At 38.3% G+C, this 576,716-nt stretch overlaps 26 protein-coding genes, 1 long non-coding RNA gene and 1 other non-coding gene across 51 annotated transcripts; 15 read left to right on the top strand and 13 right to left on the bottom strand.

Moving 5' to 3' along the window:
• Nucleotides 1-2,818: 2,818 nt before the first annotated feature.
• On the bottom strand, nucleotides 2,819-17,224 carry pes (pescadillo). The gene is made up of 15 exons (XM_038290076.1): nucleotides 17,063-17,224; nucleotides 16,832-16,911; nucleotides 15,999-16,152; nucleotides 15,699-15,808; nucleotides 11,618-11,789; nucleotides 11,443-11,532; nucleotides 10,167-10,283; nucleotides 10,015-10,092; nucleotides 8,340-8,429; nucleotides 7,317-7,447; nucleotides 7,062-7,187; nucleotides 6,690-6,874; nucleotides 3,690-3,823; nucleotides 3,432-3,599; nucleotides 2,819-3,172 (listed from the first exon to the last, which is right to left on the bottom strand). The coding sequence occupies exons 1-15, from the start codon at nucleotides 17,084-17,086 to the stop codon at nucleotides 3,098-3,100; spliced, it is 1,734 nt and encodes a 577-aa protein (XP_038146004.1). The 5' UTR covers nucleotides 17,087-17,224; the 3' UTR covers nucleotides 2,819-3,097.
• A 3,023-nt stretch (nucleotides 17,225-20,247) lies between these two features.
• p2rx2 (purinergic receptor P2X, ligand-gated ion channel, 2) lies at nucleotides 20,248-31,034 on the top strand. The gene is made up of 12 exons (XM_038290009.1): nucleotides 20,248-20,541; nucleotides 20,978-21,113; nucleotides 21,198-21,269; nucleotides 21,363-21,438; nucleotides 21,522-21,618; nucleotides 23,018-23,098; nucleotides 23,186-23,336; nucleotides 26,040-26,170; nucleotides 26,261-26,351; nucleotides 28,039-28,104; nucleotides 29,225-29,314; nucleotides 29,608-31,034. Exons 1-12 carry the CDS (start codon nucleotides 20,375-20,377, stop codon nucleotides 29,704-29,706), a joined length of 1,257 nt encoding a protein of 418 aa, XP_038145937.1. The 5' UTR covers nucleotides 20,248-20,374; the 3' UTR covers nucleotides 29,707-31,034.
• Nucleotides 31,035-35,448: 4,414 nt separating this feature from the next.
• On the bottom strand, nucleotides 35,449-59,149 carry pole (polymerase (DNA directed), epsilon). Its single transcript, XM_038290040.1, has 48 exons — nucleotides 58,888-59,149; nucleotides 58,648-58,783; nucleotides 58,492-58,572; nucleotides 57,824-57,868; nucleotides 57,659-57,751; nucleotides 57,428-57,582; nucleotides 57,182-57,326; nucleotides 57,009-57,089; nucleotides 56,808-56,915; nucleotides 56,608-56,718; nucleotides 56,222-56,307; nucleotides 55,971-56,090; nucleotides 55,755-55,887; nucleotides 55,555-55,668; nucleotides 55,241-55,453; nucleotides 55,055-55,162; nucleotides 54,847-54,975; nucleotides 54,658-54,760; nucleotides 52,679-52,825; nucleotides 52,461-52,606; nucleotides 52,232-52,380; nucleotides 52,051-52,143; nucleotides 49,680-49,982; nucleotides 49,404-49,599; nucleotides 49,099-49,313; nucleotides 48,291-48,393; nucleotides 48,104-48,184; nucleotides 47,608-47,730; nucleotides 47,309-47,518; nucleotides 46,973-47,182; nucleotides 46,277-46,423; nucleotides 46,059-46,199; nucleotides 45,798-45,951; nucleotides 45,376-45,482; nucleotides 45,010-45,186; nucleotides 43,676-43,899; nucleotides 43,380-43,600; nucleotides 43,089-43,293; nucleotides 42,833-43,006; nucleotides 42,306-42,431; nucleotides 40,801-40,933; nucleotides 37,987-38,185; nucleotides 37,773-37,904; nucleotides 37,487-37,680; nucleotides 36,988-37,188; nucleotides 36,777-36,902; nucleotides 35,957-36,046; nucleotides 35,449-35,872 (listed from the first exon to the last, which is right to left on the bottom strand). Exons 1-48 carry the CDS (start codon nucleotides 58,953-58,955, stop codon nucleotides 35,750-35,752), a joined length of 6,879 nt encoding a protein of 2,292 aa, XP_038145968.1. The 5' UTR covers nucleotides 58,956-59,149; the 3' UTR covers nucleotides 35,449-35,749.
• A 686-nt stretch (nucleotides 59,150-59,835) lies between these two features.
• On the top strand, nucleotides 59,836-92,157 carry acacb (acetyl-CoA carboxylase beta). 6 transcript variants are annotated; one of them, XM_038290090.1, is made up of 54 exons: nucleotides 59,836-59,913; nucleotides 61,074-61,605; nucleotides 66,742-66,874; nucleotides 66,956-67,094; nucleotides 67,210-67,319; nucleotides 67,421-67,502; nucleotides 67,584-67,682; nucleotides 67,809-67,918; nucleotides 69,577-69,687; nucleotides 69,782-69,991; nucleotides 70,079-70,249; nucleotides 70,358-70,519; nucleotides 70,605-70,768; nucleotides 70,967-71,117; nucleotides 71,204-71,307; nucleotides 71,389-71,470; nucleotides 72,321-72,466; nucleotides 72,556-72,706; nucleotides 72,806-72,940; nucleotides 73,249-73,395; nucleotides 73,486-73,674; nucleotides 73,777-73,877; nucleotides 74,557-74,645; nucleotides 74,737-74,861; nucleotides 74,959-75,072; nucleotides 75,241-75,354; nucleotides 76,208-76,297; nucleotides 76,380-76,498; nucleotides 76,947-76,970; nucleotides 78,111-78,251; nucleotides 78,342-78,441; nucleotides 78,526-78,633; nucleotides 78,716-78,772; nucleotides 80,962-81,003; nucleotides 81,129-81,344; nucleotides 81,458-81,613; nucleotides 82,360-82,563; nucleotides 82,677-82,832; nucleotides 82,913-83,035; nucleotides 83,123-83,392; nucleotides 83,485-83,582; nucleotides 84,560-84,680; nucleotides 84,761-84,871; nucleotides 85,310-85,453; nucleotides 85,531-85,651; nucleotides 85,736-85,832; nucleotides 85,916-86,012; nucleotides 86,709-86,844; nucleotides 89,116-89,293; nucleotides 89,389-89,501; nucleotides 89,609-89,763; nucleotides 89,853-90,023; nucleotides 90,153-90,289; nucleotides 91,027-91,159. In XM_038290090.1, the coding sequence occupies exons 2-54, from the start codon at nucleotides 61,094-61,096 to the stop codon at nucleotides 91,157-91,159; spliced, it is 7,269 nt and encodes a 2,422-aa protein (XP_038146018.1). In that variant the 5' UTR covers nucleotides 59,836-59,913; nucleotides 61,074-61,093. The 6 variants fall into 6 exon arrangements, with proteins under 6 accessions (XP_038146018.1, XP_038146021.1, XP_038146019.1 ...); XM_038290091.1 differs by lacking the exon at nucleotides 59,836-59,913 and adding an exon at nucleotides 60,668-60,821; XM_038290093.1 differs by lacking the exon at nucleotides 76,947-76,970 and having other exon boundaries at nucleotides 91,027-92,157.
• Nucleotides 92,158-95,728: 3,571 nt separating this feature from the next.
• On the bottom strand, nucleotides 95,729-106,843 carry foxn4 (forkhead box N4). Its single transcript, XM_038290089.1, has 10 exons — nucleotides 106,110-106,843; nucleotides 105,527-105,631; nucleotides 103,397-103,563; nucleotides 99,973-100,085; nucleotides 99,777-99,887; nucleotides 98,543-98,670; nucleotides 98,358-98,454; nucleotides 98,045-98,252; nucleotides 97,572-97,964; nucleotides 95,729-96,727 (listed from the first exon to the last, which is right to left on the bottom strand). Exons 2-10 carry the CDS (start codon nucleotides 105,604-105,606, stop codon nucleotides 96,480-96,482), a joined length of 1,545 nt encoding a protein of 514 aa, XP_038146017.1. The 5' UTR covers nucleotides 105,607-105,631; nucleotides 106,110-106,843; the 3' UTR covers nucleotides 95,729-96,479.
• Nucleotides 106,844-114,004: 7,161 nt separating this feature from the next.
• myo1ha (myosin IHa) lies at nucleotides 114,005-140,435 on the top strand. Its single transcript, XM_038290057.1, has 32 exons — nucleotides 114,005-114,212; nucleotides 127,652-127,786; nucleotides 127,880-127,995; nucleotides 130,580-130,778; nucleotides 130,872-130,952; nucleotides 131,181-131,360; nucleotides 131,441-131,539; nucleotides 131,614-131,727; nucleotides 131,817-131,888; nucleotides 131,979-132,098; nucleotides 133,872-133,939; nucleotides 134,070-134,175; nucleotides 134,825-134,905; nucleotides 135,139-135,230; nucleotides 135,344-135,438; nucleotides 135,540-135,586; nucleotides 135,756-135,836; nucleotides 136,396-136,501; nucleotides 136,566-136,683; nucleotides 136,776-136,889; nucleotides 136,976-137,052; nucleotides 137,125-137,193; nucleotides 137,439-137,523; nucleotides 137,632-137,794; nucleotides 137,879-137,962; nucleotides 138,042-138,135; nucleotides 138,212-138,267; nucleotides 138,344-138,479; nucleotides 138,553-138,623; nucleotides 139,754-139,851; nucleotides 139,929-140,028; nucleotides 140,102-140,435. The coding sequence occupies exons 2-32, from the start codon at nucleotides 127,664-127,666 to the stop codon at nucleotides 140,126-140,128; spliced, it is 3,072 nt and encodes a 1,023-aa protein (XP_038145985.1). The 5' UTR covers nucleotides 114,005-114,212; nucleotides 127,652-127,663; the 3' UTR covers nucleotides 140,129-140,435.
• Nucleotides 140,436-140,461: 26 nt separating this feature from the next.
• On the bottom strand, nucleotides 140,462-146,322 carry kctd10 (potassium channel tetramerization domain containing 10). Of its 2 annotated transcripts, none has more exons than XM_038290059.1 (7): nucleotides 146,177-146,322; nucleotides 144,099-144,312; nucleotides 143,839-144,008; nucleotides 142,375-142,461; nucleotides 142,248-142,300; nucleotides 141,691-141,886; nucleotides 140,462-141,585 (listed from the first exon to the last, which is right to left on the bottom strand). In XM_038290059.1, the coding sequence occupies exons 1-7, from the start codon at nucleotides 146,177-146,179 to the stop codon at nucleotides 141,373-141,375; spliced, it is 936 nt and encodes a 311-aa protein (XP_038145987.1). In that variant the 5' UTR covers nucleotides 146,180-146,322; the 3' UTR covers nucleotides 140,462-141,372. The 2 variants fall into 2 exon arrangements, with proteins under 2 accessions (XP_038145987.1, XP_038145988.1); XM_038290060.1 differs by having other exon boundaries at nucleotides 142,375-142,458.
• An 828-nt stretch (nucleotides 146,323-147,150) lies between these two features.
• On the top strand, nucleotides 147,151-161,289 carry ube3b (ubiquitin protein ligase E3B). Its single transcript, XM_038290056.1, has 27 exons — nucleotides 147,151-147,749; nucleotides 148,953-149,121; nucleotides 149,238-149,355; nucleotides 150,211-150,270; nucleotides 150,373-150,477; nucleotides 150,570-150,666; nucleotides 150,766-150,851; nucleotides 151,145-151,227; nucleotides 151,348-151,453; nucleotides 151,535-151,655; nucleotides 152,195-152,372; nucleotides 152,727-152,893; nucleotides 152,982-153,149; nucleotides 153,235-153,406; nucleotides 153,863-153,981; nucleotides 155,260-155,374; nucleotides 155,466-155,565; nucleotides 155,659-155,778; nucleotides 155,871-156,047; nucleotides 156,122-156,232; nucleotides 156,312-156,449; nucleotides 156,554-156,619; nucleotides 156,692-156,750; nucleotides 156,859-157,041; nucleotides 157,160-157,271; nucleotides 157,357-157,449; nucleotides 159,479-161,289. The coding sequence occupies exons 2-27, from the start codon at nucleotides 148,961-148,963 to the stop codon at nucleotides 159,668-159,670; spliced, it is 3,207 nt and encodes a 1,068-aa protein (XP_038145984.1). The 5' UTR covers nucleotides 147,151-147,749; nucleotides 148,953-148,960; the 3' UTR covers nucleotides 159,671-161,289.
• A 5,423-nt stretch (nucleotides 161,290-166,712) lies between these two features.
• Nucleotides 166,713-175,284, top strand: aldh3b2 (aldehyde dehydrogenase 3 family, member B2). Of its 2 annotated transcripts, none has more exons than XM_038289992.1 (10): nucleotides 166,713-166,882; nucleotides 167,310-167,505; nucleotides 168,232-168,342; nucleotides 168,599-168,719; nucleotides 168,804-168,889; nucleotides 170,019-170,100; nucleotides 170,165-170,554; nucleotides 170,646-170,812; nucleotides 171,755-171,854; nucleotides 171,936-175,284. In XM_038289992.1, exons 1-10 carry the CDS (start codon nucleotides 166,827-166,829, stop codon nucleotides 172,133-172,135), a joined length of 1,509 nt encoding a protein of 502 aa, XP_038145920.1. In that variant the 5' UTR covers nucleotides 166,713-166,826; the 3' UTR covers nucleotides 172,136-175,284. The 2 variants fall into 2 exon arrangements, with proteins under 2 accessions (XP_038145920.1, XP_038145919.1); XM_038289991.1 differs by lacking the exon at nucleotides 166,713-166,882 and adding an exon at nucleotides 167,120-167,235.
• Nucleotides 172,302-178,788, bottom strand: mmab (metabolism of cobalamin associated B). Its single transcript, XM_038289993.1, has 9 exons — nucleotides 178,619-178,788; nucleotides 178,351-178,406; nucleotides 176,064-176,157; nucleotides 175,438-175,495; nucleotides 175,193-175,265; nucleotides 175,022-175,119; nucleotides 174,885-174,949; nucleotides 172,589-172,648; nucleotides 172,302-172,506 (listed from the first exon to the last, which is right to left on the bottom strand). Exons 1-9 carry the CDS (start codon nucleotides 178,720-178,722, stop codon nucleotides 172,422-172,424), a joined length of 693 nt encoding a protein of 230 aa, XP_038145921.1. The 5' UTR covers nucleotides 178,723-178,788; the 3' UTR covers nucleotides 172,302-172,421.
• Nucleotides 178,789-178,882: 94 nt separating this feature from the next.
• mvk (mevalonate kinase) lies at nucleotides 178,883-190,977 on the top strand. Its single transcript, XM_038290000.1, has 11 exons — nucleotides 178,883-178,999; nucleotides 179,096-179,263; nucleotides 180,259-180,406; nucleotides 180,654-180,798; nucleotides 182,733-182,888; nucleotides 186,405-186,508; nucleotides 186,657-186,702; nucleotides 186,871-186,961; nucleotides 187,360-187,479; nucleotides 187,566-187,719; nucleotides 189,954-190,977. Exons 2-11 carry the CDS (start codon nucleotides 179,186-179,188, stop codon nucleotides 190,103-190,105), a joined length of 1,194 nt encoding a protein of 397 aa, XP_038145928.1. The 5' UTR covers nucleotides 178,883-178,999; nucleotides 179,096-179,185; the 3' UTR covers nucleotides 190,106-190,977.
• A 92,343-nt stretch (nucleotides 190,978-283,320) lies between these two features.
• LOC119786571 lies at nucleotides 283,321-290,557 on the bottom strand. The gene is made up of 3 exons (XR_005281203.1): nucleotides 290,499-290,557; nucleotides 290,329-290,374; nucleotides 283,321-283,535 (listed from the first exon to the last, which is right to left on the bottom strand). It is a non-coding gene; the product is annotated as an uncharacterized LOC119786571 (long non-coding RNA).
• fam222a (family with sequence similarity 222 member A) lies at nucleotides 285,839-363,132 on the top strand. 2 transcript variants are annotated; one of them, XM_038290032.1, is made up of 4 exons: nucleotides 285,839-286,286; nucleotides 325,860-325,965; nucleotides 326,065-326,207; nucleotides 359,088-363,132. In XM_038290032.1, the coding sequence occupies exons 3-4, from the start codon at nucleotides 326,111-326,113 to the stop codon at nucleotides 360,560-360,562; spliced, it is 1,572 nt and encodes a 523-aa protein (XP_038145960.1). In that variant the 5' UTR covers nucleotides 285,839-286,286; nucleotides 325,860-325,965; nucleotides 326,065-326,110; the 3' UTR covers nucleotides 360,563-363,132. The 2 variants fall into 2 exon arrangements, with proteins under 2 accessions (XP_038145960.1, XP_038145959.1); XM_038290031.1 differs by lacking the exon at nucleotides 325,860-325,965.
• Nucleotides 363,133-371,239: 8,107 nt separating this feature from the next.
• On the bottom strand, nucleotides 371,240-386,815 carry trpv4 (transient receptor potential cation channel, subfamily V, member 4). The gene is made up of 17 exons (XM_038290097.1): nucleotides 386,557-386,815; nucleotides 385,455-385,536; nucleotides 384,267-384,727; nucleotides 383,736-383,911; nucleotides 380,593-380,745; nucleotides 379,013-379,153; nucleotides 377,416-377,714; nucleotides 376,549-376,728; nucleotides 376,318-376,476; nucleotides 375,871-375,963; nucleotides 375,692-375,765; nucleotides 375,325-375,490; nucleotides 375,178-375,244; nucleotides 374,763-375,058; nucleotides 374,363-374,490; nucleotides 372,623-372,744; nucleotides 371,240-372,540 (listed from the first exon to the last, which is right to left on the bottom strand). Exons 2-17 carry the CDS (start codon nucleotides 385,461-385,463, stop codon nucleotides 372,440-372,442), a joined length of 2,625 nt encoding a protein of 874 aa, XP_038146025.1. The 5' UTR covers nucleotides 385,464-385,536; nucleotides 386,557-386,815; the 3' UTR covers nucleotides 371,240-372,439.
• Nucleotides 386,816-389,807: 2,992 nt separating this feature from the next.
• On the bottom strand, nucleotides 389,808-394,360 carry gltpa (glycolipid transfer protein a). Of its 2 annotated transcripts, XM_038289990.1 has the most exons (6): nucleotides 394,307-394,360; nucleotides 394,050-394,216; nucleotides 390,802-390,857; nucleotides 390,595-390,728; nucleotides 390,334-390,484; nucleotides 389,808-390,254 (listed from the first exon to the last, which is right to left on the bottom strand). In XM_038289990.1, the coding sequence occupies exons 2-6, from the start codon at nucleotides 394,150-394,152 to the stop codon at nucleotides 390,072-390,074; spliced, it is 627 nt and encodes a 208-aa protein (XP_038145918.1). In that variant the 5' UTR covers nucleotides 394,153-394,216; nucleotides 394,307-394,360; the 3' UTR covers nucleotides 389,808-390,071. The 2 variants fall into 2 exon arrangements, with proteins under 2 accessions (XP_038145918.1, XP_038145917.1); XM_038289989.1 differs by lacking the exon at nucleotides 394,307-394,360 and having other exon boundaries at nucleotides 394,050-394,273.
• A 2,337-nt stretch (nucleotides 394,361-396,697) lies between these two features.
• Nucleotides 396,698-404,447, top strand: LOC119786567 (trichoplein, keratin filament binding). 2 transcript variants are annotated; one of them, XM_038290026.1, is made up of 13 exons: nucleotides 396,698-396,760; nucleotides 396,999-397,193; nucleotides 399,847-400,057; nucleotides 400,134-400,190; nucleotides 400,729-400,797; nucleotides 401,100-401,273; nucleotides 402,260-402,372; nucleotides 402,458-402,524; nucleotides 402,605-402,777; nucleotides 403,670-403,751; nucleotides 403,830-404,015; nucleotides 404,108-404,251; nucleotides 404,343-404,447. In XM_038290026.1, exons 2-13 carry the CDS (start codon nucleotides 397,003-397,005, stop codon nucleotides 404,373-404,375), a joined length of 1,500 nt encoding a protein of 499 aa, XP_038145954.1. In that variant the 5' UTR covers nucleotides 396,698-396,760; nucleotides 396,999-397,002; the 3' UTR covers nucleotides 404,376-404,447. The 2 variants fall into 2 exon arrangements, with proteins under 2 accessions (XP_038145954.1, XP_038145953.1); XM_038290025.1 differs by lacking the exon at nucleotides 396,698-396,760 and adding an exon at nucleotides 396,798-396,903.
• Nucleotides 404,448-408,166: 3,719 nt separating this feature from the next.
• On the bottom strand, nucleotides 408,167-432,785 carry git2a (G protein-coupled receptor kinase interacting ArfGAP 2a). 9 transcript variants are annotated; one of them, XM_038290016.1, is made up of 22 exons: nucleotides 432,397-432,448; nucleotides 429,206-429,339; nucleotides 428,904-429,016; nucleotides 426,492-426,597; nucleotides 423,911-423,997; nucleotides 423,686-423,816; nucleotides 423,476-423,570; nucleotides 422,248-422,293; nucleotides 421,836-421,841; nucleotides 421,689-421,740; nucleotides 421,540-421,612; nucleotides 421,353-421,450; nucleotides 421,154-421,265; nucleotides 419,144-419,262; nucleotides 418,911-419,060; nucleotides 416,450-416,698; nucleotides 415,659-415,745; nucleotides 413,617-413,699; nucleotides 413,342-413,527; nucleotides 412,999-413,130; nucleotides 412,531-412,594; nucleotides 408,167-409,065 (listed from the first exon to the last, which is right to left on the bottom strand). In XM_038290016.1, exons 1-22 carry the CDS (start codon nucleotides 432,446-432,448, stop codon nucleotides 408,853-408,855), a joined length of 2,388 nt encoding a protein of 795 aa, XP_038145944.1. In that variant the 3' UTR covers nucleotides 408,167-408,852. The 9 variants fall into 9 exon arrangements, with proteins under 9 accessions (XP_038145944.1, XP_038145951.1, XP_038145945.1 ...); XM_038290020.1 differs by having other exon boundaries at nucleotides 408,928-409,065; nucleotides 412,970-413,130; XM_038290023.1 differs by lacking the exon at nucleotides 416,450-416,698 and having other exon boundaries at nucleotides 432,397-432,785.
• A 4,988-nt stretch (nucleotides 432,786-437,773) lies between these two features.
• On the top strand, nucleotides 437,774-446,906 carry ankrd13a (ankyrin repeat domain 13A). Of its 2 annotated transcripts, none has more exons than XM_038290042.1 (15): nucleotides 437,774-438,176; nucleotides 440,095-440,230; nucleotides 440,523-440,647; nucleotides 440,739-440,784; nucleotides 440,962-441,105; nucleotides 441,174-441,363; nucleotides 442,984-443,050; nucleotides 443,162-443,243; nucleotides 443,318-443,379; nucleotides 443,472-443,602; nucleotides 443,697-443,854; nucleotides 443,926-444,042; nucleotides 444,140-444,300; nucleotides 444,414-444,478; nucleotides 446,626-446,906. In XM_038290042.1, exons 1-15 carry the CDS (start codon nucleotides 438,069-438,071, stop codon nucleotides 446,819-446,821), a joined length of 1,788 nt encoding a protein of 595 aa, XP_038145970.1. In that variant the 5' UTR covers nucleotides 437,774-438,068; the 3' UTR covers nucleotides 446,822-446,906. The 2 variants fall into 2 exon arrangements, with proteins under 2 accessions (XP_038145970.1, XP_038145969.1); XM_038290041.1 differs by having other exon boundaries at nucleotides 437,819-438,176; nucleotides 446,623-446,906.
• A 13,495-nt stretch (nucleotides 446,907-460,401) lies between these two features.
• On the bottom strand, nucleotides 460,402-476,140 carry slc6a4b (solute carrier family 6 member 4b). Its single transcript, XM_038290014.1, has 13 exons — nucleotides 475,915-476,140; nucleotides 475,089-475,223; nucleotides 474,737-474,956; nucleotides 474,435-474,573; nucleotides 473,035-473,169; nucleotides 472,063-472,166; nucleotides 468,824-468,951; nucleotides 468,589-468,701; nucleotides 464,468-464,599; nucleotides 464,190-464,289; nucleotides 463,992-464,092; nucleotides 462,464-462,631; nucleotides 460,402-462,379 (listed from the first exon to the last, which is right to left on the bottom strand). The coding sequence occupies exons 1-13, from the start codon at nucleotides 476,114-476,116 to the stop codon at nucleotides 462,269-462,271; spliced, it is 1,788 nt and encodes a 595-aa protein (XP_038145942.1). The 5' UTR covers nucleotides 476,117-476,140; the 3' UTR covers nucleotides 460,402-462,268.
• Nucleotides 476,141-486,183: 10,043 nt separating this feature from the next.
• sgsm1a (small G protein signaling modulator 1a) lies at nucleotides 486,184-531,496 on the top strand. The gene is made up of 25 exons (XM_038290062.1): nucleotides 486,184-486,269; nucleotides 486,399-486,442; nucleotides 496,101-496,176; nucleotides 504,903-505,065; nucleotides 505,237-505,389; nucleotides 505,481-505,548; nucleotides 508,471-508,616; nucleotides 508,975-509,112; nucleotides 510,227-510,351; nucleotides 510,902-510,969; nucleotides 511,354-511,517; nucleotides 513,168-513,303; nucleotides 514,219-514,348; nucleotides 516,158-516,222; nucleotides 516,311-516,456; nucleotides 516,917-517,045; nucleotides 517,132-517,314; nucleotides 519,748-519,819; nucleotides 521,756-522,742; nucleotides 522,939-523,063; nucleotides 525,930-526,012; nucleotides 526,127-526,236; nucleotides 526,312-526,408; nucleotides 527,518-527,685; nucleotides 529,319-531,496. Exons 1-25 carry the CDS (start codon nucleotides 486,251-486,253, stop codon nucleotides 529,405-529,407), a joined length of 3,684 nt encoding a protein of 1,227 aa, XP_038145990.1. The 5' UTR covers nucleotides 486,184-486,250; the 3' UTR covers nucleotides 529,408-531,496.
• Nucleotides 531,497-533,391: 1,895 nt separating this feature from the next.
• Nucleotides 533,392-533,464, bottom strand: trnak-uuu. Its single transcript has one exon. It is a non-coding gene; the product is annotated as a tRNA-Lys (tRNA).
• Nucleotides 533,465-534,414: 950 nt separating this feature from the next.
• Nucleotides 534,415-535,456, top strand: LOC119786611 (polyubiquitin-like). Its single transcript, XM_038290079.1, has 2 exons — nucleotides 534,415-534,699; nucleotides 534,795-535,456. Exon 2 carries the CDS (start codon nucleotides 534,807-534,809, stop codon nucleotides 535,284-535,286), a length of 480 nt encoding a protein of 159 aa, XP_038146007.1. The 5' UTR covers nucleotides 534,415-534,699; nucleotides 534,795-534,806; the 3' UTR covers nucleotides 535,287-535,456.
• A 9,611-nt stretch (nucleotides 535,457-545,067) lies between these two features.
• gatc (glutamyl-tRNA amidotransferase subunit C) lies at nucleotides 545,068-547,023 on the top strand. The gene is made up of 5 exons (XM_038289997.1): nucleotides 545,068-545,416; nucleotides 545,504-545,554; nucleotides 546,136-546,305; nucleotides 546,394-546,497; nucleotides 546,592-547,023. The coding sequence occupies exons 1-5, from the start codon at nucleotides 545,234-545,236 to the stop codon at nucleotides 546,651-546,653; spliced, it is 570 nt and encodes a 189-aa protein (XP_038145925.1). The 5' UTR covers nucleotides 545,068-545,233; the 3' UTR covers nucleotides 546,654-547,023.
• A 1,775-nt stretch (nucleotides 547,024-548,798) lies between these two features.
• Nucleotides 548,799-549,506, top strand: LOC119786614 (polyubiquitin-like). The gene has a single exon (XM_038290081.1). It carries the CDS (start codon nucleotides 548,871-548,873, stop codon nucleotides 549,336-549,338), a length of 468 nt encoding a protein of 155 aa, XP_038146009.1. The 5' UTR covers nucleotides 548,799-548,870; the 3' UTR covers nucleotides 549,339-549,506.
• Nucleotides 549,507-551,352: 1,846 nt separating this feature from the next.
• On the top strand, nucleotides 551,353-552,210 carry LOC119786550 (polyubiquitin-like). Its single transcript, XM_038289996.1, has 2 exons — nucleotides 551,353-551,636; nucleotides 551,720-552,210. Exon 2 carries the CDS (start codon nucleotides 551,732-551,734, stop codon nucleotides 552,197-552,199), a length of 468 nt encoding a protein of 155 aa, XP_038145924.1. The 5' UTR covers nucleotides 551,353-551,636; nucleotides 551,720-551,731; the 3' UTR covers nucleotides 552,200-552,210.
• Nucleotides 552,211-552,444: 234 nt separating this feature from the next.
• Nucleotides 552,445-556,854, bottom strand: pxmp2 (peroxisomal membrane protein 2). 2 transcript variants are annotated; one of them, XR_005281201.1, is made up of 6 exons: nucleotides 556,656-556,854; nucleotides 556,208-556,333; nucleotides 554,269-554,431; nucleotides 552,879-552,998; nucleotides 552,597-552,780; nucleotides 552,445-552,505 (listed from the first exon to the last, which is right to left on the bottom strand). XR_005281201.1 is itself a non-coding variant. In XM_038289995.1 (5 exons), exons 1-5 carry the CDS (start codon nucleotides 556,769-556,771, stop codon nucleotides 552,712-552,714), a joined length of 594 nt encoding a protein of 197 aa, XP_038145923.1. In that variant the 5' UTR covers nucleotides 556,772-556,853; the 3' UTR covers nucleotides 552,513-552,711. The 2 variants fall into 2 exon arrangements, 1 of the variants encoding a protein (XP_038145923.1); XM_038289995.1 differs by lacking the exon at nucleotides 552,445-552,505 and having other exon boundaries at nucleotides 552,513-552,780; nucleotides 556,656-556,853.
• A 1,595-nt stretch (nucleotides 556,855-558,449) lies between these two features.
• On the bottom strand, nucleotides 558,450-565,924 carry unga (uracil DNA glycosylase a). 2 transcript variants are annotated; one of them, XM_038290071.1, is made up of 7 exons: nucleotides 565,694-565,924; nucleotides 565,193-565,390; nucleotides 565,021-565,116; nucleotides 563,582-563,679; nucleotides 559,220-559,308; nucleotides 558,958-559,136; nucleotides 558,450-558,868 (listed from the first exon to the last, which is right to left on the bottom strand). In XM_038290071.1, exons 1-7 carry the CDS (start codon nucleotides 565,790-565,792, stop codon nucleotides 558,728-558,730), a joined length of 900 nt encoding a protein of 299 aa, XP_038145999.1. In that variant the 5' UTR covers nucleotides 565,793-565,924; the 3' UTR covers nucleotides 558,450-558,727. The 2 variants fall into 2 exon arrangements, with proteins under 2 accessions (XP_038145999.1, XP_038145998.1); XM_038290070.1 differs by lacking the exon at nucleotides 565,694-565,924 and having other exon boundaries at nucleotides 565,193-565,648.
• alkbh2 (alkB homolog 2, alpha-ketoglutarate dependent dioxygenase) lies at nucleotides 565,242-569,869 on the top strand. 3 transcript variants are annotated; one of them, XM_038290072.1, is made up of 4 exons: nucleotides 565,242-565,431; nucleotides 568,835-569,119; nucleotides 569,198-569,396; nucleotides 569,468-569,869. In XM_038290072.1, exons 2-4 carry the CDS (start codon nucleotides 568,861-568,863, stop codon nucleotides 569,811-569,813), a joined length of 804 nt encoding a protein of 267 aa, XP_038146000.1. In that variant the 5' UTR covers nucleotides 565,242-565,431; nucleotides 568,835-568,860; the 3' UTR covers nucleotides 569,814-569,869. The 3 variants fall into 3 exon arrangements, with proteins under 3 accessions (XP_038146000.1, XP_038146001.1, XP_038146002.1); XM_038290073.1 differs by lacking the exon at nucleotides 565,242-565,431 and adding an exon at nucleotides 565,878-566,015; XM_038290074.1 differs by lacking the exon at nucleotides 565,242-565,431 and adding an exon at nucleotides 568,599-568,655.
• Nucleotides 569,870-576,716: the final 6,847 nt, after the last annotated feature.

Here is a 576,716-nt window from a genome sequence, read left to right as displayed (position 1 = left end):
TAAAAAGATGCTCTTATGGTTCATAAAAGTATGACCATTAAGATTAGAAAATTACATTAGGCCAATACAAAATTGAGAAATATGTGTTTGATACATGCATTTAGGTTATCTAAAGGCACCAATTAAATTACCACAGTTTTGGGGGGGTTGCATCAACATTAGCATATTTTATGTGAAATCCACATGGTAGTTGTCAAACTGGCTGTTCCTCAATCAACTTAAATATTTTCATTCACTTTGTGCAAAATGTGCATTGAACAGGAATTATTCATTCTACCTAGCTCCATTATTTTTAAATAAGAACCACCCTTCATTTAATCTTGTTTTCTCCCCCAGAGTGAATGACCTCACTATTTGGACTCCATAACTCCGATTATCCAGGTTACCATTTATATAACCAGGTTATTCACAATCAGCAGCTGGCAGGTCATGACTGCAGGGTCCGTCACTTTTCAACTACTCATACTATTGAATGACTTGAGGGGCAGATAATGATCTAAATCAGTGATTGATTGGAAATGTGCCCAAAATTAGGTAACATGAGGCATAAAAGGGCTTTGAGTTTTTGCGCTCTTTTATGGCATCTGTATGCTTTATCTGTGCCTTTTTAAAAATCTGGCAAATATTTCTACTTAAGTTACCGTTTTTTGATCACTTGCATGCCCCTTACAAATGGTAATAAGGTCTTCTACTGGATTCCAGTAACACTGTCGGCATGGAATTTTGATTTTCAAAGTATTTGTCTGAGTGCCCTATAAAGGATTAAATGCAGCACTCTGGATGTGTTGCTTTATTCTGGTGGCAGAAATGTAAAAAACCCATCATCACATTTCAAGTGGTTTAATCTTAGGTTTTAGAAAACTGAGATTTTACCACACCGTTTCTCTTCCCAGAATTGCCAAGATCAGAAAATCTTAAAACTTGTCTAGAATAAGAGATCCACTTTTTTCCCCCCAATTCAGTCAGATATATGGGCTGAACCTATTGCCTGATTCCAATCTGATACTACTGAACCGTTTACGTTACCATGTGAGTGAAGGCATTGTGGTTGACAGACATTAACCCATCACTAGCTGCTGTGTGCGATTATCTAAGAAGTGTTTCAATCAAGGCTGAGTGATTTTACCAAAACTCTAAATTTTAATTTTCCTTTGCACCAAACACAACCATGTAGAGGTTTCATTTCAAGGTATGAGTGTTTTCATGACTTTGAAAGCTTGCTTGGCAAGAGTCCATTGTCGCAGGGCTTTACTGTAACCTTTGTGTGAAAAAGTATCTCCATTTGCCTGAATTTGCGTAGAAGCTTCACGTCCTTCCCCCTGATCTGTTTGGCAACCAACCCACTTTACACCTATTACTACCAACCAAAGGGGGGGTGTGTCTTACTCTAGTTAAAAGTTGACTAAAATTTAGCAGACTGCTAAATTTGCAAATGCTATTATTTACCAGGCCCAAGCTGCTATCATAAAATTGAAGACACTAGATCACTGCAACTATATTGCTGTGTGTGATAAACAGTGTTGGGCACGTTACTTTGAAAAAGTAATTAGTTATAGTTACTAGTTACTTCTCCCAAAAAGTAACTGAGTTACTGAGTTACTCCACAATAAAAGTAACTAATTACTAGTAAAAGTAACTATTGCGTTACTTTTGCGTTTCTCGCCCCCGTAACCCTCACCACCCTGCCCCCACCTTCTCGCAGTGTGTTTCCAAAGCCAGCTGAATAGAGTGGATGACAAAGACAAGAACCTGCAGAGAGTTTTGCATTTATTGCAACTCAACGTAAATGACATCAGGGGGGAACGCCATGTGAAGTTTTTTAACAGGGCATTCAGATCTGGTGAAATTAATAACTAGGGATGTCTAATTCTGAAATCCTGTGTGTTTGGGTTGTTATAGATACTGCAACATCTATCTATCTATCAAGATGTATACTCTGCGTGTGACATAAAATATGGATCTCCATCCCTGCCACAAAGGCCATCAAATAATGTTTAAAATAAAAAATACAGTAGGTTGAAAAGGCAGAGTATCCGTCCATCCAGATTTCTCCCTTTCATTTGATCGTTCCATAGTTCTCCTGTGGCGCGAGCACAGGGCGACTGTTGCGCGCCTTTAGCGAGCATGCGCGTTTCCTGTATGTGATGGGGAAACGCAGCTCGACGTAACACCGGTATTTCCCTCAGGAAAACGCTGTTTTGCTGCTGGAGTCATCCTCACTCTCCATCTCTCTGTGTGTGCTGTACGTTAACACCCACCAGCCCAACTGACAGACGGAATCTCACTATACATCAGCCATTCTCATCCTCCCCTCTCTCATGACAAGGTGCGCACCTCTGGATGACCTAAAAAATAATCTTTAATATCTCTTAAACAAAAGTAGCACAAACAATATTTTTTTTCTGCATAAATCTGCACTAACCATTCAGTCTATTTGCAGAGTTTTTTGACGTGGGTGGGGTGTCAGCTTCACGCAGCTGCGCACGAGTCCGAAAAGTCCAGAAAAGGTTCATTGTGCGACCTGAGTAACGCGCAGTAACGGGGTGTCTGCAATGGTAACTGCGTTATAGTTACAGTCAAAGTAATTAGTTAGATTACTCGTTACTAAAACAAGGTAACGCCGTTAGTCCCATCACTGGTGATAAATATATATCTGCCATCAGATCGATGCATCTCCATCTAGCGTTACACTTTTTATAGAAACTACAAGCAGTAAATGTAGTCACAACATGACAAAAAATATAATAAAAAAAAACATACATTAAGAAACAAAAGATTTTTGTGAAGTTGGATATGGTTTTTACTTTAAAATGTCCGCTGTTTTTTTTTTTTTAATACAGAGATTTAAAGGAAACAAAGTTTTACATTATAGAGGTGTATATCTTACAGTTAACAACAAAGGCTGAAAGCTTTAAACCAATAACACCACAGTCAAGATATGGAGCTTCCATGATCCATATACATTTATACACAATGTCAAAGCCACCAAACAGAGGCTTTACTGTTTGGATACAAGTTTCATAAAATGCCAACCTGAACCTGCAACTCATCAGGTTTTATACATAAAGTCAGGTCCACATTAAGATTGTTACAGGATTTATTTTCTTGCTTTTTTCTTCTTCATTTTCTCAGCATCGTCATGGGCTTTCCTCTTGGCAGCAAGCTTGTTCGCCTGTTAAAGAGATTGACCGGATTTAATGAAAACAATTCTCAGCACCAGTTTCACAAGCATTTTAGGGTCAGTGAACTGAAGGGGTTAGGGCTCAGCCTGAGTGCTTTATAAACAGGTTAAACATTATTAGATTAAAGCTCAGCACTGACAGTAAGGTACACAGAGATAGAAAGCAGACCAATGTTTCTGTTTTACGTGGTTAAACAGTCTTATCGACTTGAGAATTTAAACATTGAAATAAAAGCACACTGAAACTCACCTCTCTGACTTTTCTCTTTTTTCCAAACATGATCTTATCATAGAGGTACTTCTCCTTTTTCTTCATCATCATGATGGCTAGACGTTTCTCCTCCGCCTTCTCCTCCTGCTCCAAGCGAGCGGCATTTTCCACCTTCACTTTTCCGGGCGTCACTTTAACATTGAGAGACTAAAAAGAAGGACAGCGAGGATCAAAAAACGAAAAATGCCGAACTAAATCAGGGAGGAAAAGAACAACACAAGAGCAGGCATTTCTCACCTTCCCCTGAGATCTTTGCTCCTCCATCTTTTTTAGCTCCTTCTCTTCAGATTCTTCCTCATCATCCTCCTCTTCTTCATTCTCATCTTCCTCTTCCTCGTCTTCCTCGTCTTCTTCTTCTTCTTCGTCTTGTGCTTTGAGAGAAAAAGCAATTGCTATTTTAAATGCAACAAAAACAATCAGTTTTTGGTTATTGACCACAGTTGTCTAAAGTAGATAACAGTAGATTCAATCTTCAGAGCGTTAGACAGTAAAAAGCACCATTTTATGTTTGTACCTGGGGGAAACCATTATTAAGACAACGCAGGTAATGTTAGACTGTTGATTTTCCAGGTGTTACCAAGCTAAATCCATGTATGTCGAGGCTGAAGACCTTCAGTCAGCTGGACCTCTAATCCAGCTCTTCAAACATACCTAAAATAATTTTCTAAATATTTTTAATGATAGTGGATACTCTCGTTTAAGTGATGTCGTTTTGTAGAAATAATCCCAACTGACTTGTGTTCATTTATAATTTATTTACAAATTATCATTATTTGTTATCATTTAGCAATGATAAAGATAATTGCTAAATTTGTTACAGCTGCAGCCACAAATTTAGCAATGATCTTTGTTAAATTATACAGAATAGTATCTGCTAAAACCGGTATTAGCTTCCTCTGCACTGTGGAAATTTTTACTTTTCATCACCAGAATTCACCAAACCTTTTTTCTAAAAAAAAAAAACTAATTTAAGTACTATTTTATATAAAGGATGGCAAAAGTGATTTAAAAAAAAAAAGTAAATTTATATCTCTATAAAATATTTAACATTAGGATATACATAGGACATATTGGCAAAAAAAAAAAAAAAAAATATATATATATATAGGGGGCATTTTTACTGGGCTTTTTGTCCCAAATGAAGCTGTGTCTCATCTTTGTATCTTGTCTCCTATAGTTCATAATGAAGATAGCCAGAGTGACAGGAGTATTTTCAGGCTGTATATATAGAAAGCTTGAAAGTACGAGACAAAACTAAGCTATAAAAAGCAAAGTAGAAAAAAGGGTTGACCTAATGCATCATCTTGGAGATCTACTGGGACTACATGGGCTAAAAAAAAACTATGAGATAGAGGTGAAAGACCATTTTGACTTTTAAAAATGAAATCTTAAAAACTGTTCCTAAAGAAACAGACGACCACTGGAGGGAATAATGTCTTTAGGTCACTGTTTCGCAGACAGCAGACAGCCAGCTGACAGCAGCCAGCTGAATATGGAGGAATCTCCAATAGTCAGTCTAGAAATAATAAAAATATGAATAATCCTCTCAAGAATATTTAGCTTTGAATTCATCTACATGTTTTAGATGATGAAATCCTGACTGAACAACTGCCCTGACCCATTTCCTCAATTTAAATTTAGAGTCAAGGATCACCTAAAGATTCTCAACAGGCATACAGAACAGCAAGACCAGTCCTGCGCATCAGCAGTGCTGATGCATCCCGTGAGTGGGTCACTTCCACTGAATTAAAAAAAAACTTTTTTTTTAAACAAAGAAAGCTGAGCTTCAGTCATTATCCTACATCCAAACCTTTGAGCAGCCTCTCCACTAACTCGGATCTGCTGGATTTAGAAGAAAAGTAAGCCTGAATATCATCTGCATGATGCACTGTAATCCCAGAGATTACCCAAGGAGAATAAAAGGGGACCCAATATGGAGCCTTGAGGTACCCCATGTATAAGTAAAGCTATAAAGGACGTCTTTCTGTCCCAAATGGACAAAGACTTATGGTAAGTAGGATTTAACTGGCTTTGACTTAATAGGGAAAAAATGTGCAATCTGGCTTTTAATTTGCAAAACTCAAGCATTGTTTTTATAGCTAAATGTTCTTCCAAAGCCTGATAACCTCCCATTCTAAATAAATGCGCTCTCATAGCTTTGAATTAGGAGTTCATCAATTCCCATTTGTAGGTCAACACAAGAGGGCGGCATATTGAGATGTTTTTACTTTTACCAAGTTGGACACAATACATGATGGAGCAGGGCTTCAAAATGGCTGAGAGTTTCATTTCATTCAATATAAAAGTTAATTTTTGCTTTATTTTAGAAACATCTGTCTTGTCAAGCATCTACTGTCTTCCAGGCAGCAGTATTTCCCAAGATATTTCTTCATGCATTTAATCATGAAGGTTGAACCCTAAGTAGTGCAGTTTCAGTTCTGTGGCAAGACTCAAAAATTGACTAAAACGTCTCATATGCATCTTGCACCCACAGGACTTTGTGTAGATAAATAAAAAGCACCTTCCTTAAAAACTTTAAAAAGCACAATCCGGATATTGGCCACATTTTTATACTAGTGAGTTCATTGAGCCATGGCACAATGAACCCACTGGTATGATAACTGAAGGTAAACTTTGATACCTCAATGTTATGATAGCATCTCATACGGCCTAGGTCCAGTCTGCATGACAAACTGGTCTTTAGCTAGACAGCTGGCTGGGACAGGTTTTTTTTTTTTCCATTTCTGCCTTAACATCCAAGTGGTGTAAAGGACACTGACAATCTTTCATTATTCAGAGCTCAGTCCTCCCATTACTCTGGTTCAAGGCTCAGCTGCATCTTTTCAGGTGACTAAAGTTCAATAAATGATGTAGTTTTAATGCTGTGTTTTAACAACCAGCAGTAGTTATTCCTGCTGCACATCTCTGGATAAATTTGAAAAGTGACTCCGGATATTAAAGCTGGATTGGCTGATAGAGAAAGGCAAACACAGATTAATTCATCAGGCGTGGTAAAGATGACCAAGACTCATGGCTCTGGTTCCTTTTAGCTGAAATAAATTCATATCAGTGCTTCAGAGATTACAATATTTATCCGGAAAGGGGGGGCAAATTAATCTGCTGATAAAATACAGCAGATTTGCAATTAAAAACTACTGAAGGTGAACACATCTAAACATGTAGTAATCACTGTCATTTAACAATACACTTATTTTTAAAAATGTGACTGATCTGTACCAGTTTTCTCTCCTCGCTGTATGGCCATTATCTTGAGCTTCTCTGGAGGAACATAGTCGCCTTCCTTCTCCTCTACAAACGGAGACAGGTGAGGTGGAAGAGTGACTCCAAGGAAATAGTCCTCCACAGGAAGGAGTATTTTAGCATTGACACAGTCATACACCCACTGGGGCTGGATGTAGTACCTAAAGCAACAACACAGGGGATACAGAAATAGCTGTAAGGAACAGATCTAGGAAGAGCAGAATGTAAACAAAAAGAAAATGCAGATGAGGCTAATGTGAAGAATGAAACCACAAACCGTTTTATTCTGCCTCTGATATTTAAATGTAGGAAAAAAAGCTTAGAAGCTATGAAGAAAGTTTCCTTTACCTGTTCATGTACTGTTTGTCCACATTAGGTCTGTCAACAATCTGATGAGTGATGGTCTCATCTGTGACATCAAATGTGCTTCCGATGCAAACAGATTTGTCCCAGGACACCTCGCCACCAAAACACCTGAAAGCATGAAAAAACAAAAATGGGTTTAAAAATCAGACATTTTTTCCCCACATCTTTTTAAGTATGGGAAACACAAATTTAACAAAGCAGGTTGGTGGCTTTTAAATCCTGCAACCGTAAAAGCACCTGATAACAAAAGCCAGCGACTCCCTGGGAACTTCTCTGTTGATGAAGAATTTGAGACCCTCAAAGATCTTTTTCTGGGCTTCCAGCAGCTTCTCTTCCTTTTCTTTGGCTTCCATCGTCTCCATGTCCTCCTAAGGTCAAAAGAAAAAAAGTGTTCAGAGTTAAAAGGGATTATTTACAAACCTGAAAAGGACATACAGAGCTAAGTTTATAATACTGCCATGCAAATTGCAGATAATGTTGCCCACTCCCTTACATGGGAACAAAATGTAAACCACTAAAGTGTATCTATTAAATTTACATAAAAAAGTATGATAAAGTATATATGTACATGGCTCTCAGTGTGTAATAGAGAACTGATATCTTTTCTTTTGAATACTCCAGACCAACACACAAACAGTGTAACACAAAAGACCTTCAATATCTCAAAACAGTTGAATCCCAGCTCTGTTACTTAATATCCTGGGTAAAAGACAGTCCACTCAAAGAAAAGAACTTATAAAACTTATAAATTAAAAATAAAACTAGATATATGTTTGGCTTCAATGTCAGAAAAGTTAAAAGCCCAATAATATTGCAAAGCCCTTTTTTTTGCATCCACTTTTGTCACTTTAAAGATGGCGCTACTTGAAAAAGGCACAGCAGAGACTCCGTAAGGAATTAAGCCTGGGCTGCTAAACTACACGCAACATTTAACATTTCCAAAAAAGGTTTAGCTAATTCATGGAAAGTCCCAGTGGTGAAGTGCAGTCCACTGGTTATTTCAATTCAGTTGGGCAAAACAAGCTTCTCAGGTGAGAACAGCCTGTTCATAGCAACCCATGAAAAGGCTGCAAATCCCCAGTTAGGCAGTGTTTCTAAAAGAGGTGTCAATCCTCCACTGAAGAAAGGTCACCTTTTACCCTTTATCCCCTGAGATTAATTAATTCATCTTGGCTTACAAGTGTCTTAATGTTTCCCTTAAATCCTTTTTGTTGAGGACAGGTCACATAAACAAAATGTCATTTGGCTTGCTCTTCTTACCCCTTCAACAGGAAACTGATCAACTTTAGCCTCCTCCTCCTCCTCTGAGGAAACAACACGTGCAAGGCTGGAACTGAGAGCTGAAAGTTTCTGCAGAAAGAAAATTTTGAAATGTTTAATTCTATCATAATACACTAAAATTAAAGAAACTTCTGTAAAAGTAACAAGACAGGAACTGGTGCTTCAAAATCTGAAATAATGAAAAAACCTTCAATTATGAAACTGTACTATTCAAGAACCATTGTATGTCCTCTTACTAAATGATGTGCTCAATAAATGTGCTGAAAAAAGTTTGCTACCAAAAACCGCAGAAAGTTGAGTTAAGGTGCGAGTAAATCAATTATAAACTTGGCAATACAATGACATGAATATGTTTTTCTGCTGAAAGAAGCTGAAATACTTAGAAAAAATTACATGTTAAGATAAGACTACAGGAAAAAAAACCTTAGCAAATCTGACTAATCAATACTCTATAGAATCTAAGGTTATCAATAACAAGATATTCTGATACTTTCATCCGTTTACTACAACAAACATGTAAACAGAATGTATGCTCTTGCAAGCTAGAAAACATCAATTTGAGACCACATTAAAGGAGAACAGTGACTAAGGATGGGAGATCAGGTGAAGAAGGCTACACTTGTAGGTCTTAAAGGAATAGTACACCCAAAACATGATTAGCCTTCATTTTCTACTCACCCCCATGCTGAACAACACTCTGGAGTACTTTTTTGATATCTCAAATGCATCTGGAGATCTGGGAGGCTTCTTGCTGTCTGCTGACATTCAAATAATGGAGGTCTATGGTGCCCGAGGCAGAAAGGTCCATAAAAGTCCACAAAAAACGTGTCAATATTTCTCCATACTGCTCGTCCAATGTAATCCAAGTGTCCTGAGTGGGTAGCATCCAGAATTTACTCGAAACGAAGTCATTTAGAACGTTTTAGAGCCTAAACAGTAGTGTATAGGATTTCCTAATAGCGCCCCCATGCGCGCTCACGATTCTACGGAAGCCGGCAGACCAAACCAGCGCATTCAGCTCGGCAAATAACTCATGCTCTTCCTCATCACTGAAGTCCTCAGACATTTTTCTTTCGTTGTTTCTTTCTTTGCACAGGTAAACAGCACATTTCTTCTTCTACGCTTGCATTATCGGCAGAGCAGACGCTGAATGCGCACTTTCTTCCGGTTTGGTCTGCCGGCTTCCGTAGAATCGTGAGCGCGCATGGGGGCGCTATTAGGAAATCCTATACACTACTGTTTAGAATCTAAAACGTTCTAAATGACTTCGTTTCGAGTAAATTCTGGATGCTACCCACTCAGGACACTTGGATTACATTGGACGAGCAGTATGGAGGAATATTGACACGTTTTTGTGGACTTTTATGGACCTTTCTGTCTCGGGCGCCATGGACCTCCATTATTTGAATGTCAGCAGACAGCAAGAAGCCTCCCAGATCTCCAGATGCATTTGAGATATCAAAAAAGTACTCCAGAGTGTTGTTCAGCATGGGGGTGAGTAGAAAATGAAGGCTAATCATGTTTTGGGTGTACTATTCCTTTAAGGAAGAGGTGATCCAAAGCTGACAGGTAGAGAAGCCAAATCTAGAGGCGCATCAAGAAAAACAGGCAATATAATATTGATGGTCCTTTTTAGACTGTAAGATGGTCTCACCTCAAGGTAACTCTCTGAATTCATGGCGTAGTCATCCTCATTCTCTTCCTTGAGATACAGTTCTGCTTTACTATCCAGCTGAAAGCAAAGAGATAATGTTTGCTGAGCAAAAGCTCACTAGAAGCCGCACACAAAGGAGCAGATCTTCATACCTTTGGAGGGTAGACCAAGTTTAGAGACTGGTAGAGTCTGAAGTTGACAAAGCCCAGGAGAGTTGTGTACAACTCTGTGAAGGTTGCCATGACTCTGTAGTCCACATCTGTTGGGTGCTGAAAGAAAAAAATAATAATAATAAATCACTCGTATACATTTCTGCTGTATCTATAGATATACAGCTGGGTACAACAGGAACAAGGGCTTTGAAATAAAATACTAACGTAAAGATTTTGTTATTCCGTTTCTGACCAAAACACGTTCCTTACTCCACTTTGACAAGTAAGCTGGAAACTTTAAAAATAAATTCAGTTTTTATTAGGATTTCTCTTTTTTTTTCTAAAATGACTACATAAACATACTAGTACAGAAAGTCCTGTCTCATTCTGTTTATATCGGCACGCACGTCCATGCTAACCAGCAAGAACCTGCTATTGGTCCCTTCACCACAATAGACTTCTTTTAAACTGGCATAATGGGTGTTAATTTCCTCCACAGAAATATTTTCTCTTACAGTAGATTGAAAAGTCATTTTCCTCAAGTCCTCACACAGGGCTTTGGGTTTCCCCACGGCGCTCAGATTATTAGACAGGAGTGAACCAAACTAAACGGGCAAACCTTTAAATGACAGGCGTGTCATTTTAACCATAAAAAAAAAGTGCCTTTAACACCTAATTTTAATCCATGTTAAAAAAGCCCAAAATCAGCAAACAAGGTCTATACCTTTTTCCAATTTTTTATTAGAATTGCACATATTTTGCAATTTAGTGCTCTCCAAACAATGCCTAAATGAGAAACATGGTTTAAGGAAATCTAAAACGATTGTAATAAATGGTTCCTATGGCTGGTTAATAAAAACCTAGGAGCAAATCAAACAAACCGAAACACAAATCTATTCAACTAAACTTCATTAAGTTAACAACATAAAAAAGTTCAATAGGGCTGTTTAATTGAGAACAATAGCTTAGCGCCAAACCTTAATTCTAAGCACCAGGTCTACCAAACTATTGTAAGGCTGAGTTTGCACATTTGTAAGCTTATTAGCTTTATTCGGTCTATATAAACATGAAAAACCAAACAGGAGAAGCTAATAATATAATTGCATATAATGCAGCAGGTGAACAGCTTGAGGCCATGACAAAACTAATTGCAGTTTTCTAGTATAAAAGCACCACAAATTAATGACTCAGAACCTCACAAAGGTTTACCAAATCTTCATTTTAATCCCACAACAATAGTGCAACTGCTTATTATCATTACCCCTGCTGCACTTACATCATGGGAGAACTGATATGGCACCAGCCATGTAATGAGCTGTCCCATAACCTCAGCCTGGTAATAAATTCCCTTGATAGAGAGGAAAACCTGAGGGATAAAAACAAAATGTTTAGAATAGTTATATAATCGCAACCTCTCATTTGACCTTATTTGTCGTCAAGAGAATACAAACCTTTCTGAGCGCACGGGATGCTATCACATAGTTCATCCACTCCACAGTGAGGCGCCTGCACAGCTGGATTGTCTGCACATGACATTTTCCTGTTCTGGCGAATGTAGAGAACAAGAAACACATGCAGAGGGCGTCGTCGATGTCACGGAGGGCATCAATGAAGGTGGGATACCTGCAAAAGAAACCATCCAGTGAATACCAGAATTACATCCTTTCACTTGTATTATGTCTTACAATTGTAAAGACACCTGTTAAGATGTGAATGTGCAAAACATGTCTGGTTCATTCATTGTTTCTGCTTCAAAACAAGAAGGTATAACAGTGCTGCTTTTCTGTTTTTAAAACTTTAACACAAAAAATGTAATATTAAAATAACTTAAAACCACTGCATTATATTTTTGTTTTATCTATCCAACACAAATTAAATTGTCGTTGTTGGAATTTATAGTGATGGCAGTTTTGTTCCAAAAATTGATTAGTGCAAAGGCAATAAAATTTTTTAGGGTTTAGAACACTAAACAAGTTATGAGTTTAAACATTTTTTTTTAAATCTAGGGTAATAAAATGTTTAAATTGGTGTACTTTTCCATTTCAGCTTCTACAGTTGTCACTTTTTTCATGCTTCAACTGGAAAACTGCTGATATTCCAGACACTCTGATGCTGCACCCAAACCTTAATTTTCATTCATGACAGAACCTTTAAGAGTCGGAAACCCTCTAAAATCAGCAAAGCTTTGCATTGTTATGGAGCTGCACATTACTCTGTTATGACTGTTTTTCTCAGGGCTGTACATTGAGAATAATATATAAAGAAGCAACATGCTATATATTTTACAACACTCCATGTATGCTTTTACTTTGAAGTCTGGAAACCACATGAAATGGTACCCTAAAAAATATGAAGCATGCCTTTAATTCAACTTTATTTAAATAAGGAAAAATTAAGTGTTTTTTTGATTAGTTTTTTTTTTTATTGAATTAAAGAAAAAACAAATTAAATGAGCAGTGCTTCATTATATTCTTCTATGTTTCGTTTTGAAACAGAAAATGCAAAAAACAAACCAAACACAGATTTTGTTCAAACTGTTGCACTAACATTTTTCTGACACGCCCAAAAGGAAATTTTGGCTTATGGCCAAATTGTTCCAAAACCGCACAGGACTTTGTTGTCACAAGTCCTCCATACCTTCAACCAGAGAAATCCTTAATATCCCTCCTAACCTCTCTACAAATTTGTTTTGGCCTAAGGATTCAAATTGTAAGGTCAGTAAATTCTCCTAGATCACTTCAGCTGTTTAAGATTTCCATTCTTGAGTCAATCATTTCTTAGGACACGACACTTTAAATTACTGTTCGACTGTCACTTTAAGGATTTCAATGATCCATGGTTTAAAGCTGCCCCTTAGTGGATTCTTTTCCAAGGTGAAAAGAAAAAGAGAAAAGCTCCTATAAGCAAAAAGGCTCTATGAACTGTACAACTCTGCCCTCTGCTGACAATTTATACAACTCATCCCGCATTTGCAAAATTATAATTCTGTATCAACCTATGTTCTACAAATTAAACTATACATGAAGTCTATCTATATATATAAGGACCGTTGTCATTTCAAGACAGAAGAGTGAAAATACGTTTTGCATGTTTATAAAAAAAAAGTGTTTCTGTGTCTATTAATGCATTATCACCCATCTCTGTATGCCAACCCCCCATACGATTCATCCATCGTTTAACACAGGACTTCTGTTTGGTCAACCCCTACAAATGTAGAGCTGGTGCCATCAGGAACCATCTTTGGATGACAGAACAACAAATAGTCCTGGAGTATATGGTATGCACAATCAATGGCTTAATAAATACCTTTCTGTCCTACTGTAATTCTCCAATAATGTGTTGAGTTTCTTTACCAATTCAAATGTGGTTTATAGAAGAGATGTTATCTGAAGCCAAAGGATGATTCCAACAAATATTAAAGTTATAGTGGCGGATGTCCTTTTTTTTCCGGGTGGATCATCAAAATAAGTGATCCTCCCAAGTGTCAATCATTCTGGTGATACGTTTACATAAGGCCGTCTACATTTTCACCTAACCATATGCCGAGAAATACCTTCCTTATCGCATTCTGATGAGAAAACGGATTGAAATATGAACAAAGGGAACTTTTAAACATATTCTTAATGAGTTCATATCTTTTATACATGGATTCTTTAAGATTTAGAGTTTTGGTGGAGAGTTAAATTAAATGAATACGATTTTTACTTTTATGGAGAGAAGTTTTTGCCGACGTGCTACAGTCAGTGTCCGATGAATATATACTCTGTTCAGTGGATAGCATTTACGCTTTCGCTGTAAACACCATTCTGTATGATGTCTGACAATTTCTCATCAATAAGTGAGAGTTTAGGACAGAGGTCACAGATTAGCGGACCAGGGTCTGGATCCGAACCCACCCGTTGGCTAATATGGACCCAACCTGATTTAAAACATTTATAAATTACTGCATGTTGTCCGACGACGCTGTATAATTTCACTTGCACCCTTTCTCCTGTTAACATGGTAAAGCCCTCTGGAGTGTCTGGGACCAGGCTACATGTGATACAAATTAGGCAATGGGCTGCATCAGTCTGGGTCACTGCTCTGAACCACTTTTAGACACAGCAGGCAAACCTGTGGCAAGTCAGGCCATGGGAAAGATGGAGAAGACTATGAAAAGAAGAAAGCAGAGAATGTGTGGACTGCTGATAGAATCGTGGTGAACTGGTGAAAGAAAAGTGAAATGGTGTCCTGAAAGAGGATCCTGCACATTTTGAGTACGTTTGGCTTAAGCTGCTGTGAAGCAGAATTTCCCACGATGACCATAATCAAAAATAATTATCGATCCAGTCTTAAAATGAGCACCTTGATATGGGCTTTGTCGCCATTCAAAAACAATTTTAAAAGCCTTACAGGGCAGAGTAAAGCCCATTTCTCACATGAAGCCATAAAAAAGAAAATAAACCGTCTGTTCAGGTGTTTTGTAAAATATGTGAATCAGGAAATTTTCCATATACCACACCAAATGCTTGTTTTTCTCTACTTCAAAAAATACTTCAGATTTTAAAATGGGAACATGTTCTATTTTTTCCATATTTTATTTAAAAATTCAATGTCTAACATGGATGCATAAAAACCTAAACTTATTTCACTGTTAAATGCTGTTTTAAAGTAACAGATTATACTTAAAAATGTCTCCGGACCTTCACTGGTTGATGATTGTCTTTATTCGGACCCTGCTGATTTTTAATTGGTTACCCCTGGTTTGGGGTGATGAGCGCTCCTGTGACGGGAGGCAATTCTGGTCATTCTTGGCATTTATCTGTCCACCAAAACTCTGAATTTTAGGAGATCCATGCATAAGAAATATGAAAACATTATGTTTGAAAGTTCCCTTTTTATTCATTTTTCAATATGTTTTCTCATAAGTGTGCGAGAGGGGAGGTCATTCTCGACAGGCAGGTATTCTTCGGCATAACACCGGTGGCGAGTCTGATGAGGTGTAAAAATGAAAAATCTTCTATTGGAAAGTAAGCTTGTATGAGCGATGCAAACAGCAACTTTTAAACAGATCCTGCAGTAGGAGAAATGGGCTGGTTCATGCTCTCGCACAGATTTATTAGGCATTCCCACTCAGGAACGGATAAAGGGTTGTGCATGTGAATTTATTTTTTTTAAAGTGGAGAGGGGGGTCTTTACAAACAATTTTTTAAAATCCTTTAACCGAATTAAGATCTTTTGTTTATTTACTTTAAAAAGGTAACCTAGTCCTTTCCAGCATTTCTTTATTAAAACCTGTACCACATTTATGATCCAAAATATTTTTATAACAACACTTATCCAAAATCCTATCAGCGTAACACTGCCTTTAGTGTTTTTTATAAGCTACCAAATGTTTTTATCACTTTTACTGAAAGAGCTATAATTTGTTTTACCCATTTCTCTACCATTTTAAATTGTACTTTTCTTAAGACTAATTGAATCCAATGTAAAAACAAAGCACATCTATGCAGTTCAACCCCTGTGGTGAGTAAAGAAAATTAACTTTCCCACCTTTCCTTCACGATGTGGTCCAATTTATATGTCGGCTTGTTCTCCTTCAGTCTTTCAACAGCAGACCACTCTGTTTTTCCATAAGCCCTCTTTAGCTTGCGTACAAAGATCTGTTGAAAATTAAACAAAACCAGAGAGTTAGCTGTTTTGTGTAGAGGGGTTATTCACATCAAAGGTGAATCATTTTCTTGTTCCAAAATTTATTTTCCTGTTATTCAATACAACAGTTATGGATATGAAATTAATGTCAAGAAATCAAAGTATATTATGACAATATTATTATGGGTTTATCTAAAATACCTTATACTCTCTGAACTTGGATACAATGGGCTCATGTAGTAGAAAGCGGATGTCTTTGAGAAGGTAGAAGGTCCTTGGGGCAGTGGAGCCTTTGTTGACCTTCTTCTTGTGTTTTGGTTCATGTGGATAGATTCCTTTGAGGATGCACAGCCGCCTAAAGGGGAAGATAATCCAGAGAGTCTTGTTAACAGGACATGCAGACCTAGGATCTAAAACAGAAAAACCGAAAAATTAAATGGTCTTATAACAAAAGTAATTTCCCTCTGGGATTATTAAAGTATTTCTGATTCTGATAACACCATTGTAACATTTAATAGAAATATAAATGGACCTTAAACCGTAGCCCTTTAACAGGTTTATAAACCACAAAGAAATTATCACTAAATCGTTGTTCGACTTTAAGTCATACGTTTGCATTTATTTGATGTAAGTTTACTGTGTGAACCAGACTGACTGTTATGCATTTTCATTTACATTTATATTTCATCTAAAGTGGTCTTTTTTCAGCATTGCACTCCGTTTCATTGGGAATGAATAAAAAAATAACAAGACTTATGACAACTTTATTATCATATTGTTCACACAGAGTGTATACAAAACGAAATTTCGTTTATACAACTTTTAGACACTGACTGAGCAGCAGCTTAGCAGTGAAAAGGAACATTTCCATTTATAAATTGAACTAAACTAAGAAGCTCCTAAAAGCCAAAGCTCTAAAAAAGATGACATTTATACTTCGATGTTCATATACGTTCCCTTCAACAAAAAAATAAAAGGATTAGGTCACTGTAAAACCCACATGGCAGACTTTTTTGAATAAAATGATCATCTACCTGAAGTCAGGGAGGCTTAGCATCAGCTTCTTTCGTGCTCTGTTCCTGGTGATGTAGTTCGTGGCAGAGCCCCTCTCAAACTGTAAAACAGTAAAATAAAGTGAACTTCTTTCGTTGTGAGGCCTAACACAAAATTTGTAACTTGAGTCTAAGACTGTGGCCATGCAAACAAACTAGCCCTAGTAGCTTGATGGCTGCCGTTTATTTTTGAGTAAAAAAAGGGTATCATACCTTTTTCTTCTGAAGACCACCCATTTTTGGATGGACTGTAACTCAAAAGCACTGTAAGAAAATGTATATCACGAAATAATAACAAGCTAACAGACTAAGACAACGCTACTGCCTATGCACGTGTTGTCTGACATGCGCAAGAGCGTTACAGCGACAAGGACCCAGGGGTTGACCGTAGACCGCCTGTACACAATATTACGATAGAGCGTAAATCATTTTGTGCTATCTAATGAAAAATAATACGGGCACTTAAAAAATCGGTTTAGAACTACCCGTGCAAAAAAAAAAAAGAAGAGAAAAAAATAATTATATTATTACAATGCAGATTTTATACAAAAATATTCTTACTTATACAGACTGATTTTGAATGTTTAAAGTTGAACTCCAAAAACAACAAAACAAAAGTAGCAACCATACATTTTTTTAATAAAAAAATGTGATCTACATTAAGATGCTTTCATGGACTTTGGCTAAAGTGTCAAACACCATTCTGTTGCATACACTAGAACACACACTAAAAGCTTACAGACCTGAGAAAAACATCCATAACCTGAGACTGAATCAGAAAAACTCTGGGAAGATGAAATCTCCATGGAGGAATGCTCCAGCAGTAATGAAAGGGAGGAGGGAGTGCAGAAAAGCCAATCGAAGGTGGCAAAAGAATGGAGTCCAATGAAGTCTATGAGGAGAAACTTCAAAGAGATAATTTACAAAAAATTTATAACAGATGCAAGAGAATCTCTCTTCTCTGAGATCATATTAAATATAGGAAGAGCAGTATGTACATCAGTGGCAACTCCATTAACAATGCTGTCTCCATTCGAATAAACTGTTAAAATGTCCCAATTTTGTCCAATAAGCTGAAAAAGTTTAGAAGACATTGTTTAGCAGCTAAGCTCCTCTTCCCGCTGTCTTATGTTTAACCCACAGGTTTTATTAGAAGGGTTTGCCTATGTTAGAGTCTGATTTGATTAAAATCATAAACACATCCCTCAAGTTGGGTGCTTCCCCCCGAGCTTTAAAAATAGCCATTATTAGACCACTGTTGAAAAAGAAAAGCTTGGACAAACTGGTCCTGCAGAAATACAGACCCATTTCAAACCTCCTATTCATAATTAAGACTATTTTGAAAGTTGTTAACAACGACAAGCTTCTTGGATGTCTTCCATGCCAACCACAGAACAGAGACTGCCCTGATTAAGGTGATCCGTTTAAATTCAGACTATGGAAGAACCAGTGTTGGCATTATTAGTTCTCAGTGCAGCGTTTGTTACTGTTGATCACTCTACTTTATTACAGCGCCTGGAAACCTTGGTTGGCCTTTCTAGTTCCACACTGGACTGGTTTAAATCCTACCCGAAGGACAGGGACTTCTATGTGGGAACTTTAAATCAGAAACCAGAAAAATCACATATGGGGTTCCTCAAGACTCCATTCTGGGGCCCCTCCTATTCTACATGCTCCCCTTAGCTCAGATCATAGCAGACAAGATGAGTTACCATATCTATGCAGACACACAGCTTCACATCACAATGTTAACATGTGACTATGAACCCATCAGAGTGTTGGCTAGATGCTTAGAAAAAACTAAATATGTGGATGTACTCTAATTTTCTGCAACTATATAAAGACAAAACTGAGGTAATAATCTTTGGAGCAAAACAGGAGAGGTCTAGAGTTAGCTCACAGCTTCAGCTACTACAGCTAGAAACCACTGATCGTGGCTAAAATGTTGGTGTCATGATGGACTCAGACCTGAACCTTCAGAGGCACATAAAGGCGGTTACTAAGTCAGCATTTTATCACCCGAAGAACATTTACAGCATTAAAGGATTAATGTTGAATGAAAAACTCATTCATGCATTCATTTTAAGTAGAATCCTTTTTTCTTTTTGCCTAAAAACTCCATCAGCTTGCTGCCCGTGTTCTCACAAGAAAGTAGAGCACATCCGCCCAGTTCTGAAGTCCTTGCACTGGCTCCATGTAGCTCAGAGAATATACTTTAAAATCACACTGCTAGTATTTAAATGGCTGAATGGATCAGCACCTCAATATATAACAGATTTGTTGTCACTCAGGTCTTCTAGTTCCAGTCTGTTCTGTACACCCAGAACTAGAACCAAACATGGAGAAGCAGCATTTAGTTCCTATGCTCCACTTATCTGGAACAAACTCCCAGAAGACTGGAAAACTGCTGAAAGCCTGAGTTATTTGAAGTCAAGGTTAAAAAAACAATTTGTTTAGAGCTGCCTTTGACTGTTAAAGTTAAACTGTTTACTGGGGTATTATTATAAGGTTATGGTCCAACTGTTTTATTTGCTTTACTCATGTTTTTTTTTTTTTTATCTTTATTAACTTTTATTTCTCCAATGTGAGATTAATAAACTTAAATTATATATTATTCTGCCTTTATTCTTCTTATGTTTTATCCTCTAATTCATATAAATCACTTTGAATTGTACATGTACTGAATTGTGCTTTATGAATAAACTTGCATTGCCTAAAAAAAGAATATTTCTTTTATCTATACATGATATTCTAAGATGTTTGCAAATGGCATGACAGAGGTGGGGCTCATTGCTGATGGAGATGAAATAGAGAACAGACTCTCACTGAATGGTGCTAATTGTACAACTTCAGACTGAATTCCAGCAGAACTAAATAGATGTTGCTGGACAACAGGAAACAGAGAGTTGACCATACCTCTCTACATATTAAATGAGAAAGCGTGTTGAGAGTCTCCTGTTTGAGGCTCCTCATTTCTTGGGACTTCAAACAGCTTTGGGGGTTAAAAGAATTTGAAAGACTAATTGTGCAAGGTGAAATGCTATATACAAATTACTGGCAATCACTATTTTTACACTCACACCTCTCTATATGCTGCATGTTCTGTATCATTTTTAGATGTAGTTTGAAGTCCTGGTTGGGTGTAATATTAAAAAAGGTTGTGAATAATCTGTTTTGCATAATCTATTTGTTTGATAAGAAAATTGTACGGTTTTTAATAAGGTTTTTAATTTAAATGAAAAAGGATTAATTAATGTTGTTTTGATTATAATTTTTTATCTTAGATTTAATATAGAATAATAAGAGCTTAAACAGAGATAATAAATAAGTACTACAAAGGATTGTGATGTCTAACATCATAAAATTCAGCCCCACCCCCTTTCTCCTCCTGACTCGCTGATGCCTCACATGCTGGAGTAAACTGTAAGCAGATAAAGATCAGTGTCAGACAGGGATAAGGAAAAATAATGTAGAGAGTCAGTGAAAAAATCATTTAAAAAAACAGTTTTAAGCTCATCTCTGAAAATGAGTAAAGGATTACATACAGCTGCCATGGCGGTCCGTGACTTCATAAAGGATTATTTTAACGGTTTCTGGGACTATGAGACCCCTAAGATGATGGTGATTAAAAACAAACCCCTTGGAGTTATTTACAGAGCTGTACAGTTTCTAGTGATCACCTATTTCATCTGGTAAGTTCTCAATATTTCCGTATATTTTCCTGATAAGGAGCAACATATCAAAACACAAGGGATTAGCTGGTTTATTTTAATTAAATGTCTTAATTTGACAGTAAAATCCATTAAGATATCAACAGCTTTCAAATTATTGCCCAATGTTTGTTTTTTTTTGTAAGAAGAAAATTCGTTTTTAGTTATGTAAAAAAAAAAAAAAAAGTGTCCAGAAAACATCTAAACATCTTTTTTTTTAAATGTAATCTTTAATTTAAATATTCATATCCTTCTAGAGCAAAGGTTAATTCTTAGTAGCCTCGGTTTTCAGGGCGTCATCCCGTTTTCTTGGCTTCAGCTCAAATGACTAAACAGATCGTGAGAAACATGACACCTTTTATGAAATTGGACATAAAAAAAATATGTATTGTCTCTGTCTGTTCTGTTCTCCTTGAAGGTATGTTTTTATTAGTCAAAAAGCATACCAGGAAAGTGAAACCCATCCAGAGAGCTCTGTTTACACTACTATGAGGGGCAAAGCAGTGCATGGGGACGACGTCCTGGACAACGTGGAGTACGCTCATCCCCCTGAGGTGTGTCTCAGGATTTTGTCAAAAATAAGAATCAGTTTCTTGAAAAGATGACTGCATTAAATACTTTTTCACCTTCCTTCACAGGGAGTTGATGTAATCAGTACAATACTAAGAAGGGAATTCACTTATGATCAGAAGCAAGGCACCTGCCCTGAGGTGAGAGGTCAATTCCTATAAAACAGACCCTAAAAAACATGTAGGAAATTATTGCAGCTGCACTTGATCCTGATTTTGCTTTTTTCACTTTAGCACTTTAGTGTTGATAATGCCAACTGCACAACAGATGCTGACTGTTTGCCAGGCTTACCAAACTTTGACAGCCATGGTAAAGGAATGGTTTCTCATATTATCCATCATCAGTTTAGATGTATCACTTTTGCTCAGTTATGCATTGTAATTTAAACACAGGCATACGGACTGGAAGATGTGTTCAGTACCACAACTACACTTTCAAAACCTGTGAAATCATGGCTTGGTGTCCTATTGAGGAGTATGCTGTAGTGCGGTAAGGGACTGGCATGTTTAATTACAAAGTTCATTGTGTTTTTGGTTGTATTCTGTCAATATAAGCACATGATGGAAAATTGAAGAAAATGCTTAATGGTTTTCAGGTTTTTCTATACATATAAATGTATCAAGTACTGATTCAAATGCAAACTAATTTTCTCTGTTATCTCAGATTAGTTCATTTACTTTAGTTATCCAACCCTCGAGAGGCATTTAAAAAATGTAGTGATTTTATTGCACCCTTATTTTTTATGTAGAACTATACTTGAGTATGATTTCTTGCTACTCACCTCAAGTTACCTCAATGAATGGCGATCATAAGTGCATCTGTCTGTAAGCAAGTTTCAGTTTTCTAATATTATTATCTGTCTGCTGAGCCTATTCTGCCATTTGGAGGTCAGGTTAGGATAAACTAGAAACTGTTACAGCAAGTAACTTGCGATATTCTAATATGTATACATCACCAACCCTAAGTATTCGATTCAAATCCATCTTTCTCTACTTGACCTAAGATATTTTCAAGTACTGCTATTTTTCGTGGTGTGCAGCTTGTGGCTGCTCAACCCTAACTTGCTATCTCTTAAACATACAGTATCTAAGTGTAATTTACACTTGTAATAAATAAGAGGTTTGTTAGTTAGAGAACATTAGTGAACAAATGTCATCATGATGACTAATGGTCTCTGCAAAGATGGCAGGGATGAGGTAGTGGATATTTTTTAAAGCAGATTTATGGTAAGAAAGCAACATAGCCAACACCACACATCCTAACACTCTGAACTTCCTGTCCCTTCCTAAAACATAGCAGTGGCACCATCAGGCTATGGGGATGATTCTCTTTAACAGGGAGGATAGAGCTAAACACAGGGCAAGAAAACCTGGCTTAAGACTGAGGCGTTGAAAGAATATCCCCATCCTAAACCCTTATGCTATTCGGGGACAATAATTAAAAAAACACGTATCTTCTGCTTTATGCACTAATTCTTGTTGGTGTGATATAAATCCTGCTTTGGCTGTTTTAACAAAATGGGATTACAAGTCTAAGACCTTTTCGGTGGCTCAATACCACATCTCATGTGATAAGCAACATTTACATTTGTTAACCAGCAGGATGGAGAAGGCTTTAATAAACATATTTTACCCCAGATACCTTTGATACAGCAAATAATAATGTTAAACAGACTAGATAAATGAAACACCTAAAGTAGTTTGGTTACAACTAACTTCCTAAGAATTTTAACTTACATGTTTTCTAGTTTGTGTAATATGAATATTTGTCTCGATATTGGTAAAGACTCATGCTTCATTTTGAAAATGAAAATGAGACATGATTGCGGTCCTTTCTTATATGAAGCAACAAACATATATATATATAAATTATTTTTTTTTTTCAACAGAGAACCACCTTTAGTGGAGGCTATTAATTTCACAGTTTTCATCAGGAACTCCATCCACTTTCCCAAATTTAAAGTGTTGAGGTAAGTATCTTCAAACATAACACTAAACCTAATGCTATGATAGGTTGTGTTACTGATATAAATCGTGAAAACAATCTTTTCTCGCAGGGTCAATGTACAAAGTCCTCCAGGGATGAAAACAAAAAAGTACCTCAAGAGGTGTCATTATCATAAGGAGAAGGCACCTTACTGCCCAATCTTTCGCTTGGGTTACATTGCAAATGAAGCGAGGGAGAATTTCACTGAGCTCTGCAGTACTGTGAGTATGAGACACTGGAACAATAGATAGGGGCTGGACTTATTATGATTCACTTGAATTATTATTATTATCACTACATTTATCTAAAACATATTTAATCATGAAAATTGTTATATAAGCTCATTTGCAATATTGGAAAAGACAAATATTTGACACATTAGATCCTGCAATGTGGATGAAGAACTCAACACAGTTTATTCAGACACTGGCAGATTAGAGAACAACATTTTTAATATCAAATATTTTTTATTGGGTTTTAAAATGTTTTTCAAAACAGAAAATGCAAACTAAAGCAGGCCTACAAAGGAATTTATTTTAAGACATTTTTGACAAACAACAATAAGCAACAATAGATGAATCAACCAAACTAAAGGAATCAACAAAAAAATAAACAGATAAATATCCACAAAGAAAAAGCAGATGAAATCCAAGAGATTCACATCACATCAAGCATTAAAAAGCATATATAATTTACTTTTGGTAGTGGTTTCTGGAATGAAAGACTGAAACAAAAATAAAGACATTTGAGAGGGATTAGAAGCTTATTGCTTCTGCCAAAACCCCCTTTTTCAAAATGTTTTTTTTATAATTTATGTTACAAGGACATATAATATAATTTTAATGTATACTTGCGTGCCTGAAAATAAAACACTAATATCAAAAGGCATCCAAGTAGTATATTTTTGCTGAGATATTGTAAAATTCCTGAAAATTAGTTATTATACTAACATAGTTATAGTCAACTAGTCAAGGTTGGTTTACAGTTTAGGATATTTAGTTGCTGCAGTCCCAGCTATATTAATAAAGAAATGGCTGCCAGATCCTGTAATGCTTTTGTTCTGATCCGCTTAAAGTATAACTCAAGAGTTCAAATTTTAAGTGTGACATGATATCTTTGACCAAATGCTTTAAATACAGTGCAGTTGCATTCTAAACAATGTTATGCCAGCAATGTGATAAAATCTGCTGATGGGCGGTCATGCTACATCTAGAGGAGCAGCCCTGAATAAAATAGTAGTTGATTCTGGCAAAATATTTCTTTTACATAAGTATGCAATCCCTTTGAATACTTTCTTTCTGTACTCATTCAGCTGGGGACACAAAAGACAGAGCTTCAGGCGAAAGTCTGGCTATTGTGCTTAATGACTTATGTAGCCTGGACATTACGTTGAATTGTGGTAGGCCATGCCAAATGTGAATAGATGAGGAATATATTTTCAAATAGCTTTTTGCTCGGTATGATCAGTAAAATGTTCACCCAATACCATGGAATCCTCAAGTGGCTGAGTGAAGGAAATGGTTAATACCAAGCCTTTCTCGGATAAATATTTATCATTTATCAAGCCATGATTTTGGGAGCATGCTAAGCTGAAGGATAGTCCGATAACATTATGTAATAGGAAGTCTTTCAACAAATCATTTGTGGGATGTCAAAGTCAGTGTTAAGTTGTTCAAAGGTTAAGAATTTATTGTTTTGGAAAAAGTCTTTAATGCATCTTACTCCCCTTCTATGCTACACTGAAAAAACAACTCATAAGATTTACTTATTATCTATGCCTCTATTTAAATGAAAAATAGAATGTGTAAATATAGCATTAATAGTAAAAGTGCATTATGTTGTACTGCATTAGAATTTGTTTCAAGAAAAATAAGGTTGGTATGACTTGTAAACAACAAATACACTGTATTTCATATACACCACATCCAACACAGATCTGGTAATATAGTCACTACTCAAATATGTGATAAAAATCTTACAAACTACACGCTGAAACAGTGCAATTTCAACATTTAAACCAGTCGTCCAGACTAGTGGACTTTTAAGAATGCAATTACAACATTAATGAAACAAAATCAAGACAATTGAAAATTAACAGCTTAAACTATCTAACCATTCTCAATGAAGAATAAAATCTCTACTAGATATTTGAATAAAGGTATCTGTTATGTTTTTGCCAAATAAAGTATACCTTATTTGGCAAAAAATAAAAAGGATTACTGGTAATGAAATGCAACCTTCCACTAAGATTAACTGTTATCCACTGCTAATTCTTGGAATCTGATGCCACATTTTCCTACACTAAGACAACAAGGTCATGAATTCATTTAGGAAAGCAAATTCAAATTCGTTTCGGGGACAGTTTAAATTCATCCAACTACAGGCAGTACTTTTGCACCCTGCCAAAATGACTGTTGTCGAGACTACCTCTTGCTCTGTGTGATCCTGTACTGTTTGGAGTTGGAGCAAAATCAGTCCTGCTGTGAGCTACAGTGCACATGTGCCCTGCGTGCGTTTCAAAAAGCTACATTTTTAGAGTAAAGTTTATTTAGTACTTTTAGGTTTATGTACATACTGCTATTAAACATTTAAATATTATTAAAAAAATCTAAGTAAGTAATCTTTTAATAACCAAAGAAATGACTGGAAGTATTGTAGAAAAGACTGACAACTGTAAAGTGACCATTACATAACTCAGACTCCGATTGAGGGTTAGTTTACTTACAATAGGATCTGTTGCTAGTTGAATTTTACCCTTTCTCTTTATTTTTGCTAGATTTTCTATTATTTGTGTTTGTTTCTTTGTCAAAATCACCAAAAGGAGAGAACATCAAACAAAGTGAACTTGGAGTTCTTTGGTTGTACTTTAACTGAGCCAAATAATTGACATCAATGCAGCCTTTTTTCATTCTCTTTGCTGTCAGGGAGGAGTGATTGGCGTTTTCATCAACTGGGATTGTAACCTAGATCTGGATCCCTCACACTGTAAACCTACTTACACATTCCGCCGTCTTGACCTCCGAAAGGATCTGGCTGACTCTGGTTACTATTACAGGTCTGCTAAAATTCAGCACCAACCAACCAGGTCCATTGGCATAGTTTGAACTTTGTCAAAAGCTGGTTTTCTTTATGTTTTCTTGTGCAGGTTTGCCAAATATTATGATAAGAACGGTGTGGAATCTCGGACCCTCATTAAGGCTTATGGCATCCGCCTTGACATCATAGTTCATGGGCAGGTACAGGTGCTGGTCATAAAATTAGAATATCATGAAAAAGTAGATTGATTTCAGTAATTCCATTTAAAAAGTGAAACTTGTATATTATATTCATACATTACATACAAACTCATATATTTCAGATGTTTATTTTGTTTAATTTTGATGATTACAAATGACAACAAATGAAAATCTCAAATTCATCATATCAGAAAATTAGAATATTGTGAAAAGGTTCAAAATTGATGGCCCCTGGTGCCACACTCTAATCAGCTAATTAACTCAAACCACCTGCAAAAGCCTTTAAATGGTCTTTCAGTCTAGTTCTATAGGCTACACAATCATGGGGAAGACTGCTGACTTGACAGTTGTCCAAAAGACGACCATCGACACCTTGCACAAGCAGGGCAAGACACAAAAGGTCATCGCTAAAGAGGCTGGCTGTTCACAGAGCTCAGTGTCCAAGCACATTAATAGAGAGGCGAAGGGAAGGAAAAGATGTGGTCGAAAAAAGTGTACAAGCAAGAGAGATAACCGCACCCTGGAGAGGATTGTGAAACAAAACCCATTCAAAAATGTGGGGGAGATTCACAAAGAGTGGACTGCAGCTGGAGTGAGTGCTTCAAGAACCACCACACACAGACGTATGAAAGACATGGGTTTCTGCTGTCGCATTCCTTGTGTCAAGCCACTCTTGAACCACAGACAGCGTCAGAAGCGTCTTGCCTGGGCTAAAGAGAAACAGGACTGGACTGCTGGTGAGTGGTCCAAAGTCATGTTCTCTGATGAAAGTAAATTTTGCATTTCCTTTGGAAATCAAGGTCCCAGAGTCTGGAGGAAAAGAAGAGAGGCACTTCATCCACGTTGCTTGAAGTCCAGTGTAAAGTTTCCACAGTCAGGGATGGTTTGGGGTGCCATGTCATCTGCTGGTGTTGGTCCATTGTGTTTTCTGAGGTCCAGGGTCAACGCAGCCACATACCAGGAAGTTTTAGAGCACTTCATGCTTCCTGCAGCTGACCAACTTTTTGGAGATGCAGATTTCATTTTCCAACAGGACTTGGCACCTGCACACAGTGCCAAAGCTACCAGTACCTGGTTGAAGGACCATGGTATCCCTGTTCTTAATTGGCCAGCAAACTCTCCTGACCTTAACCCCATAGAAAATCTATGGGGTATTGTGAAGAAGAAGATGCAATACACCAGACCCAACAATTCAGAAGAGCTAAAAGCCACTATTAGAGCAACCTGGGCTATCATAACACCTGAGCAGTGCCACAGACTGATCGACTCCATGCCACGCCGCATTGCTGCAGTAATACAGGCCAAAGGAGGCCCAACTAAATACTGAGTGCTGTACATGCTCATACTTTTCATGTTCATACTCTTCAGTTGGCCAACATTTCTATAAATCCTTTGTTTTTATTGGTCTTCAGTAATATTCTAATTTTCTGATATGATGAATTTGAGATTTTCATTTGTTGTTATTTGTAATCATCAAAATTAAACAAAATAAACATCTGAAATATATGAGTTTGTATGTAATGTATGAATATAATATACAAGTTTCACTTTTTAAATGGAATTACTGAAATCAATCTACTTTTTCATGATATTCTAATTTTATGACCAGCACCTGTATACAAGACACTTCTTCAAAAATGTACCGTTTCACCTCAAGTTTATTGATCCTTTTGTAATTTCTGCCCAGGCTGGAAAATTTAGTGTCGTTCCAACCATCATCAGCACAGTTACAGCTCTCACCTCTGTTGGGATTGTAAGTACTTTCAAAAATTAAAAGATTTATTGAAACATATTTGTAGCAAATACTTAAATTAAATATATACCGGTATGTTTAAATGGACAGAAATTCATCATCTCTGCTGGTTTTCAATAAAAATGGGTTAATTTGGGTCTTATCAATTCTTGTTAGGTACATTTCAGGCCAATAACTTATTTTTATATTCTGATAGATCCATCCCTTTTTTTTTTCCTTTTAGTGTTTTTTTTTTGTTTCATTGAGTGAAATCATGCCAACCCAGTTAACTTTTATCTTAAGATGAAATGAAAAAGAGACAGTTGTTAAACAGGAGTTAAATAGATGATTAGAAAAGTAGAAAAGTGTTTATATTCAGAACATTAGGCACTTACTGACGCAAATAGCTAAAACCCCCAAATGATTTAGATGGATGAGTTATTCCCTGTGTCTCCACAGATGAATGTAAGTGATCTAAAATGTATTGAGGTTGAAGTAAACAGGACATATTAACCTAGTAGAAGGGAAATCTAACATGTCTGATTGAAATGCAGAGCCAAGAGAATGGAGCAAAATTGGGGCCATAAAATTTGTTCAAAAACATTGTTAACAAATGAAAGAAAAAGTGATTCCAAACTGAGGGGTAATTTTAAATAGAAAAAAAAAATAATAAAAAAACTGAAATAACAGATTTGAGGCTACTTTCATGAAGCAAGTTTTTTTTTTCTTCTTCAGATTTTCATATATTTTGTCATTTTAGTTTAATAAAGGAGGCGAGGCTTAGGACCCTGAACAAATTATATCCAGGTGTTGATGAAATAGAAATATCTTAAAATCACGGAAGAATGCATCAGTCTTTATTTCATAACCCATGTCATGCTCCCACTCTGAGGGGAAAGCAGTTTAAAACTCAGAAAACTGAAACTGAAAGAAAAGGAGCCTTGAAAAGTAGTTTTAAGCATTTAAAAAAAAGTTTTAAGTCATTTTTTATGCATATAAATTGCTTTATTATAATTATGCAGGGAGTTTTAACGATTACATGGACACTATAATGTAGATAGAACAGGAAAGGGAAAACAGAAGAAAAAAAAAGGAGAAAAGATGAAAGAATATATGTTTTCATTTTGTTGTTTCCCTGCAGTGCAGTATTATCTGTGACTGGATCATGCTTACATTTATTGACAAGGATGAGGTCTACAGTGAGAGGAAGTTTGATGAAATAAGCAAAGAGGTGAGCAATATTTATATCTACTGAACTGTTTTAAGTTTTATACAAAATAAGCTGCAAATAATCCATAACAATTTAAAAAGTTTATTCTTAATACTTAGTGTGAATACATTTATTTTGTAAGACATGTTGTTTCTTTATTTACCTTCAATATACCAAGTTAAAAATCTGCAAAACCTTAATGACAAACCTGTAACACGGTTCATTCAAACTATAAAATGCAAACAAATTTCTTTCCTGTATAAATAAAAGGTGTCAGTAGAACCTGATTTTACCTTTACTGGTGTTTTTTACAGGTAGTCAAGGAACCCACGGACACCATCTTCACCGAGTTCAGCTTCATCAGCAGCTATGGTTCCAACCACTCAGACCTATCAGACGGCGTCCCGCTCTGAGGTGTCCCAGTGGCTTAGACTGCCTTCCTTCACCCTGATGATGGCAATAGCAGCATCCCGGTTTAATTTCTTAAGTGTCTGCAGCAGCTCAGTGATGGAGCAATAAAGCACTTCAGCAAAAGTATTTACACACTTCGAAAACTTTTCACATTTGTCACATTACAACCACAAACTTGCTTATTTCATAAATAGAACAGCTCAGACTTACTTGAAGTATATGATTATTACATACCTTTAAGACATCAGATTTTAAGCCTTGTCACAGATTCTGAATTGACTTTAGTTCTGGATTTAGGCGGAGCCATTCCAGGAAGAAGAAAAAAAAAAGTTGTTAATAGTAACACTTCTGCAGTGAGGATTGTGTGGTCAGGGTGAGGTGTTGTGTTAGTTTCCCACCAAACAGCATATTTTGCATCTTATCCAGAACCTTTTGAACCCCTCTGACCAGACCATGTTTTTGCATTTATTTTTGCTGTATCTACTACTGTACATGGCTTGTGGTAACCTGCGGTGTCCTGAATACTTTGTTAGATTGAACAGTCCTTCTTTACAATCTACAATGGAATTCTATTACACACAACTGGATTATATCTGCTTATTCTGTAAATTCTTTAGGGAATCGGATGTTTGGATTTCATTTAGGGGTACTATAAGTTATGGGGGCCAGAATTACACATACTTAACTAGTGGATCCCAAGCTTTACTTGTTGGAGCCCCCTTTAGTTCACAAGAAAGTTGCAATGAAATAGCTAAAATTTCTTTTAAAACTATTAAAGCGTAATTATTTCACTTCTGTTTATTTTAATTTGTATGAAAGTTTAACATTGCTTTTTTGTTTGTTTAATGCATCATTTTCCTTTCACTTCACAGTTTAAATTCTTTTTAAACCTTTTTAAACACCATCTAAATCCCTGATAATTACATTAGACTTTCTGGTTGTAATGTGACAAACTGTTAAAATGTTTAGAGGTGTATCAAAACTTTTGTATGGTCCTGCATTTGAGTGGGACGAACTATGAGAGGAGGACCACCTCCTGATGGTCTGACTGATATATCGCCACTGTGGTTCTCAATTAAACTGCTTCAACAGGTTTTTCTTCACAGATCATCTTAATCCTTGTTGGACTTTGGTCTGTTCACCACCAGAATGAAACCTGCTTTCGCTAACCTTTAGAAAACAAGTATACTTGCATATAGTTTCCTCAGATAAAAAGAACATATTCAGAGTAGAAGAATGGGGTAGAAACAATTCATAAACCATTAAAACTCTTCTCATGTATCTCAAACATCAGTTTCATTAATTAATAAAGCACAATCCTTTTCAAAGATTTAAGCATACATGGCAAGCACTTCTGTTATTTACCATCTGATTTCTTTGTAGATGAAAATCCCTTATGTTGAAATAATCAGAACATGCTTATTTAGGTGGTTTCAGCCTTTTAACCTGAATAACAAACAGTTTTAACAGAGTTGAAGAATATGCAGGATAACTGGAGGATACAAAAGGAAGCTGTGAGGAGCCGCACAAGACAGCCGAGACCGGTAATCTAATTATGTCTACATTTCCCACAAAACGATTTCTCTAACTAGGTTGTGGAAACCGAATCCCTCTTAACTTCTTGAGAAGAAGAACAAATGTCAGTGGTGAAACATGACTCGAGAACCAAGGGCCTCTCAATCAATATATGCTGTGTGGGAGGTAACAATCGTAGCCGCATGTTGGTTTGGAGACTTTATGATGTGAATAACAACATTTACAAAGTTCATTTTAAGCCGAACTGAATGAAATTCACATATGTTGGAGCTAAAACTGAAAATCCATCATTACAGTTTATTTGAGCTCCCTCGTGCCAATGAAGGTGTCAGGATGAACCTCTGAGGAACCAATCTAATTTTGGCTCTGCTCATTGACTTGAATGTGATTATAGGAATGGGAGGCAGCCATCAGCAGGCAAAGTGACTCAGCTGTTAAATTTAAGTGTGTGGTTTAAAACCACCATGATCCACACTGATCGCAACATGTCTCTTTAGTGAATGATTGAGATTTAGATTTTCTAATCTTATTTACTGACAGAATTTGTTAAATCCCCCCAAATTGTTCCAATTTAATATGATCTTTTTATGTAGATACATGTTGTTTAACAGCTAGATCTCTTATTGTGCTCCTCTGATTTTAATGCCTGATTCAAGGTAAAGCATAATCCAGTTCAATTCTATTAAAGTCAGTGTATTTATATATAATGCCAATTTACAACACATGTTATCTGAAGGCACATTACAGTCAGATTGCAAACTTTTCTACCTGATGACAACCAGCTGATTGCATCCAGTCATTGAGTTGGTCACACTCCTCCTGGGTGAGAATGTGGCGGCGGTAATTATCCGCTTGCATTTTGTCATTGACCAAAAATGAACGCAGCAACAGTGAAGTAGACTTCCTAAAAAATGGAAATGTTTGAAGGTATAGTAGAGGATTTTGATGATTTTTTTTTTTTAAACCTGCCCTCTCCACTTAAAAAAGAAAAGTGCAAATGCACAACCCTGTACCTGCTCCCAAGACCATACGCCTATTAAATGGCTGTGAGAGCGTGCACGAGCCCATTCCTCCTTGTGCATGCTCTGTATAAAAGTTGCTGTTTGCATCGCTCATACAGGCTTACTTTCTAAAAGAAGATTTGCCATTTTTTCCTCTATGTCAGACTCACCACTGGTAAGTGAAAATGGGGACGAGCACGTAGGACAGCCTTATGTAAACATGTCACCAGAATGATTGACAATTAGGAGGACCAATTATTTTGATGATCCACCCGGAAAAAGAACATCCTCCACTTTAAACTTTAAAAGAAAGGAAGTTTTTTATTTTTGGTATCACCTTGAATCCTTGGGGTAAAGCTATATGGAGAATGGGTATTTAATATTCCAGATTGATTAAATCAGAAGCATATCACACATAAAACAGTAAGGTTTGTGTATTATCATTTTCTTTTTACACAACTTTCTCCACATATGTGGTAACTGAAAAAAGAAATGCCAATAAATGTACATCTTTAAACAGCTAAACTCTCTATAAGATCCCTGATCTTTTCTTTTTTTTTCTTTGCTGGAAGTCAGTCAGAAACCCAAAGCTAGCAAAGTACCTTTTTGGGGGCCAAATCTTCATTTTCTGCTTCATCAAACCATAAATTATAATCCAATAAGTTTCCATCTGGGCTCTGAAGATAAATACCTTAAAACATTTAGATAACCAGTTTAAAGAGAATAACCTTGAATGAAATTGTTTAAAACTATTACAGTATAGAGAAAATATACATTGTGGATAAGTTTAAACTGTGATAACTAGGTTATAATTAGTGTTATAACCTAGTTATCACTAGTGTTATCAAGATACTGATACCAGTATTGGGCAGGGCCCCAATACTGCTCTAAAATGGTGGTATCAGTATCAGCGAGTACCAGAGATGGGAAGTAACGAAGTACAAATACTTCGTTACTGTACTCAAGTAGATTTTTCTGATATTTTTACTTTACTTTACTACTTATTTTTATGCCGACTTTTTACTTTTACTCCTTACATTTTTACACAAATATCTGTACTTTCTACTCCTTACATTTTAAAAAATTGGCTCGTTACTTTAGTTTTGAATCATTTCAATGGAGTTACCGTTATTATTTTTCACGTCATCAATACCAAATTCAGTCTAATTGGATCGGAATCTACGTTGCATTTGACACACCACTACAAGATGAATCGACAGATTCGGTGGTATTCATTCGCGGCAAATCATTGCAGCTTGGTGGCGGTGGCGTTAGCATAGTAGTATGGACGACAAGATGATTCAAAATGAACGCAACGGAGATCTCCATTTAAAATGTAGGCAACGGTATGAAAAAAGTGGTTTCTACTTTTACTTTTATACTTTAAGTAAATTTACAAGCCTGTACTTTGTTACTTTTACTTGAGTAAAGAAGTTTAATCAGTACTTCCACTTTTACCAGAGTATTTTTTAACACAAGTATCTGTACTTTTACTCAAGTACGGAAAGTGAGTACTTTTGCCATCTCTGGCGAGTACCAACAAATAGGGCACGGATACCATTTTGTGAGCCAAAAGTTTATTCAACTATTGCCACCCATTCCAGGTAGGCAATAAAAAGTTCTACTGATTCACTTTGTTTAAGTCTTTTTCCTGCTTCACAAAGGTAGGCAGCACATTGACAAAGCCATGATGGCAATTATTTTACATCCAAGTAGTATGCAGTTCTTCATATATACACACACATTAATTTCAAACAGATGGTATCGGCCAATACTGCACAGCCAGGTATCGGGGCCAAAAAATGGAATCGGCATGACACTAGTTATAATGCTAAAAGAAATGTATTAATGTTATGTATATATAAATGCAGCCACTCAAATCTCCAATAGCTCAGGGTAAAGGTACCACCTTCTTATCAGACACTTCCTAGAGTAAAGTGCCTCCATTAACGTTTTACTTGTATAGTTTTAATGGAAATGAAGGGGGATGAAGACTGAGCCCCAGAAAAGAAACCTGCTCAACAAACAACTTTTATGTCACCCAGAAAAGTATGTAATGTTTCAAATATTCTAACTTGTCAGTGTTAAACTACATATTTTGTTTAACAGAATTACATTCTGAGACACAAAAAAATAAGATCTGGATTTTGCTGTGCCAAATCTTAACACTGCTCTTCTAACTGCAATAACTTTAAGACATCTTGGAATTGTAATATTTATTGTAGATAGATAAAATGTGTCACGGCTGAGTGAAGGTTTTTGAGGACCCAAATGCAGATTTGAGGAGGCAGAGGTGAGCTTTAGAGATTTCATGAAGGCAACTGAGGCAGAGACCCAGAAATACTGAAAACCAAGAACTCAGAAGATTCCTGGGAGAAATAAACACAGGGAGCAAATTAACAACAAAACAACAAGAAACCAGCAGAGGTGGTATATAAATGGGAAACAGGATGGGCTAATGAGCTGAATATGGAGAAGTTGTAATTAGAAGTAACACAAGGGGGCAACAGAGTAACTCAAGAACTAAACACTGCTAGAAAACAACTACTGGTATAAAGACACAGAATACAAAGAAACTAGGGTTGTCAAAAGTATCGAAACTCAAAAAAGTATCGATACTGAAAAGTTGTATCCGGATACAATACTCGTTTTTCAAAGTATCGATACAGTGCCACCACCAGTGGCACCTAAGCAGTCATTCATCTAGAGTGCAGAACAGAGGACAGGGCACTTTCAGAACACTGTGTGATTGAATAATTCTGTGCACTTTTCAGTTTCAGACTTTTTTTTTTGTAAGAACTGCAGCTGCTGAGAATTATTTTTGTTTCTTAACCGGTTTGGCTAGTTTCATTGTTATGTGTGCAAAGCATAGCCAAGGAAGGAACACTTAATTTTAATTTTATAAGTTTTTTATCAAGCTTGCTTAATATAGTGCACAGCATACAACCTTTATTGTATTTTATTTATTAATGAAAATATTTCGGTAGAATTTTGGATTCTTTGTTTTTATCCTTGTGGTATCGAAAATGGTATCGAGTATCGAATATTTTCCTTAGTATCGGTATCGAGTTGAAAAGTTTAGTATCGTGACAACCCTAAAAGAAACTAAAAAATAAAACTTAAACAGAGGGCTGAAAGCTGACAAAATATTCATTTTTTTCCTTGCAAGATTCAGCTCAGACCCCATTAAGCACAAAGCAGACGAGGTTTGGAAAGATGATGGCTTTTTAATCTCAGATTTAAAGTCAAAGGCATAAAAGAAATTACAAAGTTTAAGGACTTCTGCTTTATTATTCAACATCTGACATTCATACAAATATAAAAATCTAAATGGAAAACAGACACACATTTAACCATATTTACAGTCCCACACTTTCTCCACCTTGCAAGCTGATCACTGTCCATCAATAATAACAAAACCTGAGATGATAGCTGCTTAGCTGTGCGGGGTTTCAGCACTCAGTGTTTTCCAGATCCACAGTGGGAGGAATTTTCACTGCGTTTCTCATCAGTTCCTGTTCTGGCTGAACTGAGGGCTCATCACAAGCAGCCATTCAATGGTCTCCTCCAGGAATCTCATGTTGTAGTGGGAAGCTATGTTTCGAAAGACCGTGATCTGCTCGGAGAAGCTCTTTGAACGGAAAAAGAAAAATGTCAGACGTCATAATTACACACTTTATGACTGATTTAAAAAATGTTTGTTTGAAGCAGAAACCTTGGCTGAAAAAGTCAGGTTGAAGTCTCCAGCACATGTGCAGTAAAGGGGCATGTTGGCTTCTTTCACCCCTTTGCATTTGGTGCACACCTAAAAATCCCACCAATGATGGGAGAAAGACGGATATGAGAAATGACTCAAACATGATGAAATGAAAAACAGTTTAAGCAGTTAAGGTTAAACAGGGTCCAATTACATTTCAAAATTCTTTCAGACTGAAACCTTTGAAGTTTTCAAATCTTTATTTGCCACTTTTAAAGGATAAACAGAAAGCTAACTACAAATGTATGAAAGATGATTCTGAAAGGTTAAACTTGTACCACAACCAGAGGATTTTAGGCTTACAGACACATGAACACAGAACGAAAATTTATAAATTTCTCTTCCAACTGGTGTTTTTCTTTATCCTGAGCTGTAAATAGGTTTTTCAGAGTGAGTCTTTTGTTGTTTTACTTTGATTTTACCAATTTGTTGTACAGTCTCTATAATCAGGAAAGTGTCCAAAAACTCAGGATAAGCCAATTTATAGATTAGTTAGGAGAAAGATAAACAGGGTTGATGAAAAATGGATAAGTTTCAGTTTGTTTTCAGGCTTTAAAAGCCTCTTTGTGCTAAAACTACATGTAAGGAAGAGGAAGGAACAATAAATTGACAGACAGAAGAATGGTAAGCTGAGCCAATGAATGAAAGTGAAGATGCTTGAACTGGGGTGAATGGATGGATGCAAACACTAATAGATGGAAAACAGACAAAAATATTGATACTTTTTTTTTTTTCACCTGATGAGTTGGTGCTGCTTGATTTATCTTGTTTTACTCACCAGATCCTGCAGAGTGTAGCTCATAAGTTTCTTCTGCAGAGCTTCCACCAGCGCCATCTCAATAGAGTCAGTTTCATATTGCATCTGGCAGTTTGAGCAGAACCACTGAGGCAAAACAGACCCATCCTAAAAACACAAGAAAGTGGACCTAGAGCTCAGTCTCTCAGCTGCAGGTGTTTTTATGAGTCTGAGAATGTCAGGTTGGTGGTACCTGTGCCACAGATGGGTCTTTGCAGAGATCCAGGTCCCGACAGAAGTTGCAATGGTGACAGATGACTTCTGGCAGTATATAGGAGTTACAGGGATCACGAAACTGGGCTTGCTCAGAAAACTCTCCCACATCCACGAGTCGCAGGAGGTCTCTCTTTAGCTTGTTTACCTGATTCACGATGTTAGCATCTAGTGAAAGGACCTGAGGATGGAAAAGACAGGGAAGATTTATTTGAATAGTTGTCATTTTTATAATGACTTTCTATTTAACCATTCATTTAACCATTTGTTTTGATCGGTCAGGTGACCCAGGGTTTTAGAAAGGCACCCCTCAATTAAAATGAATCATTAATATAAAGTCAATAACTGGGTCATTTCATGTAATTCTAATTGTTCAGTAACTGAACAGAGCAAGGCTAATTCAACTCTTCCTTTAGAGAAGATCTCGGCTTTTATACAGTTCTGGATATTTTGGATAAATGTGGTGCTCAGCAGCACACCTGACAGACGTATTTGACAAACTCAAGCACTGGATTGTTGAGCAGCAGATGTGAACCGGGCAGGACGGGGAACATCTCCGAGGTCTGGGTTACGTTTCTGGTTCCCGTAACTTTTTTCTGGATCTTTTGGGTGATAGTGAAAATGTTTTGGGTCAGCTCACTGGCCACGTACTCCTGGGAGAAGGAGATCATTCCTGAAGGAAGGGAATTAATAAAAACGAATAAATTATATTCCTGAAAAACGAACTAGTTTAATACTGAAGTTACCGCCTGAACTGCATCTTACCAGGAAGCGCACTCAAGTCTCCGGCTGCCTGCTGGGATGCCTGGCTGCCTCCACGTCTCTTGATAGGCGTTGCTCCAGGAGCATTGCGTCTTAGCTCCTCTTTCATGCTGTGGTAGACTGCAGCTATGTAGGCTGGCATAAGAAGAGAGAGAAGATTACTGAAAAGTAAAACCTCAGGAAGAGACATGTTTATATGAGAAAGATGTTTGTTTACCTGATATAATCATGAGAAAGTATTTCTGACAGGAGGCTGTTTGGGGGAGATAATGCATGATATTCCAGTTGCTCTCTATCAGCTCTTCAACCTCATCAGTCTCTGCATCTCCATCATCTTCTTCCACAGCATCCTCATCTTCATCTTCACTGCCTTCATCTTCGTCTCCTTGTTTGTGTGTTTTCTGTTTGGCTCCTTCCTAAAAACGGCAAATCATCGTGAAACACTTTACAGATGGCCAATTCTAAAAATTTATGCTTAATATAGAGCAGTGCAGAGAGATCTGCTGATGGAACAGGAACACTTCAGCCTCATTGGTCCCAACTTGCAAACAAAAGCCAAAGATCCAACCTTTTCTGCCTATTAAAAAAAAAACATGCCTATGAGCCTAAAGACATAAATGGAGACAACATTCTTTGTTGTGGATGTAGAGAATGGAAGAGGTGTTTTAGAAAGACGAAGCAAAAAAGAAGCCATTTTAAGGGACAGTTATTTCTCAGCTGACTGTTGATGTCACTCCTCTAGATTGCTAACTTTCAATTTGATGCTATGCCACTTTTACATTTTTAGCCTTTAACAGAGTTTTATTGAGACAAATAAAAGTGTCAAATTATTTCCTGCTTGTGAACTGATGTTAAATTTTAGATCATTGACATTGAAAGGGTTACAGCATCTTTTCCAATCTCAGTCTGCATGGATCCTTAGTGGACAACACAGACTAGTTATTAACAGTAGGGCTGCAACTAACGATTATTTTGCAAATCGATTAATCTGTCGATAATTTTTTCGATTAATCAGGTAGCCAAAGGTTCCTTAAAGAAGATTGTTTACGAAATCAACCCAGGTGAAACTAAAACTTTTCTACTTGAATTCTGGATTTTATTGTCAGACGAAAAAGTTTTTTTTAATCTTATGTGCAAATTGTTTATGCATTTTTTTTTTTTACAACTTTGATATCATTACTGCTCTAATTGGGTTCCCATGTCAGCTTTAGACATATTTTAGTCTCTATTCTCTAGTTAACAATTAATCGGTCACTAAGCTGGTTGACAATTATTTCAATAATCGATTAATCACGATTAATCAGATTGTTTTAGCTCTAATTAGCAGTGCTATGTAGTCTAGTGTTTCTCTATAATATTCCATTTTCAACTTTTCCTTTTCAGCTGCAGGTTACAGCTTCAATTATAAGGAAACTAAGAGACGCTGTGCTTGGCTTGAGATTATGAAAACTTTGAAGAGTGGCTTCTAGGTTTTATGTTTATTAAATTTATTTTTTATTTAACCTTTTGATTGTTTTGCCATTTTAATGGTTTACAAAACTTTGCAGATTTTCCTGACCTCTGAAAAGGAAAGCAGAGTTAAAAGACCATAACTGCCACCCTTTAATCTTTTAAATTAAAGTCATTAACTGTTCCCTGGAAAGGTAAAGAGGACAGATTCATTAATATAATAAACCAATTACTTATACGCTCTAACTTAATAAAGTTCTGTTCTACATGTTTTTGAAAATTTCTGACATTTTTCTCCAGCAGCTCAAAACTTTACAAAAATCAATGAAGATCCATCCATCCATCCATCTTCCTCCGCTTATCCGGGGTCGGGTCGCGGGGGCAGCAGCTTAAGAAGGGAGGCCCAGACTTCCCTCTCCCCAGCCACTTCTTCCAGCTCTTCAGGAGGAACCCCAAGGCGTTCCCAGGCCAGCCGAGAAACATAGTCTCTCCAGCGTGTCCTGGGTCTTCCCCGGGGCCTCCCCCCGGTGGGACGTGCCCGGAACACCTCACCAGGGAGGCGTCCAGGAGGCATCCTAAACAGATGCCCAAGCCACCTCAACTGGCTCCTCTCGACGTGGAGGAGCAGCAGCTCTACTCCGAGTCCCTCCCGGATGACCGAGCTTCTCACCCTATCTCTAAGGGACAGCCCAGCCACCCTACGGAGGAAACCCATTTCGGCCGCTTGTATCCGCGATCTCGTTCTTTCGGTCATGACCCAGAGTTCATGACCATAGATGAGGGTAGGAACGTAGATCGACCGGTAAATCGAGAGCTTCGCTTTTTGACTCAGCTCTCTCTTCACCACGACGGACCGGTACAGCGCCCGCTTCACGGCAGACGCTGCACCAATCCGCCTGTCGATCTCCCGCTCCCTTCTTCCCTCATTCGTGAACAAGATCCCAAGATACTTAAACTCCTCCACTTGGGGCAGGACACCCCCCCTGACCCGGAGAAGGCACTCTACCCTTTTCCGGCTCAAGACCATGGCCTCGGATTTGGAGGCACTGATCCCCATCCCGGCCGCTTCACACTCGGCTGCGAACCGATCCAGCGAGAGCTGCAGATCACGACTTGATGAAGCCAACAGGACCACATCATCTGCAAAAAGCAGAGACGCAATCCTAAGGCCACCAAAACGGATCCCCTCAACACCTTGGCTGCGCCTAGAAATTCTGTCCATGAAGGTAATGAACAGAATCGGTGACAAAGGGCAGCCCTGGCGGAGTCCAACTCTCACTGGAAACGAGCCCGACTTACTGCCGGCAATGCGGACCAGACTCTGACACCGGTCATACAGGGACCTGACAGCCCGTATCAAAGGGCCCGGTACCCCCGTACTCCCGGAGAGTCAATGAAGATACATTTTCCAAAAATCTCAGATTTGTGCATCTCTGGTCAATATAATATGGGTCACCTAAATGGCGTGTTTTCCTTTTTTCCAGAACAAGTAGTTGTGGCTTCATCTTTATACATTTACAGTTAGAGAAGTCTGGCTAATCCTAGAGCTACACTCAAATTTAACATCACATGCGTGTCTCACCTCCCCGTACAAAATGCTGGAAGGCAGTTTGCCCTTCACACCACCGTAGTTGGCTGGGTCCATCCACAACAGGAACTCCCAGCATCGTGAAAAGGAAATGGACAGAGAGTGGAAGATTTCTTTCGTATGTATGCTAGAAGAGAAACAGAGCAGTGATGTTATCCAACCCATGATGGCAGATTGTTGCAGCTGGAAACATTTACATCAAGAGAATAAGATTCCAACCAATAAGTTTTTACATTTTCTCCAGTTATTGAGAAAATCAGATCACAATTTACTGAATAGCTCCATATATCATCCATTATAGATCTCACTGAGATTAAAATAATCTCCTTTATAATATACAAAAATGGCAGCAGCACACAGACAATTTCAAATAACAAAACTACAGACATGAAAATATAAGATACAATTCTGGTAAATATACAAAAATAACAATAACAAACTACACTATTTAAAATTAGTTAAACATCTACAAACAGAAAACTTAATCATAAAATAGTTCAAAGGTACGAGCAGAGAGCAACTGCTTCCACTTCTAGTGCTTCTGCCATTTATTCCAGTCAGATTTTAACCCATAATCAGAGCAAACCTTTGGTACATTTAGTAAAACAATTTTTTGTGAAAGCAGAGAGTGATTTCAGCTACAGAGAGGAGATGAGGGAGAAGTAAACCCAAAATGGCTTTGAAAATGAAAGAATCTGCATATGGATAAGGAAAATAATCCAGCATGATCCAGTGGTGAGCAAGGGCTCCTCTTCACTTCCATTACGTGCTACAAATGACTGCCCTCAAGTTCACCTAGGAGGAGTTCATTCTGCAAGCCAACCAGTTTACATACTAAGCTAAACTTGACAGAAATAGGTTAGTTAAACTGGGATGCATCTACTTGACTTGGAATCTGTGTGTAAGATTGGACTGAAGTAACTTTGTTGTGTCTTGGGATGACATGTTGTAAATCTACCCAACCTGAACTGAATTCTCCTGTTTCGAGTTTCTATTTCAGGAGGAATTTTCATGCAATTTTCAAGCTCTTAATGGTCTTGCCCCGCCCTTCCTGTCTCGCTCCCTTAGATCAGTTGACCAGTTTTTACTGAGGGTGTCAAAGACAAAACGAAAGCTCAGAGGGGACTGTCCTTTTTCTGTTGCAGCCCCTAAGCTGTGGAATGACCTTCCTTCGGCCATTAGGCAGGACTCTTCACTTTATGATTTTAAATCTCTTCTTAAGACCCATTTATTTTCCTTAGCTTCCCTTGGCTTTGACAATCTAAGATAGTGACTTTGTCTCACTGCGTTTCCTTTATTATTGCTTTTCATTTTATTACTACTTTTATCCAACACTTTATTCATTGTTTTTATGATTGATCATTTGTATTTTATGATTGTGTATAGCACTTTGGTCCTTTTGGGCATTGAAACTGCTTTATAAATAAATTCGGTACAGAAAGAACATAGATCACATTTCAAAGAATAGAAATGTGATCTATGGGGTATGAATGACTGACCTGTTGGTGATGTATTCCACATAGGCAACAGCGTCGTCAATCCTTCGTTTTTTTGTGCACAAGATGATCCTGTTAAAGTTCCCATACACCACGGTTGACCCGAGACGTTTGAACTCAGCAACTAGCCTGTCAGCAAAAAGACAATGATAATGATTAAAACAGCATGTAGCCAAAAAAATAAACCAGCACAGCTGATATAGGATGCTGCTTTGCAGAGAGAGAGAGATAACAGATAGATAGATGCTGGAGCTCTGGAAAATAAGAACATATTTGCTTTGAGTACTTTAATCTTTAAACAAAAGAGCAAACAGAGCCTCTGGATTATAAGTAACTTTACAAATCTGTTTGGATTTTGCTGCTCATAAAGAAATAAAGGTAATGTTCCCATTCCATGTCTTGTTTTCTTATATGCTGCCATTTTTAGCGACTCATCCTAATGCATGGACATCTCTATGGCAGCAAGAAATTATTTTTTAATGTGACCAAATGAATGCGTTATCAGGTAGTAAAACTGCTACGCCACTTACTGCAGAAACACCTTCTTCATCATGTTGTGCAGGGTGCGATGCAGCGCCGGGTCATAGAGCAGAGAACTCGGAGAGCGCAGCCAGCGGTAGAAATGCATCACCTGGTTGTCTGCATAAACGTTGTGGTACTGTGTGATCTCCCTCACCCATCCCACCACCATGCTTTTTAAGATCCTGCATGGCGAGGATGGAAAACCACAGTGAGAGAAAAGAATCTGTGAGCAGGTTTGCTGCAACACGACAGATGTTAACGCACCTGAAGGTGTTGGAGCACAGCGCCGTCTCGTCGTAGCTAGCCAAAGCGCTGGCGCCCTGGTTTCCTGACATCATGTCCTCCAACGAGGCCTGCTGGATCACATCAAAACTGACGCCCAGACTGGCTCCGCCCTCCATGTCGTTGACATGTTGCGACTGGAGGATTGTGTTTACTGCCAGACTCTGCAGGTCCAACTCCACACAAGCTGGTGAAGAGAAACAAAACCCATCAATGAAAAGTAAAAGGCATCTAAAAGAGCTCCATCCTGTGAAAGCATGCTTGTTTATTTACCTGTGGAGTAACATCCCTGAGAGTTTATCTCCACAGAACCCCTCTCGTCGTTTTCCATGACCAAGCGACTGTCATCAGCCTCCTTTCCTCCAAGGTCTGGTCTTGAGGTGGGAGAAAGCCACAGCAGGTGGTTGTGTTTCCGTAAATGTCTCGCTAGGAACAAATCTGAGCCAAAGATGGACACATCCTGAGGCAGGTTCCCCACAGGAAGGTGGTAATATCTAAAACCAGAAGCCGTTAGTGACATGAAGCCCACAGGAGTAATGAACAGTGAAAAGAGGGAGCGCTATTCATACCTGGCCATGTCGAAAGCCTGCGACAGGCAGCTGTCCAGGTTGAGGTAATGACGGATCATGCGGCGGGCACCGAGGCGTTGCCAGTCCAGCACATTGTAGCTGATCTCGTCCACCACATGTACTGGAACGACTGGGAACTCCTCAAGCACAGGCATCCCGGCTGCCAGTCGCCGCAGCTCCCAGTTAGACTGCACAGCGATGAGAGTAGGCCCCCGCCGCTCATCCTGGAAAAGCCAAACAAAGACAGAAGCTTTATGTCTCTGACATAAACACAGTCTTGCTTTAGGCTAAACCTTTCAGTTACTGACTGAAGCAACATTTTCATATCAAATTAACACCATGAGGTCCATCTATAAAACTTCAGTGCAGCAGGTTATAAATGCAGATGCTCTCCCTTTTATCCTTAGGGTCCCTCTTACTCAAACATTTTTGCACTTTTAAACAGTAAAGCAATTGAGATTTGTAAAGTAAAACAATGCAAACTGAAAAGGTTTAATTAACAATTTAAATCAATTCAAAACTACTTTATCAATCCCAGAGGGATATTAATTATATTATAGGGGCTTCCTGCACAGGTTGTTGTTGATGGCCGTAGCCAGGAAGGATCTGTAGCCTCAAGTGGAGTCCTGTAGTTTTACAGAGGAGGCCTCTGATGGAAGAGGCTCCGTTGTTGTATGACAGTGTGATAACGACAAAGCTTTATGAAGAATTTTAATTATTCAATTCTATTTTACATTTTTTTAACCATAAAATAAATTTTCTATTTAGTTTCCCTTCAGGATCAATAAAGTATTTTTGAATTGAATTAAATAAAGTTTTGAATCTTTTCATGGAATCTGTGTTTTTTTTTTTGTTTTTTTTTTTTATAATTTCTTTGAAAGAATATTTTTGATTTGAAAATATTCAAATGATTCTCAAAACATGTAAATACAGAAAAATATTTTATTTCACAATTACAAGAAGCAAAAATATGTTTGAAACAAGAGGAAGTCAAAGTGAAGCCTTAAGTCTTCAGGATATCTAGTTTTCTCGTTGCCACATAAACGCATCTCATCTTTGATTCCTCATCTCTGGTATGAGCTTTTTTAGATCTTGAGTATGAAAAAAAAAATGCCACTAATATTTCCACCTTGGCTAAACTTAGGATGACTTTTTAAACATTCTGAACCTTAAATATTTTTATCTTTGATGTGGCTAAAATGTCTTTATTGAGCCCATTTAAACTTTTAAACTTGTTTTAGCTTTCCCTTTTTTAAGTGCACTTTGAGATTTGAAGTCAAATGTAAAGTGCGTTATAAAATAAATTCATTATTTAATAAAAGGACATCTTTTACCTTGTAGTTCAGCAGGATGCGCTGAAGAGCGCGAGAGATGGCTTTGATGTCATTTTCAGCTCGAACCTCGAAGGCGTGTTTTTCTGGAGGCAGAAGCTCCTCTGTCGTCTTCTCCAAGAGAGCAACCCGCTCAGCTGTGTAGAGATTACTCAGGTTGGGCATTTGGTTGCTTCTCACCTGAAATTACATAATTGCACAAAATATTGAGAGACTTTATAAAATGCAACTAGAAGGCAGTGAAAGGAATATCAATGGGGGCTGCTAGTGTAGCGTAACAGATATGCTCATGCTTCATATCGCAAGCACCATGTTCCCATGCTGTATTTATAAAGATATATAAACGAGAAGAATTCCTGTTTTTCTTACCGTGTCCAGGACGAAGATGCTTGCTTTGCGCTGAGAGGGGATAAACAGGCCGAACAGAGCCTTCTGACCTTGGCTGTGATGGTATAAATATATGTGGCGAACACTCCCTGAGAACAAGGGGCACATGGCAAGAAAAAAGAAGGCAAAAGATTTAAAGGAGAATTTCACCATCAGCTCTATAAATCAGCTGACTTAAGATGAATTATAAAGTATTGAAACAAATGGTTTAAAGTGGTTCTGTCCAAACCATTTCCTGCAGGTTTTAGAAAATACATCTGAATGATCAACGGTCTACTAAACACCTCTACTGTGCTACAAACTCCAGAATCAGCTGTGGAAACATCTAAAACCCACACAGCTGGAGTTGGAGAAATCTTTACCAAACTCCATTTCAAGATGATGGCATTTTTAGGAGAACCTACCAGGTTCCAGGTAGCTGAACTGGGCCAGAGACCTCATCTCCAGATGTGCCAGGTCGAAGGAGTCGGTCTCCCTGCCGGCCAGATCCCTGACCACATGTTTGTTCACCATGCAAACACATCCCAGCTGCACCAATGCACGGAACAGCAGGGGGACCTATCAAAGATGAGCAGCGGAAGCTTGAGTTGCGCTCTGAATTCATAGCGTTTTTTAGTGTAGCGAAGGAAGTAGACTTAGAATACATAGCTAAATAAATGACAAACCTGTGTTTCATAGACACCTTCAATGTCTGGAGCAGAGAGGTCAGCATTGATCTCATTGATGTGCTTCTGATACATGTCTTCTGGCACAGAGTACTCATAGAGGTAGTACACAATGTTGGAGCGAGGCAGCATGCGGTTCACCTACAGATGTGGACATTTTTCTAATACTGTTTTTTTTAGCATCCATGTTAGCCTTAAAACATGCCCTGAATGTTTACCTTCCTGTAAGCGACTCCTCCGTCGTCTTGTTTTGGTACCTTCTGGTTGACGTAGAAAACGCGCGGGATGTTTAGTTTCATGCAGTGAAGGTCGTTTCCAATCACAGCCCACAGCTTATACAGACCAGGGTGGTTGGTCTCTGCAATCTGAGACACATGACAGACACGTCACTTCACAGGCCAAAATTTTTACTATGAACTTTCACACTGAACTCAAGTCTGGACTTTGACTAGGCCGGTCTGGAACATGAATTTGCTTTGACCTAATCTAATTTTCACCTTTGCAGCTGAAGAAAAAACAATAACCCCACAGCATCATGCAGCCACCAGCGTGCTTCACACTGAATACTTGTCTAGAGTATTATGCAATGTTTGATTCCCAAACTACTGTCAGCTTTCATGCAGGCCTAAAGTTCAACTCTGGTCTCATGTGAGCAGAGAAACTTCATCCACATCTTTGCTTTGACCTTTACAAGGTTTGTGTAAAAGCAGAGACATTGTCGTTTTTATGCTTCCTAACAATAGGTCTCCTTTCTCTCCTTTACCGGTATATAAAAATATTTCTGGGGTATTGCACAATATTGCCATATTTTCCTATTTCTTCAGTATCATGGAGGTGCAACAGAAAACGGAGATTAATCTTTTGAACATAAAAAAATTCCCCTGCACCAGTGTAAAAAATAGACCGTTCATCACCTGAACAATCTGCCATGGCATGTCCAGGATGCTGCGTGCTGTTCGGCGCAGAAAGCTTCCCAGTCCGGTGGTGGGCCCACCTCTAATGACTCCCCCCACAGGTTGGGATTCTCCGTCCAGCAGTTTCCTTCTCTTCTTCTTCTCCTTTCTCTGCCTCAGCTGCAGCTCCCATTTTTTCTTGTGATAACGCAGCCACACAAGTCGCTCCTCCTTTAAAAGCAAAAGGTTGATAAAATTGAACAAAAACACGAAAAATAAAAACGAGTCAAGATAAACCTGTGTCGTTTAAAATGAACAAGAAATCCATTCACAGTATTTAAATGGCTGCTCCCCTACCCGTGTTTTCCCCATAGGGGGTGGAGGTCCCAGGATTTCTCTCCAGGACTGTGTGAGCTCCACGTCCTGCGACTCCACCTGGCTGTCCTCTCCTTGAGAAACCCGCTTCCTCTTGGTGCTGATGAGGATGGCTGGCTGCAGGGGTTTAGGTGGCATCCCAAAGTCCTCCATGTCTACAGTTTGCCCAGCTTCAAGAGGCTGGTGGGCAATCTATGAGAGAAAAGTGTACATATTTTAATATTTCACAAGATAGCATTTGTTAGCATTTAAAGGTCTTTAAGGCATGGTGCTGAAGCTACCTGTCTCTTGCCCTCACTGGTGAACAGTTCGCTGATTTTCTTTTGCTTGTATATATCGTTTTTCTCCAGCAGCTTCTTGTGAAGCCAGTCGGGATGCCTCACTCTTGGGACTGGGTTCTTCACCTTGTGTCAAACAGAAGTGATAAAATAGATCTTTAAATCAAACTGGGTTACATCCAAAATTCTGTTAATTTTTAATTCCAAAAAAGTAAAAAAAAAAAAAAAAAACAAAAAAAAAAAACAATCCACTGGACGTTGTTTCCCAGTTTGAAGACGTTTTGCTTCCCATCCAGGAAGGTTTTTCGATTCAAAATGTCAGAATTAAAAAAAAAATTCTGACTTTTGAATTGAAAATCTTTAATGGATGGGAAGCAAAACGTCTTCAAACTTGGAAACAAAGTCCAGTGGATTGTTTTTTTTTACTGTTTTAGATTGACTATGACCTGGATGACTGAGAATCTTCACCATCAACTGTTCATTTTAGAAGATGACTTACCTGCTGCAGAGCTGCAGGGATAGTGATGATTTTTTGGATTGCACTACCCAACCTCTCAATGTAATAACTCCAATCCAGGATCTGGAAACAAGCACATAAAATAAAAAAACAAAACAAAAAAACAAACGGAAAAAAAAAAACTAAGTTGCTTTTTAGGCTTTGGGAAAAGAATCATATTGGGGCTCACAGAGCGAATGTCCAAGTCATGCAGGCTCGGCATCTTTAACCACTTCCGAAGGAAATGTTTCTTCACACTGGGCTCTGCCTGGAAGATGGCCAGAGGAATGGCCCTGAGGGAGGAAATGCATAGATGGTGTCCAATAGGGTCAAACTGATCTTTTACTTACACAAATGGAGTAAAAAAGGCTTTCTTGCTAAGGAAGCATTTAGAAAAAAAAAAAAAAAACACACACACACACTTACTTTGCTATCATTTGTGTTCGGGGAGAAAATGTATTTTGACAGAGAGAAAAAAATTCAGCACCAAACAAAAGTTTGCTTTTATGATGATGATTTTGTCTGCTTTATAATTAGATTAAAATGCAAGTTTCTTAAAGGTCTGTAATAAAACCCTCATCGTTTCTAGAGGAAGTAAGTAAACAAACAGCTTAATGAGAGCCAAAGGAACCCTAGGTAATGCAGGACAGAAGCCTTCTACAGCCTTCAAAAATGAGCTGAGCTTACAGGGAAAGTGGTATTGACTCAAAACAGCAATTTGTTTAGCTCACTCTTCTGCTATGTAATTCTTTAAACTGATCTACCTAAAAGTTTCCATGAGATTCTGGGATTTACCATTTAAACTCAACAGTTCAAAAGTTATTGATATTTTGCATGCATCTTTTCTTATAGACATGACTTCCACTCCATGTTTTTCTGATCACGAACCACTATATCAAGATTAATTCAGTATAAAGAAACTAAATGTTAAAGGAGGTACAGAGTCATTTCATTGTGCTTTATCAAGTTCATGCACTGCTGCTGTGTTCTCGGCCCACCTTTCTGTGACAGGGGAACCCTCTGGTTTTCTGGAGATGACGTAACGACAGCTCAGACCTGCGTCTTTCACCATCTGGTCTCCTAGGAACTCGGCCAACCTCTTTGCCGTGCTGATGGACGTGGACTTCTGCTCGCCGTAGTCCTCCAGCTTCCTGGACATGGAGCGGTTCTCTGAGATCAGCTCAAACAGCTCAGCATCTGGCATGTTGGCGGCCTGGGGGAAGAAAAACAGTCAAGTCAGCTTGATGTTTGGTGACACAATTTGTACCATGGTCAAAAGCCACGACAGATTCTAGATGTCCACCTTGCTATAGAGCACGTCCAGCCAGTAGTCGGCCACTTTGGCCACTGAAGCGTAGACCTCCTCCAGAGTGGTGCCTTTGAGAAAAGCCTCAAAGACAGAGGACTGGAAAATCTTAATGAGCTGGAGCTCACCTCTCCTCTTCACCTCAAAACCTTTGAGCTCAGCCAAGGAAGCGTCCTCATTAAACACAGCATACCTAAACAAGAGGCAGAGGATCCTTCATCAACACGTTACATTCCAGAGATCTAAATAACCCAAAGATCAGTTTCTGCCTACCTCTTCTTCAGCTTCTTCCCTTCCTCTTTGGAGGCAGGCAGAATCATTGCCAGATAAGGTCCGTCCACCTCGAAGAAGATGCTGTTCTCTGCCCGAACGTTGTAAGTTAGTGACGTCGGGTCCACCAGCTCGTGATACTGGTCATTGGTGAATCCCTCTTTCACCAGGATGTTGAGCATGGCCCCCGGGTAAGAGATCGTCACTTTGGGCTTTTTCTCATTGCTGGTTTTTACCACAAAGTTCTCAGGGAAGGTGTTAGGGAGGACACACCAGATCCCGTCAGTGTCCAACTCCAGGGGTCTCCTGGGTTTCACATAAAAAGGGAGACAGTAAATAGACGAGGATTAGGTTTTTTTGACAGGTGAATTCTGGCAAACAATTTTTTTTATCAACATAAGTTCAATAAACATTTCTACAGACCAGAAGCTTCATGCAAACAGCATCCGGAACATTTTTTCAACTTTCCAGAGTTCTCTGCAATTTACTTTTAAAATACAAAGCAATAAATGACTAAGTTAAGCAGATAATTCCACAATAGGCTGAGTTTAAATATGAGACCTGGTAATACAACTATGGACCTACCAGAGCCTCAGTATCAACAAACTCACATATGTGATCCAGACATGCATATGGTGATTAAAATAAGCACACAACAGTTACACATCCACAAGACAAGATTCACAATATTTGAGATGCATACACAACTATATTGCGGGTTTACAAACCAACAGTGGTCTTTGAACTTTACAGTGTTGTGTGTCTCAGACTCCTCTGACGTGATTTGATGCACAAAGACATCTTTTTTTTTTCTAATCAAGCTATGTTTGCAACCAATTAGATAACTCACAACATGCACAACATGTACATCTAGGTGGCCTGAACTCCAGTCACCTTAGCTCATAACCATCGGGGGGAATGTTTGCAGTTACAACATTGTTCTAGTGATTGGCTGAAACAGTGGAGTTATCCAACCTCATCTTGTGCATGTTTGCATCATATGAAAGTTTGTTAATATTGAGACTCTTCTAGCGCCGTATGCAAAAAAGTGATAGACAGGATACAAGAAGGGAAATTAAAAAGAAAATAACAGAAGGAACGAATACGAGTGGACAACAGGAAATAAGAGTTGAAGAGGATAGGGAAGAGGAAATTACCAGAAAGGTGGGGGGGGGGAAAGCATGCTGAGCCATGGAAGCACAGAGACTAAGGCTACGTTCACACTGCAAGCCTTGACGCCCAATTCAGATTTTCTGTGAAATCAGATTGTTTTGCGAAGTCGTTCACATTTCCAAATATATACGACTTGATGTGATGTCCTTTATGAACTACACGTACAACTTAGAGACATGGAGGACGTGATGACGTCACAAATAGCAAGCTTACTCTGTTCTTACAGAAGTAAACATGGATGGTAGTGTCAGAGCACATCTTGCAATTTTTGACTTATTTTCCAACCTCAGCAAGTTCCTTAAAAGCGCACTCTTTTCAAGAACATTGAAAATGAAGGCTGCTCTCTGCATTATCATCCGCCATGGTTGCAGTTTTTCCTCTAACTCAGTTCAGATTTAGGATCACAAAGCCAAATGGCTTGTGTTGCATTTAAAAAGAAAAATGGGATCTGTGTTGTTCAGACTCTCATGAGAAGACCTGATACAGGTTGCATATTGGCAAATAAATGAAAGAATAATTGGATTTGGGTCCCTTGAGGCTGCTCAGTTCTTTGTAACAGACTGCGCATGTGTGTGGGTAGCAGGAGTTGCAGGCGGGAAGGAGCTTGGCTGCTGAAGGGTTGGTCTTGTTCATGGCGACCATTAAACTAGAGATTCTATCCTCTCCTGTCAGATTATTGAGTTAACAGAGGCTGTAGCATCAATGCAGCCATGAAGGAAAAGAAGGTAGTGAACAACTAAAGGTCTATCTCCCAGATAGATATCTCTCCATACCCAAAAACAAACATGGAGAAGCAGCTTTTAGTTCTCATGCTCAACTAATTTTGGTAAAAACTCCCAAAAAAACATAAGATCTCTAAAACCCTCAGTTGCTTTAACTCCAGATTATAAACTTATTTCTTTAGAGTGGCCTTTATCTGTGCTATAAAAACATCATCAGTTAATTTGAAGTTTTTATAAAATATTTTCTTTTTTTTATACAATTATCTTATTTTAAATATTCACTTTTACTCTCTTAACCTATTTGTTTTACCTCTATGCCTCTGTAATGTATTTTGTCATTTACAGCTCTTTGAATTGTCCCATCATGAAATGTGCTTAATGAATAAACAAGCCTCGCCCTCCAACCCAACTTTCCTGAATTTAGCATCCATCAAACTGTAGGTTTGGTCTCTTTTTGACATGTTGTAAAAATCTCTCACCCTATTTGTTCAATGAGCTCTCTGGCCTGAGTTATGATGTTCGCTCCAGTGAAGCAGACGATGCCAGCCATCTCCATGGAGTACCAGCGCGCTCTGGGACAGAGAGAGAGAGCATCAGTCCTCATCCATCCAACAGCCGGACCTCACAACTGTAGAAGCTGGGATTTCCCCGCTCGCCTACCCTTTTCTCATGACATAGCCATAGAAGGAGTTAAGGATGCATTTATGAGCCAGCTGAAGAGACTCATACAGGATCTCCATGTTTTTACAGCGTTTCACCTCAGCAGCATCTCCGTTATCCTGAGCAGCCGACAGCTTCTTCTTCCACACCTTCAATGAAAAAATAAAATGGATAGGTCAGTAAATGCTGATGATTAACAAAGAATTTTTCTTAAGCTCCCACAACATACTTTGTGGAGTCCTTTGAATTCATAACGGCGATCCCTGAATGCTCTGACTGTGTCGACGTAGAAGGAGTTTTCTCTCTGGCAGATGGTGGTGACTCGCTCCTCCAATCGCGTCACATGAACCTTCTTGTAGGCCCTCTTACAATAATCTGATGCAAAAGCAGGTCCATAGAATTACACGATTCATGCCACTGCAATCCAAAGCTTACAGTGTTGCTTACCTGCGAGGCGTTTCTTCTCGTGTTTGGCCTGCTCCTCCCTGTTCAGAGCGTGGAAGGCCCGAGGAGGACCATTAGGGAACAGAGGGGGGAACTTCTCCGACTCTAGCTGCTGCTGGATGCGGTGGAACTCACTGCGGCTTGCAGGCACTGAGGACATAGGCAGGGTTATAAGTTAATTAGCTTTTTTTTTTGATTTTACGCTCAAGAGGTCTTGAAGCTTTTAAAGTACTCCTACTTATTTTATTTTATATCCGGAGACTTTAAGTCCTAATAGATGTTCTTTAACCATTGAAAGATGTTGAGTATGCTGGTTACACATTCTCTAGACAATGACTCAAAACACAGGCAGTAATAATGAATTGGTATAGATCAGAAACCTATACAATCCAAAGAGCCATTTTTTCAGTCATTTCAGAAAAAAAAAAAAAACTGTTAAAAAAAAATAAATCAACATTAATGATGGCATTTATAAAAACAGAACCAATTTCTATTTTACAAATAACACTAACTTGTTCAAAAAAAATAGGATGCTTTTATTTGCTTCTGTAAGATGTCATTTTAAGACAGTTAAATAAAATAACTATTTTTTGAACCTCATGACAAAAAGGATCTAAAAAATATATTTCAGGTACTTTTAGTGCCTTTCTTTATGGAAATTCAATGTCACTTTTTCATCAGGAAAAAAATGCAGAAGCCTGCATTTAAAAAAAAAAAAATATTTAGACTATTGGTTAGGTCTTTATAAATTTTAGCCAGTTATCAACAATGCATAACCAAACTAGGCAACTGCTTAGGGCCCCAGGCCAACAATGGGTCCCCCATGAAAAATCTATTATTTGGGATCAGATTTTTACATACCCTATATGATGATATCTATATATATTAACCAAAACTCATGATGGAATTATCAATTCTTTACATAAAAACATATTTATCATAAAGAAATCATTATTCAGACCTGGAAAAAAAAAACAACACGAAAAAATTTTAGTCTTGGGACAAGACTGTCAAACAGATTAGGAGGGATTGGCATAAACTTCTCTGAAACAAAGAAACACTTTTATATTTTTGTTAAATAAAATTTATTTAATCTTGTCTTTTTGTAAAAAAAAAATGTTTAATATTATTTTAAAAGATATATCTTTTGCACTACAAGTTATTTTTGCACAGAGCTTTTGTAGTTCACATTATTGGCAGAATTAGAGGGTCCCAAGATCACATTTTGCTCAGGGCCAGCCCTGGAAATTATTATGGAAGAAAAAGGACTATTGTGGCTCAGGAGCCATAGGCTGCAGACCTCTGGTGTAGATCGTAGAGGAATTAGGGTTTTAGAACAGCCTAGTCAAAGTCCAGAGCTAAATCCATACAAGAATCAGTGGAAAGACATTGATGTTCACAATGAAATCTATTGTTTTTTCTGTTTATGTACAAAATATTGCAGAGTTTCAGTTGTAACTGCAGTTTAAATTAAATTAAGTCTAAACAGAAGTGCAGATTAATCATCCATATTTCACCACTTTTCTTTTAGTTCATTAACAAAATTAATTAATTAACAATAAAGTAAGATTAAAATTTTGTGGTAATAACTAGGGCTGCAACTAACAATTATTTTGCAAAATCGATTAATCTGTCGATTATTTTTGATTAATATCTAGACAGGAAAAGGATCCTTAAAAAAGATAATTTACTTAATAAAACCAGATGAAATTAACTTTTCCACTTGAGGAGTTCTGGATAGAGCATAGAAGAAAGGTTTTTTTTTATCTTAAATGCAAAACGTTAACAAATTTTATTTTTTATCTTTGTTAAAATTTATGCTCAATATGGGTTCCTCTGTCAGGTAAAGGCATGTTTTAGCCCCTATACAATTAATCTATTATTAAATTAGTTGGCGATTATTGAAATATTCGATTAATCACAATTTATCCGATTAATTGTTTCAGCCCTAGCTGTAATGTGACCAGAGGCGGCCGACTCACTGATTTCTCCTCTCCACTGCCACGCCATCCTCCTCTGGCAGGTGGCCCCGGGTTTGTTAAAGTCACAGGCAGCACATGTGGCCTCATCGACCATAGCTGACGGCTATAACAGCAAGGACACGACACCTCATTGTTACTGTGGCATTTGAGAATCAAGCCTTAATTCATTGCTTGATGTTAAATGCTAACCTGCAGACGGTTTGTCAGAATGATGTTGGGGTACATCGCCCCGACATCCAGATGGTAGATGAGGGGGCATTCGATCCTGTTTGGAACGTCCTTCAAGGAAGTCAGCTTCTTTTTGATTTCATCGCATACCTAAAAACCCAACATGATTAATAGTTTTAAGATGTAAGACATGATTCACAATATGTAAGTAAAAGAAAAGTCCACGCACCTCGTTAAAATTGGTAACCTGCTCCAGAGGAATCTTCTCCTCCTCTTCGATGGCGTGACGCATCGTCCTCTCCACTCTTTGAAGCAGGAAGTCGAACGCGGCTGGGTTCTGTGGACAAATCACAGCAGACAGTCACATCTAAAGATGAAGAATTTGCAGAGGGAGATAAAGAATCCTTTCCTGTACCATTTTAAAACGACAGGGGATGTCACTGCGGAAAACTCCGGACTCTAGCGCCTCCACATGGCCGCCCACATAAGTCTCTGAATCCAGGACGTGACCATCGTCTGTCAGCTTGTTAAAGATCTGCTCCTGCTTGTTGGGGAACACGATGTTGGCGTGGAAGGCCTGCACCATGAGCAAGGCTTCACACAGGGTACCAGAACCTTTACGCAGCACCTGTTCAGACGGGGCCACGGCGTAAGAGACGAATATCCACAAAGCATATAAAAGCTGCTGCGATTAATGTGGATTTTCACAGCAAGAACGTGGAGACGAACCTCATCGGGCTCCATGGGGATGATGGTACACAGGGCGAAGATGAACGGGTGAACATATTTCATGTAAAGGTAATATGTGGCCACAGCATCTGACACAGAGTAGGTAGCTAAGGTCTGATGTAAAGAGATGGCAAAACATTAAATCAGAGATAAAAACTGACTTTTTGAATTAAAGTCCAAGTTTAACACTCTTTCTGTACCTGCGGCTCTTCAGTCGCCATACGGCACATCTCCTCTGGGTCCAGCTCCACTGGGTCGTAGCCTAGTTTAGCCTTGGCTGCTGCCTTCAGATTGTGACTCCCTACAGGCAGGTAGCTGTCCCTCTTTACCCACCTGATGCATAGAAGAGGCAAAACAGGAAGGTGATGAAACCGTCTAACAATCTTATGACCTGATCAGGTCAGGAGTGTTCCCACCTGAGGCAGTCCATGTGGATGGCTTGAGTGGATTTATACTCTCCCTGGCTATCCTTCTGAAAACCAATTTCCCGGTGCATGCTAAGCCCATGGAGTGCTGCACGCGTCTCAACAAAAGGCCTGTAACAATTAAACACAGTTAAAAACCAACATTTTATATCAAGATTGTACAAATTTTCCAACCAACTACAGACTATGTAAAAAGTAAATTGATGCTTCAACCTGGAAGACGGAAAACATAACTGGCTCACCAGTCAAAGAAGTCTCCGTTGTAGGTTACGAAGATGTTTGGCTTGGTTTCCTGAACGTGATCGAACCACCTCTGGATAAGAGCCGCCTGCAGCCAGTCATTTAATAGGTTACAACACGGCTGATGTGGTTTTGAAAGCAGAAACTTTTAGAAAAATCAGACATTTATATTCAGCCCATTGCACTCTGATCTACCCATAAAAAAGTCTGCAGCAGCTAAACGCTTCCAAAATATTTAAGAGGGTTTCCAGAAGCGTAGAGGAGGAAAAACAAAGAAGGCTGAAGCGGTGTAACGATTCAAACAGATGGATAAACGCATAGAGTTTGTATTCAGTCTACATTTCCCCCTTTTTTTTTTATGTTGGCCTATTCCCCTAATCATACCCACCTCGTCATCCTCGTTAAAAACTGTGAAAGGCCCTTCATATTCCGGTTTGGGGGTGAACTCAAAGTCCTCGATGTTCTCGGAGACGATCTCCCTGTTTGTGATTAGAAAGCCCTTGAAGGACAGAAATCAGAGCCGTGAGGAAACCGACACCAACAATGAAGGGAGGTTAAACAGAAGCATGCATGTTGAATAACGCCAACCTGTCCGTCAATCATGTAGGAGATCATCATGATCTGGTCCGTCTCCGCGTCTGGGAATTTCAGAGGAAGTTTGGTGGTTTCGATATCAAAAGCCAAAACAACCGGGTCCTAAGAACACAAACACAGAAGCTGGGTGTAAAGGAGAGGGTCCCGGCAGTGAGAAAGTATCTGTGCTTTTCAATATAAATAACATCTCCACACCGGGCGCTCCACTAGATCGTCTCTTCGCACTATCTCTGGTGGAAAGGTGCTGCCTCTGTATCGGACGTTGTACCAGTGAGCCTGGATGAAGCAGAACCAGATTAGAGGAAACAACCTCTAAATAGATTGGATTTAAAAAAGGAAACACAAGCATTAGAGAAAATCATTCTTACCACATGAATCTTCAGGTCGATGGACACGCGGACATGATACGGCACATCATACTCTCTCATGTCCACTATATTATCCAGCTGGTCAGCGATACTCTTGAGCGTCCCGTCATCGTCAGCCGAGGTCACACTGCCTCCTGCTAGAGCGCTTGAAAACAAAGGAGGACGTAATTAAAAAAACAAACTAACAAACAAAGGGATCAAGGTGAAGCCTCTGGGACTCCAATATGAACAATGAAGTATAGCTACCTGGACAACATGGACGTGTAGGCGTCGTTGGACTGTTCCCTCTCTCTATTCTTGCGTACGGCAGGAGAAATCTCACGCTTGACTTTGATGAGGTCGTCCACGGTGTTGAATGAGAGCTTGATGTAGTTTCTCTTCAGTCCAACTAGATGGTTCGGCTGGGGAGAGCGAGGCGTTACGTTAAACTCAGCTACTCTGGATAATCTGAACGCTGAAGGACCCAAAATCTCTCACCAAGTCCAAGTCCTCCTTTGGAACAATTTCAAGTTTTGCCACCTTTCCTTGGAACTTCTTGGATAAATAGGAGATGACCTCTCGCTCGCAGTTCTGGAAATAAGATACTCTTTACAGTTCTCTAAAAGCAGGATTTAGATCTAACAAAATTACTGACAAACATACCTTTTTAGTTGCTACGTAGAAGTAAGGCTTGAAGGGTAGAGCCACCTGCGGAGCAGAAATGTAAATCCCTTAATTGTGCCAGAATGGGGAAATTTATTCTCTGCATTTGACTCATCTTGGGAAGCAGTGGGCTGCCACTGTGTGGCACCCGGGGAGCAGTGTGGGGTTAAGGGTTTTGCTCAGAACCCAGGGGATCGAACCGGGTACTTGCAACCTTCTCAGAGCACAAGCGCACCGCTGTTACCACTAGGCCAACACTCCCCAAGTAAAAACATAAGAGCCTTCATTCATTATTAGCTCCTCTTTAGCTATGGTGAATCTCTTGTCTGTTTTCATTAGCTACCAACCCCTTTTCTGGGGGGTTCTGAGGAATCCAAAGCTTGGGTTCTCTGAAAGAAATTTATCTGACCTGTCTGCTGTGTTGATCCATCTTGATGGTTCTTTTTGTTAAATAATGTCCTTTAGAGAAGTGTTGACACTGAGAAGTTTGCAGTGTTGCACACAGCAGGGTGCAGGGATACAGATTTATTCAGAAAGTTTAAGAAATTGTCCTTCCACTTTACTTTCTATTGGTCTGACACAATAAACTTCCAAAATTACTAATTGTTTAGTTAGAGGGGTGTGAATACTTTTGTCAAAGCTTATTTTCCTTTTTTTAGATGACATACCTTGAATCTGCTCCCGTCCTCCTGGATAAAATAATAGTCCACAGCACTGATCATCCTTTTGTCTTCATCCAGGATCTCCGTCTAAAATAATGCAAACATGTTTAGTGACGCATATGAGGCTACATTTGATCCACGCGTGTCACAGCGTGGACTCACGGGGTGCATGTTGATCAGCCAGCCGGTTTTCTCCCCGGGTTCCTTGATCCTGTCAAAGCCGAAGCGGGCGTCCATGTCATCGGTAAACTGGCTGCGCTCCAGCCGCTTGAGCGCCGACATGGAAGATCCATCATCCCTGATTAAAACACGCAACGACGTTGATTTCGCGATTTCTTTAGTTAACTTACGTCACTAGCTTGCATTTAGTTGTGTTGAGAAGATAAATGTCCGCAAACTTACTGGTTGTCTTGGTCTGCTCCAGGTTGGCCCCTGTCCGCTCTGTATCGTCCGCTGTTCTGCAAAACCATCTTCTGTTATTAGCTCTCTGTACCAGACGAAAAAAACTAACCAACTAAGCCTAAAATCTCTATATTAAAAATGAAGTTAGTCACATAGCGTAGCGTAAAAGGCTCGTTTTTGGCCTATTTCCCCTCTGTTATTGTGGCTGCGATACTTCTCAAGGTTTTTCTTCTTTTGGCGCCTTCCTGCAGTTGCCGCGAGACTGGGAGCAGGAAGACAAAAGATCGTATATTTTAAGGTGATGATTGACATCGCACATAGTCTCGTTACAGCGTTATTAATGTCGTTACTTTTTTAAATGAAATTTATGTTATTGTAAGATTAAATAAAATAAATTTTAGAGCCTTATTATGTGCAAGCCAGTTATAATATGGCTTAATACACTGACAATAGAACAAACATGAGGAGAGTAGGGAAGGTTATCAACATTAATGAAAAATGGTATTATTATTTCTTTACACAAATTTAAACAAACTGTTCAACAAAGAAAGAAACCCTAACACTAACTTATCCAGTTAGTTTTTATTTGCCATGTTGTGAGGCAAATTTGCTTGATAACAAAGACACTGTTGTGTGAAATACCCTTTTTCGAAAAAAGACAATTTACTTAAAAATTATATATAGAGAAAAAACAATTAAGCTTATGTATTATTCTGAATTTTAATATTTTTTACCAGGCCTACCTGCTTTAAATAACGTGCTTTATTTTAGTATCCGAAATTTGTAATATTTGTTATGTTCCTTTAACTGCTTGATATACTAATAGAGATGAGTCGTTTAAATTGAAGTGCGATTGGGACTGAGGAAGAGAGATATACTTGCCGTGAATCGACGATCTTTGCGGCCTACTGTTTATGGGAGGAGCGTGACCTCCATGGACGTGTTTACGTTGCCTGCTGAGAGAAGTAGGAGGTGCATGAGGAGGTGCAGGTCCGCGGGCAGTGGAGAACACACCGGTCGCTAATGGTAGGTGACATTTAAAGCTGTCCCAGAGAGGGGAAACATTAGACCAGCGGTTACAACTGGGCCGACCGGCTACAACTGGGCCGACCGTTATTTTTCTTCCCCTTGTCAAACATCAAGGATTGTGTTTTGAAATAATATATATATATATATATATATATATATATATATATATATATATATATATATATATAGCAGATTTTTTTTTGAGTAAACTGTTAAAAACTTACAGTTTTCATTTTAATAATATATATATATATATATATATATATATATATATATATATATATATATATATAGCAGATTTTTTTTTGAGTAAACTGTTAAAAACTTACAGTTTTCATTTTTAATCCGTTATCATTAAACTGCCCTTTTCGTTATATTCAGACATGATCAGATTGTGTATAAACAAAAATCAGCCTGCAAATGAAAAGACACGTTGTTCTGTCACAATTTGTTATTTTTAACAGTTCCAGGTGATTTTCTCATGTGATTTCCCCCTTAGTCACACAGAGGGGTAAATATGTCATATATTCTATATTGATTTGTACACCTCCCTTTTTATTCATCATTATTTCAGTCAATCTATTAGATTTTTTTATTTTTTATTTAACACGTGAAGTGGACCTCCTCTCAGAGATGACCTTTAGCCCATATCCAGCAGCCACACTTAGCTCTCATGTTTGTCAGCTGTTTCAGGGAGCCTATGTACTGGACCCCGCATGGTTGAGAAATGTCTCCTGGTGGATCCTTCTGCCATTCAGGGACACATATCCTCACGGACAAACTGAGAGGTTTTGAGGGGTTTTCATTAGCCTAATATTTGCCTAACTGCTTTGAGTTTCTGACCCCTTATCACCTCAAAGGAAACATGTTCAGATTAGGACACTATTCAGGATCAAATGCTACAAGTGAGTTTTTTCAGTTTATTGGACCCTTCGCTTCTGCCAGTTTCTTATGACTAAATCTGTTTTTATTTATTATCATTAACTATAATAAATTTTATTGTGAAATAAATGAGTAGACCCTTGATTGATTTTTTTTTTCCTTTACGTTTTGTTATGTTAGAGTGACTGACATTTTTTTCCTCCACGCAATTAAACAGCTCAAGCTGGTAATTTTTCCATTTGCATTTGATTATGTCCATCTTGTTCTTCTTATAGCATCGGGAGGATGCCTTTAAATGTTCCTGCTTGTAGCTTTGGTATGTATCTGGGTATTCCTGCTACTATGGAGAAATAAAACCCAAACAGTAGCTATGCCTGGAAAAAGTCAAGAATCAGCTGAGAAGGAGATTTCCATTGCACAGTCCGACTCTCATGCAGAGAGCCTTTCCCTCTCAGCAGCTGTACCCAAATCGAAATGTATCGATGGCAACAACCCTCCACCATGTTTTGAGTCTACAGGTCTTTCCGACTCAGGAGCGGAATCTGATCATACAGAGGCCTCCTGTGAGGTATTTTCACCGCATCCACAGCTGCAGGACACCCAGAAACCCTCAAAAGCCATCCCACCGAGGCTGAGCTCAAGATCAGAGATGAGAGGGCGCCTCAAGTTCATCCTTGGAGCATCGGAAGATAATTCCTCAGACGATGAAGTACTATTGACAAAACCTCCAAGGGGAGCATCAGCTTCCAAATCCATCACTGAGCAGGCAATTGCTGCTGTGCCACCACCCAGCTCTGTGGTTCTAAAGTAAGAATTTGTCTTCATCAAAGTAAATTTAGTTCCCACCATCTGAGCTCAGGGGGTGTTTTAATGCACTGTCATGTGACGTTCAAACGCATCTGACTAACCTCAAATAACTAACCAGGGATTGTTTTCCAGGTCCGATCTAAAATTGGCTGACCTAATGTAATCGAAGCACATATATAGCGCCTGCTAACGCGTTGTTCTCCTTCTCCGCAAGTGTTATCACCTGACTGCATGGAGCTGTGCTTTTGATGCCTGCCAAACATCTCGGCTCTATTATTGGAACAAGAGCCTGGGCCTGTGACTTTCAGAGTTATATTTTTTGCGACCTGGGTCACAACACAGTAATCTGTTTTTAACAGATTTTTAGATTTAACCCCTTTTTTAATCTGGGTTTTTTTTTTTTTTTTTTTGGTTTCTGCTGCAAAATGTTTTGTTTAATGAGGGTCAGAAGAGTAGTTTAGTGCTCATAGTTATTTGCTCTGCTTGGCGTGCTTATTTTGGTAACCATCATCATGAAAGTGAGAAAGGTAGGATGCAGAATAACTAAGGTCTTTTGTTTTTTAAATGGTGTAGATGGACGTTTATATTACCACAATATTGCACAGGGTTTTATTATAGTTATAAAAAATCTAGAAAAGTATGTCACGTGGCTGTTATTTTCATTTAAAATATGTCAGATTGGTTTCCCTTCTTCCAACTTCTAAAGGACAAATATCAATTAGTGCTTCATATATACAGTGGTTATTACATTAAATTGTTTTAAATGACAACCTTTATCTTTAAAGACACACATCACACCTTGATCTTAGCATCTGGCTTATTGTAATCTTCTCACAAAGAAATAGAATAAAGTAATTTTGTTACTTTTTGGACGTTTTAAATTCTAGCTGTATTTCCTAAGCTAAATCTGGTTAAAGTTTTGAACATAGTCACTAAAACTGCATTTTCTTTTGGAATTATTTCAGAAAAAGAATGACAGAAACAGAGTTACAAACTGAGCTTAAAATGTTCTCATTTATTCTATTATATGCTGTTCTGCATTTGACAAGTTCAAACGTTAAAGTTACAAAATATAGCGGATCCAAATGCTAAATATCCCTAGATCATGTTGACAACCAGAGCTCAGTTTTAACATTATATTTTTACGATTTGGGGGAACCTTCAGTCATACTAGTATGGAATTAGTTTTTTAACTACATTTTACACAGGAGAGAAAGCGGGGGGATAATTATGGAGAAGTTTAAAGCAGGGGAAATAATAAAACAGCATCCCAGGCTTTGAGTCTCATTTAATACATAATATAGGCTAACAAAGGAAAAGTATTAGATTGAAAAGGAGCCAAGAGACCCTTGGTAACTTTAAAGGAGCAGCAGGGATTCACAGCTCAGGTGATAAACCTGTTTATTGGACATATAGCTATGTGAAGTACTCCATAAATCTATTTTTTTGCAGAGGAAGAAGTTGAAAAGAAATTAAGTATATAGTGTCAAACTAGTCATCAAAAGAGCATCCTGTGACCTTTAGATGTGCAGATCTTCAAGATCCAACAATTGGGTAGTTAGCAGGAGCCAATCTAACTTATCAGCATGCTGGTGAGATCATTGAAAGGCAACATAATTCAGGACAGCGGTCCTGGGGGACTGGAGTTGGTTTAACACCCCCCCTCAAAAAACACTGATCTTTCTGACTTTCATTTATTACTAACTCCTCCTCCAGACAAAGAGGAACCAGCATGTATTGAAGCATGTTGTTGTTCTGCACACACTTCAACCAAGACTGAAGATAATAAACAGAAAAGTTGTTTTTTCTTGCATGAATTCAGTTCCTGTCTGCAAAAATCCTGCAACATTTAATTTCAACATACACCTAAAATTTGTAAGAAAACGTGCATGATAAGAAAAAAAAAATAGAAAATTAGAGTCTGGAAGCAACAGATGCATGGAAATAAAAACGGGGAGGAGGGTCTGCTCTGTTGGATATCTGCAGCCAACAATGCGCCTCAGAGGATCTACAGATATTGTGCTGCTGTTCATGTGGGAGGGGGGAAGGGAGGAGGCTCAGCTGCACCCAGGAGGAAGGACTTTATGTGCAGACCGTTTGTTATGATCTGGGAAGAAATAGCTTCAAAAATCCGCTAAAGAGCCTGAGCGGTGTAAAAGGGAGCAGATCATGGAGCGGAATAACTTATTCCCTTACCTCCAGAGGTGAGTGTTTTCCTTCACTCCCCTCTGTCTGTTTGAACTCACACTTGATAGCTGCTGCTACTCGGTTTGGTATGTAAACAATCAGCTTCAAGTTTTAGCAAAACTGCAGAAAAGTAACTCTGATGTCTTTATGAGAACAGAAAACAGCAGCTGGTGCACGCTGTGCAGGCGCCATATAACAGGAAACAGAGTTTTCTGCAGTTCACACAGTTCATTTCACTTTAGCGCTTAGTTTTCTTAAAGGAAATTGTAAAACAAACAAACATAAAAAGCTAAAAAGCAATGCAGTTTATAGTAACTGCGGGCACATCACATAAGAGACATTGATTGACATGAAACGGTGCATAAAAAAGCTGGCACATACCCTCATGATTATGATTAGAGCTCAATCCTACAACAGGTTAAATTCTGAGCCCGTTTAAAGTGACCTCTACCTGCTGCAGGCCTGCCACTTTAAATAACTCAGAGTTGTTAAAAAAAATTATCAGGCTGTATTTTAATTGCATGTTTTACTTCCTCGGTGGAAGGTACAGTGCAAGAGTTAAAGTTCACATAAGCTCAGACATGCAGGAATGCTCCCAGAAACAGCTGGTATAGAGCAAATGGATCTTAATGCATGAAGGCTAGTAGAGGGGAGCTGACAGAATCTATTGGTATGTATGTGGATCAGATGTTGTTATTTATACAACAAATAAACATCTATCTATAAATGCATTATTATTTTTTGATTAATTATGATTTTAGTTGGATAGCTTTAAAAACAGAGTCAGCCCTAAGCATAGGCAAAATTACTCTTTTTCTCAGGATCCCCAATCATTATAGGGGATGGATAATCATTGTTATCATTATTGATATATTTTAGACATTGTTAATGTTGCTTTAACTCCAATAAAAAAAAAATGGATGGACTCCAAATAGCTCCACTAATCTTTATCTTTGCAACAACTGAATTAAGCCTAATTAACATGTCCACTACCTCTGAAATGTTTTTTGCTTTTGTGATCGGTATTATGTTTGAGGGAAGTCTCTGCTCATTTAGTGTTTGCTCAGCCCTGTTCACCTGTAATGGTTACTTAAATTAAGGTCTGGGTCATGTTTCTCTTAAAGATTTTTTTTTATTTGACTTTATTTTTGTGAGTCAGAGGCTAAGACATCTGGGAACCAGTTTGATATACAGTACTGCTATTGGGTTAAATGTCTTCTTTGATTATGCATGGGTGGTTTGATATGGGAGATATTTGTTATTTTAACCTTAAATAAAGATACTAGGGATGTCCCAGTCCAACACTGATATCTGATATTGGTCAGGTATTAGTTAAAAAACAAATATTGGAATGAATCCACTTGCATGCTCCACTTTTATCTGATTATGTTTAAAGTTTATGATCCCATTGGTTAATTTGTTCTCTTACCCTTGGTTTTGAGTAATATTACTTGATCAAATCTTTATAACATCTAATACATATTAAAAAGTATGCAGAATTCCTGATGTTAACATATCTGGTTGATAACAATATAGGTAGATACTCAAAGCTACAATATAAGTACTGTATAGAAAATGAAAAAGAGTTGCACTATTAACAATTAACAATAATTCTATGGCATTTGCACCTTTATATTAAAACATGCAAAAATATTATATAGCTAATAATATTAAAATATAATTATGATTTTTAACTGTTAAAGAAGCAACCTGCTAGGATATTGAAATATGTTATTATAACTCTGCAAATGATAACCTTACAATGGATTTATTTAATGTTATTGAGATTTGGAAACATACCGTAGACCTGATCTTTTTTGCCACTGTTTTCTCTCTAGAATACTTCTGGGGGACTTTACAAGCTGATATTGGAAGGTTATTAATACTTATCTGCTCTGGTAATCAGCCTAAAGTTAGCTGCTCAGTAGGAATGGCTGCTAATAGCTTCAAAACTGTAGTTTTAAAATAGTGTCAGCTTATTTAGAGTACTAAGTAGTGCTCCTTTACTGTAGCTTTAGTTTGTCAGAAAAATCTATATTTCCTTAATGTAAGGGTAACATGTGTTTGCCCTGTATAAGCCAGCCTGACCAGCAGTGTCGAGAAACAGGTGGGAGAGGGGCCTGTATATCTTTCGGGGGAAATTCTCGTTGCTCCAGAATGGGTTTTGTGGGTATGTTGTTAAAACTATTGTGAAATTCAAAAATAGTATGATGAAATTAAATTAAATAAAATTTTGCTTTTAAAGCTTTACTGGTAATTAGTTAAATGTGCATAAACCTAATTGCCTAACGTTTTAGTTGTGTGTATAATTTGGCTTTAATGTTCGATAGCTCATACATTTCAGGTTAAAAAGTATTTGTTTTTTACAAATTTAATTATTTTTTCTTTTATCTTACATTTTTGAGGCTTAAGAGCTCTTTTTGAGTTTTAGTATCCCCTTAAATATTTTATAAATTTCATGTTAAAATATCTTTCTCAGAGTTAAAGATAATACTTGGAAACTTTCCCAATTACTCAATATCACAGATTGCTCTCTAAGGAGCAATATACTTATTTAGTCCCCTTGCAAAACATTGTGTTCTCTTTCAGTAACTAAAGTGGGATAAAGGTTAAGGTCTGCAAAAGTGTGTCATTTCTTTGATATCTTCTCATTTTGTAACTTCAAGAACTGTTGACTACTGATAAAAAGTTAAATAACGAGTAAATAGATATGTTTTCCTTTTTGGTTTCTAATACAGAATTACATAAAGGTTACATTTTGGTGATAAGATAAGAACTTTAAAAAGTACAACCTGTCTCTGTAAATGACCTTCATTTCAAGTCTTCGATTTGAATTCACTCCTATTTGACCTCCTTAACACTGACAGAAAATGTCTTGTTTACATTTTTGTGGGAGTTTTTTTTCCTTGCAGCTGGTCAAAATACAGACCTTTAAGTTTTCCTTTTTAGGCCTAGCATGTCTGGTCCTCACCTGGTGAAAAAAGGACGTGAACACAGAAAGATGGATCTCCACAGGGATTTCACTGTAGCATCTCCTGCTGAGTTCGTCACTCGATTCGGTGGCAACCGGGTCATAGAAAAGGTATGAATAAAAGTTACTGTTTGCTTTGTTTCCGTGAAAAAAACAGAAAGATCCAAACACTGATCAGTTTCTACAACATAGGTGTTGATCGCCAATAATGGTATTGCTGCAGTGAAATGCATGCGTTCCATCCGTCGCTGGTCCTATGAGATGTTTCGTAACGAGAGGACGATCCGTTTCGTGGTCATGGTCACCCCTGAAGACTTGAAGGCTAATGCAGGTACTCTTACTCAGACGTGATTACAAAGATCTGATCCAAGTTTAACTGGACGATGTTGATCTGAGGTTCATTTGTAAATCCTTATAGTTGTTCCGTTTTTTTTTCTCTTTTGCAGAATACATAAAAATGGCCGACCATTATGTGCCTGTGCCTGGTGGCTCCAATAATAACAACTACGCCAACGTAGAGCTGATTGTAGATATTGCAAAAAGAATCCCAGTACAGGTATATCCCTTACTCCGTCTACCTTGACATTCAACCTTTTTATTATTTCTTATCTCTGTAATCACATATTTTTATCCTTGTGTTTTCTTTTTTCTGTGCAGGCTGTGTGGGCTGGCTGGGGCCATGCATCTGAAAACCCAAAGCTGCCTGAACTCCTGAACAAAGCAGGGATTTCATTTTTGGGTAAAAGCTTTTTGAAAGCTTCATGTGTTCATTTGATCTAGACTCTTCTCTTCATCCTCCTAAATCTGCTGTATTTCGCAGGTCCATCCAGTAAGGCCATGTGGGCTCTTGGAGATAAGGTGGCTTCTTCTATTGTTGCCCAGAGCGCTGACATTCCCACACTACCATGGAGCGGATCAGGTGATCCATTACTTACCTTCACTGTCAAAGTTCACTCTGTTCTATTAGTTCCTAGACAGTGTGGTTGAATATTTATACACTCTGTCTTGTTGTACGTCTGTTTATATGCTTATATGGCATGTCCAGGTCTGAGAGTGGAATGGACCGAAGAGGACCAAAGACAGGGTCATGTAATCAGTGTTCCTCAAGAGATCTATGCACAGGGCTGTGTCCGTGATGTAGATGATGGTCTTGAAGTAAGTTTGTTTATGGAATACAAGTAATCGGAATAATCATGATTAATAGATTATTGAAAAAATCGTTGACTAATTTAGTAATCGATTAATCGTTAACTGGAGTATAGAGACTGTAAAAAATGCCTTTAGTTGGCAGAACAACCCACTTAGAGCAGTAATTATATCAAGATTGTAAAGAAATATATAAACATTTTTCATTTAAGATAAGAAAAACTTTTTCTTTCATCAGTATGCTCCATCCAGAACTTCTCAAGTGGAAAAGTTTTAGTTTAACCTGGTTTAATTCTGTAAAAAAATCTTTAGGGAACCATTGGCTATCCAATTATTAATCAATTAATCGAAAAAATAATCAACAGATTAATCGATTTGAGAAATAATTATTCGGAGACAGATGACAGAAAAAGCTTGAAAAGTAATTCATCTTTGATTTTGTTCCTATGATGAAAACAACAGGGGAAGTATTAAAACTCTATGGTTTATTTGGATTAGGCCTTAATCGATTGGATTATTGGTGATTAATCAGTTTTTGAGATAATCATCAATGTGTTTAGTAATTGAATCGAATTGCTAAATAGAAAATACAGATTTTAAAGCAATAAAGCCCAAACTGTACAGAAATGCATACTTTTTCCATCAAAGTTTAAAACATCTATATAAATATGCTCTGTCCAGTTCTCCTGATGAGATATAGATTTAGCTTCACCTTGTTTAAAATCTGTAAAATAAAAAAAACCCCTCATATTTATCACCTTTTGCAACCCAAATAATACATAAAAAAAAGAAATAGCCTATTTATTCAGTTAAGCAAAATTATCTTTTTTTGTATATTCCACAATTTTTATGTAGAACTTGTTAATTGAATCTTACTGTTGTGACCATTGAAATAAACTTTGACATTTTTTTTTCCATTTAGGCTAAAAGTCATCTTAAATGTGCCATAAATGTATTTTTATTCATAAGTTTAAGACTATTGAGGAATGTTAATTCATTAAAATTAGCTTTCATACATGAAATGATTCATCAAATAATCAAAAGGTTCATTGATTTCTTACTTATATTAAATAGTTACAAGCTGCAGCTCGGAGTTGGCTAGTTTACAGCCCATAACAGCACCTCTCTCCTTTCTAAAATTCTGCACCCACAGATCATTTCATTTCGGTTTTATTTTTGAGACCGTTTTTTTTTTTTCTTAACTCGAACATTAGATGTTTGAAATGGTTTTGACCAATCCACCCTCTGAATGCAAGACAGAAAAGGCCTTTTTTTCTTACTCACCTTTGCTCTCCTTTAATCTGTACTCTTTATGGTGTACTGACACTAGTTCTTGCTGCTCTTACTGTATGGGCACGTTTGGACAAGTAGCTGCTTTGTTTCCTACTAGATTATTAAATTCTATTGTCCTTTGATTATGATGGATGGATAACAGATTATATTTCATACTCACGGTAAACAAAAAGTAATGACTCGCCTGTTAAAAATGGTATATGAAAAATTTATTAACTCTAATAGGAAGTGACATTGTTCTAAGAAGATCAGTCTGAGATTATGAAATGAAAGATGTTTAATTTAAAGATTCTAATGCATCTTTTTAAGGGCTGACAATAAGTGTTGAGGTTAATGCTTTCAGCCAAATCTTAAAATATGTTCTCTCTGTTCAGGGAGCTGAAAGGATTGGTTATCCAGTAGTTATCAAGGCCTCTGAAGGTGGAGGTGGAAAGGGCATCCGGAAAGTTGAAAATTCAGATGATTTCCCAAGTTTCTTCAGACAGGTTTGTGTTCTCATTGTTTGTCAGAATAAAAACCTTTTCTTATTTCAAATGAACTCCCTGTATTCTACTCCTGTATTTTTCTCTCCGAGTATAGGTTCAGACAGAGGTTCCGGGATCTCCCATTTTCATCATGAAGCTGGCTCAGCATGCAAGGCACCTGGAGGTGCAGATACTAGCAGATGAGTATGGAAATGCAATCTCCTTATTTGGACGAGACTGCTCAATACAGAGAAGGCACCAGAAGATCATTGAGGAGGCTCCCGCCACCATTGCCCCCACCTCAACATTAGAGCAGATGGAGCGGGTTAGCTTATCTCTCTGGTTACGTTTATTTGGCCCAACCAAAGTTTTGCTCTATTTAAAAAAGTTATTTCTTCTCCTTTTTATCCAGCATGCAGTTCGATTGGCCAAGATGGTGGGCTATGTTAGTGCCGGTACCGTGGAGTATCTCTACTCAGAAGATGGAAGCTTCCACTTTTTGGAGTTGAATCCTCGCTTACAGGTGGAACATCCATGCACAGAGATGATTGGAGATGTAAACTTGCCAGCTGCCCAACTGCAGGTGACCTCCCAGATGTGATTGAAAAGAGATAAAACATATTCAAGTTTCAAAACGCAGCCCTTCCTGGATCTGGACAGCGATGGAAGGGTTTAACTGTTTTTTCTTTAGATTGCAATGGGCGTCCCTTTGCACAGAATTAAGGACATCCGAGTGCTTTATGAGGAAAGTCCATGGGCGGACACCATCATTAATTTTGAAACTCCAGAATGCATTCCAAATCCAAGAGGGCACGTCATAGCTGCTCGGATCACGAGTGAGAATCCAGACGAGGTATAACTTAATATAATCAACACCTCAACACGCTGTTTTGCTCGTGTGTTTTCAATACTGATTATGGTCATGGGCTCATTCTCAGGGGTTTAAGCCCAGCTCTGGCACTGTGCAGGAGTTGAACTTCCGCAGCAGTAAAAACGTCTGGGGTTATTTCAGTGTCGGGGCTACTGGTGGCCTCCATGAATTTGCAGATTCCCAATTTGGACACTGTTTTTCTTGGGGAGAGAACAGAGAGGAAGCCATCTCGTAAGCCTCTTTTTGTTCTGATGCTGTATAATGCTCATATTTTTCCTTTGGTGCTTTTTACCTTAAAAATAAATAATGCAATATCTATACTGATATCCTAACAACCAATCATTTAAAAAACCAAAGTGGAAATTAAAGAGTTTGTCAACCTTGGTTGGACTTTTTCAAATACTAAATCGGCATGTGGATGTTCCACAGAAACATGGTGGTGGCTATGAAGGAGTTGTCCATCAGAGGGGATTTTAGGACTACGGTGGAATACCTCATCAAGCTTCTTGAGACTGAGAGCTTCAGAAACAATGACATCGACACTGGCTGGTTGGATCATCTCATTGCAGAGAAAGTTCAGGTCAGATTCTTTTCAAGAGGACATGATAATTCGTTCTGGCCCCAACTATTGCTTTATTGTCTATAATAAGCGTTCTCCCTCTCCAGGCAGAAAGACCAGATACCATGCTGGGCATTGTTTGTGGAGCTCTGCATGTCGCTGACGCCAGCTTCAGAAAGAGCATGGCAGACTTCCTGCACTCCCTGGAAAGGCCAGTGGTGACAGTCTTCTGTTAAGTGTCACTGTAACAGTGTGGGTTTAAATGACTGACTTTTATCTCCTGAATCTGCAGAGGCCAGGTGCTGCCGGCAGACAGCCTGCTCAACTCTGTCAATGTAGACCTAATATATGAAGGAGTCAAGTATTGTTTGAAGGTATTTTTTATTCACAGTAAATTGCAAAAATAATTAACACCCCTTCCACTTTTTTTACACTATGTTACAGCCATAAATCTGTATGTATTTTTTTATGATTTTATGTGATAAAAGAACAGAGTTTTGCATCAAGTTGATACAAATGAAAGATTAATGAGTTTGCTGTATTTTGTTCTTGAGCTACTTAATTGTAATGCTATGGGGAATCCCATTTTGCTGCATGTACATCTACAAGTCCTCTACTATGGAGCATAATGGGCTTTAGTTAAAATTATTCAGTTTTACTTTGAGGTTAGGCTTTTCCTGTAAAAAGGTGACCTGTTGATGTTCTCTAAAATCTTTTTCAGGATTTTCAAAGTTTTATTCCAAAATAATCCTAGTTCCATTTTACATTAACTCTGGCCAGCAAAAAAAAGTTTTTCCACACCCCATGATCCTCCCACCACCATATTCCAGCAGGAACAAACTGTTCAGAGGGTTGTGCCTCTGTAGAGCAGAAATGGCAGTTACAATCTTAACTAGCTGCAACATCTACTAGATGTTTGCTATGTTCCCTTCATACTTTGTACATAAACAGCAAAAGGGGATTGTTTTAGCTTTCTTCTTGCTGTTTATCCATAAAGGTCACATTTGCAAATTATCATACCTGAGCTCTGGAGCTCTACGGGTCCTCTAGAGTTATCATGTCAGGTTTTAATTTGTAAAACATGCATAAAAACTTACTGTTTTGTTGTCGTTCACACCAAATCGCAAAGAAAATACATCAAGGTATGTGGCTGTAAATTGACAAAAAAGTTCAAGGACTATGAACATTTCTTATTTCAACAACTATGACTTATGCTGGCTTTAGGTGGCTCGCCAATCTCAAACAACCTACGTCATCATCATGAACGGCTCAGACATTGAAGTAGACGTTCACAGGCTGAATGACGGGGGTCTCCTGCTGTGTTATGATGGCAACAGCCACACTACATACATGAAGGAGGAAGTAGACAGGCAAGACCTGCGCTGTGTGAAATCCACACTAATCATCTTCCTATCTGACTTCATATTTACTCCTTTCCCACATTATTTCATCACTGTAGCTACCGCATCACCGTTGGCAACAAGACTTGTGTTTTTGAGAAGGAGAGGGATCCCACAGTGCTGAGGTCACCCTCTGCTGGTAAACTACTGCAGTACACAGTGGAGGATGGAGGTCATATTTTTGCAGGGGAACCTTATGCAGAGATTGAGGTTTGGCAAACTCTTAGAAAAAGAACTGTGTCTCAGTTTTTATTATAACTTTCATGTCTGCTTGATGTTTACCCATGTTTTATTGCACTGTGTTCTCAGGTGATGAAGATGGTGATGACTCTAACTGTTCAGCAATCTGGTTGTATACACTTTGTCAAGAGGCCAGGGGCTGTTTTGGAGCCTGGTTGTGTCATGGCAAGTATGGATCTGGATGACCCCAGCAGTATACACAAGGTAAGTAATTTTCATATGTAGTAGTTAATTCTGAAGATTTAGCTAATTTGATGCTAATGTTTTTTTTAATAGATAATTTTTATATTCCAGTAGCCTTTATTTTATTATTGTTGAAAGTTGCAAAACAGGAAATGGGATTAAAGAGAGGGGGGAGACTTGTGGCGAAGGTCAACAGGCCTGGACTCGGACCTGAGACGGCCACGTTAAGGACCAAAGCCTCTGAACATGGGTTGCACGCTTAACCCCTGTACCCTCGATGCTAATGTTTAACGTTTTGGTAATCTTTTTCTCTTTGGCTTCTGTTACAGGTGGAACTCAACACAGCCACATTGCCGCCCCAGCAGACATTGCCAATGGTTGGAGAAAAGCTTCACCAGGTGTTCCACAATGTGCTTGAAAATCTGGTCCGTGTGATGGACGGGTATTGCCTTGAAGAGCCTTACTTTAGCACTAAGGTGTGTATCGTTATATACCTCCCATCTGTCAAAGATACCTGAATGAAACCATCGCACTATCATCAAGCATTTTCATGTCTCTTGGTGCAGCTGAAAGAATGGGTCACAACCCTGATGAAGACTCTGAGGGACCCGTCACTTCCATTGCTGGAACTTCAGGAGATCATGACCAGTGTGGCCAGTCGTATTCCATCTAGTGTTGAGAAGGACATCCGTAAGGTCATGGCTCAGTATGCAAGCAACATCACCTCTGTCCTCTGCCAGTTCCCCAGTCAAAGGGTAAAAGCCTGTCTATGCCAGCATGCTGATGTTAGTACAATATATATATATATATATATATATATATATATATAACTTATAAATATTGCCTACTTATTTCAGATTGCCAACATTCTAGACAGCCATGCAGCCACACTGCAGAGGAAAGCTGATCGGGAGGTTTTCTTCATGAACACTCAAAGTATTGTTCAGCTGGTGCAGAGGTTAGTTTTTTGGTTTTTGGTATAATATAAAAAATCCACAGTTAACCTAATAATGATGTTTTTAAACTGTGGGAAATACTGTGGAGAAATGGAAGAAATATGTTTGACAGTTTCTACCAGCACATGATCTTTTTAGGGGGACATGATGGGTGTTTTACAGCAAAGAGGGACATTTGAAAATATGTTTGCTTTAGTTTATCTTTAATAAACTAACTTGATATGCTGAACAGTTTTTTTCTGTTTTATGAAAGAACTTTTACCTAAGAGTAACTGTAAAAAGGGGATGCCTCTCATTTATTAGAATATTTTTAGCAAGAGACCCCAGTCTTGTTGTTTGGTTCTTGGTTATCCAGCTTGTTGTGCAAAACAGGTGTAAAGTGACCGACAGTGCAGGTCGGAGTTGAGGGCGGCAATGGCTTGGGGGAAGAAACTGTTCTTGAGTCTGTCTTGTTCAGACAGCTAATATTAGGGAGTAATAAAGTCACACATCATCAATGATATGACACCTTTTATTTTAATTTTTCTGCGCAGAAGCTTTTGTGTATTTAACTTTATCGCTTGTGGAAAATAACCAGATGGCAGCTTATCAATTACCTGAACTAGATTTAGGTGTTTTAAAACCTTTGAACAGCAGAAGACTTGCCATACGACAGCAGTGCTATGTGCTCCCTGTGTGCAGATATCGGAGTGGAACCCATGGTTACATGAAATCTGTGGTTCTTGATCTGTTGAAACACTACCTGCAGGTAGAGATGCAGTTCCAGCAAGGTAACATGAGTGATTTTCTAATAACATGTTTTCTTAACTGCATCTGAACTTAAACTTTATATCTGAAATATCCATATTTTTCTTTCTACAGCTCATTATGATAAGTGTGTGATCAACCTGAGAGAGCAGCACAAACCGGACATGAGTCCTGTGCTCGACTACATCTTCTCTCATGCTCAAGTGTCTAAGAAGAACATCCTAGTGACAATGCTCATTGTAAGGTTCCTTACCTCCTACTTAGATGGATTTATACTATTTTCTCTGCACAGTGATAAGAAACATTGATGCATTGTGTGTTTGTGACTCTGTTTAGGACCAGCTGTGTGGACGTGATTCCACCCTTGCTGAGGAGCTCATGTTTATTCTGAATGAACTCACACAGCTGAGCAAGACGGAAAACTCAAGGGTTGCATTGAGAGCCAGACAGGTAAGCCAGCTTCACCTTAGTCCAAAACATGCTATTTACTTTGTGGATGTCTGAGCAACCTAACAAGATATTTATACATAATTTATGTGATGGCACTGAATGTTGTTGTGAAAATTTGGTTGTACTGTTGTAAAATGATGATAAATAAATTCCAATATTAACTCTTAGGTCTTGATCGCCTCCAATATGCCATCGTATGAACTGAGACACAACCAGGTGGAGTCCATCTTTCTGTCAGCTATTGATATGTACGGCCATCAGTTTTGCCCCGAAAACCTAAAGGTAAAGCTACCTTCACTGTATTGTCCCTCTGTTTCGACTTTTAATGCTGTTTTAAGACTTGCTGCTTTACATACAGCTATGTAGCTTATTTCATTTCAAACTAAGCTAGGCTTTCACAGATTTCTCCAATTAAGACCTAAATTATTAATTCTCCTGGAAGGTTAGACTGTTATTGTTTAATAATTAACCTATTTTTGAATATGGAAGGACGCAAGCACCTAACAATATTGGCATAGGTTTTAGACATAAAAAAACACATAGGCCAAATAAAAATATTACTTTACATTTAAATCTATTGGGGGTATGAGATGAACTGTGTACCACGTAAACATCTCACTGGTTTATAAATCCAATTATAGCATTATTTTTCTTCTGTCTGCAGTATTTTATTGTTACTCTTTGCAGACTTTGTGATATTGTTCTGTTAATGGTTCACTCAACTTGGTGTACTGAATACTTAATGTAGAATCAGTAGGAGGGTAGTCTTACCTGTTTACTGATCAGCTTAGTAAATAATTATCTGACTAGTTGGGGCACTCAGGGTGTTTATAAAAACATTGAACTCTCATCCCAAGATGGTCAATGTAAAAGAAGGTTCCTTTGCTCTGAAACTCTAAAAAACTTTATATGTTACATCTTTCATCCCAATACAAGCTCTCCTTTCAAAAGACAAGTGCACCATTAGTGGCGTAATAGGCTTTATAGGTCTTGATATTTCGCAAAATGTTTTCTTTTCATATCCTCACATCGAGACGCAACATCAGCTGTAGCCGCGTGTGAAGGTAGATGTTTGCGACAGTCTCAGGATGCAGCTCAAACATCAACTAAAAAGAACATCTTCTGTTTGGTGCAGAAACTTATTCTCTCTGAAACCTCCATTTTTGACGTCTTGCCCAACTTCTTCTATCACTCCAATCAAGTTGTGTGCATGGCTGCTTTAGAGGTGAGCTGGATCAGAGTGTCTTTTCTTCTATCTTGGTGTTCCATTTCTGATTGTCTGGTTCTGGTGTTTTCTACGCTTCCAGGTGTACGTTCGCAGGGCGTACATCGCCTATGAGTTGAACAGCATCCAGCATCACCAGCTAATGGATGGAACATGCGCCGTGGACTTCCAATTCATGCTGCCCTCATCACATCCAAACAGGTGACAGGGTTCCCCTTGATAACACAACCTTTGGAGTTCTGAGTTATTAGGTGCCTCCCGCTGCCGTACATAAGCCAATGTCATACCTTTGCATAACATCAGTAGCTATAAAGCTGTTGAGAAAGCTTGATGGAAAAAGAAATCAACAACTTTTCATTCTAAGAATATTCAAGGTGTAACAGATTCTAATGAAATCCAGGCTTAAAATGTTTTGCTGTTTCTTCCTGAACTCATTAGCGATTGTGGAGAGCAGTCTGTATGCTGCTTCTGTAGCTGCTAATGGCTAACCGGGAATGTAGATATTTTTTTCCCCCGCAGTAATGAATAATGAATCAATGTGGACAGTTTTGTAGAAAATGCTAAGATCTAATCATTCTGCACAAAGGTCCCTTTAGGTTCCTTTTGATCACCCCTTGCTGATATTCACATGTCAATTATCTTATTTCAGAGGGAGCAGCCCTACTCTGAACAGGTAGAGTAAAGCTCCTCCCAACCAGCCAAAGCACTTCATCGTCTATATATGTCTCACAGCAATGCATGCTGGATGCACCATGTCGCTTTTCCTCCGCCGTCCATGTAGGATTCCTCTAACAAGCCCTTCCTTATTTACGTTCCATGCCAAGCTTCTCCAGTTGTCCCGTTATTGCTTCTTTCTCTCTCTGTCTAAAGCATTTCTGAGCAATAGTCCAACTTTTATTTGTTTCATGTTCTTCATTTGAAAAAGAAAAAAAAATTTAAAGCCTGAGATTTCAGTGATTGCATTGAATATTGTGCTTCTAACCTTCTGAATTGGATTATAACCAAGAATCTCAATCATAAATTAAGACAATCTACCTTAATTCTTATTTTCCTTTAATTCAGGACATAATTCGACTGCTTTGTAAAGAATTGACTTAGACATAAGTTTTGACAACTATAAGACTCATGACTGTATATAAATGTCAGGTTTACTTGTTCACACATTTTTGTTGTATATATTTCAGTCTTCATATCATTTTTAAAATCTTATTGTCCTTTTCATTCGTTAAAGAAATAGATGGTGTTATAATTTTTCCAACTAGGTTCTACTTGCTGCTGATGCAGGACAGCAGCAGACAAGCTTATATCTAACGATGATATAATACATCTGATTCTACAAAAGCCATTTCAATGTTAAAAACTAAAAAGAAATTATTCTTATTAGTCATAAAATTTAAAATAAAAAACATTTGAAGGGTTTCAGAGCTTTATTCATTAGGTTGTATTCTGCTTACTGAAAAGGTAAAGTTTTTCTATTTTTTTTCTCGATAACTTTGGAAAAAAGCGAAGTTGTGTTGTAAGAGGTGGAATACATTTTGTTCCCACATTTGAATAGCAAGTTTATCTGTTTATCTAAAAAATATATACTAGTTTAGGGTCTTATCTTTCATAACAAGATAATGCTTTGCGAAGGCTTCAGACTTGTTCCCTCTTGACTTTGTGGCATCACATTATGTAAAGGTTCTTATACTTGCTGCTCCTTTTCAAACAGAAGACATATCGACTAGATTTTTCGCTCTCTGTATGAATCTTTGCACATTTCCCCAAAGAACTTTATCTTCTCCATCATTCAAGCATTCTGTCTCCTGTTCAGGCTTCCTGTGGCAGCAGGTGGATCGGGCCAGTTTAAAGTGAAGCGGCAGGGCAGTGAGCTGTTAATGGACGGAGCCTTTTCTCCACCTTGCCAACGAATGGGAGCTATGGTAGCTTTCCAGTGCTTTGACGACTTCAAAAGGTCACTGTTTTCACCATGATACCTCCTGGTCAGCATTTAAAGCCTGAATAGATATGAATAAAAATCAACTCACGTTTTGTGGCTTTTCAGAAATTTTGATGAAGTTCTGTCGAGTTTTGCTGAACCCCTCTTGGAAAACGCCTCATTTTTAGAGTCCTGCCCAAGTTTTTTTGAGGAGGAGAACACAAAGGTGGGTCTGAGGTTTGTAAGGGTTTAATATAATGTAAGGAGCTACCAGCTGTGGAGCCATCAGCTTTTTGTTTGTTCTCCACAGAACAACCGGGAGAACCTCATCCACATCATTAACGTGTCAATAAAAACAGCAGACACAGAGGATGATGACGCCTTAGTCAAAGCCTTCACTGCTTTTGCTCAATCAAAGGTCAGTGGCAATGTCTATTGTAAGACTTTAATTATTTCCTTTTTTTCATTAATGAACAAATTTTTATTGACAATTTTTGCAGAAAGCCGTTCTTTTTGACTATGGAATAAGAAGAATGACCTTTTTGATCACTCAGAAGGTAAATACTTCTAAAAATCTTTTCATCTACTGTTTGTTGCAGTAAACCTGTACCTCTTTTACAATGTATTTTGCATTCAGTTGTGTTAACAATGATGTCTGAATCCTAATTACTTCATAACATAAATTCTAGCAACAGTCACACTGATTTGTGATTCTTTAACAAAATCCTGTTGAGTGATTTTAAATTATTCTGATTCTTGCACCTCTTACTTATGCCTCTTTGAACATTTTATTAAACTAAGAATTGCTTGGTGTTCCGGTTAGGATGACAGGCAGACATTTTGTACTTTATTACAAAAACCAGAGAAAAACAGGGTAAATAGCAAAACAACAGTTATAAATCAAAGCATTCGTTGTTTTTTTTTTTGTTTTTTTTTGTTTTTTTTTTTTCACAAAGCTGTTCTCAAAACTTTAAAAAGGGAGCGTGCTGAATCCCCAAAAAGTCTTGGGGATATTCCACTTCTTCCAGGTCATTGTCAAGCTTAAAAGGTTATTCCCCACCCCCCACCTCCCTCAAGAAGCCTCTTGCATGAGAGGCGAAAACTTCACGCCCAGTTGCCTAAAAGTAGCTTTTCAAGGTTGATTTGCAGTTACTCTTAAATTCTCCACCCTGGTGTAAGCAGGTGGCACATATTATTTGATAAATTGTTCTTTCAAGCAATTTTCTCTTTAGAGTTACAGTATATTAACCACCTGCAGCTCAACTCACAAAGGATAACTTTCATACTGTATTTGAACATGATAATAATGTATTTCAATGTTTTATTGAAAAGGTATTAATATGTTCTAAATACTGGGTCCTCTACCAGAGCCCTGGGAGCTTAAGGGTTCTGTGCAGTATCTTTGCCGTTCCTAGAACTGCACTCTTCTGGACCGAGATGTCTGATGTATCTGCTGTCTGATCTTCTGTAACCACTCTTCAAGTTTGGGGGTCACTGCCCCGAGTGCCTCAATTACCATGGGTACCACTGATGCCTTGACCTTCCAGGTTTTCTCCAGCTCTTTCCTGAGCTCCTGGTATTTCTCTAGTTTATTATGTTCCTTTTCCTGATATGGCAGTCACTTGGTATTGCTATGTCAACCACAATGGCTTTCCTCTGCTTTTTGTCCACCACCACAATGCCCGTTTTTTTCCCCATTACCATTCAGTCCATCTGTATCTGGAAGTCCCACAGGATCTTGGCACAGTCATTCTCTACCATCTTTGGGGGTGTTTCCCACTTTGACCTTGGGGTTTCCAGCCCATAATCTGCACAGATGTTCCTGTAAACTATTCCAGCCACTTTTATACACATATACCACATTTATATGGTTATGGCGCCATTGAGCTGGTTTCTTAGGACCAGCCTCACTCGTTTGAGGTATTTGGCCATAGCCGCTTTCCTTGTCACCTCTTCGAGGTAGCCATTTGCTTATGGGATCCCAAGGTACATGTAAAATGTCATCAATGTCTATTATTCTTTCTGGTAGTGAGACCCCCTCTGTGTGGACTACCTTTCCTCTCTTAGTCACCATCAGACCGCACTTCTCTAGTCCGAATGGAATCCCGATGTTTGTGCTGTAGATCCGGGTGGTGTGGATCAATGAGTCGATGTCTCGCTCATTCTTAGTGTACAGCTTGATGTCAGTCATGTAGAGGAGGTGACTGATGGTGGCCCCATTCCTGAGTTGGTATCCATGGCCAGTCGTGTTGATTATTTGGCTGAGGAGTTTCAGACCATCAATTTACAGATACCAAGATTCTTAAAATAAAATTATAACCCTCTCCAGTAGAGTACAATATAATGTAATAACCTTAAGGCTCAGTATGTAAGTAAACAGTTTGGGGAAAAAAACTTGTTCTCATGGAAGTGAATCTTTAGCTACTTAGATAACAGGATATAAACAGTTAAACAATAAGAAACAGCTGGATCCAGACCTAGCCCAATATTCATTTTACTAATGAAAAAAAACAATGATCCCATTATAGACCCCTGAGAAATACCTGACCTTAGTTTTTCCTCTCTATTCAAACAAACTAAGGCAACTCTGAAAAGTAGGGCAGTCAGTTTAATTCAATTCACTTTGTTAATCCTGAAATAAATGATAAATAAATGAATGATGTCAGTCAAGCAGTATTTCTTAGCTTTTTAAGAATATATTCTGTGTTATTTAATTATTTATTTGTCCTCTGGTTGATTCAAATAGAGAGAATTTCCAAAGTTCTTCACCTTCAGGGCTCGAGATGAGGTGAGTTTTTATTATTTTTTTTAATTTTGTTTTTTAATCTTTATTGTAGTAGAAAGGCTCATGTGTCCCTCTCCTTTAAACTATGATTATTACTTGCCTCCCTCCATTTTGTTTCTTTGTTTTAGTTCCAGGAGGACAGAATTTACAGGAATTTGGAGCCGGCTCTCGCATTTCAGCTGGAACTGAACCGAATGAGGAACTTTGACCTTACAGCAGTTCCCTGTGCCAACAAGAAGATGCACCTGTATTTGGGAGCTGCTCGGGTCCAAGAAGGGGCTGAAGTAACAGACTACCGCTTCTTCATCCGGGCAATTATCCGCCACTCAGATCTCATAACAAAAGTAAGGAGAAGGTCAACCAAACAAAGGGCTGTAATGTGATATATTTTTATTCAAAGGTAAAAACAAAACCCAGTTTGCTTAGAACTAATTTAAAAAACTTTATTTGTAACCAGGAAGCTTCGTTTGAGTACCTTCAAAATGAGGGAGAGCGCCTGCTGCTGGAGGCCATGGATGAGTTGGAGGTTGCCTTCAGTAATACCAGTGTCCGGACAGACTGCAATCACATCTTCCTTAACTTTGTCCCTACTGTCATCATGGACCCATCCAAAGTCAGTTTGCAGTAGTTTTTTCTACAAATAAGTTACTGTGAATTACAGAAGAGCTGTTACATCAAATCACAGGTGTGAAAGAAAGATCTGTGTAGAAAAAAATGGATTGGTAGCTGGGGGTATGGTTTAAGGTGTGTTAAAATTGGTTCATGTCACTGAGTTTATTAAAGATCCCAAATCCACAAGGGATTAGGAAATATCTAAATATAATAAGCTTATGTAGCCAAAATGCACCCATTTTTGACCAAATTAATGCTGAAATGCAGCCATTCTTGCCCTTATTAAAGCTGAAATGCAGTACTTTTTGACCCTATTAAAGTTGAAATGCAGCAATTTTTGCCTATATTAAAGCTAAAATGCAGCCATTTTTGTAACTCTACCGGTAACTATAATGTTTAAATACAAACCCCAGAAGCCCTGAGAAAACAGCTGGATTAATACTGAGATTAAAATACATGCAGTTTGCTGTTTACTTATTAATTGCCCTTAATTACCTTTGACAATTTAAGTTTCATTTTAGCAGTACAAAGAGTAAATAAAATCGATATATTAATACAAACTACAATTTCCAGACTTTAATTTGTAAAATATAAAGTAACATGCATAATTTCCCTAAATCCATGAAATCAAAGGTTCTAACATTCTTACATTTTCTCCCCATGTTTAGGCATTATCATTTAGTTAAATTTTCACTGATTTACTTAAAAATTTCTTGCTTTTGTTCTTCCTGATCTTTTGCACACCAGATAGAAGAATCTGTTCGCTCCATGGTGATGCGCTATGGCAGTCGTCTTTGGAAACTGCGGGTCCTGCAGGCTGAGCTAAAGATCAACATTCGTCCGACACCGACTGGCATTTCCATTCCTATCCGCCTGTTTCTCACCAATGAATCAGGCTATTATTTGGACATTAGTCTGTATAAGGAAGTGATTGACTCAAGCTCTCGACAGGTGAGGGATGTAACTGAGTATTGTTAAATATTAAAGGCCATTTCCTGTTTTAATTTTTTTTTTTTGTGCTTTTGCATGTTAACAAAAAAAATTCTTCAATTTTCTTTGGGCAGATCATGTTCCAGTCTTATGGAGACAAGCAGGGTCCGTTACATGGCATGCTGATCAACACCCCTTATGTGACCAAAGACCTGCTGCAAGCCAAGCGCTTCCAAGCTCAAACACTGGGGACTACCTATGTGTATGATGTCCCTGAGATGTTCAGACAGGTACAGCCCACTCAGCAAACTGCTTTTATTTATGTTGTGATGTAACTTGCAGCTTAACCTTTAATAAACTGTTATTTCAGGCATTATTCAAGGTGTGGGCCCCAGGAGACAAATGTCCTAAAGATGTGCTGATTTGCACCGAGCTCGTTCTGGATCCAGAAGGTGGACTTGTTCAGATGAACCGGCAGCCTGCAGATAATGATGTAAGACATGTTAAAGAATATTCAGATCAACTTCTTTAATTTTCCTTGTGAAATAACACCAGCATTTATGATTCATTTTGTTCTCAGGTGGGAATGGTGGCATTTAGGATGAAGATGAAGACCCCCGAGTATCCAGAGGGCAGAGACATTATTGTCATCTGTAATGACATCACTCATATGATTGGTTCGTTTGGCCCTCAGGAGGACGAACTGTTTCTCAGGGCATCCGAGCTGGCTCGGGCTGAGGGTATCCCCCGCATTTACATTGCAGCCAACAGCGGGGCTCGCATTGGCCTGGCCGAAGAGGTCAAGCATATGTTCCAGGTGGCGTGGATAGACCCTGCTGATCCATACAAGGTCAAATATATCTGTTTTTAATTTGTGACAGCAGATGGGACCATATGTGGAGTTAAAATTTTATAACATCTTTCTTATATGGCTTCCTACAGGGTTTCAAATATCTTTACCTGACACCACAGGACTACACCCGAATCAGCTCCACCGACTCTGTTCACTGTCGGCATGTAGAGGAAGGAGGAGAGTCAAGGTAGTTAGTTAATCTTTCAACCAAAAGGCAAAACTACCTTTTACAATATCTGACAGATTTGAGCATAGAAAAACTTAGATTTTAAAACCTTATTTCACCTTATTAAGTATTATATTAAGTAATCAGGGTTCCTTAAATGTCTAGAAAAGTATGTGATTTGCTTTTAGGATTTTTTAATGTCTTGAAAGACCTAATGAATTATTGAAAATATTGTGTGCACAGTAACTTTTTAGGCTTCAGCAGAATCTGGACAAAGTTAGAAAAAATGTGGGAAGAAATCATGAAGACATCTGCATTAGAACCGAGAGCCTGAGTGAGCATCTGCAAAGCTAGGCCTCCATGTCCTGGGTTTTAAATAATCCCTTTTTGACAGATGCAAGCAAATTATGTTTTTTAGTAGTAATTTTATAAAATAGATGTGCAGAAAGTGCCTGCAGCTGCTAATGTATGTGTAATTTGTGTTAGTAATCCATCATTTTAAGACCATCAACATTTTTAATTGACAAGATTTATTGCAAGAATCAAATATCTTTGTTCAACATAACAAGGTCAAGGTGTCAGCAGCACAGAACAAACTACATAGAGAATCAGTGTGTATTTAACTTTTTCTAAGTGCAGTTTTACGTTTTAAGATATTTATGGTATAAATATTCCTTCAGCGTTAGAACTTTTGCTATTCAGCTTAATCTTGGCCTTAAGAACCTAAATGTTGTGAGTCCAATCTCCGAAAATTTGGGGACCAATTTATTTGTAAAGCTAAAACTGTATAAGAAAATAAACACCCTTTAGGAAGATGTTATGATGAAAAATTAGAAAACAGAGTCTGTTATCTGAGAATCTATAAATCTAAAATGCGTAACTATGCTGCTTAGTGTGGAGCCATGTCAATGCAAAGACATGTAATTACCTTGAAAAAGTCATACACTTTGACCTGTTTTGCTTCTTGTCTAAACTGTAAAGTTCCCTGTGCTTTACAGATACATCATCACAGACATCATCGGGAAAGATGAAGGTCTTGGTGTTGAGAACTTGCGAGGTTCAGGCACTATAGCAGGGGAATCTTCTCAGGCCTACGAAGAGATTGTCACAATCAGTATGGTGAGGATGTGCGTCTAATGCCGCTTACAAACAAAAAAACTGTACGGTCATGTTGATTTCCCTATCTGATCTACTCACAGGTCACGTGTCGCGCTATTGGAATCGGAGCCTATCTGGTGCGCTTAGGGCAGCGAGTGATCCAGGTGGAGAACTCCCACATCATCCTGACTGGAGCTGGAGCTCTTAACAAGGTTGGTTTATCACATTCCTCCTCTTTTTCAAATTTAGATCAAACTAACTTTTTAGGGGTTTGTTGGCATCACTTTAAGTTCTGTTAATCTCAGTTTTTGGTTGTTGTTTTTTTTTTTAATCGCAAAAGGTTTTATTTTATTTTGTAAGTTGAATAAATTGCAGTGCTTGCTGATAAGAAATAGTAATAATTAGTGTTTAATCCTTATGCAATGTCCTCTGGCAAGGGTTTTTTGAGTTATTTTATTTTTTGCAAGATTAAAAAAGTTTAATGCAGGCCAACAATGAATATGTTCATTATCATTATGATTTAAAATGTATTTTATCCAAAGGGAAAGATAAAAAATTATAAACATTGCTGATACTACTGGACATAACAAGAACAGGAATATTTGAACTTTTCATTAGTCATGATTGTATAAGTCTCTGCTTTTGTCCAGGTGTTAGGAAGAGATGTCTACACCTCCAACAATCAGCTGGGGGGAATTCAGATCATGCACAACAACGGGGTCACTCATACAACGGTCCCTGATGACTTTGAGGGTGTCTTCACCATCCTGCAATGGCTCTCGTACATGCCAAAGGTTGCGCTGAATTATCAAATGTAAACACAGTTATGATGGTCATATCATTTACTAAAGTTTCTTTTATGTCCCCACAGAACAACCAGTCTCCTGTGCCTGTTATAGCAACCAGTGATCCAGTGGACAGGGAGATAGAGTTTGTTCCCACAAAAGCGCCTTATGACCCCCGTTGGATGCTGGCTGGCAGGCCTCACCCTGGTGAGTTACCCGCTGTCATTACTGTATATAAGCAGAGTTAATAATCAATCCAATCACTTACTTTTTTGCATATTTATTTTTTAGTTTCGAGAGGGGTGTGGCAGAGTGGATTCTTTGACCACGGCTCTTTTATGGAGATCATGGGGTCCTGGGCTCAAACAGTCGTTGTTGGAAGGGCAAGGTACACTGGAATGAAAACAAATAGTTTAATTAGTAATATCAATAATAATCAATATTATTAATATATTCTCTGTGTTGGTGCAGGTTGGGGGGTATCCCGCTTGGTGTAATCGCCGTCGAAACGCGTACAGTTGAGCTCACAATCCCTGCAGATCCTGCAAACCTGGATTCAGAGTCTAAAGTAAGTATTTAACTTCTATATATTTTCCGTTAAGGAGCTGTATTTTGCGTCTGTATTCATCGACCCACGCTTTATCCGGGACCGGGTCGCGGGAGCAGCAGTCTCAGTAGAGATTCCCAGACTTCCCTCTCCCCAGATACCTCCTCTAGCTCTGCTGGAAGAAGCATAAGGCTCTTCCAGGCCAGCCGAGAGAGATAGTCCCTCAAGTGTGTCCTGGGTCATCCCCTGGGCCTTCTCTCAGTGGGACATGCCTGGAACACCTCCTGAGGGAGGTGTCGGGGGGGGCACCCTCTTGTCCAGCAGTGTAAACATCAACACAAGACTGTTGAACTGGGGGGGAGACACAGTCCCGACCCAACCTCTGTCTGTCTTGGCGTACCACTCCAGAGGAGTCCAATCTCTCTCAAAGAGCTGGATTCCAGACCCCAATCTAGGTGTGTAGGAGAGTGCTACTTTTTTTAGCCGGTATCATTCCACCTCCCACACAAGCTGCCGGAAGAACCAGACCACTAGGCGCTCCCCGACAAACCCCAACCCCAGGCCTGGCTCAAGGTTGGGGTCCCGCCTTCACTGTACCGGGTGACTTCACGTCCCTCGATATTTTTTCACATTTTTTTTTTCTCAGAAATCATTTTTTAGAGCTGAATTTCTTATAAAAAAAAAACCAAAATTATTTTTTGTGTGTGATCTCTCCAGGTTCTACAACAAGCTGGCCAGGTTTGGTTCCCAGATTCTGCATTTAAAACGGCTCAGGCAATTTGTGACTTCAATCGTGAACGTCTGCCTCTGATGGTGTTTGCCAATTGGAGGGGCTTCTCTGGAGGAATGAAAGGTGCCTTTCTTTTTTCTTTTAAAGATGCAAAGTATGAAGTGGAGGACTATAGTTCAAGATTTCAGCATTTTTCCCTGTGATATATTTAGATTGAACTGTCTTAAGAAGCAACACTGATTACACTACTTACTGATCACAAATTGCAAGACACATTCAATAATGGAGTGATTCTGCAGGTGGGGACCACAGAGAGGTTCTCAGTACCTATGCTTTCTGGCTGATGTTTTGGTCACTATTGAATGTTGAAGGTGTTTTCACAAATGTGGTAACATGAGATGGACTCTACAACCCACACAAGTAGCTCAGGTAATACAGCTCATCCAGGATGGCTCATCAATGCGAGCCATGGAACAAAGGTTTGCTGTATCTGTCAGCGTAGCATCCAGAGGTTGGAGTCGGTACCAGGAGACAGGCCGGCACACCAGGAGACATGGAGGAGGCCGTTGGAGGTCAACATTCCAGCAGCAGGACCGCTAACTCTGCCTTCGTGCAAGGAAGAACAGGAGGAGCACTTCCAGTGCCCTGTAAAAGGACATCCAGTAGGCCACAAATGTGCATGTGCCTGCACAAACAGTTAGAAACTGACTCCATGGTGTGAGAACCTGATGTTAACAGTTGGGGGTTGTCCCCAGCCCCACACCTTGCAGGATGCTTAGCATTTGCCAGAGAACACCAGGATTGGCAAATTCACCACTGGCACAATATGCCCCTAGATGAAAGCCGGTTCACACTGATCACATTTGATAGAAATGGCAGAGTCTGGAGACGCTATGGAGAGCGGACGTTGCCTGCAACCTCCTTCAGCATGGCCAGTTTAGCATTGGGTCAGTAATGTTGTGGGGTGGCATTTCATTGGAGGGCCACGCAGCCCTCCATGTGCGTGCCAGAGGTAGCATGACTGCCATTGAATACAAAGATGAGATCCTAAGATCCATTGTGAGACCATAAGCTGGTGGGGTTGGCCATGGGTTCCTCCTAATGCAGGACAATGCTAGACCTCAATGTGGCTGGTGTGTTTCAGCAGTTCCTGTAAGGTGAAGATATTGAAGCCATGAACTGGCCCGCCTGTTACCCAGACCTGAATCTGATCAAGCACATCTAGGACATCATTATTCTATCCATCCACCAATGTTATATTGTACCACAGACAGGAGTTAGTGGAGGCTTTAGTCCAGGTCTGGGAGGAGATCCCTCAGGAGACCATCTGCCACCTCATCTGGAACATTCTCAGGCATTGTAGGGAGGTCATATAGGCACATGGAGGCCACACACAACACTGACTCATTTTGACCTGTTTAAGGGACATAACATCAAATGTGGTTCAGCCTGTAGTGCGTTTTCCTACTTATATTTGTGTGTGACGCAAAATCAAGGCCTCCGTTGGATTTTTGTGATTTTTTTTTTTTTGTCAGCCCATTCAAAATTGTACAGAACAGCAATTTCAATTAGAATGTTTTATTCATTCAGATCCAAGATGTGTTATTTTGGTTTATTTACATGTAACCTGTATTAATCAAGGTATATCGAATTGATATTAAAAATCTCTTTTTCAAGAAAGACCTGGCCAAGAACTGCACAGATGATTCCAAACAAAAACTGCAGACTTGAAAACACATTTTAGGTACAATTCTGGCTAAAAAAAAAGAACAAATAAAATAAATAAATAAAACTAAAGCATTAGATATTACATTAGTCGGATCAGTTGTTTTTCAGTCTTTCTGTGCAGATTATGATTGCCCGTTTACAAACTGGGTTGTCTTTTAGCACATTATGTAACTTCTTTTGCTAATATGCTTTCTGGATGTTACTCAAGTTATATTTTAACTGTTTGGTTATTTTAATCTGAGTAGGATAATAATCTCTGGCTCTAGAAGATGATAAACCCAAAGATAGACATGAGGACTGGGGAACACCCTTGGAATTTCCTCTGTAATAAAACACTGCTGTTTATCAGAGAGACATTGTCTCAACTGTAGACAACTTCTTTTTTTTATTGTACCAGAGGCAAGAGGTCAGCTTTATGAAAGACAAGCCTTTTTAGATTATTTATTATTAGATCACATTATTGGTAAACCTTCGATTTGTTGTCTGCAAGAAACACCAATGTAGCATTTATATTTTCTCAATAAAGGTTACTGTGTCTATAGTCTACATACATGCAGTCCTCATGCTGTAAGAAAAGTGAACCAAAAGTAACTTTGCAAACATTCACAGTTTGGGCTACAAATTTGTGCAGGTGATTTAAAGTTGTTGTTTTTCTTTTTTTTGCAGATATGTATGACCAGGTCTTAAAGTTCGGGGCCTACATTGTGGATGCATTGCACAATTTTCGGCAGCCGGTGTTGGTGTACATCCCACCCCATGCTGAATTGAGAGGTGGGTCCTGGGTTGTTATAGATCCCACCATCAACCTGCTGTGTATGGAGCTCTACGCTGACAGAGAGAGCAGGTATAGAAACTCTAAATTGTGATTTCATACAAAGGAACTGCCGTGCATGATTCCAAGAATATTCCACTTTTTTTGGTCATTCTTCTTTGATTAAGAGGAGGCGTGTTGGAAGCAGAGGGCACAGTGGAGATTAAATTCAGGAGGAAGGACCTACTGAAGGCAATGAGAAGACTGGATTCAGTCTATGCCGGTCTAGTTGAGCAACTCTGTAAAGTATTTTTCTGTCTCTAAATACAAAAATGTTTTAATTTTCATATTTTGAAAGTGTTAATGTTCAGATCTTTAAGGTGCAAGACCTTTTCCTTCTTATTCTAGCATCATTGGATTGGTCAGACAAAGAAATCAAGGAGTTGGAGGAGAAGCTCAAAGCAAGAGAAGAATTCCTGTTGCCTATCTACCACCAGGTGGCGGTGCAGTTTGTGGATCTGCATGACACTCCTGGCAGAATGCAGGAGAAAGGGGTCATCACTGTGAGTTGAGGTTTTTTGTAAAAACCATAGAGGTTTAAAAATCTTAAGAGGAGGAAACTTTTTAAAGTTGAAATTTGACACTTTCACAGGATATTTTAGACTGGAAACAGGCGCGAACCTTCTTCTACTGGCGCCTTCGACGGCTCCTGTTGGAACAGGTGGTCAAGTGTGAGATTATGGAGGCCAATAAGGATATGAGCGATGGGAACATGCAGTCCATGCTGCGGAGATGGTTTGTTGAAACGGAGGGAACAGTCAAGGTGTGTGATTTGCTGCTCATAAAGAAAATCACCCAGCAGAAAAAAAAACACAAACTATGGAGAAAATAAATGTTTTTTCTATGTTATTATATGAAACTGAACTGAACTTATAGCTGTCTGCTTTTATAGGCTTATCTTTGGGATAACAACCAAGCAGTGGTGGAGTGGCTTGAGAAGCACTTGTCAATGGAGGACGGCACACACTCAGCCATTCGAGAAAATATTAAGTACTTAAAAAGAGAGAACGCTTTAAAGCACATTCGTAGGTATGTACAAGCCTAAGTTTCATCTATGCAACAGCTTACAGTGCCTTTAAAAAGTATAAAATCTTAGGTTACAACCTATAACGTCAAAGTATTTTATTGTGTTTTTATATAAAAGACTACTGCTTGTGAAGCAGAAAAAAATTAGACAGTTTAATAATAAAAATCAGAAAAGTGAGCCATGTGTAGATATTCAGCTCCCCTCTCTGAGTTATTTGTAGTATAACCTTTACCTTTAATTATGTCTAAATCTTCTAAGAGTTTTTTTTTCCCCCCTTTGCCAAATATTTACCTTAGTGGGGGCAGAAAGAGGATGCAATCCTCCGGTGCATTGTGGGTTGCAGAGGCCATGCTGCTTTAGTTTACCATGCTGATTTTAAATGCCTCACTCTGACATGCAAAGGGCCTAACAAAGAACAAAAGACAAAGGTTACGGACTGCACCCAGACAAGCTAGACCCTTTTCCAAAGGTTCTCTATCAACAAAAGGTATTTAGTATATTTGGAATTTTTCCATTGGAGCATAATAACTTCGCTGAGTTACCGTATTATGCTGAGCTGAGATTGTTTTCTATCTCTTCAATGGAAATAGTTTTTATACTGGTGAAGGATTCAGAAATGCAAAGTTCTTAAGGGGTCATGGACAAAGCAACTCAGATTTTTGTATATTGGTACTTTATGCATGTCTGTTCTCCACAAGTATTCCGCCTTTTTATTTGACATTGTTGTTCTTGTGTGCAGCTTGGTGCAGGCCAACCCTGACATAGCCATGGACTGCATCATTCATATGAGCCAGAACATTGCTCCCTCCCAGAGGGCCACATTATCACACTTGCTTGCCATGATGGACACCAGCAGTTCCGACACCAGTTGAGCTCTGGGATTTTATCAGCCATTGAAGAGAACAAATACTCCTTTTTTTTTAAGTTTATTGTACTGTTGAAATGTGTAAGCACAAAATCACCCAAGTGTTGAAAGGCCCAGGAGCTAAAACTAATAGAATGTAGACAAGAATTTCAGGGCTGGAATACTGATGTTCCTTTTGTACCAAAAAAAAAGAAAAGCACATTTAAACAGTAATGGAAAATCTGTCCTGTTGAGCTGCCTTTTCATGCTCGTCATAATCCAAAGCTTTGACAGTGTATTGAATGTTTGAATGAAGAAATTAGAAATTTCACCTGTTTAGTCCTGGAAGCCTTCCTCTCTACTCGGCCTAACACTGTAATGCACTCCTCACTTTGCTGTATTAAGTCCATATGTTGTCAATCACTTAATGACTTAAGTTTTGCCTTATTTCATTGTGTGCAGTGTATTGGGGCTTTATGAAATTATATTTTTGTTTGCCCCCCAGTTATAATTTCTATTTAAAGTTATAACAGAACTTGTATGTTTGTCTTTTAATATCAGCTGTGAAAAATAAGCTCAGTCCATCCCACACATTGCTCCTGTAAGCAAACCACTTCCTGCCCTGGCACATTGACACACCTTTTTTTTATTTCTCTCTTTAGTAAATGTGTTGCTGAATTAAGATGAAAAGACTCAGTGATTACAGAACTGACTCTGATTCTTAATTCCATTTGGACTACTTAACTTTTGTGAACTATGACAAAATAAGACTGATCAAGAGATCCTTGATAAAGCCAAAAAAGAATGCTCTGGCAGATGGATATTATTATTGTAGAAATATTGTCACAATCGTTTGACTGCAGGAGGAAATAGAGTTGTGCAAACTACATTAAATCACGGAATTTTATAGTAGCAACAACATTACCTGGATTAATATAAAGGTTTACAGTGGAAGCTGGTCCTTTTTAGTATCAGAATTGGACTAAAAAACAAACAAAAAAACATAAGTACAAGAATATGAAATGCTGAAGGAGTTAGTATGTGTTTTCATTACTTAGTTTTTATCATCTGTTCTACATTTTTTCACTAATTTAATGCAAAACTGTGTAAGTCATATATAGATTATATGAATTCTGCTGTTGCTATATTACATTCTTTATTACTATAGCACCCAGCTCATAAAAACAAAATTTAGTTTGTAAGGAAATTTTGATGCAAATATTCACTGCAAAAACTAGAAATCTAGAAATAAGTACAAATTTCTTAAATTAAGTGCATTTACCTATGATTTGAATAGGTGAATAAGATGATTTGGCAATTGGAATGAGGTGTATTACTCTTAAAACAAGATTATATGCACTTGAAATAAGACAAAATAGTTTTTTTCTTATTTTGCAAATTGTCTATTCCATTGGAAAATTGTCATACTTATCTTCTCAATTCAAGAAAAAAAAAGCCGTTGTTTTAAGAAAAAAATAAAATACTAATTTCAATTTTTGCAGTGTTATATTTCTACACAATTATGTGGAAGACTGATAATTGCAGGGTCATCCAGCAGACAGTCTATTTAACCCTTCATGTTGAGGGTAAGCCTTCAAAGGGCTGGGAAATTAATTGCATTGGCATTATAATTTCAGTTACAAAAACACTATTTTCAAATCGTAGAGGCAATCAATTTTAGTCACATTACATTTAACAAGACTAAGGGCCGGATCTATCAAAGGTTTGCGTTTATAAAAACGTGAGCTATTTCACTGCGCACGCTAAAAAATGTACAAACTGATCTATCAACAGCGTGCTAAAAGGATTTGGTGTTTAAAACGTGCTAAATAGCGCCTCTTATCCATTTAGTACTTTTTCTGCAATGAATATGCAATATGGGGCGTTTACACGCAAAAGTGCGTTTTGTGGGAGGAGAACATGTAAATATATTAATTTAGCACTCGCAAAGTGATTTATCAAACCTGAAAGCAGTTTTGCTAACTGTATCTGACTCTATATTTAACACGTTTCAAAAGAAGGTGCAAATGGTCTGTATGCGTAATTGCGCACACATGGCAGCGGCAGCGTCATCCGGGAGGGACTCGGAGTAGAGCCGCTGCTCCTCCACGTCGAGAGGAGCCAGTTGAGGTGGCTTGGGCATCTGTTTAGGATGCCTCCTGGACGCCTCCCTGGTGAGGTGTTCCGGGCACGTCCCACCGGGGGGAGGCCCCGGGGAAGACCCAGGACACGCTGGAGAGACTATGTTTCTCGGCTGGCCTGGGAACGCCTTGGGGTTCCTCCTGAAGAGCTGGAAGAAGTGGCTGAGGAGAGGGAAGTCTGGGCCTCCCTTCTTAAGCTGCTGCCCCCACGACCCGACCCCGGATAAGCGGAGGAAGATGGATGGATGGATGGCAGCGGTTATTGTCGCAAGAAGGAGACATCGAAATGAAGCAAGGAGACACAGAGAATGCATTTTTTCACTCCGTGTGAATATTTTTGGAATGAACGAGGAAATGATCATCAAAACATATTGTTTATCAGCATTGCCATTTTGGAGCTGTTGGGGGAACTCCGAATGGATTTGGAGCCAGCCACAAGGAGGACCCACGCAATACCAGATATCACAAAACTCCTTGCAACATTGCACTTTTTTGCATCTTGGTCATTCCAACGTACGGTTGCAGCGAGAGCTGGGATCTCCCAATCTCGTTTTTCAGAAGTGCTGTCCGACGTTCTAAATGCCAACATTTAGAACATGCCAATGCTGCTACGCACAGTAATCTCATCCACAGTCACTTCTTGTGAGCCATTTGGTATGTGCATTTTTCTACAGGCCAATACAAAAAACCTGTTTTTTGTTTTTCTTTTTACTGCAGTGAAGTAGAAATTCAGCCACATACCACCTTAAGGAATAAAGGTTGCCAAAGTTTTTTTGTTTGTTTATATATATATATATATATATATATATATATATATATATATATATATATATATATATATATATATATATATATGTATATATAAAATCCAACAGTTTTGCGCCTGCCACCAGTTACGCAATCACTCTTGTTAAATCACCCGCAAACCATGGTTCAGCCCCTCGCGCAAAATTCCAGTTTGCGAGCGCAAATTATTGCACGCAAAATTGGACATTGATAAATCCGGCCCTCAGACACTTAATTTTTCCCTTGAGCCTTTTAGGTGGTGGTAATACACCTAAAATGGGTATGCTGCCGCACAGAATGCAAAAGTTACAGTTAAGTCCTGTAACAGTGGACTCATTGACAAGTAAGCTTAAACCCTTGAGTAAAAACATCCTCAGACTTTTGCTTTGTGCAAAGGAAAATTGCAATAAAATAGCTATATATATAGCATAGTGATATTGATTGGAAATAATCGCAACTGGATTTTTGGCAAAATTGTTCAGCCCTAAAATGTAATTATTAAAAATGGTCGGCTATATATAAAGTTGATTGTAAGGTAAATGTATGGAAGAAAATGTAAAATACACCACAAAGAGAGACATGGAGAACATCCGCCCCATTCTTTGATTTGAGCCACTCCTGAATCAGGGACAGTTTATGTCTCACAGAGGAGTCAAATGCACTGAAGGATGTTCCAAAGTCATCTTTCAGTTGAAAGCAAAATTTAGCATTTTGTTTAAAACTAAAGCAGTCTTGAGTAAAGGTGGAGAGGCACCGAATCCAAGTTCCTTAAGGCTCAGTTTGCAGTTTGCTCAGTCAATAATGATTTGGAGACTTATGTCTTCTACTAGTATTGAACCAGGGTGTTTTCTGAAGTCGCAAGTCAGAGCAGCTGTCTGCAAGAAAATGTTGAAGAGTTTTATGCTTTTCTCTGCAGACAGGGCTTTGGGAATTGTTGATTTCATTGCCCAACAGGACTGGGCACCTATCCTCACAACCGATTATACCAACACCTGCTTAAATGACATATCACTGTGCAACTGGCCTGTCCTAAGCTCCACTGAGAACCAGTAGATTTTAATGGCATAATGTTCATCTCTCATATTTTAAGAAAGCTAAAACTCAATGTTGCTTTATATATCAGTCATTATGGGTCTTGAAATGGCTAAACAAACCATCCCGGGCCTGAAAGGCTTGCCCACATATAGGAGATCTGTTGAACAGCTAATGTTGATATCCAGGTCTAGGAAGAATACTTTATGGCAGTCCTTAAAGGGCATTTTTGCCCTAAAACTGTCTCCATGCCTTGGAACAGTTGTCGAAACAGTAGCTTTTTTGGCAGTTTAATAGCAGATAGATGGAACCAGAGCTATGAATGCTGATAAGCTAAATGATTCCATTAAAGCAATCTGGGCTTCATCATCACCTCAGCATATTTATAGGACGACTGCCTCCATGCTACGCTGTATGCAGTAATTGATGCAAAACGAGCCCGAACCAAAGATTGAATCCAGTTCATGGACAAGCTTTTAACATGCAGATATTTCTGATTTCAAGAAAATTTTTTATTGACTTATTGATATTGTAATTATCTAAGAAACAGAATTATAATTTAAAAATCTGTCTGCCACAATCAAATTTGAGAAATAAATGCTTGAAATATACCACTGTTTGTAAGAAACACCAACATATTAGTTAGTAGTTTGGCTGGTTTAATGGAATTACTGAAATAACAACCTTATATTAGACTTTACTGAGATGCACTTAAAGTGTAAAAGGCTTGTTATTGTGAAACTGTATGGGATGCTCCTAATAATTTATTTTATTTTCAGCATCTTAACAATGAAGTTCCTGAAAATCCAGTTTTTTTTATGTTTATCAAGGCAAATAGCAAATCAAACATCTTCATTTCAGAAATGTAAATCATAAGGTGGAGGAGCACCAAGTACAAGCTGACTTACTGGGTGTGTTTTGGAAAGATGTGGGTTACACCAAATTCAAACAATTAAATATATACAGCAAAAGATTGATAGAGTCATCATCTTCCCCAGCTGTCTTTTATAAATATAAATAAAACATCACAGCAATAAAGTCTAGCACAATACAACAGACAAGAGTTTTTGAGCTACATCACAGAACGGAGAACAATAGAGGAACAGGTAAGAACTAACTTCCATGCAGTTCTCCACACACTGTACTTATAGAGGTTTCCAGTCTTTGCTTGGCAAAACTAAAGATTTCAGGTCTGACTTTTTTTTTTTCAAGTCATATGTGGTTTTAGTTCCTAGAAATCAGTTTAATTGTTAAAAAAAAAAGTTTCCGTCAAGGTTCTCCAAGTTCCTAGAACTTTCACTTCTTCGTAAATAATCCCACTTTGTTAGCTGCCATCCAAAAATTGGGAAGAACGAAAAAAGTTGATTATTAGGAAACAGTTTGGCCTTTTTAAAGCAGGGCAATGGGTTTGCTGTTGGGTTGGCTGCCCATGTACTGGGAGGACAGGGGATCCTGTGAGGTGTATGAGGTGTACAGCCCCGTCACTTGCACATCTGACAGCGACCCGCTCACTCCATTGGAGGCTGGAGGGATCGCTGATCCCAAGTCACAGTCTGAAAGTCGCAGAGGGGAGTTACTGAAGGTGCCCAAAGCATCCAGGTTAAAGCTGTCATCTTTCATTTCTTCCCACAAGTTCCCTGAAAAGCATTACTTAGGGTGTTATTGCCATGAATAATCAACAGTTTGGTTATTATAAATTGGAACAGAAAAGTAATAAATTGAGAAACTAGATTTAATAAACGTTTAAACCATATACTATTAGTTGAAAAAAACTGTTTAAACTTAATATGAATATAGTGATATTACTGGTATATTTTTGAAAAAGTTTATAAAATTACTGTAATTCTGAAATTATAATTAATTCTCTACTCATTTGAAATGGCTGTAAGACTAAAAGTTAGGTGGTCTGAAACTGTCATGCTGTTGATAAAGGAGGGAATTCATGCTTCTCTGCTCATTAGTTGTAGGACCAGTTTTTAGGAAAACTATAAAATATTCAATGCTGTGCAACTTTGGATTTTCTTATATGTTTTTCCCACCTCAGCCTATCTAATAGCAATAGATACATGGGATAAATAAGGCTCTGTTCATAATTACTTTAACATTTGTATTAAATCTTTCAACCTATGTTTCATTTAGTATATATTTAATTCATTATGTTTTAAAGCCTTACCACAAATGATTACAAAATATCTAACAGGCATATTATTGTTTTAACATACAACAAATTCATGTATGAATTAATTGTTTTAAAAATTAATCTTTAAATCATGTTTTTGATTTGACTTTTTAAGTTAATTAAACTATTAATTTTCTTTTTTTTTTTTTTTAGAATTTAGGTAATATATTCAACCCCACCTCTCACCCACAGACTCCGGAATATAAGGACCAACCTCAATGCGACCCTGACAAGGACTAAGCAGGAATGGACGGATAAACCAACATTTGTTTTTTTTGGAAAAGGTTTAATATTTTTTTTACCTTGAAAGGCGAAGTCCATGATGCTGGGGTCCAGTGCATCCACCTCTGTGTTTGTATCACTCTGCACACTGTAAAAATCATCAGGAGGCTTACTGGGCTGCTGGGTGAGTGGACTGTGGGAAAGGTCAGGGACCGTGTGGAGGGGGGGCGTCTGGGCCGGAGCAGGGGACATGGGGCCCAGTCGGGCCTGAGCCTGGAGTTGAGCTTGAAGCTGGTGGTGTTGGTGCATGGGCAAACATGGCAGAGACAGTGTGACGATGGGCGGAGGTTGCATCTGTGCAGGCACAGACAGAGGGAGACCAGTTGTGCAGCCAGCCAGCCGGGTCATGCCGGGCTCCAGAGGCTTCCGTCTGCAGTTTTCTGGGCGGTCTGTGATCAGTTTGTCCAGCTCGTCTGGAGGAAAGCAGAACAGACTGTCAGACTAAGTTGAAAACATGTTTTAACTTTAAAGTTTCTGAATAGATTTTTCTGACCTGGATTTGCCATGCTGCGGCGAATAGCTGGGAGATCTTTGCGTTTCCACTTCTGCATCTCTTCCTCCATCTTGTCAATTTTGGCAGGGTTCAGCGCCCACAGGCAGCCCTTACGGGAAGAGCTGCTCGTCTTGTTTTCCACCTTCTCAAAGCATTTATTTAAGGAAAGGTTGTGTCTGACTGAATTCTTCCAACCATCAGGTGCAGTCTGTTAAAAATCAACGTATTACACAATTAATTGAATTTTTATTGCTAACATGACAGTACCTTATTTTCACTCAGTGTCTATTAATAATATAAAGAAAAATCAGACCTTGAAATATGGAAAGTGTTCCTTCATAAAGCTATAGATCTCACTGACAGGGAGGCTTCCAGTTTTGCTGTTCTTTAAAGCCATGGCAATCAAACAACTGGAAGAAAACAATACGAGTGGAAGTTTGTTTAAAATAGATCAGATGAATGAAGAGATCTATGAGGCTATTTTGTGTATTTGCTCACCTGTAGGAGTAAATTGGTTTGGGGAAAGATTTGGGCTGCAGGTCCTGTTCTTGTGGGGCTAGACGAGGTTGTGCGAAAAGACTTTGGTTGTTGAAAGACACATTGCTATAAAGTCCACCTGCTGAGCACTAAACCAGAGAAGAGAATGGAGAAGCTTTCAGTCTTTCATAGTCAAGGATTTAAAACAACAACATCTTTCTTTGTAAATATGTTTATAATTTGGCTGTTGACATAAAGTTAAAATCAGATTTTGGCACAAAGTCAATTAACCCACTCAAAAAATAAAAGAAAACAATTTAGTCTATAAATTAAGTTGCCTAATTCTGTTAGGTGATAAAAAGGATATAGAAAAATAACAAAAAAGGGGACAAAAAGCAAAGAACAGCCTGAAATCAGTTGATGTTTAGAAGCCAGTCTTTACTCTCATGAATGCCCATTTGTTTCAGCTTGTTTCATCTTAATGGACAGTTAAAACTATTTTTTTGATAAAACATAATGATGGCATTATCTACGGACTTTTTTAAATGCTTCAGTGAGGAATACTTGAGCCATAATCCTGTCTTTAAAGAAAATCTATTCACCATAAACCAGATGCTCCTGGTGAAGTTTCTAGTCCAAAAAAATAGCCATAAAAGTTTTTTTTTTTTTTTTTACCTAACACTTTTCTAATAAAACAATAAGTAATGCTCTTATAAAAACTGCCTGTATGCCTATTTGCTGCACAAGACTCCTCTGCTGAGGAAACAGCTCATTTAAGCATGTTGAAAGGTTCAGGCTGAATGTTTTAACTCATAACATTTTTGAATATAGTGAGAATGCTTTTATTCAGTTGACAATCTATTAAAATAATGCATAGATCATAGAAGAAAACCCAAAAAATGTTAGCATTTAAAGAAAGTTTGAGTGACTGGATGTCGAAATCAGAACAAAGACCTGTGTGTGGTTAGTTTTAGCAAACAGATGTGTTTATGTTGTCATTAACAGGAAAAACTTGTAAACAGGTATTGTTTACATTTCCTGAAGTGTGTTCATAGCTCTTTTCCCCGCTGACATTTCATTTATTACATATAATTTCATGTAAAGACTTCTTTTAAGTATTGCTATGTGATGAGTTTTTTTTTATTTGAAAAAAACAAGAAGAAGTTTTAGGCGTACTGAGAAAAATACTGAAATTTCAAAGTTTATTATGAAAATGGTATTTAACATATTAATAAGTCCTTGCATAGAGTCTCACCTGTTGTCCATTTTGGGTGAGAGAGTACACCTGCTGAGATGCAGGCTGGTATACTGAGGTAGGACATTGATATCCAGGGGAAGGCAGCCCATTCATGGAGAAAGGAGACATCTGGGAAACCAACACAAGCTCATTTTTAACAAAGCTATGCACCATAAATATGACCTTTAATTCATGTTGTGCTGTGATTACTCACACTTCCACTGTGGGTGTTTATTATGCTGATACCCAGGGGGCTGTGCTGCATGTTGCTCTGAAGGTGCAGCACGGAGTTCTGGCTGACTGGTATCGTCATGTTATTTAGTTGAGCTACACAGAAAAGGTTCAAATAACAGTCCCATTAAAAAGTGCCTATTCATCCAGGTGCTAGTGCTCTTTCCAGTTTCCAAGAACCAACACACAGACAAATAGAAAAGTAATAAAATAGAAAATCAGCTTTGACTATTTTGAGTTTTCTGCTACGGTGAATTAAGTAGGGAAATGAAATGTAGCTCCACAAATCTGTCTTTAAAATAAAATATAGTTGGTTCACTGGAAATAATCGAAAGCTACATAAGTAGTTTTTTCTTAAAATAATGGTATTTTTTTCTTGGATTGAGGAGATAAAAGATACATTTTGCCAATGGGACAAGACAATTTACACTTAAGAAAAGAAAACACATTGCATTGTCTTATTTCAAGTGCATATTATCTAATTATCTTATTTTAAGAGTAAAAATACTCATTCCATTGGCAAACTATCTCATTTACCTACTCAAATTAAGGATAAATACACTAAATTTAAGAAATTTGTACTTATTTCTAGATCGTTTTTCCAGTGTTGGATGTTGAGCAAGTGTATCTTATCAAAACTATGCATACACTGTTCAGCCTTCATATTAGTTAAAATAATATAATGCAGGAAAAACCCACACTGTTATTCGATTTGATCATTCATGGAATCTTATACCTATTGCACCAATAAAATTGAGGTAGAACTGATATACAGTTTTCGTTTAAATTGATTAATATCTACAAAATCCTGCAACAGTTTTGTCTCCCTCGTTACTTCACTGTAACCTTTTCAGGCCTACTATTTTCAGATGAATGTTTTATAGTTCCGTATAAATGCATTCTGTACTTAGGATTAGTTCTTACTATTGCTCCATCTGATTCACACTTTTGTAAACATTTGTTTTGGTATTATGTGGTTTATTCCATGGCAAAAATACAAATATAGTGCAGTTTAAAGATTAAACTAGTTTATAGTACCAAAAAAGTGCTTCCCAAAGAAAATTTACAGCTCACACAATAGATCAGCAGATATATGTTTCAGATGTTTGATGGATTTTTATCCCTTTTTGGAATCATGATTTTGGCAGTGATGACTGGCTTAATTACTCATTTCCTTCACCTGTCCAATTCTGCCCGGTTGCTCATTACTGCTCCTCTGATTCACCTGCTCCTGCCTCTATTTAAGGAGCTTGCTCCAGTTATCAATGCCAGATTAGCTTGTTCTCTCTAGCCATTGCTGAGAGCGTTTTTAGTGTACCTGAGTGTTTCTGATTACCTGATCTTGACCTCTTCTGCCTCTCAACCTCTGAGCCTGCCTGTTCCCATCTGAATGGTTTGCCTAAACTGTCTTTGGACTCCTGGCTCTCTGAGCCTCCCTGTTCCTGTTCTGATCTGTTTGCCTGACCTGGCTTCAGACTCCTGCATGTTCTCTGGGACTGCAGCATCTGGGACACCCTGGGTGTTGCCCACCGCATCTTGTTGGCAGCCCACTGGTTGGATCCTAACTCGTTCTCTGGCTATGGACTGACCAGGTTAGTGACTCACATTCATAATCTTCTTCCTTTAGATTTACTTGGTCACTAACCTGTGTTTTCCTCTCTCCAGAGTTTCCTCCTTCAGACACCCTAGCCGCTGCTACTGAAGATCTGCAGCCCCTCATTTTAATAAACTCTTTTTGAATATCCCACTGTCTGTCTTACCTGAATACTGGGTCCTCTGTTCTGAGTCGTAACATTTGCTCATAATAATCATTATTATTATTTGTTGTTGCAATTTTTTACTTTACAATAAAATCAGTCCTCTGCACTTAATCCCCCCAAAGGAGAACAGTGGGCAGCCATTGTGCAACATCTGGGGTGTATTTTTAGGCTTGTTTTGACCTCAGGTTTAGGTTTCTCACTCACTGTAAGGTTTAAAGTTAGCCGTTAGGGAAGGTGATTAAATTAAAATATCGATAAAGAGGGCATTAAATTAGGTTTATGTCTAATGTCCACAGACTTTAGGTTTCCTCCAAAGCTTCTAGTCTAAAAATTTCTGTGTTTGAGAACTTTATTGGCAAACATGAAAATTATCAATTAATCAAAGAGCAATGTTCAAACATCTCCACCAACAGCAGTCAGAAGTAATTTATGCAAAACGGCTAGAAATAAAACTATATTCAGGATTGACTATTTAGTCAAAGAGAATCTGGTTAAATTATCTGACTTCTGATGTGCACTTCTGGATTGTAAAAATGGCAGTGTGCCTCAGAAAATGACAAAGGTAGCCAAAGTCCTACCAAAGACAAATGGTTTTAAAAAGGCATTTTAAAACTTTTTTTGTTTGGATTAAAAACTTTTAAAAAACAAATGTCTAAGTTACGTTCTTGGAAAGATGCTATTAAGGAAACCTGAGTTGTTTCATATTTTTGCTCTGCTCTTCTGTAATACATGGCCAGTAGAAGCCTAAAATAATTTGAGGCTGGAGCTCTCAAATTAAATTTCTTTTCACACCCTCCTGGATAAAGGGGAATATCAACAGGTGCATTGATAAGGCAAACATTGGTAATTTTAGCTCACCAAACCTAAAAAATTATGATTTTGTCGTTAAAACAACAAACTTTAATGCATTTCTTATGAGATACTTTGCACTACAAATATTTAAAACAGTAAGAGTTGTGATTTTTGTTTTTCTCCTGCTCACCTCTCCTTCTCATCTGCTTACATATAGAAACATGAACAGTGTCCAGGGATCTGTTATTTTTGTTAGCCATGTGTTGCTGCATACTAGATGGTCTGTCAGGGTATTTAGCTAAGCTGTGTATCTCTGCAGCTCCGCCAGAGTTACCATTAGCTTCTGTCTGTAATTCATGCTCTCCTCTAGCTGTGGATTTAGATGAATTCCCATTCCATGGTGGGGTCATAGTTTTGGCATATTCTTTCTCATATTGTTATACTCTTATTGTATGTTGCTTTAAACTCGTCCACATCCTTATTCCGCCTGTCACACCCCTATGAGACCTTCACTGAACAGCTGGTTTTATACTGAGATGAAATAACACAAAGATGGACTTTATTTAATTTGCACAGTGGCTTCTTCTGTTAGCACTGGATCCTGTTAAATTAAAGATGGCTAAATTCAAAAGCCTATCCAAGGATATGTTTATGTGTAACAGTTTTGATTAACCTTTTTGATTTTGTATTTTGTAGATCTGTGAAATACTTCGAATTTTGAGGCTGTAATGTGAGAATAAAAAAAGAAAGATAATCTTTTTATCTTGATTTCCCCCCTACAATAGAATAGATTACATCTGTCCTGAATTATCCAACCAGAGAGCTATTGCAGTTTTCAAATATTGGCCCCCTCACCTGTCTGTTGCTCCAGCAGGCTGCCCTGGGAGGGCCCATTGCTGTGTCCTCTGCTATCAACCATCTGCTGTAGCCTGGGCACATCCACTGAGGTGAGCCATGACAGGGACTGCAGGTCCCCAGGGAGGTCCTCCACTCTCAGCTGGGAGGGGTCTGTGGTCAGAAGCCTTCAAGAATGGAGGGAGGGGGGATGGAAATGAGGTTTGCGAGGTTAACTCAACTGTCAGCTTAGACACACATAGATCAGAAGAGGGATTTTAAATCAAAACACTTGAATAGAGTTCCTTTTTATCTCAAAAAGACAAAAGCATCTGATAGGTTATAATGGGGGGAGACAGAGATGAAAGCCGCTGGGTAAGGCCCTGTTTTAGCAATTCAGGATTAAGCATAAGAAGATTAAACACAAGTGTTTTACAGAAGTGACAGTTTTAATCAGCAGTAAGGTAGTTAAATAAACTCTGTTTAAATTATAAAATACTGTGACTTTATTAACTACGTGGACTTTTTTTGTCTATTTGTTTCGGACCTTAGATTCATTACATTTTAATTTGTTTTTCACTCTTAGTATTTTCAAAGAATGATTTACATTTCTTGCATAAAATGTAAACGTAGTGGATTATTGTTTAGTTTGACCGCTCAGCCTACAGTATTTCTTTTAAATAGAAAAGCTTGAAGAAAACTAATGAAAGGTGAGGAATCCTCTTGAATCCTCTCCAGCCTTCTCAGGAAACACACCAAGTTCTGCAGTTCCAGTCTCTATGACAACATATACAATTCAGTTATTCACTGGGTCTGTGGACAGTGGAGAGGTACACCACCCCCCTCTTCATCTAGACACACAGCGTAACTTCTGATAAAAAAAAAAAAATTGGTCCCATGTCAGGTGACTACGTTCGCGCCTCACCCATTGGCTGAATCATAAGTAAACAACACATGAGATCGTTTGAAACATGGTACGGCGGCACATGTTGCCTGAAACAGTTGGCCCCATCTATTGAAAAATGATCACCTATTGTGTCCCAAACGACAAATCTGCCCAGTGGCACGTGTCTCTATTGTCTTCCCAGGAGCCTTCCTTAATTGTCTCTGTCATTTCTTTTCTTTATGCGGCCCCTTGCATTAATCTGCTGGAATGACAGCCCTCACATAGAGGGACAAATAGGATACCATCTGCTTCCCTGTCCCTTTCCAGCCTCTATCCGCACAGGACCCCCATTCCCCAACCCCCCACCATCACCCTGCACTAACGGAGAACTTGGGGAGATGGAGGTGGGGGGAGGGGGGCCATGCTAGGTGAATGTAGTTTGAGGTCAGGGTTGCTATGTGTTGACTGTCTGCTTTGACACCATTGCTGGCTGAAATCACATGCAGACATTTAAGGCACCACTTCACAGGATCACTTTTTGTGCCCCTTACATCTCATTCTCCTTACCCTTTTTTCTCACAGGTATGAATTTTCATTTAATTCTAACAAAGTACATAGCAGTTATATGGAATCCCAGCCATAATTTCAAATATACATGTACCTTTTCCAACGTTTGCATACAAAATCATTATTTATTATTATAGCTGAATATGTGTTAGTTGAAACTATTCAACAGTTGACAAATTGGGGACGTTCTCACACCCCTTCTGTCCCCAGTAGAGCATGGAAATTGCTCACTGATGCAAAACATTTAGCCGGTGTTTCCATGTCCCATCCTAACCTTACCCTAGAGTTCAACAACTCTAAATATTGTCCCTCCGCCTTTCCTTTAACAGCACCCCCCACCCCTGCTCCTAATTGGGAGCCACTTGTGCACACTGGTGACCCAGAGCACCCCATCTCCCCCTGTGCTGGGCAGCCCAGAGGCTCAGGCTCTCCGTGCGCCGACAGCAGGAGTGTAAACAGAGCTGATGGTTTCTGACAGATCTATTCAGAGTGAAAATCATTTATTCTTTGGGCTTTTTTTTCTGCCTTTGCTTCTTTTCATGGGACCCTAACAAACATAAAAAGAGCTGTCCATCTAATACCAGTATAGACAATGTAAATAGCAAAAATCTACCGCAAGACCTCAAAGGATTTGATTCATACATTTCTTTTCATCTTGATATATTTTTTATATCAAGCTATATATCATATAATAATACCTGTAGTCCTGTGGAGATGGATGATGCCCAGCATTGTCAATTATTCCTGACATCCTGGAAGTTATTCCACCTTCTATCATCTCCTGGGGTATGTTGCAGCTTTTCCTGTGGTACATGTCAGATGTATGATTAAACTGGTCTTTTAACTGCAAAATAACAACCTAAGCAGAACTAGTCATATCGCAATATGCAGCTCTAATATACGTATACTGCAAAAACGACAACAAAAAAAAATGTAGTATTTCAAGTTACATAAAATACAAAGGTAACATAAAATAGAAAAAAATACAAGTAGATCAGGAAAAAATGAAATAAATAAAAAGGTGTTTTAAAACTTCATTTTTTTTAAAATAAGGTATGACAAAACATTTCTATCTTCTATCTTAAGGCTGTTTTGTAATTCCACCTTAATGTCTTACACACAATACAGAGAATATATATTATTTCATTACTGCCAACCTTTCTATGAAGCAAAATTAATTATGTTTTTCATTACTCATTTAAAAGGATAAAAAAAAAACAAATTTACATCCAAAATCACTTGTTTCCTAAAATATAGAAGCATCAGTTGGAATAAACCTACCTGTTTTGGTTTATATGGGAGATTGTGGGAGCTGGTCCTGAGCCCTTGTACTGTAATCCTCTGTGCTGGACCCGATTCCTTCAAAAACCGTTTTTAAATTTCCCTCTCTGGAGCTGTCCAGCAGTCTGACATGCGCAGTAGAGACCCGAGCAGGGCGCACTTGCTGCCAGTAGCAGGAGGATCCCGGAGAATATGACAGCTGTTACTGCGTAGTTTTTTGGACTTCACCTGCAAGCTCAGAAAATCGGGATGATGGCTGTTCCTCCTATAGGCACCTGGTGTATTCCTTACTGTTCACCTGCAGCATACTGTCCAAATCACACGTTTTTTTTGCATTAAGATTCAGACTTTCATAATCCAGAAAAGCCAAGTCCTCTCATGGTAAATGCTTAAACTGGAAATTTATTGCATCTCATAGCTTCCCAGTTCTTTACATTACCCGTGCGCTATAGGCGCACAGGTGCGTTTCAGTGAGAAAAAATATCCTCTACTGTTCCTCTCAATCCAGCTGAGTATATTTATGCAAACCAGGTCGTAAGATAAAGTGCATTTAGTTTATTTCAAACTTGCTATCCAGAAAATCAAAGAAATATCCCCCAGTGAAAGAAAATGTAAAATAAAAAAGGCCTGCTGATAAAGTATCCGTGGTGCGCGTCCACATGGTTCTTCCCTGCAGTTACTTCGCTGGGCTCTGAAATGCTGTGAGTCTTAACTTGTCTGTGTGTGTGAGTGTGAACTTTTTTTTCTCCCTTTTGAGGAAGTGCTTGTAGGTTATTTGCTTCCCGCCTCAGATGCCGCGTCCTGCTCCTCTCAGCAGTGGGAAAAAGGAGCCCAGGAGGCGCGTAAAGGGAGGGCAGGGGGTAGGCTGGGCTCCTGCTGCAGCAACATAGCGTAATTTCTTTTTTTTTTAAATATCAATGTCTTTTTTTTGGGATTTGTCTTGGATTAGTTTAGAATAAGCAGTCGAGAAATATGCAATAACCACAAAAAAGAGGAAAGATAATAAAAAAAATAAATAAATAAGGCCTATAAGTAAGAACTATTGAACTGATTACAGTAAAGTTGGAAGTGATTTCTTGGTTATTATTTCAGTCAACATGGTAATATCAATAATGTGGGGGGAAAACATCTACTTTAAACTTTATAAGTCTTGGAATAAATATAATTTTACAGCTCATAAAAATGCAGTAATCTATTAACCATAAAATAAATAAATGCACCAAACCAATAAAATCCCTGTTCAGCACTCAGATGGTGCAACTTGTTTTGCCTTTTAATGCCAGCTCAAATCATGAAACCAGTTTGTGGTTAAACTGCAAGTGGAAATTAGGGATAGACTGCACTATCAGCACTATCAATCCCATGGGACCCTACAGATGGCCTGTGACAATAGGCACAATCAATGATTACATGCATGAAGGTAACGGACAAAAACAAGACCATCCTCAGAGGGGGGATCCTGTAGGTCCTAAAGCCCGTGGAGTTGTGATGTGCTCTTTAACTTTGTGGAGAAAAATAAAAATAAATGATGATGATGATGATGATGATGGTAGTGTAATTTAGTTGACAGTGTGACCCCGAGTGAGGAGCAGGACAATGACACAATGGTAAAAAACAAGCAGCTGGTGGTGGCCACTATAACAGAAGCCCTCAACACATCCACAGCGATTCGCTGATTGATGATGACGGCCATATCAGTACACAGCCCTAACCCTAACAGCAATAATTGTACAAATTTGTTTTAAATTGCTATATTTATTTAAAGACCAAAATGTACCTATTTGGTAGTCTGTGGATGTTCTAACATCGCCTTTTAAATTCAGGGTAAAGCAGACAGGATGTTAGGGGAAGTTTTTTTTGTAAACTATAAATCTAATTGAAAAGGACAGCACTGCTTAATTGTTGAACCTTAATTTAGGTCGGAATCTAAGCAATTAATTTTATTTAATTTAACTAATTGCAGAAACGAAATATTCCTACTGAAAATCTAAGACTTTTGACTGTTTCAGCACAAGTTGTGTTTAATGTGTGGAAATACTTTATGCACATGTTTAAAATGTTCTTGTTTGTATGTTTTGAAGGCTCCTTTAAGGATGCTCATTCTTATTTATTTTTCTATGACTCTTTTCCAGCCTCTGTCTGTGCATTGCGAGTATATTTTTAAGGATGTTTCAGATTTTTTTATTTTTTTTATTGTGATATAAAATTAATTAAGACTTGGTTCTTGTATCATGTTTTACAGACATTTTCTGTATTTGTTTTAGATGGCTTAATGGGATTTTATGTTTTATAAACATAATGCCAAAAATTTACGTGGTCTTTAGACTTTCTTCATATATTAGTATGATATGAAGAAGCTTTGTATACAGCCCCAACAAGTCAGAGCTTTATTGAACCACTTTTCTCTGCAAAAACAGTAACACTTCTACGCTTTTTATAGGAATTTAAAGATCAACTTCAGTGAAAGGGGACAAAACTTAAAATTGGTATTACACAGCCCAAACACGTTAAAAAAATATACACATGGACCAAATTGTTTTTACCTCTTGTTTAATAAAAGACCAACTCACAATGGCATAAATAACTTAAATCTGACAAAAGCAATAATAATAAAAGTCTATTTAAATGAACAAAAGAAAGTCAGACATTGCTTTTCAGTCATGCTTCAATTGAATGATTATGAAAAATAAACCAATAAAACATGACTGGACAAAACTGATGGCCCCTTAAACTCAATATTTAGTTGCACAACCTTTTGAGGCAATAATGGCAGTCAAATGATTCCTGTAACTGTCAATAAAACTTCTGTTCCTCTCAGTAGGTATTTTTATCCACTCCTCATGAGTGGATAAAAAGATGCTCAGTAGGATTTAGGTCAGGGTTCATAGAAGGCCTCTTCAGAATAGTCCAATGTTTTCCTCTTAGTCATTCATGGGTATTTTTAGCTTTGTGTTTTCGGTCATTATCCTGTTGCAGACCCATGACCTGTGACTGAGACTAAGCTTTCTGTCACTGGGCAGCACATTTATCGCTAGAATCCCTAGACAGTTTTTTTTTGGATCCTGCAGAGATGCAAGACATCCTGAGCTTGATGAATCAAAGCAGGCCCAGGCCATAACAGAGCCTCCTCTTTGTTTCACAGTAGGGACAGTGTTCTTTCCTTGATATGCTTCATTTTTCCTTTTGTGAACATGGAGCTAATGTACTGTACATTGGTGCAGTAGCTGTTAATAGGTCATTCTCATAGAAGCTCTGTGGCTAGTTTGGCAAATTCCAATCTAGATTTTTATTGATATGTTTTTAAAAATGGCGTCCTCCTTGGCTCAAACAATGACAGATGGTGCTATTGGACACTGATGTTCATTGAGGTTGAAGTTCACCTTTAATCTCATTAGAAGTATGTCTGTGTTCACAGAAACATCAAGGTCCTTGGGGATGTTCTTCTATCCATAACCTTTTTTTGTCTTTCTTTCAACATTGTTTTTCTTCTTGGCACTAGGATCTGTTGTCCAGTTTGTAACCTAATTCTGAGCAGACCTATATGTCATGCTCCTTGGTTCTTCATGCCACTGTTTGTTTACTTAGTAGAACATTTTATTTTATTAGCACTTTAAAAGCATATCTCGGATGTTCTCTAAGATACTTCTGCAGGCTTAACAGAACAGCTAAGATTGAATTACAGACTGCTGGACTTTTTCAAAAAAAGTTAGATGTGAGTCAGTTGGTGGTATTGGATTTTATTTATGGGTATTAGACTATAAAGCAGCTATTCTACCTGCTGCTCTGTCTGCTCCGTCCATTACTCCATTTTTAAGTTATGTGCTAATTTTTCATTGGTATATCATATACAATAAATCTAAGATATGTGGCAAAATATGTTAGCTAATGCTTTATTAAGACACATATTGAAACTGCAGTTAAAGTTTTGATTTGCAGTTTGTTTGACTAAAAACATGGGCAATACTGATAAGCAAAGTATGTTTATTTTTAGCATTTAGCTGCATCAGAGTTGTTGCAGTTATTTTCATTGATTATTTTCATCATTGCACAGCATACATGTCACATTTGTCTCAAAAAGGGTATTTAGCATGGTTTAACGTCTTTTTAACTCAAAATAGCTGAGATATTTAAAAAGAAAAATTAAAGGTAAGGACACATACCTACAATTTTTGTATGTTTTGACTTTTATGGGTTTTTTTCTGGTATGTTAAGTGAATCATCAGATGAATTAAGGTAATAAAAAAAAGCATTTATTTTATAAGTTGTAAGAGCTTCAGTCCCATGTTTCATCCTCACATTTAAAAGCAAAAGCCTCTACATGCAATTGAAAGCATTTTTAAATTTTCTGCAGGGACAGTAACATTAATCTACATGTTCAGGAAAATAAAATGACTAGTGTTATAGAAATATTTATTTTTTTCTTTTTGCTTTGTTTTTCCCTCACAGGATTCCCTGCTTCTCATAGGAATTAAACATCGCTGTTTTGTTTCAAGCTTTTTAAAAGTGTCTCCAGCCTCACATAATGAGAAACTATGTGAAAATACACATGGGATACTTTTTGCAAGATGTTTGTTTTCTATTGAAGATAATGTAGTTTACCTGAAACAGTGTGGATTACTATTCCAAACTTGCAATCATGATGTTGGTGAACCAATCAGATGTTATTCAGAGCACATCTGACTGGGTCACCTGACTCTGTGAAATACAGCCTCTTAGAGCAAGAGTAGTCCCTGAAAATCTAAAATAATAAAAATAAAAAAGAGGTGCCTCTCATCTCTCCAGACTCTTCTAGGGTAATGGGGAAACAATGGTATCACCAACTAAGGGTTGGCTCATGTTTGCAGCCTGTGTTTTCATCTTGAACCAAGTGTTTACTCACAACACACCAGCTCCTCTGAGAATGAGGTCAGCCAACCCTTTAATCGCCTCAGGGCAAAAACCCAGTATCCCCCCCAGAAGAGCTGCTCACCTAGAGTGACCCGATGGCCATACAAAGGAGGAGGCTGTCAGCCATATTTAGCTGAAGAGCAGTATGTATTGCATGTATCCTTTCTTTCCAGGCAAGACTGAGGTGTTTTCGGGACTGCTTATCCAGAGTTTCATCTATATACTCGTCAGCTGAAAGTACCTTTGTAAAAAGTATAAAGATTTTAAGGAGGGAAATGCTTAATTTATTTAATGAAGAAAATGCACTTGATGTGATTATACCAAATTCCTATTCACGTAAATAAACGTAAACATACCTTGCTTTGCCTCTGTATAATCAGTCTGTGAGTTTCTCTATGTGTTTATCTTTCCTTGTCTTTTTCTTATCATATTATTTTTCATTGTTTCATTCCTAATTCATGCTTAACAGTATGACATATAACTCCAGTAGAGTCATCTGCTAAACATACTTTTAGTTCCATGCAATGTAGAGAAAGTTCTTAATCCTCTCCCAATTACAGTCCTTAATTTCAGTCTTCTTGTTCTACAAGTTACTTGACTTTGACTTCACATCAGTGACTCTGGACTTGAATTGAACTTGAACCAGTTTACTTAAAAATAAATTATTTTAGACAAAATCTAAAATTTAAAACACCTGTTATGTAAAAGGTACACACCATTAATACATTTTACTCATCCTGTATTATCTAGAGCAAACCTTCTCTCTGTATTTCCTCACCTTGTACAATGGGTGTTAGAATTCTGATGCGCTTGTTTGTTTTTTTTGGTTTTTGTTTTGTGGAAGAGTGAGAGTTCCTGTTTTCAGAAAAGATCTCTGCTTGAATGTCAGCTCTGGTTGCTGCACACCTGGTGTCAATCTTCTCATCAGACTGACTGGTGCTGTCATAGTGAAGATCATCCTGCACAAAGCACTTAGAATCTTGTTTTTAAATAGAGAAAGGGAGAGTAAAACAAGAAGAAATGGAGTTCAAATGAACAGATTTAAAGTTCAGTCCAACAGTACCTGAAGCAAAAATAGATCTTGCACTACTAGAAAAGAAAAACAAGGATAGGGGGTGTATTTTGAATTCACATACAATAAAGGCATATATCAATAGTTACTAAAGCTTCATCCAGATATCCACAGATGGATCAAAAAGTTTAGTTAACAAGATAGGATCTGTAAATCCAGTAAACATTATACAAAATTCAAAGGATGGGCATTACAGTCATATTTTTATGGGTACAAGCACATAGTGGAGTTAAAGGAAATGAAATGGCAGATAAGGCTGTAACGGAGGCTACAACAAGAAAAGCCATCAGTGTGTCAGTTAGAATTAGTAAGATAGAAACAAAGAGCATTATTAAACAGAAGCTGAAGGAAAGGTGGCAAAAGCAATGGGAAGAATAGAGGAAAGGACAGTGGTTTTACATGATTCAGAGGAGAGTGGGAGAAATGAGATGTGCAGGAAGGAACAGAAGAGGAGAAACAAGTATATCAAGATTTAGATTTGGGCATACAGAATTAAACAGTATTTTATTGAAAATAGGAAAACAAAACACCGGTATGTGTGAATACTGTGAGCAACAAGAGACAAACAAACATGTTATGGTACACTGAAAAAAGTATGAAAGAAAAAGAAGGGAAATGGTTCAAAATCTTAAAAAGGAAAGAATACACTTTGATTTAATAGAAATCCTTAGAAAGAAGTGTTCTGTAATTGTTTTTCATTATCGTATATTAATCAATGTAATTGAGAGGCTTTAAATCTTATTTTGTTGATTTTGTTGTGATTTGTTTTGTTCAGTATAAGTAAGTAGTAGCCATTCAGATTTTGTTGTGTGCCAATCGCCAATAAAATCCCATAAAGAAGAAGAAGATCAGTCTTTGCCGGATGCTTATCACTGATGGCTTTTTGATGATCTCCAGTGTCTCTATAAAAATCTTTGAAAGCAAGATTTACCTGTGTGCTGCTGGTTGCAGCTTTGTGACATCCTCTGTATCTCTCATCTGCCTGCCCACTCCCCAGCGTGCTGATCACCAAAGAAACAACATAGTTCGGAACTCACTCTCACTCTCTCCGACCAGTACAATCGTCATAGGATCCAAATCCTCCTCGCCAGCTTGGCCAAGTTATTCCTGTCTTTTGAAAGTCCTTCACCTATGTGGGTCAGAAGTCTAGATAGAGTGATGACAGAGAGTTGATTTGAACCCACCATTGCGCCACTCGATTACACAAAGGCTGATGGTGACTGCTAACCATATTTTATGTAACTCATCTCAGTTTTTTGTATTAAAGTAAAAAAAAAAAAAAGGTATAGAGTTTCACAGCTCAGTGTAATTGGCTCCCTCCTATATAACAGACATGCTATATGTCACCGGATCAGAACCCTGGTCCCTTACACCTGCTTTAAGTCTGAAAGAGATCTTGCAAAAGGGCATTGCTCTGAGGGTCTCTTCCATAACGTCCCTGTGAATCTCCTGATGCTTTCAAGAGGAAGCTTCCGAGCCACTGGTTTCTCCAAGTATTTTGTATACAGCAGTGACAGAGTTGTCTGACCGCCATGCTGATTTGATTTCTATTCCAGTAAGATTGTAATAGTATCAGTGTTTAATGTACTGTCTGTAAAGCTCTGTGACTACCCCTTGTCTGTGAAAGGTGCCATATAAATTTGGGATAAATAATATAATATCAGTGTGAATATTTGTATCGGACATTGCTGGTTATTTTGAAGCATATTTGTCATATTTTCAGGTCTGGGTGCAGGTCTGGTCTCTCTCTTTTCTGCAGATTGTGATGGACAGGTGCTCCCCATCACATTAGAGCCTTTCTCGAGGAGCCAAAAACCAGGAAGAACATGTAAGTTCTTTCTCGCTTCCAGTGGGATATTTGACCAACCAAATTCTTTTCCGAGTTACATCCAAGCCAGTTCCTAATTCTGTGTCTTTATTTCCTTCCTAGAACCATTGACCCAAGCCTGAGAACCTCCAAGCCAGGACCTCCTAGGAATCAAAGAAACCCTTTGATCTCCAGTCTGCTTTGGTCCTCCTACCTAAGCTCACCTGACTATCCACCCTCCAAAACCATCTGCACTAGAGAAATAACCACCTGATTTACACCAACCCCCCGGACCCTGGACACCACGCTCCCTGGGTAAAGCTAAGCCTCTACCTCAGTGAGTTAAGCTTCCTCCACTATTCTTATCAGTACCAGCCTGTTGCTCACCAGTGCCCCCTTCCTTCTTAGCAGAACTAGTCACGATCACCCCACCAGCACTGCCTCTGCTTACACTGCACCTTGACAATAACTCTTCCTTAAATACCCTGACTCAGAGTCAATCTTGTCTAAACATCACAATGTTGTATTGGATCTATGCGTAAGACTGGGCTGATATGCTTATTTCTATGTAGTTGCTGTTCTTGCTCTTCATGAGGGGGAGAAGAGGGGGGTCTGCCATGTGGTCTTTAATTTGGTAATGTAACTAGCATTTTTCCCTGTATTTTGACATAGAAAAGGTTTGTGGGTCTTTAACGGAAGCACAAAAGCAATGTCAGGACTGTGGTTGGTTTTTCATGGTCTCAAAAGTATAGGGAAACCTACTGCAGGGTAAAAAAGTATTTAGTCAGTTCACCTATTTATGAGAAACAAAATGAGGGGGAAAAACCCCCTGCAGGAAATCTCATTAGCTGCGTTCTGTTAACCATCAACTTGCACAAACTGTAATTATGAAAATAAATTTGCTTAATAGAAAAACTTCAATTAAAAAAAAACATGTTTTTTGATTAAACATTTTTTTTATGCTTCGATGAGGTGGTTTTCTGCTCGTATCAAAATTCCTATATTTTGCAAAAGTGCAAAAGAAACAAATTTTTTTTTTTTTTTTTGCATAACACTATTCACATGATCTGTAACTGGACATACTGTCATATATAAGACAAAGAAGAAGACCTTAAGTAGTTGGAGTATGATGGTGCCCACTAGAGACATGTGTTTAAATCTACCTTTTCTACACATTTGTTATTTAATGGTAATACTGTAACTGTGAAACATAGCATTTTCTTATCTCCACATAGTTTTGGGCACATTTGTAATAGAACATAACTATTGTAGGACTTTGAAAGAATTTATTTGTAAATTATGGTTGAAAATAAGTATTTAGTCATCCACACAAAATCAAGATATCTGGCCCTCACAGACCCGTAACTTCTTCTTTAAGAAGTCCTACTGTCGTTCACTTGTTTGTTGTGCTAATAGCATGTGTATGAACCCGTAATCTGTATAAAAGACAACTGTTCACATCCTAAAACAGTAGGACTCAATCATTCAACCATTGCCAAGACCAAAGCAGTTAAAGGACACCAGGAAAGAAATGGCAGACCTGCACCAGGCAGGGAAGAGTTGATCACAGTAAAAAGTCTGTGTTGTCCAGGGACAGTGCCAAAACATCACAGCTCTAGAGTAGATCTGCATGGAGGAATGGACCAAAATACCAGCTAAAGCATTTGCAAACCTGTTGAGGACTTGAAGAAAACTTTTGACGGTTATGCTACGTATTGAGTTGAATTTTTGTTATTGACCAAATACTTAATTTCCAACATAATTTACAACAAAAAAAGTTGAAAAATCCTGCAATGTGAATTCATAATTTTTTTTCTCACTTAGTCTCTGATACTTAAAGCATACTCATGAAAATTAAATGTAACATCTTTCTAAGATGGAGAACGTCCACTATCAGTGTACAATCCACTTGAGTTTTTGTCTTCCTTTAACTATTTGGATAATATTAGCTCCCCTGCTATGTTAGGTGTTTATATAAAAACAAATAGTGGGTATGTTAAAGCATAATCATTGCATTAACGAAACTGTTATTTAGCATCGATTATTATTTTATTGTGCATTATGCATTTTTTTTGTGTTGCTCTCTGGTAATAAATTTACATGGTAGTGGTGATGCACTTAAAATATTTTGCCAAATGGAGATAAAATCAATAGAAGATTGAAAAAAAGCAATCAGTTTTATTTTCAGTTTTAATAATGTAATGTTTGGACATAAGATAGTTCAAAGTCTGGGCATAGAATGGATTGAAACTTGTTCCAATGAACGGCCCATAAATCGCTTTATGCCATTTTTTTGCTGCCCAAGCACCAATATTATTGATTTTGTTAAATCTTACTGAAGTCACAGTATAGAGATTCCTGAAGTAACAGAAGCCATGATAAACAGCGTGCCTCTCAACGACCGACTGGGTAAAGTGTCCTAGCAAAGTCCTACATTGGTGAGGCCCTAGCATGTTTCTCAGCTATAGTGTTAACAGTAATCTATAGTCAGGGATCCAGTTTGTGCGGTTGATTCAACAGCTGAATTGGACCATATGTTTGAGGTCCCAAAGCCTGCTGCACACCTCCTAGGGTCCTAGAGCCCTAATCACATGATCTAAAGGCACGTACACCTGCCTGATCCTTACCTCAAGCTGGTGCTGCTGCCTTGGATTCTAGTCGCTGAGGTCTCAGACATACCCATACATAGCTGCATAGAATTTCATAGCTGCATAGAATTTCTAGTAACCCAGCAAAGTATTTGGTTTATAAAAAACATTCTTTGCAGGTTCAATGACTCTTTCTTTGTCTCTCCTAGAGACAAGATGACTTCTATTGATGGAATGCATCAATTTTCAATCCTGTTGTCTTGAGGATCAAAGAAAACCCTTGATCGGATATTTAGGAAGGTCAGCGGTATTGACCTTTGGGAGCATGTGTCAACTCAAAAGGATTTGTTTAGAGACAGTGATGGTTCCCTGATGGGTAAAGATGGTGCAAATTCCTCTTTTTTATAAATGTTGTATATATATATATATATATATATATATATATATATATATATATATATATATATATATATATATATATATATATATATATATATGATGCTCAAACTTAAATGAATAACAAGTAATTGAATTAAGTTTGACACACTTAATTTACTCAGGTGTTTAACGTATAACTGAAATTTATTTGGATCAGCTTGATTAATTTACTTGCTACTAATTAAGGCAAATCATTTAAGTTGGAGTAACATTTTCTTTCACTTTCACTAACTTAGTTCATCCATGGCAACACAATTTAAGCCCTAGGGGCTGTTATGGCCAGATTTCTTACACAGGGATGGCATAGAAAGCCAATCATAACTGTGTTTTCTTATGGTATAAAGTATTTCATATAAAGGGATTCAGTTTCCTCCCCTCATGAAAGTATATACTTTAAATTGTGGCTTAAATTATCTGACTGGCCATTTACTTTGGGACCAAAGTGATGATGGGGCCCAGGCTTTGTTACGCTGCCTTGAAAAATTTGAATAATGCACTATGAAAGGATGGTGCATCCAAAGCAAAAAAGGGGGGAAAAAGGGTTTAAAAGAAAATGAATTAGACAGGAAGATATAGAGAAATAAAAGGAGAGAAACAAAGAAATGGACAGAAAATAAGAGGGAGAAAAGCGTTAGGGGGCAGCAGTGGAGTGATGTGAGTGTTATCATCAGCTCTCATTCTCAGCATGGTATCTATAATGGGAAAATCAACCTCTCTGACTTCTGTGTAATTGGATTTGCCGGGTCTCGTGCTGAATCAGAGCCCAGTGGGTAGCACAAAGCTTGTTAAGATTGGACAAGCATTGCCAGGCCCGAGGAGAGGTGGGGCAACAGCAAAGTAACCTTGACAACTTTTCTTGAGTTTAGACTGAATCATTTATTGTGCTGAACCCTTAAATGCTCTTCCATTACAGTCAATTGATTCAAATCTTCCCAGACACTAATAAGGGCATAAGCTGACAATTGGTTTCATTTCTTTTTTTTTGTCTCATCACCAGAACAGAGAAAATGACACATGCTGAAACTTGCCATATTTTATTTACAGTCCTATAATTAGATGCATTGTTTTTTCATTGGAATTCTCTGCAGTAATTTTTCAAAAAGTAATGCATAATTTTGACTTCCAAGTTTACAGAAGAACTCTATCAAAGATCCCTCTGTCATGGTTTTATCAAGAGCTCTGACCCGCATGCAGGAAACCAAAACAGAGAGACCAGGGAAAAGTTTAACAGGTATATTTAGAAGGGTGAGATGAGTCCAGTGCTGCTCTGAACACTGTTCAACCAGAACTGGAAAGTGAGGGGAAGACACTGGTTAGTTCAGGCTCAGTGGGAAATTTGATTCTTGAACTTGAAGAGGAGAAATAGGTTGCTGACTTACATTTCCAGAAAATGGTGTCTTTAATTGAATCCAGTCGGTGTGGGATGTTCCTGTGCTTGTCTTGTTCGATGGAGGGCGGACAGGGTTTACCCAGATTGCGGTTGTTCCTTGGTGAACGGAGGAGCTGACTGCCAATTAGATTTCCTGCGGTACTTGAACGGGTTGTTGTGGAGATGAATCCCCTGCTCAGAGAGAGGCCCCAAACGATCCTTGGGGAAATAGGTTGATCCAAGCCACGAACTTGAATCCTAAACTCAGTTTGGTTCTCAGAAGTTCCTTCCAGGGGAGAGAAGGTCCGAAACATCCAGTTTGCAGGATGACTTCCCAAAACTGGCAAACACTCTGGCGTCGAGGTAGTGGCAGTCAGCAGCTTAAGAGCACTCTGTTAATGAGGTAACCCTGCGCAGGTGTGTGAGGAGGCCAACCAGAACCAGGCGCCGCCTGGTGGCGGAATGAAGACAAACACAAACCACACAGACTGGAATCCTAACACCCTCTTCTTCATTGCTGGAAGACTTTAACATTTTGACTGCTCTTAAAAGGCCTTATAAGTTTTTTACAAAGATGCTGTTATTACAGGTTTTCATACCCTTATTTCGACAGTTTTTCCGCTCAGTGCTTCTGTGCAGTTGATTCATTTGTATGTAAGTTTATTTTTCTCTTTCTTATTATGAGTTCATATTTTTGTTTTTCTGTTTTTCAGTCTTTTGTGTATCTGTATGCTTTCAATTGCCTTCCATTGTTTTATTGTGACACACCTTTGTTTCTCCACTGTGGGACAAGAAGGAGATGAGATAGTTTCCTGTTTGCCCTGCACTTTAACCTGACACCTACCTTTACTGTCATATGCATCACTGTCACAGCCTCTACTGTATACGACTATGGTTCGGGTCCTGGTATCCTGTTTGTTTTGTTTCTGTTCTATAAAGTTTTTCTACATTAAAACATTTGAACCTAATAGATGGGTCTAGTTTTCACTAGATGTGGATGGCGCCAATGATCTGCATTGGATGGCGCACATGACGTGAAATAAATATTTATAAACATAAAACCGAAGCCAAGAGTAAGGAGTAATGTTTGTTTTAAAAATGTAAGGAATAGAAAGTACAGTTACTTGTGTGAAAATGTAAAAAGTAGAAGTCAGAAGAAGGAATAAAAATAATTAATGGAGTAAAGTATAGATACCTAAAAAGTGTACTTAAGTACAGTAACAAGGTATTTATACTTTGTTACTTGACACCTCTGCAAATATCCCAGATGTATTACATATTTTCTATGTTTTTTTTCAAATGCTAAACATTTGTTTGACATGAAATCCTTTGAAAATATTGCAAAAATGTAGCTAAATTGTAAATTGTTTATCCCGGTGGTCCCCTTGGATTTCAAAAAACAGTTGAATTCAACCAAGCATTTTTTTCTGACAGGTAGTGACACTGGTATTTTTATTTTTTTGATGTCTCTTTGTGTCTCTCTGTGTTGCTCTGCGACAGACTGGTGACCCCAGGCTGTACCCTGCCTCTCGCCCATAGACTGCTGTAGATAGGCACCAGCCCAACTGTGACCCTGATGGACTAAGTGGGAGAAGATGGGTGGATATATATTCATCCATCCAAACAGTTGGAATCTGGTGTTCCAGTCATGTTTATGTCAGCTGTATCATAAGAAAATGGAAGTGTCTGTAAATGACAGCAACTCAGCCATTAAGTGGTAGGCCATGTAAACCGATAGATAAGGACTCCAGAGCAGTGGAGATGTCTTTTCTGAATTGAAACGATTCTCCACCTGGAAATCTGATACTGATAGATGATTCTGGGTTTGGTGGTTCCCAGGAGAATGGTACTTGTCTGGCTGTATTATGCCAAGTTTAAAATTTGGTGGAGGATAAGTTAAGGTGTGGGGTTGTTCCTCATGAGCTAAGCTTGGTCTCCTAGTTCCAGTGAAAGGAATTCTGAAAGCATACCATCCATCCACACCTTTGAATTGGAGCAGAGAATGAGAGCAGGCCATATATATATATAAATTTATTCATTTTATTTTTTATATATATATCATAGGGCATCGCAGAGACACACTACAACCATGCACACACCAACGCTCAGGACAATCTATGAAGCACAATTTCGAGATGCCAATTCACCTAACAGTCATGCTTTTGGACTATGGGAGGAAGTTGGAGTACCCAGAGAGAACAGGAGTACAGGCAAACCATACAGAAAGACCCTGGCTGGGAATCAACCTCATTACATCTCTATTGTGATGTAATGGAGATTCAAATTATAAACAGAGAGGGCAATAAGTTGCTATGGCTTGGATCTTGTTTCTGTCTTGTTACGTTACACTCAGAAGAGCAGTAGATAGCCAGGTGAGCGCTGAACAAGATCTCTCTGTCCCTCCTTCTTGTGAGACATGAATCATTAAGCAGTGCCCGGAGCTTCAGGACATCAGTATATGTGTTCACTGGTTTCCACATAACTTCACACACATTGTACTAACATGACACAAAGCTCACAAACAAGGACAAGGCAGAGAACAAACAATATGCTGTTGTGGAAGAAGTTAGACAGTTTGATGAGCGCTTCCACCATGCAAGCAGAAAAAGGACGATTCTCTATCTTTGTCTAACTTCTCCTAAAAGAGGGAACACCTTCAGCTTTGGAAACATACCAAGACTCCGCATCCTGAATCAAGGCTAATCAAACTTCGGAAATGCAGGTTAGAACTTGTGCGGTTAAAAAGTTTTTTCCTATACAAAATACTTGCTGTTAATTGAATAGGAAAACATATCAGAAACATTAGAGACTGTGCTAAGATATGTCTTGATTTTATATATATTTTATATATTGAGACGATATTTTGGGATCTTTGTCTAAGGGGAATAAGGAATTTAATTTGAAAACATCATTAGAAAAATCAAACCTCTAATAAACTGAGAGACCACATAAGGCAAAAGTGTACCAATTTGAAAAAGAGAAAATGTTTGTATTCAGTAAGTCTTTTTTACAGACTTATAGTAGACTTACAGGGATATAAATGTGTTTTAGCATAAAAAAGACAGATTGAAAGAGGTTCTTGAAGAAATATGCTCTTCACTATGCTAACATGATAACTGCCTCTGCAGCATCTCCCTTTCAATTGCCAAAATCAAAGTAACAGGAAGCTTTGCAAGATTCCTCCCTGTCTACACTCGGGTCAACTGCTAACATTTTTTCCTTTGTAAGGGGAGGATAAATTATCTTGTCTGCAGGTAAATTAATAAAGTGAATTAGCAGGTACTCTCCCACTTTCATGTGAAGGTAGCTACACCTCTCACACCAATGAGGTCACTCTGTCTCAGGCGACATGACACCCTAGACCAAGTCCAGGGACCATCACTTAATTAAAATACAATTGCTTACTCTCTGAGGCAATTCACCTGATCTGTTAGTGGCTCTGAAGATTCATTACAATCTCACTTTCCACGCTGCGTCAGATTATCTTTTGTTTAATTGAACTGTTTAGCATGCATTTGAGTTATAGATCTATAAGACATTATTTCAACGAAATCAGTATACATTTCAGCTATTTATTTCTCTTAGTTCCCACCATTATGGTTAACAGCTAAGGAGATATAACATTAAAATCCATTTTTCTTAGACAATTTAAAATAGATTGTTATAGAAATGTTAGCCAATTGAAAGGTAGAGTGTGACCTTGTACTAAAGGCAGGGCCAAGTCATTGTTCTGCAACTTTCCAGTCTCTAATCTTTATCATCCAGAAATTCAAATCCGAGTTAAGTCAGGAAACTCTCAAGTCAATTCAAGAGTCTAAAACTTCAGATTTCAATTCCTTTCAAGTCTATTTTTACTAAGTTAAATCGTATGTCTATTGTAGATGACTGTGTTCTTTTTAAAGTCTGAATTTATCACAACACAAGTGAAATCAGTGCAGTTGAACCTCTGTTAAAATAGAGTTAGCTACAGTTGGTTACCTCATTATAGCTAAAATAAACTACCTGCTTTTCTTTCTGCAATATCAATTCAGAAAAAGTTGTAAGTTGTTTTGTCTCTATCTATTTTCTTTGCATGGTTTGGGTACAGCATTTCTTTGTGTCGAGTACATTGCAATTTATGTAACTGTAAAGAAATGACACTTGGGTGCATATATGCTTTTTTATCTGATTAATTTAATGGGCTGTGCTATTGCTGATGAGCTGCAACACATAGGGAAAATGTGCAGAAAGATGGAGAGACAGACCACTTTTGTTAATATGGGTCAATAAATATATTAATGGAGTGCACTTTTTAAATAGATACTTTAAACTTTAGATTCTGGTCAAAATCAAGTCTTTTTGAGTGAACAGGTACTTGTCCAATTCAAGTCCCAAGTCATTATGTCAAAGTCACATCTCAGAGCATTTTTCCAAATCAGATCTAATGTCATAAAATTAATTACTTGAGTCTGACTCGAGTCCAAGTTATGTGTTATGTCCCCCCTCTGCCATGTATTGTACCGTTTCTATACTTTGTTTACATTAAATACAGCATCAGTTCTAGGTGCTGAGATGGTATTTTGTTATATTGGTGTTTTGGCTCTTTGCCCAGGTCAACAACTCTGTTGAGGACAGTGTATAATAATAAAGGTTATGCCATTTTCACCCAAACAACATTTCTACTGTTTGACATTTTCAGACAACACTGAAGATGAGCCAGTCCGTTTTGTGCTTTATGCATGCACTGTAAGAAAATAGGTCATATTTCAACTGCAACAACAAATCAAAGTTATATTGGAGTCAATATTCCTGTTTTAAGCTAAATTAGTCTGCAGAGTTATTTTTGAATGTCTAAATTACTTTGAGAACACCTGATCTAAATTGATTTTCACTCGGTTTCAGATCAAACAATGAAAAAAGAAAAAAAAAGTTATTAAGACAGGTGTTGGTACTTTTGGTAGTTTAGGTAGGTGCCAAGCCTTTAAAAATGTCCTGATCAATGGCTGTGTTGGCTGGACCTCAAACTGCACAGATAACCAATACCTGATCATGACAGTGCCATGGTCTGGGGAATTTTCTTGACCCACATGAAGAGAACCATCAGTAAGGCACAAATTCAAATGTTCTATTTCAGTCATTTCTGGAGGGTGGAGAGGACCTGGTCCAGACTTAAAGGTTCTTTTTTTCTTTCTTTCTTTTTTTCTTTGAGGTTTTTATGGCAGTAGTGGCTCATTTTTTGTAAAGTGGGCTGACTGGAAAGGGGGTAACAGAGAGGGGGAGAAACATGCGGCAAAGAACCACTGGTCGGATTTGAACCCCGGTCAGCCACGTCAAGGACTAAGGCCTCAGTACATGAGTCATGCACGCTAAGCACTGTGACATTAGAGTTCTTAGAAATGTAGACTTGAGAAGATAATCAGAGCTTGGTTTGAGCAGATGCAGCTGAATAATCTTGCAGGTGAGTGTATTTGATTACTGTGAAAAGCTGCAGGTATGGCCAAGTCAGAGGGGCGATGGACAGTGGGCAGACAAGAAGAATATGTGTTCACAGCCACAGAAGATAGCTGTCAGAGAGTATTTCAGCCAAGGAGTTCCTGGAATTCAACTGGATGAGAATTTGATGGAGATTAATCTGGAGGCAGAAAGCAGAGGAATCAGCTGGCAAGGAAACGTTTAATAGACAGCGAAAAATAATTTGGAATCAAGGCAGAAACGCAGGTGGCCTGAAAGTACAAACTATGTGGGGCCATCAGGCAAATAATGACTACACTGCTGCTCCTTAAAAACACTGCAGGAGATGATGGTGAGGATGCACAGGTGGGCCACCTTGCTCTGGGAAACCACACCTTCCACCAGAAATCTTAAGGAAAGAAAAGCTGGCTCGCACTCAAACTAAAACCAATACACCAGAAACCTGACCAACACAGGACCCTCTATCATTCCTGCCTGGGAAAACTTCAAGCGACAGGGATTCTGTGTCTTTTCTTCTAGATGATAGAGCCTTGATTTGCAAATTAAATAGAAGATTTGCTTTTCTTTTAAAAGAAGATTTTGGACCCATTAGAAAAAGTTCTGTACCACTTCCTTTGAACTCACTGATTGTAACAGCTCAATCCTCGGTGTATTGTGGCTCTTGCAACACTGTTTACGGGCTCAGTCAATGCCTTGTAATTTATTCACTAACACTCTCAAGTGCGGATGCATCACAACCATTTAAAACAGGAGTGTCTTACACAGATCCATGAGAGCTGCAACATTAGAAATATCCTTATCCAAATGCATCTGAAAGAAAAAGCCCTTCTGTGTCAATTTCTGAATGCAAAATGAAACATTTTATTATTTTTTTAATTGTGTGCTGAAACATGGAAAACCTAAATGTTTATGGATCACTGCTCTTTGGGTCCACAGCTAGACACTGCTGCTCTAGAACCCACAGTTACCATATTGAAATGTTTGTTTCTCTTGCAACTTTCTTTCATACAGCTGGCTTCCTTGATAAGTTTTTTTTTTTTTCATCACAGTCCAATAGCCATAAGCTAGATGTGTACAGGTGCAAAGTAATAATAATAATTGAACATCATTGATCTCACAATCGAGAAATTCCCTTCTGCATCTTAACACATCCCCTTTTGGAGCAGTGGGCTGCCGCTGTGCATCGCCTGGGGAGGAATCGCGGGTTAAGGGTCTTGCTTAGGGACCCAGAGTGCAGGCTGTGGAGATCAAAACGGGTACTTGCAACCTTCTCAGAGTGCAAGCGCCCTGCTCAAACCACTAGGCCACCACCCTCACTACAGAACGGCACCTGTTGACTATGCCTCCCAGTGGTGATCTACTGTGAAGACAAGACTCTTTCCCTAAAAAGAAACAACAGAGACTCACCAAGATCGCGACTGTATTCTGAGCTTTACCTTTTCATGCTGTTTAATGCTCTATTATATTGAGGCTTTGCTGTACACTGTATGTTTCTGTTGTATACATTTTGGCGCGATTACCCTAAATAGGTCAAGGTCATTTTTTCTCACAGCTGCATCTTATCCTGCTTATTACACCTACCAGTTCCTTGCTCCTGTGACCTTTGCTCAAGTATTTAAACTCCTCCTTTTCAATGACTCCTGGCTTAGTTCTCCTATATTTTCATGTCAAAGTCCTGTGTTCTGTGTGTGCTGTCTTCCCCTCTTCTGTTAACTTATTGTATTTATTTATTTTTTCTTCATTTGGTGTTCCTTTGTTTTGCATAAATAACACTTTTATCATTAAACCCCAGGTATGTTTTAGGTATATTGCAAAATGTGAGCTGTTTTCAGAAAAAAAAAAGTTTTTTTAAATTGCAAGTTATCAAATTACCAGTAACTATATATATCTGTGTATAATGATTATCCATCTGAGCTTTACTTCTTAAACTGAACCTTAAAACAAACCCTTTGATGAATAAATGCTGTAATCTATTGAGATACAGCTGTGCATCAAGCAGCCAACATCCCATCCCATTTAGGCTCCATTGCCCACTAGTATGGGGAACGCCCAATTTGTGTCCAGCTTTTTCAGGACTGTTGTAATTAATAACACATTTTCTTTCTTACAAAGAGGTTGAATGCAAACTGGCAAACCTCCAGATTTTAAAACTGAAAACTTATCACCTCTTATTGTCACCTCTGAATTAATCAATCCCATCTCCTGACAGCAGCTTATCTGCCCGTGTTATTACTTGTAACACTGTATGGCACCCCTAAGTCACGCTGTCCCAGTACATTGTCCCCTTCTGCTTCCCTAAGAGAAGATTGTTCCCATGAAAGAAGGGGGCGTCACATATACCCTGCAGCAGCACCACGGCAATCATATCAGCAGATTGATTCTGACGTCCAAAAAAGGGTTCCTTCAATGATATTGTTCACCTGTCTCATAGGCTTAAAGTGGGTAAGTAGGAGGGGAGTGCTTTGGGAAGGGGGTCGTGTGAGGGTTATTGGGTGGGGGTTGGACACAGGATGAGAGGTATTGTTCAAGAAAGGTTTGAGGATTGGGGGTGTGGTGCTGACAGGTGGAAAAAAACCCTCAAAACACTCATCTGACTAGCCTCTTCTGTCCATCCATGGGGCCCCATTTAAGCAAAGTAATGGAGTCCAAATTACAGCACATGATTGCTAAGAACAAAACTCTATTGTTTGCCCTCAGGGCACACTAGATCACCCTAAATGAGTGTCACAGCAAGCAGCAGGGCATGGACCGTTACGGCACTATTTAGTCTGTCTCGTTGTCTCAAGACAGCCCTGTTTCAGAGGTTCTCAGATCAGACAAATACTGCTCCCCTTCTCCCCCCAGCGCCTTCACCCCTTCCTCTGTACAGCTGCCCCCCCATCCCACTACTCCTCACCCAGAAATAGGCCAAATCTCCTCCATTGTGTTTCGACTGCCTAGTGTGAAATTCACTGTGACATTAAATGTTTTCTAATGAATAATTACTGAATGGATATGCAGGGAGAATATGTGTAATGGATTGTAGACTGCATTTTAAAGACGTCTTTTTTGTCTCTTTTCCGTGGTATTTACAGGACAAAAAGCCCCTTGGCCGTTCTCAGAAGAAACGAGGGCCATAGGAGGAGGATGGAGGCATGGGGAAGGGGGGGTCTTTGTGTCAATTAGATCCAATGGATTATCTTTTTTTTTAATGCTTTTTTTTTAACAGAGAGTTGAGAATCAAAGGATTTCTGCTTCCAAAGAGGGAGTGCAAAAAATACAAAACCAACAAAAGCTGGGAAAACCTTTGGTCAAAGTGTCGGTGCTGTGAATGCTAAATAGATTGGTGGAATTTTTCTTTCCCACTATGCTTCTGAAATGCGCCGCTGTTTCAGGCTCTGCTAGTCCATTTTGTGCTATGTTGTGTTTACTTGGAGCATCAGATCAACTGAATGAGGGGCTGCAAGCCAAGGTCCTTCTAAGCTGTGTAGCAATTATCTTCTGTTTGTTCAAATGCACAATCAAAGCCTTTGCTTCGGAGACATTTAGGACCTTTAGATCCTTTTATTTCTATAGATCCAGCAAATACAATGTTGGTGCTTTTTGTTGTCTCCTATTTTTCCCCCACTTTGTCCCCAGCAGAGCTGTTTATTGAAACATGCTTTTATCCAGATGCAGTTGTCAAAGCAACTTACTTGATACTTTTATGCATGCATAATTATTGCACATTTTAGTTCTAACAGTTAAACATGTTTTCACTGTAAAGCGATTGACTCTTATCTGCAAAACAAACAAACTAATGAATTTTCTAAACGTTGAAATATAACACAAAGAATATTGAGTACTGTAATACTAAAGATTACAAAAAATTTGATGACAGAAAATAGCAGTAATTTACAGCATCTTGGAGCAGGGCATTGAGCTCCATAATGACTGAAAGCTGTTGCACAGGGTCGGCTGGACATGGAGGGTGCCCTGACAGCTAGGGACCGGGTGGGAATCCAGGACTTTGTTCTTCTGGATGAAACTACAGAGGGAGCAGTTATCAGCAACCTAAAGAAACGCTTCAGCAAAGATCTTATCTATGTGAGTCTCCTTGCCCCAAAAACATCAAAATTTAAGTTAAAACATGTCCTTTTATTTATGCAATGACTTATTTTCACTTTATCGTTTCCTTAGACTTACATTGGCACTTTGTTGGTGTCTGTGAATCCATATAAGGAGCTGGACATCTACAGTAAGAAACAAATGGATGTCTACATGGGTGTCAACTTTTTCGAGCTTCCACCACACATGTGAGTGTATAGTATGCATCATACCATAGCTTAATCAGGATAATAAAAGGAGGACTCCTATATTTCAACATATAAATGTCCATTGTTTTATTCTTTTTTATCTTGAATTAGTTGCATTGTAATTTCAACAGCTGAATGTTTGCTCAGTAGAAAATTTATTCTTTATTGTCTTTAGCAAAAATACATTAAAAACCAATTCATTAAAAAAGGCATTAAAGACCTTGTAAAAAGAGCTGCCAAATTTTCCTTTTATAATTGTCATAAATTTATTGTTCTACATGTCTAAAACGCTCCCAAAGATATTATTGCACTGTGGCACTAGAGGTAAATTTGGATTTCAGTATTCATATGTTTCAGGATTTTGTTTTTGAGTGTGTCTAAAAGTTTTTTTTCTTTCTTGTTGGAGACTTTGATGGCAATGCATAGACCACCGATCAATCTGAGGTCACCTCTCTCAGCAATCAGCTAGTAAGCAAGCCCATCTCCAAAACACAGGGACTCAGATGCAGCCAGAGAGCAGAATGACTCTCTTCTATTTCCCCACTAAACATGAGTGAAGCTTCCACTGACAAACCCCTTTATTGTCAATGGGGAAATCCATTCTCTGCATTTTAACCCATCCCCTTGGGGAGCAGTGGGCTGCCATTGTGTGGCGCCCAGGGAGCAATCAGGTTAAAGGTTTTGCTCAGGAACCAGAGTGCCGGCTGTGGGGATCGAACTGGATACTTGCTACCTTCTCGGAGCACAAGAGCACCGCTCTTAACCACTAGACCACCACTCCCCCAGATCCCTACTGAAATTAAAAATCTCTTTAATCTCTTTTAATTCATTAAATTGTGTTAGTGAAATATAATAGGTTTCAGCGGCCATAACAGACATGGCCCCTGCATCTCAGGGCAGAAAAAACTTCATAACATTACTTTTGAGACCTGATATGATTCGCTTAAATGTGTTTTTAATTATTCAAATTCAGATGGGTGATAATAAAACATATTTCTGTGGTTTGACAAACTGAGAAAGACACCTTTATCTATACTTTACAGCACTTAATAGAGGTGCATAATTTTTGGAGGATCCTTTTATTCATTGTTTTTGTTCAAAATTACTTTATAAACCTTTATAAACCTTTCTTTATTGCTTTGTTACTGCTTTAGCTTTTGTTTGTACCCAGTATTCTGAATTCTTTTATATGTCCTTGTCCTCATAGTACAATGATATAAAAATGGACATAGCCTTTGAGTTTTAACACTTACAAACCGTGTGTTAGTATTAATTCTCTAACAGTTATATATATATATAACTGCCTAAATATTCTTGAACATACTTTTCATTTTTAGGAGTAATCAATTTCTAAAATACAACATTAATATTTTCATTTGGCTTTTTATTTTTCTGATCATCTAAATAAAAATACAAAAAAAATTTTTAAAAGAAAAAAAAAGTCCAGAGACTGTACGCTAGTTGTCTGTTGACCTAGTTTCAAATAAATCTTTTGTTGCAGTGCCACATTTTTTTGCATACAATTTTAGAGGCTATTAGGTTTAACCTTAAACGACCCGGTTCCGGATAAAGTGGGAGACGACGAGTACGAGTACATTGATAGTTAAAATCTGTGAAGATGTTAGCATGTCCTGTAAATAAAATTTAAAAATGCAATCTAGAAATAAAACTTCTTAATCAAAAAAATTCGAAATAACTTCAGCTGTTTTCTCAGATTTTATTTATTTATTTATTTTCATATTAAATTTTTTGCTATTGCAATCTTACAATATTTGTTTTTCAAATACTTTTTTATATCTTATTGTTTTCACCTGCTTATTACAGATCCCACTCTCTTCACCTCTGGGGTGAACTTTTCTCTAAATTGAGAAGCGAATATGCATTTCCATTGGTCTGCATCAGTGTTCACAACAACATTTCTATGATCTATGATCAATGTACATGTCAAGAGAAAGCATTTGTACTGGGCTTAAAGTGAAGAGAAGGAGATCTGTAAAACACAATTTGAAAATGATGCGACTCATAAAACTCAAGTCGGAAAAAGATACATTTGAAAAAATTAAGTTTAAAAAAAAATATAGGATAAAAAAAAAAAGGAGGAACTTGAAAAAAAAATATCAGAGAACTGAGAAGTTACTCTTCAAACATTTTTTGATAAAAGAGTTTGTCAAAGTTTAATTTCTGGACTGTATTATTTTTTAGATTTCCAATAAAATTGTTCTTTGTCTGCAATAATAATGGAACAATATTCACTCCATACTGTTGCAATAGCATAATGCGGTGCTCAGCAATGCATAGAAAAGAAACAGGGGTGGCCCCAGGATAAAGGTTTAATTAATTCTAAATGGAAGTGGAGCTAATGCCCAGTAAACTATATCCATCTTGGCACAGAAACTTCTATCGGGTTTATAAAATCTGGAACCATTTAATCCAAACACACATGTACCTCCCGCACCTGACTTTGACGGAACCTGAAGGGGTTTTCAAAAGGCCTTGAATGAGATCTCACCAGTAGACAAATACTTGAATGAAAATGTATTTTGTTATCTATCATTATCTTATCCAATCTTATGTATCATTACAGCTATGCCTTGGCAGATAATGCCTACCAAACTATGCTGACAGAGTTCAACAATCACTTCATCCTCATCTCTGGTGAGAGTGGAGCAGGAAAAACTGAGGCCTCAAAGAAGATCCTGCAGTATTATGCCGTCAGCTGTCCGAGCACCACTTTAATGAACACTGTTAGAGATAAGATGCTCATGTCCAACCCTGTCTTAGAGGTTACCTAATTTTATCAGGACAGTAATTAAAACATAAATCTGTATGTGAGTAGAGCAATTATCCTAAACGACAGGGGTTTGTTTTTATTGCAGGCTTTTGGGAATGCAAAAACTTTGAAAAATGACAACTCTAGTCGGTTTGGGAAGTACATGGATATTCAGTTTGACAACCAGGTAAGCATCCAAAAAAATGCTGCTACTGAGATACAACTAATAAGGAGAGCAACTCATCAAAAGCACGTTTTCTGATGGTGTATCGTCTGGTTTCACTGGTTATTGCAAGGTTTTCTTGTTTGCCTTACCTTAAAATAGCAATACATAATGCAAAAAAACCCCAAAAAAACAAAAGCAAATTAGATGTCACGTGTCATTTTGTAAATGTGGAAAATATGATGTCTGAAGGGTGATGCAGTTGGAGGCCACATCCTGAACTACCTGCTGGAGAAGTCGAGGGTTGTGCACCAGAATCATGGGGAGAGGAACTTTCACATCTTTTACCAGCTGCTGGAGGGAGGATCTGATGACCTGCTGAAGCAGCTGGGTCTCAGTAGAGATGTCCAACACTACTACTATCTAACACAGGTTGGAATAACTTCATAAGGGCATTCTTATTAATGATTACTAACAATGTTTTACCTTGTCTCACTATTTCTTTTGAACAGGGGGAATGTGCCATTGTCTCATCTATTAATGACAAAAATGACTGGAAATCTGTCAAAAATGCCCTGCAAGTCATTGAATTTGATGAAACTAACACAAATGTAAGCTGAGTGATTTGTAGTGAACGAGTGTTTACATGGAGATGTTGCTAAAAGACATTGGTGCCTCTGTGCAGCATCTGTTTAGGGTCGTTGCAAGTGTTCTCCATTTGGGGAATGTTCATTTTGATGCAGATAGTAAAGGCCACGCCATGCTGAGGAACAACACAGAGCTAAACTGGGTTTCAGACGTAAGAAGCACAAACATTCATCACATCAATGTCCAGAGGAGGCTCAGAAATACTGTACATATAACAACTCATGCCAGTTTTCCTTATAGCTTCTGGGATTGGATGCCCACAACCTGAAGGAGGGACTTATGTTCAGGAGGATTGAAGCCAAAACAGAGCAGGTTCACAGACACCAAACCTGCCTTTATCCTATCTAAATTAAAAGAATGTGTTTCTCCATATTGCAACTGTGATCATGTTTTCTTTTTAAGGTTCTCAGTCCTTTCTCAGTTGACCACGCCATCTATGTCAGAGACGCCCTGGCCAAAGCCATCTATGGACAGACCTTTACCTGGTTGGTCAGCAGGATTAATGAGTCTATGGAGAATAAGGTGAGAATATGAGCGGTAAAAAAACATACATACCAGTTGCATTTCCAGAGTCGAATATATTCACATCCTTTCAGCTTTTTATAAATTTCCCTTTAATAACAATTAATAGTAGATGTTTTACTTTTGGTCCAACAACAAAAATTAGAAGCAGAGGCATATATTTATGAAAGATATAATTTTTCTTTCTTTCAAAAATAGCAAAGAAATTTTTTAGAACTGCATTTTTCAGTAATGACATCTGTAAGTCGGTTTGGCCCAAGATTTTACCCGATCTTCTGCTGAAATCTCTCAATCTCAGTCACACTGAATAGCAGGATCTAAACCTCTGCACCCTGGCACTCTTTGTTTAGGGTTGTTGCACTTCTGTAGACAAACCTCCATCTTTTGTCAAATGTAACAGTTTTTTATTTTGATGTTTTTGTTTTCCAGGGATTGCAATGATTTTAGTACCATTCCCCTTCCTATTAACTCTGACAGGTTCTTGGTCCCTGCAGACTAAAAGCTTCCTCTAAAGATGAAGCTGCCACCGCCGTGTTTTGTTGTTGGTTGAACAGTTAAATATGGCTCTGACCAGAGGATATTCTTTCACACGATAGCTATGTCTTCCACTGATGGCCAGATTAGTGGAGTTGATAATCAATAGTGGTGTTGTTTTTAGGTTCTCCCAACTAGGCTGCAGATTTCTGCAGCTCCTTCAGAGTTACCATGGACCGCTCTGCAGCTCTCTGATTAAATTTCTCCTTGCGTTTCCCTTCAGTGTATTTGGATGGCCTTGTTGGGTTTGCAGCTGTGCAATTCTTCCTTTGTTTCCAGATGATTAAACAGTTCTCCATGAGATGTTTAAAGTTTGGGGTGTTGTTTAATAACCAAACTTTACTTGAATCATTCAATAACTTCAACACTTACATGTATGCTGTGTTCCTTGGTTTTATGATGCTCTTTGTTCATTTGTGTCATCTAAAACATCACCGATGTTTCCATAAACCTGCTGTATTTATGCTAAAAGGAAATTATTAACAGATGAACTGTTGTGCTGACTAGGTGATAAAAGTAATTGGTTTGATGTTGGTATTCGAATTAATACACACCACACTTTTATCATTAAAAAAACCCTAAAAAAAACAGAATAACTTCCACCATCCAGTCTCACTAGAATTATATAATTATATGGAACATATTAACCCTCTTATGCATGTATTATGATAAACTCCCGATTTTTTTACTAATTGTTTTTGTACATCCATAGAAATGTAAAACAAGGTTTAAAAAATATATATATTTTCTGTCTTTATTCTTTAATTATATGTTCATCCATCCACACAGGTGTACTTTATGTATTTTATACTGTAAAAAAAAATATACCAAAAAATTTGTTAGATATAGTTGTAATTAATTTTACAGTTATGGTATCCTGTTGGAGTGGTGCTTCCTCTACTCCCCTGTAGAAACCAAAATATCTGAGGTCTTTTTCCCATCAAAAAAAAGTAACTGAAACCAAGATGGTTTCAGTTACTTTTTTAAGTTGAAATGATCAACAAATGGAATTTTTCTGTATGGGATGATGCAAAAGCTTCTACCAGATTGGATGATGTGCGTAGATACCCAAAATTGAGGGCATATATATATATATAAACACTTTTAAAAAACTGTACACTGTAGTGATCACTGTGCATGAAAGAATTAAAGCTTGTGCAGTAACAAGACACAACGTGAAAAAAGTGATGCGAAAACTTTTTTTCAAGGTCCTGTTATTGAATTAACTTGTTCTACTAGGACTCCTCGCGAAAGACTGTTATTGGGCTTTTGGACATATATGGATTTGAAGTGTTTTACGTTAACAGGTAAGCTTTACTCTTGATCATTAACTAAGCCTCTGATGAATATTGACTGCTTTTGAAAAAAACAAAACCAAATGCTCCGAGCATACCTGCATATTGCATAAAATCAGCTGTATTTGCTCTCTGTCATTAGTTTTGAGCAGTTTTGTATAAACTACTGCAACGAGAAGCTGCAGCAGCTTTTTATCCAGCTCACACTCAAATCTGAGCAGGAGGAATATGAAGCAGAAGGAATTGAGGTAAGAAATATTGAAATATGAGAAATACGAGGGGCGTTCAATAAGTAATGCCCCTGGCCCACTTCCACATGTTTGATCGAGCTGATTTAGCATGTAATGTATTTTAAATCTCTATAGATTAAATAGCAAATTGCAGCTCTGAACTAAGTATGGTTTCTGATTTACTGGTGTTAAAACTGAGTCAAGTCTGAGGTCGTGCATTTAAAAGGATGCACACAACGGGGGACTTTTGATCAAATGAAAGTAACTTATAGTGATAATGTCCCATAATATAACCTTTTAAAACATTTTGCAAGGTCATATAACGGGCATCATCCCCATAAATTACTTTAATTTAATAAAAAGTGTCCCAATAGAAAGTTCTTTCCAATAGAAAAACTGGATCATTGCTCAACACTCAACAGGCTCCATTTCAGACTTTACTCAGTTCAAACACCTGTAAGTCAGAAACCATAAATTGTTCCGAGCTGTAATTAAAAATAAAAAACTGAATCCATAGAGATTTAAATAACGTCGCATGCAACATTTCAGCTCGATCAGACATCTGGAAGTGCGTCAGGGGCATTACTTATTGAATGCCCCTCGTATTTAGTAAAATGAGCTATCCTCAGCATTAAGTAGCTTCAATCAGAGTATTTTTCTTGCATAGTGGGAGCCGGTTCAGTTCTTCAACAATAAAATCATCTGTGACCTGGTTGAGGAGAAACACAGAGGAATCATATCAGTATTGGTGGGTAATCATGGACCACTACATCTTTTGACATACATAGAACTTAATTCAATGAATCAGGATATTACATTTGATGAACAATAACAACATTAAAGCAAAATTAAAGAAAACCTTCAATAAACACACTTCTGCATTAATCATTTTTTTGTACCTTTAATATAGTTTTGTAATCTTATAATATTATTCCAACTCGATAAATCTGAGTGAAACATCTAATGATTGTTATGCTGCAGGATGAAGAGTGTCTCAGGCCAGGCGATGCCACAGACCTCACCTTTCTGGACAGATTAGAAGAAAAGATGGGAAATCACCCCCACTTTGTTACGTGAGTTACAGAAAATATTTCTTAGGGTTTTGCTAAATGGAGCTGATTGTGTTTTCATTAAGAAAAAGGTTTGTGATTCATCTGTGCCTATGTTTCCTCCCCTTTGACTGCAGACACAGACTAGCTGACAAAATGACTCGGAAGACTCTGGAAAGGGGAGATTTCCGACTCTTGCATTATGCCGGGGAGGTCACCTACTGCGTTGTGGGTAAAAGAAAATCCCAGTCCCGAAGCCTTTTTATTCTTAAGATATTTACCATAAAATTTTCTTGTTGGAGTTCTGTGACTTAGCCTTTTTTTCACATCTAGGTTTTCTTGACAAAAATAACGACTTGTTATACAGAAACATAAAGGACGTAAGTCAATATTTCTACACCTTAAACTAATAAGACAAAGATATGTAATCAAAAGAAATGTATTTTCAAGACTTTGCACAATAAACAATGAAAAAACGGAGCACATTTCACAATGTATTATCTAGATGTAAACAAATATATTAATGTGCATTTTCTTCTATTTTTAAAGCTGGTTTGTCAGTCAAAAAATGACATTGTCCGGGAATGCTTCTGCACTGTGGATACAGCAAACAAGAGAAGGCCAGAAACAGTAAGTTCTGCTGACTGAATCCTTATAAAGAAAGAAAAAAATGCAAATAAATTGCAAGTCAAGATGTTTGCATGAAATATTGGCATTAATGTCATTAATTTGAGGCATTTGAAGAGTTCTTTTTTAGAGCATAACTATGACGCAACAGACGTGTATGATGGATTTTAAAAACGGGGATTGAGTTTATAGCAATCGCCCTTTTCAGAAACACAGCGGTTCAATTAATCGGTTTCCTGGCATCAGGCCATTATAATCCCATTTCAAGTATTTTTAGTAGGAATGGGCTCTATTAGGAGGAAGTTAAACTTTGTATTTGTAATCCTTTTTTTTTGGCGCATGCAACCACTCTCGAACAAACGGACCCAAACAAGCTCTATCAGATAAAATAAGTTATAAAGTTCAGGAACAACCAAAGGACCATCAAGAGTTGGACAAGATTGAGAACTGATCCAAAATAGTTTCACATAGTTTTACTACCTTTGATCTGAAGGTATAAATGTTATCTAATATCGTTTAGATGAGCTGCTGGATTAATGCAACCTTTTGGTTGTGTCTTTAGGTGGCGATGCAGTTTAAGAACAGCCTGCAGAAGCTGACAGAGATGCTTATGGCTAAGGAGGCCTGGTACATACGCTGTTTAAAGTCCAATGAGTCCAAGCAGCCAGGTACGTCAGCGCAGAATAGCCAGAGGATACAAACAATAGACTCATCTCTGCTATGCAACCACAGGACAGTTTGATGAAGCTTTGATAAGACATCAGGTGAAGTACCTGGGTCTAATGGAACATCTCAGAGTCAGAAGAGCTGGTTTTGCCTACCGTCGGAGATATGAAGACTTTTTAAAGAGGTAGTGAAAACCATGTCTATCTTCATGAGGTTTTGCTTGACTGTGGCTGATGTAAGCCTCTCCTGTCTGGGTTAATCGGATCCATGTTGCAGATACAAACCCCTGTGCCCAGCCACCTGGCCTCACTGGAGAGGACTGCCTGCAGATGGTGTTGAAGTGCTGGCTCAACACCTGGGCTACCTACCTGATGAGTACAAAATGGGAAGGTGAGGAAAACATTCTAGTTCCGCCTAGTTATTACACAACAAGCTAGTTTTAGCAAAAGTAACCAACCCTCATTTAATTTTTATAGAACTAAAATATTCATCCGTCATCCCAGAACACTTTATGCCACAGAGGACGCTTACGAGAAATGCAAACATGACTTGGGTGAGTTTGAACTAAATCTTAAATGCTTTGAATTGTAAAAGACGTTAATCGAGTTATGCTTTGGATTTGCAGCAACCAAACTGCAGGCCAAGTATAAAGGATACAAAATCAAGGGAGAGTTCAAGAAACAGAAAGAGGCTGGTAAATACCAGAACACATAACATGGGGCCTAAATATGTTTGAATTAAAATACATCCAATCCAAACAAGGATAGTACAACTATATTTTTGGAGTAGAAAACTTTTATATCTTATTATACTTTAAATCTCATAGAAATGTATAATTCATAACTAAATCTCATGGTTTGAGGTTGACAAGATAAACGTGAGAAACTTCTGAATATTTCACAACTTTTGAACAGCCTTACATGATTTCCATGTCTGCAGCAACAAAGATCGAAACGTGCTGGAGAGGAGCACAGGCTAGGAAAGAAAAGGAGAAACGAGCATGGGCCGTAAAAGTCATCAAGAAGTGAGCAAGAACATAAGCATTGCACCCTAATTCCAAATCTCATCTTATCATATTTTATAATGGTATTATATTCTATAACGTAAATTGTATTTCTCTTTCCTGATTTAGGTTTATCAAAGCCTACATAAACAGAGGAGAAGCAAAGAGCACAGATAACTCAGAGTACCTGGCCTTTGTGAGACAAAGCTACTTGAACAGACTGAAGAATAATTTGCCAAAGACTGTTCTGGATAAAACCACCTGGCTAACTCCCCCTTCTGTGGTCGCTGAGGTAGTTCAGCGTTTGTTTATAACAGCTTAGCCAGACTGAAACCCAAACTTTGGATCAGTGGGTGATTTTATTGTTTCATTGAAGGCATCAGAGATACTCCGTAAGCTTCACTACCGTCTGATGGTGCGGAGATACGTACGAGGAATCACACCACAGCGAAAGGCCCAAGTAATAAAAACTAATTAAACCATATATCGCTGTGGTTTCTGTTTCATTCCTTATTTTCTTACTTTTATTGTTCTTTCAGCTTCAGCTGAAAATTGTCACCAGTTCTATCTTCAAAGACAAGAAGGAAAATTACCCACAGAGTGTCTCTCAGCCCTTCTTGGACACAAGAATCAGTAAATCTCAAATAAAGCAACTGCACACAAGTTTCTGTTTCTAAATCACCGTATTTATGAGAACTCTGCTCTCCAGGTGAACAAGAGATCAACAGCCGGGTTCTTAGTATGATTCGCAATGAGCATATTAAGGTAAAAACACTAATCAGTTTGACATAATCCAGTGCTGCATCTAGCATTGATGGAGTTGGGTTTTGTGTTTCTGCAGTACAGTGTGCCAGTCATTAAGTATGACAGAAACGGCTTCAAACCGAGGCCCAGGCAACTTATCCTCACCCAGACTGCTGCCTATGTGGTGGAGGAGGCCAAGGTCAAACAGCGAGTATCGTACAGCTCTCTCAAAGGTCTGAAACACATCAGCTACTTCAGTGATTAACATAATAAGTTTTTCTTAAGCTAAGTTTGGACCCTTTGCAGGGATTTCTGTAAGCAACCTAAGCGATGGCATTATTGTATTTCATATAACCTGTGAAAACCCCAAACAAAAGGTGAGTCAATTTCCACTTTTTTTCATTTCATTACATATCATATATTTAATTAGGATTTTATTTAAATAATCAACGCAAGATAGTGAATGATTTTACAAAGGAAAGGAGATGTTTTAAACATGGGATGTGCATTTGCATTCATCCCCCTTATTCTTACACTCCTATGTGCCTTCAGGAGTCTCAGAGTCCAATTTTTATTTGATACACTGTCAGAACAGATTCAGCTGTTGCAAAGGTTTTAGAGGTTAGAGAACATTAAGGAACAGCATCAGGTGGGTCAGAGATAAAAAATCCCTAACTTTGAACATGTCACAGAAGCCAGTTCAGTCCATCATAATAGCGTAGAGAGAGTACAGCACAATGGGAAACTTACCAAAGCATTATCATCAACCTAAACTGACAGGCGGGGCAAGGGAGAATTAATCAGACACTCAGAACTCTGGAGGAGCGGCAGAGCTCTGCAGCTCAGCTGGGGAATCTTGAGCACTTTATATATAAAGTGCTACATATGTATAAATACATACATACATACATACATACATACATACATACATGTATATATATATATATATATATATATATATATATATATATATATATATATATATATATATATATATATATACATGCAAAATTTAATGTTTAGTGAAAAACAAATTCTGTTGTAAAGCAGGGTGATGGCATCATTATGATCAGGGAATGGGGATCTTCTTGTCAAAGCAGATAAAATAAAACCTATAAAGACGACAAAGGACAGGAGCTGGACAACTACTTTTAGACCTGCACCCGGAGCTGTAGTGGTAGGAACTATTAATAGCATTATATTTGAAAGGTCCCAAACAAAGGATGACCTAAATCAAACTGGAATCTTTAACAAATGAACAAATTTTCAATATCTAAAAACTGACTCTAATATTTGACTCAGTGGTGGCTGAATAGAAATACAAGCATTTATGCATTTGAGTTTCTATATTTTCTTGGACATACTGACATCCATGTTTATAACAGTTATAAAGAAATGTCACATAAAAAGGTAAACAATAATTTGGCTACTTAGAGATACATTTTTGTTCCCTGGTATAAAACAGCAAAAAACTAACAAGATTATTTTTTCTCTGTTCTTGCATTAGGGGGATCTGGTCATACAGTGTGACCACCTGTATGAGTTTTTAACTAAACTTAGCATCATTGCTAACAAACAGAACATAATCAAAGTGGTGCAGGGAAGGTGAGTTCTGTGAGAATTAAGAAACCTGGTTTTAGAACAAAGGATTACTTAACTTCCTTTTTTTTCTTATGTCTCAGCATAAAAATAGAAATCCAGACAGGCAAAGAGAGCGCAGTAGACTTCAGCAGAGGGCAGGAACCCCAAGTGTACAAAGCCAAGAATGGACACCTCATGGTGGTGAGTTTAGATTTATGTTCTGGTCTCAATTTCCCCTGCAGAATTCAATAAAACAGTCACTTTTCTGCTGCAGGTCGCCACTCGAACAAGGACACGGTAATGTGGAACTGAAGATGAGACACAAGAAGCCCCATGATATCTCATCAAGAGACCCCAAAGGAGAGGACCGTATCCCCTGCATGCACACCTAGCATCAATCAGCTGCACCCCTAAATGCAGCCAGGAGCTTCTTCATTAGACAGAAAGTCAATTTAAATCTGTGATGTAAATTTAATCACAATCTGAAAAAAAAAAAAACATATCTGTTTTGAGGAAAACTTTTTTTCAACTAACTGGTACCTGTTATCTCTGACCAGTTCAGCCATATGTATAATAATTTTGTTTTTTCACTGGTTAGAAAAAAAAAAGGAAATTAAAACAAATACCAAAAAAATCAGCATCTAGAAATTTATTTGTGATAAAGTATATATAAATATAAAACATTTGTTCACTTCTGTAAACAGATCTAAAACTGTTGCTTGTATTGACTTGAACATATACTGTAGTGTGCAAACAGTATATTGTCTGTTGAATGCAGTGATGGACAGGTCTAATTCGCCTTGCTGTTTAAAGCTTGTAGACAGGCATCCTCTTCCTGCCAGTTAGCTCTCCAATTACCCTTATTCGCTTAAACCTTAGCATAAATCATCCAATCAGCAAAGAACATATAACACCTTAGATCACAGATCAGGTTCCCTCCACTGGAAAATAAAATGCTTATAGTGGAATGAAAGGAAATGTACAAACTCTAACTAAACAGATTATGCATAAGAATGAAATGTTACATTCCTCTCTGATATCATAACATAAAAATTATACTTAAGGTTTTAATAACTAACCAACAGGCTACAAAATAGCCATGGTAACATTTCAGGAGTTAAACAGTGCCACCACGTGGTCACATTGTGCTATAATTTCAATGATACTTTGTGGAGCAGTCAGACCCACAGGAGAAAAATGTGAACAGTTTAACTTATAAACAGATTACATTTCTTGATTCTCTAAATGTCACGTAGCTTGGAACCCTAAAACAACCGATTTCTGCACAAACAGTCCGACCGGTAAAACTTTGTTCTGCTGAAAACAAAAATTAATGTAAGCAACAGTACATCAAGGTGATTTTTTAACAATATAAAGCGACTTCAAACTAAGACAAGACAAAAACATAAATTACCACCACAAAATGTGGTACGACACTCAAAGCCTGGTAAAGAGAAGACAGGAAATGAGAGAGCAAGAGATTTGCTTGTTGTTTTAAGGCAAAAACATAATAAAGAGACTAAGATGGGGGTGAAGAGGGGGAGGTCACTGGTGATGGTGTGTGCGGTCATCAGGGCGTTTGATATGAATCCTACGAACTCTTCCAACGGGCTCTTCGTCGTCGTCCAGATGGCTAGATCTTCCTGCAGCGCCGCCGGTGGCTTCAAGCAAAGCGTTGTCTGGACCCCGCCCATCGTGGGATTCATACAGAAGAATGTTGAGGGTCTCCTCATAGATGCGTGCTTCAGGAAACTCAACCTAAATGTTTTACAAACAACATTAAAAAGTTGAATTTAATGACATACAACATTTTTTGAGTTTATTGTGCTGATTTGAACATAGTAACAGTAAATGCTTATTTACCTTAGTCTGCTTCTTTTCTGTGGCATAAACAATAGAGGTGCAGCACACCTCAGCAATCTTACGCCCCTGGCCATAGAAGGACCAGCAACAGATCTCATCTCCTATCACATCCTTGATGAAGAGGACTCGGCCATTAAACCGCAAAGACAGCTTGTCAAACAGCTCAATATTTTTTAGCATGTTGTCATCAGAATTGCTGAACAGGAGAAAAAATAGGAATGTTGATGAATATAATATAATTAGGGCTGAAACAATTGGATTAATCGATTATTGAAATAATAGTCAACTAATTTAGTCATCGATTAATTTTTAACCAGAGTAGAGACTCCAAAACATGCCTTTAGCTGACAGAGAAACCCACTTAGAGCAGTCATTTTACCAAAATTGTAAAAAGAAATCTTCTTCAAGGAACCATGCTATCAGATTATCAATCAATTAATCTAAAAAATTAACGGCAGATTAACTTTTAGCAAAATAATTGTTAGTTGTTGCCCTAAACCCAATACTTAATTTTAATAAGCAATCATAAACCCAGTAACCCTACAAAGGAGACTTACCTAGTATAGGAATATTTATTGTTGCTTCTGTTATACAGTAGTTTCACAGTAGGCTGCAAAGACAAAATGTTTATTAAATTAACGCATAGGAGCCCCATAATATTTAGCACAAGCTATAAAAACATACCTTGTTTGAGGTTGCAATGAGTCTTTGCTCTTCCTTACACGACGTCATAAGAGGCACTTTACAAAGAGGTTCATATGTTTCCTTCTTCTGAAAGACAGTTTTTAATTTTCTTAATACTGCAATTAAATTACAGCCATTGTAACATAATACCAGAGAATGGATTGTATTTAAAGGGTGTTATGTAACAGGATAAGTGGGTCAGTTATTTTGGTTTAAATCCTAGTCATAATCACTCAAATGTTGCCTAAACTGAAATTACAAAACAGGAATGTGGGAAGAATGCTAAATCTTCAGTGAAAGGTAATCAATTATGAATCTAAGCATTATCTTATGCATGTCTATTGATAGAAAGATTTAATTCAAAAGAGAAACAGATACTCAATGGTAAGTTCATGAGCAAGGAAGTAGAGCTAAGAAAATTGTTTATTTTTTAACTCTTCACTATTATGTTATTCTTATACATTTTTCTAAGGTCCACATTTGTATGACCATTTTGCTATCTTTTTGCTGCTGTAAACACCAGAATTTCACCATTGTTAGACAATAAAGGGATTTTCTATTCTATTCCATTATAAAAAAGGTGGCATTTGGGTACAAGATGGAAGACAAATTAGCAAGGAGCAAAAAGCATCTCAGCGAGAGCACAGAGAGTAAAGTAAAATTTGGTCCCTGGAACCTTTCAATTTGTTGTTAAATAATATTTCACATTCAGTCACTTTATTAGGTCCAGGCTAATCATTATCAATCATTATCCTGCTAATCAAATGACAGAAAGTCTACAAATTTACCATATAGACTTTTTAAAGACCAGTATTCTCAAATTGAGCATCAGAATGGACAGAAATGGGGACTGATTTTGAAAGCTTTATGGTTTCTGGTAACAGCTGGGCTGGTCAAAAGGTTTTAGAATCTAATATGTGGATTTTCACAATTAATCGTCTGTGGTTTACAGAGAATGGTGCAAAATAAAGAGAAAATGTGTGATTTTTATGGACACTATAAGTAGCGTCTAAGTGCTATGGCTTCTTTCAGCACTGATGCTGTCCTCCTTTATAAGAAGAGTGCATCCACCTTCAGATGGCTGATTTTGGCAGGTTAAGGAATCAAAAGCTCCAATCATTTCTCAATAGTTTTACAGAAAAAAAAAACACCGCTCTCCAACGTACTTAACAGCCACCAGATCTCAATCCAATAGAGCAACAGTTGTGAGGCGGCGGATAAAAGCATTCGAGGACAGCTTCAGGCCATTTGTAGAATGAAGGTGACTCCAACTGCTTAAGGGGGTCTGATCCAGAACTAGCAAGCTGCACTGAAAGAACTGACTGGTGGTATTACAAATATTCCAAAAGCTAGGAATTCAAGCAGATTAGACCAAATCATACCTGATTAAAAAATTACATTTTAGAAGGACAAAAGAATGGTTAAAGAACTTCCAATACTATTTCAAAGAGCTAGATTGGGTACCTGCAAGGCTGCTGAGCATTCATCAGCTAAGCCCTGGACAAGGTAATACTTGGCCTCTGCCAGTAACTCTTCAGTCTCCCTGCGGCTCTCTGGGAGTGGGACCGCCCCGTCCCTAAGGAAGTTAAGGATTGTTCCGAAGTGTTTTCCACAGCGATCAATTAGGATCCAACCTATAAACAGGAAAAAAAATATATCACAAATTGTCATGTCGAGGAAAGAGATTGATTTTAGTGTGCTTACATCATACATGAAGAGCTTACCTTCACTGTCTGTGAGAACCTCCATCCGCCCACTGAACATAGCTTTAAGCATGGTGTCCTGCTTTGTTAGTGTCTGCATTGTAGTGTAGTACAGCGCCCCACCCACATTTAACTTCACATACTTGGAACTGGGGCTGGAACCTTTAAAGGATGTTGTCCTGGTTGTAGCTGCTGGCACTGCCGAGCTCACCACGCTGTCTCCTGACATCTCTTCCTGGAACAAACCAAGGAAAAACACCATTGATTTAAATAAACGCCTTTCCCATCTAAATTAAAGTGATCTTTTGCATTATTTGGTAAACTAGCAGGTTCAGAGCCACGTATTGCACCGTGATTTAACAATGCTGGGTTTAATTTCTAATTTTCGCATTTCTACATGATTTTTTAAATTAATTTATAATTAATGAACAATCATAACAGGGAGGTGTAGGAGCCCAATAAGGATTTTGGGGTTTCTCCCTTTTTACCCCCTCATGAATGACCTGAATGTATGTTGTAAGTGGGTATGTGTACGCACTACATGAACATGCCTCAGTTCCATTGTGATTGGAGGTAGGCTACATTCACACTGCAGGCCTTAATGCTCAATACCGATTTTTCTGTGAAATCCGATTCTTTTGCGTGGTTGTTCACATTTCCATATGTATGCGACTTGTATGCGATCTCCTGAGTGAACTGCATTCACACAACTCAAGTGTCCCACGTGTGCAGTAGAGGACGCAATGACATCACAAGCAAACGTGCTCTGTGTTTACAGAAGTAAACATGGATGGTAGTGCTGGAACGCATCTAGCGATCTTTCCCAACCTCAGCTAGTGCATTAACAACACAATCTTTCCAAGACGGTTGAAAATAAAGGCTGCTCTCAGTATTATCGTCCACCATGGTTGTTGTTGTTTTTCTTGCCGCGTCTGCGTATCAAGACACAGAATAATGACCTTTGTCGAGCATTAATGGCATACACACAGGTAGCATTTGAAAAGATTGGATACGGATCGGTTTCAGGACCACATAGCCAAAAGGCCTGGGTCACATCAGGAAAGAAATCAGATCTGTGCTGTTCAGATTGTCATGAATAGATCAGATACAGGTCACATACGTGCAAAAACAAAATCAGATTTGGGTCACTTCGGGCTGCTGTGTGAACGTAACCGTAGAGTTGATCTGTTTCTGATACAAGTATTGGAAAGGTCTCCGATACTGGCAAAAAATGTTTGCATCAGTACCTGAGAGTAATGAAATCTTGCAGCAAATTATTTTAAATAATCCATAGCCTTGTACTGTACAGTACAGTATCTAGACAAAAGCTTGAACTTTCCTATCTTTATCAAGACAGTGTACTGACTTTAACCTATGTTGCCCTAAACTATCTATAACCTTAACAGGCACCAAATGATTGGTAGTAGTTCACCATCTATCTTGCTGAGGTACTTAAATTATTATTATATTAACAAAGACAAACACACTGTGGATATTTGGATTAAAAAGGCTCAACATGAAAAAACTCCAGTGTTGAACATTATGTGATGAGGTGAGGTTAAACCCCCAACAAAAATCATATTTTGATAAATTTAGGTAATACAAGTTCATATATATATATATATTCTACAACAGATTGATTTGACGTATTTTGAGTCGTTTGATATCTATATCAAATTAGTCAAAACCTATAAATGTTACTTTCAGCTGGATCATTCAGAACGTGTTAAATGTCAAAACAGAAGATAGACATTTTATTGGACTGGAGAAAACGGCGTCATGTAGGCCATCAGTAAAGTCATAAAAACATTTATGGTAAAACATCGAGTTTAACATCGACCATATAGCAGGCGGGAATCCTAATAATATAAATAACTTTGTTTCTAAAACAATGGACCGTTATATCAACGTGCGTAGATTTCAACTTCGTTATAGCTTCCATTAGCTAGCAGCTAGTTAGCCTACTAATAAGTTACCAAATATATCAAATATTAAGCTTTTTTCCAGTAACAATGTTTGAAGTCAACATTATTTCCCACTACTGAGTTAACAGAAAGTAACTTCTTGGTTTATAATACTAATAAAGCATATATATTTACCATAGAACCCACAGCTGACTTCGTAGTTGTCGCTTGCTAACGTCAGTCAGCTAACACCCACTTTTTCCGGTGTTGTGCTGAAAATGACCCCCCGATAGGAGGCAGCGAATCTGAAACTCGAATTAGGTGGCACCAAAGATGCCTTACTGATTCACTATCTTTGCTTGTTGTTTTGTTATTATTATTATCATTATTTTTATGTACAGAACTAGGCAGGCAAGGATATGCAGCCAAGATTCTTCAAACTGTTTTAGCTGCTTTCGAAATTTTAAAAATATTTTTTATTTACTAATCACAAAAAATAGTTTATTGTAAACATGTCGACATGTTGGGGGATATTTTGTGTCCATGGCCGTCATCAAGTCTTAATAAGGTTTTATTCGACGGCAATTAATTTAAAGAGCCTTTAACAAAACTAGTTACATTTCATTCAAAGGGAAAGACCAAAATGCGTTTTTGAACTGCCCCCTCCACTGCGACCCAGGATATTGTTGTAGACAAAAGATGGATACAATTACTATGAGTAATTTCTCCCCTTTTCTGCCTTCTAGATATCGGATTGCTTCATCGCCGCTCCTAAGAATATTTTCTCAAGTGACAGTTTAATTTTACATTTAATAACGTATTAGCATGTATAAATTTTATACATGCCTTTCACGTTTCCTTCAGGCAACGTAAAAAAAAAAAAAAAATGCGCGTTCCATGTCGAGATGCTTTTCATTTCAGGGGTGCATTTTATTGTACATCACCGAGTGTACCGCGTAGCGTTCATAAAAATGACGTCAACCGTCGCAAACAATGATTGAAAGTAGATGTAAAATATGTTAAAGTTATAAACGATACGGTTTTGGATATTTAGACATTTATTCTTTAATAAGTACTTCACTTCAACCAAATGTATGGTTTACTTCTTTTAATTTGCGTAAATGCCAACAACGCCCTCCCCCTATTTGTCGTTTCCGTTTATACAGCAGAGTGTACCAGCAATAATAGTCCCCCGTCCAACACCTACCAACACTGAGTAAGAGCTGAATTCAACAAGAATAATTTCACATTCGCCATAATACGTAAACCGAGGCCGTTTATTAACATACCAGAATTTTTATTTTGGATCTGGATGTCTAACGTACTTTGCGAAACCGGATAAATTGTACCCGGAGTTATTTTAATGCGACGCAGCAGATTAACGACTGCAGTCTAGTAGAGGTTCCTTCAGATTGTTTACGTTTAGGAACGGGTGTCTCCTGCTTTCGAACAACCTGACATCGTTACAGCATTAGACGCCACCTCACCCTAATGCTAAACAGAATTAAATCAATTTAAAATGTGTGTTTTATAGTCGGTATCAAAGCAGCCGACTAGCCCAGCTAGCTAGGTGTCGTTTTTCCACCTTCACGGGTATTTCCTAGCTTCAGAGATGCTAAGTTAGAGCTCTCTTTCTCTTCTTTTTTATTTTATTTAATCCGGACTCTCCTCATACTTGGATGTTATGGACTGCCAAATGAAAGAGAGTGTATAGCGAAAGGTGTGCCTGAAGGCCAGACAAAATCTGCTTATCTTCTTAACTTCACAGGTAATCTCTGTCAAAACACTTTGATCATGCAACTTTTTTTTCTATGGGGGAACAAGCTTCAAACAGAGGATATGTGTTCTGTGAGGCTTCTTAAAAAATACTTATCTATACATTAGGACACAGGTATTTTTCAGTAACTTTAAATACATTTCTGCAAGTCATTGAAAACGTCGCAATTATGTATAATATAGATTAATAACACAAAAATATGTATTTCAAATGTGTATTCCATCTTTCGATGACCATGCCTTGAAATAAAGGAAAACAAACTTTTCCTTTCTCGGCAAAATGTAAATTGTACTTCCAATGTGTGAGGCAAAGGCTCAAGTTTTAATTGCTGTAGGCAATATCTAATTAGAGTGTGCTGTACTGAAGCATGTGTTGTATAGTCATAGGGAAAAATGCTATGTGTAGCTTTGAGAGGATTGGATTGAAGCCAAGTCAAGAATTTGTAGGACATGGTTTACATAGTTACATGGTTTGGACTTCAGCTGGAGTCATGGCTTTAAGAATCAGCACACACAGATATAGTCCCATTGGCTACAGCTGTCATCCTTGGGTTATACCACTCTTTAACTAGAGACAACACCAAAAGTACCTGAATGGAAAAATGGACTGAATTTTTACATGCAACCAGAATTTGTATGTGATTTGGGGGAAAAAAACAAAACAAAACAAAAAACCATCATAACAGGAGAAGTATAGAGGCACAGAATCTGATTAGCTTGAAGTTCAATTTTCAGTTTCAAAGTCAGTAAAGATCTGAGGTCCCATGTTATTCCACAGTAAACACAGCCCTCTAGCAGAATATATTAGAGAACATTTGGATTTAATTTTCCAGAAGGATTTTCACCTGCCCTGGTATCACTGTGCTCCATTTGCATATAAACTGTCCTGACCTGAACCATACAGAGAACCTTTCAGGTTGGAAGACAAGGGGACCCCAGACAGGACTCTTTAACATTGACCTTATGCAACAGCAAAGTTACATGCATTTTTTAATAAAGACTGAGATGCACATTTTTTCAGCTTTTTGATTGTCACAACACTTTCACAAGTACAGAGCAACGAAATGAACTCTCTGCATCAACATCCCTTAAAAAAAAAGAAACATCTACTAACTTTTCAGTAGATACTGCTTCATTTGAATTCTCCTGTAAGGTCTTGTAAGTCAAACCAATGATCTATATTTTTCTTTTCTAGGGTACACAATGTTTAGTGTCCCTCAAAGCTCCAAGTCAGAGTTTCTGGACAAGGCCAGGCAGGCCAGAGAGGAAAGAAAGGGATACAAAGAGAAGGAAAAAGCAGCAACCCAGATCCAAGCTCTGGTGAGAAGATTCCTCTGTCGCTGCAGGCTGCAGAAAGAGATCAGGTGACTATAGTTTTTATAAGCTTTAGGTTCTTGCGCTTAGGTGCTGCTATTATGCATTACTTGCTGTGTTCCTCTTTGTCTGAATATGTGAATGCTGCTTGTTTTTGTCTTCCCAGGAAAGAAGTTGATGATTATTTCCAAGCTTCTGAAGCAGGAACAACAAAAAGAAATGCTCTTTCAATTTTTAAAATTGCACGAAAATTATTATTCATATACCGCCTTGAGGACAAGATGGTGAGTTCACTGCTGTCCATTTTAAAACATTTTTTAAGTCATATATTTTTCATGTTGATCTGTGATAATCTATCCACCTTTATTGGTACAGTTAGTTTTAAGATAGAAAAATACCATCAATATACAGAGTTGTTACCTTATTTCCTTTTTGAGTAACTGTTATTTTTACGTTATTATAATGCATTCATACGGTGCCTTCAAGAGGTGTTCATATTCCTTTATTTATTTTATTTATTCACATTTTCTCACATGTCAGCACTAATCTAATAACATTTAATAGGACATTTAATAGGATTTTATGTTCTGGATGACCATAGGGAATATGGTCATTAATTGTGAAGTGAACATTTTTAAAAATGCACTTCTAATTATTTGTTATGTGTTTGATAAATGGATATCATCTGTATATCATCAATAAGCAAAAAAAGACATTTCTAGATGAACAAAGACGATGGAGACGTCTGTAACCTGACAAAAGGTCACATCTACTTACCTTTACCTTTAGAAGCTGAGTAGAAAAAAATGCCCCTCCTATTATTTAAAAAAAATATTAAAATGCATACACACCATTTTCCTTCCATTTTACAACTATGCATGAATTTGTAATTATGACATGTAATCCCAAAGCACTGCTTGGAGCTGTGAAGAATATCAATCAAAAAATGGAGGCACAGCCAATGAAATGCCTTCCACCTCTGGTAGTGATTGTGCACTTGTAGCCCAAAATGACAACAGCATAGTGAGGCAGGGAAACCTATATTCTGAGACACTGTCTTCTAGTTACAGTTATGTTTTCTCATTATAATCTATAGATTTGTTGCTGTGACTCAAGTTGGTTTTAATTATGTCCTTTAGAGATTTGAGAAGCTATGTCGAGCTATTCTGGCCAGTATGGAGGTGGAAAATGAGCCTAAAGTGAGTCTGACCATGTTGCTGTCCTAAACAGGTCCCAACATTTATTTATTTTTTTCTTTGTCAGAATTTCTCTCAGTGCCGTTTCCTCCCTTTGGTTTACAGGTCTGGTATGTTTCCTTGGCTCTCTCCAAAGACCTCACTATTCCCTGGCTGAAACAGATCAAAGATGTGTTGTGGATTTGCTGCCAGCTATTGAAAAAACTAAAGGTGGATCTTTATTTAAACATCAACTATTAGTCCCAATTAGTTTAGTAATTATGTTTCGGATATAATTATCCCACCAACTTTGTGATTTTCAGCCTGACATACTCCAAGACAACAAGCTGATTACGCTGTACCTCACCATGCTAGTGACCTTCACAGACACGTCGACATGGCAGATAGTCCGGGGAAAGGGTGAGAGTCAAGTATAAACAGACCGGCTGTTATTGCCTGACAGGCTTTCGTCAAAGGAAAACATAACATTAAATGGTCTTTTCACTTGAATTGTTGCAGGTGAAGCTCTGAGGCCTGCTTTGACAAGGATTTGTGAGAACATCATGGGGCATCTGAATCAGAAGGGATTCTACTCAATACTGCAGGTTGACTTTTATTTGTTGTATTTAAATGGTAACAGTCCTGTACTTACATTAACATTTTTAAATCAGAAAACGCCAAAATTAAGTTATTCTTGCAGAAATTCACCCACGGATGGTAGCCAGCTACATTGTAGCCAAAGTTGGGGTTTGAACAATTACCTGCCGGTTGCAGAATGAACTCTTGCATCCTACAGCCGTGTAGTATTTATGCAGTTCAATCAAAACAACTGATTTCAGTTTTAACTGAAATTAAGATTTATTTGTTAGATATGAACATGTGCTACATTTGTGTTTAGATCCTGTTGACCAACGGCTTGGCCCGGTCTAGACCATCCCTCTCTAAAGGCACTCTGACTGCTATTTTCTCTTTGTCTTTGAGGTATATTCATATTTAATTTTGTTTAACTTGAATAAAACGTTGGAGTTTTGCAACATCTGAATGTTTGCTTAAGTTTGATGTATCCATCCGGGTTAATAATAGGAATCTGTTGTGTTCCAGGCCAGTCGTCGCTGCTCATTTTTCAGACAACCTGCTCCGTTCCTTCCTCCTCCACATCATGTCCGTTCCAGCTGTTGTGTCCCACCTTAGTGTCTTGACTCCAGAGGTAAAAAGCCCTTTTTCCGTCTGTAAATAATAATGTCAAAGGTGAAGACAGTTTGCCTTAATGTAGGCTTTATCCAAACAGTGCATGACGTTAATCCAGACCCATGACCTCCTGCGGAAGTTCGTTTTGTTCCTAAGTCGGGAAGAACAGTGTCTGGACATCTGCGTGTGTCTGGAAGGCAGCCACACGCTCTGCTTACTTGGTAAAGGATTTCAGAAAATTATCTGCTTGAATATTTCTGTTCATTTAATCAAATTCATGTTTAATTTAATCAAAACATGTGTCATTTGAGCTTCAATTTAGTTTAAAAAGTAAAACTTCTATATTTCTGTAGATTAAATTTATAAAAAGTGATACATTTCAAGTGCTTTATTTTACCGTAACATCAACATTTTTTTATGAAGCCCAACCCAGTCAAGGTGTTTTAGTCTAAATACTTTACACAAATAAACATCTCTTTTTGGGTAGGCTGATATTTCCTTATTAAAAATTTTTGTTTTTATTAATCTTACAATATTAAAATTTTCTGTGAAATGAACTTTGGCGTATTTAAGCCATTCAAACTAACAGTAATAAATGTTTAAAATGCATTACACATTCTGTATATATTATATCTAATTTATATAAAAATAATATTTGAGTTTATTTTTAATTCGTTTACCGGATAAATTAACTTCCTGATGATTTTGTTGTTCATTGAAATGCATCTTTTAGTAGCGTTACCTTTCACATGTTCGACAGGAAACCTGATCCACTTGGGTTACCTTAACGAGAAAGTCTTAGAAGAAGAGGCCAACCATTTCGTCAAGGACCTGACCGACATGTTGTCGTACTGCCAAAGATACGTTTCGCAAAAGAAGTCCAACTTGACGCATTGGCACCCTGTCCTGGGCTGGTTCTCTCAAACGGTGGACTACGGGTCAGTGATTCTTTAAACATTTAAATTAAACCAACAGTTTAAAGTCAAACTTTGAGTCCAAGTAGAACCAGAACACAAAATGAGAAGACTTTGCAGAAAAAATATCATTAGGGCATAGTTCTGTAGAGCAAAATGCAGCTTAAACCTTTGGCTTTTTAAAAATACTCTGTCTTTAAATTCATACAAATATAAAATGTTGTCAGCAACTCCCTGTGTGTGTGTGTTTTTTTTATTGGGATTATTTACAGATTTTCTTTGCTTTAACTGATTTCTTTTTCTTTTTGTCTTGTCACTTTTATTGAAAACAACGTTCCTCATTCTTCGTCTCCATCTCTTGTCTCTTTTTCTGTTTAGTCTCAATGAATCAATGCCTCTGGTCACTAAACAGCTTCAGCATCTGTGGGGCGTATCTGTCATTCGAACTCTCTTCAGCGACGTCCTCTCCAAGAAGCTGGAGAGTCAGGAGTCCACCCCGCCGCCGCCGCAGCCGAGCACATCTCAAAACAATCTACCCGTTAAAAGTAAGTTATCAAGGTTGAGCCTGCAGAATGTTTCGCCACTGAGAATTTTCTGTGTAGCTCAGGACGTATTGTGTCTGGATTTTCCAAGATCTTTTTAAGAGAGCGTTTCAGAAGTCTGCTTCTGTGAGGAACATCCTGAAACCCGTTGGAGGAAAGCGAGTGGACTCTGCTGAAGTCCAGAAAGTATGCAGCATCTGTGTGCTCTACCAGACTACTCTGTCCACGCTGACCCAAATACGCCTGCAGATACTCACCGGTCAGCTCACCACTCACACTGTTTTTTTGGAAATACTGTTTTAGATCATTAGGAATGAAGCCCTGATCCTGTTCTTTTAACTCAGGTCTCACACATCTCGATGACCTTTTACCCAAACTCTGGGCTTTCATCTGTGAGCTGGGTCCTCAGGGGGGGCTCAAACTGTTCATGGAGTGTCTCAACAATGATACCGAGGAGTCCAAACAGCTCCTCGCTATGCTAATGCTGTTCTGTGACTGCTCCCGTCATCTTATCACGTAAGTGGAGAGATTTTCTCTATTTAAGGTCTACTCTGGCTGTAGGCACAATTATTTAATTACCTGGAAATGGATTGCACCTTTAATTGGGAATGAATTAAATTTGGAATTTCATTAAACAGAATCATATTTAGATATAATTAAATTATTTAACCTCAGTTTTTCTTCACATTACTTTTAAATGATTCCAATTGTGATTGTGGAAGACTGTGGCTCAGGGGTTAGAATAGATGTTTGACAGTCTGAAACTATTTGGATCACTCCTGTTAGACATTGATATGCCCCTAGGAAAGGGACTTAACTCTTAGTAGCCTGCTGATGAATATTTGGATTAGTGAGAGTAATTAGATGTATGAGGCTGTAGTGTAAATCACTTGGATTGTATAGAATAATGATGTAAAATCAGTTAATTTATTATATAAAGCCACACAAATAACTAAGATATTACTTTTTCAGAATTTTGGATGACATTGAAGTCTATGAGGAGCAAACATCCTTCAAGATAGAGGAACTCGTCACCATCTCCTTTTTTCTGAACACATTTGTGTACAAAATGATTTGGGATGGTATTTTAGGTGAGTCTGTTTTTTTTTTTCGTTACCAGAAAAGCTGTGATGTGAAATTTTAAATCGCCTTGTTAGGGTTTTACAGATTTAGGATTTTTATTGAATTTGATGGAAGTAACATCTATAACCGGATGTTTGAGAAGGAAAATAGAGCATTTAAAAATATTATTTTATATGCTAAAAGCAACATCCATCCATCCATCCATCCATCCATCCATCCATCCATCCATCCATCCATCCATCCATCCATCCATCCATCCATCCATCCACTCGTCATTCTATCCGTCCATCCATCCAATTCGAGATTAAACTGCTGCTGTTTTGTCAGTTTCATCATTACTCTGTTAAACCAGAGAATGAATGCATTTTTTTCACGCTTTGTTTGTGTTTTTTTTAAAACGGCAGTAAATCAAACACCAGTCTAAGATTATGAGAGGAATCAACCTGAGTGAAAAAAAGAGAAAAAATAAGATCAGGAATCACAGTTTATATATAAACTAATTAACTACAAGTTAAGGAAAAAAATAATAGTCAGGAAATAAGCACTCAACTTCTAGTGCTTAAAACGGATTAAATACCCAAAGTTTATTATAGATCAATTCGGTCTGTGGAAAAGCAGAAATGTTTATAACCAGAGCATCTCCACTCGTGGGGATAAGGCTTGGTCAGAAAATGGGCTGAATACCTTTGATGAAACCACTTGACCAGTTACATTTTTCATGGAAATCTTTAAGCTTTCAGAGAAGATCTGATCAACCAATTAGAAGATGACTTAGGGGGAATTTGAAATAGCCAAATTTCAATTTTTGTCTTTCCATTATGACCATATGGTCACATCATCAAATAACATAAAACATGCATATTAAGATTTTTGCATAAATAATAATTCATTAGAGCTATGACTAATCTTTAATTCTGGTAAAGCTTTATTGATTTCATATCCATTATTCACAAGAAGAAAAACTTATAATGTATCAGACATTCTCCATGTTGTTGAAACCTGCATGAATAAGAAGGAAGTCAATCTTCATCCATGGCTAATAGAGGCTGTGTGGTGTGACTGAGAGAAAACCTGGAAAAGCAGGTTAAAGTTGACAGCTGAGCTGTTTTTTTTTCCAAAGTTTCATATGTAAATCCTGAGCTTTAGAAATATATGTCATACATTTATTATGCGTGTTTTTGTAAAATGTAAAATGCGTGACTTTGTAAAAAAAATAATGGAAGAAAATCAAGGAACTAAGGTCTGTGAGCACTGTGACATCTTTTGATACATTTTTTGCTTTATAGAAAATGCAAAGGGAGAAAAACTGGAGCTTTTTCATAGCGTTCATGGTTGGCTGATGGTGCTCTATGAACGGGACTGCAGGCGCAGGTTCACCCCTGATGACCACTGGCTTCGCAAGTAAATAGTTCAAGACTCTGTCAGCTCTCATAATGGTTTCCAATTTTGGGATTTCCCATTTCGTGATGAATTCATTTTCCGTTCTATTCAGGGATCTGAAGCCGAGCTTATTGTTTCAAGAGCTGGAAAAAGGGAAAAAAAGAGCCCAGCTTCTCCTGCAGTACATCCCACATGTTATACCGCATAAAAATGTAAGTAAACAGGATTCTTCAGATCAAGCATTTGCCGTATCTATTTTCTTTTTTGCATTGTTTGTATCAAATTTCCTGCCTTTGTGATTTCAGAGAGTGCTGCTGTTCAGAAACATCGTCACAAAGGAAAAAGAAAGTTTAGGGTTGGTAGAAACCAGCTCAGCTTCTCCACATGTCACCCATATCACTATTCGCCGCTCACGGATGCTGGAGGTATGCAGCAGAAAAATGCACGTTCATTTTTACATATTTTGTTTTTGTTGTTTTCTTAATAATTGAATTGAACTTGAATTCCCATTATGAAGGATGGATACGACCAGCTCCGCCGGTTACCGGTGAATTCCATAAAGGGAGTTATTCGTGTGAAGTTTGTCAATGACCTTGGAGTGGACGAGGCTGGAATCGATCAGGATGGAGTCTTCAAAGAGTTTCTAGAGGAGATCATTAAAAAAGTTTTTAATCCTGCCCTCAATCTCTTCAAGGTAAGCCAGACAAACGGTCCACTTTGTTTTTCTCTAGCTATCTTATTTCTGCAGCTTTTGCTTTGATCTTCCAGACTACAAGTGGAAATGAAAGGTTGTACCCGTCACCCACATCCTACATCCACGAGAACCACTTGCAGCTCTTTGAGTTTGTTGGGAAAATGCTTGGTAAAGCTGTTTATGAGGTAATTTTATTGCTTGAAGTGGTCATTTCTGGGTTTGTTTCTCTAAATTATGGGATCATTAGTTTGTATGTGTTCCCAGGGCATTGTTGTGGATGTTCCCTTTGCATCGTTCTTCCTCAGTCAAGTCCTGGGCCACCACCATAGTACCTTCTACAGCTCCATAGATGAGCTTCCCTCTCTGGATTCTGAATTTTACAAAAACCTTACTTCCATTAAGGTCAGAGTCAGTTAATTGGCTTATAAACAGTCTGGAACAAAAGTGGAATATGCCCTCGTCTTTACTTCCAACTTAGTTTGTAAAGCGTTTTTTTTTTTTTTCAGCGCTACGATGGTGATGTCGGAGATCTAGGACTGACTTTGTCCTATGATGAGGATGTTATGGGACAGGTAAATACTTTATTGAAATATATAGTAGGTGTTCTATCAAATAGTATCTAAAAGTGCATGTGTTCTTTACAGCTTGTCTGTCACGAGCTCATACCTGGAGGAAAAACTATGCCAGTCACCAATGAGAACAAGTATATTAAAATATGAATTCCATTATTGAAAACATGTGTCTGGTTTGTAAAAGTTTCCTTTGCCAAGTCACAGTCAAACCCTTATGTCATATTCACCCTCAACTGCAGGATCAGCTACATCCACCTGATGGCTCACTTCCGGATGCACACACAGATTAAGGAGCAAACAGCCGCTTTTATCCGGGGCTTCCGCAGCATCATTAACCCAGAATGGCTGCACATGTTTTCCACGCCTGAGGTGCAGCGGCTCATCTCAGGGGATAACGCTGAGATTGATCTCGATGACCTCAAGTAAGCAGAGTCTTTCTTTTTTCTTTTTTTTTTTGTCATTCTGAGGTAAACAAATTTTCTTTTCTGTTAATTGGGCCAGTTTTAAATGCTTTTTTATCATTTTTCCTGCATCTTTCAGAAAGCACACAGTCTACTATGGAGGTTTCCACAGCAGCCACCGTGTCATCATCTGGCTGTGGGACATCCTGTCCAGTGACTTTAATGCTGAAGAGAGGGCCATGTTCCTTAAAGTAGGTTTCAGTTTGTTTTACAGAATTAAATGTTTTCAAACACAGTGATTTTACTATTACTTGCTTTTTAAATATGTTTTCATAGTTTGTTACCAGCTGCTCAAGGCCACCTCTTCTAGGGTTTGCTTACCTCAAACCACCCTTCTCCATCCGCTGCGTGGAAGTTTCAGATGATCAGGTATGTGGTATCATGGGTTCAATGAGGCTTCTTCTGAGTTTTGGGTGGGAAAGGCTGGAAAAAGCTGCAGTTTTCTGCACTTTCCATCTTGTACCAGATTCTCTTAAGTTACACTGGCTTTCGATAGTATTTGGACCGGTTAAACTTTTCTATCTTTTGTCACATTTCAGGCTTCAAACATAGAAATATAAAGTCGGAAAATAAAGTCAGAATTTTTTTCTGTACGAACAAGTTGGAAACAATCATGAAGTGTAACAAAATTTCTTGGCTACAAATAAAAAACTGAAGATAGGGGGCATGTACAATTATCGGCCCCTTTACTTTCAGTGCAGCAAACTCTCTCCAAAAGTTTAGTGAGGGTCTCTGAATGATCCAGTGTTGACCTAAATGACTGATAATGATAATTAAAATTCAGAGACTTGTGTAATCAAGTCTCTGTATTAATGAACCTGTACTGTTTTAATCTCAGAGGTCTTTTAAAGCACAGAGAGCATCACAAAGTACAAGGAACACAGGTCTAAGATACTGTTGTGGAGAGTTTAAAGCCGAATTTGGATACAAAAAGATTTTCCAAGCTTTAAACATCCAAATGAGCACTATGCAAGGGATTATGTTGAAATGGAAGCAGTATCAGATTGTTGCAAATCTACGAAGACCCTCTAAACTTTCAGATCAAACAAGAAGAAGACTGATCAGAGATGCAGCTGAGACGCCGACCACATTTCACAAAGATATCCATAAAAAGTCTTGTTTAAGGTTTTTCATAAGGCACCTGGGAGACACAGCAAACATGTGAAAGAAGGTGCTCTGGTCAGATTAAGCCAAAATCCAACTTTTTGGCAACAATCCAAAACGTTATTTTTAGTTAAAAAGCAACACAGCTCATTACCCTGAACCCACCACCCCCAGTGTCAAACACGGTGGTTGCAGCATCATGGTTTGGGTCTGCTTTTCTTGAGCAGGGACAGGGAAGATTCTGGAAGAAAACCTGTTACTGGGACTGAGATTTATCTTCCAACAAGACAATGATCCAAAACCTGAAGCAAAATCTACAATGGAATGGTTCACAGGTAAACATATGCAGGTGTTAGAGTGGCCACGTCAAAGTCCAGACCTGAATCTAATCAAGAATCTGTGGAAAGAACTGAAAACTGCTGTTCTAATGCTCCCCATCAAACCTCACTGAGCTCCAACTGTTTTGTAAGAAAGAATGGGTCAGTCTCTCCATGTGCAAAACTGAAAGAGACATATCCAATTACTTCCAGCTGTAATCGCAGGAAAAGCTGGCACTACAAAATATTAACTCCAGGCTGAATCATTTTGTGCATCCAATTTTCTGCTTTTTATTTGTTAAAAAAAGTTTAAAATATCCATTAAATGTTGTTCCACTTCATTATTCTGTTCCACTTGTTGATGGTTCTTCACAAAAAAAATACAATTTAATATCTTTATGTTTAAAGCCTGAAATGCGGCAAAAGGTCCCAAAGTTAAAGGGAGCAGAATACATTCACAAGGCACTGCATATCTACTGTAGCCCTTAAAAGTTTACACTTTCCTTCTCAACTGACTGATGGACCCTGTAACCACCATCAGTAGTTGGAGCAGACTCTTTTTGGGTCAGAAATGACTGCGATATTTTTATAATACTATACATTTAATGATACTATATATTTTCAGGCTTTCTTACCTTTCTGCAAACTACTGCTCTAAGTAAAAGTTGGACCAGAGAAAAATGTCAGCACAAAGTATATCTTAGATTCCCTATAAAAGATGTCTGATGTGACTTAATGCTCTACATGATTAAAAAATGCTTCAAACAGGTTATTGCGCTTTGTTTATCTGATTACATTTGTTGTTTTTAGATGAATTGTGCAGAACATATTTCCTGACATATAGGGGAAAAAGGGTCTCAGTTATATTTTTAGGCCACAAAAAAATCCATCAAATACCTGTGAGACATGCTCAGAAAAAATTATTTATGCACATTGATGGCTTTATTAAATGTTTACATTTTGTCTGCTGTGTTTAGGACACAGGGGATACCCTCGGCAGTGTCCTTAGGGGCTTCTTCACGATCCGGAAGAAGGAGCCCGGTGGTCGACTTCCTACTTCGTCTACGTGTTTCAATCTTCTCAAGCTGCCCAACTACAGCAAAAAGAGCATCCTGCGTGACAAACTGCGCTACGCCATCAGTATGAATACAGGCTTCGAGCTCTCCTAACTCTGCTTTGGGACAATCTGCTCAGAGTGGATGTGTTAAAAAAAAAAACGTGAGCAGGAGGCACATTAAAAAGCCATCGGTTAAAGGAAGAAGATGGAGGATGAAAGATATAATCTCTTTTTGGCCTCAGTGCCACCCGGATGAGCTCTGACGGAGTTAAACCTGCTCTGTGTCTCAAAGTGGAAGCTGGTCCTGCTAGGCAGTAACGTTTTTTTTTTTTTTTTAACGAATGGGCATTTCATATATTTGACATAGTAACACACAATTATACCACTAGTTTAATCTCCATTTCTCAGGCTTAACAGAATAACTCTTTGATCTGAGGCCACCACTTTAACACAACTGGAAAGCAATACGGATGCAAAGCAAGCCATCAGAAACAAAGTCGACTGATCATTATTGATATGTTGTCACGTCTGATGAATCCGGAAAATGCATTTTCAAAAATGTTCATTTCTTTTTGTGTGTAAGACAAATCCGTGTCTTTAACCCCAGAGAAAAAAAAGAGCGTACTCAAAGCCTTGGCCTGGCATTAATAACCCTCTGGAGGATCATTTAAACTTGCTAAAAGGAAACTGATTGACCCTTGAGATCTGTTCTGTTCTGTGTATGTCTGAGAGTCAAGCATCGCCCTCAGTTCTACTCAGAGTATAATCATTGCTGTTATTTGATATAAAGATGTCCTTGCTGTAGCATCAGTTACCTTTAAGAAAAGAAAAAGAACTGAAAATAATTTGTCAATGTTTTTACCTTCTGGGTAGAGCAGATCTGTCCTATGTACTACATCTCTTCTTAACACTTACTTTTTAAATCATGAAGTAGATCAGTCTTGTATGTATTTTATACCAGAAAACCATGTTTGCTCCACCTCATATTAATGCTGAGTGCCTCATGTCTAACCATTACCACATTCTAGTACGTGTAGTTTCCTTCAACTCTTAACGAACTACCACTTTTTGGAAGAAAAAGCCATAGATATTTGGGCTGTGGTCCTGGACTTCTTCTCTAAAAGGAACAGAGTACAAACTGTAACAACCATGGTGGTTTTACTGTCAATCCCTCTGAACTCTGTGGACTTTTTTCTTTAAGCCATCTCTCCCTCTGAAGACCTTTTAAAATGATGTCACAGACTGACTTGTCAACCAAATACAATGACTCGATTGGATGGCGTTCCCTTGAAAATGTGGCACTGGTATGAGTCTGAATATTCTTTCAAACAGGGTTTTACACCAGAAAGTCACGTAATCAGAAAAAAACAACCCACTTTGACTCAACGATTTTAAGAAACATTTTAAAATCTTCAGTTTCTTTAATATGCAAGAATAGGTTTTCTGTTATGAATGACAATTTGTTTCTAACTACTTGAACTATGGCCTCTAACGTGTTTAAAAAGTGAATGTGTGTATAGGGCTGGTGGAAATTTTACATACACTACGTATAATTATGAATAACATTCATTTTGAACTTTTAAAAGCACATCTGAAGGAGTCTGATGTGATCATGTAGCACTCAACGAGTGATTTTTAAAGAAAATATAATTGGTTGCACAAGTTTAATTTTTTTTTCTTTTGTGTAAAACTGTACAAACAGCATTAAATCCATACATATAGGTCCCAGTAGTTGGTTTAATGTCAATTATCTATATGCAAATTGAAATGCTTTATATGTCTATCAAATATCTTCTGGTGTATCTGGCTGGAGGTTTGGACGCACTTCTTAGCAGAAATGGTCAAAGGTATTGATTTATTGGCACACTGTAATCATATTCCATGAATTTGAAGTAGGATTAAGGCTGTCTGTAGAGATCAGTGGTTGAATGGTGCAAATAGTTTTGTGTGGGATCACTTTGGATCACCCAAGCCTGCCCCTATCAGCCATATGACCTTGGTTTCCTGGTACTGCCCGTCTACATTTAGGATCATTGTCCTGTTGAAACACCGACTTCTGTCCATTTTTTTTTAAAACAACTTACTGCTCATTTTAGGCAAACTGAGGAATTTTGAAGTGATAACCTTTCATTATTGCATCTGCTTTGTGTGTTTTAATAGTACTGCTACAGCCCTAATTCCCTGATCAGAATGCTGCTGCCGCCATGTCTGGGTGCTGTTACTGTGCTTTAGAATGTGCTTGTGTTTGTGGGGTCAAAAACATTCATCATCATAAAGGCTTGGCATTAATTAGAACATTTAAAATGTTAACCCTAGCTAAACTTTACAGTTTTTGATCCCTACACATGAAAAAAAATTGAAATCTAGATAAATCCTGTTTTTCTTAAAATAAATGCATTTGTTCTTTGATTGAGGAGGTGAAAGAGACATTTTGCCAATGGAACAAGATAATTTACATGTAAAATAAGAAAACACAATTGCATTGTCTTATTTCAAGAGAATATTATTGAATTATCTTATTTTAAGAGTAAAAATCCTCATTTCATTGGCAAACTATCTCATTTACCTACACAAATTAAGGGTATGTACACTTAATTTAAGAATTAAGATTAGATCGTTTTTACAGTGTAGTTTCGATCCCCAGTCGGCCAACTGAAAGAGGCCCAGTTATACAATTAAAGAGGGTATGTAAGACTCCACTCCTCTTTCATTGCAGGGCATCATCTAAATTGACAAGACATATGCCTGATGATGCTGCAAGGATCCAGCAGACCAATGGCTCCTTATTGCCGTTTAATTTTTCTCATACATACCAGGATGTTCCCAAAGTTTTGTGGTCCTCATAATGTCCCATTTTCCTTCATTATCACAACCTGTGAAAGCATGTGTGCCAACAAGAGCATCGAATAGGTCGACCACAAGGAGCTGGAAAAGGTTTCTGACTATGAGTGCCACATTACAGATAGATGACATCTGTATCCTCACTAACAACACCTGTGGCTTGGTTCTGACTGGCATGGTTAGTATGTAAAAGATTCTGCATTTTTCCCTTTTCCTGGGAAGATTTTACTTGTTTCGATGAGATTCCAGTCTGTTTCCTCGACAATAGTGTGTCTCTCCAGAGAGTGTAAACACCATCTTATTCTTAAGCATTTGATAATCCTGTCAAACACCACATCTGTAACTCCACTATGTCCTCCCTCACTATTTGCTTCGGCGCAGATCCAGCAGACATGTTATCTTCCTGTAATCTGGATTAGAAATTGCCCAACGCAGTGAAACAAGTGGATGAACCAAGACATAAAAAAATATATATATATATATACACCGGTATATATATATATATATATATATATATATATATACTTTACAAGACCACCTATTTCTTTTCTCAGTATTACTCTATGATTTTTATGCTTGAGAATGCATTCAAGTTCTGTTTTTTCATTGTGTTATGGAACATAGTTTTTGGGGATCCTTTTTTCTAAATTTCCTGTTGAACTCTTATAGGCTTTCTCTCCAGCCTGGGGAGTTTGCAGCAAACCATGGCTGTGTTTGGGGATTCCTCCAGAAAGAGTAATAATATGTAAATTAAATTGGGGTTAGGGGTTTACCCAACTTTTCTCCATTAATTCTAAAAAACTTTTGACCTTTTTCCTGTGCTGCTCTGCTCCATGTGTTTGTAGATCTTAATATTTTCCAGATCTGTCTTAGATACTGAGATCTCTTTTCTGCAGTGAAATATTATCTGGTCACAGCTCCAATTTTTAAGCACCATGGAATGAAGGCCGTGTTTTCTGCATGATGCATCATCCACTATCCTTCTCTTGATGTTTGATTTGGAGAAATCCCAACAATATCCATGCAAAGCATTAATAACACTAAGAGGGGACCATTGTATTCTCTGAGGTAGGAACTCATTGAAATGTATCAAAGTGAGTTGACATGAGGCTTGCTCAAGGGTTTCTTCAAATCTAGGCTGTGGTGCTTCATCACACAAGTTGTCGACTTCTTTCAGTTTCTTTAAGTCGAATCCTCAGGATGGTTTTGCTCAAGCAAAGGATAAAACCTTTCCAGGCTTGCGTCAGGACAGCCTCATATGTTACATCAACAACCCCTGTGATTGAACCATCAGCTATCTCATATTTTTAAAGGTCCAAAACACCAGCTTCTGCAAAATATTTTCTTAACTGTTGCCATGAAAAAGCAGTTGGTATAAAATTAGCCGTATTTTAATTAAATAATTTTTTATTAAAACTAAACCCTCTAACTGAATGGCAAAATCCAAAATCCCATTGTTCACCTTTCAGTGAAATAAATATATCAATTGGTTGGAATTAAGGTGTAGTGAAAAATGTATGGAAGATCAATGATGTTGGGGATAGCTTCTTTGACAGGACACTTATCAGCCGCTTCCGCTTTTTCCTCCGGCTCCAACACTCAGCATAGCACTGCACTGCAGACAGAATCTGGTAAGTGAAGTAATATTGTATAGGTTATTTAGTTAAAGCGCCTGCAGTCAAGTTTTTAAATATAAAGGTCTCTCAATAAAAGTCTAACCCTGTGAAAAAACCCCTGTTAATAATATTACTATTTTTGAAAATAACCCTGATTTCTGTTAACATTAAAAAGGCAAAAACATTCACGTTCAGACTATTACAAGCAGATAGATTCCTGATTAGATCATTTAACACACGTATCCTTTTCTAACCCGTCCTCATAAAAATATCTAAATCAATCGCAACCAGAATCAAAACGAGAAACTAGACTCTGTTCCGGAATCATATTATATGAATGTTGGATAGACAAGGGATGTATTTTGCAATGAGGCCATTATTTGCAGCCAATGAGAAGGACTGATAACAATTGATGGATTACATTTAGTCAGTTTCTGTTTACTGACAGTTGTTTTGGGGAGATTTAAAATTTGAATTAACTATATAAGCTGTATATTTATATTTAACGTATATTTGTTAAATGTAGATTTATAAATAAGATAAAAATCGAAATGAGTTACAAAATAAATGTAACATTTATATATAGTTATGGAGGTGCGGAAATATATCTTATAAAGGTTTTTAAAATATTTAGATATAGATTTAAAGTTGATACTTTTTAAATAGTAAAATACTGTACACATTGCAGTAACATGGAAACCCGTCCAGATGAATCCAATTTAGTACTAGCTAAAAATTATAAAATGTGATGTCTTTTTAAAGCACATTTTAATTTGTAATCACCCTCTCCCAATGAAGATATCTTCAGCCTCAACAGGTCCTTCCAGAAAAGGACGTTACATCTCCAAGCTTGCATGTGCAGATCTTAGCTATAAAAAAGGGAATACTCAGTCTCTCCAAACAACTCTTGTTACAGAGAGTACAGTAGTTGTCTTAATTTCACTTAGGGCAATGACTTCCTTTCTTTCTGAAATGGAAGAGTTTACAATTTACCCCAGAACCTACTCTAGATTTCCACTAAACCTATTTTGTGAGGGCCCAGCTCCCCTTGTGTTGTTATTTACATTAAACGATAATTAAAAAAAAACAAGCTCCAATCCTCTCTGTGCCTCCTGTCAAATATATACACTATATTGCCAAAAGTATTTGCTCACCTGCCTTGACTCACATATGAGCTTAAGTGACATCCCGTTCCTAATCCATAGGGTTCAATATGACGTCGGTCCACCCTTTGCAGCTAGAACAGCTTCAACTCTTCTGGGAAGGCTGTCCACAAGGTTTAGGAGTGTGTTTATGGGAATTTTTGACCATTCTTCCAGAAGCGCATTTGTGAGGTCGCACACTGATGTTGGACGAGAAGGCCTGGCTCTCAGTCTCCGCTCTAATTCATCCCAAAGGTGTTCTATCGGGTTGAGGTCAGGACTCTGTGCAGGCCAGTCAAGTTCATCCACACCAGACTCTGTCATCCATGTCTTTATGGACCTTGCTTTGTGCACTGGTGCACAGTCATGTTGGAAGAGGAAGGGGCCAGCTCCAAACTGTTCCCACAAAGTTGGGAGCATGGAATTGTCCAAAATGTCTTGGTATGCTGAAGCATTCAGAGTTCCTTTCACTGGAACTAAGGGGCCAAGCCCAGCTCCTGAAAAACAACCCCACACCATTACCCCCCCTACACCAAACTTTACACTTGGCACAATGCAGTCAGACAAGTACCGTTCTCCTGGCAACCGCCAAACCCAGACCCGTCCATCAGATTGCCAGATGGAGAAGCGCGATTCGTCACTCCAGAGAACGCGTCTCCACTGCTCTAGAGTCCAGTGGCGGCGTGCTTTACACCACCGCATCCGACGCTTTGCATTGCACTTGGTGATGTATGGCTTGGATGCAGCTGCTCGACCATGGAAACCCATTCCATGAAGCTCTCTGCGCACTGTTCTTGAGCTAATCTGAAGGCCACATGAAGTTTGGAGGTCTGTAGTGATTGACTCTGCAGAAAGTTGGCGACCTCTTCGCACTATGCGCGTCAGCATCCGCTGACCCCGCTCCGTCAGTTTACGTGGCCTACCACTTCGTGGCTGAGTTGCTGTCGTTCCCAAACACTTCCATTTTCTTATAATACAGCTGACAGTTGACTGTGGAATATTTAGGAGCGAGGAAATTTCACGACTGGATTTGTTGCACAGGTGGCATCCTATCACAGTTCCACGCTGGAATTCACTGAGCTCCTGAGAGCGACCCATTCTTTCACAAATGTTTGTAAAAACAGTCTGCATGCCTAGGTGCTTGAATTTATACACCTGTGGCCATGGAAGTGATTGGAACACCTGATTCCAATAATTTGGATGGGTGAGCAAATACTTTTGGCAATATAGTGTATATGTTCATGTCCTCAAAGCTGGCAACACAACAATGTTAAGATTTATTTTTTATCCTTGTTTGTAAAAGAGACTTTTAAAAATAACTGCTTGTTGAATCAAGATTTATACAAACTACTGAAATATTGCAAATGCATGTAGTGTTTTTTTCTCTCAGTTCAGATAAATTCTTGATTAAAAACACCTGTTTTAACCACTGGCTGGCTGACATGCTGCTAGGCTGAAGTTGTGTCCTTATTCACCTTGTGTTTTTTTTTCTTTCTCTAAATACCACCCATGGGGGATTATGGTGTAAATGCGCACGCATGAGTCAAACGTCTCCCACCAGCTCACTTCCTGGGCCGTGTTTATCGCCACAAAGAGATTAACAGAAGTTCTCCTTGTGAAGATTTTCCATCTTTCTGCTGCATTTGTTTGTCTCAGCGTAAACTGTAACATGATGAGCAGCCCACCGAGTCCATCTCCAACCCGATGGTTTAAAGCCCTACGCAGGTAAATTCATTTCACTTTGAAGACATCTGCATTTATAATATTTCTAAATTTTTAATTCCTAGAAATAAATGGGATTATAAAAAGAATCTGTGGCCTTTAGGGTGGTTGGAGGTCAGTCTGCAGCACTGTTAGTTTATATGCATCACCTGATTTGGCTGGAGTTGTTAGGATTTTCTACTATCCTCCCTGCCAGTGGGGATTTTTACTGAGTGGGTGCTGAGGCTTAACTTTAAATGAGCCCATTTAAAGAAGCTAAATCAACACTGCTGATTCTTTGACTCGATTTAAAACATGAGTGGGAAAATCAGAGCATGCTATGTTTGTCAGAGGAATGGTCGTCTAACCTGCAGAAGGTATAGTGGTAATGTAGATTGGAAATGTTCCTGAGAATGACCACAATCATGCTGACAGTAGTTTGTTCTTCCAGGACCAGGCTGGGAGAACCCTGTTTAAGAACATACCCTCTGGAGTGTGTGGATCTGCTGAGGAGGGCAAGAATCGCCTTTCAGGCTGGACGCACCCTGAAGGAAGATTTCAGACTGGCCCAGCTGGAGGCTGTGGTACGAATGATAGAGGAGCATGAGTGTGACTTTGTGGATGCTCTTGGAAGGGACCTTCATAAGGTACATTGTCTGTCTTCTTTCAAACATTTAGTGAGAACAAATGAGTGGTTTACTTCTGATTCCTAATAAATTGTTGTTTTGTTGCTCAAACTCAGAAGGAAATTTTAAACATAAGGATTATTGGTGCTTACAGCAAAGGAAAGCCCAAATTTCTGTTTCTTAAAAAGCAATAATATTACATTGGACCAATGCATATTGTTTTTAAACAAAGAAATGTTATGCTATGGCAGGGTTATGAAGTAAAAAAATTGGAAGTTTGAAGTCCTGATGATTTGTTTTTCATGAAGCCTGCCATACACAGACGGGGCTGTATAACAGTTCATAGTGCTCCAACATTGGCTGATGTTAGGGAATTGTCTAAAAGTGCAAAATAGGAAACAAGATAACGCCATCCACAAGAATGTGCCACAAATGGTAATTGCTGCAAGAAACAGACTGCTCACAAAGAGCTTAATCCAATACCACTAACTGAAAGTTTAATGACAGGAAAAAGGACGCTGAAAAAATATTTTTAACTTACTGACTGAGGCTGGATTGAATGATTTAGCCACAGTCACTAAAATTCAATGAAAAACATGCTTCAATTTAATATGACTGAGTTCCAACTTTTAAACTTAATTACGAAAAACTGGTCACTTAGATGTACCTGGAAATGTACCTGAAAATGGAGATATAAAGTGTTTGTCTCATCGCATAGATTCACTGTTTTCTTTCTGTTTCAACCAGCCAAGGTTTGAGACGGTCGTTTTTGAGCTGATCATGGTTAAGAATGAGGCTCTTCATGCCATCAACAATCTGAAAAAGTGGATGGAACCTCAGTCTGTGGAAAAGAATCTGGTGAGAAACCTGTTTGGGTTGCCTTATTTCTCCAAAACATCTTCATAGCAAATAGATTGGGATTATTTAAGGCTTACACAACCTTTTTAGGGGGGGAGGAAAACATTCCAGTCTGGTTTCCACAATGAAATCCATTGTACTTGGTCCAACAAAGCAGATTAAGATTAAGTTGCATTGACCTTTTAAGAATTCAAGTCTTTTCCTTGGCTATATATAGAAATATTTTCACCTGTACTCTAATTTTGAACCTGTGCAGTCCACATGCTTGGATGAGTGTCTGGTGGTCAATGAGCCACTGGGAGTTGTGTTCATCATGGGGACCTGGTGTTGTCCTGTCCAGATGTGTTTGGTTCCTCTGGTTGGAGCAATTGCAGCCGGTAAGCAGGAGAACAGTTTTGTAAACACAACACAGCACATTCAGGAGAATCTCACAGCAGCCGATGTTTTTGCCGTTAATGTAGGAAACTGTGCTCTCCTCAGTCCCTCTGAGCACACCGTGCACACAGCAGAGCTGCTGCATCGTCTAATTCCTTTCTACTTAGATAATGTAAGTAAGCCAGTTATTCAATGCAATTTCACCTCCCAAAAAGAGTCGGATAATGTAAAACGTAGGAGGGGGATTACTGAAGTTTCAAAGAGGAATAATTTTGCTGCTTCATTGTTTTTATTTTGTAACATTTATGGAAATTCCTTCAAATATCTAAAGGAAAACAAACAAAAGGGGGTAAAAACACAATAAATAAAAAAAGAAATTCAAAAATAGCAGTTGAGCCAAAATGCATTGGGATGAGTTATGTTCAGTGGTTCTTTTTTTTAACTTTTTGTTGTTTGTTAATTGTGTTCAATTATTTGTTTTTGTAAAAGTGCTTGAAATTGTCAAAATATTGTTTTTTTATGTCTCAAAAGTGATTTTTTTTTCTGAATTCTTTCTGATTTTTTTCTGAATTTATTCTCATAATATACTGTACCATAGCCCCTTTGTTTTATAAAGGGCTTTATAATAGCAATGATCATCAAAGTGCTTAACAAGTACAAGTCAAATTAAAATAAAAAAGGAAAACAGACAAGCTAGGAGATAAAACAATAAGATGGGTTCAAAACTGTTATATGGTAAAAAAAAAAAAAAAAAGAAAATTTGTAGCAGTATATCAAGTATGATTGTTTTCTTGACCCCAACATTATCATGGTACAAACATTTTGAATCTGACATTCTTGCTTAAGATCATGATATGGAAACTTTTTTCCTCAGCAGTTGATGTATAAAAGTAAAATAGAAGGAAGTAGATTAAAATAAATATGTATTATATTAAGGTAATATGGACACCGTCATTAAACAGTGGCTGATATAGTGGCGCACAGCTAAAAGCAGAAAGGTCCGAGGCTCACTGATCAGTTTTCAGATTTATTAGAAAACTTTAGATTTTTCCTAAGCTATACAGGAATTAATTGTCCTAATGGCTGTTGGATCAAAGCTTGCCTAATAAATGTGACCTAAAAAAATCTCTATATAACCAACATTGGAGAAAGATGATGTAATAAGATGTATACAGTCAGTCTTGCTTGTTTTTTGTCTTTATCAATACTTGAACTATGATTTATTTTCAGTTTGCTTTAACAACAGGAAGGATAACATTTGAGGGAAAAGCTCTGATAAAACATTTTTGTTTTTCCTCAAGGAATGCTTCCATGTGATTCTTGCAGGCATCAGTGACTTGCCTGAGATCGTGGAGCTTAAATTTGACCATGTCTGCTACTCAGGTAACGTCCTCTTCATCATTTTAACACACATTTCATGGGTTTAATGGTTGTTTCTGACCTTTAGGAAACAGGGAGGATGGAAACAAGATAGCTGTGGCTGCAGCTCGTACGCTCACACCAGTCACCCTGATTCTTGGAGGAAAGAACCCATGCTTCGTGGACCAGCACTGTGACCTGGCCACCACGGTGCAGCGTATTGCATGGGCACGTTTCCATAATGCTGGACAGAGCATAATGTCCCCCAGCTACATTCTCTGCCACACAGACGTCAAAGCACGGCTGGTGCAAGCCTTGAAATGCTGCCTAATGCAGTTCTACGGCTCTGACCCGCGAGAGTCCCGCAGCTTTGGTCGTATGGTTAATCTGGAGGTTTTCCACCGTACAAGAGAGCAGCTGTGGAGATCTGGCAAGGTGGTTATTGGTGGACAGGTGACAGAGGCAGAGAAGTATATTGGTAAGGACCTACGTCACTGACTCCCTCTAAAATGTCACCTACTTAAACATGCAAAATCTGATTAGGCTCTGCCTTTTATTTTGGCTTGAAGCTCCAACAGTTTTGGCAGAAGTGGCGGAATCGGATCCCATCATGCAACAGGAGGTTTTCGGCCCAGTTCTTCCAATACTGTCTGTAAATGATGTGGATGAGGCGATTGCTTTTATCAATAAGCAAGAGAAACCTCTCTGTGTGTATGCATATTCCACAAACAATAAGGTACATTACACCATCATAGATGATAATATTGGGTTTTTGGTTTTTCTGTGTGATTTTTTTTTTTTTTAGATAACTTCCATAAATAAATCCCCGAATCAAGTTGCAAAAATTTAAAGACTATAATTGAATACAAGTTTGAATGTGGATTTCCTATAAACCGCACAGGGTCACATTTTTTACAAACACTCCAACTAATATTTGGATAAATGTCAATAAGCAAGTTGCACCTCAGCTATTTGCCTTCTATGACGTTAAAGGGTTTAATTAATAAAACTCGACTAAAATGGTAGATTTTTTTACTGGCACAGGCCTGGCTTTGAACTTAGCTCATAAATCTGTAGATTAGCTGAGGAAGGTTGCAATTTGAAAGTTCTATTGGTGAATTTCCCCTATTGAGGATTAATAAACTATTTAATAATGTTTTGACTTTCCTCCTTTAATGCAGAAGTAAAACATGTTTCACTCATTTCGTTATGTTTTAGCAATTCTCAACTCATTGCATTCTTGGACTTTGGTTTCTGAGTTGCACCTAGAATGAGCATTAAGATCAGAGATTCTTGAGCACAGCTGAGTAATTCCTACAAGACGGTGAAACTAAAAACACAACTGGTTTTGTAATTGATTAGAGAGGCTGACGATATTCCTTTAAAGTTCCGGATCCAAACTGCTCTGAATATTTGTGAATGATAAATAAAAGCCCGTTCCAAGGAAAATACAAGTGAAACCTGCTAATGGCCAATAAACAGATTAGGAATTGGGAGTGTATGCATATCTTAGCCTAATTTTGTAACCTTTGGACTTCTAGAGCAAAATTCAGCACTGCGTACACAGTTTTTCTTTTTTCTTCACCTCCTTAAAACAAGACAGGCCAATGGATGGATGTAAATTTGTAAAACATAAACCAAAGGGGCTCTTTACGCATCTGTCTTTATTTCAATGTAGGTCATTTCCAGACTCATGAGTGAGACCTCTAGTGGCAGCTTTTGTTCTAATGACTGCATCTTTCAGAGCCTGATGGTGGCGTTGCCATTCAGTGGAGTGGGTAAGTCGGCCACTTTACAAGCACTGACATGTAAAAAAATATATATTTATTTTCATCAGTCCATGCAACATTTCCTTCTAGGTGCCTGTGGGATGGGGTCCTTTCATGGCCGCTACAGCTTTGATTCCTTCTCACACAGAAAAGCATGCTTGCTCAGAGGAACGCGCTTTGAGTGCATCACCTATCTGCGCTACCCGCCCTATGAAGACCGCAATCTGTCTCTGATGACATGGGCCTGTACGCTGTCCCAGAAGAGCCAGGGCTGGTGCCAGATCATGTGACTATCACAAATACTGCTAGCAGAAGCCCCTCAGAATGGAACTTATCCATAGCTAGTCTCATGGGAGGGAGATTCTAATTAATGTGGGGTCTAAAGGTTAATCTAAATTATTTTAGGTTTATGATTCATTGCTGTGTTTAATGTGTAAAATAATGTCACTGTACATGCACTGTTTAAGTGATTTATTTAGTCTGTACTAAAAACACTCTTGAATGTAAAAATGTCAACACAACAGAAGTATCTGAAGCCATCAATGTAGAAATACAGCTTTTGATTAATAGATGTGTTCATTCAGGTCTCCTGTAGATCTTTTCCTCTTTGGCTTCCTTCATGGCTGCATATCTGGCAACTGTAAAGAGGTAATCACTCAACCTAAGTACAAGAAAAAAGAAAAGCTGTTAGCTTTATCAGATGCTTACTTTGAATCCAAGTATTTTTAGCATATAATCCTGACCTGTTGAGGAACTTGGCAACATCTGGATCCGCCTCCCCTGAACGCACAATTGGAGCAACACTGTGTAGAAAAAAAACAGAAGTCTAGAAAACGGCAACGGTAAAACAAGAAATGTATCCAGAGTAGAAGCGTCAAAGGTCCTATACACAGGTTAAAAAAAACAAAAAAACAACACCGATGTTCAGAAGTAGATCCAGCAATCAACCCTGAAAAAAGACATCTATATAGGTCATAAATCTGTCAAATTCTGATCGGCAACACTGAGAAACAACATTATCCAAACAGTCTCTAGAAATAAAAAGCCAAACAATCTTGGGGTTGGCATAGAATTCAAAGAGAACCAATTTCCATTACAAAGCCTATGGGTTTAATGTTTAACATGTGAATCAACTTTATAACAAGATGTCTGTTGGATTCACATTTCAAAGATTAAACCCAAAAGGTTCACGAGTAAGAGTTGTTGAAACTATGTTTACATTTGAGCTTTCCCCAATTTTCTAAGTTTTATTTAGGTTACATATTAGGCGACCAAATTTTTATTCAACATTTGCTATAAAGGTAGATTCGATTGAATACAATGAACAAATAAGAAAAAATAGAGGGTAGTCTATAATTTTTCCATAACTTTACACAGTATCTGTAACATGATGCCTACACCACCATGCTCCACGGCATACTGGCATCTAATTTTAGTGTCTATTCTTTTATTTATTTGTGTAGTAATTTTCTTCCGATAGTTTGTGATCATCTTGGCTGAGCTATTATTTTCTCCACCTCTTTAAGCATTTGCCCTTTCTAATAACCTGTTTAAAATCCGCTGCATCTGTCTTTATATATTAGCTGACTGTTTTGTTTGTTTACAGAATGATCAATTAACTTCCACCCTGCTAACGTCTTCATTGGCCCCTTTTTAATCCATAACTTCATTAGACTCAATTAGCGACATTCATGTCATGGGCTAATTGGTTTATATTACTCTACTACACATTATTACATTATTTGTCATTTAGAGAAATATTTCTACCAAAAACAGATAAAGATCTGTGATTTCATTTATCAAAGATTGTAATTTATAATACAACTGTGTGTATGTAAAATAGATTTCAGGTTTATCTAGCCATGTTTAGCTCTCCTCACACCTGCATTAAGCTACAAATGGTTCGTGCAAAGCACTACATGAGAGTCGCTCTGTATTTAAATGAGCCAGCTGATGACAATTGCTAACAATTGCAAACACAGAGAGGAGAGATAAAATAAAGATAAAAAGGTTCACTAGCCGCAATAGTGGCATGACAAAAAAGATTAAGAATAGCAACAGAGTCATGGATGGACTGTTATCAATAAGGACACCCAAGGTGGCAGGCAGTACTGTGCATTATTGATACATTTAAAGATGTTTTTTTCCTCCTAATAAAAACACAGTGATTAAAAGATGCAATGAATAGAATTAAAAAAGCCAACAATCTGGATAAGCTTTCCAAGTAGCTATCTTTGAGATAAAAAGGTCAGTTTCATTGTCTTATTATATGTAGATGTTTAAGGGTGTTCCATAGCCAGGGTGAAAACCAAACTGCTCCGCTTGAAGCCAAGGTTCGACAATCAGCTAAACTCTTTTTTTTCCAGCACCCTGGTTATATTTAATTCTATTCCTTCAGTACAGTGCACCCAGCTACCCATCTGTTGTTTAGTGCATCAGAGCAGCGTGCACTGACTACCTAATATAGAGGGATGGTGGACCAGACTCTCCAATACTCAGAACATAGATCCAACAGCAATGATCTAAGGAGTCTGATTGGCTGATGTACCAGTAATCATCATCGGTCTAGAAATTTTGGTGATCCCTCAAAATTCTTCTATTTTCAAAATCCTCCAGCAGCATTAAACTGCACTAATAAACAGTATTCATCTATGGTACAACTCACCCTGTTTATCATCATCTGGGAAAGAGATGTAATGGTGAGCAATCCTTAGAATATTGTTCGCACTTAAGGGATTTGAGCTGCTCACAGGCTGAAGGAGGAGTTACACTGGAATGCTTATGAGGACCTGATCTATGATGTTTTAAATAGAGTGAAAGTTCAGAATTCAGTTTATCACCACAGAGTCTTCCCCTTTCCTCTAAAATGTGCGTACACGAGTCAGAGTTGGCGTGAGGGAACGCATTTTAATGCCGATTTAGTTTTTTGATCACAACCTTTGTACATGAAGTTGTGTATGCAATCGTGATAAATCCAATCCCTATTTAGTGACATTGGACAGCTTTTATTTGACTCCAAATGTGTGTGCAGAAACTGACCTGCGCTCTGCTCTCCGACAGACTGTCCGTGCTAGGTGCAAAGCTGCGCTGCTTTTTCCACCAGACTGTAAAAAAACACATACTCAATATCAATGATCTAATCTTTAACAGATCTAAAGGAGCAGAAATATGCTTACAGGTAAAATGAAGTTATTTAGTGGTGGGAGTTCCTCCGTAAAATTATCAATCCACGTTTCCAGGTCAGTGATTGCCTGAGGAGTGAATTTTGTTCTTTCTAGTTTAGGAAAAAAGAAATTTAGATCAGTAGTGAAAAAACAATGAGATCAGACCAGCATGTATTTGCATACGTCTATGGCTTTCCCTTGCAGATGATCGAGGAGTAGCAATATTGGAGCCAACATCTTGAAGAACGCACTGGATCTGCAATAAACAAAAAAAATAAAAAATATTGGATAAGCCACTTGTTCAGTTTTGTTTCTCCTCAATCAGCTTTTTGTGCTGAAACCAACTTGCACTGTTCTCCCTGACAGTCAGGAGAGCAGAGTGCAGGTCGGTTTTAGGACACAAGATACATTTCACAGGAAAACCATACCTTGTCCAGCTGACCTGTGAACATGTGACCTTTGTCGAGGCAAAATTCTCGAGCCAATCTGTAAAGGAAGAAGGTATATCAGAAAAATCTTTGATTAAAAAACTAAAAGGATTTCAATTTGAACTGCTGACATTTTAGTTTGTCAACAGCTCTATAGAAAGAAAGAAAAGACTTTCTCTTTAAAACCGTTTAGCATTCACAGCATTGACCAACTCAAATTTCAATGAAACTGAGAAAATACTTTTTCCTCAGTAATAGTTTTGGTTTTCCTATAGCAGCAGGATTAAGTCATTGTTTACTTTAAAACAAGTAAAAAAAAAATCACAAATACTGGTGATGACTTTAAATATAAAGGTTAAGAACATCACATTACTGATACCAACTCACTCAAACACTGAATCAGTGAATAGCCAGCACTTTTATGCATGATTATCATTTCTATTTTCTGTACTGTCATTTACATTTTATTGAGCTCTGAGGCAGTTTATTGTTTTATTATATGCAGGATTATTTTTCTTGTCTGATGACACAATTCTATTCAGTTATTTTAACCATTTAACAAGATAAAGTACTCTAAATACCCATGTGCATAAAATTAATTTTCAAAGTAATAATACATATTTTACCCTATTACTGATGACAACTCATCTGTATTCCCCAAAGCTTCAAAAATGTGATCTTCCTTTGGCCTCCTTTCTCCTGTGAATGTGCTGGAGAAACCTACAAAGAAGGAATCAACCTGTTTGTATTTGTTTTTTTTTTAATATACATATTATGAACATTTACTTGATTTTAGGGAGACATGTAATAAACCAACACAGAGTGGAGGTCATTTTGATTAGAACCAAAATGACTAATCGTTTTAATTTTCAAACATTGTTTTCTTGAATAACTTATAAAGCTGAGATTTGAAGCACAAAAATATCTGAAAATTAACATCAGTATTCTCTCTCATTCTCTGATTGTTTTCCAGAAATATTAATCTTAGCAGTATATGCTGGAGAACCTGGGCACACACAACAGAGAGTCTACTTTTCTCAAAGATGTCATACTTGCATACTTTTATTTTGGGCTATTGGGTATACTTCAATACAAAAACCATGTGGCATTCAAATCTAAATACACATAGAACTCAAACCTCAGTGCACCAACTGCTTATTTAACCTGTATAGCGGAGGTCTTCAACAGTGCCAGGGGCCTCGAACCATTGTTGATGGTTTGAGGCCCATGGCGGTTGCCTACTATGCCTGTATGGTAAGTCCGCCTCTGCTGATACAAATACCGATATATATTTTTTTATATTTACATTTGCTTTATCATCCAAAGGTTGACTTTTAATTGTTTTATTGTGTTTTTCGTCATTTGGACATTTATAGGTGACCGTTTTATTAACATAAATGAAAAAACTATGGTTTGTGCCTTTTTCCACTGAGACAGAACAGCACCTTGGACTGAATTATTTTGCCAAAAATCAAAATTGTTATTTTTTTTTTTTTATTTTGCGCTCCTATTTTGATTTTCCTTTGAAGATTTTTATAGTTTTCATGAGCTTGAAAGCTTGTCTTTTCAGTTGGAGTGAATTGTCACTGGACATTAATGTTGCATAGGAAAGTGCTCACTTCTAGCGCACATGTAGAGTATGGAAATAATCTGTGTAGCGGTTAACCCACTTTAAATATACAACATACCACAACCAAAAGGGCTGCAGTGGTAAAGTCTTTAGTTTAGGGCTTAAATGATTAATGACTAATAATCAAACTAATTTAGTATAGAGAATCTAAAATATGCCTTTAGCTGACAGAGCGGCCCACCTAGCAGTAATTATATCAAAATGAAAAAAAATATAAACATTTTGCGGTTAGGATAAAAAAATGTATTGTCAATATGCTCTATTCAGAACTCTTCATATGGAAACATTTTAGCATCACCTGTTTCAATCTAGTAAAAAATCTTTAAGTAACCTTTGGCTCTCCGATTATTAATCGAAAAAAAAAAAATCAACAGATTAATCGATTTGCAAAATAATCGTTAGTTGCAGCCCTAGTTTAGTTACTATGGTAAATATGATGCGAGTAAAAGTGAGTGCTCTTGCAATGTAAAAATTGCACTTTGATAAAATGTGATTATATTGCAGGTGCAATTAATTGTCCAGCCCTAGCAATAAACTGACAGGTGCATTTTTTTACAAAACAGAAACAGTGCCTAAAAGAGTGAATCTGAAACTTAATCATCAATTTCACCACAATAGTATCGATCAAATACCAATACCAACTTATCAATATCATTGAGATTTTGGATCGATCTGCCCAACATTGTTGTGTAACAGACACAACAGTGAAGGAAAAGGTGCTTTGGTCAGATGAGACCAAAAATGAACCTTTTGGCTTGAGTAGAAGTTCATAAATACAGATAAACTAATAGTGCAAGTCAACCTAACCTCAGCATTGCCTCAGTGAACCATGGTGCTGCTGCATCATGCTAAGGGAATCAAGTGAGAGTTCAGATAAGGAGGATATAAGGCCAAAAACAGCTTAAAAATAGAAGAGAAGTTGTTCAAGGCAACTGGCCCAGGGATACCCATTTGAATGATACTTGGATCTTCAACATAGTTAGAACTAACATCCCTCTGCTTCAACACACCTTTAAGACCCCCACTAATGATGAAAACATACCCTTGTGTTAAAATGGCCTAGTCAAAGTCCAATTCTAAATCCAATAGACAACATTTTGTAATAATCGCCTAGACACTCTCAAAGAAGAAAGACACATTTTCAATTTACATGTGTAAAGTTGGTAGAGACAGAGTGGATGGAGCCAAAGATACTTTTACAAAGTATTAACCCAGGGACTGAATACATGATCACATCACAGCAGAAGTATAAAACAACTATATCTGTTACACAGCGGATTTACCTTTATCTCCAGTTTTGGTGTATATTTTTGGTGACCTTTCTTCTCCAGTGGCATAACTATTAGAAAAAAATAATAAATTAAAAATGTTAAAGAGACGAAATTATATATAATAAGCAAGTATTAGGCTTCACTGTCCCGTATAAATTATATAAAAAAAAAATAATAATAAATAAGAGTAGTATGAAAGGTTTGCATCAAGGACTCTTCTGTTGTTATGAAAGCAGGCGTCAAAGAAGGCGACACTTTAAACATGACAGTTATAGTTTACCTTCGGTCTAATATCAGAGGTGTTTTTTTCCGATATTCGCTTATGATCCTCGGTGTCCGCAACAAACAGCGGAGGAGAGCAGGTTTGATAATAACCGATGTCATAACGAGCTAAATGTAGCAGCTGCGTCTGAGCGCTGTCCAGTTACGAATTTTGTCCCTCTACTGTGTCCGTAGTTTGAAGGCGTTTCGTTTTCATCGCACGATTGGTCAACTCATCACGTGGTAAGTGGAGTGCGGACGCTGATTGGTCAGAATGGAATGTGTTGAAGTAGCAGCTACAATGATTGGATGCTGGGGATGGAGGTAGAGTAGAGCATCTGTGTAAACTGTTTATCAGCTGGGGGTGTACAGAGCGTTAGAGTTAGATTTAATCACAGTCGTGAGTATTTAAATGTTTGATACTTATAATCGGATGTTTGTGAATTAAAGGCACGTTCTGTGGGTTTAAACTGCTGCCCTGTTTCTGCTACCTCAGCGGATTATCGACAGCTAAGCCTGTCAGTGTGACACTTTGAGTGAACAGCTGAACTTGGAAAGGCTTCACAGCCTGGAAACCAGCAGGAAGATGCAGGTGAGGGACTGTCTGATTTCTGCCCCCGGGAAAGCGATCCTCCACGGAGAACATGCTGTTGTTCACGGGAAGGTAATGTTAACACTCATTTAAATTTCTACCATAATAAAGGCCGCTAAGCTTTAAAGAAGGGACACCTTTTTAGCCTTGTGGTTTCTTGTTTATGCATTGAGTAAAATGGTTTTTAATGAAAATTGTCCTACACAATTTCAGTATGATTTTCAGCTATAGCCATCAGGACATTTGGCTTTTTCAAGCTGCAGTCTTTCAGGTGTTTTGTTGAAAAAATTAACAGAAACTTCTGCAAAAGTTGAACATTGAAATAATATAGGAGTGGAGCTTAGTTAGGTGGATGGCCCAACCCTGATGGGAAAATGTAATTTGGCAGTCTGTGTGATCACACCTAATAGTTATCATCGCTTTAAATCTTTCACATAGAGTAGGCCTACAAAATGACATCATTTAGTATATACTACAACGGAAATAACTTGTGCATTGTATGTCAATTACTAATTACTTTGCAATAACCTGTTTCTTTATATTTGATACCCAGTGCAATAGTTATATAGATAAATACCCATCTATATAAATACCCTGTGCAATAACCCTATATAATAATCCTGCTTAAAAAAAAAAAAAATAAATAAGCTGTTAAATATATATATATGGACCTGCTGTACATACTTTATATACCTCCATGCAGCTTTTCTTCCTATGGTACCTTCTTCTTTTTGACTATTTGAGCTGATGTAACAAGTAAATTTTTCCACTGTGAGATCAAAAAAGTCAATCAATCAATTTGCTGTGTAAAATGCAGGAAAAATGCCTTTGTTGATTTGTTTCTAGTCTTTGAAAAAAAAAAATCAATTGAATTCCAGTAAATATCTTGGATTTAAAACATCAGTAAATTGGGTTAGATTGTTCATATAACCATACTTAGGCAATGGGAAACATAAGGATTTTTACAAGAAGGTAAGTAAATAGGTATTAAATTTAGGTAAGAAGGGATGAAATGGTAATGGTAGAACCTAACAAAGAATTAATTGACATGTATTGTCATGTTGCAGGTGGCTCTTGCTGTAAGTTTAAACCTGAGAACATATTTGCAATTGAAGGCGAAAGATGATGGCAAAGTTTCCATTAAGCTGCCTAATATCGAGACCTTCGTCAGCTGGGAGCTCTCCGAACTAAAGCAGCTGATCCCCTGTTTTAGTGGTAAGAAATGATGCAGCACACTGACACATTATCAGACACTTTAGAGCAATTATTGCTTTCATAAACATACGGTGATTGTTCACAGTTTATTCCTTCATGGATATTTTAAGCCATATTTGGTTGTGAAAACATTATGCTAGTTACCAGCATTTTAAAGAAGAAATGTACTACTAAACATGATGTGTGTCTGTTTCCTACACCTCAGAGATTAAATAAATTCTTCTGTTTTTCAAAATATTCTTAACAGATAAAAAAGAAGAGGTACAACGTCTGGATCCTGAACTAGTGAAGAGACTGCGTGAATTTATGGGTGTGAACAATGGAAATTTGGACAGCAGTACTACAGCCACCTTAGCCTTCCTCTACATCTACCTATCACTTTTTGGATCAGGGTGAAGTATTTCCAGTGTGCTTCAGATAAATTCCACATTTTATGTAAATCTGGCCCATAAAATTCACCCTGTTCTTTTTCTACTTTAATTTATACCTGCCGTTGACAAGAAAGGCAGAGGCCACCAAGAAAGGCTGAGTTGCAGATGTCCATGCTCTGTATCCGCAGGGAAAATGTGATGATTTGAAGCTTTTATTATCTGCAAGTGTGAAATGTTCCAAGGACATCCACTTTTCTTAGCTCCCGATTGTGTCTTTTGTCAAAGGAAACATTTTATACAAGTTCACCGTCCTCCCTATTTGTTCTCTGTATTTATTTATAATAGTGAAGGAGGGTGGACAGAATGTTTGGCAGGAGGAGTATTTGGCAGCCGTAGAATCTGCAGCAATCATGCAAACAGATCCCTTTTTTTTTTTTTTTTTTTTAGAATTGCCTGGATATAGCACTTTCATATTAACCAGCTTCTGTAGCACTGACCTTTTGTGGCAAACACTCTTAATGGAAGCTGCTAAGGGCTGTCATCTGGATGTCTATCCAATCATTACTCTTCTTGATTGATGTTGAGCCCAGTGGTTTTCTAAGCAGGGTCCACCAGGGGGAGCAAGCGTAGTCTCAGAAAGTTAAGGTAAATTTTTGGAAAAACCCCACAAAAATAAAAAGATTTATATAGATTTTTAAATAATATTATTTTCTAATCCTTGTTATTAAATATATTCCTTAATAATACATCATAGCAGATAATAATTTTAGGGAATTTTAAATTAAACTTCAAACCCCTTCCTATTCCTAACTATGTATGAAAGAACTGGCTAATTGGGTAGTAAATACTTTTTCCCTTTTGAAATGATTTATTTGTTTGTGCCTAGTTTAACTTTATAAATACTAAAAGCAAAACTGCATCTTCACTTGGACATGTGTGGAGCTGGTAGACAAAACCAACCCTCTGTTTACAAAAACATTTGAAATGTTGAATTTTCTTTTATTCTGTCCTTATCTTAAAAACCCTGTTTAAAAGTTTGTTAAGTAGTGGGAATATAATACGGTATTGAATACATGCTAGTAATGTTCTTACGTTAAACAAATGTAATTGTTATTGAATAATGAAGAAAAGAAGCTAATATGGTTTAGGAGGCCATGGTATGGAAAATTTGGAAACTTCTGGTTTAGCGTGCTGAAGCCCACTGACTATGTAGAGGTTTATGAAACCAAGACAGGTTTTTCATGAGTAAAATCAGCTAAATTATAATTTATAAAGTATTGAAATATTTTACTCAGTAGTTAATCTTTATAATATATAAGGTTAACTTTAACAAGTGACAGAAATGCTAATCTTTTTCCCATATTATATTTCTGTTTCAGATCTAACACTTGTGCAGGTCTGCAGTTTTTCCCTCCTTACTCTCAAACGTTAATATGATAATGAATGTCCTTACTGATGTGGGCAGGTCAAATGGATGAATTAGAACCCTCTTCTTTAAGGTTAAGGTGCTAAAGAGAGACAGATTTGCAGACACTGCGGCCCCAGCTGCTGTGAGCGGGGAAGATGGTTGGGAACATAAGAACTGCAGGTTGTTGTAGGGTTTAATCGGCGCTGACACAGTGCTGCTGTGTCAGAGGGAGGTGAAGGATTTCTGACAAGATGGCTACTAATGAGAGTCAGACACTGGGCCACACTGCACATTTTAACAAGTCTGGATGAGTTTTCCCCTTGAGAGCAGAACAGGACAATTAGTTTAGAGTGTTTCTCCCTCTGCCTAAAAGCAACAACTCTGAAATAACAGAATTATTCCAATGCTTACTGCATTATCATTGTACCATTGAAATACAGTCTGACTGTTACTGATATTGTAACCTCTTTAACCTTTCCTTTTTGTTTTGTTTTCTTTGTTTTTTCAAATCTAGCCCTTCAATTATTATTTCCTGTTGTGTTTTTAGAGAGATGCCCAGTCTGACAGTGTCTGTGTGGTCAGAGCTGCCGACCGGAGCAGGGCTGGGCTCAAGTGCTGCATACTCTGTGTGTTTAGCTGCAGCTCTTCTCTGTGTGAGTGGAAAGATTCCCGCTCCTCTCAAAGATGGGGAGCAGACTGCCAGGTAAGAACGGGGTCTGGAGTTTTTCTATTTATTGAACAGTTCCTGTTTTTGTTTTTGTTTTTTTTTTTGTGTAACCATTGTAACTAGTTTGTGTAAGTTGTGCATGGGGTGTATACTGAAAGTAAGGCCTGGAAGGTTTGCCTTTAGTTGCTTCTTTAAGCAACTGTTTTGGAACTGAGGGAGCAGATGTTCCAGTTTTTACTTTGACTAATTTTGCTTTTACAAAGATCAAAACTTTCAGTAAACTTTGTTGCATTATGTTCAAATGAAACATTTTGACCAGTAATGGCACACCCAGGCATGAATGCTTCCCTTGTTCCCGTAAGCACTGTAGTTACAATCTGAACATTGCCTGTGTGTAAATGCAACACTGTTTAATGCCTCAGATATTTTCAAACTAGTTTTTTAAACTTAGTACATCAGCTTTGCAGAAAACAAACCGTGCATGAGTCGCTACACTGAAAAAAAATAATGCATCCGCTTTTGGCATTTACTTAATCATATTTAATTACTTTAACATAATTGTTTTATGTCCTACCCTGCTAATATGAAAGTATTGTGTTAAAGTTACTAAAGATAATTAAGTAAATTCCCAAAATGGTTCCATAATAGTTTTTTCAGTGTACTCATCACTTCCCGGTTTTGTTTAATAACATTTACATATCCTTGTATTTTTTTGGGAGAATATCTTAAAATCTGATCATCATCTTGTTAAACAGAAACACTAACTGAATCATGGAATAAGCAGGATTATTAAGGTCTGTTTGTTTCAGCAAATCATTTCCCCTTCACAGATTTAATCCTATTTTATCATATGTGCATGTTTTGTATCATCAGTGTTGGTTGTAGACCAAATCTAATATGGGTCCTTTTTTTATGGGGCCGCAGGGGAAAAAAAAGAAATAAAAAACAGGCCAATAATTCCTCGTTTGATCTATATTTCCGGCTCTGAAATCCTCAGATATATTAGATCAAAACTGTGATCCTGTCTCAATATGGCTAAAGCTCAAAGTTCCACACTTTCATCTGAAATAACTGCCTACAAATAATTAGCCAGCACGTATCATTATAAGGAATATATTTAGTTTTAAATCTTCAGTATAGGGCCCATAATGGGGGCCAGGGCCAGTTTTACAGGGGCACTGGCTCCCTTTTGGTCCCTCTCTAGAACCGTCCATGCTTATCATAAAGCAAGTTTCAATATCAAACATATAAAGAAAATCTGTTTTGCAAAGAGAAGTTCTGGAATTCCGTAAGACACTTTTTAAATAGTGATGGAATTAATTAAGAGCAAAGGAGCTACCCAAACCAACCTAACCCAAAGAAAACAATTAATTTCCACTCATACTGAATGACTTGTTTTGGGAACAAATAAATACTGACATCAAGCATTTGTGATGAATGGCAATGAGACTTTTCAAGAGCGTTTTACCAGCCTGTTGGATTACAAATTTACATAACGCAAAACAAATTCTGCTATAGAAGTTTCTCCTAGACAACAGGATTCATGGTTCCAAATAATTACAGCAAGTTTTCTTCATCCTAAAGCATCAAATTCGCTCCAGACCCTGAATCAAGCAGTAGTTTAATACCAGGTGACCAGTGGTGTTTGCCCCAAAAACTCTCCAATGGTGGCCATTTTGTCTGGTGTATTTCTTAATTTTTTAATAATGAACTCTGACCTTTTAGTTGTTGTAGTGGGTTCTTCTATGACCCCCTAGATGGGTGATCAATGTGCTCTTTAAGTTATTTTGGTAGGTCAGCAACTGCAGGAAAGGTTTGTTTCTTTATTGTTGGTTAATGTATTTGGTGCTCCATTAGCCGCAGCCAATGCTGCTTTTTCCAATTCTCCCTGGAGACAATTACAAGGAAATGCAATATAAAGTTATATAAAAATAAAACAATCATCACAATTCACAATATATTTAATTTTTGTTTTTATTTATTCATTTGACAGGGACGGTGTAAATTAAAAAGCATTTCTGCAAATGCACCATAATTAGCCAAAAGGCTATTTTTCATCTGTTGTACCTGGACAGATCTTAAAATTGTCTACCTAAAAAAAACACAACAGTAAGCATTCTACAATGAAAAATACAAATATAAAAAGAAATAAAAACAGCTATACCTCCTCAAAACTGATTTAAAAATACAGAATAAGTTTTGCTGGACTACAGAGGTTCATAAAATAGAATAAAAAATTTAAACTATGTATATATACATATTATACATACATATATACATACACACAGCAGAGACACAAGTGGCAGCATGGCTTGTTAATGAAAGACATTCAACTAATGCTGACATGACTGATGTGTTATGAGACAATTTTTTAGACGCTTTTTGAAAATAGTGTATGTTGTAAGTTCTCTGATGTTCTGAGGGACAGAGTTCCATTCCTGCGATGCTGAAACAGCAAAGGCTCTTTGACTAAAAGCACTTTTACGCAGAGGAGCAACAGTCTCCTCTAGCCGACCCTCATGTTACTGTTGGCGTGTTCCCGATTTTCACAAACTGACTGAGTGGAGGGGATGACAGACCATGGATTATTTTGTAAAACAGACAGAGGTTTTCATACTTGATGAAGTTTTCCTAGCTTAGAAGCTTATGTTTTAGTAAAATGTCACAATGGTGATATTTTTATGTTTTTTTTTTTTTTTTAATCCCAAATTTTTATTGTCTGTTTGTAAAGAGATTCTAAAGGTTTTAGTGAGGTTTTATTTGCCTGTGACCAGGTTGTAAGACAGTAGGTGATGTGTGCCAGAACCATACTGTACATGAAAATTTTTGCTGCCTGGAGTGACAAGTTTGACCTTATGAAATGGAAATTTGTAATATTATATTTGAAATTATATGTATACACATTTATATGTATATACATTTCAAATCTGCATACAACCAAAATGGTCGTTAATTTTCCCAACTCACAACAGTTGCATACGATTTTTATTTGCCATCATACATACAGGGAACAATTACATTTCACAGATCAATCATATCTGTTTAACCAGAAAGGAGCATGTTTACGTCAAATAGGAAGTTCAGCACTGTTCTGCATTTTCTTTATCTGCAAATTGATGTTTGCTTAAAAATAGCTTTCTAGCCTTATCCAAACTGATAGATATCAATGACCTTATTTCTTGTTGACAATCTTTTGGCCTACTTTGTGTTGCATGGTTAAGTCCTATTAAGTGAGTTCTTGATTCTACAGGTAAGGGAGTATTTCAGGCTTGATGTGGCTTTTGAAATTTAACCAAGCTGCTCAAAAACTATGATTGATTATAGTTATTTTCACATTGGGACTATATTTTAAATTCTTTATCCCACTAATAAATCAAACAGACATTTGAAAACTGCTTATTTGCAAGTACTTATTTGAGCTTAATCTGAAAGCTAATGTCTAACACATCCCATTGCAAGCAATGTTTCTGTAATTATTTGATTAAACACACAAATGTTAACCTGTGGATCTCTTGTTTAACTGTAGCCTGTGTTGTTGTGAACTGACTGCAGATGGTGTCAAGAGGATCTGGAGCTCATCAACAGTTGGGCCTTTCAAGGGGAGAAGATCATCCATGGAAATCCCTCAGGAGTAGACAACGCTGTAGGAACATGGGGTGAGACAAAAAAAGGGTCAAACCTAACATGTGACACTTCACATTACCCCTCCTCCCTTCTGTTCAATAGAAACACTATTAATATTTTACAACCACTTCACAGACCAGCATATAACCACCTGCTGATTTCTTTTTTTTTTTCATGTAGGTGGTATGCTGAGATTTCTAGCTGGAAAGATAATACCCCTGAGCAGGTACTGATACCGTGTTTATTGTTTTCTTTGATTAATAATCCTTTTGAAAATCATACATTTTTAGTTGCAGAAATCAAGCTTTGTCTGTAAACCTCCCCACCCCACCCCCATCCCCTCAGCAGCAGACGACTGAACACTGTGATTCTCTCTGATCTCTCTGACTGCCAGGGTGCCGCTCTTAAGAATCCTCCTCACCAACACCAAAGTACCACGGAGCACCAAGGTACTCGTTGCCAGGGTGAAGGACAAAATTAACAAGGTACTAAATGGTTTTTCCCTCCCCTGTGTGTTACTTGCCGACACTATAATTAATATAATAGGCAGTGCTTTTGCGTGGCCGATACTCCGGGGCATGGGGTTGAGTGCCTCCATAAAACATTAAAATTAAACTCTTAGCCAGCACCCCTGTGCGCCGTTGCCTTGGTGACACCAGCAGGTGTGCAGCTTTCCGCCCCGGACAGAGATTGGGCTTGCACGGTGTTGTGCCAATATTGGACACAATCAGAGGCTAATGTGCCAAATAGGCTGCCTGTGTGCTGTCATTGCCTTTGTATTTAATCATTTTAAACACATCAAAATGTTTCTTTTGAAAGAGCTTTTTTGCAAAAGGTATAATCTGTGTTGTTGGTCTTTTTTTTGGTTCTTCCTCTCCTGCAGTTTCCTTCTATCATGATTCCTGTACTGGATTCAGTTGATGCCATTTCTTGCACCTGTGAAAAAGTCCTAACAGAGATGACTTGTGAGCCTATCACAGGAGAGCACTATAATATTTTAGAGGTGCTTTTTCCTTTTTGCTAAAATGTTTTTATTCAGTCATCATTCAATTGCCTGTATTTTTTTCTAAGATTGTATAATTTCCATAGGAGCTGATTGACATCAACCAACATCATCTGAATGTGATGGGTGTAGGACATCCTTCTTTAGACATATTGTGCAAGGTTACAGCTGCCAGAGGGCTTCATAGCAAGCTTACAGGAGCAGGTGGAGGAGGCTGTGGCATTACGCTCCTGAGACCAGGTGATTTACCAAATAGTTTATTTATTTATTTATCTATCCATCCATATTCTGTCACCATTATCTGTCTGTCTGTCTGTCTGTCTGTCTGTCTGTCTGTCTGTCTGTCTGTCTGTCATAACAGCTCATTTTAGATGGTCCAAGTTTTTACAAAATTCACTTCTCAGTTGTCCACAAAGATATTGAAATATAAAGGAGTGAAAAATTAAAGTCTGCTCAAGAACGAAGATGAAAGTAGCCAAAGTGTTTTAACTCCCATTTCTGTTTATACGTTAGCTTACTTTACATGAAAGTCTCCATTTCGTTCTTTGCAATCCATCTAGTTTCTTGTGAATATTTAACCAAACTTTAATCTAGCAAATATTGTGCTTGTCATACAGTACCATTCTATAAGTTTGTCAAATGTTTGTTCTCTATAACAGCTTGTTATCTGGCCATAAAACATCACTCACTGCTGCATCCAATTAAATCAGTAAATAAGATGGAGGCATACGTTATTGATTTACTCAATCATTCCATCTAAAGAAATCACATTTTTTTTCAATGTATGGTTATAAAAGATAACTAATTTTCTGAAAAGCTTAATGCTAGAATATAATGCCCGCAATAGCTAATGTGGTCTGGCTGTTGACTCCCTGCAAAAGCTGTCATGGATGTGATCTGTCCTCATCCCTGGGAAAACTTGACCTACTCCACTTTGTTCTGTGCTTGCACTGTCATTTTTTTCTGGGTCAGCAGTAAGAGGCCGAACATCAATTCCATATACTGTTAGAAAAAAAAAAAAAAAAAAGAGGGTGATATAAAAGCTATTTTTTGTTAAATTATGTAGCTGCTTTAAAAACCAAATAAAAATTTTAGCCCTGGCTTTAGAATATGTCATTTTAATTATTTAGATTCAAACATAATACAGATCAAAATGATAATCAAGCCCTAGATTTGATTCTTCAAGTTTTGTTATTTTCTACTGATTCACAGCAACAAAAAAAGAAATTAAGATAAAAAAATGTTCAAGGTAACCAAGAAGGCTATTGCAAGACATTGGTGTCGTGCCTTTTGATATTGTAGATTTGAAAGTATGCTTGTAATTTTAGAAGTTGCAAAGTTTTCATTTTTCCAAATTTCCTGGTATTTTTTTAATTGAATTCCTTCTTACATTTTCTAAATAAACATTCTTTCTCCCCTTGGCTGCAAGATGAGCCCAAATCTTTATCGATTTACTTCAGTGCTAATATTACGGGAGGTTGTTTTTTTTCCCCCTAACACAACCATGCACAAAAAAAAATATGTCCATACTTTGGGTTTCTAAAGCCAGCCTTGAAATGTCCATGCTTTTTTCATCATCACTTTTATGCAGTCTGTTACCCCTTTACACCTCTTAATAATAAATTCAGTTTGATTGTTTTAAATGACCGAAAACTCCTGATTTTGAATGGTATACTTTCCTCAAATGCTCCCCCAGATTCTTCTCTCAGAAATAAGAAATATAAAGACAATTCACAATGAGAAGTATTATTGAGAGCAGAGTGTGAGTGTGAACTCTTACATATGTGTTCTCATTCAGGTAATATACCCAACCAATCAGAACGAGTGTTTAGTCTTTGTTTATGCCTGCAGCGTGTGGAATTTTAATAAGTTCTAAATGTCCTAAATACATTACCAAATAGTTTTTCTTCTCATTCTTTTGTTTTGAATTGCAGCTATTTTAAACCCTCTGTTATCTGCCTGCTCTGAGGCTCGTTATAATAAAGCTCCAGGAAAAATGTGTTCATTTTATTTGATCTCTACCTCTAAAAGCTAAGGATGCAATCTAATATTTTTAAAATATTAAGTTGTTTTTTTTAATGTGTTTTTACAAGCTTTTCCACTGGTCTTCACCTGTGGTTTAATATATATTTTCATGAAGTTCTCAGTGTCTTCCTTGATCTGCACACTCCAAGTTAGAATTAAATATTTTCATATTTTCCACTTGAGGTATGTCAGCAATTCCTCCAGGATCTTGGCTTCTTTTGGAATCGTTTGATCTATTGTTGTTTCATACTTCTTGAGGTCTTTGTTTGAACACAAATAAGCTTAGATTATTTTTTTTACAACCAACCTTTGGTTCGACCTGCTGTGTTCCTTGGTCTTCATGCTGTTCTTTCACTGATGTTTTCCATAAAACCTCACGCTCTCACAGACTCATCTCAGTCTGACTTTTCTTGTTTATTGAAATCTGTATGTTTGATATTTTTTTGTAGAGACTGATTTAGTGACTGTCCAGGGTACGGTGAAGGACCTGAGAGACTGCGGCTTTGACTGCTGGGAAACAAGTATTGGTGGACCAGGTGTGCAGCAGCACTTCCCCTTCTCTGTTAAAGAGGAAATTCTGGAGGTTTTAAATCGGTATTGAGGCCTACTGGTTGCTGAGAACAAAGATTGATTCATACACTGTTGGACTTTTATTTGATGCCTGAAAAGCTGTGATATACTGAACTAATTATGTTGCTTGAGATTACCCAAGTAAAGAAAACAAAAACATTGTTTACAATCAATTGTATTGACTGAATTTTAATTGTTTTTTAAGTTTATTATTATTTTTTTAACTTTGCAAAATCATATGTAGAACTGTAGCCTAACACTAGAGGGCAGCAGAGTGGTAGAAATGTTTTTTTTTTTTATAAATCAGGAAAAGGAATCTGAAACTAATATTTAGATAGATTAGTTTAATATTAAATTGGGAATTCTGAATTTAAAAAAAATCTGCTTTAATGACCTTGATTTTTTATTTTCTGTGAAAGCTACAAGAATGTTTGTAAATCCAAACAAGGCATTTATTCAGATAATTGATGCATGGAAGAATAAATATAAACAACTTGTCCAAAAAATATAGTTGTATTTATGTTCGGTTTTATTTTCAAGTAAAACCTGCAGATACCAACTCTTTTGGCTGTTTTATCTTTTCAGTTAAAGACTAACAGGTTGTGTTGTTTTGCTAATGAAGGTTGGAGAAAGGAGGACAGCAGGCGTGCGGGGCCTCTCTGGAGGATGTGGATTAGCATCACTGTGCTGTGAATAAACAACAAACAGCGTCCCTCTGAGTTACACATTTGTGCTGACAGACACACTACAGCTTTTCCAAATTCTCCTCCACTTAATCGTTCATCCTCCTAAGCATTGCAAAATATGCTGCAAATGGCGCAGATGCAGAGGACTGATCTGTCTGGAACACCCCCTGATTTAGGGAAAAGGTCATTGTGGGAATTGGATGAGGTTGTTTACCATTTCAGATTTTGCGTTTTTTATTTTCTAAATGTGAAGACTGAAGAGTCCAAATCTGACATGGTATGTGAATAAACTGAGTTTGTCACAAAAACGCACCCAGACACCCACCCCTTGTCTGCTTCTGCCCCCTCTGTCCCCTTGAATTGTGTCATCTTTATGTCAGGGCTGCTCCCCTCTCTGCTTGCTGCACAGTTGCCCCCAACCCCTGCTGGAATTTAATTACCACTACATTTTTTTTCAATTGAAATGGCATTGAGGAGGGCGGTAAGGTAGAATGGGGGGGTGGACAAAAGGGGACACAATGAAGTCAGTTTTATTTGAAGCCCTTTTTATAGTTTCTGTCTTTTTCTGTCAGTCCTTTTACCCGACTGAGGCACAGATGGTATTTTTTTTCATGTATCAGTGTCAGTGCCGGCTTCTTTCTGCTCTGATGAATAGAATCTAAGGAGGGCCCGGGATTATTTCAGATAACCGAGGGGGTGAGAAAAGGGGGTCAAGGATAAGAAGTCAGAATGCCAGATTTTCAGAGATACAGTAGGAACGGTGAGCTATCCTCACACTGGGGGAGGGTGAGGAGAGTGGTATGTAAAAAAATTCATTTAAGATTTGAGTGTTTGAGAGAGTTTTGTCTGTATAAATCTGTGGAAACGAAACCAGGATGAATAATTCATTTAGTCCAAGCAAGAGGAATGAAATGCTAAATGTGAATTTGCTGAGTGGTCTTGCTCACTGTGGCACATTCCCTCTGGTCCCCTGTCAACTGGTGAGAGACTTGTCAGGAGCCATTAAGCCTGAATGCAGAATTAGACCTGGCTGACAAGATATCATGAAACTGATGTCCGGTGGTTTTGCTAAAGGGGATTCCAGTGTACAGCTCCATAGGTGGTGTGTGTGCATCTGCATTCACATTCAGCATTAGTCTCTTGGTGTTATTATGGTAAGTGCCTGTTTTTTATTTCTTATTTCATATCTGTGTCAGCGACGGATGAGGAAGGGGCCCCAGCGGGGGGATATTTAAGCAATCGTCCCTCTCGTTTTTCATAGGAACACAATGACGGAGCCTCGGCCAACATGAGCCTTTCTCTGTCATCATGAATTCGATGATCCTCCTGGGGCTATTTGCCCTTTGCTAAGTAGGGGGTGGGCGGCCAGTGTCGCAAGCAGGGGTCCGATTTAGCCAGCAGGGTGTGAGGATAGTGTCACAGAATTCCTTTTACAAGGTTCCTCCACAGACTCCGAGACGTCTGAGATTTAGCTTTAGTATTCTATGTTTCAGGATAAGTATGCATATATGATTCTAGTTTTTAAGTGTTACATTTACTCATTTATCCATCTGTCTGACCATGCAGCCATTAGCCATCTATCCGTCTAGAGGTTTTCACAGATAAAGCCTGATCACTTCAGAAATTTTTGCAATAAATTCAGAATCAACAAGCCTATTCATGGTATGAAATATAAAAAGCGTCCAAAAATTACTGAAAGATCTTCTAATTTAAGATGAGGCATGAAAGTAAATTCATGTATGACTACGGGAAGGGGTTATTTTATATTTCTAAAGTAAGTTTCAGGTCAGAATCTCCTCACCTTGTGTCAAAAAAAGGTATTTTAGGTTCACTTTTCGTTATAGATGGAAAAGGGATAAAATGTATTGAGATATTTTACGGTGATGAGGGAAAACAAATAATGAAAATGTTAATTTGTCCAGTTCAGATTTCTGGTTGATAGTATGTCTGTTTTCAGACGGTTGAAGTAACACTGCCCAGACACACTACACCCAGGATTCAAAACAGGAATATTCTTTCGTCTATGTAAATGGGAAATACCACCTGACACCTCAAACCAAAGTGACCTCTAGTATTTCCTATATAAACTGCCACCTTTGCAAAGGTAATTTGAGAAATATTAAAATGACCTTTTCTCCAGGTTTTTACTTTGATTTGTTTGGATCTCTAAAACTTATGGTAGCTAATTTTATATTGCAAAATTTTAAAAATGAAATAAATCAAAGGCAGCTCTGTGGTATTTCAACTTTTCAAATCCAATCACACTTGGAGGCTGCAGCGGAGCAGGTGTTCCAGTAAGTTATAATCTTAAAATAACTCTAAATTGTTCCTTGTGGTTAATTTCTACTTGTTTTAAAATGTCTTTCATTAGTTTTTTTTTGCATTAGCTAGACCAAGCTTTCTTTGAGGATTAAGCCATAAAAACCTGCAAAATTGTGTGAAGGAATCTTAACATTTTAAAAATTCTTCCATTTATTAACAAATATCAGTGATTGAAGTGAGGCATACATACAAATGCATACAGAGCTTGTTCAGCCTGCCGTGCAGATGGTATGAAGTATTCAATACCAGATGTTTTGGGATTACAAAACTCAACCTTTTATTAAAGAAACACAAGTATTGTTCTTGCCGTTTCAGATATTTTCATGTAAACCTCTGCTGACCTGATTTAACATAAATCTATTCCTGCTGCAGTAAATATTAGAAAAGGACACTTTTAAATATTTTTTTTTTTACATTGGATGTCGTAATGTTAAAGCAATTTTTGTTGTCTTGTTTTCTCCAGACCAAACATCTGCAAAACTGAACTAAAGCTCTTAAGCCTTTAAGACCATAAATTCACAGGGTCTGGAAAAAATAAAATCTTTTATTTCATATAGTTCTCACTCATTTGGTTTTATTACTTAATTTATGCAAGAATTAGACATATATATATATATCACATATCGGAGGGATGAAAATTATGGTAGTTATTTTTCATTGTAGTCCATAAAGGTTTAATTTGACCTATTCTAGTCAAAGTAATAATTTTTTGAAAACATGTTCATTTGAATTTACATGAAAAAAATAAGAAAAAAACAAAAAAACCTTCATGCATATGCTGAATAATAATGCTGGTTAACAAAAACAAATCTGGTCTGAAGGCCTCACCTTAATCTGATGGATGAAAGGAAGTTTGTTCCCACAGAGAACTGACTGTTGATGAGTTCATCAAATGAAAGAGTTTTGGATCCAAAACTTGGAATCTAATTATTGATCCGACCTTTATCTCTACCAACCAGATAAATATTTCCTCAGCATATTTATTATTTATGTCACTTGTTGATCTCTTTCATTGCATTTGATTAGGTAAATTAATGACATAGTTTTCAGTTGGGGAGTAAAACATTTATCCTATCTTCATGTTTTGACTCTGCTTTTAACATTCTTGGTCGAACGTCTCCCCCCTCCCCTGTTAAACGTAGCCAAAACATTCACAGTGAGGTTTCAACCTTGAGGATCTGTTATGTCTGGAGCCGGGTTTCTGTTATCCCTCAGAAACCGCCAGAGCTGCACAACTGTAAATATCTGAAAAGAAACTACTCCTCCACATTCCTGTTCCCATTATGGAATTGTATCATGTCTGTGTATTGATCCTGGAATTGATCCTACGGAGTTGAGGGCATGTGCAACATACACTGTCATCTCCCAGCACCAGCAGGGCTATGTTTTTTAATTGCAGGCTAAGGCGCTGGGTTTTGATGTTACCTTTGAAAAGCCTCATTGATTTTTATACCACCCTTCATCCTCTCTGTGCTCCGCTTTAAGAGCAAATCCCTTGTGTCAGATTTTCCCCAAATGTAAAAGCATGAGATCTACCACTGCTTTTCACCAGGCTTCCATGCTATTCAGACACGTTAACACTTTAAAATTCAGATGTGTGGATCCCCCCCCCCCCCCCCCCAAATAAAACAAAGAGGAAGAAAAGCTGCCAGTCTCTGTGCCAGTGGGAGCTGCTGAATGGGAGGTTAAACAGATCTCTAAAATTTGGAACTAAGGGTTCATTGGGGTCCTTTGGCTAAATGAGAAGAACAGATGTACCACCTACTGCTGGTAGCGGTAGCATTGATAAAGAGGTTTCAACACTTTAACATAAATAATTCATTTATTATAGTACTATATTCTGTCAATGAAAATCTAAGCAACGTTAATACTTTAAGATGAATAATTATTTTTTCTTTTGCAAAAGGAAAAAACAAGTGTGCTAAAATTTCCCCCCCTCTGCTTATCAAATCTATGCGCTAATATAGCTGCTTTCCTGTAACATTTCTCATTACATTGTTTTAAAACAACTCCTAAATCCAGTGGGGTTCTTGTGTCTTTGAAAAACACATAGCGTTAAAAAAATGTTTCCTTACCTGAAAGTGGGCATAAGGGCTTTTTCCACATCTGTATTTAGTTTTGCACTTGGGATCAGCACAATAGAGTTCAGTAAACTCTGTTTATTTAGAGTTTTGAAGTTTCTTATGGTTATTTGGTTGTTATGGAGACATTGACCCCAAGATGCCAGTCGTACAGTAGTTTTCAGTGAGCTTTGGAGAGATCTGATTGGTTTTTTTTTATTACTTATCCTCCCAATAAGAGCTGGAAGCAGGTGAGATTTTGCCTTTATCCAGTCAAATTTGTTTGTGTTCCATAATTTTTATACAGAAAGTAGATACGGGAAAGGTGAGGTGAGTTGTTGTCTTTTAGTGGTCATTTCTTGATTTATGTAGAACAGAACACATTAGCCTTCTCTAAATGCTGTGTTCTATTTTTGTCCCCATTTGGAAGACTGACTAAAAGCAAAGCATGTGTTTTATCATATTTATACCTTAGGAAAACATTTTAGTATCCATTACTAGGAAAAAGACAGTGAAAAAATAGTACTACTAGAACGGGTAAAAAAAAAACATTCAATCATTCAGAAAAAGTGAAATATTCTTAATTCTGCAAAGACGATAATTCCTTCTTGTGGGATCTCTGTTTTTCCATTGAATGAATAAATTAGACCATATTAAAGATTTGATTTTTTTTTTTAGAAATGTTTTTGAAATATTATATTTCTACTAAAAAGCTTAATAAATATGTCCTATTCTTTACAGCTGCACACATATACAGTTTTCAAAAAATTTTATTTCAAAAGTAAACATTTACAAATGTTTTCATTAAATTACTTAACAAGTTTTATTTAGAGGTTCAAGAATTAAACAAAAATATCTCCCCCTGGATTAAATAAATGCTTTAGAGATAAAGGGGACATTAGACCCCTTAACAATATTATAGGACCCCCCACCCCCCAAAAAAGTACAATGGATCAAATGACAGATCAAGTGAAAGATCTTTCTATTTTTCTGACTTTACTCTTGTATTATACAGCTGCAACAAATAAGGTATTTATTTTCAAAAACTTCACATCTTTACAACAGAATTCTCTTAATTCTAACTTTGTATTCCTGAGGTTGTTTTTAATCTAAAAAAATTTGTAATTTGAGCTTTGTTTACAGGGTCTTTTTATATGAGACCCAATTTCTGCCTCCACAGAAAAAAAATATGAGTTTAATAATCCAAACAGGATTTGTTTTTTGGCATTCAACTGGAGCTCAGATACTGGCACAGGAATATATTTAGCGTATGAGCTTCTATAATGCAAAACAAAAACATCCTGAATGAAATTTGATTTGCATTAATTTGAGAAGCTGCTTATCTAACATTCATACTATGAACTCGCTTTGAATTTGAAATAGGTTCTCTTAATTTCCCTGGGATTGCAGCCAATTTATCGGATTCCAACCTCCCACCCCCCCTCACAGTGGCTCAGAAGAGGATGATCTCAAAATGTTGTCACGTGACATGATGTGATTGATGGACCATTAAAATGTCAGCCAGATGTACTTAAAACTGCGGCTTTTAGGTTGATAAATCACGACCCAAATGGATACATAAAGCTGTTAGGAACAAATATTCCCATCTAAACCTATCTGCAGTCAGATAGTAATGGATGTTCAATCTGATGGTCTGTCTGAATGCAAGTTTCTTCACATTTTCCTCCCCCCTCCTGTGTAGTGTAAATGCACACTGTATCTGGACTGCTGCAGTCTTATAATTACAAAGGAACAGGTAGGTGTGTTCATATTTCATCTTCAGCATTGGTGATAACATCTAATAATCTGAAAGCGTGGCAAAATTGGTATCCCGTTGCTCATGCATTATGAATGAGTCACTGATTGCTTTTTTGCATAGATTAGCAATCATTTCACAGAAATCTCTCTTTAAAAAATGTAACAGGGTGGTTTTGGATCTTTTCCCCCAGAAGTTTAGGCTCCAAATCATGTTGCTTTTTAACCTAAAACAGATCAGGTGATACCACTGTCCCTCAGCTCCACCTTCAGCTTTCTGATTTATTTCTCTATGCATATCATCATGTGGAAGATAAGTGCAATTTTCAGCCCACTTTGAGACTGATTGCTCACTTAGAGAATATATTCAGCATCTACCGCGTTATTGTGTTTGGAGCCAAGCGGCTAAATACCACTGAAATTCGCTGGCATCCCAAGTGTTCATTTGTCGACTCTGAAGCTGAGGAAGGTCTGCAGCGAGGTATGGCTGGGTTTCTCTGACCTCTGCCTCTCCCTACTTGTATCCACAAGTTGGCTTAACGCATAAGGGGGCCTGTATGGTCTACTGGTTAGGAAAATTGTCTGGTGAGCAGATCCCTGTGTGAAGTCCCAGGTGAGGTTTACATACTTCCCCTGTTTCCTGTCTTGCAAATAACCTGCCTCACATTCACAATGATCCGTATCACAGACAGACAGACTGCTAAACCAGAGCTAGACAGGTGACCAAGACTGAATCTCTTCCAATAGATAGATGAAAACAAAAAACACACAAAGTTAAAGAAAAAAATAGAAATTAAAATAAATATAGCAAAAAAAGTTAATTGTAATGCAAAAGAATAATTGTGAAATCTTAAAAAATTGCAAAACCTTTTTGAGTGATGATACAAAGAAGCCATTAGTTTTTGTACATCTGAGGTTTTTAGGGAACATGGGAGTGAAAAGATTCTATGCTTCCTACCTTATTTAGGTCTGGTCTTTGTAACTCTAAGTAAACAGGTCAATGGAGACCTAAAGAATCTAGGTGGTTCACACCATTAAATCTGAGAAGTTGCACGGCATAGATGATTTAACAATTTCAGCTGCAGGGGGCCTGATTGATTCAAACACTAACCTTACAAAAATTTAAGTGTTGAAAAGTAGAAGAATGCATCAGTTATTTTGTCCTGTTTTAAAGCTGGCTGCATTTTTAACAAAGAAGCAGACTTATTTAGTTTATGTTAAAATTCAGGTCTGCTTTGTGTTGCTTTGTGGTCATTATCTTTGATAATTTGGGTTCAGTGTTGACTTTCTTTGGCTTAGGGACCCAAAACCAAAGAAATAAAATTCTCAGCCAACCACTAATTGACATTATGAACACACTTAACTGTGAAATAACTGTGAAAGAATGTGGTCGTTTGATGAGAACAGTATGACACATGTGATATCCCATGATCTGAGAGGGGCGCCAAAGATATCAAATACATGGGCTATGATAGGAACCTTATTTAGTTAGATTTATAACTGCAAAATAGGATGGTACACCAAGGCTGTGGTCAGCTAAGGTCTGCAACAATCTAGCACAGAACACCACAACACACTTTTCCAGTCTAGGCCTCTGGACGGTATTTGATCTTGTAATTTTTAGTCATATAAAGTGCTTTGTTGTTACGAACTGAAAAGAATGTACAAAAAAACCCCAGTTTGTCACGCCCAGATTCCTTTGTCTGTGGTCTGTGCTGCAAAGAAATGTATAGTTTTGTGCTATCGCCATATAAATAGTGAGATATGTTGACATACTCTCTAATCTAGGAGTACCAATTAAGTGTTGTATAAAAGTTTTTTAGAAACTGAGCTCATTTTTGCTCAAAATTTTAATTGCCATAAGACACATTGCTGCCACGGTCTTACAATATTTGAACCAATCCAATATAGAACCATGTTTTCTTTTTAGTGTCTTTGTCATGATCAGTTATTTTAAAGGAAGCTCTGAGGACCAGATCCGGATCATTTTAAACAGAGTATTCAAAGAAAAGTGAGAGTATACAGTAACTCTTCACTTTTGGCGACGATGAAACTGTATCTCCCAGCATAACCCCTGGTCTCCCCCCCCACCAAGCTGGGCAGAGTCACAGGCCCTGTGGAGGTCGGTGCCCTCTGCCTGACAGCCCGTCACTGTGCTTTGGTGGTGATTTTATTTTTTTTTCCTGCAGGAGATAGTGTCTGATTGGGAGCAGTGTGTGAATAGCCCTGTCACACTCGATAAGCCAGCAAGACGACCTGTGACGGGGACATATGGCATGTTTGACAGGGAGAGAGGGTGCGAATCGCACTGAATGATAAAATGGTGTTTTTCCCCCTTCGGCAATGTCATGCTTTCAGGCAAGTATGTGGACCATCGCTCACTCAAGCAGCTGACTCTGGCCTCCTTGTGACATCTCCTTCAAGGTCCTGGGTTTCTCTGCATCTTGTCTGCACAGTTCTGACAATGTGAGCCTTTTCTGCTCACAGCTGCTCCGTTTGCTTGTCTGTGTGGGGGACATAATTTGATATCAGTTCAGTTTAGCGAGGGAGGCTAGGAAATTTATCTTTAAGAGCCTGTTTGTCAGAGCTCTTCCTAAAGCACCCCCAGCACTGCAGCCCTCCCTTCTGTCTCTTCTTAGCCTGTCACACAGTTGATGAATACAAACACTCACACACGCAGTCTCATCAAACAACTCTAATTGATGGGTTCAGCCTCTTCACGACTCTGATTTATTTCAAGGGGCCGTGAACTCTGAGCCAAGCAGACAAGAGGGAGACGAGGACAAGACGCTTGTATTGAAATTATTGAGTTTGATCTGCCCGCCTTTCATCCTCACTGTCAGCCAGGTCCTGACTTCTACTGTTTGCAGCCTCAACTTCCATCCTGTCAAGTGTCACTTTGTCAGCGTTTGTGGCCGTGACGGACAGCTCAGGTGTGGCACTCAGGCTTCAGTGCACCATGAGGCGCCTCTGCTAAGGTCCCCAGTGGTTCAGAGTCAGAGAGACAGCACAGTCCAGTAACCTCTCTTAAACCCAGCATGTCTTGCTCCCTGGGGAGTCCACTTTCTGTGTCCACTGGGCCAGAACCTAAAAGCCCCCAGCCTGTGGTCACATAATCCTACTTTCACTCTGAATGCTAATTATAACACTTCAGCCACTGCAGCACTTCTTCTTCCATTAAAATGACTATTTCTGTCGTTTCATTCCCTGAGAGAAAAGACAGTCCGCTCAGAATTCAGTGATTGGTGCTGATGAAGAGGACAGAGCCCAATATGAGCACCATATTTGATTATTCGAAAAGCCGACGTGGTGAAAAGGAGAAAACTTTCTACAGAGCTCTGCAGTGCTTTAGTGCATGCTTAGGGTTACAGGTGGTGATGTTTATATTTAGCAAACCAACTGTTTATTTGGATCATTGTCATTAGAGCATGTAGTGGTTAATGCTTCTATAAAACATTGGTATGTTAATATCAACAGGCAAAAAAAAAACTAAATCAGCAACTTAGTTGGCCTGTAGCTTGATTTTACATATTAGTTGTAATAAATCTTAACACTCTTCTGAGTGGTAGTAAATCTTGTTTTTTATTTATATAATTAAATTATGAATGTAAAATGTCCATTATGCATTTCATTTTTAATTTTTTTCCCATTCATTTACATAGATAATTCTTTTTACAGCACAAATTCCTTAAGAAAGTCCTGATTTTATAAAACAAAAGAGTACCTACTGAAAATATCACAAAAAAGCATGAGACACACGATCAAATAAAAGCATCACTGATTATCAAGTGCCATTTTTTTTATTGTCCCTAAAATGTTTTTAAGTCTTTCAGCTGAATTAAGCTGCACCACTTTGGTTACTGTGGCAGTACGTTCCAGTTAGAGGGGCATCATGAACCTTTTTCTCAAGTTTTGTAGTTAAGGTACAGTCTCTTTGAGTGACGTATGGGAAGCTTGATTTAGTGATTGTAAATCAGAATGACTTTCAAAAGAACAAACGTCTATGAGCAAAAATAACTACTTGCCATTTGCTTGGTCGGGCAAAGAGATTTCTACAAGTCTACGGCCTCTTTTACAAAACATTTTTTACTGTTAACTAGGGGTGGGTATTGCCAAAGAAGTCACGATTCGATTCGAATCACGATTCATAGGCCACGATGCGATTCTATCACGATGCATCACGATACTTGAATTATTGCGATGCATTGCAATATTTTCTCCTCCATGTTTTGTTTTTGAATGACTCGGCACAGTATCCCACGGCCGGAAATGCTTGTGACACAAGGCAGCGTGCGTCAACACATTTGCAGCGACATCTACTGGACTGGAAGTTGTATTACACTTTTTTTTGGCTGATGTTCGCCAACCATTCATGCAATTTTATTTATTAATTTTTTTAAATTAATAATCGATTCTTGGCATCAAGAATCGATGCAGTAGATCACGAAAATTAGAATCACGATGCATCATTATCACGATTATTTTGCACACCCCTACTGTAAACCCATGAAGACAAGCTCACTCTGGCCATTCTTAATCCATAAGTCAATACAGCCATACTGTATCTCACACAGCTTGGAGTGTATGAAAATCATAGACGGCTCCATAGGAAGACTGAACGGTCATGTGGCACCTTAGTCAGCACCATGCTTTAAAATCGCATTCACAGTCTCTCAGTGCAATTCCTTTAAAAAAAATAACTCCAAAAAATGTAAAAGAACAAACAAAATACTTTACCTTCTTCTTCCTCTCAGCAGATTTGAATCAAAGTCTTGTTTGTTGTGGTAATTTGCACCAATCAATACATGACGCTTAAAAACTGCTCTGCTCAGGGTAGCTGTTTCTTGCTTGTGACTACCCTGAGCATCGGGACCATAACAGACAGAGGAAGATTGCTTCTACCCCTCTTCTGATCAGGCTTTTCATGAATCAGATGAGTATGAGAAAAAATTGACTTAATGCAGCCTTAAAGTATTTTTTAAACGGGCAAACTGCTTAAAGAAGTTATTTGTTTACTCTTTCCACTTGTTTGCCCTGTAGGAGGCATTGCTGTATTTACTCACACACTCATACTGGCTCCACTTCCTTCCTACATAAATCTCCAGATGATGAATTACAGTTATCAATGGAGTATGACTTTTTTGAAAGACATTTCATCCTTCAGCTTAAATGAGTTTTGTGTCATTGAATCTGATGTATCTAAATGACTTGGCCTGACCGGATTGGCGGGATTTAATATTACAGTATTTCTGGAAATGTTTTTCTTATAACGTTCCTTGGCATCACATTTCTTGTGGTTTGTTGAAACTTTTAAAAAAACCTGTTAGTCACGATCACACTTTTTCCATCCCTTCACAAAATGCAAGTTTTGAAAAGCTTAGGGGAGACTGATTTTTAACCTGCGTAGAGAATGATAGAAGTACAGTTAAATTGTAATTAAGGTTTAACTTCTATTCCCAAATAATTTCACTGAAACGTAGGACTTTAAAATAGTTTTAAAAACTTTGAATAAGCATTCCAACATTTTTTGCAAGTGGGTGGTAGTAGCAATACATTGCACCAACAGCACTGACTTAATAACCAAATAATACATAAGTCATATCTGAAGAATTTCAGGAGCTGTATTCCCCTCATGTTTATACTTAGAAAGTTAAACACAGCCTGAATTAATACAATAACACAAATACAATATTGAATTTGTTTGAATACAGATACATTTTAAGATTTTCAATATTAAATGGATGTCAAAACAAGATGTCATGCTTTCTTAAAGGTAACCCAAGAAAGGCAAAAATTAAAATATATAGGCAAGATGAAAAGAGAAATCCCTATCTATGATTAATTGCTGCACCTGCAGCAATGTGCAGATGAATAAATCCAGATATGGTTAAAGGGGTCAAAGTGGGATTTATTTGATGAAAATGGATCAGTTTTTTAAATATATATTTTATGCTCTTTGTACCTTCTAAGATAAGCATCTTGTTTTTAGTGTTGGTCATAGCTGGCGATCAGAGTAAATGTTTACCCCTGATGGTGCTGCTTTAACTTCTGATTGTTTGAAAACCACAGCCTTGGTAAAGAATATTTTAACTTTACTGTAACTGTTTACAGTTTAACTCGATCAGAGACAACAACGACCAGGACTACAGAGAGGAGGTGGAGCAGCTGGTGCAAAGATAACTGATCCTGAACGTGGAGAAGATGAAGGAGATCATTGTTGACTTCAGGAAGAACCGGCCTAACCACGCTCCACTGGTCGTCAACAGCACCAAATTCCTGGGGGTGCACATCACAGACACCCTCACCTGTGATGTACATACAACCTTGTTGGTCAAAATGGCACAGAAGCGCGTGTACTTCCTATGGAGGATGAGGAGAGCCCACCTGCCCCCACCCATCCTACCCACCTTCTACAGAAGCACCATAGAGAGCGTTCTGACCAGCTGTCTAACTGTGTGGTGTGGAGGCTGCAGCTCCTCAGACTGGGAAGGAAGTGGTAAGAGTGGTGACAACAGCAGAGAAGATCATCAGGGCTTCTCTTCCCTCCATTGAAGACATTTTATCCCAGCGCTGCATGTCCTGAGCCCTTAACATCATCAATGACCCTTCAGACCCCCACCCTGGATTGTTCTCCCTGCAGCCCTCTGAGGAAGAGGTTTTGCAGCATTCGATGCAGATCCAGCAGATTCTGTTAAAGTTTTTTCCCTAAACAAGTGCATCACACTGATAACACCAAACCAATAATACTGCATATTTGCACCATATATATTCAATGCTCTGAACTTTCATATCAATGCGTTTTTGCACCATATCTTCTTTTTCTCAAACAGTGTGTACATTTGATCACTGCTGCACTTTATGGAATGTAAATGTTAATTCCGTGTCTAAAAGTATTTTTACACTCTGTGTATACAAAATTACAATAAAAGTTGTCTAAGTCTTTTTCATTTTCGGATATACATTTATTTTTCATTGTTAAAGCTATATTATTTGTTCTTTCTAAAATGTTAACTTATATGTAGTATTTTATTTTAGAAATCACATCTATGATTTATTGTCATTTAGATTTGGGTTTTTGTCTGTTCATAGTGTCTGTGATACAAATACTTGCTGTTCTTGCATACATATAGATGCTGTGGACATATTTATGGTATTTTGTAAGACCCATAAGCGTCGTTAGACCTATTTAAGGGTGGCTTCAGCCACCCTTTCTTTGGCATTAGCCACCCTATAATTATTTTGCGATTTTAAAAAATATATTTTTTTTTTCTGTATTTATTTTTTCCTCATATTTTCCCAAAACAAATGCAGTAAAGCACCGAATAAAAGCCATAAAGAAGACAAGTTAATCTGAACAATCATAGGCGTAACTTCCTTAAGGACTGGTGTGGACATGTCCCCACCAATATTTTGTACACGTATTTTGCTTTCGGTGCTGTGTATATCTGATTAAAACCCCATTCATGCCGCTCCTCAGAAAGAAAATAAAAAAAGTTCTCCCCGCTGCTCACCGTCCACAAACCCCGACAAAAAAACTCAGAAAAAAGAATCTGTTGCCTCTCGCTTTCTCCCCATCACCCCCCTCCGCCCTCTCCCCATAACATTTGAATTGAAGATATCCGCGGGTGACGGGTCGGGTTCGGTAGTCATCCTAACGGGTTCGGGCGGGTGCGGGTTGGTAAAACTCTACCCATGCAGGTCTCTAAGCTACACTACATTCAGTATCGTTGCCATAGAAACAGACAACAGCGCCAATATATCAGAATTATACTAAAACACACGCAAATAATTTCCCACATAAAAAACAGGACTTTCAGTCCATTACAGTTTTCCGTTTTTAGAGGGTTGTTTATTTTGCGTTTATTAAGTGATGGCTGTGGTATATTAGCTTTCACTGCTATAAGCTTTCGCAGCAGTGATTGATTAATTTAAACACCTGCTCTACTGATGGTCTATCGGAGTTGGTGTTTAGGTTGAACATAAAGAACACCTTTTATTTGAAGCTTCTTGTAGCTACTGTTTTAATCCCGGCTTTACTTAAAACTTTTTCCTGACTTTGATAGTGTTGCCATTCAGTAGCAAGCACTGCGCCCCGTTTTCTTTTATATGTACACGTACATTTAAGATTTAGCGTGTTAAGTTGACAACTCATGAGCAAGCTGCTTTTTGCAATCTAGCAGGAAGGTAAGGATAGGATCTTGCAGGTGTGACGTCACTCTGCAGGGGGTCCAAAGATAAAAGATTTAAACAATTTTGGCATTGGAATTTCAGATTTAAGGGAGTTAGAAAGTTCACTTAGTAAAAGTGCAAATAATAAATCTGATTACCGATTACTTTTAAGCTGGTTGAACATACTGCGACAGACTGGTGACCTGTCCAGGGTGATCCCACCTCTCACCCAGAACGTGGCTAGAGATATGCACCAGCACCTCCTGATCCCACTGAGGGATAAGGTTAAAGAAAATGGATGGTTGAACATGGTCCGCTCTCCCAGATTCTATCAGTATTGATACCCTCAGGGGCGGATTTAGGAAATTTGGGGCCCTAGGCAAAGACAGGCAGGGGGCCCCCTGAGAAGAAAACCCATAAAACAGACCCATTCTACAGATAGAGAAATGTTAATAGAATAGACATCCATTATTTGTTCTAGGTTTTGTCCCTCTCTTCTTGTCCCTTTTTCCTCTCTATTTATCAGCGTTCTGATGGCATTTTAGCCAAAGGATTTTTATCAAAAACATAATTAATGTGGACAAATAAGGATTAGTTGTATTAACCATACATGGAAACAGAGTTTTATGGGGCCCCCAGAACTTGGGGCCCTGGGCAACTGCCTAGTATTGCCTAATGGTAAATCCCCCCCTGGATACCCTGCTGGTGGATGTTCTTGACAGAAAGACGGAGTTGCTTAATCATATTCTGCTTAAGGTCCCATAAGATCTTGTCCGAGTCCTGGTTTAAAAGTAAATAAATTTTAAAAAGTGACCCAAAATTGACTGTCAATAAATGTTCTACAAAATTGATATATTTATTTGATTTGTACTGTCTGTTTAGATTTATGTGATATTTTTTGCACAAAATATATAAGTGAATATTGTAACAGTTATGTTTTCAACTGTAAGCATTAAATTGATAAATGTTATCCGCATTTTTTTGGCTTTATCCTTTCCAACAAAAAAAAAAAGGCGTCGCGCAGGTAGCTCCCTTTCCTTATGAGCCGTCCCCACCAACTTTCAACACAAAGTTACACCCTTGTCTTAGACAACGCCTTAGCAGGTGCACTGAAAAAATTCAGCGCGCGCTACGTGCGCGCATTATCTTCTAGGGGCTGAGCCACCCTTGTGTCTTAAACCTAGAGACGCCCCTGGAAGACCTGTGGCATATTCCGATGTGAATGGAGCTGATCTTAACTCAATGCCTTTTTTAGGATCAACAGAGATACAGCAAGCCAGGCCCCTCACTCATTAGCTCTGATTGCCACATTCTTCATGTTGTTCTTTTTCTGTCTTAAGGCCCAAATAGCTGGATACTATGGTTACTCTGCCAAATGCTAATGTGGTCTCAGCTTTGCAGCACATGATTGCTCTGCTGCAATGCCAACAAGTTAAAGATGGGGGTCAATCATCCACTCCTTGTTTGTTAATCAGCTGAGAACCCTCAGCGATGCAAGAAATTTTTACTCAAGTTAACAATTTCCACAGATTAGGTCATGTTTTCCTTCATGCATTTTCCTCAAAGATTATAAGGATGGCTGGTGCTACAATATTCATAAATATGCATTGAGCTTTGTAGAAACACTACAAACACAAAAGTAATCATTTTGCATGATTGGATTCAAATACAGGAGGATTACATTATTTGGAAAGCAATTTTAAAGCCTCAAATGCTTTGATTAGCTACCAGAATGTGATCGTGAAAGACATGGTTTCCAAAGGGCAAAAAATAACATACCAATAAGACGACATGTTTTCTTTTATCTGTTTTTGGTATGTTTTACTTGTTTAGATCAAATGTTAAAAGTTTAAGTAAAAAGTTAAAGTGGTCATTTCTTTAAAAATGAGAAAAAAGGGAAATAAATTCACAAATGTTTCACTCATCAAAGGATTAAATACCCACAGACCTTCTGGTTGCTTCTACAGTCTGACTCTTTTGCAGCCTGAAGGAGCTGCAAACATGTTGAAACATCTCATCAAAAGACAAATTTCTTTTAAGTAGCATATGTGCTTCCTCTGACTTGATTTTTAAGCTTACACTGACATTAAAAATGGCAAATTTTGAATATTCTTTACTTTTTAACTTTTACTTTTGTTGGAGTCCTCACCAACAATTGGCAGGAGCTAGTAGTGCTTTTTAGCCTGACGTAGTCCGACTCAATTCTAGTCAGAATATGAGTCTGATGCTGCTCCATAGAGCTGTGATTATGGGGCGTGTTTTGAACGAACCAGGAAAAAAATGCCTCTGCACTCAATTGGATAGACCTACAACCAATAAGAGCAATGGAGTGCGTGACGTATGTTAAGCGAGGCATAGTTGTTGTCAACAAAAATCAAAGCGTGCAGTTGCACGCCTATAATAAGAAGATGAGACTTGATCGCGTTTCTCTGTTCCTCTTTTAAAATTAATTTGCTGTCGATATCTTCTAGAACAAACCTAATAGCAGAATCTACTCACCCAAACTCTCCAGCGGCAGCCATTATTGTTGTCACCCAAGCGCGCTTTGGTCACGTGGTTGATAACGTTACTCTTGATCATCTGTCCATCATCGTATAAAGCCCGCCCTGACAATTTGATTGGATCGCCTGACAGTGGGCTTTAATACTCGCGCTACTATGGAGCAGAGCCAGACCGAACTTCCCCGAACTCAAACCTTGTGGGCGGGACTAAGTTCGGACTGGCACCCAGGCTAAGTGCTTTTGCCAACAGGTGCAAATGTGTGGCAATGGGTGAAACACACTGCAAACACGTGAATGCTACAAACCCCAAAATATAAATAACACAACAAATAAATGCAACAGAAATACGCTGCAAGAGAAAGATGATGCATAAAAAGTAGAAGCAAAAGGAAAAATGTTTTGAATGCCAGAATTAAGACACTGCTGTCCTATAATATTGTAAAAGAAAAAATAAAATAGTTTTAAAAAGACATGAAGGAAATCTTACCTCATCATTCTCCCTTTTAACTTCAGAGCATCATGTTAACATTGGGTCTGGTTGCAAATGACAGGATGATCGACTCCCCCTAGTTGTCTGGTGCACTCAGTTTCATTGCTGTAGTTTCTAGCTCTTTTTTTTTAACATTGCTTTTGTTTTTGATATTCGTCCCATTATTCTTTTTTCATCTATTTTCTGATTGTAATATCATATCATATTTACGTTACTTTTTATTTATTTATCCCATTTTACTGTTTAAGGCACATTTGAACCTGTTGGCAGTCATTGTACAGCAGTGCTCAGTTATGGTTCTTAGTCTATACACTGATCAATGAAATGTCAGGTTTCTGAGTCTCCCATTATTTGGTCACTGGAGGTCAGAACCTATAAATCAGCTAATTTTGGGCACCAGCCAATTTCTCTATGCATCTAATATAAAATACTTCTTGAAGATGATACATTATATACAGGAAAATTTAAGTAATCGATTTCTAAACCACTGCTGCAACAGTTTTAAGGACATACAGCTAATCTATTTTTATTTATTTGTTTTTTATGGCTTATTTAGGGTGATAAATCACAAACACTACCATAAGCAATATGTTTTTTTTTTTTCATACATAATAATAAATAAATTAAGCATAGTGGAAACATCAAAAAACATGAAATCCATCTCTATGCATGACTTCATTCAAATAAACAGAGGAATGCTTTATTTAGAAATGTATTTTGATGAAGAAAAAGTTGTCCCTGTAAGAGATTGACTTCAGTTGAAGGGATATGTTTTTTATTTTTTTTTTTTACATTTCATGAGTAACAGAATTAATAGTATTAATTGTTGCCATTTAAAAATAGAATCAGTATAGAAAGCTAAAGTTAATGGCTTTGCACTGAAGCAGTTTTTCACTGAGGGGCCTAAAACGGTTGTCGAGAGCAGAACCGTTTCAGGGTTTACTTATTGATTCTGCAGTTGAGTGGTGCATGTTTATATATGAGCTAATAACACTAACATGGATCAAAACTATTTTCTGTAGATTTTGTGGCTTCTTTAAAGCTACAATATAAAAGCTACAATATAAAATATTAGGGACTTGTAGGTCATCAACAAAGATAATCACCAATAATTACCAGTGCCTGCTTGCTGTATTACCAATACAGCCTTTCCATTGATAATTAAGGTTGTAAATTATTTAATAATATGATTTTTTTTAAATTAAACTACTTTTGCATTTTAATTAGAGAGATGCTGGTCTTATTTTATTTCAGAAACAAATATTTCAGCTGAAATGACAAAAAAAAAAACAATTACAAACATAACTCTTTTTTTAAAAGACTATTAACGACCTTTCTGAAGAAATAAAAATTGTATTTGTTTTTGTTTTAAAATCAGCACACATTTTAAAACTTTAAATACAATGGGTACAGTCAACCCTACTGTTTACCTAGCTGGTTGTCACAAAGTGTCCTTGATGGGTAATTCATCTTTGTTGCAGTTAATTGCAAACACGACTATGATATCCTTTTTGGACCTGCACTAAAGCTGTCATTTATTAGATGTATTAATGATGAGCAAATGATGCTGGAGTGAAACTTTTCATCACTGGTCCAGTTCACACTTTATAACGGGAACAAAAACTTACTGTTTTTGGTATTTTTTATTCTTCTCTAAATCAACTGACAGTAATAAATTTTAAACTCTCCTTATTAGAGGACTACAGTCCTGCATATGTACGCTTTTCAGGACTTTTATGTAACGTAGAGATAGTTTCTCTGCCAAGATATGTTGCTGTACATGATCTTCTGATGTTTCTATTAAATGTGTAATGAAAAGAAAAAAAGAAAAAGTCCTGAATACTGGGATTAAAAAGTGAAGTGTACGTGCCTCTCATCTGCAGTCATCAGGGCATCGACACTGATGAGCGTGGTCAGGGTCACAGTACTTATCTCTCCGAAGGAGGACCGGTGCTTATAATCACATATTACGTATGATCTCTCATTCAAGTGGAGCTGACATTGGGCTCATGCAAATGATTTAGCATACTGAGTAGTTCTGAGAGTTTTGCTCTTTGTATAAAAGCTTACTGAATGCAGCCCCTTTTTGCTGGAACTTGATGAATGAGGGGTAAAATACTGACTCCTATTTCTAGCTTAGCATGTTGACTGTAATGCCTTAATGTTCATTTTGTCTGTGTTCTGCAGGGCAGAAATTAGACCCATGGGGTTCATGCAGGAGCTGCCGCCCCTCTCCTCGCTGTCTCTCCCCCTTTGTAATTAAGAGCAACATATCGAGTTAGATTATAGGGAGACCCATCGTGCCGCCGAACTGGCCTGGCTGATTAATAAAAGGCAGCTAATTTCAGAGCAGGAAGGCAGCGCTCCAAAATGGCTCCTAATTACACATTAGGAGTGTGAAAGGCTCCTGCTGCTGCCGGCCTCCATCCTCTATCCAACCCGCAGCCCCTCCCTGGCCGGGCAGCAAGCGATGGCCCTACAGCACATTAACACTGCTCCCACGAGTGCCTAATTCCAGCCAACCCGTCGTCACAATCAGTGGCAGATGTCAGGAATCGAAGATGATGAATTATGAATTTCCCGGAGATGAGGATGGATAGCATACTGGAGTTAGAGAAAAGGCTTTGCCTTCTTTTTTGCTCAAGGCCATTTTGGGCAGTCACATAGGCAGACAAATTCAGGAGTTATGTGCAGTGGTTGGAATGATTGATTCCTATTTGCTATTATAAATGGGCATGGACTGAAATTGGATGTTTTAGTGAAGTCCTCAAGGATTTTATAATTTGCATGGGTTTGTCTTGCAGTGTAAGGCCCATGTCTGACTGTGATAGTAGTAATGACTTCCTCTTCCCATCCCCTGGGTGGTCAACTCAAGGGCCCCAGCAGCTGGGAAAGGATATTCTATAGAGGGCAACATGAACCTCTCAGTGCACAGGATTTGCATGGGCTGATGATTACAGCTAAAACGGAGGAGTTGTGGAGAGGATATGGCAGGGGGTGGAAGGCGATGGCTGTGACAGCTGTGAAAGGAGGACAGGAAATGGAGAACGGTTGTTTTTGTTGCCACTGAGCCTCATCAACAGAGATGATAAAATTGTTGTGATGGGTGAAAAGAACAATCAGTGTTCTGATTTCTGTATGTTCCTTTTATCTTCCATCTGTAACATGTATTTAAGTCCAGTGTCTAACATGAGTATCTGTATCTATTGAACTTTCTTTTTTTGTACTTTTTCAGAAGGTTGTAGTCCTGCATTTAGCTTGCATTAGCCATGTGTTTTTCCATTTTATAATGATGTCCAGAAGACTAAAGACTGAAGACGTTTTTTTTTTACCCTACCTTTAACCTCTGCCCCTCTGGTCTTTTTGCCTATTTCTTCAATGAATAACCATTTTTTAACACCATCAATACACCTTTCAGCTCTTCCTTGAATTCCTCTCTCTACTAAAGAAAAGCATCCCCATAGCATGATGCTTCCACCCCTTTATTTCTCTAGGGTGGACAGTCTGTCAGGGCAATGTACAATATAAGTTTCCAATGGCAAATGTCTAACACCTTGAAGAAGATTTTTACACTGATCTCATTTGATCAGAGACACTCCTTCCTCCTGTGCAATGTCTTCAAAACAGCCTTTTCAAAACATGCTTCCTTTTAACAGCAGCTTTTTTTCTTTCAACTTAACTATACATGTCAGGTTGTCTGACATGTATAGTAGACATGATGCTACCACAGGAGCTTGTTGGTCTCCTAAAGCTTAGTTAGGCTTATTCAAAGCCTTTTCTTGTCATCACATAGTGTTTCAAGAGTTTTTCTCAATCTGGTGATGACAGTGATATTTGTGGGCCAAATCTGTTCACGTAGTTCCACATTTTCTTAGGTGCTCAGTGCATAAATCAAGCTTCAGTTACTATGGGCTTCTTGGTTGCTTCTCTGGTTATTTTTTTCTTTACTAACTTGCCAGTTGTTGGGTTTTCAGTTTTACGTCATTCAGCTGTGCTCTCATAAACAAGCTTTTAATTTTCTCCAACCAGAAACCATGGTATGCTAAGAACCCTACATTGGACTTTGTATTTAAATTGGGCAGCTTGAAGGACTACAGTGCAAAGCCAAGAGGCCTGAGGCCAAGCACAAGTACAAGCAGCAGAGAAGAACCTTTAAACAACAACTTACTTCAGGAATATGTGGCTGGGGAAAGACTCCTTCAGGCTACACAGGAAGCAACAAAGCAACACTTCCCACCGATATTAGGCTGCAAAGACACACACAGAACCAGTTATTCTTCTACTTTGACCATCATAAGATTGACACCGCTACCCAGTGAGCACCTTTAAAGATGAATGATCCTATATTGCCTTATTAATATCAAGTCAGCTCCACCACACAAAACCAATGAGAGAAAGCACCTGCACTGCAATAAAGATCTAGAAATAAGTAAAAAATTCTTAAATTAAGTGTATTTATCCTTAATTTGAGGAGATAAATAAGATGATTTTCCAATAGAACTAGTGTTTCACTCTTAAAATAAGAAAATTAGATAATATGCACTTGAAATAAGAAAATACAATTGTTTTTTTTCTTATTTCCAATGTAAATTGTCTTGTTCCATTGGCAAAGTGTCTCACTTACCTACTCAATTCAAGAAAAAAAATACACTTATTTTAAAAAGAAATTACGTATTTACATTTAAATTTTTTTGCAATGTGGTCCAGATGGAGTTACTGGCAACATCTTCAATAGCTACCAAGTCCAGTCAGCAAAGTAATTCAACACATTAGAGTCTGTTTTTTCCCATTTGTTGAAAGTCAGTACATTTTACCCTGTACCAAAGCATGGCACAGTGAACAGCCACATAGGATGCAATCATCATCTGGACCAAAAAAAACAAAGAAAGATCTACAAGGCCATTTCTACATATTAAGTTGAGCTTTCAATAGTTATCCCATATGATTTGATGATCTGACTTCAAAGAATAGCATCCAGACCTAGTCTGTTTACTGCTCATGTGAATGCTGGACGTTCTCAGAAAACAGATCCCAGACCATCTGGATGAGACAATTCACATTATCTACCCTTCTTTCCTAAGCACAGATGAACCATATGGGTGTGTCCTCAGCCCCCTTCTTCACTCCCACTTTACCTATGACTGCAACCCCATCCAACCCATCAAAATCATTGTCATAGAGGGATGTAAACAACAGCATGGAGACAAGCACCTACTTCCAGGTGTCAGTAGATCGATAAGCACTGAGCATTCTGCTCTCTTCATACACAGTCAAGAGGTAGAAAGAGTAGAGACCTTTAAGTCTGTGGATGTGCACATTTCAGCCAACCTCCTTCACCTAAGGGGTGAGAAAGGCACAACATAGACTGTATTTGTCCAGGAGGCTAAGGCATGCTCACTTGCAGTAGAGCCTGTTGACTTTAAGAAGTTCAACAACCCGATGAAGGCTCTGTTAAAGAAAGTCATCCACCACCACTGGGGATGATTTTACATAAAATGAGTGAGGATTCTCTTCAGAGGACTCATGAAAAAAAGAACAGTGTCTTCAGTCAAAAGCTTTTATAGATCCGGTGCAAGACAGGCTGCTACAAAAGATCCTCCCTGTCTACAGCTATCAACATCTATAACAACTATTTAAACAGCAGACAGGTTAAGGCAACATTTAAATTATATTTGGGATTAAGATAGTATTTTAGAACTCAACTGAATGAAGTTGATGAGTTTTATCTAGTTTTTTATTAAACCCCCTTTCTCTGAGAGTAGAAGTCAGAGATTCTCTGAGAGCAAAGGATATAAATGCATGCCACACTTTTCAGATGATAAAAAAAAAACAAGATTTGAATGCAATGTATTATTCTGTTCTTGGAAACTAAGCACTGGTTCATGTAAATTTTGTTGAGGTTTGTTGTTAAAAGTGAAGATGTAAAGTCGGATGCAGTATGTAAGACAATGTAGTTAGTTCCAAAAAAAAAAAAAAGATAATTTAATGTTTTAATGTGACAGTGATGGAGTCTAATTCTCTGTCAAAACTGATGTGAAACTAAAACTGTGCTTAATAACTGACCAACGATACGACGGATGAGCTGCTGATATGTGATCATACAGCCGGGCATCTGTTGAGAAAGCAGTGGGTCATACCCAGGAAGAGGTCTGAGCTTGGGGCACTCTGCCAGGACAGACTTGACCTTGCCGCCTGCAGTACATTTCCTCACCATTCATTACCACACTGCGATCATCAAATCTCTCCATGCAAGAAAGATATGAGCCTCCATATATTTCACAGTGATGGACTTCTTAATAGCCCTACTGCAGGCCAGTGATATTTAGCCCTAAAAGGGCTGCGGCGAAGTTCAAAGGAAATTAGTCTTGCCAATCATTTGCAAATGACAAGCTTAAGATTTATTATAAATCTAGTTTATTTACGTTGCACTATTCTCCAAAGAAGTTGGATCCATCTCTGACTTTCTCTGCACTGAAAAATAATGCTTAAAATTTTTTGAATCCATAATTTACAGCATCAAAGGTAAACATCAGCGCCATGTCCACAGCAGAGGATCAAGTGTATATTATTTTAGATCTCTCCAGCTCTCTATGTGCCAGTATTGATGTAATTTCAACCCATTTTCCTGATGAGTGCCTCAGTTCTGACGCCTACACTGCTTCTCATAATCGCAGTGGTCAGCATATAAGTGGGCTCTCCACCAGCAACTCAGCAATATTGAAAAGTGAAAATCTATTCATCAACATGTTTTCCCATTAACTACATCTGATTGCAGAGTGGAATCCCCAATAGGGTTGACTCATTACTTTCAGTAAAATAACTCCATTAAATAAGAGCGAACACAAAGCTGTCCCCACACGTGCTCCCCCTCTGAGCTGCAGTCCTACCTGCTGTCTCCCTGAACTATTGGTTCTCAAACACTAATACTGTCTGCCAGTTCACCCCAGCCCTGATTTGTGAGGAGTCCAGGGGTGATCATTTCTTTCGAGCCTTTTCTTCCTCCCCTAAGGTGACACTGTGAAATATATTTTGTGTGCCCTTTCACTTCAGACGAGCTCTGTGTGTAGGAAGCCCAAAGGAGACTAATGAGGTAGCACAGGGGTACGGCTCCGTCTGCTTCCATGCCTCATTTTTCTTGATTTCAGCCGCACCAGTGTCGGCACGGGCTCCTGCTGGTCAGGTGATGGCGGTGCCAGCTGGTGCATCCAGCTCGGACGGACAGCGATTCATTTCCCCCAGCTGGTGATTTATGGCATGCCAGAGCAGCAAGAAGCTGGCGTGTGTGGCACCGGGCCTCCTGAGTTAGTGCACTGTCCGGTCCCGTCATGCTTTACCACACAGCGGGCTGGACCGCCTAATTTACGCTGGCAGACAGTCACATATATCACAGGCTGTCTGGCCAATGAAGATTGGTGATGTTTGAAAGGGTGTGCATACACAGTCGATTTTTTTGCCCACAAGTTACTCTCTGTGCAGGGTTACACTGGAATATTATTTTTCTTTTATTCTTTGGTCTCATGCTTCATTTCTGCACCTCTTTTTGTCCTCTCCCTTACTGTTGCCCCTTTTCTCAGTATGTAGACTTAATGTGAAGTGACTGTGTTGGAGGGAGGCCCTCTCTCACTGGTCTGGCTCCTGAGGACTTTGCCCTTCTGTTCAGGGAAACTGGGGGAGGTCACAGTAGGTAGCTCCCTCGAGCCATGGCGTATTAATGCCTGGCCTGACCTCGGTGATAAGAAGGAAGCTTCGGGTGCATGTTTGATTCATGAGTCCGTGCTCAGTGGGCCCCTTGGGGGCTTTTTTCACTGCTGTCCTTTTACTGGCAGGGTGGAGGGTTGCTGCAGGGGAGATCAGTCCTGTCTGTCACAGAGAGGCTGGGGTATGATAAAGGCACAGGGCTGGGACAGGGCCAGAGCGCACAGATCTGCCCCCGTGTTGCACACAAGCGATGACTTAATGGTGGTTGGTGATGTGACAGCCAAGTGCAGAGGAATATTAGAACAGATATCTGTAATGGGGGCTGACATCATGAGCACCTCACCTGCCTGAAGGAGTATTTTTTTTCAGAAGTTGAATGGAAAAGTTAGTTTAAAGGGCACCCGACAGCTACAGAGCTTTTTTTTGTTATTTTCTGGTCTTTATTTTATTATTATTTTTTTTAACATTTTAAAACACTGGATGTCTCTCAGGGTTTTAAAAGATGATTCTAGATGGCTCGGTTTGGATGAGATCTGGGAGTTATGTCAGTTAGCAGACCAAGTTTTCTTCCAGGATTCCTCCATCCTGCCTCTCATAACCTCTGACCAGCATCACTGTCCCAGATCATTATGTTGTAGGCATGCTGTTTCACAGCAGGATTGGGTTTTCAGGGTGATTTCTTTCTAATTTGTTATTTATTCTTCACATAAATATACGTGAGGGTCAAATATTTCTAGTCTCTACTGACCAAAACACCCTCTTTAACATGGTTGTGGAGTTCCCTACATGGTTGGTGATAAACTGAAAATTATGATCACTTTTTACAATAGCCTTCTTGCTTTCACGTCTCCAGAAAGGTAAGATTTGAAGAATGCATCACTTGTAGTTAACAAATCCTCATCTGAGCTACATCTATGTTGCTCCTCCAAAGTCACTATAGGCATCTCACAGCAAGGCTTAATGATGGGTGGTGATGTTCTGCTGAGGAACATCAGAACAGACATCTGTGACACCATGAGGAGTTTACCTGGATAAAGGAGGATTTGATATTTTCAAAAATGGAAGCTTGAATGACTCTTGGCAGCTGCAAAGCTCCCCCCTCACCAACTCCCCACAAACTTTATTTTTTCTTTTTACACTTTCAACCTGTTTAAAATGCTAGATGTCTCTGGGGGCTTGAAAAAGATGAGTTTAGATGGCTCAGTTCGGGTGGAAGATGGGGTTTGTGGGAGTAAGCCGACACAGTTTCAGTTCCAGCGCATATCTCCAAATTATATCCTCTGGAGTTTGGTTAGGGATTACTTTTCTCTAATCCTGACAAATGCTGCAGAGTGAGACACATCTCTGACAACAGAGCAACAACTACACTGACTGAGATGACCACGGAGATGGGGTTGAATGAACGCAGGGTGCAGGATGTTCTAACATGTACAGAAAACATGTACAGGCTCTTTCTACATTTTCAATGTAGGGTGAGCCTATAAGCTTACAATGGATCACAATCTTGCATTCATTACAAATTTAGCATACTTCTAATTCACAGAGTTTTTGGTGAAACAAAGATTGTGGAGAATGTGAGTATTCAAGCCATAGATGCATGCTTTCATAAGGAACGGTTATCTAAAAGCCAAGATCTGGGTAATTACAGTTCAGGCACAGACAAAGAGGAAAGCACATCCTTGAACAACTCAGTCTTTCCAGACACTTCAGAGCTCCTAATTCCATCTGTTTGAATATGGCCATGTAATACATAATCCTGATTTGTGTTCCTTTCAGTCACCAAAAGATCCGTACATGCCTCAAAGAAACTTGTCAAGGCTTTTCAGCACACGTTGCCTTTTTACAATCAAGTCAATGCTTGTCAAGCCTTCTGCTATCAAAATAGTCGCAGCAGGGAGGGGAAATCCACTTTTCACACATCCCATTGCTGTCATCTCCTTCTGCCCATCACTAATCTTTAAAAGCTATTTGCAGTTTTAATATAGATTTCAAATCCCATACCCTCTTTTTCTTCCTCTGTCTCTCTCTTTCTCCTGCACACACATGCTATTGTGGTTTGCTCGAGAGCTGGGTTTGGTGGATAGAGCGTTCCCATGGTCTTGCTCTTTGTTTTAGCTAAGCTGGTGCCCCCGGATTAAAGGGAAAATAATCCCTCTTTCATTGTTGTTTTTGTTTGGTGAACCTGCTGAAAAGCGATCTGTTGATTTTTCTCTCATCTTTCGCAGATTAAGGTTTAAATTGAACGATGAAAGAAGAATTCACCGGTAATGTCTGGTTATGTTTGTGCCCGTTTAGGCTTAAACAGAGGAAATGTTTTGGGTTTTTTTGTGTGGAGATTTTGATTTGATCACGGTTGAATGAAAGAGCTCAATAACCGTTTTCAATTTTACGGTGTGTAATGCACATTTGCATTGAAACATGCAATCTATGATTCATATCAACTTAAATTATTGTCTGGCCCAGCAGCCAAGCTATACCCATTTGTGTCATATGGCAGACTAATGGTGATATTAATGGAGTCATTGCTTTAGTCAGAAAATCAATAGCTACTCGAAACAGTCAATGCAAGCGAGTGGGCTTGAATGGTGACCTAGTTCCCATGTAATGACAGTCCCTAACCAATGCCTTGTTGTTTGATGCACATACAACATCTGCTGCCTTACTGCCATACAACCCCATTTATACAAGAAAAAAAAGAGGAGTGCGATGCACACTCAGTATATGAAGCGGAATTGGGGCAGCTGTAATTTATTTTTCTTTGTTTATGTGTGACAATCAGCGCTGCCAAGCAAAAATTAAGTTGCTCACGCTTCACACGACTTGTAATAGCAATATTATTCCATGTCATTAGCTGTGAAAAATAACTCTGGAAAACATCAACCAGTCTTCTGTTTGCCGCAGAAGGGAGAGGCCATTTGGGGCCAGGGGGTTAACCTGGCTTTTTTATTAAACAACCCAGCTGTTATTGTTGGGTGTTCTGATTTGGCAAAGGACTCGCCAGCGTCAGAGTGGGAGTGTGGGCCACTGAAAGGTCAGCAGACCAGTGATGGTGAGATAGTGAGAGGGTGACGGGGAGTCTGTGTAGCAGCTTTGCTTCCTGCATACTGAAGCAGCTCTGCGCCTCACTGACATCAGTCAAAACTCCTGACTGTGTTATTACTGTGTTCTGTTGTGTGCTCTGAGATGAATAGGCTCCACATTTAGGATAACAAAGAGTATTGGCATGCATACAGGAGCAGGAAGTGGGGATTCTAATGCTGCTTTATTATGGGCAATAAAAGAAGACAAAAGAGCTGTCCTCCATGAACTGGTTTGGTGAACACTCACATCCCCATTTTCTAAGGACAGACACTCCCTTCAAGGCATTTGATGGAACATTTTCTATCATTTGTTTTTTCTCTAAAGCAGTTTACAGTGACTTGAGTGCTTGTGTCCTTAAGCACATCTACTGCGTCCTGAATTAGTCATTGTTCACCCAACACTGTCATTTTTAATGCTTCACTGAGAATCACACTAAAATTCATACATTTAACACGGCAATTGTCTACTTTGTTAAAATTTGCTTTGAGATGTATTGATTTTAGTAATAAATTACTCTAAATGTCAGCTGTGATTTCAGTAATTGGTTTCATGGAATAAAACTTTTGCCCAGCAGGCAACTTTTACTTATTGCTTCAGGAGGTAAAACATAAATATCAGTGAAACTTTTCCAGGGCCTCTGCTCTATAATGTTCCAGAAAAGGGGTTGGCTGATCTAGACCTTTGCCACTCATTTTATTAAAACTGTGTTTTGTCTCAAAGGTCAAGGCTTGAACTTGGTAATGGAGTTGTACCCCTTTAATTGGGATTTGATAAGGATCTTGTTTAGCAACAACTGTTGTCATCAAAACTAAGGCTAATTGTAGTACAGCTAATTTTAGTAAACTCTCATCAAGCTGGTGCATACTATGATTTAGCATTGATTTTTATTACATCTTAAAGGTATGGTGGTTTTACTTTTTCCAGGTGGATCATCAAATTACGTGGTCCTGCTAATTGTCAATCATTCTGGTAATATGTTTACGTAAGGCTGTATTATGTGCTCGTCCCCATTTTCACTTACCGGTGGTGAGTCTGACATAGGGGAAAAATTGTAAATCTTCTTTTGGAAAGTAAGCCTGTATGCAAACAGCGACTTATAAACAGAGTATGCACGAGCAGAAATGGGCTTGTGCATGCTCTTGCACGTGTTTAATAGGTGTTCCCTCTCAGATAAAAGGCTGTGCATGTGCATTTTCTTTTAAGTGGAGAGGGCAGGTCTCTCGAAAATCCTCCACTATACCTTGAACTTATAGATTATTTATGTAAAGTTAAAAAAACAGACAATAATACACAATAAATGATAGTTACAGAGAGTTGTCTTGGAAAAAGGAAAGAAGTACTAACTAACACTTTAGCTACGCATGTCATAAAGCAATTATAAAAATACATCTTTTGGTCATAAGAGGGTTAAATACCACAGAGCGTCTCTTTAATAAAACACAACTCATCTTGAGTATAACTGTTAAAAACATCTTCAATGGTGCTTTACAGCGTATTAGAGCTACAGCACATCTCTGCTGCCTTCATAGGCTGTCTTACACAGACCTTTAGCAGTCACTCAACATTCACCTTCAGGAGATTATGCAACTTCTTTAGACAGATAAGTTTTTTCAGTCAGAGAAAGTTTTTACCTGTAAGCTACTGTTTATTCCTTCACTTTCCAAAGAGACCTGTTAGCTGATTTTAGTTTTGTTTTTTGTTTTTTTGTTTTTAAAAAAAGCAGCAAATCGAGTTTAAACTTAAAAAGAGTCATCACCTGTAAATCTGACTTTCATGTTAAAACATGCATGTTGGTGTTGGTCTTTAATTAACACCTGACAGAAAATGCTTAGTGTAAGAGCTGCATGTTTTTTTTTTTTTTATTGTGGGCTCAGACCACAATAGCCCACAAGAACATGCTTTCCAAAAAAATGCTGTTTTGTCCTTCCACTATATTGATGTCAACCCTTTAAGGATGATAACATAAACCTGCCTTGTGATCATCTCTACCATCTCTATTTCACTATGAAGCGCGATTCCAGCAATCAGGCTCTGATTATTGCTGCTTATGTAGACATTTACCTACTGTATAAGAGACTGAGAAATTACGGTAAACTAAGCATACTGTAGTAAACTGCTAATGTTGCTAGCACTACATCCACATACAGTAAATGTGCATGCACTAAATTCAAAGTCTCTTGCAACCCTTGCAAGAGGAAAAAATGGGGTATGAAAGGGGGCCTGGATTAGCTTAACTTTTTGTTTCTCCTTAAAATTATTAAACATTATTATTTATTAAACATTGTTATTCATTTGAAGGCCTGTATTTAAAGGTAATTTCAGAAGGATTGTATTTGTAAAATACCAGGTTATGAATCCTTTAAAGGAGCATAGTACAAGTTTCATAGTTTTCACAGACTCTTCCCTGCAAGAGGTTGAAATGACACCAGTGTTTTGAACATGCATGGGGGAAAAGAAAATACACCACAGTTGGCAGCTGTGACTATGAAGGTCTTTTGTTTGTCATCTTGGGTAGGGAAGTTATAAACATGGAATAATTTAAAAAGGAGCACCTTACCTTCCAGGGCAGTTTTGATCTCTATCCTTGCTGAAAACTTTACCAGCATTTACTCCCATCTATTTTGTCACAAATTTTTTTTAATCTTTTTTGTCACCCTTTTTGGATATTTTTATTGCATTAGAAAGGGGGTTTAAGGTGCCCTTTTGGATTTTGGATTGTAATCCATCTTCAGTTTTTCTCTCTGTATCGGAGCCTCGGCTTAGCAGCCAGGACAACAAGAATGATCGTCACACCCACATGCACAACCAGAGAATTTGGCGTGAATCATTCTTTTATGAACTCACTAATAAGTACTGCAGAGTTAAAAAAAAAGTCAAAAAAAAATTTACCTTTTAGACAAGGCAATATTAAAGCAACACGGCATAACTTTTGATATACTTTTTCAGGGGTAACCAATTAAAAATCAGTGGGGTACGAACAAAGAAAAATCAAAAACCAGTAAAGGTCCAGAGACATTTTTAATTATAATCCGTTACTTTAAACAGCATTTAACACTATGTTATGTTGCATTATGTGGACTTAATGAGCCTAAGAAATGTAAGACTTTCATAGAGCCAGAGATAGACAATACTATGTTTAATTTTCTAAAGTGATACAAACCCCCAAAATGCAAATAACAGTTAATTTCTGCAATTTTTACTACTTTTTGTACATTTAGCAGCAACACTGGAAATTGAGCTCCATGCAGCCGTACATGATTTTCAATGAACCATTGTTTAAGGAATTTCTGCCAAAAAGACGAAAAAAAGTTAAAAAGCAGCTTTTGTTTTCAACTGCTTCATTCACAATTCATAGGGGGTGTTTTGTTGGAAGGTCAATGCATAAGTGCACCTTAATCGTCAACAGATAATTTTTCGAAAATTACCTCCTGCACTTGATCTTTTTTGCATCTTTTAGACACACAGGTTATTCAGAGTAACAGTAGTTATGACTAAATGCAGGCAGATACTTTTTGCGGACCTTAAAATTGTTATAGCCACACCTCTAGAATGCGCATGGAGAGGTAAAACTCAAAGTATTTGTGTATGAGTGATACCATTGTAAGTAGGGTCACAAACATCCTGCAGATCATAAAGTTTGGAAACTGTACACCTACTTTTATTAGAGAGAAATTATGGATTTTTCAAGTAATTCTGCCACCTGTGGCCAAAAAGGCAGCAATCTTCTATTTGTCCTTGTAGCTCATACTTCAAGATATTTTTATTTTCTCAGCTCACCTGGAGTTTCTGTTGCTGTCTGAGTTTAGCTGGATGTGGCTCTGAGTATCCTCAAAATCCAACTTGAATATGATGCTTCGATTGGTTGGACCCATTCAACATGGATTGCTTGACGTCACACCTGGAGTAACACTGCAGGAACTTCTGACCAGGATGAAATTAAGGAAAACAGGCTACAGGCTTATAAATGTATCAACACCGAACTTCTGAGGTGTCAGTCTACTCATTAAACAATGTAAGTCGTAAAGAGTTAAATAAAAAGCCTATTGGAAGATATTTTTTCAGTAAAAACTTAAATAATATCTCGTTAAAGCAATGTCTTGGATCTTTTTTAAGACCTACAACAATTCCTTACATTCTACATTGCATTATTAAGATATTTCCTTTTTTATTTATGCTGAACATTAAAAAATAAAAATCGCAATAAAATATATTTTAAACGGAGAGAAAAAGTGTATGGCCTCTGAGTACTTTTAGCTTGCTAATTTTGTCCCACAGTCCAAAGAATTTGGAAACCACTGACAAACAGTAACTGCTACTTACTGAAATCCTAAAGTCTGCTTTGAAAATGTTCACTTTAAAATGTGCAAAGTTCAATGATAATTGTTTCCTACAAAGAACCATAATCCATGTCTCTGGGGCGAACCGAGGAGTGGTAGAGCAAGTCAACATCCCCTGTGTGCTGCAGAGCACATGCGGCTAAAAAGCTGTTACCAGAGACAGCCTGGTCCCCAGGCGAACTGAAAAACCTTAATGCTAACCCTTCATTCCCGCCTCCTCACCCCTTCAGCAAAACTTCCACATTTTAATCCAATGGTGTGCATAGAGCTCAGGGAAATGATATTTAGGAGACAATGAGTGCCCTGCAGAGAAAAAGAAGGGAGGGGCATTAGTGTGTCTCTGAAGTGGCTTTGACTCTCCTACTGATGGAGAGTAATTAAAGCAGCCTACTGTGTAGTCAATGTAGCTAAAGGGGGATAGTAATGAAACATCACAGCTCACAGAATGCAGGGCCTGCAGCTCTATGCTTTGGCCTCGAGCCCTGATTAGGAGAACAGTCACTATGTAGGTTGTTCCTGGAATCATCACCTAGCTCACTACTACACCAACATGCTGTTACTTTTAAAACACAAGTCCTGTTTAGGAGAGTAAAGACAAATTTTTTTAAGTAGTTTAATCGATGATTACAAAAATGGTTTGCCAGAAAATTCTTACTGTATAAAAAATATTCCCATTTTTTTCTCACCATCTGATACATCGTCTGGCTAATCCTTTTTTTTCTTTCTTAAATAGATTTTAAAAAATGTATATTCATAGTTGCTGTATGGCAGAACAGACAGAGTGTGGATTAAAGATGTTTGCTTTCTGTCTTTAAATCCAGAGTTTCAAGAACTTTTCCTTAGAAATTATCAGCTTTGCTTTTTATGCATGATGCCTCTGACAAAGCTGGTGGAACTGTGTTTGGTTTGTTGGTCTCCTCGCTCATCCACACCTTTTCTATTCTATCCACATAATTTCTTTTAGGGCCACTTCCAAACATTGACTTTGTTACTTATTTGTGCCAATGCTTTAACATAATGTACACTGTATTGCCAAAAGTCTTCACTCACCTGCCTTTACTCACATATGAGCTTGAGTGATATCCCGTTCCCATAATATTGAGGGGTTCAGTACTATGCCCACCCTTTGCAGCTAGAGCTGTTTCTACTCTTGCTGAAGGCTGTCCACAAGGTTTTGAAGTGTGTTTATGGGAATCTTTGACCATTCTTGCAGAAGTGCATTTGCAAGGTCACACTGATGTTGAATGGGAAGGTCTGACTTTCAGTTTCCTCTTTAATTCATCCCAAAGGTGTTCTGTCAGGTTGAGGTCTATGTGTAGGGTCTGGACCCCAAGGCCACGAGTTTGGAGATGTGTAGTGACTGACTCTGCAGGAAGAGGGCGACCTCTTTGCACCATGTGCTTCAGCATCCTTGACTGTGCTCCCTCAGTTTATGTGGACTACCACTTCGTGGCTGAGTTGCTGTCATTTTCACAAAAAAAAGTTTTCTTATGATGCAGCTGACAGTTGACTGTGGAATATTAATGAGGGAAGAAATTCCACGAATTGAAAATTTGTTGCACAGGTGGCATTTTATCACAGTTCCATGCTGCAACTCACGGAGCTCCTGAGAGGGACCCATTCTTTCACTAATATTTGTAAAAGTAGTCTGCATACCTAGGTCCGTGATTTTATACACCTGTGGTCAATGTGAATGATCGGAACATGTGATTTCAATTAATTGGATGGATGAGCAAATAATTTTGGAAATATAGTATATGTCATTTACCGTACTGTTTGAAGGGATCCAGTCTTTACTGGCTTATTATGTACTTTTAGGATTAATAACTTCTTTGTCTGTCTTTTTTTCTTTTTTGCACATATTAGTTCAGAAATCATTTTACTTTTTTACCATATTCTTTCAGTATCTAAGCAAGAACTTATGCTTTTGTTCTGTGGGCGATCAACTCATTTTGCACAGAAACTCAATACTCTTCTTTTCTCAGTGTCTTGATATGCACCACTGTGGCTTTGAAGGAAGCATAGTTATCTGGTAATCTGAAAAATTTGGGTTTACATCTTTTTAACATATCAATATTCCCCTAAGCAATAGACATGAATTCAAGTTGCCTAAAAATCAGTGTAGTGAGAGAAAGTTGGTCTAAAATTTATATAGTTTAGAAAAGTGTTATTTATAAATTTAGCCCATATACCAATCATACTGTCTTTCTACTTATATCTGCCTGATGCAACTGATGAATGTGTCGCCTTCAGGCATCTAGAAATTGTATTCAAGCATTTTCTTAAGATTCTAATATTTCTTTCTTGGCAGATTGGCTGCGATTTAGCCTTAGAATACATCCACAGCTGTGCCTCCTTTTCTCAAATATTGTGACTAAACCTTCCCAGTTCTCTGTCAGTATAAAGATGATATATTCTATTCTTTTCTGGTTGCTAGTCATTAATCCCAGAGTATTTCTAAATATAAGAACTTATTTTGATTCAAAATGTTAATGTAAACAATGAGTATTTTTATTGTGAGTATTAATCACAAATACCATATTCCCTCTAATATTGTTTTTCTTTAAAGAGGGCAGAGATAAAAAAAAAAATAATTGTGAATTTATTTGATTTTGTATAAAGTGAAACCATCAGGGTTCACCCTTAGTTGCCTGTCACCGTTGCACATTATTTTCCATCTCTTTTATGGCACCATTTAGTTGTTTTGCATCATTAATTCAGATTAGCATGAGAAACTTCTTTTAGTGCACCCTTTAGATCATTTATCATTATTATGGTTGAAAATAAAGGTTGCACACAAAAAAGTAGAGAATAAAACATTCCTCATATTTCTATCAACATTTCCAAATGCATACTTTGTGTCTGTTGTTTTTCTAAAACTTTAAAAATGTATGAATATACCTGGGATGGCAATAATATAATATTTCTTTTAGATGCAGCTTTTAGTTTGTATGCTACGCTAATCTGGATTAATCCCAGAAAACTGCAAAAGCAATGAAATCTTAAATTGATTTCCCTGAGATAATTTTTTTTTTTTTTGCTTTTATTTTCTGTTGTTGTTTCTGTTTGTTTTTTTGTTGTAATTTCTTTACAGACTGAGCTATCTAAAAATTATTTAAGTTTTCAGTCCAACTATACTTTCATTTTGTATCAGTCATTTTATCTTTCTTTCTATACAATCTTATTGTTGTCTTATTATTATTCATTGCTCTCTAATTGTTGTGTTGTCTTTATGCAATGTACCTTTCTATGCAATGTATTATAAAAAATAAACTTGTCTCATCCTACCTATTATCTTTACTAAAGATTAATCTGTTTCTGCTTTGAAATAATTTAAATTGCTGTCTATTATTTTTAACATAATTTTGTCTAAAGCATTATATTGTTATTCATGTTAATAGAAGCCACATTCGGAAAGTCATAGTAATTGTTTTGACAAATCATTCACTAAATATTTTACAGATTTTGTTTTAATGCACACAATGCAAGTGAAACAGGGAAATATTGAGTTGTTATTGATTTATTCATTTGTCATGTTTAACCACAGATATTAGCTGTCTAATTAGTCAGAAGATATGCAATGAGTTACCAGCCTGCAGTCTGACATGCGTCTGTAGCTTGGCAACTATAGCTTAAACACTATCTGGTGGTGTTCCCTTAGCATCAATATTATGACACGTTTTTTTGTCAGATACATCCCAAACCACAGAATGTGTCATTTTGAAAAACAAGAGAAAAGTGCCGTTGTCTTGTTTCAGGCAGCTGACTGGGAATTTGCAGCAACAAGTGGGAGAAGCAACACTGCCTAACTTGATTCCCCATATAGTTACATTAAAATAACTTTGAACCGAAGGAACAGAAAAGAAGCTGGAAAGGAACTGACTGGGATTGGAACTACTGTAAGGAGGAGAGCTGGGATAGTGGTCGAGAACAGTTCAGTGGTGTTGAAGGGGCACTGAATGAAAGCCACCAACCTTTCATCTGCTGAAGATTGATCACAGCAGCTCTGTTTGGATGATTCGGATCAATGATTGACTGATCCAATTCTCCGGGCTAAGCCTAGCGAGAAAGTTATAGTCAGTTCAGGGGTCGTGCCAAGGGAGACAGTCTAAAGGGCAGGGGGTAGACTAGAGTGGAATCCAGGATCCAGATGAGAGAATGGAAACAGGACCCACACAAACTCGTTTTGAAAAACAGTGTTTTGTTATTGAAGTTCCAGCTACAGAAAGGACCAACTGTGGATAATGCATCATTTTTACCTTCCAGCTCCCCACGTGCTTGCCTGATTTAGAAGCTATACAGCAATGGTGGAGGAGTCAGCAGATATTAAACTAAGCATGGAGGGAATGCATAAGTTATTTAGGGAGGAAAACATGTCCCAAATATGGGGGTAGTTTGAACATTTGTAAACTGATCCAAGATGGTCAAAGGACTCCTTCTTTAAGTCTTAACCCAGCCGGTGGTCGTGGCAGGCATATACAAACAGAAAGAACAGAATTGAGTAGAGGGCAAAGGGAAGTTTTTTTTTTACTTTATTTTTTAGCATTTAGGTCAAACTTAACTTCTGGTCTTGCAGCCATCTGCTCCTGGGATGCATGCCAAGCCCAAGGGGCAGGGTTCTGGTTCCATTAGGATCAATAAAGAGGGCTCAAAGAGCTCTGTACGTCCCCTTAATGTGGCCTCTTCATACCCTGTGTTTCAGGTGTTTTCCCTTTTTAGCTGTAGCCTCCGGGGAGCAGGCTTTAAAATGGATGATTGCCTGCGACCATCGCATTAAAAGCATTAATCCCGCTCTTATCAAGCAGGGAATGATGAATTAGGAGCGTCAGCTCTGGGCTCACCTTTGTTGTCATTTGAACAGAATCAAAGCATTAAATCACAGGGCTGCACCTGGTAATAGGAGGGGGGAGACATTCTAATACTGTGTGTGACAGCCGCGCTGCTTCCAGCTGATTTAATAACTCCAGAAGGAGGGGGTGGCAACTGGCTAAATGAAAATTTGAGCATGGTTTAAAATATATGATTGCAAGATGGAATGGCAGGTGCCCTCATTTTTCTTTGTTAACATTTTCTTTTTTTTGGTGGGGCTACAAATGAGGAAAATGTTATTATTTTTAGTTTTGCTCATCTCTGCAACAAGGCAATGTTTGATGTATTTACTGTAAGGTATTAGGGTTCCTGAGGTTTCACAAAGCTTGACTGATAATGAACCTAAAATAAACCCAAATCCGAGGTGGAGTAAACAAAGTGTAATTTAAGTAAGATTAACACATCTTCGTCATATTTTTACTCATGTAAGAGTGAAAATAACTTTTATGAACAGAATTTCTAGGCGCAACCAAGGTGTTGAGGGAATCTGTTTTGGTGGTCTTAGGATTGCATCTCTGTTATTTGCAGATGATGTGGTTCTGTTGGCTTCATCGGGGTGTGATCTACAGCTCTCACTGGAGCGGTTCGCAGCCGAGTGTGAAGCAGCCGGGATGAGGATCAGTGCCTCCAAATCCGAGACCATGATCTTGAGCCGGAAAAGGGTAGAGTGCCTTCTCCGGGTTGGGGAGGATATACTGCCACTAGTGGAGCAGTTTAAGTATCTTGGGGTCTTGTTCAGGAATGAGAGGAAGATGGAGCGGTAGATCGATAGGCAGATTGGTGCGGCGTCTGCTGTGAGGCGGGGGCTGTACTGGACTGTTGTGGGGAAGAGAGAGGTGAGCCAAAAAACAAAGCTCTCGATTTACCGGTCGATCTACGTTCCTACCCTCATCTATGGTCATGAGCTTTGGGTCATGAACGAATGAAAGAGATCCTTGATACAAGCGGCTGAAAGGAGTTTTCTCCGTAGTGTGTCTGGGCTCTCCCTTACAGATAGGGTGAGAAGCTCAGTCATCAGGGGAGGACTCGGAGTAGAGCTGCTGCTCCTCCACATCGAGAGGAGCCAGGTCAGGTGGCTCGGGCATCTGATTAGGATGCCTCCTGGACGTCTGCCTGGTGAGGTGTTCCAGGCACGTCCCACTAGGGGGAGGCCCAGGGGGAGACCCAGCACAGGCTGGAGGGACTATGTTTCTTGGCTGGCCTGGGAACGCCTTGGGATTCCCCCAGAGGAGCTGGCCCAAGTGGCTGGTGAGAGGGACGTCTAGGCTTCCCGACTGAAGCTGCTACCCCCGCGACCCGACCCCGGATAAGCAGAAGAAGATTGGATGGATGGATGAAAGTAAGAGTATGGCGTAGACAACTGAGAAATTACTATTGTAGCACCAGTGTCAGATTCTGATTTGGATACATCTCTAGCCTAGACTTACCTGGATATTCAGAGCTGCATTCAGCATCAATGTCTTGTGCAGATGTCTGAGTACTAAAGACTTCATCTTTGCTGTTTTGTTTTTTTAATCTTATGTTTCATATTTAAAAAACTCAGTGTTCAGGTCTCTCAAAATAAGTGAGTGCTGAGTGACATGAAGGACTGACTGGTGAGAGATTTGTAAAAAATAAAAGCTTTTGCAATGACTCTTGAATTAACATAAACCAAAGCAGCTTTGGTGCTTCATTACTTCTTTCAAATCTAAAATCATAGACGACACAATCCCAGGGTATGTGCTTGTTTTTATTTGTGCATCAGTATGGACGTGATGTGGATCCTGTCATCAGTCTTAATCGCTAAAACTATGCTAGATGGGAGTTAAACTGATGTTACTGTTACTGTGCAGCATAAACATGAGCCACAATTGACGTTGGATCATGTATGTGAAATGTATTATGTGTAAAACAATCAAGTAGGGTTCTCTGGGTCCAATACTGGTCATGAGATAAATCCTCACTATAATCTGTTTTAATTTGAATATTTCAGAAGTAAAAAAACAGAATACATAAAAAAAATCGTAGCTGCATTTATTTATTTTATAAAACAGCTGCTTTTTCTTATTCATAGCCTTCAAAAGGTGTGCATTTCACTGGCTGAATAGGAGCCCCATTTATTGCTTTGCAGCTTTTGCTAACCATTTTTTTTCATGGGTATTGGGGAGGCACCTCAATTGAACATGACAAAACAAATCAGTTCAGGCTTTTTATGTCTACTTGCTTGAATATTTTAATGAATTTGAATTGTTTATGAGCATCATTTACGCAGCTACCGTATTTCCCTGTTTGTGGAGGGACTGTAGTGTTATAATGAGTTAAAAGAAAAAAGAAGACCCCACAATTAACCAACCGATTTAATGAGGAAAAACAAAACTCACTCTTTTATTTAATTATTTTTGTAACATGCTCAATCCAGTGAATACTCACATGAAAGAAGCTTATTACATATTGTTAATTAGACCTTGCATAATTGAAACTTGCATTAAAGTGTAGGCATAAGACCTCTGACACAGACAAATGTGATTTCACACTTTATAGATTATGTTATGATTCCCTTCTGTTTACTTTGCATAAGACATTTTCACTGCTTGTTATTTCCTCTTCATGGAACTGAATTCCTATTCCTCAAGCAGATATAAGGTCAATCTGTTTTAAATCAGTGCAGAAGTATTTATAGAATCTTTTCTCATTTTTATAATTTAAAAACCACAAATGTCACCATATTGATTTGATTTTTTTCTGATACAAAATGGTGAATTGTTATGAGATGTAAACATAGAAAGGACCCAGATTTGGATTATTTTTCCAATTAAAACCTGAAAAATATGCAGGGCATTTGTTTTCAGCCTCCATTAGGCTGACACTTTTAAATTATGTCCACCACAAGTAACTATTTTCACAGGTCATCTTAGTATTTATCTTATGATTCAATCAGATAATCAAAGGTTATGTCCCAAATCATTCAAACCCTGGGCAGATTTGGGTTAAATTAATCTTTTAATTTTAACATCATAATTTTTTCTGACTATATTACCTTGTTATAGCTGCCCAGTCAGGTAGATAAATTACAGAGGAAGTCATTCTCCACCCTCAAACATTTGAAGCCTATGAGCAAGGAAAAATTGTAAAGTATCATGTATCCTTTAGGATATCATCATGAAATGCATATAGCATTGTCTTTATAAAAAGAGAAAATGTAAAATAAAACTCCCTGTGTGTGAGTACATCCAAAAGGCACTGTACGCTGCAGGAAAATGTACAAAAAGTCAGTTTGGTTGCTGTGAATATTAATGACTCTTTTCCCTGATAAACATGGGGATTGAGCTGACTTGTACCCAAAGACATAATTTGAATCTGGGGAGGTCACAGGAAACATTAGCAAATTATCTACCCGGTGCCTTCTGAGATCTCCCGGCAGATAATGGAAAAGCCAATCTATTTGGCTGATCGGTATCTTATCGGCATAGGCTGAGAAAAGCTTGCAGTAATTTCACTTGATATGATAGAAGATTTCCCCTCGCTTTGAGATTAGCTTTCCCTCAGGGCCCTGCGGTATAATTGTAAGCCAGTAACAAGGTGAAAGATTTCTGGAATTCACAACTATATTTTCCATGAGGCTCAGTAGGAAAGGAAGAGACTAAGAGGATGTGTGTAAATGGATGGAAGTATGTTTGCAGTCTAATCATAGCAGATGACAGACAACATGTTTAAATGACTGAAATAGTTTTAGAAAATAAAATGAAATGTGAATATAAGAATAGATAGACAAGTTTTTCAATTTAAGAAAACAACAACACCCCTCCCAGCATAAGGATCCATTTTCTGCTTAGCGCCACAAATATTTGACTTGATGTCTCAAAGGGCTTATGTTCCTCACACTGACTCATATATCAGCCTTAATGCCCATATAAAACAACCCAAAATAATATCCAGTGTCTCTGGCTGCAGAGAGGCTGTCCTTGGGAACTGGGGATTTAGGATTAATGTAAACATCAGCATTCTAAAATACTCACAATAATGTTGATAACCTTCTGATGTTATTCATGTTGGTGTATCATTTAACATCTTTAAAATGTACTACATGGCAGTGGAAATCTGTCCGTTTATAGATTTCTTGTCTTTAATTATGTTAAATTTAAGATGCTAGTTACAAATTGAGAGTATTTATAAGGCTATTCTACATCAAAACTAAGTTTACAAAACTGCCTAAAAACATGTTTAACTTTGCAATTATGAGGTATTTAGTATAAAGTAAAAGTGCATTCAGATAAATTTTAGAGAAAGTTTCTAAGGTAACAGAATGTGGAGAAAATACCAGGGTAAATACTTTGTGGTATTACTTGGTTTGTTAGAACTTGTCCATGAAGTCTTGTGCCCTAAAGAGCAAAGAAACGGCAAAATAAATTTTCCAAAGAGGGATGAAAAAAATTTAAGACCCTTTATTGGAAGCCCATCACTATGACATTTATGCTGATATAGATTTAAACTGAGCTTGCACTGTATATTATTGTTTAAAGAGGCCTATTCATGTGTTATAACTTGATTACTTTCTACCCCCCGAGCTCACTTACTCTGGTTGCATACAAAGGACATTTTGTTAAATGATAGCGCAATGTTTGTGTATTATTATTTGGGATGACAGTAACACAGGAGTTAATTCTGTAACCAGAGGTTCGGCAGTTTGAATCTCAGCTCTGTGCATTCTCATGTGCTCGTTTGCTTGTGAAACGTCATCAGCCTCAGCCTCAGCACCGTTCCAGTTGACAAGAACACAAAGACTGAGACCATACAAGTCCCCGGATGTTGTAATCCGTCGGCCCGCTTTACCTAACATGCATCCGAGCATACTTGTGCGTTCTTCAGACTGACAGCTGTCCCAGCATGCACCACGGCAGCTGCAGATACTAATACTTGTCACAGAGCTTGCGTTTATTGTTGTACAGAAATAAATTTAAGATCGTTTGAGGCGAGAACATTAAACTCTTAAGCTTCACTATATGGCCCATTTATTAAGTTAGTGCGTCATTTTAAAGAAAGTTCAGACGTTGAGAGGGCCATGGAAACCAGCGGAGCTCCGAAGCTAACCGCAGCCAGGACTAATGTTAGCTCGTCACAGCAGCCCTCCTTGGCATAGCTGTGTGTGAAAAACCGCTGGCTCTGATGGTGTTTTTATGGTTTTATTTGGCAAAACGTTCATTTCATTTGTGTTATCTAACTGTGTTAAGCATGATTCCACCACAATTTATTATTCTCTTGAGACTATGAAAGAAGAAGGTGAAATGCAGTTCCAGATGATACAGCTTTGTTTTGCATACTTCCATTCTGCCTGAGTCCATACTCCCTGGGTCATAGTCTAAGAATGTACTTGGTGAGAACATGAGTTGAGGAATGGCCATTGTGTCCATGGGAAGACTAATGACTGATGGTGGACAGGTTAACAAACCGTTCTGTAACTATAGCATCTGAGCTTGACTCTACCACCTCCACTAGTAGGGATCTTGACAAAATTCTCAAGTTAAACCAAATAAGCTACCAAAATTTAAAAGAGATTGATAAGCCTATGAGCTCTTCCTCCTGCTGTGTAAATGTTTTACCCACAACTATCTTTCAGAAAGTTCTGCCTGACATAACATCTGATTTGACTCAAATAATATTCCTTTTGTCAGCTGTTTCCCCCAGGCTCTAAAAACAGTAATAATAAAGCTGCTGTCAAAAAAAGCAACTTGAACTGCACAACTACAGGCCTATCTGCAATTTCCCCTTTTGTCAGTGAGATTATAAAAAAAAAAAGCTGAAAAACCTTTCTAACAATGACCAGCTGTTTTCCAGCTCACAGTATAGAGACTGCCCTTGTCAAGGTGCTGATGACATCCGTATAAATACAGACTGTGGAAGAACCACAATGCTGGTATTAATAGACCTTGGTGCAGCTCCCACACTGTTTATCACTCAATTTTGCAAAAGCACCTGAAAAACTTGGTCGGCCTTTTTGGTACAGCAATAGAATACAATCAGACTTTTTTAGACTTTAGTACTTTTTTCAGTGAGTAACTTTACAGCAGAGACCACAAATATCACGTATGGAATTCCCCAATTGTCCATCTTAGGGCCCCTTCTATGCAATATGTAACATGCTCCCCCTAACTTAGATGTTAATAAACAATAATATATGTTGTGAATTTGCAGGCAACCCACAGCTATACATTACAAATACCAGGTGATAAGCTCTTTGCAATTACATAAAAGAAATCAACACATGGATTTGTTGAAAGTGTCTTCTGCTCAGTCAAAACAAAAAATAATAATTTTTAGACTTAAGTAAGAAAGTTTTAGAGTTATCATCCTGCTTCAGTCGTTACTGCTAGAAACTACCAATTATGCTCAAAATCTGGGTGTAGTGAGGGACTCAGATCTGAAGTTTCACAGGTGCATGAAGACATTAACAAAGTTGGCCTCTATTCTCTAATGAACATCTCCAAGAACAAAAGACTAATCCCAGCGTATTATTCTCATTACACTGTCACAAGTACAGCACAATGAAATTCACTCTGCATTTAACCCATCCCCTTGGGGAACAGCACCCGGGGTGTTGGGTTAAGGGTCTTTTATTCAGGGTTCCAGAGTGGCAGTCTGTGGGAGTGGGTTTCAAACTCGTAACCTCAGGATTCAAAGCTCTTTGCCCTAACCACAAGGCCACCACTCCCCCCAATGTCTCAGCAGGACCTTCAAAAACTAATTCATGTGTTTATCTGCAGTAGAATTGATAACTGAAATGGTGTCTTCACAGGTCTGCCTAAAAGTCGATCAGCTTCAGTTGATTCAAATACTGCTGCCTGCACCCTCACTAAAACTAAGAAAGTGGAGCACATCACCACAGTTTCAGAGTCGTTTCACTGGCTTTCCACATCTCAGCAAATGCACTCCAAAATACTCAAGAAATATCCCCTCAATATGAGGTACACAAACATCAGAAATTACTTTAACCCTACAACTCTGCAAATTAGGCAAATTTATTTCTAATGTTCTATTTTTCAGTTAGATTAGTCAGTAGTTTTCTGGCCTTTATTCTTCCTCTCCCCTAGATTTTTAAGCTCAACCTGGCTGAGCCACCGCAAGGCGGGACGGTCTACCTCGACAGGAATGAGCAGTGACAGCTGTGACTATAAAGTGGAAACAGATCTGTAGTTCTGTTCACGGCTGCTGGAAGTCCACAACTCTCAGGGGCCAAATTAGCTGTTCGTTTGCAATGGACTTGATCGACTTGATTCAATTGATTGCATCACCGATTTAAACATGTTTTTTTTTTGGGGGGTGATTAAAAATGAATTAAAGAGCCCCTTGTACTCCATGCATGTTCAAAAAAACAAATGTATTTACTCTAGTGTTTTCATTGCTTTTTGTCATGTAGAAGGTATAAAACAGAGGTTTTATTATCTGATTGTAAAAAAGCTTCTTTTTACTTCGAGAGAATGAGTCAAACACCCAAGGAGTTTTTCGAAGATCGATTCTTAGGGATGGAAAAGAAATACTGATTACTATAATTCTTTATCTTGAACAATACTTTCTTGCCAGACAACTACAAATTATATGCTGTTTTATCATGGGCTTTAATGTTTTGTATCGTTACTTTTGTGGTACTGCACATAAAAACCTTGTTTGAATTAAAACATTATTCAAAATATGATTTTAAAACATTGTATTTTAAATATGATTATTCTTTCAAACTTATGTTTAAAATCTTAACGTTATACACGTATTACATTAAGATCAATTTCATTTATTAATTTCTACTTTTGCATACTGACCTCTTTGTAAATGGATGGCCTCAATGTTTTGCAGGATGACAATCCTAACCGATTTCTGTTCATATTATAACAAATGTAAGAAATTCTACCAAAAAAATTTATGAAAAAATATTTTACATTTAATGTAGGTGTTTAGACCCTTTTGTGCAAAAAAGTATTATAACTTGAACTTTTAAAATGCAGCCGTTATATCCATGACAAAGATCTTATGCATGTTTTTTTTTTATATAAATGCAGGAGCTGAGAGTTTGAAGATGGTTCATACAAAAATAACTTAAATTTCTGAGACCCTTGCTGCATGCAGCAGTATCCACTCGTGTAACCTCCTCCCACTATGTAGTGCATTGAAGAGCTGCAAGGTCACAGCTGCAGCGTGCGGGGGATGTGAGGGCAGACCGAGTGGAAACCTGGGGCTCAGAAGAGCAAGGGAGAGGTTATGTTGAGTGGAAGATTTAGAGGCTATCTCTTGCTTTCAGCATGCTGAGCAGGAAGTGAAACTTGCACGGATGAAACATTGTAAGCGGAGGGTGCCAACCATGACCCTGTGACATCTGCCACAGGTTTCTGTGGTGTTAACACACTAGAAACAAAACTCAAGTAAATAAGGCCTTTAAACTTAACACAGCTTAAAATATGACAACATCTGGATAAAATATTTTCTTACCAAATTCTAGATTTTACCTTGCTGCTTAATTGTTTTCTTGCCCCTAGTCATCCTCTATTTGAATATATTAACATGTTTTTGAACTTGAGAAATATGTAATCATATTAAAACGCCCTGGTTCATTGATCTTGTCAAGTTCAGAAAACTGAAATAAATAGGACTGCATGAATATTGATTCTTGCAAACCAACAGCTGTATCTTTTGGTTTAGTAGCTGATTTTAATAAAAAAGCCACCAAGTTAAGAAATCAATGAATATACAAAGGCATTTCTTTACTCTTATCCCTCTAATATTCTCATTTGTATTCCTGTTTTTACTACTGATGCAACTTATCAGCTAAATACATTTCAGATTATGTTGTCAATTGAAATGAAACCTTTTTCATTTTCAAAATTATGCTTCTTCTCTAATATTACTGCATGAGCTCTGGTGATATTATATTATTTTAAGGGTATTTAAAGAGCGGCATCCCTGATTTAAAACCTTTGAGCCTGAGAGGTAAATTTTTAGGTACCCTTGTTATTGGAGCATGCAACTGGGTCATAAAAGGCTTGGGTTCAAAGGGTTTACCAAGTATTATAAATCAAAACCAATGGAATGTGGTTCTGCATTACCCTACAGTAAGGTTTAGAGCTTATATCAAGAAAATGTATTTTGACCTTTTGTTTAAAAAAAGAAAGATCAAGATTCACTTGACTCATGCATGTATGGGTAATCATTGTGAAATGTCTCAGTGGCCACCACCATGCTACAGCAGTGAATACCAATCCTACCAGGACACTGTTGCCAACTCTTCAGCAGGGAAAGACACTATTAGGCGTCCTAGTAGCTGTGAGTAATATCGACATTGGCAAGATTGAAATGATTAAAATCATCAGATGAAGGGATCAGAGGAAGCTTAGCATATATGTGACTCATTTTCAATGAGTATATAGAGGTGAGTCCCTCTTCTCTTTCAATGCAGGTACTGTTTGCTGCTGAGTTAGACTGTCTGTCAGTGCTTCAAACGTGAGAGGAGCTGGCAACAGCAATCGCTGCTGTCTGAAGACAATAAAGTTAGAGCAATCAGTGTTTTGTTGTTGTCACCAAAGTTTCCAACAACACAGACAAAAATCATTAGATTTTTCATTAGCTGCGTTATATATAGTGACAAAGTTGCTAAGTTGGCAACAGTTCTTCTTCTTTGACCACACCACACTTGCAGTTCTATGGTAGTAGAACAAAAGGCAAGGTTCTGGGGAATTGTCAACTGCCCAAGGAGAAATTTTTGATCAAATGCTAACAGCTTTAAAGATAATTAGAAATCAAATACTGGAAAATTTGCTCAAACAAAGTCCTCTTATTCCTAGTTAAACAGTTCAACTAAAACATATTTTCCTTAATCCAACTCTTTTTAATATTGTTTTTTTGTTTCTGCATTTTTTATTTTATTTTATTTTATTTATTTTTTATTATTTTTTTATTTTTATTTTTTTATTTATTTTTCCTACTTGCTTTGATTCTGTTTTATCTTCCTGTATTTTAATCATGTAAAGCACTTTGCATTGTCTTTGTACTGAATTGTGCTATATAAATAAATTTGCCTTGCCTTGCCTTGCCTTTCAAAGTAAATAAATTCTTTTTTTTCATTGTAGCTCAAATTTGATCTAGAATGGTTCTTTAGTCCCTAACCTGCACCATGACAGGAAATGCAAAAATCTATTTTCTGCTGCAAGAGCTATTGGTCTTTTGCCTTCCCAAAGAAGAGTCTGAACGCAAGAAGTAATGCGTAGTAATGGTAGGGTGGCGTCTTGAAATGCGGGGCACCAATAAGGGGGAGTTTCTGTGTTGCAGTGAAGGCAAGTATATTTTCTCCTTGTTGAAAAATAGCACTAAACATATTATTATTTTATAACAAAAATGTAAATAAATAAATCACCAAAGGAAATATATGTCTCTTATCAATTGTTGAAAGGCTGAAAGACAAATGATATAAAACCTTGAAGAAGATGCACTGGCACATTCTTCATCAGTTTGCTATCTGTTAGAATCAGATGGTCAGGTCGTGTAAAACCAGTGAAGGATTTTAAATGAAATATATATAAGATCATTACACTAATTGCTGTTTAAAACAGGAGCAAAAGTATTCTTAGTGCAATCTGACAACTAAATACAGATGTAACCTTTAATTCCACAAACTATGTAGAGTTTTCAGTCATTTTTATTATTTTAATATATGTAAATCTAGTATGCTGGTGGAAGAAAGTGTAAGAATAGAAAACATATTCCCAAATCTACTGTCTATACATGGGTAAGTCTTATAAAATGCTAGAAAGACAGTGAGGAATGAAAAAGCATAGAAATAACCGTCATTTTTTTTATAGCTTAGAGCATAGAATTACATATAGAATTATTTAAAAGGACCAAACAAATTTTTTGGTATTTAAAATAAAGACAATAGTTTTATACAAAAGTATATTTTCCTGTCCATTCATATATAAGCAAATTTTGTTCAGCAGTCTTAAACCAGATTCACTCTTTTCTCCTGTTTTGTGTTAGGTCTCTATATTTATTAGAAAGTACAGTCAATTTTCACCATTTTTCTTTTCACATATTAACATAATATATATATAATATTTACATCAAGTGCTATTTCCCTCTCCATTTAGAGAACACAAAGAAACCTTACACAGTGGTATCAAAAGCCTTTCGCCAGGTGCGGTTTTTGGCTTTATTCGCACATGTAGAACTGTTCTTAATGGCATCTATCCCTTACAGGCTGCACAGAAAGCTTTGAATTCAGCTGTAAAGGCCCCTCTTAAGCTCTTAAGACTCACCCCCCTCTAATGAGGGCACAAATGGTATTTCTAACTAAAATGCATTACATATCAAATCTGTCCAGGCACCACAGAACTAAATAATGAATACACAAACTGCTCACACTGTTTCTGGTCCCCAATCTGTAAATCAACCAAAAAATGTGAGATAGAGCTATATACAGTGCATGCAAAAGCCTTCACATCCCAGCAAACTTCCCACATTTTTTCACTTTACATCCACAAATTCAGTGTATTCACAAAATGATTTAAAAAAAAGTTAAAAAAAAGTTTAAATAAATATCAAATGCTTTTAGAAAATCCCCTAATTAAAAGTCTCCCCATTTGTATGGCCTCAGAGTAGTGAAAACAATGTATCATCAAGAGCAAGGAAACACAGCGGGGAAGAAAAATAAGTGAGATTTAAATCAGGGTTAGGTTATAAAACAATGACCCATACCTTCAACGTCCTCCAATAATCTGTCTAAACATCATCTGAAAATCAATGGGCAGACAATCAAGATATTACATCCCACCTGTAATTAGAGGTTTGATTAGTTCAGTTTCAATTCCACTCAGTTTATCTATTTAGCTCCAACACACAAAAGATCATACAGTCAGGTTGGTTAAATGTTTTCTAAGAAAACCAAACTGATGGCATCGAGGCATGGACTTTGCAAAATTCGTTCTTCCTGTATGAGCATGTAGCGACAGAAGATATTGTATCGTTGACTCTTCAACATTCGCTCATACAGAACATGCATGCAGCGACATTGGAAAGGAAAACCTCCCTTTTAACAGGAAGAACCCTCCAGCAGAACCAGGCAAGTTGACTGGGGGTTTAAGGATACAGAATAACATTTAAAATGGAACATAGAAGCACTGATCCATAACTATATTCTTTTCTATGTTAGAAAAGGTAAAATAGTTCCATGAGTGTCTAGAAAAGGAAGAACAAAGCAGAAGAGGTTTGGAGAGATGGGTTTTCATGTCAAAAAGGATGAAAGAGAGCACATACAGTTAGTCACATGGATCTAGGACATTCAAAAGCCTGGAGATGGGACTCTAGATCTGACATCCCCGCCTCCAAAGCTATGATAATACTTCATCTAATACATGTACCGTTATCTCTAAAGGAGGCAGATGAATAAATGAACAGCTCATAGAGAGAGCTGGAGAGAGGGTGAGGAGATTTAGTAGGTGAGATAGAGAAGGAAGCCATAGGGGTGCTAAGCAAGATTAGCTACTTCTAACCACCAGAAATAAAAACATTCGAACATAAAAACTGTCCAGTAGAAAAGTATAAAAGGAAAAATTGTATTTGAAAGGTCCTATGTTCAGCTGGAGTGACTCGAGAGGAATCGCGTAAAAGAGAATTGAGCTTTAGAGTCACTTAGAACCGCCACAAAACGTAGGTTTGTAAAAAACAAAAACAGAATGGCAATACGGCTTACCAACAGCCTTCAGCCTCCGAGTATCAGGGAGTAAAAAAGAAAAGCAACCGAATGACCAATGGTAATTCTGGATCAGTTGGAAAAATGTGGAAGTTTATCTTATGGAGAACCTTTCAAGAACCCAACTATTACTTAGGAACTCAACAAACACGTGGAAAAAGGTGTGTTATGAAACCAAATTCCACTATTTGGCCTGCATTCAAAATGCATAAAGTTGATCACAAAAGAATCATCCTATTCATGAAACATGATCTCAGGAGCATTATGTTTTGTGATTTCTTCAACAGAGACAGAAAAACTGAAAAAGGTTAAAGAAAAACAAGCAGCAATTCTGGAAGAAACCTCTTAGAGGCTACAAAACATCTCAGACGAAAGCAAGGTGTGAAATATTCCTGCAGGGCACTTTATTTTCCTATTTTCTTACATTACTTACATGACTTGATGGGATGCATGTGGGAGAGGTTTTTATTGCACAAAATAAGAACTAATCAAATTATAATGAAAAAAAAAAATCCATGCAGGTTGGTTACAGATTTCTTAAGCGTTTCTTTCAGCTAGGGAAGAAAAAGAAAAGGACGCTGGTAACCTCTGACTAGTAAATGTGAATGTTTTGCCCAAGTCATTTGCTTGCCAACAGACATAGAGACTCAGGGGAAATGAGGTGTGACACACCGGCCCATACACGCCAGGTTGTGGCAGTTGCTGATTTGATGATTGGATGAGCTTATCGTTCTCCTGGTGAAATGCATCCTCCCGTTTCAGATGCTGACTGTAAACAGCCGGCTGTTGGCTGCAGAAGAAGGGGGATTTGACTTTCACTTCACATTCTTTTATCATCCTTCATTTCATCCAACTCATTAGTCATAGTCTCACTGAAAACTTTAATGTTTTGTTGCACTTCAAAGAAGCCACGCTTTTTTTATTTATCTGGTGCTTTCTTCACATAAAGAATCAGCTCTGATTACCTTGAGACGGCTGATAATTGATTACAACATTTAAGGCTTGTTTGCAGCAGCTGAGCAGATAACAAGCTCTGTTTGCCAGCCACTTTCATCATAACCCCCACATCTGGACAGATGGCGGGATAGAAACCAAAAAAAAGATGTGATAAGCTCTAGATAACACAAATGTTAGAGAAAACAAAACAATCTTCTTTGAGATGAAAGGAGCTTGTGTTTGTACACCCTCCCTCCCGAAAAAAAAATCAAATCAAAGGCCATCCATGCTGCATCTCTGCCTCCTGGAATTTAAGTTCATATAAGGTGACAATGATTGTAACTCCAATTTGTTTTCAGTCAGAAAGAATTTCTTCTGCAGAGATTTCTGCTCCTATTCTTTTTATAACAGACCTTGATTATTTCTTGCCTTCAAAGTCAGTTTTAATGTTGCCTCACTCACAGGTGTCAAAACTACAAGGCCTTTGAATACGCAATGTCATATTTCTGTCAAATTATGCCTCCTTTGCCTTCACAGTTTGTTTGCCATCAAACAGTATCAACCTGAGACTCTCTCATGTTCTCAGGCCTTTGTGTATGTGAATGTGTAAGATGTTTTTAAAGCATTGTGCGCATGCAAACACAAAGCAGGGCTGATACCTGGTGATGGCTTGATTGATTTCTGTGGAAAAGAAGGCTCTCTTAGATTCTGTACACAGAGAATTGATGGATAGTTTTATCATCAGCAGAATTCTCCAGATCATGATGGAGTGAGTTCCTTACAATGCTTACTATCATTTAAGAAGCTGATGCATGTGGTCATGTATCTAATGAATGCAAAGGCACAGAGCTCCTCTGGGACAGCATAGGATTAAGACCCTGCCATGTTTATCAGGCATTTAAAATGGTATGTTTATAAAAATTTTAAAAAGAGAGAAAAGACTAATTATATTACCATATAAAATCCTTCTATTGGTATCCATATCTTGATTTAACCACATTTTATAGTCCATCCATCCATTTACTTACACTCTTAATCCCAAGTGGGGTCGCGAGGTGCTGGTGCCTATCTCCAGCTGTCTACGGGCAAGAGGCGGGGTACACCCTGGACGGGTCGCCAGTCCATCGCAGGGAAAAACAGAGACAAACAACCATTCACTCACACCTAAGGGGGATCCAGCCCACATTTTATAGTCACTTATTGTTTGTGCTGGAGTTATCTATAAAGATAAAGTCACATCCACTATTAGGTTACGAAGTGTCCCTTTAAGACCAACTTTCTTAGTTGCAGAAATGCTCAACCTCAGTCAGATTGGATGAATGTCTGTGGGCATCAGTTTCTACATCCATTGATCCTTAAATTGATTTTGGTCTGTAAATTGCTTTTGTCATACTCACATCATGGTTGCTCATGGCTGCATGTTTGGAGTCGTCGACCTCCTGGAATCTAAATAAACAACCCAGTCTAAACCCTTTTGTGGCCTCTTACAGTTTTCTTTCCAAATATTATTATTTATTATGTATTAAGCCTCTTTCTCTCAGGTATGAACAGTTTCCCTGTTCTTGCTGAGGCAAAGCATCTCCACTGCATGATCCTCCCACCACCATGCTTTACCACAGGGATAGTTTGTTTTGTTACACTTGTTGCCATGATCTTTACTTGCCATGATCTTACAATTGCAAAAAACTATTTTTTAAATTATATTTATTTTTTCAATTTATAGAAGTTTATTATTCCAACTCTTCTATGTAAGCCACTTTTCAAGGAATAAAGACCAATGGTTGTCTTGCACCTTAGCTCTGAATCCTGATCCTCCAGACTTACCTTTAATGCTTTGATCAATGCTGTCTTTTCCTGGCCTTTAGTTTAGTCATGGATTTGTAGATTTATAGCTGTACTGTGCTCTTTCAGTTTTAAATTATTGAACGTTGCACTGTGAAACCCTTAAAGCATAGGATAATGTTTCATAACCAAATCCTGCTTTAAACTTCTCCACACTTTTCTCCCTGTTCCGAATCCCTGTGCTGTTTGGCCTTCATGATGCTGTTTGTTCCCAATAATCTCCAACTAAGTCTCTGAGGCCTTCGCTGAACAGCTGGAGTTATTCTGGGATTAAATTACAAGCAAATTAACTCAGGCTACTAATTAGGTGTCTTCTGGAGGGAGTTGTACTAGATTTTATGAAAGGATGTCTGAGTATATAGAACTGAATATAAATTTAGAGTATGGTTCTGAACATATTTGTAAAAAAATTAACAACAGTATATTGTTTTCCTTTCATTTCACAGTTGTCTATTCTATCTGCCTATCAGATAGAATCCTGTTGTTTGTGGTTTCAAAATAAATTAATTCCAAAAGGACTGGATTTCATATAAAGTCTAAAGTCTCTCAATTAATTAAAACCTTTGAATCTTTAGCCTTTAATTTAACTTTTTTAATTTCGATTCTATTCTACTTTTTCTACCCCTGTCCCTGTTATAGTGGATTTCCAGCGGTTAAGTTTAAGATCTGCCACCGTGGTTGTTGGCAGGATAGAGCCTATCAGGTGTTTAGTCATAAAGGGTGGTGTGGCTTAGTGATGCTGTCTCTGAGAAGAGCCTTTTATGTCCGGCGCACATAGAGTGGCACACTTCCTACATCCACCCACGCCTTTCTTCACTTTATTGGCTTTTCCTCTCCTTTTGCTGCTGTTGGTCGGCTGTCCTCTTGACTCTCCTTCCCAGAGGGCCCTCTCCCCTCTTTTTTCACTTCTCCCTTATCTGACACATCAAAGGATCTCATTAAAAGCTGTGACACCAGCCCCACCCTGAGCCAACCTGCTCCTACGATCACATTTAAATCGCTTCACATTGTATTCATAATAGGTAATGTCATGCACTGCACTCTCTGATGTTGTACAGGCACACTGTTCCTGTGCCTTTCTACCTCTCTTTCTATTTCAACCATGCCCGTCAGACATCCCTCTATAAAATTCTCTTTTATTTATAGCTTGTTTGCTTTTTATAAGGCAGCTGTGTAGACCAAAGTCTCTCATCTTCTTTGATGTGCACATCTCTCATCTGTGATTACTAAGTGAATCCTAAAAAAGAGGGACAGGCTGTTAAATGAAACGACTGTAGTGGAGGCTTCTTAGTGGAGATTATTCGGCGAGCATTTTATTTGCCTCCTCTCCTCCTGACAGCACATAATTTGTGTCTGAGGTCCAACAGGCAGAGGAAGCTTAACTGCGAAGGAGACTTCTCCCTCTTTATCAGACATGAAAGCAGAGGCCTACTGCTGAGATATTCTCCTAATGCAACAGTCCAACTTGGAAACTTCCCAGACCCTACCTGTTAGATTAGAAATCCCAAAGCTGCAGCCGGGAGCATAATTAATTGGAAAGGGGTACTTCTCATGTCACCCTTGTTTGCCTTCTTAATTTATTAACTAAACAGAACAGAGCCTCGCTGACAGGCTGTTAGAAGAGCTTTCCTAGTATCTCATAAATAATCTCAATTGCAGTCTGGCTGTTTTTTTTTTTATCTGATGCCAGACATGAGGATAACAAGACAATAGAAGACAACAGCATTCTGCAGGTATAATAGAAGTTTAACTTTTTGCCAGCTAGTTTGACAGATTTGCCTCAGTCCCCACCTACAGACAGTCAATTAAAGCACTATACAGTCTAAGGTTGATGCCCTCTCTTCACTTTCTCAGCCAGAGCACACAGGTCAGTGTGGATGTGTGTGTTTGTGTGTGAGCAGCATATCCGTGTTTGAAAAAGAAGACGTAGAGTTTATGCACAACAGCAAGGGCAACTTCTCCATCTCCAGACATTTATCTGACACCAGAGACCTCTAGATGAAGGATTCGGTACTTTTTTGGATGAGGATGCTTGAGTTTTACTTCATAGGATATTTTTTTCTTTTTCTACCCAGCAGAGGATTTATTTTGGCATAGCTGTTACTCTTTTTCCTCCTCTTTTATTTCAACACCTCATTATCTCCAGCTCTTAATTCTATGCATGGCATTGGGCACTTCACGTATAGCTTCCCTTTCATTTCAAAAAGTTTTTAAGATTTTGTTTAAACAAGCACATAAAAAAAAGTAGCCACCAGGAGGCAAAAAAAGGACAATCATTCTGTCAAGGTGCTTTGAAGAACAGAGCGCTGCAGTAGCAGATTAATGTCCTCATAAAGGCAGGGAGGTGATTTTGATGGAAGACTTTATAGATTTTGTAGGTGGTCCACCTCTTTTAGGTGATATTTCTCTTATATTTCTTTCACATGCTTGAAGCAAAGGGAAGGAGAGGGTTCATGCAGAAGAATGAGCAAGCAAAGGGGGAATCATGTTGACACTGTTTTATTGATCGTTACCTCACAGGAACAATAGTCTGCATGCATTACCTATAGCTTTGTCCCCTTAAAACCCAACTACTCACAAGTTCCACACCTATAAGCCACTGACTTGGCATAAATTTAGAGTAAATCCTCTGATAAACTTCCGGGGGCTTCACAAAACAGATTTACTTATACTGAGATTAAATTACACACAAGAAGACTCTATTTACTAAAACAATAAAGTGTTTTATTGTTGCTTTGGCTGTAAAGTCTTTTTTCTGTTGTATCTGTTTCTCAGTCTAAGATCTGTTGTAGCCTTACTGTTTTTTTTAAATGCTTTATTCAGTGTTGTCTTGTTAGGAAAGACAACTTCCCTGTCCCTCTTAAAGAAAGGCATTCCCACAGATGCCCCTCCATCATGTTTCACCAGGCAGATGGTGTTTCCATAGTGAAAGTTTTCTACAATGCAAAGCGTTTGGCATTGAAGTCAAAACCTCACATTTTGTTATCCTTTACATGAAATGCATAAAACATAAAAGGTGTATTCAAGTTTGCGGTTGTAAGGTGGGATAATGTGACACAGTGTGATGAAGGATCCTTTTGAAAAACAATATTTTATTGGTATATTCTTTTCTGTGTTTTTGCAGTGTTTGTAACTCTCATTTTTGATGCAATGTGATCATTGTGCCTTCTGACTAGCCATATCTCCATCCCAATGTCATGAACACTTTAAATGCTTTACGCTTGGCTTTAACAAAAAAGAAGTAGAGATAGCAAACCAGCACAGACAACAGATCGGTAAGGGCAAGTTGTACTTACTTAATCAAGTTTTCTAGTATTAGGGTGGGTACACACCATCCAGAGAAGCTGAGAGGAACGTCGGCAGCAGAAGCAGCTGATCAGTTATGTGAGGTAAATGTTCCCCATGTCAGAACTTATACAACTAATGGGCTACCATTGCCTATTTAGTGCATTTCCTTGTTCAAAGAAATAAAAAATAACCCAAGAAAGGGTTAAAAAAACTTTTGCGAAATTAGGTTTTTAGATTTCAGTTTTGCTGTTTCCATTAAGCTCTTCTAATCCTTCCAATTGTGCATAAAAACTGGTGATGGAAATGCATCTACAGTATTTTTATACTTGGTTCGGCATTTTGTCCTGCTTAAAGGTATAGTTGAGGATGTTGTTTTTGCGGGTGGATCATCAAAATAAGCGGTCCTCCTAATTATCAATCATTCTGATGATATGTTTATGTAAGGACGTCCTATGTGCTCTTCCCCATTTTCACTTACCGGTGGTGAGTCTGACACTAGTGGAAAAATTGTAAATCTTCTTTTGGAAAGTAAGCTTGTGTGAGTGATGAAACAGCAACTTTTAAACAGAGCGTGCACAAGGAGAAATGGGCTCATGCATGCCCTCGCATGCATTTAATAGATGTTCCTTCTTAGGTGGGGTACATGGTTGTGCATGTGCATTTTTTTTAAGTGGAGAGGGCGGGTCTTTTCAAAAATTTGCGAAATTCCTCCACATTACCTTGAAGGTTAAAGGTCATATCAACAAGTTTTTCATCAGAACAGATTTAGTTTTCAAAAATAAGACATCTATATTATTTAATGAAGAACAATTATATCAATAATTGTTTGATAAATTTTGATAGCTCAGGAATATGTAAATATTTCCTTCTGATTATGATGCCAACACTGAGAGACAAGGATTCTGCACTAATTGGAACTGGAGGTTGAAGTGATGTGAGACAGAGCTTATTGCCAGATCCTAGTAGTTCTGTAATGAATGACCAATAAAATACCATCAGTGTCATGATGGGTATCAGGGAGGCCCAATATGCAGAACACTGACGACACGGATGGAAAGTTTAACAGAGTTTATTTGCAAGTTCACACATATAATAAAGACTGATGCAGTGGTTCTGGGCTGGGACCGGTTCACTGGCGTCTGTGAGAGAGACAGTTTGGTTAGCGAAGGCTTGGCAGAGACTTGACTTGATTGTGTTCAGATTTGTACCTTGATGAATGTAGATGAGGCTTTGGGAGCGGAACTGTTGGGTCCGGAGAAAGCTTGGTTTGGCAGAGTCCTTAAGCTGTTTCAGCGTCTTACTTCTAAAGGCTGTTTTGACCTTGGCTTGTGTTTCCAGCTCGGAAACCTGAGCTGCTAGGAAATCCAGAGAGTGAGTCTTCAGGTTTGGCTCGGAGGGCAGGCTCGGCAGGTTAAGCTCTTCCAGAGCTTCACAGGAGGAAAAAACAGGAAACCTGGAAGCAGAGACAAAAAGGTTAGAATCCAGGTTGGACTCAAAGGAAACTTGGTTCACTAGGGATCTACGGATTAAGTGCTAACCAACTGATTAAGACACTGCGGCGTCGAGGCAAGGTCTGAAGGCAGCTTAAGTAGTCCAGGTCCTCCAGATGAGATTATCAGCTGCAGGTGTGCAGAGCAGCTCAGCAGGGAGGATCCAGGGCGGACTATGCTGGAGAAAAGGTGTATTTCTCCAGCTCCCAACAGTACCCCCCCCTCAACGACTGCCCCTTGGCGGTGCGGAAGAGGTAGACAGGAGGGAACGCTCATACTCCTCGATGAGAGAAGGGTCGAGGATGAATGAACCAGGAATCCATTGTCGGTCCTCCGGACCGTAGCCCTCCCAGTCGACGAGGTACTGCCAACCGCGACCTCGCCGACGGGAGTCCACGATCCGGCGAACGGTGAAGGCCGGATGTCCATCGACTTCCAGGGCGGGTGGAGGGGAGTCGGATGGAGGGCAAATGGGACTAGAGATGACTGGTTTAACCTGGGAGACGTGGAACATAGGGTGAATCCTGAGTGTCGGGGGAAGTTGAAGACGGACGGCGGAGGGGTTGATGACTCGAGTGATCTTGTATGGGCCGATAAATCTCGGGGATAATTTGCGGGTGGACAGCCAGACCTCCTGGCCGACCTTGTACTCGGGCGCTGGACGTCTCTTGGGGTCAGTGAACCTCTTAGAGGACTCAGAGGAACGGTTGAGTGCTTGGATGGTCTCTCTCCAAACACGCTGGCAACGACGGATGTGGTGATTGACAGTCTTCACCGATATCTCTCTCTCGTCAGCAGGGAAGAGAGGTGGTTGGTAGCCGAGGCTAACTTGGAAGGGAGACTGACCGGTAGATGCAGACTTGAGTGAGTTATGGGCGTATTCTATCCAGGTGAGATATTGACTCCAATCGGTGGGATTATTGGAGGTGAGACAGCGGAGGGTGGATTCGAGGTGTTGGTTCATCCTCTCAGTTTGACCATTTGACTGGGGATGATAGCCAGAAGTTAGTGACACTTTACAATTTAGAGCAGAACAGAAAGCCTTCCAAACCTGTGAGACAAATTGGGGACCACGATCTGAGAGGATGTCCTGGGGAATACCATGGAGGCGAAAGACGTGCTTGATCAGCAACTGGGCGGTTTGATAGGCCGTAGGAAGCTTTCTGAGAGGGATCAGATGACAAGATTTGGAGAAACGATCTACGATGGTTAAAATAGTTGACATACCTCGAGACTCTGGGAGACCAGTGACGAAATCGATGGCAATATGGGACCAAGGACGTGAGGGCACAGGGAGCGGTTGCAGCAAACCGGAGGGTGGCTGATGAGAGGCTTTGTTCCGTGCACAGGTGGAGCAGGCAGACACATATTCCTTTACATCTCGATGCAAAGTGGGCCACCAAAACCGTCTTGAGATCAGTGAAACTGTTCGGCTCACTCCCGGATGAGCAGAAAATCTTGCCGAGTGCATCCAATGAATGAGACGAGACCTAACAGACGAGGGGACATAGGTACGGTTAGGTGGTCCATTACCTGGGTCAGGTTCTGTGGCCAGGGCAGCGTTGATTAAATCTGTTATCTCCCAAGTGACCATTCCAACGGTACATGAGGCAGGGAGGACAGGTTGGGGTGACTCAGGTTGATCCACAGCGTAGAGACGAGAGAGAGAATCGGGTTTGGTGTTCTTAGATCCAGGTCTGTAGGAGATAATGAGATTAAAACGTGAAAAGAAGAGAGACCACCTTGACTGTCGAGGAGTAGGCGGGATTCTTGTGGTCAGTCCACACCAGGACTGGATGCTCTGCTCCTTCGAGCCAGTGTCTCCACTCTTCCAAAGCCAACTTAATGGCCAAAAGTTCTCGGTCCCCAAAGTCGTAGTTGTGTTCTGCGGGAGAGAGTTTACGGGAAAAGAAGGCACAGGGATGGATTCGTTGATCAGAGTCGAGTTTCTGAGACAAAACTGCCCCTACACCGGAGTCAGAAGCATCAACCTCTAGGATACATTGCTTAGATGGATTTGGTTGGATTAGGACTGGAGCTCTGGAAAACAAGGATTTGAGTTTGTCAAAAGCTGCTTGTGCCTCGGGGGACCATCGAAAAACTCTCTTGGAAGAAGTTAATGCAGTTAATGGGAGGGCGGTTTGGCTATAATTTCTGATGAACCTCCGGTAGAAGTTAGCGAAGCCCAAAAATCTTTGTAGCTGCTTACGGCTTTCTGGAACGGGCCATTCTAAAACAGCTTTTATCTTCTCTTCAGAAGGCTTAACCTGCCCGCCCTCGAGCTCAAACCCCAAAAAGGTAACTGAAGATTGGTGAAACTCACATTTTTCAGCCTTTACAAAAAGTTTATTCTCTAGAAGTCTCTGAAGAACCAGGCGGACATGTCTCTTATGTTCAGATAGATTCTTGGAGTAGATCAGGATATCATCAATGTATATGAATACAAACACATTGAGAAAGTCTCTGAGGACGTCGTTCACTAGGGCCTGAAAACATGCGGGGGCATTTGTTAAGCCGAAAGGCATGACCAAATACTCGAACTGGCCCAAAGGAGTCTTAAATGCCGTTTTCCATTCATCTCCTTCCCGTATCCTAAGGAGATGATAGGCATTTCTTAAATCGAGCTTTGTGAAAACGGTAGCTCCTTGTACAGGCTCAAAGGCTGAGGCGAGAAGAGGAAGAGGATATTTGTTTTTGATAGTGATTTGGTTCAGGCCTCTATAATCTATACAGGGTCTCAAAGAACCATCCTTTTTTCAAACAAAGAAAAATCCTGCACCCAACGGGGATGAAGAAGGGCGAATAATTCCTGCAGCTAGCGACTCGTTAATGTATTTTTCCATTGTTTCACGTTCTGGTTTGGAAATGTTATAAAGTCTACTGCTGGGTAACGGAGCACCGGGTAATAACTCGATGGCACAGTCGTATGGTCTGTGTGGTGGAAGGGACGAAGCACTGACCTTACTGAAAACAGGAGCCAAGTCATGGTAATCAGGGGGTACCGGAGTAAGGTCAGGGACGTCCATCTCCCCCCCACCTCTAGGGGACCCCACAGCGGGAGCTGCAGAACGGAGGCAGGTCTTGTGACACAATGTGGACCAGGACTCCACATGACGATCGGCCCAATTAATATGGGGATTATGCTTCTCCAGCCATTCATAACCCAGTACCAGTGGGGAACATGCGGATGAAAAAACAAAGAAGGTTATGGACTCTCGATGGTTACCTGAGATTAGAAGTTCAAGGGGTTGAGTTTGGTGGGTGACTTGATGAAGTTTTTTCCCATCAATCGCAGAGACTCTGAGAGGCTGGGTTAAAGGAACCGTAGCAATTTGGAGCTGTTGGACGAGATCAGAGTCTATTAAATTACGTTCACATCCAGAATCAATAAAGGCTGAAAGAGAGAGGCTCTGGTCGAGGAAAAACAATGTGGCAGGAAGCAAAAGACGGGGAGGTTTTTCATTTTCTTCATGGCCCGTCAGACTCCTCAAAACCTCTGACGGGCCCCGGCTTTTGATCTTTCTGGACAGGAAGCAATGAAGTGTCCACTCTCACCACAATAAATGCAAAGTCTGCCCAAAAATCTCCTTTGCCTTTCCTCAGGAGACAACCTTGTGTGTCCAACCTGCATCGGCTCCATTTCAGTTTCTCCAGGATGAGTAGCCTGAACAGGCAAAGGGAGAGGCTGGTTCTTTGGCTTTGGTCTGGATAACTGTTCTGTGGGGGCAGAAACAACAGTCACGTTATTAGAGGCGGGGGCAGAGGAAAATAACGCCAAACTCTTATGTTTGCGGCTGTTTCTGGCCCGAATCCGGTTGTCCAGTTTTATAGTTAATTGGATTAGTTCTTCGAGTGTAGCCGGTTCATCGCGGGTAGCCAACTCATCCTTAAAATTTTCGTTTAATGCCTCGAAATAAGCACTCTTTAATGCACCCTGGTTCCATCCGGAAGCAGCTGCTTTAACCCGGAAATTTATAGAAAATTCGGCCACAGAAGAATTTCCCTGTTTTAAATGAAGCAGAGCTCGAGAATCAAGGATTTGGTCAGTGTCTTGGTTGAATACCTGGGAAAATTCAGAAACGAAATCTGAATAGTGACAGCTTAAGCTTTCATCTGAGGCAAATCTGGCTTGAGCCCAAGCCAGAGCTCTTCCTGTTAACTGGGAAAGGATAAAAGTTATTTTCTTGTGGTCCGTGGGAAAACTGGCAGGAGAGTTCTGACAAATGAGACGACATTGAAATAAAAATCCCTTACAATCAGTTACGTTACCAGAAAACTTCTCTGGGAGACTTGGGCGGAACTCGGATGACGTCACAGCCGGTGACCTCGGCGGAGGAACAGGACCCGGAAATGGTTGGGTTACTGGAGCGGGATTAGCATTACCCACGTAATTAGCGTAGTTTTGAAGCATATGATTATGCATATCAACCAGACGGTACAACTCACGGAGGGTCTGAGTTTGTCCTTGTATTTGGACATCTTGTTCTTGCAATTGGCGGAGGAGATCATCTGCTGGGCCTTGTGTTTGGCCGCAGTGTTCTATCATGATGGGTATCAGGGAGGCCCAATATGCAGAACACTGACGACACCTTTGGAAAGTTTAACAGAGTTTATTTGCAAGTTCACACATATAATAAAGACTGATGCAGTGGTTCTGGGCTGGGACCGGTTCACTGGCGTCTGTGAGAGAGACAGTTTGGTTAGCGAAGGCTTGGCAGAGACTTGACTTGATTGTGTTCAGATTTGTACCTTGATGAATGTAGATGAGGCTTTGGGAGCGGAACTGTTGGGTCCGGAGAAAGCTTGGTTTGGCAGAGTCCTTAAGCTGTTTCAGCGTCTTACTTCTAAAGGCTGTTTTGACCTTGGCTTGTGTTTCCAGCTCGGAAACCTGAGCTGCTAGGAAATCCAGAGAGTGAGTCTTCAGGTTTGGCTCGGAGGGCAGGCTCGGCAGGTTAAGCTCTACCAGAGCTTCACAGGAGGAAAAAACAGGAAACCTGGAAGCAGAGACAAAAAGGTTAGAATCCAGGTTGGACTCAAAGGAAACTTGGTTCACTAGGGATCTACGGCTTAAGTGCTAACCAACTGATTAAGACACTGCGGCGTCGAGGCAAGGTCTGAAGGCAGCTTAAGTAGTCCAGGTCCTCCAGATGAGATCATCAGCTGCAGGTGTGCAGAGCAGCTCAGCAGGGAGGATCCAGGGCGGACTCTGCTGGAGAAAAGGTGTATTTCTCCAGCTCCCAACAGTACCCCCCCCTCAACGACCGCCCCTTGGCGGTGCGGAAGAGGTAGACGGGAGGGAACGCTCATACTCCTCGATGAGAGAAGGGTCGAGGATGAATGAACCAGGAACCCATTGTCGGTCCTCCGGACCGTAGCCCTCCCAGTCGACGAGGTACTGCCAACCGCGACCTCGCCGACGGGAGTCCACGATCCGGCGAACGGTGAAGGCCGGATGTCCATCGACTTCCAGGGCGGGTGGAGGGGAGTCGGATGGAGGGCAAATGGGACTAGAGATGACTGGTTTAACCTGGGAGACGTGGAACGTAGGGTGAATCCTGAGTGTCGGGGGAAGTTGAAGACGGACGGCGGAGGGGTTGATGACTCGAGTGATCTTGTATGGGCCGATAAATCTCAGGGATAATTTGCGGGTGGACAGCCAGACCTCCTGGCCGACCTTGTACTCGGGGGCTGGACGTCTCTTGGGGTCAGTGAACCTCTTAGAGGACTCAGAGGAACGGTTGAGTGCTTGGATGGTCTCTCTCCAAACACGCTGGCAACGACGGATGTGGTCCAGATGAGATCATCAGCTGCAGGTGTGCAGAGCAGCTCAGCAGGGAGGATCCAGGGCGGACTCTGCTGGAGAAAAGGTGTATTTCTCCAGCTCCCAACAATCAGAAGTGTATTAAAGCATAATGCTCTATGTTTGAGGGAACAATGGTATGTTGAGGGGATGTCCAGGGTCATTCCCTCCAAAGTTTGGTCTTCTTTAATTAAAATCACTTTCCACTTGTTTTCTTTTCTTGCTAAATTGCTTGTGGTAAATTTCAAACATGCCCTCATTAATCTATTTATTACCTCCACCAAGGAGGTGAAGCTTTTAGTCGAGTTTGTGTGTGTTTTTGTCTGTCTGTCTGTCTGTTCATCTTGTCTGTGTACAGGATAACTATAAAAGTTATAAACAGGTTTTGAATTTTTTTTTAACAAAGTTGCAACTCAGTCCAAGCAACAGTCTATTACATTTTGGTGATGATCCACATCATAATCCAGATGCCGGATTTTTAAAAAGTATTCTTTGACATTATTTGGCGAAACAAGCAGTTCCTCCCTAAATCAGAGAGTGGCAACAGTGACCATTAACAGCTTCAGTGTCACAGTCAAAAAAGTCCAGAAGTATTATACTGAAGACAAAAACACATTCCTCACTGGAAGTCTTGATCTGCTGATATAAAAAGAACGCATGCAGAGTGAATAAAGATGGTGAGAGCCGTACAAGCACCAGAGGCTTCAGACAAATGCTGTAACTTATTGATAATCTTATGGAAAATTACCAAAGATGCACCTTATGCCAAGGAAAACATGGTATTGATCCCAATCATAGGTGTAAAGGGCTAGTTATACTCCCACAGAAGTGTGTCACGGTGAACTTGACGTAGATGACGTAAGAGGGACAATCACGAACTAGCTTTGTGAGGAAGTGGAAAAATGCAATGGGTAAGTTTGTGCGACAACATAGGGACATGAGAGCGATAAAAAGCGGGGACCCGGGTGGAAAAAGGATCCCAGCGCCAGAAAACTGGGACCCGCTTCTTCTAGCTTTTCCATCTTCACAAGTCGTTTTCCACAATGGCAGTGATACAAAAAAAACAAGCCAGTAAGGTACCAAACAGGAAATATGCATAGTGTAGAGCAGATGTAGAATTGATCAATCAGAGGGCTCCTGTCTGCGGTCACCTACAATTTTGGAGCGGTGCAGCGGTGTCTGCAGAAGGGACAGGGGCATATTTGCATTAAATGCGTCACACACGCAGACAACCTGGTTTCTGAGTATAAAACAGCCTTAAGTCACAATATGGGGCAATATTTGCTGCTTGGCGGAGGTCTGCGCACTCAGAGGGCTTTTCTGGTTTACTAATGCTCTCTTGGGGCTTTATTAAGCAGTATGTATATATGTAAAATCAGTGACTTCTTTAGGAAAATGGTAACCATAAAGGTTGGGGCTCTTATTAAGGGATTTTCATAGATAACATGTGCACTGGTTTGTGTTGATTGGCAACATCTAGATGAGCTACGCTGAACTTTGTTGTTTTTATAAAATCCAATTTTGTCCAATTATTGTTACCTTACTAAAGTTTACATAGATAAATAACTGTTTGAAAAAAAAATGAAGCAGCAAAAGCTATTGATGAGGACAGGTAATGAAATGATAATACCTCACAGCTGCAGCAGTTGTGAAGGAGTCAAGGAGTCATTGACCTTGATTCCTCCCAGAGTTCCTTTCTACTCCCCCTGCTCAGGGTTGATAAGAGAAAACAAGTACGCTCTGGCTGAAAAGATCTGTCAGATCAATGCTTTTGTCTCGACACACATTTAGACCTTGACACCATTTTAAAATATCCAAGAATTTTATTCCATGCGTTTGAAGTTGACAAGCAAAAGCAAAGGTATATCCTTCCTGCTGGTGAGGGGAGTTTACTGGAGTGAGAAATCAGATGATGTTTGCTTTTTATAACATCAAAAGCAAACAGCAGCCCATCCTGAACACTGACTATATGTGATTGCATATCTGCCTTGAGGGCAAATTGAGAGTCTGTGACTTACAAAGGCCATATGCTATACTTCTTCCTCTTCTTTTGTCAGGGCCTTTTGATGAAATTCAATTTGATGGTCCAAACAGGAGTAAAAAAGAGAGCAAAGACAGAGGAGGGCTGACACTGAACCGCATGAGCCAGGGTAAGGAGACTTCCCCCTGGGCCTGGCGGTCCAATCCAGTTTATTGATTTCCTGTCCTCTCCTTCAATATGTGGAATGCGCCAAACCCAATAGATTATGACAAACGTGCCCGCCAGAGACCACCGATCCTCTAATTGAGCTTGATGGAGTACAGCTAAGGATCAAAGGTTGGGAAAATTCGGTGACATAGCAGGTTTCTTCTCTCCTCCTGCAGACACTTCTTCAAAGTGCATAAAACAGACCAGGTCCTTGATGAGAAGGGTGTCTTCCTATCTTTCCATCAAGCCATCTCTCCTCTTGTCTTTTCTGTGGCCGCAGACAGTTAGAATTTCACCTCACTGCTGAGCACAATAGAGTCAATGCTTTACAATAACAGCCTGCTGCCAAAAGCACAAAAAAACAAGGCAAGAGAAAAGCTCAGTGCTCTATTTTGATGAAAGTAACAAGCACAGCTTGTTGTAAATAGGCTTTCTGAAGCCTGAGGCAGCTTTTCTCCCCAGGGGACGTGCTTTCTGCATCTCTCCCAGGGTTGCTGTCGCCAAAAGGTTCTCTGCGTTAGGGGGAAAGGGAGACATAAACAAGAAGTTCAGCTTTTGCTTTGGCAAAAGCAAAATCTTTGTCGGGTATCCGAGTTGGAATGTATTCCATTCAGATTAGGAAAAAGATAGTCAGGCTACAGTACATATCTGTCTGTGGACTGTTGGTGCACTGTTGGCATTACAGTTCAGGTCCAGACAGTCACATTGTTAACTGAGTGTGTTGGGGTGTTGAGCGACTTGGTAAAGGAGCAGCACCCTGCCTGTCGGTCTGTCTACCTGATAGCTTCAATGTGTACTTATTCAAATGAGTTCTGCTCAGGGCAACCCCTTGCAAATCCACACTGGCATTGTCACACAAATTAGGAACGGATGTTTTGGGTAGAGCAGAGGTGTGCAGTCTGTGGACATGGTTAGACCTGCTTCTTTGACATATTAGTGTTGTTCTCCCCCAACCTTGCCTGGCTGTTTTGTCTTCTTTTACCCGCAAAAGAAGGAGAAAGGATGTGAACGATAAATGTCTTCAGCCTGTCACCTATATATGGAAGAGTGCTTTTTTTCCCTTATAATAAATCTCCTCAAACCTCTCTTCAGTTACCTTTCTCTTCAGTGCCTTTAAGCCTCTCTGATCCTTTCCAATAATAATGGCATTGCCAGCCAATCTCTCTGAAAATGGGTTCAGCGCATACCTAATCCCATTTAATTACTTAGACACACAGGGCTCAGGACACACTTCTCAGACGCTCCCCCTCCTTCTGTAAGCATGCCCTGTTTGCACCCCTTCCACCTTTTCTCATGAATTATGGATTGCTAGCTGCAAGGGGTGAAGATTCTGCCTGCTCTGTCATAAAGCTCAGGGAAAACCTTAGTTCAGTGTAAATTTGGTGCCTGTCTGGGGTTGAGGTGCCCTATTGTGCTTGGTATTAAAAGCTCACCACTCTCCCACTCAGTCCCTCGACCGCTGTGGAGCTCGCAGCAGGTGGGGAAGGGGTAATCGTAGGGGCCTTCCAACACTTTCCTCTGCTGCAGCCGCGCTCGTGCTGACCGGCATTATGGTCGACAGTCATCATACCTGTTAGGCGGGGAGGAATGGAAAAAGAAATGGAAGCTGAAAACAGCAAGAATAGCCTTGAATCAGCTAAAGTTTATTGTTGATTCGTTCAACAAAAGAGTGCTTCACACAGCAAGAAAAAGCAGCAACACTTTTATATCAAACCAAAATCAAACAAAGGAGTACTCACTGAGATCTTTGTGAGAGGAAGTGATCATGAAGTATGATAATGATATTCAAATCACTGCAAAATGTTCCTTTTTCAAGACTTTTTGACACTGCTTGTGTGATTGCAGTCATAAAGTTCACGTAATGCCTGCTAGGTAGTTGGGCATAATTGCATCTCTGGAAAAGACGTTCCCAAACTTTGCCATGCGACAACCCCCAAACAGCGTTAGCTTTTGACTAGAGAAACCAGTTTGCCATCCCAAGGAAAATGTACCTTAAAGGAGTGGTTATCCTCGCGTCGCAGTGAGCTTGTTGCAGATATTTTTCATTTATGCCCAATTTTGGGCAGAAATGTTATTCCACGCCACAACGCATGAGGGACAATCATGAACTAGCTGTGGATCTAGATATGGTCGAGGCGGTGAGGAAGTGGGGGCAAGTTTGTGCGACAACGGAGGGACATGAGGGTGAAAAAGAGCATGGATCCAGGTGGAAAAAGGGTCCCACCGTTGTCACTCACCTCGCTCTTCTAGCTGGTCCAACTTCATGAGTCATTTTCCACAATGGCGGTCATATAAACAAAACAAGCCAGTAATGTACCAAACAGGAAATACGCATAGTGTAGAGCAGATGAAGATTTGACCAATCAGATGCCTCGTGTCTGTGGGACTGTCTGCAGTTACCTACAATTTTGGAGAGGTCCACCAGAGTGTCTGCAGAAGGGGTGGGGGCACATTTGCGTTGACTGCGACACACACGCAGACGACTTAATTTCTGAGTATAAATCAGCCTTTAGAGTTGAAAAGCACACAAATTGGTTAAGTACACAAAGAATGAAGGGATATTACTGGCCTATCAGCCAGGGTGGGATAACCTCTACCTATAGCCTGTATTTAGACAGAACAAGAGCCTCAAAGTTCAGTCTTAAATCCCCTAAATTTGTCATCTCATTGTGCTATATCATTACAAGTTATATTTAATAATTATTATTGAAGAGAGAACATAGATGGTGCATAAAATACGCTTACCATTAAAGCATATTTTATGATAATAATATTCATGTTATTATTCAAATTATTTGCCCTGCAATTTTCTAAGGTCTCCCCTAGGGGACAATCACCCTAAATTATAAAATCACCTTTGTAGACTTTCCTATATCCTTATGTCAGACTTATTGGGGAATCATGTCAGACATCCACAGAATAAGTCTTTATATATGACACCCAGTGTCATTGGGACACAGTTGATGTAGCCAGGTAATAGCTGACAGCGTCACACTGCTAATTACGTCTGAGTCATTCGACTTCACCCATAATAAGGGCTATGATACACAAACGTTTGCTTTTTTACATAAATATTTACTATAAATGGACTGATAGAGTTACGAGATTTAAAATCAAACCAGAAAAAAAAAAAAAAAACAGCAAATGGTTACTTGATGGACATAAGTAATCATGCAAGAGTATTGTATCATTTGGATGTTGTGCTTTTCGAATAAATTGCTTTTCTAATATCATCATTCATTTTTATTTCTTTTTCAAAAGTTTCAAGCGTACATATAAGAGTAGGACTGGAATTGGGCTGGAATCATCATCTTTTTCCATTTAAAAATGGGTTATTCCACTCTGCATATCAGCTAGAATTACATGTGAGGATTTTGAGATGAAATCAATTACCAATTATTCTACTTTTATGACAGCAAATAGCTTTTCTGCTGTTAAGCAATAAGTTATAAATTTAAGACAGCTCTTTGTTATGTATACTGTGCAAACATAGTGGTACAGCAGTGAAAGGTACTTCTATCGCTACAGGAAGGCTACCAATATTGCAAAAAGATGCTATACAATAGATCTTTAACATATTAACCTAAAAACAAGAATCCTTATTTTTTACTTAGCTGTTAGATTCTAAAATGCAGTGACTGTTCACACATACATTAATACTGAAATTAAGCTTCTCTACTTTTGATAGCACTGGGCATATACAGTAAAATCATTAAATGTCATGAGAAATTCTTAAATTTACCAATTTAGGGCACTGGTATTGGATTGAAATGAATGGGATGAGTATTACGTATTTATAGTGAGGCACTGGGACCATAACAGCAAATCTAACGGCTGTTGTCTATTCCATATGCTGCCTGCCACAGCGTTAGGCTGCAGAGAGAAGCTGGATAAATCATGCTGTCCACTCCTTATGTGCTCAGCTGACAGGATCAGATCTCAACTCTCTAGCTGCGATCAAGTGCTTGGTTGTGCACACTAGCAGCCATTATATACCCCTACCACCGTGTCACTTACTGGTTGGAAATGTGAGGACATGTTCATTTAGAAGAACACTCCACTCTAAGGTTGTATACGTTCACAAGAGCTGCTAAATAAAGTACAAGATAACCATCTAAGGTAGAGCGTATGTAATTGGCAGTGTCACATTTCTCTTTTTGCCCTTGGAAGAGAAAAAAAAGAAAGATGATGTCTGTGTCAGCTCTGAGATGGTCTGCTGCTGTCTGTCAGGGCCCTTAGCACATTTCCCTCAGCTTTATACAGACAGGGCTTGTCTCACTGCCCTCAGCACCAGACAGACGTCTCATCTTTATCTCCCCAGATTTTTACCTAATCTTTTCTCTCCCCCCGTGGCCTCTCTTGGTGAATCCGTCATAAATCATTTTTGGATTCTGGCCCTGTTTGCACAGAAGGTTTCATAAAAGGAGAGGAACGGGCATCAGATACCCATCCTATGTTGTGATTAAATTACACGGGATATGAAATGCCGTAGTTTGGAATCCATTATACTGCTCAATAAGACTCTTCACACTGTAATATGTCAGGGCCTTGAAGGGACAAAAGCACAGATGGTGGGGTATTTCTGCAATATGCATATGACGGAACAGTTTAATAAGAATGGTTGACAGCTGAAGGAACATCATACAAGCTGAGTGCACACAACTTCTTCATCACACAGTGCTATCTCACCATTAGTCCTGCCATATAGACATCAAAATTTACTTGACAGCAGCTAATTTCATATGTCACGCACAAAAGCTCAAAAAATATGGTAAAATGAGTTGAAAACCGCCCACACCAGGTGTTCTTGCCAACAGACGAAGGTTCATCTGAAGCTCAGCCTACTTTATCAACAATAATGATTCCAGAGGTTAATTTCAATGTTTTTTACTTCGGTTTTCTAGCTTTTTTTCATTTTACATTTACATAAAAACAACTAATTACATTCAATAACAAACTAAAGTGATGATAGCTCTAAATGGACTGGCCCTATCTGTCTCCATCTGTTAAAACCCACGGCCTCCTTTTTGGAGGGCCCTTCATTTTGACAAGTATCATTGAAAAAAAATCCAGTCGCCAGGGCAACGGCAGACTCATTACATCTAATCCACTAATTGCTAACTAGTGCCACAATTGGCCGTAATTGCTTTGGGGACGCAGTTAACCCATCAGTTGGTATGCAGAGCCAGGCGTCGGACAAAGGCCAGAGATGAGGTGTGCTGGAACACATCGAGGAAGAAAATAATAAAAGAAAACATTCTGGGGGAAAAAAAAAAGAAAAAAAACATTTGTGTGTACTCCATCTTCATCATGCTAACATTCCTAATTTTCCAAGTGCAATACTAATTAATAGGGCTGGTTGCCATGGTGATAGATCGCCATATTCTCTGTCAGCAGTATTTAGTCAAATGGGCCCTAATGTTTGTTTGTTAATGGTGCCGTAAACAATGCTGCTGGAGGTCTTTTATTATCTCCACAGAGGCTCTGCTGGCACCTGGGCCATTCAACAGTAGCATGTACACCAAACATCAAATGAGGGGAAGGAAATTCATTCCAGAAATTGCTTTTCTCTTGGTTTTTCGTTTGCAGAGAGTAGGAGACAAACTGGTGTTGTTGTTGTAATGAAATCATTTAACAAAATACTTCCTCTGTGTACAATAAAATCCCTGCCATGTGTCATAAAATGCAATCAAAGTCAAATCATCAAAAATAATGAAATCATTTTATGTGATGGACCAACCACAACTAGCATGTAATTGTATGGATAGAAACCTGAAAAGTCTGGAAATTTGTGTGTATTCCAAACTGATTACACTTAAAGGCAGAAAGAGGATTTTTCTCTAAAATGACTCGATTGATGGCTGACATTCTTGCACTCATGGCCCCCCCCCCAAAAATAAATTTAAACCCATAAACTCTGGCCATGGTGGTGCCTATAAAACCTTAGTCAACCCACTCTGCCTACTGTTGAAAGTGGATTGGCTGCTTGTTTGTCAATCAAGCATTTTGTGTACGCGCCTCCAGTATGTCATTTACGTAGGTTAGTTACGTAGCGTAACTCATACGGTCTTTGGCTAGCAGTGCGCCATTACGCCGAAGCACGAACAAGTACTCCTACACTGTCTTGTGCAAACTCGAGCATCAATGGCTGAAAAGAATCCTGACAAACCTGACTGGAAAAGAAAACCTATTTTCCATGTAGTTTAAACGAGGACGGAAAGTGGGAGAGAACGGAGTGTGTGTTTGGGAGATTCTTTTCAGAGACGCCGTGGGCCTGAAGGAGCAAAAGAGTCTGAAAACGAATGCTTTAGTCGCTAAACTTCCGCAGGACAGGTAGATTAAGTTTAATGCGGTAGTAAGTACTGTAATTTCTTTTTTTAAGAAATATGCAGCAGCAAGAACACACCAACAAATTGTAAATATGACTTGCAGTGATAACGCTGGCAGAGACCTCTTCTTATGGAGATTTTCACTGACATGTGTCACTGACACATGTGCATGATTTAAAAATACACAAACAGCCATTGGACATAACTTCCACCACATAATCCTCTTCCCTGCCTTTAAATAGAGTGTACACTGCAAAAACAATCCAGAAATAAGTAAAAAATGGCTTAAATTAAGTATATTTAGCCTTAATTTGAGCAGGTAAATAAGATGATTTGCCAATGGAATGAGTATTTTCACTCTTAAAATAAGATAGTTAGATAATATTTACTTGAAATAAGACGATAAAATAGTTTTTTCTTATTTTAAAAGGAAATTGTCTTGTTCCATTGGCAAAGTGTCTTACTTACCTCCTCAAATCAAGAAAAAACACACTTATTTTAAGAAAAAATAACTTATTGAGATTTATATTTTTTGCAGTGTAGTCGCCTTCAAAAGTCCTGTAACTTGTAAAAAAAAAAAAATTGTAATACACTTAAAAACAGCTTACTATTAAAAAAGAATAAATTGCATCAAAAACACCACGGAAGGCAGGAGAGACGTCAGAATTAAAGTCGTTTTAAAGTGTTAAGAAGAAGCTGGTCAAAGTTAAAGAGAAGAACATGGTGTTGAATAGTTGGTCATTCTGTGAGAAACCACAGAATTGCATTGGAAATTAATATAATTACCAGGAAAGTATATTCTTTATGTTTGGGGTGCTCTATAAGCAGTTTTAGTAAGCATTTGGTGTTAAAAAATAAATAAATAAAAAAATACCACAAAACATGTAAAATGCTGAATCACTTTTCTTTCACTTCACTGTTATTAACAAACAATAAATCTCATTAAAATACAGGTATTTGGGTGTAATCAGAAAAACATGTTGAAAAGTCCAAGGGATGAGAATAGTTTTGCAAAACAATATGAAAAATGAAAAGCATGAATAAGATAACTTGAAACATATAAAGTACTTTACATGAACTGAACCTTAGGTTTGGTGGGTGTGTGTTCGGTGTGGGTGTGTGTATGTGAGAGTGAGAATCAGGGAACTGAACAAACCCAAACCTCTTTGAAGAGTGAAAGGCTCAAAGGATGGAGAGGCAATCCGAGAACTTCACAGGCACAGAGGGGAAATTGCCTTGAACCTTGAGGTGTATGAAAGTGCAATTTGTGTCCCATCTGTTCTGCTTCCCTTCCATTAGGAGGAAGGGTGCTCTAAGGCCGCTGAGGAGAAAATACCCCTGTGAGGGTCCCGAGGTACACAGAGGCTCTTGTAGATTTAATTTACCAGACTAGTCAATCCCTCTTCCTCTCAGAATTATTCAGCTTTGAATGTTGTAACCTTGGTGCTCTTTGTTTTAAGTAGAAGCATGGTGAGTTTTTTCTGTCTTCTTAAGGCAATGCCTCACAAAGGAAGCCTTAAGCTCATGACTGCAATAGCCGGTAAACAGGGTAGGCAGTGATATTTTCATGCCATACCAGACATCTTTCAAAAAGAAATTAAAAAATACTGGTAGGCAGAAGGACAATGCATCAGAGACAAGCCTGCAGCTCCCCCGAATCCTTTCTGTCATACCACTTAACTTCCTTAACTTTTTGCCCTTTCTTTAGAAATTTGCATGACAGAAGGCAGGAGAGAAGTTTGTTGCCCAGACAACCGATTGCCTCCATTTTGCAGTTGGAGCAGAGGTGACACTAGAGGTGTTGGAAACCTCGGCATCAGAGATTAGATGCTCCCAACGGAAACATGTTTGTCAGTGCCAGAGAGGTAGAGTGTATTACTGGCACTAAGATAAAACATTATCAGCAGTTCTTGTTTTGCGTCTAATGCTGAGGTAGAACATTTTAAAGTACGCCAGGAGCATTAGAATCAACTATTTGATTCCTAAGGTCACTCATTGTCATTTTAAATGCAGTTTTACCTTCACACTGCAGAGTAAAACATTGCTATCTCATGATTTTTTATATACCTCTATCACCATACTGTCTGCCTTGCATTTCAGTGCCTTAAGTAAGTAATGTTCCACTTACTGTGCAACTAATATTGTAATATACAATATTTGCTCAGCTAAACTGGCTAAAAATGGATTTTGTTTTAGGGAAATAATTATTTGGGAAATAATTATTGTAATTTCGAGCTGTAACAAAGTTTACACCCACGTGCTACTGCTACAAAATTTAGACTGGTGCTATCAAATGTAACAGTGAACCTCAAAATCATTAGTCAATGTCTTGCTGCACTGTGCAGAGACTTTATCCCCATTTACACTACCTTCTGAAAACCGATCTGTACCGGACTTGGATCAGTTAAAGCCAAACTTGTTTCCTTACGACCATTACACACATTTCCTCCCCTCCTAGTGCTCTCTAGAGGTAAAACAAGCAAACCAACATGGCACCGAATGTAACATCCAGAAAGTTATGTCTTGCAATAATTGTGATATTTCATTGTTTGCGGAGAGTCGGGCGAAAAAGGCAGCCTTTGGTAAATTTACTTGACAGAGTAATTAGGGCATACAGATGCAAGAAACAACACCAGATGTATTATCACATTGCTAAGCAGAATCATGACTGAAAACCATGTGGCAAGGTAGGGAAGCTTGTATTTTAATGAATGTCTGAAGTTTCATGATTATGGAGGCTGACTGTAAGGAGATGAGGGGGTCTGCTCATGCACTGTTTGTTATCTAAGAACTGTGCCAGAATTGAACCATGCCAAGCCCTACTGATGAACTAGTACCGGTTTAGCGCGGTCCGGTTTTGTCTGGCACGGTCCGGTTCAGTTGTGTGTGCCATTTACACTTAACAGTTATCTCGTTACTATGCTCAAACCGATCTTGGCATGGTTTCAAAAGGGTAAGGTAAATGGGGCTTTTATCTACGCACTCAAAGATGCCTTCTCTCCACATGCTAAATGCTTAGAGTGGTTCCAATCAATGACGGCTGTACCTACCCATTGATTATTATTTGACCACTATCTAAAGACAATCAACCTTATCCTCAGATGGTCATTTGATCTGTAAATCCTGGAACAATAAAATGGACAAAAAAAAAAAAACATTGATAATATGGCTTATGTAACTTCTGACGCATTTAAACACGTACTTTTATGTCTGTAATTACAGCATGAAGAGCACTGGTTAATATTAAGTGTACACCAATTAAGACACGATTTGTTTTTTTACTAAATACAATTAATTTCCACAGCTATAGACACAGACTTTATGGTTTTTTCATTTATAGGGTTTCCGCCAAACCCATTCTAGTGTTTTGCCCCGAGCTTGCCCAGCTCCTATTCTACTGGTTTCCACCATCAAAACTATCCAATCATTTATATTTCTTGTCTGCTAGATTTTGGAGAAAGGCTATCAAAAATCTTATCTTTGCTGTTACAACTTGTACCCAGGCTCGAATAGCACTATTCTCTTATCTTTATCCAACACATTTGTTTTTATACCGCTTGAAACACTGTTTTATTCACTGATGTTTTTTTTTTTTTTTTATGTTGAGTCATAAACATTAGTTTTAATTGTACTTGTAAACATTTGTGACCTGAGCTACAATCAGCACTGACTACAATTCCTGGTACAGAACAGATAGTTACATTTGTAAGAATCAACTGAGGCGTGGCCCACAGATCAATAACATTTTTATTATGTTCAGAACATAGACGCGTCTTAAATCTAAGGTCTCAACAATAGATATTTTGTTTTTCACCTGACTCCAGTTATGCTGGCCCTGAGGACAACTTGGTTATTATTCTATTCAAGCCAGGTGAAATTGGACTTCCCGGAGGTGAGGAATAGAAATGCAGAAAAACAAAAAAAAAACACAAAAGAAAGACATTTCACTGCTTGTTCTCCAACAAACCTTCTCTTACAAGAAAAAGACACACTAACAACCCAAACAAATGAAACTCGACCTTGGTATTAATATATGTTTGAACTCTTAAAATTATTTAAAATTATTAAATATCTAAAATGTCCCTATAGACTTACTCTTACATACTAAATTTAGATCAGTTTCTTCCTCCATCTCAGCTTTTTATCTGAAATTATAAACACTGCTTTTTACTTATTTTATAAAAAATGTCAGCTCTTCTAAAATGACCAGTTGCTCATCAAATTTACCTACTGCAGGAGTGTCCCTTTTATGAATGGAGATCTTGATACGCTGGTTATACATATGCTTCTCAATGCTGTCCTTAGCATTTGCGTTTCCATTACAAACTATGTCAATATTCTGCTTATTTTGAAAATGCACATTTTCACAATTTCCGTATTTCCATTAAATAACAAATACAATAAAAATTGCACATGAATATGTTAGTTTATCCGACAACTCTTGAAAAAAAACATGGAGACAGTGGATGTAAACAAATGAGATGTATCGATATTTCACACTGCAAAAAATTTGTATCTAAATAAGTCATTTTTTCTTAAAATGCTTGCATTTTTTCTTGAATTGAGGAGGTACGTGAGACACTTTGCCAATGCAACAAGACAATTAACATTTAAAATAAGAAAAAAATCAATTGCATTGTCTAATTTCGAGTGCATATTATCTAATAATCTTGTTTTAAGAATAAAACTGCTCATTCCATTTTCTAATCACCGTATTTAACTACTTATATTAAGGGAAAATAGACTTCATTTAAAGATTTTTTTTTGCAGTGCAGCCAAGGCTCTAGTGAGCGCCATCCTCCCACAACTGTTTGGTCTTCTTTGTTTTTTTTACAAGGCAGTGAGGTCTAGCTGTAGATCACATGACTTGTGATGTGCAAAAAGCGTTACCATTGCAGTTTTGTGAAATATATGAATTTTGATATCACCCCCCAAAAAAAAACCTTATTGAAAACTAAAACATTTTAATCAAAAACTTTTTTTTATGGAAAAATGCAGGTTTTCGATTTAGAAAACATACTGTATTTTTGTAATTAAAACTTGCACAATTTGATGGTAAATGGAAACACACCGATTATAGAAGCCAATATGTACAAGGTCTATATAAGAAAGGAAATGTGAATGGGTGTGTGTTTCGCCGGAAAAGCCAAATCGGTTTTGACCGCTCGGCTGGGAAACGCTGTAAACCCACAGCTGGCCATTTGAAAAAATCTTTTGTTTTATAAGTGAGCAAAAGTGGGAATAAAACGGCTTTTAACTGCAAGAACAGCGTCTGGACATTGCCTGGTTACCAGCTCATCCCGGCAAATGTGCGTCAACATAAAATTCCAGGTTAAGTAACGCTCCAGTGGCTTTTAGCATCGGCTAAGCCCCTACACCAATAGTCTATTGTTTATTAACTTCATTTTGTTTTCATCAAGGTTTGACTTGGACCTGTAATACATGATTACCAAACGCATCTAAATAGAAAATAAGTTAAACTGTTTTTATATTGGGGTCATTTTTGTTCACGTAACTACTTTCTAGGATTTGTTCATTATATACCAAATAAAGTCACTGGTGTAAACGCCTCAACCTCTCTCACATAACCCTTAATAAGACTCCTTTTTTTGAATCCCTTTACAAATTCATCTAAAAGTGTGACCATTTTTTTTCACATGAATAAATACATATATATATACCCTCTGAGAAAAGTACAATCATGGGCGTAGGTTTGCATAGGGACCATAGGGACATGTCCCTACCAAAATTTTGAACCGACCTAATTGTCCCGACCAATAATTGGATGTGAGCAACTTGTTTATAATTTACAGCAGTAGTTGTTGCAGCAGTGGCTTCTTTTCCTCACGCAGCTCCTCTGCCTGGTCTCTCCTGTCCCTTTCATGTAGCAGCGCATGGAACTGTTCTGCGCTGTTTAACTCCACTCTCATTGGTTGTTCTGCCTTAAGTTCCGCCTTCTCTCTCTCTGATTGGCTGTTTTCTAGTCCGCGTGTGCTTGGAGCACAACATTGAAAATATATTCACACTAGAATGCAGCGGTTACTACAATTAATATTAGGCTACAAAACTAGTCCCAATTAAAAAAAAAATGAATATCATGTACACTAAAAAACAAAAACCTTTTTTTTTCTTTTATAAAACGAAATATTCTGAGTCAGCCAGGAGTTCTGAAGACTGCTGGAAAAATGGGCAAATAAAGGCTGTAAGCCATCAACATTTCTGATTCTTAGCCACAGCCACCTAAAAAAGAAAATGTGAGGATTTCCTTTTTACTGATATTAAGTTGATATTACAGTTTTCATTTTTTTTGTTTTTATTTTTACAATTTTGATATAATAACTGATCTAAGTGGGTTGCTCTGTGGGGAAAGGCACATTTTACATTTATATTACTGTATGTTTTAAAGTCTCTATACTCCAGTTAATGATGAATCACTCACTAAATTAGTTGACGATTATTGAAATAATCAATTAATATGAATCATTTTGGCTAAGCATTGGCTACACAGAGTAACTACAGCCCAGATGTTCAACTTTTATAGTGAAGTTAATATTTTAATGAATGTATTATTTTGCTTGATACAGAGAGAGAATAGTAGGTAAAAATATAAGAGTGGGGTTTAACTCTGCACAATTCTATATCTTCAAAAGAAAATACTGTATTTACCTTCTCTCTTAGTCGTTCAAATGAAACCGTTTTCAAAGTGGAAAACAGTCCTAATTCCACATTCATCAGAGCCGGTGATACTTCAAACATTGATAAACAGCATCTAATGAGTGTAGAGCTTATAACATTTTTATTAATGGAGCAAAATGTTGCTTTTCTCTTTTAACAATGAATTCCTCTTATCAGTACGGATGCTCACATCGAGCATAAAAAAGGGCATGCATATTGCATAGCACCAATGACACCAGACTAATAGTGTCCCTACCAAAGTTCAAATCAAACCTACGCCCTTGAGTACAATTAATGTTAAGTGTGAGAAAAAAGTTTGCATTAAATATGAAAATTTGCAGGGGATACTGAGTGACGTTGCCATTTAGAATCATAGTTTCTACAGAAGAGAGTGCACACAGTCTATGTTGCCAACTGTGAAACAAATGGCATCTAAATTGAATAATTCAGTCTGGGGGAGAAAGATGTGGGATTTGCACACAAAGACTGACTGACAGATAGAGTGAGAGGAGAGGCAGCCGACCTTTAACAGAGCTGCAGAGAAAAGACAGTAAATGGCAAGTTAGATTAATAGATTGGCAAGGTCTCACAGAAGATGGGCTAATAATCCACCAAGCGAGAGAAAGGCAGCTTTTCTGAGGTTAAAGTTGAGAGAGGAGGAATGATGAAGATGGAAATATGAATACTAAATAATTCAGTCAGGATCCTTTTGTGAAACAAAAAGGGATTAAAAAGTGTTGAGAGGAGTCAAAGGTTAGCAGCAGATGTGGAGGAAAGCAGAAATGAATCACGTGGATGTGCAAGAACAATCTGAGATGGAAGAAAAGCATGGTGGAGGAGAGGACATGGAAAAATATGTGTAACACTGCTAGACAGAGGTCATAGTGTTATTATATTCCACATTCAGAGATCACCTCTACCAGTGCTCCTTTTTAACCACCACTGACATGCAGACGTAAAAGCTGCAGACAGACATGTAAATGAACACCTGGATTCCTCTTAGCTCCTTCAGATCCAGTTTCTTATGGAGCAATTTCAGCTGCTCCGATTGAAATCACTCTGAACAGCAATTATGTTGTAGGGAAATGAGCTATTTAATTTTCACAAAGCATCCTCTACGTCCTGCTAATTGCTGCTTATATGCTTATATCAGCCAGTTTCTCCTCCAAGCTGAAATTATTGCATCTCCATTAAAGGCTTTCAGCTCTCAGGACCTCACTTTGAGTTTTTCCTTATTGACTCTTTTTGCAGTTTCTTAGTGGCACTGCTCCGAGTGTTAAAATTCTGCCCACCAAATGTTTAACTTGCACTCTAAACTGTTATTTTGTTTTTGTTTTTTTTCAATTTCCAGGTTTTTTTCTCTTTTCAGCCATTTTAGTAATACTTTTACAGCAGCCACTCATCGGCGTTGCTATGTTTCAAGAAAATTTCTGTGATCAATACATTTTAACAGATGAATGTATTCATAAATTATGTAATTACTAAAATCAATGCTCTGATGTTCTTATCTTGTTAAAAGGAAGAACTAAATGGCTCACTCTAAGTCAGGGGCCGTGTAATGATGAAAATTATGAGATCCCAGATAAAAGCGGCTGAAAAGAATTTCGTCTGCAGCTCCAAACCAAAGTTTAGGAGCGCAACCATACAGGTGGATCTCTAAGTATTGCTGTTGGTTTCCTCCGCATCAAAAACAGTTAGCTAGTAACTTCAAGATTTTATGGGCTTTTCAATCTGGGAGGAGATCCTAAGGAAATCTGAGAAGTCATAAAAACCTTGCTCGAATCTGGTTTAATATCCCTTTAACATCAGAGATGCTCTTCTTCTTTGTGGGATAGAACATGGAGTCTAAACCTTTCAGATTTTATGGATCAAATTGACACTATAGCAAAATTTGCAGCAGATTTGACAGATAAAATGAGGAAAGAACACTAAAGAAAGAGAAAAGTAGCAAAAGAACATGCAAGTTACCCGCACACATACAAGTGTTTGTACAATTACATGCAAAAAATAATTGTAAATGGACAGACCTATATCAATGTTCTAAGCTTCACCACAAACATTCTAACTTTCTTTTTTCTTTCTCCAATTTGAAACCTTTTGTTCAGCAGTTCATTTTGTGTCCTCCTCCTTTTTTAATAGGCAGACAAAGACAGTGTCTGTGAGCTTGTAGTTGCACGTGTGTGGGTGTAAATTTTCTGGGGTTCAGGTTGAGTAAAAGAAGGGAGCACTCAAATCCCAGTGGCTTTGGGGAGCTGTCAGAACTGATAGTGCTCTATCACTCGTGAACGGAGGTGCAAAATTGGGCAGAGCTGAGAACTGTGCGAGTCAGAAGATGATGGTCCCTCTGTCTACTGGAGCCTGACTGACTGAGATGGAGAGATGTGGAAAGTGTTCAACCAGCTACCTTTCAACCTGAAAAGAAAAACCCGCTCAAAATGCAACACAATGAATTCATATGGACGCTACATTAACCTCCAACAGGACTAACAAAATGCCATTTATTTTCTTATTTTTATTCATCAATGCAAATGAGAACTTATCAAGCCTGGACCCTGTAACTTTATAACACCAAACATTGAGTTCACTTTTTATAATAAAAATTTGATGTTTTGCAAATGGATAAAAGTTAAGTGAACTGAGAAAAAATATTTTTTTGTTATAAGCATATTTGCTTGCTTAAAAAATATTTACTTTGATCTTGACAATGGGTAGCTTGCATGCTTTAAGAGTCTAAATGTATTTATTTTTAACTTTATGTCATTAACTTACTTAAATATCATTTTATTGACATGTTTTCTGTTTGTCTTTGTTCAATTACCTTCTGAAATGTATTTAATTCTAGAAGACACATATATACAGTAATCATGTGTCTATATTTATAGCTGTGAGTGATTTTACTGAACAATGTTGTAGTTAGTATGCATAATGATGCATTGAGTGTAATTAGTCAATTCTCGGTTCATTCTCATCATATCCTGTGTGCAACTGAGGCAATGCTTTCCACTTGGGGTTAGATTTCCAAAGATTCATTTTAAAACTAATCTGAAGAGCATCTTGCCCAATTTCATTCATTTCAAAATGATCTTATCTCATTATCATTTGACTCCCAATATAAACCTCGGACAGAAAGTTAAACACCTAGAGAATACTTGATATCACAAAACCAGAATAATACATCTAAAATGAATTTACTTCCTCAGGCTGACATATGACTCACCTTACCTGTGTGTTCTTGTGCTACTTTTGTTGCTCAACCATGGGGAATAAAAGAGACAAAGCATTTTAAATATCTGGTTAATTTCGTCTGACAAGCTTCAATATTGGGTGTGATAGTATGCTTCAGTAATGGAATCTGAACTGGGTTAACTCAGTATTGCTATTGATTATTATAGTCAGTTTATCTTATATTGTCAAAGACAGGAAGACGGTTATATGAGAAAAGAAATGTAGATTATCACAAACCTGAGCTACAAATACATAGGAAATTGTTTAAAATGTTGAAATTCTGGTTTTCCATACTTGTTCGTTATGCCGTACTTTAAGGCAGCGGTCCCCAACCACCGGTCCATCGGTCATTTGGTACCGGGCCGCACAGAAAAAAGTATATAAATATATATAGATATATAGATATATATCTATATAGATATATAGATATACATCTATATTTATATATAAAATTTATCGACGATCAGAGTCTGAGTGATGTTTTATTTTGAAAAATATAAAAAATTGCGGTATTCTCTCCCAATTACATCTCTCGGTGCATCTGTGCCTCTTGACACAGGTTAATTCAGTTCAAGACTCATCCTATCTATAACATCCTATCTTTGTGAAGCGGGATTTTCTGCGGTTACAGCGACCAAAACAAAGCTATGGAGCAGACTGGACATCAGGAGCACCAGGAGTGTGTCATTGTCTCTGATTACGCCTAGATCGGACCGGCTTGTTGTTTTATTTTTATGCTGTTTGTATTTGATTTTATGCCAGTCGTATCATTTTACTTGATCGTATCTACGGACCCCCGAAACCGGTCCGTGAAAATATTGTCTGACATAAAGCGGTCCGTGGTGCAAAAAAGGTTGGGGACCGCTGCTTTAAGGTACCTTTTTAGATGCTTTAACCTAAACTGTAGTAAGCTCTTAGCAACCTAAGACTCTTGTACCGACATAACACTAACACTTTAATGGAAAGAGTAGATCCAAAGTGTGAAGCTCTCTTAAAACAAAAGCAATAGCTGTGTTTCTGACAGCCCTGCCTAAACCAGCTGCTTTCGAGAGGAAGACTGTGTCAATATGCTCAGTGCGAGAGGGCGTTTGTTTAAGCACATCTTAAGATGATGTCTCCATTTACAGCAGTATCAGTTAAGTTGATGCATCCAAATTTAGACTTTGCAGAATACTGAGATTTTGTTTTTCCATAAAAAAAAAAAATGCAGCAATGATCTTACATACATTTGTGTTTTCCTTAATATTTGTATTACCTGATATTACAAGAAAGCTGGTAAAGCCGGTAAATCTGTCTGGTTTTTATATTCTACTGGGAACTGCAGGTACCACAAAGGTGCTGACAAACAACATGAAAGGTGTTAAAAACAGTTTTATTTTCTCACACACAGTAGTGACAGCTAGATGGAAGAACCTGCTTCAAAGCCTTCCACTTACCCAATTGTTGTAGTTAGGTGTAGCAAATTCAAACAGTTTGGGTTCAAGCTGCTCCTTTGTGTCTACACATTTTTATGAGCAAGAGGAAGATCCCTGGTCATAACAAGCTAAAGTGAGAAGGGCGTTCTGTGCCAAACTTTTTAAACCTATAGCACTTGATGCAAATGTTTAAAAACAGAGCTGCGTTTGTGAAATAGTGTTTTACATTTTGTTCCCTTATATCCACAAACCTCAGTGGGTTTTATTGGGATTTCAATTCAGTTCAGTTTATTTATATGCCACCAATTCACAACACATAATCTCAAGGCACTTTATAGAGAATACTGTCAGATTGGTTAGGAAAACCAGTTGATTGCATCCAGTCATTGATTTGATAGACGTGCTCTTCCTGGATGCTGGGTCTCTGCTACAACTACGACTCTGCTTCCTGGTCTGCACCCTGGGCAGTCAGGGTTTTGTAGAACTAATAAATTCAGCCAGGTTCCTAGAACGAACAGCTACACCATCCAAAGTGGGATGGATGCCGTCTCTTCGAATTGGGTTTTCCCCAAAAAGACTGCAGATTATCCATGTAGCCCAGATCTTTTTCAGGACACCACCTAGACAACCAGTGGTTCAATGACGACATGCGACTAAACATATCATCACTGGTCAGATCAGGGAGGGGACCTGACAAAAGTACGGAGTCCGACATTGTTTTGGAAAAACGTACATACCGAAGTTACTAATTTTAGTGACCTCCAACTGGCGTAACCGAGTGTCATTACCGCCAGAGTGAATACCAAGCTTACTGTATTTAACCTTACCCTTAGCCAGGAGTTTCAGGTAGGATTTGATGTCGCCCGTTCTGGCCCCCGGCAAACATTTGACTATGGTCCTTGGTGTCTCTAATGCCACATTTCTGTCTATGGAGCTACCAATTACCACAGTGGGCTTCCCAGTGGGTGCGTCACTGAGTGGGGAAAGTCAGTTAGAAACGTGGATGGGTTAGTGGTGACCAGTTTGCAGAGATCCACAGCTACGCTTTCTGCAAACTACTACCCAATTGCCTGGCTGCTCAGACACTGTGGAGGACCACTACATGGACATGTCCCTGATCTCAGTGGCTCCAGGTTGTGGGCTTGGTCTAATTCCTGGATGTTCAAAGCTCGAAGTTGGGACTAAGTTTTGGTTGCCATGAGGAGTGGGTAAAAATACCTGCTGAGAAGAGCAGATGTCTAATTGACAGTTACAGGAATTGTTTGATTGCAGTGATTGAGTCAAAAGCTTGAGCAGCAAAATATTAAGTTAAGGGACCATCATTTTGTCTATGCCTGTTTCAGGAGTTTATTTATTTATTTATTTTTTATCATTCTGTTGAAGCATAACTGAATAGCTAAACCTGACTTTCATTTGTTCATTTTCATAGAAATTTTATCTGTTATTACTTTGTCAGATTCAAGCTATTTATGTTGCCACTGTGGATTTTTCTGTCATTAATTGAGGGGTCCAGATATTTTTTTTTTTCAATGTGTGTAATTGTGAACAAAAATATAATGTAGTGATTTGTCGAATAAAACTCAGGAAATCCCCTTTTACTTGCAGATACAGCTGTAATATTTTGGGGAAAAGCAGATACATATTTGATCATTCCTATAGCTACTCAAGCAGAGTAGCACAGCTCTCTAATTAGATTTTCGTCTCGACTTTAACTTTACCCTTCTAACCAATAAAGATATTTAGAGCTGAAATAATCCATTTTGACTCTTGCTGTATGTTCAAGGGTAATCTTCTTTTGGAAGTGAAGCCTGTAAAGTCAGGAGTATACATTCAAATAACAAGTTTCTCTGGGGAACTAAGACTTAAATGCAGAAAATTCCTGACTTAAAGTTCACTGCAGTTCATATTTTATTTAACATTGAATTCTACAGATCAAATCTGTTGCTCTTCAATAACTTGTACCATTAAATAGTGTAAGTAAGTAAGTAAGTAAGTAAGTAATTGCAACTATAATGAAATTAGCTTTACAAGGTTTGGGCTCATAATCTATTTTATTGTATTTATTATTTGTTTATTTGGCTGGGGTAGTGCATGTTAATGGACATACATGAAAGAAAAAACATGAACGTAGACACGCCAGATCATGGCCAAAGGATAATTTCCATCTGTTCTCCCGAAAGAAACATTACTTTTCAGCAGTTTGTACAAGTCTTTGCAATGTTTTGCAAATACTTTCTATCTTGCATTCAATGGTTCTTCCAATGGAGTGTCTTCTTCTAAAATTATAAGACTATTTACAATTATTTTATAAGACTGTTTATTCTTCAAATGATAATCACTTATAAATTGGCACCAGATACTTGAAAACTCCCCTTTCTGCAAACAGTTTCCTGTGTATATGTAAGGTAGGTTCTCATGAAATCTGAGCGGTCACACACAGGGAACCCAGAAGCTTTTCAGGGTTGAACCAAAACACCACAGAACAAGAAAACAACCTTTTAACAAAAATTGAGTTTCAGTTAAATTTTAACTTCACCTCAAATCTAAAAGTCTTACTGCTGCTCAGCAACATATTTTACTGTTCAGGGGCAATAAGCATCATTCAAAGTCGACCACAATTATCAGACTGTAACAAAAGATGAATTCCATTTTACAATAATGTAAAAAAAATTCACTTTTTTTTCAGCCTGTGAAACAAGCGTTTGAAGGTTGCCACAAAGGCAGGGGATTGCAGTATGAGCCTCATATTTTTGCTTATAAATGTGAAGTTGCAAGCAGCCTTAGATGAGCCATAGAAAGGTTGTAAAAATACCAAGTTTTTGATGTAACACTTGCACCTCTAGATATGTGGCTCTCTGAGGCCTCTGATCTCTGCCCTGGTTTCACCTCTCCTCATCAACATGTGGTTTTCAGGTTAAAGTGCATTATGAAACATCTACATGCCAATTGCTGAAACTTAAATATTGTAAAAGATGTCTGCTCTGATTAGCAATTGCAACAGAAAGATCTAAAAAAAAAAAAAACTACTATTGCACAAATATTTAACTTTAGACCAAATCAACTAAAGATGTCCTGATGTTGCAATCTCTGCTACTCAGTCCAGGGAGTGTTAAGAGTCATATTCACACTTGGAAAAAGTCCCCCGTCATGTACAATTTCCACATTAATAAGAGCTTAGCACAGATTAAACACATAGCAGCACAAAAGTGTGTGTGTTTGTTGGTGTGTGTGTGTGTGGTTTTGGGGGGGGGGGGTAATGTAGGGTTAGTTTAGTTTAATAAAACTGGTCAAAGTTAAAGAAAATTGTAAGAAAGCATAAGAAAATGCTCAAGGAAATCAGATTAGTGCAACACGTAATTTGCAGCATAACAATTTGTATAGCCTACACCACTAAAAAGTCAATTCACTTTGTGAAACGCCTTTAACTGACATACTTTTAGTCAGGCTTTTGACCCACATGCAGAAACCAAAGTATCTGGAGGACAGAGATCAAATGGCAAAATATTTATTATGCCTTGGAAAAGAGAGGAGCAGTTAGTTGAGATTCAAATGAGGTAGAGGTCAAGCTGAATGAGTTAGAGAAGTTTTTAAGTCTCACCTTTACTCTACAGGGCAGAAGGGATTGGTTGGATCTCCTAGTGTGGACTCCTGCATCTATTCAAAGGATGGGTGTCCAGCGGGCAAAAGCTGAAGCTAAATTAAGGAGCTACTGAGGACGATCGAGGGTGAAGGAACCTCTAGTACCAAACTGTCCCAGATGGACATGCGGAAGCTATCCAGGAGCAAGAAGATTGTTTAAGTCTGGAGGTTTAAACAACAGGCAAGGTCAGCTAAAGTTGTAACATTTTTAACAAACACTAGATTTTAATTAGAAAGGTTCTAAGGCACTGGAAACTTCAGAAGACTTACTAGCAACCAGACAAAGGGTGACCATCCAGCCCCTCCTTATAAACACTGCTGCAGATTAGTAATGATTCCCAGCTGTGCAACCTGTATTAGATTCACCGCTCTATAGCAGAGATCCTGAAAAGGAAGTAGAGCTCTCACATCTGCACAGGTCTATGCTGAAAATGAGAACCCAATTAGACTACTAATATAAATAAAGATTAAATATAAAAAAAAAACAGACTGACACACATCAAGATCATGCCATACTGGATACATTACATTTAGGCTAGACTGATTTTAGTAACTCTTCAGTTCTGTTAATAAGGCTGGTTTTCTTCTTATACTGTAGCTAATGAAAAGACACTAATTCATGTTAGGATATTGCAAATGTTTGCAAGCCAACTTAATGTTATTTTTACAAGATATCTGTCAAAGTAGCCTCATCAGAACACATTCTGTTGTTTTTGTGGCTGCATTCATTAAGTTTTGTTCAACCTTATTCAGACAGAGTCTGTTAAAAATAAAGAGTGAAATTAATTTTCAGTTTGGTGTGGACTTTGTCTTCGCTATTTGATTCATTCATTCTTCATAACAGTGATAGAGTTGATACCTCTTTCGGTGGTTACTGAGTGAGAGGTTGGGTATTGTTCAAACCGATCCCAAGTCTACTGGGTTTGATCAAGGCTACTAAGGACCTCCTTGATTTAGGACAACGGAGTAAACAACAGCATCACCATTTATCATCCAATATGAGCAATTGCACCCACAAACTCAGTTTCTCCACTATATTGCTTTAAAAAAAAAACAAGAAAAAAACAAGAGGTCCAATAACTTTTTGAACAATTGTTTTCTACTTTTCTTCTTTAATGAAGGCCAATTTTGTGATGTGCATTTGTCCTAATGATGTCTAAGTGAGCAGGTTTTTTTTCTAACCTCTCCATAGTTGAAATGGACCTCTTGGCTGGTTCTCTGATTAATGTTCTCCCTGCCTAACCTGTCACTTAAGATGGACAGCCATGTCTTCGTATGCTTGGAGTTGAATCATTCGCTTTGAGATTCTATGAACCTGAGATATCTTGAACAATTTAACTCCTTTTACCTTGTCTGATATATGGAATGACAAACTGCAGTTTGTAGTCGTTTGTTGGAAAATAGAAAATAAAACCTTAATAAAGAGGTATGAGTAGTTAACAAGATGATATGTTCTCCGTAAAGTTTTCATTTCCCCTCTGATCCCAGTTGATCCCTCTTGTCTTTTTTATGGCTCACCCTGCTGTGTTCCTTCCCTGCCATCCTCATATGGTCCCCACCGATCTCATCCTCCACCTCTGTGTCCTCTAACCACTTGACACCTTTTCAGATTCATCCCCATCAGTTGGCAGACAGCGTGCGTTTCACCCACAGGGCACAAAGCAGCGATCCTCGTGAATCAATGGCAAATAAATCAATGCTATCTCTTTTTTCCATGCCTCTGTTGCCATCGATTTCCCCACCCTCTCTCTCTGTTGCTTTGCTGCTTGTGGAGTCCTGAACTTTGCTCAATTAAACTGAGTTCACTTTCAGGAATAAACTGTAACAGCATAAGGCTTTCAGCTCTTATACAGACACTAATGTTCATGGCTGGAGCTTTTATTTATGAGATGCTCTGTTCAAAGAGATGCAGTGATTTTCTTTTTTTTTGCTGAGGCTGAACCTAAATTTCCTGATACCTTGAACTCTCTTTTTTTAATGAGGCTGCAATGCTTTCGTTAATTGAGACTTTTCATTTTCAGCCAGAGCTAATGTCTAAAGCTGAGACAAAGTGAAGATCCTTTGATCATATTTACAGAGATAGAAGTAGTTTCAATTAGTATGTAAATGAGACTTTTTGTTTTAGTAAAACAGTCATGGGTCTCCTGGCGAGACAAAAAATATCTAAATAAGATTTTTATTTCCAATCTTCAGGCTCTAAAGTCTGTCTTTGGGAAGGATTTCTGGGAAATGCAGAAACCCACACATATTATTCTAAGGACTACATTTAATATAGCCCACAGAAAATTATCCACTGTGATATTTCACTAGTCTCTCCCATAAATAATTCAGTGTTTTTATGTGCCCTCATGCTGCCTTGGGGATTGGAACAGCTGAGTGTTTTCACAGCTTATTTGAGTCCAATCTTCTGCGTATTGGGCGTGCTCTAATCAAACCACAGCAAACATGCTTTGAATGTTTGTTGAGTCATCTGCTTATCAGCTAATCAAACGGCCTATTTAACGTGCGTCGCTGCCTCGGCGGCGCATGGCACAGCTATGCTTTAGAATTTTTCAATTACTTGTTCATCTGTTTGATCGACTCTGCAGCCATGCAGTGCAGGTGATGTAGTTGATCTCCATAGTCTTTAAAGCATGATGTGCAGGAAGAGTAATTTCAGAAAATACATTTAGGGATCGACTGAGCCAGGTGATCGATGGTTTGGGAAATTTTCCCTCTCTTAAAAGCAGATTTGTACAATTTCTCTTCTGGGTCCAAGACCTCATAAAAGACTCATGTGTGCACAGAGCATGTGGGTGTTTCTTTTTGTGAAAGAACCAGGAGGAAAGTGCAAGTCATAGAGAAAACTCAAAGGCAGGAGCCAGGACACCGACATGAAGCTGCCAGGGATTGGTGAGCAATCAGATAGGGCAGAATTGATGACCTGGCTCAGGATGGATTTCTTGGAGCGCACTGCCAGACCGAGGTAATACTTTCAGGCTCTTATCAGCACTGGCATAAGCTGAGTGCTGCATCACCCACTTCCCAGAGTCAGCTTATTATGAGAGTCCATGATGTGTGATTGCTTGTACTGGCTTTGTGAGTCCCAGGGTCTGTGTGCAAAGGCCACAGTCACCAGGAGGAAGAACAACAAGGAGTCACGGTCAAGGTGCACTGCTCACTTTGCAGGCTTTTTGGTTCCTTATATAGTAGTATACAGAAACATTCATTCCTGCAGAATGTTTTCACATTTTGCCACATTACAATTAAAAATTTCAACTATTTCGTTTAGATAATATGTAAGAGACTACAACACAGCTTTACATAATTGTGAAGAGAAAGGTTGATACATTTTTAATATATAATATCTAAAAAGTTGGCACAAATACACTTTCAGGGTGCTTTACTCTCAATTGCTGTCAAGGTAAAATATATGTTTTATAATATATATCTTAATAACAGTCCACACGTGTGAAATTCAATCTTAGTATGGATATAACTGTTCCATGATGAACTGGTTTGTTGGAGAAGGTATGTGGATAACGATCAGCACTGTATGAGGTACCACAGGTTATGGCACAATTGCAAACCTACAAAATATATGTGAAACATCCTAAACTGGCAGCAGGACAATGAGCAATGACAGGGAAAATGTAGCTAACAAGCTCATGATAAGGAACCACAGAGGTTTTGCAGCTTGGAGACTGAGGGAGGACACACAGAACCACTTAGAAGAAAGTTTCTGTTCAAATGGCACAAAAATGCAACATTTTGTCTGACATGCGTGCTCAAAAATGAAAAATAAAAATCAATAAATAATAAACACGCTGCACCTTGTTGTTCAGTGTTGAACGGATTTCAGATGGAGCCAGGAAATCCTGAAGAGAAAGGCTGAAAAAGATTTTAGGCTGGGATGGAGGTTTGCCTTCCGACATGACAGCAAGCCTAAACATGCAGCCAGATGATGTGGATTTGGTTAAAGCATATTAATACATTAGACTGATCTAGCCAAATTCAAATCTAACTTGCAACAAAAGTAGAATATTTATTAATATTAAAATAAACTCTGCATTAAAATTAATGATTTCAAGATCAATTTTTGAATCTGGTAAAGATGCGCCCCAAAAGGAAGCAAAACTATTGAAAAGCATATTATATTTATCTTTATCCATTATGGTTTGCAGGAAATTGGTCTTGAGTTATAAAAAGAAAAGACAATAGTCATAAAACAGAAACAGTGAATCTAAAATGACACACATTACGGATCATAGATGTAGTAGTTTAGATGTATCCTTGGACGCACACTGACTCAAAAAAAAAATCTGTTTTGATACTTGGGTGATTGTATTTTCTGGTTTCTTTTATGTCCATTTTCTTAATTTGCCTGTTGCTTATGCTGTGATTGTTTCCATTTTAGCTCATTCTTTTGTCTTTTGGATTTCTCTGTTTAGCATTTGTGTGCTTACTATTCTCCTTCCCTCAGCTCCCTCTGCCTTCATCAGTCTCAGCTGTTCTAAATCTTCACCTGATTGCTCACATTTGTCCTCCCATACCTTCTCTATCTTTCTCTCTGTGTATAAGCTCTCCGGTGGCAGTCCTTAGTCCATTAATCCATTCTTCCATCAATCTTGCTTTTGCTAGTGCTGCATTTCCTGTTCTCCGTGTACCATACCACCTGTAGCTTATTTTCCTGTTTTGTTTTCAATTAACTCTGTTGATTGTAATCTCCACTTACCGTAGGTAATTTTGCATCACTGTCAAGCATATCCTCACCTTTAAAAGCACACACAAAAACTGCAGGCATAGCTGTTGGGTGATTAGGTTACTTCAATGCAAAAAGGAAATAAGTCTCATGTGAAGAAAGGTGACCATAATTCGGCCACCATCATGTTTTAATATCAGCAAGATGTTCTTTAAGTTCATATCTCAAAAATCCTTTGCAAATGTCTTAACATAAATGTGAATGTTTTATCAAAGTATATTCTTTAGCAGCATTTTAATGGGAGATTCTGGAAAAGCAAACACAACTTAAAAAAAAATGTGACACTTTTGGCCTTTATTTAAAAGTGAGCTAAAAGTAAGGTTGGGACATGAAGCAAAGGTCAACAGTTCGGGACTCAAACCAGGAACGGCTGCATCCAGGGCAAAGATCTCTGTAAATTGGTCATGTGAGATACCAGCTTATTTGAAAAAGATTGAACAACACAGCTTGATCTAGAAATATGGAAATGCAACTGATTGTTTTTATACATAGAAATGAACCAGAACTTGTTGAAAAGTCCTGCAAATTCTTCTGTGTTGCTGTGAGCAGTTTTTCTGACCGGTTTCTGTTTTGCCTTTTCATCAGTTCTTTAGAGCCATCTGGATGATGCCATGTCACTTTTAGCTAATATTTTCTTAAATGACTGATAACCATTTTCAGTGTGCAATTATGTATATATAATTCTGTGGATTTTATGTAAATGTTATATTTCTTACAAATGTGATAATTCAACCTCTTTGCAAATTGTGGCTTTCAGGTGTCAAGTATTGAAGTATTCCTTACTGTCATATTTTGAATGTGTGACTCTGAATAGGCGCAAAAACAGAGACAGTTGGTATGAGAAAAACTTTATTGAAAAAATGGAAATTAACAAGATTGGATTTCAGCTGATTGGGGGTCTGGTGAGCTCTGCTGGGAAAGATAGGGAGGATGTTGAAAAAACTGAGCTTTGGGATTTGTGAGAATATGGTTTGGATGGTGAACTCACTGAGGTGGCAGCTTGGGCTTGGTCTTGGGGAAGAAGTGCTGTTCAGTGGTACGGGTTGTTGGTGCAGATCCATATTCTCTCTCTGTGTTGGTTTGTTGGAGGGTGGACAGGCAGGCGAGCGCAGACAGGAGGGCTGACAGATGGATCCGGGGTTCTTCTCTGGTGTGAGAACTTTCCAGGTGTCTCTCAGATTCTGATCCCAGGTGTGGGTTTCCAGGTCTTTAACTAGATGGCTTTCTGGAAGGAAATCACAAGGACGAGGTTACGATAAGGTCTCACAGAAAATAGCGTTTTCAAGGAATAGGTCTGTACCACGCTGAAGCGTAAACAAACTGACGCCCTCCTTCTTCTTCTTCTTATTGAGTTTTATTGGCGGTTGGCAAAAAACGTTAGGTGAGCATTACCGCCACCAACTGGTATGGAGTGTGGACTACATGGCAGAGAAAAAAAAAAAAAAAAAAAAAAAACTATATCCTATTATACAACCTAATCTGTTTCAAAAATTCAAATATAACCCGATATCCTCTGCTTCCTGATTCTTTCTGCAATAAATCTACAATGTCAAGTTTCATTTTCATGTCACTAAGTTTCCTTATTAACCTGTTTCTCTGTATCGAATATTTACTACAATTTAAAATGACATGTTCCACAGTCTCATCTTCCCCACAGTCACATTTCCCTGTCTGATGTTTCCCTATCAAAAATAACGATCTGTTCAATCCAGTGTGTCCTATTCTAAGTCGAGAAATAATAATCTCTTCTCTCCTGTTCCTTTCTGATCTTCTCATTGGTCCAATTCTCTTTTGTATTTTATAAAGCCACCTTCCTTTCTTTTCTTCATTCCATAACGTTTGCCACCTCTCTTTTGCTTTTTGTTTAATTATACCCTTTATTTCTGTTATACCAAAACTAACATTAATGTCTACCCTTCTGACGCCCTCCTACTGGTTTCAGCTCCTTATGAAAGCTGGTAATTAGTTCTGATGGAACACACCTGCCCATCCAGCCCTGCAAAGGAGAGAGAGAAAGAATACACAGACCGGCACCTAGACCACATGACACTTACATTTTTAAAACAAATGTTACTCGCTACTCTTGGCTTCGGTTTAATGTTTATAAATATTTATTTCACGTCTTGTGCGCCATCCAATGCAGATCATTGGCATGTCTATGCCATGCTACAATGTCGGATTCAGATAAAGATGTTGAAATGTCTGAAAGGTCGGACACAGACGAGAGTGTATCAGGAGATGGAGACAGAGACCAACAAGACCTCCCTCATCCTTGGCCCTATCTCAAAGAATTTTTCAAAATAGTCATAAAATTGAGCTTTCAATTCATATAGTGACATCTGCCTGTTTTACTTTATACTTTTATACTTTAAATAGTTTTTGGAGCACATGCTTTTTCACTTTTACTTGAGTAAAGAGGTAAAGTTGATACTTCAACTTCAACCTGTTTTTAAACTGCAGTATCTATACTTGGACTTAAGTAACAAATGTGTGTACTTTTGACACCACTGGTGGCTTTAGGTAAAGAATCCAAATTCTTATGGGGAATAGCCTGCATGGAAAACTGAACTTTGAAAATAAATATTGTATGAATTTAACCAGAACAAAAGCTTAAAGTGCGCCAACAAAGCCTTAGACACACAGATTCGTGCAACTTCTTTTATTTTCAACATTGTCTTTATTTAGATACAAGGTCAGAATAATGCTGAAAACATGTTCAAAGGATTAATCCCAGATAAAACTCTTAGAAACTCATCTAAAGTTAGACTTAAGATATCCTCTTATCTCAGTCCCCTTTCATCATGGTCTTATTTATATTTGTGTATATTGTATTTTTTATTAGACCAGCCGCACAGCGGGCCAGTCTTGCGATCCAAGATCTCAATCTCAAACCTGCCACTGCAATTTATATCAAATCATTCTCTTTTTTGTTATCTTCCGCGTATATAAACAACGTGGTTTCAGACGCTAAGACGCCGGATCATCTCTATGGTAACAGTCCTCAATTAGCGGTGATTGGCCAACCCGTGGGAATGTGTCTATTCCCTGAGCTCTGTGATTGGTCGGTGGGCGGTCTGAGCAGCCTGACAGTCTGCAGCGTTCCGGGTTATTGTCAGTCTCGGCGGCTCGGCAGAAGGGCAGGACCGCGTCCCCGGAGCTGCCTCCAGCAGCTAGCTCTTTATTCAGTCGGAGCACTTTCTACATTTGGTTTAAACACCAAAGAAAGGCTGAATATATATATTTTTTTTTTCTCACCGAGGTTTTCTCCAGGATCGCATTTGGAAACCTGCGTCTGAATCCGGAGGAAAAGCATCTGAGAGAGAAGGCAGCCGACCCCCTCGGAGAAAGTGACGGACGGAGCAGAGCCTGGTCGCAGGGATTTTCTCATCAGTTAGGATATTTCAGGCTGCTGATTTGGCCCTGCCTGGATTGCTTTCAGGGTATATCGACACAAAAAGCCCAAATAATATCCCCAAACATTTACGTTTTTACTTTACATAAAATTGCTCTTACGAAGGAGACGGATTTCTAGGATTCTGCACGAAAGAGTCCAGTTTATTTATTTTTTATTTTATCCTCTGGAAGTATACCTATAATTAAAGCCCAGAAAAGATCTAACGGTTCCCCTCACCTTTCTTTCAAAGGCTAATCGCTAAAAAAGAGGTGCGCTTCTTGGTGCGCAATCCTCCCGTTGAGACTCCACCGACCTGCGCTCTGAGCGTCCACTGAGCAGATAAACGAGAGAAAATAGAGGCGAATCTTATTAACTTTGCGTGCTCAAGGAGAAAGAGTGGAATCTGTCATTACTGCATACCCCCGGAAGTCTGGGATAAACTTGATCAGCATTGAATATTTGCAGCAGCTTGGATATCTGGAGGAAGCGGAATGAATCCTTTTTAATTTGGCCCAAAGAAGAATGAGGCAGATTGCTTAGAAATTGCATGGAGCTCTAGTCTGCAATCAGGAACACTTTATGGTAGGTATATAATTTTTTGCAGTTTCTTTCTTTTTAAATGTGTTTTTATTTCCCCTTGCTCCGGGATTATCCTTAAAGCAACGCATCGGATTTAAAGCCTTTGTTTTCTTGCGTAGATAATAAACGCCAGGTTGTTAGAGAGCGACGAATAGCTTTAGGAACTGCTTTGATGTTGTAATAGCGGGCCTTTTTTTAAGTATGGGTAGCAATTAAGCGCGGTGTGGAGGGGCAGTGCGCCGCAGGCACCGGTGGCGCACAGAGACAGATTGCGGCTCGGAGCAAAAGGTGCGAATTTTTCATCTGTGTGGACGCCTCCGTGCGTCACTGCTGTAGAGCTGGGTGAAATCAGACATCTTTCATTTCTATTATATCTCATGTGACTGGGTTTGATCGTGAAACGGACCCAGATCTGTGTGTAAAACTTTTCCCCCAATGCTCCGAGGTCTTGCAAAGAGAGAAAGTGTCCATTTCCACAGCTGCCTCCTCTGCACAGACTGGTTATTATAGGTGCATCAAAAATTCACACCTTCCCTGGAATATAAATACGAGTTAATAAAAGTCAGACTTTGAACTTTGAGCTTTGCCGGGATGCTGAGGTTGCTTTGCGATATTTAGCCTCATTGCTCACGCTGCAAAGAGACGAGCTTCCCATTATGCTGACTGTGCAGTTGAAGAAGAAGAGGGAGAGAAAAAAGCTGCAGCAAGTGTGTTTTATCATTAGACTGTACAAGCATCCTTCCAAATTGATCTTCCTCTCGCTGGCTCCTGTCATGCTCCCCCCCCCCCTCCCAGCAGCAGGGCCGGCCGGCGCCCCCACAGTCAGGGCACCTGCCATCCAGTCCTTCCTGCCTGTATTGAATAAAACATCCAGTGATGTATGAGACAGGAGCTGCACCCGGGGGGACAGAGCTGCCTCATTTACTTCCTCCACTCCGCGCCTATGACCTGCTGAGCAAATTGTACTCATATTAGCTCTGTGGCTGCTCCTCACCTAAACAAATAGTCTCCCAGCATAATGCTTGCCTTAACTCAACATGATGGTTGGACAAAAGCAAGGGGAGAAATGGAATGGGGAGCCTGGGTTCAATATGTGAGTCACTGAGTTACCTCTCTTCTCTAGAGTTTGGAGTTGGTTTTCTTTCTTTTGACTTCAATGCAAAAAATGGAAATCTAAAAGAGTCATTTTCTTAAAATAACTGCATTTTGTCTTGAATTGAGGAGGTAAGTGAGACACTTTGTCAATGGAACAAGACCATTTACATTTAAAATAAGAAGAAACGACTGCATTGTCTTATTACAAGTGCATATTATCTAATTATCTTATTTATGAGTAAAAATACTCATTCCATTGGCAAATCATCCCACTAACCTACTAAAATTAAGGGTAAATACTTTTTTACTTATTGTTAGATTATTTTTGCATTGTTATACTATTAGATCTTTTTTTGGACCTTCATCTTCCCAAGGCTTCCCTCCCTTTATAGCTAACTGTATTCACCTTATGAAAAGGTTCATATTTCTGGTAGTAGAAACTAAGGGCACGGTCAGGGTGTTTTTGGGGGGTGGGAGGGGACACTCTCCACCCTTACTTACATCATTTATTCCCCCAGTAAATGTTATACATACATTCTTCTTTTCGTTTCTTTACTTTTTTTTTTTTTTCAAGTTGTTGTCATTTAGGCTACGTTCACACCGCAGCCTGAAGTGACCCAATTCCGATTTTTTTGCCCATATGTGACCTGTATCTGATCTTTTTATGACAGTCTGAACGGCACAGATCGGATTTTTTCAAATGCGACCCAGGCCACTTGGATATGTGGTCCTGAATCCGATACGTATCTGATCTTTTCAAATGCGACCTGTGTCTGTACGGCCAGGTCGCATTCATCCGACCTACACGTCATTGATACTTGACAAATATTACTAAACGTTACTAATCTGCGTCCTACTAAGCGGAGGCGGGAAAAACTAACAACCATGGCGGAAGATAACACAGAGAGCAGTCAATGGAGAGAAAGTGAGGTTGCTGACTTAATTCATATTTAGAAAGCTCGATTCAGACCAAACTCGAAGGGTCTTACCGGAACCGGGGGAGGGTCTTTCTTTTTGATCTTCTTAAAAAGATTTCGTTCGTAATGTGCCTGCTCCTATTGGAGAAGAACTTAAAGAACGCAATATACGCTGCGGTATTACGAGTCATGTTTACTTCCGCAAACACTGAGGACGCTTGCTACGTGTGACGTCATCGCGTCCTCGAGTGCGCATGCGGGACACTTCGGTTGGACGCATTCAGTTCACACAGTAGATCACATACAAGTCGCATATACTTGGAAGTGTGAACGGACACGCAAAAAAATCCGATTTCACAAAAAAATCGGAATTGAGCATTAAGGCCTGCAGTGTGAACGTAGCCTTATACTGTAGGGGTTCTGATTCGTACCAGATATGGTTAATCTGTTACAGTAGGTTTGGTTCTCGGACCAGACATAGGTTTGCACCTATTAGGGGGTTGTTTTGTACTACTTTGACAACCAGTCATTTTACTTTATTGACCATACTCTACATACAATCCATATCAAATAATCTGGTTTTATGATTTCCAATAAATGTTGCTTTGAGTTAGCATATGTCCTAAGCAGGTAGGTCAGACAGCAAACATCCAGATAGTAATGGAAATGGTAACTAATATTTAATTTTCACAAATAGATCTGATCAGTTTTAATTACAGTGATAAGTTATTGAAATATTTAACTACAGTAAAAACGAGACATTGCTTAAGTAAATGGTGGGTTTACAGGTCAAACAGGGGGTCATACTCAAAATTTGCTCAAAATCATGATAATAATCAAACATAGAGACAAATTACATTTAACACAATTCCTTGCACAGTGATATCTAATTAAATTAATTATAGATGGACCACTTATATGACAGAGAGTTGTTCAAAGGTAAAGTCGAGGATTTTCTTTTTCCGGGTAGATCATCAAAATAAATGGTGCTCCTAAATGTCAAACATTCTGGTGATATGTGTACGTAAAGCCGTCCTATGTTCTCGTTCCCATTTTCACTTACCTGTGGTGTTTCAGTTAAACAGAGCCTGCACACGGAGAAATGGGCTTGTGCATGTTCTTGCACGCTTTTAATAGGCATTGCCGGATACAGGGTTGTGCATGTGCATTTTTTTTTTTTAAGTGGAGAGGGTGAGTCTGTTCAGAAATTCACAAAAATCCTCCACTATACCTTTAAGTATATAAATAATGCAAGAAATTGAACCAGGAATGGAATAAATACTACCATTTTACATAAAACAGGGTAGAAAGTTGAAAATTGGTAACTTGACCTAAAGCAAAATTTAGTTTATGCCTTGTGATGCTTTGATGTTATTGCCAAACCCCTTAAAAATTTCCGATGACACCTCTGGTTAAAACAAAAGCAATTTTTAGCGTACTTGTCTAAATTAATATGAGAACTATAACATTCCCCTTCTGAATTGTGAACACTTAAATTACTTCAATTAAGTCTAATCTGTTGTTCTCATGGAACTTACTAACAGCTGGAAGGTTGAGACGTATTTATTTTATGCAATGCATTAACAAAAAGCAATAAGCTAAGAGAACCCTGGCATTTTATCAATTCTCTCAACTCAAATTGCATATCGCCTTGATTGATTGATAGCTTTTGGGCTCCTTACCGTATTCTTTGCTTATTAAAAGTGCCTGCCTGATGGGAATAAGTGAGCTGCTCTCATGAATATTGTTAAAGTTGCTGAAGTTTAATTTCCTGTGCTGTGTATTAATCTTTTTTAATCCCTGCATGGTTTGATTGTCTCAACACCTTCCCAGAGGCAGTAAAACTCATTTTGGCACTTAAGATGTTTGAAATAGTTGATGCAGATGTAAGAGAGAGAGAGAGAGAGAGGGAGAAAATGTGTGTTTTTTAAGGCCTACCTTTTTTCTGGCCCAACACGTCAATTTTTGTGTAAACCGTTTCATTTGTGCACTTACGGTATGCTTCACATTTGAGCAGTTGTTTGCAGTGTTACCTCACAGCAAGTAGGTCCTGGGTTTGAATCCAGATCAGTCCATTCTCTTTTTTGGTTGCATGCAAGAAAGAAAACAAGCAGAGAAAACAAATGTATTTTATTTTACTTGTCAGATGTACTGGTAGAAATGTGTATTTTATTTGGGAAATATTATTTCTTCTCTGACTAACCACAACATGTGTTTGTTCTTATGCAAGCTGATTTCATAGAAAGCAGAATGTTTCCTTCCTGTAAAATATAAACGGACACTCAAAAGAACAAACAGTTTCTCACAAAGCAATGTCAACACTGTCTCATTAGCCACCTGATCAAAACGTTTCACATAAAAAGTCTACAGCAGTCTTTTTTTTTTTTATGTGCAGCCAAACAAAAGAGACATGCACTTTTTGTGCATTTCAATTTTGCTTGATGTGATACCCCTGAACATTAGTATCTGGGATGTGTCGACGGAGCATGAAAAGAGAAATCATGAAACAGAAACATTACATGTTGGTTCCCACTGAGAAGAAAAGACACCTTTGCAGAGTAAACATGACTGAACACAGGTAAAAATGATGTTCAGTCTCTAGATACGATCCATGAAACAGAATTAGATGAGCACAGTTCTGTTTGCATATTTGCTCTTCAGTTCAGAACTTCTCTGTGTGAGTATTTTAGTTCTAAATGACTGATCTTTACTCAGATATGCTGCTTTCATTTATCGAAAATATCTTCTGGTCCTGAATTTAGCTACAGGTTACAGAGGGATGTTTCAGGTTTCTCATGCAGCATGAAACACTGAAACAAATTTTGCTTAAGGCTTTTTTGCAGGTTTCAGTGTTTTATCAGCGATGTTTAATGAAGACCAACACAATTCTACCACAATATTAGGTAAATATCATAATTATTTAAAAAGGTTGAAGGCTAATGCTCAATCTAATGCTCTTTCCTTTTCATCCCACAACTTTAAAACATCATAGGGACTCAAACACAATATAGCTTTCTTGTTTTAGAAATCAATCCCTTGGCATTAAGATTTAAATATTCATATCAGTTTTTTTTGTACATTAGATAATCACACAGTATGATTTGATTGCATGTACTCCTGCTGACTTGGTCTTTTTTTCAATCACAAATGCAGACGTATTGGCTACTTGGCTACTTTATTGGCTCTGCTTTTCCGGCCTGTCACTTGATGTTTCACAGACATGTCTTGTAAGGTTTGCAGTGGGCCATATTGTTTCCATTTACAGATGATGGATTGAACAATGCTCTGTCAGATTTTCAAAACTTGGGATAATATTTTATAAACGCACCCTACTTTAAATGTCAGTAAACTTTGCCTATGACTTTCCTTCACCCATATTATCTCTAATGTTGTGCCCATCGGGTCTCTGATTTGCTGTTGTTTCAAGCGCTGTTCAGGGATGACCTGACCAAAACTCTACTCACAAGACAATTGTCTAATCCTCAAGGTTATCTGCAGTCAGTTAGGACCTGATGGACTGCAGCATTCCTCCTCCTCGCATGAGTGGAAGTAACATCTCTCCATGCTCCGAGGTTAATATATAGTCCTTTATTTGAAAAGGTTACAGCCAGCTTGTCCATTTTCCTTCCTTGAAGTTGCTCTCACAGATATGAAATACAACAGTAACCGTGAAGGTGTTTTTTATGTGTTTAATGAGTGCACTAGCATGAGCGCCTTGCAGTTTACAGTTTGTTCCATAACTCAGCCTGAAAAAGTGAGGCTGTGCTAGCTTCTTCCAAAGACTTTGTTGGGGGAAGAGAGAATAAAGCAAATCTGACAAGCTCTCCAACAGCGAATTTGCTCCCCTTAAAAACAATGCCGCTCTTGCCTTCCTCATGGTCACATTGATTTGTTCTGGGTGACAATGCAGGCTGCTGTGAAATCACCCCAGCACCATTGATCTCAAGGAGAAGAGGAGGAGAGGGAATGAGAGGCTGGCGACAGAGCAACATGGGAAAAAATCCACAGCTTGCCCTCTTCAACCTTAACCAGTAATAAAATGAAGGTCTGGGCTGCAATCAGATCAGCCCCTGCTGTACTCCTCCAGCCGCTGCACTATGGTGGTAGTCTGTGCTTTGATTTGTTTTTTGGAGGCCCGCACATGCTGTTTGATTTGCTATTGTTGCTCGCCATGTTTCACATTATCAGCTGAACTCTTTATTGCTACTGTTTTCCATGCCAGAAGCGAGGCTGTTTTTATCTCACACAGGCCTCTGATTAATCTTCCCCCCTCTCTACTGGCGTACTTTAATCTTGAATGGGAGATATCTGATTCTCCTCGGCTATTGAGGAAGATCAAACTTTAATGGAACAAGGAACTGCACATCATGCTAATCTCCATCTCTCTGCATTTTGGTTGACTGCGCTCCCTTGGGCTTTGTAGCGTTCTGCAGAAGCAGGAAATATATCAGCCTGATAAGATGTTTTCTCCTCATGCTTTGGTAATTTATTCCCTGTCGACTTTGGCCACCATTTTACATCTCTGCTGCCTGATTACCTGGTTGAAGGACAGACATGTGTAAAAGAAAGGGAAGTGATGGACATTTACGCTTTAACTTTACTGTTTCTTTATCACAGTTATTAGCTTCATGGTGGTTTAAAAGCCATAATGTTTTTGCCATCAGTACTTGGCTTGGTCCATTGTCTTTTCTTGTGGATAAACTGGAGCTACCACAGCACCAACCCATTGCTGGATGCTCAGGCAAGAGAGGTGCTTTATCTGTAGGCCATGACATCAAGTCCAGATGTTTAAAACATTGAGTGCCATGATAAAGAAAAAAAAACTGTTGTTTTTTATCTGCATGATTTAAACAGAAAACAATATCTCAATAATGGCCTTTAAATTGACATTGGGTTAGCACAGGAATAACAAAGCTGTCTGTCATCCATCATAAGTCAGTCAATGTGCTCCATAGCTCTGTGCTCTTCCCTGTTCAAGCTTTATCCATAAATACGATTTCTGAAACACTATCGGACATATGGTGCGTTCCATTTACCCGGAAATTTTATTTTCAAAGTTTCCTGTCAGAAATCCAACAAGATCCTCCCCGAAGTCAATACCCTGACCTCAAAAAGTTTGGGATTTGCCAAACAGCCCCGAGCTTACCAACCAATATGGCCCCCTGACATCGAAAAAAAAAAGTGAACATTGCATGTATACACTATTCATTAACCCTTCTGTTTCTATCTCATTAAACCAGTGGAACATGTAGATCTTAACCATCTCTATTTGGCAGCATGAGAGCAGCATGAGACCATATAAAAAAAATCCCACTGCTTTTCTGACCACATTTAGGACATGTGCTTTTTACTTTATTTGGTGGCCTTAATAAATGAATGCTTCAAACTAGCTCCAGGATTTTAACTGCTGTTACTGTTTTGGGATTGGATGATTATGTTAAAAAAAGGGCATCTTCTAAACAACTTAATATTTTCATACTTTTTATCATTTTTTTTCCTTTGAGAGTCATCCATCCAGGTAGTAAATGAAGGCACCATTTGGTGAATCACAGACTGACACTGAGCAGTTACATCATCCAGACAAAAAATGTTTGTTCACTTATGAGAAAATGATTGTTCTTTTGAGTTGTGCACCAGCTGGTAACTCGTCAGAGACAATCATGACAACCGTCTAACTTTTGCAGAAGCCAATCTCTCAGCTCATGTCTGGTTTCACTTGTCTCTTCATCAATGTTTGCACAATAAGAGCTCCGTTAGCAACCACTAGCCCTTGTTTTGTTGAAAAGGTAGATTTCTTTAGCTGTGCAGAATTAGATTTTTTTTTTTTCGTTTCCTGCTGGGAGATGTGCAGAAAACTACTGAATTGAAATGTGAAACATTAATTTGTATTTCTCAGCATTTCAGACCTCCTGCAGGCACAGGCACCAACCCTTTCTGTAATTATTGACCAGCTCCATATTCAGCGCCTTAGGAAAAGACGCCTGCCGCATGGATGTATCAAGGTTCGATGCTTTTTATTACACCACAGGCTTTTTAGGAACCATGCACTGACCGTCGCCTTTTTTTCTCCGGTCCTCCATAATGCTGAGTAACAGGGCACATAATGCTGATCAGCATCAAACCGCAACGGGCATTTTGTTACAAATGGATAACGCTTATGGGGTGTCACACCTCCTGCCGACGGTTTGTGTCTGTGACAAAAACAGGCTATTACCCAATTCTGCGGCCAATGCTGTACGGTAATGAAATTTCCACTGACTGGAGAAAACAATGTTGTCTAGTCCAGAGCTGTAATTGCAGAAACCATCTCGCCATATATATAATTTTTTCCCCCCTCGCCCGATTTTGTTGTGAATGTGGGACGATTTAATAAAACTCTGGAGATTTTTATCATTTATTGCCAGGCCTGGCAGCTGCATGAGGGAAAGTAAGCCAAGGCATGCACAGATAAAACTCATTCTTTTAATGAATTTCAACCATGCTGGAGACCATTTACAAGAGAGCAGGCATATGACCCATAGGGATATATTTATATGTATGCATAAGGCTCCAGCAGGTCAGATAAATTGTTAATATAAAAGCACCAATTCCTCTTTCTAAATGGAAGAGTACCTTGGAATTTCCGTCATTTTCTCCTATGTTATTGTTTATATCGGGATAGGGTTGAAAATCCATGGGATATTAGGCCTCCAGGGCAAGGAGCTTCTGTGTGCCTGCTTCCACTCACACAAAAAAACATAGAAATGTTGACATGAGGACACGTATGAACACACACACACGTGCACACTTGCACACACACTCATAGCCCTGTTTTATTACCTCCTGCCTGCTGCTGGAATTGCTTTCCTCCCTCGAGTGAGCCAAGCAAAGCCGGCTTTATTGTGTTAACCTATTTGTGTGTCAAGAGCGATTGCAGCGTTCTTTATCTCTGTTTGTATTCGGACGGGGAGACGGCTGAAGGGAGCGAGGAAGAGGGAGAGAGAATGGCTGAGTAAGAAGGGAGGAGGCAGCAGAAGCTGCTTGCAGAGGCCAAGCGAGCCGCCAAAGTTTAGACGGATGGCCAGTCACCTCGTTCCACTCTGGAGGATAATGACTGGTTGCTTAGCAATGACCCACCCCCACCAACTTCCAGGCTCTCATCCATAGCAATCATCTTTTTTTCCAGCAAAAGATTTCATAAATAATTATAACACAGCAGCATGTTTTTTGTAGCAGGGGTTGATGGGAGTTTGAGCCGGAGATGTGGTACTTATCAACTCACTCTACTGACTTATGCCAGCTGCAGATTGATGCTTGTGTGTTTATATCCGCTCTGTTGGTGGAGTTTGACCAGGATTATGACAAGGCCAAGCTCCATTTCCAGTTAGATCGCTGCAGCTCTGCAACCTTTGACCTGTGTAATGCTACAGGGACAGCATTGCACTCAGATGCAGGAGCAAATACTCGCAGCCACATATTCATGTATTTTTGATAGTCGACCAGAGGCCTGTGAGGGTAGCTTCTTGCAAGCTCTTAGGTTTATTAACATTTTTATTGAGTTGAACAAATTGCTGACCTTTTGTGGCATAATGAATAGGCTCTGCTCGCTTAGGACACATTTGAGTTTTGGCACGAGTGACTGGCATCACTCCAGGCTGTTAGACTCATGATTTGTTTATTCAGCAGGTGTTTAATGCTGTGGAGTGTTTTCAACATTTCGGCTGGTTTTCAGCCTCTCTTTGCCTTATTACTCAAACTGGTGAACTCGGCTCTATTCTGGACTGCTCCTTTGCAGTCCTGCATAGATTTTTATTACAAAGAAATACATCAAAGAATCAGCCAGAGGTAAAATTAACACATTTATGCAACATCATTGAGTCAAACACAGATTTTTTTTTCCTGTTCTTTAAATGCATAAAAATAAGAACTTCAACTATTTGGGTTACTTAACACATCAACCAACAATATGCATTTTTATGTACTTTTCTAAATCTATCAGGAATCAATAAAAGTTTAAGGAAATATATATTCAGCACATGTAATTCCTTCACTTTTTGTTGGATTTTTATTGCTAGAGCCAGCAGGACTTTTATCCGTTTTAAGCAAAATTGGAATTTGATGCCGGCAGTAATGATTAGTACATCTCTATTTTAGATTAATTTCTTTAAAGAGGTAGATAATATCTTTACAATATGTAAACATAACACAGATTCAAGCAAAAGTAGATCCTGGTGTTTGATTTCTTTACATAACCCTCACATGCTCACCTGTAGAAGAAAGATCCCGTGTCACAGTCACATTGCTGAAAAGAACATTGTGAGGCAGATGTGGGCCTATATATTAGCTAAATATAGCAGTCTAAAATAACTCAAACTCAATAGGTTTTTACTTATAGAATAAAACCCTGTGGTGGATTTTATGTGTTAACCTGATGTTAAGTATTTGTGCTTATTTATTTATAAAGGGGAAATGCATATTTATTAAAAATGCAAGATTGTAACTAGTGCCAATGTACACCTGTAGTCCCTCAGGAGGCAGAGCCACCTTAAACAAGTGGTCAACGTTTTTAAAGATTCCTATTGTCTGTGCTAATGCTATGCAAAGTATGCTAGCAGACGATGGCAGCTGGATCAGATCAGTTGATTGGGAGTTAAACTGCAAGTCCTGGAAAAGTAGAAGAATGTCCTATGGCGTCAAGATTTCAAAAATGTATTCCAACCACATTACTAGCTGAAAAAGCCCCCCCCCCCCCCATCAGACTACCTGTTAAGATCTTTTAAACCGAAAGTGGCACCAGTGGCATTCTGAAACCAGTTGGTTTTTGGTTTGCAGGGCCAAACCCAGGTGGAGCTCTATCTGCACTCACTTAGCTTTTGAGCTACACCCAGCTTGATGGATCCTGCACTGTGCTGTTGTCACAGGACACAACTGGGCAGAAAGCTACCAGTTAGTGTGGTAGAGCCTGATTTCAAAGTCCAGACAGTTTTGAACCAATCAGACAACTAATGTGACTTTTTTTTTTTTTTTTTTTAAGAAAAGCTCTTAGAGCAGCCAGTTGTTGAGATTTAAGCAATCAATACAGCTCTTACGGTACATAGTAAAAAGCGTTATTAAAACATTGTGACCGTAATCTTGACTGTTATAGTTACAGAAAAGCTCTGTTGCATTATGGGGCCATCTCCCACTCTGTTTTACTTATTCAGTTATAACCTATTAAACTAGACTGATGTACGTACCATAAATCAAGCCTGGCTGGCCAAGCCACCTGGTACCGTTACAGGTTGTGACTGTTACTCCAGTGATGAGCTTAGCTATTGCAAGTTTTGACAAAAAAAACCCATGAACCTTTGCTACAGGTATTGGGATTTGGCAACTACTCTACTCCAGGTAAGGTAATTATTACAGATAACTTTACAGAAAAGCATCTAAAAGAAACTATCCCTTTAAAGAGCATCAGCCGTGTCTGATTTTTTTGCCCATCTGTGCTCTCTTTTCAAATCCTGTTTGGTGCCATCTTCCCTCATCCCAACTCATGCACCAATGGTAAAATTGACAGCTTTGCACGTCCTGGGAACTTCAGACGAATAAAATAAACATGCGCACACACACATTCACACTCACAATTTTATTTTTATTTTTTTTGCGGCATGCTTCTATGGCTGCGTCTAAGAACAGCTGTCCAGCTGTCACGGCAGCCAACTAGTCAGCGGCTCTCCAAGGCAACATCTGTAGAGACTGAACGCACAAGGGCAGCCTGCCGTTCTCTGCTCATCCCCAAAGACCGAGGAAGTATGTCAAGCCTTTTGGCTGCACATTACCACTGACCACATCAACCGTATCGTGGGCTTTTGATTATCTGCTCCTGTGCCACCTTAATAAGCTCTGCGACGCCTCAAACTGCCAGTCACGTTGTCACAACAGTTCTTTAATACAAAACAGACTGTGTGGGGGAAAAAGACAAAGAACACAACCCATTATCGTATCCATTAATAGTCATCTGCCTCTGTATGGCTGTGTGTGCACATGTGTGTAAACAAAGTCCCAGCGAGCAAGGTGCAATGGCCTGGAACTGACGAGAACCCACTGGGAGAGACTCTCCTTGATGTAGCCCACCCCCTCCCCGCTCCTCTCTCCCCTCCATCTTTCTCCTCCTGGCAGCGGAGTGATGCTGAGGCGGGCGGCAGAGGGGCACGAAGCCATGTGAGTGGGGAGATGAGCAGAGCTGCGGTCCCCTCTGTCAGCCTCAAACTAGGATCAGGCGGATCACATGGGACTCTCTCCTGGGGAAAAACAAAGGGAACAAGGGGGGAAGCAGCTGTTTAGTGTTTTTCTCCTACTTCCTCGGCAGCTCTTGTATATTTCTCACTCTGTCATCTTCTTCTCGGCTGTCATTAGCTTCTGTTGTGCATTTTTAAAGATACTTTTGCTGGCAGTTTTTGCCTTTATCTGATTGCAGCAAAGGTATTAGACAGATTTGAAGGGAGAAAAGGGAGGAAAATGACAAGTAACAAACTTCCCTTAGCCGGATATTTAGACCCTGAGTGGGCCCACTGTCATGCTCTATTTAATGGGTTTTTTCTAAACTGAGGAAATACTTTTAGCAAACATGGGTGAGATTAAAATTCCCCCCTCTAAACATGTTACAATCATTCCTAAGCCTCTTTATGGATCTCTTAAGAACTATTAAACCACTTGATAACTGAGGGCCTCCCAGGCACAAAGACAGCTGCAGATTAATTCGAACTGCGGGCAAAATTTGATGGATCCTGTTTACTGGAGCTGACAAAATGGTTTGGTATTTCCAGTTAAGTATCTTAAACTTGTGTTCTAGTAAGCTCTCTGTCAGAGCTGCCATTTGTTAATAGGGATTGAAAGGAAGATGGAACTGAAGATAAAACACTAAAAATTTCATTAAACTAGATTTTAGACATTTGTTTATTTAAAACTTCAAATGCAAGAAATAATATGAAAACATTAATTTGAGGATCAATTTCTCTAAAGTTAAAAAGTCCCACTTTTGATCGTCTCCAGAACTGAATATTGCTTGTATTGTGGACTGAAAGGTGTGGACACAATGGTTCTGGTATGTTACCTTCACCATTATTTTGACATAACTCATGGCATCAGGTTTCTTCTCATACTTAAGGATTTAATGATTTTGGAAGGATGAAATTTCAGTGCTTTGAGCTACACATAATTGATTTCTCTATTTATAGGAAAGTAGGTTGTGCAGTTAGCGTCACTTTTACTTTTAATCATGCAGGAATAAGTTCTAGCTCATTACCAAAGAATCTGCCAGACAAACATTTAAAATATTATGGAGGTGTCTTGATTACTTATTTTTTCAACTGTTTAGTTCAAGAATTACTTCCTTTCTTGCTTAAAGGAGTCTCAAACATTGATAGACACTTGGCACAATTTTGAATTTGAATCACATATTCCTGGGGCTAAATGTTAATACATGTATTTATCTATCTTTAGCTAACTTTTGATAGAAGACGGATAAATAATTGTTTTAATATTGTTACTCCCTTTATGAGTAGCTGCATAATCTGTCATGAGGGTGGAGAAATGCCTGCAAACCTAAATTCCATCTGGCTGTGGTGAAATCTCTGCACACAGTCATTTTAAATGGTTCCTGTCCAGTTTTTGACAGCAAAATCGCCTGTTCATGACTTATTGTTTTATCATTTAAATTTCCCCCATTGATGCCTGCCTCCGTGATTGACAGCAGGGCTGGAAAGCTGCAGCTATCTCAATTGAGCCACGGCAGGCAGTTGGTAACCGGGACAATGGTCTCTCCTCTTTGCCTTGTTTTCACACGTTTTCTGCTGTCACTGAAACCTCACTGATTGCTTCTTTGCCAAGACAGCATCCTATTAATCTTTTAAATAAGGGCCGCCGCCCAGCAGCATTGTTTGCTTAGAGCCAAGAGGACCTTGTGAGACTACGCTGAAAAGGGTAAAAAAGAAAGCGACAGCCGGGGTTGCATCAGGTCTCATTATAGAAGGGAAAGGCTCCCTAAAACCAACATTAGAAATGGAATAGGAGCTGTGGTGTAGAGGTCTTAATATTGCCAGGACTCTCTGGCCCTACCTGATAGTTGCATTGGCTCTGTTGTCCCCTGTCGCTCTCAGCTTTGTCTCTCTGGGTGCATTTTGTGCTTTTATCAGGACTGTGGCACTCTGAATAAAAGCTTCTGTGTTTATGGCCCTTTTCCTTTTTTCCCGGCGCTTATTGATCTCTTCTAAGCGTGGTTGGAATGGGCTTTATTTTCTTCAATTCTGGCCTCAAATAGCATAACAGCAGCATATTCTGAAATGGCAAACCATTGATGTATTTTGATGTGACCTATAGAAAGTAGAATAAGCTTTTGTGCTCTGTGCTTGGCTGACAGTTTGTTTTGAAAGAAATAATGCTGTCCTTGACGAGTATTTTTTTCAGTCATTCCACCTTGAGAAGCCATACTTCAATTTGATTTCATCAACTTGGCTTTTGTGTTTAATTATGTGTTATTTGTGGTAGGAAGTCTTTTTGTGAGACTTTCTTGTCAAGTGGTTGTAAATGGAGAGTTGCTGCAGGGCTTCTGACACCCTCTGCTCTGTAATGAGTGCCTTCCTGTGCAAAATAGCCCCATAAACCAAATCTCGCAGGGCTGAAGAACATGTGGCAGGAGTATTTGGCGTCTCGCTCAACAGAATGTTTATTGCATAGGAGAAATGCTAGCATCACTGAATACCACTATCCAGGCTTTTTGTCTCCACTCCAGCCATGGAAACCCGGTGAGGCAAGGCAAACCAGATGACTAATAGACTCCCAGGTCAGAGCCACATGATAGCAGCACTGCTGGTCAATGGAAATGGATATACTTTCCCCCAGAGCAAGCTACGACTCCTTTGCGATCATCTGTGCGGTCATGGCTCGGTGCATGTCCACACACATGACTGACTGAGCTACAGTATTGAAAGCTGTCTGTGGTCCATAGCTGCTGTTACATTTTGAGAAGAAACACACAAACATAATCAATTACCCAGTTACAAATTCAGAACAATATAATGTCATAGCAATTTGGACTTTAAGGGTGTTATTGAGCAGCCCTAGGAAATAATAAATGGTAATTTTGAGCTTTTTAAAAGTGTGATGAGAGCTCCTTTTGCTGATGTTAAGGGTATATTTATCATCAAATTAAAGTCCATCTCACCATGCACCATCCAACTGAGGATTCAGCATTCTCAATATGACTATCTCTATTATTTGTATTATTATTATTATTCACGGTCTCTGCAGGGTCCTGAAAAGTCATAACATTTCTTATCTTTAATAATCAAATTTAATTGATTTAGACGGAGCAAAAAGCAAATCGGAACTTGATAAAATTACACTGAAGAAGGGTTATTTTAAACACTGAGACAATTATACATCCATCCATCCATCCATCTGGCATTCATAGCCACTTACCTGCGAAGTGTCATAAGGCTCACTGTTTTCAGGGCTCAGTGGGCGAGAGGTTACATCCTGTAAACATCACCTGCCAATTATAGGGCAACACAGAACAAACAAATATACATAAAAATACTCATAGCTAGGACCAGTCAGTTTATCAACCAGTTAATCCCACCATAGAACAACATAGCCACCAAAACAGTTCTGTTGATGGACTACGGACTGCTGCACTGGCATGTTGTAGACTGATTAGTCTGTCTAAATAGCAGTCATGGTCAAGAAAATTTCAAGTTATATTTTGAATATTTAGCTACTGATTTAACACTTTCTTTTCATTTTTTTGTTTTTAGAAGTAATGAAAAGGAAAATGTCTACGGTTTAAAGTATTTTTTCAAAACATTTACTGAAATTACAGCCTGTAACAAGCTTTAGGAATAAACAATCTCTTCACTGTCTGAATTTTTATACACTAAGCTTTAATATTAGATGGAGAAAAAGATACCTTACACGATTTTTAAACTTTAACTAAACGCTTCTGGCTATATAATAAAAATACTGTGCTTTACATTTAAATAGCTCTAGGTTTAACATAGGGTATAAAACTAGCATAATAAGTTCAAATTTGCTAGAATTAATGGGAGGACTGATTATATTATTTGGATATGGCGAGTGCCTCAAATTTTGGTGTTAAAGCAGACAGAGCAGCTGATCACTCTCAGTCTCCAGCCTGTTGCTGTGATTTGCTTTCACTTGAAGCCACACCTACAGAGATGGCTGCATGTTTATGGCTTTAATTTTAAGGGAATGACGCTGATAATCACAGAGTAGCACAAAACGTGGGTTTGGCTCATATTTGTGAATTTCACATGGCAGGCCACCAACTGATTGCTTGGCAATATGATCATTACCCTGTTGATCCTAAAGGAGTGACACATATTACCACAATCCCTTTGTTTAATAATTTCCACAACGTTTCATTTTTTTTTTTCTCTAAAATTAAATTTATCCAAACTACACAGTTTTGGGATGGAGGATCCACAAATGGAGAAAGGCTGCTGTAGAACACCGTTTATAATTATTAAAACATAAGCTCAACTTGTTTCATTCTTGTGAACCCGATCTAGCATGTCGCTAATAATCTGGATCTGATTCTATGGCATTGTGCAGATAAATAGGAAGTTATTTTTGCCGTGTTCATCTAACTGTGTGGATGGGGACATCTTTGTGTTTGTTTGCAGGTTGGATACAAATCCTCTTCTCTACATGACTCCAGTCTTTTTGCCTCACACATAGCCACAAACTCCCCTGCTCCCCTGCTTCCAGCATTTCAAAAGAAAACCTTTCTCTTAGTTCCTCTGCTTTTTCGAAGTGCTCACATAGCTTGACTGTCTTTCAAAGCAATACCCCTCCAACTCCACCTCCTGCCTGACCCCTCCTTCTTGAGACAGCACTCTTGACCTGCTGCCCTATTGTTTCCAGGCGGGGATGGATGGGGAGCCGCCTCTGCCGGCGCAATCCTTCACTCAATAGCCGCTCCATCTGTTGACTGCGTGACTCTTGGTTAGAAGCGGGGATTTTTGCTCCGTCTGTGTCCTGAATTAGGTTTTAAAGCTGCAATAGAGGGGTGTTGTGATGCCTCACGCACCCCACCCTCTGCCCATCATCGGCCCAACACAGCCGGCTGGGTGTGTGCAGGATGAGAGGCCTCCATTGTGCTTGTTCACAGGCCCCCGGGCAACAGGGTCACCTTGTCCCCAAACAAACGATGCCCTCACTGGAATTGTTGGCACTGCATATCTGTGTTAGCATATGTGTGTCTGTGTGTGTGCTTGCATGTTATAGGGGGTGGGAGTGCAAGAATGCATCATCAAAATGAGAGGCCTTGCCATGAGGAACATTTATCTAACATCTCTGCTTTTCACGTCAGGGCAGCCTGTCTGTGACAGGGGTTCAAAGGACCTCACAGAAACAGTGAGGCCTGCTTTACGGGTCAAACTGCTTTCCCCAAACATTCAGACCTAAAGAAACGACAATGTCTACTTTATATCGACAGTATGTATAGACAGCTCCTGGTGTAAACAACAGTTTTTATTTCCTCTTGTGGATTCGAGTTTCTGTGTGATGAAATATTTGAGCGCTGCTTTCTTGTTTATTGGTCTTTTGGTGGTTTATCGTTTTCAACTGTGGTTGAAGGGAACAAAAACTAAATCAGAGTATTTTGAATTATCTTTTTTATTAACTTTCTTGGGGACTCCATCGAAATTTTATAGGAATATTGTTCATATATTGTATTTAAAATCCAAACCAATGGGTCCAACCTTGCAAGACTCTAATGGAGCATTAATTTATGTCTAAGTCTAATGCTGGATTTATGTCACACCCGCTGCACACACACTAGCTGCAATTCCAAAAAATACGAGGTTCAATTTTTGAACTGAATTTTTAAAGATTTTTTTTTTCATAGAACCACGTAGATAGCGAAGAAATATTTTTCTTGAGATACATTTTACACAGAAAATGATTAAATCTCTAATTAAGTCTTTTATAGCCTTTTGCTATGTTAATACAGTTACTGTTACTGTTATGAGTGAAGAAGATTTAAAGTTCAGTGGCTCTGATGTGATTAGCAAGAAGTCAGATGAAAGCCAGATATCATAGAGAGCCTTTAAAAGCAAGAGACAATACCATGAAATCTGTTATTATTTATCTTCTTATATTAGAGGTTCTAAAGACAAATTCAAATTATTCAACAGGAGGTAAGCTCTTAAATAACACAAGATTAGAAATTCTGATCAGTAGATCTTTATTGGTTTCATTTGTTATTTCTCTACCCACAATCAGAACTTCCATCTCTGCTTAATTCAACACGTTACAGGATGTCCTCAACATACCTTCACCTCTGCTAAGATTAAGATTAAAGTAGCAGACTCCCTATCCTGTCATCATTTCCTCAAATTTAGAAAACAAAAGAAGTGAGCAGCAGACAGAAGTATTTTCGGGCTCAGAGCCCCCTCTGCAGATGAGACATGTTGAAGGAGGAGGGAGGTTTTGAGAGAAAAGAGCAGTGGTTGAAAACTGCAGTGACAGCAGAATGAATAAATTGAAAAATTCTCTCATTGTAAATTGTCTATCGCTCGAGACAAACGATCTGATAGGCGAGCGGCCCGGGTTCCCGACGCATCCGTCCCAATAGAGCTGTGAATAACTGGTCTATCTCCACACTGCTTAGCACTGGCCCCACACTTAATAATTCATACAGTGTGAAATATTTTTCCCGGTACAGATATGCCGAAGAGCTGCCGCCAGCAGGCGGGGGCGTAGAGAAAGGTGTCCCTGTGGTGCTAATTTGGGGGGGATGGTGACGTGCATAGATTTCTAAGGGGCTTGCAGTTTAAAAGGAGATGCCTAAGACACATTTATTCTGTTGTATTCTCAGTTATTAGACGGAGTGTAGCTCGAGATTCAGGAAGTGAGATAGTGGCATTTAAAGGGCATTTTTATATAAAAAAAAAAAAAGGAAAAGTATTCAGTAAAATGTTATAGGAAATCAATATGTTAAATATAAATCCAGATTAGCTGATCACTGAAACAACCTAATCTCAAATCTAAAAAAAAAAGTTATATTTTATGAAAAAGTTTTATGAATTTGTAAATAACGAGCAGTTTTGCATTAGGTGCTTATTTAAAGTAAAAACTATGATTTTTATAGACAAGACATGCAGGTAACAGGAAGTGTGCCACTGATGATCTTCCAGCGAAGAGCCTTTACTAAGAAAAGATTCTGTTGAAACAAGAAAAACTAATACTCTTAAAAAAGTTTATTATCTATTTAGGATTGGAAGTATTGATTGGAGGTGGTGCACCCCATATTATCTTCCTGTCTGAAATGCATGCAGTAATAGAGAACAAATATTGCATTTTGGTACTGAGTAATTGTCTGAGGCTGCTGCTACATAACTCTAGATGTACGTTTAGATAGATATTCTTTTCCTCGGTTTTTGAAAAAAAAATAAAAGAATGTGTTTGATGCCTCTAAAAAACAACCAACAATCAAAAAGGAAATACTAATAACTTTCATTTTCCATCAGCAGATAGCAGCATGTAGAAGGCATATACCAGTTTTTACCTCTATCAAAGAAGTTAATTTTGACTATAATTAGGCTTCATCTTAACTGTGTGCTTCAATAGCCTTTGTTTTCTTTGCCCTTTTCTCTGTAGAAATTATTCTGCTTATGTTTAGTAAGGGAAATAAAACTATGCGGACAAAGCAAAACAGATGTGGAATAACTCATAAAAACAGCTTTATTTTTATTGTGGATTCACAAACAGAAAGCCAGAGCGGGTATTTGCAAAGTAAACAGATTTTTTAATCTCCAAATATATTCATTACACACATTTATAGTCTAACCAGACGTTTAGAAATTTTCCACTTTAAGTGTTTTTTAAAACTACGGATTTCAATAAAGGTCCCTACAGAACTTTAAACTGACTTTTTTAAGTTGTGTAAAAAGCAAATATTGTTTAACTGAACTCAGTGTTAAACTTTTTTATGCTGCCTTACTTTTGTAACAGGCGGTTAGTTTTACCAGGAATCCTTTACATCTTCTAACTCAGGAAGATAATTTCTGGCCTGCCGCCTCCAGTCTTTATTTCCCATCTAAATAATGCCTAGAGCCAAAGCGACAATGTTTTAAAGGTTTATTAAATAGCGTACACATAAATCTCTATGGTCCTTTTATGATCGGAGTCATGTTAATACTGTAGGAATCTGAACTTGTCCCCTTCTTACACTTACAAGATTGGTCTTATTGGATAAATTACTCTACAGCTTCAATAAATGAAGCTGCCTAGAGATTTGCTTACAGATAATAAAAGAAATCACAGAAAAAAATATGAACTGTCCCTTTAACTTGAAGCTAATCCTCCTGGACAAAAAAAAAAGCTTTTTTTTGTCAGACTAAAATATCCTACCATCTCAGACTGTTGGGACAACAGTAGCTTCTGAGCAGCTAAGTAGTTTTTGCTGTTTGCCCTGGTGAGTGTTTTGGTCAATCAGCAGGTTGTCCGTGGACACCTGCTTCATTTCCTACCACTTTTCCCCCTATTAGGTGACTCCACCTGTCTCTGATTCCTTTGGGAGTTCTGCTGCCAAGAAGAAACTATTCCTGACCTTTTTGTCCCCTTTCATTCATAGCCCACCACAGCAGCGGCCATAAAGCCCTGCTCTTGTGTGGGTGCACCAGGGTGAGCAGTTAGTGCTCAGATGTGACAGTGTCATATTGCCATGAGCGGTTTTGTGTGACCCCTTCTGTAGCTCAGTCCCGTACAAACTGGGTTTTTATGGTGCGCATTCAGGCCCTGATACCAATTATGCAAACTATTAAAAATTTAAGGAGGACAGTCTTTTATAATTTAATCCTAAAGTAATAGAATCTATTAAAAATGTATGAGCGGAGCTTTATAGATGGAGCTAGAATTAGTGTCTATCAAAGACTCCAGTCAAGGATGCAGAGGGAATGGACAGCAGGAGTGGTGGTATTGCCTCATTATTCAAATAGGATACGATTACCATGGAGCAGGAGTCCCTCTGAGCTGAGGCAAAGGCTCGCTGGTCACTGGGATCATGAACACAGTGAGATCTCTCCTTCATGGGTGAAACCAACCCTGATTCAGAGTCCGTTTATGACTTTCATATAAAAGATTTGAAGTGACATGCGATTTGTTGTGGTTTAAAGCAGTGTGCTGCTGAATGCTCTATGTCGTCTCTGGTTTCTCCTGTCTGTTGTTTCACTGGGGATTGTTTCTTGTCCTTACTGAAAGCATGTAGAAGGTGTTCAAGCGTGAAAACAGGAAGCCTGCCGTGTAGTAACTTAATGGCTTATGCTGCAAGCGAGAGGCAGGCTTTTTTCTTACTGGCCTCACTGCTTCCTAGTTTACCCCACCAAACTTCCTGAACAGGTCTAAATTTCTATCTTATACGTGCTATTTTTTTTTCTATTAAAACCACCTTATTTGCATTGGCTTTTCTTCTCTGGGGCTCACTATTTTCCCTGCATCACTGCTCTCAAGGAGCACAGATTGCTGAATTAGTTCTTTGTTGTGTGATTTGCTTCAGTTATTAAAGGTAGAGAGCTGCCTTGATCCAGATAGCCTAACAGACTCTGGAAAAAAGCTCTGCGGTTATTAATGTTGTGCGGGAAGTGGATTTAAAAAGCCAATAAAAATTGGAATCCTCATGAAGCTTATATGGATCTCAAGTTCTGCCTCAGAGGTAAATTCCTCGCCTTTTTGATGTAATGGCTGCCTGTTTATGGAATAAATCCAAGAAGCTTAATCGATCATCTCCATGGAAAGGTCAAGTGAAGAAGCTCTGGTGTTTGAAGTGCTTATCCTGTGGAGAAGTGCCAGAAATGTGACACCTCCTTATGAGTGGGTGGTGGCAGGCAGATTAGTGATGGACAGGGTGGCCCAGGGGGATGATTTAGGGAGATTCAGCTCTAAATACTCTGTGTATATATCACAGAGAGAGAGAGGGAGAGAAACTATAAGCCGCCTTCATTCAATCCGTATTTTCAACAGAAAAACATATTAGTATATTCAAATCAGATTTACTGAAAAAAAGGTTGAAAACTGTAAATAAAGAGGTCAAAGTTGGAACTGACTTAAAAAGCACCTGTTATTTACTAAAACAATAGTTTGTGATCTTTTTCCTTTCCCAAGCTCTGTTAAGAACCTAAACAGTTTCAGACCCAGAAAACTCATCTCAGCCTGGTCAAAACCGGTATTTTCTTATAACCTTCCAAATTTGTTAATTAAATCATGTTTATATGTACTCTATTCTGCAGTCTGAGTCCTATTATTTTATTACTATGTTGTGGTATTATTATATAGGTAATCCCATCTGGGGCTTTGTATCATCCAAAGTCAAATTTTCTGATATTTGTACCAATACCTGGCAAATAAAATTAAAAATGCACCACTTAGGCTTTCCTTGTGCAGACCAATTCTGATTTTTCTGTGACATCTGACCTGTTGATTCTATTCTATTTATATATATATATATATTAGGGTTGTCACGATACTAAACTTTTCAACTCGATACCGATACTAAGGAAAATATTCGATACTCAATACTATTTTCGATACCACAAGGATAAAAACAAAGACTCCAAAATTCTACAGAAATATTTTTATTAATAAATAAAATACAACAAAGGTTGTATGCTGTGACAATATTAAGCAAGCTTGATCAAAAACTTAGAAAATTAAAATTAAGTGTTCCTTACTTGGCTATGCTTTGCACACATAACAATGACACTAGCCAAACCGGTCACGAAACAAAAATAATTCTCAGCAGCAGCACCTGTTACAGAAAAAAGTCTGAAATTGAAAAGAGCACAGAATTATTCAATCACACAGTGTTCAGAAAGTGCATTGTCCTCTATTCTGCACTTTAGATGATTGACGGCTTAGATGCCACTGGTGGTGGCACTGTATCGATACTTTTAAAAACGAGTATAGTATCCGGATACAACGTTTCAGTATCGATACTTTTTTGAGTATCGATACTTTTGACAACCCTAATATATATATATAATAGGACTGCACAATATGTGGAAAATGTATCTTCATGACAATCACAGTTATCAACCAATATCAACAATGCAAAGGACTTCATTTAAGTAATAGATTACAGTGCATCACTTAATTATCCAGTTGTGCAATTGTGTGCAAAAATGTGCAATTTTTTCTTGATTGTTTCTGAGCTGTGATTGGCAGGTCAGAAAATATGGTCACTAAGATTAGGCTATTTTAGTAGGAAATACATATGTGGTGTTCATACCCCCTCTGTAATTTCATATTTTGAAATGCTTTAGAGCATTTAACACTGTATTCAATGGGGCATTAGGCTGCTTTATAACTCCTTTACAATCTGAATTACCATGCAACTACATTGTTGCTGCAACAAAGATTGAATGATTTTACCAGTTTTCAGGATCTTAAAGAGCTCGACAGAGCCAACTGTCAACGAGGGGAGTGGTGGTCTATTGCATACAGCAGTGCGCTTGTTCTCTGAGAAGGTTGCAAGTACCCTGTTCGATACCCACAGCCTGCACCCTGCGACCCTGAGTAAGACCCTTAACCCCACACTGCTCCCCGGGCGTCTCTTAATGGCACAGAACGAATTTCCCCATTGTGGGACAATAAAGGGATTTACATTTTCTTTTTACATTTAATGTCAATGTCCTATAGAGAAATATACATTTATATTTTAAGTATCTATTTATTATTATTAATATTATCATTGTAAAAGTTAATGGAATTGTAATTTCCATGATGTTGAAGAGTTATCTACAAGGGATAAGATGTTAACTCTCTTCAAAAATGCTGGACTATTCCTTTAAACTTGCTTAAGGTTACCAGTCGTCTTATCCCCCTGCAGTCAAATCTAATCTGGGTAGGGTGGCTGTGGGCAGCATGTGTGCTCAGAGTTGAAATAGGGCTTTCACTGCCTAATCCTCTATCCAGGGATCACTCAGTAGGGTGAAGACAATTACCAGCCTGCTTTCTCATGCTAATGAAATATCTGACTAGATCTTACAGAAGGAGGAAAAAATAGATATGGAAGGAAGAAAGGCCAGGACAAAGGCACAGAAAGATGACCCGACTAAAATGGGTTTTTAGATTACCATTTAATAATTGATAGTCAGCCAGTTGTAAGGGCCTGAGCTCAGGATTAACGGAGTATTTTCTAGCAAAGAGACAGATTATTAAGTTATTTTGGTGTGTGGAATAGGGGTCGGAAATTTGCTGAGACAAGACTTATGTCACCAACATATCAGAGGCTAAACTAACCCGCCTTTCACCTTTTTTATCAATTGCCTCCAGCAAGGTGTCTGGAGTAGTTTTAAATTGCATTAATATGCAGGAATTTATAGATCGGCTCCCTTGGCATTTCTGCAGGGAGGGGAAGAGAGTATTGCGGCCCCCATCTGCACTAATTACTGGGTCTTGGCAGTGCTACCTGTCTCTTGTGAAGGACAAACCACAGCACCCAAGGTGTGACACTGAAAACTAAAGGAACACATCTGCCAGGGAGTCTTTTTGAAGAGAGACATCTCGGAAGGCTTTTTACTTGATGTTTAAAGCTTCGACTACCATCAAAACATCTCTGCTCGCAAACATCAATAAATTAAAAGACTATTCAAGTTCTCTCATTTGTAGCTGAGAGGAAACAGGCTTTACACCAGATTGTTCTGATCATTTCATATGCATGCAAACTGTGGTAACATATACATATATGTATTTATATACACTATATACTATATATATGTATATATATATACACATGATATATATTATATATATTCATATATACTATAGTGTGAGTAAATCTAAACACAGACACATTTAACTGGTTGGACAGCTTTTATAGGTGGGAGATAAAGCAGTTATTTGGGTTATTGGGAGTGTTGGCCTAGTGGGTTAGACCAGTGAGCTTTTGTTCTGAGAAGATTGCAAGTACCGGGTTTGATCCCCACTGCCTCAATTCTGGGTTCCTGAGCAAGACCCTTAACCCCTGATTGCTCCCAGGGGGGCTGCACAATGGCAGCCCACTGCTGGGTTAAATGCAGAGATAAATTTCTCCAATGTGAGATCAATAAATTTCAATTAATTAGGTAATAAATAAAACAATGCATTAATGATATGATTAAAAAATCATTCTGGGGGAAGTTATAATTAATCTATAAAATGTACTGACCGTGCTGCAGGTCTGGTTTAATTGCCTTTATATGTCAGTTAATATTTTCCTTTTAAAATCATCTCAGTTTCTTTTAAGCATCCCTTGAGCCCTGACACCTACACTTTACCTGTTAAAACAGCCGACATCAGGGCTTTATCTCTTATTTTGCACTACAGGTAGCTCACTCACTGCCAGGTTGACAGTTTCTCTGCAATAAATCTGCATGTGGTAATTCCTTAGCCTGCTGTGGGCTTCTCAGATTCCCGTATTTGTCTGTCATCCCGTCAGAGACACTTCTTGGATCACTGCTGCACAAACATTTGCTTATGTTTGCACCATCTGTCCCTTTAGCCAGCAGGTGATTACCAACTGCAGACTCACCTCCCACACTGTCCAACTGGATTGCCTATGCTTGCACGGTCAGGGCCAGTTTTCCAGAGGCAGAAGGATGGCAACATCTGGAGCAAAGAGAAAGACCACTGAGTCTAAGCAAATATATACAGTAACAGAACTATTCAAAAAAGCTTTTGCTAATTCATTACAACCACAAAATGAAATATTCTATATTCAATAGCAATAATAATTTAGTTTGTGATGATAAAGATAAGGATGAGAATACATAGTTTTCTTTTTTTTCATGAATGAATATTGGACAAATCAAGAGTCAAGTCAAGAGTTAAACATAAAACAACGCCTATGGAATATTTTATTATTCCATAAGACTGTAGGAAATTTTAAAATCCTCCACGAAATAATTTTTTTAATCTGAACTGACAGATTAGAAGCGCATTAATCAGTAACTTGGTTAATCTGAAGGTGTTACAGACAACCACAGCTCAGGTAGGGTAATCTTTTGTCAAAAAACCCATTGTTCACTGATACCAGAAATTTACTTTGTTGACACAGTGTCAGGAAGCATGCCTCTTCTAACGAAAGGCCTTGAGAATCCTGTTAATTGTCTGCAAAAAAAGGACTGTAGGAGATGCAAAAAGAAACTGCTATGGTCTACAGCTGCACAAATATATCAAGAAAACTTATTGTTGTAAAGGACTGTAAGGCATGTAACAACTGTTTGCTATTATATTCACAATGTCACAAGCTTATGTTAAGTATGCCAATGCGTTATTTATGCACCCACCCAACAGACGATGTTGTCAAGATGGAACAGGTCAGGGAGAGTTCAGAAAAGTTAGGAAAAGAACAGCTGGACCTGCAATTAAATTTGTCATCTCAACTTCAATGAAGACTACTTTCATCTAATGATCGACAAATTGAATGCAACCCTTTCAGAGGGGACCAAGACATAACTTTTGAGCTAAAGCCCTGAACACACTGAACACAATTTTGTGTCCCATCCAACAGAAAATTATGTCTCAAGAGGTTGCTGCACTTAGCGCTCATTGAGAGAGAATGGGGATGAACACACCCAACCCGATTTTCCGCAAGGAGGCTTGCGTAGCAACCAAGAGAAATACAGGTCTATTTTCGTTAGACTTAGCAGGTATTCAGCGGCAAATGAATGGGTCTGACAACATTAGAGAGACTGGGTTTCATAGGAAAACACATCCGCATTGGGGGAGAAATAAAATAAAATTGCAGCAATCAGTATCGTCATTTCTGCCAGGGTCCCTCCCCAGATAGGTTCATCCTATAAGTGCATTAGTAGCAAGTGGGGCAGATTGGGACATAGGCAATTGCTTTTTTTAATCTAAATATTTTTTTAAAGAAGCTGTATACTCGAGGTGTATAGACTATGGAGAAAATAGCTAGTAGGCGATCTTCTTTTGGCTTATCCAGCAGCTACTGAAACTTTTTCATTCACTACCTGGTTTGTTCATACTGGCAGATACCAATCTTGCGCGATCGGTGGCCCATATAGCCACTATGCAGAGCCTTCATGCTCAGTGTGACATGGTAAAAAAATGCATTGGAGCTTAGATTAGATGCAACCAGTGTGACCCGGCTTTACCACGGTATCCTTACTAGGATAAAAGTGGAGAGATCGTTATGCAGTGGAGGTGTTCTTCATCATTAAGGAAAGGGAAGCTGTTAAATGTTGATGCACAGAACTGAAAACAGAACTAACAGATCTAGGAAGAAACCTGTTAGATGCTTCAAAACACACCAGACTGTGGCATTGTTCTCCTCCCAGTAGGATAATCGACCTAAAAGTGATTTTTAAATGACCAAGTCCTAAATCTAACTGAGATTGAGTGGCAAGAAATTGCTGTTCAGAGGTGTTCTCCATCCAGTCTGAGCTTTAGATCTACTGCTAAGAACAACAGTGGGGAAACTTTCCAGTCTTTCAATGTGTACAGCTGGTGCAGAAATGGCTAAATACAAGATCACACCATACTTTTCAGATTTTTTTTTAAATTTCAAACCTATAAATAATTGTCATTCACCTAAAACCCCAATAACAAACATTAAAAAATGTTAAAAGTCAGACTTGTATAGAGAGCACTGCATGTGAAGGAAAATGTTGGGTAATATTTCCTAGCTCTCAGCTCTTGTGTCATGCGCCCTTTTTCAGTCCTTAATATCAAGCGGAGAAAAAATGGCTTTGTCACACTTGAGATATATCGAATGAGATCAGTGTCAACATCTAGACGGTGCACTATTTGATTGCCTTGTGGGCTTGGCAACACACTAATCTTATGCATGACTGAAAATTGGATCTGTGACATCTTCGAGTGAAAGACAGCAGAGCTGTGTTTGGACCAAGGGAATCTGGGTCACCCAGGTCCCACAGAGGGTTGTGTTTGGACTTCAATTATTTCACATTGATTTATTGGACACCCATCAATAAACACATTTTTGGGCAGGAGCGTTTTGCACAAAGGTTTTTTCCTCTTTCTTCTTCCCTGTTCTCTCGCCTGCTTATTGTTTTGTATCATCAACTGACATAAACCTTTCTTTGAAGTACAGGAGCTAAAGGAACGATAAATGACAGAACAACAAACAATGAACAATACACGCACACATGCAAGGAGCAAAATGACGAGCGGTTTTTGAATATTCAGATGAGACTCTATAGAATGGGTTGAGAAGCTGTGTTTAACGTGTTAAGCCCTGAAAGGATGTGTCTGGGACAATAAAGAATTGTGTGACGTTGGGATAAGAAATTCTGCCGTATCAACAATGCTTCACCATTATGTCTAAGAAGGTTTACAGTGGAAAATATCATTCTTACTGGGAAAACACAAAGAACACCTTGTTTCCTACATTTGGGTGAAGTTACAGCAAGCCAGCTGGTGATTTATACATGGAGTCCTTTCTGGTGAGCAATCCACACTGAGAAAATGTAATAAAGAGATTAGGCTTTATTCTAAAATGTACCATATTTGAAGGTGCTTAGGCTACGTTCACACTGCAGGCCTTAATGCTCAATTCCGATTTTTTTGTGAAATCTGATTTTTTTGCGTGTCCGTTCACACTTCCAAGTATATGCGACTTGTATGTGATCTACTGTGTGAACTGAATGCGTCCAACCGAAGTGTCCCGCATGCGCACTCGAGGACGCGATGACGTCACACGTAGCAAGCGTCCTCAGTGTTTGCGGAAGTAAACATGACTCGTAATACCGCAGCGTATATTGCGTTCTTTAAGTTCTTCTCCAACAGGAGCAGGCACATTACGAACGAAATCTTTTTAAGAAGATCAAAAAGAAAGACCCTCCCCCGGTTCCGGTAAGACCCTTCGAGTTTGGTCTGAATCGAGCTTTCTAAATATGAATTAAGTCAGCAACCTCACTTTCTCTCCATTGACTGCTCTCTGTGTTATCTTCCGCCATGGTTGTTAGTTTTTCCCGCCTCCGCTTAGTAGGACGCAGATTAGTAACGTTTAGTAATATTTGTCAAGTATCAATGACGTGTAGGTCGGATGAATGCGACCTGGCCGTACAGACACAGGTCGCATTTGAAAAGATCAGATACGTATCGGATTCAGGACCACATATCCAAGTGGCCTGGGTCGCATTTGAAAAAATCCGATCTGTGTCGTTCAGACTGTCATAAAAAGATCAGATACAGGTCACATATGGGCAAAAAAATCGGAATTGGGTCACTTCAGGCTGCGGTGTGAACGTAGCCTAGATGTAAGTCACTCATAACTTACAACTCCACATTAGTTAAGCTGGCCACATTTACTTAGATTCCAGTAGCCCATCAGGTTGTGTGTCTTCTGTTTTCTCTGACAATCTTGAGTTTTCTTCATCCAAAACAGTGAAGCTCAGTCATGTTGTAGGTTTATCATCATTCTATTGGAAATTAGGGAACAGTTTGCAAATGCTTCTCTGTCAGGATTATACTTGTTTCATTCTGCCTCATCTACCAACAGATATATTGATTGAACAGGGAAACTTCATTAAAGAGGAATGTTTCTTCTGTTCTTCTGGTCTTTTTTAAAAAGTTATGTCATTTTTTTTCATCTAATAAGTGAAATAATAAGTGAAAGAGGTAAAACTTTAACTGTTGTGACCCACTAAGGTTAACAGATTGGGCAAAGCTCTATTTAATTTTAAGGAAATTCCAGTTCCCACCTTCCACTTAAACAAAGTTATTATTCAAAGACTAATTTTTCTAATGCCTCTTCTTCCGCTATTTATTGAGCTGAAATTCACATTTCAGTTAAATACTGTACATATTCAAGTTTTAGTAGTACCTATATCTATGTATGGCCCTTTTATTGGAGTTTAAATACCAATTTTAGGAAAAACACTAAATCCTTTGGAGAATTATTCTATTTTCTTAATTATTAAGCTCTGTGTGTGGTGCGGTGGTGAAGTTTGCAGCTCTGTTCCCTTGCAGTAAGAAGTTCCTGGGTTTGAGGCCTGCCCTGGGGTCCTTCTGCATGGAGCTGAGTTTCTGTTTTCTCATGCATGTGTGGGCATCTCCACGGGTACTCTGGCTTCCTCCCACAGTCCAAAAACATGACTTTTAGCTTAATCAGTGTCTCCAAGTGGCTCTTAAGTGAGTGTGTGAGCAATAAGTCTTTTGGTGTAAATGTGGGGCTGTGGATCATACACTGGGATTTTTAAGGATCCTCATTGAAACCATAATAATACGGCATATAGATTTACTTTGTATAAAAGTGAACAGCTTTAAATTGGCCCTAATGCTAAAATAGAACATCTCTGCTTAGTCAAGAACCAGTAAGTCACCTCAACTGAATAAATTTGTGGTGAAATATAAATAAAAACAGTGTAGGAAATAATCAAAATGATCAGAAAATATTGGACAATGGAAATTTCTCCACTCTAAATATTTCATATTATTAAAAAATATATTTTAAATGCTGATTTCCTTCACAACTGTTGTTGCTATTTTTATGGATATATTACTTATTAAATTTCATTCTTTTACTATTGTAAAAGTTTAAAACTTAATGCTTGATTGCTCTGTTCTTAGATGCAGCAGTTGGCTGTGAAGTCAATTAGTACTCATTTTTATTACAGGGCTGACATTAGTCTAGACAGGCGTGTTTTGATTAGAGACGACAGACGACTCACCATGATTGGACTGCCAGACATTCCTCACCCTTCATCCCATGGGTGAAGCTATTGAAGCTGACTTAAATATGGAAAGCTAGCAGATGAGTGTTTTTGCCAAGCTGCCCTTCATCTGCAGAGAAACATGTTATAAAAATGACTTCTCGGCACGCAGGGCTGTATAAGCCGCCATAACGTTGACATGCAGCAGTACATCACATATATATTTATAATACTCACCTGCCAATATGTATTTTCAGCACTGTATATCATGGCATTAATGCTCAAACTGTGGGCTTTTTACACACAATGGCCTTTTGTTGTGCAGGTTATTTACTGTGCTGGTGTGAGGTTGCGCAGAGCTGGTGGGTGAGTGCATCCAGGGGCTTGTATTGTTAGGGAATCAGTGGCTCTTGTTTGTGGAGCTGGGACGGTTTGTTAACAATGCCTTTTTTATGTCCCAGAGTTTGTGCCTGTTGGCAAACGTCCCCCTCTGAATTTTTGTATGTGTGCCGTTTCGTTGTTTGCTGTATGAGGACCGGGGTCGGCGAGTATAACCCTCTCATTGTGTTCCCCCTGTCCGAACAGAGCACTTTTATATCAGGCACATGTGAGCATTAGTGTGTGGGTGCTTTGAATATACAGTATGAGTGCAAATTATTTTGCAATGCTAAGTAGAGGGGTCTAATGGAGGCTTTCACTCTGCCTCCATTCGTGTGACGGTATGGTGACGGAGAAGGGGGAGCTGGGGATTAACAGGGTAGAAGCAGGCCTTGTTAAAGAAAAAGAAAGAGTTTGAGTGTGTCTATTGGATTAACTTGTTTGGGCTTATTAAGAGGGGAGACACAGCAGCTTGTTAAAAGCACTGCATGGGTCGTCCCATTGTGAGGCGGCGGGGTCACCATTCAGTTGGGATGAAGCCACGCCCCCAACACATTATGCAGGCCTCCTGCCAGGCTCCTAATACTTAGAGATGGAAGATTGACCTAAGGTGATTTTTATTTTTGACATGAAAATTACATTTTTACATAATGTATACATTTTTCTAATCTGGATTTTGGAAAACAAAAAGAAGAAGATTGTAGTTCCTGTTACGAAGAGTAGTTTTCTTTCTCAGCAAATGACACCAGCCTACAGAGAGAGGAATGTTTCTTTTTCAGGTGGGGACCAGAACCAATACGTTTTCAGGCTCTTGAAAATCATATATAATTTTTGTTTGCATCAGTGCCAGCAAGTTATGCTGACATTCCCACAACCAAACTAAGAGGACTCAGTGTTAGATATTTTCTGTATCAGAGAGGTGTTTAGAAATGCATAAGATATACATCACATCTGCTTTATATCACAATGTCACCAGGTGACTATGAGCCCATCAGAGCATTGGCAAGATGCTTAGAATACATCTATACGTGGATGCAGCATCATTTTCTGCAGCTGAATAAAAACAAAACTGAGGTAATAATCTTCGGACCAAAGGAGGACAGATTCAGAGTTAGCTCACAGCTTCAGCTACTACTGCTAGAAACCACTGATTATGGCCAAAATCTTGGTGTCATGATGGGCTAAGACCTGAACCTTCAGAGGCACGGTTACTGTACTAAGTCAGCATTTTATCACCTGAAGAACATTTACAGGATTAAAGAACTAATGTCCAAACAGGATCTAGAAAACTCATTCATTATCTTTTGTTTAAAAAAAAAAAAAAAAAATCACTGCAACAGTATCTTCATAGGTTTGCCTAAAAAGTCCATCAGACTGCAGCTGATCTAAAACACTGCTGCCTGCGTTTTCACTAGAACTAAGAAAGTAGAGCACATCAGCCCAGTTCTGAAGTCCTTACAGTGGCTCCATGTAGCTCAGAGAATATACTTTAAAATCACTCTGCTAGTATTTAAATGACTGAATGGATCAGCAGCTCAATACATAAAAGATTTGTTATCAGTGTATCAACCTCCCAGATCACTCAGGTGATCTAATTCCAGTCTATTCTGCACACCTAGAACTAGAACCAAACATGGAGAAGCAACATTTAGTTCCTATGCTTCACTTATCTTTAACAAACTCCCAGAAGACTGGAAAAGTGCTGAAAGCCTGAGTTCTTTGAAGTCAAAGTTAAAAACCATTTGTTTAGAGCTGCCCTTGACTGTTAAAGTGAAACTGTTAACTGAGGTATTATTATAAGGTTATGGTCCAACTGTTTTATTTCCTTTACTCCCTGCTTTGTAACATGTTTTTATCTTTACTTGCTTTTATTTTACTTCTATGTTATTGTTTATTTCATGCAAAGCACTTATCCTTGACCTGAATTGTGCAATACAAACAAACTTGCCTGGCCTTTCAAATAATATGTGCTTAAATATTTCAAATAGTTTTCTTGGGGGTGAGAGACTGGGACATTTTGCAGATAAGAGGAACCTGAACTGAATTCAGCTTTGTAGCTGAAAAGTTGGTCACAATATTCTGACTGATCAATCTGAATCTTAATTTACACAAAATGAAAAAAAAGAACCTTTACAATCAAATATCTAGGAGTGAACAAACACCAGTATAAGGAATTTAGACCCCTCCTGAGATGTCTTTTTTAATCTATGAAAGCTATAAAATCAGCAGTGGCTCTGAAATCTTCATGGGCAGTTACTTGTGGAATGAAACGTATGCCTTAATTGTAGGAAACAAAAATTTTCAAAAAGTTTTGGGTGGCACACCAGCAGAAAGACCAACGTATTGAATCTGTTTTACCAGTTTGCAAAGTAGCTCACTCTGCAGAGGGTCTGGCTCCTGTGGTCCTGTCGGAAATAATAGGCTAGTTATTGTTGTACAAAAAAAAAAAAACAGCATGCTTATGTCTACTGCAATCTGTGGGATAATCAAATGCCCCCTCTCCTTGTTAAAGTTGCCTGCAAGGTTGTCCCTGAGAGCAATAATTGGAATATATGGCAATAGCACAGAGCGTAACCACTCTCCTTCTGGCAATGAGAAAAAAGAGCCATTGGCTGAGCTTTAAAAGCTGTTATACATTTAAAAAAAGTGAAGACAACAATATAGGTAAGGGAAAAAAATCAACAACAAATAAATTAGACATAAGAGTCCCCCATCCGCTAGTGCAGTGTTTGAATTTTAGCCTTAGGCAATGATGTTACAGTAGTTGCAGACAAACGAATAGGGGGAGATTTCTTTATGATGCATGAAAGACAAATCTTTCTTTAGTAACTGTTCATGTGAAACCAAGAGTTACCAAGGTTAGCTACCACTGAGTATCATCTGCCATACTCTGTCTTTCACCTGAAACACGTGTACCTCAGCACACACACAGACATGCACAGACAGCATTTGTTCACCCATGACCACCCTGTTCCTTTCCACACTTGGCAGGATGCTTATCTGAGTAGACAGCTTTGAGCACAGAGAGCCATCTCCTCTGATCTTCTCTGCAGTTTAAGAACCTTTTAACTAAGAAAAAAACCCTCCGCCAAACCCACCGCCTCTTGATTCCAGCTTATTCCCTCATCTCGCAGGACTGATCCTCCCGCCTCCATTACGAACCCTGCAGCGGCGTTAGCAGAACGGGGATGGAGCTGATAGACATCCTAGCTTTTGAGATATCTCTGCACTGGTGTAATAGGAGACCTGCTGGATTTGATGTGCGAGTGAAATGCAGGTGGTGTTTGTGAGCGACGAGTGTGCATGCACACACACACACACATACACAGAAAGGCCAGCACCTTCTCAGAGATTGACCTCAGCAAGATGGGCTGTTTTCAGGGCAGCTGGGTGATGGGTCACAGGCGTTTGGTTTCGGGGATAATTTCCTGCTACTGATGGACATCTGCTAAGTAGCACAATAACCTAATGGGAGGAGATGAGGGGAAAAGGGGAACATGACAAACAAGCTGAAGACTTGCTCCTTTTGCTTCACTCTTAAAGGCAATAATAGCGGTAAATTGGTTCCTGAAATTGAATTGAAAAAAAGAGCCAGTCTCCTTTAGCAAAGTATAATGCCTCCGAATACATTTGGTGCACAGCAAATGGAGAAAAATGGAGGGTAGTTACACGATTGTCTTTCATTTCAGGGAGGGGGAAAGTGTGCTGGCATCCCCCACCCCAACACCTCCCAACCCTCCCTGTTAAGACCAGCTTTTAGTCTCAATCTCCACCACGTGTCTGCTTCCCCTCTTTCAACCACTATCTTTAAACAAATGGACTGTGAGGATGGGCTCGTTGGGAAATTAGTATCCTTGCAGAGAGAACATAGAGAAAGGATTATGTGAATAGCCAGTAATGAGCTCAAAGTACCAGTGTGTTTGGGCCAGGGCTGCCTGTGTGTGAGAGGAAATGGCACTGTGAGCGACCTCTTTTTTTTTTCCCAGAGCACCTGGCGAGATATAGAGTGGTCCCTCTTTTCCATCTGCAATGTGTGTGAAAGAGAGAGAGGGGGGTGAACTGAGGCTTTGTGGAGATTTAATTTGCTTAGATTTATCATGGAGATGCATTTTAGTGCTTTTCTCACTGTCAGATTTGTGCTAAAAGTGTTGTTTTGTGCTGCTGGTGACAGGCTTTAAAAATGCTCATGTGACTTCAGGTGTTAAGTGCATTGTAGAAGCCTCAGGGTCCAGGGTCAAGCGCAATGCCTTGAGAAAACATTCATCGGTTTTGGCTGATGTGTGTTTTTAGGAACTCTTCATCCCCCAGGAGGTCATTCAGTTGTAGTCATAGACGAATTAGACATACTTATCTGTCACACTTAATTTTGTGACTTATTATTCTGTACAAGGCAAACAAATCACTTAATCAAAGATATGTTTTCAGGGCAATAAGAATATAATTTTTTATGCATTTTTTGGGGGGCATATTGTGCTAGCAAAAACAAAATCATTTTTAAATTCATTTTATATATGGTTTAAATTTTAATGAAACATTTGAATCACAAAATCAAAATCACCATCATGGTCTTGTTTTTATTAAGGAAAATTAATATTTCTGAATAGATTGAAATCACACAACATCAACACTGTCTTGTCAAACTCTTTTATCTGAATTCCTATGGCATTACTGCTCAGGTTAAGCTTACACAAGTAATATAAGAGTGAACGACCAGTAAAAAAAAAGCTTCTATCAACATATTGTGTATAAACTCTTTATAATCATTGCCATTCCTATTCTTCTTTGTAGTAGAGGCACTACCACTGGTACTAGTACAAACAGTAGTGATACATCAGAAGAAAAGCTGATATTGGGGTCATGACAAGATAATACTTTAGCAATGGTTTTATCAGAAATTAACTAACTCTGTTTGATTTCACCAGTTAAACTTTTTGAAAAGGCGACTGATTTGAAGAATTTAAGAATTCACACCAAAGTTAATAGTTTTTTGTAACAAGTAGCACAAATAGTGAGATTTAATATTTATTTTTCACACACCAATTTAGTAATGGCTGCTGGTCATAATGCCCAGTTCTCTGTTTACGACTTCAAACCTTCAGGAGAGCCTGTTAGTTTATACTACCAGCATCTGCTCCTTTCTCTTTGGAAAAAGTCATACTGTATTCTTTACTCATGCTTGAATTTCTGTAGTTTTTTATAAATCTGAACTTGGACTATACAACTGAATGAAATAGAATGCCCTGGTAGCACAAAACAAATCACTGAAAATACTTTTTTTTTATTTGACAAATAGAATAAAGGGTCTATACAACTCAAACTGTCTAGTGAAGAATCTCTGATTAGTGCATCAGGTTCAGTGTTTACATTTTTAAATGAAAGACAATAAAAGACTAGTTCTGAGTCATTAAAATTATTAAAAATTAGTAGTTAGGGGCATAGATAGAAGCTCCCAAAACATAAGCTCACTTTACCCTGAAGGTTCTGCTCCCGACTAATATAAAATAGTCAAGCTATTTTTTTCTGCCTTAAGCATATAAACATTCAAACTTTTTGTTGCAGGTGTAAAGAAAACTTCAAAATTGTTTAACTTGCTTTAAAATAAAGGTTGAGTCTAGTCTAACCTGTTTAACCGCTTCAGTCTCGTGTTACTATTTTGACTGTTCTGCTGAGTATAGGCAGACCTCTTGCTGCAGTAACAGTTGTCTGAGAAATCTGACAAGATGGTAACGAGTTCAACACAGAGACCAGACCCACTAAAGTCTGCATACAGCTTGCTCCAAATCAACTCACTCAGCATTAACTGCTAAACAGCTGCAAGTAGAGTAATACGTTTCCTGATGTAAAGTGAAAAACCTCTTCAAAAAGTGATCTTTGTGAAGTAATTAATTGAGCTGTAGGATCCCTGCTTTACTCTTGCTGCTCTCTGCCTCTGAGTCTCTAAATTTTTAGCCATTCTGCATCATTTGGATAATTAAAAAATGCAGAATGCTACTCTAAAATGTTTTTAATGCTAGTCAAATTGCATTATCAAATACATTTATCATCCATTTTCCATCATGCTTATCATAACTGGGGTCGCGAGGGATGCTGGTGCCTATCTCCAGCTGTCTACGGGCGAGAAACGGGGTACAGCCTGGACAGGTCGCCAGTCTGTTGCAGGGCAACACAGAGACTTACAACTATTCACACACACTCACACCTAAGGAGAATGTAGAGAAGCCAATTAAACTAACAGTCATGTTTTTGGACTGTGGGAACCCAAGCATGCACAGGGAGAACATGCAAACACCATGCAGAAAGACCCCAGGTCAGGAATCGAACCCAAAACTTTCTTGCTGAAAGGCAACAGTGCTACTCACTGCGCCACTAAGCAGCCTTTTTACAGATTATTTCAGATTACCATTTTATCATGGTAATCTATAATAAAAAATCTTCTGTGTTCGAGTATAGAACTGGGGTTGACAAAATGTACTAAATGGACAATTCAATGATTAGTAAACATTTTTCCATGCCTACTGGTTACTTTGTTCTAATTCAAATATAACTAAATATCACCCTCACTTTGAATAATAATAACAGTTTTACTTCTTCTTCAAAGGCTTGGCTCCAAGCACACATAAACCTTTCTCTGAATGATTGATCTCTTAGGAATTCTAAGGATATCAAAACTGGATTGATGTGTGGACTCACGTCAGTCTTTTTTTTTAGTTCTTCCCTCCTCTCCTCTGAGCATACAGTTCATGAACCGGCACTTATCGCCCTGTAGGAGGCTGTTGTGAAAAATGTATATCTCTATTTGGTCTTTTTGATTTAAAAGCAGCATAGGGTTGGGTTGCCGGAGGAGTCGGCTTCACACTGGGATGCAGGGATGAGACTTATGAGAGTTTAAACAAAGCCAGATCTTGTGGATCCATTCCTTTTGAACACTGGTTTCAAGGTATTTTCTTATTTTTAAGGAGTCACCTTAGTCTAACTCCTCTCTGTCTTTGAGAAGTTGATAGAACGGGACATACTGATTAGTTTTTTAAGTTACAACACGTTTAGTTCAATGGATGAGGCTATTTGCATGTCCAAATGATATTGTCTACACTGCTCTGTATCATTTTTAGTCTGCATTTGCCTTAAGCATAATCCTTTGGTTTAACTGCACCAAAACATTATAAAGTTATTCTTGGACATGATATGTTTTATGATTTCTGATTTGATCATATACTGCAGCTACATTACGTCAGTTATGGAGGTCTTTTGATTGAATGCTTCAACATTTGTTTGAAATTTACGACCATTTGCAGCAGCGTTCTGCATTTGTATAGCCTTTAAATGAGCAAGAAGAGGAGCCAGAGCTCTATGAGCTGCCATTAATTCATCCTGTAATCACTGCTATTGTTTTCTTTCATAATACAATGATAATCTATGAAAGCCAGTAATGGACTGATGGCAGGTGGCTAAATGTTCGTTTAGTGATTCACTGAGAAAATAAATAGCAGAGGGCTAGGCTGTGACATGCGCATGAGAAATCATTTTTCAGTGATCTGCCACGCATCGTAGCCGGAGAGAAGCTGGCACTGAAAGCTCAGATGAAATATTTTCCTCTGCTCTGCGTTTTAATATGGGAGGAGACCAGCTTAGATGGAGACCATTGTATTGCATGTTGACGCATTTGGAAAAAAAATAACACTCACACAGAGGCGGAGCCCAGATTAAAGCCACAATCATATTATTTTCCTATAAATATTCAATATTTACTTTATCCCTTATCTCATAAAATAAACTTTCTGAGTTTAAATATATCTTCTGGTTGCTACTATCCCCTATATTTTTCAAGTGAAAGATTTTATAATCAGTCATCATTGTTTTGTTTGACACAGCCATGCTCCTGATGAATGACGCTGTCCATGGATTCTGATTGCTGGGGGTTGTTTCAGCTTTTTTTCAAATGTACATATATATATATGTATATATGTTCATATATCCTCTGGGAATGGGATGGACTTTTTAAGAGGAGACTAGTCGCCTCTGCCTCCCCGTCCCTAAGTGAAGGTGGCGCTGGGAAGGAGAGTTGGAGATTTATGGCCTAGAGGGAGATTGATTAGTGCCATCACTAGCCCTGATGTACGGTTGGCAGTCTCTCCCCTCCCATCTCATCACATCTGCTCACATACACCCACTTTCACATGCAACTGTACAGTTCAGCATACATCCAGACACAGCTCGGGCGCCCCAGGCCTTCTCTGACAGTCCTCCAGAATTGTTGCATGTTGAGCTGTAGCAGAACGACTGCTGTTTTCTCAGCATTCCCTTTTATTTTTTTGTTCACCATAGATAACGCCATCAATCACCACATCCACGCTGCCCTGGAAAGAATGTGGCCCAATGTAGCTGAGTGGAGCTGTTTTCTGTGTGATTCTGTAGGTTTTGTTTGGGGCATGCTTTCACAGACAGGAGATGTGGTTGAATGGCTGTGTGGATGTGCTGTTTAAAGCTGCAGAGTGACTGACCTGGACTATGCTCTGCTCCCGTGTCAACAGCGCCCACCCACCCCACGCTTCCACAGCATGCAGGTGTGTGTTTATCACTCTGGACACAGAGCTGAGAGGCGAGCAGCTGTAGGCGTGCTTCCCAATTAAAACTTCGGCGAGAGGGCCCCCAGTGGCTTCCCAGACCGGACCGTGCACAGCTTTGACCTCGTATCTAACTCGCCCTTCAATGGTTTTTTTTCTCGCCCTGACTCAGGTTGTCCGCAGAACTCCCCCGGCTGTAGAACTGTGTCCACCTCGCCATGCTGGCCTGTCTGCAGAGGAGGCAGAACCCTCCACCCCAGCACCCGGTGTGTGCCAGCAAGAACTTGGAGCCGCCGCAAGTCGTTGCACGTAAATGTAAGTTAAAAGAAGCATGGAGCAGGTGTTTAGCTCGCATTCAGCCAAACGCTTTGATGGTCTAGGTTTAGAGGTTCTACTTTGGAAAGTGGTTTAAGTATTTTTCATGTCTGGATAGTTTTGGAAGAGGAAGAGCATGAAAGAATATTCCTCTTTGTTTCAGTCTTATGTGCGTCCTTTCATGTGTCCTTTTCTTCCTCATTTCCTTCCTTTACTTTGATCACCCTACCTTCTTCTCTTTTCCTCGTTGTGTCTGTCCTTCCTTTGCCTCCTTGTTTTCCTTTGTGCTTCATGGTTCCTTCTTGCCTTCATTCTGTCTGTCTTTCTTCCCTTACTTCCTCCCTTTAATCCTTACGTATGACCCAACTTTCCTTCTTTTTTCCTGATTTGTATTCTGCCATTTTATCCCTGGGTTATTCCACTCTTCTTTCCTCCCCTCCCGTTCTAATTTTTCTTCAGGCTGCATATTTAAAGTGGGACCCTGTTTATATTCCTATCATAAATTCATGGTTGACTTTTTATACATTTCACAAGGAACTTAAAGGGCTGGGTAATATGGAGAGCATAGTGTGGTTTCCCTCTGAAAGATGTAAAATACTGGGTCTGGTGTTTGTGTTTTATCTGCTGCTCATGTTAAACATGGACAGTAAGGTGAAAGAGAAGTTTTCACCACTGTCCCCTTTTTCCCCCTCAACAATTCTGAACAATTTTATTTAATTTGCATTGACAACTTGGATTGCTGAGTAGTTTTGCTACTCGCTGATTGTGCAGTCGTGACAACAGAACTGAACAGACACTGTTTAACAGGCCTCACTGGCCCTGCTGACCCCGAGGGTCTGTAAACATTTACAGTGTCTGGCCCTGGACGTGCCGGCCGCATCTAAAGTGTGGCAGCTGCTGTTCCCGAGCATCGTCCTCTGTCCACTCACAAAATAGTGGGGGCGGGGGCTGTATCATACCTCACAGAAACACATAATCTGGCTCCAGTCAGTTTGAAGGGAATTAATTTCTCCTAACCTTAGAATTTGCTTTAAATAAAACCATTTTAATAAGACAAGGGTGCAGCTGTTGTTTACATGCCGTACCCAGAGGGGAGAAATGGCTGGAGGCAGTTTTATCACAAAAGTTTGTATGGTTAAAGGGTTTTGATAGATTGCTTTTAAATGTTTTTTTTTTTTTTTTTTTTTTTACAGCTAAAACTTAACAGCTACATTCTAACACATGAATACGATGTGACATAAACCTATTAGTTATACAACTGGCTATATGTTTACCTTTCGACCATTGATATACTTTCAGCAGATTTATCAGCCAGAGCTATAGATTTCTGGAGCTCCTCTGTAGGATTCTTTGTCAGGTTATTACAGAAAGCTGTTCTGTTTATCTTTTACACAAAAAACTATGAAACATAATCAGGTTGGTATTTTAACATGAAAAATGTTGACGTTAGAACTGTATAGTTACTTTTGGAATGGATTTCATCTATTCATCTTAAAGAGTAGTTCTTATTGCAGAAAGGGGAAAAACATAAACTACAATTCATTCTCGGCTTCACGCTGACCAATTAGCTACCTCTCTGCTGCAGATCACACCTCAGTAGCCTGTTACAGAGACCAGCACCAAGAAGAGGGCTGTATGCTGGTTCTGTTCTCAGATTTGAAGATGGCTTTTTTTCTTGTTCCTGTCAGGTTGCTCCATAAGGAGCAATGAAACAAAGAAAGAGAGAGGACACTTGAGAGGTTATAAAGCTCTGTGGTCTGCTGGAAGATGTGGCTCTTTATCTAAGTAAAGGTTCACCGTCGTTCGCTAATGAAGTTTCAGGGAAAGGTGAACTGAGAGGGGGAGGGAGGAAGACGGACTGTTGAAAATAAAATTAGTAAAGGCAAAAAGAGGGAGGGGGAAGAAGGAGAAATGGAGGAAATCCTCCATAGTGCTCTTAATCGATTCCCCACTTCCAATTTCACAGGATTAGCCCACTTCCTCTCAAGGTTCTTTATTGAGGAGCAGCCAGTGTGAGTTAGGACTCAAATCAATAGAGAAAAGGAACAGTCTCCAGTCGTTCCCCTTTCCCCTCCTTCTTACTGACCCTCTATGTCTAGCTTCACTTCCCCACCTGTTAAACCCTTTGATAGAAGGACTACTACAGCGAGCGAATCTGAGGTTCATAATGAGGATGTTTGGACATAATAGCCCTCTTTCTGTCCTTGGTTTGGAGGGGGTGGTTAGTGTTGGATTTCCACCACTGGGCAGCACTTGGCCTCAATAAGGCGATTGTTTGTCCAGGCCCAGAAGGGGCACAGAAAAGCAGTGGGTCTGGCTGCTGGGGTGGGCAAACTCAGGTCGCCACACTAAGCCGGGTCCTCGTGACTGATTTGGTCGTGGCCCAGTTTTTGGCAGAATGGAGGCTGGTCGGGGGTAGGGCGACCCATGCTGCAGAAAAGAACACAAATAGAGTGAGAGTCCTGGAGAGGGATTACCTGCCGGGGAGGAAATAGTGAGCTGTGCCATTTGCATCCTCTGTCCTTTACTTAAATGTGTGTGGGTGTGTGTGAGCAACTGGGATGAGAGCACAAGAAGAAGGGTTTTTTTTTCGGGGAAAAAACCACTGCATGCAGATGCTGAGTGGCTGCACAGTTCATTGATGCGACTCCCATTAAAAATCCCTCATACCCTCAATAAAAAAGGACTTAACTGGCTCTACCATCAGCTGGAAGCGCTCAGATCGGCTAGCCAGACAATCAATTTCCCCCGAGCGCGCAGAGCTTAGCAGGAGAAACGGGAGGCGGAGAGCGGGATGTTTCCATTATCACAGCCCGCTTCGAGTCTGGGCTTTGAAAGGGGCGGGGTGATGTACTGGAGAGCGAGGAGTGCACAGGGAGAGAAAGGGAGGAGGGGGGGAGGCAGCAGAGTGAGATAGGGGGAGACAGACAAGTGGAGAAAAGACAGAAGCAGAAAGGGAGACAGAGAAGCTGGCTTTTCAGAGAGCTATTGACCGCCTGCCCTTAAAAATATCATATTGGATTAGCCTCACAGGGGCAGCCTTTTGATATTTTTCTCTTTGGCTGTTGAATTAAAAGGAGTGTAGAGCATTACTTGAATTATAAATCATAGGCACTTGCTTTCACTGCACCCAAATTCCAGGCATATGTGGCTGCACTCTCCAGCACCAACCCCTGTCATTTTTAATTAAATCCCCGCTTATGGGTGACATTTCTAGCCACCCCTCCACCCCCACCTTCTCCATCCTTCCTCCGCTTCACGTCTCTATACCGCTGCCCTAGATGGAGACATGAAAGGCAGAGATGGCAGCAGAGCCAGGGCCTCTCACAGTGTCATGCCCCAGAGAGAGGGCACCCATCCAGACAGATGAGAGAGAGCAAAACCCTGCAGGGAGAGAGGGGGTGAATGGATGGCACTGACCCCAACCAGCCTCAGCCAGTGGCCATCTCTTCTTTTCACTTCCATTGATTGTCATTTCTTTGATGTATGAGCCTCAAGGTAAACATTGACCAATTTAATGTTTCAGTGACCAAACTCACATAACTGATATTATAAAGTCACTTCTTGTTTTTATTCTTTTCTTCTTTATGAGCGAAAATAAAATTATATTTTTACTCTTTCTTGGTTGATGAATTGGTTAGAACAAAAGCTGTCATACAATATTTAAAGTAACACCAAAAAAGTACTAATATCTCTGACAAAATCATTCTCATTATACAAGGAGAGGTTGTTCCTAACAGCAGACTATCTCTAGCTTGTTAAAATTCCTGCCCATCTTTTAGCATGTTTCCATTGGTGTTTTGATTAATTCCATTTCTTTTAGTCTGGATGGCTTCCTCAGATTAAAGCTGGAGTTCTGACTAGATCACTCCTAGGTATTAATAGTACTTCCAATTAGGAGAAAAGAGGTGACCAAATTAATAAATAACGTTAAATGGCAAACCAGCACAGCCTCTCCACTGTGAAACATGGTGGTGGAGACATCATGCTGTTGAGATTCATATTAATAATTGCAGGCATAACATTGATTACTGAGCAGTATATGTTAACTTAGGTAATAGAAAGAATAACAAATAGATATGCAATGCACCAAAATATGCTACAGTTATATCTGCACTCAGTGCACTCACCCATTGAAGAATATAACAGTTTAAAATTATTTTTGGTCTGACCTCTACATTTATCTCTGGCTTTTATTGTGTTATCTGGACATGCTGCTCGAGGCACTTTCTGGCTTCACTCCACAGCAGAGCGGTCGGAGTGCAAATTCGAGCGAAGGAATGGGTAAACAAATGCGATAGACAAATTTCCCCATTAGGGACTATTAATATTTCCTTAACTTGAAAATGTGGGCATTTCTGCCAATATATACACATCAAGAGTTTTAAAAACATGGCTCCCACTCATTCTGGGATAAAAGCCCCTAAAAAGTAAGCACCAAAAGATTTTTTTACAAAGGCCAATCTTGATAGAAATTAGTTATTAAGCGTAGAATTTGAAAAGAATTGTTGCCCCTATTGTTTTTTTTTTATATTATCAAATATGAGTTTGAACGATTTTTGTACGAGGAGATTATGACCTTGAAGATTTCAGCTTTGTCCAACTTTTTACCGCTGTTTTTGCATCCACTAACGATGTGGTTTCGATGTCCAAAGCCCATTTCTAAGTAACAGAAAAACATGTTATGTAATTAGTATTAGCATTGCAAATTGTTTTCTTCAGCTATATTTCATTAGGAACAATTACAAAGCTGCTTCATAGCATGGTTGCAACCTAACTTCCAGCATGAATGTTTATGGAAGTTTGATTATGAATATTACAAGATAAAGCTCTGTATACCCGCATTAAGGTGCTGCATTGCTTTGGTGCTCACTTTTTAGGGCCTACTGTCCCAGAATGCAGTGTGAGGCAGCCATGTTTTTGAAACTTTTGATGCGTGTATAGCATCATGAACTATAATATGGCTAGCTCAAGTGGTAACTTGAGGCCTTGATTCATATCCCAGCTGGGGGGAATGTGCTACCACTGGGGGGTCCTTAAGGCAAGACCCTTAATCCTATGCATATTTCACACTAATGCCTGCTTTGGGCGGCGTTAGGGCATGGTGCTTGGAATCCTGAGGTTCTGAATCAGAGCCCCACTCCCATGGACGGCTATGAGCAGCCCTGATTAAGGGTGAAATAGCCACCCTCTAGTGATCTTCCTGCAGTAGCACCTTCCACACAGAGGAGGGTCGTTCTCAGCTGTATTACTTATCTATATTACCTTCACTGATTGGAAAACAATCTGATTGCATGTGTATGTATGGTCGGTCATTAGAGGGCCATTCAAGGGTCAACTTCCAGACAGTTAAAGCCTTTCTCTTGTGAGGGGAAAGGAAACTAAAACACCACATCCATTTGTAACACTGAGCTGGCTGGACAGGACATCCCACCAGCCCCCACTTCTACTCTGCCACTCTGCCTCTCATCTTGGCCCAGACTCCAATTACTCTGCCACACGTCAGCTTTAGAATAACAGGTCTGGAATCTGTCACTTGACTGGCTGATGGAGATATTTCTGCCTAGTTATATTTCAGATTTCGGCAGGTTTTCATTTGTTTAATTCCTTAGCAATCGCATTTATGCCTGGATGACATTTTCTCAGAAAGCAGCTGTCACTATGTGTGTGCACATTTAATCCAGGCTCATTGTAGATGCTGCCCTTGTTAACCACCATGCTCTCTGCTGCTCCCACATTTGTCTTGTCCCTGGTTCAGACAAACCTAGTCCTTGTCTCTCTTTCTAGGCCCAAGTGCAGATTTGGACATTTGATATATATTAAACTTAGCAATCTCAGCTATTTCAATTATATGGGAAAGAAACAGGAACATTTTAGGTTGTTCCCTGGTAAATACGGCCTCCAATCAACTGGGGTGTTGGTGCAAATGTATCCCCAATACTATTTTGTTGCACACAGTAACATGAGCCCACCTGTAGCAATAACCCTAAATGACAATAGCCCGAAGGCCCACTGTGCCAATCAGCCAGGTGTAAAGGAAATTTCCCACAGAGCCTGATATCCCAGGTTCATTCCATGTCAATCCTTTTTCAGACCTCCTAGAGCTTGATCGACAGAGACAACCAGGCCTTGCCATACTCAGCCTAAGGATATGACACCGAGGTTCACCAGGGAATTGTAGTTTTCCTAATAGCCCAATGCCTCTGCAGGCAGAGCTGCCAGAGCCATTAGTTAGGCTTTGCTTTTAGCTGCTTCTCTCCCCCTAAACCCAGCTGATATGCTCAGGTAACAACATCCAGCCAATTCTCCTGTGCTGTCGTCTGGGATGATGTGAAACATTAGAGCAGAATTAGCTGACCATATCGGACTGTGGTACAGCACCTTGATGGCTGCTATGTGGAAGAAAAATTGAGAAGGGGACTGTTTTTTTAGATGAATATTTAAGCACGGTTACCGGTGGCTGCAGCAGCAGAAATAACAACCTTTACCCTGATTGCCTCAGCAGCGAACTGGGGGGAAAAAGAATGGTGATGGCGAGGGAGAGCGAATATGCATGCACTTGACCTTTTCCTACTGATTGAACCACCTCATTTCTCATTCCCATTTGAAATTCCACAGGAGGCCCACTGAGAGTGTCATTGTTCCCCATTCTGCTGAAGAGAAGCAGAGGTCAGGAGGTTTTTATGGTAAAAGGTGACTGTCAGCTATCTGTAGGATCCATAACGCCCTTAAATGAAACCTACTAAGGCAGTTTTACTTGATGGATTGCTACAACAGCCATGTTTTTATCCGATTTCCTGATTGTGAAATTCAGGACTTTAGAGCCACTGTTAGTTTCAGAGAGACAGCCACGTGACAGGTGTATTAATCTTGCCTCATCCGTAGCACAGTCTTTCTGCTGTGCTGGCGTCTCAGTGCTGGCACACAGAGAATCATTTCCGGCTGGTGGTATCCCACAGAGCCATGCCTTTCCTCTGCCCTCCACCTTCTGCCTTGTGTACAGGGGGCCGAGCAATCTTTACAGCCCCGAGAGGTGAGCCTGAGGAGGAGGAAGTCTACTGTAGTTTTGGTCACAGCAGGATTTGGTTTCAAAAGCAGAGCCTTTATTCCAAAGCCTCCAAGTTGGCATTTGGGCGTCCCAGGTGCAAGGCTTCACCACCCTCTTGTCTTCGCCTGCCAGAGTGTGGGGGTGGCTTGGAGGACAGGAGCGACTGTGTGCAGCCCCATGCCATCCCACAGGAAATGACACACAGGTTGTGTCTTAACAGAGCTGAGCACAGACACTAAGGAGGAGTTGTACATTTCTTTCAGGGTATCAATAGTTTTCAGTTGTCTTATTTTAAAACCTAAACTTAAATCATCTTTTGTCTTATTTGGAATTGTAATATATGAAATCACTGACAGGTGCAAATTTGAGTTAAAAATATATAGAAAGACAATATTGGACAGAACAAGGAGTGCCTTTATCCTGTGTAATGGGAAGTTTATCCTTTTCTTTGTTTTTTCCATCTGCTCTAATATTGGAGAGGGTTTACCAGGAAAAAAAACATGGAATTGAAAACTGACCATACCCCCCTTTTTTTTCACTATTGCTTTGAAACATTAAACTACCCATTCCCTTTTAGCTTTACTCCCCTGAAAGGCCATCTCCATCTGCCTATATCCTCATTTGAATGCAGAAAGGATTTCATGTTTAGGGTGTCTCTTTTCCTGACATCTTTTTTAACAGGTTCGAGCTTTTTTTGTTGATGATCCTCCAGTTATTTAAGTACATATCCCGTTACCTCTGAAAATAAATGCTAACAAGAAATGTGCAAACCTAGACCTGGATTCTTAAATTGAAATTTGCTAGACATCGCCATGCAAACCAGTTTTGTTTTGTTTTTGTTTTGTTAGGATTTTATTTGATGGACCAACACAAAGCAGGAAACTGGAAAGTGGCAGGAAGATGATATATGGGGTTTCCTTTTGTTTTACAAATAAAATCTGAGAGGCATTTTTATTCAACTACATTTGCTCTTATACCCCTAAATAAACCTTTAAAACCAGTTGTCTGAGCAGGGTGCACCCCAAAGTCCAAGGAATACATCAGGCAGGTCAAGGATAAAAAGATAGGCTGAAATAAAGTAGCATAAGATATACAACAATATCCTTAGTCTACAGAGCCCTGTTTAATTCTTCATCTGAAAACAAAAAAAAGTATGATGTAATGCTAACCTACCTAGAAATGACTGTCCATTTAAAGTCATAGGATACTTTGGGAGAGTATTCATCCGAGAGGTAGCAAAGAGACCCCTTTTAACTGTAACTCTGGAGAAGCTGCTGGGATCCACGTCTAATGCTGGAGAATCAGTTGACAGGGAAAATGTTAGTAGTGAGCTTGACAGTATAAATCTTCAGTTAATGGAAAAGTGTCAAGACAGGAATTCGTGTTTTAAAGAAAAACATAAAATGTCCCATTTTGTAGTTTGCCATAGATATATGTAGGGGGCATGACATGGAAGGAAGTGCTTCTGGTTAGATGGGACCAAAATCCATCTTTATGTTCTGCATGCAAAATATTCTGTCTGTAGTAAAATTTTACACACCATCCCCCCGGTGGCAGCATCATGCTGAGGGATGCCTTTCTTCAAGAGCGACAAGGATGATAGTAGGAGCAGTTGTGAAAAAGGATTGAGCTAGAAAAAAGTGGAGTGATGTTTTAACTTCAAACAGGGAATTGATCCTGATAGAAACATAAGACTATGAAGTGTTTACTCGCAACAGCTAAACACAAATGCATGGCACAAGTTTCAGGTTTTTATTATGTACAAATATTTTACTAAAATCTATTTTTTCTTTACATTTTACCAGTATACGCTACTTTGTGTTGATCTGTCTCAGGGTGAATTGGTTTGAATCTGGAAGGGCATCTGGAGTAGAATCTTAGCTGTCTGTGAGCCGGTTATAATGGCTCATTGTGCTGACACCTGAAAGCGCAAAGAAACTATGAAGTTAATGTGAGACAAACAGAAAGAATTGCAGGGGTATTAGTACTTAAGCATCCTCTGACATGGGAACTGGCCCGGGGCTCATCTGCCTGGCTGTCTTTCCTTGACAGAGATGGTTGATAGTTGCCTTTTGTATCTCTGCTTCTTTCTCCTTGAACCCCAGTCAGCCTCAGGTGATGGCCACTCACACTGAGCCTGGTTCTGCTTAAGGTTTCTTCCTGTTTAAAGGGAGGTTTTCCTCTCCACTGTCGCTACAAGCATGCTTGGTGTGAGGGATTGCTGTGGAGTCAACGATTTGATGCAATCAGCTGGTTTTCCTTAGAAAACTTTGAACCAAACTGACTATGATCTGGTTAAATTGTTTCTTTAAAGTGCCTTGAGTTGACTATAGCATGTAGATTCCCCTACATGTATCTTTGGTGCCATAAACATAGAATAAATTCAATTAAGCAAATCTCTCTAAATCTAGCTTTTAAAACTGATTGTTGAAGGAAAACTAAAAGTCTGGCTGACTTCTTGGTTTACTTAATTACATGGACTAGAAATCATCACTTTGTCAGTCAGCTGTCACTTCAGTGCCATTTAGACACATATTTAACCTTCAAGCATTGAATACATTTAACCCTTTCATGCATGAATTATGATAGTATATGTTATGATTTTTTTACCAAGTGTTTTTATTACTCTTTATGAATGAAAAAAACATTTTCATCAATAAAAAAAAAAAAAATGCTTTCTTTAGGGAGTTGCATAATGTCCAACTTAGTGGACACATTACTTACAAATTTTTAATAACACAGAATCAATTCTTGGAATTTATACTTGATACTTGATGTCCCCATATTTTTTTTACCTGCAAGGATCGCCTAGAATAGAAGGAATGAGCAGATATTCCTCTCCCTCACAACCCATTTGCTCCTCTGTCGGCCATTTTGTTTTTTTGTGGAAAAAAAAAAGTCACTTGCAAAGGCTGACGAGTAGGTGGCAGTTTGACAAGTGGCAGGATGATACATTAGCGTCCACTGTAGTAACATATGTGCAAATGTGACATTAAAACATGCTCATTTAAGAGAAAACAACCATTTAATAACTGTCCACTGTAGTGACCACTATGCATGAAAGGGTTAAAACACTTCTCTTCTATCTAAGCCCCACCTCAATGGCTTTAAGTCTTTCTAAATATTGTTTCATCTCACTTAGAGTGTATCCATTTATTCATCCCCAGGTCCTCTTCATCTTTCTTTTTCTCTCCTCGCCTCTCATTGGCATATGTACTGCAGTGGAGTGCTTGTTGTCTGCGCCGTGTTAAATATTAATTGGGAATCAGTGGAGGACTTGTCTCCTAAATGATAGAACAGAAGGGCCCAGGCTTGCCTTGGGCAGCCTGCGGGCGCCTTTCTTCTTCCATTTACCTGCAGGCCTGCACACCAGCACTTCCTCCAGTCTGACAGCATTTCTCCGTCCCCTCCTCTCTCCCCCCACTTTTTTTCCTCTCTCCTTTCTGCACTAGTTGCTACTCTTATCTCTGCATGCGCTGGCCTTCTCCTCCTCTGGGGTCTTTTACTCCAAACCCGTGTGCGTGTTTGTGTTGTTGCCATGTCCATTTAGGTTTGTGCACGACTGAGAATGATGCTGGCTCTTGGCTCTACACATATCCCCTTTGAGAAAATAGTATCACAGCATGGCATATGCTCTTAGAGGAAGGACAAGGAGGACCGGTATGATTCTTTTTTCTTGTCTTCATGCTTTGTCTGTCTCTTACTGAAGGGTTTAATCTGTTTCCCCCTCCTGATGTCTCCACATAACTGACCTCTAAGGTTGTTTGTCTCCTGTGAGTCTCCTGCCCTGCTTCCTCTCTATCAGTTTTGTCATCTACTGAGGTGTTAAGACAAAACAACTGGCACCAGTGGCTCCTCCGCTGGTTGCAACTTGAGTCTGACCTTTCTGGATGGAGTTAATTAGGCAGTGAAGATTTGTTTTTGAAAATCAAACCGGTCCTCCCTGATGTTTGTAGCTCCACTTTGGATCTGTTTTCAGCAGAGCAGAGCTTTTAAAGAGGTTCACTCTGGGTTCACTGTGAAGTAGTGAGACTAAATGGGAAATGGAACAACATAGGGATGCAGGAGAGGGCAGCGCAGAGGAGGGGATATAAATGGAGGAGGGTAGGAGTTGGCGTTGACTTTGATGCCATGGGAATGAGTTCACAGGCTCATGAGCACTGGCCTAATCGTACATGACAATATGGGCTGGTGTGCCAACCGCAGCGCATAACCGCCCCACTGCTCGTGCTGACTCGGGGTATTTGCTGATAAAGCTCTGCTTTCCAGACCATGCTGTGTGCACAATGAGGGTGGCCCAGGCAGGCCCGAGGGCTGCCTCGTCAGAGACAGCATTTCACAATCTATACCAATCCATGCACTCGCATAAGGCTGCTTGGCAAAATATTATTACTAAACAGTTAGCAGGTTAGGGGTAAAAGTTTCCCTCATTTGCATGTGCATCTTAATCAGTAATAATATTGGGAGTTTATTTCATTAAACTCTATTTATTATATTAGATATTGATATATAATTATGCACACACTGGTGTAATTCAAGCCTGTGCCTCTGTTAGTTTGATAATTAAGGCTTGCAGTTGATGAACAACCAAAATTTAGTTTCTTGGAAAATGTTAATAGCAAAAGATGAACCAGCCAAAAAAGGGATTTTGAACATAGAAAGGTTATACTGTTTCCACTTTATGGTCCGAGCTATGGTGAAAAGATTGCTTATTTTTTATAGAGTGCTTTATACATATTTATGTTTGTTTACATCAAGTTAAGTGAAAGAAGAAATTTGCGATCGAAAAACAGAAGCCCTGATTTTGTGTGTGTGATCCAATGTCAATTTCTCAGATACAAGTTTTTTATCACTGATGATTTGGGAACTCGTGTCATTTTTTTGTTTTTGTCCATTTTGGTTTATTAAAGCAGCCATCTACAATATAAACCATTTTGTTCACATGCTTTAAGAATGTAGTGATTACATTTTACATTACTACTTTTTACACCTTCCCACACTACTTTTGGTACGAAGTACCAAAAGCTGCTTTAATGACTCTTATATTGCTGTGGTTGATCGGTCAATAAAATGGTTTGACCTAAACCTCACAATCGAGGATGAGAAATCCCAGAACCAACAACACACTATCTGAAAACACAATCTGAAGAACATTATTAAAGCAGCCCTGCCTTTATTAGACCTCAGCCGAACCACAAGCTGTCACACTGCTCTCATACTGTAGTTCATGCAAAATGAGCTCTAAATAATTATACGGTGCACAGAGTGCACAGTACATGGATTCTACTTTTCAGGAGCTCACACTTCTGATATAAGTCTGTGTTATGGGTATAGTAAAGATCTAATTTTCCTTTTCCTTTTTATCACCTGCGACAAATAATTGTTAAAAATAAATAAATAAGCACTTGGATATATCACTGAGTTTTATCAACTAACTTTTTGATATTGTATTTTATTTCTATACATATGTATAATATATTTTATTAGAAATATTCTGTATTTTTCCATAAAAAAATATTTTTCTTTGTTATTGACTCTCATGGGAACGAGTCAACTGTTTGTTGTTGATTTATTTATTTTTTTCTGTAATTTTGCTCATGAAGTGAACTGCATAAAGCGGTGTAAACATGTTGCCCCAGTTTCAGTGTTTGTTGTTTAGTACGGGTGTCCTACAAAAGCCCTGACAGGGCTGCTGCTGCTGACCTGCATTCATTTGTTTGTTCAAAGTGGACATCGCTGTTGGGTTTGCCAGAATATTAGGCAGATTTTTTTGGTAGCTGAGATGAACAGTGGCCTCATCTGGTGTTTTCCACTTTAATGCTGACTCAAAGGTTCTACATAAGACAACAATTATAAGACGTGTGCTTAGGCATGACTTGATTTTTGTCATTAGGTTTAATTATGATGCCTTACTTTCCCTGACAGGCTGTGGTTTTCTGGTCCTGTCAGAGGTGTTAATAGGGCAGGAATGCAGGACGAGAGCTTTCCCACAGTGTTAGCTTTCTTCTGGTCGGCGCGTTTGAGATGAGGCTCAGAGCCCGGCATGGCTCTGCTAATGCAGCCTGAGTGCAGACAAATGGAAAGTGACACTTGTGTGTGTAGAATGGTATTTGTGGTGACGCTTTGACTACAGATAATAAAGTGTTTGCCCCGAGGTGATTTCACCCTGCAAGCATCCCAGATGAAACTCACTTACTCAGAGAGGGAGACAGAAGAGACAAGAGCGGGAGGATGAAAAGACAGAAGGGGTTTGAAGCCTCAGAGAAGCACAGAGAAAATTCAGAAATGAAGAGAGGAGGATGAGAACGAAAAAGAAGAAACAAAAGATTCAAAGATGCGTGGAGCGAGATTCTATTGTGTAATTCTTGTGTTATAGAGGTCAGAGGGTGCAAATTTGTTGTGAAGTGTCGCTGACCTACAAAGAAAATCAGGTGTTTGTATTTTAACATTTTTTTTCTGAATTATTTACTATTGATGCATGGGAAATAAAAAACATAGCTGACTGATTTTTGTGAGAGTAAAATGTGTAAAATGGCAGATTGGCATGTATGTGTGTGAGTGTGTGTGTTTGCCAGGCCATATGTACAGAGGAGTCCTTCAGGATCAATCAGTTCTCAGTAATTTCCTCCACAGCCCATAAAAGCCAGGTCTGTCTGGAAGGAGCATGAGGCAGCCACATCAAACCAGCTAATTAATTTTCATTGCTGATTCTGTTACATCTGGCTTCGAAGATAAATTCTAATGAGAAAATGTAAACATGACAGTGTCCGTGTGGTGTAGTATTTCTCATTTCCTGGGTTGCAACCTTTTAGATAGAAACCTTAACAGAGAAACACTTTGAAAAGCATTTATAACACTTTAAATTATTTTTGTGAGGTTGCAGACACAAATATTACTGTAATTTAGGGGGGAGTTTATGTGGTAGATCCACACATATACTGGGTAAATGTGAAGGGAAAAAAATTATAGAAAGTTTGTTATTTGTTTAATTCTGAAAAGTGAGGCATGACTTTGTTTTTAACCATAGAAGCCTTACTTTTTCAGATAAACTTTCTCTGTCCTTGCAGTCTTAAAGTTCCTCTCTACTAGCCAAGTCATCTAGAGAGGGATCCTTTTCAACATACAGTATCATTCTGTTCCAAACAGCTAAAGCTGGATCTATAGCTCCTAACTTTTATTTTCCCATCGACGTAGCTTTAACTTGGCCTTCCTAACATGCAGATGCATGCATCTGAACCAGTCCATTGTTTTTTTTTTTTGGCTTATGCTTTGGCCTGTTGTCCTGCTGGACATTAAAGACTTAAGACTTTAAATTGTTAGTTACAGTTCCTTACAAATACACATTACCCCTATTCTTTCTCAGATGGTGGCATATTTCAACCATAAATTTTATTGAAAATGCTTTAGATAAGCAGACAATATAATGCATAATCGAGAAGTGGAAGGTAAATGGCACATGGGTTTTATATTTTTTACAGATTTAAACATTTGAATAGCGTGGCATGCATTTAAAGGTATTCCTCTCTTTCTCTCAGAACCACTCCAGTGTAGCCCATTGTTGTATTTCTAAGGTCATTGTCTAGCTGGAAGGTGAACCTCCGCCCCAGCTCAAGTCTTTTGCAGCCTCAAACAGATTTTAATCCAGGATTGCCCTGTATTTAGCTCCATCCATCTCCACATCAACTCTCTGCAATACCCTCTGCTGCAGAAAAGAATCCTAACAGTATCATGTTGCCATCACCACACCATGTTTGGTTTTAGATTATAGATAGTCCCTTTTGATATTCTAGCTATATAGCCTTGAAAAAAATATATAGTTTTACAGTATTATGGTATTCATATAATTAAAAAAAGTTATTTTCCTACTACTTCAAAATTAATATAGCTCACAGATTACTAAATTTTTATCATTATTTGCAAAACTCATCAATATTTTATGATTTTACTGTTTTAGTTTAACTTTTAACTGCTTTATTTTTTGTCCTTATTTATTTTCCATGTGTATCTATATATTTTTTTTGATAGTGTCTAAAACAGGTTTAGTCTCATACTTTCCAATGACAAATAAAGGTTATCTAATAACTTGATTTTAATATTGCTCATATTTCCAAATCTTATTAAGATTTGCTTTTGCTGTAAGGTATATTTTCAAAGAGCCAAGTTCTTGTCCTTTCAAGTAAATTACTGACTTGGAAGCCTTCTTTCTTACAGCTAACTGGCAGTGCACAGCAACATGTAAAAGAACAGCAGTACTGCTACAACATTTTCCATAGCTGAAGATTTGATTACATTTAAAACCATGTAGATAATATAAAAATGTGACTGTTTCTTTGGTACTGTACCTATAAAAGCCCTTTTCCTCTTCAGTAATACACACAGTTTGTTTAGGAGAACTGAAAAATACTGCAAAAGACTTTACAATTTTTATTTTTTAAAGTTTTTTATGTAACTCATGACCTTTATTGTAAAGACTCAGAAAAGAGGACCCTGTATTCAGACAAGACAGAAGATGGGATTACTTCCAAAAGTGTTTGTTATAAAACTGACAGACTCCGGATCTGCAGTAGCAGTAGCTAGGGCGCCTTAAGGCAGGAAACTCTGGAGAGGGTAAATCAGAATCAGAAATACTTTAATAATCCCAGAGGGAAACTACTTTTGTTACACAAAAGTAACACAGGTTACTGAACATGAAAACTTGACGAAGGATCATTTGAACACGTGAGTCACTAACCTAGTTTAGAGTTCTGTCCGTGCCCAGAGAACAAGGTCGATACCAGCTGGTCGGTTGACCAGACACAGGGGTTGCTACATAGAGGGTTCCAGACGCGGGTGCCTTTAAGATCACAGAACTGCCATGAGATCAGATCCGAGCACATGACCGAAGGCAGGATAATCCAGAGGGCAAAGTCAGGAGACAGATCCAGGTACAGTCCACAAATAGAATCCAAAAGAACTCCGAAGACAAGTCAGACAAACAGATCAGAACAGGGACAGGCAGGCTAAGAGGTCAACGACAAAACGGGTTTGGATCAGGCAACCACAACACAAACTGGTAACTCTAGAATAATTATCACAGCAAAGGCTCAAGAAAAATCTGGCACCGATGACTGAAAGCAAGCACTTTAAATAGAAGCTGGAACAGGCGATATGATGAGCAGTAATGAGAAGTTGGGTGTAGCTAGTCAAGAGAATGAAATGAGTAATCAAGCCAGTCATCAGTACCAAGATCATGACATTTATTTTATATTAGAAAGACAGGAAATGAGATGATGGATGGAAGGAATACTGGTAGCAAAGGTCTGCGGGTCCGGATATGCAACGGTCGTGGTGAACTGCCACTCCCAGGCCCAGTCATGTGTATGTTTTTCACATTTAAAGACTACCTATTGTTGGTCTAATACATATATTCCTGTTAAAGTACACCGAAATTTGTGGTTGTAATGTGATAAAGTAACATAAACGACTATGTAAAGCACCGTATGTAAAACCCTGCCCGGTACTGTAGATGATATCTTGTTATCTATACCTGTTGGCTTTTATCTCTGCTTCAGTCCATCCCCACGTGTTCTGCGATCTTGCAGGCCAACCGAATGACCTCATGCTGCAGTATCTGTGAGTAGGAAGCCCAAATTAGGCTCTCAGGTTGATAGTTCGTCCATCTGCTCTTGCAGAAAATAGATCCAATCTGGGATGAGATTGGCTGTAATGAATCGAAAGATTAGGTTTGTGAGTTTTGTCCAAGGTTCTTTTGAAATCTATTTTAATGAATAAATCCTTTCTTGAAGCAATGCCATGCCTGCTTGCCTGTGAAGGATCAGTGTGCAGATTGCTTTAACATTCTCATTATCCTCTTTGCTATTTGTGTTGGCAGGTTAAAAACCCAATATGTGAGGCAGCATGGCATCACGTATTGCAAAGCAATGCTCAGTTATTACTGCTTTTACCCAGAGAGAATAGGAATTGTCTTGTACTTTCAAGCTAACCTGATGTTGAAAAATACAGACTTTCCCCTGATTAAAACGTAAAAAAAACATAACTCTACATAATTAAGGAAATCAAAAGGAAATGTGCAAAGACCTCGTTTTAATTTATGTGTTCTTACAAGAAGCATTTGTTTGATGGTTGTGATTATGATGACACAAGCAGTGGTTGAATCCTCTGAGAAATCACAGCAGTTTGATTTTTATCTGCACAATTATAGATAACAGAAGCCTGAAAATAATTGCCTGGATTTTTTTCTGCAATTCCTGCATTGTTGCCGAAAAAAAATCAACCTTGAGATGAGCACACAAAGATGAACATTCCTTAAAAAAGCCTCTTTCTGATATCAAGCAAGCAGCAGCAGGGTTTCTTTTCCCCTCACGTGCACTTGAATTGATTAGTACTTTGGCTGAGGGCATATTCAACATGTCTGCCCCCTGCAAGGCTCCTCTACCCTGTTGATGACTGGCTCATACACAGGCTTCCTTTTGCTCCTTCGCCCCTCAGGAAGCTCCTGTGGGGAGCCGAAGCTTTGATTGACTGGCGGCTGAGTCTGCGGGACGCCTCTATTATTATCATCTCCACCTCGGCGGAGGGGCGGAGGCTCCGTGTCCAGGGGGTCTGGTCGACAGCCCCTGCTTTGTGTGCCCAATAGTCAATTAGAAGCAGCGCTCTGCCGGAGACGAGTGGGATGCAGGGTTAATTGCAGAGGACCAAACAGCTGGCTCTATCAGGGCCCATTGTGTTTGCGGCAGTTGTCACGGCAATTGAGGCATGGCTGTAATTGCTGACTAATCAGCCCTGTGCCAGATGACACCTCCATTAGCACAAGGCAGGTATTGTTCATGAGATGAAGCTGCCTCTGGTCTCCTCTGGCCTCCCCCCTGCTAGCCTGTGTTTTTTTAGTGCTTGCCAACAGAGGAGGGGGCACCATGTTAAAGACCCTGATCCTATCTGCTAAGAGGTAAACAATAGCAACAGGTCAAGGGGTTCCTTCAAGGGACAATGGTGTTCATCCTCCTCTGGGTGGACATGTCAAACATTTTTTACATTAACAGGGATTCTAAAGAGAAGGTTAAGGTCTGGGGACACATAGATAAGAGATTTCATCTCCAACTTCTAGTTTTTTAAAACTAATATCAGCTGATTCCTGTTTCTTTTTAGAAACTGTAAACATCATTAAAATGATTGCAGTTATTACTTAAACTTTTAGGGAAAAAAAGAGTTTCAAAGTGTCTAGTGGAAACGGCCAAGTAAAGTGAAAACCCCACCCATAAGCTCGTTTCTTTTTGCATCTTTGCAAAGGCTTTAACAAAAAAAACGTGATTTTCCTATTTTATTGAAAACTGTGAATACAATATAATTGTGACAAATGTAAATATTCAGATGTATTTAAAAAAAATTTGATGATCAAAAATGTATTTTTAGAGGAAAGCTAAATCAGCATTTAATTGATGAATAAATATCTGGTGGAAAAGTGGAAAAAGCAATGAAATAGTACAGAAAAGAACACACCTATTAGAAGCCTAGCCACAGGTTCCCTGGGGTTCGTCAACAAAAAGCAAGGTTGCCAGTGCACAGGGGCCACTGGGCCCTTTGACCACTATCTGCAGGCCTTGCAGGAAAAGTGGCTTGCCTAGGGACACAAGGACTGAAACGTACAGAGCTCTGGTTTAAACAGAGACTCTCCAGTTGCAGGACAAACACCTGACGCCAATGTTAACCCAAACAAGAACAAAAATCCTTTTTTTTCCCCTTTTCAATTAGATCAATTGATGAAGTCTGATGTCTTAGCATAAATTCCTGCTCTCTCTTCTACCTTCAGCAGCTTATGCGCTGCCATCCATGTCAGCTCTGAGCGCCTCCTGCAGATGGTGAATTCCTGACACTTGGAATATAATATCCCAATTTTATGGCTTTCCGATCAGGTATTTTAAAAATTGCCATGGCGTAAACTGATACAGCAATGATGATACCTTTTAAACTCTAATTTCTAATAAGTTTTTTGTTTAATTATCATTTGATCATTTAAATTGAGTTTTATTATCATTTTGAAATCCTTCTATTTAGCATGACAGTGAACGAAGGGTCCATTAAGTTTGAGTGTCTCTCATTTTATCCGACTAGATTAGCACACGTATGTAGAGGTCAGAAAGCAACATGTCTGAAGTAAACCGAGTCGGCTTTGGTGAATGGGTCCACTGTGCTGATCAAACTAAATGAAAACTGAGCTCCTTCTCTGTTTTTTTAATACTCTGACCCTTCTCCTAATTTTGCTCTGCTGCTTTGTTTGGCCAAAATTAATGTGTATTACATGCTCGCTCTTCTATGCAAACTTTATTGCAATATACAGGTCCTCTTCCTTAATCTAAACAAGCACTCTTCCCCCATGGTTAGCATTGACATGGTCAGAGGGGATCAAAGCATGCAGCAAAGAAGTGATACATGCCTGCAGAAGTGAGTGGGAAAACCCTGAGGGCTTTTTGATGTTTTAAAGCATTTCCTCCACTAATAAGGAGCAGCTTCTCCAAGCAGCTCATAATTTTTGAATACTTGGAACAGTAATAAATCGTAGCGAGGGTGTTTTAGGCAGTTTGGTTTTACTCCTGCTTATTCGTTTAAACCTCTAATTAAAATGCAGAGCATTCTTGCGTCCTCTGGATTTGTTGCTGCTCCTGCACACAGCCTTTGACTCCCTACTCTCCCCACCACCACATCACCTTACTCCCTCCTTTTATAGTCCTCCCATATGCCTCTGCTTCTTATGATCAACATAATTTGACCTCTCACTTGGAAGAAGTGCACCAAATTTAATGGATTTTTTACAGTCTAATCTAACCAGTTTCCTCTTTATTGCTGTTTTGCACCCAGTGGACCTCATCTTTACCAGGCTAACCTCCCCCACACCTCCTCCACCCTTGCGCTGAGAAAATTAGTTCATCAGAATTCAAAATATACCGCTGGCTAATTAAAGGAGTGTTAATTGAGTGTTCAGAATTGGGTAGCCCCTTCACTAAGTACACATGGATGCACAGACATACACACAAGGGCACCATGCAATCACAGCGACAGCGCCGGGTACACCAAGGACGTCGCGCTTGGGGAGTTTCGTGCCAATCAAAGAAACGAAAGAGAGAAAGAAAAGTGCCCATCCTCCAAATAAAATGGGATTTCTAGATCATATCGTGGCCTACTGCGTCTCAGTCCGGCTCTGCGTTATCCAATCACTGCTCAGCTATCTGTGTCTGACCGCAGGAGAGAGTATAAGGCTCCACAGATACCCTGTCTCTCTCTCACCGTGTGCACAGTGCTAATGAGGGGTGGCATTTAGAGATGTGCTGCTCTGACACATGGGCATTGTGTGCCAGGCACTGGGTGATTAAGGACGAAGGTCAACCCATTAATTGCCTCCCTGCCATCTCCGCTCCCTGGCGCGTGATCTCCAAGAACTAATGCATGTGTTTGCCTGAGCTTTTATCTAATCTCCAATGCAGTTCAATCATACGCTTGGCTTGTTTACATTTCTTTCATGTGAAACTTTTTTTTTTCCCCTCCTCTCTTTTTGCAGGAGCTGCTCAAGCCCAGGTTTTCCCGTTAATTTACTGTAAGCTGTTTCATGTGCTTGTGCCTCCTGCTCTAAGGAAGGGAAAGCATATTCCTCCATCCTCAGGGGAAATAATTAATCCTTACAAGGCTGTCGCATGTTGAAATGAAGCGAGTGTGAAGCATTTAGCCCAGGAGGCATTGCAGGCTGTCGCCCGCACAGGCACCTGTTGTTGTCCCTGCCCTACATTTCATGAGAGAGCGCTGAGCAGAGGATAACAACATGCTCCACTGATAGCAAATGAGACACAAATGCAGATGCAGATTTTGGAGTACATGCTTGTTTCTTTGTCTATGCCAATCCTTTTCCTCCTACTTTTCATGCATTATGTTTGCATGCAGGGCCACGCCAGAGATTGTGCACAGGTGCAGGAAACCCCCTACCTTATGAGAAGCCGAGGGCTCACACAAACGTTGGCTGCCTCAGAGGGTGTTTATCAACTGGCACCATCTGTATGCTGCAGCTCAGTGCTATGATCTACTGCCTGAACCAATAAGTCACAGAGCTGCTGCCTAAGATGAGACTCTCTCCTTTAACCTCTGAGTCTTCACTTATAGACTTATAGCTCTGGAAGAGAGAGATGAGGAAGCTCTGCACATCAAACACGGTCCATAACAGCCTTTGCATGAGAGTGAAATATGCTTTGGTTTGTGGCCATACTTACTGTAATCAACTTTGCTATAAAATTTCCTCCGTGGAACTTTTTTCAAGAGGAAGCGAGAATCAGAAGCATCCAGATGCTCATTTGCCTCCTCCTCCTCCTCTTCTTCTTTTATGCTTGTGGGTTCTAATAACCGGAAGCCTTTGTGGAGTTGAGATGGGTTTTGTAGGCCTGAAAGGCCTCTAATCCCTGTGGCCTGTGAAGTGTGAAGCCCTTTGATGCCAGGTCGGCATGCCAAAGGCTCTGCCTATTGACAAACAAGGGCCAAGCGGGGAAAAGACGAAGCGAGAGGAGCTGTCTCCTCCCGCTCAGAAGAAACACAGGCTCAGGCATGAAAAATATAGGGCTCAGTCAGTGAGAAGGAATAGAATTAGCTACCCTTTAATGAATTTCCTGGCTTTTTTAGTGTTTTTTTTTCTCTTGTGGCAGTAATTAGTTAAAATGATGGGCATATTGCAGCCGAGGGCTCACAGGGGCAGCAGGGCACAGGTCCTTGATATGCCTGAAAGCCAAATATCTCTCCTCATTTAGACCGTGTGGTGATCAAAGATGCTTTTTTTTTCTTGCCCTCGTGTAAAGAAGATCAGAAAAAATACTGCCTTTCCATTTGAACGCGGACCTGCAATGTGCTTTGAAATGAGCATGTTTTTTCCACTTCTGAGTAAATGAAATGGGTCTCTGTCAGTTTCCCACCGCAAGTCAGAACATCAAAGCAAATGACACTGCTGTCACAAGGGAAGCAGGGCTGTGCCTCGCCGAGGCTGGTTAGACCTCAGATTGGTGGGTCTGGCACACTTTTACCAGCCCATTAAGCTGTCAGTCTAATTCTGATTTAAGTTTTATTCACTTCTACCTGTTTGTTTTATCTGTACAGTTTATTTTATGAAGTTTTATTCACTTTTACCTGATTCTTTTATCTATAAAGATTAATTTATAAAGCTTTATTCACTTCTACCTGTTTGTTTTGTCTATACAAGTTATTTTATAGTGCCATTTCACAGAACGTGTAATGTTTACATAGTTTAGAAGCTTAAGATGGATATACATTTACTTACTTCCTACTGAAATTCTACTTTAGCCACTTTTATTGAATCCCTATTTTTTTGGCTTCCTCCCCACAAGAAAAAATGTGGCAACAGTGGAAAAGACCAACTGTTGAGATCACTATAAAAGACTTTGACATTGTTTTATATATATCAGAGATGTTGTATTAAAAAAGATTAATTTGGGGGTATGAGTTCATCATTCAAATATAAAATGCATCAGGAAGTTACTGGTCTCTTATGGTAAAAGTATAACTTTATACTTTTATACTAATCTGTCAAAGTAAAGGAAAATGGTAATAACGGATTCAAATTCCAAGAAGCGCCTCAATTATCAGCTTTCAGTGCCAGAAATACCACTGAAGAAAGAATGGAACACACATTAGCTAGGCTGCTGCTGTCAGATTCTGGAGTTAGGCCTGTTTTTCAGTGTTTAGCCCTGTTTCTCTCATCCGGAACTATGGGCTCAGCTTTTTGTGACTTTTATTTGCTTAATTTGATCTATTTTTTTACATCAAAACCAGCTCAGAGATTATCTGCTTCACTGATTATTTTATAGACAGAGACACCTATGGAGCTAGTTCATTTTTTTATCATAGAAAGTGTTTATAGATCAGTGTTTCTATGCTCTGTCTGCTTTCAATCTCTTGAACCCCTGGTCATCCTCAGCTGATGGCTGCTCACACTGAGCCTGGTTCTGCTAGAGGTTTTTTTTATGTTAAAAAAGAGCTTTTCCTCTCTGCTGTCACTGCATGCATGCTCGGTGTGAGGATTGTTGTCAATCGCACACACACACAACTTAAGCGACCGTCTACTGTTGGCACATGGATACAGTCACAGTAGATGGTTGCAAAAGCATGTCCTGCAAAGTTGACGAATCGATGCAGTCAGCTGGTTTTCCTTAAATAGAAAACAAAAAAATGTTATTGAATTGTCTCTTCAAAGTGCCTTGAGATTACATGTGTGTTTTGAGTTCATGAATAAGCTGTGAATTGAACTAAATTGAATTGACGACCTTACTGTGAGCCAAAATTGGTCTGTTTTCTCCATCTCAATCTAAACTGGACTCCTGCTGATGCCCCAAAGTCCCTATCTTAGTTTGACTTGTAAAATATTGGCACAGACACTGTTTTAGCTGGAAGGACATTGTAAGAGTAGCAGTTGTTGATTCTGGCACGGGTTCTTCCATATTCTATGTTGGATCACAGCTTATCCGCAGTATGGGCTTTCTAACAAGTGGCTACATTTGCATGCAACCAGTGAAGAGCTGCAGACAATAATTGGTTCTGATAATGTTTTTTATTTAAAAGGGAAATAAGCGTGTTTGATGAACCCACCCGACCAATCTGCCTCCAAATTTAGTTTAAATATTCACACTCTTGCCCTTCAGCATTCAGCTCCTAATTTATTTCTTTTTATGATATGGATCTTGTAGATTTAATCATTTTCACAGTTGGAGTCCCAAAGGGTTGTTGAAATGAACTCCCCATGATATCTGTAATGGGAGCATAGAAATGAGAATTGTGACTACTTGGCTGTGGAGTTTCTTTAAAGTGGTTTTACGATTGGAAAGGAAATGGACTGCATCCCAGTCACAGACGCCTCAGGTGGCCAGGAAATTTGCTGACTGTTCTAACGGAGGTTCATTTTTGTGCATTTTTTGCATCGAAATATCATTTTTGAACGGGTTGCAAGTCATTTGTGGCAGCTGATATATTGTTTGTAAATTGAGTCCTTCTCCCAACCCCCCATGCTTTTTGTTACACTGAGCTAAGTAGCCATGAAATTGCCTGAATAATGTCATTTAAATCCAATCTCACCGCAGCCCCTCACCTCCACACCCAGGCCCCAGACAATGACACGTGGTAGGCTTTTCATTAATTCCATTTCTCCTGTTCTGCACCTCATCGTGCCGTGGCCAAGTATTGGTCCACAGACCAAGAACTCTTCTTCGTCTTCTCTGAACCCCCGGAGTTGGATACAATTGTAGAATTAGCTCAAATATTGCTGAACATTTACATAAAGATTTAAAGCAAAAGTCCTTAATATCATATATATATATATATATATATATATATATATATATATATATATATATATATATATATATATATATATATATATATATATATATATATACATATATATATATATATATATATATATATATATATATATATATATATATATATATATATATATATATATATATATATATATATATACATATATATATACATATATATATATATATATATATATATATATTAAAATGTTCTCTGGCTCATATTTTAAAGTTAATCTCAAATACATAGTGAAGTCATTTTTATGCTTCTCGGTGCTTATAATTGAAACAGTAAGATTTCTGTATGCATGAATCTTTATTAACCACAACCAAAGTACAGTCATATGAAGAAATAAGAACAAGCTCTGGCAGCGGATACATTTGTGCATTTGCGAATATGAAAACCTAGTATTTTCTTATTTAATTTAACAGATTCTAAAAGCTTAAAATCACTGAATGACATCCCAACACAAGCGACTAAAAAGTGGACTAACTATTGCACATATAAATATAAACAGTCTAAGAAACAAAACAAATGATATAGCTGAATTGTTAGAAGAACATAAGCTGAAGATACTTGCTATTTCTGAGACTCATTTAGACTCCTCCTTTGAAGATAGTGAATTACATATAAAGGGTAACAACATTTATAGAAACGATAGAAATAAATATGGTGGTGGAGTAGCTTTTTACATTCAAGATCATTTACCTGTGAAAATGTGTACTGACATGATGAAATATAATATTGAAATATTATGGTTACAAGTTTATTTTCCTCACAGAAAGCCTACAGGTGCTGGTCATAAAATTAGAATATCATGAAAAAGTAGATTGATTTCAGTAATTCCATTTAAAAAGTGAAACTTGTATATTATATTCATACATTACATACAAACTCATATATTTCAGATGTTTATTTTGTTTAATTTTGATGATTACAAATGACAACAAATGAAAATCTCAAATTCATCATATCAGAAAATTAGAATATTACTGAAGACCAATAAAAACAAAGGATTTATAGAAATGTTGGCCAACTGAAAAGTATGAACATGAAAAGTATGAGCATGTACAGCACTCAGTATTTAGTTGGGCCTCCTTTGGCCTGTATTACTGCAGCAATGCGGCGTGGCATGGAGTCGATCAGTCTGTGGCACTGCTCAGGTGTTATGATAGCCCAGGTTGCTCTAATAGTGGCTTTTAGCTCTTCTGAATTGTTGGGTCTGGTGTATTGCATCTTCTTCTTCACAATACCCCATAGATTTTCTATGGGGTTAAGGTCAGGAGAGTTTGCTGGCCAATTAAGAACAGGGATACCATGGTCCTTCAACCAGGTACTGGTAGCTTTGGCACTGTGTGCAGGTGCCAAGTCCTGTTGGAAAATGAAATCTGCATCTCCAAAAAGTTGGTTAGCTGCAGGAAGCATGAAGTGCTCTAAAACTTCCTGGTATGTGGCTGCGTTGACCCTGGACCTCAGAAAACACAATGGACCAACACCAGCAGATGACATGGCACCCCAAACCATCACTGACTGTGGAAACTTTACACTGGACTTCAAGCAACGTGGATGAAGTGCCTCTCTTCTTTTCCTCCAGACTCTGGGACTTTGATTTCCAAAGGAAATGCAAAATTTACTTTCATCAGAGAACATGACTTTGGACCACTCACCAGCAGTCCAGTCCTGTTTCTCTTTAGCCCAGGCAAGACGCTTCTGACGCTGTCTGTGGTTCAAGAGTGGCTTGACACAAGGAATGCGACAGCAGAAACCCATGTCTTTCATACGTCTGTGTGTGGTGGTTCTTGAAGCACTCACTCCAGCTGCAGTCCACTCTTTGTGAATCTCCCCCACATTTTTGAATGGGTTTTGTTTCACAATCCTCTCCAGGGTGCGGTTATCTCTCTTGCTTGTACACTTTTTTCGACCACATCTTTTCCTTCCCTTCGCCTCTCTATTAATGTGCTTGGACACTGAGCTCTGTGAACAGCCAGCCTCTTTAGCGATGACCTTTTGTGTCTTGCCCTCCTTGTGCAAGGTGTCGATGGTCGTCTTTTGGACAACTGTCAAGTCAGCAGTCTTCCCCATGATTGTGTAGCCTATAGAACTAGACTGAAAGACCATTTAAAGGCTTTTGCAGGTGGTTTGAGTTAATTAGCTGATTAGAGTGTGGCACCAGGGGCCATCAATTTTGAACCTTTTCACAATATTCTAATTTTCTGATATGATGAATTTGAGATTTTCATTTGTTGTCATTTGTAATCATCAAAATTAAACAAAATAAACATCTGAAATATATGAGTTTGTATGTAATGTATGAATATAATATACAAGTTTCACTTTTTAAATGGAATTACTGAAATCAATCTACTTTTTCATGATATTCTAATTTTATGACCAGCACCTGTATACTAGTAGGCTGCTGTTACAGACCTCCAAGTTCTAACAATGAATATCTTGACACAATCTGTGAAATGTTAGCTAATATGAATGTGGGTCTGGATGTCTATTTACTTGGAGATTTTAACATTGACTGGTTTGCTCATAACTGTCCACTGAAGAATAAGATACAAATTGGAGCTAATGCAGGTGGATTTGATCAAATTATGAATAAGCCAACAAGGATATGTGTAAAACAAGATGGTACTAAAACAGCTACATGTATTGATCACATTTTTACAAACTCTCCAGAAACAGTTAACAAGATATCATCGGTCCCTATTGGAAGCAGTGACCATAATCTGATTATAGTAGAAAAAAACAATAAGGTAGATAGGCAAGGACCTACAATAATTTTTAAGAGATCATTATGCATCTTTCAATCCTTATTCTTTTGTTGACAATGTGAGAGAAATATGTTGGTCTAAAGTGTTGACTGAAAGAAATCCTGAGCTTGCACTGTCAAAGTTTGATGATTTATTTCTACCTGTGATTGAGAAACATGCACCTTTGAGAAGGTTTACCGTCAGAACATCGAAAACACCCTGGCTTGACAAAGAAATGAAAGAAGCTATGAAAATGAGAGACCAAATGAAAAAAACTGCAATTATAACTGAATAAGGAAGACTGGTGCCTCTATAGGAAAACAAGAAACGCTGTGACCAAGCTAAATAAAAAGAAAAAAAAGAATTATTATGAAGATAGAGTAAAGAAGGCGGGGAATGATTGCAAAAAAATGTGGAAGATAGTTAATGATTTGACAGGTAGGAAAAATAGAACGCATCCATTATTTCTTGAGACAAACGATGGCTTCATAACTGGACCTAGAGAAATTGCTAATTATTTAAATAATTATTTCATTAGTAAAATAGCAAAACTAAGAGAAAATATGCCTAACCTAAGTAATGAAATATCTCACTTATTAATAAGAAATGAAATAATGAAAGGGAAAAGGTCCAAGTTTAAATTAGAAATGGTTAACTTGCAGAGGGTAAAGGATTTCCTGAAAAAGTGCAAAGATAAACCACCGGGTGTTGATGAACTGGATGTCAGACTTCTCAAATTGGTTGCTGATGAAATCGCTCCTGTAATTACTCACATTATTAATTTAAGTTTTATGTCTTCAGTGTGTCCACAAGCCTGGAAAACAGCCAAAATAATCCCATTACAGAAAAATAAGAAACTGCCCTTTTCCAGCTCAAATAGTCGTCCGATAAGTCTACTACCTGTGTTAGGAAAAATAACAGAGACCATAGTATATGAACAAATTAATAATTATCTGTCGATTAATAACATAATTTGTCACTCTCAACATGCTTATAGAAAGGCTCATTCTACAGCAACAGCACTAATTAGTATGTCTGATGACTGGCTTAGGAGTATTGAAATGAAAGATATGGTGGGAGTTGTGTTTCTAGATTTTTCAGCTGCTTTTGATTTAATTGACCACCATCTACTATTAGAAAAACTTTCCTGCTATGGTTTTGAACAATCTGCACTTGCATGGTTTTACAGTTATTTAACTAACCGGTCGCAAACGGTATATTTTAATGGTGCATTTTCTGAAAAACAAACTGTAACATGTGGTGTACCTCAAGGGAGCTGCCTGGGTCCTTTATTATTTTCAATATTTACAAATGACTTACCATACATACTCAAAAGAACTAAAATAATTATGTATGCAGATGATTCCACTATATATACATCAGCAAGAACAAATAATGAATTAGAAATTATTATGAATAACGAACTAGTGGGAGTGGATAAATGGGTGAAAGCAAATAAGCTGGTATTGAATACAGCAAAAACTAACAGCATGATTGTGAGGTCAAATTACAACGTAAACAGTAATCATATATTGAATATTAATATCAATAACGTCTCGATAAGGAATGTGCATGAGTCCAAGCTTCTGGGAGTGACGGTGGATAACACGTTATTATGGAGAAAACATATTAATAACATGATTGCAAAGATGGGTAGAGGAATCACAGTCATAAGAAGACATGCAACCTTTATGTCCCCAAATATTCTTAAAATGATAATCCAATCATTGATTTTTTCTCAAATGGATTACTGCCCAGTCGTCTGGTCAAATGATCCTGAAAAGATGCTAAATAAACTACAACATGTACAAAATAGAGCTGCCCGAATAATATTGAAGTGTGATTTAAGGACAAATATAATAACAATGCATAAAAAGTTAAACTGGTTGTTAGTTAAAGACAGACTTTCATACTCATTGACTGTTATGATTAGAAACATATCTGTATTAAAAACACCTTATATGTTATTTACAAACCTTACTTTTAGTTCAGAGAATCACGAATATAGGACTAGGCATGCGACTGAAGGAAACTTTAGTTTGCCTAAAGTAAAGTCAAATTCCTTAAAAAGAACTGTTATGTATAGAGGTATGAAAGCATGGAATTTACTGCCGAATTACATTAAACTGATAACTGATTTAAGGAAATTTAAAAAATCATTGAAAGAACATTTATTAAATATAGAGGTAAAACATGATTAGGACTGTCTTCTTCACTTGCTGTGCTTTGTAGTTTGTTTTGATTACGGTAGTTTGGATTGTTTCTGTTTATGTATATGGGTATATATGTATAGGTATATATGTATGTGTATATGTGTGTATGTATATATGTATATGTATAGATTATGGGAGATGTTGTTTTAATGTCCACATAATTTTATTTCATTTGTAATTTTTTTTTTATTTCATGTTTTGTTGTTGGACCCCAGGAAGAATAGCTGTAGCTTGCTACAGCTAATGGGGATCCTAAATAAACTAAACTAAACTAAACTGAATATGTTCTATAAATGTAATACAAATGGAATGGCTGGTAATAAAGCAATTGGGAGAGGTGCTTCATTTATTCAACTTAAAATCTTTGAAATGGCTTTTCGCATCACCTCCACATGAAGGAACACTGGTATGTGTCATTCTGTTTGGTGATTTACATTTGTTCTGAATGCAGACACTTTCTACTGTGTTTTCTTGACTGTGGTGGTGAGAGGATCTGGAGAATCTGATGCAGAATCTGGATTGATATAAAAAAAATTAAATAATTCACTGAAGGTAATTTATAGAAACTACCAATATGAAAAAGTCTGGCCTTCAAGGGAGCATGATCTGGAAGCAGACTTCTAGAGTCTCCAATGACCTTCAAATGTCTTCAATGGACAAGAGGTTTACACCCATACCACCAGGAAAAAACTGCACAAATCTTACTTTCATGAGATGTGCAGAAACCTTGACTCTCAAAAAAAGCATTACGATTAAAGTTTGCCATAAAGAGCAGAGACAAAGACCAGGACCTCCAGAATAATGTTCTTGCAACAAATGAGTATACATCTAAAATCTCTGGTCGTCTGCACTCATTGTTTGTGAAATTAAGGAACTATTTTAAAATAAGAAAATACCCAATACCACTTGTAAAGCATGGGGGTGATAGTGGCATCTTTTAGGAATGCTTTGCTGTAGCAGCATCTGGTCAGCTCACCATTGCAGAATCATTTTGTTTATCAGAGCTTGATTGAGAAAAATGTGAGGCTATTTGTAAAAAAAAAAAAGGTTTAATCCTGAACAAAACTGAACCAATGAAGCTACAGTGAATGGAAACTGCTTAAAATGCCTTGAAATGGGCTGTGGATCCCAAACAAACATCTCACAGCTGAAAGTAAACGATGTCAGACTTTGGTATTGCTACAAGCAGTGTTTTAATGTTGCAACACCAGATAATAGGCATAGGGTGTCAAGATTCTTTCACAGTTCAGATAAACATTATTGATAAGATATTTAATCTCATCAATAATCAGTTAATTTGAAAGTATTTAGTTAAAATATATTGTAAAAAGCTGAGCATTTAGGTAGGTGTACAATTTTTTCACATAACAATCTATTTCTATTTTTAAAATTAAATCTATGCTTTTTTATGCCAAAAGCATCTCTTGAGCATTTGTTATAGGGCTCTATTTTGTTAAATCTATCTTAACCAAGCTTTTAATTCCCAGTTGACCTTTAATTGGTTCTTTGTGGGGTCTCACTGCCCAGTTCTGCTAGATTGAATGAATTTGAAAATTCAGTCGCCAAGGGTAAGACCCAGTAAGTGATTCCACTTATAAATCTAAAATGTGCCACTTCAATTAAACAAGCTTTTATTCCCTCCCCTTTCCTCCCTCAGTGCCTGGTACCAAGGCTAACCCAATTCAGAGCTGAAGAGAGTCCGAATTAATTTCACAATGCACTGATTTAACAGCGCCTAAGGTAGCAGGCTCTGACAGAATGAGTTTTTAAAAAGATTCATTTGTCTAGGGATGTTCATCCACATCTGGGTGAGAAAATGAGATGGAAAGAAGGCTCTGAGCAGAAAAGCAGATGGATGAATACCGGTCCGCATATACAGCTTTCTAACTATGTTTGGGTTCTATTAAAGTGTATCGGCTTGGTTTTATTCAACTAGGCACTGCCAAATAAAATTCTAGAGATGGTGATCTGAAAACTCGTAAAACATGCTGCACCTCATAAACTTTGCAGCCTAGTGGTTGCTTGTGCACCTGCTTTTTAAAAATCTGTAATTAACACAATATGATGATTCATGCCTCACAAATTTCCTTTTTCTATGATTCCAACCAGAAATTAGCTACTTTGAGTCTAAGATTCCATCATAATCTTTACTAAAAATGATGACAGTCAGAAAGTGATAAATTATCACAGAAGAAAGTGATAACCCAAAATGTGCAACAAAGTCTAATTGGTTTTGCTTAAAAAGTAAAAGTTAAAAAGTTTAATTTTCAAGGTTTTTAACTTTTATTTTCTATTTAGCTATTTATACTGTAACTTTCTCTTTCAAAAAAATTATAAACCTGCTATTATCCGCTGGCAGACAGTAGTTTAAAACATTTTCCCCATTTACACTACACGTCTGAAACCGATCCTTGCCGAGTTCGGACCGAGCTTGGATCAGTTAGCTGTGCCGAGCTTAGTTCCTTACGACCATTTACACGTCACGCTAGCACAGTTCCTCGCTTCCTAGTGACGATCTATGGTACTACTGCTATCTAGAGGGAATCAAGCAAATCAACATGGCGGCGCCCATAACATTGATATTTCGTTTTTTGCGGAGAGTCAGACAAAGAAGGCAACCTTTGGTGAATTTACTTGACAGAGTCCGCTTTTGGGAAGTGGATACGACAAAGAAGATTGAGCAGTTTTCGATTATTGATTGGCAAGTTACTTACAGATGTGCATTACTGCCAACTACTGGAAGCTGACTGTAAGGAGGTGACGCGGTCTATTCATGCGCTCTTTGTTATCAGAGAACCAAGCCTGAACTGAACCGTGCCGAGCCCTACTGTTGAACTAGTACTAGATTTAGCGCTGTTCGGTTGAGTCTGACACAGTCCAGTTCCATTTACAATCAGCAGTTATCTTGGTTACCATGCTCGGACAGCTCCCGGCATGGTTTCAAAATGGTAGTGTAAATGGGGCTATTTTTACCTACAAGATGAGTAAGAGGTGACTTTCCATAAGTTGACACAAAAATAAAAAAAAATATATAAATTGTAGTTAGAAGTATTTCCAGATTGATACATCTGTTTTATTTTGAAGCAAGGTATAAGGGTAGCTAATGTTTTCAGCCATCACCACAGCAATGTGCAGCAACAGGAGGGTAAGGGGCATTACTGCTTCGCTCTTTGCTTTATACTAATAAGAGAACATGGTTTATTGGATGTTTTTATCTAAAAAAATTACTTTTAAGCATTGGAATGGTATGCATGACAACGCATGTTGATATAGTTTTAAGGCATGTCTGTTTTGATAGGAGGAAACCTCTATTTGGTTTTCATTATACCCCTTTCATTGGCTCAGTTGAAGTTCTTGTACAACCACTAGGAATTCGGCCTTATGAATTTCCTAAATGTTCAAAAGTTTGGAATTTTTGTTTCAAATAAACCTCACTACACCTTTTTTCTGCTTTTATTTAATCCTAAGGTTCATTTTCTTTTTTTTTATCTGTTTTTTCTTTCAGGTGACCTGGTGGTACCGTCACCTTCCTCTCGGTACCCAACAGCAGCAGAACTTGATGCTTACGCTCAGAAGACAGCAAACAGCCCACTGTCCATCAAGATCTTCCCCACAAACATCAGGGTTCCCCAGCACAAGCACCTTAACCGGACTGTGAATGGATATGATACCACAGGGCAACGCTACAGCCCTTACCCCCATCTCCACACAGGAGGGTACCAGGGTCTTCTCGCCATAGTCAAGTCCTCATCATCATTATCATCATCTTCATCATCTACCTTTGGTCCTTCAAAAGGTGTTCTCAAGAACTCAGAAGGCAGACGGACTAAACTGTCTCCTGCTCACATTGCTGTGGCTCCATACCCACCCCCTAATAGTAGCACTTTAGCCAGCGGTCATGGTCAAATGGTTTACCACTCTGGGCCAACAAAGCCTCCAGAAGGCCCCGGACTCTCAGTTCCCCCAAACGTCACTCTGGCTGGCTCTGTGATTCCTGTAACAGGGGGCCGAGGCCTGTCCCTGCCTGCACAGTCTAATCTCCCCTCCATCCAAAGTATCATCTATCAGATCAACCAACACTGCCAGGCTCAGGCCCTGCAGCAGGTGTGTCAGGGGACTTCTACCGCACCAACAAATTCCAGCCCCTCCAAGCACGTCACAGCAGTCATGGGGGTTGGTTCAAGCTCCTCTGGTGGAGGCTACGTTGTAGGCATGGCTCCTCAGGCTAACATGGTGTACACAGGATCGGGGCTACCCACTCAAAGCGCAGAGGTAATGAAAAGTGGTGTATACACAGAGGGTATGGACTATATCCTGTGGCAGAAACAGCAACAGCAACAACAACATCAACAGCAGCAGCAACAGCAGGCCGTCCTCCGCATGTACAGTGGAGGCAGCGGAGGAGGGGCTGCCATCAGCAAGTCGCCTGAAACCTGTGTCCTTGGTGGGGGGATTATGGCAGCTCAGGTGTCCTCTTCCTCCTCCTCCAGACCTTTCCATCTGACAGCCAGTGCCAGCGGCGGAGGTGGGCTGGACAAAGTGAGCTCTTCCCCTTTGAACTGTGTGGGTATGCATGGGAATTTCTCAGTGGGTCAGTACTTTGCACCACCATGGAATAGTGTGCTGGTTACACCCGACAGTGACTGCTACAACCCCCAGGAACTCCTAGGCACTTCAACGGGAGGTCCAACAACGGGTCACAGAGAAATGGGATATCCTCACCACCATCACCATTACCACCACCACCACCATCACCCCGCAGTTGACAGCGGTGGGGGTTTGTGCTGCAGTTTGCCAAGCAAGAGCTTGTGCAACACCTCAGTGCTGAGCAGTAGCCTGCAGTCTTTGGAGTATCTGATCAATGACATCCACCCGCCCTGCATCAAGGAGCAGATGCTCGGTAAAGGCTATGAGACTGTGTCTGTGCCGCGGCTTTTGGACCACCAGCATGCACACATCCGCCTTCCTGTTTACAGATAGAACGGTCGGAGGGGAGAGAGAGAAGAGGAGGAAATTAATCAAGGATTGTGAATTTATGAAGAAAATCAAGAAAAACGGCAATGTTACGGGACTGTTAAGAGTGCCACTGCTTTACGGATCGTGGGAGCTTAGAGAAGAGCAGTTGCTGTGCTGTGTGACCTTAGATTTGCTGGTTTCAAAGCAGGCCGTGGGGATCCCTAACACAAAAAGGTAGTAGTTACTACCAGCGGGATGGAAAAGGGATTCCAAGATTCTCCTGATGTTCCATTGTGTGGTTTGCCAATAGGATTTTTGGATTATTAATGTTTTTTTTGTTTTTTTGGGTTGTTGTTTTATCCTTTTAAACTGTTTTTTTTTTAAATGAGAATCATAGCTTGACATGAAGTGAGTACACCACTTCTTTCTCCTCTCCGAATACTAAGGATAAAGCTACTGTGTAGGTTGTCACTGAAATGGTCTTAAAGGGCCGGCGCTTAGGGCTGCTTCTAAAACCCAAAACTAAGTAACAGTACACACATCCAGAAGTGTGCTGAAAATAATAAGAATATTACTAGCAGCTCTAGGGTGTCCAAGGATCACAAGGTTGAATCTAAAAGGGTAGTACAATTTTAGTTATTGCTGTTATAATTGATGAATTAATTGCACTGCTTGAATTTTGTTAACTTTGAAGTTTGGAATTGGGTAGTTGGATATGATATATTTAAGAAACTTGAAAAACTTGAACCTATTTTTGTTGTTTGATATATTTGTAGGTATATTATATGTATTGGCTGCTACAAGGAAAAGTGTCTCAACGTTTTTTTTATTATCTTATTCTATCGTTTTCCCTTTTTGTGTTTTTATGATTTCAATTTTCCTCTTTAAGCTGAAGTGCAGTCTGTCATGTTCTGACGCAAGGCAGAGTTGCTGCTTTGGTTCTGTAAGAACCTAAAAGAGGAGCTCTTTTTGTTTTCCTAACCAACACTGGAACCAACATTAAATCTCAAAACACTTATTTAAAACAAAATATGTTGCAAAAAATACAAGAAAAAGAAATGTTACAGTGAAGAATGTTACTATGGGGTTATAGGAATAACCTTAAATGTGCAGTAGCTTGTAAAGGTGTTGACGTTCCTTCCAGATTTTTACATTTTTTCACTGCACAACCCCAACTGTCAGTGTTTTTATTTAGTTTTATGTGTCATAACCAGCATAAAGTAGTGCTAAAATGTGAACAGGGTCAAAAATGGTAAATGTTGCATCCTATTAGAAGTAAAAAATCATAACCAATTTGTTCCTTTACAGGAAAATAATATCCTTACATCCTTAAGCTGCCACCACTGTTTCACCATAAGAATTGTTTATTTATAGTGATAATCAGTTTGCATGTAAGGCTTCAACTTTAATATATTGGGAACATATAAACTTGATTTGATGGGATTCATTTATATATTTCCTTTAGCTTTCTATCAATAACTGTTTCCATCCTGTCCTGACTGATAATAGGGTTTATAGGAAGGTTGAATTAATAACACGGGACCTGTCTTTACTGTTAAGATGTCTTTTAAAGACAGAACAATATCTTAATGTTTCTTATCCACATCACAATATAAACTACTTTATGTTGGTGTGTCATATAAAATCCCAATAAAACACTTTAAAGTTTGTGTTTGTAAAGTGACAAATTGTTGAAATGTCATAGGGAGTACTTTTACGAAGCACTGTATGTCGAAGCGTGTATGCGGCAGAGTGCATGTGTGTTTGTACCTTCTTAGTTTGTGTTCTTCAAAAATCCTCAGACTTTATGATTTTCTTCATATTACCAGTGAGATTGACCCACTGATTCAACAGTCCCATAAACATTATGACGGAGTTATGTACAGGAGATAACTGGCTCCTTTTTTAATGGAGGCTTTAGATGTTTTTTTTGCAGTCGGAGTCATTTGACTCCTTTAAAGCTGCACTGGCAGTGCCGCTGAAAACAAATAATATCATGCTTTTTGGGGTACTTTGATGTTGCAAACAAGTACAAAATGAAAACAATCATGCCCTGTCTTTTGGCGTCAAAGGAAAAAAGACCAGACTGACTGCTTCGTTCTTTTTTATTTGTTTTCCATTTCAGCTCTGGGTGGGGATGCATTTAGCCCAGGCCAGTCTTAACTTGATGATTCAGAGCAGTGAAATATTCATTATGACTGTGAGATACCCTCGAATGTACTGCACTTAAATTATCACGATATTTTGTTGCCTTGTGGGACTCTAGCGGGTGAGAAATATTGTATCAGTGCAGCAGCTCTCTGGTCTTATATTAGCATTTCTTTTGTCAGTCAAATTTCAGCGGCAAATTGAATTTATTAACCGGAGAGTAGGAGAACGGGGAGCTTTGCTGTGGAGAAATACTGGCATCGGTCTAGATTTATGAAGTGCAATTATAATGACTGTATTAACATTTTTTTCTCTGAGCTTACACCAAAAAAAATGTAAACTACAGTTGTCAATACATTCCCAATGTACCACATCCCTAATCTTTATCTCTGGTTTCTTTGTTTTGATTTGTTCTAAGGTGTAAAATAAATTTCTTTAAGAATATACTCAGAAGCCATGCTTTGGCTATGAAGTCTGTGATTATTTTTTTCACATTTGCCCTCTAGAAGTCAGTGGGATCATGGGGCTTTTTTCTACAAAATCCATTATGTAATCTGACCTGTTATTTTTTTATTGATTAGAACCTTGTATTGCTGATTATCTCAATGTTTAGACTTTGACCATTCAAGCAAACAATGAGAAACAGATAAAGTTAAAATAAATCCTTGAATCCAAATTGTGTGTTGTCTGGAGAGAAATTTAGAAAATAGGCACTTATTATCCTGTAATTGTTACTTTTCACATATAGCCACTCGTACCATAAAGAATGCATGTTTAGCACAGGCTGAATTTGTCTTTGATGACTGACAGCATAAAGAGTCAAAGCCTCCTTGGCCTAAATTTGCTTTGTAAAACCTCAACAATGCAAAGACGCATTGTTTCAGCAGCCAAATGCTTTAGCCAGGGCCTGTTTAGGCATATTTATGTGTGGTAGAACTAAGTTGACAGACTTAAAAAAAAAAACATCCGTTCCTAAATCCCTTCCATTTGGCTTCTGCATCCAAGCATTAGACCCTGTCAGATGATGTTGCAGTGAAAGGAGAGCGTTTAAGGCAGTGGAGTTTCCCTTCACCAGTGGAGATCTGAGGCAACAGGCCTTCTCAGCTAAATGAAATATTGAATGACATATTGGGTATTGGAAATCACGATTCAAGGAGATTCATTCAGATGAAAAGATTTAGATCAATTTTTTTTGTGTTTGCTTTTGTTTGTCATATAGCAATGGATAATTGTAGTGTTATATGCTAAAGTTTTGGAGCTTTATTTGATAGGCTAATAGAAAATAATGCATAATTATAACTTGTACAAAAATAACAATCAAAAAAGTGTGTTTAAAAGGCCTTACTTTATTTTTAGCTTCATCCATCTCCTCAGTTAACTCTGACAAGTTTCCCTATCCCTTCCAAAGAAAAACATTCCCACATCATAATGCTGCCAAAAAGTATTTTGGAGAGGCCAAAAATTCTCCGAAATAGTTTGCAAATGGCAGCATAAATTAGTTTCAATTCTTTTCTTTGAATTCAGACTGCTCCAACATCCCCCCCATCACCTTTCTCTGAAGCACAGGCTCCAAACTGTCTGTCCCTCTTCTCCTTCACACACATTAATGAGCTCCTGTTGATAGCACGCATCTTAGCCCTGCTACTCTGCTCCACTCCTCTGTTCCTTAGCCGGACAATGGACGCTCAGCTCATATTAGGGTAATAGAATTAAATTTCAAATAGATTTTTGCCTGGGCTGATCCAGCCACGGCTCACTCAGCTGCAGAGGCAGAGTGGCATATGGCAGGTCATTATCTAAAGCCCACCATTCCTCCCCCCGTCCGGGGCCAACAGGGTTCAGTGCCGCTTAAACAAACCGAAGGTTAGGACAGGCTGTCTGGCTGGCGTCAGAGGGGAGGACAGCAGGGTCTGAGTGGTCGTTCTGGTGGTTGGGAGGGGGGTAGAGGGTGTTGCTGTATCGCAGACGCCACAGCATCTCTGAGGGCCTGAGTGCTGCGCCATGGCGCCCGGGCTTGCTTTAAAAGCTGGGCTGTGTTTGATGGAGGGGGATTTGTTTCTGTTGGATTATAAATGTTTGCTCCCTGCATGACTGAGGGGGCTTCGTACAATCTGACAGAACAGAGAGAATAAAAACAAAAAAGTGGAAAATTTTGGTTCTGAAAATCCTCATAGCATCAGTAATCAGTATGGCTGACATCTTCCTGGAATTCTTAATTGATTGGACATTTATTGTCCCTCAGTTTACTGCAGCGAAATGCTCTATTTTTATTACCAAGAAAAAACACTTTAACTCATCTTGTTCGGCAAGTGAAGAATCTCAGTAACACCACCTTCTGATCGCAAACATTTAAATCTCTAACTCATCACTGAGGCTGCAGACTATTGCAAATACATTTTCAAGGGCAACCAGAGGCTCGTAGAGGATGGTTGGGGGGCAAAGAGTAGGAAAAGTGACTTATGCTGGCTGTAAAAATCCCTTAGTAAATCCCAGTAAGTCCATTAAGACCTTTGCCCTGTGTAAAGGTTTATAGTCACATATTATGTACGTTAAATACTGCTGAGAAGCAAAGGGGGAAGCAGACTCAGCTCTTTTGCTCTTAGCTTGAGGTAGGGGGAGGTAGACACTCACTCTGTAGATTCCTGGCAAAGATTGTCCAAGCTACAGACTATGGGGGCTTTGTATCTCTGTGGTCATCTCCATTCATGTAACCTCCACATTTTTCTCCCATCTTCAAGCTCATCCCTCCTTACGATTTGGAATTAGTCTGGGATGAATTTATTAGTCCAGTCCTCTATTTGTCACTCAAACCTGGCAGGAAAATACTTTCATTAATGATTGACATCAACCTTGAGAAAATTGCACCTGTAAACCACCAGCTATAACTGTGCTGCACTATTTAAAAAACATGTTTTTCATCAAAAAGCTGTAGCAGAGTTTAACCTAGGTATGTCAAGTAGACTAGTAGTGTCATCAGTGGTATACCAAGGCTTAGAAAAAAAAAACTATGGTTTCAATTTCTAAATTTGAAATAAGTCAACAGCGAAACTGCTCATAGCGTCTGAGGTTCTGTGCTTAGTTGTTCATTTCAGGGTTTCTCTGAAATGGTAAACTTTAGTAATAGTGTTAAGGCTTTACTAAAGGCACTAATTAAAATGCTTTTACCAATTCTAAAAAAAAACATATAATTGCTAAATTAGGCCAGAGCAGACGTTGCTGTAAGAGAGGAGGGACTCTTCAAACTGAGCCAAAAGAGATAAATCTTTAAAAAGATCTCCTCCCTTCAGCTCACATTAGATTGCTGTGTTTGTGGTACTTTAGAGCAGAGCAGTAAGAAAAAGTAAAGATCCAGGAAAATTAGCACCACCACTGATGTTTTGTTTGTTTGCATTGAGGGATCAATTTAAGGTGCAAGAATCAAATGCTAAAAATGTGTCTATGTGTGTTAGCAAAGTATATGACTTCAGGTGTTCTCTTTTAAAAAACTAGATAATTTTGTACTTTTTTTTGTCTCCCTGTCATCATGGAATTTTTTAAAATAATTTTTCAATACAGTTAGAACCTCCTGTACACCATTGCCTGGACACATGCAAGCATCAGTGTAGTGGGGTGTAATTCCAGAGGCATACACCCGTTTTATTTCTATGTTCAGCTGAAAAAGCTTTTGACCTCCACATATTCATGTGGCTTACGTGGCAGGTCTATTATCGAATCCAATCTAAACGTTAAAGTCTGGGGATTTTGCCTATTTTTCCTTTCTCCTGAATCTTTTTACGGTTTGTGAGGCTGTTCCTCTGTTTCTTTTTTTGTTTGTTTTATTTTCCAGATGATCTCAAGTGCACCAACCCTGCCAAGGTACGAGGGTGGCGCAACCTTGAGAAAATAATATATATGGAAATGGGAAATCTATAAAGCATCTCTCTTATTGTTTTCCCTGCAGTACTGTGTTTAAAAAAATTATTTTGTCTGCTCAGGATGAAAAAAAAATGTAAAAAGTACAATGCTTCTTTCTTCTTTTGAAACAATAATAATAATATACGAGTCTTAGATTTCGAGAAAACAAGTCTGAATATAAAGAGAAAAGCTGTAAAATCCTTTAGTCGCGGGGTTTTCAGCTTCTGAATGTGCCTACAGCCAAGCATCGCAGAGATGGCTTACCCTCTCCAGATCTTCAACCATCATCTTCAATTTGCTGAAACTGCCACAGTCACTTCTCCATCCTTAACATCACAGGAGACATTTTCTCTGCTCCCTGCTTTTTGTCAATATCAGGACTGGAGTGTCTTTAATGTAGTTTGGCTGTTTTTCATTTGACCTTTCCTCTCTTATGTAAAATGTTTGACATAAGGAAATAAAGCAGATGACTTCTAAGTCCATTCTACTTTTTCTTTTTTATTCTATGTTAAGACAAATGACTGGACTCTCTGATAAAAGAAGGTAAGCATATTAGTCTGAGGATTTCCTTTTAACATCACTGCCATATGCCTGCCTCGACAATCTTGTTGTTCACTTGACCTTTTTCACCTTTGCAGTGGTAACAACCTTTCCTCAGGGAGACACAGGCAGAAAAAAGAGGTATAGTGCTGGATTTATGCCTTGGTAACTTTTAACATTTTTTTTTTCTGAGTTGTTCTTTAGTGGCTGATCTTAAGCAGTGGGAAAGAGACGCTGACCTATTATGAATGCATCTCAAATGTGTGCATAAAATGTAAGTACCCACAAAAAACAAAAAAAAACAGGAAGATATTTTATTTTGAAAACAGCATTCCGAGTGCTGGCTGATTGCATCTAGCCTTTGTAGATATTTTGCAATACAAAGGTGTAAAAAGGAATTCATATTAATTGATATTTTTTCATATCTTGCCAAATGACAGCCACAGATTATAATCTGTGAAAGACCAACATAAAATCTATTTTACTAAAAGAAATTGAAAATGTTTTTAAAATGTTGATAAAATAATGTAATATTTTTTTTTTTATGTTTGGCTTCCAAAAGATTGTCTGTGCCATAACCAAACCTATTTTCACAATGATTTAAGCTGTGATCCAAAGAATCCCCTCCAACTTTGGCTGTAGGTTGTCCTGTGGGAAGGTTATGCTCAAATATTGAGTCACCTGAAGCCCAAAACAGTTTATTCCAGAGGTGAATTTATTTTATCTCTATTAAACTTCCCAACAACTCTGACCAGCTTCCCTGCCATTGATCAAGAAACACATTATTAACAGTATTTGTATAAGCAATATTTAATTCAATTCAATTCAGTTTATTTATATAGCGCCAATTCACAACACATGTCATCTCAAGGCACTTTACAGTTCACCAGATCATAGAGTCAAACTGATTCAAAGTTTTCTAAGGAAAACCAGATGATTGCATCGACTCATTTAATCGAATGCAATCCCTCACACTAAGTATGCTTGCAGCAAAGTGGAGAGGAAAAACTCCCTTTTAACAGGAAGAAACCTCCAGCAGAACCAGGCTCAGTGTGAGCGGCCATCTGCCGAGGCCGACTGGGGTTCAAGGAGACAGAAGCAGAGATACAAAAAGCAGCTGTAAAAGGCGGCCGCATTCAGGAAACACACAGCCAGGCAGACGAGCTCCGAGCCCGCTCCCATGTCAGACGATGAAGAGAGCACATCCAGCCAGTCACAGTCATAGAAACAGGACTACACTGGAAAAAACATTGACATATTTACTGTGTCCCAAACTGTAAATAAGCTATTATTTAAAAAATTACATTTATATTGACGCTTAATCAGATGTGTGGACTTTAATGTGAAATAACTGTGATTTTATTTAGGGTGATGGAGTCAAAGGGGGTGGGGGTTGAACTCATGCAGCACTTGCAGACATTTATTCCATAAATATTAGGCAATAAATAGTAGTCAATAAAAATATTGTTATGCACTACTATAATATGTCTGTTAAGTTACAAGCATTGAAAACATTGTAGGTTCAGTTAGCATATTTTCATTGTGTTATTTCAGCAGCCATATTTTCTGTAATTACACAGCTAATCTGTAAATTTAACAACATGTAGCTTCAAGAAGTCAGCGCAGACCCTTTCTGTATCTCAGCCTACCTAAAGCACCAGATAATCCACAGACTGATGAGGCAGCTGCCTCTCCCAGAGCATGTGGTGGTACTGGGAGACATCGCACAGTGATTTCACACACGCTCGCTCAGACAGAAAAAGGACTCCGTGGAGCAGAAATGCTTCTCTTATTAGCAAAACTCATTCACCTGCACGCCACATTGAGTCCTTGGCAATTTCACAATAAATCACAACAGACGCCAACCGAGGCCGGTGGAGCTGAGCCGAAACTCTGCCACGGCCCTGCCCTCGCCTGTCAGTTTAGAAACTCTGAATCATTTCAGGTTCACTGGCCTCATTTCATCTTATATGGACTGAAAGGTCATCTCACACGCCACCTGACCAATATGTCTGTGGCTCTTCATCGCCCGGTGCTTCTAGTGATTGCTCACTCTACTTAGAAATGTCACTATTCTTGGTGAAAAAAAAAGATTTTGTTGAGAAGAATTAAAAAAGGAAGGAAGAAGACTGGAGGGGAGACCATGTGATGTGAAACTTCCCATCAGTCTGAATTGATATTCAGTTAATAAAGACTGATTTAGGATAAGTACAGTCTTGAGTCCTAATTAGGCCAATCAGCCAAGGCCTCTTAAAGCTTTACTGGCTGAACAATAGCTGAACAATTTGTCTTTTCAAAAACCTTAGCTAGTTAGTCATTATCAGACCTCCTGGCTCATGGAGTCAACTTTCCCTTCTGTGCGGTAACCAAATGAGGGCCGTTACAGCACAGTCCCGTCTGGCTGTCACTTGGTTCGTTGAGACACTTTTGTGGTAGCCAGCAGACGCCTGCTGCAAGCAGACGAGCCATTTTGTTAACAGCTCACACTTCCTGTGCAAGCGTGTGGTTCCAGAGTTGCTGACAGTGACACTTGCATGGACCAAGCCCTGCCCTACTTAACGGGGTGAAGGGAAGAGGGCAGGCCAACTTGTCAGCAACGCTAGGTGCTCACTGCTTAGATAAACCTGCAGGATTAGTGGCCCAGTTAAAGTTGGGGCAAAGAGGATTAGCCTCTTCTCTGAGGTGGTGAGAGATTCCCAATGTCCTTCAGCACTGCTGGCCTCGAACACAGATGGGAGAGAGGAGGAGGATGTGAGAAGATTGATGAGGCCTTTGCCATCATGAATGTGGAAATCTTAAGAGGAAGAGGACAAATTAGGTGAAATGATGAAAGGCAAACAGGAAGGGACCTGTTTGTATGTCTTTACAGGCTTGTTCTATTAGGCAGTAGAGAAACTCATTTAGGTCACTTGAGGACCTCTACAGATTATATTTGAAAGATGGTAAATCCCATACTGGCTGAGTTTAAAGTATTTGCAGGTGAAATTGAATTTATAATTACTTCTGCCAAAGAAGAGTACAGCAAGGACTGATGGATTTTAGTGTGTAACACAGCAGAAAAACCTCAGACCTCTGCTGCCATCACCAGGCCAACAGAAGAACTACAAAGACTATCAAACACATTCATCCCTATTTTCAGAATGGTAACATAGATCTGCAGACAAATGTATATTAAAATGTCTCATATATCTCACGGAATTTTTCAAACTACTGTACTGTAAAAAAAAAAAAAAAAAAAAAAAAAAAAAAGAATATTAATACAACTTTTCACTTGTTACCAAAGCATAAGAACGTAAATCTAGTGGACACACAGAGCTTAGTTTGAACATTATGTGCTTTATTTGGTAACAAATTACTAAATATTATGGCAGTAAAAAAAAGTAAGAAACAATTTTCTGTTGTTAGCTTTTATATAAAAATATAAAAAGAAAAAGACTAACCATCCAAGTTAAATTTTTTATATTTCCGAGAGTGAAATGTTCTTGTCTTTAATTTTCAAAAATCTGCAAGTCTTACTGAACAGCATTTTTTTAGCCTGAGTTAATCAGTAAAAAGGGTGAACATGTCACATTAGATAAAACACAAATGATTTCTATCCAGCTTTTCCATTGTAAAATAAAGTGCTGAAGTTAGTGACTGATTTGGCTGGAGAAGACATCAATTGCATATGAACTGCTCACTTTAGCTCTCCATGGTAAAATGAAAAAAAAAATGAATGTGTTTAGTTTTAACTAGTTTAGCATCGATGCTAATGCTGGAGTCAACGTTAATAGCCAGTTAATTTTTTTACCCTAAAGCAGATGTTGCAAATGTCGAACGAAAGTTTATTACGCTAACTTGACAGAAACTCAATTCTGCTCAAGATCTCATACCCGATTTTCATTGTTTCTTTTTATTTACAGAGAAAAAAAACAGATTAAAAAAAGGTCTATTTAAAGTAATAAATTAACTTTATTTTTGTATAAAAGTTTATGGTTCTAAGAGTTTTGTTTCATTTTGTTAATATATTTATTAATTTGTTCCAGTTTTCTAATGCCTGCTATTTGAAAACGTGTTAATACTTAATTAATGACAACAGAAAAACCCTTCATTTGGGTAAAAATAGACACATCTACATAGTTCATATAAGTCATCAGTGTTTACTGTATTGTGCTGCACGGTTAAAAAAATACACAAATGTATGGATATGTTGAAGAAATGTAAATACAGTCAACAATGATCTGTGGCCTTAGACAGTAGAAAAGATTTAAAAAAAACATAAAACAATTAAATACATGCCATGCAACACAATGATACATATGTAACCCTGCCTGCAGTTGATGCACATTAGGAAAAGAAAGAAAAAGCTGTCTAGGGCACAAAGCCAAATACCATGAAAACATTGCAGCAAATTGGGTGGAAGTATACAATGGTACAGACTAAGAGTTGATTATGCAAATACTGCAGCTGCAAAGGAACAATAACTCTCAGAATTCAAAGACAAGTCACAACACTAGGGGCTATTGTCTTGATTTGCATATTTGCTTGACAACTATAACCTGCCCATCTAATTCAGGATGGCGTCTTTGTATTCATATAATAATGCACACATCAGAAATTGGCATAGTGCATTGTTTTAGCTCAAATCAGAGCTGGTCTGCCCAAGCTGCCAGTTCAAGCCTGCACATTTCATTTGAGTGCATTACTTTAATACAGTATATAAAAAAAAAGTTGCATAAAAAGAGATACCCTGGTTCTATTTACTGAAACCTCCCACCTAAAAACATTCTGAATAGCAAGTAGAGAACTCGCTCTAACTTAAAGTTTTTAATATAAAGTAAACTTAACACCTTCTAATTGCTACCTCTATCTTTGGTAGACACTCAGTGATAACACTCTTGGAAAAAATGATTTCGTTTTGTGATTATAGCTGAAAAAAAAAATATGCAAATGTGCTAATGCAGTGATAATCTGTTTAGGCTTTCAGCTTTTAGAAAAGCTATAAAGCTGCTGACTATAAGAATACAAAAACTCTCCAAATGCTGAAATGATCAGATTTCCCTGAGTGATCACCCGTTGATGTCTGATATGCAGAGCTGTACATAACATTATGTATTTAGGGGTTCTACTCCTCTGTACAAGTAAAAAACCAAGCAAACTGTAGTAGATTTTTTAGGTCTTCCAACAGGAAAATTTCCTATTATCATATCTTAGAGCCTATCTTAGAGACATGAGCGAATCCAGGCACTTGCTGACTAAAACATTCCTTGTTGTTCAACATCATATCAGATGGTCTTGATCCTTTCTCCTAATTAAAAATGACTTTATTCTCAGCAGGCTTCAGTGTCTTGGTGTCAGTGGCTCCATCTCCACCACTAGATCATGAGAACGAGGACCTCTACTTAACTCCACCACCCGCGGGACCACAGTGGACCAACGATCTAAGAAGGGAAAAACGTCATATCTTTCACATGATACAATACTGTTATATGTAAATTCATTTAATCATTCAGCAAAGGTCACCTCTCCTCAGGCCTCTGACGCTTTGCTGTAACCCATTGGTTTGGCTGGTCTCAGTCTTGCCTGGATCCTCACTGATTATTGCTAGATTCTGATTCCAGTGGCACCAGTTTACCTCATCCACCCTGATTGAACAACACAATAATTCTGATTAACAAGTGGCTAAGATATGTCTATGACATATTGTAGACCCAAAAAGTAACCTTGAGTTTTAAAGTTAAATAGAATAAAATCATAACAAAATGAGAAATTCAAAAGAAACTAAAGTTAAAAGGATATTGTGTAAAAAAGTATTTTTTACTGCCTGAAATCCATCAATGCATTTACATATATGTTATTAATGGCGTATTATTACCTCCTCTAATATTCAGATACAATGTCATGAGCGAAACATCCTATATTAGTTTATACATAAGGGTGGTTGCCAATTTGCAAAGCACCATGACAGTCTACCATCTTCAAAGTACAAATATCAACAAAGGATACAAAAGTACAAACATGCAGAAAAACTAATTTTTTTCCCCTTGTTGGCAGTTCAGTGCGATTGAGAGGCAGCGGTGAAGACCATACAGAGATGCTAACCCAGAAACTAATATTCTCCACTACTGCAGCACAAAGCAGGTCCATGTAAATGCAGCAGCAGCACAAGAAAGGGTTTTATTATCCCAAACAAAGAGAAAAGGAGAATTTAAAAGACAACATAAACCATAAACCATTCCAGTTCCTAGGGGCCAGTATCCTGCATCCTTGCTCCAGTACACTTGAATCCTCCTCAGTATGCAGTCCAGAGTCCACTTAATTATCTAATTTGATTCAGCTGTGTTGAACCAAAGGCACATCTAAAAATGACAGGATACCAGCCTTCAGGAAGTGGAATTACCCACCCCTGTGCTAGGGTATAGTGTTCATTTGAGTGAAATAGCCCTATTTTACCACTAGATGACAGTCAATCCTACACAGTACCCCTTTTAAGCTAACCACTGTGAGGGATAGAAGAAGCAAAGGAAGTGAATGCTTTGTTCAGATGAGAGCAAAATGTAATGCTTGCTGCTACATGAATTCTGCACATCCAAAGAGTAAAATTAAAATTCATGGGGCTGGGCAATCGATGCCATTTGCATTATGTAATCGCAATTTAACAAAGCAGAATTTCCAAATGGCAGAGGCACTTTTAATCACATCAGTAAAACCTTCTCATTCCAGCCTGTGACAAGGTGTTAATATGCTTAAAGTGTGTTTGCTGCCACACAGAAGGGAAGATAGAGTTCCAAGTTTTATTAAAATAATGGAACCCTGCAGTGAAACATCGACATTCTTCTCCTATTGCAGAAGAAATAAAAATTAAAAAAAATTGCAAATACAATATTGGTTGAACAAAAAAAAAAAATCGGAATGTGGATTTTTGGCTAAGTTGTTCAGCCCTAGTTGGTAGCATCATGCTGTGAGGTTGTATTTTCTGAGGAGACAGGATCTGATAGGAAAGATGGGAGGTTGAAGACAGTTAAACCAAGCTAATACTGAATGAAATCTTTTCTAAAAGATTTGATACCAAGTAATTCAGAGTTAATGAAAGAGCTTAGATATCCATGTGTTATAATGGTCTTCTCAAAGTCCATACACAAAAAAACCCATGTCCATTTTATGAGCTTTTTTAAAACCAATCAATATGTTTTTTTTCACTCAACTATTCTTTCCTACTTTGGTGCATGCAGCAATGAAGGGGTTAAGTGTCACAATAAATACCTGAAACACCACCGTCGATCTGGTGAGCCATCCAAGTTCCTCCCTACAGTCACCATCTCCCCAGCTCGAAACGACTTCCGAAGGCACACTGGGAATGAGCGCTCGATGTCCAAGATAGTGGTTGCCCACTGTAAGGAACACACACAAAAAAAACTCACGTGAAGATCAAAGTGGTGATTAACTCCAGATAAAATTAGCTAATCTGACACATTTTTCCAATGTTAAGACATGAAAGTAACATTTGATCATTCAAAGCTTGTTTGTTTTTTTTTTTCATTTCAGGTTGACCGCCTCAGTGTGAAGCATTTAAATATAGTCGAACACACTCTGCAATATTCACTGTCCTAGAATCAATGTGACTTTTGCTAAAAGATAGTAATCGTAAAAGCAGCTTTGTCACCTGAAGCTTCCAGATCTTCTTGCTCTCTTTGGACACCTGTCCAACCGTCTCCCCCATCAAGGCAATTAACATGTTGAGTAGCAAAACAAAGGTGAGGATAATATAGGTAACCAAGAGGAAGAGGAAGACTCCAGGATACCGTGCGCTGTAGACCATGTCTAATTCTCCCATCCCAATGGTCAGTTTGAAGAGGTCCAGAAGGAAAGTGCTGAAAGTATCTGGGTTCCTGCAGTTTGGGTAAGTGGGACAATCCCCGACACACTCTGTAGGACAAACTGGCAACAAGGACACCAAGGCTGTGGGGAGGAAACAGAGGAAAAACAGAGTAGGTTGCTTTCAATGTCAGTCACGAAATGAGACTGTAAAGCTCTTAACATGAAATATAAACACAGAAATAGGCTAAATCGTGGCTCACCTGAAGCATACCCGATCATAAAGAGCACATAGACCAGCAGGAATCTGAAAAGGTCTTTGAAAAGAATCTATTAAGCAAAAATAAGATAATTCAGATTATGTTAAGAGGAGTGGATTTTCGGACAGGTGTCGTTTTCTATCAACTGACCTTCTGTATCATGATGCTGTAGGTTCCAGTGAGCTTTAGGCCTCTGGTAAAGTAGAGCATATTCATCCAGCCCAAGATGAGTGCAAACACCATCACAGTGACATAGGCCTCAATGCCAGACAGGTAGAGAGCAGCAGTGACAATAACCAGGACAGAGTAGATGAAACTGGAGAGGAAGGACTTGTTCAAATCATGAATGGATTAAGGAAGCTATAGACTAGTAAGTATCCTCACAGCAGTTGACAGTTTTAAAGCAAAAAATCTCAAAACGTCTGAATAAATAATTGATTGACTTAATTGTAAGGGTGTTAAATTTGCCCTTGGTAAAAGTATTTAAGATATATAAAAATAAATGGAGACGACTTACAAAAGCAACTGAAAGGACCCATCAAAAACTAACGAGTTTAGCTTTGGACACTTTTTCAGAAAGACATTCTTAATCTGCAAAAAGTACCCGAGAGAAATTTAATTAGCGACATTCTGTTAGAGGTTGGACTAAAGATCGAGGCAGTGATTGTAAGAAAGAAAAAAAGTCAATTAGCTGACATTTGTGAGGAAAAAGAAGATCGCCGATGCCAAGGTTATGATCTCTCCTGCCATCCGTAGATAATCGGAAGAGGTCTTGTAGAGGTAAGGAGGCTACCAGGGAGAGGACAAAGAAAGTAAGATTTAATAAAGTTCGTGTTAGGAATGGGAGCACAGACATAGAAAAAACAAAATTCTAACTTGATGCATTTGAATAAATACTACTTCTGTCAAATATATCTGTATCGTTTTCTTTAATTATCTTATCAGTAATATCTTCAAATTTGAACCTGAGTTCTTTAAGAATTAAGAGGTTGGGGAGCCTTAAAAACATGTTAACTAAGAGCAGAAAAATCAAAATGATGTTACAAAAATGTACACATCATGCTTGTAGTTTACAAAAAAAGAACTTAAAAGATTTTGTCAGATCTGTGGAAATTATGCGAAATAATTTAAATTTAAACAAACCATTTCATTGGTTGGGTGGTAATAAGCGACCAAGGTAAAAATGATCATGGAGATGAGGTAAGACACCACACTGATGTAAAAAGTAGGAGCAGCAAACTTCTGCCACTTTGCCCTCAGCAGCTCATTGATGGGCTCCACAGCCAGCATCTCGTGACGGTTCTGGAAAAAAACAGGAGTTAAACATAAATTTGCTCATTTTTTCATAGAAAATATTGTTGGGGGTTATTTTACCTCATTGCGGCTGTTATAAACTAGAATCTCCAGCACGGATGGTTCCTCTCCACATGTATCGAGGGAAGACAGGTCATAGAGGGAGGAATACACCGGACCATAAGCCCAGTCCTTAAATTTACGTGACAGATGACGAACTTCTTCATCTTTGATCTCACGACGAATGATGTGCTGGAAGACCTGGAGGAATATGGGAGAGGTTACACTGCAAACTTAAGCTGTTTATCGAATCAGACAAAAAAAAAAAAAAAAACAAAGAGCCCTAACTTACAAATAACTCTAAGACATGAACATGTTGCTACTGTGATGACCCGTCTCTAAGTTTGTCCCTCCCTACTACTGTTAACAGGAAAGGACCAATAAGGGCATGTCTAAAAAATAAATGTGGGTGAACATTGGTAAAAAAAAAAATTAAGTCACCATTTTGGCTAAAAATATTATAAAAGCAAAAAAAAAAAAAAAAAAAATGGGAGAGCTCTGGTGGAATATTAATGGCCGGATGGTGCTCTGTTTTGAAATTTTTCTACAAGGAGCCGGTTTGTTAGGTCTCTAGGCAAAACAAAATTTCCTTCGCCATAAATCACAAAACGAATGTTCACCTTATGAACTCAGACTCCACATACTTTGATATCACGTCTTTTGTCACATGTGACCCTTGTTTTATGGGTTAATCCGTAAATTAGCACTCTAACCATCATAATTCTTCTTCAGCTTTCTGTGCTGCCTTTTGCTTAGTTTCTTTAAAACTTTTTACATATTTCTAGATTTAAAGGATGGATGCGTATAGAACCATTCCAAGGTAAGAGTGGGAACTTAACGCGTAAAGAAAGATGCATTAAGTGCACATGACACTATAAATGTATCTACCCCTATTTTTCCAAGTTTGGCCGCCATCATGAGGGGTGACATGCCGTCATTGTTGAGTATAGTCTCCAGGTTGCAGTCTGGGAAGAGCTTGGCACACTTTATCAGCAGCATGTCATACATCTTCGTAAGGAAACGGGTGTTGTCCTTGGTGTTGTCTGCGATGTGCACGAGAGCGTGCAATACCGTGTTTCCACGTGAATCCTGGCGGCGTAGGTCGGCCTTCTTATGAGGATTTTCTGTCAGGTAATGCACTATACCAGGCTGGTTGGTGCATGCAGCCAGTGAGAGGGGCAACTCACCTAAAAGGGAGACAAGACATATTTGAAAAAAAACATGAATTGTTGGGTTAATTAAGAGCTGTAGCTGGCATCTGCAGTTCTTCAACAATGGAGGCTAAACATGGATCAAAAATCCAACTTAAATCCTCGGCATAAAAGCTGCACAATTAGCGGCTGTTCAAGGGAGGGGTGCAGAGGGGCCAGAGTGCCAAAGGCAGCTGCTGAAAATGAGCAGTTGCTATGGGTGACAGATTACTTTGTCACCTCACATAGAAACTCTCCTCTTCATGGATTTGCACGGGTGCATGCAGAGAGTTAGCGTGAGCCTAAATCCCATTAGCCAACAGCCCTGCCAGGTTCCTGTTCACCTCACCGCAAAGCTCCGCAGCAAATTACTCACACTGTGCCCCGGACACGCTAGGATTGGAGAGTGACAACCATGCTAAGTGAAAATAGAAATCCTCACCTCTGTGCAGCAAGAGGAATATAGCACCTGATTTTAATCAAAAAAGTAATTATTTCAATTTGAGAAGGGTAGGAGATTACCAGAACTTGCAATATTTAGAATCTCTCCATGTTAAAAGAAAGTCTTTGGGATTAATTGCAACATTTTTTTAATTTCCATATGAATAAGGAATGAAGTAGATATTTCACCCCGAGGTAAAACATTCGCTGTAGCCAGCAGAGGACAGTGTTGAGTTATGTTAATCACCTTTGATTTCTTTTTCCTTCTTGTGTCAGGGTCAATGAGGTTCTGCCTACCAGTAGAGGATGTTTACTTTTCCAAACTGCAGAACACAGCACCTTTCACTGCATGTGTCACTTGCGCACAAAACATAATGCTCGACTTTTCATGTGTTTTTGGAGCATTTTTCCTAACGAATTCTGGTACCATACTTAACAAACATTTGGGTGTGCTGCAAAGCACCCTGTCTGCATTTCTCCTGTAAAAACCATCCTCATATAATATTGAAAGAAAAAAAGAGGGTGGGGCTCTGAGGTCACTTTCTTTTTCTTTGGCAGTGAAGGTGGTGCATCTTAAAATAAACTTTCCATGATTTGATATTTTAATCCTGGCATCAACAAGAGAAAGTGAACCCAGATGTAAAAAAAAAAGGAAACCAAGAAGAGGTAGCCCAAAAATTGAGACAGTAAAACCACAAGTACAACACACTATTACAAATAAAAAGGCAGGAAGCTATGAGGTAACTTTAACAGAATGCAGTGAGACTCAGAATGAGGTGCTGTCATGGTAAAAAAAAAAAAAAAAACACAGAAGCATATTCACATCTGTTTCTTGATGGCAAAAAGTTGCTTACCAAAATAAAAGTAGCCCCCCTCATCTTTGGGCTGGAAGAAGCGTCCCCTTGCTTGGGCGTGAACATCTGCTCCCTTCTCCATCAGCAGCTCCACATACTGCTTACAGCGTCGCTCGATAGCAATATGGAGCGCCGTCTGGCCTGAAGACAAAACGCAGCCCACAAGAGTTACAGCTATTCAAACTATTTCATATTCTTGCTTCACATTGTGGCAAATTGAAAACATTTCACCTTAACGAAGACCGTCAGATTTGATTACAAAACTTAGAGCAGATTTTTAGGTTTTGCAAGAGCAGTTGAGCAAGGAAGAGATCCTTGGCTCTGCATTGAAATTCCCCACATTATTGGTAGATGCATTTTTAAAAAGTCATGGTAAATGTTTAAGAGAAAGAACTGACTGACTGTTCAAAGAAAAACTTAACGTTTATAGTGTTTTTTTCTAATAAGTCACTCTCTTTAAACATTGATCATATTCATAAAATTCTTCAGTAATTTATTTTATAGTGCTTTATAATAAAACAAAATAATCTATAACTGCAGTGAAGGAAAAATTATGCACAGAAATAAAAATCTTGAATGTGTGTATTATACATTGTATGTATGGATGCCTGAATGCATCGATCCACCCACCACTGCAAACTCCTTTTGCAGTCCCAGATTTCTTCCAAGATTGAGCTATACATAACTCCATGAAAAGCTTCTCTGTCCTTGTTAAACAACATCCCCCCAACAGCATGATGCTACCACCACCGTGTTTTACTCTGTTCATTTTTCATTCAGACTATCATTTAGCATTAGAGTTTTTCTGCACATAGCATTTTGCATATAAGATACAAAGATCCATAGGCCTTATCTGATCGGAGCACCTTCTCAAATAACTAAATACAGTCTTTGCTAGTTTGGCTCTTATTTGATCCATTGGAATTATAGTCTTTTGTTTTTTTTCATGTCTCTTTGGTTTTGTTTTTGTATTTTAAAGCATTGAGGATCATATAAGCCTTGCACGGCCATAATTTTTTGGAATTCTTTGCATGTTTTTCTTTCTAAAATAAATGTTTTCTTCTGAAAAATTATGGAAACAAACTGGTTTGTTAAGTTTTCAGAAAGAAATTATGCTGGATTCATCCTTAACTAATGCTGATGTGATTAACACCTGTATTTCCTTGCAGTATCAAGGAACTGAACTGAACTCTACACTGGTAATTTTTTTGAACATTCCTCTTTCACTCAGTTATTAAATTACACAAATGAAGGAGCAAGCATGAAATGAATGTATGTTTTCTCAGTTTTCCACTACTATTTCACTTATGCAAATAAATTATTTTATATGCAGTAACATGCCTTCTACTGAAACAGTGACAGATCTGGTTAATATAGCTGGACTGCAATTGTTTTAAACATAACTATATGAGGTAATAATTAGCTGTGAGAATCTAATAAAGTTACAGCTACAGGCGATACTCCCTTCAGCTGAGAGAGAAATGACAAGATCTCAGTTCATTAACAGCTACATTCTAATTAATCAGTGGAAAAACCGATGAAGTTTAATAACATGTTATGTTGTGAGATTATTTTCTTACCTCTGTAGAAGACATCCCTGAAGGGCGTGTTTATGAACTCTCTCAGGTTTCCCGTCTTCTCAGCAATGTCCACCAGCACTGGGATGGTGTCATTCCGACCACCATAAAGGTTGAGCAGGGCTTTAGGTAGACATGTCTTTCCAGTGGACAGCTCTGGGAATTAGATTGGATTCAAAGACAGTTACTCTTCTCACCCACCAGAGAAACTCTTTAGAAATACTTTGTCTTGCATTATAAAGTGGAATTGTGGGAAGAAATTATTTCCAAACCAGAGGTACATGGATTCAACATAATGTATGTAATGGGTACAACCAGTAACCCAATCTAGGAGTCAACAGCCAGACCAAGAAGAAAGTTTACTCAATTTAGTGATATGGCCGGCAGGAGAAAATAGGAGACACCTGTGAGCAGCAGATTAGAACCAGGGTAAAAACTGATCAAGTGTACCAGAAAGCTCAAAGAATTTGTGCGTGTGAGTTTTTGTCACATGCTGTCATATACCAATGTGGTTTAATTGCAAGTAGCTTTAAAGTTCTTAAAAACACTCATATGTACCCTGAACTTTTGGGAAAGTGTTTAGAGAACTAAAAAAGACCACATTTATTTTATTTTATAGTGTGTTTGTCTTGATGCTGCATTTGCCTCCTCAAAGGGTTAGTTTTGATATTTCAAAATGGGATAGGGTCCTCTTAAGCCTTTTTTTTTTTTTTTTACAGTGTCCTGTCTGGCAATGTGGCAATAAGAATAAGTGTCTTGATGCCAAAAAGAACCCAACAGATTTTGCTTCAACAAGTGGAGCAGTACGGCTTTCGCCATAGTGTTAAGCTTGATGTAGGCATGTAAATAGCTTTATTATAATTCATGAAGGGAGTATTTCATATTGACACTGCAATGGGAAAGTAGAACGGGAAAGGAAAAAGAAGAAAAAGGAGAAAAGATATAAGAAAGAGGAGATAAAAGGGAGACAATGATAAGACGCTTTCTGTCTGCTTCATCACCTGCAAAGAGAGATGTAAAAAGAACAGCATAATCAACAGTATAACAGATATAGTCTCTTAAGCCATTTTAATGCATTAGGTCTTTGTTACTCCTGCTCACATAAATGCATAATTTAACTGTTTTCTTGGAGGAGCTAAAGAGTTATAAACTAAAAAGCCGTTGATACAGATAACAGACTCATCCGTTACCCCATATCCCCTACATAGCTTATACCAAAACAATATTGTTATGATTCTGACCTATGGGAACTATTTGGTTCTGTTTAAGTTTTCTTTTTGACTTTCATGTTAAACTTTGATTTCTGTCATTCTGTGTTTTCTGGGTCTTTAGTTTCATTTCCATATTGTGTCATTCTAGCTGTTGTCTAGTTACATTTAGGCAGTTGTGTTTTTTTAGTTACTCTCTGTTGCCCCTTGTGCCAGACACCTTTCCCTTTTAGTTGCTTCTATCCACACTTGCTCCCTATCAACTCCCATATATACACCTCCTGAGCAGTTCCTCATAGCTTAATTCTCTTCATTATATTAATTCCTCCATTAATTTGTTCCTTCGGTTTGATCTCCACTAATCCTGACAAATATGACAAATAATAAAATTTTGGTCCCAGTAGCTTTAAAAACTGTCATTTAAATTGGAGAATATACATCTAAAACACCAATGTCTGCAACTGGAAGGGAACTTATAAAACAACAAATAAAGAAAAACTGAGATATTCTATCCTTTAAGCCCATAACACTAGGTAAAATAGGACAATAACAGGAACCACCCCCACAGTAAGAGGAAAAAAAAAAAAAAGGTTTTGGAGGTTATCTTGAGCTCTCTTTGTAGTTATGCTGATATAGGTTTAGAGTGCTGGAGGACATAGGGACCCCTTTTCATCATTCTGCTTCATTCTATCTCTATTCTCCCATTTTGCACCATTTGTTAGTTCAGTCTCTAACATTATGATTTCTCTGCTTTTTTTGTCATCATAGTAGCTTGATCTAGTCTGTTTCTGTTTGCCTGTGGAGAGAAATATCAGCTGTCCTGCTGCCATCAATGCCTTTGTCTATAGATGTTGGAGCTTGACTTGTTTTTTTTTAGTGTAGTCCTGTTTCTCTGACTGTGACTAACTGTATGTGCTCTCTTTCATCCTCGGACATGGGAGCTGGCTCAGTGCTCATCTACCTGGCTGCATGCACCTAGGGAGCTTGTTAACAGTTGCCTTTTGTATCTCTGCTTCTTTTTGTACTTCTGCTTCAGTCTTCTTGAACCCCAGTCGGCCTCTGCAGATGGCCACTAACATTGAGCCTTGGTGTTAAGTCAATGAGTCGATGCAATCAGCTGATTTTCCTTAGATAGAAAACTTTGAACCAATCTAGCTGAATGATCTGGTTGAATTTCTTCCGTTACATGCCTTAAGATGACGTGTTGTGAAATGGTGCTATATAAATAAACTGAATTGAATTAAATGGCCAAGTCAAAATCTGGACTTAAATACACTTGAGATACTGTAACATTCCCCATGGCCATTCATCTTTGAAAACCTGCAATTGTGGCTTATTTAAAGCAAAGTTCACCACAGTGATGTAAAAGACTCACATCAAGTTATTGCAAACTCCTGACGGCAGATGCTGCTTCCAACAACTGCACAGTCGTCGAAATAGCAGGTTTAGGGGAACATTACAAATTCACATGCAGCCATAGCAGATGTAGATCGTTTTGTTCACTTAACCCTTAAGTTAACAAAAACAGAAATACATAGAACAAATCTGTAAGGGGAGATGTAGTGCTTATTCCCGGCATTCTAGGGGTAAAAAAAAAATCCCTTTTACCTGTCTGTCAGTTAGCTATATTTATCTCCATGAGGATGTCAGCAGTTTGCTGCAATTTCTCACCACACCCCATTATAAGCCTGAGAAAACCCCTCAGACACACAGGAAGCTGCTATTTGGCCTGACTGACTTCAATGTGACAAATGCTAACAATGTCCAGGCTTATTCTTCTCACATCCTCGAGGTCAACAAAGCCCAGAGAAATGTTCAGAGAAGCACAGATCAGCACAGCTCAAGAGTTTAAAGGGAAGGACAGAGTGACACTTATATACCAGGCAGAGCTTAAAAATTGAGAGATAGTAAGAAGAAAAGAGGGTGGATACAACTAACCTCTGAACTCTTCATCTGTTAGCCTCTTCTCTTGACTTTGCAGGTACTCCAGCAGGCCCTCAAGGGCCTCTGGGTCACCCCGAGAAACACAGTCGAACAGTGTAAAGCGAGTGAATATTTTCAGCACTTTTGGTGGATCAGTGCTTTGACTGTCATCACAGGATGTCTCAGTTTTACTGCAAGGAGAAAAAAGTCACTGGTCAATATTCCTTTACAGTTTTTCCAGTTCATTTATAAAAATTATGGATTGAAAAGGTTTTGGTAAAACAAAGAACCTTTTAAGGGAAAGTAACACCCCTGAGTGCTCTGATAAATGCACCTCTGTGTATGGTGCAGGTATGACGACCAGGAAATGGCATTAGCCTAAGTATTACCTCAGAGACTGCTGAGGATTCAACAACATACTCTCAGTTAGGTTCAAACAACTTACAGTGTGTGTGCATACTGACAGCGTTTTTCCAGGTTTTACAATTTATAAACATTTAGATCAAGCAAAGAAACACCCAGGTGGAGCACTATGGCACTTCTCACCCTCTTGGAAGCTTTTTCCTGCGTTTTTTCTGGTTGCTTGTATTTCCGTAGGTGCCATAGTGAAAGAGTGAGTCCATGGGAGCTTTTTTAGGTCCTGGCACCACATTTGAATCATATATGGTGGTTTCTAACAGGTCCATCGGGTTGGAAATACCCTTCTTGAAGGCACCTTGAAACTTCATTTTCAGGTTTTGTCTACTGTCCGTGGGCTGGCAGGGCTGAATGGTGGACTGAGCATTCTCCAGAGTTGTATCCAGACTCGTGTCCTGAGCCGACTGGGAGCCATCCTCACTCTCAAACAGGTCTGAGAACTCAGACAATGGGAAAGCTGTATCATTTTCAGCCTGAGCAGTCACACTTTCTCCAGCATCCTCAGAAGCAGTAGTTCTGACAGAGGGAGCACTGAGGGTGTCTGTCTTGGACAAGACGAGGTGGCACCTCCTCAGCAAAGCAGAGCGCCCCTAAAACATTAGACATTGAAAAAATCAATTAGCCAAAAACCTAAGGAATCATTTCTGCCTATGGTCTCTTCGTTTTATTTGTTCAGTTGCAATTCGCATGGGAAAGTAAAACGTTTAGTCTCAGGCGACCACAGAACCTTCCTTTACATGTCGGTTGTGCTTCCTTCATCGCTTACATTTAGGGATCAATAAGAATTCTTATGTTTTCCTTTAACAGTTTCTTCACTATCATCCTTCTCCATAAAGGTCTAATTCATACAAAGGAATCAATAAATAGATCTGGAATCAATAGATTCTCACTTGGTAGGTTTAAAGTTGTGCAATACTCTGTCTAATTAGCTGATGATGAATACAACAGCACTCAGTTCCAAAACTTTCAGAAAACAGCTTGGTAAGAATAATAAGGCTAATAGACTAATTAGGTGCCTTTGCATTATTTCATGTTTTGCTATATAATTCTGAAAGAACATGCAAACCACACATTTTAGAGTTTTCTATTTTCAATCTTCCTATTCCTTTGATATCACTCGGCTAGTTATAACTGTGTGCCTCAACAAATCCTGATGATATCTAGTAATTTAATCTTAATATATTTTTTTCTCTCCAAAGAAATACAAATTAATTTACTTAGGAGGAAACTATTATTTTGAAATCCTAAATATCAGAACAATAATGGGAAAAGGATCCAAACTAAGCTGTTACAGAGTGAGTTTTAACTCTTCTGTACCTCATTCATCCCTTTTTTCACAGTAGAGTGCAAAATTCCACTTCAGGAGGAACAGGGAAATATCTGGAAGCACATGGGCAATCTGCAAAACATTAGAAGAAACCAGTAAATAAACTGTAGACATACAAAATGTTTATTTGTGTGAAAAGGGACTCAAAAAGAGATGTGGAAAATCTGACAAAGACCTGCTGAAATCATCTTGAGCCCAAAACTTGTTTATTGTAGGTTGAAGAATCACAGCCCCTATGTGTAAAACTCAAGACAAGAACAGAAATGTGTTTATTTTTTTATTCCTGTTATTGTAATATAAAACCAGTCAAAATCGATTGAAAAAAAAAAACTTTCATTTAATCATATCTACTGTGACCCCAGCAGCCGAAGAGTAACACAAGCACAATGACTCACAACTCTGTCTGACACAAGGGATTATAATGCCTTTACACTCCAGCAGGCATCTGATAGTAAAAAAGACAGAGGCTTAGAAGAAATGCATCAGAGTGTTTAAAATGGCTTTTGGGCAGGCAAGGGGAAACTTTCTTTATTTAACATTAGACAATGATAATAGCAGAGCATTAAAAAATGCAAACTACACACAAAATCCATATATCATCAACTTGTTAGGTCCAGGAAGGGGAAATCTACAGTCTCCAACTAGGAGTGATCCGTTTCCTGATGATAGAGTTCCTGTCCTGACACTGCAGCTGACATTATCCAGAGCAGAGGGTTGTGTCTAACCTAGAGTTTATACACATCAATCCCAAACTTCCTCACTGAAAAAAAAAATAATGCAACAGTTTTTGGCACTTACTTAATCATATTTAGTTACTTTAACACACCTGTTTTATGTCCTACCCTGCTAACATGAAACAATTGTGTTAAAGTTACTAAATATGATTAAGTAAATGTCAAAAACTGTTACATTATTTTTTTCAGTAATGTAAACAAAACATGAAGTGAAATAAATAATGACCATACTTACAATATTAAGGCACTAGTTCAGAGGATTTAGAGTCAAACATAAATGCATCAATTTTGAGTCAAGATGAACTATTCCTTTAAATGTTTACAGGTAAGTATATCTGGAATAAAATATATGACTTACCCTTCTTTAGTTAGTTGATTCATTCTTTCTTTTCCTCAAACCACTTAACTCCGCTTTGCCTCAGTTTAACTTATTTCCTCTCTTGCCAGTCGCTCCCAGTCTCTCTCTACTGCTTCTAATGTCTACACCCGAAGGTTTGAATTTAAACCATAATGTTCCCCTGATTCGTGAGTCGGAACATTTGAGATCTCTGCTGAACAACGGATGCTTTCAGTGATTTTGGGTGGGACAGAAGTAGCCACTACCTTGCCTTAGCAGACACCGCGGAAGTGTGAGGTGCAGTACCTCGTTCAGCCACTAGAGGCGGACTCAATCCCCACAACACAACTCAATGAGGCTCAACCTCATCCTTGGAAAACTTCTGCTTATTCCAGGAAACACCTGAACAAGTTGGGGCAGTTGGAATTAAATGCTGGGTGACGTTGGGGCATTAGGATTCTGTTGTTTAATCATTTCTACAGACAAAGAAACCACAGAAAACTGTCTTTTAATAGTTTGTTTAAGTAAAATGTTCAATGTACCACTTTTGTTATAAATATTTTATCCTGTAGAGGAGTGCAGGTCATTTTCAAGCCACGTGTTTTTCTTAGTAAAGTGGAATCCATCTTCTTGTGCTTATCCATCAGAGTCATGGAGGGGCCGGTGCCTTTTTCCAGCACTCTATGGACAAAGGGCAGGGCAGACCCTGGGCAGGTCACCTGTCTACCGCAGGGCAACACAAAGTCTTACAACTGTGCACACACACACACACACACACACACACACTTCTAAAGGCTATTTAGAGACACTAATTTACATGCAAGTAATGTTTGGACTGGGAGAGGAACCAAGAGAGAACCCATGCATTTAGAGAGAGAAGATGCAAACTTCCATTAATTGGGAATCAAGACCTTGCTGCAAACCCTGCCACCGTGCAGGCTTAAGGAAATTGGAATAAAATCACAAAATATTTTCAGGGATTTCATACAAAAAACAGAACTTATTTATTATTTAGTCACCGAGAGTGAGATCTTTCAAGTGTTTCTCTCTGTGAATTTTCCCAAATTGTTCTTACAGATAATCAAAACATAAATAAGATCTATTTCCCAGCAAAAAAAAAAAAAGTTTTTGTGTTTTGCAACCATTGTCATCAGATAGTTACTTTCACCCCCTTTTTACAGTCTTTAACAAAGTCTTGAACACAAAAAAATTGGCTGTATGTGAAGTAAAGGGGAAACATGCAAGATGGATGACCAATGTCACATCCATTGATTTTTACTTTTAATAAGAGTCTTTCCTAGGCTACAAATAAATTTAAAAAGGCTGTACTTTTGTTCCAATAATATAACTGATTTCATTTTATTTTAATAGTTTATTTATAGTGCAAGTAATCTCACGTCACTTTAAAAATTCATTTCGATAAATCTCAAACAGATCAATCTAGTATTATATTATTCTGACATTCAAGCAAGTCTTCTGCCTCAGTATTCAATTGCTAAAAAATATCAGCAGAGCAAATTATGGTTGTAGCTTCACAAATAGTGCCTCTTTTGGGCCTATAGTGGCCTCTAGTGGGCTCTCAGGTCAGCATGTCTGCTCTCAACAGGGGAGACATGATGTAAAGCACAAAAGAGAAACCAGTTTCACTAGCGATTTAGAAGATAGGTTCCTAGATTTTCATGGTATTTAAATAAATAATTATTTGGCCTTTGGTTTAGTGTTTGGATTCTTCTTTCTTGTCTGGGTTGCTGTATTCGCTATTAACGGTATTTAATTCAGGGTTTTTCTGATTTAAACCATTGCTGAATAAAACATCCACAGTTTAGGGGGGGTAAGAATGATATAGTCTGCCAGCAGGGTGTGGCAAGCGTAGCCTAAAGGGAACATGTTGACATGCACCAAAGACAAACAGGTCACTCCAGAGACTCAGTTCAAACACAGATTCTTTCTGGATGGTTCCTCATATGTCGGATGTTTATTGTAAATTATTAACGTGTTTATACCAATGACCCCTACAATGTGTGAACAAAGTCAGGTTCTAGGGTATGTTCTGTTTTAACAGCTTCCTAAAACATTTTATGGAAAATGTGTTTTTCTAAACAATAAAGTACTTTGTAACATGTTTTTTTATCAGAGCACTTTAATAAGACTGTAGGATGGCCTTAACTATTTGTATTAACAGAGATTTTTACATTCATTGTGGGTAAAAAAAAAAATCTTTGTGTGCGCAGCATCTGAGAGTGCCTTGCTCTTTACAATTGATCTTTTAAATTTTGCATCCAGGAACTACAGTCTATTTTACTGGGCTGCTGCTAAATAGACCAACACAAATATATAGATTTTTATGGAGCAAAAGTAAATGTAGTTTTGGAAATGTTCAAACTAATCTGAAAAGTGCTGCAAGTTTTTTTTTTCCAGCTTCCTTAGACTTGACTCGTATTTGAGGACTGACAATTTTATTCATTCCTCTGTTCAAAATAGCTTATAAGATTGATGAGAGTAGCTAGTCTCGTTCACCTACATAAACACATTCAATTAGATGACTGGACATTTCTTAAATGTAAATGAACTTTAATTTAAAGATCTGGTTGTATGTGGGGGCGTGGTGTCCCTGCTGAAAGGCCTAAACTCTGCCTAAGCCTCAACTCTGCTGATGACCCATAAAGGTTTTCTTCCAGGACTTTCTTTGGCTTTCACTGTCTGCTGATGGAAATTATAGCATGATGCTACTACCACCTTATCTTTCTTTTTTTCTTTTTTTTTCTTTTTTTTTTGGTGAAGGTGGTGTTTCAGGTTTCAATTTTCTTCTTTTTTTGTGACAAAAATATGGAAAGTAATAGGGATATTAGTACAGTATGTTGCACATTACTTTAATTGTACTTTGGGTGGAAAATATTGTAAATGCTTTAAGAATATGGGGTTGCTTCTCAGTCATCTAGCAGAGGATAATGTTTGGAGCTTAAATGTAAAGTATTCAGACATCACCTCTATCCAGTGTTCTTTAAAAATCAAGAGAAGTTCATCTACTTTCCATTAAAGCACTTTGGATCGATAGAACTATATCAGATGGAGCATTCTTGTTCAAGTCACCCCGTGGGTGATCACGGGGTCAAGGTTAAGGTTAAATTAATGTAAATAGCAGGTTTACAAAGAATCACTAACTTTGGTACATAAGATAAACAGACACACATTTATTTGAATAAAAGGAACACAAGGGTGGTGTGGCCACTTTAATGAGTTTGCTGTCTGCTGATAGGACAAAGACAGGTGACTAAAATTTTAGAGAAAACAGTACTAATTCACAGAACATTGTGATTTATTTATTTGAACTATTGTAAGGAAAACAAAATAAAAAAAATATTGCAAATTCATGTGGAACCTTTAATCCCTCAAAATGTGGACTCTTTTTTTCTCAAATTATCAACAAAATACCGAGAGGAAATGAGAATAGCACTCAGAAAATCATTTTAATAAAACAGGATTTAAAAAAAAAAACAGGACAACATTGAAAATGAGTGGTTCCCCCGTAACAGTCGTCACACCTTGTAGTCGAGATCAGCGTTCATTCTATTAAATATTTCATAAACGGCATCCACAGTGGCAGAGAAGTTGATGAGGAATTTCCTGATTTTCTCCAAGCATTCTTCCTCCTTCACCTCCCGACCTTTGGAGAGGGCCTTAAGGAAATCTGACTTGTAGGGAGCAGCGTAAAGAGCGGCCTAAAAGAGGGGACCACACAATCAGGGACAGCTTCACACATCTGATTAAAACAATGTAACATCCTAATTCTGAACTGACCTTGAAGAGCTGCTGAACAAACCATCCATGATATTTCCTAAGGGCTATTTCATAAGCTTTGGTGATATTGACTCGTAGGAGGTTGGGATTGCTGTCGTCCTTTTCCCCATTCACCAGGCTCTGTAAGAAAACTTGGATAAATCTGAGACCCCTGGTGAAACAGAAACCATGGATGAGAGGGTATGGATATCTGGAGGTGGTATCATAAAAAAATATTAAACTACTGTAGAACTGAAAATGTATAAAAACAAATCATCTGACCTTTTGAGCCACATAAGTGCTAACGTTGCTCCGACTTTAGGCCATTCACCTCCATGCATTTCCTTCTCTGTCTCTAAGATCATCTGAATAGTCTTGTAGCGTCCAGGGTTGGTATCATAAACGGCCTTAATTTTCTATCAGTTGAGACATCATTTTAATTTAGCAATAGAATGCATTTACAGAAGGAAAATCACAAAGCAAACTTACTGTAAGGTTACTGCATAGATCTGCTTTTATTGGTGCAAAAATAGAGCCAAGGCAGTCTGAGAAAGAAGTGAGAGAGATTTAAATAAAACAACAAATAAGGTAAGTTTGCCAAATTATCTCAAGAAGTAAATGAGCTCAGCCTATAAAATAAACAATGGTCATATTTATGCTGAAGATGATTTGTCCAAGAAGCTCTAGATGTAAGTAATGAATTAAGCTTTATCAACTGCCGAGGAGCTATATGAGCAATAGAGGTTGCAAAGTGTTGACTGGGGTTCTTGTTTAATGACTGCAAACCATCAGAAGTGCTAATAAATAGTTTATATCTGTAGCAAATGTTTAATTGAATCTGAAACCGTATCGGACTGCACACCTCTAAGTTTCCAGGTTCAAATTCTTGCTTTAGCAAGCATGCAGATAAATGAAACTTTCAGATTTGAATGGAATGTACTACTGTACGACTGCTAAGTTGTGCTTTTGATTAAATTTAGCAATTCAAAAACGGTTTGTGCATGAATGCCAACTCCTTATCATGGAAAATTACAAACGATTTCCAAACACTTTATGTCAACAAAGTGACAATTCCTTTATGATGTTGATGGATGAAAGAGGATGGTAGCTGACAAAGATTATTGTGAAAGTTCAGACAAGATGATTAGGTGAAACAGGGGTACAAGTTTTCGTATACTTTCGTTTATTACATTGTTTATAAAAATGAGAATATAAGAATGCTAGCTAAAGCGTTGTCTAGGGTCTCTATTCTGTTGCCTTTATGCCACTGCAATGTGCTCTTCTGTTTTTATCATGTACAGTACTTTCAATCATGCTACTATATATTGTCTTGCCTTGCCCTGCCTATTCCATTGCAATGCATTTCTACTGCTCACTGCCCAAAATCCCTTCTTGTGATTTGCCTCTTTTTGATGTGGCATTTTTTCAGAAGTACCTTATCTCTAAATTTGCACATTATCTATTGTGCAGAATTTCATTTGGGACTGTTGAATATGAATATTTAACAAGTTGCACTCTGAGAAAAGCTGTTAAAAAAATACCAATACACCTCCAGTTACATTGTCATAGAGTGTTGAGCCTTTTACTTAAGACCAGCTGATACAGGAGAGTCGAGTAAATGCTTCCAGAAATGGTTTGTCAAAAGTTCTTTTTAGTAGGAAAGACTTTAGTTTCGCAGATTATTTTTCCAATTCAGCCAATCTCAAATGTAATCATTGAAAACATTAGTTTCTCTTTGATTACTAATCAATTACCTACTGATTGTGAATCACTGTTATTTCAGCCTTTTATAAACCTGTCTTTCTAAGCCTTACTCATTTATGATTGACCACAAAAGCCTAGCACAAAATTGTTGATGAGAAATGGCTTAAACCTGTGTAATAAAAAGCTATTTGTCCTCTAAGTTGTACTAATAAATAAGTAATAAAAACACTTTTCTGTGAGTTATTTCCTTAAAGAAAATGTGTATGTATATCTTACAGTCACACAGGACATATACATTTGTATTTTACAAATACAAAGTGTTTTATGGATTTTTATTAATCCTTTAATACAGTACTCTATAATCAAAGCCAGTGCAGACAGTTGCTTTCATATGTGTGTAATTCAATCTCAGTGTAAATGTGGCTGTTTTGTAAAGCACCCTGTGGAACATTAGAGGACATTAGAGGATAAAAAGCCTCTTCAGTGCCATAGAACACAGCGAAAAGGTCATGGAGAGAGATGGGAAATATAAGGCAGAGTAAGGTTAAGAGCAATATCACAAGGTTTAAAAATGACCATGGTGAAAATGTAGAATCATCTTTTGAAAACAGAGACTATGTCAGAACAGCAAATCTAAGAAATGGCTGTCCAAGTAAAATAACAAGTAGGAAAAAGATGATCCGAAATACAGTCTATAGGCTAATGTCAACTCTAGAGGAGCTGCAATGATCTTAAAATAACTTGGCATGATTTATCTATAGGTATTGGCTATATAAGCTATTCATTATACACATAATTGTACTTTATGAAAGAGTGGCATTATTTATGTGTTGACAGAAGGCCATAAAAAGTTTGTTTTGCTGTTATGTAGAACGAGATGTTATGGTCAGTAAAGACCAACATTAAACAGTTTTACTACTTGTGGCTCGACCATGATGTAATACACACAAATGGGGTATGAATACTTTTGCAAAGTACCAAGAAAAATAGTTTTTCTACTGATGATCTGGGCTTTTATGAAGGGATGCTGAATGGTTGGTCAAGGTCCAACCACAAACAGTTTCAAGCCAACTTGCAACATTTGACCTCTTTCAACCCCTCAGCTGTTGGTGGGAACTACTCATAAGTGTCATCTATTGTACTTACACGTGTCACATCACCCAGACACTGATGACACCCTATCAAGTTTCAGAGAGTTTTACATCACAGGTTAAAACCTTCTATTATGCTGAAAAGATATCTACTAAATAAAAATGCTATTGATTTACATAATTCTTCAGAGATTGTTTGGAAGCCATCATAATTGGTGCAACTTTGGCTAAATTAAAGGAACAATTAGGGAATTTAATTGAGCCCTATCCTAACAGCCAAGTCTAATTAGACAGTCATTATTGTGAATTCGTCTGAACAATGTGTCAGATCTGAATGGCTTGTAGGAAAGTTGGCTTAGATATTTCTAGGTCAGGAAAAACAATAGTGACAAGGAGGAAAGAGTTTATTAGCAGCGTTTGAATTGTTTCATTTCAAGGGTTTCACGTGGCAATTCAATGGAGGGACTAGCATATTAATACAGAATGAAGTTGCACAAAGATGCACCACTGCTTCGTGCCGCTACTGAATGGGTGAGAGCAACTCCACACCATTCTAATCAATTTTCACAACTCAAAATCCAGGCCAGTGGATTAAATTATGCATGCTGACGGACTGTGGACTGCTTGATGGGGAGAAATACGATCCAAAACAGATTATCATTTAGAAAGAGACGCATTCTTGATGTAAACTTTGGGGATTTGTTAGTTCAGATTTGACCACTACAGGTTGTGTGATTTGTGATAAATCTTTGCAAATCAACAGCAGTTAATTTTAAATAGCAAGAGAGGAAATATATACATTTCTCAATCTATTTCCCTAATATATATATTCCCTTAAAATATATGATAAAAATTACATAAATAGTATTCTAATACAAATATGGTTTTTGCTATGTTTTTTTTGGTTAAAAAGAGAAGAAAAAAAAAACTATCCAAACTTACCAAAGAAAGATGGAAGATAGGACACAGCATCCAGGAACGGCCTTGTTTCCACCTGCCTGTCAGCCGGCAGCTGTCTGAACTGGTGCTCTATCAGCAGAGCCATCTCTTTAGTCTGGAAGTGCTGTTAGCTTTGAAATGAAAGCCAAAAGACTGCCAAACTCTTTCCACTGCAGATTCACAGAGACAACAGGAGAATGAAAATCAACACACGCTTACATCTACAAAGACACACACACACTCACACTCAGGTTACCTACACTGAGTCCAGGTCATGGAGGGACATCCAGCTGCTGGCCTGCTCATGTGATTGGCTGGTTACTAAGAGATCTGGGCCATCCAGACACACATCCAATGAGAAGAAATCCTTCTTCATGTACAACAGTTTCTGAAAGTTTGAATCATTATTTGGTACTTCATTTATTGCCTATAAGAAGTAAGGATTTCTTGCAAAGGTTTAAAACAAGTTAAAATCTCTATAAGGTTGCGGTTGCATTTACATTCAATCTTTACTCTGACACCCCTAATCAGACACCTAAAGAAATCAACTTATTATGCAGAATACTCCACTGTGTAATTAAAACTGAAAGGTAAATAATGATTTTCTATAAAACATATGTCAGAGAACATCAGTAAATATGCAGCATGGTGTCACCTACCTACCCTTCTATTTACTCACCCAGAGAACTATCTACAACTGCAAACTGGATAAAGCAATAGCACATTGGTATAAATTGAGCTTTGCTGAGGTTTAACTATTGTCCCCCCCCAAAAAAATAAATAAATAAACAAGCAACATACATGCATAATATTTTACAAGAAGATTTGCTCTAAGAGTAAGTGAGACAACTTTATTCAGTTCCCTATTTGAGGGGTGATGAAAGCACCTCAGGGTGACAGCGCACAATGCAGGCTGCACGAACTAGCATAAGGAGGACTTAGCCCTCGCTTTGAAGAAGCACATGCACAGTAAATTTTGCAGTGTTAAAGTAAAACTTTAAGAGTGCATTAGGTCCCACTCGGAATTAGTGTTAAATTGGATCTCTACGTAGTGTATATTTTACTCCACTTGTTGTTGCAATAACTGTACTTAGACACTGCATATTTGACACTGTGGAATTTACTGTGTGGGATTGTAGGATACTCAAATACACAAATAACATACTCAGACTCTCTCATCTTATCCCTTGAGGCAACTCTCCCCCATCCCCTTTGTAGCTCCACTTTTCTACCTTTACAACCCCCCCCCACACACACACACACACACCCTCGTACAAAATGATCACATGAACAAACAAACTAGCATGAGTAAACATTTCATAAACTGGATAGGTATTGGCCGGACAAACTACAAACTATGTTCCTGAGTAAATAATAGATTCATTTTTGCATATTTTTCTGAGGATGGTTAATATCTGCTACAAGTGTTTATAATGTCTTCTTCTGTGTTTTTTTTTTTTTTTGAGAATTTTTTGTTTTTATTTTGTGTTTTATTTTATGGTGTTTGTTATTTTATATAAGTGTTTTTTTCTGTGTGCTGGTCGTGTGTGCTTTCTCTGCAAAATGTATGTGAAGTTAAATTTATGCAGTATTCCTTCCTGATAAAAGTTTTCTCGCGTTTTCTAAGGACGAATCTTTTGGCCCTTCGCGTTTTCCGTAATACAGGAAGCGTTTCCGTAACTAAGGAAACTAGTGATGGGCAAGTGAAGCCTCATGAAGCAATGAAGCTTTCCAACGCAAAGTGTTGAAAAAAGTTAATTACTCGATGCTTCATTCATCACTCACTAGTGACATCTGCTGGTGAAACTGTAACAGCCTTGTTACTCAGTTGGATCATACTTCCAAATATTAGGAAATGCAATATTGTCACAAAGTTTTCATCAAACTCATGTTTAGTAAGAGGAGAATCCTATTCAATTGTCATGTTTTAATGATTAAAATGATTTGTAGCCAATCTAATCCTTGACCATCAGTGGTGGTGTTAGGTTTTCTTTTATGACATGGACTTATTAGACAATGAAGATATGTGTTACTTTAATGTATTGAGAACTGAGTGACTGTTGCTGCAGACTCTGTGTACTTTGAGCTTGAAACTTGCTTCCTTAAAGACAGAATTTGTTTAAAATCATCTCTTCCTAGGAGTTCTAGTTCTGATTCTTAATATCAAGTTACACATAGAGTTTGCCTCTTCTAATGGCTTTTAGTCTGGTTTTGATGTGTGATTCTGATGCATCTCCTGATTAAACAAAAGAAAATATAGAAATTTCTGGATTTTAGGTTTAATTGTTTTTATTTAGGAATATGACTTTTTTCACTGTTTCAGGTTGTGATTGTGATCTGTCATCTCATAATACTCCCACATATGAGAGGTTTTTCTCTTTTTTGACGGCTCCATTACAACCACTGCTGATGAAAACTGTTCTGCTGAGACCAAACCACCTACTACAACCCACAAAGCAACAGGATTCATCGCGCTTTTATTTTGAAAACCGACACGCAAAATGAAGCAGTCACGTGACCAATGCAATGCGAGGCCTCGTTTGTTGCCAGTCACGTGGTTTTCAACAAGACAACACAGGCCTCGAAGCGGGGCTTCATTGACACGCCCCCTTATTACTCGGTACAAGCCTCGAAGCCTGGCTTCAGATAGCCCATCACTAAAGGAAACCTGTGAGCGGCTAGTGGGGGGGAAAAGGCGGAGAGACATTGAATGGGTTTGTGAATGTTTATTGTTTTGTGTGAGGAATATAGAAGACTGAATAAAAATGCAAAAAGACGTTCGGCTTTTTTTCCTGATAATTTGAATCCAGCGGACGAACTTTACGCGCAGTCCTCTGGTGGAACCCGATACAATGTTGTTAGTGTATTCAAATTGAAGAGAGCGAGTGATTGTTGTTGTACATTGAGTTTATTATTAATTTTTTTCTCATTCATCCATTCCTAATGTTTCAGACAAATGGCTCTTCCTACTCTCTCGGCTCATGGTCCCAGTCGGTCGCGAACGTTGGCCGAGCAGTTGGCTCGACAGCGGGAGCATGAGGCTCGGTGGCGCAGGCAATGGGAGCTGCATGCTCGGTACTTCAAGGAGCAGGACGTCCGCAACCAGAGGCAGGAGGCGTGGAGCTCCCGTCACTCCTTCCAGCAGAGGTAAATGAGTCTGAAGCAGGATGTTCCTGCACATCAACAACCCAGAGATCCACCAAAACATTGGACAAATCAGCTCAACATTGGAACAAACTAAAAAGCAAACCCCAGCCACAAATCCTCCCACTGCTTTATTAGTTGCACTGCCTTTAATAATTGTTCACACCCCCAACGTTTCTCACATTTGTATCTTTACATCTACAGTCTGTCTACAACATCTTTTGCTGGGATGTAATTTAATAGACCAACATAAAGCAGTGCACAATTTTAAACTGCAAGATAAATTGAAAGCCAATCAAATCCCTTTTACATATTTTATTTTATTTTTTTTACAAATAAAATTGAAGTGTGATGTGCATTTTTATTCAGCCCACACAGTTCACTTGAAAAATACGTTGTTGATCCGAAAGTGAAATAAAGTAAAACAATTTTCACCCCATACAGATGTAGAGCTTCATTTTCTAGAGCCATATTTAAACTACAATAGATACACTATATTGCCAAAAGTATTTGCTCACCCATCCAAATTATTGGAATCAGGTGTTCCAATCACTTCCATGGCCACAGGTGTATAAATTCAAGCACCTAGGCATGCAGACTGTTTTTACAAACATTTGTGAAAGAATGGGTCGCTCTCAGGAGCTCAGTGAATTCCAGCGTGGAACTGTGATAGGATGCCACCTGTGCAACAAATCCAGTCGTGAAATTTCCTCGCTCCTAAATATTCCACAGTCAACTGTCAGCTGTATTATAAGAAAATGGAAGTGTTTGGGAACGACAGCAACTCAGCCACGAAGTGGTAGGCCACGTAAACTGACGGAGCGGGGTCAGCGGATGCTGACGCGCATAGTGCGAAGAGGTCGCCAACTTTCTGCAGAGTCAATCACTACAGACCTCCAAACTTCATGTGGCCTTCAGATTAGCTCAAGAACAGTGCGCAGAGAGCTTCATGGAATGGGTTTCCATGGTCGAGCAGCTGCATCCAAGCCATACATCACCAAGTGCAATGCAAAGCGTCGGATGCGGTGGTGTAAAGCACGCCGCCACTGGACTCTAGAGCAGTGGAGACGCGTTCTCTGGAGTGACGAATCGCGCTTCTCCATCTGGCAATCTGATGGACGGGTCTGGGTTTGGCGGTTGCCAGGAGAACGGTACTTGTCTGACTGCATTGTGCCAAGTGTAAAGTTTGTTGGAGGGGGGATTATGGTGTGGGGTTGTTTTTCAGGAGCTGGGCTTGGCCCCTTAGTTCCAGTGAAAGGAACTCTGAATGCTTCAGCATCCCAAGACATTTTGGACAATTCCATGCTCCCAACTTTGTGGGAACAGTTTGGAGCTGGCCCCTTCCTCTTCCAACATGACTGTGCACCAGTGCACAAAGCAAGGTCCATAAAGACATGGATGACAGAGTCTGGTGTGGATGAACTTGACTGGCCTGCACAGAGTCCTGACCTCAACCCGATAGAACACCTTTGGGATGAATTAGAGCGGAGACTGAGAGCCAGGCCTTCTCGTCCAACATCAGTGTGCAACCTCACAAATGCGCTTCTGGAAGAATGGTCAAAAATTCCCATAAACACACTCCTAAACCTTGTGGACAGCCTTCCCAGAAGAGTTGAAGCTGTTCTAGCTGCAAAGGGTGGACCGACGTCATATTGAACCCTATGGATTAGGAACGGGATGTCACTTAAGCTCATATGTGAGTCAAGGCAGGTGAGCAAATACTTTTGGCAATATAGTGTACTTCATTGTCCCAGAATTCTGCTAAGTTTGTTGAAAAATTAGACTATTTACATTAACTTATAAATAATCATAACAAAACAAAAACATCAAGTCAGACATATGCTTCATCGAATCCTTTTTATTAAAAAGAAAAAACAAATTCAATTGCAGCTCATAGATTTAGTGCATGCTGTTTCTAAATACCTAATAAATAAATAATTGAATAAAAAAAACATCATCCTGTCAAAGAAGTCTAGAGTGTCTACTTGTAAAGACATGCTGACCATAAAAGAAAAACCTGTTGTTTCAACATGCTATTGAACAACAAGAAGCCTCCAAAAATCCACAAACTAGGACGTTTTACAACAATAATTAAGTAAGATGGAAATATGTTTTTAACTGAAAAATGAAGTTTGGAAGTTAAACCCCTCTGCAGTCTTTAACAGAAATGTACTGTTGTATTGTGTTTGTGTTAAATCCTCATTGCGCTGACCAGGTAAAGAGCGTTCTCTCCTCAGTGACAGGTCACACATATTTGTCAGTATTTATTGTAGATATAACATAATGTTTAGACTTTGTTTGTGTAAAGCAGGGTAATGAAGCCAAACAGGTTTGAGGACAAGTCTTTTCAAAAACAGTGAATCTGCTTCTGATGTATTTGTGTCTGAGTGTGTGTAATTAAAACCAGCTAACCTGCAGTCTTGCTCTTCACCAGGAGAGGTCTCTGTTACTGAAGCAGTGAAGATAATCCAAAACCACTGAACCATTTGGTTTAATGCTTATAAAACCTCCAGTTTCTCTAATTTGCAAAGGGTTTTTTTTTCAATCCTACAAATGATTTTGTTTGTCCACTGGAAATTTTACTTGGTATGGGAATGTATCAGTAGACAAAGATTGCAAAAAATATTAATTTGTTTTGTTTTTCACTTGGTGCCAGTATGTCAGCATACCACAGAGAAAAGCTGAAGGAAGAAAAGAAAGCCAAGCTAGAGCAGCGCAGAGAGCGGCTCAGGGCCATGCTTCAAGAGGAGCGAAACAAACTGGAGGCCGAGCTCCGGGATTTAGTTCCTGACAGGAGCAAAACGGCAACTCAGCAGGTGCACAAAGTTGAAGAGCTCCGTCAGGCTAGAGAGGAAAGAAGGAAAAAGGTAAGAGTTTGGATAATATGATAGAAGAAAAAGTAAATGTTATATTTTCCTAAAAATTTTCCCTCTGCTCTCTCAGGTTGCACAGGAGCTCCTTAAAGAGCACTGGAAGAGAAACAACCCAGACCTGCGTGAGGTAGGCTGCTTTAACTAGTCATTCAAAAGTGAGTAAAATTACCTTAAAGACTGATAGCTGGTGACATCGTCAATAGCTTTGATCTATGTTGTGTGTGTGGCCGTGTCTTTGTTACCCAGTGGGGAGGCTTTAAGACCAATTCCCAGGAAATAAGCTATTTTCTGGGGACCAGTCAACTGGTTAATTGAGTTTAGGGTTGGGTATATATTGCTAATGGTTAGGGTGAGGGTCTAGTTTAGGCTATAGAAATAAATAGGGAATTAATGGAATTCAATACTTAATCCCTGTAAGGACAGCGGAATATAACGTGTTTGTGGTAAACCCAGCAAGTGTAGGGTATTGACTCTTTTTTGAGTCAAGATGTCCATTTGATCCTGAAACAGTATCCTCCTTGTGAGAAGCCGATTCCATGACTTTTGTTTCTTCTGGTCCAGATTTTTAGACTAAAACACACTGTGTTGCTGTCCTCAACAGGTCAGGGTCATCAGTACCTCGGCCCAGGCTCTGTCACAACCTCACTCTTCTTCTGTGTTTCCAGGTTGAGTCAGCATTGCATAAAGATCATGTTGTCAACCAGTGGCAGGAGCAGATATCTGAGAAGAAACAGGTAAGTTGAAAAAAAACATCTGAGATCCTAACTTATCCTTATGTACTTGCTGTTTAACTTAGAACCTCTGTTGTCTGCGACCCAGTGATGTCACATTAAGGCAACCATTCATCAAATGTGTCCGTTTCTGTTTACCTCATCCTTTATTTATGGAACAATGAATTTTTAATTGAAGAGCACTTACGCAGTCTGTGAGCACAGTATCATGTCTGAGATCTACTCGGATTAAATCCCCTCAACACGGCATATAATTAAGAAAGTTTGACACCCGCTGTTAGTGACAAGTCTCATCAAACATGCAGAAAGACGTGATGGAGCAGGTGGAAAAGACACGCTTTGAAAATGAGTATGAGAGGAGTCGAAAAGAGGCCCTGGAGAGGATGAGGCAAGCAGAGGAGAGGAGGAGAGAAGAGGAGCGGAATAGGGCTGAGGAGCTCCGTAAACAGATGGAAGAACTGAAACTGAGGGAGGAGGAGGTATGTGGAATTTCAATTAGAGAGATGTCCATTGCTTAATGTATATTCATATTTATTTATTATTGTCTGGACAAACACCTGGTTTAATTACAAAAATCCATGTGTTTGATTGCTAAAAAAAAAAAAAAAAAAGGTTAGAACACCCCAACTTCTACCAGTCAGTGTTACCCCATTCAGCTGAAATAACTAGTGGGACCCATCCCATAAATGGTTTCCTGCCTTGTTCTAGGTGTTAGGGTTAAATTTTGCCACCATCTGCTGACTTGTAAAAGTTACAAACCAGCATCATTAAGATTATTGCACTGATTGGGCCAAGATCTTTTCAGTTCTCATTCAGACCTTGGTGGACATATTGGTCAAAATTTAACGTCACTGTTATGTTGCAGCAGTTCTGCTTCAGATAATGAACAGAGCCAGGTGTAGATCCATTCTAGTGCTCTTAGAGACCGCTGTTAGCATCCAATCATCTCATTTCACATGGAACATGCTTTGATGGCCAAAGCTCCATATATCAACAGTTCTTTTGCAAGTTTTGAAGGTTCTTTTATATACTATTTTCTAGGGGTGTGAATCACCACTTTTATCATGATACAAAAGTATCAATTAATTTGGGTGATGGCATGATGATGTCATGATATCACAAAGCATGCAGTAACAAGATTTTCATTCAGTCCCATTCACAATCCTGTGATCAGTGTGATGCGATATTATCTGCCCATCTAACACAGTTATTCACATTGATTTTAAATAAAAGAAAATAAAGCATTGCAAATACTGTGGGATTAGACCATTTCATCAGGAATTTATATATATAAAAAAGTATCCCTCTAGATATAAATGACGTGCCTGGATTGTTATTATAGTGTCCATCCTTTTATAGTTTAACTGACAATGTTCTCACCGGGTTTACCTGATGTAACACAGTCATTTTAGCAGTATTTGCTGTGTAAAACAGTGTCATGAGCTGTGTTAATTTTGTCCCTGAGGCTACTCATCTGAGAAAGGAGCAGGAGGAGCTGCTGCTGAAGCAGTGGGAACTGGAGAGGATGGAGGAGGAAAGGAAGAAGACAGAGGAGAGGCAACGGAAAGCTGAAATTGGGTAGGATTTAGACAACTAATCACAACTCCTGGTTTAGTGTGTACATTTAAATTATGCGGCTAAATGGTTATTTTCCTTTCCCCAGGCATTTCCTGATTCGTCAGTACCGCTCTCAGTTAAAGAGGAGAGCCCAGCAAATCCAGGAGGAACTGGTGAGTCTGATTGATAAGCTGTTTGAGTATTCAAATCCAAGATTTTGTTGTTTTTAGCTGAAGATCTTTGTGAACTTCAGGAAGTTGATCGCAAGATTCTGGCAGCCTTACTTGAAGAAGAAGAGGAGGACAAAAAGCTGCAGATGGCAAGAAGAGAGAGAGCGGTGGCCGACGCTGCCTGGATGAAACGCGTCATAGAGGAGCAGCTTGAACTGGAGCGCCAGAGAGAGGCCGAGTTTGACGTCCTGCACAGGTCAGTGTCCAGATTCTTCAAATGCTAAAGGGGGATTTATGATGCAGTGCCAGCTGCTCCCTGATTGATCTTCTTTGCAGGAGATGCTTAATTTCTGGATTGGATTCTCATGCAGGTTTTAAAAAAAAATCCAAGCACATGCAGCTATTGGCACAGATAATTTATCAGGTTACAGTTGATCTCTTTTTGTCCACAGATACAGCTGTTGCAAAAATGACAAAGAAATATAAATTTATTTTTTTTATTGTTTACTTATTTTTAATTAAAAGAGAACTCTGGCTCCCCATCCCATGAGGTGCACCTTAAATGTCTCCAGGGAGGCTTCTCCAAATCAATCATTCAACTACTGCAGATTGTAGAAGACAGCGCATTATTTTTACTGATCTTCCATACACAAAAAGCATTTATTGAATTAAAAAATAATGTATTATTTATAAAATTATTGCATTTACATGAAGAAATAGACCTTTGTGTCTGAGTGAAGGCCATTAAAAACACATAAAGGAGAAACTGAGGACAGAAGTCCGTCAGTGTTTCTTACATAAGTTAGCCAATAGCTTCTAGTTACACAGTTCAGTGTTTATGAACGGTTTGTTTGAATGACAATATTGACCTTCAGATTTTGTATTTTTAAGTGATAATATGGTTTTAAACTATATGCACATTTTATTTGAACTGAAACATATCAGCATGAAGACCAGGTAGACCTCACTGTAAGAGAACATTATTTTTAATTATGAATCCAGCAGCAGCAGCAGCTTGCTTCTGTGTTTTCTTCTCATAACTAAAAGTATTTAGCAGGCAGTATTAGAGCTATATTATTTCACAATGTGAAATTAGAGGAATGTCCATTCAGTTCAGTGCATAATAATGTTTTCCATATAATATTTAGGGAAGAAGCTCAGCGTGTTTGGGAGAAACGAGAGGCCCAATGGGAGAAGGAGAAGAAAGCCAGAGAAAGACTAATGCATGAGGTAAAATTGTCTTACATGATCAAAACTTTCAATAAAAGCTTTAAAATTAAAAAGTGCAGTGTTAATTTTCTCTGTAAGGTGCTTATGGGGAGGCAGCAGCAACTGGAGCAAAAAATGCTAAAGCTCCGCAAAGCTCAAGAGGAATCGCTGAAGAGAAGGGAAGAGTTGATCCAGGAGCTGGAACTGGAGAGGAAGCTCAGGCGTTTGGAAAAAGAGACGGACGAAGGCCAAAAAACTGCAAGGATGCAGGAGCTGAAGGCCCAGGTTGGAACTAATGCTCAATTGTTTTGTGCGGGGGTTCAATCACAGGATTGCCCTAAAGCTGTATGCTAAATTGAGATATGCATTTGACATAGGTGGAAGAGAAACGTCAGGAGCAGTGGCAAGAGTGGTGCAGAATACAGCAGGAGGACGACGAGGAAAGGAAAGCCCTTGAAATTCAAGAAGAAGACCTGAAGTTAGAGATGCAGAAAATGGCTGAAGAAGGTTACCAAGAAAAGGTAAATACACAAAGAATCCCAAGTCAGAAACTAAATACACAGCATTCTAACACTTCAAACTGATTTTAAAAAGTAAACGTCTTTGTTTCAGATTCACAGCAGACCTCGATCCGCCTGGACATGACCACCGTGGAGCGGGATGTTTATTTATCCATAGGGAATTAGTTTAAAGTGTTTTATCTAACTTTATGTCCAGAGAGGCAGGAAGGAAAAAACTTCCAAGTGAATCAAAAGCACTTTAGATGAAGCTACTTTACATTCTAGTTCCCATCTTCTTTAAATAACCTCCCCCATGGCAGTGCTTTGATTCAGCACTAAAGCATTCAAACCAACAACCACCTCAGTGCAGTGGTCAGCAGAGGATCACATACTCTGAAAACCCTCCCCAACAAAAAAATATATAATTTGGTCTGCAGTTGTTATGCATAAAGTGTCTTAAAGTTAATGACCACCAAAACCGCCATCAAGGAGATGAAGGACAACAAATTCAACAGGTTGGTGATGTGTTGATTGAGAAGATGGAATCGCCTTTAACTGGCATTCAGTGAACAATATATCAATGCAGATTGAAGATTCCTTTTTTCTCATAAAAAATTTAAAACAAAGTGCAGCATTTTTGCAATTGAGTAAAGTAAAGAGAACTCACCAATGGTTTGATATGTTTACATATAAGGTTTATTTAAAAAAATTATTTTCATTATTCCAGCTAGGATGCTGCACCTCATACATCCCTTGGAAGAGATTTCAATATGATAAATGAATTCAGAAACTCTTTGGGAAGCTTAACACTGGTTTGCTCCGTAAAACAGGACACATGTAGAGCTCTTGTTCACATGTTGCACATTGAATACCAAACCTGCAGAAATGCAACAGAACAAAACACGTACGAGTGAAAGCTGGGTGAAATCACTGAAGGACAACATAGAGCCTGCTGAAAGAAATCAGATAGAAAGTTAAATGCTAGGTGTTTGTGCTGGAGACAGGAAACAGTTTGGCCCGTGAACATATCCAACTGGCTTCCACCGAATGGACAAATGGGTGCTGATGAGAAGTGCACTGCAGACAGGGTTCCGCTCGGACAGATGAAAAAATGTATAAAAAAGTTTTTATTGAAACAAACATTAAAAGTTTCAAAAACATTCATTCTGAACAATCTATGGAAATTCATTAAAAGGTCACTGAAATTTATGGTGGATTATTATTTACAGGGTTTCTACAATGTCTTCAAAAATCAGTATTTTAGTAGTTCTCAAATATGGGCACTTATGAAAGCTGATAAGGTTTACATCACTGGATATATAATACATTACCTTGGATTAAAGTTGCCAAAATTTAAAAATGTTTCTTCATAAAATTTTGCCTCTTTTTTTTTTTTTTGGAACCACCTACACAGTGATCCCATGGACGACCAATACACAGTTGTGCCTGAATGTTTAAATGGCTTATGGTTAAAGAAAATTATTAATTCATACTAGTTATTTAAATGATTATTTAGTAAAATAAAATATTGGTTTTGAATTTTTGTTAAACAAAAATTCTAAAATAAAAAAGCGAAGAAAACAGTCCCACACAAAGTAAAGTGCCATGCTGATAAACAGTGATGGGCAGTAGCGCCGCTACATGTAGCGAAGCTATTAGTTTAACTACATTTTCCATTAGCTTGACCGTAGCGTCGCTGCTTTATTTATCAAGTAACTTTCCTGTAGCGACGTTATTGTTTTGATCAAGTAGCGACGTAGCGTCCACAAACGCTACAAAATCCAGGGGAAAACTAAGAAATGAAACCAGGCTTTCTATTTCTAAACAACAATCAGCCACAAAACTACTGTAAATAGCAGTTTCAGCTGACGCTTTATAAGTGGCGTAGTAGCACAGGCACACTCAGTAGGGTTAAACAAGCGCACCCTTTCCGAGGCTGTCGTTCTATTGGCTGGAAAGGTTGCTAGGCGACGATCCAACTGCAGTCTGAGAGAGAGCAAAACAAATCCGCAAGCAGAGCCTACGGGTTTGCGAGCGTATCTGAGACTCAAACAGAGCGCGGTTTGTGCGCGAAGAAAAGGAAGCGAGCGAGAGGAGAAAATATCTGTGCAAGAAGCATTAAATCTGAGAGAAGAAACAAAGATTTGAGAGAGAAGAGAAAATATTTGAGAGAGAGCGCATGTTTTGAGTGTGAGCATTATAAGTTTTGAGAGCAAGAAGATGAAATTCTTTTCTCTAATTGAAGTTATGTGCTCTTGCATTATGGCAGGATAATTCTCCCATATCTATGTGCCACTAAGATACTCTAATTAGAGAGCAGTAGTGAAACTTCCATATTGTATTTCCAGTTTACCTGACAGGATGTTTACATAAATCTGTTTTTAGGCTGTGCACAGATAAGATTTTTTATGGAGGAACAGCTCTACCGTATATAAAATAAATACATAAATAAATAAATGCTCAATAAATAAATAAATAAGCATTTAATTATTGCCTCCAAAAATACAATGAATAAATATGTAGGTAGAAATTAAATTATATGGTGAGACATATATATATATATATGTATCTCTTAATTAGCTTCTTTATTTTTTCACCTTCTTTTGTAAACAGTTTTGTTTGTTACTTGAATCAACTGTTTAATTGAGGTCTTTTGTAGGGTTTTGTTTTCCCTAGAGATGTCCATTGAATGCAAACTCATAGCCATGTCTCCATGTGTAGAACAATACACAGTACCTTTAATTTGGTTCTAATAACAGCAGATTGTTTACTAGTTTGTCTACTAGTAATTACTTTAGTTTTTATTTTAATATGCTGATCATAAAGTAATGTTTACACTGTGTTATGTCATTGGCTGATCTTTAATAAATATTTTAACCAGTGCATCAGACTCATTTTGAATTGACATTAGGTTGGTACAACGTTAAGTAGCTTCTGATGTAGTTAAGCTACTTTTAACACGTTAGTGTAACTTAGCTTGCTATAATTCTTTAGGTGGTAGCTTTTGTGTAGTGAAGCTTAATTTATTGTTAAGTAACTGATAGCTTAGCTCACTACATTGGACAAGTAGCTTGCCCAACACTGCTGATAAACAGTGAACCAACATACCTCTCAGCAGGTGCAGAAGTCTGGCTGAACATTTCCTGAACATTACAGAACACACTTGATTTCAGTGATTACTGCCTCAACATGTTACACAACACAGTTCAGGAGCCCCATTAGGATTATTTATTTATCAATATATGCATATGTTATATGCATGTGATATATATAGATATTCAAAATCAATTTCATGATTTCCATTTTTTTATTTAGTCAATTTCAATGTATTTTACTGGCAGCTGATTTTTCCTGTCTGTAATGGAAGGGTATGTAAACTTTCAAGCACAACTGTGTGTGTGTGTGTGTATATATATATATATATATATATATATATATATATATATATGGAGAGCACTTTTGGTGCAAATATATTTTTGGAGCCAACAGGTGAGCTGCAATAAATACATAAGCCTATGCATTTCTCCTCATCTTTCAATAACAGTCTTTTTTTAAGGATTATGACAGTAATGGGAATCAGGGTTTTGAAATGAGAGGAGCTCCAAAACAGAAAAGCGCACATTTTTCACACACTGGAAAAAATGTTAATCTAAAGAAGTAATTTTTTCTTAGAATAAGTGCATTTTGTCTTGAATTGAGGAGGTAAGTGAGACACTTTGCCAATGGAAGAAGAAAATTTACATTTAAAGTTAGAAAAAAAAGTCGCATTGTCTTATTTCAAGTGCATATTACCTAATTATCTTATTTTAAGAGTAAAAATACTAATTCCATTGGCAAATCATAGTTACCTGCTCAAATTATGGGTAAATACCCGTAATTTAGGAAAACCGGACTTATCTCTAGAATCAAGGTTTTATGGGAGAGGAGCTACAAAACTGAGAGAATGGTGCATTTTTAATTTCACATACAAAGCAGCAGCACATTCAGGCGAGCCATCAGTATGACATTACTGTAGGTGTTGTTTGTGAGCATAAAGTTCTTTCATATAATATTTTAATTTATAATTAGCTTTACCAGGTTTATTTTTACTGTGTCTAAACCATATAATTACACATGCTTCAAAATTTATGCTGGACATTTGCATTAAAAAAAATCAAAACATGCAGAAAAGACAAATATGAAAAACAAAATGTTTAGCATGGGAAAAATAAAATTGTAGTAATGTGTAATGTGTAGAAACGCTGAATATGAACACCTTAAGGTTTTGGACACTCATTACTGCCTGTTACAGCATGGAGTCCAATGAGCTTCATGCCTTTTATTAGCTACTTTAAGCTGCTTAAAAATATTTTTAGAATCACTCAGTTATAGAGTAATACAGATGTGCTTGCTGGAAAATGTTACCCTAAAGAGAAAATTGTGCTACTACAATAACTACCGTAGATATATTAACGTATTTTTTTCACTCTCCCTCCAAAACTCCCAAGATATAGTCAGTATTCATTTTAAATACAAAAACAGACATGCATATACCACAATACATTTACAATAATATAAAAAAAAAAAAACACAGAAAATGTAACAATACTGAGATGGTGGCTTTGGAGCATGTTAACTGCTGTCTAGTTAGTGTTCTCCTTTGTTGTGATGGTGACAAGCTGTTTGGCGGCTTTGGCAATATCATAAGCACACTGGATGACCTGCTGGGTTACAAGCTGCATGTCTGGCCCCGAGCACCCGTCCGAAGGCACGGCTTTCCGGCACTCGTTCTGAAGGCGGGAGGCGCTGGTGGTCAACAGGCGCAGGGAGCCTCTCATCGTCTCTGATCGCGGCTTCTGCACAGAAACACAAAGTGGGAGGGACACAGTCAGGTTTGTGGACAGTGGGACTAAATGGGATGAAGACTAACATAAGAGGACATCTTCAATACACAACAGATCTTGGATATGATCTTTTACATTCTGTGCCTTTCATGATTTGTTTATTGCATTTCTTTTGAGATCTCAAGAGAAAACTTGGGTTACTGAGGGCACAAGTTTGGCTTTCAAACTATGTCCATAAATGTTCAGTAGGTTTGTGGTCAGGGCCAATCCAGGAAGCATGATTCACCCAAACTACTGTAGTGTAAATGTGTATTGATCGTTTTCATTTTGGATCAAATAGCTTGTTTCTTTTTACATTGTAACAATCTAGCTGTTAATTTAAGACAGGATTCTGCAACCTTATGAATGCATAGAACCAGTTAACCCACCACCCAACAAAATAAGTCACTTAGAATAGCAAAATACACTCATCGGCCACTTTATTAGGTACACCTGTCCAACTGCTCGTTAACACTTAATTTCCAAGCAGCCAATCACATGGCGGCAACTCAGTGCATTTAGGCATGTAGACATGGTCAAGACAATCTCCTGCAGTTCAAACCGAGCATCAGTATGGGGAAGAAAGGTGATTTGAGTGACTTTGAACGTGGCATGATTGTTGGTGCCAGAAGGGCTGGTCTGAGTATTTCAGAAACTGCTGATCTACTGGGATTTTCACGCACAACCATCTCTAGGGTTTACAGAGAATGGTCCGAAAAAGAAAAAACATCCAGTGAGCGGCAGTTCTGTGGGCGGAAATGCCTTGTTGATGCCAGAGGTCAGAGGAGAATGGCCAGACTGGTTCGAGCTGATAGAAGGGCAACAGTGACTCAAATAACCACCCGTTACAACCAAGGTGGGCAGAAGAGCATCTCTGAACGCACAGTATGTCGAACTTTGAGGCAGATGGGCTACAGCAGCAGAAGACCACACCGGGTGCCACTCCTTTCAGCTAAGAACAGGAAACTGAGGCTACAATTTGCACAAGCTCATCGAAATTGGACCATAGAAGATTGGAAAAACGTTGCCTGGTCTGATGAGTCTCGATTTCTGCTGTGACATTCTGATGGTAGGGTCAGAATTTGGCGTCTACAACATGAAAGCATGGATCCATCCTGCCTTGTATCAACGGTTCAGGCTGGTGGTGGTGTCATGGTGTGGGGAATATTTTCTTGGCACTCTTTGGGCCCCTTGGTACCAATTGAGCATCGTTGCAACACCACAGCCTACCTGAGTATTGTTGCTGACCATGTCCATCCCTTTATGACCACAATGTACCCAACTTCTGATGGCTACTTTCAGCAGGATAATGCGCCATGTCATAAAGCTGGAATCATCTCAGACTGGTTTCTTGAACATGACAATGAGTTCACTGTACTCAAATGGCCTCCACAGTCACCAGATCTCAATCCAATAGAGCATCTTTGGGATGTGGTGGAACGGGAGATTCGCATCATGGATGTGCAGCCGACAAATCTGCGGCAACTGTGTGATGCCATCATGTCAATATGGACCAAACTCCCTGAGGAATGCTTCCAGCACCTTGTTGAATCTATGCCACGAAGAATTGAGGCAGTTCTGAAGGCAAAAGGGGGTCCAACCCGTTACTAGCATGGGGTACCTAATAAAGTGGTCGGTGAGTGTAATACATGATCTTTAGATGAGACACAACTTATTATCTTCATTAAACATCTGCTATAGGAAATTGCCATTTATTGTTTATTTGCATTTTTAGTTTTCAACCATTTAGCACCAAATGTTTTATATTTGAGTTTTTGAGACCTTTACATCATCTGTGCGTTATTTTTGTTCTTGGAAAAAAAATGATTTATAAAATCACACGCATGCGGTGAACAGAAAATCCATAACAAATTTCAGAGAAATGACAAAAAATATTTTTTTAACTTAAATAATTTAAAATTTCTTTTGTTTTTATTTGTTAGAATGTTAAATAAAAACAGTAGCTTCAAAAAGGTAATGTTTTGTTTATTATTCCATGGTTTAGTATTTACGGGGTTAAAATGATGAAGAAAAAATGTCTTCATCATTTCCTCTTTACGATACTATTTTATATAAAAACAATATAAACACAGATTATGAACTAATGACAAAAACATTTTTTTTAAATAAAAATAAAACATTTCTGGTATTGTTTTTCTGTTGTCTGAAGTGTCTAAGAATGGTATTTGTCAGTATACTGAATTCCAAACCATTAGTGGGTTCTTTAATGTTTTAGCCACTATTAAGAGCCATTGTAAAGGGCCAAAAGAGCCACTTGTGGCTCCAGAGTGCAGATTGCAGACCCATAAGGTGAAGCTGAAGAATTTGGAGAGAGTCTCCCATCTGTTTCCATTCATCCACTTTGTGTAATGCACATATTTCCCTGGTAGCTAAAGAGACCCCAGGTCTAAATTTTAAACACCTTAACCAAACCGCTCAGATTAAATGACATGCCTGGTATATTGGTAACCTATAATTACCACAAAGCTAATGCTGCTTGGGGGCCGTTGCTCTAGACACCCAATTGACGTGGCCCAGCACAGGATGCGGGATGAAGTTGACCTAGAATCAGTAATGATGATCGACTGCTTTACAACAATTCAGACAATGGCAGAAAACAAAATAACAAGACAATGATGGACTCCCTCAGGACATCCCATCTGGCCCTAATGCCTTAAATCCCTGCTCCAAAAGGAGTGGGTAGAAGTAAACACTTATAAAATACTCCATCCCTGGTACATGCATTATCTACCTCAGGAGGTGGCTGCAAATGGATAACCACTATGAAATGTAAGAATAATACTCTGTGACACAGACAGCTGCAGATGAACAGTCTCTGCGTGTCCACATCACAGGGCCAAAGGATGATCTGTTTCTTGCTACTCTAATCTGATGATTGGTCAGTTTCACTGCCAGTGAGTTCTGGTGAATTGCACAAACAGGTTTGAATAAATACATTTCTCAACTTTAAATCTAGAAGGCTGAAACTTGGTGGACAAAGATCCCAAACCACATCCAAACTGATTCCGAAGTGGATAAAAAAGGCTACCATTAGGCCCCTGGAAAATCCCTGCCATTAATCTATTAAATAAATATAGAATATGCTGGGGTTAATGAATATAAATCAACACATTTAATGGAGCTCTGTCATTTCTGTTAGAACAGGTCAAATATCAGGAAGGAAATATGAGTCTTATTGGTTCCTTCAAAACTTGCTAAGGTGCATTTATCAAAACATTAATAGGATGTGCATATATGTTTTTTACCTGTATGAACAATAAATTTAAACCTAGGCATTCCATTCTGTTGAGGCTATAGATTGTAAAATAATTTCAACTACAATGCAAGAAGTAAAATCTCATTTAAATATATTATGACATTATACAATGATTTAATCATTTCTGTCAAGACGGGTACAACATTTTTTTTAAATCAAACCTTGGGGAAGAGGGCAGCCATTTCTGTTACAGCCGTATGGATTCTTTCTGAGCAGGGGAGAAAACTGAAAAAATAAAACAAAAAGTTTAAGATTAAAATATAAATAATTACAAAAAATCATAATCATACAAATCCAACACAAGCAATAAACTTATATGCTGCTTAACCATTATGTAAAGCTATATAATTAATGTTTTACATGCCATATTAGAAACAATTCACCCCACAGCAAAAGCATACACCTGAAATATGATATCCTGTCAGTTTACAGCTGTTGCACGGTTAAACATACCTTTTTTTCTCGCATAAACATTTTTTTAAGACACAAAACTAAAGTATGCAAAGGAAAATCAATAAAAAAAAAAAACCAGAGCTTGTTAGCAGGTGAGGCACGGCAGAGGAAAGAGACCGTGTGAGGGAGAGGAGAATAAAACTGTGCCTGGGAGGCAGGGACAGAAGCCAGAGTACCAGGAGGTGGGGTCAGGGGACCGCAGGCTGAGAGACTGTAGGGGAGAGGGGGCCTTCTCGGCCCATGGCACCAGAGTGCTGAAACATCCCAGGCTGTGACGGAGTCGGCGGACTCCTTCACGCTCACATGGTCTACACACAGGTGGCGAAGGATGGGGAAGCCAATGAGAATTGGATCAGGATAGCAGAGGTAAAATGAGAAGGAAGAGATGTTGGCAGGAAAAAGTGGATAAAAAGAATAAAACAAAAAAAAAACTGAATGATGACGAATAGAGAAGTTAGGTTTGAAATGGATGCAAGGACATTAAGGCTGAATATCATCTCTCCTCTCCTTTAGTCTGACCTGTCATGTTTATTATCCTGAGCAGCTCGCAGGAGCTCCTGAATATTCTTGGTGATCTGCTCTGTTTTGCGGATGACGTCCTCCGTGCTCGGAAGCGTAGGGTCCGACTCCATGTCATCCAGCTCAGGGATAGAGCTGCCTTCTCCCAGCCAGCCACTGCTTCTCAGCCTCCCCCTCCTGCAAAAACTAAAGAGAGATATGTCCATAGATTTACAAATAAATCATATGTACCAAAAAACACAAAAAAGCATCTGTTGGCATAAACAAGGTCTTACCCAGAATCCTCCATCTCAGAGTCATTGAATGTGTTGTCATAGTCACTTTCTGGTACGCTGCTTTGCTTTTCCAACTTTGAGGTCTAGTTAGAAATTTAGCAACAAGTAAAAAAAAAATGTAAGGACTTTGCAGACTAAGCTTTTAAATAATAAATGAAATATGCTAAACATAAAACCTTTGTTTGCTAAACAAGTGCTTGTAACTGAAAATAAAAAAAAATGCAAAGCTAAATAAAACAGGCTGATAAAGCTTATAAAGCCAGAGCACCAAACTTTAACATAACAGGGGAAATACAAGATATGGAACAAGATAGTCTAAGGCCAAAGCTGATCCTGCTTGAACATGATCAATATCCAGTTTCTCTGTTAATCCAGTGCAGTAGAAAAGTTGACAGGTGCATGAAGGCTTGTAGATTCCTGAGGTGAAGGTTAAATAAGTCAAAGTAAAAGCAGTTAGCGGTTGTGGAAAGAAATCTCACACTGAAATTAAACAATGAAAGTTTTCCAAACACAAAACTGCAGAAAAACTTTACATTTGCAGCGGTTACCGTTTACATCGCTGGTACGGATTTGCTTGTTTTTATTTAAGTGTATCACTTTAATAAAGTTTTTATAAGACCAAATGTTGATACTGTTAAGATTTCAGACTCAAGGATTAAGGAAACTGACATTTTGCCTTGCAAGCATTTTGATCATTTTTACAAACTGCAGACCTCCAAGTTTAAAAACCCAGATCAAAATCAGACTTAAATGACAGTCCAACTAATGTTACCTCCATAAATGTTCATGCATAGACATGAAATAAATCCCTGCTCTACCTTAACCGAATATTCATCTTTTAAACAACACTTATTAGGGGTCAAAATGTTTGGCTGCTATAAAGGGAAGCTTCTATTTTCATTCTTTAGGTGCCAAAGCTGTCACCCACAAGGTAAAGTTAAGTTAAGCTTAACTGCTTTTAATGTTATAATGCAGCAAACATTTATAAAAAAAACAATTATATATACTTTTCTTTTGCATCACATCCCTTTTTACATTATTTTCAAAGTGTAGGAATGAACTGTTAAAAAAGCAGCTGCTGCAGTTTGCTTTTTAACTCAAGGTTCAGCTGATATCCTTACAAAAGAAATCACACCTTGTACTTTTTTTGCCACAATGCATTGAAAATTACACTTTTATTTTATTGGGTTAGATGTGATAAACCATCTCAAGAGTGTGGAATCTCTTCGTATTTAGACCTCTTTACTCTTACTTTCTCATTAATAAAAGGTTAATGTCAGTTTGAGTAAGAATAGGGAAGCAGATGTTGACCAAAGCTTAATGAAATCCAATTTAGATTTTGCCAAAAGCCATTAAGGACACATGGGAAGAAGGTGGTCCTGTCAGAAGAGATCGTTTTCATTTGGGCCAACTTGCCCAACACCATGTGTCGTGAGAACACCACCCTGAACGCATAATTTCATTAGTCAAACATGGCGGTGTGTGAATCATGCGGTTAGAATAATACAGCAGAGCTGGGGAAACTGGTCGGTGTTGCTTTCACTGGGAAAACAACCTAAAATATAAAGCGAGAGCTTCAATTAGTGCGAAGAACATTAATGCTTAAACGGTCCAGGGCCTAAATCTAATAAAGAACCTGAAAAAGATGAGAAAATGTTTATTTGATGCTCTTCATCTAGTCTGAATGAACGTATTATTTAAAGCAGATAGAGGTTCACCTAAAATCACTTGCAGCTTTATGACATTTAGATGATCATTTTCCTTCATTACATGTACAGAAAGACATGTCTGTCTTTCCCAAAAACCACAGTGAAAATTGAAACATGGCAAAATGCTTGAGTTCAAGGAGAAGAAATACTTTTGCAAGGCTAACTGTGCTCTTCTTCTTGTTAACAGAGGATGACGGCAGCCAGTGGGAAGTCGGCTCATGCAGCAGAGCAGGAGAACATAGGAAGCTTATGATAGAGGGACAGATAGAGGGGGCTCCAAGTGGATCTGCTGGCCCCCACAGGGATGCAGCACAAGTGCAAATTATACTTAACCTGTTGGGAAGTGTCGTCCTTGGACCAAGACAGGGTGGATGGAAATGAGGGAAGGGATGATGAGGTCACAAATGCACCCCTTTCTGTCTAAAGACAGAAGTTAAATCATATTTCAATGACAAAGTGTAGGATTTAAAAAAATAAAAAAAAACTGGAGATGGAGGTGTCCCCTTGAGATTATATGGCCGAGTGAAATGTGAAAAGCTCATGAAGATGAAATTGATCTTTTGATGAAAAATAAAGCTGTTTAATGGTTAAAACTTGAAGAAATTAAAACTATTAATATGATTCTTTAGAAAGATCCAAAAAAACTGCATAAACTCCAAACAAAAGAAGTAGTTAGAATCCAATCTGTTAAAAGAAAAGTCTTAGATATAACCATGTTAGAATATAAAATCAAAACAAAAGTAGAGGAATGTGTGTGTGGATGCATGCATTAAAAAAAAAAACACAGTGTTTATAACAGTAGCTTTAATACAAATCACATAAAACAGGACAAAATGCAAAGCTAACCGTCTTGCTTCCACAAATACAGTTTGTCCAAATAAAGCAGCAATCCAGTAAACTGAGACAATGTAGGTAGGTTTCTAAAATGGACAAAAAGAAATTAAACAAAAGTGTGGCATTGACATTTTCAATAATTGTGTTTGAAACAACTTAATGCCCAGAAAATTAAACAGAACCCTAAATGACAGCAGAAATGTTTCCAAATGAGGAAAGAAGACATGGAAAGCGGTGGAGGGGGGGGGGTGGAAGCAGCGAAGGAGAGCAGGGGGAAAGGTCTTACTTACATGGGATGGAAAGGGTTGCAGGGAGGGGAGACCCTCCTCTGGGTAAGGAGTTTCCCCTTTGGAAAGATAGGGCTTCAGGCCTGAGCCGGTCTCGTACATTGACATGGGCCGACTGACCCGCACAGACTGCCGGCGTTTCAGGGCTGAGGGGCTGGACGGGTCAGGGTAGTCTGTACTGCTGGGGGTCTGATAGACATTTGTTGTGAACTGCCGCCTCAGAGAGGTGTTCTCGCTTTGCAGAGATTGCAGCTGGAAGAGACAGTTAGCAGTGCTAAGAGGCGCTCTGAGCAAAGCAAGCTTTGGTCCCTATTACTTATCCTGGAAACCCTCTCTGACTTACAGTTTTTATACATTTCTACATTAGATTTGGTCTAAAACGGAATAAATTATACTTATTTGAACTAACACAAACATTTAATATAGCAATAATTAAGCAGATCTTTGTTGATATTTAGAACCTTAAACAAAATCTAAAGCTGTTCCAATGACAAAAGATTTACCAATCATCTTCATTATGCCAAATTAAGTCCATCAGTATTGTCAGGCTGTGACCAAACCGAATTAATGCCGACTAAATTAATGCAGTCTCAAAATGCCAAGCAAGTCATAAGCAAGCAGGCGACTATTGCACAAAGATGCAGCGACGGCACAGACAGGCTGATATGAGAATCATTAAAGGAAATTCAGAGGAAAAGCAAAAACTGGCCCCAAAATGAAGGCAGTAATTTGCATTCCACAAAAAGAAGATAGCAAAGAATAGGTAGAAGAAAGAGGTACAAAATCTATAGTTCAGATATATGATAATTATGAATAAAAAAATTAAAAGCTTAATTCCAAATGGTCTTTTGTACCAAGAAAATGATCAGTAGTAACATGTTGGCATGAACAATGCCTTATCTATGAATGGACACGGCCTGCTAGAGTCAAAAGGAAGAGGAAAAAAAAAACAAGAAGTACAGGTAAATCTCAATAAATTAGAATTTCCTTTATATGTTCTAAGTTTTAATTCCTGGTAAAAAGATGCTTAGGGCTTCCAGCTGTGGTGTTCTGATAGTGTACTACACTATCAAGATGTAGAAAACTGATACATCCCTCAAAGCTGCAAAACTCTTTCCAGAGAGGTTGGCTGTTCAAGAAAGCTGTATACAAGAATACTGCTTTTAAAGTTTAATGGAAGGAAAAAGTGAGGTATAAAATTAAAGTTGGCTGAGAAGTAAAGCTAATCCCAAGTTAAGGGAAAATTTAAAATACAGCCCAAGTCAATGCCTCCCCATACACAAAAGCATCCAGATTTAATAATTAGAGAGAACAAGGACCAGACTGCTGATCAGGGGTCTAAAGTCTGTATTTCATTTTAAACTCAAATTCAGAAACAAATCCCAATTGATTGTGGTCCAGATCAAAGCTTCCATAATAAGGGATTGCTTCTAGAGCCATGTATTCAGCTGCTGTTGGTCCACTTTGTTTAAGTCATACCATAAATCTAGCAGGAAATTGTGTATTTTTCTGATTGGTATTTCTCATACAGGTCTCCCATATAAAAGAGATGTTTAATTTTAATGGAACATCCTGCTTAAGCACAGTTTAATGTTAAAGCTATAGAGCAATTCCTGCCGATTTCATTTCCCTTCTGTCCACAATGCCAAAGGTAACAGAGGCTGCTGCAATGAGCATGGCCCCACAGTTTTTGACTGAAAAAAAAAAGTACATTCCTAAGTTATATTCTAACTTTAAAAAAAACAACTTTGCTGTAAAACAAAAATCGCTGAAGTTTATCTGCGTGAAAGCAATTTCACTTTCTGGTTTTGAAATGGCTAAAAAAATATATATTTTCTAAATATTCTAATTTATTGAGAACTGTACATTCATAAGGGTCAAATACTATTTAAGAATTTAAAACAAGCACTAAAAAAAACACAATTACTGAAAATTGAGACTGCACAAAACCTGTGCAACAGGGATCATTTTCTATGTGAACTGATCTGAAAGTGCAGCTAAAAGAAATTGGCTGCAATATTTCTGTAATAAAAAAAAAAAAACAGCATTCACAATGGAGCAACACATACAAACAGTCAGTTTATCACTGTTATTTCACAAAAAGTTAATTCCAGAGTTAATTATTTCATGCATTATTACAACATGCTTGTTAGTAACAGTAAATGCCATAACTCACTCCAACTTATACATAATAAAAATGTAACCTATTATTAAATGAAAAAAAAGAAAGATGCATTAATTAAGTTTTTAAAGTTAACATAAAACAAGGAAGAAAAAAAAAGAAGAAAATGTCCATTGTTCAATTCAGGGTCTAAAGCATGCTGGTTGAAAAGAAGGTTGATCAGTGCAGATTGGTTGACTTGGATCACTTCCCACTGTGCAGCAGAAGCTGCTCTGTACCTCCACTCCCGCCCCCCCCTACTCCCCGGGGTTAGTGATCTTATTGGTGGAGTGCAGTGGATACCTTTTTCTGCATCAGCCTCAGCTCGTCGTTCAGATTGTCGTTGGCTTTCAAGAGTTGCTGGATCTTAGCTTCAGAGGCAGTAAGTGCGTTTTTCACCTCCATGTATTCATGCATAGTTATAGGGCCGTCAGAGAGGTCAGAGTCCAGGCTCTGTTAAGGAAACGGGTTAAAACCAAACCAAGAACTGGGAGAATTTGTCCTCTTGTAAAACTCGGGTATTATAGGTTTAATACCTTTGTCCTGTCTCCTTTGCTTGAAGGGAGCTCTTGATCTGTATCTTCATCTGAAGCTACACTGTCATAATCACTGCTGTGTCTGACAGCCACACCCTTCAATAAAAGTTCAACATTGTCTGAAATGAACAAAGAAAAGTTGCAAAGTTAGTGTTTGCGTGTTTGATACAGCACCTTAAAAACATGTTCATTATTCGGTTGAAGCCCCACTGCAAGAAATTAAACGCATGCATTCTTTTTCTGGAAATAGGTGTATTTCCTTGTATGGAGGAGGTAAGTAAGTAATTTCCCAGTGAAATATCCATCCATCCATCCATCTTCCTCCGCTTATCTGGGGTCGGGTCGCGGGGGCAGCAGCTTAAGAAAGGAGGCCCAGACTTCCCTCTCCCCAGCCACTTCTTCCAGCTCTTCAGGAGGAACCCCAAGGCGTTCCCAGCCCAGCCGAGAAACATAGTCTCTCCAGCGTATCCTGGGTCTTCCCCGGGGCCTCCCACCGGTGGGACGTGCCCGGAACACCTCACCAGGGAGGCGTCCAGGAGGCATCCTAAACAGATGCCCAAGCCATCTCAACTGGCTCCTCTCGACGTGGAGGAGCAGCGGCTCTACTCCGAGTCCCTCCCGGATGACCGAGCTTCTCACCCTATCTCTAAGGGAGAGCCCAGCCACCCTACGGAGGAAACCCATTTCGGCCGCTTGTATCCGCGATCTCGTTCTTTCGGTCATGACCCAGAGTTCATGACCATAGATGAGGGTAGGAACGTAGATCGACCGGTAAATCGAGAGCTTCGCTTTTTGACTCAGCTCTCTCTTCACCACGACGCACCGGTACAGCGCCCGCTGCACGGCAGACGCTGCACCAATCCGCCTGTTGATCTCCCGCTCCCTTCTTCCCTCATTTGTGAACAAGATCCCAAGATACTTAAACTCCTCCACTTGGGGCAGGACACCCCCCCTGACCCGGGGAAGGCACTCTACCCTTTTCCGGCTCAAGACCATGGCCTCGGATTTGGAGGCACTGATCCCCATCCCGGCCGCTTCACACTCGGCTGCGGACCGACCTGATGAAGCCAATAGGACCACATCATCTGCGAAAAGCAGAGACGCAATCCTAAGGCCACCAAAACGGATCCCCTCAACACCTTGGCTGCGCCAAGAAATTCTGTCCATGAAGGTAATTAACAGAATCGGTGACAAAGGGCAGCCCTGGCAGAGTCCAACTCTCACCGGAAACGAGCCCGACTTACTGCCGGCAATGCGGACCAGACTCAGACACCGGTCATACAGGGACCTGATAGCCCATACCCAGTGAAATAAGATGATTTATTTTTAAAATAACAAAAAAAGAAAACTGAATGTTCCTATTCTAAGTGCATATCTAATTATATTATTGTATGTTTACGGTTGATGTATTTTCCTCTACTTTCAAGTCAAGTCGGACGAGCTTCCGTCTACCAAACAGCATAGTATTGCTATCGCCACGTCTAACCGACCAGAGGACCATGTATGCTGTGTACAATACAAGATTTTAGCAAACTGTAAAGAGGGCCTTGTTGGTTTATCTTCCAGAAAAGCAAAGTGTTTAATTAATTGCGCTTACAGTAGTTTGGTACACAGATGAACTGAACATCTCTGCAGCTCCTCCAGAGTTACTGCAGTTACTCCTTCTCCAACTTCTTACCTTGCACAATCTATTATTTAGGTGGAAGGCCATGTCCTGGCAGGTTAGCAGCTTCCACAAACTCTGAGATTATCTATGGCTGGAATCTTGTTTTATAACTGAAATTCTGCATTAAATCCGTCTCCCTGTATTCCTGACCTAACTGCGTTCCTCATGGTGTCATTTTCTGTACTAAACACAAATGCACACCAGATTTTAAGTCATTATAAACATGAATTAGTAAAATAAAATGCAATTTGCTTTTTTCATTTTACAATAACCAATTTTTGTCTTGTTCTTGAAACGAAATTCTGATTGTTATGAGACAGGTGGGGAACGTCGAGGACACCAACCTTTCGGGCTGCAAACTGAATTCCCTTGTTGTCTGCGTTTGGCATCACTCAATATGTCAATGACTAAAGTAGCAAATTCATGTGCGTTGAACCTTGCCAGCTTCTGTCGACCCTAAAGAAAGATAGAGCAGTCAAGAGGCAGTCTCTAATTCATATTTGCAGTAAAAAGCAGAGCATGGCAGCAGAGCAGCTGACTTGCCTGGTTTCTTGTTGATGAATACTCAGGGTTTACAGGAAGGAAGGGGACCAAAGTTGTCTCAGTCACCAAGGTGCTGTGATGCTGTGTGGCCAACCAGACTGCAGACAACAGGAGACAGAGGTGTGTATATATGAACCTTTCTGTAAACTGGTTGGAAAGGTGACACATGGATGACCTTCTCCTTTACCTGCATCCGTCTCTCGTCTGTCTACTTCGTCATACACGTCCATGGCCAGCTCCTCAAATAAATGATTACTGAGCTGCATGAAGGGTGATAACGCTGGGTTAAGCCTTAGGAGGTAGAATAAAATCTCTAATGGTAAACAAAATACTTACCGACTGCAGTTTTCTCTTTGCTGCTTTTGCAAGTTCTGTTAAATCTGGAGAGCTACAAAGAGAACAAAAAAACTATTTTAATGATATACAAATGATTGGCATCAAACATCAAATTGATCTTTTTTTTTTTCCCCAACTTATACTTACACGTTTCTGTTCCATCAAAAGGCAGCAAGTGAAAAATATCAAATATATCAATTACTCAAAGCCCAAAGTCTGAAAACTATTTATCTGACTGAAGTTAATTTAAGGCAGATTTGTTTACAGCTCTTTTCAGAATAATTGTATTATTCCCTAAGATTACAGAGATCTTGGGAATAACAATCACTGCAAAGGGTCACTTGACTAGATTAGGAAGGCAGCAAAGAGTGGGTTGGTAGAGGCTGGAGAAAAAAAGCTATAAAGAAAAGCCTGACTGCACTGCATCAATGGAAACTGGAACCAAGTCAATTGTGGTACATGGTAAATGGCGTGTACATGCAAACAAACTTTACACCACATTCAGTCATTCACACACTGGTGATAGACCTGAAGTCGGACTTTCATGAACTGAACATACCTGTCTGCCATCTGGGGAACAATGAAGTGCTCGCCGTTTTTATGATCTAACAGGGAAAAAAAAGGTATCATGAATGTACATGACCATTCTTTAAAAAAACATTGCAAGTCCATGTATGTTTTGGTAGTTGGATTTTGTAACAAGAGACCAGTAATTAAATTTTAAAAAGGAAAAAGAGTAGTTATTTAACTCTCTTTTTATTTTAAAACATACTGAACTCAAATACAGGCAGTTCTGTTTAGTTTTTTTTTTTTTTTCCTGGAGGTGAAAAACAGATCGAAGTGCTTCAAATTTAGTTAGATTGTCTGTTCAAGTTTAAATCGATAAACACAACTAAAGGTTCCAGATTATGACAAAAAGGCAATAGCTCTTTGGAGGTTTTTTTTAAATGTCTTGAACATAAATTAAAAATAACAGTAACCTCATTTCTACTTTGTTTGCACAACAGACAAAAAAAAATAGATTTTTAACTCACTATAAATGTTGTATCTTAAAAAAATCTAATACGTTGTTTTATTAACTGATTATGTCTTAAAATGTTTTCTATATAATCAATTGTCCTTAAAATACACTGATACAAGGTTAACTGATCTTACAGCAACAAAGTGCAGCGATTTTGCATTAAAAGGGAGTCATTATGGTGAACTTTGACAGTTAAATTGTTGTGTTGTGAATTAACACTATATAAATAAACTGAATTTAATTATTAGCTTCTTTACACAGTGCAGTCTATCACCTGCTGGGATGCACTGCGCTAGATAAAGAAAAAACCTACAAATTACAACCAGGCTACTTTTAAACTTGCGTGTCGGTTGCAGGTTTGTTAGGTCTCCTAGCTAATACATTCAGGCCACATTTCTCCTGACTTTCTACTCCTTACAGCTCAAATTACTAAATGACTCTTTATCTAATGAACTACAAATAAAGCTGCAGGGTTTGCCATCACTACTTATTTGTTGTGCAGACAGTGTTGTGCATCAACCCTCAAATTAAGGCTTCCAATTATAACATCCAAACAATTTAGTACCCTTTTGCTTTTATGTTTACCCGTCTTTGTGCTAAAGTAAGAAATAAGTGAATGAAAAAAGCTAAAAGCTTAACCAGAGGTGAAAAATAATCACGCTAACCACACATTTCCTGCTCCACATTACCGTTGACCGTTAACATTTCAGTTTGATAAAGCAAAATCCTAGATGACTCTCCAATAAACATTCCTGTCACTGCTAACCTGGTTTTCTGCCACATAAATAAAATGCCAGTCGATCAGTAAGTTCATACTGAATCTCCACCAGTCTGTCTGCCAACTCAAAGTGACCAAGGTCTCTGAAAAAAAAAAAACACAACAGGTACGCATACAGTTAAATTGCATAAATCCAGAAATGTCATAAAAAGAGTTTAAAAAAATATCTTCAATGTGTTAATATGTAACAAGATTCACATTGCATAGTCAATGGGGGTTTTGCCATAGCTGTCTAAAGCTCCAGGGTCGGCCCCATAAACAGCTAGCAATTCTGCCTGAGATGCTTGGCCTGCCTTCGCAGCTACGTGCAAAGGAGTGTTTCCCTTTTCCTGGAGGAGACAATGACCAAAAACACAGTGAGAACAATCAACATGAATATATGTTCAAAAAAATTTAATGTTGAAGTAGAAAAGCAAGACTCACTGGATGAAAAAAATTTGCTTGTGCTCCCAGAGACAGCAACCTCAGACAAGTCTCTAGATTTCCTGTGCGCACACTTGAGTGAAGTTGCTGGAAAATAATGATTACTGTAAGCTTACAAAAAAAAAACATAAGGCAAAAAAAATAATAAAAAAATCTAAGTAAATCATCTTCCTCTAATCTGGGCAGCCTTAAAATAAACGGCTTAATGATCCAAACACCAAATGATTTGCTGCAAAAGATCCTCCTTTACCATCCCTTCCTCCGCCAAACTCATTTCTATGAGCATAATCGAGTCTTTCAAAGGGCAAGTTGCAGCTGTATAAATTAAAATTTTAATCTCACCATTGCATTTAAAAGGAGCAAACCGTTATGGTATTACATTACTACTATTTATCAGTTTTAACTACTTTGCACACTTTTAAAGGACACATACCGTATTTTCACGACTATAAGGCGCACTTAAACGTCTTTTTTTTCCCTCAAAATGTGCGGTGCACCCTATGGTGCGGTGCGCCCTATGTGTGTTGTAACTGCGACTTTTGAGACCACCTCATTGAGGAGATGATGAAAGAGTGGCTGAATGTAAGGAGACCAGGTGTTTTTTTTTTCCACTCATCACCATCGCTGTTAATATGTAACTCCATGCGTGCCCATCTCACAGCTGATGTGAAAAACATGGGGAAACAAATTAACCCTGTGCTCGCTGTTCAACCGCTCGACATCGGTGTGAACCGGACCCAGCAGGTGCAGCAGAAGCAGCGAGTTTACATGCAAAGTCAATGGTTGACGCGCGTATAGGTGCAGCAAAAGGTCCTGCAGCCTTTAAGCATCTAACGCACCGCCAACGCGCTGCTGCTGCTCGAGATGGAAAAATTGAAGTTTTGCTGCTGGAAGCGCCGCATCAACCAATCAGAGAAGCTGATCTGGGAGCTGACAGCGAGACAGACACAGCGCTCTGATGACATATGATATTAACGCAAATGGAAAAGGCTGGATGGATGAGGAGATGATGAAAGTGTAGCTGAGGGAGGTGTAGCCTATGTGAGGAGACCAGGTGGTTTTTTCCACGCATCACCATCGCTGCATGCCCATCTCACAGCCGATGTGAAAAAAAAGGTGAATCAAATGGATACTGTGCTCGCCGTTATCCCGGGGGGTCTGACAAAGGAGCTTCAACCGCTCGACATCGGTGTGAAGCGGCCGTTCAAAGTAAGGCTGCGAGCGGCGTGGGAGCGATGGATGACAGACTGAGACCACAGTTTAAGGATAAGTGGAAGGCAGCGGGGCAAGTTACGCCACCGTTAGCGGATGGATTGTAGATGGACTAACGTGTCTGCTGGCTCTGTTGTAGGCCTACAAGCTTTTGCAAAAGCCGGCATTATTTCTGAGGAGCTGCGCTGCACGGAAAGTGACTGACAGCGAAGATGGGAAATTGGCATGTCTGATTTAGCGCAGCTGTTTTATTCAGAAACAGAGGATGATGACTTTGATGGGTTTGATTAATACTTTGTAATAAATACATGAATAAAGCACAATCATACTCAGTTTTGCTCCCGCTCTATTTTTCTACCTGAAAACTTAATTCAACAGCAGCCTCTGGGCGTGTCTCCTCCTCTTCAGCGCGGTGGCTGGCAGGTGTTTTTTCATCTAAATAATCTAAATCTTGCAGCTATATTTGCTGTGATCAGTGGGAATTAAGTAGTTTTATTATGTTTTTAAGTGAGAAAGTCCACCTGAAAACGTAATAATTGCAGTCAGTTCATCCAGATTATCTATTTCTGTCGGAGGCGCTCAGACCCCCACATACCAGCGGTGCACCGACAGCAGAAATCCCTTCATCAGCAGCCTCTAGGCTGGGCAGCCTCCGGGTTCACGCGGTGGATGGCAGGTGTTTTTCATCTAAATAATTTAAACTGCAGGCACCCATAAAAGCGAACATATTCCGTCGGCAGGTTTCAGGATTTTAAGTTAATTTAGGAGTGATCACAGCGCTGTGTCATCTGCGATGTGTCTGTCTCACGGCCAGCACCCAGGTTTGACTAATACTTTGTAATAAATACATGAATAAAGCACAGTCATACTCAGTTTTGCCCCCGCTGTATTTTTAAATACGCAGTAGAGGTATTTAAAGGTAGTAGAGGACATGTACCTGTATATAAAAAACGCGCCCTATAGTCCGGTGCGCCTTATGTGTGTGTTAAATACAGAAATGGGACACATAACTGAGAGTGCGCCTTTTAGTACGGTGCGCCTTATGGTCGTGAAAATACGGTACCTCTATTTTACAACATGATATGGCTTTTTTTACACTGGAGTGGGAGATAATTATGTTGCGGACCAGATTCGGCCAGCAGGCCTTGAGATGGACAAATATTATATACAGACTCAAGGCTATGCTATTTTGCTACAATTCTGACTATTGTTTAAAAGTATTTTGCATTATATTTTTTCTCAATAAACAAACATACTCATCTAAAAAGCGTTCTGCAATCTGTGAATTATTTTCTTAAGGCTTTAACAGATCCATCATAGGCCAATGAGTGTGCTGAATGTTCCACAGTGATCAGCCATTTCTCCTTACCTTGCTTAAATCCTTTGCTGTAGAGCTGTCATCTTCACGGCACGGCATACGATGGACAAACGCCAGCATTTGATATTTGGCTCTAATAAACTCCGATTTGTTTGGGCTTTTAAAAGAGAAATATGACATGAAAGAGTAAGCAGCAATTATCTTATTTTCATCATCATTTAAATCCTGAAAATCTCCGGTCTGTTGATTACACATTTTAATGTTTATGCTTAAATTTTTGCCAGATATACAGCATTATGTTTTTATCCTTATTTCTAACATTAACATTAAACTCAATTAATCAAATGATCATAACTTAGATTAGTGGACATTAAATACAATTTGTTTATATTAGACTAAGACTTAGACAGATTTATCATTTTGTTTACACAAGTGTAAAACAAAAAGAAATTACGTTTGGAACAGCTCTCTGGACAATTCCATCTTTTTTTAAAGTGCAGCCTTGGAAAATAGTAAAAAAAATATATATATATAAACAGTAATATACAGGTGCTGGTCATAAAATTAGAATATCATGAAAAAGTAGATTGATTTCAGTAATTCCATTTAAAAAGTGAAACTTGTATATTATATTCATACATTACATACAAACTCATATATTTCAGATGTTTATTTTGTTTAATTTTGATGATTACAAATGACAACAAATGAAAATCTCAAATTCATCATATCAGAAAATTAGAATATTGTGAAAAGGTTCAAAATTGATGGCCCCTGGTGCCACACTCTAATCAGCTAATTAACTCAAACCACCTGCAAAAGCCTTTAAATGGTCTTTCAGTCTAGTTCTATAGGCTACACAATCATGGGGAAGACTGCTGACTGAGTTGTCCAAAAGACGACCATCGACACCTTGCACAAGGAGGGCAAGACACAAAAGGTCATCGCTAAAGAGGCTGGCTGCTCACAGAGCTCAGTGTCCAAGCACATTAATAGAGAGGCGAAGGGAAGGAAAAGATGTGGTCGAAAAAAGTGTACAAGCAAGAGAGATAACCGCACCCTGGAGAGGATTGTGAAACAAAACCCATTCAAAAATGTGGGGGAGATTCACAAAGAGTGGACTGCAGCTGGAGTGAGTGCTTCAAGAACCACCACACACAGACGTATGAAAGACATGGGTTTCTGCTGTCGCATTCCTTGTGTCAAGCCACTCTTGAACCACAGACAGCGTCAGAAGCGTCTTGCCTGGGCTAAAGAGAAACAGGACTGGACTGCTGGTGAGTGGTCCAAAGTCATGTTCTCTGATGAAAGTAAATTTTGCATTTCCTTTGGAAATCAAGGTCCCAGAGTCTGGAGGAAAAGAAGAGAGGCACTTCATCCACGTTGCTTGAAGTCCAGTGTAAAGTTTCCACAGTCAGTGATGGTTTGGGGTGCCATGTCATCTGCTGGTGTTGGTCCATTGTGTTTTCTGAGGTCCAGGGTCAACGCAGCCACATACCAGGAAGTTTTAGAGCACTTCATGCTTCCTGCAGCTGACCAACTTTTTGGAGATGCAGATTTCATTTTCCAACAGGACTTGGCACCTGCACACAGTGCCAAAGCTACCAGTACCTGGTTGAAGGACCATGGTATCCCTGTTCTTAATTGGCCAGCAAACTCTCCTGACCTTAACCCCATAGAAAATCTATGGGGTATTGTGAAGAAGAAGATGCAATACACCAGACCCAACAATTCAGAAGAGCTAAAAGCCACTATTAGAGCAACCTGGGCTATCATAAACCCCGAGCAGTGCCACAGACTGATCGACTCCATGCCACGCCGCATTGCTGCAGTAATACAGGCCAAAGGAGGCCCAACTAAATACTGAGTGCTGTACATGCTCATACTTTTCATGTTCATACTTTTCAGTTGGCCAACATTTCTATAAATCCTTTGTTTTTATTGGTCTTCAGTAATATTCTAATTTTCTGATATGATGAATTTGAGATTTTCATTTGTTGTCATTTGTAATCATCAAAATTAAACAAAATAAACATCTGAAATATATGAGTTTGTATGTAATGTATGAATATAATATACAAGTTTCACTTTTTAAATGGAATTACTGAAATCAATCTACTTTTTCATGATATTCTAATTTTATGACCAGCACCTGTATGACTGTAAATTTACAGTTCTACTTTTTCATTTTTTTTAATATAAAAAATACAAAAAAAAAAAATCAAAACAAACAAGAAGTGTCATTTGAATTTTTTTATGACTATCAGCATAATTCAGGAAAACACAAACAATGTTTTAAAAATATGTAATACATGGTTATGAAACGGGTGTCAGAAGGGACAACACAGAGTACGAAACAGAGGTACAAACTGGCAAAGAAGCAAACTGAATCACAGCGACAATTACTGCATTTGATAATTCATTTAAAAATAAAGACAGAAAAACACAAGAAAAATATCTTACTGAAGCTTGTCCTGAGGATTAGCTTTACGTTTTCCACTCATCACAGATGCAGGGTCCAGAAGGGAGTGCTCCCATATTGAATTTGCACCATTGCTGTATAACGTTTGCACCATCTAATAGAAGTAAAACAAAGATTAAATTAAAGATTAAAACCTGTCAAATTCAATAAAAACTGCCTCCATGAATACTTGCTGTGCAAATGTGTAAGGCCTAGGTGTGCAGAGAGGACAATTGCATAGAATAGCACAGAGGTTTGCAAAAAAAAGCTGAACATAAATGAGTATTCTGTCTGTCTCATCAACCTGGAGCTGCGTTGGGGGCCATGGAGAATGGGTCAGGTGACGGACTTGGGAGCTGTGCCTTCCGAGACCTCGGTGAACACTGCAGCACTCGTCACAAATCAACACCCCTCTGTTCACAGAGGCCCAGCGAGGCTCTAGAAAGCAGGGGAACAAAGCCAAAATCAGGAAACTTGCAACCATGTCACAGAAATTACATTTTAGGAAAAGAAAAATTCATCAGAACTTTTCATTTAGAAGGTCAGAACAGAACAGAAATGGCTGGGAAATAAAAACTTTTTTTTTTTTGCTTTTTGTAAAATGTTCAGGTATTTCTAAGTAAATTAGAATAGAATTGAGAAGTTAAATTTTATTTTAAATAGTGGATCACATTAAGTGCTGTGCAAAGGTGTCAGCCCCGTTACAGATTTCTTGTTTTTTTTCCCCCTTATGGCCGTCTTAAATATTTCAGTTGATCAAACAAATCACGAAAGGTGATAAAGATAACCCAAGTAAATACAAAAATCTGATTGGAGAAAAAAAAATGTATTCATTGTGCAAAAAAGGAGGCTCCTATGTAAAAAATAAAAATAAAAAAAACATCTCCTAAACCAACTAACTAGTTTGGTTTTTAAGTGATTCAGAGGTGGCTTTGCTCATGTACTTTGGCCCCTTGTCTTTGTGTAGAGCCAAAGTGTGATGGAGCATAAAGTCAAGTACTGATGGCTAAAAAAAATAAACATTCAATAGGGCAATTAAGTTTTTTGTTTGTTTTAAGTTGTTTTAACTGTAAAAAGGAAGTGAGGACCAACAGTTATGAGGTGGAAGCACCTTCTGAAAGAGCAGCTTCCTCTTTCAAAGCCATGTTGAGACAAAAGAGAAACAGAAAAAAGCTGTGTATGAAGGTAATATATGGTGCTAAGAAGAGATACTGTGCTCCTGCCATATACATGTGGGTAAATAATCAATCTGATAGCAGATTGAGTTTGGATGTAAAAGAGTTTTCTCCAGTGCCATCTTCAATCAGATTCATTTTCCAACACTAAATTAGACCAAAACAATCCGATGAACTCATAAGACCCCCACATCCTCTAAACCATCAGGCATACAATGTATCTGGCTTTGTGAAAGGGAAGACAGACACTGAGGACTGTAAATGTCTAAGTAGCAGCTGAGGTGCAGAAGCAACAGCTGCTGGGGTTGGCGGTCAGATTTTGTCTCCTGGGTCCTCTTTTTCTCCACTTAACAACTCTCCACAGGGAGTTGCTGACATGCCTCCTTCATGCTTTTCTCAAAGAGAGGGGCTAAACTTAATGCTGCATCCCAAAACTCCAAAAATATAAACAGACAACAACCGGTACCAGCCATATGCTGGGGCAGCTGCTGAAAAACCCCCGGGGTTAACCAATCCTAGTGACGAGAGATGAAGTCTTGCATACTTTGTGAACTTGCTCATATAGCAATAAAAGCAAAAGATAGTTCACATAAATTAAAGCACAGCAAGGTTTTTTTGTTTTTTTAAATAAGGGAAGCTATGTATCGCAGAGTCTCTAAGCAAATTAAACCATCAAACACTATAAAACAAGAGAATTGTTCTGCAACAGCAGTGATGCAGTCAATGCGCTCTGCATCCTGTTTTGCTTCCTGTGCATGCTGAAAGCATCACGTCACTTCTTTTTCCTTTAAATGGGACTTTTGAAAAGTATCTGAGAAACAATGCAGCTATTATTTGTTCCTCTTTCATAGGCCCATTACAGTGTGAAAGTTCGCCCCAAGCTTCTCCCAGGCCTATAATTTACTTCAACGAGCAGATCTCCCTCGTAGGATGATGATGGTACGGTCTCTACTGGACTGAAGTAGGTGTGGGCTTGAATGCGAGTCGAATTGAACAATAACTTTCATTAAAAGTACTTGCTGTTCCTTCAAGTCACGTTAGGCGGAGTAAATTTGCAAGCTGTGCTATGTATTAAATCTCACCAACCACAGGCTCTGCTGTCCAGTCAAAAAAGCTTGCGATTTGCCATAGCAGGCTTCAGTTTAAGAAATTTCTATAATGTAAACAAATATTTTTTTTTTCTAGTTTTCATTCCAGTCACTATAACAAGTAAATTTTTTATTACTATTCTTAAAGATTGGGTATAAATTTTGCTAACATACATCCTTTCGGCAATCTTAAGGCAGCAAAAAATAAATAAAAATAGTAAACAATCCTAGGATTTTGCCCACTACTCTGCCATTACATTTATTTAAAAGAAAAAAATACTCTACAAGTGAAGAGAATGACATTCAGGCTAGAGGATAAAACAATAGATGCTTTCAATGATTACCATGAGAAAAAGACCAAAGTTATAGGTAATAATACCTGTGTTAATGTTTTGGGGGATTTAAGGAAACTGATCTCCTATCAGACAAAATGTGCAATGAGTGAAATATCACCCTATATGGACTTTATAATTAGAGAAGGAAGCATTGTTGAAGAACTATGTACTCTAAATGCAGAAGGATATGCCTCTGGTCGCCCAGCAAAAAATGCAAAGTAATTATTACCAATTTCCTAGACTACAAGTGGAGAAGTTATGATATATGGGTTTTTGTTTGAGCAAAAATAATACATACAGCAGATAAACTATACCAGATCTCGGTTCAAACCTAACTTACAATAAATAGACTGTCTTCTTAACTTCAAGAGCTAATCAAAACTTACCTTTGCAATCTGAATGCTTATAACAATGTCTTCAACAAGAAGACTGAACCATTTTATAAGAAGGAGTTGTCCAATAGTTAAAATATCACCTTTTACCACCTTGGCTATTATTACAACCAGTGATGATAACAATAAAGTAATATTTATGTTTCTGGTGCTACAACTACTGCCCATGTCTAAACAGATCTGAACAATAATATCTATAAACTTGTAGATTTGCAAAAAAAAAAGAAAAAAAAAGAAAAAAAAAACTTTTTTGTTTGGATTTATAAATGAAGGGAACTTCAGATTTGACTCAAAGAGGACAGGTGAATATTACAAAAATTAAACCTGAAGTAATTTCTCTAATCTAATTGACACCCCATCAGCTTGTTTTTTATAGCAGGGAGGAACCGTTAAGTAGAAGAAGCGCCGCGGGGCGAGAACCATAATCTGATCACATCCCGGTGCGTTAATAACCAAAAGTCAACAGACAAAAGTCAAACCTTAAAAAAAAAGTGAACGAGCTTACCTGAAACACAGCAATCTGCGCACACTTCAGTATTTCGCAGGCGTTTAGACATCCTTTAAAGTGGAGGAAATGCCTTCTAAAAGGTGCAGAGCATTAAATCCGTCACCATTGCTTTACACTAGAGGAAGACGCCTTCCGCGTTAGCTACACTTAGCTAATAAATGGGGAAAAAAGGGGGGGACCTGCTACTTTATTTAGCGAGTTTGTGTCGCCACCATGATAACATTACCTTTCAAGATTTTACAACAAGCTTCTGGCCTGCATTATAGCTAATAGGGCACCCACCTGCCTCGCTAACTAGCCTGTGCCCATTTGTGAGTTTCTGTTAGAAGCAGAAGGAGCAGCTGCGACTGTGACCTACTAACAAGAGCTAGCAAGCCCCGAGTCTGGGCTGTCAGGAAGCACAACTAAAAACATATACCAGTGACGCCCCCTGGTAATACTTTAGTTTATACTAAAATAGTTGTATTTTCTTGGGTTTGTAGACCTGTATCTAAGCAGAAAGGCAAAATACAATACAGAATATTTAGTGCCGTACAACCTGATAGGCGATATTCAGGAAGAAAAAACATGATTTTATGTACCTCTGCACGGGAGGTGAGTTTGATTTACGCACCGTCTGACAGGGTCCAGCAGGGGTCACAATTATCACACAGATTCATCTTGAGTAGAAATAAGCTTGATGTAATATTTTAGGAATGTTTGTTAAGAAAATGCTCAAAATATGTGTCCTTCCCTGCAAATGTATAGTTACACAAAACTAATATACTAATGTAATTATAATATCTAATTATACACGTTTTTTTGTTTGCTTATCAAAAATATTAAAGAGTGTAATTTACAATGTGTATTTATACTGGAGTTATTGTTGACACTAATGCTTTAGACACAGAAAATCATGATATGCTAATAAAAAAAAATGGACTCCTTTTAGAGTATTTCTTTGGCAAACATAAACAAAGATCCTGTCTCTTGTTAAATGAAATCTGAAATCCAAGAACTTATCATTACATGTGTTAATAAGGAGAGGGTGGCATTCTTTTCTTTTCATTTATTCCAAAGTAGTTAAGAAATAAAAATGACGAGTTTTGACTGCGAGGCCTGTTAGTTAAACAGGAAAGAAACTTTTTTTAGCATTTACCATTAACATAAAATTGGCAAGTTTAAAGTTGGACATTTCTTTCGAGAAAGATTTATAAAACTAACTAAAGATTAGCCTTAATGTTTACCAAGATGCAAGGTGACAGAGGTCAAAAATAACTCCAAAAATAATGGTCACCATCATCTTCTGCTTATCCGGGACCGGGTCACGGGTGCAGTATTCTAATTTCCTCTCCCCAGACACCTTTTCCAGCTCCACTGGTGAAAGCCTGAGACATTCCCAGGCCAACTGAATCTCTCCAGTGCATCCTGGCCCATTCCCTTTTCCTCCCCGCAGTGGAACGTGCCAGGAACACCAACCAAGACAGTCGTCAAGAGTGCATCCAAAAAAAGATGTCCAAGCCACCTTATCTGATCTTTAACGATGGAAGGAGATGGCTTTACTCTGAGCCTCTCCCTGATGATGACCAAGCCCCTTACCCTATCTCTAAGGGAGTGCCCAGCCACCCTGTAGAAAAAGCCAATTTCTGCCATTTTAATCCAGGATGTTGTTCTTTCTGTCATGGATTTCATGACCATATGTGAGGGTGGGAGTGCAGACTGTGCGCAAACAAATCGAGGACTTTTCCTTTTGGCTCAGCTCTCTCTTCATCACAGCAAATCATTGCTGCGTCTGAATTATAGCTGCAGCTGCAAGAATCCATCTGTTGATCACCCTCTCCATTCTCCCCCTCAGGCTGGTTCACTCGGCTACGAATCCCCCCATTGCATGCTATAAGTCTTGGCAGGGGGGAGCCAGTAGAACCAATCTGTCTGCAAAACGCTGGGGCAAAATCTGCTGATTCCCAAACCAGACCACCTCCAGCTCTTAGTTGCACCTTTAAATGATAGAAGCCAACAGTGCCAGAGTCCAGCATGCACTGGGAACAGGCCCAACTTAATGCTGACACTGCTGTAGCTGACCAACAGGCTATGTTGAAAAGATGTGATAGCCACAACACTCCAACAACATCCAGAGACCAAGTTTACTCAGAGCAGATCTTATCTACCCCCAAAATCCTGAGAATGTGGAGTTTTCTGACCACTGCTGTGACTTGGGAATGAGTGATAAACAGGTCTAGACCAGTGCACCAAGTCTCTCTTTTTGTCATGGAAGTGGTGTCACCTGGGTTGAGGATATCCGAAAAGTATTCCTTCTGCTGTCCAACAATATCCTCGGTCAAACTCAGCAGCTCATACTTTCACAAAAAAATGGGTTAGTGAAGCACTGCCTCCTGTCAGGGTACTTGCTTGCTGCCTCAGAAGTCCCAGACGCCAACCAGGCTCAATAGGCCTACTTCTTCACTCTGACAGCATCCCTTACTGTCTGTGTCCACCCCCAGGGTTGGGGGTTACTACCAATACAGGCACCACTGACCTAACACCCACAGTTACAGAATATCACATTGCCAATAGTGGCGGAGAACATGTTCCACTCAGATTCCATGTTCTCAACCTCCCCCAGAATCTTAGAAAAGCTCTCGCTGAGGTGGAAACTGTTCATGTCCCCGACCAATGGTTCTGCCAGATATTCCCGGCAGACCCTCTCTACTTTTTTGAGCCTGCCAAGTCTCTCCAGCTTTTTCCTCTTCCACCAATGGACAGCTTCACCTCTCTCTTCAGCCAAATCGCCGAAACAGGCGCCAATGCTCATAAAATATGACTATTAAGTCATTCATCTATCCAAGGTTGTCCTGGTGCAAAGTGCACTGATGGACATATCCTTGAACATATTGTTCATGACGGACAATCCATAACTTGCACAGAAGTCTAACAATAAAACAAACTCAGATTCAGAGGGGAAGGTCTGACCCTCCTGATCACACCCCTCCAGGTGTCACTGTTATTTCCCACATGGACGTATAAGTCCCACGACAAAATTATGGATTTGCTGAGAGGGGGGCTATCCAGCCTCTCAATAGTAAAATGTTGAAGAGCATATCAGAATCAGATTTATTTATTGCCAAGTAGGTTTACACTTATAAGGAATTTGACTTGGCACTGTTGGTGCAGACAAATTCGATATACTTACAGAATAAAGAATCTATAGCTGTGTAGTACAGTACAAAAACATACAATATACTATATATATAGTATATAGCCATATACTATATACACAGTAGACTGTCCATTAATGTAACGCAGGAGATGCTATGTAGGTGTAGCTTGTAGGTCCTGACTGGGGGAGGGAAAGAGAGGCAATGTCAGTGTAAATGGTAAATGGCATGTACTTATATAGCACCTTTATTCAAGTCTGCAGACTTGACCAAAGAGCTTTACACTACATTCATTCACCCATTCACACACACACTCACGGTAGCAAGCTACATTGTAGCCACAGCTGCCCTGGGGCTCCCTGACAGAAGCGGGGCTGCCGTACACTGGCCTGGTGGCGCCAGTGTACTGCAGCCCCGCAGACAATGCAGGTGAAGTGTCTTGCCCAAGGACACAACAACACTGAAAGTCGGAGTATGGGCTTGAACCGTCAACCCTTCAATTTCAGGGCAAACTCCTACATCCAACGCCACTGTCGCCCCGACACAGGGGTCTCTGGGCCTTGTGGATGAGGCTGGTAGTGGATGAGAAGAAACTGTAAGTGTGGTGTGAGGTTTTGGTCCTGATAGCATAGCTTGTGGCTGGGGTGTGAGGGATCAGCCACAATCTTCCCTGCAGATCCTGGAGAGATGGAAGATTGCAACAGCCAATCACCTTCTCTGCAGACCAAATGACACGCTGCAATCTACCCTTGTACCAGATGGTGATGGAGGAGGTCAGGATAGACTCAATGATGGAGGAGTAGAACTGCACCATCATTGTGCTTGGACAATGATGATGTTGACAATGATGATAAGGACAATAATGATATTAAATGTCATATGTGATAAGCGAGAGCAACTTACACCTGACATCACATACCTGTGACAGATATTATTTAAGCAGCTTTTCTCCTCCCTTTTATTATTAGCCTTTCATTTACCTTGTGCTCATTGTCATTAATGCGTAATGTTGCATAGTTATTAGGTACAATAATACTGTAATATTATTAAGCAATAAAGGTACCGATATTTTTAACCCATGGTCATCTGTGATTATTTATACAGTGAATGATTCATCACCTAGAGCCAGATCCACGTCCCTTTTGGTTAACGCTGGAAAAAGCTGACACAATTTCTTTTGGTTGGTGGTAAATAACTCTGCTGATAACTGTAGTCTAAATTTCTAAATTGATTTCTCACGGTTCCATCTGCAAATGATAGGCCCACTGGGAGATGGCATGCATTGAACCTCCAGGCTCTTCATAGGCCAGGTCCTATGAAGAGGAGCCCAACCATCACTCACTCACCAATGTACCCCATCCTATGTCTTGTCCCAGGGTAAGGTCCCAGCTCCAGCTGAAATCCCATGCCTCGATTTCTTAGTCATCATCAGGGCTTTTTGAACTCTTTTTCTGACCTGTTACTCAGAGCCTTTGGAAACCTTTCCACGCAAGCACTAAAACCTCCAATAAGGTTTGAATTGTCATGTAAATAAAAATAATCTGACAAACTCTAAGGATAAAGACAGGCAGCAAGCTTATTTATACAAGAGCTCACTTGAAAAGTTCATATGCAGTCCAGAACATAAAATTTGATTTTATGGTTTAGTAAGGAGAAAAAAAAGATTTTGTCTTTTCCAAATTAAATAAAAATTTTTTTACATTTTTTTAGATATTGTATTAATCCACCCAACCCCACTTAAAAATATCTGTATTTGAAATCTATCCTCTTTGAAAACATAATAACCTACGTAAAAGTCATAGTATTGATCTTTATTTATACTTTGAAAATAAGATACAGCTTAAAACTGTGAAGTTTGGAATGTGATAGAATAATGAGAGATGTATTACTAAGCACTCAAACCTAAGCTGCACTGCCCCCCTTTCTTGCATGCGACTAATTCCTTATTGTTAATAAATAATTAACATGAATACATGAGTAGATTATTTAACCGTCCATAGTTTTATGTTTTATATGTTATTATATTATTAATTTATTTCGGTACCAGTTTCAGGAAGCGTTAACGTAACCCCTCCCCCTGCTGACAAGTAAAATGGTTTAGCCCAAACTGGAACCGTCCATTATTTTCGGTGTAGACGTGTTGTAGATGATAAATCTGTTGTTGCGCTAAATGGACGACCTTAACGTGTATATTTAGACGAACCAGGAAATTTAAAATGTAAAGCAAGCAACTGTGAAGCTTGATTTGTTTGATATAGTTAGCATTGTGGCTGTTTCTCTGTGTAGGACCCCCCTGCTGCTGGTAGTGGGTACTGCTCAGGGCACTTCCTTGTTCAAAAGTTTTATTTAGAGGAAGGCTTGGGGGCAGAAGTTGGACACTTGACTGGGTGTTATTATTATTCTTGCTGTCAGCGGTAGAGCGATGGAGTTACGGCGCATATTTTCCTTTAATTAGCGTGTAGCCACCACCGCCGCTTGGTTAATGGATGAAATAATCACAGGCTTACAGCAGTGAAAGGCTCCAGAAAGAGGAAGATGTCCACGGCTAGCATTAGCGAAGACATCCGAGGGAAGTTTCCCCTTCATGCCGCAGTTTGGGAGAACGACTACAGGAAACTGGAACAACAAATACGATCACAGCAGGTTAGTAGAAACGCCAAGGTAGATGGTGAAACCACCAGATGAAAGCAGAGGCTAGTTTCTTGGTGTGTTTGTAGCCTGTTAGTAGGCCAGAGATGTTGACAGATGCTCTGCTGCTGTCACAGACTAAAGTTAACTGATGACTTATCAGCTGGCTTACAACACTTAGTTAAAAAATAGAAAGTAACAACAGGTGCATAATCTGAAATTTACTTCAAAAACAGAGATTCAACACACACAGGAATGTTTTTTTTTTGTTGTTGCTAAATGCTGAAAGCTTATTGAAGCTTAAAATCCAATGCCTCACATTATTAGAATACATTATAAATCAAACCAATTTGAATTTTATTGTGAAAAGAGAAATGGAGCCTACAAAAAAATAAAATAAAAAATGGGAACATCGCTGAATTTAAAGTTGCCCAGCTGTCAGTACAAAAGATGCTGAACTCACACAAGGCTGTATCCTAGCATATTTTTGGAAAGTTGAGGGGAAGGAAAAAACTGTTGTTTTATAAACATAACCACAGTTTTGCTAGGACGCCCCTTCAGTGCATTGACTTGAGTTCAAGTTGGCTCTTTAGAGCTTTAACTGGTCGGGCCACCCTTTTTGGGTATCTTTAACTAACCACGGCTAAAGATGCAGAAAGTTTAAAAAGTAAATGATTCCTCTTCTTTATAAGTTAAGGTCCCAACATCTGAACAAAAAAAAGTAGAGATCTGTTGCTATATTAAAGGTGCTCTGGGAATAAAATCATCTGTAGGTGTTGGTCGTCTGTGTTTTATTGTTTACCTGTGAATAAACCTTTTAGGTGCCTATCCTAACAAGCTTTATAAAAATGCATATTTACATTTTTTCCAGGAGGACTTTGTACCTTGCTTCATAGCCAAAATTATGGCTATGTGCTTTAATGACAGTGGTGTCATTGCTCTGTATTGCTCAGTAAACTGACCGTAGCTTTATCTTCTCGTTAAAACCTTAAATGCAAAACAAAATCAAAGAACCAAAATTGTTTTTGTTTCTTTATAGGAGTCTATAAAAAAATGTAGCCCACTGATGGGGGATTTTTTCTTTGGTGTCTGTTTGGGTTATCTACAGTCTTAGAAGTGACATTAATACATTTCTAATCATCAGTTATAAAGTAGGTTTAGATTTGAGGCCAGACGGTCAGTTTGTATACTTGCATATCAAACATAAACAAATGTTTGATATGCAAAGTCTGATATGTAAAGTCTTCATAAATTAAATGAAGACTTTACATAGGAAAGAATATAGAAAGATAATTTATTTTTCATCAGTAAGAGAAATGGCAATCAAAATATCGTTGCTTGTTCTATGATGGTGTTCAAACCTGTTTAAAAAACGTAGAATATTATTGGAAGCTAATATATTTCAGAAACTTCATCACTAAGCGGATTGCATTACAGACAAATGTTTTAAATGTTTATACTTATAGCTAATGCAAACACGATATTTGAGATTACATCAGACTAATAGAGGAAAACATTTTCATTACATAAATAGAATGTATAGTGTGTTTAGTTTCCTACTTACCGTAAAGGTTGTTATCCGCCAAAGTACTTAAAGTCTGATTTACAAACCTCATCAGAAAACCTATTCCAATTTGTAGAACATGATTATCATCAATACCAACTTTTAACAGAGAGACTTTGCCTTCCATCCAACGATTACTCATCAGTTGCAGCATGACTCATATCAAAATAAAACCAACTTGTTGCTGGTGCAGAGGGTGCAAGCCTCTGTAATTATCAGCTATTGCCTAAATTAAAGGGTGCACAACCGCAGAGGGATGTCATTTGGCCAAATGTGGTCTGTTCTGATCCTGTTAAATCTTATTGGTTGCAAGCGTAATGGTTATAATGCTTGTTTTTCTCTTTTTTTTTTTTTTTTCTTTTTTCTCAGGATGACATCGAGGCTGTTGACCCCAGGGGTCGGACACCTTTGCACCTGGCTGTGTCACTTGGACACCTGGAGTTAGTCCGAGTTCTCTTGAGACACGGTGCTTCGGTGACTAAAGAAAATGCCAAGAATTGGACAGGTTAGCCTTCTGCATATCAGCCAGCACATGCCACCAAACACTGCAACCTTCATCCTTTCTTACACACAGGCTTTTCACACCAGTTTATTGGTTGATCTATCTCCTAAATCTTCTCCTCAGCTGTTGTTAATGGACTTTCCTGTAGATGCATAACACACTCCCACAGATACAGTAAAACAGCCAGCATTCACATTACTGAGGTTTTCTAATGGATAACTGCAATACATGTGGGACAGATGCTGATACTTTAACAGGCGTTGTGGTTTCCCTGAGCTGGTGTGTATTTTTGCAGTGCTGCAGGAGGCCGTCAGCACTGGAGACCCTGAGATGGTTCAGTTAGTGCTTCAGCGTAGAGACTACCTCAAAGCCTCCACTGCTCTGGGAGGAGTGCCTGAGCTGCTTTTGAAGATCAAGGAGGTTTTTCTTCATATATATATATATTTTTTTTAATCAGAATGTTTGTAAGTCTGGAAACATTTAGAATGACCTAACTTTTAATCCTTCCTAGTCTCCAGATTTCTATATGGAAATGAAGTGGGAATTCACCAGCTGGAGTGAGTGGTATTTTTTTTCTTTCTTTTTTTTCTGTTGTATGCTAGTTAGAAAGGCAGAGCAGAGGCTAGTTCTCGTGCATAAAGGCTTCAGCAGGTCATACAGGCAAAACAACATACCTGTCGGTGCTGTTTTTGTTTGGCTCAGAGTTGCATTTTTTCTCCCATTTGCTTTAACAGTCCCTCTTCTGTCCCGGATATGTCCAAGTGACGTTTGCCGCATTTGGAAAAGCGGTGCCTGCCTGCGAGTGGACGCTACCCTTCTGGGGTTCGACAATATGACCTGGATCAGAGGGCGTAGGAGTTACATCTTCAAAGGAGATGGTGGGTTTTCCTTTCTTTTAACTCCTTCATATTAAGCTGTTCTCTATATTGACTGCCTGTTTTGATAGATTCCCATGCCGAGCTGATGGAGGTCAACCATGATGATGGGGTAGTTGACACAGAACGCTTCAACATATCCCAAGAAATTGAAGACGTCACTTTAGAGTCAATGCAGCCAGCAGAACAGGAAGTTGCCAAAAGGTTGACAACCCCTATTGTCAACACCTACTTAGACACAAAGGATATAGCTTTTGAAAGGCAAGTAATTTATTTCTATTTGCTTTTTCTATAAACAAAAGATAGATCTAATGATCTTTGTTTATTTAAGTTTTATTGTCAACCCCAAATTAGGGACGTTTTCGGAAGATTAGTACTTCTCCCATGGAAATCATTCCTATTCTATGAAGCATTTAATTGTATTTTCTGTGTGTAGAAATATTTGAAGGAGTGAATGTTTTAACATCTTATTAGAGCTCATTTCTGTTATGCCAAACAAACCCACCCACAGAGCCTCATTAAGATATACATACACTTTAACCCTTTAAAGTCTAGAGTATCATATCTGATACAATCAGTTTTTGAGCCATCCGCATCACCAGTGTGATATTTTTGATCTTAAAAACCTTGACTAACACATTCTGACACATGTAATTAACAGAAAATGTATAAGGTATTATAAAGAAATGCCTAATGTATCAAAATGTATGCAAAAAAATTATCTATTTTCACAAGTTAAATGACAACTCTAATAAAACTAAATAGAATTTCGTGTATTATTTCATGGTCCAGGCTTTAAAGGGTTAAATTTGCCGCATCTGTCCTATTTCAACCACAAACATCTGTGTACTTTATTATTGTTTGAGGTGATAACCCAACAGGGTGTACTGCATAATTGTGAGAAGGAGGCTTTATGATAACTGGTTTTAAAATTATTTTTCTGAAAATTAATATGAAAAGTCTGGGGTGCATTTGTAAACCTCCTCCCAATGTCTTTTGATCCATCTAGCAGGTTTTCAAGGATTTTTGTACTCCATCCATTGTTTTTCCATCATCCGAGTATTTTTCCTGTCAGTGCTAATGAAGGAAATCCCCACAGCACGATGCTTCCACCACCGTGCATCACAGTGGGGATGGTGCACAGTTAGTTTTTCTCAAGCACCTAGATTGAGGAGATTGATTTTGGTCTGAGTTGACCAGAGCATTATACTCCTCCACATGTTTGCTCTGGCTTTTAGCAAAACAGATGGCGTGTGCAAACTTTTGTTTGTTTTTGCTAATCTTTCAACAGCCTTCTTTATTCTAGCCACTCATGCATAGGGTCAGATTTGTGGTGCTTGACTATAAACTGATTCTCCCGCATTAACAGTAAAGCTCTGAAAACTTTAGTTTGAGTTACCTCGTTGCTTCTCTGACGGTTTAGGTAGAAGACCATATCTTAGTAAGGTTTATGTTGCAGCCTTGCCTCCTTTTTAGGATGATGGATTGAAAAAAGCTCTGGGAGATTTTCAGAGCTTTAAATGTTATTCTCTTTAAGTTGTCTGCTGTGTTTCTTGGTCTCCATGATGCTGTTTTTTTAGTGATGTTCTTAAACATCTGATGCCTTTACAGAACAGATGGCTTTATACCCTGGTCTTTTTTTTCATTTACTTATTAAACAAGTCCTTAAACCAGTTGATGATGCATAATTTTGTTGCAGAATAAATATTAGAAAACTGTACAATTTTTTTATTATGCATGATAATTTGTTAGCCTTTCACATAAAAACTATTTGGCATTCAAATGTGTGGTTGTAATATGACAGTTTATTAGTATAAAGTTGCTCTAAAATAACAAAAATTATGTCTTGTTTTCTGAAATTGGTATTATTTTTCTCAACAGATGCAAATCTGGGATTTTGGGCTGGAGAACTGACAAAACAGAAGTGGTTAATGGATTTGAAGCAAAGGTTTGCATACATCAAAGAGTTACATTTTAAAAAGAAACTCAAAATCTGCTATCACTATTACAACCGTTTTGAATAATTCTCACATTACGTCGTGTTGGTGTTCTTTTTCAGGTTTTTAGTGTGAACAATGTAAATGTGGTCATCAGAACGAGGACAGAGCATTTAACTGATGAAGAGAAAGCCAGGATTAAAAGTAGGCCAAGAACATTTCTTTTATATATTTGTAACTCCAGATTTAAACACTGACAATAAATGTTCTATTCAAAGGTGAAAGGAATGTTTTGGAGTCTTTGCTGGGAACCGTGGAGCAGCACATAAGTGCTCAGGGGGTAAGATGTGCATTTCAAAATCGATCAGCGATCAAAGCATTTGTTTTGCCCACAGTTAATGGGTTATTTAAGACGATTGCTTCGATTTACAGAACTTGACTCTGGAGTACGCCACAGCCACCAACCCCACCGCAATCACTCCAGAGGAATATTTCAATCCCGACTTCGACCTGGGTAACAGAGACATCGGCCGTCCCATTGAACTGACTATTCGAACGCAAAAGTAAAATAAAGTTTCCGTTTTAGTTTTGTTACACCATCTCCATCAGTTATCATGCACATTTGGTGAATGCTATGCGTAATATTGATCCGAATAGGTTCAAAGGGACACTGTGGATGAGTGAGGAGCATCCTCTGTCTCTGGTGGAGCAGGTGACCCCCATCATTGACCTCATGGCTCGAACCAGTTCCCATTTTGCACGATTAAGAGACTTTGTAACCCTGAAGTTCCCCCCCGGATTTCCGGTTAAAATAGGTATAATACATGAATACAAAGTGTTCTTATTTAAAGTTTACACTTTAAAGACACCTTTCCCTTTTTCTCAGAGATTCCCCTGTTTCATGTGCTGAATGCCAGGATTACCTTTGGCAACGTGAACAAATGTTGCACCGAAGAGGAGGCAGCAGCCACGCCGTCCTCGGAAGAATGTGAAGCAGCCACCGGTAGCGGTCCATCCAGAACATTTACCATCTTAAAAACAAAAACTTCATGTGTTTTATTCCTGAGTATTTCATTTTCTTTCCGCCTCCCCACACCCAGCTCCAACTCCATTCCAGGTCTCTCCCTCTGTGTTTGAGGTACCTCCCAACTATCTCCGGAGAGGGGGCAGCCGCCATACGCCCATATCCAACAATGACGACGAGCTTCTGCAGTATGCCATCCATCAGAGCCTCCTCGACTCTCAGAGAGGCTCAGGCCAGGTCAGAACCATTCTAATGATGCTAAAAGAAGTGCTTTGTTTTTCTTTTCAGTGCTTATTTAAAAATGGTCTGCACCCTCCTTCCTAAATGTCCCTTTTTATTTGTGTTTATAGGAGGAGAGCTGGAGTGATGCTAATGGGGGATTTCCAAATGCAATGACTGGCAGCCAGAGTGATGGGTAGGTCTGAGTCTTTAGCTCAACACATATCGTTGCAAAAGCAGAAATATAATTTTTTTTTCAAAATTAAAATCTCGAAAATGCAGCACACTTTTCTATTCAGACCTCTTTACTTCGATACATATAAATAAAATCCAGTTACCCTCTAAAGGGCTCATTATGCTTGACGCATGGAAAATGATTACACGAGGAAGTAGTAAACACAGCCTTTCACAACTTTATCAAAACCTCTTCCTGGAGTTTTTCCACAATGTTTTGATAGTGAGTATATTTATAAGCTAAATCAAGGGATGTCTGTAGATGTTTACATTTGCAAACCTTCGCCAGCAGGAGCTTCTGTTTGCTCACCATGTTTTCCGCGTGGTTCCGTCTACATAGTTACATATTTTCCTAGTTGCTCTACCTGGAAATTCTGTCTGCACAGAGTCTGTTCGGAGGGGCATGGAAGCCCAAAATGACATAATTTGGCCATGCGGACCTTCAAGCTTAAGGCCAAATTTTTTTAGTTCTGAGATCGTATCAGAAGTTGGTTTCAATAATAAATAAAAACCATTATAAAGGAAAGAACAAAGCATATAGGTGAGGGTTTCAAGAGAATATACTAAACTTAGTACATCTTTAGCAGCGATGGAGGTCTCAAGAGCGGTCTTGATCTTTGTTGTTATTGCTCATGATTAATCAGAATCAGAAATACTTTAATAATCCCAGAGGGAAATTACTTTTGTTACACGCTCCAGTTACAGTTTTATATGATATATACACACATCCAACTATACAATATAATAAAGATAAAAATAAGAAAAAAAATGACCACAGGTAGGAATGATTTCCTGTGGCGCTTTGTGGTGCATCTGGGTAGGAGGAGTCTTCTGCTGACTATGACTATGAAATCTTACTGTGAGAATGTTTATTTTATTCTTTGATTACTGCTGCTTTACATCCATTGCTTAAAAAAAGCAAATATTTACCTACAATCTTGCTTTCACTGAAAACTCCTGAAGTCTCACAACTGAAATTTATTAAATCTACTTTTTGAAAGAATAAGCATTTTGATGAAAGGAGAAGAAAAAAAAAGACGGAGCAACATGTCCAGCTATAGAATGAAGTGGTGAGACATCTAGTTGTACTTTGCATTTACAGCAGACACGCAAGGAGAATGAGTATCTGATTTACTTCAACCTTCAGGCAAAGGTGACAATGTGTTGTTATTTAACATGGTAGGAGGGATTCAGCACATTCACTAACAAAATGAATCAAAAGACATGCACAACACCCAATTTAAACACTAAGCAGCTGAATGAAAATAAAAATAGTCGAATAGAAGTGGAAAAACTCTCCAATGGTATTGCAACACTGTTCTATTAATTAAAACCTAAACTCCCTTCTTTCCAATGGTCTCGTTATCAGTGGGGGTTTCTTGTGGGGGTGACATTCGCAGTTGTTGAACCAGCCGAGGTTAAACGTTTTTATTGGGTGAGGAAATGAATGGAATTGTGCAATTCTCAGACCGCCATTAAATTTTTTTAAAATCTCGTACTCCCTCTAGTGACAGCACGTGCACCTCTGCGCCACACCTTGGGAATCTCTGCTGTCATGTAGAAACATAAGAACTTCTTTAAAAAGACACTTTTTAACACACAAAACATATTTTTAAATCTGACAAAGATTTACTACTCTTACTGTTTTTCTAAAATTCATCTTATTTTGCAATGTAAACAAATGAATTAAGTTTATCGAATGTGTATATCTGTGGCTTCATTTATTAACTTTAATATCAGTTTATTAAATACAGATGTATTTTTGGTAGATACATTAGACATTGTTCCATTAATTTAGCCTTTCTTTGCCCTACAAAAATTTTTTTCCTGAGATATTTGTCAAAATATCTTAATATTTGGTCTCTTGGATGAAAATGGTGGGAATTCCTGTTTTCTCCCAGACATGATAAGGAGAACATCATAAAAAGTGGGTTCGTTTGGATGATTTGAACTTTTAAGCCCACAAGCAGTTAGCTATAAACCTGTTTAGATGAAGGCTTTTGTGGAAAACGGGAAAAGGTCAGGGGGATCTGCTTTTTCTCAGCCAGTTGGTTGTAAATAGGTGACCTTGCAGATCTCGCTTATTTTCCTTTAATGTCATTCCAGAAGTATCCCAGAGGGGGTGCTGGTGGAGTTTGGAGACAGCGTCAGCCCGGCTAGCTCTCCCTCTGCTTCCAGCCAAGACTCAGAGCTCCGCCTGGCCATGGAGCTCTCTGCTCGAGCTCAAGAAGAGGAGGAGAAGATGAGGCAACAGGAGGAAGAGGAGCTGGAACGGATATTGCAGCTGTCACTCACTGAGAAGTGAAAAGAAAAAAAAAAAAGAGGGAATTTTAAGCAACCACCACACCTCAGTCTTCCCTTCCTAACCTTTCTAACTCCACCTATGCAAACACAGATTTTTACATTTACTGTACAGGGCAATAAAAACTCTTCATTATTTTCCTAAATATATTTTTGATAAGAACATACACTTTCCTATATTCCTATGAGGTTATCTGCTCATATCTTACCCAATTCAGACAGCTGGAGTCATTTAAAGTTATTTTGTTCTTTTTTCTTTATTTACTGCAGCCTTCAAGTGTATTAATGTTTGGATTGGGGATGAGTCAGAGTCAGTCTCTTGAGGTAGTATCCCCAAATGGTTCAGCACTTGGATGTTAAAGTATCTGTCATTTGTCTGATTGTTATTATATTTTTCAACCTTGCAAGCTTAAAGCAGCAGGTTTGAGTATTATTGCAAAGTCTTCCTACAAACTCACAACTTACAGAAACCGTAGGCTCATCAAGTAAGAGCTATCTCAGGGTTCCAACTTCCTAGATATTTTTCCAACATGTTGGATTTATTTATGAGTTGCAGAACTATTTTATCCTGGTAAAATGTAACGGTGCAAAAATCGGTACTTCTCAAACATCACACCATGCTAAACAAAAAAGATGAATGGTGTGATCTTAGAGCCGTTTATGAATGCGTTTTAATGTACTTTGTGAATGTAAAGGTCTGCAGCTTGTGAAACAAAGCATGTTGCCATGGGAGATGACTTTTTTTTTTTTAAGTAACTGCATGGTGACAGATCTGTGCTGCAGTTACGCCGAAACTTAGCTTGAGGGACTAAATAACTTATTTTTGTATCCTTTCACTGAGCAGCTTAAAAAATTACAGTAGCAGAGACCGGTCTTATCTGTGAGACGAGGCGTCGAACTTTAACAGAAACCAATGTAGCAGTTTACGTTTTCGTGCCGTGAACAACTAAAGACGTCTAAAGAAGACATCACTTACTTCAGCGTGATTAGAAATGGTAGCTTCAGCATGTGCTAAGGATCGCTTTGCTCTGAAAATGCCCGAGGTGTGGTGGTGGAAGTTTCATCAAGTGCCACTAGACAAAAAAATTTACTTTTTTATAGTTTTTTTTTTTTTAAACTCTGATGGAAATGCTTCACTTGTAACAGAGTAACATGACTTAACCACTATAGTTGATCTTCCTGACAGCCAACTACTTTTTAAACCTCCCCATTGTCTCTGTGGCTCCATTAGGAGCTTCAACCCAACAACTAATTGTAATGCATCAAGTTGCCAAACTGGAGAGAAGTCAACTTTGTGAAGTTAGCTAAGGTTAAAATAATGCAGATCTTTGTAATGCAATGTTTGAGCAAGTATGTTGTTTTTTTATGGTAAAAAAAGACGAGAATGTCTGAAAATGTTCTAAAATAAAAGCACTTTATTTCCATGAGGACTAAACATGTTTACCTCACTTTTTATCTAAATAGCAGGAAGTTTATCTGTGCTTTATGATCAGGTTCTTTATACAATGGGCTCAGTAAACAATAGTCAATTTAAATCTAACATCTTGATCAGCAGTGGAGGTAAAGAGCTCTGCAGTAGAATTTCCTAGAATATTTCCAGATTTTATCTGCCTTCATTTACAGAATTAAACAAGGTTTGCTGAATTTGATGTTAAAAAACCAACACAAAGTGGTACATTCAATTCAATTCAGTTTATTTATATAGCGCCAAATTCACAACACATGTCATCTCAAGGCACTTTACAGTTCAACCAGATCATACAGTCAAATTGATACAAAGTTTTCTATCTAAGGAAAACCAGTTGATTGCATTGACTCATTGACTCAAATACAATCCCCCACACTAAGCATGCTTGTAGCGACAGTGGAGAGGAAAAACTCCCTTTTAACAGGAAGAAACCTCCAGCAGAACCAGGCTCAGTGTGAGCGGCCATCTGCCGAGGCCGACTGGGGTTCAAGGAGACAGAAGCAGAGATACAAAAAGCAGCTGTAAAAGGCGGCCCCGTCCAGGAAACACACAGCCAGGCAGACGAGCTCCAAGGCAGCTCCCATGCCAGAGGACGAAGAGAGCACATCCACTCAGTCACGGTCAGAGAAACAGGACCACACTGGAAAACAGGCCGATCTCCAACATCTATTAACAAGGGTGTTGATAGAAGCAGCACAGCTGATGTTTTTTTCCAGGATGACGTCACAGCCAAACAGGAACAGACGAGGCAAAGCTACTCTGAGGAAAAGCAGAGAGAGCAGAAGGTTAGAGATTGAACTAACAGATTCTGCAGAATAGGAGAACAGAGAGAGAATGAAGCAGAATGATGAAATGGGGGTCCCTATGTCCTCCAAAAGTCTAAGCCTATAGCAGCATAACTATAGAGATAGCTCAGGATAACCTGAGCCACCCTAACTATAAGCTTTATCAAAAATGAAAGTTTTAAGCCTAGCCTTAAAAGTAGACAGGGTGTCTGCCTCACGGACTAAAACTGGTAGTTGGTTCCACAGGAGAGGAGCCTGATAACTAAAAGATCTGCCTCCCATTCTACTTTTAGAAATTCTAGGAACCACTAGTAAACCTGCAGATTGAGAGCGAAGTGCTCTGTTAGGAACATAAGGAACAATCAGATCTCTGATATAAGATGGAGCTTGGCCATTTAAGGCTTTATATGTGAGAAGGAGGATTTTAAATTCTATTCTTGATTTAACAGGAAGCCAATGAAGAGAAGCCAGGATAGGCGAGATATGATCTCTCTTTTTAATTTTCATTAGAACTCTGGCTGCAGCATTTTGGATCAGCTGAAGGCTTTTAACTACAGTTTGTGGACTTCCTGATAGTAAAGAATTACAATAGTCCAGCCTTGAAGTAACAAATGCATGGACTAGTTTCTCAGCATCACCCCTGGACAGGATATTTCTAATTTTTGCAATGTTCCTCAGATGAAAGAAGGAAATTCTAGAAACCTCTTTGATATGGGATTTAAATGACAGGTCCTGATCAAAAATAACACCAAGATTTTTTACTTTATTATCTGAAATCAGTTTAATCCCATCCAAATGAAGTGACTGGCTAATCAGTTTCTTTTTCAGAGACTCTGGTCCAAAGACTATAACTTCTGTTTTGTCTGCATTCAGAAGCAGAAAATTAAGAGTCATCCAGGTTTTTATGTCTTCAAGACATGCCTGTAATCTATGTAATGGGTTAGCTTCATCTGGATTTATAGACAGATATAGCTGGGTATCATCAGCATAACAGTGGAAATTAATCCCATACTGTCTAATAATTCTACCAATTGGGAGCATGTATAAAGTAAAGAGAATTGGTCCTAGCACTGATCCCTGTGGTACTCCACAGGTAACCTTTGAGCGTGTTGAAGATCTATCATTAACATGAACAAACTGAATTCGATCAGATAGATAAGATTTAAACCAGTCTAGTGCTGTTCCTTTAATTCCAACAAAATATTCAAGTCTTTCTAAAAGAATATTATGGTCAACTGTATCAAATGCAGCACTAAGATCCAACAGGACGAGCACAGATACAAGTCCATTATCTGAGGCCATGAGAATATCATTAGTGACTTTCACCAGAGCTGTTTCAGTGCTATGATGAGCTCTAAAGCCAGACTGAAACTCTTCAAAAAGTTCATTATGGTGGAAGTGATCGCAAACTTGTTTGGCAACTACTTTCTCAAGAATTTTGGATAAGAAAGGAAGATTGGATATAGGTCTATAATTGACCAAGTCATCTGGGTCAAGAGACGGTTTCTTAAGCAGAGGTTTAATTACAGCAATCTTAAAAGCTTTAGGTACATATCCCTGTAACAGAGATAGATTAATCATATCTAAAATGGAGGAGGAGATCAAAGGGAATACCTCCTTAAATAACCTGGTTGGAACTGGATCTAACATACAAGTTGAAGGCTTAGATGAAGACAATAATTTTGCTAATTCAGAGAGTTCAACTGGATCAAAGCAGTCTAAACCCGGTTCAGATTCCATGACTACCTCAGGTACAATCGCGGATAGAGGAGTGCTTATGATCTTATTTTTAATAAGATCAATCTTATTTATAAAGAATCCCATAAAATACATACATAAGCTATTAAGCAATACCTTTTTTCTTTATTAAAAATATTTGAAAACTCTCACATGGATCTGTGTTCAAATGCCCCTAGTTCTTTTAACTAAAAAATAAATCCAGTCAAACTAAGTATCCTCAAAAGTCACCAATTAGTAACCAGTCCATTTGTGTTTATTTTAACCTCAGAAAACACTCAGTTAATACAGATGTTTTTTTGAAAATGTTACAGAAAGCCATAGGATCATACAAAGAAATTAGCACCATAGATAAGCCAGAGGTACATCTGTTTAGAAACCTGCAAAATATTGATCAGACATGCATCTAGTTGGCTCAGTATAAACGATGTAAAAATGCAAAATGTAATAAATAAACTGGAGCAGACTTGTTTTCATAAGCTCATAACATTGAAAATCTAATGTATGAATAATAAATATCTGAATTTTTGTTTGAAAAGTCTGGTAAAGGGACAAAAAACTTTTTTTTTTTTGTTCATTTTAAAAATCTAACTTTTATTTTTTCTTTTCAAAGGTAGTTTTTAACCATGAAGAATAAGAAATCTGATTGTTTTAAATATTTCCCTAAATTAATCTAATAGAGAAGATTTAAAGAGAAAACAGTTTTTGTTTAAAGCATTAGATTGTAAGATTTCTTTTCAGCCATTATTTTTTGTTTCTAGGCTATAAAATGTTAAAGCTTAGATGGCGGGCATCAGAAGATCTCTCATGTTTGAACAGCAATTTGACTGTTTTTAAGCAGGGCTATAAATTTAGAAGAAAAAAAGTTGCTACTAAATAAAGCCTTTCAATATGGAAGCAGTGATAGATAGCCTATAATTTTCTGTCATTTTTTGAGCTGATGATTTGAGAAGGGAAGTATTTCTATCTTGAAGCCACAAATGGCACAGTGTTTGACAGACTCAAATGTGACAGCATACTTTAAGGTGGCCGACGGTGGCGTTGGATGTAGGAGTTTGCCCTGAAATCAAAGGGTTGATGGTTCAAGCCCCGACTCTGACTTTCAGTGTTGTTGTGTCCTTGGGCAAGACACTTCACCTGCATTGTCTACTGGGCTGCTGTACACTGGCCTGGTGGCACCAGTGTACAGCAGCCCCGCTTCTGTCAGTGAGCCCCAGTGCAGCTGTGGCTACAATGTAGCTTGCCACCATCAGTGTGTGAGTGAATGAATGTAGTGTAAAGCTCTTTGGTCAAGTCTCCAGACTTGAATAAAAGTGCTATATAAGTACATGCCATTTACCTTTTAAGGTTACATTAATACGTGTTATAAATAATGTTATAAGTAAATGTCAAGCTGCTCCTGGAGGATATTATTTTTGTACCACTCTTGAATGATGATGTAATCTTTCAGGACAACTGCTGCCAATTTTTAGAAAGCAGATTGGCCGGACTCGATGGTGGGTCGTATTAAATGATGAGTCGCTCTGTTGGTGTCGACTCACAATGCCCTTTACGTCAAAGGATTGGTTCTGGCTTCAAATGTAGTTTCAGCGACGAGCCAAAGGTTTGTAGACACAAACAGCCATGATGATCATCAGCAGCAGCAGGACAGCGAGGACACTCCCAAGTGTTACTATGATAGAAGAAGAGATCAGCAACAAATTTGATGCTGCACTGATGCACACAAGACAAGAGCATTAAACCCAAAGCAGAGCTCCTGTCTCTCACCTAAGTTCTGCTTCTGCAGGACCACATAAGGCCTCTCAGTCAGGCTGGAGTCATCCTGGGCGCCGATTATCTCACTTAGGCACAATATTACAGCGTGTGGGATGAGATGCAGCTTCATGTTTATCATGGATGAATGAGGAGGAGAGGCACTCCTTCCGCTGCATCAGGGTCCTAAAGTCACTGCTTTTTTTTTATTATCTATTTTCCTTCTGGATATATTTCATTAATAGAAATTTACAGTTTTGTTTTTAAGGGATTTTTTAAATCTCTTTTTTAATGAAAGGCAAAAATGTGGTGAAATTTTGCTTTAACAACAAAAATAAAACTGACTGAAAAAAAGATATCAGCGAAAAAATGTATATTGTGAGGAAAACATTATAGAACACTGTAATTTGACCCAGTTCTGCTGAAATAACTTCAGTTCTAATGATCTTGAAGGGATTTACTCAGCTTGTTTCACTCCTCACTTTTAGCAGTGAGAATATTTTTCCCTTTTAAAGTAATTTATAGGATACATTGATCAAATGCATTTCAGTTATTCTATATATATAAATATATAATCCAGCATTTATAATCCAATGTTTCCTGTGTGTTCCAATAAAACAACTCTGTTTGGTTTGATGGTGTTCTAACATTTGCATATACAAAGCAAATAACTGCTGCTTTAATTTTATGTAACATGAAGAGTACTTCTCCAATCTTCAATATTTACTTTCTCAGTGCACAATGTCACCTAAAGGTGACATTTTATAAATTAAAAACCAGATTTCAGGTTCTGTTTCTGCAGGGTGACATCTGGGCTCTCAGTCAGGCTGGCGTCATCCTGAGCACTGATTATCACACTGAAACCTCATTTTAAAGCCTGTGGGATGAGATGCAGATCATGTTACAGGATGGAGGAGGAGGATGGAGGCATTTTGTCTTTTGCTCCTTTTGAGTCCCTAAGCCACAGGGCTATTGCACCGCTGAGATTTTGATTACTTTTTTCAGAACCACTGACCAATTTTATATTTTATTTATATACATTTACTATAAGTGCAGCAATAATAGCCTTAAGAAAATTATGTTTTAAAGTATGATATAAATAAAATTGTTTATTCTAAAAGAGCTATAAATATGACCTAACCAAGAAGGCTGTTTTCCTCTTATCATGAGCTTGGAGAAATAAAACATTTACACTTCTGTTAGACTTGATGAGTCGTTTTATGCTTGAACCTAAATAGTTACAGGTTTCATATCAACTTACCTCAAAGTGATTTAAATTATAGGTTGAGCAAAGGTTTCGTCTCAGTCTTGAAAATAAAGCTATAGCATATTTTTCCATGCAATTATCCACTAGTATTTCATTAGTGCTTGAGGGAAATATGTTGTCTCATTCCAGGAACTTGCTGACATAATGGGACATCCTCCTGAAAACTAGGAGCCACTTTCTGTGGACGATACTATTTTTTACCTAACTCTATATTGAGGTTACCTATATGTAAATAACCAGCCAATTTCTGAAAAGTAACTGCTAAATTGTGCAACTACCTATTAAGTACCATCAGATTAGTATCTACTTTCCAAGAAAGTACCTTGGCAAGCTTTTATGAAAGTAACAAATTGTAGGAAATTATCTGTTAACCTCTAAGCCTGGGATAAGGAACTAATAATTATGTAAAGGATTCATTTAAGTACCTCATAGATTCCCAAAAAAGCTCAAGACAGGTGTTTGGTATATATTCTAATTACATAAGGCAGAGGTACACTAAGAGGTCATGTTTGATATTTATTCATTTGAGAATCATTTTAATAGAAAGTTACAATGTTTAGTGTTCCAGAGGTAAAAGTAGAATATGCAAATGAAATGTTCAAACCTTTTTACTGCAGTAAACTTTCAGTCACTGCAAACCTGAATCAAAGATTGTCAAATTCTACTTATATGTGTACAGAAAATAAGAAACATGATAAATATATTTATAAATTTTTACTGACAACTTCACAATGACATGAAATAAAACCATAAAAAATACCATGTGGCATCTTTTATTACTGTTAAGATCAGATAGAAGTAAAGAATGATGGATGACACAAGAATTAGCTATTATGTTTGATTTTAAGTTTCTTCTTATGCTGATTGACCCATCTTATTGTCATCTTACTCCTGTTGATTTACTATGTGCAAAACTAAAAGCCATACAACAAACTCATCATCCAACAAAACCCATGTCTGAGTGGGCAGAGCTGTTACAGCGTATCCATTACTCCACAACGGAATAACTATTCTAAGAAATTTGGCTAAAATCAATAAAAAAAATATCAAAGTGTATACAGAGGGAAAGAAAAGTACAAGGAATGTTGGGTGTGATTAGTTGATCTTCAAAATTACTAATATTAAGTGACTGTAGTGTAGTGGAAAGGCTGATGGCATTTTACCCATCAAGATCTTTCAAAACTTCAAGTGTTTTGGGTTCATTAAGCAGCAGGTGGATTTTTGTTTTTGTGCACAAAGATTTCAGACATTTGAAGAACACACAGCTACGTCTGTTTTAGTCCGAAGCACTTTTAAGATGTGGAAAAATTGAATACTGCCACCCCTTATTCGTGGCATGTAAGATTAACTTTTCCAAGGAGAATTCTTCAGAGAAACTTTCTAAAGAGGAAAGCTTTATATCCTGATCTTCTGATGATTTGTGTCACATTTTAACCATCATCAAGTTCAAAAGATGCCAGTGATGCATTTTCTGCACTGGGATTAGATGTAACGGATAAAAACATGACACAGCTGACAGAACAAACCAAAAAAGAAGAGAGATAAAAATACCAGATTGGCTAATTAGTGTTATAAAATGCCACCAGCAAACAGATAAGGTTTGACTGAGAGGCTTTGTAAAGACTCAAAATTCACAAGGTTGGCCTTGTTTTCTCACAACCTCAGCGATCCTTTCTGGCATGCTAGATATAAACTTCTGAACCAAATCCCGGTTTATAGTGAACCATTCTTGTCTTATCAGAGCCTGCAGCTGATCACAGTTTGTTGGCTTCTGCTTGTCCACTTGCTTTTTGAGGAACGACCACAGGTTCTGCATAGGATTGAGGTCCGGAGAGTTTTCTGGCCACAGGTCCAGAACTTCCACCTCATGATCTTTGAGCCACTTGGTTACAGCTTCTGCCTTGTGGCATGGAGCCCCATCATGCTGGAAAAAATATTTGTCATCGTCAAACTGCTCGTGGATTGTCGGAAGAAGGTGCTCCTGGAGGACATTTTGATACCACTCTTCATTCATAGAGGTGTCTCTGGTCAGAAGTGTGAGGGAGCCCACTCCCTTGGATGAAAAGCAGCCCCAGACACGCACCATATCTGGATCCGCCACACAGCTCTTCTGACAGGCCTCGCCCTTTCTTCTTACCAATTCTTTTCCAGATGTAAACAATTGGAAGGTGGACACCTCAGAGAAGATTACTTTGCACCAATCTTCTGCGGTCCAGTCAACATATTTCCTGCAGAACTGAAGTCTGCCCTGGATGTTCTCCTCTGACAAGGGCAGCTTCTTTACCGCCCGTTTCCGTCTCCCTCCGTAAGCAGATGTTCGGACTCCGACCTGCTGCAATTCTTTCGCCAGCTCTGCGCCCAGACTGCCACCACTGCTCTTGCTGGATAGTTTTGGGCGTTCAACACAATGTAAAACCCGCTTCACCGTGGACAGAGACACTTGCATTCCAGCAGTTTCCAGTTCCTGCCAGATTTGAACTTTGGTGGTTCCTGGGTTGTCTTTGAACATCTTAACTAGTTTTAGTTCATCTGAGTGCGAGAGCTTTGGCCTTCTCCCAGACCGAGGCAAAGTGCTGACGCACCCAAATAAATCATACTTGCGTATAATCGACTGAACCGATGATTTTGGAATCTGCAGGTCTTTAGAAATGGCTCCGAGAGATTTTCCTGACTTGTGTAGATCAACAATTCTCTTTCTCACATCTTCACTGAGCTCCTTGGATTTCCCCATGGCTTTAAAAATAGATGTTCTAGTGAGGGCTGTGGAAAAAAGGGATCCTTTTATGATGGCTGAAAGAAGCTGTATTAATAAAACCATTAAAGTAACATTTTTGCAGTTGATAAGAGAATGCAAACTTCTGATTGCAGCTGGAAGCTAGAGGCCAGGTTCCCTGCAGCTGGCTGAGGCCCAGATGTGCTGCCCTCAGCAAGCGTTTCAACACGTTGCAAAGGGGACTTTGCACACGAAGAACCACAAGCTGCTGAGGTGCAAATGCTTCAGCGACGAGCCAGAGGTTTGTAGACACAGACAGCCATGATGATCATGAGCAGCAGCAGGACAGCCAGGACACTCCCCAGCGTTACTGTGGAGGAGCAGAAAAACACACACAGACATCAGCAACAACACTTCATAACAGAGAATAGGAAGCATTCAGCGCTGCACAGGAGATCAGAACATGGCGATGACACTGTAAAAAAAAAAAAGGAACAAAAGAACAAAACAAAACAGCGGCCCCGAATGGAAGATTCCCATTCCTCATACTGGCTCCCAGTTAAACGTCACGTCTCACCAAGATTCTGCTTTTGCAGGACCTCATATGGTCTTTCTTTCAGGTCGAAGTCCTCCTGAGCGCTGATTACCAGGCTAAAACAAAATATTACAGCCTGTGGGATGAGATGAAGGATCATGTTACAGGATGGAGGAGGAGGAGGAGGGTGGGAAGCGTTTCTCCTTCTTCTTCTTCGGCTGCTTCAGGGTCCTAAACATAAAGCTACTGACTACCGGCGGAGCAGTAGCGCCACCAAGGGGAGACTGCAAGGAAATGTCAGCTCCCAGTAAAAACGTAATGTTCGTCATGGTCTTTTAAAGAGAAAAAGTGGTTAAATTACTCCAATAAAATAAATCTACCAGCAGGTTGTCATCATTACATTTATTATTTTGACCAGAATGTTCTAATATAACTATAAATCAGACCCATATATTATAGAGAAATGGTGGTCTAGTGGTTAGGTGCATTGTGCTTGGAATCCTGAGGTTCTTTTTTCATGCCCCACTCCCACAGACTGCCACTCTTGGTCCCTGAGCAGGGGCGTCAGCTGACCCAATGCTATATAGGGGCACAATATGGCAAAAGAATAAAAAATAAATAAAAAAAATTGGCAATTATTTATTTAAAAAAAGCATGGGCACAGATAATTAATGCAAACAAGTGAGCAAATATTTTATGAATAAATAAATTGTACCATCAGATTATTTTCTGCATCATTAAATATCTACCTGAACCAAACTGAATTGAATTGGCCCACTTATGAACCTAACTGTATATCTCTAATCCACTACTGATGAAGGCGCAGTTTATCTTCATTAAATATCTGCCTGCAAACATGAACTTGAAAACTGAAAACTTGAAATGTGGAACTGTAAAAGGAAAAAAAAAAAAAAAAAACACCTCTACATACATACAGGTCTGTGTTTATCATTTCTATTTGGGCCCATCCTATGATGGTGTGATGGTGATGATCCTATAAGGTGTGTATCATGGCCAGAAAGATGGGGGAGCTGAATGTTCTTTTTTTTTTTTTTTTTTTTACAGTAAATGGTTGCATCTCGGCTTCATTTTTGCAAAGCTGTCAATCAATTGTGACTGGCTTAATTTGGAGAGTTCTCCGCGTGAGAGCCTGCCCCTGGAGTACCCAGGCATTGCAGATCCACCACGGGGCACGTGCCCCTGTGAAAAGGGTCTGCTGACGCCGATGTCCCTGAGCAAAGACACTTAAACCCAAACTGCTCCCCGGGCACCGCACAATGGCAGCCCACTGTTCACCAAAGAAATGGGTGAAATGCAGACAGTGAATTATATAGTTTAGGTAATTGGGGAGGGGGGCTGACTTTGTGACACAGTCGATGGATGCAGACAGACACACACAAAATATGTCAGAGGAATTATTCACCTAAAATTAAACACCTTATCAAATGGAAATGGCTAAGCAGGCCTACATCCAAAGGTATTCATCTTTTATGGACCTTTTTTAATCTCTGCAGACCCTTTGGATGGTAAATATGACCACAAAATCCAGGAAATGTTATTAGGAAGTCTCAGGCCATCATTCATTAAACTTGGCCATGGCAAACAACATCAATGAGTAGAGAATATAGATTCAATAGAAATATGAGGCATCTTTTTTATGATAAGGCACATAATATTATTTTGGCCTTTATGATAATGACATTTTGTGGATGTGTGTTTTGGTACAAAAAGGTGTCACTCACAATTTTTCATGTAATTTTTTCCCTGAGATAACTATGATCAAACCTTTATAACTCTTGAATAACATTTTTTAGTTTGTAACTATAATCAACTGGCCTCACATATAGTATAAATATAAAAAGGAATCGAGAAAGATTTAGTTATCAGTTATTCCTATAGATCACATAATTTACAGATGTGAGATGAACTGTTTCCTTCAAAGTTCTTTGAACTGTGACAGAAAGTAAATTTTAATGTTTCTGATAATTATAAATAAATGTTCATGTTTTTTCTTTAATTTAGAAAATATTAAAAAACAATGAAAAACATACAGACAGGTCAAACTTTTTGGGGTACCCAATACATCATCTCTCCTCCTGTCGGATGGATATAGGTTTTTTTCAAATCTTTTCTTCTAGCTTTCAAGACATAATGAATATTACGAAATGTCAGCCACGCTGGACAGAGTGCTTTAAATAATGTCACTGCAACAAGAAAGCATGCAGAAAGACAGAGGCCATCACTTAATTGGATGTATTAAGAGACACACACATATCCTTCTAATTAGTATCAGCTTTGGCTTGATTAACCAAGGAGGTGTATCTAATTGGGTTAATAGGGTAAACAGAAAAATGCACCTACAGCAATTTTAAAAAGTACTGTGAGTATTGCTCTGTTTATTAATCTCCATGCTCGCTCAGCAGGAGCGAATGACGATAATGTCATTATGCAATTAGCTGTGTTTTCCTTTACATCGACTTTAGACAGAAAACCTTTAACCAAACCTCTCTGATCTGATAAAGTCTCCTGCATGATTAACCATTTCTATAGATAGCATCTTCTCCACGATAAAATATGATCACACACCGTGTGCATCTGAGAGTCTAATTTACTGTATAAATAAAGGATAACAGAAATTAAACCAAATCTTTAATTTATTTAGATTAAAATGCAACAATTTTGATAGTTTACAATCTATATTTGCTAAAATGTCTAATTTTAATAACCAATAATTCTGGTATTTCCTGCTGATGCCCTTGCAGTATATTGTACCATATTTCTTTTAGAGCTAAGTGTTAGAAAATGTTTTTTTCCCTTGTAATTCCATAGATGAGTGTATCAGTCTGAAAAATTGGCGGTGTATTTCAGTGTCTCTTTCATGTATCCACTGCGCCTGCTTGGTCTCCACTTCAATAGCGTCTCTCACACCAAAGGGCTTTAATCTACTCACCATCCTTGAGACAGCAGCGGCTTAGTGGGCCTGAACTTTATGTTTGGACCCATAATTATCCATATAATCCCATTAGATAATGGGATTAAAGTAAATTCTAAGGATTAATATCTAAACTGGAAGGTCTGTTTGCGTTCTATTTCTTTATCCAAATATATTTTAATTGGGTAAACTGACATCACAGAGACTTAACAGGCTTTTTGTAGATTTTTAGCTGGAAGTTTCTCTCACAATCATTCAGAGTACAGTCATGGCTTGTATAAAAAAACAAAAACAAAACAGACACCGATAGCTGGCTACAGCAGTACTGCTGTAGATTTTTCTTGGTTAACATCATCTGAAACATGAAACTGATAGAAGGAACAGCACAGATGAAACCAGGTATTATAATTACTTTATAGACAATTTGCAGAAATCATGCCAGGGAGGACACAACAATCATCACACAAGTCTCTGAATCAACCATTTAAAGTATAACTTCTGACTAAAACATAATACATCTGATGATACACATCTGAACAGTCTTTAGAATAAAAACCTCAGTGGAGAGGCACAGCATCAGTACCACCTTTACTGTGTGCACATGTTTAGCTTAAGGCAAAACAGTCCAACCAGAGTCAAAGGACACTATATGTATTCTTTTTTATTATGTTTATAGGAATTATTGACTTAAGAGTTTGAGAAAATAGACAATTATTCAGCGATATAATGAAAGAAAGATGTCTGCTTTTAATGTAAGAGAATGTATATTATTTATTTTTTGTATTGTTCATTTATATCTTGTAGGATCTAAATATTAACTTTTTTTTAGGTAAAAGTTATCAGATCCTAATGAAATACAACTATTTAATGAAGACTGGATACCTGTCAATGTGGTTTGTGCCTAACCACACTAAACCAAAAAATAAAAGCAATATTTTTCTCCGGAAATTAGATTTGCTATGAAAAGAATTGTTATCTCGTCCTTTGTTGGAGATACTTTGGATCAAACATAACATCTTTACATTTGACCAAAGTAGAGAAAATGCTGTAGCAGAGTCTGCCTAATGACATCAATAATAAAATGATATAATCTAAGTATTAATGTCCTTTCCAAAGCCTTATATAGGTGCATCTCAATAATTTAGCAAATATTCGAAAAGTAAATTAATTTCAATGATATACAATGTATTACAGAGTGATGTATTTCAAAGTCTTATTTCTGTTCATCTTGATAATTATGGCTTGCAGATAATAACAATAACTAAAACACTGAAAAGTAAATATCCAGCATAACTAGGGAAAAGACTGCTGACCTAACAACAGTCCTGCTAAAGATAAGGTAGCTGTCTCCCCTTCACATGGAGGATGAGCAACAGACTTATACAAAATTATAAAGAAGAACTATCTGAGCATCCTATCGGGGCTAGACTTTTGACAAAGAATTTAAATTTTTTTCGTTACTTAAAATAAAACTTGTTTTTTTCTTTTTTTTGGAATCTGGAGGAAGAGTAGAAAGGCGCATAATCCCACTTGCTTGAGGTTCACTGTAAAGTTTCCACATCCATTGATGAATTTAAGAGCCATGTCATCGACTGTGACCTCTCAAGTCTAAAGGTCATGCGGTTGTCCACCAGGACATTTTAGAAAATCATGTTTTAATCTACAGCCACCAGAGAAACCCAATATCCTTATCATCCTAGCAGGACAACATAAGGATATTCTCTTTGCCAGCCTGAATCCATGCAATAATTCATTCCAAATGCCCAGTATTGACAGCAGTACAGCACTAGTCAGAATGCCTGAAGTAAAATCCTTTTATTAACCTTATATAATATTCCAATTTACTGAGATACTAAACTTTAGGCTTTTTGTTTTCTGTAAACCATAGTCCTCAAAATGCAGATACATAAACAATTAAAATACATTACTCTATATGCCATAATGAATTTAATTTAAATAAAACTACATAAATTAAAGTTATTAAAATGAAATACCACTTACAACAAGCTAGCATCACATGAGAAAAAAAGCTATATTATGGAGCTGTGGACTGCGCAGGTGATACAGGTCTGAATCACACCTGGAGCAAAGATGTACCTATTGCTATGTTAGATCCTCCTGTGTAGCAGCCTTGAATTTTTCACCAATCTGCTGTGAAAATTAGCTGACATGTTCAACATCAGCACCAGGAGAACAGTCAAGATGACAGATCATGTAGGGGTTCAATCACAAATGACTTTAAAATGTGGTTCAAAGAGGAGTTCAGAAGCACACGGTGGTGGTCATGTCTTTCTGTGAGACGGTGGCCATGTTCAGGCTGTCAGGATGGATCTCTGGGATGGTCCTCTCTGGTCTCAGACACACAGCCAGTCTCTGTGAGAAACAAGGCCTTGGTCAGACGTAAAACAGGTGATATAGTAAACATGTTTGGATTGTCTTTTTTTTTAATCCGCAAACCTGTTTGAGAGAACCAGGGGTCCACACCAGCTTGTAGACCATGTAGATGGGGATCCACATGAAGGAAGAGAAGCCAATTATGTAACCGACCGTGATACTCCAGTCTGGGTACTTATAGTCAAACAGCGTGAGGGGAGGTGTTTTCAGCAGAGAGCTCACTATAATATACTGAGAGGAGAAGAGAAAATGTAGACTTCCATATTAAAAATTGCATGTGCAGATAAAATAGGTGGTATAACTGAATTACTATCGGCTTCTGACCTCAGTAATCTTGCAGGTGAATACCAAACAAACATACATTAAATCTTACTGGGATTCAAGTGATATGATTTCATAAACGATTATCCTTTCTAAAGGTAAGCAGCAGAAAGTTTGGAGAACTGTATTAATATGCTCATACTTTTAGTGTCTGAGAGAATAGAGGCAGATATGGTTTGTATTATTTTTGTAAATGTACTACAGCTTTTGAGGGTCTTTGAGAGGTGAGTGGTAAGGCTGTTACAAAGGTCCATCCATAAAATACTTTGGTTTCAGTTGTTTTTTGATGGGAAACAGATTTTTTTCTTCCAATGATTTATCCAAAGATAAATAGCAGATTTTGTCTTTTTGGTGATGTGGTCTTGTGACGTTTAAATTGCAGTATACTTTTATAACCTAATTTCATGCTTTGTTTTTGCCTTTATAAATGTTAAACTCAGATATGCTTTAGGCTTCTATCTCTGAGGTTTTGTACCACGGAGAAATAGTTCTGTCTTTTGTTTGTTTGATTATTGGCTGATGGGAAAATCCCATTTCCAGTCTTAAAACTAATTCTCAGTTAGTGTGACTGGGTCATGCTAACGAATGAATGAGCTTTTCACTGTAACTCTGACTGTAGTTTTTTAAGTAGAAGATTAACCACCTTAGTTTCGAGTCTTCTGAAACGTCTGTGTCAAAAATTTGTTAATGGCCGTGTTCTTTGTGGTCCAAAAATGCTTCCTATTTCACCTGCTTTAACCTTCTAATGTGTTTTCTGAGTTCATTCTACACTTTTTAAAAATGTATTAATGGGAAAATATTGAACATTCAATATTTTTACCTGTCGCCTGTGAATATTTCTTTCAGCCCACTGCAAATGCTAGTAGACAATAGGTAGAATAAAAAGAAAATAGACAAAAAAAAGGTGGATTCAAAAAAAGCAGAGACCTTAGAGTAGAAAATAAAGGATCACATTTGTTTTGGTGTTAAAAAGGTTTGCTGGAGAAAATATTCAACACTAAGGGATTTAATTGAGTTTAGTGGCTTCATTTCAGCAGCCTTAAAAGGTTGTTCCAGAAAGTGTTTTGTTTTGTACTTATATCTTATCTCTCTCTCTCAGTCTCCCAAATAGACTATTTCTTTATGAATCAATTGCTTTCACATGAATGCAAGTTAACATGTTTCCATTGTGCTCTTCCAAACTATATGCCGCTGCTGCAGTAATTCAGGTTTCCCATTAGGTTATTGGTGTAGTTAAAACTAATTATGTTTTTTTTGTTTTATCTCTTACCGCCAAAAATGCAGGACTTATGGCGACCCAGCACACTCTCCAGAACAATCCTGGTGCTTGGCCAAGCATTGCCTGAATATCATTACTAAATCTTTTGATCCCTAAAAGCATAAATGACAGACGTCAGGACTGTATCTCTTACAGCATATTAACAGTAGAAGGGACAGAAAAAAAAAGAAAGAAAAAGTATATGTGTACCATAGAACCAAGAAACTGCAACAGCTTCAAGGAAACCCACTGCAATAATGGAGCATCCTACTCCAAACTCTTCCAGTAGCTTCACCACATAGGCCCCACCCTATAATAATATCAAAGTTATGGGTTAAAACATCAGTGAATGTTTTATACTCAACACCATCATTTGAGACACAATAATCAGAATTTAAGTTTACAAAAGATAATCTTGACTTAGATATTACAATGATGAGGAGGTAACGAGAAAAAAAAACATGCTCAGATGAGCAAATCAAACTTACATTTGTAAGGGTGCTTAGAGAGCCCAAAAAACAGACGAACACCAAGCCTAGAACAAAAAGCTCACGTCTGTGAGAGAAGTACTCTGGATATTCATCCAGCACAGCGGTGATGATTGCCTCCAGCCCTCCGAACTAAAAATAACACAAACATTACTATTAGATCACCCATACATTAAAGTGAGCTGCAAGACACCTAAGTTGAACTTAAAAAAACATTTCTAACCACTTGTTTTATTGGATTAGGTCAGTGGTTCTCAAACTTTTTCTGTCATTCCCCACTTTGGACAAGGGGGAATTTTCAAGCCCCGCCTGTCCCCATCGCCCCAACACAATGCTAATGAAATATGAAACAATCTTAAAATGTTCCAATTTTATTGAAGTAACAAGTAGTATCTAAATACAAACTATCTACATCAAATAACAGCAAGCTCAAAAATAAAGAAAATAAAAATGCAGCTGTGTCAAAATTTGTATCAAGCTCAAAGATAGAAAAAATTAATGTGCCACTCTGCAATCTGTTAATAAAAGAAAATAAGTGAAATCCATCTGGCAATACAGGTCTATTTATCCCTGCATTAGTGGCTTCAATGAGCCTGTTTTGCATTGCACAGTTTCTCAAAACGGGGTTGCAGGCTTGATACTGCCACTCTCAAGTCATGCTTTGTTTTCAGTGAAGCAGCAGCTGAAAAGCCCATCTCACAGAGATATGATGTGGCAAAGGGAAGAAGAATGCACACAGCACACATAGTGGGGGAGAACGGGGTTGGGAGGGAGGAGGCGCCCCACGGCAGCAGGACAAGAAAAGGAACGATACGTGCTTTCCCGTAACCCCCAGATTCCACATACTCCGTCAGCGCTCCGCTCCGCTCCGCCCCGCTGACGTACGTCGTGCGGAGCGCTTGTCTTTCATGGAAATCAATGAGAGCTGTTCCACATCCACCGCTACTCCTCCGCACGTCTCCGTCCACGTACGTCTTCTCCGTCCGTCACCGACAAATTACGGAGCCGAGCTATTTTTTGCTCCGCTCCGGTCCGGCCAGGTCAAGATCCGCAATTGCAATCGCACCAAACAGGAAAAAGAACCTCGACAAATTCCGGTTCGTCAAATTAAAATATAGTAGCAACAGATTGGTGACTAGAAATTATAGCACAATTCTTATAAATATCTAAAAAATAAAAAAAATAAAAAAAATAACACCGTTTATTTAAATGATTGGATCCAAACTATTGGTTATTCACCAACCAGGAAGCAGATTTCTCATCTCCATTAAAATATTTATTTTATACCGAGGGACTTAAAGTTTAATCAAATCCATTCAAAAGAAACTTCTTATTACATGAATGAAAAGAGATGCTGAGTTGTAGAGAACAAGTTCATAAAAAAAAAGCAGTTTTGAATTATCCTTATCTCTGTTACAAAAATCTACAAAAAAAAAAAAAATATATATATATATATATATTTGGGCAGAAACTGAACATATGCTGGATGATGGTGGGATTTTTTTAATATGTCATACTAAATTAAGCGCTCACAGGGTTCATACAGGAATGAGTGACTCTAATTTAATGCTATTTTAATGCTATTTGAAATTATTTTAATGCCATCAACAAGAACCATGTACACAAGTTATTAGTGTACATGAAATATGGAGCTGTAAGCACAGTTCCATGACTCCTGTATGTATGTAAAAACACACACACACACATATATATACGTATATATATTCTCAAGCTTTTTCTCCGCCTCGAGCTTCCTTTCCGAACATACGGCTTTATAAACAGTTCCACGCAAATTAATAGCGATATAATATATCTGACAAAATTGTTTTTAGAAGCATTTTTATTAAAGAATCATAAATGCAACGATAAACATATTTAATTAATTTTAGTGCCAATTAAGGGCTTGATTAAAAAAAGAATTATGAATTGTAATTATTTTTAATGATCCGCGGAAACCCTGGTTCATCTGGCGCATGCCCTCTACGATCTCCAAGGAACTCAGAGCGGAGCGGAGGGGACAGCGGCGGCTGTAGGCTTTGCTTTGTGCAGGCGGTCTGGAGCGCAGCGGGGCGGAGCGCTGACGGAGTATGTTCTCCAAAAGTCGCTAGATTTGTCGCTAGTCGCTTTTTTGAAAAAGAGTCGCTGGAGGGGTCTGAAATATGGCGTCAAAGTCGCTGAGTTGGCAACACTGGGGCGCGAAAGTTTATTCCGTTACAAATAATATGCCGACGTCACGTCAATCATCATTTTGGTACTTCAGTTCCAGGGGAAATTTTTCTCATATCTAATGTTCTTTTAATTAGACTGCATGTAGGCTAGTAATGATTACTTTGTGGGTTTGATTAGTCTAAAAAGCGGCAACATACAGCTATAAGGACAGTTTTCTCTCACACGTTATAGTCACACACACACACACACACACCGGAACTTGGCGCGCCCCACCTGTCACGTCTCAATTCCCCACCAGTGGGTCGCGCCACACACTTTGAGAACCGCGGGATTAGGTGCAATGTTTTAAAGAGCTTTTTAAAAATAAAAAATCTGAGAAGTGTGGCCCCATCACTCAAAAACCCATCAATGACATCCAGCGCTAATTTGCGTTTAGTAGTTTCTATAACAAATAATAAGTAATTTCCTCTTAGTGTGAATCCAGTTTTCTGTGAAGGTCTGCGAGTTATACCACTGAACATTAGAGAAAAGATATGTTATGTAGAAGATTGTGCAGAAGTTTCGGTTTGGTTTAGAAACAACATCACTAGTTTCATTTAAGGGGGCCCTGCTCTATGTAAAATCCAATCCAACTTTATTTATAAAGCACTTTAAAATTGCGCTACAGTGAACAACAGCAAACCCATACACAGAATCAGAGGACTTAAATTTATAAAATCAATAAAAGCTTAAATAAAAATAACAAAATTAAAATAAGAACTAAAAATAAAATAAATTAGTTTCAAGGAGGATTTAGAATCAGACAAAGATGTTTTAATACGCAATGGGAGGTCCTTTCTTATTTTTGGAGCTTGATCCCCCCTAAACTTTTGTTTGTTTTTTTAGGCACCAAATGGAGCAGCTGATGGGCTGATCTGATTGTATGAAGGTGCATGTCCACCTCAGTTGCAGACTAGTGCCATTAAGAAGAGATAGTAATGGTAGAAACCAAGCTGGACTGTGAAATTGCTGTTTGCCATGTTGTGCCATTTAAGGAAGGGGTCATGATCCCTGCCTCCACCCACCCAACCTAAGCAAATGGGTGATTAACAGGCCCTGATGTCTGCTGAGGAGATAATGCAGTCATTTGATTCAACTGAGGCTGGAGCAAAGACGCATCTAAAACATAAAGGACAGTGGGTTCCGAGGACAAGAGTTTGTGTTCCCTCTAATTTAGAGCACACAGAAAAGATCATTCAGTGGTGCCTCTGCTATGAAAAGAAACAATACTTGCCATCATAAAAAGGTCATGATGCAGAACACCTCTGCTAAACAATACTCTTGAACAGAAAACCCCTCCATTATCCATTTGATGAAAGTTAAGATTATTTACAAGAAAGAATGTTCAAAAAGTCTGGATTCTAAATATGGAAAGCCAGTAGAAAGATTTACCCAAAGATCTATATCTTTTCTGTGGAGTAAGCATATTGACACTGTATCTAAAGTCTTTTTACAGTAGAATAGCTGGATTTATACCGACATAAAATCCCACACAGGTAGACTTAATTAATTGATTTAGTTAGGGGAGAGATGAAGGGAATTAGTGGTAAGGAATTTTCAGATGATTTATTATAAACAGATTGAAGGCTATTAATCATTCGCCTTCTGCTTTATAACTATATAGTAATTTATGTCAATTCATAATTAACATATTTTAATAAAATAACATATATTAATAAAAATCCTTAAAGTTTGTAGTTTAAAGAACTCCCCTATTCTCTGAAGATGAGACATGCGAATTTGTTGCAAGCATTAGTAAACCTCAAAGCAGTGCAGATAGGTGGTTACCTTTTAAAAGGCACATTTAATAAACATGAGTAGAAATAGCAGTGACATGCTTCTTTTTTCAGCCCTTTGTTGTACAAACTGAGGTTTCAATTACATATTATTATGTAATGACACAGATTTCATACCGTGCTATCGAGTCCCAGTGTGATCATCATCACAAAGAAAATGATTGCAAAAAAAGTAGACCCCATCATGTTTGCAATTGCTTCCGGGTATGTGATGAACAGTAGACTTGGCCCTGAAATGCAAAATAGTAATAATGACAATAAATGTGTTTAAGGCAGAATTTACAAAATTATGAATATGCAGTGGTTACGTTTCAGTCATCTGATTTAAATGGTCATTGATGAATTTTCTGACCTTTATCTTTGGCCACATCCTCCACCTCTACTTTCCTCATCTCGGCCATGTAGCCCAGAACCGTGAAGATTACAAAGCCCGACACAAAGCTTGTCAGACAGTTCACCAAACTTGTCACAATTGCATCACTATAAAAAAAAAAAAAAAAAAAAAGGTAAAATACACGTAAACGTAATGCAACTTACTTAGATGATGTTACTGTCTGGTTTGATTTCTTTTGGAGGTGCCTTCTGTCAAACAATTTTACAACAACCATATCCACATCTGGCGACAGCATTTATGAAAGATTTAAATGCAATATTCCACTAATGAAGAGCAATTTCTTGCTACAACTATGGTTTTATGGTTATAACAGCTTAATCTGATGTAGAAAAAAAGAGAATGGAGTGGTATGATATAAGGAGACAAAAAATTAAACAAATTTAATAATAATTAGAAAAAAAAAAAAAAATATATATATATATATGTATATATATATATATATATATATATATATATATATATATATATGTATGTATATATATATATATATATATATATATATATATATATATATATATATATATATATATATATATATATATATATATATATATATATATATATATATATATATATATATATACAGGTGCTGGTCATAAAATTAGAATATCATGAAAAAGTAGATTGATTTCAGTAATTCCATTTAAAAAGTGAAACTTGTATATTATATTCATACATTACATACAAACTCATATATTTCAGATGTTTATTTTGTTTAATTTTGATGATTACAAATGACAACAAATGAAAATCTCAAATTCATCATATCAGAAAATTAGAATATTACTGAAGACCAATAAAAACAAAGGATTTATAGAAATGTTGGCCAACTGAAAAGTATGAACATGAAAAGTATGAGCATGTACAGCACTCAGTATTTAGTTGGGCCTCCTTTGGCCTGTATTACTGCAGCAATGCGGCGTGGCATGGAGTCGATCAGTCTGTGGCACTGCTCAGGTGTTATGATAGCCCAGGTTGCTCTAATAGTGGCTTTTAGCTCTTCTGAATTGTTGGGTCTGGTGTATTGCATCTTCTTCTTCACAATACCCCATAGATTTTCTATGGGGTTAAGGTCAGGAGAGTTTGCTGGCCAATTAAGAACAGGGATACCATGGTCCTTCAACCAGGTACTGGTAGCTTTGGCACTGTGTGCAGGTGCCAAGTCCTGTTGGAAAATGAAATCTGCATCTCCAAAAAGTTGGTCAGCTGCAGGAAGCATGAAGTGCTCTAAAACTTCCTGGTATGTGGCTGCGTTGACCCTGGACCTCAGAAAACACAATGGACCAACACCAGCAGATGACATGGCACCCCAAACCATCACTGACTGTGGAAACTTTACACTGGACTTCAAGCAACGTGGATGAAGTGCCTCTCTTCTTTTCCTCCAGACTCTGGGACCTTGATTTCCAAAGGAAATGCAAAATTTACTTTCATCAGAGAACATGACTTTGGACCACTCACCAGCAGTCCAGTCCTGTTTCTCTTTAGCCCAGGCAAGACGCTTCTGACGCTGTCTGTGGTTCAAGAGTGGCTTGACACAAGGAATGCGACAGCAGAAACCCATGTCTTTCATACGTCTGTGTGTGGTGGTTCTTGAAGCACTCACTCCAGCTGCAGTCCACTCTTTGTGAATCTCCCCCACATTTTTGAAGGGGTTTTGTTTCACAATCCTCTCCAGGGTTCGGTTATCTCTCTTGCTTGTACACTTTTTTCGACCACATCTTTTCCTTCCCTTCGCCTCTCTATTAATGTGCTTGGACACTGAGCTCTGTGAACAGCCAGCCTCTTTAGCGATGACCTTTTGTGTCTTGCCCTCCTTGTGCAAGGTGTCGATGGTCGTCTTTTGGACAACTGTCAAGTCAGCAGTCTTCCCCATGATTGTGTAGCCTATAGAACTAGACTGAAAGACCATTTAAAGGCTTTTGCAGGTGGTTTGAGTTAATTAGCTGATTAGAGTGTGGCACCAGGGGCCATCAATTTTGAACCTTTTCACAATATTCTAATTTTCTGATATGATGAATTTGAGATTTTCATTTGTTGTCATTTGTAATCATCAAAATTAAACAAAATAAACATCTGAAATATATGAGTTTGTATGTAATGTATGAATATAATATACAAGTTTCACTTTTTAAATGGAATTACTGAAATCAATCTACTTTTTCATGATATTCTAATTTTATGACCAGCACCTGTATATATATATGAATGTATGGATTTTTTGCATTAGGTTTTCTCCTGTATACAATTAAATACCTAAGTGAAAAACAAAGGGATTCAAGTCATCATTTGTTATGTCATATAGGATTATTTTGGTAGTTGGTATTGAGACATTAAATTATGTTTTCTTTCATTTACTAAGTTATGTAAACCTCACAGTAAAAATGTAGGCGCTGAATATTTGTTCCATCAAAAACAGATTAGAATACAAAATCCCTTTATTGTCCCACAATGGTGAAAAAATTGTCACACAAATGTGGACCTTAGAAAAATGTATAAGAATAACATACTAGTGAAGAAGATAAACAATAAAATACTATACTGTAAATTGTTTTAACAATATAAAACTGTGCACCTGGAGAATAAATAACCAATATACAGCTATGGACATTTTTACAGTAAGGGATATTTGAAAATACCTCTAATATCAGAGATGTGCAAAATGACAGCAGCATGTTATTTAAATGACTAAGATAGAAACTTTGCAAAATCAGCATTAATAAACAACTCATTGAGGTCATTGGATTGGGAACAGTGGTGGTTGTAAAGTGAAACAAACCTAAAGGTTTGTTTGTTACTATTGTGGAAACAGACCTAAATCAATTATAATCTAAACGATTACGCCTCTCAGAACAGATACATTATATGTTTTCATTAATAGCTTCCAGAGGAAGCTACCTTCTATTGTGGCATCTGGTTAATTCATGGTGGTGCTTTAACTTAGAAGCATGCTCGCAGATCTGCAGATGCAATCTTGTTTGTGTTAGTCCTTTTGTTAAATTTAAACAGTGTTTATATTAAACATGTATAGTTATTGTGTGCTGATGGGCTTTTACTGTTTCATACTAATCTTAGCTAATGCATGATTTACATCAGTTTTATCTTAATATCAAGACTATCTACTTTATTTTTAGTTGTAAAACACAGATTAAAATTAATCAGAAGTTGAATGGTCAGTGGACTTGTAGGCAACATACCGATAGCAGTTATTTGTAAAAGGGTTGTAGCTAGAAAGAGCCAGGAGAACCCCAAACCCAGGACCCAGAGAGAAGAAGATCTGAGCAGCAGCATCCACCCACACCTGGAAAACAGATGCAGACTTTTTGACCCTTTCTTGATTCTGTCATCTGGGATGCTGCAGTTTTTTCAAACATGGAAATTAATCTTAAACATTACTTCCCATTGGCGGTTTAGTGACTTAACTATTGTAAAGTCTCTGTTTCTCTAAACTGTGAACTTGGCTAATCAATGTAATTCTGTGTTTGTCAGAGGAAGTTCGAGCATCTGCACAGCTGTATGCAGGGAGATCTGAAGAGCATTCGGCGGTAAAAAGAGGAGAACAGCGTTGGATATCCGTGAGTGAGAGAGAAAGGGGGGAGCCTTTGTTAATGGGTAGAAAATCTAAACTAATTATGCATCTTATTATCCTGCTCTGTGGTTTATTTATGCATCTCATTTCATCTCATCCATATTCGCTTCCCAACAAAGCTCTTGCAAAGGTTCAGTGAAACACAGCATTGAGCCGGAGGGAGGAGAGGACTTTTCATAGATGGAAGAGATATATAGGCAGATTGTCAAGAGGCTGCTATCTATTGAAGAACTCTGTCGAAAAGATTTGTTAAAAAACCCTCAAGTTAACCTAAAAGTATTTACAATAAACATTTATTATTCTTCAGAAGAAAAATGAATCACTTTAACAAACATTCAATTTAGCTTCTTTTATAATTTTAATGAAACATGAAGCCAAAAATAGGCTACTAGAATAAATAAACAAAAAAATCTCCTTCACGTTTGGCCTGCATATGGGATAATATCATATGGTACAAAACATGTAATGTTTTAAGCTGATAGAATGGGTTAGGAATCAGCCTATCATAATAGAAATGGAAAAAGTCTTCATGCTGTACTTATTTTTATTAAGACAGATAATGATTATCTGAATAACATACACTGGTCTCTAGCAGCTTGTCCCACTGTGGTTTCAGATAAAATACCACTCCTCTCCAGGCCCCTGGCAGAGTCGCACCACGAATCAGCAGGATAAAGAGCACAATGTACGGCAAGGTGGCGGTGACCCACACAACCTAATGGAGAGGAAACCAAGGGAAATAGGAACATTTATTTATCTTGGTAATTCAATTATAAAATGCTTTTTAAGATGAGTTACACGTGAATGCTTAAAGCTAAGGAAAAGAGAAAATTAGAAAATGAACAATAGAAAAGGATGATGTACAGTATGTGCACTTGATATTTAATGAACTACGCCATTGCTGCATCTTTGCTGGAAGTCTTTCTGGGGATTCGGTCAGTTTGCTGAGAAATCAAGCAGCCACTTTGACATTGAGTTGTTGTGTTTAATCACTGTTGTAGTTTGTTTTGATTTTGGAACTAGAGTTGAAATACCAATGTTAAAATGTATATTAAAAGAGGATTAGACATATAATTCAGAAATAGGTGATATTTCAATGCTGAAAGCATTGTGAGATAACAACATTTCAACAGTTTAGTGTACAACATTCCGTAAAAATTCAAAAAATATCCACTGGACTTGGTTTTCAAGATTTGAAGACGTTTCGCCACCTCTCCAGGAAGCTTTCTCAATTCAAATGTCTGGATCCGCAGTGAGTTTGAGTCTTATATAGACAGTGTACTCAGTGTACAACATTGTTTTGATGCTGAATTAATGTTTTAAACTGAAATTATTTCACCACCATTTACAACCTTTACCGTCAATTGAATGCCAGCTCTCTTAACTGAGCCAGCCGGGTACTTTTAGCAGTGTGGTGAAGGTGCCAAGTCCAAAATATGATATAAGCATCTTCAATAGGATTGGCATCAGAAGGATGCATCAAGTGATCACGAATTTCCAGATAAAAGGAAATTCCTGATTGACTTTGGACCTGAAAAAACAAAACAGCAGCAAATGACATGGAAACCCAAATCAACACTAACAAAGAGAATTTTAGACCACCCAGTAATACTAAAGTAATTTTTTTCTTTAGTCCAGATATGACACTTTTAATGTGTCTGGTTTAGGGGTGGTTTTACACAAGGACTGTGACGGTTATAGTTAATGTCCTAGATATGTCTAGATGTGGTGAAAGTTAAATATCTGAGTTCATTTTCTCCTGCAAATGTATTTTCCCTCCACAAAACTTTTCATCTGTGCCTGAATACTACCTGGATTGTTAGTAGCAACGTTTCTGTGATGAATATCTTTTACATAGCTACAATTAAACCCTAATCATAATGTTGAGTGGAAATAAATGCTTAAAATCCATCTATGTGAGGTGTGAAGTAAACTTTTTTTTTACTGAGGTGCATCTGAAGATAAAAAAGGATGTCCTACCTTCCCTGAGGTTCTCACACCCTTCCAGAGGCTGAAGTAGACTATAGTGAAAATAAGAAAGAGGCAGAGCATCAGCTGCCAGCGAACGCCCCCGATGTCTCTCAGCCCTGAAGATTTGTGGATCTCAAGAACGTTTCTCCTATTCAAAGAAAATCCTTGTATCATCAAGTTGTCAGCAAACAAGGCAAGAGGGGTTTGGGGATAAAAATAACCAACTTGGCAACATTTCTGAGGGCTATTACAGTAAAAGCTATTTATACATGCATATGTGGTTTCTTTTACTCACACTTACATGCACTTACGTGTAAAATTCCTCTGCCGGAGACCTGGAGGAATTTGTCCAAGTCACGTTATCCATGCCAAAGTAGTTGGTGCAGTTGGGGGTGTTCCAGACATTATTGCAGTTTGTCCATGGGAGGATGCTGGAGAAGGAGGAGTAGAAGTAGAAGAGGGCCCAGGCGATGATGGTGTTGTAGTAAAAGGACACATACAGAGCGATGACACATATGGCATATCCTATTCCTGAAAGAGGAAGTCACACCTTACATAATATCCCCACTTATAGCTTAGTTTTGTAAACCATATGCTGTGAATAATTATGAAAAGGGTTCAATAAAAGGGGCTGTGTTAAACCAGTTCATTGTTTACCATTACCTTTAAAAATGGGACAGATGTGTTTCCATATGGATATGGCTCCAGTTCTGTGAAACTGCCCCAGTGCCAGCTCCATGTAAAACAGCGGTACGCCACCAAAGATAGCCATCAAAATGTAAGGGATTAGGAAAGCACCTGAACACATAGAAAAGAAAAAAAGAAAGAAAGAAAGAAAGAAAGAAAGAAAGAAAGAAAGAAAGAAAGAAAGAAAGAAACAAAGAAACAAAGAAACAAAGAAAATAAAAAAGAAACAAAGAAAGAAAAAAGAGAAAGGAAGAACCATAAAAAGTTGCTTATGAAAACCCAAGTAAATTTTAATTTCCTGCATTGAAAATCATTTTTATTGTGACCAAAAAAATTGGAAAAATACTTATGACTTTTTATCGTATGTCATTTCAAGTTATGTTCATTTAGTTGCTTCAAATTGCTCTACTAAATGTAACCTTCATTGTAGAATCAAGTGCGTCAAGCTTTTTCTTTCTTGTATATAGACATTTTAAATTTCAAGAGACGAAAAAAAAAACACGGACAGACCTACAATATGATAAAAATAGCTTAATTGAAAATAAAAAGAGTGGAGGTGAAGTTGTTTTTATGAAGGTTTTTTTTTTTCTTTTTTCAGAACGCGCGGTCGGCACCATGGACAGTTCCCATCATTAGTTGTCTTTTATAAAGTAGTTTTAAATGGATTATGATTTTTAACACGTATGTTAATTATGATTATTAATATCATTGTAACTTTTAAATTATATTAAAAAAGTAACTGACTTATCAAAAGTAGTTTAAATATTGTGTTTGGGAGGATAACATCGAAAAACAGTCTTACCGCCTCCGTTTTGATAGCAAATGTAAGGAAATCTCCAAACGTTTCCCAAATCCACCGCAAAACCGATGACAGACAGAAGAAAGTCCATCTTTTTACTCCATTTGTCCCTGGAGTCTGTCTGGGTGACAGTTGGCACAGCCGCGGCGTTGTTGGCGCTGTAGCCGGAGTTTGGGGAGCCCTGCTGGGGCAGTGTGCCGGCCATGACCGCTGAGTCCTGTTCGGAGCAATGGACTGTGAAAAGTCATGGAGAGGAGCCGCTCCAGAGGAGAGGGGGACGTTTCTCCTGAATCCAATGACAAGGCCGAGTGGGAGGAGTTGGTGAACCTGAGGAGACACGGATGGAGGTACCTGTTGTTTGTGGGGAAGGGGGGTTATATGTTTATACTTTCTTTCTTTCTGAAATATGCTTTGACATGAAATGATATGACTTAAGTTATCTAAATAACCTGCTGAAATTACCTAATGCTTGAACTCTGCTTATTCTATTATTTTTAAGTGCTGTTCAAAAAAGCAAAAGTAAAAATACATCAGTTTTACCTTTATTTTGATTGTCTATATATAGGCTGTTAAAAGGACATAAATTATGGTTTGAAATAGGTCCCCTGATTCAATACTATATGAAATCACCTTTATGAAACTAGTCTCACTGCAAACAACAAATTTCAAGCTAAAAAAAATTATCAGCTGAGTAGATATTAGGGTTTTTGTCACGTTGGTAGTAAACCTCCAACAGAATCACATGTGTTTTGCATCAGCTTTTTCATCCAATACCTTCCTGTGTTGTTTTCAATCTTTGTCTCCATTAATTGTAATCAGTTTCCATGTCATTGCAGAAAAAAAGTATCTCCTAAGCTTAATGAATTTAACCACCATATGTCACTGTGGGGAAGGCATTTTCAGGGTCATGCGTTAAGTGTGTTTTCTACCACACAATTTAACTAGAGCTCAACACTGCTCTTACCTGAAAGAAGTTTTTTGGCAAATTGAAAAATGAACTACCTGTCTTTCAAGGATAACCTTTTTCCTGCCATTTATCCAAATTTATGTTGGTCTTCAACTATTTTGTCCTTGCAGCAGATTTTTCTGCTTGTGCAATGTGTGCAAACTTTATCTTGCACACATTTTTAGCTTAGATTAACCTGTAAGATATACATAGCCTGGGATAATGTTTTATAATCTCACCCTACACTAAAGGTCTCAACAACCCAATACCTGGAGTGAATCTTGATCATTGTCCAGCAAACCTATTGGGCCTGATTAGTTAGGATACTATCATTACTTCACGAAATCATTAAAATCTCTGTTTACCTACTACATGAGTTCTGAGTTGTTTGAGTTGGTTGCACTGGATTTTATTGAAGACTTTTAGAAATAAGAAAGTGATTTTTAATTTTCACATATAAACAAAAACAATTTTCTTTTTACTTAAGAAAAAATCATGTCTAACAAAGTTTTTATCATAGTATTTATTGACTTCTTGGCAGAAGTTTCAAATGCTGAAATGAAAATCAACTGATACATTTCAAACAGATAGGTCACAAAAAAGGCAAAAATTAGATGTATTAAAAAGTTAAGTGAAAAGAAAGAGGATGACTATATTTAAAATAAGTGGACCGGTGATAGATCCTTAAACTACCTTGTCCTCCTGATCTGATTTATTAATATAGTTTGCTGAAAACACCTCTGTCATATCCGAGCAGTTTAAGTGCGCTCATCTAGAAAACCTAATAAAATGACTATCATATCCAACCCTTTCAGCTCTGCATAGACTAAAAGACTACTATCTGGATACAGTGGCATCAGAAATCATAGGTGAGCAGGAAGTAACTGAGGGAAAATGGATATGACGCAGTATGAGATACAGGCAGAGGCATCCAGCATCATCTGGAAATTGTCACGTAAAAGGCCCAGTTGTAGCCAAACTGTCTGGACTGGATGTCACATGACTAAAGTTGTTATATTAGAATTTATGAAAAGGTGCAGATGGCTAGTATATACTCCTAATAATCACATTTTAATCACAACTCACATGCATCAAAGAAAAAAGTCAATAGGAATTCACCCATCTGCAGAGGTAAGTAAACAACAGATGACATAAAAACCAAACTTGTTGTGCAGCCAGAATGGGGCACCCCGAAGGCCCATAGCATCATAACACTTTAACTCTAAAGCTGGTGTCCCTGGTTTCCTGAAACACACTCTCTTGTCAGTCTGTGTTGGCATACACGACCAGAAGAACATCAGATTGACAGGGGCTTGTATCATATGCCCTGCTGCCTGTAGGAGCCCGTCTATTCTAATCACACACGGACAGGTGCACGTTGACCCCTACCCTTATGCACTGCTCACTGACAGGTTGGACAGTTCTGAAATCTTACTGCCCAGGTAATGGTAACTTTCATTTATTTACAGAGACAGTTTCTCCTTATAAATACAGTAATGTTTATTATTGTAATATTTATAATTTCATGCAAACATCAAGTGTTGGCTTTTCTTTATCACAGATAATGTTCTACTGTGTGTCAGTTTGACAAACCTTTGGCTTGTGAGTACAGTACCTGGGTTTTTACATTCATTAATGGAGAGTTTAGTTTAGTTTAGTTAATTGTGTTAGCTGAAATGTTAGTTTTATTATCCTATTCTTTAGTTAACATTCAGTTTGGCTGATCTAACTTTTTATCATGATTCAGGTAAGCATCTTAAATACTGTCATCTGGCTATCACATGTTTTTATTTGTATCTCCTTTGTGTTTATATCACCCCTAAAGATTTGGTTCTTATTAAGGGCATTTTTAAGAGGAGTTTGTTTTGTTTCTCTCAGCACCAGCAGCAAGCTGGCCTCCTTTCTGTTCCCAAAGACTGGGTTTATCTCACTGTCTCCTCGTTCGGGTTGTTTATGAGATCTTCTGCTGTGTGTCATAGAGTAAAGTTTTGCACATCCCTGTTAAGTTGGAACAGAGCAGACAAGATGTGGGTGAGGTCTGTCTGCTCCTTTGTTAACTCAATTCACCCAGGTGCAATATTTTAATATTCAGTTCACAAGCTGATCAAGTAATTTTGCACTCAAACTGAGTCTGGTTTCTCAGCTAAATCCCCCCTGCAGTCCCTGTAGTAGGTAAGAACGGGAAAGATAATTCACAATCAGGATAGGATGTAAGTACAACAACCATGGTAAAAGTAATTTTAAGATAATGTAGATAAAATTTAATGTTACAAAACATTTCTATGAAATTAATCACACAAACACTTTGTGTAAAAACACAAAGGGACTAACTTATTTAGAAAAACCTTAATTGCAAATTTAACAACTGAATATTTCTTGAATTATTTTTAAGTTAAATAAACAAAAACAAAAAACAAACTCTTGGAAAATAGGACAGTTTTAATAGGAGATAGAGCCTACAGCAGGTCCCATTCTGATATTTTAGAAGTTCAGGAAATGTATTAACAACTTACTTTCAGCTTTGAGAATGAAGTCGCTTAGAGAGCCAGACTATGTCATGTTGGTCGTTGTTTTTAATATATTTGTAAGCAATTTTTCCATACTGATTTCAGTTATTTTCAGAATTATTTCAACCCTTTAACAGACCCATACGCAACAACAAGACAGCATTTCTTGGTTATATATCCTTGACGAGAAATTTGATTTACGTACTAAAACCATGCAAACCATTTGCACCTAAAAAAACAAGAGTGAAATGTCTCAAATATCTATACATAAATCAAAAACAGGTTACAATCTTCTCCAGTGTTCTGAATAACAATTAAGAATAGTTAATGTTTTATTTTTTTTAATTCTTTTTAATAACTTTAATGACACATAATCAGATTTGTCAACGGTTAGCGAACAACTTTTATGAATGCACTACAGCCAAAATTGGAATGCAGTGGGAGTGACTTATTGTTGTAGTTAGCTTAATTCTAAATAAAGGAATGTTCATTTTAAATTATAGGTATCAAATTTTTTTTCAAAATCCAAGTGACCATTACTTCACAAATAAAAGTTATAATAATGTATTGTTGCTAACCAAGCAAAGACAACCAATATGTAGGAAGTCTGGACAACTGTTGGATTTTACTGTGCAATCAATACTAAGTACCAGTGTTGATATTGTGGGGTCCTGATGAGGAAAGTCTGTGTTGCTTTTGTCATTTTAATTTGGAATAGATGTGGGGGGGTCTTCATTTGTTTCTCACTAGAAATTGTTTTTATTTTATTTTATTTTTTTATTCCTTTTCTCTCATGTCCATTTTTTCAGTTGTTGTTTGATAAAGTCAGTCAGATTTTAACCTGGTGAGACTTAGAGGGAGACAAGGAGTTTATTGACATGAATTAGTATCAGCAGTTTTGGTGCTCAGGCCCTAGCAGCTGACAGCTGAGCATTGCTGCTAATGATGATAGAATGGGCGGATTAGAATGGAGATGTCCTCCACTGAACACCGGTGGTGGACTGAATGATTAAAGAGGAACAGACCTGAGGAGGGACATAGACCAGGGCAGTGAAGGCGGTGGAAGTGGATTGCAGCTGGATGGAAAACCTGATTCCTACACTGTTTTTTAAAAGAAATATACTGAGGTACTATGTGCACATAAACACTTTCAAGATGTTGATATATCTTGTTTCACTAGTCAGTGCATTAGCAGTCTCCCTTCCTTGTTTATCAAAAGTCCTGCTACGGCATTTCTACAAAGTAAAACCAAAACCCCCAAATATCTAAAGCCAGTGTTTGTCCTCCCAAAGAGGGAATTTTAGGTTAAAGATTATCACTAGGTTAAAAGAGGAAAAAAGGGCTCCGACCTCACTGCGCTCAGTCTGTCATGTTGCGGTATCCCTCTGTCTTTTCACCACCTGATTCACTTGACAGCTCAGACCTGCAGGCAGAACTGGACTGCTCACCCCAAGACATCACACTAGAGTTCGCTGGAGCTTATAGCAGCTTTTCTGGCTCAGATTCTCACTGAGATAGTACTTACTAAAAATGCTCACACATTTATGCTGCAGATACAGATGTGATAGCTGCTCAGTAAAAGATATGCAAACTATGCTGATTGTCAGGTATGTGTTTATGGATTTGGCATGAGAGTTTATATGAGACTGTTGCCACCTTCTGGATATCACTGTGGCAACAAAAACAAGCTTTTTTGCTCAAATTCTTTATTTTAAGTAATGAGCACAAACCTTTTCACAAAGTGGATGATAAATTTCATCACAACCAGTAACTGATCTTTTGGTGGTCTTAGAGAAGGGTTAGAGAAAGTGTATCTAAGTACCAAAAAACATCACCATAAGCATCGTGAGCAACATTAATTTGAGTTTAGTGTTTGCATAATAATAGAGAAAACAGAATATATTGTTTTATTGGTATGTTTTACGTAAAAATTTTGTAATATTAGGTTATTTTACTTTATTTTTCATGCTATTATATAAAATTAATTGTATTGTATTTTATTGTATTTATAATAAGAGATAGGAGCCTCATCTGAAATAACAAACAGCCCCTTGATTTGTCTCAATGAAGATAGAGCTAGACTATATAGCATCTTTTATTTATCTTTTAAGGCTACAAAGATCCCTTTAAATAAGTTAGAGCATTTAGCTTTGACATCAAAAGCTACTATTTCTTTAGACATATACTTTTTAAAAAGTGTTTATAGCTAAAATTCTGCAAATAATTAAAGCAGGGTTTTTTTTAAACTACAATAAGTGATTGATTGCACTGATTGGACATTATTAATTTATTTAACATCATTTTTTAGCCTAATGACTGGTTTTTCTCAAATTGACCACAAGATGGCACCAACAATTTTAGAAAGAAACACAAAACTCAGCCTTATTAGGTGTAGAAATACGTTATGGAGTACATGACTTGTAGAAGCTATCAATGGGTTAGATATTCATACAATATTAACATACAGCCTATGTAGACCATACTTTAAGTTTAATTTACTGATGAACTGATAACCTGCCATTGATAGAAAAATATCAGCCATATAGTTTGATTTCCAAAAATGAGAGATGAGAGCTTTGATTCCTAAACATTTTTAGTTCAATCCACATGTTTAAAACTGTGAAAAGAAAAGTCTCATAAGTAGCCTACTTTAACTTTCTTTACTGATTACCATAATACCGTATTCAGATTTAGTTTACTGCATTTGAGCGCTACAGTATGTAACACCTAATAGAGAGTTATTCAAGCACATTAAGATGAAATATATTTAAAAGAATCTAGCAGTGAATACCGTTCCCCGGAAATATTTCAAATGAATATAGAAATTGTATTAATAATAACCCTTAGCCAATCATTGGCCACCCCTGTGGCCACCCCTGCCATTTTCCCCCCTCTAATACAGATGGTGGCAGCAGTAATACTCTCAAGTGGAATATTCAAAATATTAAAATTTTTTGTGGTTAATTATATACATCATTATACTAACATTAAAGATGATAAGTACAGAATTCATGTTCTTTTCAGAGCTAGATTTTGTGTTATATGGGATAAAGAGATAATTATGTGCCTCTGCAAGTCATCTAGGATTCTTAAGTAAAATCAAAGATAAATAACAATTTAAATAAAAAAAAATCAAATAATCAATTTACGTAGATATTAGTGTTGTAAATATCCATTTTATGCAGAATGTTTATTGATAAAAGTAGGTAAGTAATGACAATGATGATTGATTTATGCCCCAGAACTCAAAACTGAGTTTAATCCACTATACCTTTTATCTAGAAATACGGATGTTTAAATATATGGGTCTATTTGTTAGCAAAGGCTGTACGAAAGTATAGTTAGAGTTTATTTCGAAAATATGGATATTTTGCTCGTTAATTTTCCTGTTGGAACAGTGTAGATTGACCGTGAGGTTCTGGTGCCTATCCGCTTTCGGCCAGCCCTCAGTACCAGTGGTGTCAAAAGTACACACATTTGTTACTTAAGTAGAAGTATAGATACTGCAGTTTAAAAACACTGGTAAAAGTTGAAGTATCAACTTGACCTCTTTACTCAAGTAAAAGTGAAAAAGTATTTGCTCAAAAAACTACTTAAAGCATAAAAGTATAAAGTAACCTTTAAAAAAAACAGCCAGATGCCGCTATATGAACTGAAAGCTCAATTTTTCGACTATTTCTAAAAATTCTCTGAGATAGGACCAAGGATGAGGGAGGTCTTTTTGGTCTCCATCTCCCGATACGCTCTCGCCTGTGTCCGACCTTTCAGACATTTCAACATCTTTTCTGAATCCCACATTGTAGCATGGTATAGACAATTCACGTTAGCAGTTTGAAGAACACCTGCTTGCTTCTGATGACTTCCTTTAACTAACCAATGAGTGTTTGCGTTCTATGACTCATCCAATCACTAGTTTTCACTAGATGTGGATGGAGCCAATGATCTGCCTTGGATGGAGCACATGACGGGAAATGAATATTTACAAACATTAAACCAGGGGCCTGTTTCAATAAGGAAGTTCAACCAACTCTGAGTTAAAACTTGAACTCTGAGTTGACTTATCCTGAGATTGGAAACTCTGAGTTTTGGGTTTCAGAACAGCTGAAATGAGTTAGTTCAATCAACTCTAAATTGACTGACTCTGAGTTAAGCGCGTGCGCCACAACTATAAAAAGCCATTATCAATGGAGCACAGATATTACGAGTCACCATGGCAACAGCGTCAGACAAAAAAAGGTGTGCATATTTCTCACCAGCAGAACTGGATGTGCTTATGCAAGCATATGCAGAATTTGAACATGTATTTTAAAAAAAAGCAACACGGCTGCAGCGGCGAAGGAGAGAGTTAGCTTGGGTGAAAATAGCTGCTCGAGTCAATGCGTAAGTTTACATTTTAATTACTTTTATACAGTGTTGGGTGTAATGAATTAAGTTAATTAAGTCATATAAATACTGTAATTAAATTAAAGACTATAAAAAAAATTGTGGATTTAATATCAAATTTTTAAAAGGTATATTTTGATTTGAACTTTCTCCCTCTAGTTACACACTTTGGTCAATTTAAGATTAATTCATGCAATTGAATATTGTTTATTTGAAAGCATTAGAAGTGCAGTTTCTTGTCTCTCCTTGTATTGTTCAAGTGGTTGAGGTTGATTTGGGATTTAGAAAGTAATAAGTAAGTAAAACAAATTAGTAAGTAGACCAATACTTTCTAGAGACAGTAATTATTACATTAATCTAATTAGACTTGTTGAAGATAAAATTTGTAGTTAGTAATTAAGAACTATTTTAGAGTAACTTACCCAACTGTTATAATATCAGAGGTGAAACTGGAAGAACAGTATTTTATTAAACCTAATTTAGTTTTCATGGATAGGTGCAATGCTGCAGGCATCAAAAGAACATGGCAGCAGCTGAAATTGAAATATAAAAACATACTTCAAGCAGGTAAGACTTGAGCACATCATGGGAGTAGAGTAGCTACCTGGCTTTACAAACAGGATCATCCATAAAAGGACATGCCATTTCATTCCCTTTGATGTGCTCTACGTGACTGAAATGTGTGCAATGAATACTGTATGTCCCCAAAGAATCAATGAGGTGTTTAAACACCACTTCCTCTTTAAAAAAGGGGAGGAGACCAAAATAAACTCTGGATTTTCTGAAGAAAACCTGCTCCCGACCAGGTTAGGTTCACAGAGTAAATTGCCATGGTAACTGACTCTGAGTATAAGTTACCTCTCTTTCAGAAACGGGCTTGACTTACTCTGCTTTCTCAGGTTTAACTTACCTCCCTTTCTGAAACAGAAAACCCAGAGTTTCCCTCATTTCAGGGTTAACAAACTCAGAGTTTTCACTTAACCTCCTTTCTGAAACAGGCCCCAGGGGTAACCAATTAAAAATCAGTGGGTCTGAATAAAGAAAATCATCAACCAGTAAAGGTCTGGAGACATTTTTAATGATCTGTTACTTTAAACAGAATTTAACACTGAAACAAAATGAGGTATTTATGCATTAATGTTATACATAAAATTTTTAAATTGAAAAAAAAAAAGTTGACACTTGTATGACTGTATTCCTATACATCCATCAGTAGTTAAAAGAGAAGGGTCAGCAAATGCAAATTCTACCTGTAAAACAATAACAGCGTAATTGTTGCTGTACGATCTGAAGCCTCATGTGGAGCTTCTAAACTGGCTTTTGAAAAACTTTGATAATTTGCTGCTAATATTACAGATTTTTTTTAGAATAAAAAACTAGCAGATGTGCATCATAAAAAAACAGAAATACAATTATAGAGCAATCAGTATTATAAAAAAAGCCCACACTGTTTCTGAATAAATAGATTTTTGTATTAGTTAAGTTCTTTTCCGTTTATGTATCTTTCCTTGAAAATATGAAATGTCCCATGCTCCTGAATGCACCATAGCTATCTGACGCTCGCGAATGCATCACACTGGTCTGTGAACGCTGTGCTGTCACGGCGGCATCACTGTTTATTGTTGTGTGTGAAAAACAAGAGACTACAACAAATAAATCAGCCGTTCCTCGGACAAAATCTTTGGATTTAATGTTGTTCATAACACCCATATAATTTTTTAAATGAACCTTCTAAATAACCACAAATGTTTTCCCCAGGAGAGGAATATTTAAATGTTTTTATATCATTAATAAAACAACAAGTAGCTAAATTGGTCATAGTTTAATCCGTTTCCCTCGTTGATATGTGGTTGTACAGAGCGAGGCGCGCTCCCGCTACTGGGGATGCATATTCCTGCACGGATGCACTTTTCCACATAACACCGGACCACGGTCCGCTAATCCGTGACCTCTGCATTAAACCGAAGCCAAAAGTAACGAGTAACGGTTGTTTTAATAATGTAAGGAATAGAAAGTACAGATACTCGTGAGAAAATGTAATGAGTACAAGTCAGAAGTATGAAGAAAAATAAGTAATGGAGTAAAGTATAGATACCTAAAAAGTGTACTTAAGTACAGTAACGAAGTATTTGTACTTCGTTACTTGACACCTCTGCTCAGTACACATTGGTTATTACCTGGCCACCCTTATAAAGAATTTCTGGCTACGCCTCTGTATGAAAAAACAAACAATGTTATTGTACATTACGGATTAAACACGCTAATACTAATTTTCTTATTGAAAAGTGGTACTTTTGATAGGCACACAAAGGCCACTAAATGTTCAGACTGTAAAGCTCCAAAGTTGATCTTTCTCACCGTTAAACTGAATGTGAGAGCAGCAGCCAATGGAGGCGCTGCATGTGTCCATAAGAGGCGTGCGCGCAGCGGAGGAGGAGCTCCATCAGGGTTTCCACGCAGCTACAGGGAGAGAGGCGCTGTGCTCAGACAGGAGGCAGGATCCATGGCAACAATCATGGCAGGTGGGGAAAAAAAACACCTACATTTATACATGGAAAGCATACATAGATTGCTTTTAATGCATGGGCATATGCTGCTCTATCGGAATACAAAAACATAAATCCTATGTGCTTTCTTTGTTGTGTTTTTAGAAGCAGAGACTCGCCAGAAGCTGCTGCGCACCGTAAAAAAGGAGGTGGGTGTTTTCAGATCAGCAGGAGAATCAAGAACTGTACAATAAGAGGCTTAATTTAACTCATTCAAACTTTAGCTGAGAATGTGACAAACTCATGGCTCACACTTCTGCTTGGGCACCTCCTCTGATATCTGTCTGTTACTAGCCTATACTTACCTAAAACATCTGTTTAAAAATAGAAATAAAATAAAATGTTATATTTTATTCATAAGATACAATCCATTGACTATGAATGGAATATGTGAGTTTGATGTAGCTAAGATGGGAGAAGCTGAACAAAGGAAACAGATTATTGTCTCTGGCAGCAGAGGAGGTCATTAGGCTACTGAGAGATCATTTGTTGCTTATATTTGCATGCAATCATGCGTATGTGTGTGTGTGTGAGAGAAGAAAAGATGCCTGTAATTTATTTTACTGCGGTCCGTAAAAGCAAACATTGACACAGCTGTAATGATTTGATGGTCTGGGATTTTTCCTTAAAAAATTAAGAAACAGAAGCATTGGGATTATTCAGCCAATCTGACATTTAGATAATAGTTTGTGATACATTAGTAACCCTTGCAAATGATTGGAGTGTTATTCTCGTGTGTTATCATGCACATATTAGATCAGTTTTTGCAGGAATACCTCAACAATCCATTAAGGAACTGTGCATATTTTTGGTGTAAATAACTTTTCCTTAGTCATTTTTTCAAATCAAAGAAAAATGGGAAAATGGCTTGATTCAACTGCATCAGAAATAGCCTAGTTTAAGGAGAGGTTCATGCACTGAATCATCTAATTTCTGTCTTTATTGTTTTCCTTTATTTTTAACACACCTGCAGCACAGACTGAGAGATCAAAGCTGTTTCAAAGCAACTGAAAAAGCCTTTCATTGAATCTCCTTTGTGTTATCCCTCATACAGGGAGACCTGGAGGTTTTTCTTAATGTGAAGGGTGGAAGTGTTCAATTATTTGAATTGTAACCTGCCAGTAAAAACTACCATTAGTACAAACCCCTCTCTTTCTATTAGGCAATTTACTGATATCCTGACATTCCAAGGTTTTTTTTAATGTCATGGTTTAAAAATTTTTGCAGATTTCCAACAAATTGTATTGTATATTTGAAGTTAGAGAAAGTCCTGCAGTGGGTTTTTCACTGATGGTTTAAAGAATGAGTAGCAGAAGGTCATCTTACCCACTTATTGCTGTGCACTGCTGATCGACTGGCTGCAAGAAGGCTACATTGTGTGGTACTCAGGTAAAAACTAAACAAACAATAAAACCCCAGAAGCAATGATAATAATTTTTTTTTTTAAAGATATAACTGCTTAAAATTTAAGTTAGCTAATACCAAGTAGCATGTAATGTAATCTGTTAACTTCTCTGCACAAAAGGAACATTTTCTTGAACACTACCACTGGACCATTGGGAGTTTATTATTATGATTTTGCTTTGGCCTATATATAAAAGAAAACACAAATGTTATAAATGACAGAAATTTTGCAATAAGATGATTCATTACTCTTTTCCTGAAGCAATTAAAAGAAGTTTACTTTACTTTTTTTTTACATTTCCTAGAGAAAAATCATGGTATTGTTATTCTAGTCAAAGTTATCATACAATGTGAATCTCATATTAATAGATCTAACATTGTTTGTTTAGATTTTGATATTTTTTACCTAGTTAATTATGCAATTCACAGGAAGCTAATGTGGCTATAAAGTTTGTTGTTTTACAAATTAGCCTTATTGGCACAACTAGTAAAAGTTACACTGATTCATGTTTAAGACACATGGTTGAGGTCTTGCAATTTTTGGTGATATATTGTTTTTCTATATGCTTTCTATATGTTTTATCATAAAAAATATACATTTATTAGAGCTCTTTTCACTTTTTTTTAGATTCATATATTTAGTTTTGGAATTTATTGACGGAATTAGGTGTTAGAAATTTCAAAAGCCTGTTTAGTGATCAATTATGCTGTCTTACATCCAGGCCTCAGTGAAACCTTGGATCTTAAAGGGAAAATGATAAACAAATAGTCTAACAACATTTCAGAGTTATAATAGAAAAGAATGCTGATATGAGAAAATCCTAATCGATACCAGCTGTATGGAACAAGCTGAATTAAAGCTAGGTAATTCACACATAGACATGGTATGAAACATGAGCCTGACTCATTTCAGTCAGAACTCGGATCACAGACAGATTTAGACTTTAATCAGTCAGATGGTCTGACTGTTATAGAGCCAACGACAAGTTACAACATTGTGCTGTTCAATACCTTTGAGCACAGATATTCACCAATAAATACCTTAGGCTGTTACTTGGAATATTGCTGTCATAGAACTTCAAAAATAATTGTGTTCAAAGGATTTTCACTATGTTCTTTACATGTAGGTGCAGCTGCTACGTTCAGTCTGTTTGCAATTCAAAATTTAAGAAAGCCTTCTATTTATTTGTTTATTTATTTTTGATGATTTGATTGTTCATAACATATAAACAGAACATTAATATTCAAGTATCAAAAATATTCCAAAAACCACCAATGCTTCCTTCCCCAACCTTATCTACTTTGTCCAGCCGGGATTGTTTTTAGTCCTAGGGAAATGGTTTCCATTAGGTGAAAGGAAAACTTTCAAACCTGTATTACACCATTCCTTTGCTAAAATGTTTTTTTAACTGTATTTTTTCTGCTTCATACACTGATGAATATTTTTTTTCAAATAAAAACGTAAAAAAGACTTATTGCTATAGAAATAGAAAGGCTTTCATCTGAATTTCCTTCCTTTGCGACACATTTGCAGTCTTATCTGTGGATACCAGACCCTTCTTCTGATTTGACAACTTTACCCACTTCTTACTCTCTTGCTTTGTTAACATGCTTCTAAATCCTTTTGCAGACTGATCAAATGTATAGATTAACCGACATCTTAGTGGTTTATTTTAAAAGCTCAGTAAGTCTGCACATTATGAGATAAAAAAGGTGCTGGGGAAAGAAATCTTGAATGTTATGATAAGAAGTTTTGATTATGATAAACCCCTTTCCTCATTACTCTGCCTATTTTCCATCTTTACATTGTCCCCACCACCAATTAAAGTTGGGAGCATAATGGAGATATAATCATAAAGCAGAGTTTGTAAACTCTAATTTGAAATACTTCAGCTTGTCCAGTTTTGCTGAATTTAGTCATTTAGGTTTTGGATTTTGGACACGGGCTGCACAGTGGAGCATTTTCCCTTACAGCACGACGGTCCTGTGTTCAATCCCTGGCCAAAAGTCTATCTACATTTTCTCCTTGTGCATACCTGGGCTCTCTCTGGGCACTCTGACTTCCTCCAATAGTCTAAAAACATGAATGTTACTGTAGCTCGATTGGTGACTCCAAGTTTCCCTTAGGTGTGTATACATCTGTCTTGTTCTCTGATAAACTGGCGACCTTATCTGGGTGTAACCCACCTTTTGCATGTAAACTGCAGGAGATAGGCACCAGCCCCTGTGTCCCTGACAGATGAATGGTAGAAAATAGATGGTTTGATTTTGGACACTTTGCTATTGAGAAAAGGATTGGCATTTAGTTCTAATCCTTATAAGGAACATTCAGCTTTACTAATGGAGAACTTCTTTCTTTTCTTTTTTTTTTCTCCCGGGGTTATATGGTTAAAGTTCAATTATATCTCATGTCTTGCCAAAAGTGGTTCACACTTTATCAAGAGTTCTCACCAAAGATGCCAAAGAAGTGTACTTCATAAAAACCTACAATCAAAAAATGTATTTTGATATCATAGAGACATTACTCAGCTTAACTTCTATTATCAATGTACTTTATTTTTTACTTTACCATCTCTGAGTTGATGTATTTTGCAGAATACTGTAAATTTCTACCCATGGAGATAAATTAATAGTGTTACAGTTCAACTTACAATTTTAATGTAAATCCAGCTGTAAATATTTATACTAATGTTTATCACACCATAAATACCTTATGGTAGATTGTTCATGCTCTCTACAGACTCATTTAATCTAGTTTAGGTTTATGCAAACTGTGGATCCAGAGGAAAGTGGCCCTTTGGATCCCCCATATTAGCTCTAAGTAATTCTGGCTTAAAACTAGGCTTATAAATACCCAATAAAATAAATTATCTAATTACATTGAATTTCTATAAATAAATGGCACTAAAAGTACCATTAGTATTTTAGGTCTAAATTTTGGTCATTAAGTTTAAAATGTAATTGTTTTTTCCCACACAATAGCCGTTTAACTAGCTACTCTTTCTGTCATACATGCAGCATTTTGTTCTGTCTTTATATATTTTGGTTAATCTTTTAAAATTATTTATCTGAAAACTCTACATGTTAACAGTCATTTAACAGTGCTTAAAATCAACAGCCAGGTGTCATGTTTTTAAGTGAAACGCTATTATTAAAAGTCGTTTGGTTTGTGCTAAAGCTACCATGGCACGAGGAGTTTATGTGCTAGCATTTAGGAACACAGGAAACCTTTATGTACTTACATAGACTGTATTTTGTTTTTTTAAAATGGCAGCTTAAACAAAATTTATGTTAAACATCCTGTAGTGGTAGCTGTTTCAGATTAGGTAGAATATTGATAATAATTGTCTAAAGAGGAAATATTTTTTTGCCACTTTTACTTTGTAGGCACCCTAAAGCTTAACTAAAATTTATTATACTTATTGAAACAGTATTCTATTTTATAACAAAACCAGCTCAAATAAAGTTGAGCAAATTGATGGTTGATATTCACTGAAATATATGATGTTAATTTATTTATAAACTGATGTATGCATTCCTCTATTGGTTTATGTTTATGAGTTATATTGGTTTGTGTGGGCTGTGCCATATGGTGTCTCTATGCTGACTGTTTACGCTCTGCCCCCATCCAGCTGGTTTTATGCCACCAGGCTGCTCAGACATACCTGGATGTGGGCCATTATCCAGAGAGCCGAGCCTGTCTGTGACAGCAGAATTACCTTCCTGGCAGAAAATTAGTCTGAATAAGAGCTTCTATTTGCCTTGGTTTTACTATATTGTCACTGTGTCGTGCTCTGCCTTTTCCATATACCATGCTTTAACGAACAAACACAAATGCGCACCTGTGTTTGCTAAAGGAGTGAGAGAGAGAGAGCAGGAACCTTTACTTTCCTGCTCCCTGTGAACTGTTTTAATTCCTTGCTTGAAGAGATTTTCCTATTTCCCTGAGGTGTATTGATGGACAGTTTAAATGCAGGGTTGATTCATTTATTCCACGTTAATTTGCTCAGGGAAGGTGTTTAACATTACTACCATCGCATCCACAGATAGAGATTGCAATGCTGTTTTTGACCCATCGTTAAATATATTTATAACAAGAAATGTTATAACAGATAAAACAGGATTTTCTGCTTCATTGAGAGAAAATCTCAATGCTTTGTCCTGATGTCGAGATGACGAACTGTCTGGTCTGTGAAGACCAGCCTTGGTTACAAAATTATAAAGTTCAGACCACTATGTGCAATAAAAAACATCCTGGCAGAGCGATGCATCACTTTTACATAAGAAACAGTCGTGACTTTGCTTTTTGTTTTTTTTCCATTACTTGCTTCCTTCGTTCTTCACTGAGCATAAAGACGATGAATTATGGAGGGTGGATGTTAGTAAATTAGTTTTTCTTTCTGGCTGTTATTTCTTGCTGTTGCAGGATGTAATTGAAGTGCTCAGTAGATCTTTTATCAGTAGAGCCTCTGGCTTTAAGACTTTGAGTAGCTAGAGCAGATTCATTCAGCTTTGCTGCAACAGATTTCTCTTAGCTGTAAAGATTTCTGCCTTGCAGATGAATTCATGTTATGAAGCTGCTGTCTTTCGTATTTTTGTCAGAGATGGATTAGTTGTGTTTTTCCATGCATCTTTTTGGATGAAGAGTTTCGCTTTGAGACTCGTGACATCTCCATAGAAACTCTCAGGTTGCCGGCACACAGACTGTTTAGGAGACTTATTCCTCAGAGAGCAGATCAGTAGCTTAGATAAGTGTGAGGGGAACACAAGTGAGCAAATCAATCAACTTTCTTTTAAGGTGTAGTCAGGAAAGAAAGCCAAAGGAACCAAGTCCCCTGCGTACGACATCATTGTGTGTGTGTGTGTGTGAGTTTATTCTTTTTTTAGCACTATATTCATGAGTTGAAGCGGAGGGGCGTCTCATCAGACTGCTGCTGTCTCTGTTGTGTTGGCTGCATGAATCATATCTGTTGCAGCTGAAATAAACAATGGCACTGTTTGTGTCCAATGACTGCACTAATTAGTGACTGCACTCACCAATTAGTCACTGCCGTTTGAATAAGTGAATGTTTTTAAGGAGTGCAGTTTGAGCCACGCTTGGTTTGCAGTGGTGTTATAAAGTAGACATTAGTTTCTCTCATTGGCCGTGAAATGGGAGATGGTGCTTTTGTTTGTTTTTATCATTTGTTTGATAGCATATATTGGATCCATAAACCTAGCTATGGATTTATTCAGTTAAGTTTTGACTTCATTACACTGTGAAATATAATAATGCGACATAACTCTTTACAATCTACATTTTATATAATTGTATAATCAGTTTAATGAGTTTAATTGTTATTTTTGGTATTCAAGTATTCACAATATACATTCTAGTTAAACATAAGGGAAATAGAATGTGTCCTCATATGGCTCATTCGTCGGATTAAAAGTCCTTTTTCAAACTATTAACTTTTAATCAGGTTTAAAACCAAATTTTATCATGTCCATATTTCTAGATTTAAATGTTTTTCTTCGTCTGATATTAAAATAATAAAAATTTAAAGTATAGATATATTTAACGATAGGTTATTGAGTTAATCAAATGTTGAAGTTTGCGCTAATAGACTAATTTATTTAATTCATTTAAGAAACATAGAATAGAGTTCTCAGAGATGTTCATAATATGCAATATACCGTCACATAGAGGGCAGTCCTACCAATTACAGTTTTTGTATGACATCTAGTGGAAATATATGACTGCAAACCATTTGGCAGTTAACATCTGAAAGTTGTGGTGTATATTTCTATTAAGTTAACTTAATATGTACAGTTACATCCAATTCAATTCAATTCAGTTTATTTATATAGCGCCAAATTCACAACACATGTCATCTCAAGGCACTTTACAGTTCAACCAGATCATACAGTCAAATTGATACAAAGTTTTCTGTCTAAGGAAAACCAGTTGATTGCATTGACTCATTGACTCAAATACAATCCCTCACACTAAGCATGCTTGTAGCGACAGTGGAGAGGAAAAACTCCCTTTTAACAGGAAGAAACCTCCAGCAGAACCAGGCTCAGTGTGAGCGGCCATCTGCCAAGGCCGACTGGGGTTCAAGGAGACGGAAGCAGAGACACAAAAAGCAGCTGTAAAAGGCGGCTCCGTCCAGGAAACACACAGCCAGGCAGACAAGCTCCGAGCCAGCTCCCATTCCTAGGTATGTCTCCTAGATTTAGAAATCTAGGTTGTTTTTTTTCTCCCTGTGCCTTGAAAATACCTGAAGGCAAAAAAAAATGAATAGAGAGCTCTGTAAAAAATATTTTTCTTTTAGATGTATCCAGTATGTGGACTTAACCTGGGCCATTCAAGCACGTTAAAATGATTTGATCTAAAGCATTTAGCTCTATCTATCTTCAATCAACACCATATTGCTTCGCTGTCCCTTTTAAAGAAAGTCATTTTCAACATGGGATGCTACCACCTGCTTGTTCAATCTGCTAATGGCGTTTTTTTTTTTTTTTAGGGAAATATGCACCATTAGTTTTCAACCATGCATAACTTTTTTTTGCATTTAGGTCATGTTTTGTCTATGACAGCCTATACATGGGATTGTAGGTTTCTTCTTTAAACTCGTCCACAAAGACCAGTTTTCTTGACAGCACAACTAATAGCCACCTGATTTCACATCTGAGCTGTGAATCTTCACATAGAGTTACCAATGGTTACAATGGTTGTTTAAAGCTTGGGATATCACTTAATAATCTAACTTTGCTTCAAATTTAGATCGCAAACCTCTGAGGCTTTCACTGAACAACAGGATTTATACTAAGATGAAATTACACTCAACTCAACTTTATTTATAGACACCTTTAAAACAACCCCAGCTGCCATAAAGTGCTGTACATACCAAGGAAATAAAATAAAAACAACCAAACACTTTAAAAGAATAAAACGAGTAAAATAAACCTAAATTAAATAAAGTAAAACCAAATGAAAAACAACCACCAAAACAAACCACAAAGCCAGAGAGAGCCAAAGAATGAAAAAAGATTTTAAGACAAGTTTCATAAATTGACAGTGAGGGGGGTTGTCCAATGATGAGGAGGAGCTGAAACACACATGAAGCCCCTGTTTACTAATTGTGAGCATTGTTTTTTTTTTTTTTTTCACTCAGCCATAGTCTATTTTATGGTCTAACTTTAAGTCCAGAATTCACAAAAAATAAGCATGTTCAAGATGTATAAATACTTTTTCACTGTATTTTTTGTATTTTTTTCTGCCAGACTCATCTAGGTAATTATAGTATTTTCTAATTTTACCAATTCTGTTTCAAATGTGCCCAAATAGACTGCAGAAACATTTTTTTGCATAACAATAAGAAGCTGTAACGACACATTAACTCAGAGTACAATGTTTATGATCTAAATGCTCCACTTGGCCTCCTTTTGCTGATAGACCTATTATGACTGAATCATGGAGTACCATTTGTCAGGAGAGTGTTGAAGTGTTCCTGTTGGCTGACTGCACACATTTAGCTCAGCTTTTTTTGTCTGCACCAGCATGAAACTGTAGAACATTTTAATTTAAAACCCAAAAGATAACAAAAGCCTTGTTTTTGATATTTATTAATTATTTTTCCAATTCAAGTTATTTTTCTGTTTATTTTTTGTTTATAGGGCTAACCGGGGTTGATGAAGCATCTTATGTCCTCGTGTCATGTGCATGTCCAGCATGTAGAAAGAGTGTTTGTGTTTGCTGATGATGGCCCTGGCAGTGTAATGCGTTTTTTGTGGACAGAATAATTTCAGCCGGAAATTGCTGCTCAGCTATCTGCTTGGCCGTGTCTGAAGGTTGATATTCCCCAATCAGACTGCAGAGCAGTGCCCACACAGGGGCCATCTCCATAGTCACCACAGGGGCTGATTCACCGGTCGTCTTAACTCGTGGTGCGTGGCAGAACAGGAGTCAGAACATAGCCAAACTAATGAGTGTTTCCTCGTAGGCCTGTATATATGATGTACATCCTCTTTTTGTAATAGAAATGATGAAGATCTTATCTGCATTTGAATCTGCTACAGAATGGTCTGTTCCTGCAGAGGGATGGTAATTGCTCAGAAATGGGGTCTGTGATGTATGAACTGCCCTTCTCTAGCACCAAATGAATCTGCATTTCCCAGTGGTCCTTAGGACAAGAGCTGGTGACTCATCCAGCAGCTAAACAACTGCTGATAGTTTTTCCTGCTCTTAACTTTTAAGGCTGACTCCTTTTACATTCATGAATTCTCCCGTTTATTCCCTCAGCTGAAGCGTATTTGTCACTCAGTCACATCCTGACCTAAAAGCCCCTCTCAGTCTGTTCGTGCTTAATGTGACATCGTAATGAATGAGTCATCCGGCGTCTCCTCTTTCATTGACAGGTGAAGCAGATTATGGAGGAAGCTGTCACCAGGAAATTTGTTCATGAAGACAGCAGTCATATTGTGTCCTTTTGTGGTGAGTATTCAAAACCCCACAACTTTATTTCCACTGTGTCTTAACAGAGCCCAACAGCTGTGAAAAGATATGTAGCTGGTTTATCACTTTTCTTTTAACTCTGAATCTTAAATATATATATATAAGTGGTATTTACCTTCTCTGGCAGAAAGTGGGTTGCAGAATGCCAAATTGTAATACATTAATACATGCCAAAAACATATATGGCAAGGTGAGCAATTAATTATATATCACAACTCAGTACAAAGACAACTAAAAGTACCTTACACGAATTAAACAATAAAACAGGAGTCAAGTAAAACCATGATAATAAAAAAAAATGTAAAGATAAAAACATGATGTAGCCGATGTCTTGGATAGATTTTTTATTAGGCTTTGTTTCACAATCATTTCCAGATTTTTCCACCACACTTTTTCCTTCCATTCAACATTTTTTAACATACAGCAATTATTTTAATTTCTGTATTATATTAAGTTGCTTTGCTTATAATGTAATATTGTAATTGACTTTCAGCTTTTGAATTTTAATCGGGAAATAAATGACCTTTTTGATTATATTCTGGTTTATGAAGATGTGACTGCACATGCCTTGTGATGAACTTTGTGTGACATTTGGGCATAGGAGTATGTGTCAGGTAGGGGCATGTGCTGTTTAACAATCCATCTCACCGGCTGGATATCTTTTTGCCACGCAAAAATGTATGTACATTCTACTTGGCATGTCTTAGGTAAAAATATTACATTCCAGATGAATTCTTTGGATTTCAATATTGTGCACTGTGATATATATTCCACAGACCTGCTGAAGAGCATCCACTGTATATCCACTCTATAATTGTTTCGGTTCCTGTGTGAGGTCTTTTCCGACATTTTTATATAGGCATATATAAATATATAGGTATATTAAACCAAGTTTTTCTGAAACCTGGTTTAATATCTTCCAGTCTACCTTGACAAATTTACATCAATTTCTGCCTGTTTCAAAAGACTCTTTCACCACAAAAACGTTTTACTGTCATTTCTCAATAATCATTATGATCCTGGATTAAACCTCTCAGAAAATCATTAAAACACATTGAAACAGAAAGATAAAATTTCATTCTAATTACTTTTTTGATATTACCATCAGCTTGCCCATTATATTGCCCATCAGCTCTGCTCCATTTAGGAGGATTTTTGAATTAGTTTTTGAGAAGACACATGCAGGACGATTTTAATTGCAGTGATTCAATAAATGTAATTATTGCTCCATCCTCAAAGCAAAGAAGTAAGTAACTGATCACCATGGAAAACACACCGCCCACATACAGACACTCACACATTAAGAACAGAGGAATAACAGGGAATCTGGTTTATTTGTGGATTTGCAGTGTGAACAAAATAAGTCTCACTTCAAAAGAAAACCTGATATTTTTACTTGGTGAAAGCCATGTCTGTAAACAAGTGAGTGTTTTCAAGTCAGAAGGTGTAGTGCTGCAAAACATAATCAAATGTGAGTGAAATCCCCAAACCTTGTTCTTATTCGTACTCAGGTCAGCATAGTGATATGATGCAAACAAACAAGCAGCCGTCATGTTTTCTACCTTTAAATATGTGCAAAGAGATGCACCAGTGAAGGCATGAAGGACCTGTCAGATCTCTCTAGGCCTGTCAGCTCTTTAATGCTGTAAAATGTAGTTGCAACAAGCTTTTTGTGGTGTGGAAAGCTGCTATATTTCCTGAGACAGATTGGAGATGTGATAACTTACAATATTTTTGTTATCAAAAGTAAACTGTGAAATACTCATCAAGCAAACATTTTCTTTTTTTAAACAAAATAGGAGATAGAAATGAAAAAGTATTCAAACTGAATGCACAGTTTAATATTTAGACTATTACATAAGGTTTTCCGTAATGAAGCCTACATAGAATCTTTCATGGTGTGTAATGCATTTCCAGCTCTGCCTGAAAAGCTGTTTTACCCTTGTTACTTTAATACTCGTTCTTTCCAGTAATCACCTTACACCAAATCCCCCTTTTGTGCTTTAATTTCCCTCTGAATAACTGAAGAAAAGTACTTTTTTCAAGCTTCTTCGCTGAAAGTCCATTTTTACTAATGTTTGTCGTTTGATGTGCTTTATGTGCCTCCATTAGTGCTTTCATGCTGCCACATCAACAGATATCTTGCCCTGCAGTCCAACCATTATAAGTAGGATAAAGGTCTAAATGTCCTTTTCTATAGTTTCCACTGTTCATGTGTCAGTTAAAAATGGCCTTCTCCTTTTTATGCTTTGTTGTCAAAGCGTCGTTCTACTCCTTCTCACTACTCACCCTCTGATTCACCTCTTGACCCCTGCAGCGTTGTTTTTCAGCTGAAGTCATTTTAGAAAAGAGAGCAAGTAAAAGACAGCTGAAGAGCTCACTTAGCTCGCTGGGAGCCATTAACCACCTCGGTTATGGCTACTTTTATGAGCTGCCAACTACGAGCCTAAATGAAATGTAAACACTGGAGGGGAAATGTGCCAAAGAGCTGCTGCTGACTGAGCTTAAAGTTTGTGAACTGTATCAGAAGAAACTGTAAAAAAGAAATAATCTCTATTTATATTTTAGTGTATTGTTTATCTTCATAACAGTTATTTCTTTCTATATTTTAATATTTTTATTAACATAGATGTTAATTTGATGGCATTAACAGATCTGTTTCTGTGAATGTTACTTAGAAAAGAAGATCTAAACACATGTCCTCTTTGATTATGGGTAGAAACGAACTACTATTCTCTGAATTATTTGGAAAGAGTTTATTTTTTTGATCGTATTATAAAAAAAAACATTATATATTATAGGGAAGATAAAGTTAGACTTAAGCCAAAACTTGATTTCAGCAGATGTGACATTTATTCTGCACAATCTATCTGAAGGCAACAAAAGTGAAGGGTTGCATTTTTGTTTACAACGTAAAACATTTTAAGTCAATCTTTGCTTTTTTTTTCTCAAAAACATTATGTATTTCTTCTCAATCCTTTCTAGACAGATGAATAATAGTGAGGATTGCTGTGACATGTAAAAGACAACTAGTACTAGGTAGAACGTCCTGGAGCTCCTGTAAGCCCTCTTTATACACCACCTGTTTCTAAGAAATCTGACTTGAAAAATGTTCGTTTGACTTTCATACCTCTGCTTGAGACAAATGGTGTCTAATACTCAAAGAAAGTTTTTCTTTTTAACAATACCTTGGCACGGCAAGATCCTTTTGTGAGCTTGCAGCAAATTCTGATTGCATTTAAGGGATGAAAATAAGCAAATGTCAGGTAACTCTAAGGAAGGCACCAGAAATGTACTTTAGAATTTTACATTTACTTTAACAGAGGAGAGGAGTGATATGATGCAGCCCGAGAGTTTAAGGGGAATGAAAAAAATTATAATTTAAGAAGGAATGTCACAAGGTTTTGAAATAATTCATCAAGATCTCCTTTTTCTCTATCAGAGTAACCTGCCAATTGCTCATGCTGGACTCTTTTATTTGTGCCATCTGCAGACAGTTTCTCATATGGCGTGTTTGTGATTTCAGCATCTAGAACCAGGGTTCAGATTATACTGGACCTATTTCCAGTGAATAATGTGTAATTACATCATGTGTTCTTGTTGGCTGTGCGGATTGAAGTGTCGGTCAGTGACACGTCACTGACAACAGTCTGTTATTCTCAGTTGCCACAGATACAGAGTGATTAGAGACGGTTTACTAAATTAGCTGTTTCTGTCAGGTGGGTACCGATCCTGACACATGTTGCATTTGTTTCACATTCAGCTACGACCTGTTGATGTTTTTAGATGATTCTTGTGTGCTTTTTAAAGCACTCCGTAAAAAAAAAAAAAAGGCATTCTCTGTACTGATTTCTTTTTGTTAGCTTCAGTAATCATAGTGTTTAATTTTTTTTTTTTATTCCTTTATTTAACCAGGAAAAGTCCCATTGAGATTAACAATCTCTTTTTCAAGGGAGTCCTGGCCAAGACAGCGGCAATAGATTACATTACAATTTACATTACAGTTTACAATTACATCTATCTATAATTAGAAATTCATAAAACAGTTACAAACCATAGATCTCATTTAACAGCATATGCAGAAAACCAACTCCCAGAATCTTCTGCATAGCTCGGTAGACCGACAAATTTGAAGGAGCAGCAGGGGCTGTACTTCTGCCATCTGAGACCACTTATAGGGGATGATGAGGGAGTAACAAGGCTCAACTATAATTCGAGACCTTTTAATAAGGCCTATTGTTCTGACATTTACCTTGCCGCTCTTATAATAATGGGATACGAGGATGCAGGGAGGAAAAGGTGAAGGGAAAAGATATATGGAGAAACAAAGACTTCTACTAAAAGGAGTGACAGAATGTTGGAAGAAGTTGTTTGCTTAAGCAGTGACGGTGGAAAGAGGCAGATCGTGATCCTCACAAGTTGCAGCTGCCTCTTCCCCGCTCTCGTCTCTGCCAGAGCTCCGTCACTCCATCACCGATGGTTGCCATGGTAACCCCATCCTTTCCCCCTGACCCTATGTGAGCAGAGCCGCAGGATTAGACTTGACAGAAAATTCAAATGTCAACACAGCACCAGGCACCGCCACGTAAGCTTTGGGAGGAGGCAGGGTCCAGTCTACGTGTCATTAAAGTAAAGTGTGTCAATATGTCTTCATCCGATGCATCCAGTTACCAGGTTACACTGTGTGCCTGGGTTGTTTTGCTTCATACCATGATGATGGATCCTATTGGTGGTCTCTGGTATGTGGAAACAAAATAATCATGAAACTTATTTATTTTACAAAATTTCTCATTAGGTTTTGAAATTGAAATGTGTTGTACTGAAATCAGAGTAGAGGTGCATCTCAGTAATGCAAATAGCAATGGAAAGTGAATCAGTTTTAGTGATTCAGTTTAATAAATAAAACTCAGATGTGGATTCTTTGACTATTTGTTGGTATTTTTCTGGTAATTATGCTGATTAGCTGAGCAGTTTGCCTGAATTAAACCCAACATTCAGTTTCTCCATACATTAATATTAGATAACTGATTATTATACTGCCCACAAAACCATTTGAAGATTGCATAGCTACAACAAAGGGATGTAAGCTGGTGTTTGCTAAAAGGCTGACATCTGAAACAAAAGGCCTAACTCAACTATCCCACTAACCTGCATTCGAGTTCTGCAGAGATCTGCTAATGAACAGATATTGGAGTCAAGTGTGTTGGAGCAGAAGCATGTCTAACCCAGAAATCCCAAATCCTTTGTCATCGCCCCGCCCCCTTCAACTCCAGACCGCATGTGCAAAGCAAACCCTCCTCTGTTGCTCCGCTCCAACTTCCTTGGAGCTCGAGGAGAGCATGCACTATATTATTATAGGGCTGCAACTAACGATTATTTTGAAAATCGATGAATCGGCCGATTATTTTTTCGATTAATCGATGAATCGGACACAAAATATTTTTTTTGTATTAACCTCTTCATTCCAAAATAAACATTTTAGACAGAATAAACAAGCACACAAGTACAGGTTTCTCATTAACTGTACTGGTGCAATATGAAAAATAAATGTTTGTGTTAAAACTACGCAAACTGACATGAGAAATGTAGCTGTACATCCACAAAATATAGGGTATTTTGTTTCATAAAGCGCAAAAAGAGACAGGCATTTTTGTTTTTTAAAGCCCCTAAGGGGTTCAAACAATAGGTCCCCCCCATTTCAACAAATGAGTTTTTTTTAGACTAGAAGAGTTCTGCCTTTTAAGACAGGAAAGTATAGCAGTTAAAGTTGCTACTTGAGAAAATACTGAACCATAGAGATAAAAATAGCCCTGTGATTCAAATTATAAATTGTATTTGGAATAAAAATGAGAGAACTAGGGGTGGTAAAAAACACATCCTCCAAAGACAGATATTTACATGGGAATGTGGCAGATAATTAATTGACATATTACTGATCTTGCTGGATTTTATTCTGCTTTACTTCCATAAATTGCAGGATCTTCTTTACTTTATCTTTGCCAGAAGATATAAACTTTAAAAGCCTTGCCCTCATAATTTGCAAATTAATTTATTTATAAAGAAAATATAAACGCTGCTTAAGCTAATTCAAATGAAATTAAAAGTAAAATAAGTAGCCAACCTTATCACTGTCTGTAACCTACTAACAAGCTAAGGAAAGCATCAGATGAGCTACCTGAGAAACTAACTTACGTTTCCCCACTTTTAAATGAAAAAAACATGGTTACTCATCCTGCTGATCAGCTCTCTTCACTGCCATCAAAGGCTCCAACGTGTTTTCTTTTCAGGTGCTGCGTCATAACAGTGGTGCTTCCGTGCCATGTTCATTTGTTTTTACAAAAGTTGCATGTTACGACTTTTTTCACTTTACAAAGCGCAGGCTATTTTAATTATTGTGATCAATTTGCGCCGTCAATCCCGGGGCATGCGCGCTTCATTTGCAGTCTGAACGCTGAGGGTAAACTCCTCACTAAAATCCTGCGGCTCTGACTGCAGCGCTGAGAGGGATTCCTGTGGGAGAGGGAGAAAGGCGTTGGGATGGGGGAGGCGCCCCACGGCAGCAGCTGCCGCTGTAGGAGAAGAGTAGGAACGATACATGCTTTCACGCAAGAGTCTCCAAAAGCCGCCAGTGACACCGTAAAAAGTCGCCCGATTTGTCGCTAGTAGCTTTTTAAAAAAATAGTCCCTGGAGGGGTCTGAAAAGTAGCTGAGTTGGCAACACTGCAACTGCGGCGCTGACTCGCTCCGCCATATTTTTTTTTCTTCCCCGGGATGACGGCGGCGGCGGATGACGCATTAATCGCGCGACACAACTAATCGATGATTAAATTCGTTGCCAACGCTTTTAAAAGTCGATTTTTATCGATTTCATCGATTCGTTGTTGCAGCCCTATATTATTATTAGATTCATAGGAGCAAACATGCGGAAATTAACGCTTAATTTGATATATTAAAAAAATCCCCATCACCCTCCAGCATATGTGCAGTTTCTGCCCAAATATTTTTTTGTTGTTGTGGATTTTTGTAACAGGGATAACTAGGATCATACATGCTTTGTATGAGCTATGTTTGTTCTCTACTTCTAAACTCAGCATTTCTTTATCCATGCCTGTGATAAGAAGTTTGTTTTGAAGTTGTGAGATGCAATCTTGGAAGTTGCTGTGACTGGATTTGATTAAACTTTTAAGCCTCTCATTATAAAATAAATATTTTGATTGTAATGAGAAATCTGCTTCCTGGTATGCTGAAGTACCAATAGTTTGCATCCAATTATTTAATTAAATGGCCTTAGTTTTTGTAGATATATAACAATTAGGCTCTATATTGTAGTTATTGATCTGTCGTTACTATATTTTAATTTGACGAACCGCATCATCTCAGCGTTATTTTTCCTGATCGTGCGATTGTAGTCGCGGATCCTGACGGATCGGAGCAAAAAAGTAGCTCTGCTCCGTATTTGGATGTGCGGATGAGTAGTGGTGAATGGAACAGTTCTCATTGATTAACATGACAGACAAGTACTCAGCACAACATACGTGAGCTGTTCAGAGCAGAACAATGACGGAGGATGTGGAATTTGGGAGTAAAAGTAGCAGGATACTGACAGGCTACAACGGATCTATATGTTTTGTTCATCCCCTGCAGAACCAGAGACCTTTACCAAGGATAAAAATAGCTGGATCGTTTAAGTTTCCGTTTCATTTGGAAGCCAAGCTCCCAGAGTCTGGAGGAAGAGTGTTTAGACCAGGGATTCTTAACCCTGGTCCTCAGGCACAACTGTCCTTCATGTTTTAGATGTGTCTCTACTTAAAGCCCACTTATCCAAACGATTGCATTTCCTTCTCCACATCCCACAAATGCTGCAAAAGCCTGTTAATTACCTTTTCATCCAGGTCAGGTGTGTGGAGGCAGGGAAACACCTAAAACCTGTAGGACAGTGGTCCCTGAGGAACAAGGTTAAGAGACTCTGGTATAGACTCAAAATTTAGCGAAGATGTTTGGAGCCATGACACCTGCTGGCGGTGGTCCACCGTGTTTTATGAAGGGTTTACATTGGTTAGTCATTTTGAAATCACCTAGCAACATATTTTAGTACACATCCGCTGTTGAGCTTTATTGAGATGCGCTATTTAAAAAAAAAACTCCTCCATCCCACGCTGATCTGATTCAGTAATTCATACAAAAACAAATCACAACTAACTACTGTTCATACTGCAGGACAGGAACATTGTCTTATGTCCACACCACTGCTAAAATTCTCCTGATGAAACTAAATAGATTACGCTCAAAATAAAGGTATGAAATTATTACTATGAGCGTAATGAACTGATATGGTGTAAGAGGAGACCCAAATACATTAACCGGCAGAAACGAAGCAACACATTAGAGACTGCAGCAACACAAAAATCTGACAACTCAGTAGAGAAACCAAAGCAGCTTATAGAACCTGGAAGAGTGGACTATTGAATATACAGGTGGTCCCTGAAGAACACTCAATAAACAGGTGGCCTGATTGGAAATATAAAGGGAGCTGCTGAAAGCGGAATGGAAAATGGCAATTAGAAGCAACCTGTGCAGAAATAAACTAATATGTCTATCTTTTGTTGATATTTGTGAAGATGTACAGTATGTGTTTGTGCTTTTACTTCACTCCTCTGCTGCACAGTTTTACATATTAGTAAATAAAAGGCATTCTGTCCAAACAGCTGCAGTGGAGGCATGTGTGTTGCATGGGCTCAAACGACGAGCCGCTGGCTTTCTGCGCAGCAACAAGATAGCGGCGCTCTTCATGAAGGTGGGCAAAAGCTTTCCCCCAGCTGAAGAGCTTTGCAGGAAGGCCCAGGAGCTGGAGCAGCTGATGGAGACAAAGTGAGAGACGCACACGTCAAAGCCTTATCTCACACATCACAGCAGTGTAACAAGGCCTGTCTAGCTTTGAAACAACAAGATCTGCCTGTTTCTGAACAATGCAGGAAAAATTCAGACAATAGTTTTTATTCAAACCTGCTGCTTTAGTTATTAATTTATTGTTTTCTGCAGACGAAGTCAAAGCTTGCAAAGCCAAGACAGTCTACGTAAGATGCCCCGGCTGCCGAGCCTCAACCCTCCTGGGGTCAAGAACTTGTGGATCCGAACAGCTTTATTTGAAAAAGTTCTGGATAAAATTGTCCTTTACCTGGTGGAGAACAGCAGGTGTGTTTAGAGGAAACTCAGGCATATATTCTGGTGAGTTAAAACATTCCTGTTTCTCTTAGAAAAAACAAATTTGACTTATTTTTTGCAGTAAATTCTACGAGAAAGAGGCTATTCTGATGGACCCTGTTGATGGACCTATTCTGGCTTCGCTATTAGGTAATGAAATGGAAAATAGAATATATCTTTATTTTGTTTTTTCTTTCTAAACAGTGATCAAGTAGAGCAAAACACTGCAATGGTTGCAACTTTTTGGCTACGTAAAATGTTATTTATGTACATGCAATTTTTTATTTTTTTTTTTATTTTTTTTTTTTAGAAATGTTTACATCCATCCATCCATTTTCTTTACACGCTTGTCCCAAGTGGGGTCGCTAGGGGTGCTGGTGCCTATCTCCAGCAGTCAATGGGCGAGAGGCGGGGTACACCCTGGACAGGTCGCCAGTCCATCACAGGAAATGTTTACATATGGATGTCTGATCTAATAAATGTATGTCTGGAAAAGAAAGCAATTTGATTACACACTAAAAAGTAGCCTCAGTCTTGTCTGAGGGGTGTTTGGATTAAACAGATTGTTTCAGGTCATCCTGCTGCATCTAATGTGTTTAAGATCTGAGCTTTCTGCCAAACCTGGACTTTCCATTTCGTAATTCCTTACCATGTCTTGGTAGGGTTTGTTTCTGGTTATTGTTGTGTTTTGGGTCCAATTCTGCTTTTTAACAGCAAGTTAGATATTTTCCCTTAACATCCCCTGGTAAAAGGGTGGATTCATGGTGTATTCTGTGAAGGTGAGCTGCACAAGACCATGGTGCTTTCACTCCCATGATTCATAGCTGTTTTTAGCTTCTTTTTCTGTAATGTTGTACTTGTTATATGTTAGCAATGTCCTTCATTATGGTGTAAAAATAACTCTGGTAAATACTCATCTTTTTGAAGTAGGAATTTTGTCTGGTTTGAATGTACTTCTTAGACGTCATGGACACTTCCCCTGCTAAAATGTGGATTTAATTTGAAATCAAAACAAAGCTATAAATGCACTCAGAGAGCGCAGACCTCCGCCAAGTAGCTCATTTCCCCCAAAATATTGTCATTCTTAAGTTAACAACAGAATCTTTACAGAATCTTTCAATAAATTCCTTGATCCAGATGGTGATCTGGAGTATCGCCAATATGTAAACATTTCCAACACACGCAATTTCTCGCAATTTCTGCAAACTGACAAACTGACATAATCTCCTTGGCAGAGGTAACAAACAAAAGATAAAAGATAAAGCAGTACTGCAGCAACATGATGATAAGATCCAAGTAAATATATATATATATACGCAATAGTGGTTGAGAACTAAGAAATGAAAGGATTCTGGGCCTAGTCAAAGTCCAGATCTAACTGATACTCCCTGGGGAAACCTAATATGGGCTGACCATGTAAGAAACATCTAAATCATGTCATAACTGAAACTGGAGAGGGGGAAAAAGTTCTTCTAAGCAGTATCAGAAACTGGTGACCAAAAGTACAATTTCACCAAAATAATACTATTCGATCAGAGCAAAACTAGCTTAAAGATTAGGCAGCAGAAATATGCATAATTGTTTTATGTTTAATAAGAAAGAAAGCTAAAGATGCTGAAAGCCGATCATATCACTATCCCTGTCAGGGAAAAATGAAAAGGTTTGACATCAATATTAAAGAACTGAATTTTGAATGTCTTCATTTTTCTAATTTAGCTATATGATAAAACCTAGATATTGAAAACATAAAATCTTAAATCTACGACAGCAGTGCCAGACAGGAGAATGTTGGCCGGTATAAAATCCATGCTGGACAGTTCTGCACATCCTCTTCATGATGTGCTGGTCACCCACAGAAGCACCTTCAGTCAGTAACTCATTTCACCACGCTGCATCACAGAGCGCCACAGGATGTCATTCATGCCTGTGGCCATCATACTGTATAATTCATCTCTCTAACAGTTATTTAAATCCATTAATTATCATTGTCATGATAGGCTTAATGGATTTAACCCACATGCAGAACACCACTGGAGACAGAATAAAGTTTAACAGTGTTTATTATGGAAATACACAGGATTATGCAGGATCTGGTTCTGGTGCAGGTCCGGGACTGGATTCACTAATATCTGGAGAGATGAGAGTTTGGTTAGCCAGGCAGTTGTTGGCTTGACGAGTGAGTAGAATTCAGATAATACCTTGAAGAGGTTCTAACAGATCCGTGAGAGGAGGAACCGGTTGGGTCCAGAGTCTGTGGGGGTTGCAGGGAGTTCAGCAGCAGCAGCGTCTAGCTTCGAGCTAGAGAGTCTCAGACTTGGGTTTGTTTCCTAGCTCTTTCCCAAGAACTGGTGAAGGAATCCAAAACTGAGATCTTCAGGTTTGGCTTACGTGGGCAGGCAGGCAGGTTTCCAGGTTATGCTCATCCAGAGCTTCAGACCTCAGTCAGGTTTTCTGTGAGCAAAAGACAGAGGCAGGTTAGAAAGCTAGTTTCTCTCAAGAGACAACCAGTGTTCTCAAAGTTTTCAGAGGCTCAGGTTCGCTAACCAAACTAGGTCAACACTCCGGCGTCGAAGGAAGGTCTGACTGCTGCGTATGTAGGAAGGTCTTATGATTAGCTGATGATCCTCAGGTGTGCTGAGGACTCCAGCCCAGGAAGCCCACAGCGCTCTCTGCTGGAGACAGGGGGCAGATCTCCAGATCCCAACAATTATTTACTTATTTCATTACTTCAGTATGTGCAATAACACGGTCCTGTGCAATAATAGTAAATAAATGTAATGAGCAGCACTGTAAATTCTAAATACTGTTAATTGTATTTACTGAGATCCTTTTCTTTTTTTATTCTTATCAATGTTTATGGGGGAGAGGCTGTAATTTTAGTGTCTTATACTATATTTTATTTTTCTTCTTCTGTAAATGGTTGCACTGCAAGAAAAGAATTTCCCGCAAGGGATTAATAAAGTAATTCTGAATCTAAAGAAAAAATATACCTCTTGATATAAGAAAAAAAACTACCGTTTCATTTTAAGACAGATTATTCCCCAGCTCTGTTTTGCTGCCTCCTTCTAACAGTTGGACCTTGTGCTTTGGAGTACACAAAGATGAAGACTGCAGATCACTTCTGGACAGACCCGTCGGCTGACGAGTTGGTTCAGAGACATCGCATTCATAGCGGCATCTGCAGGCAGGATTCTCCCACAAAAAGACCTGCACTGTGTGTAAGTTTGAAATCTCACTGGTTCTTTTTAATCTTCTTATCCACATTTCAGCTTTTTACCCTGATAAATCAGCTGTATTAGCAGACATTTCCTCTCGAGATGCATTAAGTGAGGCACAGTGCGTCCCAGGAGCTGGAACAGGGTGTATCTCAGTCCTTCACACTTATTCATCCATTATGCTGTCAGTGAAGCAGGTCAGCTTGGCCTATCTTACAAAGCAAAGTGCTCTATAACATTCGTGTGCCAAGGAGCTCTATGCATATGTGTGTTTGGAAGAAAACAAGATGCATAAGGACAGCTATATTGATGTACACGAACAAGTAAGTGTGAGTCATCGGTCTGTTTTGTGATTGCACAGATCCAGAAGCGACACTCCAGCAGCAGCATGGATGAGCGCCCTTCACCCTCCCCGTCAGCTCGAGAATACGTGGAGTCACTTCATCAGAACAGCAGAGCCACGCTGCTTTTTGGCAAGAACAATGTGCTGGTGCAACCGGTAAACCTGAATCCTCAGACACATGCTACATACAGTCTGCTACTAATGTAGACTAATGTAACATATCAAGAATAACATCTTAAAATGTTACACTTTCTGTCTTGCTTTATTTGTATTAGATAATGAAAGAGCAGCAAATAAATTGTGAAAAGTTCTAAAAAGAATGAAAATCAAAGCTGGTTTTTATAAAGTTTCACAAATAAAAAATAAAACCAGAAAAGTGTAAAATCACCTTCTGCTCTAGTTTCAGATGCAAGTTTACTTTTTCACAACCAATTATACAAACAGACTAAATTTTGTGAGTTGCTGGTACAATAGCTTAAGCTTCTTTTGACTTCAAGTCACCGGTTATACCACTTTAATATAGCTTAATGTAAATTATCCCATTCCAACAAGTACATTTGAAAGAGACAAATAACACAGCCAGGTAAAAATCATAAATTATGATGCAAACTGGCTTTAGCTTTCAACCTCAGTCAACATCTGTGCTGCCAGCGTCCCTGTCTCTAAAATGTGTGTACCTGTATGGTCAGAGTTGACATGAGGGATCACAGATTCTCACTTTTTTTTTTTTTTGTACAGCTTCTGGTCCAGTTTTGTGAATATGCAAGCGTTATAAATGTGATCTCTGATTCTCTTCACCTGGCCTGTCACTTTCGGTGGATGGCTGGCTCGTTAGGTTTCGCAGACGTGCTTTACTCTTTCTTATTTTAAAGATACATTTAACATGTTATTCTGAGTTGTTTAAGCCTATAGTAGCATATTCCTTCGTCTTTGTCATGCTTCTTTGTTCACTAATGTTCTGATACAAACCTGTGAAACCTTTAAAGAACACTTGTGTTTAAATATGGAAATTTGATAAGACTTTCACCAGAAATCGTCCACTATTTGCTTAGCAGAGGTTTTCTAAAGACTGTGAACTTTCACTAGATTTAATGTAGAGGGGTCAGAATACATGTACTTCCACAAATTTTTTCATTTATCAAAATATGTTTATAATTTCTCTTTCTCTTTACAAGTATGTATTGATTGGAATGTAATATAATGTGGTTGACCATTTTTTTTCTTACATTTGATGTTTGCTGACATAACTGCCATGTTGCTCCTGCTTTAGAGGGACGACATGGAGGCTATCCCCGGTTATCTTTCTCTGCACCAGACTGCTGACCTCATGACACTGAAATGGACCCCTAACCAGCTCATGAACGGGTCTGTTGCTGACTTGGACTACGAACGCAGGTGCAAAATAATTTAGGTGATAATGCATTATTCTGAGAATAACAAATATCAATATGCTGTTCTTTTCCTAAGCGTGTCTGCATTTTTTAGTCTGTTTGTAATTTTGCTTTTTTCACTAGCTGTGCTGTTTTTATAACACTCTGTGTCACTGAATAATGCAGTGTGTTTCTCCTTGGGGGGGGCTCAGCGCTCTGAGTTACTGCTGGTGATCTGATGAAGCCTGTTTTCAGCTTACCAGCAGCCAACAGATGGCTTATTGACTGCAACACTGCCAGAAATCTATCAAACCAGCAAAACCATGTTATCTTCTAAGGCTTTCACATGGTTACCGGCAACAAACTAATCAATCATGGCTTGTTTATGTGCATGCTGCTGTGCTGATTTTTTTTTTTCCTCAGGACAAAAACAGAGGTCCACCAAGTGTTTTTTTTTTTATTCTTATTTTACTGACCCAATCCTAATTTATGCTTTTCTTTCTTTTAACTTTAAGTATTAATATTAGAATCGGTTTCTGCTTCAATGACTGCTGTTTTATCTGTGTTTTTTTCAGTGTATACTGGGACTATGCCATGACAATCAATTTTGAGGAGATTGTATATTTGCATTGCCATCAGCAAGGTATAACTGTCTACTTAAAATCTCGGCCTTAGAGGTATAGTGAAGGATTTTCGTAATTTTTTGAAAAGACCTTCCCTCTCCACTTAAGAGAAAAAATGCACATGTACAACCCTGAACCCATTCTTGAGACGGAACGCCTATTATTCTGTTTAAAAGGTGCTGTTTGCATAAAAGATTTAAAATTTTTCACGTAGGACGGCCTTACATATCACCAGAAAAACTGACAAATAGGAAGACCACTTATGTTGATGAACAACCCGGAAAAAGAACATCCTCCACTATACCTTTAACAAATGATTTGCAGTAAAGACTTGTAGCTGTGTATTGATGATCTCTTGTAAGTATGAAGGGTTTGATAGGTTGTCATACATCTGTGTCCTGTAGTGGACAGTGGGGGAACGGTGGTGCTTGTCAGTCAGGATGGGATCCAAAGACCTCCGCTTCGTTTCCCCAGAGGAGGCCATTTACTACAGTTCCTCTCTTGCTTGGAGAACGGGCTGCTCCCTCACGGACAGCTGGACCCTCCACTCTGGTCCCAGAGGGGAAAGGTCAGCATATTGTCCATCCACGACACAATACAAATACTTACAGCTGGGATCCTGGCAGAAAGCAGGACTACAATGTTAAAGGAAGATTATCTGAGTAAAAAAAAAATCAATAAAAATAGGATTTGGGTTTTGAAATAGACCTATTGTCTCATTGCTGCATCGTCCTTACTGAAGCGGATGACTGTGTGCTCTTCTCTCTCTTGCATTGCTAACACATAACAAGCAAATACCTCAAACACATATGCTCAAACTGTTGGTTTATTATCCTGCACAGGCTCTTGTTTCTGCAGTGCTGTGAAAAGTATTTGCCTTCTTACAGATTTCCCTTGTTTCTACATTTTGTTGTCACAATTGAAGGTTATTGATTAAAAAACATAATTTAAATATCAGTCAAAGATAACCCAAGTAAATATAAAATACAGTTTTGAGATAATTATTGCTATTGTTGAGGGAAAGACATTTAATTTTTTTTAACCAGTTGAAAAAAACTGACCAGTTTTACTTAGCACACCCAGCCTGCTTACAGCCTGAAGAAATGTAATAAATAGAAGCTTTCTGACAGCATGAATTAAGTTAAAATGTTTTTAAAAAAGCACCTCAGCATGCATTTTTTCAAATTAATTCAAGAGTAGATAAGAAAGAGTGTTTACTTCAGTCAGTCTGGAAATTTTTATTTAGAGAGCTTTTTCTGAACTGTTGGGATTACAGAGGACCACAATGAGAGTCATACTTTACAAATGCAGAAAACATGTTAGATGACAAATCCAGTGGGTCAAAAAAGAACCCAGAACAACACCAGCTAAGTCATTTCCCTGTAAACAGATAAATAGAGGAAATATTGCACCTCTGCTGCTCAAAAGAGACAAAAAGGAGTCTTATGCGGGTCGTAAAAACAAAAAACAGCAACATCTGATTGAGACGTTTAGGGAACCATTCTCTCGGCTGAGAGACAGAAACTAAACTCTTTGAATGTTATGCTTCCTGTTAAGTCTTTCATAGATAAAGACATTATTTCTGGACGGTACCATGAAACCAACAATCCTGGTGTGGGTAGAGCTCTAGTATTGGGCTGCTTTTTTGTTGCATAGCCTGGAAAGCACACATTTTAGGGTTATGCAGCAGGGCAATAATCCAGAGCGCAGCAGCAAGTCCATTTCTGAATGGCATAAAAAACAATGGCTTCAAAATGGCCTACTCCAAGTCTAGAAACCTGACATTGTTTAAGTTGTTGAGCATAGACCTTTAATAGGATAATAATGCTGTAAAGAACTCAAATGTGTCTAAATTCAAGCATTTCTGCAAAGAAATGATACTTAAACCATCCACAGTAAGGTAACAGTCTATTTGACTGTATTTGACCACAAATGGCCATTAGCATTTGTTAGATCAAGCTGTTATTATATTTAGAAGGTCTTAATTATATATTTTAATGAAACAGTACTAATTGCGTTTTTCTTGCCTGAAATCCTCTCTTAGTAACTGCATTTTATATTTACTCTCGTTAACTTTGTCAGATTTTAAATTTTAATTGATAATCAGATGCACTGTGGAAATCAAAGGCAAACACAATATTAGTGGAGGTAGAGCTAACAACTGGTTTCCTAAAGGTTTACATTTTTGTTGTTGACTTCAGTCTGACCCTGTTTTCAGGGGAAGGTGTTTCCCAAACTGAGGAAGAGGGTCCCTGTGGGATCTGGATCTACAGAGTCGGTCTCTGACAAGGAGGAGGATGAAGCCACAGACTACGTCTTCCGCATCATCTTCCCAAACAGCCTCTCTGATTTCAGTGAGTTTCTAATCCCTTCCTTGGGGCGAACAGATCTGAGATTGTGGCGATAAAATGAAAATGTCGCTCCTTGTTTGTTTCAGTGATCGTATCCCAGCACCGCCATCTGATTATTTTCTCTTTCCCTAAAATCGAAAGGACAGTCCGCCTCCCATACAGGGACTATGGTTGCACCCAGGAGGTGCTGCAGCCGTCATGAACAATCCCCCTCACTCACAGAAAGCAGCTGTAACACTGTCACACATGGGCTCGTCAGCTTTCCTCTATTTAATTCCTCGTGTCTAATTCCCTTCTGGTCTAGACTGTACCTTTGGCCATTCTTATTGATGTGCGGCATTATTAAAGCTACTTGTATTGTGCCTTTCCAACCACATCTCAATGCAGTTAACCTTTCAGAAACCTTTTTAATGGCTCAGGGGTGGATTTATCAAATATCCAGGCTTCCTACACAGTCTGTTTCTCCATCATCCATAGAAAAATATGCAAATTAAAACAAGAACTGTGTTGGAATCCTGATTTTGTCTGCTAATCTTAATTGTTTAATGTTTTTCTAGAAAATATCTAACAACTGTATGGTGTCTTTAAGATTAAATGTTTCTGTGTCTTCAACCAGGAATTAAGCTGTTCTATGAAGCACTCCAAACAGGTCACAGCTGATCAGCATCATTCTTTGACTTAGACTTAAACTACTTTTATTGTCATTTTGTGTACACACAGTGTATACAAAAAAAAAATTCATTTTGTACAGCTCTCATGAAATTTCCATTTCTTAAAGTGCAGCGGTGATCACATTCTGCTGGAGAGTTTGCTCCTGTGTTTAAAATCCTCCCTGTGCTAGTGTAATTTACCCCGAAAGCTTCTGGAAGCACAGTTTTTTAAAAGTGATAATGAGGATGAGTTTGGTTTTGCACACAGGGACACCTCCAGATCTGATGGATCAGGGAGCCGCCCTGTGGCAGCCCACTCTCAGGAAGCCTTCGTGTTCCTCATGCTCTCAGGGGAACTTCTCTGATGAGGCCTCGCACAAAGGATGCAACTATGAGAGGTAAGAGAAAAGCAAATTTCCAATAAAAAGCAAGAGATTGAGGACAGATACAAGGACTTTGAAACTACCCACAGGAAAATGATGTGACATTTGGCGGACTGGAAAGAGTGGGGGTCTGTGTAAATTAGCTGATAGCTGATTGGCCAATTTCTGCTGTATGGCAGCAGAATAGTTTATCTTTTTTTACAAAAGGTCAGCCTCAACCCTGTAGTAAGCTGTACATCAGAGATAGGCTAGAATTTGTTATGGAACGTATAAAGCAGATATAAATCAGAACAGCAGAATTATTAGAAGGGAACTGTACTTGGTTTTCACAGATTTACAGCCTAATGTCTCAAATTAGTCCCACGTTTTAGTAATTTATTCAGTAATTTCTATACACCAGAGGTCAGGGATTAGTGGACCGCGGTCCGGATCCAGACCCACCTGCTGGCTAATCCTGACCCAACCTGATTTAAAACACTTATAAATTACCGCATGGTGTCTAGCCCCGAAATCCCACATCCTACGTCACCGCTCCGCCCCTACAGCCTCCGCCTGTCCCTCCCCTCTCGCTCCGACTCTGGGCTCAAGGAGAGCATGTGCTATATTATTATGAAATTCAGGAACAAAACATGCAGACATGAAAGCTTAATTTAATATGACATATGAAAAAAATCCCCACCATCATCCAGCCAGCATATGTTCAGTTTCTGCTCAAATATTTTCCCTTTGTTGTGGATTTTTGTAACAGGGATAATTAGGATCATACATGGTTTGTATGACTATGTTTGTTCTCTGCTTCCAAACTTAGTATCTCTTCATCCATGCCTGAGATGAGAAGTTTCTTTTGAAGTTGTGAGAGGCGCTCCTGGGCATTTTCACTGGATTTGATTAAACTTTTAAGCTACTTGGTATAAAATAAATATTTTGATCGAGGTGAGAAATCTGCTTCCTGGTCTGTTGAATTACTAATAGTTTGCATCCAATCATTTAAATAAACAGTCTTAGTTTCACAAATAAGCCTGGAATGGCTTATTTGCCACTGTAAGGCCCACTTCTCTCATTAAGCCATAAAAAAGAAAAAAAAAAGGTCAGTTCAGGTGTGTCAGGAAATTGTCCATATACCAAACTGAACCATTGTTTTTCTCTTAAAAACACTTTTTAAATTTTAAAATGGAGAAATGTTCCATTTTCCTTTTTACATTTTATTATTTTAAAATTCAATGCATAACATGGATGCATAAAAACCTCATTTTATTTCAGTTTTAAATTCTGTTTAAAGGAACAGATTATAATTTAAAATGTCTCCGGACCTGTACGGGTTGATGATTTCCTTTTTTCGGACCCTGCTGATTTTTAATTAATATCCCTTTCTAAAGACCATCAATGTCTTTTATGTGCTGACCAAGAACTGAAAGCTCAATAAGGATTGTTGCTCACATGAAAATAAGTATTAGTAAGGAGGTAATTTTTTACCGCAATTATGATAATCAATTAAACTTTGGCTAATATTAGTGCAAACTTCTTTGTCTATATTAAAATTTAACTGGCTTTTCTTTTGCTAAAAATTGATTCACAGCTCAAGTTCTGTGTTTGCTGACTGGGGGGGGTGGGGGGTGGGGGGGGGCTGATTTAAAATATTTATGTTTTTCTTAATTTTCCTTCTGTAATGTAAAAAAAAAAAATCAAAATTTCTTTTTCTATAGAAAAGTCATAAAATCCCCTTTCAACATATTGATCTCTCCTGTTGTCATATGACTAAATACAAAAAATATCCAGTGGTATGAATACTTTTCTTGGATCCTCACACAGTTTGTCTTTCTACAGGACTCCTTTGAAGCTGCTGTGTGACAACATGAAATATCAGATTATCTCAAGGGCGTTTTATGGATGTATGAATTACCATATTTATTTTCATCAGTTCATATTCACTGTAATATATTGCTGTTCCATTAAATGATTAGTTTTCCCTTCTGTCAGGGCTGGCGTACTGCCGCCACCTTTCCACTGTCCGTACGCACCTTTCCGCCCTTGTCAACCACACCATCGTGGCGACCGACGTGCCTTGCGATGCCACTGGGGGGCTCACCACAGACGTTTGGCAGACGTTCCTTAAAGACTGCACTGTGAGCTCCATGACACATGCTTCACTTTAACTGCAGACAGAAGGCAGTCCACATGCTCACACATGTACACATATAACCTCCTTTCACTCTCTCTGCCACCTGTCCAAACACGGCTCAGAATGATTCTGCTAATCATGCAGCTTGCAGTGCTGGTCTCATGAAACCTGACTAAATGTGTTGTGAATTAGACCTAAACACCACATCTGAAGTTTATGATTGCATTAATCAAATTTATTAGGGTTCAGCAATGTTGCCTGGCTCATTTCAAAACATTAAAACGTTGCTTTATCCATGAATAATTGAATATGAGCTTTGATCATTACTGAGGCTTCTGTGTTGTTTTGGCACATTATGAAGTGTGTGGCAGATCCTTTTCATTATTTATAAAGGAGGTAAGGGGGTTTATTAACAAAATAGGCATGCGCTGGACTGATCAAAGGCTTGTGCTGCTTTTCGTTAGACTTACAAAGAGCAGGAGCTGCTCCGTTTGGTGTACTTTGGCGGCGTGGACCCCTCACTGCGTAAAGAGGTATGGCCTTTCCTGTTGGGTCATTACCAGTTTGGGATGTCAGAAGATGACAGGAGGGAGGTTAGTGGCTCCTCATGTACAACATACCTTCTGAGGTGTTTTGCACCTCTATGACTGACTTTTGATTACTCACTTTTTGAACGTAGGTGGATGAACAAGTGCGGGCTTCCTACCAGCAGACCATGAGCGAGTGGTTGGCATGTGAGGAGGTTGTCCGCGAGCGAGAAAAGGAGCAGCATGCTGCAGCTTTGGCAAAGTGCTCCTCTGTTGCGAGCGTGGACAGCTCCAGTCAGAGGATGACCCATCATGATTCCACCGTGAGCAATGAGGTAAAACCATTGCAAAACATCTAATAACATTTATTTACAGCTATGACAAGTGGCTGTGGGCAAAGTATCTTTATTAGTCTCCCCCGGGAGGAATTTTCCCAGGATACAGGAATAAGCTGCACTATCCTACATCTCAATCACAAATAAAAAGTTCCGGGAATAATATTTAATACCAACATTAGCTCATTAATATCAGTTCCACAAAGGTCATATGAAATAATGCAAATCAACATGTGAAATTACCTCTGCTCACTATGTTTTTTTACCATTTCTTACCTTTGGTTTGCATTACTATACCTGATCTAATGAGGAACAGAATAGATCTAATGTGTAGGAAGTCTAATAAAAAACATGCATGAAGTTATAACCCCAGAGTGATGCCCTTTACCACTATGAAAACATATATTTATATTGATATGGTCATTTTCTATAATCTACTCATAGTTTTGCTGCGGGCTGTGGTTTTATGACTCCAGTAAATATTGTTTTCCAGCAGGAGGTTGCTCCTAGCTAAAATTGTTATGATCAGAGATCATAATCCATTCTGATTAATCTTGAGAGTCATGTGGATAGAGATGACAACCAAAATAAATGCTTAATAAAGCTAATCTGAAAAGATAGTGTACTTGAGCATTACTCGTGCATATTTGTGAAATATTTATGACATTTACTTTACACGTATTATGAAAATACTCAGCGAAAGATTGAAACTGTTTTTTATTGTGAACTGCGCAGAAAAACATTCCATGATGTTCAATCTAATATCAGTTCTCTGTCAGGATAAAAAGGGATTTATATAAATTGCGTCAGTTATTTCATAGGCGTGTTACCTTATGACACATTACTGGGGTTTCCCTTTTTTTATAGGCCCAAAAAATATATATAAAAACCCCTTTAGATTTAAGGGCTCATAAATATTTTGTCATGATGGGTGTCACAGAGTAAGCCCAAGATGCAGAACACACACGGAGGCACTGGTAAAAGTCCAAAGAGTTTATTAAAGGCACAAGCACATGAATCACAGTTCAGGCAGGGGACTGATTTGCTGGGGGCTGTGCGGGGAAAGGGAGATGGCTGGATGTGAGCTTCCAGCTCACTGCAGGAAAACAACAGGGGAAATCCACATGGGAACCTCTTAGGGAAACTCCACAGGGGAAGTCGTCAGGTAGCATCCACGTAGAATTCTTGGGTTGGCTCACCAGGGCAGATTAGCAGGTTTCCTAGAGCGTCAGGCTTGGGACTGGCTTCCTATGATGCAACTCTCCCAGAGCTGCAGGCCAGAGACAGGTTGCCAGAGAGACAGTTCTTCCAGAGCTTCACAAGGAAACAGGAGGTTAAGCTCATCCAGAGCTTTCACGAGGAGACAGGTGGCTAAGCTCATCCAGAACTTTCACGAGGAGACAGGGGGTTAAGCTCATCCAGAGCTTTCACGAAGAGACAGGAGTCCTGTGAGGCAGAGACAAGGAAGAATTAGAATCTGATCTCACACGAGAGATAAAGATTCATCTGTAACAGAGGCTCAGGAAGCTAACCAACTAAGATCAACACTGCGGCGTGGAATCCAGGTCTGAAGGCAGCTTAAATACTGTGGTCCTCCTGATTAGTAGATCAGCCACAGGTGTGTGAGAGGCTCAGCTCAGGAGGACCCACGGCGCACTCTGCTGGAGGCAGAGGGTAATCTCCAGAACCTGACAGTGACTCCAGCCCTAAGAGAAAGAGACAAAAGAGAGCAGAAGAGGATCCTCGGCGCCCTCTGGTGGGCAAGCCTGAGAATCCCAACATATTTTAGTTTATTGAAAAGAATATGTTACTCTTTATAATGTATTTTTGATGTATGTTAAAAGAGGAAGACAACTGATTACAAAAAAATATACTATTCTACTTTCTTGTGAAGGAATAAATTGTATAGCTTCACATATTTTTTTATTTCTGTGGAAAAAAAAAAATAATTCACCGTATTATAATGATATGGTTTTAAACCCTGATTTGATGCATTTTGTACATACGAAAAAACAAAATACTATTTTTTTTTAATTCTTCAACTTATTTGAATACATTCTAAGATCAAAACAGCTTTAAAATCTAGGTTTGTAATTAAAAAAAAAATTGTAAAATAAAACAAAAATACCCTCTGCCAGGGCTTTGAGCAATTTTAAGACAGACTAAGACGTTTTGCTTAGTTTAAACATTTCATTTTATTTAATAAATGTATTGCCATGGTAGAATCTGTGGTGTGTAATTTATACACAGATTTAAATGATTTTAGTATTGGGTAAAGTCCAGATCATGCCAATAATAACATAAAAAAAAAAAAAAAGAAAGGGGATGTGTGTTGTTATGGGTTTATGCCATGTTTTTTTGGAGTTATTCTTGCAAAATGAACACAGAACAGGATTAACACTTTTCAAATTTTCTCCGGACTTTTTTCCACAGTCTCATTCCTCTCACAGCTCCGACAGGGAAAGTTTGGCTCGGCTCCAGAGTGATTCCAGCAGCAGCACACAGGTATAAACACTTACTCTGTAATCTCCTCTAAATACAAAAAAAAAAAATAAATAAATCAACAAAGTGCTTGTTTGCTGTATAAAGGTTTTAAAAATAACTTCTGATAGAAAAGAGTATCGGACAAGAGTTTGTGCTCTTTTAAAATGTTCTTCATCTTTTAATCCTTAAGTAATTTTTTTTCTATTTTAGATCAGCTATTCTCGGCTAAGTAATGAAGTAACCAGAAGTTGTGTTTGTGAATATAATGCTTCTGTTCTGCTCCTATTTACTTGAACCCAGTCAGCCTCAGCAGATGGTCACTCAAACTGAGCCTGGTTCTGCTGTAGGGTTCTTCCAGATAAAAGGGAGTTTCCTCTCCACCTTCGCTACATGCATGCTTGGTCTGAGGGATTGTTGTAGAGATTAATAAGTCGATGCAATCAGCTGGTTTTGAACCAATCTGACTACATGATCTGGTTAAAATGTCTCTATAAAATGCCTTAAGATGACATGTTTTCAATGAATTGTAATTTAATTGAATTTATATTTAAAGGAATTATGCACCAATTGCAGTTTTTTAGGTTTTGCCCAGCTGATGTTAATGTAAGATGTAAAACAGCAGTCTTTCTCTGCTTACATTACCAAGATAAAGTAGATCTTTATCTTAAATATGGGATTTCTAAATGGCTGCCAATAATTTCAAATGCAGCATAACAGACATTGCATTATTTTTGTTGCATATTGCAATGGAGATACTGCAAAGGATTGACACACATTTCCCTAAATATACATTTTTAACATTATCTTAGGGCCTCCAACATTTTTTCTAACCCTGTGTATCATTTCTTAAAAGGATATAGTATATTTGTATGTTGTTTTTTCGTTTTATTGAAAGTGGTAAATTTTTATTTACTCGACATTTACCAGTATAAATATCAGTAAGTTTTTTATATCACCTGTCCAGATGAGCAACCCCTTTTAAATATATATACTAAACTAAATGCTATAACTGCTATGTTATACATATAGGAGAAACATTTGTTTTATATAAAATAATAGATGGTAGAAAAAGTGTATTGAGAGTATTTCTGCACACAGTTCAGCCTTCTTGTTTTTTGCTAGAAGTCTTGCTCTCTCCTTGTCTCATAGCCTAAATGAAGGCAAGTCTTTTCCCTTCCTTCCCTTTCCCTTTTAAAAAGCTTTTCAATTCCTTTGCTTCCTTTGGTTCTAGATTGGCTGCAATGCCCACTCTAAAGAGTGTTGTCTTCAGTGCAATTAGTCAATAGAGCGCTTATGGAAAAAATTATTTCTGACCATTTTTTACCTATTAAGCTGGAAACTATTGGTTTTGTGCCACTAGCCACTTTCTATTTGCTTTTAAGAGGTAAGACAGACTACATAAATGCAGTGTAGCTCACCCCCCATTTTCATTAAATAATATTTCACCAACAATTCAAGGTCAAAATGCCATTATCTAAATTTGTGGCCTGAAACATTTATCATCTGGAGGATAATGAATGGTTCTGAGCCTTGTCACCGATATAAGTGTTTTATTCGTTTTTCTGGATACATGACTTTAAGATTATGTTAATATGTTGTTGAAATTTCTTCTCTTTTGTTAGACTTCCTTCTTTTTTAAGTATTATAATTTTATAATTGACTATAAAAAGTTAAAAAAAAGTATAAGTGGAACTAAAGACTAAAGAAAAACTTGCTAAGTGCTTTGTAAACTCTAAATTTTTTTTTTTACTATTTTTTTTATCAAGAACAAAAATTTAAAAGAACACAAGAAAGTCCTTTTTAAAAAAAATAATTTTCTTACAACTGCTAATCTTAAAGTATTGATTTAATCTGGACAATCTAAACCAATGTTTTACATTCTTCTTCCTGCTAGTCCTCCACATCCTCTCAGCCCTTCCCCTGGAGTAGTCTGTTTCCTTTTGGCTTGTTCTTTCAGGTCTTTGAATCTGTAGAGGAGGTGGAACAGCCCGAGTCAGAGTCCAAGACCGATGTGACCAAACAAGTGCCGAAGATGCCCAACGAAGCTGTGCAAAACGAGTCAAGCTCGCCAGACTCAGGACATCCTTCCTCACGAAACTTCTCCATCACCTCTGGGCTGTCAGATGGCTCCTTCAGCACAGAGGACAGCTCCGCACCTGATGCTTCCCAGAGATCCACAGCTGCGCCTCTGATGCCACAGATCTCAACCAAGCCTGCAGGGGGAGAGGGTGAAGGGCTGACAACTGAAAGTCAGGTGGCAAGAGAAGAGAAGGGCAAGGGGGAGGAGGGGAAAACATTTGACAGCATAGATAAAGGAGAAACTACTTTGCATCCTGGTACAAGGGAAAACAAAAAGTCTGATAAAGTGAAAAAAGAAGAATCAAGCTTTGAAGATAGAGGCCTAAAAATGAGCGTTAAAGAAAGTCCTCAAGGAGATCATGAGGCGATGAAGAGTGTAGAAGTGCCTAAACGTGAAGAGAGAAATGTTAGACACATTAAAGAAACTGAAAAATTAAATTCAACTGTCCCGTTTTCACAAGATAAGGAACATTCAAAAAGCCTTAAAGAATGTGAAGAGGAACAGATTCTGGGCGCCTCGACACCAGGAGGAGCTTATAGCTCATCTCGGAGAGACGAGACCCAGGCTTTGACTGAGTCTGATGAGTCTCCGTCAGCCATAGAGATGGAGGAGATCCCTAAAACCAAGGTTTCCATGGCACCCTGGAGCAGGAGGGGGCACTGTGAGACTTCCTCCTTCTCTGAGGATTCAGCAGCACATGTGGAGCTCAGGCAGGAGGTGGAAAAGCTCAGTCCCGAAGGAACGGAGTCCCTGCTGACAGAGCCGGAGATGGAGAGCCTTTACCCTCCTTTCGACTCTCTTCCAGCGGACGAAAACACTAAGAATGAAGTAACCCCTCAGGAGTCAACTGGGAGCCCTTACTCTGTATGCACACCTTTTTTTTTAAAGATGCTAGATTTATTTCTGCCATTTATTTCTCAGAGTTGGATAAGGCAACCTTAGGAAGGGGATTTTAAGAAACCTCCAGTTTGAAATAATTTTCTAACCATTAATTTATTTTATATAAATTAACTCAGTGAACAGTGAATTGTATTTATTGTCATAATCAAATTTGTTTCAGCAAGAGCTTTTGGATCTATACACACTAAATCTGCACCGTATTGAAAAAGACGTCCAGCGGTGTGACAGGAATTACTGGTATTTCACTCCAGCCAACTTGGAGAAGCTGCGCAACGTCATGTGCAGGTAAAACACTGACCCCTGCAGGGACACCATTTACCATATGATGACAGCAACGCTTTCACACCCTTATGTGAAACAAATTATTTAATATTAGTGACTGACAAAAACAAATCGTTTTTAGAAGACTGAAAACAATTTTACATTAAATAAAAAAAAAAAAATTTTTTTGCCTTAAGTCTGCCTTAAAGGTACACTATGCAACCGGTGTTGATTTTCCAGGGAGGCTCCCCCCAGAGGGCGAAAGTAAAATTGCACTGTCGTAAATATGCACAGCTGTTCTCCTGGTTTCTCCGTCAAGCCAGGCGCGGTTGTTTTGAGCTTAGCAGCGAATGACTAATGCTGCGTTCACACTGGACATAGCTGGCGCGACAGAAGCAGCGAGTTTACATGCAAAGTCAATGGTTGATGCGCGTCAAGGCGTAGCAAAAGGTCCCGCGGCGCGTTTTGAGATGCAGGCGCAGCACGTCTGAGCAGCTGAAGCAGCGCGTTTAAGCATCTGACGCAGGGAGAGAGACACAGCGCTGATGATCACTCCTCTTAAACAGTTTATTGACGCCTAAATTAACTGAAAATGCAGAAATCTGCCGGCAGAATATGCAGTTTGGATTATTTAGATGAAAAACACCTACCAGCTGCCGCGGTGAACTGCGAGGAGGCAACCCGGCCAGAGGCTGCTGATGGGACCCTGCTGTCGGCGCATACCTGGTATGTGGGGGTCTGAGCGGCTCTGACAGAAAAAATATGGAAGGCAGGATAATAATCTGAATGAACTGACTGCACTGATTACGTTTTCAGGTGTATTTTCTCACTTAAAAACATATTAAAACTACTTTATTCCCACTGATCACAGCAAATATAGCTGCAAGGCAGAGAAAGGATAGTGAAGCTCCGTCCAACGCGCGTCAGACACACTTTTGCACCGCGCAGCCAGAGCAGCAAAGCTGCTTCAGCCACGCGTCAGAACTAACTGGTACAAGCAGCAAAAATGAAGCAGCAGACGCGATTTTGCTGCTTTTGCTGCGTGAACGTAGCATAACTGCACAAAGATTGCCACTGTGCTAGCAACGAGAATGCTTTTAACTGGGGGCGTCTAGCAGTTCTCGCCGTAAAGCAAGACTGACTCTCACGAGACTTCTGAGCCTGTGGGTGCGGGTCGGTGCTCCTGCAGTTGCAAGTGCAGTATTTCCCCCACAGACCACCAGGGCGGCCGAGAATACCTTTGTTCAACCTGAAATGAATCATTTAATCATCCATAACGTTATGGAACACATTAATTAACTGAAAAATTTTGCATAGTGTGCCTTTAAGTCTGTTTTTCCGATATAGTATTTGTTTTGTATTTATTGGATGCAATATTTTCTTCTATCACAAGCCCTTGCAAAAGTCTTCATACCAGGGCTGCAGCTAATGATTATTTTGCATACCGATTAATCTCTTGATTATTTTTTTTATTTATTGATTAATAATCAAAAAAGCCAAAGATTCTTTAAAGAAGACTTTGCTAAATTAAACCAGGTGAAACTCACTTTTCCACTTCAGGAGTTTTGGATAGAGCACATTGACAGACAATTTTTTTTTCAATTTTTTTTTTTATTTTATATACAAAATGTTTATATATATACATATTAAAACTACTTTATATATATATATATACCTGTATATATATATATATATATATATATATATATATATATATATATATATATATATATATATATATATATATATATATATATATACATATATATATATATATATATATATATATATATATATATATATATATATATATATATATATATATATATATATATATATATAATTACATATCTAAGTGGGTCGCTACTCCAGTTGACGATTAATCGAATACTAAATTAGTTGATGATTGATTAATCACAATTAGTCCAATTCATTGTTTCAGCCCTAGATCATACCCTTTGAATTTTCTAACATGACCGTTTTTGAGATGGTAAATATAGCACTCTACCCAGGGTAGAGTTGTATAGGGTCCATGGACGATATTTTGATTTCAGAAGTGTGAGGGACGTAAATATTTTTTCAATATCACTAACTTCAGCGTGTTTGACCATCCAATCAAAGACCAGATTCAGTGGCGCATCAGATGTTTGTAAAGTGAGCTTGTCAGGAGTGACAGCGGTGACAGCCAATCACACAAGAAAAGACGATGGGCCAATCAGAAGTTTGTGGGCGGTCTAAACTCTGGGAAGCAGGCTTCAGTTCGAGCTGATGTCTGTGTAACGTTGTTTGTGGACATTATTAACCCCCCCCCCCAACAAAATTACGCCCATGATTGGGTCAACATAAGTAAACAAAGGAGTTTGCAGTTTTTCTATAGCTTATTTTATTTTTAGTAAATAGTAGCAAATATTAGTTATATTTTAAGAGTCTTTCTGTTTTTATACATATTATGGGGGATTCATAAAAGTATTTTCTGCTAAAAGAGCCAATGAAGGTGTGTTGGACACAGAGACTCATCAGGGACCTGTAAGCCCATAACGTTCCAGAGCTACTCTTCATTGTCTTGTGTGTATTTGTGTGGTGGTGGGTTTGGGTAAGAAGATTAAAAAAAAATTTTCATTTTGCAAGGTGAAAAAATGTATACTTTCCAAGTTTGCTTCCTTTTGCATCCCTTAAGATTCTGCTAGTCTAAAGTTTTATAATCCCAGCAGTTATTTGCTTCTATAAATGTCACTGGCTTGCTAAATGATGGATATCATTTTGAATGGCTTGTCTCCAGTGTCAGAATGATATTCTGTGAAATGCCTCTAAATCTGCAGGAAGGGTATGAGTCAGTGTGGGAAAAAGCCACATGGGGTTAAGGTCAGCTCTCTTTGTTGCATATTAACAGCTACATCTGGAGGCACCTTGACATCGGATATGTTCAGGGAATGTGTGACCTGCTGGCTCCTCTTTTAGTCATTCTCGATGATGGTGAGTCAACACCCTCCCCCAGTTTCTGCTTGTGTGATGTATTTTTACAGATTTTGAATGAGCTGCAGAGGAGACTCTACACACTCACTTGTCTACTCCATCTTTTCCTCCCAGAGGCCAAGGCTTTCAGCTGTTTTAGTAAACTTATGAAGAGAATGAATCAAAACTTTCCACACGGAGGAGCTATGGATACCCACTTTGCAAACATGCGCTCTCTAATCCAGGTGATGGAGTTTTAAAATAGAGTCTGGTAATAGCCAATGAATCCAATCATCACTGATTTTATCTGCTTTCTTCAGATCCTGGATGCTGAGCTGTTTGAGCTCATGCATCAGAACGGTGACTACACCCACTTCTACTTCTGCTACCGCTGGTTTCTCCTTGACTTCAAACGAGGTGATGAAATGGTGTAGGCTGTTAAAAGAGTCGAAGCCAATTATAAGGAGACAAGATTCACTACCCTTGAAGTTTGGCTTTTGGTTAAGCATCAAGCAGGGATTAAAGCAGGCTGAGGGTTCAGATTTAGTTATTTTTTTCTTGACTGTTTCAGCTAGGCAAACGCAGTTAAATATTAAAACAAAACGGGTAGAGAGAAAAATGACAGAGGGAATTTTGTTACATTATTGTTGCAAGCAAAGAACACATTTTGTGATTGGAAATGAAAAAAAAAACACATTTTTAAACGTAAGTTTAAAAAACGTATGTTTAAAAATGTGGGTATGAAACTTTGAAAAAATGTTTTTCATAAAAAAAAAGGTTTTGAGAATAAATTTCCTGTTTTCTCTGAGTTCTTTTTTTTCTCCTTATTTTAACTTTTTTTCTCCTCAAATTTCCTTTTTACAGATTTTACATTTTCCAATCTTATCATTTAAATGTAATGTCTTTTTTAACAGAGTTTATAATTTACATTTATAAAATAGGTTCTGTTTTCAAATATGCTGAGTTTAAAAATAAAACAATAATTATTGTCAAACAGCATTTTACACATCAGAATAAAGAGTCACATTTCTATTGGTTTCCATGGAGATAAGCCACATTTGTACTGGTTAATGAGTGCATCAAGAGCGTTATTGTTATTATTTGGCTTGAAGTCAAGAGAATATGATCTTTGAAATTTAATTTGAAGGGAATGCAGATAGTAAAACCCGGTCTGCAAAAAACAGACTGGGTTTTTTTAAACAGCTGGGACATTATATAAGTAAAATCTCAAAAAATATATAACAATAATAATAATAAGAAGAAGAATAATAATAAGAATTATTGAAGAAAAAATGTAAATAAAAAAATTTTATCTTCAAAAATGTATACGCTGAAATAAAATCAAAAACTTTTTTTTGTTAAAAACGAGTTAATGTAAGTTAGAATCTATGTAATGAGATTCAAGAGTTTAAGGTGTCCAAAAGTAAAAAAAAAATAAATAAATAAAAAACAGATTATAATTTACAGATTATTTGTAAAAACTCATAAATACCAAACCTCTGTCTCTCTGTGTGATCTCTGTCCAGAGCTGGTTTATGACGACGTGTTTGCTGTCTGGGAAACTATTTGGGCCGCAAAGTACGCCTCATCAGGTCACTTTGTTCTCTTTATTGCGCTGGCTCTGGTGGAGGTGTACAGGGACATCATCCTGGAGAACAACATGGACTTCACAGACATCATCAAGTTCTTCAACGGTAAAAGACAACTCTCAGCTAATGTTCTCAGTACCTTGTAAAATCTGCAGTGTTCATTGCTGATCAGGTGAAGAAAATAAACCCCAATCAAACAATGTTAAAACTGGTATTCACTCTAACTTAGTTAAATATTTGTGGTGTATAAAACAGCCTTTTCTGATATCAAAATAAATTTGATGACCTGAAAATGTTAGAGTGACTAAAAAACAAAAACAGGAAAAAAACTCTAAAGGGAAAAATGTGTATTTTTCCAAAGCATGTAAATCTCAATGAGGCACAGATTCATTTGCTATAATAATAAGACAACTCTCACTCATAAGAGTCTAATCCAGGCTCCTTTCATTGCTCTGCATTCGCTCACCAGGGTTCCTGCTGACAAACAACATAATGGTGATGATGAGGTTTGATTAGCTCGGTTTAATGGCAAACAGAGAAACAGACGTCAGATAATCAGTGCTATTTGAATCTGTGAAGATCTCTGAGAGGTTAGACACAAAATATTAACCAGCAAAAAAGGCACAGTTCTGCTTGGATCATAATGGTTTTAAATGAGATTTAATGCCTAGGCAAACATTAGGGATTCATTTTTCTTAATGGGAAATCTTCTTTCTTTTTCTCTTTTCCTGCATGCCTTAATTTATTATTACAAAGAACAACAAAATCACTAAATTACAATGGAGTATTAGGGCTAGAGAGTTTTTTTATTTTATTTAGAGAATAAATTCTTGATATTATGAGAATAAAGTTTTAATATTAAAATAATAAAGTTATATTTTATGACAACTCTTTCAAGAAGCACTTTCTTCCCTAAAATGAGGAATGTTGAGCATCATATGAAGTTATACTTTGGCATCGGTTTGAAAAATAAGGAAAACGTTTAGCACACGAGCATCAAATTGGGCAGTATGTCAAAGTGGACTCATGTTGCTGTTTGATGATGCTGGTCGGCCCTCATATGCTGGTCAGAGCTTGAAGCTTTCTTTCTGAAACGACTTGTGATATGATGACTTCATACTCTTTATTTTTTAACTTTGTTCTCATAACATTACAACTTTATTTTTGTAATATTACAACTTAATTCTCTTAATTTACAACTTTATTCTCAAAATTAAAAGAAACATTTCTAGCCTGGCCCTAATACTCTGTCGTACAAAGTGTATGTAAAAATAATAATAATAATAAAAAAATAGTGAAAATGTTACTGTATGCAGGAGTGTTTCTGGCTCTCAGATTCCGCAGTTTTTACCTTCACCGCCCAAGGTTGTTGATAGATAAGCATGCTGCTCTTTCTGAAGATTTTTAGGGCAAAAAAACCACTCTACCCTAATTTGGCTAAATGAATTTTTTTTCATGTTTAAAATATGATTTTTCAATAGAAACATTTTTATTTCTTTTATGAGCAACTGTGTGAAATGATTAGCTGTTTTAATTTGCCCTAGTATGCCATTTATCTGTACACTTATGCAAACAGTTTCAAAGACCAAGTACTGCTCTTTTAAATTAAGTAAAATATTTTCTTGGGATGGTGAATGAAAAGCCTTCAAGTTCTGTTAAATGGTAGGTGATTGATAAAGCTTATTCAGGGTCTTGTTGCAGTAAAAAGATATACTATTTACTTTTTTTTGTCTTTCAGAGATGGCTGAGCACCACAACATCAAGCAGATTTTGACTCTGGCCAGAGATCTGGTGTGCAAAGTGCAGCTGTTGATAGAAAACAAGTGATTGTTCCTGTTTCGTCCTTCATTCCTTCCATGTTAACACATACATGGCTGCAGCAGCACAACACCTTGATACACAAGAGTTCACGTAGAAATTACACAGGGCCTTTACAATCACACTTTGCTGCTTTGAGCCTTACTATCCTCTGTGGTGTTTGTTCCGTCAGCACTATGCGAACCGCACCAGTCTGAGTGCTTTCAATATTTTATGATAAAGCTGTTTTAGCTGCACATTTCAGACATAAAAAGAAGTCTAAATTTAAACAGAGACTGTATTTCTGATAAAAATAGGCTCAAACCAAAAAGAGACATCTTCCTATTCCTATCCCTTAACTAAAGAAAGATTGTTGAGATGTTTTATAATAATATTTATGTAAGAACATTTTAATATTAACAATTAATTAATTGATTAATCTGGCTTGTAGTCTGAACTTTAACCCTATCATCATCATCTCACCCTCAAAATCATTCAAAATAATCTTTCTTTAAACTTTGTTTAATTAATTTACAGTGCCTCGAAAAAGTATTCACACCCCTGGACCTTTCTTCTTTTTTCCCCACCGTGAACTTTTATATATTTAGTTGGATATATCTGTTGGACAAATGCAAAGTAGAACATAATTATGAAGTAAATGCAAAACTGAAAGGTCTTACAGTTTTTTTTTTGCAAGTGGAAAATGAAGAGGTGTGATATGCAGTTTTATTTAATCCAATGTTCTCAGAAATACACAAATAAAATTGACTGTGTGCTTGTTAATTTCCTTATTAATACAGCTATTCTAATGAGGCTTTACTGGTTTATAAGAGAACATGAAGACAAAAGAACAAAGCAGATAGGTCAGTGTTAAAGTTTATGCAGCGTTACGTTATAATACAACATCTCAAGCTATGAACATGTGTTTGACAACTGCTTAAATGACTAAGCTCTGCAAGTAAAGCATTATTAATCCCAGAAGTAGCCAAGAGGCCCAGAGTAACTTTGGGGGAGCTGCAGAATTCAACAGCTCATGTGGAAGAGGCTGTGATGCTTCTGTGGGTGCTTTTCTTCAGTTGACGGGAAGATGGTTAATACAAACTACAGAGACAGACCAAAATGTGGTTGTACAGATACTGCAGGGTCGATCATAAACGCACAACATGCATTGTTTCTTTAACTGTCAGAATTATGGGGGACTTTGTGTCAGCCTTACATTTAAAATCTCAATGAAATAAATTAAACATTAGTGACGTTTAAGGAGTCTTAGTACTTTTGCAAGTCAGTGTTACAGCAAAAATAGAATTTTTAGTGTTCTTTAACTGCGTTTCCTTCCAAGCTGTTTTATCCTGTGTGAAATATTGTGTCTACAGAGAAAATGTGTTCAGAAATCAGAACCTAGTATACTGTTGACTAATGAATCTGTTAATACAAATTCCCACATGGATGAATATGATAAACAATACTTTATAATACCTGTGTATTGCTTTCCATTGCTTGGTGAATTTCTGCCTTTTTTGTAAATTAAGTGCTTTACTTTCCTTAATTTTTGTAATGTCTTGCATTGTCTGGTGCCTGCTTGTTCACTAATTAGAGGGAAAAAAACAGGTGAGGCAGTGGTAACATGCAGTAAGCTTAACCTAATAACTGGACCTTATTCACACACATCACTACAGGAAATGGGAAATGTTTTGTTCAAAAGTTTACCTATGATATTTTTGACAAATGTATAATCCATCTTTGATGCAAGTCAATGCCTGTCATATACAGCATAGAACTCCAGGCAGTCGTTTTTCGACCTGTTGTGTTATGAATGTAGTTGGTTTTATTGTATTTATTACTCGTATTTATTTGTGAGTTCCAAGTGCTGTCAGATGATTTATTTTTTTTAGTTACTGTAACATTCTTAAGCCAAAGTATTTATTTATTTATTTATTTGTTTGTTCTTCTTCTCTGGATGCTGCTTTGTTTGTAAAGCTGAAAGTTTTATTTTGTGGCCAATTTTAGATGTGCAATGTAAACAATCAGATTCTATAATACTTAACATATATACACCTATATATTGAATGGTATATGTTTTTATAATAAAAAATAAAAATGGAATAACTATTTTCCCAAATCGCATTGTAATGTCTATTTTACTGAAAGAGAGTAGAAGGGAAAGAAAATGCCATCAATGGCTAACCAGTATGTTAGGAATGAGTTACTGTCATCACATTTTTGATATTTGGTATTTTTGTTTTAATGCTTCATGTGAGTCTTTGTCATGTTATAGCTTTATGGTGGACTGGTGAAATGAGACCAGGGTGTACCCCCTGGAAGTGCTGGCACTGCAAGGATAAGAGCGAAAATGGAAAAATTGACATTACAAGCAGATCATATTTTTTATGGAGCTCCATAATTTTCTTTCTAAAGGGAAAACTGTCATAAAGTATAATAAATAAAAATACAAATTCTGCCCTATAAAGCAAAAAGGCTATAACTGCATTTTTGGTTGAAATTTTTTTTTTTTTTTTTTTTTTTATAATTTTGATGATATTCAAGGCATCCTTTGTTATGTTACTCAATATCTTATTTCAAATGTGCGTTCTTTTCAAGAAAAATAAACCATTCATCTAACTAGATCTTCCTAGGCTGGACCACACAACTTTTAGGTCATTTAAAGTTTATGCCTAGTTCTGCATAGTTACTGCCATTTTGCTTTGTGGCAGAATTGTGTTGTGCAGAAATACAATATTAAAGAGACATGGAATTGTGCAGGGATAAACATGTCAGAAAATGGATGAATATTTATTGGCTGTCTTTGATTTGGTCTTAAAAAAGAAGTCAATGGGCTGTATGCACAACTCCACTACTTTCTGAAATTATGGCAGCTCCTTTGTTTCTTGTCTTTCTCTACTGGCTGAACTGATTAATCCAGGTGTGTCAGGCCATTGTTGTCGTGGTTACTGATGCCAAACACACCTGGATTAATCGGTTTAGCTAGTAGAGAAAGACAGGAAACAAATTAACTGCCATAAATAAATAATGTGGATAAGAAGGAGGAAATAAGAAGAAAGAGAAGAGGGAAAAAAACAGAGAAAATTGCTGGTTTGAATCCTGCTTGGAGCATGCATTAATTCATGCAAACTTTCACAAAGTGCTCTGAATCTATCAACTATAACTTTAAAACTGATAGAAATACAATAGGTAAGAATAATAAAGCAATTTGTTGCAATAAGAACAATACAGAGAAGATTATTATAACACCTCATATTTGGTTGTCAAATAAAGTTAGGGACATAAAGTTATTTATTTATTTATTTATTTTGTAAATGGACTTCATTGATTGGCTGTGAAGGTTACAGGGAAAAGATGGAAATAGTGGAACGCGACTAGCTCTAAGGAGAAAGATGGAAATACTAGAACGTGATTGGCTCTACAACCACGGCGATTTATGGAACTAGGCTTTCTTGATAAACTTGATTGTTTCATTTTGATTCGGGTTTGAATCCCAAATGCAAATTTAACAAAGTGATCTAAATCTAAAGCAATTGATAAGAATAATAATGCAATTTGTTGCAATAAGGAAAATAGAGAGAATAATATTGTTTAGCCACACACATAATACTGCTTATCATATATTATAAATGTGTTTTTTTTTTTTTTTTTTTTTTTCTGTTAATCATTTTTTACACACTCTCGATCTTTCTGGATCTGTCTGCAATATCAAGCTGTCATTTTCTTGTAGTTTTAATGCTGTAACACTGCATACAGTTATTAATCAGACGTTTATATATAAAAAACAATCCACAATACAATTATGTTGTACAAAGCAAAAAGGCAGTAACTATGAAAAGAGGCATGAACTTTAAACGACTTAAAATTTATATTGTTATATATTGATATTTATTTCCTCAATGTTTCCTGTTTATTTTTAAACATTCACTAAATGTTTATCTAAAAATAGTTTACATTGAACAGATGCAAACGTAATTGCGCCACAAGAGTTAAATCTCAAATTCTGAAAAAGTACGCCCGAACAGGGACTTGAACCCTGGACCCTCAGATTAAAAGTCTGATGCTCTACCGACTGAGCTATCCGGGCGCTCATGTCCACAGGAAAGCGTGAGAAAAATTTTAAAAAAGGAGAAACTCCACATGTATATCGGGATTTTGTATGATCACTTCGTTCCTAGACCATCATTAATCTTTCATTATCTCGTATTAAAAAAAAACAGACGGTATGCCGACCATCATGCCAACTAGTCCAGGTAAATTTCTTTCTTAAAAACCAAACTGAGGACACCTTGTCATACCAAATGTCGGCGCTTTAGTCACAATCTTTATAATGAGACAGATTTACAATAACATTAAAAGGCTAAAGAATCATTGAATTCAAGCCAGCTTCAACCGGAAACGAAAGCCAAGCCAGCCCTTACTGGCTTTTTATTGGTTACGTATACTCTATGAAACACGGTACCAGCGCTGGCTTGGACTTTTCAAAATAAAACCAACAAATGTAACGTTTATCAACAGTACATATTAACAGTGGAAGTTTATTACCCTTTCCTAGCATATTTACAGTTCTCATCGTAAGGATTGTTTTTTTAAGTTTTATGTGGAAGAATATTCGGTAAAAGTATTTCGTATGCACTAATTTATTATTTTATATTCATGACATTTATTTGTATTCTTTAGGCATTTAAGTCTTTAAAATACTAAAACCTGCACATCAAGTTTTGCCAGCATAATTTCTAGATTAAAGTGGATGTTAGTATCCAACAGTTAGACTGCACTAAAGCAGTCTTTTTAACAAAATACTTTTTAAAATTTTTATTTAGGTTATTTCTTGAATTAATTGTTTTACTTAATTAAAAATTGGTAAAGTGGTGTTATTCTTCCTCGAGTACAATTTTTGGGTATTTTTCCCACCTCTGCTTATAAATCATACAAAAGGGAATCTTAGACTTGTTTTTTATTTGTTTTCTGTTTTGCTTCAAGTAAAGTCTGATCTTACATTCACTTCTGATTAATCATTGTCATCTGTTTGCTTACTCTGTTCCCTCCCACAGGTAAGAGGGAAACCCCAGGTGTTCCACCTCACCTGTCTGCAGGTATTTACAGCCCGTCATGAAACTGCGTAGATAAAAGCCATACAGTGGCTTTTTAGGAGAATGGAAAATGAAACTTAAAGAGAAAGGGATATAAAAATCTTCAGTGAAGAAAAGGGGAGGGAGGATTGATTGGACAGTAGCTATATAAACAGCATGGTTAGATCAGCTTCATTAACGATCTGTGAGCACTTGAAGGAGAGTTTATTCATTGGAAATTCATCTCAAGGTAAGTTCATCTCCCTTTGAACATGTTTTTTTCAATCTTCCTCATTAAAAAATGTTGTTACCTTCAACTAAATACTTTCATATACCTTTTTTTAGATAAATTTCATCATGGAAATATTCATCATTTTGATGGATGGGACATCCCGCACACTGAAGGTCAACCCACATCACACAGTGGGTCATTTGAAAAAGTGCATCGAAAAAGAGATGGGATTCCCTGTTTCGATGCAGAAGCTGATCTTCAAAAACGGCCAAAGCACCCATCTGAACGACGACTCCAGGACGCTGAGCTCCTACAGCATGCAGCCGGGCTCCCAGGTGTACCTGTTGATCACTGAGCCGCCAACCCAGCCCTCTACCTTCCAGGTTTTCCTGAAAAATGAACAGGGGATATCCAGCACCTATGATATCACAGAGAAGGAGACTGTGGCGAACTTCAAGAGAAGAGTGCAGGAAAGAGAAGGGGTTCCTGCAAACCAGCAGAGGTTGATCCATGAAGGTGTAGAGATGCAGGGTGGAAAACTGACTGACTACAACGTCAGGGAGCTGAGCACCATCTTCATGACTCTGCGTCTGAGAGGAGGCTGAGGACACAACATGAAAAACTTTCTAGTTTATTTTTTTTGTTTTGTAATTACATTTATCCTAAACTGTTCTCAACTGTTGTTCCTTTTACATGTATTAATGAATACCAACACATGTAGTCTACTTTAAAGTGTGTAATGTAATTGATTAATTAATTCCAATAATAAAAGCGGTCATGAGAAATGCCATGTCTCTTTAATATTGTATTTCTATCTTTCTTCTGATCAGGTTATGCTTAGAAACAAATAAGTTATTCTTTTCCAATGTAATATATATAATTCTCTATTTTAAGGCCTTCCTGTAGATAATTGGAATAGAAATATTTTTAAAATACATATATTGTTTCCTCTATACATCATTCTTTGTGAGTTAAACCAACATTATAAATATGATTATTTTTTAGAATCTATACTAAAGTAGCTCACTGTTCAAGGGGGCTTCAGTGTATATAAAAAGACAGTCTAGCGAAAGGAAAAAGGTGCACAATGTTTGCTTGTTTAAGTGCCTCCTTTAGAATAATTTTAATGAAATTATGTCCTAGAATGAATCTACAGGCAGGCAGGTTGGTGCAAAGAAATCAACTAAGGAAGCAGTTGGAGGAAAATAGAACACATACAAGATTAGTGATAATCTGGATCTGGAGTCCTGAGCAATATTCTATCCCTTGGGGTTAAAATGATTATGAGAACTGTGAGCAAAAGTTGCTAAACTGCACTGAGGGACCCGATGAATAACCTGCAGGGAGCTGGGACCAAAGTAACAACGGGAATGATTTTAGTGTTTTTTTTTTTTTATTATTATTTAGTTAGAGTTTTACATGATTAATGCATGCACTTTATATTAACTAAGTATATAAAGTGCACATTTAGATAAATATCAGTTGTTGTTAGACCAAGACTTTGTTTCCAGCTATTGATTTTCACTTCAAGGTGATAGTAGGGAACCCCTACATATTTCTCACTAGAGGTCATTAGGGTCTGATGTGGAATTTAAAAATGAAAGCCAAAATCTGTCAAATTAGCGATTTTTATGTATTTTTCTTTGAATATTGCCAAGAACCCCCCTGTTTCCTGTTACTATTTTCACCTTAGGGTTGCAGTGGGACACCCATAGGCCTATATGGTTCTCACCATATTGCATTAAGATCTGATGTGGAACTGTTGGATTAATTGTACAAGTTATTCTACTTTAATCATATTATACTTATACATTCATATTTACACATTTGCATATTCCTGTATACTTGTATTACACAAAGTGTTGAAATGTTTCACTTGCTGTCTTTCTAATGCTTGTTACTAGTGTGTGCAGGAAGCAAGGTCAGCCGGTTCAAGGAAAAGAACACGGAGAACTGCACGTACTAACACCAGAGAAAGGAGTGAAAGTTCTTATCTCATGATACTGTATGATGTTATGCAGACTTCTGGTACCGACTGGGTTTCACCCCCTCCCTTCTGGTTCCGACTGGCTTCACCCTTCCCCCTCCCCTTAGCAGTCCGAACCACATTGTAGCCAGGGCGTTTCCTTAATAAAAAGGCTTGTGAGAGCGGAGCTGTTTCAGAGTGGTTTGGAGAATTGTAACTGAACAGTCTCTGATCACTCTCCTTGCAAGTAAATCATACTAAAATTCTCTGTGTCTTCCTTTGTACAGGTTACTGCATAAAATGTTTGGTGTTTAAACCTAACATTAATTGGTCCTTCGAGCCGGATTGCAAGATACCCGACGACCCCCAGCAGGTATGTGAGACCCAGATAAGCCTGCGGCCGCAGCAAAGAGACCCTTTACGGGACTGGTCTCTCCCTTACAAGCTGGGGTCCGACGGTTGAAGCATTTCGAGGACGCAGAGAATTGTGAGTAGTTTTTCTTTTAATAAGGAGTGAGTGAATTATTGGAAGAAAAATATATAAAAATATAAAAAATTTATAAAAATATAATAATATAAAAAAAAAAAAAAAAGATAGAAGTGAAGGGCGTGGGGTCACGAGATTCCCCTTTTGTACAAAAACCCTGGAAAATTTCCTTTTAACCTTTTCAGGAAAAACCAAAATTTTAAAAAGGGTTAAAGTCCGCGGGGGGCGGGGCCTCCCCTATTTTTAAAGGGAAAGGCCCCCCGATTTTAAAACAAAGAAAATTCTCGTGGGATGGCGGGGGCCTCGTGTTTAAAAAAAGTAAAAGTTAACTGGGGAAAGGGGTTGGTGTGTGGGGAAGGTGTGTGTGTAAAAAAAAATATAATACACTAATTTCTGTTTTTCATCCCAAAAAAGAAAAGGGGTTAAATGGTACTTTTGGGTTTTTGTTTTAGAAAAGAAAACTCCCCCTTTAAAAGGGTTGAATGTTTTTACCACAAAAAAGATTGACACCACCCTTTCGAACCCCATGTTTAAACAGGGACGGGTTTTAAAAAAACCCACGGGCCAAAATTTATTTCAAAAGGGAAAAGGGAAAAAAGTAAAGAAAAACAGAAGTTTTTAGAGAAACCCCAAAGGGCAAAATTTGGGAAAGCAGTCGAAAATGTTTGACCCATTGCGTTAAAAAGCCTTTTGTGTCCCCCTGATAAAAACAAACTTTTAAAAAGGGAAAATTTGAGCACCAAAAATAACAAAAATTTTTGCAAAAAAAAAATAAAAAAAAAAAGGGGCAAAAAAAAAGACATTTTTGATGGCAAAAAAAGGGTTACTTTTAAAAACCATTTTTCTGGAAAAAAATTGGCAGACAAGAGAAGGGGGAAGACCCGCAGAGCTAAGGAAGGGGGGAAAGAGACAAGGAAAAAAAAAGAAGAAAAAAAAGGGAAAGTGAAGAAAAAAAAAAAAGGAAAAGGAAAGATCATTTATTTTCTTTAGAAAGAGGATGATAGTACCAGGGCCCAAATTCTAACCTGTTTAAAATCAAAAAACAAATTCCCCCCAAAGGGGGGTGCGGCCGCGGCACCCCGATCCCTCAGCTCCTCCCCCAAAAGGGGATCCTCCACGAAAATACTCCCCCACAAAAAAGTAGAAGCACCTTTGAAAATACCCTCCCACAACTATACCTCCCGGGGAAATATATTACTGGGATCCAAAGGTTCGTGGGGGGATTTTAAAAAACTTTACCCAACAACTTTTAAGGGAAAAATTCTGCCCTCCACGGACCCCCCCAAGTGATGCCTGGGGAACCGGGGGGTAAAGGGAGAAAGCCCCTTTCACGCTTCCTTAAAAAAATTTAAACCAAAAAACCCCTTGGGCAGCCGGGTTGGGGGGTTTGCCCAAAAAACCCCGCCACAGAATGGTAAACAAAACCCTGGACACAGGAAATGGAGTACGGGTAAAAAAGGAAAATTTCCCCTCTCCAAAAAAATTGGAAAAATGGGGTAAAAAAAAAGGGGTAAATCGTCACCACAAAATTTGATGGGGGCAACACTCCAAAAGATAAAAATTTCACCCCTCATGCAGAAAAAGTCATAAAAAAGTAAAAAAAATCACAATAAAAAATCCACTGTTTTTTTTCCGGGAAGGAAAGGACACGTGTTTTTATCAGCATCCAAGGGAGGGGCCGAGGCGAAGCCCCTGGGGGGAAAGGGGAAAGAGATTTTGGATCCCCGCTAAACTAAAAATTTCCAGAGCGTTTTTGGTCAGGTGGAAAAAAGGCCCTTTAGCTAACGGGGGTCAAAGAAAAACCAAAAAAGCAAACCCCCTCGGGCCAGTAGATGGGGAAACCCCTTTTTTCTATTAAAATTTGGGGTGAAAATAGGGTTTTGTCTTAAACCGAAATTTTTTTTAAAAAAAAGGTATAACCAAAATATTCTAAAGGTCCAGGCACCCTTTAAAAAAATTTGGTGATACAGGAGCCTCCGAACCCAATAAAAAACCCATCCCCTTTGGGCCACCTACCCATCGTAAAGAAAATTTTACCTGTAGGCCCATATTCACATTTTTACACAACACAAGCATTTAAACAGCAAGCCCCCAAAGAAGGGTGCCTCCCTTGTTCTGCTTCACCCCATCTTGAAAACCCTCCAAAGTTGAGAATCCCCGGGCCTTTTTTCCCTAGGGCCCAGCCCCCCTCCACAAAGGGTTCCCCGTTTCGGGGGCCCCGGGGGGGTTTTGGGTAAAAAAAGATTTTGGGGGGGGGCTTAATCTCCCCCCAGCCAGCCCCTAAAACCCAAAACCAAAATTGAGGGGTTTCCCTTTTTAATTATTTCCAAAAACCCTTTTGGGTCCTGGGCCAGCTGAAAAACCCCTTTTTTTTTCCCTGAAAAGATGCTAAAAGGAAAGGGGCGATTTGGGAAAATTTTGGGGGCCTGGGCAGGGAAAGGGCGGGGCCCCCCCCGGGGACAAAAAAAAAACCTATAAAACAGCCCCCATTCTACAATAGAGAAATGTTAATAGAATAAAAACATCCATTTTTGTTCAAAGGTTCGGGCCCCTTTTTTCTTGTTTTTTTTTCCTCTCTTTTTACCCACCCTTTTTTTTTGGCATTTTTACCCAAAGCATTTTTTCAAAAACAAAAAATTAATAATCACAAATAAAAAGTTTTTTTTTAATTATAAAAATTGAATACACCCCAACGGGTTTTCCTTTTGACAGGGGGGCTTTCAAAAAAAACTTTAAAAAACCCAAATTTCCCCAGGGGCCCCAAAGGCCCCAGACTTCATAGCCCCATTACTCAATCTTTTAAAAAGGGCTGTGCGGGAGACCCAGCTTGTTTTTAAAAAACCCTGAAGGATTTCCCTGCCGCTGTCTTTACAAAACCGTTTAACCCTTTTTCCATTTAACCTTTTAGGCGGGGATGCTCAAAGGTTTTTTGGTTTAGATAGATTTTGGCATCCCACATTACCATTAAAATCTGGACTTTTCCCAAAAAACCTCCTTTAAAAAACATCGGAGAACCCGCGGCTTAAAGGGGAAGACAGTCTTTTCAAATGTACAGCAGTCCATGGCCCCCGAAGCCCTCAAAAAATTTACCATGGGGCCCACAAAGACTCCCCCAAGTCCTTTTAAAGACTATAAAAAATTTAAATTTGGGATAAATAAAAATTAAAAAAAAAAAAAGGGGGCGCTGAAAATAAAAGGATGGGCCCCCAAAGGGCGTGGGGTTTGATTTGAACTTTGGTAGGCCCTTTATTGGTCTTTTTGGTCCTTTGGGAAACATCCCTTATGCATTTTTTCTTTTTATTTTGATATGGGGCATAAAATTCTGATGAAGGAATTCCTTGTTTAAAAAAAAAGGGGACTTTTTGTTTTTTTCAAAAAACATTTTAAAGCACTACACTTAACTAGATGTTTTTTTAAATCAATTTTGGGAGTATCACCGGACCTAAAATTTGTGGAAATTTAAAGGACTGTTTTCCACTTTGTAAATGTTTTTATTTGAACAACGAGACAGAGGGTAAATACAGTACTTTCTTCTGAAATATTAATTAAAAAAAAGGAAAATTGCAGAAAAAAACCCCCACTTTTATATTTTACCCTACTACCCTTCATTAAAATAATAAACTTCACTATGAAATTTAAACCCACCCGGGGCCTGAAAGGTTACTCTTTTGCCCATCTAAAGAAATTTATCTGGGGCTGAAAACTGAAATCAAAATTTCATTGTTTTTTCCCATATTCTAAAAAAAATTTAAAGGGTTTTCACCCTTTAAATGGAGTAAAGAACTCTAACAAAATATCCCATGTCAAATCGGGTTTTTTCCCCACGAGTAACCCATTTGGGAACATTTAATCATAAACCCAAAACCTTTAAAAAAATAAAATTTATAAACTTTTTGGCAAATACGATTATAAAATTTTTTTGTCTGACAATACTTTCTGCCCCGGAGCCTTCAGGAAAATTTTTTGGGCCCCCACCGGGTTTAAGGGCTTTGAAAATCTTCTTTACAAATTTTTTGGGCTAACCAATTTAACCCGAAAAAAAATTAACGAAAACTAAATCGTTTTACAAAAAAATTTTGTTTTTTCCCTGCCAAATTTTTCACCCCGAAACATTGAATAAACATAACATTTTTTTATTAAAAACATGTAAGGGTGGGGATGACATTCAACGAAAAAAATTTTTAAATCAGCCAAACACCCTAAAATCCATGAGGGCCCCTTATGAAAACCAAACTTTAAACCAACCCTTCCCAAAAAAAAAAATTTTTAAAAAAAAAATTTTTTGAATGAGCTTTTATTGAGTCAGTTTTTAAATTTTCCTTCCCCCAAAGGGGGGATTGTAGATTGTTGAGCATTGAGAAACATTATACACAAAATGGTTTTAATTTTTTATCAAAAAAATTTTTGAAAACATGTCTAATATGTGCTAAACAAATTTTCCCAAGGAAATTTAAGACCAAAAAAAGGTTTGCTTTCCCTAAACCTTTTTTTACCCCCTTTAAATTTCCCTGTTTTTTAAAAATTTTTTTTCCCAAAAGGGGATTGAAAAAAAAAGGGGGATATTTTAGATATCGTAAAATAAGTAAAATCATTTTCTTAATTTTTCTCGGGAACCCCTAAACCCCGTACTGTTTAGCACTTAAAATTTTCTACTGGGGACCTGTTATAGAAAAACACTTTGGGTCTCCTTAAACCCGACCTCCAAGAAGTCCATCGTAAAAAGGGGGGTTGTATTTTTTAGCAAACAACCATCTCAAACGGGTAAAAGGTTAAAAACCCCCAACTCTCCCAAAGGGGGGGGGTCATAAAAGAAACCCCATTGGAAAAAAATTTTATAAAAAGAACACTTTTAATTTGAACCTAGATTTTTTGCGTTTTTCCCATAATTTTTTTTTTTTAGCTCCCCGTCAAGCAAGGATTCTTTTTGGCCCTCAAATCCACTATTTTAAAAACGTCAATCTCGCTAAAACCTCTACAGAGTAACATTGGGTGACTTTTCCCTTTTTTTCCAAACCCATTCCGAAAAATTTTAAAACTTACCCCGAAATTTGGGGCCACATTATGTTTTTCTACCAATTTCCCCCGCGTAGTTCAAAGAACTCAAAAAGGTTGGGGGAACGTTTTTAGAACCACTGGACGGGGAAAAAAGGGGAAAACCATAGGGGAGGGAAAACCTTTATTTAAGAAATGGATATAGAAATCGGGGTTCACTTTTAAACCCAGTTTTCCAAATTTTTTAAAAAAAAAGGCAAAAAACTCCAAAACAAACCCTTGAAAGGGAAGGGCGTTTTTCCCCATTTCTATGTACAGGGTTCTAGGGAACCGCCCAAATTTGGCCTTTTGGTATTTGTGCCCCTTAAAAAATTAACAAAAAAAAGGAAAAAGGGGAAAAAAGGATTTTTACTTCTCCCCAAAGGGGTGAACAAAAAAAAATTTAAAAAATATTAATGGTCCGCTTAAAAAAAAAATTGTTTTCAAGTCATCACGGAACCCTTGGCAAACAAAAAGGGGCTTTTAATGGAAAGAAAAAAGCAGCAAAAAACATGCCTAATGATTTCTTTTTGGTGTAGGGACTAACCCTGTTACTGGGGTTTCCCTGCTACCTAACTCCTAAAATTTTTTTTAAAAAATATAAAAATTTAAAATAGGGTCCCATCTAAAATTTGGGCCCCAAAGGGGATAACATCTATCCCCTGACCACAGCTGAGAAAAAGAAACCAATCTTTTTGAAAAAAGTAGCTGTGGCAAATTTCACCTGTGTAAACAGGACCGGAGTGGGCCCGAAACTAGGCACACTAAATGAAACACAATGTGCAAGTATTTTACTGGTATCCACCTTTTTTTTAAAAAAACCTCAATTCCGCAGCGACATCTGGTGGTGGTGTGGAGATGACAAATTGTTTGACAAACTTCCATGTAACACCACTGGATTATGTGCTGCTGTCACTTTGATTTTACCTGTTTCTGTTACATCACTCACAACGGATGAATTGTTGACAAACTGCAAACAGCATTTTACCTCACACAGAGCATACTAGAAGGAGGAGGGCATCTGAAAATGCATGGAGTGGAGATGACCCTACTTATATTGATAGCATTGGTGTACCCAGAGGTGTTCCTGATGAGTATAAATTAGCCAATCAAGTTTCTGCAGGATTTGAATCTTTCTTATGCTGGTGGTGTACTCTAAATAAAAATTTAGACAGGATCAACTATTCAATTCAGTTTCAATTCAGTTTATTTATATAGCGCCAAATTCACAACACATGTCATCTTAAGGCACTTTACAGTTCAACCAGATACAGAATCAACTACATCCATTATAACGTCCAGAGGCTGGGAAATAAAACAGAACAAGGCTTCTCCGCCGTCCATGAACAATTGTCAGCTACCTCTCTGATGGCTTTCCAGAACCGTATTGCTGTTGACATGTTGTTAGCTGAAAAAGGTGGTGTGTGCTCTATTTTTGGAGATCAGTGTTGCACCTTTATTCCCAACAACACCGCTGCTGATGGCAGCCTCACAAAGGCCCTGGAAGGCCTTCGCTCTCTTAACAGCAAAATGAAAGACCATTCTGGAGTTGACACAAAAATGTGGGATGGATTTGGAGACATTTTTGGTAAATACAAACAATTGGTGCTTTCTATTTTAATGTCTATAGCTGTATTTGCCGCCATCTTGACCTTATGTGGATGTTGTTGCATTCCATGTATTAGAGCGCTGCTAAATAGACTAATTACCACAGCAATACAACCCATGAAAGCAGAAATGTATGCCCTCATACCCACTGAAAAATACCCATCTGATGATGAAGACAGCGCAGAGGATGAAATCTCTTTGCATTTTCCTGACTTTTATCCTAATTCCAATGACATTAACAGTAACCCACCAGTTTAAAATACCTCTGAGTGTACCCTTTACAGCTAAAACATGATTTCATAGTTGAAAATCTGAAAAGAAGTAACTATTGAATGATAAAATAAATAGCTTAAAGTGAATAAACAAGGGGGAAATGTTGGATTAATTGTACAAGTTATTCTACTTTAATCATATTATACTTATACATTCATATTTACACATTTGCATATTCCTGTATACTTGTATTACACAAAGTGTTGAAATGTTTCACTTGCTGTCTTTCTAATGCTTGTTACTAGTGTGTGCAGGAAGCAAGGTCAGCCGGTTCAAGGAAAAGAACACGGAGAACTGCACGTACTAACACCAGAGAAAGGAGTGAAAGTTCTTATCTCATGATACTGTATGATGTTATGCAGACTTCTGGTACCGACTGGGTTTCACCCCCTCCCTTCTGGTTCCGACTGGCTTCACCCTTCCCCCTCCCCTTAGCAGTCGGAACCACATTGTAGCCAGGGCGTTTCCTTAATAAAAAGGCTTGTGAGAGCGGAGCTGTTTCAGAGTGGTTTGGAGAATTGTAACTGAACAGTCTCTGATCACTCTCCTTGCAAGTAAATCATACTAAAATTCTCTGTGTCTTCCTTTGTACAGGTTACTGCATAAAATGTTTGGTGTTTAAACCTAACAGGAACATAAAGATTAAAGCCTCTCAAAATTATTATTATTATTATTATTATTATTATTATTATTATTATTATTATTTTGTATTTTAACAACGTTTTGAAAGATTAAAATAAAGCTGATATAAAGCGCACAAATGATCCACATAAAACGCTATCTGAACAAAAAAAAAAAATGTTTTTAATCATTCTCATATATTCACATCTACAGAAGAAATACTTTTTAGACCAGAGGTGTGTAAATACAAAAAAATCTAGTTAATAAACGTTAAACGTGTCGTTTTTATTTTGAAAAGTCCAAGCCTGCGTTGGTACCGTATTTAATAGTGTATTTGTGGCCGATAAAAAGCCGTCCCGGAAGCGCGATCCGTTGTGCGCATGCGCTATCAGCTCATTTTCAGTAAACCAGGAAGTACTTTTAGCGCAGCCTTCCTTTCACCTCCTGCCTCTTTAACGCGTTGTTAACTGGGCTACGAGTAATGGGTGTCTGACCTTAATGAATAAGAGAGCTCAGAAAATGTGGCTATTTTCATCTGAATAACTAGAAGAGACAGTGAGGTAAATATGCTTAAGGTGTCAGCATTTCACGCGCTTCGTAGCGTTTCCCTGGAAAGCATTGGGATGTCATTTGCCCTGTTGACAAACAATGTTTACTCCGTAAGCACCAAACGATGCAGACTCAGAGGTCTGCAGAGCCGCACCTTGGATGTCATAAGATTGTTCAGCTCCAACCAACATAACCCAAAGTTAAGTTAATAATTTTAACTTTAAATACACCACCATCAAGCTCTTGCAACAATATATTTACTTTTAGAGATTTTGATTATCTTACAGGTCCCAAAAGTGCCAACATGGGAATCAGTAGCAGAGGAGCAGCTTCCAACGGTAATAATGACTAATAAAGAACACAATGCAATCACAGCCCTGAAGTAAAATAAAATTCATAATGGGTGTTTATTTATTTATTTACAAATAAGAGTTTTATATAAGAGTTTTTATAGATTTTTTTTTATTCATTTTGCCATTCAAAGGCCCATTCATAACACTGTACAAGGCAAAGGTTAATTTATAGGGAATGAAATTAAAATTTCCTCTTTTATGTCGCAGATAACTAATATTGAAGTTATTTCCTTCTGTTTTGTGATACTTCATATAAAATTATATCTAACGTTATTAGTCTGTTTTTGTTTACATTTGAAATTGCCAATTAGACGTGATATAACTTGTTTTTCTTATGATTTTTGGGGGCCAAATTCTAAACACTTTTATATACCAGAGAAACACATCTCTCTGCAGAACAGCCAAAATGATTGAACCCTAAAGTTGGTTGATATTTGGGCACAAGTCTCATAATTTACAGAATAAATGTCTCATTTTGAGCGTTTTGGAGCATGGATTAACCAACCTATCCAAGTTTGGTCTAACTATGAATAAATTTCTCAGGCATCTTCCTTTATTTTTTGCAGCCCACGAAAATCCCTGTTGACCTAGTGGACAAGCTGGAGCGGCTGGCCTTGGTGGATTTTCGGACAAAACAGGGGCTGGAATGTTTGGAGAAAGCCATCCGTTTTGCAGATCAGCTCCATGTTATTGACACATCTGGGGTTGAACCGATGGATTCAGTTCTGGAGGACAGGTGCTGAGCAGATGCTTTGAATGTACATCTTGCCCCCAAAGAATAATCTCTAATGGACCTTATTAATGGATGTGTTTCATGCGCTCAGGGCTTTATATCTGAGGGACGACACAGTTACAGAGGGTGACTGTGCAGAGGAGCTGCTTAAGCTTGCAAAAAATACAGTTGAAGAATACTTTGTTGCACCACCAGGTATTTCTAGCACCTGAATTCTCTTAAGATTTTTTTTACAAAATCATATTTAAAACAGCAGAGTCATGATAATTTTTCTCTTTCTTTTCCCCAGGAAACATTCCTCTACCTAAGAGGGAGGAGAGAGCTGCCATCCTCAGACACTCCGAGTTCTGATGACTTAATTGTGAATGATTTATTATTTTAAAATAGAGAACAGTGTATGTCTGCCTCAGCCTACAGTTTGCAACCCATCTGGGTAGAAGCTGAGCTGGTTTATGACTGCCTTTACTGCAGTTTATAAGCAGCTGTAAACAATCTGGAAGAAACTGTCAAACATCTTGCTGGTTTCATCTATTTGTCTTCTATTAAAACTTCCTGTTGTTGAAAAACAAGTTTAGGTTTCAGTTTTAATTTCACAGATTAACATAAAACATTTTTATTAAAGTGCGTGTCAAAACTCTTTTTTTGAGGATTGTTTTAAACTGCTATAACTATAAATCTAAATATTGGTTTTACAATAAAGGAATATAAATGAAAAAAACAACAACAATCTCTTCACATTATTTCTGTGTGAGAAATCAAGATATAAATTGAGTTTTTTATAAGAGAACTCAAACACTTAATCATAAACATCAAATTAAACATGTAAAATTTGCTTTATGATTTTTTTGGAGTTCTTAAAAACATCTTGAAAATCTTCATCCTTATGAAGAATTTAAATCAAAGCCCAGAGAGTGTCTGATAGTGGACTGCAGCTGGGCTCATTGCTTCAAAAGCCATCACACACAAACCGATCAACAAAATTGTTTCATAGTAAACCAGTGACATCAAAAGGTCTGACCTGTGCTGTTGCTCAGTGATCTAAAGGGTGAAGATTTGGCAAGCAAATTACTTGATTAATTATCTTGTAAAGTATCGCTACTCCTTCAGTAAAATCTCTACTCTGCCCTCTGTGAGTAATTTGAACAATTCCAAGACACGTTAAACAGTAAACAGTAGATATTAACAGTGGAAGATGGCTACCCTTTCCTAGCATATATACAGTTCTCATTGTGAGGATTGTTTTTTTAAGTTTTATGTGGAAGAGTATTCGGTAAAAGCATTTCATCTGCACTAATTTATTATTTTATATTCATGACATTTATTTATATTCTTTAGGCATTTATAAATACCAGAACCTGCACGTCCAGTTTTGCCAGCACCATTAATAAATATGCACAATAACTTTACTTTTATTTAAGTAATTTCTTGGATGATTAGTTTTACTTAAGTAAAAAGATGGTAAAATAGTGCTATTCTTCCTCGAGTACAGTTTTTGGGTACTCTACCCACCTCTGCTTATAAATCATACAAAAGGGACTGTTAGACTTATTTTTTATTTGTTTTCTGTTTTGCTTCAAGTAAAGTCTGTGCTTGCATTAATTTCTGATGAATCATTATCATCTGATTGCTAAGCCACAGGTAAGAGGAAAACCCCAGGTGTCTCACATCACCTGTCTGCAGGTATTCACAGCACGTCATGAAACTATGTAAATAAAAGCCATACATTTTAAGAGAATGGAAATGGAAACTTAAAGAAGAAAAAGGGAGGGAGGATGAAGGACTGATCGGACAGTAGCTATATAAACAGCCTCGTTGGATCAGCTTCATTAATGATCTGTGAGCACTTAAAGGAGACTTTATTCATTTGAAATTCATGTCAAGGTAAGTTCATCTCCCTTTTGACATCTTTAATTCAATTCAATTCAGTTTATTTATATAGCGCCAAATTCACAACACATGTCATCTCAAGGCACTTTACAGTTCAACCAGATCAAATTGATACAAAGTTTTCTATCTAAGGAAAACCAGTTGATTGCATTGACTCATTGACTCAAATACAATCCCCCACACTAAGCATGCTTGTAGCGACAGTGGAGAGGAAAAACTCCCTTTTAACAGGAAGAAACCTCCAGCAGAACCAGGCTCAGTGTGAGCGGCCATCTGCCGAGGCCGACTGGGGTTCAAGGAGACAGAAGCAGAGATACAAAAAGCAGCTGTAAAAGGCGGCCCCGTCCAGGAAACACACAGCCAGGCAGACGAGCTCCAAGGCAGCTCCCATGCCAGAGGACGAAGAAAGCACATCCACTCAGTCACGGTCAGAGAAACAGGACCACACTGGAAAACAGGCCGATCTCCAACATCTATAAACAAGGGTGTTGATAGAAGCAGCACAGCTGATGTTTCTTTCCAGGATGACGTCACAGCCAAACAGGAACAGACGAGGCAAAGCTACTCTGAGGAAAAGCAGAGAGAGCAGAAGGTTAGAGATCTTTATCATCTTCCTTGTGAAAAATTACAGTTGACCTAAACTAAATACTTTCAAATCCATTTTTTTAGATAAGTTTCATCATGGAAATCTTCATCAATTTGATGGACGGGGAGTCCCAAATGCTGATAGTCAACCCCAGTGACACAGTGGGACATTTGAAAAAGTGCATCGAAAAGGAGATGGAGGTCCTCGTTTCGAAGCAAAAGCTGAAATTCACTAATGACGATCTGAACGATGACTCCAGGACTCTGAGCTCCTACAGCATGCAGCCGGGCTCCCAGGTGTACCTGTTGATCACGAAGCCGCCAACCCAGCCCTCTACCTTCCAGGTTCTTCTCCAAAATCAAAAAGGGAAGAGCAAACCATATGATGTCAAAAGGGACGAGACTGTGGAGAACTTCAAGAGGAGAGTGCAGGAAAGAGAAGGGGTTCCAGTAGACCAACAGAGGCTGATCCATGACAATCGAGAGATGCTAAGTGGAAAACTAACTGACTACAATGTGAGCAAGCTGAGCATCATCTTACTTCTGCGTCTGAGAGGAGGCTGAGGACACAACATAAAAAAAGTTCTACTTTTTTTGGTTGTTTTGTAATTATTATTATCCAAAATTATTCCTTATGTTGTTCCTTTTACATGTATTAATGAATAACAACACATGTAGCCTACTTTAAAGAGTGTAATGTGATTCATTAATTCTAATAATAAAAGCGGTCATGAGAAATGACATGTCTCTTTAATATTGTATTTCTATCTTCTGATCAGGTTACGCTCAGAAACAAAAAAGTTATTCTTTTCCAATGTAATATATGAAATTCTCTATTTTAAGGCCTGCCTGTAGATAATTGGAATAGAAATATTTTTAAAATACATATATAATTTCCTCTTTACACCATTATTTTTGTGTAAAACCAAGATTATAAATATAATTCTTATATAGAATCTATACTAAAGTAATTGACTGTTCACGGGGGCTTCAGTGTATATAAAAAGAAAGTCTAGCGAAAGGAAAAAGTGAAAGAAATAGGTGCACAATGTTTGCTTGTTTTAATGCCTCCTTTAGAATAATTTGAATCAAATGATCTCCTAGAATTAATCTACTATAGGCAGGTTGGTGCAAAGAAATCAACTAAGGAAGCAGTTGGAGGAAAATAGAACACATACCAGATTAGTGATAATCTGGATCTGGAGTCCCGAGCAATATTCTATCCCTTGGGGTTAAAATGATCATGAGCAAAAGTTGCTAAACTGCACAGATGTACCAGATGAATAAGCTGCAGAGAGCTGGGACCAGAGTAACAAAGGCTGCCATCAGTAACATACTACACTCAAATCCTGCAGTGCCAGGCATGTCCCCCTGCTTACATGTCCAGGCATGTCTGGAGTTTATCAGAGAGGATACAGTATAGTACAGTATACAGAGTACAGTATCCAGAAAAGGATTGGGAGAATATTATATAGTTAAATGAAACTAAAACCGAACTTTTTAGCACAAACTCAACGTATTGTATTGGAAGGAAATAAAATGTCGAGTTGCATCCCAAGAACATTGTACCTACTGTGAAGCATGGGGGTGGAAACATCATGCTTATGGGCTGTTTTTCTGCAAAGTGGATAGGATAAGCAGTCTGTTTTAAGTGAAGAATGAAAGTGACCGTGCATTGTGAGAATTTAAGATGGAACATGGCTGGGTCTTCCAGCATGATAATAACCCTAAACACACTCCTCAGGCAACAGAACAGAGGTTTCATAAAAAGTATTTTAAGGTCCTGTAGTGGCCTATATTCAGCCTCCAGACTTCAATCCATAGAAATTTTGTTGAGTAGATTGAAAGTCCAGGTTTCCCAGAGACAGCCCCAAAACATCACCCCTCTAGTGGAGAATGGCATAGAGGATGGACCAAAACACCAGCTTCAGTGTAAATAAACCTGGAGAAGCCTAACAAGAAATATCTGACGTCTGCCATTGCGATCAAAGGTTATGCTACAAAATATTGAATAGAACATTACTTCTTAACCAATTGCTTACTTTCAACATAATTTACAAATTATTTATTTAAAATCCCACGATTTTATTTCCTGGATTTTTTTCCCCATTGGTCCCTAAAAGTGCAAATATAAACATATGAAAATGTCTGACCTGTATTATCTTTCTAAGTAGGAAAACTTAAACAATCAGTAGCTGAATGCATATTTTTCAAAATCTGTTTTGCATAAACTGAATAAATAGCATCCTCATTTGCAAACTGCATTTTGTTTTCTCTGTTTATGGTTGTCTGTTAATATTTGTTTAGTCATCTGAAAGGTACAAGTGGGTCAGTAAAAACAAAAATGAGGAACTAAAGGAATGCAAATATATATTTTTGTTTACTGTGTCTATATTCCTAATATGAATAATGTTTTTGAGAACAGAGTAATTCAAGTTTATGAGGAAATAGTTGTTTAGCTCCTGTCTCCTATTGCGCGCAACGTTTTCGTTTTCTGTTTTGCTTCAAACGAAATATGACCTCACATCCTTATCTGATAAATAAAAACCATGTGATTTGTTATGGAGCTGGTTTTGTTTTCCTCCTCCCATCGAGGTAAACCCCAGTGAGCTGATGCACATTCTTTGCAGGCTTCTGTGGCACTTCAGGACAGGCATTTCTGCAGACTCATGTTTGGAGACTGAAAACCGAAACTTAATGAGACAGAGCGGGGAAAACGAACCTTAAGTGAGGTGGGAGGGCACTGATGGGCTGGGCTCCTTTGTATATAAACACAGCTGTTCAAGCCTGAGGACAGATCAGCTGGATCAAAGCTTATTGCATGTTTGAAGGAGAATTAATTCATTACTGGATAATTGAAAGGTAAGTTTGGCTACATTTGAACCTGTTTATTACATTCCTTAAGAAAAATTACTTTAATAAATACTTTTAATATTCATTTTTAGATCAGTTTCATCATGGATATTGTCATCGTTATGCTGAACGGGACATCCCGCACGCTGAGAGTCAACCCAAATGACACAGTGGGTGATTTGAAGGAGCGCATCCAAAATGAGATGGGATGCCTCGTTTCGACGCAAAAGCTTGTCTTCACTAACGGCCAGAGCACCAATCTGAACGACGACTCCAGGACTCTGAGGTCCTACAACATGCAGTCGGGCTCCCAGGTGTCCCTGTTGATCACCCAGCCATCTACCTTCCAGGTTTTCCTCCAAAATGAAAAGGGGAAAACCAGCACCTATGATATCACAGGGGATGAGACTGTGGAGAACTTCAAGAGGAGAGTGCAGGAAAGGGAAGGGGTTCCTGCAAACCAGCAGAGGCTGATCCATGAAGGTCGAGAGATGCAGGGTGGAAAACTGACTGACTACAACGTCAGGGAGCTGAGCACCATCTTCATGACTCTGCGCCTGAGAGGAGGCTGAGGACACAACATGAAAACTTTCTAGTTTTTTGTTTTATTTTCATGTATCATGAAGAAAAATCATTCCATAAACATTTTGTCATCACACACACACACACACACACACACACACACACACACACACACACACACACACACACACACACACACACACACACACACACACACACACTAAGGATAAAGATGTATTTTATATTATTGTTTTAATGTATGAATTATTACTTATAATAATAAAAGTCACTCTTGACAAATGGCATGTCTCATTAGTATTTTATTCATTTGTTCAGATCAGCAGGTTATAAAAAAACAAAAAAAACTAATTTGTTTTTTGTAAAAATTACATTTTTTCAACACAGTCCTCTTTGAGTAAAGCATGAAAAATCCTTTTAAATTGTACAATTTTAAAGCGATATAAATTAAACCATCAAACAAGAGATTTTATGTATAAACAAAGTCAGCCATCTTAGGAAATAGGTCGAATCTTCTCAGTCGAAGCTTTGTCCAAACGAGCCCTCATTTCCTCACAGTGGCAAGGTAGGCATACCAGAATAAGGCAATCATGTTGGCGAACAGCACTCGAAACTGAAACAAACACACAGAGGGAGACGTGAAAAAACAAAGGAAGTTAGTGTGAGACCCATCCTGTCTCTAAGAGACAGGAAGCCAATGATAGAACGTACTTGAACAGGCACAAAGTTGATATTTATGAATGTGAAGGGGGTCCAAACTTTCCAGTTCATCTTCAGAGCTGTCCAGTAACTCCTCCTCATTTTCATCTCAAAATCTTCCCAACCTTTAGCCTATAAAAAATGTGTGAAAATGATTAACTGTAAAATAGTACTTAGTTGCTTAATGCTTAGTTATATTATAAACAATAGACACTGATTTTCTAATTGTACTTATCAAAATAAGACTGGTGGTATTTAAAATTGATATTCATAGCATCATCCAAATGTTGAATTGAGTATATATCAAATTTGTAGCATAATTTTGCCCAGATATGAAATAAACTAATTATTTAGATGGTACTAATTTATGGATTGTTCCTGTATGATAAAACTTTGACAAACAGAACATTTCATATTTAGAGATTTAAAAACTCGTCAATGTAAATATTCTCAAGCATTGATTTTTCCCTTGGATTTTAAGATGGGGAGAGGATGAGGCCTTCTGACAACTTTTTCATTTCCATTACCTATTATTGAAGCTTCAGGTACTGACTGATACCAACGTTAATCATTCACTTTTAGTAGAAAATGCTTAATCAAGTGACATTACTCAAAACAAACAACAATAACAGCTATGAGAACAACTGATCCATTTATTATTAACCAATGGTTAACATTAACTTTAAATAGAGATGAAGTGTTTCTATCAGTTTGCTAAAATCTAAGATTTTAGATGCAGGTTGATGATCAATACATGGTCAAATATTGAACTCTCTACTCTGCTACATTTCTAGGAAGCTGCAAGTTACTTGTTCCTTTTGGCTCAGCTTAGATTTATAATCCTCTGTTGCATTTGCATCATATTCCACAAATGTGATAAGCTCAGAGCGGATATTATTTGCAGTGTATACCTTTTATTAAGGCATTAGTTATTGCTATGTGGCCAAGTTGTTGAGCAGGATGAGTTCTCAATGCAGAGTTGCAGTTTCTTTGTGGTAATAGATTCAACCTTAAACCTCTCTTCCACAGCGAAAGTCTTTTTTTGGTTTGTTTTTTAATAAGAAATAATAATCAAAACAATTGTCCTTATCAGAAATGTACTGATATTAGAAAATTTGCATTTTTGGATTCTTAAGTACTTTTAAATGCATGTACTTTTGAATACCTAAGTATTTTTTAAAAGTGAGCACTTCAATACTTTGAGTAGATGTTTGAATGAATAAGATTTGATTATGAGTATCAATACTTTTACTCAAGTCCTGCTGTTGAGTACTACGTCCTCCACTGCTAATATGTAGCAGCCAAGATAACCCGATCAGTTCTACACAGAACATACAGTAATTATATAGTATTGAAATCAGTATATCTGTAGTTTATGTGCGTTTTGTGTTGAAAATGGCACCTCCAGAATGTTCATCACAAGGTAGAAAATGAACAGGAAGCCTGGTGCAAAGATGAGTCGGTCCAGTAAGAGTCTTTTGACTATACAGTATGGGTCTGTGGTTGGCATCCACACCTCCATCAGCTGGTAAAAGAAATGGCTCACTGGACCAGTGATAATCAATCTAAAAGAGGCAGAAAAGGAGGAAAACAATAACACAAAAATAAATCTCTTGATTTTTCCACCAGTTAACTTTTTTCTCTATACAGCACATCACAGAAAGCAATTATCGATGTCAAACTTTAAAGCGATTTGTAGGATTACAATCACACATTTTAATACATTTCATTGAGATTGTATGTGATAGGTCAGCAAAAAGTAGGTAGCACAACAAGAATGAAAGTAATATACAACAAATATATTACAAAAAAATAAAAATCTAGCCCCTGGACTATGCTACTCATGTATAAATTGCAATTCAGCTATTTAAATTCCGTAGGTACTGTATCTAGCTGGTAAACAGTGTCCGAGTTTAATCCAATCATAAAGTTTGTCTGTGAAAGGCTGCAGCTTTTATTACAGAACATCAATGGATAGTAGCATCATGAGGAAAAAAGGGCAAAAGATGTGAAAGTTTGAAGCAAGGTTAGCTTATAAAACAATCCACCAGATTGTAAACATCTCACAGAGCACTGTTCAGTTGATCATGGAAAACCAGAATGGCCCAATTCAACCACAACATGGTTTCCTGCCTAAATTAACAGGCCAGACAAGAAGGGTATGAATGAGAGAAGCAGCCAACAGGCACATAGTAACTCTACAGTACCTACAGAGAATGTATTACTGTATTAGCAATAAATGACTGAAAATTAGTCTTTATAGAAGAGTGGCATGAGGTATGAAAAAAAGAAAGCTGTAAGTCCTTTTCAAAGTTTGCTTAGCAAACACACACTGTAGATGAATGTGCTGTCGTCAGATGAGAACAAAACTAAAATTTTTGCTGTCCGTGCAGAATGCTATGTACGGTGGGGAGCTAATCCTGCATAAGTACACCATCTCCATTAAGAAACAAAGCAGTGGCAGCATGATGCTGTCGGTACACTTTTCTTCAGTGAGGACAGGGAAGCTATTCGGAGTCAGTGAGAAGATGAATATAGAGTTATGAAGAGGAATACTGGCATGGTTTGCATTACAACATTGTGAATTACACCATGCAGCATTGCATCTAGTTTGTGTTGGTAAATCCTACATAATCCTAAAAAATAAATTTTGGCTATAACATGTCTTTTTTTTTTTTTTTTTTAAGGTATAGCAGTGGATCGCTCTGTGCTCTAATCATTGACATCTCTTAATCTTAAAGCAGAGTTTAACCCCATGTTAGGATAATTATCACTGAAGATGTGCGAGTTTATAACACCTTGGTATTGGCTGCCTGTTGCGCATCAGAACTGATGTTTTAATCTAATTAAGACAGTTCCTCTCCCTGGATATACAGTTATAATCTTCATTCTGTACGTGGCAAAGATTTGGAAATGGAATGAGAGCAGTGTCCTTCAGCTAAGAACGAAGTGTAATATTTTGACAAGGCTGCAGCCATGGATGTCTAATCACCTGCTAATGTGTATGATGTAAATATGATGATGTGGCAGACTGGAGATTTATAAAATTACTTTTTAACTGTTAATCGGGGCCACTTCCTGAGAGGTGAGCCCAGAGGTGAGCAGCTGCCTTCTGTAAACTAAGCAATTTCTCTGATCTGAGTAAGATTACAATTTCTATCAGAATCCGTTGTCATGTCTCCTGGTTATTTAATACATATAAGTTATGACGTTTATTTAAAGAGTTTGTCCTGAGTGATCTCTTTTCATGGAAAAGAACCATAAAGACAGAGCATCAGGGTGCATACATAGAGCCTATATTTAACACCCAATAATTTGGCTTTTTTTATTTTAAGTCTCACCCAAAAATGGCATATCGTGTGGCTCCACCCACATCGATCTCATTGACTGGGCCTCCTCCACCTTTGGCCTTTTTTCTGGTTTCCAAATACTGTGAAAGCAGATTACCCAAAGCTGACAGGATCCCACTGGAAGTAAGAAAAGGCATACACATTAGACACTGCTGTAAATATGCAACCAAATACTTTTAAGGGAACAAAGTAAACCATAAATAAATCAGTTGGACTTCTGAGAGGGAGGTTTTCACGGCAGATGCTGATTGGCTGATAGCAGAAAACAGGTTGACAGTGATCAGTGCAAACAAGCAAACACAGATAAAATGCTTGGGAATACATTTTATAAAGCCACATAAAAAAGCAACAACATACTCTGATTAGAATATACTATTAAGTGGACGTTTAAACAGCTGGAAATAAAGACAACTGTCAGTTTAGGAGAAGAGAAACTGACCTGGTTACAGATTTAGTGAGGATCGGGTATTTTTTCAGGAGGATCAAATACTGCTGGAGCAGACGGAAATGAAAGGACCCATCTCGGACTGGCAGGCTCTGTACAGGCATTGTCATTCCTTAAAGTAATTGTGCATAACCACAGCAGCAGTCGCCCAAAAAGGGCAGCGACGTCTAGAAAGTTGTTCCTGTCTACGTCGTTACGTCAGCGCATAAACCACGCCCTGACGTTGAGGTAAAATCGGAAGTTAAAACGTTTAACAGTACAATTTCTTTAAGAAATCTTTTATATACCTATTTGTTTGGGTTTTACCCGTTTTTTTTCTTGTGTTTGTTTTTATGTAATGATGGGTTAATTAGCCGTCTTCGATACATTGCCAAACTGTATTGATGCTATCTTGACAATCTCACAGAATACTGACACCTGCTGGACCTTTAAAGACACTACAGGCAAATTATTTGATGACCTAGTAGTACAATGATATAATTTAAGTTATTGTAGATTATATTGTATTATTTCATGTCTATGTTAAAATTGACAATATCTTTAAATTTTTTAGATGCAGCCAATAAGTAATATAAACATATAACGTGAACATTTAGGGGAAAAAACGAGGATGCTTTCTGGACTAGGATTTTAAACATTTTAAAACAATAAGTACATTAAAAACCAGTAAATAAACTAAGAGTCAATTTGAAATTAACTTTAATTCAGATAATTTGGGCTTAACTGCGAAGAACAGTATGAAGTATGTAAAAGTTGAAGTACCGACTTAACCTCTTTACTTAAGTAAAAGTGGAAAAGTATGTGCTCCAAAAACTACTTAAAAGTATAAAGTAACCTTAAAAAAAACAGCCAGATGCCACTATATGAATTGAAAGCTAAATTTTTTTTTGACTATTTCGAAAAATTCTTTGAGATAGTGCCAAGGATGAGGGAGGTCTTGTTGATCTCCGTCTCCATCTCCTGATACGCTCTCGCCTGTGTCCGACCTTTTAGACATTTCAACATGTTTTCTGAATGCGACATTGTAGCATGACATAGACAATTCACGTGTGCAGTTTCAAGAACACTTGCTTGCTTCTGATGATTTCCTTTAGCTAACCAATGAGTGGTCGTGTTATATGACTCATCCAATTACACTAGTTTTCACTAGATGTGGATGGCGCCAATGATCTGCATTGGATGGAGCACATAATGTGAAATAAATATTGATGAACATTAAACCGAAGCCAAGAGTAACGAGTAATGTTTGTTTTAAAAATGTAAGGAATAGAAAGTACAGATACTTGTGTGAAAATGTAATTAGTAGAAGTAGTAAGAAAAATAATTAACTAAGTAAAAAGTGTACTTAAGTACAGTAACGAAGTATTTGTACTTCCTTACTTGACACCTCTGACAATGAGAAAATTTAGGCAGCTCCAAAATTCTTGATAATTTTAATGATAAACCGCCTGAGACCTTTTTTTTTTTAAAAGCAGATGCATCATTTTGTCATACGTTTTTAAACACAGTTTAGTGTGAAAAAACAAGTCCTGTTTCTGTCTCATGAATTTCTTGAAACGACCCGCACACTGATACGGTGTTTTGCTCTATAGGCTCGACGCATACACCAATGCGTCGGTGTTGCTGGACCCATCACTATTTTTATGTATTTCTTATGAAGCAACTTATACATTCTAAACAAAACTATTTCTTTCAGGTATTTTTTTAAATTATTTTCCCCTAAAAAATTTTAGTAAATATCTACTACTACAAAGATTTATGATCATAAATTAGAAATACATCCAGAAAGAAATAGAAAAACCTGTTTAATATATCAAGCATTACATAGAAACTTTAATCTACAAACTTAAAGAGCAGGAAGAAGAAAATTATTTACAAAAATGAAACAAATCAATGCAGATGAGCTAAACAAACATGAGGCTATGAAAACAGAACAATCTGCAGACATGGTCTGCTTCATAAAAACATGAACATAACATACTTGTGCTGAAAGAGCAACCAAAAGCTTATAGGTGTTTCTGGTCTGTAGTTAATCAACACGTGCTTTAGAAAAGCTGACAAAGAAGTCAGAGAGCCTTCCAGTCAATGGGAGACTTTCCTTGTTTTTCTAGCAAGTCATTTGCCTTTGAGAAATGCTTGCATCCAAAAAATCCTCGATGAGCAGACAGAGGAGAAGGATGCACAGCCTGAAGGACGTGGTGGCGCTTCTATAAATGAAATAAGCAAATCTTCCTCAAATACTTAGCCCAGGTAAACTTGTTTGAAATGATTATAATGCATACATTAGCATACTCACTCTGTTAATGGAAGCCCCTTTTTTTTGCGCATACGATCCCCACAGCATGAAGACGACACCCTCCAGGTTGCTGCTGAGCCACTGCACCACAGCGTCAGTGAAGTTCTCCCAGCCTTTATCTTTGTGGGAGTTGGCTTGGTGCGCTTTGACGGTCAGCACAGCGTTGAGCAAAAGCACACCTGGTGGGAAAGTCAAAGTTCTAAAATAAAGAATCCTACGTTGCAGTTGAATCATTTAACAGATTACATATTTATAAAAGTACCCTGTTTAGCCCATCCTGTGAGGTCTCCATGACCTGGGTGCTGAAAGCCTTCGATGTCTGAAGCCAACTCTTTGTACATGTTTTCCAAACTGCAAACAAAAAGCATTAAAAAAATTAACATTAAAAATAGGATTGAAACGGCATCGACTCCATTGAAAATCTGACTCCAGGGCTGTCCTCCAAAGTTAGATTAACTCTTCCGTCAGCCATGCTAAGGCAAAACTTAGCTTTCAGTATCTATTTGAATCTTAAAATTGGCAGCATATGAGAATCTTTTCAACATGGATGGGCAGGACAGGTTATGTTTGAGATTTCTACAAGGAAGAAAGTCATCTTATAACCTGTTGACTGATCTTATCGACCTACGAGTGATTGACAAGCAACTTTTTTTCCCCACATATCACATTATGGTCTAAATAAATTATTTTTTTAAATCATATTTCAACAATTTCTTGTGACAGCTGTAATTGATATTGCCAGGGGGAAAGAGAAAAAAAAATCAGGAACCTATTAGGTTACTGAATACAGAAAAGTAACAGTCTCCTCTGAGCTAACCTGGTCTGGAGCTGTTGTTTAATAACCTCAGAGAGTCCTCTGTCTCCGCTCTACTTAGAGCCAATCATGTTGTTTATTTCCTATTTTAGTCAGGAGATTTTTGTTGTAGTTTTATGCACACAATAAAAAGTCATTCACTAGGTTCATTAGACACATTAATTTTTAAAAACAAACATTGCAGGTTCTTTTGACAGTGTAAAGAAAAGCTCTGTGTTTTCACCTTTAAGCTCCCCCCCCCGATTCTTTCCTTAGTAGAGATCACTTGGGAAACATTCTTTAAAAAAACAGTTCATAATGTATACGTATAACATGACAACAGATTTTGAATCTTATTCAGACCAGAGAACTTGCTTAGGGTTACAGAAGGAAGCACCAACCAGGCTCGTTTCTCATTGAAGTTGACTCCGAATCACAGTTAATGAAGCATTTTACACCACTGCAGTATGCCGCATCATCACATCATTATATGATACACGTTTGTAAATGAGGAGAGATCCACGGCTCCAGCCTTATCAAAAAATTACACTATGTTCTTAGATCAAGGACACCGCTCTCATTCCATTCCCAAATCTTTGCCCGGTGCATAGATGCAAGATGACTTTTTATCCTGACAGAGGAACTGTCCTAATCAGATAGAAAGCAATATGCAGATGATATTAGGGTTTAACAGACTCAAACATCATGAATAAAAACAATCCTAACAACAAGGATCCTATTAAAGAATAGAATTAAATATTTATATGGAGAGGATTCTATCTCCCAGTTGACAGGATGAGATTAATTTGTTTTTTGTTTAATTAATATGATCAACATGCAATTTTTTTTTATTACAGAACATGAAGAACTTGAAATTATTTTCAGATAACACATAAATAGATTAATTAATTCCACGGGGAAACAAGGAATTACCTTAGGGTTAATATTAGGATTAATTTAGTGATAACAACCTAATCAGCCTACTGGACAATCCAAAGCCATTCTATGGGACTGATTACCACTAATAACTAGGGGTGGAACGGTTCACAAAATCCACGGTTCGGTTCGGTTCACTGTTTTGTGGTCACGGTTTTCGGTTCGGTATATGTTTATTGTTACACCGAAAAAAAAATAATAATAAAAATTAATGAATTTTTTTTTATGACAATAATGAAAAAATAAAAAAAAATGAATGAATTGTAATTATTTTTAATGATTCGCTGAAACCATGGATCATTTCCGCATGTTTTGCTGCTTTGAATTTAATCATCTCGTGCATGCCCTCTACGATCTCCAAGGAACTCAGAGCGGACGGGAAACACAGAAGAGGCTGTATGCTTTGCTTTGTGCAGGCGGTCTGGAGCGGGGCGGAGCGGAGCACTGATGGAGTATGTGGGATTTCGGGGTTAGCATGACATGTTGCTGTTAGCATAAACAAAACGTGTTGCACAATGCTTGCACACTGTTGCACTTTTATCCACAACTTTCTTTCCGCCGTCATCGTAGGTCAGTCTAAATGCAAAGCGGTACCATACAGCAGACCTATAAAGTGCTGCTGGCGCGTCTTCCAACTCCTGTTCTTTCCCACTCGCCATACCCACACAATTCTCCACAACAACTGATTTTTTTCCCTGCTACACGCGGCTAAGCTGCTTCGCTTCTTCTTCTTCTTGTTTACTACTGGTGGTTGGCTTTGGTCGCAGTACCGCCACCTTCTGCTCTGGAGTGTAAACGCTTCGCCTATGAGAAAAAGGAGCAGCGCATGAACCAAACACAACACACGCGAACCGAACCGAGACAGTCGAACCGAACGGTTCGGACGGTTTTCATAAACCGTTCCATCCCTACTAATAACAGCCATTTAATGGGATAACATCTGAAGCGACTGCAAACAGCCACTCAGTATTCACTGTTTAATGGACGACAGAACCAACATAAGGAGGAACCCCATGAGAGGATGCTCAGGTCTCACCTGTCTGATCGTTTTAGAAATTATCTTCACCTGCTGCCAGTTGATTTCACTCAAATAAATATATGGATGCTCTGCCATTCAAGCACTAAACTAGTTTTCTCTGTAATGTTATCGTGGTAAAAACAAGTTATGGAAAGCTGTTTTGATATGTGTTGGTTTGAAAAATGGCACTCTGGGTGTCTATAAATGAATTTAATATCTCCATATTACTATTGCTACTGGTCAGCATTTGTATTATTTTGACTATGAAGAAATGCATTTCAGATAAATACATATTCAGTCAAGCTGATAAATGTCAAAACTGCCACTTAAAATGTGTAAACATTTCTAGATACATAAAACTTAAGTCTTACAAGTACAATTTAGTTTAATTTACTTTCTGAAATTCAGTTTCTGCTGCAAAAATGTAATTTAGAACCTCTTTTATCATAGTTCCGAATAGGAATGTGATTTTGATCAGGAAGATTTCTATTTTAGGGATCTACAAATGGATCAAGAGAGAGGAGAGTGCTTTTAATAAATGTCAAAATGGATTGCTAAAGGTACTGCATAGAAAAGTATGCATTAACTCTAGCAGTAATATTCTCTTTTGAAGTTTTCCTCTACTTTGCAGCAGTTTTTCTCTGTTTTAAACACCCTCTGCATTTTTTTTTTTTATTCTGCATTAAAATCTGTAGTTCCAGGGGTGTGAAATTGACACTTCCTGCTGCCATGGTGACTCGTCTGATTGGGAATCCACTGATAATGGTTTTCATACTTGTTGCGCACGTGGTTAACACTGAGTGTATTTACCTAGAGTTGATTGAACAATGTCTCAGAATGGGAACTAATAAGGTGATGACTTAAGAAGCTTGTTAAATGGTTGAGATTTACAAAGAGAGGCACATTGAGTGCATTCTGCATCACTGTCAATATTAAACAATGTAAAATAAATTCAATACCAGACTTTGCTAGGATTATTCTACAGTTCTGTTCAGGCATGCCTTCAGCATGATCGTTTTTCTTACAACCAAGATGGTCTGGCTCTGCTTAAGGATGATCAGTTCTTCCCTCTTCTGGGTGGAAAACACATTACAACACTGAAAGAAGTTTGGTCTAAGCAAGATATATAGACTATTGAGCTGGATCTTTGTTTAATAATATCATACACAGCAATAAAGCAATCCAGTCACATCAAATCTTTGTTTACAATGCTGGTTACCTCATCACAGAGCAAACAGTGCATTTATATCCATGTTTTTTTTTTTTTTTTTTAACAATGTTTATGTCAAGCCTGTCCTACAGGTATGAAATGTTTACCTGCTTTGACATACATTCATGGGTAATAATGTTAATCGGAAATCATCTGTGCTGAAGTCATAAAAACATCTAAAACCAGCAGGACAGTGGCCCTCATGGACTGACTTTTGGACAACCTTGTCTATTATGAGGTAATCAGGTGGGATTGATTTTAATCTAAGCCAATATTTGATAAACAATTGTTCACAAACAATTAAGTTCACTAACAAACCAAATTTAGAATAAATTATGGGATTTAAATTGGACCAGAGGTTGATGATGAAGTTTTATGCAACCATAGAGATGCTAGTTTGACCCCCAAATCCATCTCTCTCAGGCTTTTGTCCCTGGGGAAGACTTTTCACCTGCATTGCCTACAGATGGTGGCCAGAGGTTCGGATGGTGCCTGTGTACAGCCTCCTTACTTCTGGGGCCCCAGGCAGTTGTGGCTTGTCACTTTCAGTGTGTGTGATTGACTGAATGTAAAGTGATTTGAGTTTTTTTTTTAGGAGTTTCTGCTCCTTCAAAAAAACAAAAACAAAAAAAAAAAAAAACAAAGAAAAAAAAAATAGACTTTGTACCTAGGAGGAGGGGGAACCGGTCTTTTCACACTGAAGCACAGACCGTGAGCTTGACCAGGACCATGATACGGATCTTGACCCAGAATGACAACTTTAACCTAAAATCAAAGACATGAGGGTCAAGTTCATTGCATTCATAACAATTAGTACAATTAAATAATTAATTATTTCTATACAGTTAAGCACTTATTATGCAAAACCCAAGTAGACACTGATTTAAAACAAGATTTAATTTGACCAACATACTTCCAAGAGCTGAGGTTCATCAGCAAAGAAAAACCTTTAAAATACAGTGGAATTATGCAGAAGCTTTGTCATCAGTTATCAGAGGGCCAACATAAACTATTGGCAATTCCATTCTGACATCACATTTCTAATATAGGCATGACAAGCAGATTTTTCTACCCAAAATTAGTGTTTATCTAAATCTTTCGACAGATACCCATGTCATTTCCTATGGGCAAAAATAATAGACTTAAGGCTTAGACAAGACTTTGTCATTTTGTACACACGGTGTATACAAAAACAAATTTTGTTTAGTAGAGCTGAAGATATATTTTCATTTTTTAAAGTGCAGCAGTGATAAAAGGTAAGCAGCAGTAAAAGCATGTCTGTACAAAAGGTGTGTGTTTCTTCTTATTGAAAAGGCCAAAAAGTGTAAATATGATTTTTGTCATGTTCCCTTTTAAACTCTTTCATTATCCTCTAAGACTAGTGTCTTCAATGTTATCCAGGCTAAGGATCCCCAAACTGATGGCGAGATGGAGCTGGGACCCCCTAATTATATAGATTGTATGAAATTGTGTTATATCAGACTGGTCCTATAGTCACTCTATTACAGATTGAGTCATGTAACCAAAGTAATTTCTCCCTGGGATTACTAAAGTATTTCTGATTCTGATTCCTGGTTGATGGGACAGGTGTTATGAATGAAATGGTGCCCAGTTTGAAAGAGCTTCTGTGTGTCTCCGAATGTGTGCATTGACGACTGAAAGACATCTTCTGCCTCCATTTATCTGTTTACTACAGTGTTTTGAATTCATGTTAATGTGAATTTAAAGACATTTCCATTGAAATGTCTTTAAGGGGAAAAATTGCATGGAATAATAAAAAAAATAAAACTAAAAAAAGTCTAATGAACCAAAACTTTCGCTACCCCCATCCAGTACCTCCGTGGGTCCCCTAGGAGTCGCGGACCCCCTGTTGAAGACCTCCGATCTAGAGATCTATTTAGAAATCTTGGTCCCATGGCTGTATAGAACAAACTTGATCTACCTCAAGCATGACTAAGTTGGAGTTTAACTTAAAGTAATTCTACAAATACATTTAGAATGTCTAAATCAACATTTTTGTTCCGCATTTAAATGACTTTACTATTGCTTGACATTATTTAATGTGCATGCAAAGCGTGAAGTAAAAGGAGCATGAGCTTCACTCACATCTCTAATGCTGCACATCTCGGTCCAGGTAAACACTTGATCAGCAGGTGGGTAAACTGTGCAGCGTTTCCTCTCTTCAGACACAAAATCCATCAGCTGTGGTAAAAAAAATTAAAAAACATTAAAACCCCAATGATAAACAGAAGCCGTGTGAAGAATCACATCCCCTCACCTTTTTAAAGTAAGGCTTTACAAACTCAGCTTGTAGCTCCTTCCTCCAGCTCTCCCCGAACCCTGGAGGCGTGTGAGCGGTAGCCAGCCTCTCCAGCGCCGCTCTCTTGTTGCGGGCGATCCTATCCAGCTGCTCCGGGGACAGAGGACACGGAGGCTGGCTCTCTGGCTCTGCTTCCACCGCAGCGCATTTTCGCTTCTTCCGGAGGATTTTGGTATATTGAGAAAAACACAGAGCCGGTGAGAATATTTTCTCTCGAAGAGAAGACGTTTGAAGCCGTGTTAGCACTCTCATTTCAAGCGAGCTGACGCGTTTGGCAACGTTCGACAACACAGCGGTGTTGAACGCCGCTCGGAGGGTTCTGCGCTTCTCGCGGGAAATATAAACAACAATGTAAAATACTAAATTAAAAGCAATGCGTGTTTTAATGGCAATGCGCATGATATAATGTTACCCGCCAATGTTAACTCAATAAATTTTAATGGAAGTAGTGATGCTCACCGGTTCTCTAGCGTCCTTCTCGGTTTCATTTACCTCCTTAGAAACCCTCTTTTTCGACACCGGCGAGAAAAACGAGTTGATAGTCTTCTGTCCAATCATTTTTGTTGCAAACACTTTGGCGGTTAGCTGCAGGAAACCTTAAGATATTAGTCTATCTAAAGAGCATAAAGCCACGAGTTAAACTTGCAGCACCAGAGCGATAGTTTGTAAGAATTCGCGCCTAAAACGTGACGAAAGGAGATTACTATAATGAGCTTGAGTAGTGTTCAAGACACAGAGCCAGTGTTTGCTAATATTACACAACCTTCGTAAGACTGTTTCGGTAACGACTGCATTTTTTTGTACATAACATGTTCAGTCGGTGATTTATTAACTTCAAAAAGCTAAACCAATGTTTGCATTTACTACAGTGGTGTAGTTTATGTGTTTTCTCCTCATATCTATGTGTTGCAGCTAAGAACACGAGTTAAGATTCGTTGTTTTCAGTTGTATGAAGGATGACGCACTGAAAGTAGTTGTTAGAAAAGCAAGCTTATAGTTGAGTTTGTACAAGATCTTAATGTGAAAGTGTTAAGGAGTGTTGCAGAATTGCTGAAATTATAATGCTGGATATAAATTCGCTTAAAGGAGCGATAAACGATACTGACACCTATTTTTATTATTATTTTTTTTTAATCATATAAACCCCCCTTTTAAAAGGGTTGTGAGTGTTAAAAAAAGACAATGAGGAAAAGCTAACTTCAAGGCGACACATGAAGATGATTCGGCTTCTTTTGGGTACTTTCAAGACTTTTTCTGGTTTGCTTCTTTAGCTGGTTTCCATGTTTGCGGGCTGCTTTTGGTGATCCTGCAAATTCTTATTAACCTGACAACAGCCAGATGCGGAGCGAGACATGCATCTGGCTGTTGTCAGGTTAAATTCTTATATGATTGGCTCGGGAACCAAAAAGTGAACATGGGCTACTCACACCTAGGTAGTTCTGCACCATGTCTAGGGTTGGGAATCGATATGATTTTCATGATTCCGATTCCCTTATCAATTCTATGAAACAATTGGATTCCCTTATCGATTCTGTGAAACGATTCAATTTCCTTATCGATTCTGTGAAACAATTAAATTTCCTTATCGATTCTGTGAAACGATTCAATTTCCTTATCAATTCTGTGAAACGGTTCAATTCCCTTCTCGATTCGGTGAAACGATTTGATTCTGTGAAACTGTTCGATTCCCTTATCAATTCTGTGAAATGATACGATTCCTGCCAAACGGTGCCATGGAATACACAGAACCGGTTCTGAACAAGAATCAGTTTTCGATTCCCGTCCATAACCATGTCTCTAGAGAAAAACCTGACTGTTTACTTCCATGTAATACATAATAGGTTTTTTTTTTTGTCTTAACAAAATTGGTGATATTGGCAAGATTGCAACTTTTTCCACCTGAGGTTTGAGATTACAGCTCAACTAAGCAATGTTGGTAGTATGGCTAACATATTCTAAGGTTATGTTTAAATATTGTTAGGGGTATAGTTTAAATTTAGGATTTTATTTTTTATTTTATTTTAATCAGTAATTATAAATGTAGACTGAAATGAAAGGCTTATATAGTGATACAGGTTGCAGCCATATTGCACAGCCCTATCAACAACTAGATATCACTACTGGCAAAAAGGATGAAGAAGATAACGGGAGGTAGTAGGGGGATGATAATGCGGCATTGGATTTTATTTGAATCTCTTATTTTATTGAAACACCACAATTGTGAAATTGTGAAGTAGCAGAATATTGACAGAGTTAGTTGCCTCTCAGCTACTGGTAACCACAGCTGTTGATGCTTCTAGAGCAGAGGTGTCTAAAGTGAGTCCTTAAAGGGCCAGTGTCCTGCAGATTTAGGAACTTTTCCTGCTCTAAACACAAGTGGAACAGATGGCCTGTTAATCAGGCATCAAAGAGGAGCACATGTTCTTAAGCAGAGAAACACCTAAAACATGGTTCCTCAATTTCAGTCCCCAAGGTCTGGTGTCCTGCACCTCTTGGGTGATACTTTGCTCCAACAAAACTTGAGCTCAATAACAGCTCATTTGCAGGACTCTGGAGATCTTCCCTCTATCAAATATACATCTAATTGTAGTCTGTAGCTCCTCTCACTTGCTTCTCTTCATTCAGCACTCATGGGCTCAGCAGTAAGTTTAGCATTTTGAGAAGAGGGTGAAAGACACCAGAGCCAACAATGCAGCAGAAGCTTCCTATTAAACCTGGTTTCCCTATATGGCAACAGAACTATAGGCTGATTTCTTTTTTACTTTAACGCATTAATGCAATAATTCATGCAAATGGAGGCCCAACCACATCAGGGCACATTTTGTGCAATACTTAGACATAGTTTTTACTAGCCTTACATAATGGATTAACATTTTTGGGAATCTTTTTTAATATCTAAAAATTGAATTTGGGGTTTTATTTAGAGGTAGGCTACAGTCATAGACATTAACAGAATAACCTCCATGTGAAATGAATCTACTTCATAACTTGCCTAAATAAATGTTTAAATCGCAGTCAGTGTTTTTGTCATGCACCTGTATAAACATTTTTTGTTATTCATAAGTATAGAAGAAAGAAGTTTGATTTGTGTCACATCAAGGGGAAAAAAAATGTTTCTTATGGTTCCTTGTTTTATAAAAATCTGGGTATTTTCTAGCCAAAGAAGCGTATTGCTGATTGACCCTTATTGATAAATCTAAAAGCAAGAAGTTAGGAGTTATTAGTGGAGTTAATGGACAATTATTAGTGGGATTAGTGGAGCCATGGCATAGAGATTGGAATCCTGAGGTTCTGAGTTTCAGCCCCACTCCCACAGAATGCCACTCTGGGTCTCTGAGCAAGACCCTTAACCCCACACCGCTCCCCGAGCGCCCCCCAATGGCAGCCCACTGCTCTCCAAGGGGATGGGTTAAATAGAGAGGTAAATTTCTCCAATGTGAGATCAATAAAGTTCAATTATTTATTATTATTATTATTTAGAAATATTGAGCTATTTTAATCAAAATCAACATAATATCCATTTCCAAAGAGCAATGTACAGGCATATATTTTTTAAGTTTTTTGCTATTATAAAATTTATTTATTTTTTTTACTATACAGGGAAAAGCTGTTCATCAGTGTCCCTAATGGAGCAGGTCCTTCGAGGACAGAATAAACATCTGTGCAGCAATGATGTCCCGCGTAGAAGTCCTAGAAAAAGGACTAAGATGGAGGAGCATGAGAGCATGAAGGAGGAGGAGGACGCTTTTGAAGGGTTCCCGCATCCTATTCCTTGGCAAAAACTGGAAGCGGAAGGACTGGACTGTGATTATGCTTTACTCTTCACAAAGGAGGAGGCAGATAAGCTTTTCAGACAGCTTGAGGAGGAGGTGGTGTACTCAACAGGTAGAGGTAACTTTCGTAATGGTACGGCTGTAATTTGCAGTATAGTGGTGTGATACCTGGTTGTTTTTGTTCTCACAGGAGAGGAATCAAAGGTCCAGATTTTCGGACAGGTTTATGATATACCAAGAAAACAAGCGACCTATGGGAATGCTGGCCTTACTTACACTTATTCAGGGGTAAAGCGTCTAGCTTGCCCCTGGACTCCGACCTTGGAGTATATCCGAAACGCAGTCACAGATGCAACCGGCCAGAGTTTCAACTTTGTGTTGATCAATAGGTATAGTGGTCCTTTACAGCTAATCCAAAGGTTGGAGTTGAATGTACTGAGCCTCTCTGTCTCTCCACCAGGTACAAAGATGGACGAGACCACATGGGGGAGCATCGGGACGACGAGAAGGAGCTGGACCCCTCCTGTCCCATTGCCTCTGTCTCTTTAGGAGCAGCTAGAGACTTTATCTTTAGACACAGAGATGCTAGAGGGAAACAGAGCAGCCGACAAATTGATCCTGTGAAGCTGGAGCTTGCTCATGGAAGTCTGCTCCTCATGAACCCTCCGACAAATACCTACTGGTACCACAGCCTCCCTGTTCGGAAGAAGGTCCTCTCGCCTCGCATTAATCTCACCTTTAGACGAATCCTGGTGGACATCAAAAAAACAATAAAAAAGGAAAATAACAGCAAGGACCCAGGTTAGAGAGCTAATTCTGAAAAAAAAAATTTCTGTCAAACTAAATAAAGACTTAAAAGAACTTTCAAACTTTTCTGATAAATCTGTCCGACCCACAGTATATAGCCAGTGACATATAAAGCTGCGCATCTTGTTTAGTTCATCGATCTGTTTTTGTTGTAAATCTGTATATTTATATAATAATGGTAGAATCTGAGCATCACAAAAGGTTTCTACTCCTTCTCTAATGACATCACAGAAGTAGGACTTTTTGAGTCTTTCCGTTCCTTTTATTCACCTCAATAAAATGCACATCTATCAGCGTTCCACTGGGGTCATCTGACACACTTAAATCTTGTGCCTTTCTGTCAACAACCTAAATCTACACAAAGTTTTATGATTTTTTTATTACTTTTCAATTTGCATACTCCCACAGTACAGAGGATACATATACATATTTTATTACCCAGTTGTGGTTTTAATGTTTGTGTACAATTGTCAGTAAGAAATAAAAAATAGTGGCTGGAAAACATTGTTTATGAAAGCTCCTCCACAAGTAGATCAAACTAATTTGTAGTTTTTAAGGAATCATTTTTACCTTCAGTGCAATTACAGTATGCCACGACGTAATGCACTGATCTGAAAATCAACCTCAGACGCAACGCACACAGTGACGAGGGTTTGATCCGTCAGAGTTAAATCACAAAGAATTCAATGTTGAATCGGGGCGGCAGCTAAATGCTGGGCGATGGGTAGCAGCCAAAACGTTGCAATTTCACATAATCCTGACGAGATCCGAAAAACCGTAGCAAAAACTAGCAAGCGGGTGATTATGTATGTTCACTAAGTAAATATTATGACTTAGACTTAGACTTAGACTTCATTTGTCATTTTGTATGCACAGAGTGCATACAGAACGAAATTGCGTTACATACAGCTTATGAACGTTGCATTGATATTTCAGATGGCACAAGTTATACAAAAATACAAAAAGTGCAGGAGTGGTCAAAGTGTGAACAGTGCAGAGGATAAGAGACAGTGTGCAAGTTGCAGTGGTTCAGTGCAAATAGGCATTTGTGCAAAAAATGCATTATTGAAAATAGAAATGAGATGAACAATTAAAGGGCTAAAAGTTAAACGTTCAGCAGCATTGATGCCCGATAACGTGCAATAGGTGCAGAGTTCGGTTTGTGGATCAAAGGTTCAACAGTCTGATGGCAGTGGGGAAGAAGCTGTTGCACAACCTGGTGGATCTGCAGCGGATGCTGCGGAACCTCTTTCCAGAGGGCAGCAGGGAGAACAGTCCATGGTGGGGGTGTGAGGGGTCTTTGATGATATTACGGGCTCGGGACACACAGCGCTGTGATGAAATGTCCTTAATGGAGGGAAGGGGAGCCCCAATGATTCCTTCTGCTGTCCTCACCACCCTCCTCACATTCTTCCAGTCAGAGGCTCTGCAGCCTCCACACCACAGAGAGAGACAGCTGGTCAGAACACTCTCTATGGTGCTTCTGTAGAAGGTTGTGAGGATGGGCGGGGGCAGGCGGGCTCTCCTCATCCTCCGCAGAAAGTACAAGCGCTTCTGTGCCCTCTTCACTAGAGATGAAGTGTTTACAGTGTTTATATAAATAAACCCTACACTTCTCGCTATAAATGTAATCAAAACCCATTTAAATGCAGAAACTGATTGAAATTATTGATTTTCCCACTAAAAGTTAGAGAAATCTCGGCCATGTTTATACCAAAAGGTTACAGTTTCACATTATCTTGAAAAATCTTTGCAAGAAACGAACAACACTGCATGAAAAGTGAGATTTTCGTCCCCGTAAACTCCCGCAGATCTCCCTGATTTTCGTCAGTTTCCGACAATTTGCAACCCGTGCTTGTCCGCGTTTGTCGTGCCACAAATTGTCGGAAACGGACTCTGACGTATGTGGAGAGCGATCAGCTGTATTAATGGCCCTAATTAGCATATGAATGCAGCAAACCCGGGCGGCTGGCCAGGTCTGGCTTGAATAACCTACTCAGTATTGGCTGAAACCACTATTCTCAAACAAGTGAAATCGCTCGTGATTGGCAGCAAAACCACACGTGGCCACGCCAGGCTTTAATTTTCTTACTGAGTATGGGACGGAACCACTTCTTTTTAAACTAGTTAAGTCACTCGTGATTGGTTGGCATATATATATATATATATTTACATATAAATTTACATATATATATTTATGAATATACCGTAAATTCTCTAATATTGGCCTGTATTCCATTAGCGGCCGGGACTCTAACATTGGCCGGTCTCGCTGTCAGAGGAGGTAAATAATGGCCGGTCTCTAATACAGGCCGGGGCTATAAACGTTTTTTCTGGGCATACCTCAACATTATACTTGTGGTAGTAACATACAAGTACCACAGCCCTGCGCTGCTGGACAACAGGCCCTGACTGCTGCCCGTCTGCGCGAGGAAGAGAACAGACACGCAGCAGAACATGAGGAGGAGCGAGAGTGATGAGGAGATTAAAGGGAGAGATGAAGAGGAGGAGGAAACTGAGGAGGAGGATTAAACAGAATTGGAGGATTTTTTTTTTTTTTTTTTTACTTCAAACCAAGCGAGACATGGTAACTGTACTTTTTCAATAAATGAACCTAGTGTTTTATAGGTTCAAATAGACACAAAATCACATTTTTATTCATTCCACTGGTGGTCTGTTTTGCTCAAATAGCAATAGAGGCCTGTCTCTAATTCTGGCCTCTTTCCAATAAAGGCCTGGACCGCGATGCACTTGAGTGAAATAATTCAATTCAATTCAATTCAGTTTATTTATATAGCGCCAAATTCACAACACATGTCATCTCAAGGCACTTTACAGTTCAACCAGATCATACAGTCAAATTGATACAAAGTTTTCTATCTAAGGAAAACCAGTTGATTGCATTGACTCATTGACTCAAATACAATCCCCCACACTAAGCATGCTTGTAGCGACAGTGGAGAGGAAAAACTCCCTTTTAACAGGAAGAAACCTCCAGCAGAACCAGGCTCAGTGTGAGCGGCCATCTGCTGAGGCCGACTGGGGTTCAAGGAGACAGAAGCAGAGATACAAAAAGCAGCTGTAAAAGGCGGCCCCGTCCAGGAAACACACAGCCAGGCAGACGAGCTCCAAGGCAGCTCCCATGCCAGAGGACGAAGAGAGCACATCCACTCAGTCACGGTCAGAGAAACAGGACCACACTGGAAAACAGGCCGATCTCCAACATCTATTAACAAGGGTGTTGATAGAAGCAGCACAGCTGATGTTTTTTTTCCAGGATGACGTCACAGCCAAACAGGAACAGACGAGGCAAAGCTACTCTGAGGAAAAGCAGAGAGAGCAGAAGGTTAGAGATTGAACTAACAGATTCTGCAGAATAGGAGAACAGAGAGAGAATGAAGCAGAATGATGAAATGGGGGTCCCTATGTCCTCCAAAAGTCTAAGCCTATAGCAGCATAACTATAGAGATAGCTCAGGATAACCTGAGCCACCCTAACTATAAGCTTTATCAAAAATGAAAGTTTTAAGCCTAGCCTTAAAAGTAGACAGGGTGTCTGCCTCACGGACTAAAACTGGTAGTTGGTTCCACAGGAGAGGAGCCTGATAACTAAAAGATCTGCCTCCCATTCTACTTTTAGAAATTCTAGGAACCACTAGTAAACCTGCAGATTGAGAGCGAAGTGCTCTGTTAGGAACATAAGGAACAATCAGATCTCTGATATAAGATGGAGCTTGGCCATTTAAGGCTTTATATGTGAGAAGGAGGATTTTAAATTCTATTCTTGATTTAACAGGAAGCCAATGAAGAGAAGCCAGGATAGGAGAGATATGATCTCTCTTTTTTATTTTCATTAGAACTCTGGCTGCAGCATTTTGGATCAGCTGAAGGCTTTTAACTACAGTTTGTGGACTTCCTGATAGTAAATAATTACAATAGTCCAGCCTTGAAGTAACAAATGCATGGACTAGTTTCTCAGCATCACCCCTGGACAGGATATTTCTAATTTTTGCAATGTTCCTCAGATGAAAGAAGGAAATTCTAGAAACCTCTTTGATATGGGATTTAAATGACAGGTCCTGATCAAAAATAACACCAAGATTTTTTACTTTATTATCTGAAATCAGTTTAATCCCATCCAAATGAAGTGACTGGCTAATCAGTTTCTTTTTCAGAGACTCTGGTCCAAAGACTATAACTTCTGTTTTGTCTGCATTCAGAAGCAGAAAGTTAAGAGTCATCCAGGTTTTTATGTCTTCAAGACATGCCTGTAATCTATGTAATGGGTTAGCTTCATCTGGATTTATAGACAGATATAGCTGGGTATCATCAGCATAACAGTGGAAATTAATCCCATGCTGTCTAATAATTCTACCAATTGGGAGCATGTATAAAGTAAAGAGAATTGGTCCTAGCACGGATCCCTGTGGTACTCCACAGGTAACCTTTGAGCGTGTTGAAGATCTATCATTAACATGAACAAACTGAATTCGATCAGATAGATAAGATTTAAACCAGTCTAGTGCTGTTCCTTTAATTCCAACAAAATATTCAAGTCTTTCTAAAAGAATATTATGGTCAACTGTATCAAATGCAGCACTAAGATCCAACAGGACGAGCACAGATACAAGTCCATTATCTGAGGCCATGAGAATATCATTAGTGACTTTCACCAGAGCTGTTTCAGTGCTATGATGAGCTCTAAAGCCAGACTGAAACTCTTCAAAAAGTTCATTATGGTGGAAGTGATCGCAAACTTGTTTGGCAACTACTTTCTCAAGAATTTTGGATAAGAAAGGAAGATTGGATATAGGTCTATAATTGACCAAGTCATCTGGGTCAAGAGACGGTTTCTTAAGCAGAGGTTTAATTACAGCAATCTTAAAAGCTTTAGGTACATATCCCTGTAACAGAGATAGATTAATCACATCTAAAATGGAGGAGGAGATCAAAGGGAATACCTCCTTAAATAACCTGGTTGGAACTGGATCTAACATACAAGTTGAAGGCTTAGATGAAGACAATAATTTTGCTAATTCAGAGAGTTCAACTGGATCAAAGCAGTCTAAACCCGGTTCAGATTCCATGACTACCTCAGGTACAATCGCGGAACTAAAGGCCCGGGCCTATATTAGAGGATTTACGGTATATATTTATTCATTCATATGCTGTGTATTTATGTTATCCTACACTACTACACAATTATTAGGCTACCATCAAGGACATGAATGAATTTATACAGGAAATGAACATTTGCCAGGAAGCTGTTTATGCAAAGAAAGAGCTTTATTAAAACACACACAACTATATACAACGCGTATCCAAACACACCTCCAGGCACCCATTGCAATGCCAAAATAATTGCCAACATCTCTGCTGAAAAAATTGAGAAGTTATCTGTTGTTCTTCTCTTGATAGAAATATTTTTTTTTGGAATATATACTGCTACTCCGGTTTTACCATTTTCCTCTTTTGATGCATCTGTATATATTTGCTCCAGACCGCCTGCACAAAGCAAAGCATACATCCTCCGCTGTGGCTCCCGTCCGCTCCGCTCTGAGTTTCTTGGAGATCGTAGAGGGCATGCGCGAGATGAACCAGGGTTTCCGTGGATCAATAAAAATAATTAAAAATTCATTCTTTTTTTTTTAAATCAAGGCCTTAATTGGCACTAAAATTATTTAAATATGTTTATCGAAGTATTTATAATTCTTTAATAAAAATGCTTATAAAAACAATTTCGTCAGATATATTATATCGCTCCAGGGGGAGAAAAAGCTAGAGGATATTATATATACGTATATATGTGTGTGTGTGTGTGTGTGTGTGTGTGTTTACATACATACAGGAGTCATGGAACTCTGCTTACAGCTCCTTCATATTTCATGTACACTAATAACTTGTGTACATGGTTCTTGTTGATGGCATTAAAACCATTTCTAATAGCATTAAAATAGCATTAAATTAGAGTCACTCATTCCTGTATGAACCCTGTGAGCGCTTAATTTAATATGACATATTAAAAAAATCCCACCATCATCCAGCATATGTTCAGTTTCTGCCCAAATATATATTTATATATATTTTTGTAGATTTTTGTAACGGGGATACGGGTTCTCTACTCCCAAACTCAGCATCTCTTTTCATTCCTGTAATAAGAAGTTTCTGTTGGGAGCTGGAGAAGTACCAACTTCCTCCAGCAGAGTCCGCCGTGGATCCTCCTGAGTCGAGCCTCCTGCACAGCTGGAGCTCATTCCATCATCAGAGGATCCACAGTATTTAAGCTGTCTTCAGACCTTGCCTCAACGCCGCAGTGTTGATCCAGTTGGTTAGCACCTAAGCCTAGTATCTCTGAGAACCTTTGTTGACTTTTGAATCCAGACTGGATTCTAACCTTTGTCTCTGTTTTCCAGGAAACCTGTTTTTCTCCTGTGAAGCTCAGGAAGAGCTTAACCTGCTGAGCCTGCCCTCTGAGCCAAACCTGAAGTCTCTCTCTGGATTCCCATGCAGCTCTGGACCAAGAGCTGGAAACTCAAAAGCCAAGGTCAGCTCACTCTCAAGAAGTAAGACGCTGAAGCAGCTAACGGACTCTGCTGAACAAACTATCTCCGGACCCAACAGTCTCCCTCTCAAGGCTTTAACCAAGAACCCTCAAGGTACAAATCAGAAACTGTCAGAATTAAACTCCTCTGAGCAAACGCTAACTGAACTGTCTCCCACGCAGACTCCAGTGAACCAGTTCCCCAGGCCTGAACCTGAACCCGTGGTTGACTCTGTGCATGTGACAATAAACATTGTTAAACCTTTTACTTCTGTTTCCGTCTCCGTGGTGTTCTGCATAACTGGGTCTCACTAGTGAACCCATCATGACAGTTTCTTTTGAATGGATTTGATTAAAGTTTA

The sequence above is a fragment of the Cyprinodon tularosa genome, unplaced genomic scaffold (genome assembly GCF_016077235.1).
Source record: "Cyprinodon tularosa strain WSP-4 unplaced genomic scaffold, ASM1607723v1 ctg275, whole genome shotgun sequence".
Lineage (NCBI taxonomy): Eukaryota > Metazoa > Chordata > Actinopteri > Cyprinodontiformes > Cyprinodontidae > Cyprinodon > Cyprinodon tularosa.
Note: the sequence above shows the minus strand (reverse complement) of the source record. Positions and strands in the feature narration are given on the sequence as shown.

Bases quoted from the DNA above. Each gene is read 5' to 3' on its own strand.
- alkbh2 (XM_038290072.1), top strand. From the start codon at position 568,861: ATGGAGCAGGTCCTTCGAGGACAGAATAAACATCTGTGCAGCAATGAT. The intron at 569,120-569,197 runs GTAGAGGTAACT...TTGTTCTCACAG, and splicing joins GGAGGTGGTGTACTCAACAG to GAGAGGAATCAAAGGTCCAG. The intron at 569,397-569,467 runs GTATAGTGGTCC...TCTCTCCACCAG, and splicing joins AACTTTGTGTTGATCAATAG to GTACAAAGATGGACGAGACC.
- pxmp2 (XM_038289995.1), bottom strand. From the start codon at position 556,771: ATGACAATGCCTGTACAGAGCCTGCCAGTCCGAGATGGGTCCTTTCAT. The intron at 554,432-556,207 runs GTGAGACTTAAA...TGCCTCTTTTAG, and splicing joins ACACGATATGCCATTTTTGG to ATTGATTATCACTGGTCCAG. The intron at 552,781-552,878 runs GTACGTTCTATC...TGTTTGTTTCAG, and splicing joins TCAACTTTGTGCCTGTTCAA to TTTCGAGTGCTGTTCGCCAA.
- pole (XM_038290040.1), bottom strand. From the start codon at position 58,955: ATGGTTTTGCAGAACAGCGGACGATACAGAGCGGACAGGGGCCAACCT. The intron at 56,916-57,008 runs GTGTGGAGATGT...TTGTGTTCTTAG, and splicing joins ACGATCTAGTGGAGCGCCCG to GACCCGGTTGTTTTGGCTTT. The intron at 37,905-37,986 runs GTAAACAAACAT...TTCTTATGCCAG, and splicing joins CTTTCTCATGATTATATCAG to CCTACATAGCTGCAGTCTAC.
- trpv4 (XM_038290097.1), bottom strand. The intron at 380,746-383,735 runs GTTAGTTGTATC...TCTAATTCCCAG, and splicing joins AACAGATGAAGAGTTCAGAG to AGCTGTCCACTGGAAAGACA. The intron at 374,491-374,762 runs GTGACAAAGCTG...TGTTCCTTACAG, and splicing joins AGAAGATCTGGAAGCTTCAG to TGGGCAACCACTATCTTGGA.
- mmab (XM_038289993.1), bottom strand. From the start codon at position 178,722: ATGACATCGGTTATTATCAAACCTGCTCTCCTCCGCTGTTTGTTGCGG. The intron at 176,158-178,350 runs GTAAATCCGCTG...CCTTCTTTGTAG, and splicing joins CACCAAAACTGGAGATAAAG to GTTTCTCCAGCACATTCACA. The intron at 175,120-175,192 runs GTATGCAAATAC...TTCCTAAACTAG, and splicing joins TGCAAGGGAAAGCCATAGAC to AAAGAACAAAATTCACTCCT.
- sgsm1a (XM_038290062.1), top strand. The intron at 513,304-514,218 runs GTGAGTTTCTAA...TTTTGCACACAG, and splicing joins AAACAGCCTCTCTGATTTCA to GGACACCTCCAGATCTGATG. The intron at 526,237-526,311 runs GTGATGGAGTTT...TGCTTTCTTCAG, and splicing joins ACATGCGCTCTCTAATCCAG to ATCCTGGATGCTGAGCTGTT.
- acacb (XM_038290092.1), top strand. From the start codon at position 61,094: ATGTTCCTGCTTGTAGCTTTGGTATGTATCTGGGTATTCCTGCTACTA. The intron at 67,683-67,808 runs GTGATCCATTAC...TGGCATGTCCAG, and splicing joins ACTACCATGGAGCGGATCAG to GTCTGAGAGTGGAATGGACC. The intron at 74,862-74,958 runs GTAAGGTTCCTT...GACTCTGTTTAG, and splicing joins TCCTAGTGACAATGCTCATT to GACCAGCTGTGTGGACGTGA.
- mvk (XM_038290000.1), top strand. From the start codon at position 179,186: ATGCAGGTGAGGGACTGTCTGATTTCTGCCCCCGGGAAAGCGATCCTC. The intron at 179,264-180,258 runs GTAATGTTAACA...GTCATGTTGCAG, and splicing joins ATGCTGTTGTTCACGGGAAG to GTGGCTCTTGCTGTAAGTTT. The intron at 187,480-187,565 runs GTGCTTTTTCCT...TAATTTCCATAG, and splicing joins AGCACTATAATATTTTAGAG to GAGCTGATTGACATCAACCA.
- LOC119786614 (XM_038290081.1), top strand. From the start codon at position 548,871: ATGGAAATCTTCATCAATTTGATGGACGGGGAGTCCCAAATGCTGATA.
- foxn4 (XM_038290089.1), bottom strand. From the start codon at position 105,606: ATGATAGAAGGTGGAATAACTTCCAGGATGTCAGGAATAATTGACAAT. The intron at 103,564-105,526 runs GTATTATTATAT...CCATTCTTGAAG, and splicing joins CCATCTCCACAGGACTACAG to GCTTCTGACCACAGACCCCT. The intron at 98,455-98,542 runs GTGAGCAAATAC...GTTTTCTTCCAG, and splicing joins AAACCAATTTACTCCTACAG to TTGTTTGATTGCCATGGCTT.
- LOC119786550 (XM_038289996.1), top strand. From the start codon at position 551,732: ATGGATATTGTCATCGTTATGCTGAACGGGACATCCCGCACGCTGAGA.
- slc6a4b (XM_038290014.1), bottom strand. From the start codon at position 476,116: ATGGCCGGCACACTGCCCCAGCAGGGCTCCCCAAACTCCGGCTACAGC. The intron at 472,167-473,034 runs GTATGTTATTCA...TCTGTTTTCCAG, and splicing joins ACAAGCTGCTAGAGACCAGT to GTGTGGGTGGATGCTGCTGC. The intron at 468,702-468,823 runs GTCAGAAAATTC...TTTGCATTTCAG, and splicing joins GGATGTGGCCAAAGATAAAG to GGCCAAGTCTACTGTTCATC.
- pes (XM_038290076.1), bottom strand. From the start codon at position 17,086: ATGGGTGGTCTTCAGAAGAAAAAG. The intron at 16,153-16,831 runs GTAGATGATCAT...CTTCCCCTTTAG, and splicing joins CTAAGCCTCCCTGACTTCAG to GCGGCTGTGCATCCTCAAAG. The intron at 11,790-15,698 runs GTGGGAAAGTTA...TTTCTTTTGCAG, and splicing joins GACCACATCGTGAAGGAAAG to GTATCCCACCTTCATTGATG.
- LOC119786567 (XM_038290025.1), top strand. The intron at 397,194-399,846 runs GTAAATGAGTCT...ACTTGGTGCCAG, and splicing joins CGTCACTCCTTCCAGCAGAG to TATGTCAGCATACCACAGAG. The intron at 401,274-402,259 runs GTATGTGGAATT...TTTGTCCCTGAG, and splicing joins TGAAACTGAGGGAGGAGGAG to GCTACTCATCTGAGAAAGGA.
- fam222a (XM_038290031.1), top strand. From the start codon at position 326,111: ATGCTGGCCTGTCTGCAGAGGAGGCAGAACCCTCCACCCCAGCACCCG. The intron at 326,208-359,087 runs GTAAGTTAAAAG...TTTTTCTTTCAG, and splicing joins GCAAGTCGTTGCACGTAAAT to GTGACCTGGTGGTACCGTCA.
- gatc (XM_038289997.1), top strand. From the start codon at position 545,234: ATGCTTAAGGTGTCAGCATTTCACGCGCTTCGTAGCGTTTCCCTGGAA. The intron at 545,555-546,135 runs GTAATAATGACT...TATTTTTTGCAG, and splicing joins CAGAGGAGCAGCTTCCAACG to CCCACGAAAATCCCTGTTGA. The intron at 546,498-546,591 runs GTATTTCTAGCA...TCTTTTCCCCAG, and splicing joins ATACTTTGTTGCACCACCAG to GAAACATTCCTCTACCTAAG.
- gltpa (XM_038289990.1), bottom strand. From the start codon at position 394,152: ATGGCTCTGCTGATAGAGCACCAGTTCAGACAGCTGCCGGCTGACAGG. The intron at 390,485-390,594 runs GTCAGATGATTT...CTGTTTCACCAG, and splicing joins GCACTTATGTGGCTCAAAAG to GGGTCTCAGATTTATCCAAG. The intron at 390,255-390,333 runs GTCAGTTCAGAA...CCCCTCTTTTAG, and splicing joins TTGTTCAGCAGCTCTTCAAG to GCCGCTCTTTACGCTGCTCC.
- myo1ha (XM_038290057.1), top strand. From the start codon at position 127,664: ATGGAGGGTGCCCTGACAGCTAGGGACCGGGTGGGAATCCAGGACTTT. The intron at 137,524-137,631 runs GTGAGCAAGAAC...TTCCTGATTTAG, and splicing joins GCCGTAAAAGTCATCAAGAA to GTTTATCAAAGCCTACATAA. The intron at 138,624-139,753 runs GTGAGTCAATTT...TTCTTGCATTAG, and splicing joins GTGAAAACCCCAAACAAAAG to GGGGATCTGGTCATACAGTG.
- git2a (XM_038290016.1), bottom strand. From the start codon at position 432,448: ATGTCTAAACGCCTGCGAAATACTGAAGTGTGCGCAGATTGCTGTGTT. The intron at 429,340-432,396 runs GTAAGCTCGTTC...CCTGCTTTCTAG, and splicing joins CGCAGATTGCTGTGTTTCAG to AGCCTCGCTGGGCCTCTGTG. The intron at 421,613-421,688 runs GTAAGTATTTTG...CCCTTCATGCAG, and splicing joins CAAAGAGAAAACTGCAGTCG to CTCAGTAATCATTTATTTGA.
- LOC119786611 (XM_038290079.1), top strand. From the start codon at position 534,807: ATGGAAATATTCATCATTTTGATGGATGGGACATCCCGCACACTGAAG.
- ube3b (XM_038290056.1), top strand. From the start codon at position 148,961: ATGTTTAGTGTCCCTCAAAGCTCCAAGTCAGAGTTTCTGGACAAGGCC. The intron at 150,478-150,569 runs GTGGATCTTTAT...TGTGATTTTCAG, and splicing joins AGCTATTGAAAAAACTAAAG to CCTGACATACTCCAAGACAA. The intron at 157,272-157,356 runs GTAGGTTTCAGT...ATGTTTTCATAG, and splicing joins AGAGGGCCATGTTCCTTAAA to TTTGTTACCAGCTGCTCAAG.
- ankrd13a (XM_038290041.1), top strand. From the start codon at position 438,069: ATGTCCACGGCTAGCATTAGCGAAGACATCCGAGGGAAGTTTCCCCTT. The intron at 438,177-440,094 runs GTTAGTAGAAAC...CTTTTTTCTCAG, and splicing joins AACAAATACGATCACAGCAG to GATGACATCGAGGCTGTTGA. The intron at 443,051-443,161 runs GTTTGCATACAT...GTTCTTTTTCAG, and splicing joins TTAATGGATTTGAAGCAAAG to GTTTTTAGTGTGAACAATGT.
- unga (XM_038290070.1), bottom strand. From the start codon at position 565,633: ATGCGCATTGCCATTAAAACACGCATTGCTTTTAATTTAGTATTTTAC. The intron at 559,309-563,581 runs GTACAAAGTCTA...TTTTGTTTGCAG, and splicing joins CCGGTTCCCCCTCCTCCTAG to TTTGGAAAACATGTACAAAG. The intron at 558,869-558,957 runs GTGAGTATGCTA...TTTCATTTATAG, and splicing joins AAGGGGCTTCCATTAACAGA to AAGCGCCACCACGTCCTTCA.
- p2rx2 (XM_038290009.1), top strand. From the start codon at position 20,375: ATGAGTAAAGGATTACATACAGCTGCCATGGCGGTCCGTGACTTCATA. The intron at 21,439-21,521 runs GTAAAGGAATGG...ATTTAAACACAG, and splicing joins ACCAAACTTTGACAGCCATG to GCATACGGACTGGAAGATGT. The intron at 23,337-26,039 runs GTGAGTATGAGA...CTTTGCTGTCAG, and splicing joins TCACTGAGCTCTGCAGTACT to GGAGGAGTGATTGGCGTTTT.
- kctd10 (XM_038290059.1), bottom strand. The intron at 142,462-143,838 runs GTACCCAATCTA...ACTGTCTTTCAG, and splicing joins AATGCTCAGCAGCCTTGCAG to AAGAAGGAAACATATGAACC. The intron at 141,586-141,690 runs GTAAATAAGCAT...TAAAACATTTAG, and splicing joins CAGAAAAGAAGCAGACTAAG to GTTGAGTTTCCTGAAGCACG.
- aldh3b2 (XM_038289991.1), top strand. From the start codon at position 167,174: ATGAGTGGGAAAATCAGAGCATGCTATGTTTGTCAGAGGAATGGTCGT. The intron at 167,506-168,231 runs GTACATTGTCTG...TGTTTCAACCAG, and splicing joins TTGGAAGGGACCTTCATAAG to CCAAGGTTTGAGACGGTCGT. The intron at 170,813-171,754 runs GTACATTACACC...ATTTCAATGTAG, and splicing joins CATATTCCACAAACAATAAG to GTCATTTCCAGACTCATGAG.